Consider the following 576716-nt stretch of genomic DNA (forward strand, 5'->3'; position numbering starts at 1 on the left):
CCAAACTTAGCTCCATTTGAGACCTACTCTTGAGGTCAAACCCCTCTCTTTGAGGATGTGAACATGTCAGGTAGCTGGGGTTCTTGGACCAGGAACTGAGCTCAGTGTCTCTCACAGGCTTGCTTTCCTCCTTTCCTCTTTAGAAGAACAGCATGGAAGAAAGCCCAGCCCTATAAACATGTAAGGACAACAGTATTCATTTAAATTCAGTTATTGTTTTAATAATATTCATTGCAACTATTTAAAAAAAAAAAAAAAAAAGGCTTTTTGTTTGACTTTATGTTCTTCTGTCATTTTTCCCTGCACATTGCTGTTGTTCAATAACTACATGACACTTGTGGTGTTCAATTTTCTGTTAGAAGCTGAAAAAAATCACTGAGGAAATCCAAGAGCCTGTGAAAAGAGCATGAGCCTCCTTTCTGGCTCTGGAAAATACAAAGAGCAATCATTACTAGCCAGAGCTTTATTAGAGACGAAAAATAGCAGCTGGGAACAATATTTGTCTTTTCCTCACACAGAGGAAGAAAACTCCTGGCACCACAGCATCTTCCCAAGCCACTTTGGCTACCTAGAGTCCAGGCCAAAGCTGCTTCTCGGGGAGCAGAGATCCTGCCAAGGCACATCAGCCCCGGCACACGCTCCACTGCTGCCGCTCTGCTGAACTACACGGGGTTTAATTAACGGATGTACTTCCCCTAGGACAGAGGTCTGACAGCCAAACTCATTTTTCATGGGCCAGTTAATCTCACTTAAACCCTTAATTTTCCCTGCATAATAGAGATTGGTCATGTTAGTCTTAACTCACAATTAAACCAGAAGTTACTAATGCCACAAAAAAAGACTCCTCTTTTAACTACTCTTTCCCCTCCCGTATTCCAACTACTTTTGCCTAATATCCTAACAACATACCCATGATTTAGTTCTCATGTTTTAGCAACCACTTACTGCTGTTCCACACAAATTCTGCATCCCCTCATTTTTATTACTGAAAATTACTTTAAATTAGAAAGAGTGTCATGGAACAAAGAGAAAAGATGCATGCCAATGCCAGATAATTCTGCAAGCATCCTGCCCATACACTTTTGCCTTTGTTTGTTTTTTTTTTTTCTATCACACAGGCTTTGCATTTAATTATGGTTGATGTTCTGAAGTTGTTCGGAAATTACTGTCTCTGTGCTTAGATTCTGTATGATTCTGGCTGTAAGTTATTACTTTGCTCACTTTCTGATTAAGGGTATTTCTGACATGGTTTTAGCAACCACGCTCAAGTCTAGGTGCCACACTCTAGTCTAAGTTTTCAGAGACGTGTGGTCTGGGCCATTTTGCATCCATATTAATTATAGTGGAAGAGCTCAAGCATAACCCAGGACCCCCACATGTTTTACCTTTCCCAGGTGGGAAGCAAGCTGACCCTCTCCAAGGCAGGTGTAGGAGATTCCCAACACGTGGGCAGTAGGGATAAGCTGGGACTTTGGGCTCCAGTAAGAGTTGATGCCCTGAGGTAACATGACAGACATGAGCCAGGGCACAAGACTACATATTCAAATTGCTGTTTATTCACAGGCCTTTCACTGTACCCATCTACAGTTCTCCATTGCCGTAAGCAGCCTCACCAAGATGGTATAGTATAAGCAGAAAAAAAAAAAAAAAAAAAAAAAAAAAATTAACTGACCGTGGCTGTTGTGCAGATTAGTGCCAGAAATGTGTTCTGCAAGGACTTTAGAAAACAGAAGCTGCTGAAGAGAGCTGCACTAAGTGGAAGGAGTTAATGGTGTTAATCCATGCGGGATCTGAAGCAGCTAAGTGGTCTGCAATCCAGGAAGCTGCTCATTTCCAAAGAGTATTGGGCAAAAAGACAGAGATATCAGCAGAGCAAGGGTCTCAAGTGGCAAGCTCACTGAAACAGAGAGGGAAAAAAATCAGATAGCTTGTTTAGGCCATTTGAGTCATTGTTTTGTCAAGAAAAAGACCCTTCATACAAAGAAGTGTTTTCTATGAGAGAAATCAGGAACCCGCAGAGGCAGGTAGTGAGTGGGTAACCCAGTTATACCTATTAATACAAGATAGCTATTCCACTGATAAATGTGACATGATGATGACAAAGATCACAAGAGGATGACACTCAAAAGAAATACAAAAGAAATCACTAACATAGGACAACTTCACATTAGAAAAAATCATTAGAAAGCCAGAACAAGCTATTCAGAAGAGCAGAGAGTTTTTCACTAGCACCAGTGTCATACATATTATGAAATGGAAAGGTAGTACCAGCAAATAATTACACACACACACAAAATGTGGCAGCATGGCACCAGACACTCCAGTTTAGAAACAGAAGGGTGTAGCAAAGGCAAAGATGTTACAGGTTTTTAGCAGATGTGGATTATGTGGTACAGGAAAGGAATGTGTATCATTAGGGGAGTTATGTACAAAGTGACACAAAGCAAAGCATTATACATTAGCATCCCACAGAGACAAACAGAAGAAACAGGTCATACAGGGCACACATCTGAAGAACATCTCCAAAAAAATTAATGTAGCAGCATTGAAACTACCTTCCTTTTGGCTAATATACAAACTAGGAGCTGCCTTGTGGTAAAGCATATGCAAATATCTAAACAGATACAGGAAAAAAGATGACATTTGAAATGAGTGTTGAAATGCAAATAAGCTGCCTCTCTTGAGAAAGAAGGTAGATAAAGTTTAGCCCATACCATGAGACTATTATCTTTTGGGAAGTACGATTAACAGGATATACAACACAGAAGGCACAGAAAGAAAATACAAAGGCCACCACCAAAGGAAATGCATCAGTCTGGTTTTCCATGCAGGAGGACATGCCTGCAAACAGAGCGTGTGAAGGCTGATAGGTTTGCTAAAACTTCTACTGGCAAAGGACATCTCACAGTTGAGGAAACGGAAAAGAAATATAATTTTGTATTGCTGTTATTAAAAAGAATAATTAGTCATGGCATTTCTGAATGCCATCTATTTTCTGAAGAATGCCTAGTGTGTGGGTGGAATTAGGTAACTGGCACATGTGGCCATGTGTTCAACAAAAAGGCAGAGGAAGGTGTTATTCAGCCAACTTAGAACCGGGTGCGTACAACTATAGGCATATACTCCAACCTGATTATCATTACTCCTATACTCAATGAAAAAAAAAAAAAGCAAAAAGCACATCTAAAGCATGGTTCATGCACCAGTTTTAGAGGAGACGGATCATGCTCTAGAAATTGACACTGTCCCACATGACATCCTGGTCTCTAAACCAGAGAGACATGGATTTGATGGATGCACTGCTCAGTGGATCAGAAACTGGTAGATGGCCACACTCAAAGGGTTGTGGTCAATGACTCAATGTCCAAGTGGAAGCCAGTGACAAATGGTGTTCCGCAGGGGTCGGTACTGGGACCAGTGCTGTTCAACATCTTTGTCAGAGACATGGACAGTGGGATGGAGTGCACCCTCAGCGAGTTTGCTGATGACATCAAGCTGTGTGGCTTGGTCGACACGCTGGAGGGAAGGGATGCCATCCAGAAGGACCTAGACAGGGTTGAGAAGTGGGCCCATGTGAACCTCATGAAGTTCAATCAAGCCAAGTGCAAGGTCCTACACCTGAGTCAAAGCAATCCCAGGCACAAATACAGGTTGGGCAGAGAATGGATTGAGAGCAGCCCTAAGGAGAAGGACTTGGGAGTGTTGGTGGATGAGAAGCTCAACGTAAGTCAGCAATGCATGCTGGCAGCCCAGAAAGCCAACCACATCCTGGGCTGCATCAAGAGAAGTGTGGCCAGCAGGTCAAGGGAGGTGATTCTGCCCCTCTACTCCACTCTCCTGAGACCCCACGTGGAGTACTGTGTCCAGCTTTGGAGTCCTCAGCACAGGAAGGACATGGACCTGTTGGAATGAGTCCAGCGGAGGGTCACGAAGATGATCAGAGGGATGGAGCTCCTCCCCTATGAAGACAGGCTGAGAGAGTTAAGGTTGTTCAGCCTGAAGAAGAGAAGGCTACAGTGAAACCTTATAGTGGCCTTCCAGTACCTGAAGGAGGCCTACAGGAGAGACGGGGAGGGACTCTTTATCAGGGAATGTAACGATAGGATGAGGGGTAATGGTTTTAAACTGAAAGAGGGGAGATTTAGACTAGATATTAGGAGTAAATTCTTTACTGTGGGGGTGGTGAGGCACCGGAACAGGTTGCCCAGAGAAGTTGTGGATGCCCCGTCCCTGGAAGTGTTCAAGGCCAGGCTGGATGGGGCTTTGAGCAACTTGGTCTAGTGGGAGGTGTCCCTGCCCATGGCAGGGGGGTTGGAACTTGATGATCGTTAAGGTTCCTTCCAACCCGAACCATTCTATGATTCTGTGAAATGCTTATTTCCTTCCAGCAACTGTAAGGGGAGTCTGGACAGGTAGACCATTGGTAGACAATTAGACTGTGAGCATCTTCTATTAGGCAAGATTAATGTCAGACAAAGCACCAAAAGAAATGTGTTCCAATGGGTGTCCATAGCTGTTGGACAGAATTTTTTGGGAAAAAATAAAAAACATGTATTTTGAAGTCTTTCTTGTAACACTTGTTTAATTTGACTATTTCTAGGTCATTCTCCCTTGCTGTGAGCATTTTGACCCAGGACAATATGTTGTCAGGCTCATCACTTTTTATAGAATCAGTGACACTAATTACTAGAAAGCGGAGACATTGTGATTATGAAAAAAAGTATACAACAACCTTCTAAATGCTGCTTTGAGCCTGTGTCACCACACCACAGAGCACCAAAACCAAGGTCCCACATCTGAGTGGACATTATGGTTGAAGAAGCCCTGTCAGTTTCTTAAATTTTCTTGAAGTTTTCAGTCCAGTCCTCTCTTCAGCACTCCTCAGAAAATGAGGGAGCGGACTGCTGGCTTAGACACATTCTATATGCCCAGCACAGGTGGCTTTTTTTCCTGTAGATGTACAATCAATTCTGCTCTTCCATGGAAACACCACCTGAATTGTATAAGCACGAACATACAGAATAGCTGCTTCTGTATTAGTAAATAAAACACAAAGGGGACTGGTTTGCAGGCACTTAACCTAGTTGGCACAAAACCAACCTGTATCTATATTATTCAACTTCCTTCTTCTCCAAAAAACAGAGTGGCTGCATCCAGTCTGCCCAGTGTGAATGGTCTCTGGACAATACTAATCCCTTAACCGTGCCTGGGAATTGTTTTGGCTGGCCCACACTAAACCGTGCTAGTGACCAGACTAAGTAGTTTGATAGCGTGGACAACTAAGTTTCAGAGCCCAAAAAGGTTCCCGTCTCTGTTTAATCAACCATTTTGGAATTCACCAATGCAACCAGTCACATGGTTGTGTGGCAGGACCTGTACAGAGTTTTCCTTTTGCCAAAGCAGAGTCTATGTCTCCATGACGGTGTTATTTACGAGCAGTTTCCGTTCTGATGCTGCATTGAATAGGAGGACTTCATGCAAGCCAAGTGCTCATGCACAGGGGTCCCTGACAAAACCAGGGATTCAGGCAGGGATGGTGAATAAGACACAGGTGCCTGCTCTCCACAGGAATTCATAAAGCCCCAGACACAAAATAAGTATGCAGTTACAGGTTTGAATGAGTATACATAAAATATTTTTTTCCTCTGTGTGTGTGAGGGAGAGAGAAGGGTGGGGAGAAGGAATTAACACTTATGCAAAAGGAAATTATGGGAAAAACAAGTTTCTAATCTTGGGTTTTCCCAAAAACCTCCCACTGAATTTCCACTGTTTGCTTTCAATTACCAGCCACAGAAAACAATTGCTTAAATCTCTGCCCTTCAGAGCTGAATCATCAAGCAAAGATTTAGTTCAATTGGATTTCACAGAGATGACAGGATCTGTCAGTGACTTTAACAATGAAGATTTTCTCCTATGTCTGGTTTTACATGCCAAATTTCTTTGTGCTTAGCTACAGTCTTAGACATGATCAGTGTAATACCAGTGCAAAAGCCTAACTCAGACTGTTTCTTCAGAGCAGGGAGGGATCTGTTACATATTACAGAGTTTTATAGCCAGAACAGGTGATGTAGTCACCCACCTCACTATCATGAAGAGCATGCTCCTCTTAATTAAAAGAGTATATCATTCAAGGATATCTTGTTATGACCCGCTTTTGTCTTTAATATGGACAAATATGAAATGATGGCATTAGTGGTCAGATTGGGATTTAAAAAAAAAAAAAAACTCACAGTTTTGAATTCCATCTGTCTTCCTTGACAACTGGTTCCTACACTGGTGTGATGAAGGTTCAGGACCGAAGGAGCCAATAACAAAACACCTTTTCAACTCGTAGATACTGAGCCCTTAGATCTTTCCTTATGGCAAAGACCAGGAAAATCTCCTGGCTTGGGAAAACAAAGAAACAAAGCAAACGGAGATGATACTCCCTCAGAAGGATCCCAGGGGAGCTCAGTCTTGACTGTGCCCACCAAAAAGCCCAAACACTGAGGGATCTATCCTCAGAAAGCTCAAAGAAGACCTGAGACAGTTCCTTAAGCCATCAAGTCACATTTGAAATGTATTCCCTTTTAATAGATAATAGCCTATAGAATATATCACAAGAAAACTAGCAATCCCTTTACACTGATACTCATGTTAATAGCTAATGAACTATAAAAGCAACAGACAGTTGGGTTGTGGTTTTTTTTCTGATTCATCCATTTAAATTTAACCTTAATTTGTTTAGATCTCACTGAGAAGCTGCTACCTTATTCTGAGCTACAACTGTTGCAATTAGCAGCAGTATCCCACTGTGAGCATAAGGCTGACTGCATAGTATATGTCTGCAGCAGACTGACACTGCCCAGATATCTACTGAAGAGATCAAGCTACTAACTCCAAAAATGCAGGATTAACTATAAATATTTATTCAGCAACACATTTTGAAATGGACTATAGCATGGTAACATTTTCTGGGTGGAAAATATTGTATGCCTTATTATAACCATCATTGTTGATGCTCAAATATTTTTACAGGTATAAACAGGATCTTTGGATACTGGGGATACACTTCCATCTTCCTCTCCTTCTATCTTCAGAATGCTTATACTCATATTTAAACATAACATCCTCACAAAGCCATTAGACACCAAAGTGGATAATATTTCAGCATATTCATACTATTGTCTTTCAAATACCCATATCTCATGCTGGTTCTACTGAAGTTGGTGGCAAAATCTAAGTTTTAAGAAGCTTCTATCCGAGATCTTAATAAAAATAAGTAGTTTATTAAAAATTACACAGGACTTGACATTATTGAGAAGTGGATTTAAAAAATCCATATCTAAATTGTAAAAGTTTTCTGCTCTCATACATTTTTACAAGAAAACAGAATACTATGGTATATCACCAGACTTTTAAAAACAGTAACCAAGTAAACTCTAAGGTACTTGACAACATCCAGATCAGTTAGGATATGGTGTTCTTGATAGCTAGGAAAGTCCCCATGGAAATGCAAAATTGTTAGTTACAAACTAAGGTACCATAAACCATACTTTACTTTTTTAGGTTCCTGATAAAACGGGATAGTTGCCTACCAAAAAAATTGTCTTACCTGATCAGTTGGACTCAAAGGAGAGAGTTTTTTTTCCATTCACTTCAATAGGATTTAAATTCCACTCTCAGTAAAAAAACAAACAAACAAATAAAAAACAAACAAACAAACAAAAAAAAAACAACCAAGCAAAAAAGCCCAAAGCACAAAAAACCTCACCCAAACTCCAGAGACCCTCAGTGCTATCAGAGCAGTATAATTTTACATTACCTCTTCAGTATCGCAGCCTGGCAGGAGCCCCAGTGCTCCCAATCAAGGGTCTCCAAACTGTAGCTCTTCATTGCAAATGAATCACACACCCTACAAGTGCAGCAGCCACACAGAGGAGATGTCAAATGACTTACTGTCAGTTGATGCAGATCCATAAACTGCCGGTTAATTTAGGTCCCTGGTGGGGGGAAGAGGCAAGAAAGCAGTCGCTGTGTCTGTAGTCAAAGCCACCATCTCATCTAGGTCTCAGCTTCACACCTGATCCAGCCCCAGCAGTCTTGAGACCACCTTCCTCTTCTCTTGGCTTCCCAGGTGTAAGGTATGGGGTATGATGGCTCTCAAACATTTGAAGAGGTTGATAGGTATCCTGGTGTCAAGAAGGTCGTCTGCACTTGTTGCAAATGTTTCACAGATAAAGCAAGAAGCAAACCCTTTTAAGGGATTTCATTCAACCCAAAATATTATATGTGAGTGGGAAATATGGGGAGGTTTATAAGTCAGGTTTGCTTATGCTAGCTTTTGCTAGGTAAATACACTCATTCTCCAGTGATGTTATTTTCAAATCCTATTTTTGTTGGAGAGGTAAAGATATCCAAAAGAAATTTCTTCCCAAGGAAGAGCCGTTTTCAAAAGCAAACAAAGGACAGGTTTCCTAATTACAGCAAATACTTGCAAAGTTTTAGCAATTCAAGAAACTGAAATTAATTTTGAGATATTTCTTAAAGAGACAGGAGAAGTCTCCTATGAGTTTAATTTTTCTTCGCTGAAGAATCCAGAACCTTTCCGTTCCCTCAGCTGTGCTAGCGGCTAGAAACAGCAGCTGCTTTGCCGTTACCTGCAGCAGTTACAGCCAATCTGCCCAGGCACTTTCTGAGGCTGCAAATTCTTCACAACTGAATATGGACATAGCCGTGGGCCCCAGAAGGAGTCGTTCCAGCTTGCACTGACGGGAGCCTAAGGTTTCTTAAAATCTACCAGGTGCCAACAAGAGTTACGTGTGATAATGAAGTCTAACATTTGTCATAAATCAGCTCATCCAGCATGAAAAAGTCCTTAATCTGCACAGAACAAGATGGACCATACCCAAATCCAAGGGGAAAGCTGAAAACAAGCAAGCCCCACAATATCTTAAACTGGGACGCCACGCAGCCAGGCGTGCAAGACAGAGAGCAGCCAGAGATTACGGCAGGCACTTGTGAGGAAGCAGGACTGGCATTTCACCCCTGCTTCCAAGGCTGCTTGAAAACAACACATGCGCGCCAGGGCGCCCATCTAGAAAAGCAGCTCTGTCCCCTCTGAAAGCCTGGCCCAGGAGGGCAGGGGAAGGAGTCCTTTGTGCTTACTGTCCTCTGGCCCCACCGGTGTTTTTATGGCAGATGCAAAGCAGACGGGAAGGCTTGGAGAGTGCTCTCGCTCAGCACACTCCGTGGCCTGAGGACTTGGATGGTCTCCTAGGATGCAGATGTTGGCAGCGTGAGTCAGCCCAGCAAAGCCAGGTACAGCTGCCCATCCTCTGGTTACGTGGACAAGCAACTTCACCACTAAATTATCATGCAAAAAAGTGGTCACTAGCACCATTTGCCTGGTTTTTGTCTTGTCTTCCCAGAAGTGGTAACAGAGAAGAGGGATGCTTCGGTAGCTGGATTGCTTCAAGAGGCTGCTAGAGGAACTGCAAACTCTCTGCGGTGAAGGCAGTATCTAACACAGGAGGGACTGAATCTCTTTTACGTGTTCCTAGAGGCACCTATGTCTCCTCCACTGACAGTGTAGAAAGTGCAGACATTTACGTTCGCTTGCTTCCCGTTAAGATGCCCAAAATTTGGGTGTAAGCATTGCCCAAGGTAGACAGGCTGGTTTGACTCATGCCTTGAACAAGATTGTTCTGAATTGAACTTTGCTAAAAAGAAAACAAAAATCTGGAAAATAAATGGTTCATAACCTGATTACTCCATGCAGCATTTGGCAACCAATTGATTAAAAAAAGGAGGGGGGGGGGTAACGATATCTAAGCCTTGGATAAGACTGTGGGACACTTTATAAGTTAGTGCTTCGCTCTCCTTAAGAAATGGAAAAAAACCAGGCTAAGAGCTCTGTAAAAGAAGCGGATGGCTCCTACAAAGAGCATGACCAGCGAAACTGGCTGAGAAAGCAAGAATGCCGGGTAGCGAATAATCTCATAATTCCAGAATTCAACTTCACTGTGCAATAGGGTGAAACCAAAGTCCTCCAAAAGTATTGCAACCCCACCTTGAGTAACCAACAGTTCTTTCCCAACGCTCACAGAATGAAACCTTAACTCCCATAATCTGGAATAGCAAACAGCCTGGGGACTGGGGAATGCTTCCGAGATGCCTGACATCCACATTTAAATAATTTCTATCTGCATATGAGTTGCTTAAGCATAGTAAAATCCTTTTTAATTAATCCACATTTTAAAAGATGGTTCTCTTATGAAATATTGGTACCAAACACCTGCAACTGGGCCAATCTCATGGTGCAGATCTGGGACCCAAATCCAATCTCCCAACTCTCTCTCTGATCCTATGGCTGTTTGTCAAAGAGAAGCAGTCCAGGGAAAGCAGGAAAGACTAAAATAGACGCACTGACTCTAAAGCACGGGACAGACACTGCTGAAGTGCTTGGAAGCACGTGAAGCAGAAGGGCAATTGAATGTGAGTGTGACCTCCTCAGGCAAGAACCTAACCCAGCAGACTCTTCCTTACCCTTAAGCTGGTTATCTCTGGTTTCAAGCGAATTCCTGCCAATGCAACAAGTTTTTATAATAAAGTTTTATCAAAACCTACTTGCAAACTTCTGCAGAGAGTTATAAATGCTGATTTGTAAAGGAAATTTCTACAAAAAGATTCAAAAAAAAATATTTTATAAAGCAGCACCCTCTGTAATTAGTATAGAGACAGATGTAAGTTAAATATAGTAAATGCAGCTCAGCTGTGATATACTCCTTTGCTTGCATAAATAAAAGTAGCTCTTTGCCTACTGTAACTTCCACTACAAGTCAGACTGGTGTGCAATAACATTCAGCATCAGAAAGGATTTAGAACAATTTATGACTGCTTTTTCAAGAAATATGAGTTTTGCATTGCTGAGAACTCAGCTGCCTGTCTTGTGGCAGATCCATTTGGGGGTAACTCAGTCTCCGCTGTAGTTACAATCCTTGCGTAATTTAATATTTTCACAAAAACTGTAACTGTAAACTGCATTTCTAAAGGTATGTGGGAAGAATACACCTAGAGAACCAGCACAATCCACAAGAACAGAAGAAACACTGTTTGTAGGGGAGGGTGTCTCTGCTTCTGAGGTCTAGCAAATCAAAACAGCCCATTACTTTATTATGTGAAATCGTTAATAATTACAGGTTGTCCACAAAAGTAATTATGAATTTGTTTTGGTCTTTACCTAACTGTTCTAGCCAGTTCTACTGTAGCTCTTCAAACTGGTTCTTCCTATAAATTGAAAAAATGTCACCTAAATTCATTTCTCTGTATCTCTTGCACTTACCAGGTTCACAGGATGCAAAAGCATTACTGGACGTGAGCAAGCATTGGCCCTCAGCTTTTACTATTCAGTTAAATTAGCCCAAAGTGTTTTTTAAGATGTACTCTTATTTATGGTATGTAGATTAAGGTATTTGCTGGCAATCATAAAAGAAAAAAAAAAAAGGATTACGTGATTCCTGCATTCCTCATAATCTGTTTTTATTATTTATTTTTAAAGCTAACATTGTTCCTTTAAAACATAGTAGGTTAAAAATAAGATTGCTTTTTCTTTTTTATTTTCTGGCGACAGGAAAAGAAACAACCAATAAAGCCTTTTGTAGTTAAAACTAAATGGTTATTTTTCTGAACATACTGTGGTTCAGATTTTGTTTAACTTCTTCAGCAGACATGACTTTTGCTTGTTCAGAAAAAAAAATATTCATTTGAACGTATTTATCATCCAACAGTTTTTCATTATTGTTATTTAGAAAGAAAGTTCTTGTTCAAGATTATTTCTTTTAAATCTGAGTTAGGCAAGGTTTCTCATGTGGAGGTATAAACTCTTCAGATGTTTCATGGTAATATCAAGAGGTTAACAGGTGTCTTAGAAATATTTTGAAAAGATTTATTATGTGTCATCAGTTGTATTTAATCCCTCTAAGCTAAAGTACCATGAATCAAGGTTTCTCTTACGTGCTGTGTCAGTCTGCAACTGAATCTTATAGTCCCATCCCTGAAAATAAACATTTAACCGACCTGTGCAGTTGCATGTAAGCTGCTCATGGTTACATTTGCAAGGCATTACTCTTTCATTTTCCACCCAAAATAAAACTTACTACATACTCTTTTTTCATGGAAGTATTCAGAAAAAAAAAAAAAAAATCAGAAAACCAGCTTTTCTATGTGTTTTAATTGATTGGTAACTAAAGATGATTTCTTAGAAATCACATAATAATGGTGGTGAAATATTAACCATCTCAAAGGTGGAAAGAGAGGAGGGTTTGGATTTCCACAGGCATGGTTATTGGATTTAATACTGTGCCTAATCAAGGATTTGATTACAACAGAGTGACTGAAAGTGGAGCCATTAAATAATTTCCATGGGAGCTTCAAAGGAGGACCGAAGATAGACACTGCTCATACTTCATAATACCACCAGAGGTTTGAAAACAAGAAGTTTGGTGGTGTTTCAAGAGTTGCAGATTACTGAATCAAAATAACAACTTTCTGCAAACCCACAGACTGAGGGTGACTCCAACCAGCTGTTGCGGGGGGTTACAGTCTGCTCTGCATCCTCTAAGACATCATCCAAAAGTCACCCAGCTTGCAACCTCATGCCGGGAGGAGAAGGGGGGACCCAGCATGAGCGGAGCTGGAGCTACCACTGCTCTTACTGGAGCTAAAACTACCACAGCTTTTATGGGAGAGGTGGGAGTTACTACAGAGCTGTTACTGCTACAGTTGCCAGCAGGGTACCACGCAGTTCTCCCTCTGTAAGGAAAGTACTCCTGAGCACACCAGTAACCAAACAGCCACTGGGAAGAAAGACTTACACGCCTACAGAGTTATAGGTATTTCATATTAGCATGTCAAAACGCCATGCGCAAATTTAGTCCCTATTTTCTTTACCAAGCACTAAGGAACAAAACGGTGACTGTGCCATTATAAATACGGCACACGAGGTGCAGGGCAGGAGCTTTCTAATTTCTAGTTTTCAAGCACTGCCCAATTAAACTGTTCTGGTACTCAGCTGTGACCGACATGCCTTCATTTGAGCTGGATCCAGAGGAATTTGTGACACTTTGTTCAGTCCCTTTATTTTCAAAAAGGAAAAAAAAAGGAAAAATTAAAAACAAAATGTCTCCTTGACTTACTATTGTCCAATACCCATTTTGGGTACCTTGAAATGTGCTGGATTTCTATTTAACTGCCTGTGAACTAGAACTAACGAACACGCTTTTGGGTAGCTACTGGAAAGCTTTGCGCTTAGTTTACATTTTGACATGTATGGGTTTTTATTTTTTTTAAATTAAAAAAAAAAACCACAAAGACCCCTCAAAAGCCATACTAATATTTTGGTCTCCTTTTTTTTTGGTGGGGGGGGGAGGAGAGGGGGAAATAGGCACGGTCTGATCACCAATAAAGCAGTAGTAAAGTGAAGCTGGTACCATTTCAGCTTCAGAAAGAACTTTGTATCTGACTCTGTGAGAAGATCCTGCTCTTGCTGTATTTTATTTCTACAGCGACATGTGGCAAATTCAGTAACTCTGGTAGCTCTTTCAGATAAACAGCACTTTCAGCATTGACACGTGTTAACGTAATCGTAGCATCTGACAAGCACAGAAAAAATTCAGCCCCATCTGAGAAATCCTGGGTCGGGACAGTGGGTAGAGGGCAACAGCTCCTCTTTGACAAGGGCTCTTGGCTCCAGAGTCCCATAGGCACCAGTCTTGTCTCCCTTTCACTCAGTGCTAAAGTGAAGCTGCTGTGATTGATGTGGGGTGCACTACAGCGTCATCAGGATGCTAACGCTCAGCGCTGCAGCTCTGTTCCAACAAGTCCAGACACACCAACACCCTTCTCCCAGCATCCATAAGGAACCAGTCGAATGAGGCTGACCAGTTGTCATACAGGATGCAGATAATGTAGCAATGATGGTGACTGGGAAGCAGGAACCAGAATATGCAACCTTTCCTTTAGGTACAGATGACTCCTTTTCTCCTACCAAAATTATTCTCAATAAAAAATAAAAAATAATAAAAAAAAAAGATAAAAAACTATTAATCTTGTCTATGGTAAGGAGAGCTGTTAACAGCTCTAAGCTTCGGATATATATGAAATTATGGCTTTTGTCTCTCATGATGATTTCATCAGCTTTGAATTGCCTCTGACCATTAACTAGAAATTCACTTAACCTGAGATTAATCTTGAAAGACAGGAAATGAAAGGTAATGCTGCGCAGGCCTTCTGAGACATGTATTAATCTCAGCCTTTGACACAAACATGGTTTTATACAGCAAAATAACAAATGAGCTATCCTTATCTCGCTGTGAAGTCCCGCATCTGCAGCATTTGCCTCAAGAAATCTAGGAAGGAGAAATACTTACTCATGCCCATCACTGACTTTCTCTACTTCACCTTAGAATAAAACTGGAGTGCCTGATTTCCGCTCCATTTCAAAATGTGGTGAGTTCCCTAGCAAAATGGCATTTTTCATCAGGAAGACACAGAAGAACCCAGATTATGCAGTGGCTGCAGATCTTTTACAGGAGGGAAGGCAAAATACTGACTACTGTTTATAAACCTGTAGATGGTCTACAGTCAAGCAACGTCAGAAATTCTCTCTCCTTTTCTAGCCATACAAATGGAATAAATTTACTGCCGCTGCCTGGGGAAGCCCAAGCCCTCATTTGTCCCAGCACTTGGAAAACAGTCTGGAGAAACAAGGTAGAGCAAAGAATTGCCAGGCATCAGGGTAACCAGAGCACAGTCTTCTGAGGTGTTCTGAGGCCTCATGTAGATGTTTGATTTGAAACTGCTGCTACATGCTCATCACAAGGTGGCCAGATTAGACGCTCCTTTCATTTCATCATATATTTATACACATATCCTTTCGTCGTGATATAAATACTTTTTGTGACTGTTCCAGTACACCTGCAGTGCTTGGTTAGTTTTGAACTGTTTAAGAGAGTTATAAAATGAAGGTACTTAGCGTCTTGCCAAGCTAGTTGTACTATCACACTTGCTGAGCAATAAGAAAAGCAAGTTGGACTTCTGCTTCGATTTATTTCACCCAAGCAGGGGCTCACAGAAACAGCACACCCACATCAAGGACATTTCTTAAGATTAGTTCAGTACAGTTTGTGAGACTCTACTATCACTAGCCCCGCTGTCACAGTGGGATCTTGGGGACATCTTACCTTTCTTTACATGTTGCAAAAGTTTACCTTTGGCAAGCAAGGGAAGAAGAGGAACCAGGGATGCACTGCAGTCATCAGTTTGGGAAGGAGTTTATCCCTGTTGAAGGCTGAATGACCTTCTCCTCTCCTCGGGAGCCGGGCAGAGCCCGGGGACTGGTCGTCAGGGGAAACCCAGCTTTTCCCCCCGGCTCTGCAGGACCCTCTCCTCTCTGTCCCTTCCCAGCCCGCCTCTCGGTTTGCCCGGGGTCACTTCAGCTGCTCACCCGCATCCCTCTCCCTCCGCCGTCCACGCCTGCTCCTGCCGCTGCAAATCAGCCTGGAAAAGCGGGGAGCGTGTCTCCCCCCACCCCGTTTCCCAGAGATCTCCCAAGCGCTGAAGTCCCCCCATCCGAATCACCAGCCGGGCTCCGGGCTACTTTTCGCCGGGAGGGAACCGGCGCGTCCCTTGGGGTCCCCCGGGCTCGGAGAGGGGCTGAGCCCTGCCGGGGTGCCGCGGGGGTGGGGGGGGCTGGCTGAGCTGCAGCTCCGACCCGTTGCTTTGCTTTTTACAACTCCAGTCGCCCCATCGGCAGATTCCCTCAGTAACCCGAGATGCGGGAATGGAGAAAGGCTCCCTTCCCCTCTCAGCCACCTTGAACGGCACACGGTAAGACAAGTGCCGCCGGCCTAAACTTAAAAAACTTAAAGGCTGCTGGTTGCCAACACCGCTAAGAGGGGCAGCCGGGGGTGGGGGGGGGGGGACAGGGGCGAGGGGCGGGGCGGGAGCGCCGCCTGCAAAGGGGTATCCCCCTCCTGGATGTAACGCTTTAAGCGGGTTTATCACTATCGCGACCCTTCCCGTACAGCCAAAACCCACGGAGGACCCCAGATGCTGTAAAACTTAGGAAAGAGCAGGGATGCCCCGCGGGACCAAATCACCCGCTCCCGAGTGGTCCGGCAGAGGTGACTGCCAGGTCCCCCGGGAGCGGGGCATGCCCCCGGTGCCCGCCAGGTTCCCTGCGCTCCTCCCCAGACTTCCCCCCCGGCGCCGCCGACCTCAAGCCCTGCCCCCTTGCCCAGAGAGGACCCCCGAGCCCGGGGGATGAGCGGGTACGTCTGCCCTTCCCAGGGGGCGGCACCCGTTTTTCAGGCCTGTTTCCGTTACCCCGGGGTTGGTGGGGGTGTGTAACAAACCCAGCCACCCCCTCCCGCCACTCCTCCGGCGCCCACCGACGAGCGGGCTCCGCTTTCAAGACTCGGCTTGGCAGAGTCTGCTGAGCAGCTAATAACATAACAACCCGGCTTTGATCAATCCGAACTAATTACCCCTCTTAATTAAAGTCTTTAGCGGTTGTTTCAGTGTTTTGGCAAGGGAGCGGAGGAGGTTTGCCGTTAGGCAGAGCCAGCGCCGCGCTCCCCGCCCGCCCGGCCGAGCCGCAGCCCCCGCCGCCGCCGCCACTCGTGTTCGCGTATTTATTTCCACCAGTCCAACGAATTCTTTTTCTTTTTTTCTTTTTTTTTTTTTCCACGTGCAAGAATCAAACCGAAATTCAAATCCGTACATAGCGAACCAGCTCTGTCCATATAGATACGATATTCAGGGAGGGGAAAGGGAGAGGAGGAAACCAAGAAGGTGGGGGTGGGGGGGGAATAACCAGCAGGCAGCGGAGGCAGGGCGGGATCGACACAATGGGAATATATATATACATCGAAATAATTAAAGTGGTGCAGCGTTCCCGGCTCGGGTAATACAGATCCCAAATAAATACAGCGGAAATTAGCTTGGCGCTTTTTCTTCTTTCTTTCTTCCTTTTTTTTTTTTTTTTTAAACCATCTCTCCACCTGAGATGCAACAACAACAACAACAAAAAAATAGTGTCTTTTAAAAAACGAACGAAAAAAATGAAAAAAAAAAAAAAAAGAGGAAACAGTCAGTCCCATAAACGTTAGTGGCGATATAGAGCATAATACACAAAAACCGCTTAACAGGTGCATGCAAAGAGGCGGGCGGGGGGCGGCGGGAGCCCCCCGCCGCGGCCGCCCCTCAGGGCTGGAGCGGCGGCGGGCCCTGCAGCAGCGGCCCGGGGGGGGGCGGCTGGTCGGGCCCCCCCAGCTCGGCGGGGGGCCGGGGCAGTCCCAGGGCGCTGTCGTGCAGCTTGCGGACGTGCTTCTTGAGGTCAAAGTTCCTGCAGAAGCCCTTGCCGCAGGTGGGGCAGGTGAAGGGCTTCTTGTCGTTGTGGGTGTGCATGTGGAAGGTCAGGTTGTACACCTGGTGGAAAGCCTTGTTGCAGATATTGCACTTGAACTGCTTCTCCCCGCTGTGAGTCAGCTTGTGGTTTTTGTAATTGCCTGGGAAGGAGACAAGAAGGGCGAAGGGACCTGGGGCTGAGAACTGGGCGCTGCAAAGAGGAGAAAAATAATCCCCAGATCCCGTCCCCATCCCTTTCGGCTTTAGCCGAAAAACGACCGCCGGTCTCTTAGCGAACACCCGCCTTCTCCCCGTCCTTCCCGCGGCTCTTCCTTTGACAGACCAGAAGGAAACTATCGAATAAACCAAAATCACACCAGTCGCAGAAATAAAACCCCTGGCTTCAGCCTTCCCAGCAACAAGGGGAGAAAAACTAACCAAACTCCTGCGCTCGGAGGGGAAAAAAGGCGGCGAACTCGTTTGCCGAACTGCGCTGGGAGCTGCGCGCAGCGCTGCGCGGAAAACGGGCGCTGCTCGCGGGAAGGTCCCCCCCAAAACGAAAGCCCTGCCCCATTCCTTGGGCTGTGCCGTAGGAAATGTGCCGGGGCTAGCGATACTTAAAATTAACCTAAATTTCTAATAACAGAAATTAAACCCCAAATCAACTCTTTCCCGCCACCCTCCCCGTCACAAATGGTCCCGACGCTTGACCTCGTCTGGGGCGGGGGGGAGCAAGGGAGAGGGCGGTGGGGACCGGTACCTTTCTGGTGAAATCCTTTGCCGCAAAATTCACAGACGAAAGGTTTGTAGCCGGCGTGTATTCGCGTGTGCGTGTTCAGGGTCGAGCTCCGGTTAAAGGCTTTGCCGCACTGGTTGCACTTGTGTGGCTTTTCCTGGTGGGAAACAAACGCCAAGTCAGGGCTTGTTGGGTTGTGCGGTGGTCTGTAGGGCTTGCGTGATGGTCTGCAGGGTTTCTGGGTAAGCTGGCGGCTCCCCATCGCCGGGAGCGGGGCACCCCGCGGTACCCCACCGCGCTTGGGGCAAACGAAATTCCCCCCCGCGTCTGCGGCTCCGGCCGGGCCGCCCCCCGCACCGCGCCGCTGCCTCGGAGCGGCCGGACAACGGCGGGCTCCCCAAAAAGCCTGAGCGGAGGGGTCTCGGGGCGGGAGGGAGAGAGGGAGGAAGGGAGAGAAGGAGAGAAGGAGGGATGGAGGCTCACCTGGGTGTGGATGATCTTGTGCCGGCAAAGCGTGCTCGCCTGTCTGAAGCCCTTCCCGCAAACTTTGCAAACAAAGGGTCTGGCTCCCGTGTGCACCGGCATATGGCGCGTTAAGTTATAATGTGCATTAAATACCTTGAGAGTGAAATCAGACAAAAAAAAAAAAATAAAAGTAAAACTTGCGATTAGAAGAGGAGAGCGCCGAGGGGACGCCGTCGTTTAAAAATCAAGCAAGCGAGGGAACGAGCGACAACCCGGCGGCCGGAGGGAGGGGGGTAGGAGGCTGGGGAGGCAGGGGGAAGGGAGTCGGGCTGCGGCTCTACTTGCCTTTCCACAAACTTCACACGTGAAAACTTTGGGCTTGCTGCTCGGGGAGCCGCGGCTGAACTCCGAGGTCTTGTAGGCGATTTTTTCCGAGAGGAGCTGAGCGCTTTCTTTCATGTAGTGCTGCAGCTGAGCCTGCGACAAGTCCTTGAAGGCTACCCCCGCCGGGTACTTCTCCACCGCCGGCAGCACCAGCTTGTTCCGCTCCGCCAGGTAAGCCTTGGGCTGCGGGTGCAGGGGGGAGCTGAGGAAATAAGAAGCCACCGGGTGGATGTTGACACTGGAGGACGGGTGACAAGGGCTGTCGCCTCGGTTGAAATAGCACAGGGCTCCCATGGCGTGGAAGGAGGAGTGATTGACCACTCGGGGTCTTACCAGTTTGTACTGCTGCAAGGGCAGGGCATCGCGGGGGAAATCTCCTTTCAAGCTCAGGGCACAGTTCAAGAGATCGCCGCAGCTAAAGGAGGGCGAGGAAGAGGAGTCTAAATGAGCCTTCCTGGGTTCCGCTCCGGCCACCGCCGCTTTGGGCAGGGGGTCGTACGCCACCGGGACAAAGGGGATCATGCAGGGGATGGAGGAGTTGAGGTGCAGCGGGTGCTTGGGGTCGCCTTTGGCCACGGAGCCGTGGAGGAGCTGCGGGACGGGGATGGAGCGGGGCTCTGGCGTCCGCGCCATGATGCGCTCAATGGAGAAGGCGAGGGGCTTGGGCGTGCTGATCATGTTGCTCCTGGCAGACAGGCTTTCTCTGGCCGGAGGAGTCGCTAGGATTTTGGTCGCCGTGTGGTGGCCACTATTGTCCATGGCTGGATTGCATTTGTTCGCCCGGTTTGAGCCGCTTTGGTAGACGCCTCTTTTTTTTTTTTTTTTTTTTTTTTTTTTCCTCCTCTCCCCTCTCTCTCTTTCACTCTCTCTGCCCCTTTTCTTGTCACTGATCTGCGAGGAGGGAGACCAGCATCGCCGCCGCCACCATCACCACAGCCTCCGCCGGCGGAACCAGCCTTCTCAGTCCAGTGGACTCATGCCAGCCCATCACGGTTTACTTTGGCGCACCAATGACTCGGGACAATCGCTACTTATTTCTATCAATAGAAAGTGTTGTGTCAATAACGCAGCCAAGATCTCGCCAATCGTTAACTTCCAAGAGGAGAAGGTAAACTAGATAATTGCTCAATTCGCTTCCAACAGTCAACAGGAAAAGTTTTCCCCCCCCCAGTAAGCGGCTACTTTTCATTGGCGCCCGCGCCTCCCCCGCCCAGGGAAGGAGGCGTCTCTCCCTCCTTCTCGCCTCTCTCCCCTCTGCCTCCCTCTCTCTCTCTCTCTCTTTCTTTTTTATTATTATTATTATTTGCAATCTGCTTAACCAGGCTTTAGAGGCCGAGCAAATCCGAGATCAATTTTCTTGTTTGGCTTTAAGTGACATCATCTAAAATCATTGTCCAAGTGCTAAATAGGGATGTGAAACCCAATTCAAGGGCAAGCGCCAGGGTATTTGTCAAACGAGGTGCTGCAGAAGAAGCGGCTGGAGGGGAAGCTGTTTATTTCCTTGCCACTTTCCAGCCCGAGCTCTCGTTGTGCGTGGGTGTGTGGGGGGGTGTGTGTGTGTCTGAGGGAGGGAAGGAAGGAGATGGCTGCTCTAGTCCTGTGACTGCTCCTGGTCTGCTCACCGCTTTTAAGAGCAAGGTCAGGTGGCGATGAGCTTTTGGAAAATACAGTAAACAAGCGAGCGGGGAACTTGCGACAAGCAGACGGCGAGAGCAACGCAGGGGTATGCGGGAACCACCCGGGGCAAATCCGACGAGTGCTTGTGAGCAAAAGGGTGAATCGAAACCTGGGGCTGGGGAAGAGAAGGAAAAGGAGGTAGGAAGAGGGAGTGCCTCTTAAATCTGAAGCTTTACGGGTTTTTTAATATATAATATATAAAGTAGCCTGCATACACGCAAGGTATAGCTACTCTGACCGTAAATAATACACGCACAACACAAATACCGGAAACTCAGAGTTGGTATAGATACACGAAGAAGCACACAGCACACACACTGCTTATAAGCATCTGTACACCTAAACAGATGCCCTCCCCATGTGTTTAGGTGAAGCTTGGCCGCCCTGCTCCGGACGAGCAGCTCCAGCGCCCCGGGTGTTTGTAGTTCCAGCGAAGCAGGGGGTCGGGGAGAGGAGAGGGACAGCGGTGGGCAAGGGGCTTTCTGTATTCACCCCCTGTCCCACCGCCACCTCCAGACGATGGCTCGGGGTCAGAACAAGCTCCCGTTCCTCCCGCCGGCCTGGGGTTCACTCGGCTGGTGAATCGGAGGCCGCCTCCGAAATCTCCGGGAGCACCCATGGGCCCCTCCACTCTCCCCACCCCCCGCCCCGGGAGCCGGCGCGGCACCGGGGACCAGAGACGGGCGCTTTCTCCGGCGGAGAGGCCCACGGGGCCGCCTCCACTCCTGCGGCCCAGCACTGCCCTTCTCCGGGGCCGGGTGAGGGAGGAAGTGGGTCCTGGCTTTTGCTAGGAGAGAGAAGACTCCAGCGAGGCAGGGAGGCCCGGCTCTCGCTGCCCGGGTACCAGCTGGGGGGCCTGCAACGTGCTGTGTGTCCCCCGGCCCAGGACAATCCGCTTGCGGGGAAGCGGGAGCAGGGAGGAAGAGCTGGGGCCCTGGGGAGACAGCGATGGAGGGACGGATGGAGGGAGGCATCCTTGCCCTCGACCGGGGCGATGCCGCCCTGGGTCGGTCACCGCGGCCCCGTTTGAGGAGGACGAGGCAGCGGCTGTTGCACGACGGTACCTCGGCAGCCGGGAGCGGCGGGGGACGGAGGAAGAGATGCCCCCCAGTTCCCGGGACAGGCGTCTGTCGGCAGGCGGAGGCCCTGGCATCCGTCCCCGCCGGGGATGCGCCCCGCACGTCCTGCGACCTCCGTGTCCGCCCCGTCCCTTCGGTGCCCCGGGGCGCCTGGGACTGACCCCTGGATGGACACAGCCATGGGGACAAGACTGGGGCGGAGGAAGGGCCCGAGCCGTGCCGGAGTCTCCGCCGCGGTGCTCTGCTCCAGCCCCGCTCCCTGTTTTCCCTCGGCCGGGCTGGGGGGGTCACCTCCCCCCCGGCAGATGGGTCGCGGCGTTAAGACCGTAATTGCCGCCCCGGATCGGGTTCCCACAGCCGCCCGCCTCTTACCTGCTGCTGCCCGCACCGGCACCGCCAGCCCCCGCTCGGCCGGTGTCACCGACCCGGGGAGTGGGGAGGGGAGGGAAAGGGGGGACCGCGGGGACCCGGGGGGAAGAGGGGGGGCCGGAACCGTGTCCCCCCAGCGCCGTGCGGGGCAGCTGCCCCGGGGTTCCCGCTTCTCCGGGGTGTCGGTGTCTGCCGCTTATTTTATGCCTGCCAGAGGAGAGTTTCCTCCTTCAGAGCAATTTACATTTAATTCAATCTAGGCAAATTTCCTCTTGATTGGTGCTGAAGAAGGGAATTATTGTTGAGTGGGTTTTAGAGGCTTCAAATCCCATATACTTAATATGTTAACAGCTTGCTCTTAACTGGTCTTTTTGGGATTGACTTTTTGACATGTGTTTGAAAGTAAAATATGTAGTGTCATTTGAGCAGGATAAATATCCCAAAGCAGCAATTACAGCTCTGCCATTACAATTATACTGGCCTCCTCAATTCTGATACACACTTGGAGAAGCGGGAGCTTTATTATTCGTTACTTCTTTATGGCTATGCCGCACTTTCTTTCTGTACCGCACACTAAAACTCATATTCGTGGCTGATTATTAAATTGCAATCTAAAAGCCAATTTTTTAAAAATTTTTTTTTTTTTTTTTTTGGAAGCCATTCTCTTCCATCTCAGAGCTGGAGCCTTGCTCGTGCTGGAGTTGCCCGCAATATAGATAGATTTATTAAAACCAATGCCGATACATTTTAGTAGTCCTGTCCCGGACTTAGCTTCGCCTTGCTCTCGGAGCGCATCTGTTTAGCGGTATCACGTATCTGCCGAGCTGCGAATATCCTGCGGTCCTGCTTGTCCTTGCAGGGAATTTGGGTTTTTTTCGTTTGTTTGTTTGTTTGGGGTTGTGGGGTCTTTTTTGTTTGCTTGTTTGTTTTGTTTTTAATTTTTTTTTTTTTTTTTCCCCGAGGTAGAGAGATTTACAGACTCTGGTGGTGGCGAAAAGTAACCTCTTGGCCGGTTTGTTTTTTGAAGGGGCACGGCGGGCTGGGAGCAGGACCGCCTCCCCCTCCCCGGTTCCGGACCTCTCTCTCCAGGCTGGCGGCACGTACCGGGTCCCGGCAGAAGGAGCCGGCGGGGGAAGGAGCGGGCCCGCCGGCCTCCCAGAGTTACAAACCTTCGGAGGAATTAAGGGCAAAAGTTTTGATTCCAGTTGATTTCGTATTCTGCCCGGGATTGCTGCTGTTCTCTTTTTCCCCGTAATCGGTTTTGTGTTTCATTCGCTCCTAAGCCATGTTCTTGATATTGCTCACTTGCGTTATTATCATAACGTATCTCTACATGCACTCGGAATCCGAGTCACCGGCGAATTCATCTCGTCGTCAGGATTACTCCAATCCGATCCCAGAGGCGATTAGAGGGAGGTAAAATACCGCCTAAAGCCTAATCTTTAATTTCTTCCTCCTTAATAAAACGAATAATTCCATTGCGTTTTTAAGTAAAAAATGAATTGAAAAGGATAATAACTCCGCTAACCTTCTGTTGCGTGTATTAATCTTTTCCTGGAAGTGTTTTACCGCAGCCCTCCCGCCCGCGCGGGCTGCATCTCGCAGCGAGGCCCCTCCGTGGGCTCCGAGTCTGCTCCCCACGGCCGGGGAAGGGGAGACGCCGAGCGGCCGGGCTCCGGGGCGGTCTGTCTGGGAGAGCTTAACGGGGGGGGGGACCCGGCAGGTTACGGAAAATACTTCTGGCCACGGCACGGGCGGACTCGACGCCGCCTGGTCAGAGCCCGATAACTGTTATTGTAATAATCGTCATTACTAGTGCCACCGTCGAGGTCCGCTGCAAAAGCTGGGGTTTGCTCTCAGTAAATCCCGGCCCTCGCCGTCCCCTCCCGAGCCGCCGGCTTTCCGAAGAGGCGATTTGTCCCCGACATGGGTGCGGAGCTCCCTCTGCTCCTCAGCTCCGCCGCCGCCGCCGTGCGCCGCGTCTGAGCCCGCAGCCCCCGCGGCAGCCCAGCGCATTGACCCTGGCTCCTTCAAACCCGGGATTAGCCCCCGGGCTCGCTGTCCGTGCCCACTCGGGGCATGTTTGTTTGCTGCCTTTCGAAGGGAAGCCAGAACACAAACAGGGGAAATCGTTAAAGCGGGGTGAAGCCAGCCCCGGCGTCACCAGGACGGTGGGCCAGCTGCCGCCCCCCTTGATCAGCCGGCGTTGGGGGAGATCCAGCGCCGCCGTCCTTTTCGGCGGGAACCCGCTGCCGCCGCTGCCCGGCCGGCTGCTGGGACGGGGGACGGGGCTCCCCGGCCCCGGCCCGGCCCCGGCCCCGGCGAGGCGAGGGCGGCAGCGGAGCCCGGGCGCTGCGGGCAGTAGCCGCGGGCTCCACGGTGGCCACGCTGCTTCAGGAGCGCAGGGGAAGGCGCTTGGGCTTGGTCGGGTTGGTTTAAGCGGTAACACTTCGGCGTTTTCTCCACTGACATTTTCTCCGGGGATGGGGGAATAATATATATATATATATACATATATATATGGTGAATACACCTTCTGAGACTACGGATAGTCTCCCCATACAGTGAGTGCGTGTCGGCATCCCTCTCTGGCAGTTCCACCGCAGGGAAAAGAATAAAGTCTTGCTATTTTTAATCGAATCCGTCACAAAAGAAAAACAGTTGACACTGACCCGCCAAACACAAGTGTTCCCGGAGGTAAAACAAAGTTTGACAGTACAGTACGACTCGTACAGACCCCTCTAAACCGAAAACCAAACGGGTGCAAATTAAGCCCTTTCACGTATAAAGCCTTTAATCACATGTAATCGAAATTACAAGTGACCCTCTAAAGCGGCGCTGCCGGCCCTCCCGTAATTCATGCGAGCGATTTGTCTAAGTGTGCCAGCCACGAAACGTGCACTGCAGCAATCACGTCTAATCTAATCAGCCCGCCTGTGAGGGGACCCAGCGGTGTCATCAGCTCCAAAGGGCCCTTGGTGAAAGTGGCTGGGAGGGGCCAGCGGCAGCTGGAGCCATGAATGACACTTTCTCATTTGTTCCTTTCCCAGTTCAACAAATGTTTAGCCCCGTTGCTGCTAAATGAACGCCTCGCGCTCTTTGGCTCGGGGAAGCTATTTATTTTTTAGGATTCCTGAACAGGATCAGGAGCAATTAACTTATTTTTGTTTCTATTTTCTCCCAGTGTATTGGGAGCTAACCTGGAGCAAAGCGAAGGGCTGCTGGGCTGCGTGGGCGCCTGTCTGCCGCGTTCCCGGCACCGGAGCGCGCCGGGCTCGCCTCGGCGGCGGGGGGGGAAGGCGGCCGCCATCAACAGGCTGCCAGCCGCGGAGCCGGGACAAGACCCCGCTCTCCCGTGGCGGGGTCCCTTTCGGCGTGCCGCTGCCGAAAGGCGGGGAAAAGCCAAGTGAAAAACACGAAAATAGGGACAAAAGCGGGAGCCGTGCCGCCCCGCGGCCGCTGCTGGACGGCGCCCGGAGGGGGCGTCCCGCCACCCACGGCTGCTCGCCCGGCACCCCCACCCGGGCACGGACGCGGGGGGCGACTGAGCAGCCCTCGGGGAGGGACAGTATTGTCCCGAAGCTCAAAAACTTCGGGGTTTGGTTGTTTGGTGTTTTGCTTCGCTGGTGGGTTGTTGTTGGTTGGTTTGTTTGGTGGGTTTTTTTATATTATTTCTGGGGTTTTTTTAGTCTCTATTAGAACAAAATGCCGCTGGGCAGCCCGGGCTGGCTGGAGTGTCTCTGCGAGTCCCACGGGGGGTGTGTGTGTCCCAGTTCCTGTTCCTTTCGCACAAAACGAGCCCAGCTCCCCCTCTGCGGGGGACTCTCCCGTCGCTGCCTTGCGGCTCCCGCCGCCTGCTCCGCGCTCCTTGGCTGTTACTCAGACGTTTGATTCCAAACCCCTTCGGAAGGTGCGCAACGGGTACCCCCTGCACAGGACGGCTCACCAGCCCCCCTCTCCCCTCGGCACCCCCCCTCGCCCCCCAGCCTCACAGCCGCCCCCCGACACCGCCTCCCTCGTGGAGCCGCACTTGCTGCCCACGCAGAGATGCCCCGGCCTCCCTCCGCGCCGAGGGTTTGGTGTGTCCCAGGGGGAGCTCTGTGTGTCCCCCGCCCCGTCCCCCCCCAGCCTGGAAACACCCCGGGTCTGACCCGAGATCCCCCCCGAGGACCCCAGGAAGCGTTGAATGGGTGCCGTGTCCCCAGGGCCAAGGAGCGAGGCTTCTCTTCTGGGCGCCTTTGTTGAGCTCCCGGTCCCCCTGGAGGCCGCTCGCCCACTCGCTATAGCGCTTCCCACCCCACCCCCCCCGCACCTCCACCCCCCGCCCCCGCAGCCGCGCCGGTTTCTGCGAGGGGGCGGCGGTGGGGCTGTGCCCCCCGGGACAGAGCGGCGGGAGAGCCGCTGGAGCCCGGAGCGTACAGCGAGAGAGGACGCCCGCCTCTCCCCCACGGGCACCCACCTCCGGGAGCGTAGGGAGGCTTTAAACGCGTAACTTAAGATGTTAAAGGCGGACCTTGCCTGCCGGTCAGCGGGGCTGTGCCGCGGCTGCTGGCGGCGGCGGCGCCCGGCCCCGGAGCTGTCACACAGATACTCAGTGGCCTTCTCAAGCTCGGCGTCGGTTCACAGATTCACAAATCTGGTTACTAAGAAAATATGTGAATTAATAAGAAACGGAATGACCTTTGGAGTGCTGTCATTTCTGGACCTGCCGTCCTGTGGTGTCTGCTCTGCTGCCTCTCCAATAATAACAACTTATCAGATACTTTGTGTCTGAGTTAACGTCCCTGAAATCACAAACATCTTGTAACTTCTTCATGGTTACATCATCTTTGGGTTTTTTTGCTTGTGTGTTTTTTTTTTTTTTTTTACTATTTCCTACTCATTTCGATTTTACTGCGTGCAGATGAAATTGTACGGCAAAGTGCTCGACATACGGGGTGTGCACGTATCAGCCCTCATGAGATCTGAGTAACTCAGACCCACTTCAAGCCATAAAAATTCATAGGTTTGTTTTTTTGTTTTGTTTTTTGTTTGTTTGTTTTGGGTTGTTTGTTTGTTTGGGTTCTTGTTTGTTTTTTTAAGGTGATATCAGGGCATAGAAAGGGTTGACTGGTCCCTAAGGGACAGGGAGCTAGGGGGACTCCCCAGGGCCAGCACAGCAGGTCACCACCAGCCAGGGAGCAAGGCAGGCTGGAGCAGGGGGAAAGCTGGTGGGAACTCATAGTTCATGTCACCGACATATGTGTGATGATCAGGCAGGTCTGGAGTCAATCCATGGGTCAAAGTCTGGATCAACAGGGCCCATGAGCTGGAAACCAGCACTCCTGCTCCATGGCTGGGGCAGAGACTGGCAGCCCTGGACTGAGCTGAGATGGAGTCCCCGGGCAGAGGCTGTGGGGTGGGGGTCCCAGGTGTGGCCAGTCAGGACCATGATGGCCTGAGTCTTCTTGAGGCCCTGGCAGGTGAAATTACTATAACCTACTCTGTAATTGTCCAAATGAATAGGAAGAGTCATTAGCATTACCAGAAAACCCTTCTTTGTATGGAGACAACTTGGGACAGATGACAAGCCCACAGTGGAGATGAGGGAAACCAGTGTGTTTCCCACAGGGCTTTTGGCTACCAGGGCTGGGCAGATGGATGGCTGCCATCTGGTCTCTCCTGAAGGAGGGTTGGATCCATAATCTCCTGAGCTTTGCTGGTGACAGCCACTTCTGACCCAGTGTTCCTACTCCCCACTCCAGCCCCCCACACAGTCAGTGACTTGCTAGGGACAGCATCCAGTTTTGATAACGCTTCCTGCCCTTGTGTCATCTCAGAACCTTAAAAATTTCCTAATGCCCTCTTCTCAGGAGAGCCCTGCTTGGAGCTGGCATGCCCCTGCACCAGGTGGCCTCATCAGGCACTGCAGGGCCACTGTGGTGACACCTGCCTTCACATGTTTACAACTGTCTCCTCCACAGGCATCTCCTTAGGGTCTCAGGGAGGTAAAGGTTGGGGGCAGAGGGCAAGCAGGGAGATCTTTGCAGAGAGAAGCTCCCTCTAGGCCTGATCAGCGCTGATCTCTCTCTGCCTTATTTTTTGGGGGACCTGGGTGTTACATTGGGTAGCCTGGCTTCCTCCGTACCCCGCTGCCTTCCACAGCCAGACTGGGGCTGAGGCTGCAGATACTGGCACGACAGGGTACTCCTCACCGAGCCTGGCTTTCAGCCAGAGCCCCACCTGGCCCTATTGGTACTTATCTCTTGATACTTATCCTTGGTGCCCACAGCCCAGGCCTCCCCGGGCACCTCTGTGTGAGCACTGTCACAGCACCAGGAGCTGAGAAGAACCTTCCCCACCAGCTCCCATTTCTCCCTTTTCGCTGCATTCACCTCAGCTCCCCTGCAGAACAGGGGGAACTGGGGCTGGTTTGCCGCAGGCAGTAGTTGCCACTTTGGGTTTTTCCCCAGCAAGAGGCGTAACTTGCCCGTCCCTGTTGCGCAGAGCTTCCAAGTGTGCTGAAAAGAACTTTCCTTAGAGCTCTTGTTCACAATTCCTGCAGCCCTGTGTGCTTGCAGCAGATCCCTGACGTCCTACAGCCTGGTCTTGCAGGGAAACTCCTCACCAGCCTCGCAAATCCTCAGCAGTCCATCAGTGAAGCCCCTCAAGTATAACACCATGGCTCAGCGAGGACCTCAGCAACCTTCCTTCCTTCTTTGGGTATCTTCCGTGTTCTTTCTGATTTTGTCTGCACAAACCCAGGAATTAGTCATGTTCTCACAAAACAAAAACAAAAACAAAAAAACAGAAAAAAGCTGCATTTTTCATAACTTGTGTGAATTTTGACTGATGAAAATTTGAATTCTTTCTAGCTTATATTGAGGGCATAGGAAAACGGGCAGCGGGAACTGCCTGTTCATCTGCCAGTGAGGGGTTTTTGGTTTGCTTTTTTTCTTTATCAAGGCATTGTGTCCTTGGATATTTTTTTGCTAAATAGGTCTGCTCTATAAAATGAATATATTCACCATAAACCACTATATAAACTAAATATAATGCTCTTTCAAAAAACTTGTTCTCATGAGGAATAGCGTAACAGTTCAAACGGTTTGAAATATTGAAAACATCTTTTAATTGTAGAATTCTATACAAACTTGGGTAGATACAGAAGTGGTCACGACAAAATGGGTTCTTATTGCCTGAAATTTTTCACAGAAACCGAAACATTGATGGCAAGCTTCCTGACATCCAACATGATGAGATATCTTTAAACTTGCAAAATGAATAGACACAACAACACTCCTAAGAAGTTTGTATGTGATTGACTGTCCTGGAAGTCCTACTACTTATATACCAACCTCAAAATACAAAGAACCAAGGTTAAAATTTTTAATGCACATCACATAGTAATGTAAAATTAAGCACAAAAAGGTAAACAAGGTGTAAACCTGAAAATACACTATTTTTTTACCTAGGGCAATGACTTATTCCAAGAATGATTACCTGTATAGTTGGGTTTTAAGTGAGGCACACATTTTGTTTTCTGCACAGGACATCAATATCTGATGGAGATACAAGAACGAATGGTAACGAACAAAAGGGAAAGAAATGTAACCACAAGTGGAACTCAAATTCCATGCCAGTGTTCTCGCAGCCCTAAGCAAAGCTATACATTAAAATATGCTACAACCATTGTTCTCAAAAAGTCCTTGGCACTTTTCCTCTGATAATCTTACTTTCATTTTTTTTTTTTTTTTAAATGGAGCAAATTACATTTCTGCACCTATATCATAAGGCAAAACTATAAATGCAACTACAAGGACAAGTTACCAAAAAACCTCAAGCCAAAGATAGCCCCCACCCTCAGCCCATCACCCCCCAACTCCAAATGCTTGGTGAGATAACATGATGTTATCTCGTCATCCTTCCTCCTCGTCACTGTCTTTCATAGTAATGCCCTGAAGTCCTCCTGCATCTGTGACAGAGACTGTGGCCTCCTCTACGGTCAGTCGGCTGTGAACGGTGTCGTAGGTTTTGCTGTTCAGCGTTCCCTCCAGCACGCCTTGCAACCTGAAGTCTCGGTAGGTTTTCTGCAGCAAAAATAAAACATCCACAAATTGGACCCGAGCAAGTCTGAGCGATCTTCCACCACGCACTGGCCATTTCTAGCTTGGCAGCAGAACAGCTTCGTTCCTCCTGCGTTTAGGGAACTGCCATCTAGAGTCTGCTAAAGATTTTGTGGTCTTAGGTTCTGGGCTGCATGAGATTTCTATAAACTCTAGAGAGTCTACAAGCCATGTTTCAACGGTCATTCCTTTAAGGGATTTTGTACTACATTTCTTTAACTGTAGACTGATTTCTCAGTAACTTCCATTTATCTCATTTGCTCAATAAGGAACCAACAAAGAATTTTTCTAACTGCACATTGAAATGTGAATTTGGCTACAGGTAGTTCCGTCAATTCACAGAAAATGTAAATGTCTGGCTCTTTTCCCATAATATGATTTTATTTGTATTTATCTTTACATTTATATGCCAAATGTGGAAAAATAAAATAAAATTTAGATTATTATCTATATTCTATAATGTAAACATTTCTTAGGTGACTACTTCAATGACTTAATTTATATTCTAAGTTATCTACATTTTGACTCACTTCTGCATCTTTCTTTTTTTTTTTCACGTGAGAAAGTTTTCTTTCCCTGGTATCCAGCCTTCTTATGAACCAGCAGGTATGACTTTTTTCTTTGACTTTCTATCAAGTAAGAATTCTGAGTGGAATTGTTTTATTCATTGACGCTATGTTCAAGTGAGCATATGGAAATTCATTTACTCTACCTTCTTTACTTTTAAGTTGCAACACATTTGAAATAATCTTTCCTGAAGTTAGCCTAAAAAGTTTAAGAAGGACAAGATGATCTAGCCAGTTTCTTATTTTGTGTACACCATTCCCAAAGTTTATGGAAAAGACTATAGGAAAAAGAAAATGGAAAATAATTAAGGACCACCAGGCCCATTCCTCTGCCAGAGAGACCATGCACAACCCTCAGAAAAAGAAAAGAGAAAAGAGCTGATTTTGTTTCATGCAACACATCAGAAAACTGCAAAAGACATCTCTCAAAATGGGTAACATTCAGCTGGGAGAATTTTTTCTGCCACTATCTATGAAGATTATTTAAACCTCGTCTGAATCACCGCAACCGAGATTTATTTGACTTTCATAGGTCAGCTTCAGAGTCAATGGATGCAGCTTGTGTTTTGCTCACACACTCTGTGAGTACCCTGCCTGGTCTTTTTCAAGTGTCACTATTGCATTCCCTTTTTATAAGACTGTGCATTCAATTTCCTTTTATGCTGTTAACAGGTCCTACCGCAATTTTGTTCAGTCTTACATTGTATTCCTCCCATTCTCAGACCAGCACTCCGGGGTTCAGTCGTTGCTCTTCTCTTGACATACTTTTGCAGGATAATAATGTTCACTTCCAAGGTTAATTTTTCATTTCTCCCTAACTTTCCTCTTGATCCTTGACCCTTCTTTAGTCACGTCCCTCTGCACGTGTCTCAGACATCCACCAATATCTTTATGCCATCATCCCTCAGTCTTGGCTTTAATGGCAACAAACAATGTATTCTTCTTCTGGTCATTCTTAATAATGCCAGTAACTTTGCTGCATCCAAACATGAAAGAATAATCTATTTATTTCTCATCCCATGTCCCTTAAAAATGACCTCCTACTACTTTTTTTGGGAATATTTCCAAGAGATGACAGGGGCAACACAGCCTCCCAGTTTTTCCAAAAGCAAACAGGGAAGTCCCTTCATTCACTCTAGAGTTTGGAGGAACTGTGCCTCCCCATATGCCTTTCACCAGCTAGGCTGTGGCAGCAAAAGCTTCTTATGATACTTCACTTGAACCATTGGTTCTTATTTCCCAGCAGTCTCCTGTTGGACGAGTTCCTGTTTTTCCAGTTCTGCCATCTTCACCCACCAAAAGATAGGTGGACAAGACTTTCTCTGTCTTCCAGTACATTGACTGGTTCCTCTACGACTGACATCATCTTCTTCTATCTTTTGTACCCACAGAAGGTGCCATGGAACAACACACTTGGGATTTATGTGCACAGCAAACTGGGTGTACGGGCACAGAAGGCTACTACCATCACCAGCGTGTTCCCATCACCACTGGGAGACAACTTCTTTTGAACGAGGCCAACCTGTGCGCCAGGCTGCAGGAGGAGGGCTGGCTGACAGTGCTGCTCATTCACCCCAACTTCAGTTTCATACAAGCCTCTTCCTTTAATCTCCCAGGGGATATTTAACTGGTACAATTTAGTCTGCCCACTCTTAGATCTCACTGGGCACAGTTTTTAGATCATATAACACCTTTTCCCCCCGCCCCCCCAGAGGATGATTACCTTCGCTTGAGAACAGCTTTAAACTTTTTGCAAGAGCCATTCATTTCAACCACAAATAGCAAACTGCTTCTACTGTTTTGGCACATAGTATAATGAAGAGCCAAATTCTGTTCCCACAGAAATCAATTAAAGTAAAAAATAGCAAAGCTAAGCTTGGGTGGTTCAGGGATCCATAATGCCATCACTAATATGACTGTTTTCTTTCATATCTCTCTTTTTTTTTTTTTTTTTTTTTTTTTTAAACCAGTGAATCCTGGAAGTTGCAGTTGCAATTCTAGTGTCCACGGGTTGAAATGCTTCTGACTTTAGTCTTGCATGAACTTCATGAGAAAATATTTTGAAGAAATCCAAGTCACCATTGGCAACAGGTGCCTCTTATTCCACATTTATACAGATAACAAGAATGTTCAGAGTTAAACAAGACAGAATTAAAAGGAATAAAACCTGAACTGTCTTTCTGTCTCTTGCCTAAGGGCATTAACGGAGATCTGAAAGGGAGCTAGGAGGAAATTTTCTTTTACGGTAAGTTAACCCGTAATTGCCTATTGCAAGGTATTTTACACTTTGCTCGGAAGCCTTTGACATTGGCCAGTGTAAATGACTGAGGACTGGACTGGAGGGACTGGTTTTCTATTGATACTTATCCCAGAATATGAAAGATTAGAAAATGTTATCTAATATATTGAATATTGTTTTCCAATTAAACCTAATCATCAGATGTGCATAAGAAAGAGAAAATAGTTACTTTTTAGGAGAGTGTGGAAAAATTGAGAAAGAACGCTATTGTGATTATTAAGGTAAAGCAAAAAAAAAATTAGTAATATGACAAACAATAATTTATGAGGAATATCATACAACATTGCTGTACAGATAGCAGTAATCTGTTAAAATTCCTAGGAACAGCTGTAATTGTCACTGAGTCCAGAACCGACAATTATTAGTGCACACATAATTAACATTAGAGGTTTTAATAAATTGTTTTTCTTCTCAGATTTGCAACTACTGTGGAAAAAAGAAACCCCCCACCCAAATCTACATAAGTTCTCCACTTTCTTCAACATTTTTTTAACTTTTAGGGATTTATCCATGTTAACACTTCATCATTTTTCTCTCTTTACTATGCAGTCTAACTCGAAACACGTTTTATTTACCTTTACTATCTTGATGAGAGTCTTCAGCTGGTAGATGTGAAGCTGAAGGTCTAATCTATCAGCCAACCACATGCATATGACTTTCATGGAGCTGCTATACCATTGCTGAAAAGAAGCATAAAAAAAAACCCCATCAAACAACCCTGCAGTATTCATTTAACAGATTTGGTAATGAGAGGTAATGAAACACTTTGAAATAATCACAGATCAGCACTTGAAGTCAACAATGATATAATTTCCTGTTAAGAGAATTGCACGGGTCAGTAGGAAATCAAATAACTTGACCCAGACTGTTCTTTACATGAATTAGCTACTGCCATTTTATCTTTCAGTTACAACATTTTCAAGCAAAACAGCATCATGCACTTTGCTATCTGTCAGTAAGAATGGATATTAAATACACAATTACATGAGAGAATTGACAGCTAAAACAGCAAGGGAAAAATGCAGATAGGGTATCTTGAGAGAGATTTTGCAATACCTACATTTTCCAGTTCAAACAGGAAAACAGCATTAAAAAACAAATGTCTTCCTTTTTTTTTTTTTTTGCTTTTAAATCGCTTCTTTATTAAGTAAAAAAAATCAGAAATCCATGGAAACTGTATTTAAGCATGATCAAAACACCACTCCACCCCTCCCAGAAGAAACGTGTTAAGTTTTTGTTTTATGTTAATTACTAATTATAATTACAGCCTACCTTATTTCCTTTTTGTGTCTTAGGTATGGGCATGTTTTCACTCAAAGCTTCACAAATGGATGGGGTAAGAATAAGCTCTCTGCTGTTGGTGTCTATGTTACCGTAAAAAAATGCTCAGATCCTAATAGCCACTATAATAGTTCTTTCACATTAACTGGATTAAAAGAGATTTTACTAAACATAGTTGTAGCAGTTTTCCTCCCCCTCCTGTAAAATACCAACCAGATGTCATTTAGTCAAACTGTAAAAAGGAAGGGATTTTTTTCTCATTTTAGCAGGGAGAGATTAAAAGAGTTTGTGTCATAGCTGTTTCTTGTCTCTTTCCCCACAGGGAAGAGGCTTAAATTCTTTTCTAATGTAATTTCCTGTGTCTTTACAAAATACACAGATACGCAAAGAGAGGAAATATTGTGCATATTTGAAAATGCAGCATGTTAGGCGAGGTACACATCGTGAAGTAATCCAAAGGAAGGATCTAACGTCTCATTGGGCAGCTCTACATTAACAAATAAAATAAAATATATACTGAAAAAAACGAAGACAAATTACTGACTACTGGATGTAACAGAAGACAGAATTCTTTCATCGAAATGTAAGCTCCCTGGAAAAAGCTTTACAGACATACAGTAAATATATGCAAATACTTTTTCCTTTCAGGAAACAGTCTCATCTCATGGTAACTATCAGTTTTAAGATAAGTTTAAAATACGATTCTCATATAATAATGGCTTCCATTTATTTTGTTTAACGTGTTAAAATGTATTTTAATTATAAATCATTGGAAATGAATTTGTTACATTTTTTAGAGTTTCTCCTATTAATTTACTATTTTACAGAAGTGAACAAACAGCCCACACAATGTGCAGATAGCTGCACGTTTCATAAAAGTAGTTTGATTTATTCAATAAAATGTGGGATTGTTTTGGTATCCGTAAAATACTGTTTTTTATCACTGAATGGCACTCTTATACTGTTTACATTATTTCACCCCAAACATGCGTGTGGGTTTTGATTTTCTTTGTAAGTACCTGTAATATATTTTTAATGTGACAGAGGTGTTACTAAGTAGCAGCTGTAAACTATATGACGGGTGTTGTATGGATACAGATGTCTAGAAAATAAAATACAATTGAGCTTATTCACTTGAGGAACTCTATCGATCTAATAAATATAAAAAAATCACATGCCAAGCGTTCTACCCAGAATATCTGTTGTTATTTGCAATAAGATGAGGCCAATCATTGTATTACCACTCAGACTCTACAGCTGTTAATCTTTAACATAATCGTGGGATAAAGAATGATTTTCGTAATGGAGTTTTCTCAAAACTGATATTCTTCCATAAAAAAAAAATAAAATCCAATAACACATCCACAATGTATTTGGTTTGTATCAAGTAGAAAGCAGAAGGGGCTCAAACTTGCTCCCACGAACAAACTACAGACAGGATTGAAAATTCTCTGCTCGGTTTCCCCATGCGACAGCACCGAGTGGTGCCAGATCACTGATATTAGATCCAGTCCCAGTTTTCTGGCAAAACACGAGTTTTAAAGCCCAGCCAGATACCTTCATTAAGATGGGGGCAGCAAAAATTAGACTCTCCATGGATATATCTGTGATACACTTACATGCACTGAAAACAAAGCTATGAAATTGGAGGGAATCAATTTTGCTACTCAAATTCATGAATGAAAACAATATAATGTATTTTCCTGACACGTTTTAATATGTTAAACTTTAAGTAGAAATTTTTCGTTTGGTGATTGTGAAATGATACTACGGTACTTGCTCCTCTGTCTGCATACCTTGTTCAGAAAAAAATATTTAGAAAAAGATGCATTCTTCTTTTGAATTGTCACAGTAGTTTTAATAAAAATCCCATCCGGTACATTTTTAGAGTCCTCCTACAGGTACTTGTGGACAGCATCCCTGTTCTCTACTGGCCTTACACCCACTAGTTTTGAGCACTTAGTATAGGCTGAAGCTGCATAAACATAAAATTGCTGGATTCCGTAAGAACAGTAAATATTTCCCTGTCGCTTCTTTTGGAGCCTGTTGAAATGCACAGTGCTGCAAATGCCTCTCAGAGGTGGAATCCAAGGCCACACGTTTTGACAACCACAAGCACGTTATAGAGATAGGGATGCATCTATTCTGACTTATGGGAATGTATTGCAAACTCAAAAGCTTCAACGATTAGGTGACGGTCCTGAGATGACACAGTTTTTAAGTAATAATAATCGAAAAAAAATTCCTTCTAACTGTTTTCAAGACAAAGTCACTTTCCTGCTTGTAACAATAGCACCGAAAGGACAATGTGACTCTTGCAGACGTCAAAGATATGGTATTAGTGCCATATTCTTTGCTGTCGTCTATGCAAGAATAAAGCAGTAAGTGTTTGTTATATATTTTTTTTTTTCACATCAGCACATAACAGCAGCCAACCACTTTAACAAAAATATGTTTGCCTCCCTGTTTCTCCCCCTCTTATTCATAGCTCATCCAGCTCCTGTAAGGGCATGCATTACTCACTTCATTTTCCTGAGATACCTCTTTTAAAGTAAAAAATAAGAGAAAAGGAAAGGCTAGGGTTGACTCTGTGAGACCCCTGTATTTATTCACACTTATTGTGCATGACTGTAGACTGGTAAATCATATTAGCAGCCCGTCTCCCCATCAAGCTGCTACTTGCTTTCCAGCCCTGGGAAGGTTCAACAAATCAACAGGAGCACGGAAAACAGAACATCAGTCTAATCTAGTGTTTAAGGTGAAGTTTTCAAACCCAATCTAAGAAGATCTTTAGAGCAAGCAACAAGCTGAAGGGCTCAGAAGGTGGTATTGACAATGAAAGAGTGTTGAAATATTGAGAAGCGCAGCACTTGTGCATTTTTAATAACAAGAGGGTCAACAAGGACACAGCTCCCTCAGTGCCAATAGTTGCCACACCAGGGCTATAAACGCTCTCAGTTCATCAGATTTCTTAAACAGTTCATCAGCTTTCTTAAACACCCTAAACCCCCTCAGCGGACCTTTAGTCTTAAATTAACAAACCAAAGCAATGAAAGAGGGTGCAGCTTGAATGGCCAGCATTGATCCCCAACAGGGCTCGGCGCGGCTACAGGCACTGAAAAACTGGCTCCATTGTCGGGAGGAATTGACAAACCTCCTGGCCTAAATAGTCCAGCTGAGGCGGGCTGGAGGCATGCAGCTGTAAAGGGCTCCCCTCGCCCCGCTCCCAGCGCTCACAATGCGCCAGGCATGAGCTCTTTGTCAGGCCCAGACTCGGCAATTTTCTAACAAGGATTAAAGTTGTTTCTCGGCAGGGCCAGAGAAAAGCGATTTAGCAACATACCGTGCTTTCTTCAGGCAAGTTAAAGAGAAGTAGTTAAGGAATTTCATTATTCCGTTGACCGGTGGAAAGACAAAACAAATATATTAAATATTCACCATCTTTCTGGGTGCCGGAGCTATAACATTCGCAGAACGCTTCAATTAAATATAACAGTTATCGGCTGAAAGCAAGCACTTCAGATTTATTTTTGAAGTTTTATAAAAAGGTGCAGCTGTTTGCCACCTGGAAGGAGGCTCAATACATACTAATACACAATGCCTTAGTCCTTCTAGGGCTGGTATCCCTAACGCCTCAGACACAAGACCCCATAGAGTTTCTGTATCTTGCCCGCTCTTGATAAATGAGCACTGTCAAAATGCTTTTTTTCTGCTGAATATGGCAGGGAGAACAGCTTTCCTAGGAACCGCATTTTATCTCCCTACCAAAGCCTTTATCGTGCTATTGATCAGGAATTGAGTCGCTCGGACGACAACGGGATGGTTTTACTTCCTCCAGCTCTACTTTTCCTACCAGAAACAATAACAAAAAGTATTCTTCTCACTGAAGAGATTGTAACATCAAAGGCAGCACGAGCTAAAATGCGTAAGAAATGCCATGAGCGTGTTAAATATTAAGTGCTAAAATGCCTAGTTTTTATTAAAAGGCAACGCTATTACATTGTTCCAGGATTTTGGTAGCTAGTGTTAGTAGTGTGCCATGGAACTTTCAGAGCATTTAAAAAAATGTTAAATGGCAAAAGAATAAGTAAGTTATTCCTTAAAAATGCAAACAGCGCAAGTTAGGAAAAAAGTTCCTGATTTAAGTTTCTTAATTGTTTCCCTCTTTGTAAAAGATGAAGATTCATACTGACCTTCTCTGTTGAATGTTAATGATAATGAGGGAACTTAGAGTGTCTTTGAAAATACTCTGAGGTTTAGAAGTTATAGCTATATTTTCAAGTTAAGGTGTAGATATCATCCACCTAAATGAGGATTTTTACCTGAGAAGAGTTCATAGTCTCTTCTGAAGGCTGGAAAGCCTTTGTAACTTTTATAAAAAAACAAACCTGGGGAAGGATTTCTCAACCTGTGGGCCACCACGATACATCAGAAGGTCATTCGCATCTTATAAATACACACAAGAACACCAAAGTAAGAAACCAACTCAGAAGCAGTAACTAACAAACAAAATATCTTTATAATTTTTGCAGAAATGATAAATACTTAGTTGCAAACTAAAAGCAACTGCGAAGTTACTTTGCATAAGATTTTTATGTTTTTCCCTCAGGTTTAGGTAGCCTTAGCCAAATAAAAATCCAGGTATCAGCATCTAGAGATTTTGTTTGTATTCTCTCCTGCCCTATCAATTCTGATTCCTGACACAGGTGATTTATGAACTGGTCAAAATACCCACTTCTTCTGCTGGAGGGAGACCAGAACTTGTTGACTACTGACGTAGTCCCCTCCCACCACTCCCTGCTGTATCTTCGCTCAACAAATTAGCTCCCCAGTGACTTTCCTTTTCTAGATCGCACTTGTCATGAATGTGGACTAGTCTGTGAGGCACTGCCAGCTGCATTTCCAATGAGGATAACTGCGTCACTGACTAGGAAGACGAAGGAACAGAAGCTGGGGAAACCACAGAGACAAGAAAGCTCTCATGCAAGAACTTTCCCACCCCACTATCAGCTCCATGTAGCTTCATGGTGACAGCCACTGCCCTTCTGCAACAGGTCATCCAGCCTCATAAGAATGTGGTTTCTCATATACATTGTCCCATAGTGCCACAACATAAAATGTTGAGCCAGGTTGGACTTTGAGCACTCAAGTTTACAGTGACATCCCTGAAAAAATACTCTCACTAAAATTCAGAATTTTGCCTTTGTGGGAAGCCCATGCAAAGGTGGTATTTTTTTGTGTGTGTGTCTCAATGTTATTGTTCTGAATCAACAGAGAATTTCATGTTACTGAGATGTGCCTCTACACTAGAGACAGCAAGATTCAGTTGGCAGAAGTGGTAATTTAGCTGGCCTCTGACTGCAGAAATAAAAATTACACCATCTCTAGATACAATAAAATTTTCAAGTACACTTCTAGGCTGGATACTCTTGCAGCTACTCTAATACTTCTAGCTGTTTGGGTTTTGGGAAGATAATAATCTTTCTGCTTAGAACATCAAGGAAGTTTACATTATTTCTCTGAAAAATGAAAAAAAAAAAAATCTCCACTTTTTGATTCAAAGCACTGCTATGACCAGCAAAAAATTTTTATGTGGCATAAATTTCATAGCAAAATTAATATAGAGGGAAACACTGATATTACAACTGTGCCAAGAGTTGGAATTGTATCTCCACTTCATGGGCACCAATCAAGATCTCCTCACCTACGTGTTCACTTATTGTATGTTTACTATATCAGGGCACATTACTTTTATTGTTATTTACAACATATAAAATACAATCAATACAAATATAAAACTGAAAGGATGTTTTAACAGACTTTAGCTTGCATCCAATAATAGTATATATCCATTAATATGCAAACATAAGACATGGAAAGCTTGGGGGCTTAATTTTGCACTTTCTTCAATGTTCACAAAGTTTAAGGAGAATAATATTTGTTTTGGGGGTCATCATGATGTCACTATTTTTAATCCTTTTGCAATTTTTCTCTAGGAATTTTCATTAAAAAAACAAAAACTTGAAAGAAATGAAGATTAAGCTAAGTACAGGTGGGAAATCCATGGGGTTAGCAGGCAGTACAAATGAAGCCTTTCCCCTACACCAAAAATCAGACATTTAAACACCCTTCATCTAGAAAATACAAATGATTAAATCAATATTGAGTGTAATATTCAGGCCTCCTCTAGGCCTGAAACACTAAGTCAAGTTTTGAATTTTGGCTTGGGAATGTGCAAAAATGTTCACAGCCTAAATTACAGCTACACGTACCAGGAAAGGAAACATGAGAAAGAAACCACATACTACCGCCTGCTTCAACACTCATGCTTCTTGTGATAAAGAGATCAGCACCAAGATTTCTTTAGCTTCCTCATTTCAAATTACAAACTCTGTTTGTGTACAAATTGTACTTTTTTTTTTTTTTTTTTTTTTTGTGTGTGCCTATGTGATTGTAGGAGATTTATTAACTTGTCCCTTGCACCCTTGCTTGGCCAAGGACGGAAGGTTTTCTTCATTCCAGTAGGACTCTTCCTTTGGTTTCCTTCTGCCTTTTTTTGGTGCCATTACTCCAATGAACTTCTCAGGGAGCTCAAAAACCATTTTGTTTTTCTTAAGAATGGCTAATTGATGAAACAAACGCTTCAGTCCTTAGTCTGTCTCTTCCCTGCCTATTTGAATGAAGGATTCCCACTGGCACTCCCAAAGCAATCGGGAGAAAAGGGAAAGGAGCTCAACAGGAAGAGGAACCCAAACCCTGATGGAAAGACCCCGTTCAGCAGGATTCATGACAACAAACAAGTGAACAGTTGCTGGATGAGGTATTTTGGTGATACAAGGAAAGAAATCAGGTAGGCTAGTTTTCAGAAATCACTAATGAGAAGTAAAGAGAGAATGGGGCTCACCTAAAGTCTATTAAGCATCTTTGAAACTTCCAGGCAAAAATGATAATGTTCTGAAATAACAAAGAACATCTCACACATGAAAAGCTTATCTTTTAGGAGGAAAGCAAATTTTTCATATTTTAGGCTTATAATTAGAAGCTGGCTAGTTGCTATGGAACTGCTGCCAATTCATAAATAAATATACACTTTAATACAAAACATACAGTACTCATCTCTCCCTGCATTGTATATTGGTTGCTAAACAGCAATTTACAATATTTATGCTACTTTATAATGTTTGTGACCTTCCCTTTTTTCCTGGCTTCTTCACATATGGTAGATGTGCTTGGAAACTGGAGATTCGCAAAATTATACATGCATAACTTCCTTTTGTATCTGGACATATGTAATGTTGCTGTTTTGATTTTAAACAGTAGGTACTAACATGACTGCGAGAGACTAACAGCACAAACAGTTTCCCTACTCCACTCCGGATACAGAGTGCATCTGTGAATGGTTCTTCCATAGGTTATTCTGGTGCTAAAACTCTGGTGCAAACACTGTCAGTTTTGCCATACTGTGTGTTGTGCTGCAGTTTGGGTATATCTGCAAACATCCTCCAAGGCACAGAATGCAGAACGTCACTTGAGCGACCTTGAAATGAAAGCCAGCTTTGGATCTTCAAAATAAAAAAAATGAACATAATGCAAAATGACCAAGTTGTTACTCGTTGTAACACTCGCCTCTTGCTATCATGCTCTAGTTTTAAAAACCCTATGAATCCTGCTTAGCTGCACAAATGTAAGCAGTCTTAGAATCATAGAATCATAGAATGGTTCGGGTTGGAAGGGACCTTAAAGATCATCGAGTTCCAACCCCCCTGACATGGACAGGGACACCTCCCACTAGACCAGGTTGCTCAAAGCCCCATCCAGCCTGGCCTTGAACACCTCTAGGGACGGGGCATCCACAACTTCCTTGGGCAACCTGTTCCAGTGTCTCACCACCCCCACAGTAAAGAATTTCCTCCTAATATCTAGTCTAAATTACTAGATTTAGTGGATGCGTAACATTAGTAAGGTTAAAGGTCCAGGTTCACCCTGCCTGTCAGATGTAACTGAGACACCTATCCCTACTTTTGCCCCGTCACCCGGGACTCCTTGGGGAGTCCCTGGGGTGAGGCATTGGCAAAGGGTCGACAGGAAGGGACCTCCTGTGAGCTGCATCTCTCCCTTACGGTGAGTATATTCTTAATCTCTGTACCATGTACCAAAAGTGAAGTGGACCAAAGCTGGGCCAAAGTCTGTGTTGTAGCTTTTACACTCATGTTAGTAGCTCCTGTCCTAGACTCTTCTATTTAGACTCCCTGCTCCATGTGGCTTGAGGTCAAGTACATATTTTAATTAGAGTATTTAAAACATCCTGGGTTCCTCTGGGTGAAGCTCAATTCTTTCCACCCCAGCAATCTTGACTCGTCATCCTTTACTCCGTATGTAATTGCAGTGGCCTATGATGGGGCTGGATGCAGCTGTGGAGCTGACAGGGAGCTGCACAGTGGTGGAGCCACTCTTCTCCTACGCCCCATCAACTGGGCACCACACTGAGCAGCGCTGATGTGGAGCAGAGGTCCAGCCTCCTGCCTTTGCCTTGCTTGTCTCCTCCTCTCATCTCTCTGGAGAAAGTGTCCTCGGATTGGGCAGGTGCCTGGTTTGCTCCTTTCCATCTCTGACCCTATTGCCCGGGTGCACTCTTTCAGCTATGCAGATTTTACAGCTGCATTGCTTTTTTTTTTTTTTTAGCTGCTTTTTCTCTTCTTTACTTGTACTGTTTTTCTTGCACATTGTAAACACTTTTAGTACAGTAAAATACAAAGGATAGTCAATGCCATGTAAATTAAGAAAATATACAATGAAACACTTGAAAATTGTCTAAAAGAAATCAGCTTTATATAGGTCAACACTTTTGCACATTTAAGTCAGCACTAAAGCTTCAGTTCCCCGTGATCAAACAGGTTAAGAAGCTCTTTCCACTGATGAATTACTGACTTTGTCAGAGCACTCTGCAGCATCCTCACCTGGTACTATTTTGATTTACAACACAGCAATCTCTTTCTGTTACTCCAGACTCATTATAGTAAAACTAGATTATTCTTACGCTTTCTGGCACTATTTTTCTTGTAATATGATCAACAATGCGGTTGTGTGTCTATTTGCGAACACTTATGCAGAGGTTTGCTTTATTTTCCTTTTTAAACTAAGCTTGACCCAAAATGAAATACAAGTATAAATATCAAACCCGCAAGTAAGGTTTGAGAAACCACAAGGTTCTCCTGCTGTTTATACGTGTGTGAATTACAGTACATCAAGAAATCAATATTCCCTAGATGGTGCTTGTGCCTGGCACTTCATGGTGAACAAACATTAGATAAGACAATATAAATGGTACAATCCTTATTGATTTCTCCTGACTGCGTAGAGTGTGAAAGCTGCAGCCATAGTTAACACTTACTGACAGACTCATCTAAAGTTTCAGTGCTATTTTATATTTTTATAGTTGTCCACGCTCAATTGATTCCATTAAGTCGCTAGACACATTTCAAGCCATCTAGATAAGAAAAAAATAAAAATGCAGTGCCTGGAATGAGATGCTGCTACTTTGTGCCTAGCAGGATAAAAAGGTTAAAGGACTAAACTGTGCCTGGATGTTGGAAGGAGTTCTCTTTTATTTGATAGAATTGTTATTGTTTTTAGTGAATGGATACTGTGAGTGATGGATAGATGCATTTAACTAAGTTAAATAAATGAATGAACAGTATAGACCAGAAACGTCTATGGGGAAACTGTACTTGGAAGCTCCCAATGTTATAGCCCCTCCCCAAACAAACAAGCAAAACCCCCTTGTAGTTCCATTCCTAACTGATAAAATTCCCTCAGAAAAAAAATCAGATGGGATTTAAAATCTTGGGTTTGGGATTTTTTTTCCATCTTTTTCCTCTTTTGACTCATGATGCAGATTTTAAATTGCCTTTTTATAGAAATTTATACTTTTTTTTTTTTTTCCCCCCAAGAAAAGGGAGTTTCTCAGAGAAGTCAGGGAAATTCGGAGACAGGACAGCATAAGAAATTCTGACTATCAGCATATGAGATTTAGTGCCCTGAAAAATATGCCTCTATTTCCCTTTTATACCCAAAGAGCTCTTTTAGTAGGATATCAGAATATCTTAGTTTCTTACTGCCCCACTGGGAAGATTTAAATAATATGATTGAATTAGTGTGAAAAAGGTGTCAGACATTCATTCCATGAATATAAATGCAGACTGGACTATGGGATACATAATATCTTGAGAAAACCCTTTTTATATCTTTCTGGGCTGTTTGATACCCAACAAGATGGAAATTCAGAAATAAAAAATGGCATAAAAAATGAAAACACAGGGAAACGTATCATATCAAAAAGATATCAAACCCAGCCATTGTCTCATTGTTTCCTCCAGAGAAAAAAAACAGTGTAAAACAGCTTACAAAGTGCTGAATATTCTGATCCTGAAGCAGCAAACTCTGAAGCACATGCTTTGCTTTAAGTGTCTTGTGGTCCCATTGATTTCAACAGTACTGAGTTTTGCTGGATTCATAGCAGCATAATCAGCACCCACCAAGAGTGGGCACTCCTTTTCTCAGTGTATTGCAGAAAAAAAGAATAATTAAAGAAAACTTATATAAAATCAGACAGATTACATTTTGCAGCTTTCAAATGAACTGTTGTTTTATAGACATTTCTACCTCCCAAAATGAGCTGAATCTACTTGAAAACATCAGGAATAATTTAACGAACTTTGAAAAGACTTTGAACAGTAAAATTGCAAGATGTTGCTTCCAACTCGCAGAATAGTTTCATATATTTGAGCATGTTAACATAATTCACTTTTTCAGTCCACATTTGGTGACCCTGTCTACAGTTTTCTCTAAAATTCTTTCTTTTACCAAAAAAGACATGATAAACTGTTTTAAAATTACAAGAATGTCTTTAGACCAAGAGAAAACTGTAGAGTGGCTCTCATATCAAGAGCTTTCTATTTTCCCTATAAAATATTACACATAATTAAAGGTGAGTTAAGACTTTGGTGAAAATCTAAAGAGCATCGGCAAATCTGAGCACTGCTCAGCTTTTCAATTGCTTTTCTACTTCTCAGTTCTTTTAAACGGTTTTCTATGGCAGGAACATTTTTCTTAATTAGTCACAGCTAATTAGTGTTCTGGCATAGACAAGTAATCAGAAATGTCAGAGCTGCAAGGCTACATCTCCCTAATCCTTTGATAATAATTTAGCCTCCTGGGAGGGCCTCAAGCTGCGGTAAGTAGTGGCTGACAATAAGGCAAAATTAGGTGGGCAGCAGACCATTAGGATAGAAAAATAAAAAGCACTACCAAATCCTGCTGAGCACCATCAGGCAACTAACTACACTGCCAGATGAGGTGCCTGTTTAAGCCTGTGTTGTTAATTAGCTGATTCTACCAGACCTGCCACATATGTCCAGGTGCATCATGCAAAGATGTGTATTTCTGGGTTTGCGCCAAAGGACAATTTTGCACTGTGATCAAATTTCAAGAATCTGAGAAAGAAGCCCACATATTTCTTGAAGATTATTCTGAGTTATCAAAGAAATAAGAAGATCAACAAGCTACAATCCATTTTTGTTGAGTCTCTTTTAAGTAATTAGGCACGGTCCTCTCATGTTTCTCAGAGGTTAATACAAACACAGCTTTTGATTCAGATGTGGCCTTTAGCCAGTCCTACCTAGTCTCGACTTGCTGAAGTTGCCTTGGCATATAAGCTAGATCAAAAAGTAGACCTTCTGTCAAACACTTGCAAATAATTACATAACAATGAAAATGAAGATTACTTATTAAAATTAACGTGACAGGAAGCAATTTGAGAATGAGAAAAAAATCACAATTTAAGTTTTCTAGAAAAACATTGTTCAAGACTAAATACTACAGTAATGGTGCTTTTGAGGTAGGCATGGGCAGCACAAGGAGCTGGTACTAGAGAAAACTCTCACATTTAAAATAAGTGTTCCTGTTAGCTGCCTCACACCAGCTGAAGATTAACTCACTTGCCAGGGAGAAGCATTTGCATATTTTTAACACATTTTTTGTAAAAGGTCAGAAAACTTATAGAAATTATGCAACTGAATAAAGCATTTGCTAAAAATGTACTTGCAGATATGATGGCAAACAGAAGTGAATGAGTACTTCATGTCTCCATTTAGGCACAGAATGAAGTGCATGTCACAATAATCTTTGGCGAATAATTACTACCTCAAATAACCTCAAGTACATCATTGAACTTAAATCGTCCACCCCTGCTACTAATGGAAACGGAAAATAATGATTGTGATATGGAAACACTACTAGCATTTAATTCACATTCCAGACAAAATACAAGCTTTTTTTTTTTTTTTTTTTGACTGAAAAATAATATCACATTACATCTAAACTTTTGAAATACAAAAGCCAAAAAGCAGCTACGTAAATCTGGTGTACTTAAGCATTTATACTACTCATAAGACACTCTGTCTTTCTGCACCCCAAAGAAAGTTGTATGAGTTCCCTGCCATTAACACCTCTTACCCTGCACGAGGCCACAACCCTGAAGATGTTCTCCTACGTGAGCAGTCCCTGTGAAGTCAACAGGACTACTCAGTCACACCACACCAGTTTAACACCCAGAAGAGATGGGTGATCAGGGCCACAGTTGTACAAGATAACGATGGGACCTGTTTGTTGAAGCTGACCTTTCCAAGATGCACACAATGACTATTTTATGTGTTTATGGTATGCTTGTGCACACCTTTCCCAGAAATTAAAGCCTAAAAGAATTGGAAAACCTTTAAGTTGTATCAATGGCTAAACATTGGTATGTTACAACTGTTCTCTTAAACCATTCTTTATTTCTCAAAGCAGCAATCAATAATTGCATAACAATTTCATTGTATATATAGTCTTAATAAAATTGGAATCATATATCTGTTTACACTATAAGTTTTTCACAACAGACCCAACACAACCTACAAGGTAATGCTCTTAATGGCAAATAAACCAAGAATGGTTTTTAAGCAAAAATATTTGAAATGGATTTTTTTGTGCGTGTTTAAACAAGAATATCCATATTTCATCTGCAATTAACAGGTACAAGAAAGTGAGAATCTACCGAAATGGCACTTAGGAACTATACATTACTACAGAAAGTAAGTATTGCATTGATGTTTTAAACAGAGCTTTATGCAAAATGGCTTATCTTTTTTAAGCTAGTTTGTTAACAAAATCTTTTTTTTTTTTTTGAAGGAAAGGATTTTTAATTTATTAGTCTAATGTAACTTAAAATGCCCAGAGTTCAAGACTTATTAGTCCAATCTCAAAAATTCAGGTAGAAACATGAACCTAAGTGTAGCCACTGTTGACAACCTGGCATGTTTATGGACACAGCACTGCATTTATTAAGGTTAATGGTAAAACTCCTATTGATTTTGACAGTCTAGAACCAGACCCCATGGGAATTGCATAGTCGGATAATTTTTAAATCTGTTAATTTTGTGGTCAGATACACAGCATTGTTCCTTGATAGCCTGCACAATTGTTCTTACATCATCCATCAAGCAGATTATCTTTATAAAAGGGGCCTTAATAATAATTTGTAATATTTTAGATTATTCTATGTTTGTGTAATTCCGTTCTAAACACTTCTTTTTCCCATTCACCAACTGCTACTCTTACAGTCTTTTCTGAAAATAAGTATTTTTCAAATGCTCGTTCAAAAAAAAAGAAATTTAAGCACAACTTTGTTTCTAAAACATTTTACTAAACATTATTTTAAAAAATGAGTTCTTGGTTTAGGTGATTAAACTTTAGAAAAGTTTTTGTGGGTGATGCTTTTAATCCTAATTAAAAATTGTAATCATTAAACAAACACTGTAGTGCCTGTCTTCATGATCCTGTGCTTACACATCGAATCCGAGTCACCAATGTTAGAAAAGTTTGCTTTATTAATTGAGTTAATTAGAGAAACTTGTGCCAATGTAACTTAATTGTCTTAGTTTACTTCAATGGAGTATGGGATTGGAAGGGATCACATGGATCATTCATTGAATTAAGGCTTCAGGAATCATGAACATGGAGCAGACATTTAACCGAGAGCTGCTGGAGAACATCCACATGTACAACGCATTGCAAAACCTTTCTAGTGTTCTTTAAGATCTGTAGTGTTAAAAACAAACAAACAAACAAAAAAAACCCTCACAAATATAAGCTACTACAGCATGAGAGGAGGAGATAAATGTCCTGAGTTCCTGTGACAGGAAGGAATTTGATAGGTAAAATTCCCAGCTGATCTTAGGAAAAAGACCATGTGCCGGACTGCGAAGGAAGACAAAAAAGTCCTGTGTCTTTGGGCAAACTGACCAAGCAAAAACTCTTTGTGACTCCAAATCTGGTGATTAATTTTGAGAACAAGAAGACAGCATCCTGACCTGGGAGAGACCAGTGCTATCAGGAGCACTAAGACGTATTATTCTGTGTGGTGTCTGTACCCCCTTATGGAGGAGATAAGAATAAAATGCACCCAGAAGCCAAGTTTTTCAGAAGAAAGGAAGGCAAAAAATAACCACCTAGGTTCTGCTGCATGATCAGCAGAGATATTGAAGTATAGGGTTTAAATGGCTTAAAAATGGTGCAGAAAAAACTAGCAGCCCCGTCTTCTTTCAAAGTCCTCTGGAGACTTGAGCCTCTCTCATATGTAAGGATTCATATCACAAGCTTAAATTCTGTTCTCCCAATTTTCATGTTTTGTAGAGTGTGGCAATGCCTTTCTCCAGGCTTATCAAGCACCATTTTTTGTCTTCTCACTAGTTTGAGACTTCTCAGGTCGATAGAAAATTTTCCAACTTCTAGCCTTAACATATTGTGACCCACTGGTGGACACTTGTACTTGTATCAATACTATTCTTAAATTTAAATGATATTCTTTGTTATGATAGACATCCTGTTCTCTTGGTCACTGTAATAGCTGTTAGTACATAGCATCCCTGAATCAAGTCAATGAAATATGGATAACTAGTTTGTAATTATACATTTTTTTTTCCATTAAAATAGTGTCTGAGGCCTGATCTCATCTTTATTTATAACTAACACCTCTAGCACACAGAACAGTCTGGTTTTTGGTTATTCTGGATGAGGTGTTTCCCTGGCTGAAGCACAGATATGCACTGCTCCTATTTTGCTCGGCTGATTTCTTACCTGACACAAATACAATGTATTTTAAGGGGAAATCAAGTGTGATCTACAACTGCAGCCACTTGAATGGCTTGAAGTATATTTACATAAAAATGTGAATAAATCTTATTCTTTCTGTTGAAAAATAACTTGACAGAACGGAATTTATAAACAGTATCTAGGTTTTGTTATATCACTAATTTAAAAAAAAACCTTCCAAAAATCATGGGCAAAATCTTGCTCAATCATACTGTTCTAAATCTGAATTAATCTCAGGAAAGGTGAGTGAACACAGTGAGATGCCTTTGTTTTAGATTTCTGTACTCTGTGAGCTTACATATTTGTTAATGCATTTATCTGAATCTGTTCAATTGGCCATATCTTCCAGTGTGATGTTAAGTAGAAATGTGATACCACCTAATATAAAGAAAAAATAAAGATACAAATAGATATTTGATATACAGAATACTTATCATGTACATCTTTTTATCTTTCCTTACAGCTACAAGCATTGGCCATGACAGCACACAATGCGTACTACTGAGTAAAAGGGGACAGGAATGGTTTTGGGTCTCAAAAGGCAAGTGCTATGTCATGACTTGCATACATACAGGAGATGTTTTCCTGTGCTGAAAAGCTTGATTGCTGAAATGAAACTTGGGAGAGGTCCTTGACCCATCCTAACTCAATTGTTCTGAGCCCTGGGAAGAGGTCCTTGACCCAACCTAACCCAATTGTTCTGAGCCCTGTCCTTGGGTTAGTGTTAGTCGGGCTAACCCAAAACCGCGCCAGGAACCATGCTGATGACTGAATGGTATGGATGATCACTGCTAGTTCTCAGGCCTGTGCCCAGGCCCCAGCCAGTTTACTGCTACGGACATAGCCTAAGGCTTGGGCCAATCCCACTACATCAACAAAGTCAATGTGGTCTCTCCAGTGAGAGTTAGACTTGGCCTTAGGCACATAATTTTATTAACATTCAGAAAATTACAACATAAGCAAAAATAACCCCAAAGAAAAACAAAAAATAGAAACTTGAAAATGAAACATATGCTTGCAGATTCAGTGCAAAAGCAAACTGAAGCAGAAGTTGCTAATATGGTTTTAGTACTTTGTGAAGGTGCCAGCTGGATGGATGATAATTTTTCTACCCCTGCAGGGCATCAAAGCTTTTATAAAATCATTCTTTTCACACATATTAGCACTTAGCTTATTAAAACAGATGATACTTTTTTTTGTAAAGCTGCCTGGGAGTGTCTGGAAATATAAAATCTGAGAGATAAGTCTCATTTTGACCACCCAGTCTAACAAACAACAAACACTGACATGACATACCATGGCTGAGAGTCTATGTTATGGGACCTTCTGTGACTGCCACAACTGTAGTGTCACAGTAAAGGCTGTGAATTGCTGTTATGAAAACATTTGCTGTAACTTGCATAATTAAATGAAACTGCCAGCAAAGCTTTCTAAAATACTTAGGAGATGACACACAAATAAATACATTTCAGTCTGTATTATGTTCCAGAATTTGTTTTTGTTTCCAGTGAATTCCAATTCACTAAGAATTTGTAATAAATTGTATTGCACGGTGCCAGAGATGACTTCTTTTCCTCTTCAAATTCCTACATAATTATAAGTGACTGACATCGTCATGTAAATTTATCCAAGTTTGTAATAAAATAACTCTTATTTTAGACATATTTTATATGCGTAGTGCTTTGAATTTATACACAAGCTACAATTTCAGATGCCTAACACCTTCTCCTTTAGACAACTCTGAAAGGGACACACTAGATATAAATTAGTGGTTGAACTTGAACAAGCAGAAATATGCCCACGGGTGTCGCTACTGGCCTTAAAGGAGAGCCTTGTATGAGGAAAATTCTGGTAGAGTAGGTGATCATTTCTAACAAGAAGAGGAGAAATCAGTGTAAAGGGATGAATGGAGGGAGGCTGTGGAAGCCAGTATCAAAGCTGAGGGAAATTATTGCGAAGATACAGGCTGGCTGGCAATGTGTGGGCCTACAGGCTGAGGAAGGATTACTCTGAACTTGCAGAATTACAATTTTGAAAACGAGTTTAATTCAATAAATGTTTGGTCAACTTTAAAAAATTATAAATATTAAACTTAAAATCCATGAAACAAAATTCTAAAAGTCATACCATGAAAGTACCAGTCCAAGCCATACACGTACCTGGCATAACTGGCCTCTGTCTGTATACAAGCAGATAGTGATATGTACAAGTTCATTATTTTAGGGAGATTAGGTCTGCAAAGAAGTCCAGCAACCACACCAATCCCAGTCTCTCCATTAACACATCCAAAATCAGAAGATGGAATAAAATTGGGCTACTCAGTGGAAAAATTACTATTTCAAATAATAATCTTCTATTAATTTTATTTATGCCTTCTACCAATTAAAAGTTTAATGCAGAAAATGTTTAAAGAAAGCCCCCCCCTTGACAGCTGAAGATGGTAAATAAAAAGCAAAAGAAAAAATGATTGATAGGGAAGAACATCTGAACTGCTTGTTTAATATCATAAAAATGTAGCTTATCTCTTCTGATGTAGTAGTGATACCAGCAAGCTTTGCAAGGGTAGTTACTTACATCAAATAACTTCTCTATGTACATTTCCTCATTGACCTTTTCTCGAAGTATATCCTGGTTTTGTCGAACAAACATAATGTAGGTGTCTGCTAGATCCATCCCTGGTTTCTGTGGAGAAAGTAGTGGGAAGGGAAAGAGACAGACCACTCAACAATTAAGACTTGTAAGAAGTTATACTTCAACATAATGAAAACCCAGATTCTTTTACAACGTTCACACATGTATAAACTGTATTTACTAAAAGTGCTAGGAATTCTGGGTTAGTTACCAAGTTCAGGAGGGTTCACTATTAATAAAGTTCTCAGTGTTATAATTTATGGGTGCTTTGAGTCATGAATCTACATTGCCATATGTAATGGAATGAAGTCTTGGCTATTGTAATGTCAACGGCAAACTTGGACATTTTCCTCTTTTTTGTTTAGTGAGGCTCTCAGAACTATTCCACCCTCAAGGTCCAGATCCTGCTATCACATTCAGAAAAGGGTAAAAAAAAGCATTCAGTTCCTTTTGCATCGCCTCAGATTTGCTGTGATTTGCTTCCAACGCACAGCTGAATTTTGTGTTTGAGGTTAGCTTCTACTAATTCTTCTACTAAGTTCAAGCATTTCCCTAACAGCAACGGCATAAAAAGGTTGGTATGAGAATAGACCTGTACCCCTATTTTTCTGAAACTGTTGTACCAGCACAATCAGCGCAGAGGATGTCTAGGGAAGGAGCAATGGCTGAACTGTTTCCCTTCTTGTACCAATCTATATTCTGTATGAATAGAATAGTAGGCATAGTGTTCGTACCACACTCCAAACATGGGACAGGCTAGGATATGTCGTGTGTATGTGATACTATGGCAGGCCAGCCAGAGTGGTGGCTCCACCTCCTCTCTCCTGCCCAGCTGGGACCTCTGGACCTCTGTAGCCACAAAATGTTGTTCCACACTGAAGCCCTTGACAGCCAATAGCATCCCCTTTCCTGGCAGCGTATGCAGAGCTGGTCAGGAATTCACTTTTCTCTAACAGGAACCAAGAATGAACATAAGCACTTTGGAAAGTCTTCTGTAAATGCCCTCTGTGTGACCAAGTCTGTGAAAGTATCACTTGGTCCCAAATAATAGTTTTTAAAGTTCATGGCATGTAAAATAAGGCTAAATTTTATAATACTTTACAGCAAGCCTTAGCACAAAGCTTTTTATAAAGGATTCATGTCCTAAGACTGACTTTGTAACAGCTCTAGGGAAGGAGGATGAAAGCAGCTATACCCAGTCCCTGAATTCCCAGGCATAAATCATCTCTATTTCTCAGAAGCTGTTACTGTCTGAAAACAGCACACACACAAAGTTGTAAGAGTAAAATATTTAGCATATTTTAAAGGCCTGTATATATAAACATGCTCATATAGTTAAAATATTTACCTATAATTTTATATTAAGGCTTCCTTTCTAGTCCACAAGTAGATAATTTTTAATTTTTCTCATTCTTTATTATCTTGTATGTAATATATTATAAAGTATATGAACAGGTCTGAGCACAAGAAGGAAGGAAAGGTGCAACATGCCCAAACTAATACTTGTCTAGAAACTGCCATTATGGTAACAGGATGAGAACTTTTTCCCCTCAAAATTGCAGTGAGTGAAATCTCCTGGATCATAAGCTTCATCTCTTTTTTCCTGAATCTACCATGGACACATATAGGAATATAGTCCAAAGCAAGAAGATTTTCTTTTTCATTTATGCATGTGCATCAGTGGCCTAAAAGTAACAGTTAAATGGGCTGGTTTAACAGTCTTTGCATCTCCAAAACTCACACCGAAAAACTGAAATGTCTCCTGCACATTTGGATTGCTCATTCCAGGGGCAATGAAAGCTCATTTCAAAAATTTATCAATCGCATACAAACACACATGCCTACATGAAACTCCTAAGAGAAAAGCGGGGCAATCTACGTTTACATCTGAGTTACACACCTTGATCCTAAGCACAGACATAAGATCACAATAGATAAAACAGTTTTCTGTTGGAAAACCTGGTTCAAGAAATTAATAGATTTCCTTCATAAAAATGTGCCTTCACTAAAATGTGACAGATATATTTTTAAATTAAAGTAAATCACAAAGTAAAGGAGATTCAAAACAGAAAGCTCCATATCTTACCTTAGTATACTCATTTGTGATGGTAGAAAAGAAAACAACCAGTGTTGAAACCTTATGTACTTTCTAAAACCTGATACGCAATTTATAGGAATTGGACTAGTTTTAACTTGGAGGGATAATGGGAAAATATTTTGAAATCTCCGGGGGTGGGTAAAGGAGATAATCTAACAAATCAAAGGCTGATTATAGTTCTTGGAGATATGTATTCAAATGTATAAATGAATCTTTCACTGCATGCTAAAACCTAATGGTTCTCTGATTCATGCAATTTTTTCTTTTACTAAGTTCAATAAAAAATGTTCATCTTGCAGACAGCCAAAGCTAGAAAAATAACATTTCCCATCAGCATTAACTCTCCCCTTATCTTTGAGATGTTTACCTAGTCTTGAAGCTGTGACATATGGGAATTTCACACCTAGTGAATATATTTTCATGTAGCTTGTGGCACAGGAGTGTAATCATTAAAAGAATATACACAAGTAAGAGTAACTGCAACAGCTGGTGACATTTACCAATTAGAATTACAGTTCTTTAAAACACTTCATCCTTCTTTAATGTGTGCAGGATAATTATCTTTGAAATTGCTGTGGAAAAAAAATTAATTTTCCTTTTAAACAGTGTCTGCCTACAGTAGAAATATGTCTGGGTAAGGAAGATTATCAACAGTCCAACAGTATGACTCTCTGTTTTAAAACCTCACCAAAACCATTGCAAGTTAACCATCTTTGCTCATGGTGGTCAAAACACACATCAAACATTGAACAAGCCAACAGTATATCAAATACTTCATTATCTCTCCATATTGCTTACATTGAATTTATCTGTTTTCTCTAAACATGTGAAAGAAGAAAAGAAAGCTATTATAAGCATCAAAACAGGCACAGTGCTATATATTTCATGTTTTAACTTTTTTTAAATAGAGATTACATTAGATGGGAACCTCTGATTACGTGATCCTCTTTTGCTCTATTTTGGATTATCAAACTTCATAAAAAACCCCAGGTTAATGTAGAATAAAAATACTAAACAGCAATTAAGCAATTGGATGCACCTTATAAGACAAACAAATAGAAACTAAGATATGTTTTAAGTAAGTGTCACAGGGGGCGTTTCATTACTAATATCTGACAGACTTAAGCAACTCAGTCTCCACATCTATACCAAATATAAAAAATTCTGCTCCCCTGAATCTCTGGCAGAACATCAGCTGAAGTTAACGGGAAAGAGTTATTTGCACATTTTTGAGAGAACAATTCAACTTGGTATATTTATCCAGATAAGTGTAAAAAAGGTATTCTGTCTGAAAACTTCCCCAAGAAAAAAAGTGTTTTATGATAGATACAAAGTTATTGTAGGTTTGTTTTATTCAGAACAGCAGACAAGATGTTTTGCCTATCTGAAAATGAAAGAGAACCAAACAAAGAGATGAATGGAGAAACTGGAAACACAAAGACATCAAATAAAATACCAGGAAATGAAGAGTTGTAAATAGGGTTACTTTGTCGCTGGTTACACAAGTAACTGAATACACTGGCGAGTGAATGAGTTTAAACAAGGGTGTAGGCTTCGGCACATTCTTTTTTAGGGTTAATCACTAGTTAACCTGGCAAGATGAACATGCTGTTTGGGAAAAAAAAAATAAAATCCTTGTTAATTACATACTGCAAGTGCTCTTACTTCCTGCTGCTGCACCTAATCCCACAGGTGCAGGTTGTCTCTTTTACTATTCACTGGTAGGTGGGTCCAGATCGACAGGAACTTTTTCATAGCAACAAATTCAGATAAAGAAGAAACAGCTTAACTTTCCCCCTTTAAACAGGAAAACACTATCACAGTGTCTATTTAACAAGGAGGCAATTTTTATAATGCATTATTCCAGTTTCCAAGATGATGTAGAAGCTGCATTATGATTGACACACATTACTCCCACTGGCAATATTTGCCTGAGGCACCTCGTGAAAAAGAACTGCTGCATTGCCTTGATTTCCAGGTGTTCAAATATTTTGTTGCTGAAGGGTTTGCAGCAAACTTAATACTGCCATTAATATTAGGCTTTTCCTACAGCAGAGATACACCTAACTTTCTGCACAGCTTTTAGCAGTGCAACAGTTTGTCACAAATCTCAATAAAAACCATGTACATTTGTAAATGCTTGAGTTATGTTTATTCTCATTTTGGCATTTGTCACCGAAGACTTCTTAGCATCAGAGAGTATTAAACAAACTTGTATTCTTGGTATTACCAAGAAAAAAAAATCTAGTTTTACTGAGTTGCTATCCTGTCAAAGCATTAATGTTTCAAAGATGAGAGCAGATGTTAGAGACTCACTATATAACAACAAACTTCATCCATTTTGTGTTTTCTCTCCTCTCCACCCCCTTCCTCTCCCCTGTGTCCTGGAGGGAGGCGTTTTAACTACAGCCAGCGTGGATGTAACAATGAAATGAAAAGGAGTGATGAGCTGGAGGGGGCTATTGTGAGAAACACAGGAGCTCCTTATTCAGTGTCCACCAACAAATGAAAGAGCACGTTGGAAAATTTCACTGCCTGAAATTTCTCCTCTAAATACTGCAAGGCTCATCACTTGGGCTTTGGAATGACAGAATTAAAGTATCATTAAAATATTTTTGGAATCAAAACTCCAGGTACTCATGTACACTTGATCCCCGCTCCTTCATTTCTTGCAAATCAAAATACATAGGCCAGGCAGCAAGATGCATCATTTCTATAATCAATCTATTACAAAGGAAACAATTTATTCTCACAAGTTATGAAAAATAATATTTTGCTTAAATGAAAAAATACAGTGCATTTTCCGTGCCTCTAATACATCTTCTTGTAGAAGAAAAAGCAACCTTGGCAAAGGCTAAGTGTGAGTATTTTGAGAACTGTCAACGTGGAACTTAAACTGTGATTCTGCAAGCATTTACGCAAACACTTTTTCATATATGTGTAGTTTCATTGCATTCATGGGGCAGCACAGCCATGCAAACGTCTGATCTTGATTTTGTGTAGTGCAAAAGGTCTTCAAAACGCTACAGTTCCTATGGCAAAAACAGGTATTAAAATACGTGTTTTTTCCCACATGTTCTACTGTGTTATTTTAACTTTCCTACTTCATTTAAGAGGTATCTCAATAATACTGCTGACTTGAAACAGATGATGCAGGGCTTTCCCTCCAATTCTGCAATGGCTTGTTTTTATGGATCTGAAAACAGAAGGGCTAGTTTCCAGGTTTGGGTATACAGAGGAGGAGGAGGAGGAGGAAGCAGGAGAAGCCCTGAGCATGATGATAATGACTGTTCTGTGCTCTTTATTTTTAAACAGAGGTCTCCAAGTAAATCCTGCTTAAAAATGAATGGCACAGTATGGCCTCACCTGAATAAACACTGATTTCCCAGAAAAAGTCGTTTGCTTCTTAAAACCAGCTAAATGAGGCCACGCAGTACAAATGTGATATTTGGAAATGGAGGTATCTGGAAGGTCCCAATGTGTATCTGCCTGGTAGGAGGCAGAGTTCCTACTTTGGCCTCTACAGGACCCCATAAGTCAAATGCTGGCACATGTGTGAGGCCCCTTTTCATACCTTTGATCCCCGCATAAAGGCAGGAGCGCAGGGAGAGGCCTGGCATTGTGCGAGCTGTGCACTGCTGTCAGCCCTGGGTCCTTCAAATGGCCTCGCTGCACTTGGTATGACAGGTGGCCTACATGAAGTGAGGGAGGATTAGGTTCCTTCTGTGCCCTCTAAATGACTGGCATAGATTACCGGCCCCTACAAAGGGATTTAAACATACCTTTCCGAACAAAAAAGCAGTATATAAATATGCATGTAACTGGATGCTCAATTTGTATGAGTAATTGCTCTGGTTGTATTTGTAAATGAGGCAAATGTGTGTAGAAATGACCAGCCAAAGACACAATTATTTGAGTGCAAAACTGACTTACATGATGAGAAACTGAACACAATGAAATTGTCTACATGATAGAGGAATATTAATCATTTGAGATTAACAATATAAATTTTTTTCCCCTCAATTTTATTACATTCTTTCGCTATTAATTAACGGGCTTTGTGAAGAGAATATTAAAAAAAAAAAAAAAATAGACAGGCATTCTACATCTCCTAAAGATTGCTTGGGTTTTAAGAGAAACTAATAAAGAGTTATAGAGGATTTGGGTGAGTTGTTTTTTTTTTTAAAAAGTAACTTAAATCAGCTCCTGCATTTCCAAACATCAAAACACAGTATTAACAAAAGAAAAAACTGCATCCTTCATGCACTACTTATATTTGTAATGTTTGCGCTATTTTTCTCTGAACATTTGGTTTCTTTCACGTGCACAGCAGCCACAATTTCTTCACTTCAGAGTCTAGCATACTGGCACGATTACCAACAAAAGAGTGTAATAGCAACTAGATTTTTTCTTCACTATTTTCAGGAAATCATAAGCCGTTGTTGTCACTCTTCTTAGTCTGGGTTATTTCACACTGTTTCTAGTATTTCTGTTGGTGTTTCAATTACCAAAACATACACAGTGTCCATATAGCCCTATAGGCAATGGCTGGGGAAAGCAATGAGAGCTCCTTGGAACTCCTAAAGGGCATTCTGGAAAAAGGAGGCTTATGTTGAATGTTTTCTTAAACAGGTGTTCCGGTTTGGGATTAAACTCTTTTTTTTGGATGGAGTTATTCATAAATATCTGGCAATAATGAATAGTAGGGTAGATAGAAACACTTTTACAACATATCTGCCAAATGAACTGCACATCTGTGTCTACATTTCCCACTCTGGCCCTGAGAAGTTGAAGGATGCCTTCTGGGGAGTGTGCGTCTTCGTGCCCAACTATTTAATGTCTAAATCCCCTCTCAATATTAATAGAATCAACCTTTTCCTCAAAATGACCAAGAATCATCCCAAGAATGTCCTCCTTTTTTTTGAATTCGTTATTATTTTTATTTACCTTTTAACTTTTTTATCCCCTTTACCTCTCATCCTCTCTCTAAAACATCCTGCTCAGTACTACCTTCATTTTCTTATAGCATCTCTTTTGTCTAGTTAGTTTCTTCTTATTTCACTATAAACCAGCATATTTTCCCCTCTTTGCCAAATATTGAACCTGGTAATCAAAGATCAAAACCTCTGTTGAATTCACACACTCAAAAAAACCCCAAAGGCCTTTTGGCATCTCCCCCTCCCCCTCAATCTCCTTCTCCCCCAGATTCACCAAGCTCCGTTTCAGGGACCCCAATGACAGCGCTAAGGTGACCCAGTGAGATCCTCGAATGGAGGTGGGGCACGGGGGCAGAATGCGGTCATCTAACAAAGGTCCATTTTGCACATATTTGCAAGTATATCAAAAGAAAGGGCTTACTGTGGTCACTTTTAATTCACTTCCATGTATGCAGCTATATGGTAAGGAGGGACAAGAAGAGATTTTAAACCGTATCAGTTCAAAATACAGCCACATGAGGCATTTAATTAGCTTCAGTGCAGGCTTGCTAGGTTACCATCATACAACCAAGAGCTCAGTGTAAATTCCTCACCCTGTGCTGCTCCCCTCTCCACTTCTCACTTCAATTGTGAGCCCAGCAGGTGACCTTCTAATGTGAAGACTTACAGCCTCCTTTTGCAGTTGGAATTTGTAACTTCCACAACCAGTGATTTTAGACCCTACTCAGACTGGACACTCACTGTCAGTTGTGACAGTAACGGCTCTCTTGGCCTCGACTGCGTCTTCACAATGAGGGGAAGGATGTGAGGAAGCAAAACCAAACCCCAGCCTACCAAACTCCTTCAACCCAGGAAAAATGTCCTCCAGAACCTGGAAAATGTTTGCCTGGTCAGATCCACAGCACCCTGAAGCACCGTTTACACCTGTAGTTTACAACTGTAGTGCTACAGTCCAGTTCACATCTTGAGCTGTGGGAAAGGTGTGTGGGAGAGCTGAAAAGCAAAGGGGCTGTAAAAATGCAATGACTGTGAGAGCCTGTCTATAATCTGTTTGTCTCTTCAGGCCAAGCAACACCACTCAGTTAATGTTAGAAAGGCAACGGGGCTCCAGCAACCACCTCCCCACTCTGCCTTCCCCTCTCTCCTGAGCAGTGCATCCCTGTGTGACCTGACTCACAATATTCCCCTCAGCTTCTGGCAAAGGTATTTTTTGGTCTCATCTTTATTGTGAACTTCAACATCAACGTATCCAGGCCAATGGTAAAAGACTTTGACATCACCTTCTCATAGCTGTTCTATGTTATTTGGAGATTTTTTCATGTTACCTGAAAGAAGTCAATGAATTTCTAGTTTGTTCAGTAATTTTTATTCCTTAGGCTTTTCAGTCTTAAGTGCCTCAGCAAGGACCTTTTGTGGCAGCTCCACAGCACAATATATTAACAAGAGGTATTCTAAATTAACTGGATTTGATATGAGGTCATTCCTTTGAATGCAAGATTGTGTTTTATAAAACACAAGAGCATTTATACAATTCAACAAAAAGTCCACACGTACAAATAAGAAAAAAATCCTGAAAACATCATATGAACAGAAATGTTACAACTTATTATCTTATGAATAAAGCTAATATAAAGATAGCAAAATAACAAATTCCAGAAACAGAGATTTTCCTTTCTATTTAGGTTGCATGGATTTAAAAAAACCAATTAATTTAAGCTTGCAAGTATTATATTTTTAAGTATAGAACTGCTGAAAGGATTTCTAGCCAACACACAGTCTACCATGTCCAGTGTTCCTCTATATTTGCAATTTTATTTCTTTTAAGGTCATTAACATAATAATTTTAGTCATCGTTTTGCTATGCTTGGAAAATAAGATTGTTTTAGAATCACATAAAAAAGGGATGAGAATATAGACTTGTGAGAGAACAAAGGATATTTATTGACAGTGATAATGACAGTATTTGATAACTTCTTCCTTGCTTTTTTAAAGAAAATATATGCTACTATGATACTCTAATTGAAATATTCTAATAGCTGAATTTTGCTTTGATGTATAGAAGAGCTCCAACAGCTACTCTTTTTAGTTTTTCTTTATACCACACAAATATTGCATAAGCAATGGTAAATCAAATACAGATTTAGCAAGTAAGGGATTAAATAAGCAGGATTGAGTCCTGAAGTAAGAAATCAATAAATAATGGGTATTCAAGTATGGTGCTTTTACTTGTTGCTTATCTGGTACATTTGAACAATTTGGCCAAGTGATGGAAAGACCCCTACAAAAGAATAACTAAGTTACAAACCTCAACTCTTCCACAACTGAAAAAGTGCATTGAGAATAACCTTTCTAAGCTTTGCTTTGAGAGTTACTTGTTGCTTGAGGGAAATGAATTGACCTCTGAGGGTTGTAGTGGCTGTTTAAATAGTCTGTGTAAAGCTATAATGAATCCCTGTAGGAAAGCAAAATGTCAACAATAAAAAATGTAAGATAACAAACCCCTGATTTTTTGAATTATGATGAACACTAGAAAAAAAAAAATAAAAGGGTTGCACTTACGGGAACGTCAACATACTTTGCAGCTGCTTTCACCTTTAGAAAATTAAAATAAAACACACAGTAAGTGCTTATTACTATAGATTGTGCCCAATTTCAGAATTATGCACAGAAAGAAGAACAGACTGATTGTGAATCCAAACACTTACAGTGAATGAAACTAATGATGAGAAGAAAGTGCCTTCATCGTATCTTGACAATTTAGACAGCACACCTTCTAACACCGACACAACCTGGAGGAAAAGCACAGAGAAAAATCTAAATGCACAATATGTAAAGTAAATATTTGGAATGAGAATGTGAGTTTTTATTCCTCAGATTTTTAATGTTCAGCAGGGCAATGCAAACTGTAAATTTGCTCACTTTCTCCATGTCACAAATTGCTGAAATCAAGTACAACATTCTTTTTGCAGCTTCACCTATTAATCAAACTAATGAAAATTGTTGAACCAATGTAGAAATAGAAACCCAACCCAGAAATTCTCCTGAGGTGGGCCTGCTACTCAATACAACTTTGCTGCCTCTAGAACGCATGGTTAATGATAGGAGTGTGTGTAACCAGCATGAATTTTGGGTAGAAAACACATGTCATTTTCTAGTACCACAGTTTCTAAGATCACAGCGTCAAAGATGATGGAGCACAAGTGTTAAAGGTGGTGATCTCGATACCACGTTTCTCTTATCTTTGCTACTGAACAGAAACCCAGCTCTGATTTCACCAAACAGTGTAATAGCACTACAATTTTCTGTCAACAGCATGTGCTGTTGAACTGCTACTACCTGGCCATGAAGGGGCAAGAAGGTGTATGCCTCAAAACTCTGGTGTGGTGTGGTTCCTCTCCCCCATACTTTCACCTGTGATTCTCTGAGTGAGTAGTGTGACTCAGCAAGTGGCATGAAAAGGCGCTTCTGCCAAAATGTATTTCTAACTAAAAAAATATCTTATTAATTGCATTAATTATAGTCCTAGTGATTAAACTCCTCCAAATAAGCCTTAAAGCAAACAAATCCCCTTCTCACATGCCTCTGTGATGTTATGTTGCTCAAGTAATTAATGGTATATAACACAAAATGTCTGTTGGCCATTGTATTCGTGCGCATTTATTTTACACATATGAATTGCTTTCCACTTTATATAAAGATTGTTTTAAAAGTCATCCCTTTCTCCCAACACAGTCATTCCCGCAACCACGACTATCACTTTATGAGTGTGAGGACAGAACAAAATTCCATCTGGCATGCTGTTAATGGGCACTGTAACAGTGTCACAACAGTGTCACCTCCAGAGGAACTGAGATCATCACTTTACAATAAGTCCTGCTCTTAACAGTTCAAGGAGCAGGAGCAAGTGCAAAGTTACATTTGTCATTTATCAATCTAACCTGTCATATTTACAGTGATTAATTAAGACACCGGTATGTAGGTGCCGATCAAGGAATAAAACCACATCACGACAGAGAGTGGCAGTTGTTTCTGCACCCCTTGCACAGTATAATTACAGTCCTTTTATTAGACCAAATACCAGCCTTCTGCTTTGCCGTTGCATGCCTGTGAGGAGCTGCTGTTAATACTTTAACTCATTTTATCTGGCTGGCAAGGATTCTTTCTGCAGAAGGGTGTTCAATCTCATTGTGCAAAGACCCACTATGGAAGTGGCTGATCTCATAAACAACATGGTGTCCACGGTGCCAACAAATGATTCCAGTACAAGTGGGACACAAAAGAACAGAAAGCAAAACATTGCAGTGTCAAGGATGTCCATTTAAATGAAAAGCTTAGTTATGAAGCTGGAAACTTGTCTTCTGAGATCTCGGTGTAGGGACGTGTGAAGCTCTAGGAGCATTTCTGCATATACCTCACATTCTCTGAGTTGGTTACCCTGAGACACACCGTGCTTGGTTTCACTGTTATGTGCTCTTCCTGTGATTTGTTAAACGCTTTAGCTTGGTAAGTCTCGCCTACAAAATGCACAGTTTAGTCTTTACCAAGTAAAGTCCCACCAAAGTGAAAGTACTCTTTTCATTTTCATAGATGACTTGCAGCTAAAAACAACGATTGAAACACTTATTCCACTGGAATGCAAAGGAAACAATACAGTGGCAAAGGCTAAAAAATAATTAAACTATATTAGATGGAAAAAATCAACAGAAATGGATATCATGCACATTGATGTGCATTTTTCCTGGCCAAAACTAAGAGTGAAACTTCAGCCTTCCTCTGTATCCTTAGAGGCCTTCTGCCTTGAAACTGAAGCAATCAGGATGTCATTGCATTTCATATCTCAAGTGAGGAGAGATTCATTAAGCTTCTAATGATCAGCCAGTGACAGAATATTTGCTTCCTGTTCTGAGATTTCAACCTCTGGTAACAGTATAAGTGATAACTAATAATGCAAATCCCACCAGTTGTCTCTAGATTTTCTCATACATATATCCAGGAGGAATATTACTATTTTCTTCCTTCTTCTATAATCTCAGATATGAAAAAAATTAATCAAAAGGTTTAACTTGTAATGGCATGATTTGCTTTGGTTAAATTCCCCTCTCTTCCTCTTCAATAACACTAAAAACATAAACTGATGGGTTAGTGCAAGTGATGACAGGCGGCAAGTAAAACTCAAAACTGTCGAGTTGAACTACTTGTAGTGAAGTTTACATCAAAACTTCACTTTAGAGAAAAATGTGTGGTTTCTACATATTTATCAGTAAGCGGACATATTTTGCCTAAACTTCTTCAACGATTCTACAAAGTCTTCCTCTTAAGTCCTGTGGAAGTGTGGTATGTATCAATCCGAAAGGAGATTCCTGCTCCCCCCACCCCCTGCCAGGAAACTGTGACAACTGAAAACGAAGGAATGATGAAAATATGACCAGAGTCTTATTTTTTGTCACTAACTCACAAATTGTAAATGTATGGCTTGTTTCTCCTACTTTGAAAATCAGGTATTTCTGGGCAGTTTGCAATACATAGATAACAAAACTTCTTATAAAATCTTTCTTTTCTGTCATTATTTGCCATGACCTTCAAACTATTAGGGACTGAAAGCTTTTCTTTTATATCAAGCACTTAAGACTTTTACTGGAGTAGCGGTGCTACAGTAACACAAGACATTATTTAAGTTTTCTTCATTATTCTCCAAGTCCCTATACCATGTCAAAACATATTTTCTTTTTAAATATAAAAACCTACAAAGCCAATTTCAAGAAATAACAACTTATAAAATATTTTTAAATTAAATGGTTTGTGGAACAAAATCTCATTAAAATGTTATAGTGACACTCTGGATGTTGCCCATCCCTGAATATAAAATTTAAACACTATTTAGCGATAGAAAGAATGTTTGCATGTGAAAAATAAAACAAGCTATTATTTAAGATAATATTGACATAATAAAATCCTACCAGTTCTACTAGCTGCTAGCAGTTATTATCTCTAACAGAAATAAAAAAGAGAAACTTATCTGATTAGCAGGTTGCACAGAAATTGTTTACCTAATAGGTTATAAAATTTAATTTTGTAAATTCAACATTATTTACATGACTATTTTTCACAAACCATGCTGTTGTGCCCCCAATCTCACTGTCTATAGAAAAACAGTGATATTTAAAGACATTTCAGAAGTTCAATAATTAGAGACATATTTTCAGCTTTATTATAAATCAAAATCTAAATAGTTTTACCTTTGAAACAAGAAGTGAAATAATTTCCTTAACAGTTTCTTCAATCAAGTCATCTATTTTTGAATGGTATTGTTGCTGTGTTTCAAAAGATAAAGAAGCATTAGCATGTATATGAACACGCACTTTTGTCATAAGTCATAAACGGTACAAAGCTGATAACCCTGCCAGATCAGATTTACTTAAAATTATCATTTTGAACATTAGAAGAACAAACCCTTGAAAACGATCCACCCAATCAACACTTTCTTACATTCTGTGTTGAAAATTTTCCCATGTACACTGTTGAGTTAAGCAGCTAATGGGGTTATTATTTAGATGAATTGAGTTCTTATTCTTATTCAGGCGAAGGAATGTGAAGGATACTTTTTGTCTTCTCCTATATAATTAAGGTGGCCATGTATTTTTTTTCTAAAGGGTTGGTTTAGCTGGAGAAGCAAAAAGACTAGAATAAGATTTAATTAATACAGCATTTCATGTCTGACAACTCTCATTCATAAGTTATTTTAAATGTCCTCTAGAAATAAAATGAGCTCCAATTGTTCATCCTAGAAGAGCCTTTCTGTTAGCACAGTGAGCTGCAGTTTATACAAATCTTACAATATGCTCAAGCAAGGGCAAAATTAAAATTTCATCAACAAAGCAGAATAGATGGTAACAAATTAATAGGCCATAAAAGGCATAATAAAACAGACTTCATTCTCCATAGCCTTTTTCTTTCGCTTTTTCATAAAGAAGGTGCCTTTAAGTAAATGCTTTTTAAAATAAATCTGAAAGACTTTTTAGATAATACCAGAGAGTTCCCTCCTGAAATTAACAGGAACTAGGGATCCCATTCTGTCAAGGAGGCACATCAATTTAAACAGTAATTCTTCCTTTAGAAACATTTATCTGACAGCAAAGATTGTCCCCAATAGCCACTTCACAGAAAATGTGACTTGTAAAGACTAACCCTATCTTCACAGTTCAAGGCTACTTGGAACAGCTAACAGCATAATGCTTGGAGTAAAAGTACTGAGGTCAGTATAAACATTAGCCTAACTTAGCAGCTGCCAGCTGAATAGTTTTCAGAGTTGTAAGTTTTTAAAGGCTATTTTTCATCTGTCTCAGAGTTGCCATACAAACCAAAACATTAAATCTGATCTGCTTAATATATTTCGGAATGATTTTCTAACCAGTGCACCTACCGAACTTGCATTTAAATTAAGAGAGAATAAAACTGAGATGTGTTTGCCCACACACCTATAGCTGTTCCAGATACCAACACCAAGTGCATTAATTTTTCATTTTAATTTCTTTTGAAGTTTAAAACCACTTGGAAAATGCAAATACATGTTTCAGACAAACATCACCAGACATCTCGAAAGAGTGAGAGAATGTACTAGAAATACATAAAAGAATTTTCCATAGTTTCAGATATATTTTATTCTAATTATATTAATGTCTTGACCAATGTAATATTCTCTTGATCTGCTAAGGACTTAGGTCACCCCAAACCATCTGACATCTTTTGTTTACAGTTTTCAGAAGGCAATGGTTTCTTATTCTCTGAACATAATAAATTATTATTCTCTGACAGATGCATGTCAAAACTATACATATTCCTGTGATCCATAAAAAACCACAGTTGTCCCTCCCATAAAGTGTCTGCAACTTTATCTCCACAGCATATTAAATTAATGGCTCTATGCATATTCTAAGATCAGTTCCTATATTTTTGCTTTTTTCTCTTTTTTTTTTCCTCAACATAAGGCAAATATATTTTTGTGGGAATGGAATATAATCAGTAACTTCACTGTGTGACCAAGAAAAACAAGAACTAAATTAAAAATCATAACAAGCTTCCAAATTTATGACATTTGTTTAGAAATAATATTTGATTTTTTTAACCTGAATTTAACCTCCTTTTTTTTAATATTTATTTTGCAAACTATAAGATCATAACTTTTTAACCCACACCTCTCCAATGCCAAATTCCACTAAAACCCCCAACAAAACAAAACTTCAGATCCTTGTGGAAGATTACTTGTCTCCAGGAAACAGCCTTTAAGAAGACGGCAAATGTTGCAGAACTCATGATAAAATCATATGAGCTGGCAAGGTCGTATGCACCATCCTGAAATCAGCCCCTGTAGCACTGCAACTTTTCTACTTCTGCTAAGATTGCTTGGTGAGAGCAGACAAATCCTCACCGTTTTTCCAAACATATTTATGGATTGTTATGCTTTTATATTCCTCTGCTGGCTGATGTGATCACAATCCACATGGAGCCTAATGTCAGCTCTCAAAGCTAAATTATTTGAATACATGTTGTGGAGTCTTTCAGCATCATCCCGAATCCCCTGAAGGGGGCTCTGCCCTTCCAGCTGCCCTAGAGTAACTCCCAGTAAAATATGAATTACAGCTGCAGCTGTAGGAGGTACATGGAAGAAAACTATGCCTAATGGTGTGGTGTGTCGTTGCACTGTCTATTGAGGAAAACCCGGCTGGTCTTCCAGATGTGGATCTTTGCTCCTAGTAGCACTTGGAAGGAGACAAAGTATTTCAGTGCCTTTTGACACTTGTGCTTTTTGGGAACAGAGGTGTTTGTTCCTAAATCTTGTGGTGATGAGCTGAGAACTGTAACTTGCTCAGTTCTACAATATATTCTACATTCTTTTCTATTCTACCTCACTGTGACCCAATACTGGAGGTGGCTTGTTTAACTACTAAGGTATTTTGGTTTAAAAGATTTTTTGTTAAACAATATTGATTTTGTTTAAAAGATTTTCAAGATAGCTTTTCTTTGTTCTCTTTTTTTTTTTTTTTAAGATTGGTTGCCTGTGAAAACAAATTGCACAGGTTCATCTGAACTGAAACTGCTACTGCCAACATATAACAATATTTTATGTATATTAAATTCTTTGCACTTTTTACTATCAAATCGGCTATAATTCTCTAGCAATTCTGCAGTTAAATGAATCTCCTCCTTCAATTTTATGAACCAAAAGAGCTTCAGAAACAAAGTTCATCAAATTAAAGCCCACTTTTCCCTAAATTTGTTTATAGATATACACAGCACTGCTGTGGCACATTCCAACAACTCAGGGTGAAAACTTCCACATCTAACTCTACTTGAACAAGATATATAACTGCGTATAGCTCCATATAGGGAATGAAAAGAGCAGGCTGTATTTAAAGAGATGTTTGAGTCTAACCATCTAATTAAATAACACCTTCCATCACTTGCAGAATAAGGTCTAGAAGCGGACAGATAGATATTCAGTGTTGAGTTTTAGGTGAACGAACAGCCCTTTAAAAAAAATTTAACTCAGGCCTTAGGGAATGCTTTTCTTGACTGGCATAATGGACCATGTCTGAGACAAAAATGAAGATGAAAGAGGACAAGGGAAAGGTAATACGGAAAAAGTTTCAAGACCAAGTGGCTAAGTAGGAGTGATTTGAAATGCCAGAGCTCCTGTAGAAGACTCAGAGATGCAACTGGATGCTCTCCTGCCTGCTTTGACAGATGGGCAGATTCCAGAAGCACTTCACCCAACAAATTTGAAGCATTTCAAACAACTATGGTATCAGCTATAAGCAACTGAAAAGTCAATTTTTTTCTTAATCTTCAAAAAGAGCCTTGGGAATGGAAGAAACTGTTAAGGCAATAATTCAAAGAAATTCAAAGTAATTCAAAGAAAGAAGGAAGTTTCCACATTATCTGATAATTTCTCATCTGTGAAAAATTTGAGTTTCCTTTGTTTTATTAGGTTAATTGGGATGAAGATTATCTTGGGAACTTTGAAAGAAGTGTGCATTTCATCACAGGTATGCTAAATTATCAAACTCTTGCACTGAAAAGAAGCACAGTAAGAGCTAGTAGGGAACAAGGGCTGTATTTCTATTTTAGTGTTGTGAAGAGTATGATAGAGCTTGAAAATCTAGAGAATGGGAAGATTTCAGAAGAGAACCTGGTGAGGGTCTGTAGTCCAAAAGATAATGTGAATGCTCAACCTTGGCTCTGAGGGGGACTGGCTGACAATGCAGGAGGTACCGTCCAGAGCAGGTGAGAGGAACAGTGTGACTGTGGAGAATGAGGCTATACCATTTGTCTGCAGGTCTTTATGGAGGTATTGGTATTGTCTGTCCCCAGAGAAGGGTGTGCATGTGTGTATTTTCAGGTTACTGCTTGGACAGTAAGTAAAAGATGAAATGGTAGCAACAGCCTAAGGCAAAGAGTTTCTAGTGGTGGTTTACTTCTGATGAAACTGAAACAAGTTGTTTATTGCTCTTTTGCCTCACTGAGGTAAAAGAGCCCGTAACTTTGTGACCCAGTACAACAGGACACTGGGTTTGAAAAGCAGAAGAGTGAAGAATTCATCTGGAACCACCTTAAGAGGATGAACAAGGAAAGAAGAATTGAGAAGTTGATGATCTGTCTGTAGCAAGGTCAGGCTGTAAAGGAATTCCTAGGGCTAGGCTAACAAATTAACAAGAAAAGCAATATTACCATTTAAAATAAAAAGTGGCTGTTGATAAACAAAGAAAAAAAACAATGAAAAGACACTTACCCATTGACTAGAAAACTGGTTCGTGTCACGGAAAACCAAAAGGAAAAATAAAGATGACAGGGTAGAACAGGAAAATGATGAATGTCTCATTGAATTGGGAAAAAAAAAAAAGACAATTACATCGAATACACTAACTTAAAAAGATGAAATCATAAAATGAAGAGCACATTACAGAAATGGAAAAATCAACAGAAACTATATGATCAAATAATGTAAACATGAAACTACCGAAAGCAGACATACCATTTTGTTGCCAAATTCTGAAAGATGTTTTTACCCTCTCTCCAAAACAAAATCAAACAAAATTATGCTGCTAATGCATTAGGACAGCAAGAACAGTTTTAATTTTATTCTAGTGATCTCACCAGTCTACGTATTATGCCCTTATTCACTTCACAGATTATTCCTGACAAGAGTGATAATTTGGGAAGGACAGCAGCCAGTGAAGTCTAAATATCTTTCAAAGGCACATCAGTGCTGCACTGTGGAGCATCTACAGTCCAGGCAGCAGACTACCACCAAAATGGTCCCTGTCTTTGGAGACCAAATAAAAAATCCCTTCAAATTACCCGATTATTTATTTCCTCTATTTTCAGTATGTGTACAGGCATGTATGCTGGGTATATGAGCCATTTAAAACCAAACCTTACTTGCTTAAAACCTGGCTGCAAAGGACAATGTTTTGGTTCAATTTTACTGATACAAAAGAGTCCTGAAGTGGGCTGTTTCTCTGCTACAACCCAAGAGAAATTCCTGGAGGGGCTGTGAGTCAAGAAATCCTCTGAATGCTCAACAGACTCACAGGTCAAAGCAAATAAATTACAGAAGCACTCTGTGTCTTCTCTGGTGGAAGATGAGGGGCTCTGTCTTGCATGATGCTTCTAGGGAGCAATCTATGCATGCTTCTGTACAAAAAGAGCTATGTGACACATTTCAGCTACTTTGAAATTAATCTACTAAGGACTGTCTGTGGTGTGAGATGTTTCACACTAACCGAACATACAAATTAAACATACAAAATTCCACTTACCTCTTGCCCCCCATCCAGAATGCAGAGTTTAGCCGTCTGTTTTTTAGCATCAACTAAGACATTAAACATTGTACACAGAGAAGAAGGGATACGCAAGTCCGTTGATTTGTTTGTCTTTTGCAGCTTGAGCTCAAATGCAATTCTTGTTCTGTTCATTAAAACACAATTCATAATACAAGTCTCTGATAATTCTGAACAACCAGTGTACAAATGTATAAACCTTACTAAACATGTTGGCTTAACAATGCACATGCACATGAGAACATCTTTGAAATAAAATTCTGTAAGTGCAGAATATCCACCCGTTCAATAAACAATTACATTGGTGGTAATCTCAAGGTTCTGCACTACTTCAGCTAATTCAGTTGAATAATAAAAGTATTATCTTCTTGCCTACTAGATAACAATATGCTTCCTTGTATGATAACGAAGAAGAATTTAAAGTAAAGAAAATACCCCACATTTTCCAGCACTTCTGTGTTAAGAAGCAGTTTATCATACCAAATACTTGCTTCTAAGAAATATAATTAAAAGATTCTCTTCTGGCTTTAATAGAAAAGAGAATTCTATTGAAGAAAAGGAGGGTTTTTATTAAGCAAATATTAATACTTATATTGAAAAGCAAGATGTATCAGGAGATACATAATACAAAAAACCTACATCCAAAAAACACCAGTGCAAATAGGGAGCAATGTCACTGAAATAAATTATGGTAATTCGGAATACATAAATATAAAAGTAATGTTTTCTTTCCAACCTTATTTTTAGATGAGTACCAAAAATTGACACAACATTTTAAGAATATGGGAACAGAAGCATCCTATTTCCATTTTAATAATTGTTATAGATCATATTAGTATCACAATAAGAGTTATAATAGAATAGTTCTATCATTCTTTCCTGAGTTGCTACTGTCTAATACAATCCATCCTCTGGATATAATTTACTTTCTTTGTTACCTGATGTATAGTATTTTTGGCCACACTAAAACATACTTAGTGTATTAACACTAGTATGTTATCTATTAACTCTAAAATATTAATAAATTTTATGTATTAACACTAGCATTATTCTGTAATATTAATTAAGCCTTCATTTATTGCCCCCATCTTCTTATTCTCTAGAAAAGCAAAGAAGCAAAGATGTCAGGATTGATATTACAGGCCAAAACCTATCCATAAGGAACCCTTTTTACAATGCCTCTGTGTTAATAATTCTGTTCTCAGCTTCTGCTTGTGATCCTGGCAGTGAGCCATTTTCAACCTATTTTGTGTGTGCCATTAAAATCCACACAGTCAAATCTGTATGGTGCAAAGTTCTAGGTAATGACAACATGTGGCATTAGATTTATTGCCTAGGAGAAATCCAAGTATTTATATTAAAACAGTTGCCTTTCCCACATTAATCTGTAATAATCTTTAAAAAGGCATAAGATGAATTAGAAAAAATTAATTTTTCAATAACTTATTTTAACTAGTTTAACTTATTGTATAAATGCAGAAATTCTGTATACTCTTTAGTTTGTAATATGTTTCTTAGAGAGAGCTTGAGATTTCTTAATATTTGCCATGACTATGGAATAGAAGAGATTGACCTCCAAGGGACTGTTCACAACATACGTAGAAATCGTCCTTGATATCTCCTACATGTTGCCATATTGCTGATTGCCAAGTGCTGGAAATACACACAAGTCATGATTTCTTTACAGCTGCCCTGATTCCTATGACCTTTTCCTATTCATCTGCTGCTGACCATGGCAGGAAACAGGATTTTGGTATAGATGTACATCTGCGAGCCAGTATGGCTGTTCCAATATTAATTTTAAAATCTCTTCTAATATTTAATTGATCATTTCAACTGTACCTTTTAACGCAGGCTTCTATCATGTCACTGGCCATGAGTTTAAGCCTCTGCTCTAAATGGTGGGCAAATTCTGGTTCTGGCCAATGAAGATCAAAAACAAACATCTGCAGAGCATCCAGTTTCCAAAAAAGATCTTCTGATGTAGCTGAGCCATTTCTATAAGAAACAAAACAAAACAAAGTCCCCAAGAAACAGAAGATAAATGTATGGATGTCTATCCCAGTTGCCACAGAATTATCTAAGGTAATAAGATTTCCCTATCACAGCATCTTCCTCCTTCACTTCACTGTATCTTATAGCACAGATGCTCTTATTCCACGAATGTGAAAATGGTCATGGAAAATTTAAAGTAATTCCCATTAGGGTCAAAAAAGTAAAGTTTTCTCATCTATTAGCTGAGAAATATGACAGGCTAGGGAGGTAGATGGGATGATGGGGAACATGGGAAATGAAGTAGTCATATTTCAGATCAAGACAGGAAAAACAAAAGGTAAAGGAATTATTAATTAGAAAGGACCTTTTCAAAACAGTGAAGACTTTGCACCAATGTTTTCTTGCCTTCATAACTCTGGTAGATAAGCCTACCAAAGAAATAATAGTAATATTGTAAAAGACATACCCAGACAAATAGTCCCTTGATAAACACTCACTAATTCTAACAGAGGGAATAACATCAGATCCCGGTGGAAAAAAGAGAAGAAGAACTATTTAAAGAAATTTGTGCACAAACAAACAGGGGATTAATATGGCTCTGCATAATCTCAGATTCTCCACGTGATTTTAAAGTTCTTCTTCCATCCTGAACTGAACGTTATATTTAAAGAGATTTGCTTGTGATTATAAAACACAACAATTTAAGGCTAATCTTAGCAGTAATTACAGCTACATCTCCACTGTCATTGTGGATTAATTACACTTTCACGATGTGTTGTATTGCAATGCCTGCGTTACTTTTTAAGGAGTCGTAATACTACTCAGCATGGTATTCCAGGATGTTAAGTGACACAAGCAACAAAAACTCTACCTGACCATTCCAATTCAGATCATAACAGTTTAAAATAGTTTAGATATGTCACTACTACCATTTTCTTTCTTCTGCCTCGTGACAAAAGAACATAATTATCAAAGTGTTAAGTAACTCCATCTCTCATGGAAGAAGTGAGTGAGTGCTGAGTGTGCTCAGGACAGAGCAGGATCAGATGAAAAAACAAACAAAGGACCTTTAATATCTGACCATCTAATGCACCCCTCAGACAGCACCACTGCTGGTTCACACCAGGTTAGCCGAGACAGCGGGCGGTGAAGTGAAGCAAAGCACAGCTCACGTTCAGGGCTCTGAAGAGGCAGCACAAATGCAGCAGGAGCACTGCTTTGGTCTCACAGCACCCTACCACCTTCTAGACCCACCAAACTGCCCCCTTGCCCCACTGCCTTAAGGCCACCATGACTTCAGAGCCATCGCTGTCTTCTGCAATGCCATCTCAGTGCCAAAAGGGGCTTCCAGGCCAGGGGGCAAGCTGGGAGCAGTGGTGCCTGCCTGAGGAAAAGGTTGGCTCTGACCAACCAACCCTGACTTCAGCTTTGGTTTTAAATGGTGCAGGTTTTGATGTCTTCACTATGCATAGGAGGATATCCCACCATTTCAGACAGGGCTTTTTGATATCATGCATATTTTCCCCACTTATTTTAAATAGTAATTGTTAATTTTACATTGTATCATGCTCCTGAAAGAAAACAGCAGAAACAGGAAAAAGGCCCGCGGGACTGCTAAGATGACAACTTGCATAGGGACGTTACCTGTTAAGGTTGGACCTGAAGAGGAAGCACTATTATACACTGCTAAGTTTAATTAACAAATAGAAATAACAAACCACCAATACTCCTTAGAAAGTTTATAATCCTGTTGGACTGTTTCTTAAGTTATATGATAATCAAATATTGAAGATTTCATTACATCTCCTGTGTACACTGGCAGTGAGTGAAGTTGTAAAAGCTACGTTATATACAATATTTGATTCAAAAGTGCCTTAGTCAATTTTTGAGAGGACTGGGGTAAAAGAAGAAGACAAATTATATAGGAACAGAAAAGGGGACAATCTCAGCATGTATATTACAGTTGATAAAAACACATATTTTGTAGAAAACAAAACATACTTTCTCAAGAAACAGAACTACCATTTTTCATCATCAGATTATACAATGTAACCGTATTTTATTCTTCCATAGTTTTTTCTTTTTTTGCCTAATGCAATTTCAAACGAAATTCTTTAGGACTCAGGAGGACTAATGTGCTCTCAATAACATCAATGTATTCTTATTCATGTTCACTCCCCGGTAGCCACTTAATTTAGTTTCATTATACTACCAAATAAAGTTTCACAATTATAATAAATGTAATAATAGACACAGGTTCATGAAACATTAATTCATTCTGTGAGAAACACTTATTCATTCTCTTTTCATATAATTTTGAGGTCCAGTTCTTCAATTTTTTATTCAGCATTGTCCAATAATACTTGAATTTGACTAACATATTAAACTAGCAAGATACGGAAGGAAAATAAACTGCTACAACAGCAACTATTTTTCCTTAGTTCACACAACCAGACACAATCGCCTAATTTGTTTGTTAAATGCTGCAGAAAACTGTGATCTCAATCTGTCATTTGTACCAGGTACTTGTTTTATTTGGATTTTAGGATCTTTCCTGGTCCTTATTCAGTAAAAGCATTAGACAAGGTATTAATTTCCAGCACATACCTCAACACCCTGCAGTGGTTGTACCATCTATAGATTTGCTTTCCCTGCTAGGAGCCGGTTATGTCACTTCAGGGTTTAATACTCCATAAAATGCAAAATGAAGAAAAGCCAAACTCAGTTTTTACCTTATCTTGGCAGCAGGAGGAATTCCTGCATTCAAATGAAACCACCAAAGCACTTGAATCTACATCTGTAATTGCAGAACCGTTTTTTTTGGTGAAGGGATAGGACACGTTCTTGGCTATTGAACAGTTTTAATTTGAGCATGTCTGGTAACGCTACTTAAGCCTAATGAATGGAATAATATTGCTCTACCAGGAAACTGAACTGGCACTTTTTTTTAAAAAACTATATTCAATATAGTTATCTATACTTTTAAAACTAAGCACAAACTCCACTGTTTTGCTGGTCAAAACTTAAGCTTTCAGCACTAGTTCTTTGTGCAAAAGTAGCACTAGTTCTTTGTCCACTCTTTTTAATCAGGTCATGGCAGTAAGAGAAGGTTTCAAATGATCAAAAGAGGCAAATATTATGCCAAACCTGATTTTTTTTTTTAAAATGGCAGTTTTGTATTTGGTCACACTTTACTGTAGGCATGCACTGCAGCAGGAACATATGTGGCACTACAGGCGCAATCCCTCTAAAACAGCACTGAAATGTGGCCTCCTGACTTATTTAGCATGTAAAGACACACAGAGAGGTCCATCATGAGAGCTCAGGCACATTCAGACCAGATTCCTCCATATCACAATTCCAGCACGGCGACTCCTCCAGCTGGTCCCTCTTGTCACTCATTATAGCTGAGCCATAGCTGGAAGAATATAGCTGACATATTTCCGTTGATGTCTTCCAGCCAGAACAGGTGACAAGACAGGACTACTGTCTTGCAAGCATGTATCTTACTCCATGTTGCCCCAGCCTTGAGTATTGCTAAAGCTGATGTTCTAGACCAGCGCCAGATAGCAACAGACAACATCAGGTCTGTATCTACAATATTTTAGGTCAGTGAATCTATGTCATGTCTGCACTGAAAATAAAGATGTATAAATTAAACCATAAAAAATTAAAATCACCCACAAATCTAACTTAGAAGCCAGGTCCAGAAGAGGTAGAGAAATTAAATTTAAAATATGAAATGGAGCAAAAATGCAATTTAAAATAGTACATTTGGATTAATGAGCAAGTAAGGAAAAAAAAACCCCTCATTCTGGCTGATTCGAAGCTTTTACACAATGTTCAAACTCTTTTGCTCTTTAAGGATGTTGTCTTCAGCCAAATGGCACAGTAATCCACAGTGTTCTGCATGTCTAGCCAAGGTGTCCTCTGAGTTGTCCTCTCCTGAGACTAATCAAGAAAAACAGACTACTACTCGTAACACTTTCCCCTTTTCATATCTCCCTTTCCAATGCCCAATAATAAAAGGTTAAGCCAAAACAACTGAAAATGAGGTAATGATCTTCCCAAGTGCTGTTATAAGCGGCATACATTTACTGCTTCAAAATATATGATCAAGGAAAAAACAAAAAGCTACAGTTAATTAAAAAATATAATCAATCTTCTCTAGTAATGTTCATAAGAATTGCATCAACTTTTACATGAAAGAGGGGAAAATCTGTTTTCACCAATAAAGCACACAAAGAAATGTCTAACTGAATACATTTTCACCTCTTTCTCTTCAGCAAAAGTTCCTAGATAGGCACATAACAGCTCTGTTGAATATGAATGGACTTAAACATGAACATAAGAGCATGAATATGAACATTAATAAAGTTTGGAAAATATGAAATCTCTTTGCAGACAGAATAGACACAGGACTTGGAATTCTAGGCAAACACTTAACTATAACTCAGTTGGCTCACGGACTGCTTTTTCTCATTCTTTTTGCCTGTAGATTCTTCACTGTGTAATTCAAATTGCTAATCATTAATTGGCCAAAATCCCCACTTTCAAAGAGAAAGAGAGAAGCCCAGCACAACATAGTGTCACATGTAGTCATCCTCTCCCCAAAGCATCAGCTGTGTGGCTGGGAGGAGGGAGCACAGTGGACTGGGAGAGATGGACTTGGGAAAGTCAGTGGGGAGAAGGAGCCACCTGAGATGTCTGAAAAAGCAGGGCCTGCGATCCTTAATTTAGGTGCCTCCACTGACTCCTTGTACAATGCAATATATCACTCCAGTCCATGTAAGGTGGGTGTTCATCACACCAAAACTGACAGGAAACACCAGCTTTTGCTTAACAAGTATTAGAGCCTAGGTATTTGGTTACTCCCCATTGGAGAATTTAACTAGAAAGAGGAAGATTTCTTCTTCCTGAAAAGGATGGGATAGGAGCAGTAGGGGAAATAAAACGCTCCTCCTTTCTTTCATGTGATAGTGAAAGTAAACCACTTCCTCCATGGAAGCTGAGATACCATAATCAGTAAGAAAGAGGAAACTCCTCAGCTTGGGAGGAAGAACAACTGGCTTGCTGTGCCTTTGCTTTTATTTTTTGTTCCAAATACAATACATGGCCATTCTGAGAAGTTACTCAGCTCTGCAGTAGGACATAGGTGATTCTTAAAATACTACCTGAGTCCCACAGTACTACAACGGTAACAATACTACCTGCAATCTTGAATGTTAATTTCATAGAATCATAGAATCATAGAATGGCTAGAGTTGGAAAGGACCTTAAAGATCATCTAGTTCCAACCCCCCTGCCATGGGCAGGGACACCTCTCACTAGAGCAGGTTGCTTAAAGCCCCATCCAGCCTGGCCTTGAACACTTCCAGGGATGGGGCATCCACAACTTCCCTGGGCAACCTGTTCCAGTGCCTCACCACCCTCACTGTAAAGAATTTCTTCCTTATATCTAATCTAAATCTCTTCTCTTCCAATTTAAAACCATTGCCCCTTGTCCTGTCACCACTCTTCCTGACAAAGAGTCCCTCTTCAGCTCTTCTGTAGGCTCCCTTCAGGTATTGATAGGCTGTTATAAGGTCTCCCCGGAGCCTTCTCTTCTCCAGGCTGAACAACCCCAGCTCTCTCAGTCTGTCTTCATAGGAGAGGTGCTCCATCCCTCTGATCATCCTCGTGGCCCTCCGCTGGACCCGTTCCAACAGGTCCATGTCCTTTCTGTGTTGAGGACTCCAAAGCTGGACACAGTACTCCAGGAGGGGTCTCACGAGCGCAGAGTAGAGGGGCAGAATCACCTCGCGAGACCTGCTGGCCACACTTCTCCTGATGCAGCCCAGGACACGGTTGGCTCTCTGGGCTGCCAGTGCACACTGCCTGCTCATGTTGAGCTTCTCATCCATAAGCACTCCCAAGTCCTTCTCCTCGGGGCTGCTCTCCAGCCATTCTCCACCCAACTTGTATTTGTGCCTGGGGTTGCCACGTCCCAGGTGCAGGACCCTGCACTTGGCTTGGTTGAACTTCATGCAATTTGCACGAGCCCACCTCTCCAGCCTGTCTAGGTCCCTCTGGATGGCATCCCTTCCCTCCAGCGTGTCAACTGCGCCACCGAGCTTGGTGTCATCAGCAAACTTGCTGAGGGTGCACTCTATCCCACTGTCCATGTCACCGACAAAGATGTTAAACAGTACTGGTCCCAGTACCGACCCCTGCGGAACACCACTCGTTACTGGCCGCCACCTGGACATTGAGCCATTGATTGTAACCCTTTGGATGCGGCCATCCAGCCAGTTCCCTATCCACCGAGTGGTCCATCCATCGAATCCATGAGTTTCCAATTTTGAGACCAGGATGTCGTGCGGGACAGTGTCAAATGCTTTGCATAAGTCCAGGTAAATGACGTCAGTCGCTCTGCCCTTGTCTACCAAGTCTGTGGCAGTATTGTAAAAGGCCACCAAATTTGTCAGGCACGATTTGCCCTTGGTGAAGCCAAGTATGTAATATGTAATTTATACATATTTTATCAAATGCAACTTCAAAGCTCTAGGTTTAGGGAAAAAGAACATGAAGAGGTGCCTACAACGGAGCCAGCACCTCGGCAGAGCTCTTTTTGAACGCTGTGCGGGGTGGCTGAAAGGAGATGTGACCTTACAGAGGCCACATCACAGTGGGGACACCGCTCATCCCCACTTCTCTTGAGAAGCACCAGAGTGGCAGCTACTGCTGGCAAGTGCTTACAGCTCACGTCAAACTAAGTGTTCACCAAAAGCTTTGAAAACCTCACTTATAGGTTTAGGATGTTATGCAGACTTTGCCATACACACCATGAACCTTAATACCAGATGTGCAAGGGGGATGAGCCAATGGCTGAATATCACTATACTTGCGCATTTTTTGACAATACAATCTAGGAATTTATTGCTACACCAGAACCTTCATTTAAGAATGGTCTACCACTATAATCCTCCAACCAGAATCCATATATATTATATATTAATTATAATTCAATATTCAAAATACACAGTTTCTAATACCTACATGGGGCTGGACGGGGCTACAAGAATACAGACGGTAAGACCACATCTAAGATTATAACAACTCTTAACTCGGAAAGCTATTCTTGAAAAAAAAAAAGTAACCCTTGAAAGCATGGAAATAACAGAAAGGAATGTGAGTAGCAGAAGACCAATTAGTTTGTACTCAAAGCTGAAATGACTTGCATAACCACATCAGGAGAAACCTAGCATTATTATAGTAAACACAAAAGGTACCAAAGCCAAGGATTAAGAGGAATTTTGTCAACTTTTAGGGGAATTAGCAGCAGAACAACAATCATAATACTCAACAGACAAGTGCCAGAAGTTTGACAGAGAACAAACTATCGACTTTTTTCAGTAATGGACCTGAGTACTTGTTAGGAGTGTTTAACTGTCATAAAACTTGAGACGACAATACTTGGCTTGAAATCATATTATTAAGCTTTGCATCTCGAACCTGTGTTTTTTGAAGTCTTTCACATTCATCCTTTCCTAACACGACTTCAGCTAAAATAAGGTTCTTCTTGACCCTTTATCTATTGTATATGTGTCCTCACACAGAAATCTGGCCTGTAAATATGGGAATATTCCCATGGAACAAGGCATGTCTGCTCTACATCATTTTTTTAAGAAAAGAGCACTGAAGTGTTAGGGAGAAATCAAAAAGAAATACATATTTTTTTGAAACAGACAAAGAAATGGATGTACTTCTATTCTGGTTACTTATTAAACTTTTACTGTTTCCTCACAACAGGGATATTTGATCTAATGACAATATTTGCAGTCAATGACTTTTAGAACCAATATACAATGAGTTAATCAAACCCATGCAAAAATATGATGGGCTGCCTCACTTTTTACAAAACCACAATCTAAAATCAGTTATCCAAAAGGCTCCCCAGTACTCATTAATTCAGGAGAGTCATTAGGTTGCTTAGGGTATTAAATACCATTCATACTATGACAGACCTTTGCCAAGTTGATTTTGTAAGTTATCAGGTTTAAGACTGCTACATTTTAATGCACTAGAAAGCGCAACTCACTAACAGTCCATGCTTGGCTCACTCCCAAGAAACAGTAATTTTCAACTAAGAGATCATAAACACCATGCAATCCAAATACAGCTGCACAGAACACTAGCAAGGCCATGCAGAGCTGACATACAGTCAGAAGGTTATTGAAGAATACACACGTGGAGTCATACAAAGAAGTCATCCAGGTTGGTGTAGTAAAGCTAGGTATTTGTGGAAGATTAAGAGGCAAACTTGGAACTTTTGGAAGAGCTACATTAGGAAGACTGTTGGTGATGCTCCTGTGAAGAAATAAACAATGTAGGAATACAATAAAAAATAGAATATTTAGAGGACAATGGGGGAGAACACCTGATTAGACAGAAAGCTATAGGCAGGTGCTTTGTTCAGATCTTGTAGAAGGCACTTACTTGACAGGTTGCCATGACTCTTGTTCAAGACCTCTGTGAATGGACTGGGCAATTGATGATTCCATGAGATCGATGTAGCGGATGACCATGGGAACAAAAATTTCTTGCAAGTGCTTGTGAAACTTTCCATTGCACAAAAATGCTTTAAAAACAAACAAAAAAACACAAATAAAAATGTCAGGCCTTTCCCTACTTTATTTTTCTATTGGAGAAAGTATCTCTTAAAATGTTTTTAGTACAAAAAGCATTTTAAGAAAAAGATGCAGCTTGTGTAGGAAATACAGTTCATAAAAGATAAATTAAGTGCTCCATGAGGATACCGCAGAACATTTTAAACTGTCACTGTAATGAAAACTAGGCACATACTGAAGTTCTTTGTTGAACCAGAACACTTGCAGCTTCTTAACATTAATAATATACTTTGCTGAATCTAAGCCTTAGCAATTTTGTTCAATACTTAGACACCAAGACAGAAAAAAAACCCCGAAACCAAACAAACAGTATTTGAATGTCATTCAATTATTTTTATTCTCCTTATGCTAAGAACGAAGGTTACAGTAAAACATTCCAGCCTCACTAGGCTAAATAGAGGTATACAACATTTTCTCCAGATTGCTTAATGGAAAAAGGCAGTATGTGACATATGACTGTTTGGGGGAATAAGAGCAGTTTGCCCATCTGCTCTGTCTCCTCGGTAGCTGGCAAAGTCCTGAATCGCTGCCTACAGCTACACAGGACATAAAATGACCTCTTGAATAGAAAACTTGTCTTGGTATGCCTATGCATGTCCATACATAAAAATCTCAAAGGCCAGAGTTCATCACCAGAATCCTGGCTTTTCCCATCCTGACATGCACAAACTGCATCCAGACCCCCACAAACAAAAGCAGCTCCCAGCCTGTCTGTGTTCGTGTGAAACTCAGCCCCAGCAGCCACACTTGCCTCTCCTCCACCCTCTCAACTGTCTCACAAAATTTTAAAGGATGCTATCTGTATTCTTCCCTTCCAGAAGTTTGCTCCTTCTTTGGTGTGATTATCTCCACTTTACAGCAATTGTAGTTTTATAAGTATTTAAAGGAAGTCCTGAAAACTAGTTGCCAAAAGCTCTTAGGAAGCTGACAACATGTAACACACCTAGAAATGTTCTCCTGCTTTTTGAAAGAAATGGAGGGCATACTGGTGGGCATACTATAAGCATGAAGCATATTACTCAAGAAAAGTAAATTAGCTATAAACAGTAGAAAATTATCTGCTTTACAGATGGGATTTATTGCATGAAAAACTGTATACACAATGCAAACTAAAGATGTATTAAAATCTGAAAATACGTTTGCCACCACTACTGCTTGTTCCGGTACTCTTTGAAATGTTCTCTAACAAATCCTAACTCTTAGTGGGTTGCTGTCCTGTGCCACCAACAGAGTATATCAATTTCATGCTTGGAATGTGTCTGTGTTCACCCAATAATCCAGTACTGTTATTAGGACCTATGAGATTTTTCCTATGTCTACATGGAAATCATACAGGCAAGCTGAGCCATAGAGAGACGTTTTTATGATTTTTGGTAGCCCTCCTTTTTTCCCCACACGTATTCTGTTGTTTTAAATGCTCTTGTTGGTTTCTCCTCCTACCTATTCCTGCATCCAGGATTCTCATTCCATTTGGATGGGTACCACAACCACATTTTCACAAATTTTTCTTCTCCTTCTAAGAAGAAAAGGCTGAATGGTGGGGCTCAAAACCCTGGTAACCACCTCATAAAATTACAATCCCCTCTTGTTCCACTACTAGTACAACTCCATGTATAATATATAAAAATAATTTCTGCAGCTTCCAGGAACTCCTTTGCCTTCCATTTCTGAATAATGTCCACCACAAACTGAACTTGGGAGAGATGGAGACTATGGGAAAAAAAGTGTCAAGTTTCAGTTCCCTATTGCTACTTGCATTGCAAGGAAGTGTCTTTGTTGCTGCATGTTTGGACAATATTTTTTTTTTCTTTTTTTTTGTCTTCTCAAATACAATGATCTGAAGCCAAGAACTATTTTCTTGAAAACATCCTTGTAGAGTAATGGGAGATTATGTAACAACCACTTTTAACTAAGGAGAGAAGACCAATGTGATCAGCTTTCTCTATTTTTTCCCACCTGCCCCTTTCTTGCTAAGAATATTGAAACTTTTAGCTAATTTCAACCATACTACACACCGGGATGGAAATCTCAGGTATATGAAGTTTCATGAAAACAGGCAGCTAAGTAGCAGGCAGAGATTATTAGGGTTTCCACTGAGAAAAAGGCAGCGGCATAGGCTCATCTCTTATTAAACTCTTGAGAATTCACCCTTGAGAGCACCTATGAGTCCATTACAAACATGCTCCATTATTTACACTGCTCATAGAACTACTTGTTAACTAGCTAATTCTGGCATAATTATTTGTACATCGGGCACTCAAAACAGTCTTATTTTTTCTATATTTATATATATTAAAACTGCAGCACCTGTGACCACCAGTAATAACTGAGAAAGATTTGGATATTAACACAAAGCTTTCACAGTAAACAGGTGATGAACGTTGCTTTTGGGAAACAAGAGGTGGCTGGTATCAAGCTACATGTTAGGCTGATTTTCCAAGGCAACTTTGAGCTTAAAAACAAGAAGAATACAATTGTGTCAATTAAGTCAATATTGCTGCTATAGTGTATCAGTGCAGGACTGGCGTTAATCAGGCAATCACAGTTACTTGAAGGGATGAGCTTGTAGTTTACTGTTTTCTGAGCACACTGCAGAAATGCTCTGCTACGAGCCCTACTCTGGGAATTACAGTAATAAAGCCTCATGGGCAGGAGGACAACTCTTTGTTATTCCGAAGTCAGAATGAAATTTAAAGAAGTCACAGGCAATAAAAGCTGTGACTAACATCCTGACAGCAGTCTTCACAGTGAAGTGAAACTTTCCAAAATGATGCCAAGACCAAATCTGACTGCGCCTCCACAGAGATCCCTCTGTGGGCACACACAAGAGAGTGCTGTTTCTGATCAACAACCCTGTTTTCCTGGGGCTGAGGACATGGCAGCTCTGATTTACCCATCTGGAGATCTCCGTCAAGGATTGGGAGGGCAGGGAAAGAACTCAGAGCGCAGGGGTAAGTGATATAGCTGAGTATCATCAGCAGACTCATGGCACTCTACCCCACGATTAGAATTGATCTTGCCAAAAGGTACCACCCGTGCATCAAAGCAGATGGGAAACAAGAGATCCTTGAGGAAATGCCCCACTTCAAATCCCTCAACTACCACTTGTCTTCAATGCTATGTAGCTTAATTCTCCATTGTCTTGTCAATACAGACACCCCACACCCTCTTCATATGAGCCATCTCATATTCACAGCAACAACAAAAAGAAAGCCTAAGCCAGGACGAGCTCACACATAGACAATATTAATGGAAAATGGATTGTAGGGACAGAAACAGATCCCCAGATGAAAAATTCTTGAAAGACTGAAGTCGAAGATGAAAGTTATTCAACTTTTACATATTAGATAGCTGAAATATTCTAAAATATGACAAGAAAAGAAGAGAGATTAAAAGTACAGTCTAGTAACGCAGCACTGGAATGATGTTTCTTCTCCAATAGCAGGAAGAGAATCTACTGTGCTTGTGCACATCAGAAGCTGTGGCGCTTGCTTCGCTTTTACTTATATAGGCACAGCTTAGGAGTTATCCTGGAGTCAGTGTGTTACGCTGTCCTCAAGGGCTTCTGGAGAATCAAAGGAAAGGAAGAATGACACAGGTTAACATAAGTCTCTTTTCCACTGACCAAATTAGCACTTTGGTTGACAGTCTATAATTATCCTGTTCTCCATAGGATTCTTGGGAAGGCATCACTTGGATTTCCTAGCATATTTTAAAATTAAAAAGAAACCCAGTAAATTTCCAGAAGAAAATTTCCTTGACGTTCCATATTCTATTTATAGCAGTTGAAAATCATTAATAACCTGAAGAAAGAAACATGTTTCCATTCATTTCCTGTTTATATTACATTCTGACTCCACAGAACATTTATTAATCAGTTACTTAATTTGTGGTGAAAATTGCAAGGGCCTCAGCTTATATACAAATTGTGTATTTTTACATATAAGACATACTTTAAAAGTGAATTTTAGAAATACATTATATGGAAGCAAGCTGAAAATTTATTTAAGAAGTAAAAAATTCCCCCCCTGTCAGAACGTTGGCAATGAAACTGCAAAGAACTTTCAAAGAACTCTTACTCCAGCTGGAAGAGGCATCACGATCACAGGCTCTCATCCTGCTGGGCGACTTTAACCACCCTGACATCTGTTGGAAAAGCAACACGGCTGGCTGCAGGCACTCCAGGAAGCTTCTAGAGTGCCTAGACAACAACTTCTTGAGACAAGAAATCACCAGCCCTACTCAAGGAGATGCATTGTTGGACCTGTTGGTCACAAATGCAAGTGAGGTCATCAGGGATATCAAAGTTGAAGGCAGTCTGGGCTGCAGTGATCATGCCCTAGTGCAGTTCACTCTCTTAAGAAGTTTGAAGCCCACAAGAAGCACAGTTAGGACTCTAAATTTTAAGAAAGCAAACTTCCAGCTCCTCCAGGAGTTAGTAAATAGGACCCCATGGGAAACTGCCCTTAGGGACAAGGGAGCAGAACAAAGCAGGCAGATCTTTAAGGATGCTCTCTATAGAGCACAAAAGATCTCAATCCCGACATGTATGAAATTGGGCAAGGAAGGCAAGAGACCACCATGGTTGAGCCGTGACTTGCTGGTCAAACTAAAGGGCAAGATGGGGCTACACAGGAAATGGAAGAAGGAACAGGCATCCTGGGAAGAGTATAGGGACGTTGCCTGGCTGTGTAGGGATGAGGTCAGGAAGGCCAAGGCACAGCTAGAATTGAACTTGGCAAGGGACGTAAAGAAAAACAAGAAAGGCTTCACAGGTACATTAACCAGAAAAGGAAGGTTAAAGAAAACGTACCCCCCCTAATGAGCAGCAGTGGGGAACTTGTATCAACGGAGGAGGAGAAGGCAGAAGTTCTCAATAACTTTTTTGCTTCAGTCTTCACTGGCAACCCCTCTCCTCCTAGCTCTTGTGTTGATGGCCCAGGCGACAAAGTCCATCCCACTATAACTGAAGGCACGGTACATGAAGGAATCTGAAGATATACAAGTCCATGGGACCTGATGAAATCCATCCCAGAGTCCTGAAGGAACTGGCTGATGAAGTTGCAAAGCCACTTTCCATGATATTTGAAAAGTCATGGCAGTCAGGTGAAGTCCCTGCAGACTGGAAGAAAGGAAACATCACACCCATTTTTAAAAAGGGTAGAAAGGAGGACCCTGGGAACTACCCACCTGTCAGCCTCACCTCTGTGCCTGGGAAGATCATGGAACAGATCCTTCTGGATGCCATGCTTGGGCACATGGAGGACAGGGGGATGATTCAGGACAGCCAACATGGCTTTACTAGGGGCAGGTCCTGCCTGACTAACCCAGTGGCCTTCTATGATGGAGTGACTATGTCACTAGATAAGGGACGACCTATGGATGTGATCTATCTGGACTTCTGTAAGGCCTTTGACACGGTCCCCCATGACATCCTGCTTGCCAAACTGGAGAGACACAGATTCGATGGGTGGACGGTTCAGTGGATAAGGAATTGGCTGGATGGTCACATCCAGAGGGTAGTACTCAATGGCTTTAAGTCCAGATGGAGAGCAGTGACAAGTGGTGTCCCTCAAGGGTCTGTGCTGGGACCGGTACTGTTCAACATTCTTATCAACGATATAGACAGAGGGATGGAGTCCACCATCAGCAAGTTTGCGGACGACACCAAGTTGTGTGGTCTGGTCAATGCACCAGAGGGACGGGATGTCATCCAGAGGGACCTGGACAGGCTGGAGAGGTGGGCTCAAGTAAACCTCATGAGGTTCAACAAGAGCAAGTGCAGAGTTATGCACCTGGGCCGAAACAATCCTCGCTATCAATACAGACTAGGGGATGAGGTATTAGAAAGCAGCCCTGAGGAAAGGGACTTGGGGGTGCTGATGGATGAGGAGCTGGACATGAGCAGGCAATGTGCTCTCGCAGCCCAGAAGGCCAATCACATCCTGGGCTGCATCAAGAGATGTGTTGCCAGCAGATCCAGAGAAGTGATTCTGCCACTTTACACTGCTCTGGTGAGACCTCACCTGGAGTACTGTGTGCAGGTCTGGAGCCCTCAATATAAGAAGGACATGGACCTGATAGAGAGGGTCCAGAGGAGGGCCACAAAAATGATCAGGGGGTTGGAGCACCTCTGCTACGAGGACAGGCTGAGGGAGCTTGGGTTGTTCAGCCTAGAGAAAAGGAGGCTGAGGGGGGACCTTATTGCTCTCTACAACTACTTGAAAGGAGGTTGTAGAGAGGCGGGGGTCGGTCTCTTCTCCCAAGTCACAGGTGACAGGACTAGAGGAAAGGGCCTCAAGTTGCACCAGGGGAGGTTCAGATTGGATATTAGGAAGAATTTTTACACTGAAAGGGTTATCAAGCATTGGAATGGGCTGCCCAGGGAAGTGGTTGAGGCACCATCCCTGGAGGTGTTCAAAAGACGGGTTGACATGGTGCTGGGGGACATGGTTTAGTGATGGGGGTTTTTTTGTCAGAGTTAGGTTGATGGTTGGACTAGATGATCTTGAAGGTCTCTTCCAACCTAGATGATTCTATGATTCTATAGTGTCAGCAAGTGGCACCTGGACAGAAAACTTGGTAAGGAAAGCAGCAGAATATACAATTGAAAAACCTCTAAAATAAGCCAAATATATAGAAACTTCAAGTAACTAGGCACATGCCACTAGAAGTTATCTCTGACACCCTCTCAAATAAAGAGGAATTAATACATGTCTGTATTGAGGCACTGAAAACCTGATTAAGCTGAATAATTACACAACTACAGAAAGTAAATTGCTTTCTAGAGTAATTCATAACATAATTTATAGACTTTGTGAACAAAAAGTAACATGGTCACTACAGAAAATGAGATACAATCCTGGGGAAACCAGGTCCTTCTTCCCTCTATGAATACCCAATTCTGGAAAAAATAATTTTGCTATCACGGAGAGATATTGGATACTGTTATTTCTGTACAATATACAAAGCTTCACACAGTCAGGTATAATTGAAACAATAGAAACTTTGGAGATCATTAAAATGTATAATATAAAAGCAGCTACAATATTTTTTTCAAGCCTTTACATTTTGAAAAACCACAACAAACTTATCTACAACCTATTACTTATCTCCACAGTAAATGTAATTTTTTTAATCATTTTTGGTTATTTGTTAGCTCTTGTTGGAAAAACTGAAATGTTTTTGAGGATAGGAAGATCATACTCTTCCATCCATTTTTTTAAACTAGTTCTTCAATTAGATTTAACACAACAGGAAACCAGTCACTGATGAACTCACAGATGAACTCTTAATTGTTGTGGAATAAGGTCAGAACAAAATGGAGAAGCTTAAATGTTGAGTCCTTCATAACAGAAATGTGAAGCTGCAGTTAGGACTCCCCCTTCCTTCCCCCTTCATGAAAAGTTACACACCGTTGGACAACGTTGGAAAATTTCTCATTGTTAAATGAATATTGGCTTTGAAGTATTCGGCTTGAATCTTGTCTAATGCTTTGTATACTACATAGAATAACACAGTTGATATCATTTGAATAGTAAACACCATGCATTTTCATTATCTCATAGTCTTCCTAATATTATATTGTAGCAACATAGTTATAAAAAGTCTTGCATGTAAGTTTTCTTTAACGCTGTAAATGTTAGACTGTTTCTTTATTGTTAGGAGTTTGCTCATGTCAGGTTTATGTGAAAACTGACTCCTGCATGGAAGATTTAGAGCTCATTTAAAGCTCTTGAGATAGAATAACACGCAGGTGTCAGTCCTCCAAATTTCAGTGAAGATTAACCTAATATGCAATATGGTGACCTAACAGTTCTTCATTTGAAAGAAATCTGAAAAGTAATCTCTGATATAGCCGAAGAGTGAGAATAACCCAGTGGGATTTCCACCTCTTCATTTCCTAATGAGTTTTTTGATAATGAGAGGTGACTTTGCCAGTCACTGTGGGCTCTATTATGGCTAATTTACTCCACTTCACTCTCCTTGTTAATTATTAACACTAGCCTTTTTATCCTCATGAGACCACATTCCAGTTTTTTCCCTTTTCAGTTGTTTTTTTTTTTCCCCCTAAATCTATCTTTATGAAGGTGATAGTTTTCAGGACAAGGTTTTCACTTAGAGTAAAGCCAGAATTATTTATTTCATTTTGGAAGACTGTAAAATTGATTATATAAGCACGGGGAGCTCTTTCTAATGGCTTTAACGCTCTTGCAAGGTGAAAAGGCTGTTAATTAAAGAATAAGCAGTGAGGTATGTTCCACTTGGGAAGCAGTTCTTGGTAGAATGGTCACTTGCCACTTGCTAACATACCCACTGATTAAAAGGTGACTAATTTCCATGGTTGCTTTCCAATAGTTCTGGGGAAAAAAAAAAAGCATTATTTTCCAGATGGATTTCACTTGCCAGAAACTGTCATTTACTATATCTATTACCATTAGGGAATTACTGAAATTGGTATACAGGTGTGACATTTCATACAGCAGTCATTTCTTATCCTTCAGTTAAGGCTTTACAATCTTGCTAATAACTGCTTTGACATGAAAGTTTTCATAAAATGTCTTTCCTAAGGCTGTTTTAATCATTTAGCTTTATTACCCATTTAATCTTTTAAGAAAAGAAAATCAAGTAGCCTACCAGCTACCTCTTTGCACATGAGGACAACTCTTGTTTGTTTCTATCACTTCTCTCAGGTTGGAACCAAAGTGTAAAGGAACAAAACTGAGACAATAATGTAGTTTAAACTGGTGCCACAAATCCTTCTTCTAAGACTATTGTAAAATACCTCCACAGTTTTCAGAAACTATATAATTGTTTTAAGTGCACTTACATCACAACTAGAGACATGCTTCTTAAACTGAGAATGTAAGAGGGTAGGAAGGGCACCTGAATATAGGCTTCAGATTTTTAATTTCATCTGGATTTCAGATGATCAGACACCCACTTCAAGTAATGCAGAACCCACCTTGCAGAAGTCTAGCTCTTATGAGATCTGCCCCAAGATCGAACAATTCTTACACCCTTCTGAGCATCCTTCTAAATCAAGCTTAAATTACCACCAGCATGGCAATTTTAATACTTTTCTGTAGTTGCAGTTTGTCCAACAAGGGATCCAGATGAAACATTCATTAATATCTTAAAAACATTAAGGGAAACACTAACAGATACAATTTCTTTCACTAGGATAACACATGAAAAAAGATATCATTGGGAATATGGCATTTCATGTATTGCTAAATGTCGGGGTATGGAAACATAATTCATGAAAAAAGACCTCAAAGGCTGTTAATTTTCTTCCACTCTGTCCTAGACCACGTCCAACCTAGTGCAAAAAGAGTGACTTTGAACAATCATGTTTAAGATTCAGCTACAGCTTAGTGGCCCTGTCCATTTGCCCCTTTCCCTCCATGGGGTTCGTCATCCATCGTGCTACAGTGAATTGTACATTTGCTAGTTGCTCCATTTCGTGACATGGTGCAGTGGCCAACAGGTACTATACTGAGATGACCTATGTATTTCAATAAACACTTGGCAGCTAAGGTTAACAATAATACAATGATAAATAATATAGGTTGCAATATGTGTAACCTTGGAGAAAAGCTCTTGAATACTATTTTCCATTCTTTCAGTCAAAAAGTTTCCATACACAGAGCTAAAATTCTTAAAAGCTATTGAACTTCCACAGAAATGAAATTAATTTTCCAGGAAGAGTTAAAAATGATTACTTGCATTTATACCAAAAAAATCAAATTCTGGAATAACTTGAATCATTGTATAAAAATAAGCATTTGGATCTCAAAAAATAATTAAAAAACCAGTAGGTCATTTTCTCATTTTAAAGAAATAGAATATTAGTAAACATATAAAACATAGCACAATTATTTTATTTTTTTTAATGCCTTAAAATGTTAGGAGAAATTACCTGTCTGTAAAATAAGGTGCAATTCAATGTCTTTAAAATAACCTAATTCACCTGGACAATTCTATGATTTTCTTGGTTTCACTCGTTATTTCCTTAATTCCATTATTAAAATCACTTTCACACAAAACATGCCTAACTTAACTATTATTAAAAAAAAATTCTCTCTTCAAAGATGAATAAAAGCAAAATATGTCTATTTCAAATTTTGGTCTCCAACTCAAATAATGACACAACAATACAACAAGTGAAAATAACACTCATTTTTGTGTGTATCTCACCACACTCACCTGGGGCCTGCAATAATTTTATAGACATAACTAGTCTGAAAGTAGTTTGCACAAAGGCTGAGAAGGAAATATGAACTCCAATTTTATTTAGGCAGTATAGATTAAACATGAAATATGAAATACATATCATGCTGCCTGTACATAACTGATTTAAAACTGAGAAATTTCTGAAATTGAATGGTTAATGGATCACCAGAAAAAGGACTGAAATGGTGCAAGGATAGAGAGAAACTGCTCAACTTCCAACAAATGGAGCACCAGGGTATATACCATAAACACAGGTACTATCACTTTTATTTTGAAAATTATATTATATAGAAACACATTTCTAAGGTGTGGGCACATTGAAAAATATTATGCACACAATAAGCAAAGAACATAAGATCTTACTGTCGTTTCTGAGGGCGTTATTCAGCAGCTGGAAAAGTGGGAAGCTGTCCCAGGAGTCCTGTGGCTGTGCCTCGAGTGCTGAATCCATATCAACAGAATAAAGAGACAAAAACTTCTCTGCATGCTCAGCCAATAATTCTGGCCACCAAGCGAATGCCTGCAAACATGACAAAATAGAATTACTAAACATGAGTTGTAAGGCAAAGAGATGTGTTGTATCTATGGCAAAATACATTTGGATATCTCACTTCATGTTCTATCTCATTTGGAGAGGATGAACAGGCCAAGCGAAAAATGTGAAAATATTTTTTAAAACCTTGCATCAAAAAGAAAACAAATAGATTATGCTGCAAAGGATGATATAATCAGAACAAAAATGTAACACAGAAAAATCAAAAAGGAGTATAAATCCCTGCAAGTCTTTTTGCCAGAGAGCAAAGAAAAGAATGAAGGCCTCCTCACTGAAAAATTACTGTATAGGCTTTGATTTCATTCGATTCTATAAGTAGTTAGATTAATTTATTTTTCAAATAAATTCTTGTGAATACATTTTGTTAATCAGAAGGGATGGTTTGAATGTGAAATTTTATTCCTTGAAGTCTAAAGTGGGTTTTTTTTTAATAGATACAGAGTGCTTTTTAATTCCTATTTTTGCCTTAAAGATGTTGGCTTCTCCTGAGGAAGGCATCCAGTTTTCCTTCCACAAATGCTATAAATACATCTTTAGAAATTCACTAGTATAAATATTAATTTTCAGTAACTTAACAGCATGTTGGAATACACTGTTTTCTTGGGTAATCTTAGCTTAAAAGAAGAGAAGAAATTTGTGAAAAATAGTGTGTCAGCAAGTAAAGCCAGCTCCACATTAAGGACTGCTTCACATATAACTCTTGTACCTTTTTATTGTCACTTAAATGTGGGCTTTGAAAGGTCAGTATTGAAGCTGAGTATTGGATCAGAGGGAGCTGTATGATCCTGGAGTTAAAGATGAAGGTGAAGTGAGCTTATAAAATAGGATGAATATCACACACTGCTGAGAGTGCTTTGTTCAGAGCTAACAAAGATACCTAATAGTGAGGAATAGCTACACATACTAGGTAAGAAAATGTCTTTGCTTTCAAACATATGCCCCCCATTTTGAATATCTCATTCTGAATATTTTTGAGTTGCCAACACGGGATATATGTAGCTTGATCTATAAAAGCCCTGAATTCCCACAACTTTAAAAAAAGTTATAGCAATTCCCACTTGCGTTTCTAGGTAATGTAGAAACATGAACTCAGGCCTGAAAAGCATCAAATAAAACACAACTTCTGAAAAGTGGTGTACAAATATTTTTTTCCATCCTGGCCTTTCCGATGACTGCCTGTAATACTATTTGACATGGGGCAAATGGAGAAAAGACAAACTGGTAAGAGGTTTTAAAGAAATGCTGTGCTATCACTGCAAAGTACTTTGCGTGTTGCAGTGTCAGGATTGAAGAATGCTGATTGGCACCATAGAAAAAAGTACAGACAAGGCTTCAAAATTTTGGCAAGAGTTTGAAATGGAGTCCTTTTCCTTAAAAGGGAAGAAGTTTCTTATTAGTAAATCCTGTTTAAATGGGAGCTCATTAAAGGAACAGACTCCTTAACCCTACAAAATAACTAAATGCAGAGAAATAAAGAAAGAAGAAAAGAAATGTATACAGGCATTGGCAGGTGTCCCTTTTAGGCAAGCAAAACTCTTTTCAGAAATTATTGCCAAAACCTCAAAACAAATAAAGCAAACCCAAACCCAGAACATCAGCACATTTTCCTTCCATCTTCTTCCCTTTTGTAAATGGCATTTTGAACCCAGACAGAAATTCTTCTGACCCTCTCAGGAACTACCCATCATTGCTTAGGCACCAAGGAAGAAGAATAGAAAAACAAATACCACAGCTAAGACAGTAAGTAGTTCAGTCATTACGGATAATATGAAAACAGACTAAAGGCAATTAGCAATTAGTGACACACATTCTATGAGAACAAAAGCATTGATCAGATTAAAGGAAGACTGAAGTTCTCTAATTCTAGAAAGACACACAAATGTGGCAATACAGCACTAGAAATCATTAGAACAATTTATGCTACACATTCAATGTACAGTTCCATGCTATAAACAGTGGAAAATAATGTTTAGTTCATCATGAATCACATACCTCTCTTCCCTTTGGGAATCCCAGAAATTTGGAAGTGTTATGAATTAAAAAAAAATAAAAAAAATCTAGCATTAAAAATGTGATATACTATTTTAGAGATTACTGGTCCTTTTTGTCAACTGCACCATCAAACATTCAACATTTACTTAACATTATGATGTGAAATCACCATACTATATCTTCCATTTTGAGTAGGAAATGTATAATTTCTTGATCTATTTCTCAGATATATTTCGATATTGAAATTCTGCACACTCTATAAATTTCAGTAAAATTGAACATTTATTACATAAGTGAAAGAAGGGGAAAAAAAATCTTAACATTATCTTTATTCTTTTCAAGCTGTCTTAGGTTACACTGAAAACTTCTGATGAATTGATTTTTCTGAAGGCACAAGCAGTATATTTACCCTTCTGAAAAATACCACGTTTCTGGCTGCAAGTAAATACTATGGAAAGTAATCTTTGAACAGAGATGTATCATTTGATCTGTTTTCTTTTCCACAGAAGTCTAATATTCTTACAATAATGCACGTCCTCAAAAGACAAAGACAACAATATATACATTTTATTAAGTAATCATTACGGAGTAACACAGTGGCAACAGTAGTGTAGAACAGGACCTCCAGGGAATTAATTTCAAATCATTGAGACAGCTGTTTCTTCAGTATAAGATAAAACATCTATAACAAGTTCACACATGACAGATGTAAAGCTAAAAACTAGATCCCACAGTGTGATATAAAAACAGATGTTTTGAATGATCATATTTATAACTATATATACTAAATCATGTTTATCCCTTTGCATGTATTCCTCAAAAATATTTACTGAGTTTTTTGAGAACATTTTAAAAACAATTTCCTGAACCTAAGAAAAGTATATTTATTATTAAAATGTTAATAGTATATACAATTTTGTGTACCTGGTTGAGTAAATTTTTGTAATTCCTTCATATAAAAAGTGCTATAATTCTAAGTATTCTAAATATTACGATTTCTGTGCCATGAAGACTTGAGTAAGAAACATGAAATTGTTCTATTTTATTTCTCCTACCTTATAATGCCATTTTAAAAAGTACAAGTTTAAAAGCACTACTTGTCCAACCAACAGAAGGGCAGTGTGAATGTGATTATTACACCCATCATTATTTTTATGTTAAAATCACAATCTATACATCATGATGAAAAATAGCATTCAGTTACATTTTCTTTCTATTTTCAATGAGAGGTGAAAAGTTGGAAGGAACAACCGTATAAGGCTATGAATCTTTTCCATACCATTTCACCACCTCTAGCACAAAGATGCTTTCTGTATTTTACGCTCTTTAATTTTCATTTCTAAACCTACAGTTCATTCAAGCGAATTCAAGTAGAGTTTTATTTCACTTCAGTTTTCATAAGCTTCAAGTCTCTTATTCCTCTGCAAATGTGAACTGCCTTAAACATATGTCAGAAAGTAAAGCTAAAATGTTTCTTGACAGAATTGCTTCGCATCAGGAGCTAAAAAATCCAGGAAGGAACCATTCTCTACAGCAAATGCAGTTTGGGCCTCACCTCTGAATGATGTTCTTCATTTTGCTGCAGTACTTCAATACAGAGTTCTGCAAGGTGAAGAACCTCTTCCAGTTTTCTCGCAGGTGTTGCTTGGTTCATGGTCTCTATTCAAATATAAAATGCAAACCAAAATTGCTTTAGTTAGAAAGAAGATTCAATAGCAAGGGAAAACGATGTCAGAAAGGAACGGGAATTGTGCAAAATTACAATATTTGAAGTATAAGCAATTTTACATGTTAAGGAGAATCTTTTAATAAAAGTAAATGCAGCTGAATGTCCAGGTCACTAGAAAGAGAAAATATTTAATTCAAAAAAGAATCACTGATCATTATAAACATTATCTGATTTAATATGTGAGAACTAACAGGTGCATCAATGTATTAGATGCTCAACTTCTGCAACAAGTGATTTCTAATTCTCTTCAAGGTCAGACATACAAAGACAGCAGACACTAGAGACCTGTTTTGTTATTGTACCACCAGTACAATGCTGTTCTCGCTAGATGACTCATGACTGTCTTCAGCAAGATTCATGCATTTTGCAGCAGTCAAAAATTCCAAATGTGTTATCTAAATAAGACAGTACATTTTAGGTGCATTTAGAAAAAACAAAAGTACAAAACACAATAATGATTCAAATAAATGATTTCTAATAACTAATTATTAAAATAATAATTTTTCTACCTGCTGCTCAGCTATAAGAGTGAATTTGCATTCTTTTCAGTACCATAGTGGAAAGTAGAGCTGTAAAATAAAGATGTTATAACAGAATTGACAAAGGCCTACTGAAATCTCTGCTACTGGATTCAGACTTAAACAGTGGTTTCTATGCTTATGCTGGACTTAGACTGCTGCTTCCTCTAGTGGTCAGTGTCCTCCCCTCCCTGGAGACACAGCAAGTACTATTCATACAGCTGATACATCAGTACCGGTATCACTGATGTTAATGAGTCTTAGCAAGAAACCAGCTATAATAATACAGAGTATGACTGGCACATCTGATTTCAGCATAAACAACTCATTTTATCACAAATTCAGCGTGGTCTTCATAGACCTTATCACTAACAAAGTAAACAAAATAATTGCATTCATAATTGCATTCATTCCTAATGAAACTAAATAAGCTGTAGACTGTTCAAAAATTACATCCTAGAAAGGGCTCCTCTAAATTAGTATGAAAGTAATTCTAATTATACTAATTCTAATTCTAACTATATTGAATCTGATGTTGCATTTTTGCATTGGAGCAAGTTCACTTATTCCACATGTGGAATAAGCTCAAGATAGCCTAAAAATGGCTATTGAATGGACATCATTATCAGTAGGGAGAGCAGGAGACTAAGACCACAGATTTATTGCTAACTGTAAGATTATCTTAAACCACCACAGTGATGAGATCATGACGATGAGAAACATGGTCTCAGGAAAGTAATAATACTGTGCCCAGGTGGCCAAGAAAGCCAACAGCATCCTGGCCTGTATCAGGAATAGCGTGGCCAGCAGGAGTAGGGAAGTGATGGTGCCTCTGTACTCGGCCCTGGTGAGGCCTCCCCTCGAGTGCTGTGTTCAGTTCTGGGCCCCTCACTACAGGAAGGACATTGAGCTGCTGGAGCGTGTCCAGAGGAGAGCCACCAAGCTGGTGAGGGGTCTGGAGAACAAGTCATATGAGGAGAGGCTGAGGGAACTGGGCATGTTTAGTTTGGAGAAGAGGAGGCTGAGGGGGGACCTCATTGCCCTCTACAAGTACCTGAAAGGAGGGTGTAGAGAGGTGGGTGTTGGCCTCTTCTCCCAAGGGAATAATGCCAGGACCAGAGGAAATGGTCTGAAATTGCGGCAGGGGAGGTTTAGATTAGATATCAGGAAGAATTACTTTACTGAGAGAGTGGTCAGGCACTGGAACAGCCTGCCCAGGGAGGTGGTGGAGTCACCATCCCTGGAGGTATTTAAGAAATGTGTAGACATGGCACTTCAGGGCATGCTCTAGTGCCCGAGATTGTTGGTTTGTGTCTGTTTGTGGGTGGGTGTGGTGTGTGGTTGTGTGCGTTTGTTTTGGTTTGGTTTTGGTGCTTGGTGTTCTGGGATTTTTTGGGTGTGATTTTTTTGGTTTTGTTTGTTTTTTTTTTTGTTGGTTGGACTCGATGATCTCAAAGGTCCCATCCAACCAAAAATATTCTGTGATTCTGTGATACCATTGAGCAAGGCACAGAGGAGACGCAGTTCTGGTCACCTGTGTTGAAGTGATGAATTTTCATTAGAAATAGCACTGAAAGGGTAAGAATTCTGATTTTCAATCAGAAATGGCATTGAATGGAGAGTCTGGTTTTGTTTGTATGTTTGCTTGTTTCTTTGCAAGGCATAATAAGCCTAAAAAGCATGAAGGATGAAACAAGGGATCAGAAGTGCTCCTCCACAGGCAGTGTGGGAACACTTGGGAAGGAGAAGACCTACTTATGATCAGGGATGATGCTGGCATAAAAATAAGTCAGTCATGATAAATTATTTTAGCAAAAAATTGCAAGAATTTCAGTCTTTATGGAACTAAGGTTCAGGAATAGTTTCTTCAATAGGATTAGTGTGTTTAGGAGGAAAAAGAGGATGAAAACTGTAAATTTCCCTTTGAGATGAGTATGGCAAGTTTCTGAATGATGTTTCATGGCACGAATGACTAGAAATGTGGGACAGATTCGGCTCAACGTCTTCCAGTTTCAAGTTTGCATGAATTTCCCCATGCTATTTACTATTTACTAGTTTACTGCGAACTACTACTTGCTAAAAACATGGAAGTTACTCTTGATGCTTCATACAGCTTTCAATAGTAATTTTAAAATCATTATTTTCCTACAAGATTTATTGATAAGAAAAGGTGGCAGATAATTGCACTCACTCTGCATCCTTGGACAAATCTCTCTAATTTTGTTGTTGTTTACTTATTCCCAGAATAAATAAATACATGCAATTTCATTTGGATGGTATATGCTTCCCTACATTTTGCTTAGGCTTCATCTAAAGCTTCTTTTCCATCTGTAAGTTACCATGCCAGCTAGTCTTTTTTCTCTGTAATTAATGACTTTTCTTTTTCCAAAATCTAGTGAATATGTGTTATGGATAAACGCCATTTACACGGGTGTATAAACAAGGGTCCATGAAGTACTTTGAGAGAAAAAGAACTAAATATTAACCTTTTTTAACCAAACAAGTAGTATATTTGAAATATGAGTACAAATAGACAGTTATCTGGAAGTTTTAGAACCTCCAAAACATCTGAGTAAAACACTGTGCTTGTCTTTATAAGCGTAAAAAAATTACAGGAATGGAAATCAGTGCTGTCAGTTTTCATTATATTCATGATGTCTTTCTCCCCACAATTACTAAGGGTTGTTAAGATGTGTTTACACTACTCAAACTAACAAGTTGCAGCAGGAGTCGAGTCAGTAAATATGCTGCTTGACATCTTTTAGAAAATAAACAGAAAAAGCCATCAATCATCTGTTTTCAGCTTCACATTCTGCTGAAATGAAAAAGGAAGCCAGGCTTTGCGAATAATGGATGCTTTCTCAAGTATGCATTATCAGTGAGTCACATAGGTACCAAGAAAATATTGTTAAATGAGCTAAGTTAACTGACTAAAATGCTACTGAAATGAAAAGGTGACTGTTTCATGGACCGATGGAGCCCAGGGCCAGAAGGGACTGTCAGATCATCCAGTCTGACCTCCTGTGTCACACAGGTCAGAGAACTTCTCCCTGTTCCTCTGTTCTTGAGACCATCTATGTCTAAAAGCTAACTTAAGCTTGCTTTCCAGAAGAGAGTTTATCCTTGAAGACAAATGTACAATTCACCTCTTTCTTTTTTTTCCCCAGCATGTAAGCTGTTAAACGTGTTTAATTTCTCATTGGCATTTGCTGAGCACAGGAATAGAACAGCTGCTCCCTTGGATCATCACTTCCCTCCATGGCCAAGGACTCTGAGACGTTCTCAGCCCTGGTGGGCACCCGGGTACCTCCTCATCCAGCTGGCTAGATGGAGCTGGAGACTTCTGTGGTGATGTTCCAGCTTAGGAGCTGGTCAAGCTCTTTTTATGCCAAACTGCAACAGAACATTCAGTTTGCATTTTGATCCTTCATGTCAGACCACTGGCATTTGTTTTAATTTTCATCAGCGCTGTTGCACTGGCTGCTGGCAGCACTCAGCTGTCGTGCTACTTAACATTAGTGCTACCAGCATTCAAGCCCGGAGAAAGTGCAAGGTGCCTATTAACGGAGGTAAACTAATTTATTTCTATGCATGTGCCAGAATTAGACCCACAGGAGGGCAGATAAAGCGATGACTGCTGGCTGTCAAACTCCTTCCAGGATGCGCTGCACACACAGCAGTGCACAGCCTGAGCCATCTTGGAGTTTCTGAAGGAATATTGCCTGTTTGGATATTGTGCAGAGGGACCTAAATCTTACGCATTTCTTTCCAAATCCAATTGTAGTGCATGGACCTAAATGAGCCACACTTTATTCTATACCAGCTCTCTTGCCCAGGAATCTGACTTAGTCACTCCAAATTGGAGCCTGGGAGCAAACTCATATTGAGGCAGGGGAGATGACAGGGAAGCCGTGCAGTAAAACAGGCCATGATATAATTTGATAACATGGATCCATCATCATTTGAACTGTATAGAGCCCACTCTGCTCCAGTAGGATCCATTCATTCAGACTTTTTGACATGTGAAACCAGCAAGATTGCTTTTAGATTTGGTAGAAGTCTACAAAGCAGCACAAACATCAATAACCTGGAGCTAATATATGTTGCTAGACCTGAACTGACTCTCCAGAGTTAATCTGTGACTGGGATAATCCACCCACAGACAATTTAGATTTGACTGTGGTGGATTTTCTTGCAAATTCTCACAGAATTAATTCTGCATGAAAGAGTAAGGAGTGGACATCTGGGAGGACATCCTATATTCTTCTGAATAAAAAAAAAATAATTCTAGCCTGATATAAATAATGGAATTTAGCTTTAATTATGAAGTTGAAGCCAGTTTTTCCATAATTGCTTTCTAAGAATTCAATGGGATTTTAAATTCTAGGGACAAAAAACTTCAAAAATTAATCACCATTATCACCTCTGTACAGAGAGATTATGAGATTTGTAGAAAGTTAAGGGTTCACATCTCCTAGTCTATGGTTTTTTCAACTGGGTCACACTATAATGTTTTCAGTTTTTAAAAAATTATCATGGTATACAATGCAATTACCTTCATGGGACAATCAAATATGTGTTTGTTTTTTTTTTTAATAGGATATCTTTTAACTCATGTGAAGCTGGAAAAAAAAAAAGAAACAACAAATTTGCAGAGGTAAAAGCAAAATAAAAAAGGCAGAGTTGAAAAGAATCCTCAATTTTTAGTTACTGATCAATGGCACAGTTTATGATTGCATTCTGGTTGTGGCAATACAGATACAAGCAGTTGGTATTTTCTTCCTTCCCCTCACTTCTACTGTCTCTTCAAAAGGGGAAAGAACTAATGTTCTCAGCACTTTCTGTTCCAGTGGAATAAAACTCAGAGGTAAAAGACACGGCAAACTGAAGAGCTCTACGAATGAAGGGACCTGAATAACTGACACACTAAACTGAGAGAAACTGGCACTTGAAAGTGTAGACTCAGTAACAAGTGTTTTTTAAAAAAAAACTAATAATTTTAAGAGTCTAAATTTTGGGGAGTTACTGAAAGATGAGAACAGCAAATCCAATGCTGGCTGGTAAGGAGGAGGGAAATGTAATGTTGACAATTATTAACTTTAAAACAAATTTTGAAGAAATGACTAATTGAGGACATAAAATTAAGAGAAAATGGAATAAATGTAATACAGATTTGCAAAAGTAAGTTGCGTTAGACTTGTGCAGTAGCTTTTCTTGATAGGGTATTTTCTTAGAAAAGAAATTCAGTGGATCTCATCTATGCTGACTTTACTAAAGCATTTGATACTATGCCTCATGGGAAAACTACCAGTTAAGCTGAAGAAAACGAGGATTAAAAAAGACACTATGTGTTGGATAAAGAAGCTGCCTCAAGAGAAAGGCAATGGGTAGCACTGAGAAAGAGCAAAGAAAGGTTTCTTGAGGAATCTTTGAAGATCTGTCTTAGGGCTGAGCTTCCTTAATATTTTCACCAAAGACTTTAGAAAAAATATTAGGAGTGCACCAGTGACAATGTTGTAGAACACTGGCAATAGACAGCAGGGTCAAAATGAAGTGACAAGAATTGGATAATTCAAAAGAATGAGAGACAAACAAAATTTAATACTTTAAGAGGAAGGACAATACATTTTGACACATGAACAACAATAAACATTTCCTATAAACTGAGAAGTCATTAGCTGGAAACTATCGAAACTCTGAAAATTGGGTTGAATTAACTTTTCACAGAATGGCTGTGTGCCACAAGCATGATAGAGACACAAAAAGACAAGTGTACTACTAGTACTGTGTAAGGCATCTCATGGAGATGACTGCACTGCATAGTTCTGGTCCCCAGTGTTCAAGAAAGCTGAAGTTTAATAGAGAAAGGCACCTAAGATGATACAGATGAAAAAGAGGAGGCCGGAACTCTGAGACAAAGGGATGAAAGCCTTGTATAAGTTGTATAAAACAATTGTCTAAAAATGCATCATAGGGTGAGGAGGAACTGGAAATGACGAACTGCTAACGAGAGAGGGAGCTATCCCTCCTTCATTAGGGATAGAGGACAAGGTTAGCCTGCTAAAAACTAGGAACTAATTTGACTGTAAGGTAATTCCTTCACCTATAGAGCAAACAGAATTTGACATGGCCTTCACATGGGCAAAGCAGGGGGCGGGAAAGGGGAAGAGCAGTGACAAACAAAGACTCAGCCCAGCTGTTAAGAGAGGATGCAGGTACCTTTATGAAGGAGGTATCAGGACTTGGACCTAACAATTCAGGGGTTCCTCTCCAGACCTCTGCTCCAAAATTGAAATCAGGGATATTTGCCCATATCCTCTTTCCATTTAATTGCACAACAAGCAGAGACCAAGAAGGTGCTGTGCTGCTGTGCAACTCATTCTTTTTTGTTTGTTCAGTGAAATGAACATGGATGGAGAGCTTTAATCAAGTCCTCTCCAGGTACAATGACTCTCTCCACTTGCCTTCTCAATTTCAATAATGTTTGTAGTGTTCTTCTTTTTAAGTCAGATAGATCCTTCTGAGCCTTGAGGGCATTTACATACTACCCTTCCTTTAGAAACTTGCATGTAATGAGTATGTTAACAATCGATATCCTTTAAAAAACAGCAAAATGGTGAGTTGCTCCTGACCTTCAATTGTATGGAGTTAACAGTTAGTCAGCCTTTGGCAGTCTGTCTGATAGAGAGAAATATTGGGATGACTACTGTGATTTGTCTTTGAACAACTGACTACACAGAAACTATCTGCTTTGATTTTAATCAAATTTATTCTCATTTCTCTTATTAAAACTGATTGACAGAAGCAGCCCAGTATATTCAGTTACTACAGACTTTTAAAAATAATGAGTTAACAGACAACTACCTAATAATTCAAATCTTTACAATCCGTCTATTGTCTCAGAGACGAGTATTTATGGACAATAACAGATACTGCCCTGTTCACTTCACAGCCATTTACCACTTTAATCCCTAACCCAGTCTTTTTTTTTCTCTGCAGCAAGGTAATGCCCTTGCACTGAAAAATGCATTTACATGTAAGTTTCTATCACTTCTCTTATGCAATGACAGCAGCACTAGCAGAGTCCATTACTTCTCAGCCATTCAGATTTCAAATACATTTAAATGGGGAAAACCATTCATTTCCGTTCAGAAGGAATAAATAAAGGAACTCTGTGTTAATGGATGTATATAAGAAGTAAAAAATATGAATTCCGTATAAGGCAGGCCATCTCTTTTGAAGGACAGAAGACAGGTGAGGGAGGCATGCAAATTTCTATAAGCTGTTCATTGGAAGCTATACAAAATGCATCTGAAGGATGCTATTTGTCTCTGGCCTCAGCATCTAGCAGGTCCAGTTATATTCAGCATTATCTATGGGAAGAGTTAACTCAAGTTAAATACTGAATAAGACAAGAAAATATGCCATAAACAAAATGATCTAAAAAGTACTTTCAGGTAGCGAAGTCACAAAGGCAGCATGTGCTGAAATTAAAATGGTTTATACTTAAAAAGAGCTTTTCACATATTGATGCTGTGATCATCTCCTTGAAAAATTAAAAATCCGTGCTGCAAACTACAAGGGCATTATATGAGAGTTCTTAGACACAGTTCAAAATTAGAATAGTAGGTTTGCTGCTGTTTTCCTCATAATGCCAATTATTCTGACTGAACAGATTAGCTACTCCATGAGAATTTCAACTGTACGTGTTGTAAGGAGTGACATGCTGAACTCTGCGTAATTGTTATTGCAAATGTAATTTTTACTAAAAAAGCTGTTCTATATTTGTAATAGTACAACGACATGGGAGTGCTAAATAAAATGTCATCCTGACTGCAAACAAATCCTGTTGCTGCAAGTGCTTCTTATACCACTGTGTCTGCCATTAAGAAAGTAACCACTGTCTTCTGGGAAAGCATTCAGAGTCTTGTTCAATTGAGACTGTGAAAATGAGAGCACTTGGGGAATAGACCTGGGAACCTGGCAACCACACTGCTGGAAAAGGATCTTCGCAACAAAAAGAATTTGCATGTTCACCTCTGTATTACCTAACAAGGACACTCCTGCAATTCAAGAATCTCCATACAGTATCTGGTGCACAAGTTAAAGAGTAAATAATAGTTATCAAGAAATAGTTTTTCCTTATTTTCCATGACAATGCAATACATGCTAATAGAGCTAAGCATACTGTACATCAAGTTCATGATGAAAACTGTAGGAGTTTAGGTAATGACACCAATAGGAGCAGGATTTGGCCCTGTTAGCCAGGCTAAAATATAACTTTATTGTGATTCCTTTCAGCTGCTTCATCTTTTGCATCAGAGAAATGGGTTCAATGGGACACAAAATTCTGGTGAACACAGTCTATTTACTCCTTTTAATAAAAGTAATTTTTTAGAGTTATCTGATTAATTTTCAGCTGCATTTTTAGTCAGAAGCAGAGTTTAATTATGCAATTAAATTATAAACACAGCCTATAAACCTCTAGCTTCACCTAACACGCAATGAATTTCCATTTACTCACTGTATGTGATAGGCTTTCCTCTCATCCATTCTCTAATATATTTATCTGCCACGTCACTTAAGGGACAGCTTTGCTATCCTGTCTTAAGAACATGGCAATAGTCTATTTCAAAGTGTGCATAAACCTAATGTAAAATGACTGAAATCAGGTACAGTTTTGGTTTTTTTCTTTCTTTCCTGTGCTTGTAACTGTGTGTCATCTGTGCTTAATGGTCTCTATTTCTGATATAATGAGTCTGCAAGAAAATAAGAATAGCAAGCATGTGTGGCGCACTGAAGATTTGTACTTGAGCTGACGCAGACTATATAATAGTGTACAGCTGACATTTTAGAGCACAAAGGTCAAAGGACACAAAGTCTAGAATTAGCTTTCTCATTTCACAAATGAATTTCAAAATTTTTCTAAATTTCTCATTTGAAGAGATATTTTCTTCAATACCTACAGGTGTAAAAATTCTAAATGGAATATTTGTGTTATCTAGATTTAGATATTATACTGAGTAGGGAAACTTTCTTAGGCTGCATTTGCATTTGATGGTGAGAGATAGGTCCTTTCACAGGGAAGTCGCTGAAGGAGCCTCGAAGTGCTCTGAATCACCTGATCAACGTGAGCTCGTGTCATCTCAGTCTAACAGGCTGAGGCACGAATGTCCATACCACCACTGCATCATCTGCTTTCTTCTTTAACAATCCCACACAGAGCTCTTCTATTTCGAGAGCTTTTAAAGCTTTCAAATGGAAACCAGTGGAAGTTTTGGGAACCAACGGAATTTTTTGAATCTTCAATACTGACTGTAAAAAAATTAGTTTCTCTAATTTGCTGGTATCTTTTCCTTGTTTACTGGCTAAAGAAGCTCTTCCTCCAGAAATGAACCATCTTTCTCCCTTCAAGCCCCTCATTGGCAAGGAGCTCCATTTAGAACTAATTTCATGCAACCTTTAAAGTCATCACCCCCAGTCTTTCCAGATGAAAAATGATTTCATGCTGAGAAAACAATGTCCCTTCCTGTAGCTGTGGCTGATATTTGTGGAAACACCACAAACCATCATGATCAGGCCTCCACTGGGTCTGTGTGTACATCTTTAAAAAAGGTATTACAAAGTCAAAGTAGTGTGTGCATCTATTTCCAAGCATATATATGCACAACCCCTCATACTTCTATGCAGCCAGTACTACTCAGCCACAAATACTACTTCAGCTATGCTCTTTTTATGATCAGTCTATCAAATATTTGGATATAAGCACTCAAAAAACTCTTTGCACTATTGGAGAATATACAACATATCAGCTTCAGGAAATTAGGAACACAAAGACCTACCATCTTCACAACCTTCAGCTGTAACTGGAAAAATAAGTATCTCACTAAACAATGCCATATCAGAGAAATTTAAAACCAGCTTTATGAAATTAATTGTCCTATTAAGACCTTCATCAATAAATTCAGCAACCCATTTAAAAATGGATATCATGTTTGCTGATGACTATGAAACTACGTTTCTCTAAATACACAAACTGATTTTTGAATTTAACAGCCAAACTTTTCTGCATCACTTAGTTACACCTCTTTCACAGAAACTACAATTGCATCATATTCCAAAATATAACATTATCTAAATTGTTACTAAATATGCACATCATAGTTAAATATCACTGTAAATGAAGAATGCATGGACTATACTACATCAAAATTAATTTTTATGTTCACACATATTCTGGTCAATATCTTGATACTGTTGAAATCAACAAAAATAATAAAACAACAGACACAACACAATAAATTTGTAGTACATGCAGACATGCACACAAATAGTAATCACCTGAGTCCTTTTCTGCTGTTGCTAAATTTAAAACAAAAAAAAAGAAAGAAGAAAAACATCATTACAGAAATATAACTATTTTTGTTTCATTAGAGTAGAATAAATACCAAATAAGGAGTTAAAATCTTCTTAAAATCTTGAGTATAGCAGTGAGAGTCCTGACAGTCAGCTCACCCAAGTGATGGGTTTTCTCAGCTGAGGGAGAAATGGTGTACGTGGTTAGGTAGCATGTTTTTATTTACTAGGTCTACACAGTCTCTATTTCAGGCTCACTGGCTGAGTTTGCATCCATATTGTGCTGGAGAAATTAGAAACATACCATAAATAATAGTAGAATAATGTAAGAATGTAAGAATTTTTTTTTTGTTAGAGCATTCTTTGCGTCTCTACTTTTTAGGTAGTTACTATTGGACCACAGCTGATATTATCATGCAACAGTTGCATTTTGACTGACTGATATGATGATGTTCACCAAAGAAATATTTAAAGAATAGGAAAAAAATGCCAACAATGAATGGCAGCTACATTTGAGGACATCAGTAATGTTACAAAGTTAATGACGACGCACTTTCTGTATGGAATTTGAGGAGGAAACAATTAATGTAAACACTAACATGCATTACTTTCAAGAGAAGAAGGTAATTTCAGTATACAGATATAATAATGCTCCCATAAACCTAAAGAAGAGGAATGGAACCTATTGTCGAAAACTATTACATTAAATCGGTAAAAATGTAGGATATTTGTAATGACCTGAGTACAGAAAAGAGACAAATACAGGTCTCATTGCTACTGAAAACCAATGTGTTTAATTTTCTGATGTTATAATGCTGGAGTCCTTCACTTTCAAACAGTACTCTGTTCTCAGAAAAGTACTCAACCTATTTCTTGTTGAGCTACCAGACACATATGCAATTATCTATTGTGCTTTGGGTTTATAATTAGACAAGTGTAAAACTACTTACAGAAATCTAGTTGTGTTTCAACCAAAAGACAATAAACCCAAAAATAAATTTGCAAGTCAAAATAAGCCACGGATGGGATGGATGGCATTTTTATGTTCTGTTCCAGCTTACTGCAGTGTTAACAGTGTGCATATTTTAAGGTGCAAAATTTGCTACTCTAGGATAGTTAAAAATCCTTGGCAAAGATGTAATTACTGCACTGTAAAAAACTTTTGCAATTCAATTTAGTGTCAGCAAGTTTAGGTATCTTTTGCATGATTTTGTCATCTTTTAAAAATGGTACTATTTTTATACCCATTATTTCAACAGGTTTGCTAAAAAAAAATGAAATACTGACCATTAAGAAAACATCCCTTTTATGAAAACAGACAGATAATAACTAATGAAAACAGTATTTTTACTTTTTCATTTTCTAGAATAGATTTAATAATAATCCTTTCCTTAACACAACATGATATCATAATTAATTATGATAAACTGGTTACTAAGATGGTTTCATGTTGTTACTCCCATGATATAATACTGGTTGCTATAGTGATCAGATGGGGTTTTTGTTAATCACTTGTCAGATTGGTTACCTCATGTTTTTCAGAGACTTTGAGCAGAAATGGAAAAAAGGAAAAAGTTGGCTTTATAATATTGCTAAACTTATAATGCTTTTTCATTTTGCTGCTATGATAACTCTATTTCTTCTAGGTCATTGCTAGAAATATCTGCTATGAAAAAACATACTATGCCTAAAAATTGAATCTTTTAAAGCAGAATTCATCCTTCATGTATTTTCCTGCTAATTGACTCTACTTCCAAAAAACCAGATGTATAGATGTGCAAACACTGTTTTCTACTCCTGAATATATCTGTACAAATATATCTCAAGCCTTCTGCACTTTATGGAGAATAACAGATGTGTCTTGAAAAGGCAATTGACTATTATGACTTCCTTTGTGTTTTATGTAAGTTTTACAAATATTAAAATGACATTGTGTAAGCTAGCAATTTTTTTGGAGCAAAATCTTCATTAATTTCATGATATACATTCTAGAACATACATATATTCCAGAAAAAATGGTGATTACCATTAGGATTTTCCCCGTTAGTTCATTCAGGAAATCAGGATGTAATTAAGGTTTAAATGATCAGGTTATTATTATATATCTGACAACACAACAGCAAAAATAAACAAGATTTATCTATCTGCCTGTCTTGTAAGTACATCAGAACAGCATCTATATCCAGAGTTTTCAAGTTTCAAGGTACTGTTACTGCTGATAAGGAAAAAATTTCCTGTCAGTAGTTTAATTACTAGAAATAGTTAGAGAAATAAAAAATAACCCATAAACAACCTTTTAGATTTATGGAGAACTCAAAAGTAAGAACAAAGGGCAACTTAAATTAAGAAGTCCTAGTCTTCCATTCAAACAGGGTCCCAGGAGGCATATTAAAGCAATGAATAGGAAAAAGCTCCATAGTTCGCCAGCTGAGATTTTAATGAGACATTTCCCCTTGCTGTGGAAGGGGTTTGTTCAGGAAAGGGAAAAGGCTGCTCACAGAATATTCAGTTAAAAGGCATTGTTGGCTTTTACAGCCACTTTGGCAGTTGATCGCTGTACTAACCTTCTATTTTGGCATATTCTGTAAGTCGAGTGTAATTGATCAAGGCAGCCTTCTCCAGACATTTTCTAACCACTTTCTTCACTTCTTCCGCTGGTATGGGAGTGGCAATATCTTTCATTAAAACCTGTGCCAGAGACAATTACCACTTGGTTATACTCATTACCCCAAACCCAAGGGAAAAGGATAAAAGTATTCTAATGTTACTACAGATCTGATAATGACTAAAGGCAGAAAGCAAAAGGGAACTATTTCAGCTGGAACTAGATATTTGTCTTTGAAGGCTCCTATTCAACCCTGATTTGACTGCCTATATGGTATTTATATACAATACGCCTACCGTTCGGCAACTTGCAGCCTGTCAGTCAGTCTTCACTTGGGTGACGCCAAGACCAGCATAGCAAGAGCATTTCGTGGATGGGCTGGATCGTGGTACCCACTAAAGTTGTGAATATGGAAATTTGCTTGGTTCTCACCTGTGGAAAAGCTTCCACTATTGCATAACCATTGACTCTTCAACAGTGTAAAGGAGAAACTGTGAACAACACCATCAGAGCTAGCTAATACCGACTTGTGTTTCTTCCTTCATAAAGTTATGCAAATTCAGCATGTCCTTGCTGTGAAAAACAGTCATCTAGAGTAGGCAGGGGAAATACTGACCTTCTGGTGGAATATTTTATTACAGACAAGTAGAAAAACAGATCATATAAAGCTTTCCTAAAACCTGCCAGTTTTTAAAGCCTATTGTTTTTTAAAATATAGGACTTTGATAAAATGAATCACCTGTTGCAAGTGAGGTAAACTGAGAATATATGTCATTTATGTCAAATTCTCTTTATATGAAGAAATGACATTAAAATGACTGGGATCTAAGCTTTTTTTGAATTCATACCTTCACTGGGCTCCTGCTGATACATTCCTCCGGAATCTCTGCTGGAATTTAAAGTTCCCTTTCCTCAGAGAAGTCTGAGATGCTTTTGCCATTACAAGGTCTTCTCTTTTCCAGTGAATACAAGAGAATTTGCTGGGCAGGAGTTTATATTTATAGCTGTCCATGACAGTTTTGCTGCATATAGCTTTTTCTTCTTAAATTGACTAGATTACATGTTTATGGAAGATTATTTGGATTATACAGAAGCTTTTTAATGTTACATATCATTACAGACAACATCAGTAGCACAGAACCCATAGAAAGCAGGAAAGGGGGGCTATAGAGTAGACTTGTACTACTTTAAAGGTAATGCTGGGCAATCATTAAATTATAAAGAAACAGAGAATCACTACTGTGGCTTGAAGTGAAAGTCCAATAAATAAGTCCTACAGAAAACAGCTGCTTTCCTCTGTGGAAAATACTGAGGAAAAAACTTCCCAGTGAACAATTAAAACCAGCAGTAAAATACCTGAGAAGACATGAGTCTGCTTTCAGCAGCCTAAAAGCAAAAGAAAAATGCAGATTTAGTACTCAAGCAGAATTTAAAATATGTTCCCAAACTTACCCTTTCAAGTAATGAAAGTGTGGCTTTTAAAGCTCCTTCAGGACGTCCAAAAGGGAAACAGTATCTTAAAAAGTTAAAAAAAAAAAAAGGAAAAAAGAAAAAAGAGTAAGAGAAAGTTATCAGAATTATTATACGTAAGTTAAGAATTTACTTTGAGATATAAGTGTACACAACTGGCATTAAATTATGTTAGCAGAAGACTCCCATATGCAGAGCACTAATGAGAGCAGAAGGGCCTCTTCAGTAGTCTGCTATGGAGCATATACATAGTACAGCAGCATCAGACCACCAGCAGCTCAGGCCTAAATCAAGAAAAAATATGAAAGGCAAAAAGCATAACTTCCACTTTCTCAACTATGAAGGATATTTAATGGTGTCTGATGAGCCTAATTGTCATCTTCCTGGAAAGAGGTACTATTTGTCATGTAACCATGCCAGCTATTGGAGCTGTGAAGTAGCAGTCTGTATATTATATCGTTTTAATATTGGATTAAGATAAAGTGTCAGATATTTAAGTTTCTAGAGATATATGGGAATAAAAATGCCTGTAGATATTCCATGTTTTTTCCTATTCTATTATAAATAGCTTGGAAAACCATTTTATATTATCTTAATCTTACCAGCTACAACTGAAACCATGCCCATTTCTGTCCCGATACTTCTAAAATCATGTAAATTAAAAAGCGATCCCATTTATAGCTCTGTTTTTCATTTTTGTCTACTGAAGATGTAATATAACAGCTCTATGAGACCACAGTGCTTAAACAACTGTAACCTCTCTTAATCTTGTCTATGAAATCTTGCTGGATATCCCCAACTGGAAAAAGGATTTTTTATATTGCTGAGATTATTTTTTTGTTATCATTACTCACTGAGAATGGTAGCCTCATATTCTAATGTTTTCCAATAGTAAAATCTTTTCTGATGATAAAAGGATTCAGACAGTGAATTTTAGATATAAATTTTGGTCAGCCAAAATAAAGCCCTGTAAATAAGGTCAAAAAAGGATTTCCTGCAGTGAGAATTCCAGTATTTGCTTTGCCTCATTGTGTTTCATTCTCACTGTAGTGCTAATGTTTTTTGGGGACAGGTTAACAAATTAGCAAAGCAGATTTAATGAACCTTAGGCGCGAAGTCATCTTAAAACAGAACACATCTTTAGGTGTTTTGTCTCCTCCTCCCTTTGCAGCATATTTCCACAATCCTTGACTTGTCTTTCCCACTGTTCATTCCTATCAGCCTCTAATGGTAGTTTCAGAATAGATGTCACCCTTTTAAAAATTATAGTTAACATTTCAAATCAAAGAGTTCCTTCCAGGTATGTCCTGAAATGTAAATAACAAGCTTCCAAAACCCAACCAATTTTAAGTTCTTGATGCAGACAGAAGTCCCATGGTAGAACAGGGGTTACTCAGTTTACTGCAGAGACAACAGGTATGAGTACAATGTAGGCAACAAGCTTGCACAGCAATTGGTGCAAGGAGCTTCTGACAGAGAAGATTTGTTTTCTTGAGATAAGCAATTAAAGAAAAGGAAATGTTCACAGTACAGGCCTAAAGGGATACTCAGCAGTTCTGCCTCTGTGCTGCTGAGGAGGCAGGGAAGCAGCATCTTGCTGGCAAGGAAAAATTCAGTCTCTTGGATAAAACCCCTACGGCAGCTGACTTCACACTGCTCAGCTGTGCCAAGGATGCTCCCACATTTGAGGGGCTCTTTAAGGACAGGGAGACATAGATGGTGAGAGTGTTCCGTTCATTTATTAGACGTATGGCAATTGGGTCTGTGACATCCAAGAGAACAAAGCAGTAAGTTGCTAACTGGGTACAAAGGTAGTGGACCTCAGGAGATGGTTATATGTTACCTAAGGGAGAACAGAGAAGGAGCAGCACTTGTGGTCTACATTAGTACCAGTGACATACAGAAGTATAGGAGGAACACTCCAGAGATTAAATTCACACAGCCAGGCAAGAGGTTAAGTCCAAGACGCTCATGTCAGCTTTCTCTGAAATATTTGCTCTCCCACATTTGATGGCAGGCAGGCAACTGGAGTCTCGGTGGGTAGATAAGATGTCAGAGAGGAAAAGTTTAAGTTCCTTAAGAACTGGGAAATATATTAGATAAGAGCCACCAGCATGGGATGGGCAGACTGCATTTTAATCACAATGGATCCAGGCTGATAGCAATGAAAATTAAAATTAAAAAGGCCATAGGAGAGTATTAAGACTGGAAGCCGTGGGTTAGCTGACAGGTGTGGGAGAGCATCTTTTTCAGATGTTGTGACCTAGTGACCTAGGTGGACACAGAAAATGTTCAGTACATCTCTGAAAAGGCAGGAAGAGAAATACACTCTTCAGGTACACTGTCCACAATGACAGCTGACCAGTGCATGCAATGCTAAGCAATGCAGTGAGGGCAAAGCTTAGAAAAGGTCCTACATATGACAGGGAAAAAAAAAAAAAAAAAGTGCTGTTGATCTTTCAAAGTCTGTACCACTGACCCTCTAATTAGGATGATGACAGTGATTAGGAAATGTTAAGTGAGATTAGAGGAGCTGAAAATTGATGACAAATAGTAAGAGATTTCAACTACACACATGTACACTTGATCAATGTCTCTTTAGGATGAGATATGATGAAAATATTTTCGGACACAGTTCTGAATTTCTTCTTTGGACAGTTAATTTAGGACCCAAGGGAAAAGATGTTATTCTGGATTTGGTCTCAAATGTGAAGAGGACATGGTTTGAGAGGTGCAAAGCAGGAGAGGTGCTCTGTAGTAGTGATGATAAAACAATAACATTTAATAATGTAGCAAAAGAGAGCAAAAAAATTCAGTACATGTATATTTAGTACATGTGGATTCAAGAATGGGAAGTATGAAAAAACAAAGAACTTGAAAAACAAAAGCCAAAACCTTAAAGCAGCAATCAAAACAGCAAGAAACCAACAAGCAGTCTGAGGGAAAATTAAAAAAGCAGGAGATCAAGTCAAACACATGCCACAAGTGAAAAAAAGAAGTGTCCAAAAAACCCTCTCTGTGCAACTCCATGAGAAAGATAAAGAGGTTACTGTAGAGAATCTGGCATTTAAAAACTGTAAAACCTATCCGAACAAGGACATGAAAGTTTCTAAAATATTCCAGGGCACATGTACATGTCATGGATATTCAAACTGACAGTAGAAAGAACAGCGGAAGCAGAAGGTCCCTTTCAAGCCAAACCATTCTATGATTCTATGATTCTATACTGCTCTGTATTGCTTCTCTGGCAAGAGCTATTTAATCCCATGGACAACAGGAAACAGGAAATGTGTCAGGAAAGTATCCTTAAAGAAAATAAAGGAAGGAAGCATCATTTTCTTTCCCCCAAAGGAATGCCCTCCAAGAAGAACCCTAGCTCAGAGACGAAGACTGCTATGTCCTCTATGCTCAAAAAATCCCCAACAACCTAGTTGCCAATATGACAGATATCAGTGAATACTGGACACCTCATCAAATCAGAGGAGCATCCAACAAACTTATAGCCAACCTTGCCAAACAAAAGAAAGCCATTTCACACAGCACTATTTAAACTGCAGAACTCCTTGTCATAAGGTGACACAGAGACAAAAAAATTCTATAAATACATTCTAAAAAAGGATTAGATTGACAGAATAATGGCAGATAGGTTGGCTTAGCATGATGAACTAATAGACTTTTATGCTAAGCTTCATAAACCATCAATTGCTAGAAAAGAGAAGGAAATATCACCCCAAGTTTGCTCTGTTTCTTGTACTCCTTCCCTAAACATCTACTGGTATTGACAGTTCATACATATGACAAACTCTTTATTAAGGATAATGGACCTTAGATGATTTAGGAAAGATAAGTGTATCATGAAACAAAGAAAATTACATCAGACATTTAGAAAAGATTTAGCTGCCATCAATCAAAGATTTTCTCTGAGCATATGATTTTTCCGATCAGTACTAATCCAGCAATTGCTATGGCTCAGTCATTTTCATTCAATTTTCTTAGTTAGAGTTATAGAAAGCTTAAAGTTTAAATGCTTAAAAACCAACAGAAATCAGGCCTATATTCTTGCACAGTCTTTTCTACCATAGAAAAATTCAACTCACATGACACACAATTAAATTTTAAGCACAATCACTTATGTAGATAGATTATTCCAGATTTAATATATTTAAAAATTCTTTGCAGTAGACTATTTTATTTTCACTCCACTTGTTTGAGACCAAAATTGAACACCAAGAGAAAACTGTTCCAGAAAAAACCTAGTATTCATTGAATAAATTATACGCTCACCTGAAATGGCTTATTTGGTTTTCTAAAAGGGAGGAAAGTCTGTCCTTAATCTCTTCAAACCTTTCTTTCTCTTCAACAGATACTGTTCCAATTCCATCTGGCCTGTAATATTAAATATTTAATAATTGTTGATATATCTTCATGCTGATTCCTCTTTGAACAGTGTTTATTTTCAAAGCTTTTAGTTAACATGTGCTAACTCTCCTTTCCCATTTCCCATTGCCTTGAAGGATAAACAGTAACTTGTGAATATAGTTAAAGAACAGACCGCAACTAGACAAACAATTTAACTTTAGAGCTGAATTTTAAATTCAAGTCCTAAGTTCCTACCTGATCCCAATACGAACACAGGGTACATACATTTCTCTCAAATAATTCCCAAAGATATATAATATTCTTTCTCGGGAAAATTAGTACTACTGGCAGAATAGAGTGGCCTACTTGCATCTTGTTGAATTTCAACTCCTTGAATCCTCCAGATATTTTCCCAGAGGCTCAATATTTCTTAAAATTATTTTAAAATAAAGGTGGGAGGCAACCTACAGTGAGAAAAGCCAGAGCAGGCAACACCTAGGAATCCCCTGCTTAAAGTGAGCATGGATTTTGATCCCTCACCCCTATTGACAAATAGCAGCAGGTAAACAAGACTTCCATATAAAATAGCATAATGGATGCAACAACAAATAGAGTCTTTAAAAAGTCTTTAAAAGTCTAAAAAAAAGTCTTTAAAAACCAAAAACACTAGTAGTTTTTTAAACGTCAAATTTAAGTCCCATTAAGGAATAATAAGCTTTGTATTAAGTATGTTAAGCACACAGCCTAAATTCTTAGCCTGAAGTTGTTATTACTGGATTTATATTAACATAGTAACAAAAATAAAGAAATTTACATACACGTTTCCCAAATGGTATTTTTGCCATGCAGTCACAACTTCCCCACATAGAGCAGACTTTAAAAAGAAGTATCTGAAAACTTCCAGTAACTCTCATAACTTCCAGCTCCAGGGTAACAAACCAGCTACTACTTCCCACCCGAGCTTATGAGCCTGACACTAAGTATTGCTCTGCCGTGTACCTCCTTCAGAGCCTCCAAAACTGTACCTCAATGTTTCTAGACCTGAGAAAATTGTAGTAAAATGACCTGAAGAAAGACAACATTCTATGAATGTTCTAAGAATATTTCTCGGATTTTATGAACATCTTTTTGCTAAATTGTTACTTTAACTGTCTGCACTATACTTAAACCTAGAAGGGATAAGTTGCCACCTGGTCATGACATAAACAATTCTCTCACCCTTTAAATCACTTATATTTGTGATCTGTCAAGTCAAGATGGAAAGAACACCTCAACTCCTTAAATTATTGTGAAGACAACAATAAAAATCAGATATGGTGGAGATATGAGTAACCAGGCACATCAATATACTATTGTATAAATTTGATGTGAAAGAGCCAATAACTTATCTTCTCTCTTTTGATGGATGCCAGGATACTTTACCTCAGCCTTCTGACAGATAGAATGGGTTCAAATTAAAGTAAATTGCACCGTCTGATTTCATTGTCAGGAGAGATCGTGCTCTGGAGTGATAAAGTAAATAGTTCTGTCATATTAAACCTCGCTGAGGCATGTCATATATATGACAGAAAAGACCTAGGGGTCCAGATAACAGTAAGTGAAAAAGGTGAGCCAGTAGGATGTCATATCTGTCAACCTGTACTAAGGCTGGGATCGCTATGTAGCGGGGACCTGTCACTTCACTGAGTTTGTTGCCACAAAGAACCTCGCTGACAACACCTAAAATTTTCAGAACTGTTAAATATATTTTCAGTGGATGTTTGCATAGTAGCAAATGTTAGAAAAATGAGTGTCTACAGCACTGAAAAACTTTCTCTTGAAAACATGTTTTTAGAAAACAGCACAAACTCTAAATCATTATTTTGTTTCTTCTCATTAGCCTTATTGCAACAAGCAGAATATAAAAATACATTTTCATAACATGTATTGTGCTGGTGATAATTATTTGCTACTCTTGGGAATATCTATCTACCACTGAGAAAAAAGAATCCACAGAAAAAAGAATCTGACTCTGAGATGAGCTGAGATAGAAAAATAGATAAATAGTTTAAAAATTCCCACTCATTTTATCTTCTAGATATTTTTCTTTAATTGCTTTAAAGACAGAATAAAACAAAGTAGCACTGGTTTGAGCTGGTTATTTTTATTTAAAAATTATTGTTCCTGCCAAGAAAATCAGACTCAAGCAGTCATTTGGTTTTCAAAGATTTAGTGGTGTTCCTCAGGGGTAGGTACTGGGACCAGTGCTGTTCAACATCTTTGTTGGAGACATGGACAGTGGGATAGAGTGCACCCTCAGTAAATTTGCTGATGACACCAAGCTCGGTGGCGCAGTCGACACGCTGGAGGGAAGGGATGCCATCCAGAGGGACCTGGACCGGCTTGAGAGGTGGGCTCGTGCAAATCGCATGAAGTTCAACCAAGCCAATTGCAGGGTCCTGCACCTGGGACGTGGCAATCCCAGGCACAAATACAGGTTGGGCGGAGAATGGCTGGAGAGCAGCCCTGAGGAGAAGGACTTCGGGGTGTTGGTGGATGAGAAGCTCAACATGAGCGGGCAGTGCGCACTGGCAGCCCAGAAAGCCAACCGCATCCTGGGCTGCATCAAGAGAAGTGTGGCCAGCAGGTCAAGGGGGGTGATTCTACCCCTCTACTCTGCGCTCATGGGACCCCACCTGGAATGCTGTGTCCAGCTTTGGAGTCCTCAACACAGGAAGGACATGGACCTGTTGGAACGGGTCCAGCAGAGGGCCACGAAGATGATCAGAGGGATGGAGCACCTCCCCTATGAAGACAGGCTGAGCGAGCTGGGGTTGTTCAGCCTGGAGAAGAGAAGGCTCCGGGGAGACCTCATAGCAGCCTTCCAATATCTGAAAGGAGCCTACAGGAGAGCCGGAGAGGGACTCTTTGTCAGGAGATGTAGTGACAGGACAAGGGGTAATGGTTTTAAATTGGAAGAGGGGAGAGTTAGACTAGATATTAGGAGGAAATTCTTTACTGTGAGGGTGGTGAGGCACTGGAACAGGTTGCCCAGGGAAGTTGTGGATGCCCCATCCCTGGAAGTGTTCGAGGCCAGGCAGGATGGGGCTTTGAGCAACCTGGTCTAGTGGAGGTGTCCCTGCCCATGGCAGGGGGGTTGGAACTCGATGATCTTTAAGGTCCCTTCCAACTCTAACCATTCTATGATTCTATGATTCTATGAAACTATGCAAAAAATATTTTACAACTAAAACCAACAACAAATGTGCCTTTCCTACAATCCCAAATGTCATGGATAGTGGTTTGGACTTGATTTTTTCAATTCAATACCAGTATTCAGCTTTCTTATTGCAGCCTGGGACATCTCTTTCAAGAACTCAACCAAGAAAAATGATCAACTGTCTTAAGAAGAGTTTTCATTTTAACATTATCTTCTCAAGAAGGTAAAGGGAGAGTGAATTTTTCTTCCCTCCACATTTTTTCCTCCTTATTCTTCATAACTGCTTTTGGGATTAGAGAACTAGGTGAAACACTGAACGCTTGAAACCTGAGTAGCCTTCTCTCTATCACTTATATTTGTCTTCCATTTTTTAAGAACTCTGTCAATTGGATTTGGACTGGCCTGTCTTGTCTGCTTAGATCACAGTCTAACTGGCACAGATGTAATGCTGTCTCTGGTCACAACTCAAATTGTTTAATTCACTCAGACTTAAATATCAGAAGAGATTTGAAATAAATACCTCATGAACTGGAGCTAGTAAATTCAAGTGGGAAGTAGCTGTTTGACCATAAGATATGTAAATAATGACACCAAAACCAGAAGTTGACCAGAATTTTTAAAGAAACTTTTACTGTGACAGCCTTGCAGGATTGCTGTCCTGATGGCAGTTACTCTAGGGAAGGTGACCGATTGGGTGGTGGATTTAGGTTTTCATCTGGGAATGGACTGGTTTTCCTCACTTGATATAATCCTTGGAGTACCCTCTAGAAATATTTTGATGTCTAGAGGTCTTAAAACCTGTAATAATTTGCAGAGGTCACTTGAAGTATTATAGGATTAAGATGCTTGTCAATAACTATGGCACATGATATAAAAATGGTATTCCAGTTCCAATGGGAATTAGATGTGATGGGCACTAGGTTAACTGTAGGTTGTTTCCAGCCCTCAACTTTGGAAACAGCTTCTCCTAGTGGCCTCTCAGAGAGTGAATTGTTACCTTAAGCAAGACTGCTTTGTTGAGACAGCCTTGCAAAATACTAACTGGATAGGACTGGCTTTTCTTTTTTCCTCTGGAACATCGTTGATACTAGTGCTTTTTATATATTAGTATATTTTATAAATGCTTAAAGTCTTTTCAAAAAGCCTTCCTCATTTAAAACACAGACCATCACTTTGGTCTGTCATGAAAAAAAAGAGTATGAGGAGAGGAATGCACAGACTGATAGTCTAACATGCACACACACTCACTTAGATAAGAGCAGTAAGGCTGACCAAAAGAATGTGCCAGAGAAAGATGAGAAATTGTCATGAAAAACAAAATACAAGGAAAATACTTCAGCTAAGGTCTTACTTCAAGATATTTATGTAATAAACTACATTTCAAGGGTGTAGGAAAAACAAAACTTAAATGTCATCTTGGCTCCTAGAAACAAATTGTTTTAGAAGACTCCAGTGCTTTCTAAGAGCCCTTGTTTTTAAATTCATAAGGATGCACAATAAAATGAAAGAACAGTGACAATTTTCAAATTAGCAAGATAAAAGTTTGACCTGTTTCTTACTAAACCGAAGATTAAATTGTTTACAAATTTGATGTAGAGATTTTATTATCTATTTATAGGACTTTAATACCCAAGGATTTTAATACCCAAGTTTTCCTTTAAAACACATTTGTATTAATTAAGGCTTTTGCAGAGTCCATGGTTTATGTTTGATAAGTCTAAGAAAAACAATGATTTACATTATCAGCTTAGAAGCAGGCAGAGCAGACGTCTTTTTATTAACAGAAAATGAAGAGAGCAAATTATCACGTGGTATTTAAACATAGTTTTAACCAGCAGGCACTTGAAGACCAAGCATTTTGTTGTTTATATTAACTATTCTTCAAGCATTCTGACAAAAAAAAATGGGACAATAGAGCCTTCTGCTGTGTACATTTCTCAGGCTGATCCTACATCTGCTTGCAGGTCATACCCTCTTTTTCACAAGTGAATGAAAAAGACCAATTCTGGGCCACTAAAACAGATTAAGATGATAAATCAGGTTAATTTTAATGATGTTTTATAGAGTTATATTTTAGGTGGGATTCATTAATGCCCTTCTACCGAAAAGCTAAGCATGTACTAATATAATATCATTTTACCCAAAGTATAAGGGTATATGCAGGCACTAATCAGTTGAAATTAATGACAAAACAATGCATAATGTTTAGGGAAGGTGAGAGTATGTAATAGCATTAGCTGTTCCTTCATTGCCTACGATGGCAAGTATCACCTTAAACATTCGGAACTTTGTTCTAATATTTCTTAATGATGTGTGAATTGTGGTTAATTTTCTATTGACAAGTTCTCTGAGGCTTTTCAGAAACAGATTTGTTTTGATATGATGAAAAATGTGCCTCTGACAATATTGTAGCAAGGAGCTGCATTATTATAACATTATTATAGTTACTAGCACTTTCCAATACAGGACAGTATCCTTCTTTAAACCAATGGTGAGGTCAGCATGGCTTCACTTGGTACCTGCAACAGGGTGAAGAACTTTGCTTCTAGCTTTGAACTCAGGAGAACTCTGGTGATATCTTTCTTGTGGCTATATACAACAGTATTATATAGAAATAAAATAAAAAAAGTAGGAATAAAAAACATTTTTACAACAGTAATATACAGAAATAAATAAAAAAAAGAAATAATATAATAAAAATCTGTCACATTAATGAACAACATTAATTAAAAAAAACCCAAACAACTATTCAGAGAGGCCGCACATGAGAGGTTTGGGGGTATGATGCTCATAAGCGAACCACTTAAAAAGGAGAATACAGATTGAATTAAATAAGGTTTACCTTCCCCTTTGCTCCATATACCTTGGAGATTATCAGCTTCCAAAAATGAAGGATGAACTGGATGATGCAAGACGCTTGGCACAGGGCACTACATAAAACTGAAAGACCTAGTGAAAAAGTTCTATTCTCAGCATCGCCCAAGAAGCCTCAGAAAAGGGGAAGATCACATTCACTTGAAGAAAAGGTATATAAACGTCCAAGGATCAACTAGTTTTTCCAGTTTTGAGAGAACACTGGTTCTCATCTAGAAGCACAGACTCAAATTGCATACTGATCCTAAAAGGTATATTTTCTCATTCCATTATTCTGAGGAAATGGTGACTGATAAAACTTCTGAATAAAAACATGCTCTTGAGTATGAGAAATCCACTTTCATAATTTCCATTACAGAGGACTGGTAGAAAAATAAGACAAATTGCAAAACCAAAAAGACTCCTGTTAAGCCTCTAGATACTGTATCAAACATGGGAAAGAATTTATATAAGATGCTGATTTATGGAATACAACTTCTGGTGTAACACAGTTCCCTAACAATCCTACACTGTAAGGGATCTCAGGCTCCTTCCTCCTGCTGCTAGACAGCCTTGGAACAGATCTACGATTAAAGCAGATGGCTCAACTGCCAATAAAAAACAGCGAAAGAAGACCTTTCACCTGCAATCATTACAACATAGGCAGAAAAAATGTGGGGTTGAGAGTGAATAAGCAGCACAGCAGTAAGAGGATGCATTTTCAACTGCTTAAAACTGAAAGGTTCCACAAAATCCTGCTAGCAATAGTTTCTTGGGAAAACCATCTAAAAAGCCTACAAGCAGATAAATGGTGAAACTACTGACTTAAGTTCTGGAATTTTGGATTAAATCTTATTACGTATCTAGATATTAGATATTTATGTCTTATAAAAATAAATATGACATAAAATGAAGGAAAAACCAGCAAGACACAGAAACCCTTACTTTAACTCTAAAGTTAATTTAGTCAGAAGAGAAGGAAGTATCTATTCAGAAACTCCACAAAAATGATTACAAGAGACAGAGAAATGTACTGATACTATTTTCCTTATTTTTACAAAGTTCCTTGTCCCCAGTTTGAAAGGGATGATTTATCTGGACATTCTCTTTTATCACCTGACACCAAGTGTAAAATTGCAATACATGATTCTTATCACAAAACACTGAAAAATGAAAAGAAATATATGGATGCATAGCGCTCTCTGAAGTTTCCATAGCTTCATTTCTCTTATGTGTTCATTTACTCCACTTTAAGATATTTCCTCCAAATGTAACAGGAGCAAGAAGCCTATCAGAGAGTGAACAGTGCCAAAGGATGGCAAGGATCTAAAAGGAGCTCTCAGAGAGGGCAAGGCTATTGCAGAGATATAAAACAAATTCTTTGCACTGCTATTTTCTATGAAGGAAATTAAGAAGATTCCTATGCTGGAACCCTTCTTTGTTTACAGCAAAAACCCCCACCTTTATTTTCAGCACAGAATCTGTCCAAAATTAAAGTAACTAAGAAGAAGCTTATGCAACAAATTAGAAAATGAAAATTAGTAAGTTGTCAGGGCCAGAAGTGAATTACCTATGGTTGTGTGAAAGTCCTCACCAAGAACTGCCTTCCTCCTGAGGAATGTGAGATCAATTTAAAATCAGAAGTTTCCAGGGGAGGCAGGGGGAACTACAGGAACTATAATATAAGGATATTTAAGATTAAAATTAAAGATAACTGCATAAATATTATCTATTGTGAAGAAATCTGTATGGCTTTGAAGCCATAACTCAGATAAATGTTATCTTCTTGAAGTTCTCTAAAGGGATCAAAAACAGGTGGATTGGTGTGACCTGACTGACATGTTGTACCTGGATTTCCAAAAATCTTTTGTCAGAGTCCCTAACCAAAAGCTTTTAAGGCAATTAAGCAGCCACTGAGTAGGAGTGAAAGTCTTTATATTGACAGTGAAAAAAGAGAGTAGGAATAAATTGTGAGTACCTGCAGTGGAGGTAGTTATCAGTAGAGTTCTGCGGGGATCTATGCCGAGACCTCTGTTATTTTACAGCATTCATAAACGACCTTGCAAACAGCTAAGAATTGAGATGACAGTAAATGTAATTGCAACGATAGTTATGTGGCACAGTGTGGAATTCCAGAAGGACTTTATAAAATCAAGCAGCAATAAAACAGCAAATATCAAATTAGATAAATATAAGGAAAAATAGGTTGCTATTCAGGACAGAGATCTTGATGTTATGACGGATAATTCCATGAAACCATTCCTGTTCAGTAGCAGTCAAAGAAGCAAATCAACACTGTGAATTACCAGAAAAGGATAAGGAATTAGCAGAAAACATTCATCCAGTGTAATCAGAGCATACTTCAAACATAGTTCTTGAATCTTAAACAGCAAAGAAACAACAGAGAAGGATTTTTTTTTTCTTTTTGTCTCTCCTCTGTCTCTTCCAATAGCAACAGAGAATGAAACGAGACATGCAGAAGTCAAGTTCAAAGCAAGAGTTCTTCAAGTAAGAGGCAGAGTTGTGGAACTTGCTGCCAAAGGTGTTGAGGGTGCAAAGGGCTTTACACAGGTTCAGGGGTGCAATGGACAAGTACATGAAACAGAGACTCACTCCAGGTTACCGAACAGGCATATTCTAAGCTGCAAGGAGTTGGAAACTGAAAGAGCACTAAGAGGAAATATTGCATGTGGTTGCCCTTCTCTTCATTCAAGCAGGTCAATGCTGGCTTAGAAGAGCCCTGACTCAATATGTCTCTTCTATGCAAACACACATGCGCTCAAGATTTCAAAATGAAGGCAGAAAGAAAGTATTTATCTTCAGTTATAAACTGATTTTTGTAGCCTTACTTTCCACCTTTACTTCTCATACGTGAACTTCCAATAAATCAGCTTGCTTTCTGAATAGAAAAAAAGTGTAACCGGAGAATATGCTTGAATTTTGAATTTTTCAATTCAGTCTGTAACTCAGCAGGTGGAAAGAAGTCACTTTGCACTTCATGTGGTACCCACCAGCATCCATTTCAGACAAGAGGGACTGAATAGAAGTCACAGCATGAAAAGTAGACAAAAGTGAATGTGATGGGGAAGAAAACAATAGCTCCTACCTGGACTGTTTAGACTGAAATGTCAGCATTCAGGAATATACTATAGTTTCTTGTTCTGTCCATTGCACTATCACCAGAGATACACAAGCTTATGCATAATTGCAGTGCAAAAAGTTCACTTATGAACCAATGACTTTGATGGGGACCATGTAATGGAACATTTCAGAAGAAAAATATTGTAAAGAGGAGCCAAAGGAGATGCTACTGTAAAGTTACATAGCACCAGACATACAGCCAACGACAGCTGATTTTATTTACTGGAGGAAAAGAAATCAGTTGATTCAGAAAAAAGGATGTGTTTTTGTTTAAACACTCAGAAAGGCTATTCTTTTACTATAATATTTTGCTCTTTGGCTATTTAGAAAGAGAATGTCTTAAGAATGTCACCTACAAAAGCAGAAATACCTTTTCTACATAAGCAATTTGTTAGCCCAATTGTAATGCTCTTCCCAGAAGGAAAGGAAAGGCACGAATGAGGCTTGAATTCCTCAGTCTAAGGCTGAGGTTGAACATTGTGTTTGACTCTGCATAAATATTTCTGTTCCCAACCAACAACCGTGCCATAAGAGACACACTAAGTAGCCGTGTGAGTGATAACTCTGTCAGAACTTGTCACCTATATCTTCATCTCAGGAAAGGAAACAGCTGGGGACTGTTCTCTGGTCCTGAGACCAGGTGGCAAGGGCTGCTGCATACAGCCTACACTACAGCTTAGTTCAGGTCTCCTCTGTGCTCCACAATGTCCCTGAAGCTCTAGGATGACAATTCACTTTCATGTGTTGTTGTGTCTCTCAAAACAGGACGTGATTATTCCAGGTGTTTTGAAGTAAAACCATGGCTATTGTGTGACAGCCTGCAAGAGCATTACAGCCTGGAGCATGAAACACTGCTTATATTTCAAGTCCTAAGGTGCAGCAAAAGCGCATAGGGGGTACCTGAGGGTTCAAAATCCACCGGAAGAGATCTGGAGACATATGAAGGGTTGAAAGAGCCAAAACTGATTCAGCCTTGTTCATAGTGTTTTCTGGGAGCAGTATTCAGCACATGCAATCCCACAATCATACCTGGCATCTTAGAGAGCACCTATGACTAACGGACAGTTGGAGTCCATTGTATGAGACAGTTTCCTCACCAGTTTTATTTTGCAAATTGGATGCCACCACTGGTGTGCTCAGCGTATGTCCTGGTATGGCCCTGTTACATTTTGTAGATATGGTCTGATTTGTGATGGAGTTTCTCCTCACCAGACTACCAGAAATGAAGGCAAATGACACCTGATCATTTGACTGATGCCACTAGATTGCCTGCTACTCTAAAATTCATGCCTAAAAGAAACTGATAATTTGAACTACAGATACGGCTGCATCTCCACATGTTCCTCCATCACCTGACTTCAAGATCGTTTTTGATGATCTTTCTCAGGCTAGTGGCAGGTCTAAGATCCCTCTGTTAAGCAAAGGTGAAATATAAATTGAATACATCATGCCCAGAGTATAAAGCTCTTTGTCTTTGTTCTGTGGTCTTTCTAATTCTCAGCCCGACTTACAAAACTAAGATGTATAACGCCAGGGATCAGCCTAGAACTTTGGCCTGTTGTGCATTGTCTGTGAAATTCTTTTTTCCCTTTTACTATTTCTTAGTGCTGTGGCAGATGAATGAGTGGATGTATTATGTGCGTATATGTGTGTCTGTCATCCTTAGTGAGTGTGTCTGCTTCTGTCCTTGACTTACTTTTCTTCTTTCTTCATGTTTCTTTTTTCTTCCTTTTTACAATATCTCAGTTCTAGTCAGACCCTCTCTGTTCAACACTTCTTTTATTCCTAAAACACTCATAATGCTATTCAGAGAATATCTGTACAGAAGGAATAGACAGAATACAAACAGAGTGCTTACCACTGTGTAAATGATGTGCTCCCTGAGATATTTTCATGCACTGCACGCACTGTTGTCCTTCAGTTAAATTATGAAATAAAAAGAAATTCATCTACCTTTCTTTTGAATTCTTGAAATAAGTTTGAGCAATTATCACTGTATATTTGTCTTGTTAGATTGAAACCAGTAATAAAAAGGCTAGAAACAACAAAGACTTAGACTCAATAGCAAATACGAATGTGTCAGGTTCTTCAGGAACTGACAAAAGCAGCATGCTTTTACAGAGAATAGGTTACCAAGTAAAAACCATAAAATCTCCTAATTTACCAGTGTGAACGTTAAGATTCTTGACAGTATATGAGGCACATTCAAAAACATTTTGATTTTGGGTATTATTATCAAGGATTACATAAGGTTAGTCTCTCACTACCAAATCACCCAAGCCACAAAAGTCCAGCTTCTGTTCTCACAGATGAGGCTTTGTGTGAGCCAATGAAAGAAACAGTATCTTTTTAAATGATTATCCCTTTTTCACTGGCTTGAGGACAAGTAAAATGACTGCTTTGACTAACTGGCTGCAAGGCAACATAAGCATACGTGTTGGGAAGAAAGCCTCTCTCTCTCTCCTGATCCCTACCAGGATTCAGTTCTGGGGATTTACTGACAGCATCATAGTATTTTTGAACTTTATAAACATATTTCCTACAGCAGTCTACAAATCTAGTGTGCACAGTAGGGTATAAATGCATGTTGTCCTTTAATTTGATAGATTGCCTGCCCCACTCCCAACTTCCAGTACAAGGAAGACATGGATAAACTGGAGCAAGTTCAGTGGATGGTGATCATGACAGACAGAGGCCAGAGCACTTGCTCTGAGGAGAGGCTGAGGGACCTGGGCTTGTTCAGCCTGGAGAACAGGCGTTGTCTAAGGGGTCTGAATGGCAGACCCCCAGCTGCTACTGGGAGGTTGACGAGACAATAGATATAACTACTCTGAAATAAGACAGGTTCAAATTGGATAAAGACTTGGCTGGATAAAGCAACCTGAGCAACCTAGTCTGACCTCATAACTGACCCTGCTTCGAGCAGGAGGTTGGTCTAGAAACCTCCTGAGGTCCCTTTCCACCTGAGCTATCCAATGATCCTATCTCCAATATCTGCTGTTCAACAGCATAGCTACTTCCCTCACAATTTGTAATAAGACAAAGACGAAGCAAAAGCTTCTTTTAAAGAACGTGCTTAGCATAGCAAAGTAACAACTTAATTTTTTCCAAGCCTTTCACTTGCATATGAAAGGAAGACATCATCCCAAGAGCATCACTGTGACCAACAGCTCCTGAAGCAGCCTTCTCCTTTAGTGTAAAGAATCCCAGAAGTGCCCTAGTTCCTCTTGGCTGGAGGTCACACCACATTCCCAATATATGCTATCTCTCCCTGTGGTAGCACAGCCAGGAGAACTCAGTATAGTATGATTAGTTGCCAAGCTACAGACTGTAGAAAAAGAGTCAAACCTTCCCTTAAAGTGCAAAATTGTTCAAAATATTCACTGGAAGCACCATTCACTAACAGAACACAAAATGCAGAAGACTATCTTTTTAACAGGATGATATCCTTTAGCCTTGAATCAGCCTGTCTATACAATGCTCACGAAAACACACCGTATTGAGACAGCATAAACTGAAAGGAGATTATTTCATTTTTTTAATAATAATCTGTATGGAACCTCCAATGCCCCTGAAGAAACTTTCATGAACTGATTTCTGTTGTGTGAAATTTCCTTATCTGGTCAATGCGAGATCCTATAAATGCTTTTTCTTCATCCCAAGTCTACGAATTGAAAATATACCATTAAGTTACCTGTTACCATGAACATGAGAAGCACAAAATGCAAAACTGTAGTGGAGCAAAGTTGGATCAATGACAGAACCATTTTCTGAATGTTCAATCAATTCATTGAGATAGCAAAGGTGCCGGTGACAGCCTCTCACTCCGTAGCGAGCACAGTATTCGTCTAATACAAAGACCTGACCTGGGCTAAACCAACCCTGAAAGAGAAAAAAACCCACAACATTTTGAGATTTCATTTCCCACTCACAGCTTTTAAATCAAACAAAGAACAGAAACATATATTTTTATGTGCATTACATAAACTTTTTTATACTAGGATGATTAATATTTGACTAATGCTGACGGCACTGGAAGCTAGATCCAGCAATAGCCCTCTTGCTGAAAGGAGTAAACGTCAGGAAACTATTTGCAGTTCTCATTTACCACTACTATAAAATATATGGTTTACAAAAACATGCTACTACATCCAAAGTCTGGTACAGGTTCAATTATAATAAAACCCAATACAAAATAAAATAACGCTTCAAAATAATTATTTTTATTAAAGTAATTAATTGTAAGTTATGAGAGAACATTTGGTCAATGCTGAGGGACATTAACACAGACACTTAAAACACAGTTTCTGGATGGTGAGTTCCCTGTGGCTGCAACTTTAATGTGAGAGAACCACAATTTGACCATTTACGCTGTTTCTTATGTAACACGCGTGCACTTTTAACCACTTTTTAACAACTTATACTAATAAAGAGATACAAAGCTAGGTAGTTTGTTAAAAGTCACCGGAATAAGATGAGTATGATTTGACCTTAAATAATAATGAGATATTCTGGTGAATAATGAGGGATTACTTGGGCACAGTCTTGATGAGACCAGAACAGCATAACCCTACACAGGGTCATGAACAAAGTAGAGATGCCTTCCCACCACAAAACCAGTTCTTGAGTGAATCCAGAGTGTAAAAAAATAATTGATTCTTGATGTAAAAATGTAAAACAGAAGAGCCTTGATTGCTTTTATTGCCAGTGAGCACACTGAGCTTCCAAAAAGCAGTAGGGAGAAAAACATAAGCCTTGGAAAACCACAGCTACTGCACAGCTATTCTAAATAACATTTTTCCCTGTTGTTTTCTGAATTGTGGTGATACTTCCCTCTCATCATCCCTGTCAAATGGTTAAGAGAGACTGAGGAACACTTGAACTCAAATATACAAATAACTTGGATAAGCAAAATGATTTTGCAAGTCATGAATTTATAACATCAGTTTAGCAGCTGAAGACCAATATTTCACTATTGTTTGTGAATACTTCTGCAAACTCAGATGTTTAATAGTTATACAAAGTATCAGTCAAAACACTACTAAACAATACTTAAAAATATATTCATATCAGGTTTAAATCATCTGTGTTTTAACTTTACCAAAAGACTTGCACAACACAGGAATTTAAATTTTATATTCTCCCTCAGATCTTGAATTTTATATACTATTTGCAAACAAGAACACCTCAAAGTTATTTCATAAATTTATTTGCTCCTGATTCCTTTCTTTGAAGTCAATGTTTCCACTGCCTTTAAAGAGCTTCAGATGTTTCTAGAGAACACTTAGCTTTATTACAGCACCCAGAACAGTGCTGTGTTCTAAAATAATATCCAGTCATGTTGCAATGGCTCATGTAGTTTACACAGTGTTTACTAGAAAATATGGTATTCCATTGAATGAAAAAAGAAAAGGGATTTTAACTGAATTTCTGCAATAATATGTATCCTCTGCCTAGATACAATAAACAGTGGTTAGTGTGACTGATATTCTGCCAACATGTTGTCATTGTCACTGATGTCTGTCTCCATTTTATGGAAAACTTGACAAAATGCTGCGTGTCAATGCCTAGCAGTACAGTAGGAAATAATTATTAAAATTTCTGTATGTTGTCATAGGAGAAAATTGTGACAAGAATACAAATTTTTAAAGAATTCATTACTTTGACTTTAGTCTCTGTAAGAGATCTGTTTTAGTGTGGTCCTTTTCATATAAATATGTGCCTTCCTTGCCCTTGTTCAACCCCATACCATGCATAAGTCTCACAAATACATAACAACTATATGCTACAGAGTATTAGATAACTGCATTTTTTATTATATAATTGAAAAAAAAAGCCAAACAAAAAAAGAAGCTCCCTTATACCGAGAAGAATGCAAAATTAAAGAAGTCTAGGTCATACAGTAATTTAATACAGAACTGTGCTTAATATTAATTCTTACAAATTTTTGTTTTTATTTTTACAAGTGGTATGTGTGGCTACAATATATATGTTGAAATAAAGGGTTGTTTTTTTTTCTAAAAAAGATAGGAAAAGAGCTGCTCATGAAAAAAATCACCCTTATATGTTCCTGTATTCTATTGCCACCTTGACATTCCCAATTTTTTTAATTAAAAATACAGTTAAATATGCAATTTAACAAAAAATGATCACCCATTCTACTTATTAAAAGCTGCATTTTAAAAAGACGAATAAGAAATGCATCTGCTTTATCGTTGCTATAGCACTGAGTATTTCACCTAACCTCTTCTAAAAGTTCCTGATTTCAAGGTTATATTAAGTGTCTTACTATATTATTATTATAAAAAAAGATTTTGACCCCAATGCACTGTTAGAAAGCCAACCATTTTCTCTTTGAGTGCCAATTACTTTGTACAGATGTACCTTCGGGCCTCTTCTTTGATTCAGTGTGCAACCCACAGACAGAAAATGAGTCTTTTAACTTTTTCTATACATACTTATATGGTAGCATTTTAAAAAGGAAGCAACTCTCATCAAATATTTTTTTTCTTTTTTACACTTGCAAAAAACCCTAAAAAATCCATCATTATCTTTGTATTACATGACCATTCACATCAATGGAAAAAAGAAGTAAAATATAGTTACCAGTTTTTGTTGCTATTGGGATAGTAAAGGGGAAAAAAAAAAGTGAAAAAAATTATGTGCTATGAGGCATTTTAGGTTCTTAGTGAGAGATCACTATTTCCGGCATGGTATGAAGTCAAAAATAGAGCCTTAGGAAGTTATGAGGTCTGACCCACACAAACCTGTTTAACAAGGGTGTATAAACTGATGGACTTCCACAAGATTGTTGCTGGTTTTCCCTACTAAAAATAAAACCAGAAGCAGCCTGATCCACAACTCCTAACCCCACAAAGCATAGAATAGAGAGTGTTATGTAGAAAAGGGAAACTGCAGCTACAAATATGGAAACGTGTTATGCTAATATCTTAACTTTTCTAGCTGTCTTTAAATGTGAAAAATATCCCACTTTACTTGCTTTTGTGTAATCATTATACTCCCATTTGGTTTTTGCAATTCAGGTAATACATATATGCCCATGTATCTATTTTGCCTGTGGTTCTCCTTCCCTTCTTTTTGTTCTTTCTTCACACCACAGTGGAATGAAGAATTACAAGATAGGTGAAAATGTCTGACATGAGGCGACTGCATTTGTACCTTAAAATGCCTGTACAGGTGTCAGTAAATCCTACCACAGGAGCTCTTACCATTATCAAAACCTTCTGTTTTTATTTAAACCTCCATAGAGGACATGATAAATTTCAGCTGATAAAATCAGAGACAGTTTGGGTCTCTTTGCTTTCTATTGAGTGGCACAGCAGCAGCTTGCAAGTGTATAATTTTCAAATTTGAAACCAATCGATTGGACCCTTTATTCCAACTACAACCGCAGCTATTGAATGAACTAGGAAGAAAGGACTACTTTGTAACAACTATTTCTCACTTCTTTATATCTATCTTCCAGTCAGTACTCACCAAACAAGAATAGGAGTCATTCAATCTGTGATCCAAGGTCTGCCTCTGAAGCAGTCTAAAGAGGGAAGCATGGTCAAATTTGCAGGGATTAGCAGAAATAAACTCATCCATGCCATGTTTCTGACCACGGTCTGTATCTGTTCATACAAAGGAAAAATGTGCAGAACAATACACATGAGTGTGTGTGCAGATTTACAAACACAAGTGTACACATGGTACACTTAAATATTAAAAAATATTTTAAAGAAACAAGTTACATAAGTAGATGCAGGTGACATTGTAGAATATTGTTTTTTAATCTGGAAATAATATTATTTTTCTATCATAACAATCTATGGAGTGTAATTGTGAAAAAAAAATACAGTTTCTACCCACTGACAGATTAAACAAAATAATTTAGAAAGCCTACCTGAAAATACAACATAGCATATTAAAATAATTCTTAAGTGATGGTTTTCTAGTGGAGCTCTTAAAATTTTACAATTTATAAACAATGTTATCGGTAGGAAAAACATGTGTTCTATAATTTCCTGGTTTTGTGTGGTGCTCTTTCCAATTTTAGCAAATTAACCAAATAAATACCTTTCCCTCCATTGTAAAAAGAAAAGGTTTATGCATTCATTTCTTCGGATAAGAAAGAGCATCTTTACTGCAGATCAAAGTACCACTCATAGAAATATTCATCATGGCTTGAAGCCTACTTCTCAAATGGCAAACTGGAGCAGAAATGAACACACTGGCTTGAGCTAGGTCATTTCCAGCCTTCTTTTTGTACTCAGCTTTTAATGAGACGAACCTTAATGTAGTAATAGCAAAGAGCTCCTTCAACCTTCCAGCAAAGAGTAGTGAAAAAGGGAGCAGCATTTTTGTGTAAATACATCGAGAAAACATACCATCCCAAATGGCACTTCAATCAAAGGCCCAAATTTATTGTTCTTCACAGACTGCATCTTTCAACGCCTTTAAACCCCGCGGGTTTATCAAAAGAGAAGCTCTAGTGATTGCTTTCATTAATGTTATGTTTTGTCAAAATCCTCAATGTGAATTATCTATCAAGTATGGACAGAAAAAGCCTTACAGTGCCCAAAAGGACTAGTTATGTATTAGCACATTAGCTGCCTTGGATTCTATAGACTGTACTGGGGTGAACAGTCCTATCAACTTAAAAATTGACTTCCCCTTTCAATAGGGTCTTAGCTCTTTGTTCCTTTAAATTCAAACCCAGGTCTTTTTATATTCGTTACTAGAAAAGTATAGATCTAAGTGTATCCTAAATGCAATTTTGAAAACCTGCATAGTACAAACCTAAAATTTCTAAAGAAAAGGAGACAAAAGTTTATTGATTAAACCCAATTATAGAGTCAGGTTCATAATAAAACTCAATATTGATCTGTGGGCATGATGCTAACATAATCAGTCACATTTGGAAATTTAGCCCCAGATCATATTGATCCATGTCAAGTCCAACTTTCAGCTGTATTTGTGGATGGGAGAATTATTTAATTCAAGCTGAAGGATCTGCAGCATCACATCCTGGAAAGATGCAGAAACTAATTCATATCACTTGGCTTTGCATTGTCAAAGCAAGAGTCACATCCATGTGACAGATTTCACCAAGGTGGATGTAGCAAATAAACAGTATGACAATACATCGATGGCGTAAGGTATGAGACCATCACCCCAGAGAAACAGTGGCATATATTTTTAATGGTTTAAGGATCAGTAGCATATGTGATTACACAGATTAACAATATTTCCATGAGCCTTAGACTAGCCTATCATTTATTACAAACTTAGCAAACTTAGCTTGTATTTTTGACATAGGTACATTAAATGCTCTCTCTTAAATGTTTTTAAACACATAAAAGCAAAGATAAACACTGATATCAACACAACTACATAACTGAAAGTACTAAACTACAATGTGAAGTTATCTATAGTTTCCAAAATGATCCAGACACAGACAAAAGTTTTCCAAACCAAATCTGTTTAATGTGTAAGTGACTGGTTTCTGCATTCTGTAAGTTTTCCTTCTTATTTGGATATCTGATTTACTAAGTCATTATTTAAAGTAAGACAGATTACAGAAAAGACAAAGGATTAATATTTCTTTCTGCCATTGGTCTCAGCTACAAATTACATACAGCTGAATCTTTCTTAATATAGCTGGCTTGATTTTTTTCTCTGGTTAACTACATAAATGTAAAAGATTCTCCTTTTTTAAAAGAAAATCTGTGTAAGTACCGATAAGTAATTAAGTATTTTGAAATCAGGACACTGAATGTTGCAAAGGAAACATTTAACATTCTGACAGAGTCATATAGTTGATCACTATGTGTAAGGTGACCCATTGAATACAACACGGCTTATGAAAGCAGAATCTGCTATTACATAATTTGGGCAAAATAAGCAAAACCATAATTTAAATATATATACACTTCCTAGATATAATTTTACAGAAAAATTCATGAGTGACCACCATCTTTTTAAGTGAATGAAAAAGGACAAATAACATTCTCAAAGAGTAACAGAAGACCTGCTACCAAATATATTCTAACAACAGAAAAACAGTCAAAAACTTACCTTTGCCAGCTGTAGGCAAGCAGGAAATAATAGAAAAATAGATCTAGTGTAATACATTACATTTTATTTTACTGTTATGATATACATACAACTGGTAAATCTTTTTGAAACAAAATGGATTAAAGACATATAAGAACTTGATCAAAGATTATGAGGAATTCATCAATGCTACATGACTGTGATTTAAAAAGTATTTAATACCCTATTTTGAAAAATTGTTAAAGTGATTGTATTTTTCAAATTCCTACCCGAATCAGCTTTAGATGTCCTGTTCAAGCTCCATGTAAATGAAAAAGACATAAAGAGTGCTATATTGCTATATACAGTTAGGAAAAAATACAATTCCATTTTCTCAGTCTTGGGAAATATTGGGAAGATATCTGGGGAGAATTTTGAAGCAGTAATACTCTTCCTGTTTTTTCACAATTAATTTTCTTCCCTTCTTAAGGGAATTTGTTGTCCTGCTCTCAAGTTGCCTCTAACTCAAACTCACTATTTTCGCTCATATTTCCATGTTATGCCATTTCAGGTTGTGTATTTATTTCATCTTTTGGAAAGTGTGAGCCAAAAAAAATTTTTTTTTTTTTTTGATCAAGGTAGGACAAACATATATATTTTAAAACCATGGTGAAAACTTGCAAAAGCTATTGCAGGAGTTTTAGCAAATTCTTTGGGTGCTCTTTTAGACAAGGATATTCACTTTGGCAGAATGGCATCCTGAATATGCCTTTTGCCATTTTTGCAAGAAACTCCCAGTTTTAGCCCAGCTGCAAAGGCTATAAAAATAATCCCCTCCTCAGTGACTCAGTAGAGTTGAGTGGATTAAGACTACCAAGAATTCCATATTTATGGCATATGCTCAAGTGGTTCCTAGTGATAACCAAATCACTAGGCATCATCTCTGCCCTGTTCCAGCCCAAAAGCAAATACAAGTTTTCTGTAGCATTTACTCTGTGCTAGGGTGAGCTACAGGAACTGTCCTTGTAAAGTGGTGACCTCCTCCGTTTTGTGGCCCTCAGTGACATCCCTGCTTGAGTCTAAGCATCGTGGAATCAATTTGAACTAACTCAGGCAGGCAGGAAAGAAGAGCAGGCAGAGACAAGAAATCCAGTATTGTAGGGATTAAAAAGATTGAGAGACTGGGAGTAGTAGGGTAAGAACTATGACTCATACAGAAGAGGCTGGAGCTGGTTGAATGAAGAAGAAGGTGCATGTGCTCTTTGCAAAAGACAGTGGCAAGACATGCATTACATTCCTGCAAGTGCCACTCCATACAGATAGTGACAGCTTGCATAGGGAACATTTCGACTCCTGATCATTTATCAGGACTCCAAAGTCCTACATGCTTAGAAACACAGGCCAAAGAGACAACCTACACCCCTAGAACCTTATCATTTAGACATCAGACAGTCAAATAACAGGTAGAGAAAAAGTGGCAGAGCATGAAAAAGCAGCTGTCCCACACAGGCTGGGGATGGACTGCCAGAGTTCTGCCAGTGGACAGATTTGAAGAGATTAGTTAGTTTTTTCATGTTTCTCAGTAGCACGGCAGAGAGCATCAAGGTGAGCTACTGACTGCAAAGTGGTGGAGGCCAGTGTTAACCTTTTCTTTCTAAAAGGGAGATGAGGGTAGCTGGAGGCAAGCAGGAATGGGACATGAAGAGGAATGCAGGGAAGAAGGGTGGAGTTACTCTACTCTTCCAGGTCGCAAAGTGTATGATGGATACAAAGCTGCCAAACCTGCTGAGAAAACTGTCAAATTAAAAAATACTGTTTATTTCTGTTTGTTTCTAAAATATTTAATTATTTGAACATACAGATACAAACATCTCAGAACTATTTTAGAAGAGCTGCTTTACAAGAACATTACCAATTATTCCAAAACTGAGCAATGCCACCATAAGGTTAAGCAGTGGTATTTCTTCTGTGTATGTATTATGACACCAGTACCTTAATATTAATCTTATCCTGGTTTTCCCACAGAGTCTCTGATGAAGCCAGTTCAAAGACTGACAGTGATACAAACAACATTTAAGAGAAATATGAAATTCATAATTTATTTGCATACCATTAAACTATGATAGGGAGAGAAATGCTATAGTGCTTATCACTGGTATATCCAAATAGATTGAAAATGTTAATGCTATATTTTCATGACTAATTCCAAAGAATTTCTTCATTTGGCAAGTTGCCTGCACTTTCTTCTTGATTACACAACACTGACTGCTCCACTCAGTTGATTCAAGTGTCTAAATAAGCTACCTCCATGATGCTCTTTCGGTCAGATGGATGTTTCATTTGGAAATGTCTTCAACTTCGCTGTCATTGGACTGATGGCTTGTAATACCAATGTATGGCTTATGTATTTGCCTCCTTTTGCTACTCCCTTGCTACTTAATAAACAAGATTTGATGTCATGTGCATGGGCTCTAAACAGCATTTTTATGACAAGTGTTATAATTGGTCTGTGCAAAATCTCAAATCATTTTCCTTTTGTGAGCTTTTTTAGTAAGTGACTTCAATTCCAAAATAGAGGTGAGGAAAACTATGCATCTCAGATCAAATGATTCCTAACCTCACTTGGTTTTCCAGTATCTGCCTCTCTCCTTTCTTGTCTGCAGATATTTTTAAAAAGAGACCACCTCTGAACTCATGGTGGTGTAGGACCAGAATGATATTTGGCTTTGTGCTGCTTCATTAAGACACGACAATCCCCTCATGTGCTGCTTTTACTCCTTCGTTCTGATCAAGTTATTAACAGTGGTCACCACTTCAGCAGCCTTTCCAACTATATGACCAGATAGCTTAATATACTGCTCATTAAGAAAGGAATTGTCTCCTGCACCTTCATGTGACTCAGATGAATCTGTTTTTAATTGGCCCTTTCCCTGAAACATTCATGTCCTTGGGAAACTTTTGGCTTTTCTACAACCTTGCATCCTTAGATACTCTGTCCTTTACATTACAGCACACTTATTCAGAACAGTGGAAGTGAAAAGCTGTCTCTTTTTCTTGACCCTTGCTGACATCAGCCTCTCTTCACTTTTGTTTTGGAGCCACCTTGTACTACAAAAGCGCAGTACCAAGCTGCTTTACACAGAAATGAAGAAATTGGCAAGTATTCATTTCAGAAGCTGGACAGGTACAATAATAGTAGTTTGATCCCAGTGCCACACATAAATGTCTATTTGCCTCACTGGTAGTATAGAATATCAAGTTTCTTATAAATTACATGAATGATCCTAAAGTGCCGTACAGCATCAACAAGAGACTGCATGTTAGAGCTCTGTGGGCTGGCCTTTTGGAGTGCTGCCGCTGAACACAGGAAAAGAAATATTTCCATTTTCTGCATAAAGATCAGTCAGACCCTGGCTGTCTTATTACAAACACATTTAGTTTCTCTTCAGAGTTCCTGATTTGTTTGTTTTGATCCAGCTCTGAGATGGCTGTATCTTGCTCATGTCATTTTAAGCATTCTTTTGTACAAGGATTTATCTTATGTGGAACAAGGCACCAATAACTGCAAAAAATATGACCTTTTTATACAAAAGGAGTCTCTTACTCCTTCCTTTCTACTACTTTCTTTTATATGAAAGGAGTTCGTGATATAGATTACAGGAATAATTCCACCACAGTTTACAAACCCTCTTAAATTTGAACTTGAGAATGTAGAAAACAGCAGGGACTGTGAAAACAAAGCATCATTTATTGACATGCATATCACTCAATTAAAAATGGTAAAAGTTTAATGAAATTCTTGCACTTTGACAAGTTGTCATTTTCAGCAAATAATGTAACATTAACTTTGAAAGGTAGAATTTTGTCTAGAAGGCAATGGAAAATGGAAATGTTGGTATTTACTACTAACAAAAAATTAACCTTAATACAGCTAGGTATGTGGCATATTAATCACCATCTGATGTTCTAATTTCTTTAATGACAGCTTTCAATTGCTTTTCTTATTATCAAGAGAATTTCAGGACTACACAAGATATTTTATAAACACAATATATAAAAACATTGAAACATGTCTCCTTACATTGATTTTTCTCTATATCCTGCAGTTTAAAGATATTTAGATTTTTTTCAAGCTATTGAAAGTTCTTTTGGCACATTTTATCAGGATGAATAAGTTGCATTTCTTTTCTTCCTAGAGGATGAGGAAGATGGGGACAGACTTTCAAAGCTTGAAGGTTATTAAATAACATTTGTTTTGCAAAGCCCTAGTTGCTTTTCTGCTTTCTGTATGTGGAGGGGGAGTTGTATGATATACTTTGAAAACTAAACCAATGTGATCCTGTGTTGGCTGGAAATGCTTACACGATGTATTAATTGAAAAATAAGGTACATAAAAAAGCAGTTGACAGATTCTCTGGTCATAACTGTATTTCCCACTACTAAAAATATATCAGAGTAAAGAAGAAAAAAGTGGAAATTAATTTCATGTAATATATACACTAGCTCTCAAGTACTCGGTGTTGTATCTTGATTAAAAATAAAATACTCTTCATGCAAACATTTTTCTATGGGAAACAAAATGAATTTCTTAGGAAACACCATATTTAAATCTGACAAAAGGTCAGCTATAGATTCTTATTAGGAGTAAAACATTGCCACAAGAAAATCAGCACAGTATATGCAAATGAAGCAGGAGTCTTAGAAAATTATTTAAGGTTATACCTGTAAACCTCACTTATTGCAGTTTCTTAAAAACTGATTAATTTGATTATGCCCACTTCTACCTCACGTGCAAAAGACAGAACAATAAAATCTTGCTCATGTATGCAGAACTGGAGGTATTACAGAAATCAGTCAAACCTTGATTCTTTTAAGACAAAATCTCACATTAAGTTAAATTTCACAAGTTACTATATTGCAAAGAATTCTATGAATTAATTACAAAATACTAACCGTAAAGTGCATTAAAACCAAAGACAAATAATAATTTAACAACAGATTTTTGATTTACATACAGGTCAGTCATATCGGTTTGTACAAGTTGATACATAAGCATGACAGAAAAATACATGATATTTTGAGGCTTTTAAGCTTCCCTTAAACTGTTTTTAAAATAAACCTTATTTTTCCTGTGGTTTCTACCTAAGAATTGTAGTCACCCTAACTGTCTAAGGTAATATCAAGATGGTCAATCTTGTTTTTTAATTCTTCACCACTATCAGTAATTTTATCTCTGAAAACAATTTCAGTACATCCAAACCTGCAATTGTTCTTTGTACCTTTTTCTTTCTCTAACTTTCCCTGCTCTGTGGTCAGCATTTTTTAGTTGCTTTTATTCTCTGTAAACCCGGTGTTCAAGAAGAAGAGTAATTCCTTGACTACTACTGACTACAGTCATCTCTTTTGTACTTTCTAACTGATGCACGTGAAGTAGAAACGTTAGGAGGGGAATACAGTGAACTCAGTACCCAGCCCAGATCCAGGTAACTGGGAAAAGGTGAGCAGAAGCACTCCTCAGCTGTTGCCCTAGCTTTGCTTTTGAAGTGTTATTTACATCCTACAAAATACTTCACCTTAACATCCCGTGGGATGAACGGTTACTTCACCTTCCAAATTGTTTCAGATTAAAAATTCAACAGATGTCAGTGCTTTTGTGAGATTACACTATGGTTTTTTCAATGTTCTTGACAGCCCAGTCAGGATTTAGGTAACTATTCCTGAGTTTAACAAGCAAATTCTACTGTCTTCTAATATCAAAATAATACAAGATTACAGGATGAATGGAAGGCCATGAGACTGAGTGATAGCATGACTGATGGAGAAGAATGGTTTTGGGTCGACCTGCTATTGACTTCAGACATTAAACCAAGCTGAGTCTAAAACAAGTATCTCCCTTCTATCACTATGTCAAATATAAGATAACAAGAAAGGCTTATTGTATACAGTCATATGACATTGTAAAAATTTGATGGCTATCACAAAAATCCTTGGATTGCACTCAACCTCCAGAACAACAACAAAAAAATCATATATGCTTGCTATGTACAGATAACTACATGACAGAATACTTTCCAAGAGATTATATGAAAATTTCAAGATATGGTTAATATGTTATCTACCTTGATTTTCTCTGAAACAATATTTTCCTCAAAGATGGGGAAAACTTAAACCTGTTTATTTTTTGAAAATTCTTTATATGTGGTTTAATATTACACGGTGGGGTACAAAAATCTAGCAGCCCATCTAGTGCCTTTTGGCTCACAATGTACTGTCTGTATAGCAATTTTTAGATAACTAATATGTACAATGATAAAGGTGACCTAAATCTATAAAATTCTGAGAATAGATTGATGCTTTTCTATTCAACACTATGCTGGCCGGCTACTGGAAAATATAATGTAAACCACACATCATCTCCATGGTAATATGTGGGTCAACTGTAATGAATATGAAGCTAATTGCTATATTTTCATGGATTTTAATAAGAATAATGACCTGCAAGTCAGGATTTCCCTTGGTGGTAATAATAATCCAAGTTAAAGAGCTTCTGGCTAACAACAAACTCCTATGCACATTTCCCTAGTGAATGAGTTCTGCTTAATTAAACCTCATTGAGGAAGCTGCTACATATTTTACCAACTAAAACCAAAACTAGAGCCACAAAAGAAAAAGAAAGCCAACTTACAAAGTGGGGATATATCTGTGTTGACATTTCCTCCTTTAGGATTCATCTTCTGAGCTTGGCTTGCAGGAATAGGCTTATATGATTGACCTGTGGCTCTGTACATGGCTTGAACCCAGAGTATTCTATCTTGCTCATCATCACTGGCAAATATCACGGTATCGCCTTCTTTAACAGCATTGAAAAACATTCGACCACCCTGAAGACCTGGAGCAGGGAAGGGAAGGTAATCTTAATAAATACAAGTTACTTCTAAGTCATCATCAGTGTTTATCACATCAGTGGTTTTCCTCTGCGTGTGTGTGTGTGTGTGTGTGTGTGTATGTGAGGGAGGGAGTGGGTGCTAAAACATTTTATAGGTATTTATGACCTAGAAATATGATAAAATCTAGAACTATAGGGATCAAATAGTAATACACAGAGGTAACATATAAGTAGAATAAATACAGAAATCATAGGACAAAATATTTCCATAATTCCATTTCCAGTTCAATTCCAATTTATTTCTTATTCATCTCCTCCTTGTCATATGCTATTTTGCATTTGTCTAACATATCCTCCTTCTTGGCATCATTTTCTTAGCTAGAACTCCTTGTCAACTTTATCTCCTCTCAAACAGAGGCAGCTCCATAACTCTTATCAGTGTTGCTGTTCCTTCCTTGGTCCCTTTTTGCCATTCCAGCGTTTTGTTCTGAAAGCGCAGAACAGCACACAATAGTCAATGCGGCTGCACCAGGGATTTTTTAATGAGAACATTGTTTTGGCTTTCCAAACACCTTCTGAGCATTGTTTGCCTTCTCAATTATTCTAAACATCGAGTCAATGTTTCCAAAGATCAGTCTTCAATATCTTAGAAGTCTCTTAAATTCATAACCCTCCACTGTGTGAGTAGAATCGTTTTTCTCTACATGTGTAACCTTGATTTCCCTCTGCCATTTTAATACTAACTTGTGTAGCTTTTTCTGATATCTTCACATTTATTTTTTATTACTCTGAGTAATGTCTTTAGCAAGCACTGTTATAATTCACCTTCTTCACTAAATCATTTATGAATATAGTTCACAGTACATTGCCACATGACTCCACCACCAAAAATAGAGAGAAAAGGGAAAGACTGACTAGAATTCATATTATTTTCCTTCTATCATATGTGGCCTTACAATGTTTCAGGCAACCTGAAACAAGTTTATTGCTCATTCTTCTTACAACCAGCTTCTATCTAAAAGTATGATTCTTCACACCAGAAAATTCCAGCGGAATAATTGCCAAAGAACCTTGGGGTTTTTTTGCTGTTGGATCAAAATGAGCAAATTGAATCAGCTGTTTTACACAAACATATCATACTTCAAAATCATGAAAAGTACCTGTGTGAGGAGCTGTATAATCCACAGTGTATCCTTCAAGTTGCATCAGTTCCTGAGGCTCAGATTTCTTTTCTCTGTAACTGCACATTGCAAATGTGTATTGGCTAACCTGAATAAGAGAGGACTTATTAATTGATGAATTCCATTCCACAATTACCCAACACACACACCACTGTTTAAATTAGCTTCCAGTTGTGCTGAAAAAATAAACCCCATTTTTTCCCCCAGATATATTTACAGTGTAAAACTGTGTTCTTTCCCTTCCTGCCAAAAGGAAGGAAAAACAAAGCCATAAGCACACCTCACTTCTCTGTAGTTTCCTGAAAGACAATGTATTTTGGGATGTTGCTTTATGAAAAATTGAAAGGAAGCAAATTAGGTTTTGGTAGGGAAAATACTTGGTACTGACCAAACTGTTCAAGTCTACTGTGTGAGAAAAAAAGTCCTGAATTCCAAGAAGCTGGAGGAAAAGGACTCTTATGTGTACCAGTACTACTTGCAGAAGGAGTGATACAATTATCATGCAGCTGGAAAGATGAATCTGGCTGATTCTAGTTAAAGATGGTAAGTGCCAGAACCTTCAGTTCTATTTTATAGTCTAATTTCTGCATCTTTTGTACTTGTACGGACACGTATCTCCAGGTTGCTTGGCTCACTGGATACAATACTGTGTAGGCCAAGCAACTTGCAGCTGGCATAAACATCTGCTACTTCTCATCGAGTACAATTACTAAAAAATAATAAAGCAATAAGAAGATAATCTGTCATCACATGACTTAAGACCCCCTAGACAGAATAGAAAGCAATAAGGAGAGCTGAGGAAAAAATTACTAGAAAGATAAAGAAAGTAACAGCTGGGAGAGGAAAAGGACTCACTGAAACAAAACTGAGATGTTCCCAGCCTTAAGTGAAGAGCGGAAAGACTATACAAAGTGACCAGAAGAGCGAGCTTGTTAATCTGTGAACACTTGAAACTTACGGGAACTGAACTTTTATGAGCTGCTGAAACTCTCGTCTCCAAGGACTGTCAGATACCTGGCCAACTGACTTGTTTTGAACTATAATATCATTTCTTAGATCTGTACAATTATGCAAGGATCTAAGGATAAGTAAGCAGCTTGTCTGACAGACGATGGACTATCTTTATCTCCGTTTCTGACTGGTCAGGCTAACTACTACCCAGATTCATTGCTTTGGCTACAACTTCAGGAATGATTCTTTTTGAGGTAAAATGTTGACAGCTGATTTCAGCTTCATTCACATATTCACTGGTGCTGTACCTGCACACCGCAGAGTCCAGTGACTTCAACTGCTATTGACAGAAGACTTTGACTTTCTGTAAAAATTGATATTTTTGGAAAATAAAGACAGAAGGTGTAATTATTATCTGCATAATGCTCTAAAAATATTTCATTATTGTAGGTATTCAGGGTTTTTTGAAACAGGATTATGCTGTGCTATGTATATAGAGAGTATGGTGACTGAACATGATGCTCTATATACACAGTATGTACAAGCAAAAGGAACAAGAGTAGCAGCTCTCTCAGCAAAATTGCAATCAGGTCCCAAATGCTAAACCATTGTCTCCAGAACCACATCAGAAGTCTACAGCTGTAATAAATTAAAGATAGGTATTCCAGTTTAATTAATACATTAGGTAAGTGAAGGCAGTTTTATGGGAGATAAGAATTTGGGAGACCCTGTCAGGCAACTAAAACTGAGTGCCAGCTTTCCACATCAAATTTAGTATGTTCACTTAGGTGGGCTGTACCAAGGAGAAAGAGCTAAATATAAACACATGCATATAATATAAAATATAAATAAAGTCCATCACTTTCAGAAGTCCACATTTTCAGGCTAGAAGGGACAATTAAAACCAGCCAGCCTGTCCTCTAGCATGACACATTCAACAGGATTTCACCTCACTGTTTGTGCATTGAGCCCATAGTTTTGCTTTCATTTATAGTATGTATTTTAGAAAATGTCTCAGTTTAAAGATGTTATCTCTGGGCTGGCAGCGCAGGGCCTGGCAGCCAGGGCCCAGCCAGGGGCACTGGAGCAGCCCCAGCCCCAGCCCCAGGCAGGGAGCACCTCCCTGGGCACAGGCCAAGGCCCGGCTGGGACACGGGCCTGTGGGTAGGCCCGGCTTAGCGTGGCCCATGGCCCAGCAGGGCAGCGCTGTGGGGATCTGGAGACAGGCCCTAATGAGGCGTTGCTGGGGCAGGGGCTGATGGCCCAGAGGGGCTGAAATGGGGTCCTGGGTCGTGGGCAGGGTGGGCAGGCCAGGCAGGGACAGTTGGGGCTGGTGGTGCCCTGGCACAGGGCTCAGCCCGTCCATGTCATCTGTTTTAAGCCCAGCAACAGTACCAGCTCTGTTACTGCTCGCTATTTCCCTGTTTATATTCCCAAGAATTGTATTCACCCTCATGTCCAAGCACGGAAGGAGCTGTTTGTCAGTCACACACCTCTAAATCCTTTGCAGGTATTTCATGAGAGCTCCCTCCTCTCCTTTTCTTGTAAACTACTGATTTAATTTTTGATACATAGGAGCACAGCAGTAAAAATATTTTTCAAATTACTCAATTTTGTTGAGTGAAATAACTGGGCAAGCACCCACATCACTCACATTTACATCTCTGTATAACCACCACACTGTACAGACAAATTCAGCCATCAAAAAGGAAGCTGGCAGGCGCTAATTGTGGAAACGCATAGGAATGCTCCAGCTTTTTCTCATTCCTTCAGCCACTCTGTGTTTTTGTGGAAGAGCTGGACTATGTGTCATTTTTCATTTTTAACCTTACCCTTATAACAAGACAGAGATTATAATGCTGTTGATTTTACTTTTTTTTTTTTTCAAACGTATTTCAAATGCATTCTCTTATTTTAAAGGAATGATTTATTAAAAGATACTCCTGTCAAAATCGGTCTTACACTTCATCTTTTTGTTGAAAATGAGACATTTTAAAGTCGTTCCACCAAAGCAACAAATAGAAAAACTCTAGAAAACTTTGTCTGGGGGAAAGAAAGTCTTAACAAAATAAATACAGAACTTGCCTTGCCTGTTTACTATCACAGCCTCTTAAACCCTTTTCCTTATTGTTATCGGTGGCTGCTATCAGTTATTATAGAGAGAACCACCAGCAAAATCTGAAATTACATTTTTTATATAGATCTATGATTGGGTTTAAGTGTGTCTTTAGTAGCTAATGGAGCTGTAGGTAGTTTTACCTCAGAATTCAGCAAATTACTATCAATACTTCATAGAATAATGGGTACTCAAAAGTCAGGACTACATACAACACATTTCCAGACAAAAGCAGAATCAAGCCACCTTCTTAAATAGTAATTCTTGGTAGGAGAAAAGGCAATCCTTTTCCTACAATTGCATTTACCTGAATTTCATTATTTCCCAGAGTTCCGAACACCCACCTAGCAGCTGTTCTACCTTCTTTGTAATGAAGTGGAAAACCAACAACCTGTGCAAGCATTACAGAGAGATGCGCACAGAAATGTGGACGTGACTTCTGAGCAGTGTCACTAGGGGATGTTCCCCTGGGGCAGAAAGACCCCATGCTCACCATGCTGGGAGAAACCGTTACTGCAAACCTGGAGGCTGCCTCTGTGGTCCCCGCTACAGGGCATCACTGGGCAGCCTGCTCCAGGAGTTCAGCAGCAAGAACTAGCCTGCGCAGCTGGGGTGTTTAGAAAAAAATTATCCATGAAAAAAATGGCTGAATTTTCAAACATTAGAAAAGATGAAATTAAAATGACAGAAGTAAAACTGTAAACACAGTAAGTCTAGCTGAGGCTTTTTACCTTTCATGCTATGTCTTTGTCTTTTTCCAGTTTGAAACTAACAACCTTTTAGAGAAATGATCAAATTGTAAAAGGAAGAAAAGCAAATATAAAGAAGAGGTTAAAATTTCCAGACTCTGTAACCTTCCTATAACATTTAGCTGTTCTTTCACAAACCACTAACAACTTCTAATATGTGTAGCAATAACAAAGATGCACATTACTCACATCAGGCTCCTGAAAAATCAACGTTATTCATCTAATTTCACACCTGAGTTAAATTTCTAAATCATGTGTAAATCATACTGATAGCCTTGGTCTTACAACTGAATTTCAAGGCCTTAATATTTTACTAAGGTAAGCTAAAAGCTAATCTATAGAGGAAGACTCATCAATATGTCAATAATATATCAATACAACAGACTGATATTCATTACTGAACGTTTATTTCACACATATTGACTTCAGCTTATTGCCAGTGTATATATCACAGTTGGACTGTGCCAGAATAAGCCAGAGCTGTCTGGACAGTATATATTGATTTAACACGGTATTTTTTTATATAGCCTTATTGAGTTGATACCTGCTTTAAAACGAAATAGATTTCTAAATCTCATCACAGTTGGAAAATTCCTGTAATCTCCTCCAGTATTTCAATTTCAGCATAGAAAGCAGAAGATAGTTAAAATTAACTTGGCTAGAATAAACTGGTCTCCTAGGTGGCTCCTTATCACACGCACAGAAAGACGATGTTTCTCTTAGGTGTGCACTTTAAAACTCAGGCGATGCCTGTGGCTTAGAAGAAGAGAACAAGGTCTTTCTTTTTGTGAAAGGGGAGGTGTACAGTAGGAGGAGTGTGAAAGAAAAGCATGAAGGGCAAGGGAGCATTCTAGCCTTTTTTTTTTTTTTTTTAAGTTATTTTCCCTTCATATCTTCACCTTAACAGCTATCCTACACAGAGATGTTCCCAACGTTTACAAATCAATAAAGTCACAAAAAGCCCTCATCTCTTCATAGAGGACCTTGGTAAAATCAGAACCAAAATGAATTCAGCAGATTTCCTGAAGATCCTTTTTAACCTTATAACCGTTACTCACTGATTATCAATATGCAAGCCAATTCCCACTGAAGCCAGGGAGATCACTGTATTGACATCAAGCTTAGCAAGAGACACACGCAAATACTCTCAGCTTTTAACTTTACTTTAATAAAGACCTTATTCTGGATTTTTTTTTAACATCCTTACATTTTTCATTATTTAGGAGTAGTAAAGAGACCAGGCGAGTGTGACTGATAGCCTGATTCCTCTCTACCATTCTTTCTGTAAAGTAGTTTTAAAACCTTTCATTCTTAACAAAGCCTCATTAGCAGGCTTCATCCTTTTTATGATGTTTATGGAGACTCACACTTTAACTGTTTCCTGTCTACCAAAAAAAGGACACAGAAGAATAGTGTTCTCTGAACTGACTCAGAAAAACAACAAATTTGTAACTGGAATCTAAAGACAAGTACAAATATTGATTTTTCCAGAGATTCACAAACATTTTTCATTTCTCAGTTTTGACCACTCAAAATCTACTTTTCTAATCCTGTTCTATTAATCTCATGTTAATGTCACTATTCACTAGCATGTGAAAATTCTTACAGTTGTGGGTTTGGACAAAACATTACAAAGTATCAGTCTGGGTCATTTTTGTGGTCAATAAAAATCGTTGCACTACATTTTCTATAATGACTACATAATAAGATTTTACCCAATTTAATATTGCAAGGAAGAACAAAAAGAAGCATTGTTCAAAAAATATTTACCAAAAAATTCCTTAATAGTAACTATTGTTACTTTAATTTTAAAGGCAGAAAATCTTTGTTGAGATAGAATAAATGAAACAGTAAGTACCATCCACTTTGTGAAATATAACTAGTTTAAATTGAGCACTGCTAGAAAGCTGTCAGCGGAATGTTTCAACATCACAACAATTTCTTTCAGAAATTTGCAGGTTTCAGTTGACACATTGCTCAGTGTTGGGACTCATTTATAGAAATGTAAAACTCAGTTACATTTTTTGTTTACTACTTATATATATATATAGTATACATACATATTTTTACTACATACAAAAAAAATACCATGGATGTCTCTATGCTTTAAGAAGGTTGCAGTAGTACTGCATGTGTTGCCTTAAGATACTGATTTACAAATGGCTCCAGAAACCATATATAAGAGATAAGCATATATAAGAGAACTGCTAGTCCAAGATGACTTTTTAACGAAATTTCACGACAGAATACTAACCTGAACAAGGACAAAGTAGCGTTTTTTCCACCGCTTCCAAACCTTCTGTCCTAGAGCATACAAATATCTGCAGAGGAAATAATAAAGGGAATGTTTTTCCATTAAGAAGCAGCATGATATTAGGAGGACCCAATACAAATGAGTGTATTTATTTTCTCTCCCTACTGAGCTTCTTTTTCAGTGTTGTCACATCTAAGAAGTGATTTTTTTCTTCTATTTACTCAGAGCATAAGAACACAGAGACATATTCCTTTTCACTCAAAACGTGACAAAAAAGCAGAAATTCTCTCATGTTTAAGAAGACTAAGCTGCTTATCACTTATATTTCACCAATTGCCTCTGAAAATAGAAAAAAATAGCTTAAAGTATAACACTTTTGACTACACAGAAATACTGAATGTTAGAAAAGTTAAACTCCCCAACATTTTTTTCTTCTCCACTTGGTTTCTATAGATTTGCTAGTGTTTCTCCAGTCTGTGAGAAGTCAGTCACAATGTCAGTATGGAAAAGTGCTCAAATAACAAAATGCCAGCAGATTAAACAAGATTAATTTTTTTTCCAGAGTAAACTAATTTCCCAAACAGAAGCCCTTCACTACTGTTAGATTACAAAAAACTCCTTGTCACCTTAGCACTTACCAGGCTTTGAATCAGACGATGTAATGAGGAGTACCAACCAGTGAGATGATAAAACCCCACATGTTGATACTATTTGGTGTTAGAGGAAGCAGTCCCACTACCAAAGAAGTACGAGCAAGATTTATGGCATTATAGTGACATGTTTTTTTGTCACTGTGGTCATGTTGCACTGTTGTTAACAAAGACAGTAAGACAAAAAGGATGACCTGCAGGATTGTATGCAGGAGCCTACAAGTGGTAAGGATCTGCTGCTTACAATCTGACAGGAAAGCAAAAATTACCTATGAGATGTCCCTTCTGGCTGGCCAGCTTATATCAAGCGCATCTAGTACAAATAGGTGGGTCAAAGGCAAACAAAGATCCAAACTGTTCAGATCAACGAATGCCAGCTTCACAGGGCACTCTCCAAAGGATGGTGGCACATCTGTTATGGAGACATTATAATGACCAGGATTGGGGATGGTTGGTTGGACGGTTGGTAGATGACCAGGTGCCTTTGAAGTAAGAGGATAAGGTCTGCTGCCCTCTAATTTGTGATGACTTTGGGGCTCTGTTTCTTGGTGGTGCTGAACTCAGTTGAAAAACAGCAAACAACCAATATCTCGTTGAAACAGGCAAGGAAGATGCAGGCAGAACCTTTTTCCCCACTTGTCCTGGGCATACACTCAAGAACATTCTTTACTGCCTTAGGTATCACAAAGGAAATTTTTTTGTCAGTGTAATGCTTATTTACCACAGTCAAACCACATAACGGCTCCCTCATTACTACGGCACAGATATCTCGCCCTTCTTCAGCTCCTGCTACACCCACATTGAAGCTCTGCCTCGCTTGGTTACTCTGCTTTTTATTCATACATGAGGGAGGACAATTGCCTTTGTGTACGTGATTACCGTGTGATGTAGCTTTCTTTGAATAGTCCAGATCCTGCCACACTCTTTTTAACTTCTTAATTCTGTGATTATTATAAATTCAATAAAAAGAAAGGAGAGGAGTAAGGTCTATGTCAGAAAGGATACCAAAAAAAGGGCCTACTAGGATTTATTAGAAAGTTTATAATGTTTCGCAACTAAAGAAGCATTTACCTCACAGACTGATAGATGCATATTCCCCTACAAAATACGAACTGTTTTGCTTTTCATATATGTTTCAAAAGAGCCGGGTATGTTCCTCTAAATCATGTTAATCTCTTGCCCCTGTTAATCTCTTTACTATGGCCATAGGGTGGAGAGGGAACAACTGATTAATTTCACTCAGCCTTGCAGTACAGGCAGAACTATCACAAGTTACTGTAAATTCAAAATTATAAAATAAGAAAGCATACGAAAAAGAAATTTAGTAGCAACGTGCACTTTTTATTCCTCCTACAAAACCACTTCCAACTAAAGTATTAAATAAGAGCTTCCTTGAGAAACAAAGGAGTGGAACATTAACTACCTAACTTTAAAATCTGTTGGTTTTAGATAAGATTAGGTAGCGTAGAAAAGAACATTCATGACACTAAGTTGGGATTTAGTACAAAAGTGAAAAGCCTTATGTTACTTGATTTTACAAACCGTTATAAGCACACGTTATAAACTATAATTTTATGTTATTAATCCTTGTGCTGGCGCCACCTTTACTGGTGACAGCTTTTTTCTAATGTGGAAAGTTTCAGCCATTTACAAGGGATATACCCTGTGTTCATCTTAAGTGTGCATGCTCCTGAAAGGTGATGAGATTAATTCTTACTCAAGAGTCTAACATTTATACCCAGAAGAAGCCAAGCATCCTACAGTCCTAGAATCCTTCTCTTTTCCATTTATTTTCCACTGAAAAAAATGGGAAGCAAAGGACAAAAAATGGGAAGCTGATGATACCAAAAATGGGGAAGTGGACACTTTGGAAGGGAGAGCCACCCTGCAGGAAGACCCGGATAGGCTGGAAGAGTGGGCTAACAAGAACCTTATGAAGTTCAACAAGGACAAGCGTAAGGTCTTGGACCTGGGAAAACATAATCCAGGAATGAGCGCAGCACAGGTTGGGATCTACCCAGCTGGGAAGCAGCTCTGTGGAGAGGGACCTGGGGGTCCTGATGGACAAGTTCAATATAAGCTAACAGTGTGCTGCTGTGGCAAAGAAAGCCAACAGGAGGCTGGGTTGCATCAACAAGGGCATCACCAGCAGAGATAAAGAAGTCACTATCCCACTCTACTCAGTGCTTCTCAGGCCACACCTGGAATACTGTGTTCAGTTTTGATCCCTGCTATACAAAAAAGATGTGGACAGGCTGGAGAGGGTCCAGAGAAGGGCCACAAAGATGATCAAAGGACTGGGAAACCTGTCATCTGAGGAAAGGCTGAGAGAACTGGGTTTGTTCAGCCTTGATAAAAGGCGGCTTAGGGGAGAACTTACCACCATGTTCCAGTATTTAAAGGATGGCTACAAAGAAGATGGAGACTCCCTTTTTACAGGAAGTCACATGGAAAAGATGAGGGGTAATGGGTACCAGTTACCCCTGGGGAGATTCTGATTGGACACAAGAGGAAAATTTTTCACAATGAGAACAATCAGCCACTGGAATAACCTCCCCAGGGAAGTGGTGGATTCACAGAATCACAGAATATTTTTGGTTGGATAGGACCTTTGAGATCATCAAGACCAACCAACAAAAAAAAAATAAAATCCCAGAACACCAAACACCAAAACCAAACCAAAACAAACGCCCCCTATCATTGGACACTGTTAAGATTCAGCTGGACAGGGTGCTGGGCCATCTTGTCTAGACTGTGCTTTTGCCAAGTAAGTTTTGACCAGATGATCCTTGAGGTTCCTTCCAACCTGGTGTTCTATGATTCTATGACCTTAGAATCTTGTTAAATTTGGACAGTAATACCCAGGATTTGTAGAAACTGCAGTTGATGTCTAGAACAAAAAAAGTCTACAAAATCCAGTTTCCAGCATTAAATCACACTTGCATTTCACAACTGGAGCAGAAGATTGAGAGGTTAACAGATTCCAAAGTCCTAGAGCTAAGTTGAAGAATGTTTTATTTTTAAGATGGGGAATTGCATCATTTTTCTCAGGTCTCAAATAAATGTCAATACCACAAACTAGACCAGACCCTCATAATGACAAGCTCACAGAACTGCAGCCTGCTATTTCGCTACCCGTATTCTGCGTATCTGTATTCATCTACAAGCCTTGCTCACTCCCTCCATCCACAAATATGTGCACAAGATGCAGAGTGTTAATTCTTCAGACTGTTTTAAAAGCCCTCAGCAGGAACAAGAAACACACAACAGCCATTCCTTCAAACACTGTACCTTTCTTTAGATAAAATACTCTGTGCAATACAAAAAAGAAACTAATATTCACAAGCAGCTAATTCCATATTTCTAAAAATTAACCATGCCATTTGCTACAATTTTACTCACTCAAATTTGGGTTCCAGAATTGGGTTAATCTAAAATAATTCTTTAATTATTACAGTTCAGCTAAACACTGAGAAGGAAAATACTGAAATAATTCCCCTGTATCTAAGCACTGAAATAGCAATTGCTTATTACTAAATAGATTTATTTTGACTTCTCTTTAAGACTACCTTTTGAGAGTGTTTAATGAGTAGACTAACAAGAAGGTAGTAAAGATTGGTTTTCTGATGCACATAAAACCAGATAGAGATGGCAGATTTTTATTCTGTAAAATTATATTAATATAAGAAATAAGATATGTATACATGACATCTATATCTATATATGTGCATATTAGAAAGCATATTTATAGTCAGTATGTATGAGCTTGGTTGCCTTCTTCGGTCTTTTTATATTACTCACATAATTTCCAGTACCTTAAGACTAATACACCTGCTTTTATACAGCATGTAGAAAATAGGACCTTGATCAAACATGTTGAGTCATTAAGTGCTACACCAATGTATTTTCTAACACAGTTTTGTAGCAATATGAAAATGCAACCAAACATACAAACCATGCAATCACTTTCCTGAGACTTTCGCTCTTAAAAAACAGTTCTGTGATTTTCTTTTCTTAAACAGAATTTAATACTGCTTTCTTTCTCTTCACTCACTCCCAAATTAAAAAGTAAAAACTGGATTTGTATGAAGTCACAGATTTACCTGATTATACCTCAAAATTCTTATAATATTGTAGAAAAACAAATATTTAAAGTTTTAAAGTATTTAAATATTTTCCTGGAAAACAAATAAAAATACAAGCAATTCATTTCCTCTACAAAATATAGAAACACCTGGATAAAAATGTTTTATATATCATCTTGTCTCAGTCAGTATCATTTTCTCCTCTGGAAACAGAATAAACAAACAGATCAACCATTGTCTTTAAGAAGTCTGAGCACCACTATATTTTAAATATATAAACGTTGAATATTTTCAAAGTGCATTTCCTTCTGTTACAAAAATGCAAAAGCATACTGCAAAATATTATAGTTCAGTTTCAATTATGTGATGGCATACACAGGAAAGAAGATGGCAGCTTATTTGCTCTAAGTCCACGCTGTGAGAGTGCAGGGTTCTACTTTTTGATGAAAAAATCAGCACTAATGAATAGCTGAAAAACATAATTGAGTGTGGAATACCGGAGCTATTCACTGCTGGAGAAATGAGAAAGGACTTATTACTTCTACAGAGATCATTTTTAGACTGGCCTTTTTATTCTAAGGAATGAAGCAATCTATCTACATCTTGAATGATAAATTCTCTACTTGTAAAAGGCTTCATTTATCACAAACAATGAAAAAAATATAGAAAGAAAAATCAATACGTGTAGCAGTTTAGTCCAGCAAAGGCCTTTCTTAAAGAGAAACCTCAGTCAAGGTTGAAAGAGCAATTAATGCAGTCTCAAAAATCTGGGCCACTCTGATAGAGTTCGGTTAACATGTGGCAGAAGTAATCATCCACTTGTGAAAATGATTTTCAGTTCATTCTCAAACACCTTTCAGACACTCATGATCCCATTTAACTGACAACAATACAGGCTATCTGTGGGCATCATTGCATTTGCTGAGAGAGCCAATGGGGACCAAATGCCCACAGGCACTTTCAGTCATCCCTGCACGCTTGCATAAAAGGAATCTTCCTTGCACCGCATTCCTTCTTTTATTTAACCCCGCAAGATTAAGCCATTTTTTTGTCTTCAGCTGAGGACGAGAGAGAAAACTGATTCAAGACAACAATATGACCCGGGTCATAAGAAACCTAGCTGTAAACATTCTCGGATTCATTTTAGTACTCTCTGTGCTCTTGAGAAAGGGAACTAAATAAGCCTTCAACAGACGGAATGAAAAAAATCAGTGTCAACTTCTACTGTAATTATGCCTTCTAAGGATAAAGAAATGTTGAAGAATGTCAAGTAATACAAACGGCACAGCCACAGAAAACAGTTTCATTTATTCCAATGAGCAAGATACTCACAATATGAACAGGAAAATCTGTGGGGACTTTTTCCCCCCTAAACAACTTTTCACTTAGAGTACAAATGGTTATTGGTATGCGGGAAGATCAGATAGGCCTAGTTTCTTTAACTGTGATATCTTACTGCACTCCCAAGCGCTTCAACATTTGTGAAAATGCAAGCCAGTACTTATGGAACCTGTGAAGTCACTGCAATGGCAACTTGAGAAATATTAATCCAATTTATGTCATATCATGAAACCTATTTGGTATGTAAAGTGGGAGTGTTTATCAAGACAGAAAAACATCCTTTAGCCTTTAGAGAATTCCATGCAACAAAAGAATGAAATCCTTCAGATGCAAAATAAATGTAGAAAGTGCTCCAATTCTAATGTAATCTAATTGTAATGTAAACTGTGAAACAGCTGGTGCTGAGGAGCAGACATCCATTCTCTGTGCTTTTTGATGCAGCTTACTTTGGTCCAAACCCATGGACCAAATAGCTACCAGTGGTTGCAGCACATATGGGTGCACCTCTGGAGCTCACCTCTTGGTTCAACTTCATCTAAAAGGGTAACAGCCCGTGAACACAAACTGTTCTGTGATATCAAACAAAGCACAGTAAGCAGGAAAATTGAGATCAGTTTTAAAAGTGAAAATCTGAATTTGAATGCTAATCTTCATGTAGGAGAAAAAGTTTCAATCGCACTGCTCTCCTTTGAGCATACCACATGGCTGTGGAAACAGTCCTTTAAATTGCCAGACCGCAAATCAACTCAAAAGCATCCTGAGCGTCCAGAAACATCCAGGCACCCAGCCCAGATGCCTCTCCATCTCACTGCAAGCACATGACAGTGCAATTAGAAAAACTGGTGACCCTTCTTCCAGACAGGCAGTGATATTCTTTGTCATCTAGAAAGCCTAAACGGCCAAGTGCCTGTTAATATGAAAAATCTACTTTTGTTTCTAGGTCATACACTGCTACTGATGGAATCAGTCAAAACACCCTGCTCGGTGTCACACTGGTGTAAAACAAATCAATGAACTAAGCTGCCAACTGAAGTAACTCCAATTCTGGAGCGTTGAAAACATCTCACTTTTGGGAAGAGCAGTGAACTCTTTCAGGAATGACACTTGGCTTTGGTCATCTCTGGCTGGTTATGTATTTCTATTCACTGCCTAGAAAGCTACTTTTGAGTTGAAATAAATTTAATGTCATAAAGAATACAGACCTCAGCAGAGCTACTTTTGTATTTTTTTTTTTGGTAATAACACAAATAAGCAGAAGCGGCAGCACGTATTTCCATCTTAAAGATTGTCAGTTCTAAGTATTTTCATAACATTTGTTGCCATCATCACTAGTAGGTATTTTAAAGTTATTATGGATTATCATGAAGAGGTACATCTTATTTATCAAAGACATGAGGAAATATGTCACACCTGGTATCTCTATCTGTGATTTTAAATGAAGCACAGAAATTACGATAATGAGTTAGTCTAGCACTTTCCTTCCATTTGTGCACACAGAAGATAAGTATTCAGAATGTTATGGCATTTTAAAAACACTTAAAATTCTTAACAGTTGGATTTTTTTTTAAAAAATCCCTAAAATAATTCAATTAAAAACACTATTTGAAAACATCACTGAAGTTTTGAAGCAAATCAGTTTAACAAATCCTAACTTATATCTCATTTTTTTCTTAACAGGAACATTGCTCAACACTTGAGTAGTGCTTTATGAACTTCAGGTACCTACTGCCTCACAACAGGCCCAGTGAGGGAAGTTAGCATTATTACATTGGCTTCTGTGGAGGGAAACTGAGGTGGAGAAAAGCAAGAACTGTTCAGAACCCAATGTCCCCATGCAGCAGAAGAAACATTCAGGAAAGTCTCACACCAGCCCTTATCTTCCAGACATTAGAAAATGCATTTCAGAAGCCGGTAAAGCTGTTCAGCCCTTTCACCCCATACGCCAAATTGTCCATGAATTAAAAAATATAAAAGAAAGTGTTCCAAAGGGAAACAGCAAGTTAAATACATTTGTCTTTGCAACTCCCCTATGCCACTTTCAGTGACCATGTTTCCCATGTACTTTGGACGGATCCAGCGTAAAGTACTTGAGGCATATTTTGTCGTTGGAGCTTTGCAAATTACCCTGTGGGAGCGTCCTTCTGTCTCCATTGGCTATACCAGGGCCCTACAGTGCCAAGGCTCCAAACTCAGGCGGTGCAGTGAGTTGCCTGAAAATAGATGAAATGAAGGAGACTTTCTCTCTCTCCAGGAAAATGCAGTTACCTTCTTAGAATTCACATACAACCTTTGAAATAGCAGTTTCTCCCCACGCAGCAGAAATAAAAAGCTTTTTATGGGAAACTAAGTGATTTTCTTCTGGATTAAAATTTTGACACTTCATGCTCTCATACATTGGAAAATTCCCTTTTAATCAACCAGACTTCACATAAACATTGGAACCAATGAATACCACTTCTCTTTCCATCCAACATACAACAGCAGAAAAGCACACAATGCTGCCTATATCAGTGGCGTGGACTGTCTCTGTCGCATCTCTACCACATCTAAGGAACGTAGGAATAGTGCCAGAGATTAATTTCCATTCTCAGACAGCAAAGCGACTGTTATGGCTTGTTTCCATGAACTCAAATCAGTTACATATCATTGTGCGCTTTAGGCATTCCTGGACAGGTTTGTGAAAGAGAAATTCAATGGCATTGAATGTTAGTATACGCAAAGAACCACGTCTGGCTCAGAAAGTCCTTGCTCTGCAGATGGATGGAGTCTGAAAGAGCACTGAGACTACTCTTAGGAACTTTCTCAGTCATCTGCTGCTGGTCACAGTGGGAGATATGATACCAGGTCAGATGAACGTTTGGTCCAAGACAATAAGGCTAATCTAACATTCTGATAGGGACATTCTGCCTTGGAAAACCTACCAGTGCAGAAAAACAACTGTAGGTGACCCTCTCATCAAAAGTTAGAGTCAAAAAAGGACTTTTATACTTCTGGCTGTCTTTTTATGATGACAGAGGAGTAAGAACAAGGAAGAAAACTTTTATAGTATGGCCCAGCCAATCAGTCCTCTTAAAATATCCATTTTAAGAAAGAATACATGTAGCATTTTAAAGATGCCAAAGAAACAAAAGGACTTCTGATCCCATGTCACTTCAGCTCTTTTTAAGAAACTTTCTCTATGAAAGAATGTGGAAGTGGCCACCCAAAAGCACATTCAGGCCTGTACCTTGTTCCCAACAGGATGTGGAAGGAAGCAGCAACTGATGGATGCGTGCAGCTAAACATCCCCAGAATTTTCTCCTATACTCACGCTATTACTGGCTCCAGGAGTTTCTCTATCTAGAAGTAGTGTCTCTGTATTTGCTACTTGTTAATAGATTTTTGTTTCAATAAATTTCCATAAAAATTTTCTCAACCCTTTTAAACTTCCAATATCTACACCTAGTAGCAGAGTTCCACATCCTAACCGCCTATGCCTAGAAGCAGCTCTTTGGTTTGCTCTGACACTTACACCTACTAGTACTATTTAGCCATCTTCTTGTAGCACTGGAAGAGAGAGCTTCCAGTGTACAACAATTTACATTAGAACCGTTAACATGATTGGATGTTTATTCTTGGAAATGCCACACAGAAACAAACAATCTAAAACTGAATTCCACAGGAGTTATTCTAGGAAATGACAGAATTGCATCACTGTGAAATATAGCCACCTTAAGAAATGTATTTTAGTATCCCTTCACGGAATTCAGGATTTTTTAAATGGATTAAGATAATTAGGAAAAAAAATAAAATCCTTAAGAAATGTTAATATGCTATGAATACCTTGAAAATGGCTTTGTTTTCACTGGTTAAACAAAAACAAAAAAAGTGATAGACAAGATAGATATAAGCCCAAAACAACAGCATGGATTTGCTCTTTGTCAAAAGTTCTTTACCGTAACAAATCCATAGAAAATAAAAACATTCAAATACACTGTCCTTGCACTAGAGTTATTAAACCGTAGCTGATTCGCATGTGCAGCTGTAGAAGTAGGACTTCAGGAATACAGAATTTACCACCTGTGAGGGAGCATCAGAGCCATCTACTGGGGTCAGCCCATTCCTGCTGCACAGGATTGCTCTGATAACCAACTGTATCCCCAAAATAGCAATACTAAAGTGATATTCAACTGCGAAACTGCTGTTACATTAAAATGAAATAAAATTCCATAAAATCTAAGAGAAAATATAAGTTGTAACACTGATGAATTCGATGTGAGGGGAGGTTTGGGTGGTTTCTCTTCACTTTAAGTTTTGGAAGTACTTTTTAAAAAATAGCATATATTTTTATATAACACAAAGGGTAAAATGCCTTCTAGGAGTGTTTTGGTGATGAATTTAAGTGGAACAAAAAATATAATGAATATTTTTAGTATCATTGATTATTGTTCAAATCTGAGATTGAGATTTTTCAATCTTTGTCCCCAAGCAGAACTTTACATGTGTATGTGTGTATATATATATCTTTAGACATACATATATAAAAGGACTAATTTCTGCTATTTCCTGCAGAGTAGTTCCACTGTCCCTTAAACCTAATGAAATAGCTACCTCCACTCTCCAAATATTTGATTTACCAAAATACTATAACAGATTTTATTGGAATTTTCAGAGCTAAGTTTCCAACTAGGCTTTAATAATTCCCACATTAAATATTTTTAAACCTTCTTCTAAAATAGACTGTATGTATACAGAGAAAAACTTCATTTTTATAGCTCCTAAGAAGCTATACTTGGAAACTTCTAAAATTAACATACAGCCTATTCTGTACAGGCTATGAAAATATGCACTTTTCTAAATTATAAAAGCTTTCACAAAACAATATAAACAATCAGAAGTGAGATTAATTTAGCTGCGATATAATCATGTTCCCATCCTCTCCCTTAATTTAACCATGCTGCCCTCCTGTGGATGTCAGCATATGTGTAAAGCAATGGCTCAGGCTATGGAAATCTAGTTCAAATTGATGCCTGCGACCTGTTTGTGACTGATTTGGAGAGGAAAGAAAATGCCACTGTGTAACCACAAAAAGAGGTTAAATTAAACTTCAAGGCAAGGACTGTGAAACTTATATTTTAAATAGTTTTAAAATTAGTATTTTAAATAAGCAGAATGTCTTATTATTCTACCAATCATGTATATATGGGAGCACAGAGTCATACATATTAATAACGCATTTATTCTCAAATTAGGGGGAGAACATTCATTGCGTAATGACAAGTTACTTCATTTGTTGAAGTGCTGACACAGTTGAACACACATATTATAAAGATTATTCAACAACTCAAAAAGCTTGGAAATCATTTGCAAAACTACCAGTATTTGGCAAATTGAAAAAGTGCCAACTGGTAAAATTGTGATCTCTTTTTCCTGGTACAGATATAACAAATACATCTTGAGGGATAATTGAGTCGAAAACATGTTATGTCTTTAAAGAAAAATATCAAAAATAGTTTGGAATAAAAGAATCAAAAATTAAGGACAGGTATAATAAATTATTCAAATAACTTACCTCATGCAGAAAAAAAATATTTTCTTTTATCAATTACATTTCCATAAAGTCTCTTCTATGCTCTGTTAGTCAGATTTGTTAAATCATTCGTTAAATCATTTTGTATCAGTACAGAACAGAAACTAAAACCACTGAAGTACAATACCTGGAATGACACAACGCTGCTGTTTTTGTTCTAGACTAAATTTGTAAATGCTGACAAATTATGCTTAAAGTCTTAATGAATGACTTTCTTTTTAAGCCAAGCCATTCCCTGCCAAAATATTTTATATAGTATTGGAATGACTGTGAAATAAATAAAAAATCTCAGGAAAGCGAAAAACCGTAAGAAATTATTTTGGAAAAGACAAGGCATTTAGATTAGAGATGCTATTTTGTGTCAATTAGCGAAGCTGCTAACATGCCATATCAATAAAAAACAATTGACCTAAGTAGTGGGGCTAATTAAATGAAATAAGATAATTAAATGCTTCTCAATATATAATAAAAAATTATGGCTGAAAGTGTTCCATAATGTTGTCTTTTTGTTTTCCTATTATCTGCTTTTCTGCTGAGTTTTAATCAGTGTATCCATATGCATAAAAGACAGATAGTGTCCAGATGTTAATGTGTTGGTGGCAGGAATCAGGTGTTCAATTAAAATTTATTGAGTGTGCAAGGAAAAAACCCAAGCCTTCCATTAAGTAGCATACATACAGCTCAATTAAAAATGAATGTAGCATTTGTGATTAAATTGAACGCTCACATTCTAGAATGGCAATAAAATTTTACATGACATATGATTACTTCATTAACGTAATCATCATACAACTAATCCACGGATCAGAGTTATCTTCCATTTCAAAATGCTTATCTTCCGTTTCAAAATGGATCCATTGCTTCTCAATATACAAAATAATGGTAAAGCTGCACTTTTTTCTGATGCTTTTTTTTTTTCATAAGTAGTGAATGAAATAAAAGCAATGGTAGTATTTTTAGGGATCTTAGTCTAGCACGTTCTCAGCTTCTGGCAATATTTTTTACATTTAATAGCAGCCCCAGTTGTGTTGCTTGCATAACAACTCCAATTTCGCTTAAATGCATTCATTACTCAGGATGTGTTTCTACATGGCTTGACAGAAGGATCCTTAAAATGACATCCCATGCCCAGGTAACATGGTACCTCTTCCCAGCCTACTGCCCTTAACCTAAAAGGAATCATTCTGTAGTCTTAAGTCTTCAGACTGTGGCTTCAGATTTCAGCTTGCCCTTCAAAGCTAAGACTTACAACGAGATGAAAAAGGCTAGAGAGCCACAAACATTCAGTTTTAGAACAGAGACTGGCCATCAGATGTCCAGCTGTGAGGGCAGCACATCCTCAGGCAGACTTCTCCACGCTAGCACTACTACGAGCTCAGCCAAATTTCTTATTCTCTTCTACTTGGTCAATAGCATGGTGCATTCCACTTAAAACATTGAACTCAAAACGGTTTCAAAATTTAAATAAGCTTAAAGTATCAGTGGTCAAAATTGGAAACGGAGGAACATGTGATAATAAATTCAAAGCCACTGATTTACTGAACAACGGTTACTAGTTTTGTATTTCGGAATCTGTTCTCTCACCAGAACCATACAGCTTTTCACCTTTGGAATAAACGTTGACAAAAAGCAGATGGCAGTTTTGGGCTGGCAATCTTCTAACGCTATCAAAGGAGCTTTCCATCTGCTAAATCCGTGGAATTTGTTCTGACCCCGACGGAGACTGAGCAGCGGAGCTCAAACCTACACCTACCACAACACTTCCCCTGCCAATTTGTCCCCGGTTTACTCCATGAAAGCAGCATGAAAGACAATCTAACAGGTCTTTTCTGTCTCTTGCTCCAAACACAAACCATGCATGGGACTTGAGATACCATTTCACATGCATTTTTCACCTACCTGATCTCTTTTACCCTTTATGCATAAAGTGGAAAAAAATCCCACACATTATGGAAAGGCAAAGCAATACCACATTGGTGAACAGGCACAAAGTTAACTTAGGACAGGATTAAATTAGAACGGGTTTGTGACAGTAAGTATGCTGAAAAGATTATTTGTAGTACACAGTGGACTCACTCTTCATTACAGTTTTTATTTAAATAAAAAGACAAAGTGAGCTCACTGTGCAGAACTCTGTATGAAGGCACCGCTACACTGATGACATCGCAGAACCCACCAGCCTACCAAGGTGATGCTGTCACGTTGCTTACTCGGGGATGTGAGGTGTACTGGAGGCCCCTGACAAAGTGGTACAGCGGGGAACTGCCAACACCGTTTGCGTTGACATTTAAGAGGACGTGGACTATTTAAAGGGAGCTGGCTGTGATGAAAATACCATTTGGGCAAAACAACAGCAGTGCAGGGCATGGGGACTCTGTCAAAATTAAATGCAATACTGTAATCATTGAAATTATACTACTGTGATGAAAAAAAGCCCACTAAATTGAATTTACAAAAAGTTACCTCTGCCTTTACATCCAGTATCATGTTACAATAACTTCCTCCCATATAAAATAGTGTATTCTGACTTGAAATCCACCCTCAGACACAGTACAGCACAACTGACCCTGCAGTATCTAACTGAGCCAGCATTCTGGCACACAGAGAGCATTAGACTCATTACATACCATTAGCATTTAAAATTAATTTTGCTGTTGTAAGTGCCTTTGATTTTGTAAGAGTTTATATATCAAAAGAAAAAAATTAGATGAATTTTACCCTCCTACAAGTAACAGATGGACAGCGCAAGTGGCAGAGGGACCCAACAGACAGGTGGCATGCCCCCACCCTTGCAGTTAATAGTACTGGCACTCTCTGTATAGAAATAATGCCAGGCCATGCCAGAACATATGCAATGTCAATGTATGTCAGGTGGAAATAACTTTTTCTTAAATTCTGTGTCACAGATTAGTATATGGTACTGCATCTTTCCCTTGCATGATATTTGTGCTATGCCAATTGGTAGCAGAATGAAGCAATATAAACAAAATCTAAAACAATTATTTCAATGATGTTTGGTCCTGAAGTCTGGTAAAATAAGAATACTGCTTAGGTGACTATGTACAGTAACAATGTTATGAATATCACAATCAGTTACATCTTCATTACTACAGACTCATGCACGCACAGGAAGTTTCCAAAGAACTTTCAAAAGGAACTTAGATGGCAAAAAGTTAAAAATTATAATACAAAATAAATAAAAATATAATACAAAAGAAATATATATATTATAGTATATATATTTCTGGAACAGATTATGAAGCAGGGATACTTGCATGTGATTTAATTTTAAAGATACTGTCAGCAATATTTTGCATGTATTTACAGAGTAGTCATTTTTTTCTCAAGTTTCCAACAAAACTAAGAGTAAAATTCAGCTGCTGTTCTGAATGATACTTTTCCAAAGCTATGGGAACTGTATAACAAAGTGTAAAGAAATTAAAGCTAAAGAAGCCAACCTGAACATTCCAGTCAGACCACAGTCTCCTTAATTAGAGTGTAGAGTTACTGGGAAGTTCCCACTACTCCAAACTTATTACTGCAAATTTAGGAGACCTCTGATGTGATAGTTTTTTTTTAACTGTTCACCATTTATTGTAGTAAAGATAAGCAGCCTACTCTATGCTCTCATTTTAGTAAGATAAATGATGCAAATGATAAAAAATGACCTGCCTACATTTCACTTCATGTAGATGTAGTGACTAAACTGCTCAGATCATGATCTTCCATGTGAGGACCTAATAAGACACATATTTTGTTACAACATAACAACATATTTCTTTTTAATACTACTGTTTTTTTCAGGATTGAACCTTTGCTTGAACCCCTGACACGGGCATCAACAGAAGCTGCTGCCCAGTTTTGCCCAACTACTTTTAGGTACTTAAATGAAGTACCTAAACAGAAAAGGATGTATCTAAATTGGTAACTTAGTCCGAATAAGGAGCGTGCCTTTGAAGAGAATCTCCCCATCGCCCCCAGTTGCAGCACTTGGTTCACACTGTGGAATGGATTCAGAGCATGCGAACTGGACTCCTCTTGCCCGATGCGGTGCTCAGCTAGTGCATCTCACATATTGCAGCCACTGAAGGGCAGCCAGTCTAGGACAAGATCAGGCAGAGACTCAACTAAATCCCCAGAAATGCATGTTAGGTGATTATCAGGTCCTCAGCAACCACCGAGTTACTTCACAGATCTGTTTGGGCCCACTTCACACTTGGCTCCCTTTGTAGCCAAGAAGGAGGCACATGCCAAGCACAGCTCAGCTCTTCCAGATTTCCAGCATAACTCTGGTAGCCATCAGTGGCTACAAATCCTTCATGGGTGCCTCATTAGAGAAGCCCGGAACTCTTTGCACCTTTCATCCTTTAATTCTTTTCTCTCCACAGTAGGATCATCGCATGCAATTTGCCATCTGGGTACAGGGCTTAATCTCATCCCACTGCTGTAAGAAGTGGCTGTTGCTAGAAGGTACACAGTGAACCAGTCTCTCTGATGCAGTGGTGCTGCATTCAAATTCGCTCAAGTGGAGTAGCCGTGAATTCGGAGTCAGTCACATAAGCTATGTCCCCCGTCACCATCATTATGGTCTGAAAGTGAGCTCTTCTGTAACGTGATAAACTGAAAATTGCTGCCAAGGATTTTTCCACTTCTTCCCCCCCCACCCCCTCCTCACACATGCACACAAAGATCAGGAAGTCTAGATGGGGAGAGATTTAAAGTTGAGAACTGCAGACAGAAATTTGATAGTGTAGACTAGAAAAATCTACCTAGCTGTTCTATGCGTCACTGAGATGCCCAGTCATAGGTTCTGAGATCTCACATTTGATGTCCAAACCATGACAACAACAAAAAAATTGGCATTTACATCTGAATGCAAGGTGCCATTAAGATAAGCTATAAGAGATAATCCACACCAAAAGAATAAGAGTTTAAGACCCGGTGAGACTGCAACATAACTGCATTTAAGAATGCTGAAGAGAGAACAAGGTACAAAAACCAGTGTGCCAGAAACAGACTGGTGCCAAGAGGACCAGCTCACTCCAACTGATTATTCTGTGGGGCTGAATGAGGATTTTAGTAAAGACGAGACGAAGGATTTGACACGCAATCTGTACTGGTTATGAGGATTCTCCATGCCTAATGAATTAAGCATACTCAGTCCTAGCGTAGGCAGGAAAATATTGAACAAGTGTTGTTAAAGTTATGATCTAAAGACGAGAGATACACAGCTGAACTTACATAATTTTGCTCATGACAGCTGAAAAAAACCCATCTCAACAATTTCAGAATGTCCTGGTTTCAGCTGGGATAGAGTTAATTTTCTTTTTAGTACCTGCTGTGTTTTGGTTTTAGTATGAGAATAAGGTTGATAACACACAATGTTTCAGTTGTTGCCAAGTAATGTTTACATTAGTCAAGGACTTTTTCAGCTTCCCCTAGAAGACAAGACAAGCTGGCCAAAGGAATATTCCATACCATAGGCATCATGCTCAGTATATAAATGGGGGTTGGCCAGGGAGCAGGAATCCGCGATTGCTACTTGGCATGGGCTGGTGAGAGCAATTTACGTTGTACACTTTATTTTTTATATTATTTTACCATTATTATTATTATCATCATTATCTTCTGTTACTGTTCTATTTCTCAACTCATGAGTTTTGGTTTTTTTTTTCCCCCCTTCCTTTTCTCCCTGTTCTCCCTACCCAACTCGGGGGGGGTGGGGAGGGCAGGGGAGTGAGCGGCTGTGTGGTTTTAGTTGCTGGCTGGGGTTAAACCACGATACAGAATGGTGTAGCTTTTCAGTGAAATATAAGAAAAAGGAAGACTCTATAAAAACAGTTTTAATAATTTTTCTAATGTAAGAGTAGAATCATGATTTAAATATAAATTACATAAAGTTCCTAAATCTATTCTCAGGTCTTTTACTTCATGTTTTAAAAAGTTATGAGTAAGAACAAACAAAAAATTTTTCTAAGGAAAAAAATAAATTTTAAGTTTCCTGACTATTAACCTTGCTTAACCCATAGACCTTTTTCACATAAAGTCTGTTGTGGTTAAGCTAAGTGAGTTTGGATCTAAATTTATATCTCAGCTTTTACAAATATTTCAGATTAATTACTATGGAATGAATGAAGAATGACACCTTAATTAGCAATGCTTCTCTTGGCAATTAGGATTCTCTTGGCTTCTCTTAGCAATTAAAGTGGCAGCGGCATATCATTAAGGTCTTCAAGATTCCCCATGCCTCCTCAGAAGCAATTACTGTGGAAAGCACTGAAAATCAGGCTCATAGCTATAATCTGTTCTCTAAGGATCCAGCAGCAGGATAAACACTTTTGCTTCTTCCTTCCATAGTAATTTTGCATTAACCCATCATCATTATCCAATCAATCATTAACGTAATTTTAATGTGTCATTTTTCATGAAGTTCAATTTTCATTTTTAAAAAGCAACTGATTACAGTGAATTGATTTTGCAAATGGGTATAATATTAAAAGAGAGTCAACACATTAGCACTTTTCTCCATGGCAAAATGAAATACTAACATTTAGCACAATTTAAACTAGCATAACAGAAAATACTGCTATGAGACACCTTGGAATAATAATAGTAAGGCATCCATACATCACTAAAAGTGAATTAAAATCAAGCCATTCTATCATGCTTCTTATAAAGTACGCAGGAAATTTTTACCTTAGTGCATGTTGCCTTATGAATGTAAAATTGAAGACAGGTTTGTCAGAATTCAGCAAGAAATAGAAGAAAATTACAGCCATATGAATGACACTTTTGACCCTCTGCCTAAGCAAAAAATATACATGATTGCTTATTAACTATGGGCCAAAATGTAACCAATATTTCTGCTGAATTGTAAAGTGACTGTTCTAGTTTTTGAATTTTGTGTTACTTTCTCAGCAGTGTCATTCCAGGTGTCAGAAGCTCTTGAAACACTTGGGCTTACACTGTGCTGGGATTTATGAGTCTTGTCTCACTGAAAGGGATACTCACACGCTTGTCTTCAGGGTCTTGGATCTCTGGAGTCAGTAACTGTCTGAGAGTTACCACTGAAAAGAAAGATAAGATAATCTCCTCTTCCTAGGCTTTAGTAAAAGGCTCTTATGGTTTCAAAAGAATCAGGTAACTTCATGCCGCAGGAAGAGTAGTTACATTACAGATCAACAATGCCAGTCCTTTCCAGCTCAACGTATTCAGCAATGACTACATTTCATGAAGTATTCTGAAGTTTGCAGCCAGGATACTTTTCATAGTAGTTTCTGACATATCCTTCTGCAGCATCATTCACTCAATAGAGAAAATACACTCTACACATATAAATGTGTGGTGCTGGATGTTAGATGACGTTTTGGAATAACTTGGTGTAAAGAGAAGAGCAGCCATTCCTGAATATGCAGTGGTATTTCTTTGCTGCGCTGTATACTCCCGTTGTTGCTCACATTTGGTACTGAAACTCCTTTTTTTCTTCAACAGTCAACTGTGTTTGAAATTCAACCAAAGCCTACTTCATCAGCTACACAACACATCTTCCATAAGTGGTGTTGAGTAAAGCACTGACATGAATTGTTTGCTTCAGCACTGCAGAACTACACACAGCTACTGCACTTGTTTTCATCAGTCATAAGATTTTGGCTTGTCATGCTTGGTCTAGGTTGACTATGGATTGGGTAATGAAGCTTTGCAGTTCACACCTCTTCTATCTTTGAAGCCAATGAAACTTAACTGAAACTCCGCTACTTCTTCATGCCTTCCTCTCAGAGACTACAACAAAATCTTTCATCTAGTGCCTCAAAGGTCCTCTGTATCTGGCAAGCAAATATGAGGTCACGTTGTCCATGCTTTGAGCCTGAGATATGAGCCAACCATAATGCAAAAGTGTGGTGACCATGTTGGCGAACCCAACAGTTCTGCAGTGCAAGTGTGGGCACCACATTGTCAGGCAGTTTTTGGTCAGGGTGGAGAGCTGGCCAAGCACAATTCTGCACGCATCTGCACTCTTACACACACACCCCTCCTTAAAAGTATGCACCATGGCATGCAGTACGGATGGCCTTGGAGATCTCAGTGTAAAAGATAATGCTGCCAAGTCTCACGCTGACCTCCTCAGATGGTCACATTTTAAAGACTTTGTCAGAATAGAAAGAAATCTCTAACTCACTTTTGCCTGATAAAATTTCTTTATTAGAGAATTCCCTTTAGACATGTCTACTTTTGCTCATCATTCATGAACAAAATATACTCTTTTCATCTTCCCTGAACTCTTTTCTAAAGAGAAGTTTCTCTATATTCAGAAACATCAGTAGATGAGAATGAAGTTCGTAGGACCACTTGGGCACTAATTTTGAAGCCAACTACACTCAGCAAATGTCCCATTTGCCAGTAACAGGAGAGACAAGAAAACCTGCTGGACGCTATAAAATCATAGTTAGAGAGACTAAATTCTACCTAGACCCAGCTGACTTGAGTACACACTTGATTCCTGTGATGGGATCCTCTTGCAGCAGACTGCTAGCAAGGTAGTACATCCCACAGTGTTTCCACATGCTACAACAAGATTTCAGAAGGTAACAAATGAGACAACCTCAGGAAATAATAGAAGCATTTTCGGTTATATAGTTAGTGAACCAAGACTCAGATGAAGACCAAGGCTCCCCTTCATGGCAGACGCCCTTTACCCACACATGAGGAATGAGTAGCAGAGGATTCTCTTTTCATTAACGGCACAAAGGTAGTTTAATACCCTCCCATTGGTATATGGATTACAGGTCATCCCAAAAATACTGGATGGCCTGATGTTGCAAATGGCACTGGGCAATCTCTGCCAGATATTTGTAGAAAGATTTAGCTCCTAAATGTATTTGATACTAATAAGGACTGATTGTAATAGAAATTGTAATAGTAATTATAAAGAGCACTGATACGCTCCACCCATATTTCTTAGAACTCTGTTGCTCTTATGACAGGATAAGAAGATGCTTTGAACAAAACCGCAGGTGTTAAAAATAGAAACCAAGTATGTCTCTGCCAAATCAAACAAGCTATATGTGTCAGAGGACATCACAAACCCTAAACTACTACCAGTGCCAACAAAAAATCCTCACAGGAATTAACTGAAGTGACATTCATTTAATGTAAAATATCTATTTAATTTCATTCACCTTCATAAGAGTATATACAAAGACACTATTTTATCTACAAAGATCATTACTTATAGCGAGTAAGAAAACAAAGAAATATCAGAAGAAGTGAAGACATTTCTCCAAAATTCATGGTTTTCTGTAGAAAAATTGCCTGTCTACCAAAGTAGCCTGAGTTTCATTTAAAATAAAAGAAGACTCAGCTTTTAAAAATCACTTATGCAACTATGCATAGTTTACCTCTGACCTAAATTTTGATTTGAGAAACTGGGAATGAGGCAGAAGAAAAAACAGGACCTGACTGAAGCCCACCTGTTGCTCTGGTAATTCATCTTTCCAAAGCTCTGTCTTCTGCTGATTAGGCATTTAATTTAGTAAAGAGTCTACACTTTTGAATGCAATATATATAGACAAAAGTTTACCTTATCAACTTCGGTGTACCTTTCCTTTCTTTTCTATAGCCAATTTTCTATAGCATTCATAAACAACCCTGTCAAGGTATTTCCTCCCTACCCAGTGACTTCCGAGAGAATTTAGACAACTCTGACATAGGCTAAATTTCGGGCTGCTATAGTGAGGCCATATGACTTAATGATCAAAAAAGGATTCCAAAGTATCCAATGTTATGTAATGTTTGCAAAATTCAAACAAACTCAACAGTTCCTTCCATTTGACTTTGCTTATCCTCCCCAGTCTTGATGCTAGCAAACTGAAAAATAAGCCTTTACAAAAGGACAGTGAGAACCTTGTCTTCAAAGCAGCAGCTGAAGTTGGTGCTGTTACGCTTTTTTAAACTGGAAGAAAAAGTGCAATAGCAACAAAGAGAAAGCTAGATGGTGCTAACATACTGACTTTATGGTTTCAACTAGATGTGCTGCACACAAACTTGGAAAGACAAATATTATAAACATACTGAAGATTTTACATATGTAGATGAAGAAATGCTATAGTTAGATAAATACCTACTTACCTTACTACTTGCTTCAGGCAATTGTGCTGTGTTGATAACAAAGAAAAAAGAGCAACAGGAATCTCTCAGACAGGCCCCTCTCCCTTTCATAAGAGTTATGAGAAAAGTCTGTTCAGTAACTGCTGAAAAGTGTCGTGGTTTAACCCCAGCCAGCAACTAAGGCCCACGCAGCTGCTTGCTCACCCACCCTGGTGGGATGGGGGAGAGAAACAGAAGAGTAAAAGTGAGAAAACTCATGGGTTGAGATAAAGACAGGTTAATAGGTAAAGGAAAAGCTGCCCATGCAAGCAAAGCAAAACAAGGAATTCATTCACTGTTTCCCATGTGCAGGTGGGAGTTCAGCCATCTCCAGGAAAGCAGGGCTCCATCACATGTTAACAGTTATTTGGGAAGACAAAACACCATAACTCCAAACTTCCCTGGCTTCCCTCTTCTTCCCCAGCTTTATACACTGAGCAGGACGTCATATGGCATGGAATATCCCTTTGGTCAGTTGGGGTCATCTCTCCCAGCTGTGTCTCCTCCCAACTTTTTGTGGCCCCCGAGCCTACTTGCTGGCAGGGCGGTGTGAGGAGCAGGAAAGGCCTTGAGAGCTTAGCAACAACCACAATCATCAGTCTGCTACCAACACCATTCTCACCCCAAATACAAGACACAGCACTAACCCAGCTGCTAGTAATAAAATCAACTCTATCCCAGCTAAAACCATGACAAAATGTAATGTAGAAAGTTATTGTTTTTACCTAATGGAAAATACTACTAATTTAAGAAGTCCAAGGTGCATGTTACCATATAATACAAAGTATTTAAGAAGGATTTTCTAGGATCTTGGAAACATATAGGTTTCTAACACGTTTCTTCTCTTTGAAGCAACTGTATGCCTACTGGTTCTAAGAGAAACTAAACTTTCAGCTTAGCTGAAATACGGTTTCTATTTAATTTTTTTCAGTGTTGGTATAACAAATTATTTAGAATTATTCTGACATATCTATATGCTCTGGCTCAGAGAAAGGTCTGAAATGTTTCAAATTCATCATATACAACAGAAAAGCCTATCTGTGACAGAAATGATACAGCATTTGCTAAAAGTGCGATTGTATTCCTGACATCTTACTTCATCTGTAAAAGGAAGCCAGAATTGAAATAGAGTAATTTCAGTGTGGTCACCTTGCACATTTCTCTTGAGATAACAATTCTGGGAGCAGATCTCATCTTCAGATGAGCCTTCAGATTACATATCTTGAAGTTATAAAGCTAATTCTGTTCTTCCTCCTGTCCTTCTTTACTAGGTGATCATGGACAAGCAGCATGTAAGAGCTGTAAGATCTGGCAACACCATTGTTCTGGCTAACTTCAGTGTCCCCGTGGCTCTTCTTAGTTGACTTATGAGCTCACCAGTAGCTATGACAACGGTTTATCCAGGTGACAGTCACACACTTTAGCCCTACCCACTGAGAAGCCAGCAGAACCCAGTGCTATCCTCAGCTCGGTCACTGAAATGCCTATGACCTTGGGTGATCTCTGTTCATTCCTGAGCTTCATTTCACTCATCTGTAAAACACATAATTATACTCGCCCTCCTCTCCAATGAACTCTTATCAATGGGTGACAAGTGTCATAAAAATGAGAGGAGAAAATTACTTATCCTCTAATTCTGCATCTTGGAAGGCTGCTAACCAGGGCATTCATCTCACAGATTTCCTTTAGCTCTAAAACAGCAGCAGGAGGAGGAGAAATGTGATACTTCAGGCATGTACAGGAACCAGTAGCTTTATTTATTGTTTATTAATGCTCTCCTAAGAACTTTTCAGTCCATTCCAAGGGCATGAGAGAAAACTTTTTAAAAGGTTAGCAAATTCATAGTAATCTTTGTATTCTGAAAATACACCCATAAAATAATAATAACAATAAGTTGTGAGAAAAAAAATATGTCACACCTATTCCTTACAATTTAGGAGAGCACAAGTTCTAAAAAGTAGCCAAAATAATTGCTTTACAGATGAGGGACAGGGAGAAAATCTGGGCATATGTATGCTCAAGTGCTTATAGAACGAATCTTCCAAACACAAGTGCTTATGAAATTAAAGATATAACAATTCTACATGCAACATGCCATAGCAGAAAGCAGAACAGAAGTTACAAAAATGAATTTTGCCTTTCAGAACTTGGAAAAAGTTCTGGACAAGAACCATGCTGAAATGTCTACTTCAGAAGTCAAACCCAAATATCACTACTTTGTAATATTGTCCTGTTTAGGCTGTTCAGTTTGTAAGAATTTAATTTTACATTTTTATTTATTGCACTTTTTTAGGTATGACCATGAAGCATTATAATCCTTTTAAAGCAAGCTATCTGAAAAAATCTCAGCATTCCTCTTTTTCTTCCTAGATTGGAAGCAATAGAATAATACCCTTTAGTAACCACTAGGCTATGCTAACAGACAACTCAACTGACACAAAACCTACTTTTAAAAGTTATACATGGTTTAAGTGCATGTGGATATGCAAAGGTACATTAAAAAACATACCCAAACATGCATTAGAGAAGGTATTTACAGTAACCCACATATCTTGAGTGGATTAACCTGTCCTCCTTGGGAGAGACAAGTGAGCCTTCCTGAAGCAAACTACCTCCCTAAAGCTGCTAATCTAACGTGACAGACATCAACAGGCTTTTAGCATTTTATACAGGAAGTTTTTAAACCAAATTTTGCTTATTTCCTCTGATGGTTTGTTTTAGGTTCAAGATAGTAACAGAAGAGAGGAATAGAAATGTTACAAAATCTCCTTTGTATGGATGTTGGCTTTACTACCTTAATATCAAGGACAAAAAAAAAAAAAATCTTGTATGTGCTCTGGATTTTAGACCAGGAAAATGTTACCACATTCTATGAGAAGACAACTAATACATTACGAATTATGGGAAAGGAATCTGAAGTATCATGAACTGCCAATGCTTGGGCCTGTTGCACAAATCCCCATCAATGAGTGATGTTTACCCTGTCATTACTCAGAATTTCTAGCTGTGCATGCTTCCTCTTGTAATCCATTGACAGGGTTTAAATAGAAAAGGATGGTTATATATCCTTCAGGTTTTTTCATACTTTGAGAGCCTTTCATGCAAGAATTAAAAAAAACAACAACCAAACTTAAAATAATTAGATTATGTTTACTATAAGACATATATAAGTATTCTTTATTTTTTAAACATTTAACAGAACGTATAGAAAAATCACTGAGTGTTTTCTTGGTCAGGTGTTTTTTTAAAAATCACATTAGTGGAGTAACACTAGACTAACCGTATGAAGGTGTCACCATAAACACGTATAAAAGCCATGTGGTTATCAAAGCTACCTCTTTTTTGCTGAGGTACAAATGAACTGCAATTGAGATTCATAGTAGTGTTGAATCATAAGGATTTTTATTTCTTCTTAGGTCTCAATTTGTATTGAAAAAAATGCCAAGTTAATAATTTTATTTGAAATATAATTATTTGTTATGACTGTGGAAACTGGGAAATACAATCTGAAGGTGCTGCAGTCAGAATACTATTTGTGAATTAAAACCTCAGTGTAAGTACAAGACGGAATAATTTGTAAAACTGAATATTCTTGAAGCATAAATGCACGACAGGTTTTCAGGTCTCTCAGCACATCCCCTGTGTCAATAAGTCAAATCAGTCTTAAATAGGAGAAACTTTTCTGATTGAATAAAACTGTAAACCCACAATTAGCTTGGGTTTTGCTGGGCCTTTGATTTCTGCTGACCCTGCAGAATTTGAAATATTCGAGCATAGCTCCCATATCTGATAAAACAGACTCTTAGTACCTTTTTTTTTTTTAATCCTGATAGAGCACTAACCTAATAAAACCCCTCTTTCTGCAATTGGCTGTGGGGTAAAATTTTAATTCAACTTCGAATAAATTTTGAGATTCTCAGCTGAAAGTCATTATCTAATGCCAAGAGATTGCCTTTTTCTCCTACGAGACAAATATAAAACTTGTATATTAGCTTGTTTACTCAGACTGACGCAGAAGATGTAATTTGTCTAGTTCAAAGATTGGGCAAAGATAAAGTATGAGAGGTTTCTGTAAAATAAAATGAAGAATTATAACTCAACTGGGATAATCACACTAATCACATTAGAAGTCTATTATTAAGATTGTAAAATTTAACTTGCTAACATGACAAAATTCTAGCAGCGAGGACAATCACATTCTTTCCTCCTTTTATTTCCTCCCTTTTTGTGTACTCTATGACACTGTGCTTAAATATCTGACCACATATTAAAAATAAAATAAAATAAAATAAAATACAATAAAATAAAATAAAATACAATAAAATAAAATAAACAAAAGCCTCCTAGCCCTTTTCACTATTCAGGATAGCAGCAACTGCCTTCCAGGGCTTCAACACCTTATTTTCTCCTACGGCCTATTTCATTGCACGTTACACAAACATTGCTTTATAGAGGGAATTGAGTAATTTGCTTTTCTGCCTTGTGCAGGTTCACCAGGGAGCTGCTGAGGCCTGACACTGCAATAACACTGCCCAGCAGAGCATAAGCCTTTGGCCATGTGTTAGAGAAATGACCGTGCCCCACTTGCCCCCCAGCTCCTGAGGTGTGTAGGAAACTTCTACCAGTTGCTTCCCAAGATTTACCTTCAAATGTCTACAACACTGGGAGATGGTATTATTCTCCCTTTGTAACAGGAGAACTGAAATACCACCAATTTTAGATGAAGATCTAATTTTCAGGATATTTGGAGTCTAACAGCACAATGTATATTTACAGCCCAGTTTCCGCTCATTTCACCTAGTAGCTGTGAGCGTTGGGCACCCCTATGAAATCAGATCCCAGTTTATCAAACTGGGCACAAGAAAGAAGTAACATACCACCAATTATTGTAGGTGGAAAAGCTCATTTTCAGGCTCTTATAGACAAGTCCTTCTGAGCAGCACAAGCAAGAATAAAAGCCAGTTCTTCCAGGCATCCCCCAACTACCTTAACCACAAAATATTCCTTTGCCTTCCTGTAATACCGGTCATCATCCACTGTGTGTTTCCAGCCTCTTCACAAATGAGGATTTCTCTGATAACACAGTATCAGTTCAGAACCAGAACAGCTTTACTCTGTGTGTTGAAGCAGGTGGGAATCCCTCTTGAAAAAATAGCAAGCGACCACTTAATACTTACACTCACTCGGGAAGTCAAGAGAATGCTGCAGAGCGCGCCTGGATGATGACATTTCTTAACATTAACAGGTCCTGACTGTGCACATTAATTATTCTTCTAGCAGGTGCTTTCTCCCTCCAAACAAATACCACCTTCTGCCCTCTCACTGCAACTCCAGTGCCATCATACAGTACTTATCAACCTTTCAATGGTTATTGGAAGAATTATCAACCTTTTTTTTTTTTCCATTTCAGACATATTTATGGTGGAGGAGTCCTCCCTCGGTGCCCTAACTTTCTAGACAAATGTATAGGTAATTATCTTTATAGCTAATGGCTATGAAGAAAGGGAAATGATGATGGACTTTGAGCATTTTTGGTGGGAAGAACAACAATATTTGCCTGGAGAATAGTGACAGCAGTGTCCCTGAAGTGAAATGAAGAAGTAAGCAACTGTGCCAGGAGATGAGGATTCAAAATCAACGTGAAGAAGTAACCAGCAACAGCAGAGGAAAGGGATAATGATTGAATTAAATTATTGAAAGTAATATTTGACTGGGCAATCCATGTAATGCTCAGACAAGAAGACTAGCGACTTAAACCAGTATGGAAAAGCAAACTAGGAGTTTAGAAAGACCCTTTGAAGACCCCAGAAGGACAGCTCCCCAGCCACAAGAGCCTCTGTGGAAACCTGGGAGCACAATGGGAAGAAGCATCAGAGCCTTGTCCTCGTTTCTGGAGACCCACGTCAAAATAAGTTCCATGTTATACACTTGGGGTTGCTGACAGCACAACCCCAACATTATAAGTGACCTGATGAAAAATGGGGACTTCTCCCAGTTACCTGTTGGGATAGATGTCTGGGAGCACAACACCCCTGACAGTTGTAATGTGGGGCGTGCAACCAAAACAGGTCACATGCAAGTTAGATGCATCTGCTGTGTATTATTCATTACTGATGTTGTTCAAGGCATCCCATCCCTATGGTTGCCTTTTGACAAACCATTGAAGGATGCAGGCAGCACCGTGTCACCCCTGCAGTGTTCACCTCTGCAACTGGCTGAATATCCTCCAGCAGCAGGAGACTGAAACCATGCTAGTGGACTGAATCTAGACAAGGCTGTGCCACAATTACCAAACCATTTTAGAGGTGCTTGGTGAGTGCAAATGAATGGGTCAGGGGGAGGACTGACAGGAGAGCATCATGCTTTAGAACAAACACTTTTCTCTCCTCCCTAGGTCCTCTCCACTCCAACTCACTCATATCAGCCTGGTCTTCCTGCTCTCTCCTGCCACATTATCCCATTTCCCTTATTCATGTATTTGCAGCCTACTTCTAAATCTTCTCATCTCGGTCCCAGTCTCCAAGCACAGTAGCTCCAGTTCACCTGTTGGCTCCATGACTGGTTTCTCTCTCCTTCCTCCTAGCTCCTGGTCACCAGCCACAGGTCTCCAGCGAGCAAGTATCATTGTTACAGTCCTGATTGTTTGTGTCGAAGTTTTCCAAAACCAAAATGAGGGTTGAGGTTGATACCTGGGAAATTTCAGCCCAACCAATTACAGCTTTGCCAAAACTTATTTAAGTTTTTTTTTAATTTATTTTTAAAGCATTGGGTATAGCTAATGTTGGCAATTACTGTCTGTATACAATGAGCAGAATATTAACAGGAGATTAAAAAGAAATCTAAATAATATAGGTCACTACATTAATTCTACATTAATATGTTGAATAGTCCTCTTTTTCTGAAATGTACTTCTGCTTGATTCAGAAGAAGTTAGAAAGACGGAAAATAGCCCTGGTGATTGCTTTGTAACAACAAATACAGCCTTGCTTACTGTCAGCGACACTACCTGATCTTGCAGTTGGGATGAGGAATAGTGGTGGCAGTTTGCTACGGGAGCTGTGTCTATGAATAATCTATTCCATTTACTTATGTTATATAGGTTAGACAGAACTTATATATATATATGCTAGACAGAAAAATGACCTTAAACTGGTTTTGTACATAAATTCCTTTCAAGAGAAATACCAGGCAGAGAAAGAAAAGGACAGACTATGTTACAATACCATCATATTCAAGTATATAATTAATCCTATTGTAATGGAAAAATATGTTCCTCCTAAATATCAAGGATTTTTTTTTAAAGTTCTATAAATTCTAACATTCAAACCCAGTTTCTGAATGACACTGTACTCTTAGTTCTGCATGTCAGATTTAGCTCATCATCTGTCTTTACACACCACTGAACATCTGAAATGAATGTCACTCCTGACTATTCCAAACTCCTTGTATAAAACAAGGATATAGCACAATGCCATACTATAGGAACAGTTGTACACATTTGTAACGTTGAACAAACTTCATGTTTTTAGCTACATAAGGTTAAACACAGGCACAGCAAGGCAAAATAATAAATACAGGAAGCCAGAAAATGGACGCTTACCCACAGTGCTTCATGTGAGGTGGTTTATCCATTCTCACCGCCAGTTTAATTTTCAAGTCATTGTCCTGGCTGTTTTTGGGGACTATCATTTTATGCAGATCAGGTGACTTTGGGCTATTGGAAGTTGGATACAACACTACCTGCAAGTCATAAAATAAAAACTTCAATGAGTTGATACAAAAATAGTCTAATAGTCTTTAATGTTAACTTCAAAGCAGTGAAGATTCTGGTTGTATTTCCTCCGATCTGAAAGATGACTAAAAAAGGTTTCATAAATCTAATAAACCAGTTGACTCAATCTTACTGTAACAGACGAATGTTCAAAATGAACTCATTAATTTTCTTACAAATGGTAATTTTCGTATTATGAGTTAATAAAGTTTCCTTCTCTGATAGCTCATTCTGAATTAACAGTTTTAAACCAAAAGGAAGAGTTGACACTTCAAAATGGTCATGTACAATCAAACAAGAACCTAAACTTTTACCCTGCTCAGTGCTCTGCTGAAAACATCCTACTGAAACAATTTGCTGTTGCATTATGCAACAGATTGTCCCCCCAGCAGTGACATTGCTTTAGTGAAGAAAAAATATGCTCTTTCTTACCAACTCCCTTTTTTTTGCTCATTAGCATTAATAAAAGCCAGTTATAGTAAAAATTGCAGAAATTGGAGATTAACTACAAAGCACCTTTGTTGCAAATGGTATATAATAAATATAAGATACTATGTCTAGTGCACTTGTCATATGAAATACACCTTTTGTTTAATCTATAGTGGTAGGCATAAAAAAATAAAAAATACACTGAATTTTAAACATTTTTTAAAACATTTATATAAATTTCTTGATAGTTTTACTAGCTAACCATTAATTTTAGATTAATATTAGTCACAAGTTGTTAAAAATTTATTTATTTACCATCCAGAAAGTTTATCCATTTATAGCCAGCACAATTAAATATTCCTACTTCATTAAATCCTTATCCACAGTCACACGTTTAGCACTTAAATGCTGCTGGAACATAATTTCCTTTCGTTCTTATTAAAAGCACTACTTTTGAATCAATTTAGACTCTAAAATATTCTTAACATGTTATTTGGGAGACTTTTGTAACATTTAGTGAGTTCTGAATTACCATTATCAGGAAGCAGTATTTCAAAAGTAACAACATTCTAAAAAACAGCGTTCTTCACATCTTTTATTTCTTGAAAACTAAAATTAATCATAATGTTAACCATCAAATTAATTTCTTATACATAGTACTTGTGCCTTGTGTGACATACATAAAACACAATATATTCTCCTCTGTGTTATTAGAAAAGTTAAATCAAGGATTTGAGTAAGAAACTCCAAGCAAGCACAAATCTAAAAGATATTACTAAGCCAAAAATATTACAATAGTGTCATTCAGATCTAATCATTTGAAAGATGACATAAACTGAAGGCCTTCAGCTTCTCATCTCAGTATTTTGCAGAAAATACGTTCCTGCATCCTGTTAATATCAGGAGCTCTAGTGAAGCAGAGAAATACGATGCATCACCCCTAATCAAGTGTGCAACCTTTGTATCAGCAGTGGGAGAAATAACCTGTCAGATCTATTGAATACATTCAGAACCTTTTAAAGAGACAGTAGAAGAATCAGTATATTCTGGTTTTAATAAACCAGGAGGCTACTTCTTTTTCTTTTTTTTTGCAAATGCATAGCAAACACTACTTCTAATAGAGCTTATTCCTTCTTTCCCAAGAAACAAGCTGATTTTCATTTTGAGTAAAAGCCATCCCTTAAAAAGCATTTAAAAGCATTATGAGTATGGCAACCTTTGTGTTCTGATGCATCAAACAGAAAATGATTTTTAGTTTGTTTATCTTTTTAAATGCAGGTTTACAAAAACAGAATTATTACTCATTCCTTGCATTTAATCACTTGGCATTCACATAGGACTGTAGGTGATGATACAAATTTTTCCGTTTCTAGAGGCTGCAGTTTCTGTTGTCCTGTAACAGCTTATTACAGCTCATGCATCTCAAGCAACATCTTTCTCCTGTCAACTTCTTGAGTTTTTAGAATGCTGATGAAAATATAAGCAGACAAGTGTGTAATTAATTCATAACTTTGGTACTGACAATTCCTTTCCTGAATTTTTAAAGGATTATTTTGGAGATTCGTTTTCAAAGCTCTCACAATGAATAAGTATCTGGCAGAATATTTAAGTATGGACTACGTTGTGTTTGTATTACACTTTGTCATGCCTGCCAGCTTTAAACAAGGAGAGCTAAAAGAACTTTGTCATCAAACTTTCTATCTTCACACACAAACACACTTGCACAGAAAGCATTTGACAGGCATTAATTATCTACACAATAACCTTCATACTAATAGTGCCCTTAAGGGCAATACTAACCATTGTGTACCATATCATCAGGTGGCACAGACTGTATCATGAAATCACTGAAACCAAAACACTGGGCAAATGTTCCTTAATAGGAAAAGTAAAAAGTTGCTGAAATTTGTATTATAATCATTCTCTCCACTCTGGCACACTGTGATGCAATGTCATTGCCATTGTCCATGGAATAACTTTCCTGGCTGTTCTGTTTCAGATTTCCTTTCAGTGCTTCTTAAGGGATTTTAATCTTCTAGTTGTTGTTCTATAATCTACTTTAAAAAATAAAATGGTATCAACTCATAACTCTTCTCTGGGGGATATAAAACACACCTACAGGATACTCTTTCACTGTGCCTAAAAATTCTGAAGTTTCATAAAATTCATACTACATCATATATTTCTGAATTAATTTTTATTTTATTTTAATTTATCTTATTTTATTGTTCTTATACCTGTGAATGTCACCATGGCAGATTATTCAGCAGCAGCACAGAGAACTATGAGTTGTTAGTCTAGGACTGTGTTTGCAATGAGTAAACTAACAGGTTCTCGTGGTTTGGGTTGGGCTGGCCACTAACCTCAATCAGGTAAACTGCATTAAAAAGTGTAATGAACTATTCATGACCAGAATGCTACACACCAAACATAGCCACTCTGCACCGCATTGCTTCAGCTGATTTAAGGCAAATTAATAGTATCAGAACCGTGTGGGTTGAGACAATTCAGTAAATTCAATCACCTCATGATCACTAAAAATACTAGACCATGTGGCCCGATTATATCTAGTATTACATTTCCTTAGACCACACTTTAACTGAAAAAGTGTCAAGTTCACTTTATGCCTCTCCTCATTTTGACGTAAAATAAACACAGAAATCTGAAATATTACAAAAGAACACATTGATTTATGGATTTGTACGAGGTGATATCCTCAAAATACTGTTTCTTAATTATGAATGACTGAAAATGTTTCTCTGCTGGACTTAAAATATGACAGGTTGAAAGATATGAAGCTAATATCATTTTATGTCTTAACTAACCATCATTTACTGTGATTCAGTTGTGTATTTAAGTCCCCAGCTGGATCACAATAGAAGTTATTTGAAGTACACCTGAGCCAAACAGCCAATCCAGCCAAACTACTATTAACTCTCCTCTATCTTTGGGACACTGATCGTATCTTCTTTTAAAGGTATGAAAGAAAAGTTAAGTAAGTTGTCCAAAATACTCTAAAAGCTCAAACAAACCAAACTTGGGACAATTTTGCTTTCTCAGAGCAGATAACCAAGCAGAAGCTTAAGAGTCAAAAGCGCTGTGCAGAAATATCTCCTATTGTTATTCCCATGTTTAGATAAAGCTCTCAAGCTAACCATCCCTGGCTGCAGTTGTCCTGCTATCAAAAGAAAATGCAATCTTCAGAAGGGACCAATGCAGCTAAGAGGCAAGCAGGCTGGCAAGTTGTAAGCAGAAGAGAAAAATCAAGAGTCAAGATAAACTCTACTTTTTCCCCTATCCCACACTTGCAGCTCAGTTCAGTTTCAGCCAAGTCATGTCCTTGCATCCCATCCTTCCCCTCCTCATCCCATACTTCCACCCAAACCCCATGATATTCAAGAGTTGAACACAATCGCTGGAGTTACCCACCCTTTTGACCCAAGTATTTGAAATAAGACAGAATGTACAAGTTGGGGTGGTCTAAGACATGTTTTGAGATCTCAGACTTTGGGCACAAGACCTTGGTAATCATAGTTATTCTGAGAAGACTACACTGAGCTTTGGCTCACTGTCACAAGCAAAAAAAAAAAAAAAAGAAAGCAAAGAAGATCTGCAGCTGCTCCTTATTGCCCGGGCTGAGAGGCAGATGACACTTAACACGCTATTACAGAAAACCCTTATCTTGCCTTCAGCACAGCTCACACCACACAAGCTTAAAGAAAATAAAGATGCAGCCCATCAACAGTCTCTTCTTCATAACACAGCCTGGGCCATCTTCAAAAAGCAGAACAAACCCTCAACTTGTCCCCATCCCCAAAGAGGTGCCTGATGCCTGGGGCTGCCCTAATGTCCCCCATCCTGCCCTGCTCCCTGCCACCCCAGGGAGCTCCTGCTGCTTCTGGCACCCAGCTTCCTGTCTCTTCTTCAAACTTTATGGTCACCAACGGGAAAGCCAGAAGATTTTATGAGAAAAAAGAAGTTCCCGTGCCTGATGTGCTCTTCCAGATCACAAATGGTGCTACAAATGATTTCTTTTTGCCATTGACCAAACCCACATTTTCTTTTTGTCTTATTCCATACCTAGGATGCAAAATTTTAGCCTCAGCACTTAAGGTCTGGCTAAGTTACAAGCAATTGAGAACCGAATCTTATGTCACAAGGCCTTAATCAAAAGCAGCATTGCCAGCTTTGTTCAGAATAAACAATACACTCGTGGTCATGCAAGGAACCTCATGATGAACTGGAGAAAGAAATTCTCTAACTCCTGTGGTTTACCAGAGACACTTCTAACTCATTTTGTGATTATTTAAAACTGTGAAAAACAGCGAGGGCCCAGGACGTAAGATCATATGCTCCCTCAGCTGCATTTGTTGAAGCTTTCATCACACTATAGGACTAATTCATTCTATGGAGGGCTTTTTCTTTCATGTTGTAAAATGTAGTGATTTGAAAAGATGCCAGTACAAGCAGAGAGGACAGGCAAATTTTATGTTAAAAAATAAGCACCCATTATTATCTGGCACATGCAAATTTATGCTGCTGGTCATTGTCTGAGCAAAGATGATCAGAAAATTTCCTAGTTAAACATACACTGTTTTACTGATTAGAAAATAGCATTGCAGGCTAAAAACTATTGAAGCTGGTTTGGAAATAGATGACTAGAAATGTCTACTGACTCCTCTCAAGCCACCTTCTCCCCTCACTTCAAAGTTTGGAGTTGTTCTGAGTTATGCCAGCCCCTTGTCCAAAGACAGGTTACTGTCAGAGAGCCAGAAGCTGCTGTCAGTGTGACAAGAAGTGAAGTTCCCTCAAACGCCCCAGCAGCAGCCTGGCAAGCACAGCACTGCACTGGCATGCCCTGAGCATGAAGTTGTGATGAACTACTGCCTGGAGGATGAAGCAAAAGAAGCTCAAGGGAAGGGGCAAGGTTGGAGGTAGAAATGGGAAAAGGAGGTGGCTCTCTTGAAATTAATTCCCTTAGAGAAGTTCTCACCCAGGGAACCCCTAAAGAAAGGGTTAACAAGATCTTGATCACCAAGGGAGCTTATGAGTATTTTACACAAGCTCCATCATCTCACCTATTGAGTGATCTCTCACTTTCCAGCTATGATTGTATTACAGCTGAGACACTGAGACAAGGCTTTAGGTAAAAGATGGTTAAAAAGAAACAAAAATCAAACAAATACTGAACAGGTGCACGGTGAGAGAGCTATCTAAAATACTGTTGTTGACAAAGAACTGGGAAGGCTTTGCAATTTATGCAATCAATGGACCTCTGCTGATGCTGCCAGCTGAACACTTACCTTAATAGATGTTAGTAAAAGATAAAAGTTGCCTTTGAGTTCTTTCCAAACAGCCTCTCCCCCAGATGTAAGAGAGGGTATGCCTGAATGGAAAATATCTCAAGAATTTCTGATGAGAGGCATTCTCAGAGAAGATACTGAGAAAATCCCTGTTAGTGTGGGAACAATAACACTCCAGTCAGACACAGCAGGGTGCTGACAGGCAGACTGGTCGGGGAGTGGAAGCGATCTCTTATCATTTTCCAGACTTAAGAAAAAGACAGAAAAACTCAGACCTGCAAAATCTCAGTAATTTCAAAATGTGATGGTCAAAAACATTCCCTAGGATGGCAGGCTTTAAATTAAAATATTCACAGTATGAAATCGTCTCTGCTCAGCGGCCCTTCGAACACAACACGGAAGATAACCAGCATGCCTGGTGCAGTCGGCATTCAGAAACTAAGCAATCATGTGAGTACGGGTACCCAGCCAGTAGAGTTATTTTATAATGTCTTTAAATGAAAACTAGAGTAACAGCACCAACGAAAAAATCCATAACTGCACAGCTAATTATTCCTGTCTGCCGCTGACTGTGACAAGCAGGTTGTGAGACAATAGTTCTCTTTTAATTGAATAGTCAAAGCGACAAGGCTGAAATATTCTTATATTCAAAAAGTATCAGCATTCAAACACCACCTGCTGTTCTCACATTGTATTCACATGTGTGCTAAGCAAGGACAACGGCTGTCACTTTGAATTACTGGGTTTGAATATCTTCATACACAAAGTACTGAACAAGGAAAAGTGGTGTCAGATCCCTGAGTTTCAGAAACCACCAGGCTGCTTTTTCAGAATTATTTACTCCAAACTCTGAAGGTTTCTTCGTGCTTCCTCAGTTGTTGCATGTACAAATGCAAACATCAATTCTGCCTTCTGTAAGCACACAGAAAAATTATTGAAGTGGTCAGATCAGTGTCAGTCACACAAAACCTGTGCCACACATTTCAAAGATATTTGAATAAAGTAAGTTCTTAACATTTCCTTATTAGAAAAAATTAGCTTCAAAGATGTAGCCTACCTCACTTTCTAGAAGTTAAATTCAGTGGCTCACTGTATGCGGAGGTCTGCACAACCACAGACAGAGCACTACTCCAGAAGCTCATGTTCTGCAGAACCCAAATCCAAATAACATCCTTTCCCCTCCTGTACAGCACTTGTTTCCATTTTTTTCTTTCAGTGGAAAACTGAATTTCTCCAACTGTCCTCCAGTTTGTGTAGAACAGAGAATAAAGGTTAAGATTTGATTTTTGTTTGAAGACACTTAAAGCAGTCAGCAGGGATCCAGAAGAATATACCTCAGCAAGCAAAATCTCCTCTTGGTATTCACAACTGGATTTATTTTGGGGTTTCTTTTTAGAGAAGAGAGCAATGCCAGACAAGCAACATAGTAAGTACTACTTCCTGTTGGTTAAGCACATCGTAAATGCCTTGAAGTGAGGAGATGTTAAGTACAGACAACAACCCTTCTGTCTCTTGGTGCTCACCTGGTGACCTCTGCAGTAGAGGCTGAGCAGCCCCCAGCCTCTGCTTCCCAACAGGGAGTAAATAAAGCTGTAAGTATGGTCTGCCCTCTCTACTGAAAGCACGAACCTGCATCCTTTCTGCTCCAACATGCCATTGTTACTTCTGGAAACCAGCATTGTCTTCTCCTTAAACCGAGGAGCTGCGGTGCCATCATGCCGAGATTAGGGCCTGCATCTGAAGTTCCTAAGTGTGAGAGACTGCCATGCACTGATGGGGTCAATGGAAATGCCTTCTCCTCTGCGGCTCTGGGGAAACCTTTGCTGGCTCCACATTTCACACCTTAGATCTGCTTTCAGAAAAAGCTGATCCTTTGGTGGCAAAAGAAACCGTCTGGTATGTGATAGAAGTTTGAAATTCAAATCATGTAGCTTGATGTCACCTTCTATTTCTAATTATAAATTAAACAGGACAAAACCTTCACAATAACTGCAAGGTATGGGAAATGCAAACTTCAATAATGTAGAAAAGTGGTCTTGGGTCAAGACACATGCTTTGAAGAAAGTACATGACGAAGGAGAATTAATGTCCACAGCAAGCCTACCTCAGAAGGGGCAGGTTTGAATTGAATTTTTAAGTACAGAAAAAATACCAGCAGAAATATCTTCAGGCCTTTTGAGAGCATGACAAACCTACCTGAATCAGCTGCACTCCTGCAAGTCACTGCAGTGTACTGACCAGGCATAAAGTTGCCAAATTCTATTAGAATTAAACTTATCTAGTGGGACCCTGCAATTTTTTAAAGGCCACCTGAATTTAAATCTCTCAAAGCAGAAAATGAAGACATTGAAAACAAAAGAAGCCTTTGAAAACTAAAACGTATACCATGAGTGTACACAATACCTTAATTCTTTTTTTTGGTCAAAATTCTGTCAAGCATTCTCCCAATCTCCCCTGAATGGGGGAGCAACCACCACTCAAATAGGTTGGCAATGTCTGTCAGCAACCCTGGGTACTGCCAGACCTGGGAAATGCAGGAGGACAGAGCAGACGCACAAACAGGCTGATGGCTACTACCGCAGCTGACATGCTCTTTTTCACGTTCTTTTCCGCTGCTAAGGACCATGTACTGTACCTAATGTCATTGTGGGAGGTTTATTTTGTACAGACCTATCTTTTACAGAAGGTACTTTTAGGCAAGGATGGGGACTGGCATTTTTGGTAAATCAGGAAGGGATTTTAAAATGTAAAATCAGTATCCATGCATCTCTCAGGTGCTTCTGTTTGCTATGCCCAGTCTCAGCACAAGCTTTAATACAAGGGGAAAAAAGGTGATGGCCTTTGTCCTTCGTGACAAAGAGGGAAAAAACCTGGCAAAAAGTGATGATTTTAATAGCTAATTCTGGTACAAACTGTCAAACCTCAGAGCATCTGATAAGAGCATGCAGACTCTACTGAAGGAGAGTAAGAATCAGCAACAGGAACAGGAGATTGCTCTGTCCTCCCTCACCTTTTGTATGCCTTGCTTTGTTTCTGATAAAGCTGGGTCAGACTCCATCCAACACAAGCAGTAAGCTCAGCCCTAGCCCCTCTCAACTACCTATTTTTCTCTCTCTCCCCCCACCACTCTGAACCAAGAAAGGAAAGTTATTACCTTCTTTAAACTGGTTTGGGCTAGCTGACAAAGAGAGATGTGTCAGAAGGCAGCCAGGAGTGGGAAGCGAGAAGACACAGGGAAAAAACACAAAACAAACCATCTGGGGCCATAGGATGCAGTTAAGGCAAAAGCTATATTCAGTATTTTACATTTGAAATGTTTCCATTCTTTAAAAGCATTTAAAATCTTTTATCCTTCTGTCCCAGAAACTCAGACAACCTGCAGCGCAAGAAAGCAGACCAAGCTTATACCAGAACTTTGGCTATTTAATGTTGCATCCTGTTAACACTCGTAATTCTTAGCCCTTTTATTCTGTTAGTGTTTCTTCTTCGATTCCTGGCAATGACTATGCTGGCTACTGTTCACAAAGGCCACGTAGTCACTTTTCCACTGCGCCCTGCACCTTTGCACTGACTTTCCTTTTGCTTCTTTGAAAGGACTGAGTCAGCAGAGACAGAGAAGAAACTTCTCTGTGTTTAATAGCACTATGCAGTTCCCCTGAGTCCACCCTTTCAGTGTCTCTTTACTCTTCTGAATCCAGATATTGCTGACTCTGGGCTGCTCAGCTGTGCCCCTGTGGCTCCTCTGCTGTATCTGCCATGACACCTGCCTTGCTCCTGCCAGTGTGTCACCCCTACTGGAGACCTTCCCCATGAAGACCCCACCTTCAGCTCGGCTGTCCTTGACCAAGTGACCTTGGAGGCCTCTTAGAAGGACATGAGAGGAGGTAAGAAGTGTTTATACTAGGGATACAGTCCTGACCTTAACAAGTGACCCAATGTGTGGGAGAATTTGGTTTTGTGCAGCCACTTGCACTTGGAGGACACAAAGTGGGGAAGAGCCCTGCTCTTCCCAATAAGTTGTCTTTGTGAGAAGGAGCATGACTGAGCGTTAAAACATGAGCTCTCCTCCATGCATTAACGTGTCAGAGGGGAGAATTTCAACAGGAGATGGGGGGGGTCCGAGATTTGCAGACCCTCTCTGCCTCGTCCACACTACCCTCCTCTTTCTATGATACATTGCACTCTCTACAACATAATTTTGGCCTAAGAAGGATAAATGATCCTGTCAAGATAGGGAAAATGTGAAAAGGGAAGGAAAGGTCATACAGTACAAGAGTGGGAACTCTTATTTCAATCTGACAATATTATCTCCATCGCTCCTTCCCTCACTCCTTCCGTCACTTCAGTCCTTTTTCCCTTTCCCCAATTGTTTGCTATATTTATTACACACCAAGTCTTCTCTCTCTCTCTTCTTCACTCCTAATTTGAATAGGTACAAGCATCAGTAGGTCACCTAGAAATTGAAAAAAGTTTTAAACAAGACAGAGAACCGTCATGGATCCCTGATGCAAGTTTCTGAAAGGCAATCCAAGTCAACATACCATGTTTTGAGTTATGAAAAGTCACCCTTTAAAAGAAAAGGCACTGTTTGGCACAACTGCAGCAGAGCAGGTGCTGTACTGAATACCTTATACCATTTTATGGCATGTTTTATCAATACTCACATTCCTACGCATCCTTTCTCACATATTTCTTGTTTCTACACATAATACTCACTCTTCCCAGTTCTTTATCTTCCAGTGCCAGCACCCCGGTGCTTTCTGTAAAGAGTTTTACTTTGACAACAGGCCGAGGGTGAGTAGTGGTGAAATCTCCTTGAGTTCCCCACCTGCAATAAATAAAAGAACAGATTTTAACTGGGGCAGAGGATAGTCCTGAGGGGGATAGGACTGTAATTTTTTGCACAGAATATTTATTAATGCACTCCTAGAACTTAATTTCCAAACTTTTGGGGGGAGAGGGCGGGAGAGAGAGGGGGGTACATTTTTGAGCATCCAAGATGAAATATCTACATGGGAAAGTTGGCTTTTCTCTGTGATAAGACAAATCAGGATTTTCCTGTATGACTTTTGTCATAAAAAAATCAATCATAAATTTGTTAATGGTAAAACCCAAAGAACTGAAATTATATCTGCATAGGGAAAAACAGAACCAAGCAAGAAAGCAAAAATAAGATTTTTTTTTTCTATTAAATATATTACGTTCACTATCTTGTTGCATACGAGTCAAATTAATTCAGCAAAGACTCACCTTTCAATTCTAAAAAAAAAATATTTATACGTTTAAATTTAGGTGACCAAACTATGCAGAAAGTAAGAGACTTGCCAAAAGAAAACCTTATGTTTTATGAGATGTTACAACTTAGTACAAGCATGCAGGAAAAATGTAAACACAAATGCAAAAAAATGGAAAAAAAATGTTATCTATCAGACTGACTATAGCTCTGCAAGATAATTACTGCCACAAGGCTTCATGCTTTTAGAGAAGCTAAATTAGGGAGACAAACTTATAGTTGTTAATCTCTTATCTCAGTTAAGACACCCGGTTTGTCAGCCTTTCCCCCTCTCTGTGTGCCAGTGGTACATAAAAGAGGAGAGTTACACAAATTAGATTGCAACTTCCTCCGACAAGCTATTCTGTTTTCCTAAACAATTGCATGGTACTCATTGCATTGATGATACTGATTGTGATTACAGAATCACAGAATCTTCATGGTTGGAATGGACCTTTGAGATCATCAAGTCCAACCACAAAAACAAAACAAAACAAAAAAAAAACAAAGAAAACAAAAAACACCCCACAAACAGACACAAACCAACAATCTCGGGCACTAGAGCATGCCCTGAGGTGACATGTCTACACGTTTCTTAAATACCTCCAGGGATGGCGACTCCACCACCTCCCTGGGCAGGCTGTTCCAGCGCCTGACCACTCTCTCAGTAAAGTAATTCTTCCTAATATATAATCTAAACCTCCCCTGCCGCAACTTCAGACCATTTCCTCTGGTCCTGTCATTATTCCCTTGGGAGAAGAGGCCAACACCCACCTCTCTACAACCTCCTCTCAGGTAGTTGTAGAGGGCAATGAGCTCCCCCCTCAGCCTCCTCTTCTCCAAACTAAACATGCCCAGTTCCCTCAGCCTCTCCTCATGTGACTTGTTCTCTAGACCCCTCACCAGCTTGGTGGCTCTCCTCTGGACACGCTCCAGCAGCTCAATGTCTTTCCTGTAGTGAGGGGCCCAGAACTGAACACAGTACTCGAGGTGAGGCCTCACCAGGGCCGAATACAGAGGCACCATCACTTCCCTACTCCTGCTGGCCACGCTATTCCTGATACAGGCCAGGATGCCCTTGGCCTTCTTGGCTGCCTGGGCACACTGTTGGCTCATGTTAAGCCGGCTGTCCACCAACACCCCCAGGTCCTTTTCTGCTGGGCACCTTTCCAGCCACTCTTCCCCAAGCCTGTAGCGTTGCCCGGGGTTGTTGTGACTGAAATGCAGGACCTGGCACTTGGCCTTATTAAACCTCATCCCATTGGCCTTGGCCCATTGATCCAACCTGTCCAGATCCCTCTGTAGAGCCTTTTGACCCTCAAGCAGATCAACACTCCCACCTAGCTTGGTGTCATCTGCAAACTTCCTGAGGGTGCACTCAATCCCCTTATCTAGATCATCAATAAAGATATTAAACAAGACTGGCCCCAAAACTGAGCCCTGAGGGACACCACTGGTGACCAGCCGCCAACTGGATTTCACCCCATTAATTACAACTCTCTGGGCACAGCCATCCAGCCAGTTTTTTACCCAGTGAAGAGTACACTTGTCTATGCCATGATTCGCCAGCTTCTCCAGGAGAACGCTGTGGGGGACGGTGTCAAAGGCCTTACCAAAGTCCAGGTAGACAACGTCCACAGCCTTCCCCGCATCGAGGAGGCAGGTCACATGGTCATAGAAAGAGATCAAGTTGGTTAAGCAGGACCTCCCTTTCATACACCCATGCTGACTGGCCCTGATCCCTTGGCTGCCCTGCACTTGCCGTGAGAGCTCACTCAAGATGATCCTCTCCATGATCTTTCCCGGTACCGAGGTCAGGCTGACAGGCCCACATTACTCAGCACAAACAAAATGCAAAAAGTAAGCACAGCTCCAGTTTCTCTTCATTTTCCCACTACTACTTGAGATATTACGATTAGCAGAAACTACAGAAATAAAGAAAACAGGTTACCTTAAGAGTAAGGTCTATAAAAGGATGTATTATACAAGCTAAAATCCTAGAGGGCCTAATTTTCAAAAAGCAGCATTTTCATTTACCATTCAAGAATAATTTACATGGACTCTCCACTGTTGGAAAGGAACAGAGTAATAATCCTCCAGCAAAGGGATCTAGTAGGTTAAAGAAATACTTCCGAGTAACATGAGTTACAGAAATCAAGATAAAGTCCAGAAAGTAATATGCAATCAAAACCAAGTTTTAAGAAAGCGGTGGTTCTGTATAAACCAGTCCTACAGGTGGCTGAACCCATTCCAGACTACAAAAGTGAGAATCACTGAAAATTAACCAAATCTGACGTTGCATTCTGTCTGCTTTGCTTTGTCTGAATTAGATAGATGCTCACTCTGTCTGTGTGGCTGACATAGCCTTAATCTCAGCCAAAGCGGTAATTGAAACAGGGACTCTGACGAGAAATTACCTTCCTGAGAGGGAGAAAACCTGTTTCGTGATCTGATGATAGATGCTGCAGTCACAGTACAAGACAATGCCTAGCACTGCTGCTCTTCCCAGCACTGGTCCCTGGGGCAGGTTTTGCCACAATACAGAAATGAGATTTCCAAGGAGAAAGCATCTTCATAAAAGATGAGATAGTTGTATCTTCAGTCTCCTCTCCCCCTCCAGATCCCACTATGTAGGAAGAACGCTGCCTTGCAATCTCAAACACAACCCAAGCACTTTGTTACCTGTACTGTCTTCCTCAGGCACCAGGATATATATATTTGTCCCTGAGCTTCCAGAATCCTTGAACTGTGCACACCACAATGGATAGGACCACCCAAACAATCAAGAGAGGCCTCTGTTAAAAACAGAAAACAAAACAAAGCAAAAGCCTCTCTTCAAAGACCTAGTGCCAGCATTAACTGACAGTCAGAAGAAATTAGAAGTCATGCTGACTAAAGGGAAGAGACCCAGCCTTTCAATGAAGAGAGCATCACTGGGGGGCTGCCCAGCTTCTGCAAGCTGAGGGGCAGGTACATGCCACGGCATGTGCTGGTGTCTGGGCACTCCAGGATCTGGCTCCAGGACTTCCTCAGAAAGTGGTGCAGTTTTCTCCACGGACACATCCCCAGGCTCCATTCCTGCAGGACAGAGCAGGGAGGGATGGGGCACACCTGAACCTTGCCCAGGGAGCCTCACAGAATTTGCTTCTTCTCTAATTTAGATGCACAATGAGAGACTGATGTGGATGGGACTAACACTGGGTCATTCACCCAGTGTCACCCACTAATGTAGTACTGGAAATCATCTTTAACACCAGATCTGATCACTATCCTTGACTGACATCTTTCTCCCCCCGTTTTTCCATGTGCAGCAGTAAATGAAAATCCTGGGCTGAAAAGCAATAGTCTGAATCTATTCCTAAACCTTAATGTTCACGGTGGAAACATTCCATGCTCCTTCACACTCCTTGCTGATCGGGACTTCAGCTAACTCTCATTGCCTCTTAGGACCATGTCTTTGGAAGTGAATTATCTGGTAGAGCAGATGGTCACAGATGTGCTAATATAATTATATCCACTAAGTTTCTCAAAAATTTAACATTTTTCTTCCCAAACACATTCATGTTCTGTCAAATGCATTTATGAATACCTATTGAAACACTAATATTTCCTGTTCTCACATCTGCTTGATCTCATCGGACTAGCTGTAGTGGAACATTTCCATTAAATTTAAAAGCTAAGCTGCTAGGTATAGATCAGACAAATCTGTATTTTTCTTTTAGGTTGGGGTAGCACCCTGATATTTTCCTGGAGAAAATACAACACTTCTCAGAAACGTCTCTGATCCACAGATTAAAAGTCAACTACCATGCAAAAGATTGTTCATATTATTCATAAGACTGAATAACTTTTTAGTTGTTTAATTGAACAACTTTTTGACTTTTTAAATTAGAACTATGTGGCTTCCAGAATTTGAGCACTGAATAAAGAAAAGTTACTTTTCTTTATATTTTAACTTTCAATAGCAACAACAATGAAATATTTTCTGCAAGAAAATAAATCCTACAGCTGACTTTTACTTATTATCTGGGGGAGCAGGCGAACCTTTAGGTTGTAACTTGGTTTTCTGTGAAAACAGAAGGAAATTGTATGTGCCACTTTGATCTCATTTGAGGCACAGTATGTTGCAGACAGTTTATTTTAAGCTTGCTCTGCTATGGAGATACTGAACAGTAGAAGGAAGATGAGAAGGAAGAACAGGTAAATTAATTCACCTAATTTCTGAAATTGCTATTTACAAGAAGTATATCTTTAATAATTCTTAACATAAGAAAAATGTAATGCTTTATATTTGTAATAGCGTATGTTTTAACTACCAAATATATGTAAGCTATGGAAACAGCAAATCAGCCACTTCCACACATTTGGAGGAGCCCTTGATCTATGAATATCTGTCGAATGATTGTTGCTAATGTGAATGATTTTGGTCCTGAATGTGGCTAGATGGAAAGTGCAAAGTTTTTTTCAAAACAAGTGTGGATCTCATGCACTATTTATATTGTTAAAAAATCCCATTACTGTTTTTTTGAAAATCTTGCAGAAAAGTAGTCAAAAGTAACAATAATTTCAGTGCTAAATGCTGCAGTGTCACTCACTGCGCTGTCAGCTGCAGCCCGTGTAGCATACTTGAGACCTCTAAACCCACCAAGTATAAAAAAATCCCTAATCCTGCCTCTTCATGCTCTCATTTTTCCACATCATTTTCCTTTGTAGACATAACTTTTCTGCTTTCACCGACTCATTCTCTTTTACTACAGAAACTGCAATGATTTGATGTTTGATCATCTTCAACCATAAGCCCCAGTCTTTTTACCATATTTACGATTCTGTCAGAGGTACGTGCGCTGATACCATAATTATTGACAGAGTCCTTTGCCAAAGTTAATTTCCCTTCACTGTCAAAGTATCCTCTACCAGCGGGGAGGTGGATGTTTATTTCAAGTAAAGATTTATCACTGTGTCACAGAACCCAGTCTAAGCAAATTTATTTTTCTACTTCATTTTGGAACACATTTCATATACCAGAAACAGCAAAGTTCTCTCTCAAGGTTTTGCACTCTAATCATGGTCTCTGTTAGTCAAAACTTTTCTTTATGAGATCTTAAATCTCCAGTCTTACATGGGACTGAATGTTATAAAATTTATTATTCCAAGCAAACATCTAGAAATTTTATTTTAGCCCTATTTATTGGAACATTTTCTTTCTGACAAAATATGAAGTCTAAAGAATTTTGCACCATCGATAATTGATCTTCCTCAGCCATTAGGAAATATTCCCCTTTTTGAAACCAGTATCACAGTATATTTGTCTCCTTGGTGCCTCCTTTTGCATCTTTCCAGGTTTGATTCTTGGTTTTAATCTACTGCATAAATCAACCTCAAAAGATTTCTTAATTCTTAATTCTCATTCACAGGGATGTGCTACAGAGCTAGGATGAGCAGGAAGACCCACCGAACCCAGTTTGTTAGGCATCCTACTGCTTCACAGGACTAAGAGAGTTACCAGCACTTCATTTTCGCTCATCGCTGAGCTGGACTGGAAGTACAATGTTCAGGTCTCCATAACACCTCCATGTCTCAACTGTTTCAAGAATCTGTACTGGCTTTGTTGTTTCTACTTTGTTTAGGAACATACTTTAACAGTAGAAAACTAGGTATGTATAATTTTCAGGTTAGAAATGATAATCACAGAGCAAGTCGTGAGATGAAAGGCCAGGACACAAAAAGACAGACGAGACTCACAGCACCTCCCTGACACACCTTACTACACTCAAGCTTTAATATAGTTCAAAACACCTTAAATCCAGGTCTGACAAACATTCTGTTGTCAGCAAAGTATTGTGTGAATGTGGAGTTTATGAAGCGTTGCATATTACTAACTGCAACTGCACATATACAGGCAGAGAGAGAAAACACGTGAGAGAGCAAGCAAGTCGCTCTACCAGCAGCACAAGTTACCCCACAGCGATCTGACAATAAATCTTTAATTTGATGCGAAGGCTCCATTCAGCCAAACAAAAATAGAGTTAAATCCATACTTATCTGATTTTGGCTTTTTTTACTGAGACTCCCAAAGAGAGTATTAGTTGTTACTAATTGCTGCTAGTTCTTCTCCACTAATAATGGGCAAAATTTCATAATTTCCTATTTTCTTATGAGCACAGAAATACCCATCCGTTTGGCAATGACTGGCACCAGGATGCCACACAAGAAATCACGGCCTTATCGCTAACAGCTGTCTCATACAACCCAAAGGCATGTCCATTTTCTGTCTTTTGCACACCTTACAAAATAACACAAACATTCCCGCTTCTCCCCTTAATGAATGCTTCTGAAAAGAGATGTTGAAACGTTACTGCACAAGTGACAGAAGTTTATTACGCAGCATCAAGGATTTAATGGGGTAATGATTATTCCTTGTATGCAATATCACAATCACTGTTTTGTTTAATATATATTTATATATATATTCTCAATTACATCAGTGGGAACTGGAATTCAAGTTTGAAACCACAAGGGGAAGAGTTTGTATGTTAGTACATTTCTACAATGCTTCAAATGTGCTTTAGGTTGCAAATATTTTTCCTGTGGGAAAAAAAAATAAATCTACATTTTCTTATTTCTCTATTTGAAAATTACTCATTTATTTTGATGGAAGTGCAAAGAGCATAATTTTGTTCATCAGACCAAGCACATTAAATTGCAGCTGAAAGGCGACGCATAAAAAAGGTTCTAAACAAATCATAATGTTCTTTTACAGTAGAGGCACAGACAAAGCCCACACTGGCAAACTAAACCATGAGCTTGGCCAAGTATCTTGGCCCTTCATCACTGAAGTCATCTAATCTTTTGTATGTCTTGACTCTGGTCTTCCCCGTGTTACTGTGAATTCACTATTTCATGCAGAAATCTTGCTGGGAACTACAGATTTATTGTTTTATAATCCCTACTACAGAAAAACTGATACTTTGCATAAATACTCTCACAGGGCTGTCAGCTAGTGAAGGAGCATTACAGTAGTAATGACTTTACCTCTGAAGTTCCCATCAAAGTGTTCCTAAAACTACAAAATGTAGATATGAAAAAAATAATTTGTTCTACAGCGATGGATGACAGTAGGAAGGAGTAATACAGAAAAAAGGAAAATTTTGGTGTAAGGATGGAAAGCCATACAATGGCCTTTAAGTGTCATGTCACCTTTGATGCTACCTAAGCAGGGTCTACACTACTGTCCCTTACTTTTTCTTTATTTTTTTAAATCATTTTTCATTTATTTCCATCTACGTAGGAACTTTTGACTCAGCACACTAGCGGTTTGAAACGTAGACTAACCACCCATCTCTTCAGCACTTCCCTTATAGAAATAAGTTGGGTGTTCAGCACCTGTAGCTGCACACGCTAAACAGCTCAGCATCCAATTTCTGAATGCATTGTCGAATCACTATCTAGTATAGTCACTCAGAAAGACTGAATGGGTGTTTTTTTTCCCTGTGGATTCAGCAGAAAAATTAAAGGCTTTTAGGCTGGCTCTTACAAAACGTTGGCAAACTCTTCTTGGAACTCTGCTCTGAGGAACTGAAAGCTCTGAATCGGATTCTTGCTTCATCAAGAGCAAGGATACAGTGTTTTGATGGATTTGCTGTATTGTAAAGCCCCTTTTCACAACTAGACTAGTATGAAAGGGAGAAAAGAATAATTTGATCATATGGTGGGTTTTTTTCAGAGTTTGCTTTTGGTAAAAAACTGTTTTAAATAAAGGAATTAACAGTCAAAATTACTAACTATTTATCACAGAGCTAATAATGAGCTAGACACAATCATGTATTTATTTTTAAACATAAAACACTATTCATATCTGAAAAAAAAAATTGTAAAAAACACCCCAAAATTGTGAATAGTTTTTCTTTAAAACAAAAAAGTGCCTAATACAAAGCAGAAAGGAAAACTAGAAGAGTGGTTCAATCCATAATAAGCAATTAAGTGAAAACACTCATTTAGGGTTTCTACACTGAAAATGAGAACAGTGCACTCTAACTCTACAGAATGCTATTATGACAAGTATTGTCATCACAAACATAAAACAGTACGAATAAATTATTACTTAGTCTTGTTTCCCCATCTCACTTTCCATACAGGCAACCAAGACACGTCAGGGTAAAGACTTTCAAGGGTATGTAACAAGACTGACACACTGCCAGGCGCTGGGATACATTGCGCACATACTGTGTGAAGAATTCATGGGAGGCATTAACTCCCGTTTCCCACCAAGTTTCAAACCCAGCCAGGGGCTGGTGATGCACACAAAGGCAAGACACGGCCATTTATGCTCTCAAAATTCCTATATCCATATTTAACTCACTTTTGCCTTGAAAAACATAGCTATGAATCCATTACAATGTTGTTAAAAAAGTTGCCAATCCTATTTATTTCATGTGATTTAGTATTCCTGTGACACTTACAACCTTTAAAATGTTGTACAAAAGTTGATAAACTGACAGTACTTTGATGAAGCAGACAGATGATGTCATCTCAGTCTAAAGATGTGGGAAAACAAATCACAAAATAGACTGACCTATCTGAGCCTGCACAGTTTATCAGGGAAAACTCAGGTATCAAATCAGAAAACTTCGGTTTTCCATCTGGCTTCACACCAATTCTCTTTTATTCTGAAACCCCTTTTACTTCTCCTTTTGACTCCTACTATTCTTATCAGCTGTCTACATTATTCTGCCTTTGTTTCTGCTGTCCTCCTACACTCAATCTGCTGGTATGGCTTTCAAGTAGGCACATTAACCTGTAGATTCATACCTTATATGCTCAGTAGTTACTAAGAAATTTCAAGATCTATTAATTTTTTCCTTCATCTGTTCAGTGGACTATTCTGTATTCTAAAAGTACTGAACCTCTTGACACCTCTGAGTATCAATGCACGTACTAACACAGTGACAGCAAAGAAGAGTCTGCCCGTGGTGCAGTGACAAACAGTTTTCTGAGTCTCATGAGCATTTAAGATGTACAAAGTATTTTTAGCCTGAATAGGGCGCAAAAGCAAAAACTCTTTTAAACCCTTTAAAACTTCTTTTAAACCTTTCTCTTCACCCAAAGCAACAAACCAAAACTAAATAAAACCATAAAATTTGTTCCAATTCAACACTGTATTTAGTCAAATGTTTAGCAGTTATTTTGAATGTACCTGTACTATATTGCTTACAATAAATATAAGCAAATTTTTGAAAGGTCTCTTCAAACCAAGACACAAGAAAAGTATATTTTAAAAAAGTAAAATGGGACATTCTGATCATATCAAAATTTAAGAGAAATCCAAAGAAATTGTTTTCACGTTGACTATTGCCCACAAGAAATAATTCAGTTTTCCAAAGATAAGGCAGGTGCAGACCACTTTGAATGACAAATTTAGAATCTAATCTACCAAACTATTCCAGAAGGAGACTGGAGGTAAAATTTGAGGTAATCCTTCCCAACCCCATCTTTTTTTTTTGACAGACCACCATCCCTCTACATGATACTTTACAGGCAGATGTAAGCTGCCTTTGCCTTCACTTTGGCCCAGCCAGAGACCATGTAGCTATATTAGTATAAGCCTTAGCCTGATCCAAAACAATTTTTTTCTAAGCAGGATTTAATTGCCTTTGGCTCAGCACCACAGTATCCATAGCCAAATACCCTCCGGTTTGAAGCTGGATCACACATGTATAGATGCTTTAGCACAATGTTAGAGAAAGCTTATGGCTGTCTGCAAAATACTAGTCACATTTGCTGTGGATAAGGTGAGAATGAGGATGGAAACAGATATATCATGTACATTAAGGAGCACGTAAACAGTCCTTCTCTGAGTCCTGATTGTTATAATGAAAGGGATAACAGTGGGACACGTATCTTCAATCCCCAAGGTTTCCAAAACGCACTATGAAATAACACTGGTATCTGTCTTGCAGGAGACATATAATGTCATTATACGTTTTAAAAGACGTCACCCCTAAACAGCTATTCTTTCAAGCAGGGACACTAGATGAGGAGAGCTAATATCCCAACTCTGAACAGAGAACCTATTAATTGTAAAGCCTTCATCCCACCAGCTTTCTGCCTCGGGCCTAAGCGTCACAGCAGAAGGCAGCACACCAAAGCTACAGTCTTCAGAAGTGCAAACATCACACCAGGGCAGAAATCCTGGCTGCTTTCAGTCAATTATTAGCATGCTGAGCACACAGGAGCAAGGAGAACAACCAGGATTTAGCCAGAATAATCAAAAAGATTAAGGTGAAGAAAATGAAAAAAAGATATGCCCTGGTGGCAGAAGGATTATGTTTATTGCTAACCATCTAAATACAGTAGAGATTCCAACCAACTAATTCTCTCCTCCCTCCTCTCATCCCAATTTTTCTATGCCACACTCTGACAAGTGAATATTCCCTTCTAACAGCACTGGTTTTCACAAGTCCCTTAGGTAGCTAGACTTACGACAGAATATTTTGGGAGTTAATCATAGAAGCACTGTAAAATTTAGGCTGGAAGGAACCACTGGAAGTCATCTAGTTCAAACCCAGCTTAGAGCAAGGCCAGTTAAAATCAGGTTGCTCAGGTTATTATCCAGTTGAGTTTCAAATTTCTTTTAATATTAAGAGTTGGTATGTAATTCACATTTCTCTGCAATAAAAGAGGTGAAAAGTCTCTTAGATAATATAAAATAGTGATCAATGACAGAACATAACATAGAAACTTACTTATTTTAGAAATCCTGTATCTTTTTTTTTTTTGTGGATATCATACTGCTCTTTATATTTGAGCTGATTAGGTATTATTTCCATTCTTTAAAGAAGCAAGCAATTGATCAGGCATCAAGAATAACTGAATAAAATTGTCATGTAAATTTTCAGCTGAATCCATATTCCTTTTGTGAAACTTTTCCATCATTAATCCAGAGCACAGGCTGGGATAAATGTGTATTTTTTTCTTCTCCATATTTTATTTTGCAGAACCATGAAAACATCAGATAATTTCCTACTGGCAATTTCTTTTTTCCTCTTCACAGCTGGATACTAGACTGACATACATGGTATTTGCTCATAGCATCCAATTTTTTGAAAAGTAATTTCTTCCACCCTATTTTGTGAATTGCTTCAATCATGACAATTCAAAAAAGAAAGACTTACTGACATATGACAAGATGAAAGCCATGATGGAATTTATCCTTTAAAGATATAAAGATGAATCTTAGAGCAAATTATAATAATCTTTATTATGCAACCATATCAAACCTAATTTATGAAAGATGACACGCTTTGTTTCCTGTCATGATCCTTACCCCACTAGCTTCCCTAAAATTCCAAAATACTTATTCAAAGATCACACGTTCACCAGGTTTTCAACATTGTCCACATCAACGTAATTATGTCGCTCAGGCTTTAGCCTTTGAAAAGATGTTACTAATAATACACAGAGGTTCTCTAACATACAACCTCACTTTTGTAAATGTCGCATAAAATGTATTTATGTTTTAAAGAAAATAAGTCTGGATGCCAAAAGTAGGCTGAACAATTCTACTTTATTACCCTCTGTAAGATGAACGCTGGATTTCACTGCACTTATCTGTGAGTAAAAAACTTCCAGAGGTAATAGTCAAAAGAACAGGTGAAATCCATCAAGTAAAACACTTTGTTCAAGGAGCTAAATCCTAAAGAGGATTTATCCTCAGAAGATACAATAGGAAGCATATGAACAAAAAGCTACACTCAGTTAGATCAGGCACTGTGAAACTGCAATCTCATTATCCCTCTGTAAAAACCCCATGTGCAAGTCTATTCATTTCAATGACAAAGCATCCAGACAAACAACAGAAAAACCCTCCACACCCTAAGGAGAGTTGGTCAGCTCGGCAGCAACAGGCCAGTTCGATTACTGCCTCTCTGATCAGCAAACACCTGTGTTTCTGTCCCTCGTTTCTTCCAGTGTTTAGTCTCTAGTTTTATACTTAAGACTCGAACCAATACAAGCCAGGAACAACTTTTTCATTCTACTTTTTCTCCCATGCAAGAGCAATAACATGGACTCCTACACATTCAAACAATATAAGGAATGATTACTGAAAACCAACAGTATAATTAAAGTAAAAAAATTAACCTCATTTATGCAGATGTACCAGACAGAGCAGTAGCAGCTGGAAAAAAAAAAAAGAGTAGGTGTCCTTTCTCTTTCCTCACATACTGTAAATCTTTGTCATGCAACCACAAGTTAGGTGACAGTTGTAGGTATGATCATCTCTTTGTTTCCCTTAATCAAAAATAAAAATTAGAAAGTTCCAGGGACTATGATGAGGAAATAAAACCAGCTGATGCTTGGAACGTGACTGTCACAGGTTATAAATATTGTCTAACCTTTTTCGCTTCAGAAATGTCATCTTAGGCCATATCCACAAAACATTCTATTAAAAAAGTTTTTTTTTTTCATGAGTGACCATGTTGTTTAAAGAAGTCCTAAATTTTAGAATGTAAGCCTTTTCTTTTTTTTTTTTAAACTGTTCTATAAAATTTTTGCTAAGTAATCTTTAATTATGTATCCACAAGTACTCATACTTCAAATACTTTATGAAATTAATGATGGCAGAATATTGCATAAAAAGAATATGAGCAGCATTTACTTTATTTGTGCAGTCTTGATGGAGGTTCCCTGCCTTCTCTGGTCAGATATTTAATCATGCATTCTTCACACACTTCTAATATATAATAGCCCTTTTCATAAGGTTATGCAATCACTGGTAGCAAACTACGATCAACTTGTCTCGTTTACATGAAGAATATTCTGGCTCCATTAAAATTTTCTCATCATGCAAGATATGATCTTTTTCTATTGCATAAATATGTGACAACAGAATGTCACTTGTCATGATAAAAGATAGCATATTCCCATCTTTTATCTTTAGGCATGATTATACATACCCAAAAGACAACACTTTCAAGAAACCATGTTATTTAATATTCAGAACGAAGAAAAATCAATGATAAGAAAACATGTGGACACCAGACTCCACAAGACTAAAAACTAAGCCACATCAGTAACATTTGAAAAATGAAATTAGCACTGGATGCTGCAAGATGACCCCCTGTGGCGTCACAGCAACAAAGTTATGCAAAGCTTCATACGACTGAAGGGGTCCTCTGAAGGCTCTGCTTACTGATCTCCAGCAGAAAAGGTCACGGGCTATGTTGGAGAGGCTAAAAGGCAGGAAACAGTTGGAAGGAATGAAGAAATATCTCACAGGCAGTAATAAAAATTTTATAGGGTTTGCATGTGAAGCTAACTGATCTGTTTGTAAAATTGTCTATGACTTAAGCTCAGTCAAACTATATTATTCAGAATGACCACGTTATATGTAAGATACACATAAACAGTGCTTTATTTAGCTTGTTAAAGAAAGAAATGAAGCACTTTGGTATAAACTCACAAAATTATTACTCAAAGAAAGAGAAAACAGACAGGGGTTAAAAGTAATAAGAAACTAAAAAACATTTCTTATTGATGAACAGTCAGGATAAAACTGTGCTGTCTTCTCTGGGACTCTAATTAGGTCTTTCCCCTTTAAGAAAGAACATTGTGTCTAGTTTTCTTATTACTCTTATGGAAGCATTGAGGGACTCACAATTAAAAAGGAAGAGATCAGTGACCTGCTACGTGGTTTGGATGCACACAAGTCTATGGGACCGGATGGGCTACACCCAAGAGTGCTGAAAAGAGTTGGCAGACGTGCTCGCCAAACCGCTTTCCATGATTTATATGAAGTCATGAGGTCCCAATGGACTGGAGGGTGGCAAATGTAACACCCATCTACAAGAAAGGCAAAAAGGAGGATCCAGGAAACTATAGACCTGTCAGCCTGACCTCAATACCAGGGAAGGTATGGAGCAGGTCATCTTGAGTGTCATCACAAACCATATAATGGGCAACCAGGGGATCAGGCCTAGTCAGCATGGGTTTATGAAAGGCAGGTTCTGCCAGACGAACCTGATCTCCTTCTATGACAAGATGACCCGATTATTGGATAAGGGAAAGGGCTGTAGATATTATCTACCTGGGCTTTCAAAAAGCATTCGACACTGTTCCCCATAGAATTCTAGTGGAAAAACTAGCTGCACATGGCCTGGGTGAGCATACGATCTGCTGGATCAAGCACTGGCTGTCTGGACGGTCCCAAAGAGTGGTGCTCAATGGAGTTAAATCCAGCTGGCGGCCGGTCACAAGTGGTGTTCCCCAGGGCTCAGTGTTGGGAACATTTCCGTTTAACATCTTCATTGACGATCTTGATAATGACATAGAGTGTATCATCTGTAAGTTCACAGATGACACCAAGTTAAGCAGGAGTGTTGATCTGCACGTGGACAGGGAGGCTCTACAGAGAGACCTAGATAGGTTGGATTGATGGGCCAACATTAATGGTATGAACTTCAACAAGACCAAGTGCCAGGTCCTGCACTTGGGCCACAACAACCCCATGCATTGGTACAGGCTTGGGGAAGTGTGGCTGGAAAGCTGCCTGGCAGAAAAGGACTTGGGGGTTCTAATTGACAAGCGGCTGAATATGAGCCAGCAGTGTGCCCAGGTGGCCAAGAAAGCCAATGGCATCCTGGCTTGTATTAGAAATAGTGTGACCAGCAGAAGGAGGGAGGTGATTGTCCCCCTGTACTCAGCACTGGGGAGGCCACACCTGGAGTATTGTGTCCAGTTTTGGGCACCTCAATACAAGAGAGATATCGAGGTGCTGGAGCGGGTACAGAGGAGGGCAACGAAGCTGGTGAAGGGCCTGGAGCATCAATCGTACAAAGAACAATTGAGGGAGCTGGGACTGTTTAGTTTGAGGAAGAGGAGACTGAGGGGTGACCTCATCACTCTCTATAACTACTTGAAAGGACATTGTAGAGAGGTTGGTGCTTGTCTCTTCTCACAAGCAAATAGAGATAGAAGAGGGAATGGCTTCAAGTTGCAACAGGGTAGCTTTAGACTAGACATTAGGAAGAAATTCTTCACAGTAAGAGTGATCAGACACTGGAACAGGCTGCCCAGGGAGGTGGTTGAGTCACCATCCTTGGATGAGTTTAAGAGTCGTTTAGATGCGGTGTTGGGGGATATGGTGTAGGGGAGAACTTTGTAGAGTAGGGTTGATGGTTGGACTCGATGATCCCAAGGGTCTTTTCCAACCTGAATGATTCTATGATTCTATGACTCAGAGGAATACTTAAATATACAGTCATAAAAATAATTTAGAAAATACTCAGCATTTTGGAATAGTGGATAAATCCTGAATTAAGTCTCCACTTGACTCATGCTCCCATTAATCTCCACTCTAAGGTCACAGTGGCTTGCACTCCATTTTGAAGCATTTGTCTAAGTATCTCGTTTTCTCCTTTTCACTGTCAAAGCTTTTGAAACTTCTGACTGAGCAGCAGCATTGCACTGCATACACCAATGTTTTGCAGATGAAAAAAACAGGCATAAATAATTCTTTATACTGCTTCTTTTCACAAATGTAGCTACCAGTTCAAAACGATAAACCAACTACAGAAAATGTGTGTGACAAGCGCATGATTTGGAGCTCTTGCCAGCAGTCTCCCACAGCAGGCTGGTGGTAATCATTCACTTTTCATCACAGTCTCATTCTACGCTTAGTGTGAGAGCTTTGCTACCCTTTTCTAGCTGCACGTCCTATATAAAATCTGAAGTTATGTTCTCATTTATCTGGGATTTGTCAGTGCAAATATGTTACTGCTAGTAATTTGAAGAGTCAAGCTGAACAACAGTTTTTCTTGATTCTTTTTTTTTGGGGGGTGGGAGAGTTTTGTGTTTTCTCCTCCAGCCTCACTGATTATTCTCCCTTGTACCAGAATGACAGGACTGAAAATTATTCCAGTAAGGAGCCAGATCCAGCAGCAGCCAAAGCAGGCCGTAGCCTAGGGTAGCTGCTAGCTTGTTTTTTCTGTATCAGAAAAGAGACGGACTGGCTGTGCCTGCCCAGCTGGTCACTGGCCTCTACTTAAGTGACTTTGCCCATTGTTGCCAAAGGACCGAGGGGGAAAGGAGGCATCTTTCATCCCAGTTGTAGTACCATTACTAACATCAACAAGGAGCAGAAAGTCACCTCTGTTTCCAGCTCTTCCTGTACCTCCTCTTTGGAGGAGAACATCCAACCCTTCACCCAGTGACTTGACCCTCCCCATCAGAAGAGAAGGTTCCGGGGAGACCTTATAGCAACCTTCCTGTACCTAAAAGGAGGCCTACAGGAGAGATGGGGAGGTGACTCTGACTTCATCAGAGCGTGGAGCAATAGGATGAGGGGTAATGGTTTAAAACTGAGAGGGGAGATTTAGATTAGGTATTAGGAAGAAATTCTTTACTGTGAGGGTGATGAGACACTGGAACAGGTCGCCCAGAGAAATTGTGGATGCACCATCCCTGGAACTGTTCAAGACCGCATTGGATTGGGCTTTGAGCAACCTGGTCTAGTGGGAGGTGTCCCTGGCCATGGCAGGAGGGTTGGAACTTGACAATCTTCAAGGTCCCTTCCAACTCTAACCATTCTATGATCACCCTGGCATGTCTCTATCAGAGAACAGAGATGAGTGCTGGAAGAAGCAGGGGGACAAGAGGAGGCAGGGCACGGGCAGGAGCATGGGGCAAGGGATGTGTTGGTCATAAAAGTAAGAAAGTTCTTGGAAGGACTGGACACAGGCTGGGATAGGAGAGAGAAAAAAGAGAGATACCTTAAGTCTTCTGAAACCTGGGGACTACTCCCTGCCATAACAGTATTTCCAAGGCTCTCGTCCACCAGCACAATTTTCTCATTAAACTCTGACAAGCCCTCTTATTTCCCTCTGCCACCAACCAAAAAAAAAGCAATATTGCTATTGTCAAGAAAACCTGATTTGGCTCAAACAGAAAAATTAAACTGTGGAATAAAGGATCTCCCATTCCATAGGCAGCTTCCTCCATCTTCTTTACTGTTTGCCCATAATTTCCTAATTTCATGCTTGTCTAATTTAATATCCTTCTCTGTTGCCTCAAACTACATCTCTATATACACTCATAAACTACATGTCTCTATATGCTCATAGTCATACTGTATGCCAATGTCTCACAATTGCTCTTGCCAGAAATGGGAAACAGTACAGCTCAGAAGAGCACAGGAACTAGACAGATTTTAGAGCTCTATGGGCTCTGCCCCTTCAAGTTACACTGTTTTGCAGGACAGCGGGTCAGCAGCACCGGTAACTCTCATTCCTGTCTTTCCAGGGTATGGTTCAAGGCATCCCTCAATCATCCACTTCCTACAGATGTCCAATTTTTTCCATACAAATCCATATGAATTTGGTTCATACAACATGACTTATATGGAATAGCCCATAACCCGTCTCTTTCTCCTGTATTCAATCAACTCATACCTATTGCGCCTGAAATCCACTAAATCAATTTATGAGTTCAGAGCAGGTCCTAACATTACCCTTTTTCCTTGAAACACTCCAGTTGTTCTTGTATTGATTCCATCTATTCTGAAACTTCCCTTTCACAAAGGTTCTACTTTGACAGGTAGGAAAATCAACTAATCTGTTATTAACTTTTACTGGATGTATTGATACACAATGTATACCTTCTGATTGGTTTTACAACCTTTACCTTAACCTGCAGCCCTCTATATAATGAGTAAACTATGAACTGACCATGAACCACCCCTGCCATGTTTTGTTCACCATATCTGGAAACAGCTAGAGTGAAACAAAACCCTTACCATCTACAAACTGTTTTCTGGAAGGAGAATGACTGTGCCCAAGAATTTAAAGAATTCAAGAATTTATGTATTCTAGCTGATTTAGGGAGATCTGAATACCCACACCAATGACAACAGGGGTAAAATGAGCATTTAAACCAGAAGCTAACATGTTCAAGGGTGAGGAAAAAGAGACACACCATCAAAAGAAACAGGAACCTTGACCAGGCAAAGGTTGGAGGTACTTGTTGCAGGGAACAGTATAAGAGCAACTCCGCGTTTGAAGGGGAAGAACAGCTTGGAGATGTGCCCTCCATGAGAAAGCCTTGCAACTCTCCTGGGACTCCGAGCCACCAAAGGATGCCCCAAGAGGTCCACAAATGAGCAGGGAATGTTGCATAGCCCCACTTATGACCCTGCTTCAATGCGTATATTTGTGTGTCTTCTACACTATTGTTGCTCTTAGAAACCCCTCATGTACTACATGCAAATGATAAAACTGAGCATTCCCATGCCCTGGAGAAGGAACACAGCCAGGGACTGCGACAAGTGAATTTTACATCTTGTCCCACATGCTTAGAGTTCTGCAAAGCTGTCTGAATATGTTACTGGAGTAGGCTGCTGGCTTACTTCCCAAGGAAATTTGCTGCAACTATGAGAAAGTCCACCAAACTAGATGTCCTCCTCCTCCTCCTCCCAACACCAGAAAAAGCAGATAAAACTTAGTGCTTACAATTTTGCCTAACAGAAGTCTGTATTTGTGGTCTGAATGTAATAGAAACTACCATCTCAACCCCACTGAAGATGTTTTCTCAGATACTGTAACAACTACAATTTTTAAATTGTCTTTCACAAGGCACGCTATGGTGCCAGTAAAATCCCAACGCGTTGTCTGGAAAGCTATCTACAAAAGGTTCCAATGACATTTTAACAGAGAGAAAAGTATCTGAAGTCAGTATGTAGGTCAAACAAATCAACGAAAAAACACACTTAATTTTCTTCCTCTCTGCCACTCTCACTGGTTCAGCTACAGATGGCATGATGTTATACCCTTCCAAGTCAGTTTGCTGACTGTCTCCCTCAAAAATTAATTGAAAGAAGTGGATCCTATAATTTAAAATGAAATAGGCTCAGCAGGTGAGTAAGCTTTGTCAAGATTGATTACTGAGTATTGATTTTCCACCAATTGTCCAAGTTACACTCCACAAGGCCACCTGGACATTAACCTAGAATACACAAAATCACCTCGGGCTAACATCTATTGAGAGGTTTGTATTTTCAGAGGATGCAGGTAAGAACACAATGCTGCAGTCTCCAGCTCTTTTCCTCACACATATATTCAATAGCATTTTTTTGGACAGCATTCACACTTTGTACTTACTTCACCATAAATAACTATTATTTGTATTTTTGTTTTTCAAAAAGAATTTAAAATAACTACCCAGGAAAAAACTTCATACAACCTAGCACTAACTTAATTGTAAAAACTGTAAAGATACTCAGTTAGGATCTTCCATGATATGAAGGAAAGAGATGCTGGATACAGTGACAGTAAAGTGGCTTACTGTGGCCTGGAAGCTTCTGCTTGGTCCGTCTGAAGCTTCTCGCCTCCTTCCACTTCCATGGTGCAGTAGACAATTCGATTGGGAGCGACTGACCTTAAACCTTGCACCTCCATTATAACAATCTGAGGAAAAGAAAACAAATAGTTTCTCCTATAGAAAACATTACATAGCACAGCTACTGCGGTACTAAGCTTCAAGCAGGTGAAAAAAAAAAAAAAAAAAAAGAAAAAATCTCCAAACACCCCTAATTCAAATCTTCTCAGAGAAGAGTTTTAATTTTGACTTTTTTTCCCACTTTCAACAACACAGAGTAGAAATTGAAATTTTGCTCTGTTTCTACTTGGACAAAGACCAAAAACTCACTCCAACCACAGTTTAAATGCTAGTAGTTGAATTTGAGACTAAAGTCTAAATATAATTCTAAATGTTAATACATGAGGAAATGTAACTTTTAAGCAGTCATCTAAATAAGCATTTATAGAATGAACAGGTTACTAAGTCAGGCTGTAAACAAGATGAGTGAGTACACTAATCACATCTTGCAAGGTTAATCATGGTGCTGCGACACCGGAGATTGCAACCCTTGAATCTCAGAGGCAATTTGGTGCTGTGCTGAGCATGAGGCAGGTCAGAGCGTCACTATCAGCTGCTGGGAATTTTTCGCCTGCTGCCTACATACCTTTTCCTTCTCCCAGCTCCATACTTGCAGTCAGGTCTGGTGTGCATATGGGGGGGGAGGAAGAGAAAGGAAAAAAAGCCCCTACTGGCTGTGTCCTGATAAATTTCCTCACCAGGGAAATTCTGAGCTTGGCAGATCACATAGTGTTTCAGCTCCTCTGAGCTACTCGGTTATAGCTCAGAAGAGCCAAATGCCATCCTACTTCAACTGCTCTCCACCTTTTATAAACCTTAGGGTTTGTCACTGGGTGAAATTATTGGAATTTTTACACTTCAGATGTTTCTCATTCAGAGAAGATTTGAGAAGAAAGTCAGATTTCCCTGCTTGCTTTGGAAAAGCTGCTTTCCTTTCCAGCCCTATTTGCGTCTATGAGAAGAAACTGGGAAAAAATGTAGTCCATTTAATCAGGAGAGAAGCTGTCCTCAACAAACCTATACACATAACCCAGTATTTGTTTGATTGTTTTAAAGGTGACAAAAGTAATGACTATTTTTGGTGTCATTGGAGGCAACTGGTTTCCTAGGTCAGCAACCAACTACGAAAGTACTTTGCTATTCAACCCTTTGCCTATTTCCCAATTAATTTCAATTGAAGTACGTTAAGCCAGACTTCACCCCTAGCCATACAATCCCTTGTAATTTAAAACTTCCAGAATCTTAGTAACAGTTAGATATCTTGTCAGATTGCTAGTTTGGTAATACCACAGTAAGATTACAGTCACTGATAATTTACAACATTTTTACATTACCTATAAATTATCAACACTGCCTATTACGCTTTATAAATAGTAACAGCAATTGAGGCAGAATGACATAATCATCTCTTCTCATATTCTGTGGCTCAGGAATTCAAGTAGTTCAAGTGATCAACGATCACTGAAAGACGGCACGAGGGATCCTTCTAGCCAATACTGCCTGTACGGTCTTTCCACATTCCAAATATATGCCCTTGTTGAATGCAGACTTCATGTTTATTCATTATTATGTTGATACTTCTTTTCTTTGAGTTTCCAATTTAATTGCAGAGTACTAATGTCTTTGCTAGCACTTCTGGATTCTAGCAACAGAAAACAGTTGCATTTCGTTAGGATGGAAATTGTCACTAGCTGATTTACTAGCTCATTAGCTGATGAACAGCTTCCGAAGTATTGCTGTCTATTTCTTAAGCTTCCAACAGCTGGAGAACACAAGTGATGAAGTCTTCTACTACTTTGATATTTTATTTATTTAATTTACAAATTTTTGCAAATAGGCTACTCGAGGAAATATCCAACTTACAGAAATAGTCACTGTTGCTTGTAGCGATGCGCAGAGCTGCTTTTATGTTAGAAAGCAAGGTCCGTTCCCACCAGAACATTATAAATGTTATATCTTTTGCTGTTCTATCTTAATAACCACATGCAGCATGAACCCCCACCACTTTGCCCTTTGCAAAGAAATTTTCACCAAGTTTTTTTTCTTGTACTAATGTTTAGATGTGTGTCATGGTTTCAGCTGGGATGGAGCTGACTTTCTTGCTGGCAGCTGGGTTAGTGCTGTGTTTTGGATTTGGGATGAGAATGGTGTTGGTAGCACACTGGTGTTTTTTGGCTGTTGCTAAGCTCCCAAGGCCTTTCCTGCTCCTCACACCGCCCCACCAGCAAGTAGGCTGAGGGGGGCACAAAAAGTTGGGAGGAGACACAGCTGGGAGAGATGACCCCAACTGACCAAAGGGATATTCCATGCCATGTGACGTCCTGCTCAGTGTATAAAGCTGGGGAAGAAGAGGGAAGCCGGGGAAGTTTGGAGTTATGGTGTTTTGTCTTCCCAAATAACTATTACATGTGATGGAGCCCTGCTTTCTGGAGATGGCTGAACTCCTGCCGGCCAATGGGGAGCAGTGAATGAATTCCTTGTCTTGCTTTGCTTGTGTGCGCTGCTTTTGCTTTACCTGTTAAACTCACCCACGAGTTTTCTTCTCTCTTTTACTCTTCCAGTTCTCTTCCCCATCCCAACTAGGAAGTGTGATTGAGTGGCTGCGTGGTCCTAGTTGCTGGCTGGGGTTAAACCACGACAACATGTTTCTGTACATGTTTCTGTGCAGCAGCCCTCAGTAGGGATTTTGCTGGTTACCCTATAATTTAGTTGTCACATCCCAAAAGACATAAAATGTTTATGTGTTACTCAAGAAATGTGAAATTGTGCATTTATGAACTCACATTTTCCAGAAAGTATTCTATCTGCAATGAAATCAGCTTTTGTTATTTGTCCATTTGCATCAAAAAGAACAGATCTTCCATGTTTCAGTCTAAACTAATATCAGTTCAGCTGTTTCCTTTTGCCCTTATATCCTCTGAGATTTAGCTCCTCAAGAGTAAAATATGCACACGTCCAGCAAGAAACTCAACTCCTATGATTAACACCATGTTTAAAATTAAAATTTGCCCTACTAAAAACTGCTACCTGTAAAGTAACATGTTAATTCTTTGCCTTGCCCAGAATGAACTGTAGACTACTAACCTTGCAGAACATGTGTGTGTTTTACCTATCAGCAATGGAAAAAAAAACACAAACCCAAGTTCACTAGACTTAATAGCCTGCATTTCTGGTGTGAGATGGGAAGGGCTGTAAACAATGCAAAACTGCACCAAATGTAACAAATTAAATCTACTGTCGTTTTTTATTTCATGACTATTTCAATCTTTTACTGTGCCTTTCCCCCAAATATCTCAGAATTTTTAGTACATGCTTAATATTTCTCTCTGGAAGCACAGAGAAAGCTTTTCTTCTTCTTATATCCCTCACCAAGCAACCTCTCTTGAACACAGAAAACATCATTGAGAAACTTTTTCAGGTACTTATTAGGTGTTTCAGAACTATTCTTTGTTATTGCTATTTATGGACCATTCCAGGCTTGGTATTCTATTTGAGGCAGAGAGAACACACTTGATGGGGATGAGTAGGATTCAGCAAAGGAGTTATAAAACTACTTTATCATTTCATATACTTTACTATTAAGGCCTGCACTCCTATTTTGCATGCTTGATGAACTAATACTTTTTGGCATATAGAATGATGGCTCTTACTACTCTTTGAAAGCTGATATTAGGCTTTTATATTATCAGCTAGTAATATTAAAATTGCATACAGTGGGATAAGTAATTTCTCTGTTATACAAAGGATTTAAACTTTTTCATCCATCCATTTCTGACATTTTTCCAATTCTTTGTGTATATTGATGACATGGGAAAGAAAAATCGATCTGAATTGTCGATATTACACGAAAAAAGCAGATGCTCATTTCACTTAAGAAAAAGCATTGTTTAAAAGATAAACATTTTTTGTTTGATTTAAACCAATTAACAATTGAAATCTTTATTCTGTAACATTATCTGTTGTCTTAAACAAACTAAAGCCAGTTCAAGCGCATAGCACAAACATGGCAACTTCTGACCAACAAATACACAATACACACTTGGGAAATGTTTTGATTCTGTTACTACTGAAGGAGAAATCAGCGTTTCCTGATGTGCACACCTGCGGAATTGGACGTGAGCTATGACGCTGTCATCAGATATGTTTAAGTAACTACCAGTATTTGTGGTTTCCTCTTGAAGCCAGTTGAGCTCTATATGGATTAGGACTGCATCCCTGTAGACCAGATTTCCTGCATAATCTCAGTAAAAATCAGCTAGGTTCTTGAGAAAAATGCAGAAATTTATAGAAATCTGCTATGACCACCACTAATTTTTTTTGTTGTCGTTTATTCTCTAAATGCTTGCAGTGAGAAATCACAACTTGTTTGTAAAGTTTCTATGAATGAGTTCCTAATAATAACAGTGTTTCATTATTAAGTTCCTAAGTATACTTAGGTATTTAATGTACTGGGACTCATTTAGTTACATTTGCGTGGGAGATTCAACTGCCCACATTGCTGTGTGGGCCCAAATGCAGTTTACTGCTGCAAGAGGAAAATACCATCATACATTAGCTGTATTCTAACTCCTAATTAACAAAGAGACAAAGAATAATTTACTTTAACATAAAATTTTAAAATTACCAAGGAAGGACTAATAATAAAAAAGTATCAAGACATAGATATTCTAGTAATGTAAACTGTCAACAAGTTTTCTGTGAAATATGTGATTACCTCTAATGTGAAGGAGAGAACCACATCAGACTTCGACAGCTGAACCTCGTTTTCATCTCCTATGTCCAAGAACGCAGAATTCTGTGATCGCTTCAACTTCTGCAGTTTAAATTCTGGCCCACCTTTAGACACTGGAAGACTTTCCAAATTTGCCATGAGCAAATTCACCGAAGACCGCAACTCTTCTATGTACATGTTCTCCATTTCTCTTGTTACGAATTTTGGGAATTTTCTTTCCTTGGAAGATATATTTTAAAAGTTAATGAGGAAAAAAATCATCCCACATTATACATCATGTCAATTTACTGATTTTCTTTCAGTTAAGAAATATTTAATAAAAATAAAAGTCTTAATTCCAGTGTCTATCTATTTTTATATCTTCAAAACAGTAACAGGAAAACTAATCCCATCCCATAACACAGTTAATTTTGACAAGAAGGAATGTAATTTGAATTGGGAATTTCATCCTATTCCTCAAATATAGTAGACAAAATATCTATTTGAACACATCAAAAAAATAATATAAGGGGCATTTGTAAAAACGGAACCTCTTGCCCACACAGAATCATTTAAACAGAAACCCAGGTTGAATATGCACACAGATATTTCTCATACATGTGTATTGGTGTATCAATGGACAATATACCTCTAATGTTACCTTCAAATATTTTATAAATTGCCAAAAGGAACTGCTCACTAGTAATTTTGTTACTTAATCCATTTCCCATGCTACCATAAAATAAGACAATCACATTCACGCTTCTAAGATAAAGCTGCTAAACTACGACCATGACATGAAATTCCTATCATTGTTTATTTCTATTTTTAATACTAGGTCATTTATTTTTAAAGTAATGCTGAATTATTACACATGGGATTACTTTAAACATACGTGTTACAGAGGACCTAAAAATCACTTTTTTCCTCTGTAGGAGCTAGATAATAGTGCTTAAATATTGTGTTTATAACAAAGGGAACACATAAACATATACAATGCAGATATGAACACATACAGAGCCAATTTTATGCACAGACTTTCCCGTGATATTGAATATAGGGCAGCTTGGGAGAATATCTCACTCAAGATTAAACACGAATATAAATTATTCTAAAGTATATGTTTTATGTAATAAATGAGAAACAAACACTGCTCCCTACTAAGGTAGGTGTCTTGCTCCTAAACCAGACAATTTAGATCATTACCATAAGGAGCATCATAAAATGTTTTACATTAAAACCTTTATGGTTGAGTTTGTTTCAATAACGAAGACCAAGCAAGTTGACTGTGACTCAAAACACCTGCAGCAAGTCCTGTGATCTGGCTCATTGCAGCGTTACGGAGTCAGTATATTAGAGATTGGAAAAGAAACAAAAGTTATTTATAGTTATAAACTAAAAACAGAGGGCAAGGTTCAGGGGTTTCTAGCCAAAAAAAAAATACACTTTAGAATGTTTTTCAAACTGTACCTTATTCTGTGAGGATCATTCAAGTAATAATATGCCAACATAGAAGACTGTTATTATGTTAAAGATCTTTCCTCTTGTTAAGATGCTTTTTCCATCCCAATGTAAAAATTGAGGAAATTGTTTGCAATGCTTTTTGCTGTATTTTTCTTATGACTCTTATCTTCCATGATTTATGGCAGTACTATCGGAATATATGGAGGACTTTATTTCTGTAAAACTGCAACGTTTGTGGTCACTTCTCTCCTTCATAAAACAAAGGTGAGAATCCTTCCTAAAGACTCTGAGGTCTAAACATTTCACACATCGTCCTTACCTTTTATTTGTTTTTTTAAGACACATAATATTTAAAATAATTTAGAGACATGAGAAAAATAGTGGGGTTTTTTTTCCCACTATTTTTTAGTGCATATGAACAGGAATGTAATTACATTTATCTGAAAAGCCCAGATTACCTGAAGAACACATCCACCCAGCACAGGTTTGGAATTTTGGTAAGTGTGATTCAACATACTGGAATAGATCCTGGAACAAAGTCCATGGGGACAGATGATCATGCTGATGTACACACTAGCCTTTAGGTTTGGATTCTGAGAGTGCTAAAATGGATTTTCAGGATGCATTTCTCATAGAGAAAAGACACTGGGTAGTCTCTTCACAGGATCACAGAAAAGTTTATCTTAGAAAAGCCTAGCACCAGTTACAATAGGTAGAAAAACCCATTAGGTCATACATACTTTGATTTCAACTACTTTAAATTTAGTCACATGAAGAAAAAGATGGGCAAATAGATGTACAAATTTCCCATTTATTTTTTTCTGTCATAGATGAACATATTTATAAAGTTCTTGCCTCCATTAATAAGGCTAAATTATCTTTTCTGCTAAAATAAACTTCTCATTTATAATTAACAACTTGTAAAATCAGCAAGTAATGTTTTATAGGACCAGGAAGGAGACCTCAAAAACAACAAGCTAAATGCAGAGATTTATCCTGAGCTGTGCTGATCTTTTGAGACTGCAGTTTAATAATTCTCTCACAGGCAGGTAATCACTGAAAACCCTTTTCTTTACCAACATAGAATACATAATCCAATATCAAAAAGCTTTTTACTTTGTTTTTGAACTCTGAGAATAAAATTCCTGTTTTTCAGCATTTGATTGCTTAGGCTTAAATGATCTTAATTCTCAGAGCTGCTAGAATTAGGACTAGCTGCTAGAATTAGGTCCCTCGCAAAGAATTCTGCATTTTAAGTAATTTAAAAGAACTGTATGTATGAAAACTCTGATTTCTGACTTGGGTGTACCATGTTAAGACATGGAGTTGCTTATTCTGCACAAAACTGTGCAGTAGACAATGTGACAACCATGAGAATTTTCAAGTAATGGTTCTGGTAGAAAAAAAAAAGCATAAATAAATTTTTCTTTAAAAAAATCTACTGATGCGCAGTCTATGCATATACATTAGAGATGGAAAGAACAAGATTTACACAGTTTAAATAATGCTCATAATTTTCACTTGCTTTAAAATTATTTTAAAAATTTTATGGACAGCATTTTGCTTTTTAGGAAGATTACACCTCCAAGTTGTTATTTATGAACTTCATAGACCTAAATGATAGTTTTTTTCCTTTTAAAGAAACAAGCAAATCTTAACTGCTTTACAAGTAATATCATATTAATATAATATACATTTTTCTGTGCACACACAGAGTATAGCATACAAGCTTCCAATATATTTTAACTCTTGGAGCTAAAGGCAAGAAGGTAACAGAGGAAATACAGGATTATTGGACAACTTTGATCAGAGCTCCAGAGAGGAAAGAAATGCATCTGCCAAACTTTTATATTTTCAAATGATCTTCTGCTTCATTTTAGAATCAGAAACTGGAAACATACACTATGTATTGTCCCACTCATTGTCTTGCATGTTTTTGGTACATGAAAGCAACAACCTACCCTTGCCATTTGTTCTGCCAACTGCAGTCGTCCATCTAGTTCACGTCTGATCTGGGCTGCTTGCTCATCTCCATTATCCAACTTGGACCAAGAACAAAAATAAAGTTAATGGTGAGAAACGTGCACTATATTTCAACTTTATAGCAAGTAATGTAGTAAAAAACAAAACAGAAATGAATTGCATAGTTTTTGACTTAGAATGAGTGAAACACTAAGCAAATACGTGGCTTTGAGTCTTACCAAGATGAAAGAAATGTAAGGGCCTCCAGCTACCCATGGCAGTCAGGGTCTCTGAAGGGCAGCCAGCATGCCCTTGACTTTGTAATTCTCAGGCTAAACAGGAGAAGCATTACTTCCTTATGGAAACAGCAGCTGAAAACATTTCTCCATGAAGCAGAAAACGGGACTGTTAGACAGGCTTAGAAAACATTTGCAAGGATGGTGCCATGAGTTCCTGTATAGGAACATATAGGTGTAGGGAAAGAAAACTGTGTGGCTATGCCTTCTAAGTATGGCATTACTTCACTCATATGGCTCTTTTCCCCAAATATTGGCCAACTGCTCACATCAAGGCATATCCAATTTTTGAGCTTCCAGTATTTTTATACCGAGGGAATAGTCATGGCTAAACATCTGACTTCAATCACGGAAATAAAGGGGAAGGACACATCTCTTCACCTCAACAGAACAGCGGTGTTGATGGTGGTGGGGGTGTAGGTGAAATGGGGCTTCTCCTCAATGCACTGACCTGCACGGCTGGTTAAGAGGAAGAAGCGTGAAACACCTGGAAAAGATCAGGCACTACTTGCCTTTTTACCTGAATAAATGCCAAACACGGACAAAGACAGAGTCCCAGTGGAGGGCTCTCTCTGTCCCTAGGGCGAACCACAGACACGACAGGACATGCTGGTACAACCCATTTAGTATGTGGCTAAAGTCTAAGGGTACCTCAATTGCTCTTCACTGAAAACTGATTAGGGATGTAAACTAGCAAAAATTCGTTCTCTAATTAATTGACATCTTCAGCTAAAGAAGACACAATTAGTTTGGTAAACGATTGATTACATTAAACTAAGCTGATTTTCAAGTAAGACCACTATTCAGTGCATCAGGGCAAATACATAACACCATCTCCTTTGCAACGCTCCCCAGCTCTTGAAAATTAGGCATTTTTTCTTTCAAATTCCAATTTTAAGAAAGGAATAATTAAAAATACACTATTCAGTGCTTACAGGTCAATTACACCATTGTGTATAATGCAAATCTGCAAACCACATTCAGCTACAGGATGAAAAGTTTTCCACAGCTAGTACGGAAGCGATGACAGAACACGCAATCTGTCACCTGTGCAATCTGGCGTCTCATAAGATCCTTGCAGGAGCTGATCCAGACTACCAGAAAGCAAGAGAAGAAAACCTGATGGCACCCCTAAAAGAGGCTCAAATTTAAACTATAAAGCAGAAGACGGATTACAGCTGCTAAGTATGCCTGTAAATCTGCTCCGAGTTTGACTGTGAGCGCAAATAGCGTGAGCGTTCTCGATGAAAGCAAATATTTTAGGTTTTCAGAACACAATTGCAGTATTTCAAAGAAATTCCAAAATTTGTATTCTTCTATTTCTTAACAGAGTAAGAGGCTACTTATTCAACTTTTCATCAAGGATATTTCTAACTTCTATTTTCTATCATAACCACATGATTTTTGCAATTATTTTTGTTTAATCAGTACAAAATTCAGTCTAATACGAAAAACAATTTTGTTTTCCTTTTTTGGGTTAAGAGAAAGTCAACAGTATTTTAACAATATATCCCATGACAAGCAATTGCTTGAAAAATATCTGCTTGAAGGTAATTTTGATGACTGAATTTTGATTTCTACAAAAAGGAGGGCGTGGAAAAGCAGAACAAAGCTAAAACTTTTTCCTGTGTCAAGTCACAACTTAAATGACTGCCTCTATTATTAACTGATTTGAAGAGGCAAAAGCTTTTGTTTAAAGACTGATATTTAATTATTTTTCCACTTAAGAAACACATGAAATGATCATTTAAGTTAATGAAGGTATAACCTGGTTTCGTAAATCTTAACATTTTTTCCGTAACTATGCATTGCTTCCCATTATCTGTTTGTACTTGAGTCCTTAAAAATGTGCTGATTTCCCTACTTACTTATTTTTAAACTTCAGTCTTCTTCCTGAAATACTTATATATTTTAATAGTTTTGCTAATGTAACTATGCAATGATGTTTTGTAAAGTATGGAAAGAAGCTCAAGGGTTGAAACACTGAAGAGCGCCGCTTTACTTATAGAAAAGAGCCTAGGTAAGAATGACTGGTAGGTCATTCACAGCTGTCCTAATAAGAAGTAAAGTTGTTGATATTAGTATTGTTGCAGTACGCAAAATGAAGCACGGACAATGAGAAAAAACAGTAACTTTGGTATCACATTCCGTGCAAGGTCATTCTACTCGTTTTTATTCTAAATTCAACAAAATGCACGAAAACCAAGTTTGCAAGCAAAGCAGTCAGCGATTATGAATGTGTAAACAATAACACTTTATAGATCTACTGAATCTGAAGTGACAACAGCAGTAAGACCGAGTAGATTCTGAAAATGCAGGTGGCATTTGGAATTTGTGAGTTGTTTCCACTTTTTTACATAGGGAAGACACTTGATACAACCCACTGGACTGGTGGGAAGTGGTCACAAGGGTTAACATTGTGTAGCGTACCCTTACCCTTAATTCCTTATTCATGGATCAAAATTGTACCCAAGACATCCGTGCAATACACAGTGATGACAACCATTGCAGTAATTTTCAAACTGTTAAATGAAAACCAGAAAAGCATATGACACTATGCACAGAAATTAATATAAATACGATATTGCAGAATAGCAACTCAGATTCTTCTCAGTATTGCAACTGAAATTGGGTTACAAAAAAATAACTAATTGGTAAACACTTAAAATTCAAGCAAAGAGGTTTTGTTGTTTGGGTTTTTTTAAAGGATAATTCATATTTACATAGCACCACATAATGCTTCCCACCTTTAAATATGAAGGTGTGTTTTTTAAAAAAAAGTTATAGCCTTAGAGATTATTTTAAAAGAAGGTACATATAAATTCCATTTAATAAAAACACTGCAGCTTTCTGCAATGGTAGTATTATCTATACTATAGCTATAAATAACTATATCATAGCTATTTACTGACTGCACCAACACTAGAGATGCTTCTCATGTCGCTTAAACCTCACATAACCAACTAGTCAGTACTTTAGCAGCAGGGGACCTCACTGCAGAAGGCTCTACAGACACCAGAGACCTGTTTTCAGTATAAAACACATTAGAAGTCTTGACCAAACAAACCAATGTTTCCCCTAAATGCCATATATCTGCCCCCCCAAACTTGTAAGACCTTCACAAAGACACTGACTCCCCTTTTGAGGGCTTGCTAATTCAGGAGGAAAAATCCCAACTGAGCAAGAGTATGAATAAGACAGTGTTGTCACTTGTGCTCTTTCTTTTTGCAAAGATGATTATTTGGATTTTAGAAGCTTCTTCAGAAAATTAGTAGTTATGAATGATTATGCCTGGGTGAATAAGAAGATGATACTTTTTTTAAAAAAAAGTGGTAGCGACATGCTCTAGGCAATCCTGCTTCAGCAGGGGAGTTGGACTAGATGATCTCTATGGTCCCTTCCAACTCTAAAAATTCAGTGAAATTCAGTGAAAATTCAGTGAAATCATCTTTTTCTCCCAATGGTGTTACAAAAAAGCAGCTTTCTAAAGTAGCACTGCCACCATTAGACATCAAGCTATTAATTCAAAAATGGTTTTGTTCATTAATGCTTGAAGTTGCCTTTATTTTTTCTCACTCTGAAAAGGGCAATCATTTTTATTACAAACTTCTTTATTAGTAGAGATGGAGAGAGAACGTCCTCAATATGCAAGCTGTCCAATAATTCTGATTAGAGGATGTTCTCAGTTGCTTATATAAGTGTTGACTTCTAAAAGACAGACTGAAGTTTCCTACTCCAAATTTCTGCTTTAACAACTTCAACGAAAACACTCCATTGCTTCTGAAGAGGCAGGGGAAGACAATACACTGCTTATCCACAATAAGAAAAATGGTGACCATCTGGTCAAAGAGCTCTAACACCATCCTGCTTTGAAGTAAGGATCTGAAATTTAGCAGGGCCCCATATGCGAAAATCAGCTCAACTCTGGCCAAGTTACAAACCTTTGAAAATGCTGCAAACAACCACTACCAGAGGCTAAATCAGATTCAGCTTTCAGACTCATCTTCAGGTCGTGCTGCTCTCTGTCTTCAATATGCATGGAGTCTACGCTCCTCAGATTATTTGCTCATTTAAGAAAGACTGTAAGCTTATCAGAGTTAAAAATCACTATTTGGATCAAAAATATTTTGCTTGACAAACTGTTGCTTAATTTGTGTGCCTGAACAGCACAGAACAGAAATACATCTGAATGAATTAACGTTTATGTATTTTAAAAGGCTGGAAAAGACCAATTCCTATTTAAATAATAACTTTTAATATATATATTACTTAAAAGGCTGTAAAATATTTGTGTATTTTAGTGCAAAAGAAAAATGCTACACTGGCAAAAAATCTGGTTCGTGTGCAAGAGCAACTTAAGGTAAAAAAGGTACTAATGCTGCCAAGAGGTACTGCACTAAAGCCCATGGCACTTGTTTGCATTCCACTACATACAAGTCAGTCAGATATCCTTTGCCTAAGAAACAAGACCAGTTTGAGTATGGATGAGTACCTACCTGCTGCAAGTTACTGTTCTTTACGTTCACAAGTGCTCAAACTAACTGCTAGCTCCTCCAAGTGACTATTTTATTAACATTCTATTAGTTTCCCTGTAGCTTTCTAATTCACAGCAATATCAACATGAAATTACATTTACCTGCCCGTAGCAATATACATTTTCAACATTTAATGGCTAAATTGACAGTTCATGTATCTTAGCACTTGCTCTTATTTCTGCAACACAAAATCCAAAGTCTTTTCACTCTGTGTGACAGTAATGGCCACTTTTTCTTTACAGTCACTTTTTGCCAGACGGAACCAAGTCTGGGCCCTGCTGAGCTGACAGGTTATTTGTGGATGCCCACGTGAGGGCACCTGCAGGGTCCTTCCCTGACTGCTGTCTGACAGCCAAGGCAAAAACTGTCAACATGGAGCAAAGGGCTTGGATTAAAAGTGTTGTGATTATATAATGCTCAAAAAAAAAAATATGGATTTCTGGACGTAACTAACGGCATCCAGCAGCAAGGCTGGAAGGGAAAGAAAATGCCAGAGAAGTCCTAGTGCTCAATTTTGGTTGTCAATCAGGCAAGCAGCAAGTAGCAGATGCAAATACCGGTGTTTTTCAGACTGTTGTCCTTGCTACTCTTATCTCTGACTCTAAAAAAAAGGAGTTTTGCTTCAGACAGACCTGCCGCCTCCAAGACCCAAAGGATTTGTTCCCGTTCTTATCTTTACACAGGTAGGGTTGCTCTAAAGCAACAGGCTGGGAAGAGATTAAAGGTGTCTGCAATTCTCGGTGACGTTAAGGAGCCACCGCACGCGGAACACAAACAGCCTGCAGAGATTCCCCAAGTTTCCCAGGCTTGTGAGACAAGATTAGCAGCTACAAAGTATCTCAAAGTAGGAGGATGAACAACTTCCAAATCAGGCCGGAAACAGAGCGCTCAACTCCAGTCTACGACAGAAGACAATTTTGGCCATGAATTCAACAGGACTTAACTTCTGAAGAACAAAGTCATTACAGAAGTAAATTGCTTCCTCTTCCTATAGGAGGAAAAAAAGGGCTGGACGTGTGAAGCTGTCTATATGGCTTCTACTGGACCTTTTCATAAACCTTCTGCCTCCTGTTTCACAGCAAGAAAAACACAACTGTAAGAGGAAAGAAAATTTAGTTACTCCTCTGTTTCGGAGGAGGTCATGCTGTTTAGCTTCAGTTTTAAAACATTTTCTCTTCCTTGCATACATAGTGGATTAATTCAGATTCATAAAACAGATTAATAAAACGGTATTTAAAAACTCTCATGTTCTCTGCACCCTACAAAAGCCCTATCTGTACCACACAAATGGCTGCTGACAACTGACCCTGCCTGGGCGAAGGTGAAATCCTGTGGATTTTCCACAGAGCTCTGCAAAAGAAAAACTTCAAGAACTCAGTTCCTAAATCTGCCTCTCTCCTCTTCCCAACTCACTCCTTTTCCCAGTCCACACACATTAACAACAAAAAATGCTAGATTGGGCAAATAAACTCAGAGATGGGCAAATAAATTTTGCTCCTGTGTTGCAGATGCTCTAACTGAAACACATGTGGAAGAACGTCAGAGAGAGAAAAATCTGTTAATGGTTAAAACAAAGGGGAGAAAAAAGCACCTCTTTTTGACGTCTTCTCTTGTGGAATACCAGTATACGTATTTTCAGCTAATTCTAAGTCAAAAGACAAACTCAGCAACCACTGAAAGCGCTTTCAGTCTGTCTGCAGCAAGTAGACTTGCAAAAGCTTAAAGGCCCAAAGCCCCTGTGAGGTGTTCTAACAACTCCTCACACCGCACCATCAACCTCACAGCCTTCTCTTATGGATTTTGCTCTAATAGAGACAATTGGCCAAGCTGATCACCCAGCTTTCCTGCAACACTGTGCCAGCAAAAAGCTCAAATATCAGTTTGAGTTAATTCGTTTTAATACAAATTCCTATCGACTACTACAAATATTTTTTTCTTTATTTTTTGGGGGGGTTGAGAGGGGCAGGAAGAAAAGCAACAGTTCTACAATAATATAAGTATCAAAATTAGGATGGAGAGCATACAGATGAACAGAGCAAGCAATTAGCATATCACTTCTCTGTAGCCAATATTGTTAACAAGTAATAACGCAGACGCAGAGCAAGTCAAAAGTCACGTATTCTATGGTGGCTTCAGTTGGATAAAACAAAATAAAATAAAATATAGAATAAAATCAGTGTTTTCAAAAGTTGTGCCTAAGTACTTTCAAGGAGTCCATGAAATATAAGTCCTCGCTAAAAATTTTCTTACAAGCTATATACAAGCCCAGAAGCTCAAAAATCCAGACACAATCTCAGATGGTGAGAGGTTTTGGTTTCTAAAATATTTTTATAAAGTTCTGGACCTGTCTATGTAACTTCAATGTTGACTTGCATTCTGTACAACTGATTAAGGCGACAGAAGATATATCATTAATACTGTTTGTACTAAATTATATTGATTAGATATTGGTTTGTAAAAAACGGTTATCATAAAAATATTAAAACCAAACCAAAACCTAAAGTCAAGATTAGTTTAATTAATTCAATGAAATAAAACAATTTCAAAGTTCACAAAAACAAAAGTGAAAACTAGACAGCTTTAAAATCTTGGACTTTTTTTTCAATCTGCTATCGGATGGTGTTCCATTCACTTTGACAGTTTCCAAAATAATCAAAGCTGAGACTTTGATATGGCATTTCCTTACATTCAAACTTTAAAAACATTAGAAGAGCTTTTCAGTACCAGCTGAAAAGTTGTCTCACAAATAGATTTCAGTTTATTCCGGGACTACCAATACCAAAACCACCAGGAAAACCTTCAATTGGAGTTAAAAATTAACAGGAAAGGAAGCAAATACAGTATTCAAGTCAATCAGAATATATGTAAAGGCAGTAGTTAAAGAAGTGTATTAAGCCCACTCAAAAATTAAAATAAAGTATAGGTCAAAGTTCATAGGTCAAACTTTCACTCTACTTAGCCAACACCATGAGAAGACATTTGAAGAATTAAATACATTCCACGTCTTACTGAGAAAATTTCTAGCAAGAAACAGTGTATTTTACACTGTGATGTGCAGATGTACAATGCAACTTTATTCAACAACCATTTGTCTAAGAATCATCTTTCATATTTGACTGCTATTAACCTTTTAGAGAAACCATAACAAGTTAAATGCCTTTTATCAACAGCTAACTTGATTAAACTCACCAAACAATCTTAGTCAAAATGATACATCCCAAATGGGAAAGAATAATTCAATCTTTAAAAATACGAATTTCAAAGGATTCTTCAAATGCAACTTATATCCTCTGTTTAATATTATCTTTAATGAAGAAAATTAAAAAATAAATTTAACAGTTTGAAATTTGCTGTAGCCCAAATTAAAATGCAGTCCTCAATATTTTATTGCATAGTTTTATCTACTGACTGGAATTGATACTTTGTGAACAGGACACTTGGAAAAGTAGAGCAAGTGTCTTTGCATAATAGAGACTGATGTTTTTGTTTGCCTGTTTGGATTTGAACAGACCCCAGCTTTCTTTTTATCTTTTTATCTACACGGGCTGAGGAGAGAGTAGGGCTTCCCAGCCAGGACTTTCACTAATTTATACACATGGTGTTTTCCACAACACGCTGTCATATCATTGCTCTGCATCAATTGCCCAAATGAAGCATTTTTTTTCCATTTTATTTTAGAACACTGATCTGAAATTAAATTGGTGGTCTGCTAACCTAAACTCCAGGAATTAAATAATCTGTTTCTCGGTCAAATCTTGACACGCAGTTTGTAAATAAATTAAAAAAAAATAATCAATAATGTACGCAAATCACCCTTGTGCCTAGGTATTTGGATGATAACATTTGAAGACAGTCTGCTAAGCCCATATTTACAGAGGAAATCCCTCTGTCACAAAACTGAGTCTGCTACTAGTTTTTCCTCTGATTTAATGCAAAGATAAAAATTGAAGCTTTATTTGGTTCACACAGGCTGTTAATTATGCAACGTGGGGGTTTAGTGAAAAAGATACTCTGACCTAGATGCAAATATTTTAAATATTTATTCATGCACAGCAGTCTGTTTAGGCATCAAGGAGAGAAAAAATCAGGCAGCAGGTACTGAGACAGTTAATGATTTATCTTTAGCTAGCATTTCTTCATTTGTATTTTCATGATAGCAGTTCTCTGTAAATATTAGAGACTCTTTGCATAGCCTTAGAATTATTATATTACCTGGACCTTACTACCACCAGATTCTGAGAGGGAAAAATCCATTAAAAATGAAATTAAAAAAGAAAACTCCAACATTAAAAAAATAAAACCAAACCAGAATTTTATTTCAGTCACTATATTAATGGTTTTTCATTGCATATCAGTGTCAATGCACCGTCATAAGCTTGTCCATAAATGCCACGATTCTGGTGCTCTTCTGACTTTCTCTGCAGCGAAAATAATCAAGACATACCACTTTTATGAATTATGCGCACTGTTTTAAAAACAACAAGTATTAACATTAAGCTCCAGAAGCCACATTAGGATGATCAGAATCACATTAGGTTCCACATTAGTGGCTCAATCGTGGACTACAGAAGAGAAAAAAATGTTAGCACAGCTCAAAAGTGTCACTACAAGCAATGGAAATTCCTGCCTCTCAACCTCTTCGCATTTGTGACAACTGCACAGATCAGTAGCCAAAACTCAGGTTTGCTCTTCTTTCTGGCTGAGACTACAATATTCAGCCACCTCTGTTGGCCAGGATGCAAAACCCAAGGAAAGCATGTCGTGCTGACAGAGAAGGAGAATAATGGCAGGTTCTTACTTTTTACAGCTCTAATCACTGTAAATACTAAGAAGATAAATCAAGGATGTGGATGCAAAGCATCATTCTTTTATTAACAGGAACAGCAATATTAAGATCTGTAATATGTCATACTGTAAACATATTTTATTCAACTGTACCTTGTTTTTCACATCCAGATACTGGACTTCAGGGATGCTGTCAAGACAGACTCTATACACTCATCACACTACTGTGTCTCTAGTGTGTCTTCCACAATGTAAAAGTCAAACTCTTCTGCTGTTGCTAGCTATGCAATATGCCTTCCACCCCCACTTTGCAACTACAAAATTATAAATATCCATACACAAAAGCTTAACTTTTATTTGGTTTTCCACTCAAGTCTTTGCCTTGTTATTTGTATGGGTGTTCTTCCTACAGCTAGGCAGTGAAAAAAGCTGCAGAGCTATGCACAGAGCCTGTTGTACCATCCAAATAAAGTATCTTTTAAGTCAGAAACCTTGGGTCCCTAGGTAATCAATGGAGAGGCAGAGAAGCCTCCACAGAGTTATTAAAAGCACTTAAGCAGTTATCTACACGCCTACCATAAATACTGTGGAGGTCCCAACTGCAGTGGTAATCTCTGGTAAGATGATAAAAAGAAACTGGTGGTGTTCTTCTCCCTCTCACCTTCCCCCACATCCTGCTGAAATAGATATTGGCTGTCTCCTCCAATGCAAGTTGCTTTTAGGTTCTGGGTAGGGAATACCCTCCCACATCCACCATAACCAGGAAGCGATGGGCCTTAAAAGAGCTGTGACTCATGTCCCGATCCTCCTTAGAAAAACCCTTCCGCCCTCCTCCTCTCCCACCACCTGCACAGAGATTACCATATCCAAGACAAACCCAAAGATTAGCATGCAAACCTTGTGGGTATATGTGTATTTATGTCCTATAAAACTAAATGAGCTCACAGTGTTTTATATTTTCCTAAAATTATCCTTGCTTCAGCAGGAAATCCCTTCTCCTTTCGCTTACCCTCCTCACTCTCCAAAAATATCATGGAGAATGTTTTCTTGCCTTATTAATCACTGATTAGATTTTCTTCGGAGCGTTGAAACCAAAGGGAATATATGCAATTAGGGCAATAAATGTTAACGAGCCTTGCATTAAGTAAGCAAAAATACCTTGAATGTCATGCCAATATTTTTCCCCAAATAATTATATGTGGCTGACTTAACCAGATAGAAAACTTAAAATTCAGGCTGACAACTCACAATTGAAGCACTGATTTATCACACATTGTCAAAGAACTGTATATGATGTTGCTTTCAAAATGCACCATGAAAAAACCCACCCCATACCGAAACAGCCAGTTGCATATAAACAGTTCTTCTTTCAAATGGGCAAAATGTTTCTGTTTAACTGAAAGCCTGCATTTATGTTTAAATATATGCAATATCTTTGCATTTTAATAATAATATTTTTTTAAAAGCTAATAATTTCTTCAATAAAAACTATTTAAGAAAATCACTGAATAGAAGGGTATACTACTGAAGCTGTTTGTAAATATGATGTAGAGAAGCTAGAAGATGACAGAAATGGAATCCCAGTTTCTCCCTTTCTGTTCAACACCATAGCATCAGCTGGAGAATGTTCTGTAGTGCCACCTTTTTCTAGCAATCAGTGGTGTTAGCGATGTGCGCATACCTATCTATAAAAATAAGAATCCCAAATAGTTGAGTAAAGGCCAAAAAATACATGTAATCTAGAGGTTCATGTATAAGAAGGCAAACTTAATCTACAGATTGGTGTTGCATCATGAAAAACTGACTTCCATACCTATGAAGGTTCTATTTGAAAATCCACCATGGCCATGGCATGTACAAAGCTCTCCTTCCATGTGTATACTCTAGATACACAGTAAGATATGACCAGCTGTTCTCTTTTGATGGAGAGCTGTAACCTGCTACTTCGATCAAGAAACATGTTTACACAGTACTCCAATAAACTTAAGTTCTTTTCTTACATCAAAGTTCTTTCAAACCAGCAAGTAGGTTGAAAAATTGTCAAGGTGACCACAGACATATCTTAGCCAACTCTGTACTCCATTCACTCCCAAAAGTGGGGAGTTCTGTGGGACTATATTAATTTTTTTTTTTTTTTTTTTTCATTTTCCTCCTATTCTTTGTGCTCAGAACTAATAAGGAGTTGGCTTACAAGTTGAGAGGAAGAGAGTAAGAAAGAGCTCCTGTGGTCACATTCACACCCAATTCTTCCCTGTTTGCGAGCAGCAGGTCAAAAAGACCACTAATCCCAACTGCTCCTTTTGCATTTGTGTTCAGAAATTATCACCCACACTGTCTAGAAACTTCCTCAATTGCTTGCACAAGCCATGTTATTGTCCCAGCAATTTGGTAGCAGGTGTCTAAATCCACCGTGAGGATCAAGGCCTGGCACTGGGACACTTCTATTAATTGTTTGTAGATAGCCTCATCCTTTTCTTGTTCAGGTGGTCAGTAACTGACCCTCACCACATCATTACCAATATTACTTTCCCTTCTGACATTGACCCAGAGACTGGACTTCTTGTTTGTTGCCCAAACAGTGTAGACACTCTAGTGTAGGCATTAGTGTAGACACATTTATGAACGCTCTCCTTTCCGAGAAAAAACATCTCCCTTGTAGCGTTCTACCATACATGCATTGCTTTCTCATTTAACCCTGAGATTAGATTCCTCTCTTCTAACAAACCTAGTTTAAAATCCTCCATGTTAGATCAGCAATCCTGTCCACAACATGTCGCTGCTGTCTTGTCAGATTCATTCTACCACTTCTTACTAGCTCTTCTCAGAACAAGATACCACAACCAAAGGTCAAAGCCTCACTGATGACATCGATTATGCAGGTTGGATGTGTCACCCTGGGCCATCTTTGCTCTCAGAGTCTTGCAGTCACCTTTGATCTCCCCAAGGTCACATCACTGGTCTTCACACAGACAAGCAGCAAGGGCCAGTACTTGGAAGGCTAGATGGGCCTCGGCAATCGCTTTGCAACATCCCAGATCCTGGCTAAAGCAAGTTAAAAGGTATGGCCAGCCGATGGGTGCTTCTGTTCTCGATAGGGTGAAATCACCAAGCACTAACACTTCTTGCTGCCTTTTTGTGCTTTGGTCCCAATCCCATGACCTGAGGTGTCTAACATGCATTCTTCCCACAACAGGACTCACTCATCCTCCTCTGCTGTCAGGGTCCTGATCCAGTTTTCCAGATGAACAGTTGCAGAGAGACAAGGAACCCCTTCCTGCTTCCAGAAATTATAAGCTTCCAGCTTCCACCCTCCTGGAAACATGGGAATGGAAGAAAACTACTAACATTAAACAGGTGGGAAAACATCAGTTACAGAAGTTGTGCTATCCACCTGTAAACATGATAGTTGCTCCAGTATGGTAAAATTGCTGTCTTCAGTCTCTTGAGGAAAGAAAGTTTGGGGAGAAAGCTGTGCCAGATTGATTGGAGCATGACTTTAGAGGGATCCTAGGAATCAAACAAAGCTACTCGAGAAATTGTGTGTACCTCTCTCAGGCACAGCTCAGTATTATATTCCCTCGTTTATGGGCAGCCCTAGTGTTCCCACATTAGAAAAGCTCGGCACTGCATGACCAGTTAGGGAAACAGTTTATTCAGAAGTGACAGAGGGATTGACTCTTCCCTTACTTCATTTACAAAGGAATATTTCTTCTGTCACAGCCCTAGACTGCACAACATACAACTGCTCCTTTCAACAGCAGCTAGAAGTCAACATTTCTACTAAATAAGTAGCTTCATTTTTATTTCAGATTTTTCCTGTTGATAAATAAATTGACTTCCAGACATTTTAGCTATCTGTCATCTCAAGAAACAGATTCCCATAGAGGAGAGAAAGTACAGATGAATCCTATTTTTACTCTCCTCTTACTCGTCCCCTCTCAGTAGGCAGTAAGCTTTTAGACTGAGGATTGCAATTATTTTTTTCTTCTCTCTACTCACGTTACTTGCCAGAAAAGGGTTATTTCAGTTGGCCTGAGAATTTTTTCATGCCTGTGGCAGAAAACTATAATGAAGATAATCTACCTACCTATAGAAGACCTACAGAGAGAGAAACTGGCACTTTCTTGTAAACATGGAGGAAGTTTGAAGGGATGAACATCTAATCACAAAGCAGACAGCCTCAGCACTGACACCAGACTGAATCTGGATGATATGAACAACTATCTTTGAGTCTTTTAATATAAAATATGGGAATAAATGACATGCCAAGGAGATCTCCCTGCGTGGCGGCTCTTCTGTTGAGAATCAATAACGTTTTGGGATGAGAGGTGTCTGGGGTGGACAGCCTGGAAGATCAGAGCTTGAGAGATTAGATCCTAGAGATTAGGACAGCCTCAGCAGAGGAGACAACTTAAAAGGTGACCTGGGAGTTCTCTCATTTTCAGGACAGCCACAAACACACCTTCCTAGAGGATAAAAAATAAACACCCAAATCATAGCCTATTCAAGGAGAGCTGCAGATCTCTCAGCCATTTTTCACAGACAATTATTCTTGCATGGGACAGTCTATCCTCTGTTATGGCTGTGCTTTGGTATTTCTGTTTAAAATGTGTATCTACCATATAAGTTAGCCAGCTCATTTCCAAATTTACCTGCATCTTTCCCTTTGGAGGTACTGGGGTGCAGGAACCCATATGAACCATGTCCAGGCAACCAGATGGAAAGAAACTTTCTCTCAAGAAGGGAGAGCTAAGAGAATTCTCCCTTAAAAATTTCACAAATGGGGGGAAAAACGCCGCTAGCTTCAGAACAAGACATTCAGTACCAGTGAGAGAGAGTGATACAGAAACATAGGCTCTTTCTCTCTCTCTGTTTTTTTCTGCTGCTTCTGCTGGCTTCACGCTGGCTGCTGAAGACACCTCACAGGACGAAAAACCCTGAAGAGGAACAAACCTAAACAGTCAAAATTGACTGTCAAAACAGTCAAAATTAAAGCAAAACTGCTTTACTTTGAATTGATAAAGAGGGAATACAGAATATTACCATGTCTTAAGCAGAACAGACAAATTCATACTAAGGGTCATTAACTTATTCAGCTTGCTCACAAGCATTCATTCAAATGCAGATATAAGCTAGGAATCAGACACATTAATAAGCCTAATCATCAGTCTGGTAACGTGGCCATAAAAATTATTTGTTTTGCATTTATTTACCTGAAGACACAGAATCTCTCCTTAAAAACAAAAAACATTATTTAAAAAAAAAATTTACTACAGCCTTTGGGAGAAAAGATTTATTTTTATTGGTTAATACCAAGCTAGAGGAACTTTATCCTCAGCTGGTAATATTAAACACAATAAGTCAAATGCACTGGTGATGTTAATATAAGTGCAAGTTAAATGCTGGATATATTTGGCTTTGAGTATTGAGGCAGCTTAACTCCCTTGGATCTGGAACTCTAGAGAATGTCAAACCAGCATTAATTACTTCATGATGGTTCCAAAAGAATATTTTAGGGGAAGAAACACAGGGAAAGGTAAAAAATAGAAGAAGCCTAAAAAGATCTGTGTTAACAAAGCCAAAAACAACTTCCTTATTTTTTTTAATGCTAAGATGCCCATTCTGCTGCCGATTTCCTGCACTCACAGAATGCCAAAGACAGTCTCAGAAAACAAAACAGCTTGAAAGAAAGATTTGCAGCAGAAGTCCCATTGCTGCTGAATCCAATTCTCAGAGGAGGCACAAGACAGCAGGGAGATGGGTAATTCTCAGCTTCTCTCTGCTGATTCTCAGTCAAGCCTGGCTCACCTCTTATGACAAGAAAGGTGACACACAGGAGAAGAGGCCTAGAAGGATGCTAAATTAGAAAATACAAGGAAGTCCACTAGTCTATGAGTGCTGGTAGTCTCTCAGGCTACTGGAGACCATATGTGTCCAACTCCTTCACGCAGGTGGAAAACAAAGCCCCATACGCACAATGACAGCTCTATGCTAAAAAAAAAATCCACAAGTAAATTTTGCCTTAAAAGTGAAAAACTATCCCTCAATGTTTTTTCTTAACACTTACACTGAAAAAAGGAAACCTCTGAATGTTTTCATGGTTTTCAGACGTTCCACTCAAGTTTTCCTTTTAAATGCCAATGTCAAAGCCAGTTTTTCTCACCCAATAGATGAATGGAAGAAGGATACTGCAATACCTCAAGTACTGCAACTGCATCACTGTTGCCAACACACCATCTCTCTCTGGTATTTTCTCAGTATTCCTTCAACTACAAACATAAATATTTCAAAAATTTGAAACATAAATTTTTAAAAAAAAAAAATTTTTCTCCATTACGTAACTTGCAAGGCTTTTAAACGTTGTTCAGAGTCAGATACTTAAACATGCTAAAAAATTAACTTGCTTCTCAGAGGACGCTTTAATATTCTTTCCATCATTCTTCTATCATTAGACCAAATGATGAGAACAAATCAATGCCCTTTGGGGCAATCACAGACTTTTTTCCAAAGTAAACTCCGTTATTATAGAAAAAACACTTGTTTACAGGAGTTAAATTTTTTTTTTTTCCTTTTTAAAATACCCTCAGTGTATGTTTACAGAACTGAATCACTTGGGGGTTCTGAGAGTTTCTTTTTCACCAGAACTCACATTATTCATCTGAAACTCCAAACTGGCCTGACATACACCATTCAGCTTAGCTCTGGATTTCTCCCAGTCCCATTACAGAAATAATCTTAGGAAGAGCATCTGACCTTGCAGCACTATTTTCCAAAGCACTGAAACTTTTGGTTTGAGCAAGAGCTCTCCAGAACTCTCTAACAGAGGTAACAGACAAATGAAGCAGCTCAGCAAAAAAAAAAAAAAAAAACAGTTAAAAAAGATAACTGTTAAAATAACCTTGTATTAAACTTCTGTGTGCGTGTCATCAAGAGTGACATCTCATGTAGAAGAGACAAAACCTAAAATCCTGTGAGAAATGAAAATTTATTTCTCAATTGAAATATTTGGTTTGAATTATTCTGCTCTCACTCAAGGACAGACAGTGGCCAATCTGAAAATCCAGGAAAAGATCCCTGAAGAACAGGGAAAAATCAATGTGATTACTCTTTTTTGGGGGGAGGAGGAGGGCATGGGAAAAGAAATATTCTTGTACTTACAGGTACTAGAAACCAATAGAGTTGATGTGTGAACAAGCCTGAAGTGTGAACATTTGAACGTTTCTGTTATCAAAGGCATGAAACATTTTTCAGGTTGACAGACACATGAGACAATTTTATAAAGCACTAACCTGTTCTGTAAGGAAGCATATCGTTATTGCATCATTACTGTGTGCAGAAACTTTCTAGACTCACATTTATCATGTAAAAATGCAGTCAACACCTGAATACTAACTATAACTCTACAGCCTCCCACAGTCCCAAAGAATTATTGCTTTTCTGCTCCCAAGAGATCTCCCACATCACTGCAGTCCTTTCTGCCCTCTGAGAGCCTGGGTAGCTTCTCCCCACACTCCTGTCCTGCCTGCCCTCTGCTCTGCAGTCGCTGCCAAACTGCCTTTTCTCTAGAGAGCAAATAAATCCTGCCCCATGCTGGGGGGGGCTGCCCTGGCTGCCCAGCAGTAAACTCTTACCAGGTAAGGCCTGAAAGCAGCACATCTCCCACGTGCAGCAGGTGAACAGCAAGAGGTTTCTCTGCTCATTCGTTTGTTTTTTTAAACAGGGGAGTGGGAATATTTTAGGCTGGGTAAAAGCACATTTTCAGCCCAGAGGGATGTTTAAGGCATGAGTGGATGTCTTATCTAACACCTGATGCTGCCTCGAATACACAGCAACTGACCTTGCCAACATTTTCAGAGGTTACTTTGTTGTATCAGGTATAATTTATCATGAAATAAGTAATGACAGTCATTGGTGACCATTAGAAACCTACTGGCTTAGCTGAAGCCCTGGTCACATTATAACATCTCACAGAGCCAGGATCTCTTTTGACTAAAAAGACTCAGATATAGAATACATACTCTAATGCAATATGTATAATATACAGCCCAAACCAATTTTTTTTTTTCCTGTGCCTTGCCTCAACTTAAAAAAATCAATGAATCTGTTTAAGTGTTGGTCTATATACTAAGGGGAATCTTAACACTTGTTTAATTACTTCAAGAAGAAGATTATCAACTCCACACTGAAACTTTCTGTACAAAGATATCATTATAAAGTTGCATTTGTCCCTATAACTTATACAGGGTATGAAAGTTTTTAAAGGAAAATATCCAGAATTACAGGAAATTCTGTGATCCATTACATAACTGCACTACTTTTCATGATTTTACTGAGCAAAGGATTAGAACTACAAACAGTCAAAAGTTATGAAGGCCTTGTTGCAAATTAAATTGCCCTTAATTTGAATTATTTCCAAAACTGCATAATTAACTGGACTTCAGTGAAGTGCTGGGTGAAACAGTCCAACTGGTTGAGCACAATAAGCAAACTTCAGTTCAGGAGAAATTCTTGACAGAAAATATTCTCATAATTAAAAATACAAAAATTTATTATGGAAGATACAATATAGTCCATCATTCTCAATATGAGACACTTATACAAAGAATTACATCTTGAAAAAGCGAAAATAATAAAGGATGTGAACCAGACACAATATAAGGCTTTTAAACAGAAAATTATATCTTGCAGCAAAGTACCATCTAAAGCTATTTCCAGAAGAATTAATTTGTGGTGGATTCCAAAAAGTCAACAGTGGAAGACTTAGCAAATAATTATTCTTAAGAACTGCTACATTATTCTTAAAATTATTTATTACCTAACAGAAACCAAAATGTGACTTGCAATAATTCTTTCACTATGAAGATCAGTGCTGTTCTCTCTTCCTCATACCCAAGACAAGGGGGTTAGATCAGCCAAAAAAGTTAACATTATAAATGTACTTTCAAAAAAAATTAACTCTGTGTAGAGTGATAATTTACCTGATACAGAAATTCTGGTGCTGGTGAAGTGGTGTAATCATAGTGCATGACCACACATGAGTTTGAGTTTGACTTTCAGTTTGACTTTCTGCATCAAAGTTATCCTCTACATCAGTGAATAATTGAAAAAAAAAAAAAAAAAAGGCAAAAAGGCTTTATCAGGTTTGATCTCCATAAATCAAAGAAATCTTTACAACACACTGTGGCCAGGCATCTCAAAAGCAAGTCAAGGAGCTCATTAAGTACCAGCTAATTGGCAATCATTCCTTTATCATAAAAAACAGCTCAAGGCAACACAATGTAAATAAAAACCAGGTGAAAGTGTCAGCACTTACCAAATTGAATCTTTTAATCACAAAGAGATATAGGTGGTCGGCAGCACTTGCTGGCCTTGCTCTAAGTTGTAAAGTTGAAAATAAGATCTTAGAAGTCTTCAACAGCCTAATGTGAACATCCTCCTGATAACGTTCGCTACCTAAGGACAAGCTTAGGCATTTAGAATATGTTATGAGATTGTGACAAAAAGTTGTTCTTCCAAGATAAATGTGTAAAATTCTCATAGCTACGTGGACTGTGTTTGACAATGTCAGCAAGCTGGTCTATGACTGTTCTTTTTATTTTTGATTAAGTTCTTGTGCTGATTGATTGAACACTGTTTCTCACTGCTGTCACACAAAGGATGGAGAGTGGCAATCTATGTGGACCCGCAGTAACCCACACCTCAGCAGAACTGTCTGATGAGCTGCTGCAAGATACCCAAGGGTTTAAGAGTTGAAGGGAATGCTCCATTTAGAACAGGCTGGGGAGCAAAAGCCGCTGAAAACCAATAAAAAGTTTCTAAATGCAGAGAAAGTCACAAGGAGAAGGCTGGCAGACAATACCTCCTGCTGTTACAAATAGCATCCTTGTCTGCTTAGTAGCCCTGTAGGTGCAGGATAATTTACTCTTATCATCAACATTGTAAGACATTTTTCTGTTTCCTATTTCCAAAGGGCTGGAAGGAACAAAAAAAGGGGAAAAGAAAAAGACAGAGTTTTCTGCACAAATTATAACTGTACAGATTTGATGTTAAGGGCAGCTGTTTCGCAGAGCTGCAAAATATACAGAATTTCATATATCTGATTCTCTGCTCGAAGCACAGGCTAGAAGGCAACTCATCAAAACCTCTATCAAAAATACAATTTTAACATCTGTTTGGACTTTCACTTATCTGACTGCTCCCAGACACTATTGATTATCATTATCTGCAAGTCTCTAGTATTCTAAACAGCAGCAGCTAAAGGAAATGAAAGTGAGCATTTTCATAAAGACAGATAGAGGCTTCTAGGGCAGAATTAAAACTGCTGGTGCTGACTGAAATCTAAGTCTAACTTAATCTCATCTTCTATAAATACACTGTCAATAGAAAGGAATAAGATACAGTCTAAACTAAAATATTTATTAAAACTATAATGAGAAATAAGGGATTTTGCCAAAGGAGAAAAGGCATTACAGTATCAGAGCCTGGTTGCTGTCTACAATACACGTCCTGGGAAGGCTATGATTGTTGCCTTTTTCTTTTAAAGAGACTTCCTTCATACCTTTGGTGTATAATGTGCTTGACTGGACCACAGGAACAGGATATAAAATATATGGATGGCACAACTCTGTTGGAGTACATAATGAAAGCTTTGGCTTTAGCAAAATAATTTCATCCTTCCCTTAAAGACTAAAATCTTCAGAAAGCTAGAACCCCAAACAAGAAGTGTATAGGCTTGAAGCCTTTCCCTCTCCATTATTCCCAGCTTGAAACATATAAGTGCTCCTATATCTGCTCCCAAGGGCAGACTTACCCCTGTTTTCCTTCCCACCCTCCAACATTTATATGAATCCAGGGTAAACAATGCGTGCTTTGGAGAGCTGCACAGGAGATTTCACAAAATTCAGTTTCAAAGAGCAAGAGAAAAGTCTTCTCTTAAACCCACTGAGTTATCTTTGCAGTTATCTTTGATTATGTGAGGATAATCAATCAGTCTTTCTCCTTTCCTACCTACTACAAGGCTATATCCTCTTTAATGTGCAATTAAAAAAAATAGAAATGAACATCACCCAATGCTCAAAGTTCTACCACGGTAGAAGACAAAAGTGAGTCACTGTGATGTTTCAGTCTCTCTGTAGGTTATGGACCAGGAACACAAAACAATTCGTTGATATTTGCCAACCAGCTTTGCTCCATCAACATTCCTACAATTAAAAACCAAAACAAAGAAGCCTTCAAGTACACAAACACAAGAACCTCATGGACTATGTCATCAGAACCACTTCAGACTAAAGAAACAATTGGGGTTTTGTTTAATTGTTCAAAGCTCTACAATCATGTACATTTGTGTTCCTCTAGCACAATGTAGGCTAACAGCAGATTTTGACCATTCAGTGACATATAAAGTAAGATTTAGCAGTCATCAGACACCAGAAAAGGGAGGAATCCATACAGAATTTCTACTATAAGTAACAAGTTATCTGCTTTTGAGAAAAAAAAAAGAGGGATTTTTCATGTTTTTATGTATTAGAACAGGTTGCCCACAGAGTTTGCACAGTTCATCTCCATTCTTGGAACTTTTAAGATCTGACCGGATGAAGTCGTCAGTAATCTGCTCTGTCATCACAGCTGACCCTGCTTTGAGCAAGAGGTTGGACTGAATGACCTCCTGAGATTTCTACCAAACTGAATTCTCCTATGCCTCTATGTTCTATTATACAAAAAAACCCAAATAAGCAGGATTATCCCCCAAGATTTCAGTGCTGCTTCATATTGTTACCAACCAGCATATCCCAGAGGTTAGCTCCATGATATACGTGTATGTGAATTAAGAGGCAAAAAGAACAAGATGGGGCAAACAGGAAAAAAAAGAAGAAATATTTTCTACCTCTTTTCATTCAAAATACTGCTCGTTCAGAAGTCTCTTTCCACCCTGTCAGTGAACAGCTCACAGTGAAAACAAAAGCCCTTGTAATTTGATGCAGAATAAAATATTACACTTTCTCATAACAGAAATTGGATCTATGACCCTGAGAAGAATTAAACACCACAGATGTTTCAATCATAGAACAGTTACCTGATTTCATGCCACACTACTCCATAAATGAAGCAGGCAACAATGTCCAAGATTCCTCATTTGTTCCCATATTAAGAAGGCCCATAACTACAAACCAGCCTTTGGCATAATATATGAAAAACGGCTTAGCTGTAGTCTGCTGTACTATTTTATAGACAGTGTAGAAAGCTGTGTGAGCTCAGTTTAAATGCCACGTCCACACTGGTCGGTTGCAAGACTTTCAAAAATACCATGCTTTTTTCATGTTTTTTCTCCCTAAGTAACTGCTATTTTATAGTTGCATCACTATGAAGACTGGCCAGGTAAAATATTTTTACATACCATTTATACTACTGATTAGCAACAGATTATACATTTAAATCCAACTATGATTGCTGAATAGACTGTTAGTCTTTGCTTCAGTAATTTATGGGGAACATCATTCTTATCCAACAGAACATCAAAGTAAAAATGTGCAAATTAGCTTTGTAGATGGTGTTTGAAATGAAGCACATTGAGTTCCAACATACTGAACTTCTAGACACTGGATGGCCAAGAGCATCGTGAATTCAACCACAATCACCTGTCTATTTATGTCAGCAAATTTCTTTTAAAGATATATATGCATACACACAAATGTATGTACAAACATACATATGTAATTTATTATGAGGGTATGCAGGTATATAGACCATAGGACATTCTGCAGAATCACCCACATTACTGGAGATCCCTGTTGCCTAAGTACTCTGTTTTCTGGCAAACTTTTTTTCCAAGTGCTCTCCAGTGACCAAATGATGCAAACATTCCTCCCTGAGGGGGTCTCATCTCCTTGGATTTGTACTTAAAGCTGAAGGCTTCTGCACACAGGGAGGAAGCACTTGACCTGTTGGGGTGGGGGGAGGGAAGATATTTTGAACACAACAGAACTGAGTGACACCAATACTTACTTGGCAGGCATTATAAATCAACTGATGTTCCAATTTTTTGATCCCTAGAATCTGCTGAAACATTTCATAAAGCTGTTCCTTGCTCAGAATTAGCTCCGATACAGCACTTAAGGCCATCCTATTCGGCTGTTTGCATAAGTCCTCTTCTCCCCTGTATATGGCATCATATTTGGCTAGCCATGAGCTTAACACTGTCTCTTTGCTTAATCCATCAATTTCGGGCAAACTTCGGACCCTCTTTTCTATGTTTTTCTTAAAAACATCTCTAAAGTCATTTGCAGAACATCCGCCACTGTGGACCATTCTTGCAACCCGGTCGCTCTTGAGAAATACCTTTTAAAACAAAAAGAACAGAAAAAAAAAGAAACAGAAAAAGTTAGGCATGGACACAAACACAAAGCAATCCCTTATAAAGGGATTACAAACTAATATTGTGTTTCTATGTAAGATAGATTTATAAGGAAGCATTATACAGGCCAAGTTTGCTGTAATTTTTCATACAGAAACAAATGACCATGTTGAAAAAGTAAGCTTCTCCATTGATGAAGTACTTAAACTAAGTACCTTTTACAGTATTTATGCATAAATTTACAATAGTTAAGCTAGAATGAAGTTTGAATTAACAGCAGTTAATTTAAAACTTACCTACAAGGTTTAATTAATCTTTCCTCCATTAAAACCACAGAAATCTAAAGTTACTTGCAAGTAACTCATGGATAAGCTACACTGTCTCAAAACTCGGGAATTAAAATATGATCTTTAAGCCAGCCTAGAATCTCATAGAAGATGAGACAGAGATCCGGGAAAAAGAAATACTAGAGAAACACTACAATCAGTATTAACAATATGGGATTCTCTGTGTAAAAACCCCAAACAAAAACCAACACAAAAAACCCTTCCCAAGCACACATACTCTAAGATACAACAAGGCAAATTACAACAACAAACCAATTAAATCAGCATTCTCTAAGAACTTTTCCGTGTTCAAGGATGATTGCATTCATATCATCTTCTAACACAGGCCTTGGCAAGGTTGATCTTTCCAGCCACTGTGCGTGTCCAGCTCATTTCTCATAGCAAGTCTCATGAAACTGTTCTACAGAATGCAACCAACAAAAAGATGAGCACTGCACCATGATCAGCCACATAAACAACTGATGTCTGCCTTGGACAAGGGATAAACTGCATCATGGTGTCAAACAGATAACTGAGGAAGAACCACCTGGCTTCCCACAGCAGAGGGAGATGGCTCGAGGCACTCTGCCCCACAAGGCTTGGCTGCTGGGGGACTACTCGGGTGCCCCACCAACACCTCAAGCACAACTGAAACTGGTTGGGGCTGTTCAGCCTGGAGAAGAGAAGGCTCTGGGGAGACCTTATAGCAGCCTTCCAGTATCTAAAGGGGGCCTGTAGGAAAGATGGGGAGGGACTCTTTATCAGGGAACGTAGTGATAGGATGAAGATAATGGTTTTGAATTGAAAGAGGGGAGATTTAGATTAGACACTAGAAAGGAATTCTGTACACTAAGGGTAGTGAAACATTGGAACAGGTTGCCCAGAGAAGTTGTGGATGCCCCGTCCCTGGAAGTGTTCAAGGCCAGGCTGGATGGGGCTTTGAGCAACCTGGTCTAGTGGGAGGTGTCCCTGCCCATGGCAGGGGGGGTGGAACTCGATGATCTTTAGGGTCCCTTCCAACCCAAACCATTCTATGGTTCTATGAAATGCAAAGAACTAAACAGATATATCCTTCCCATCACCTTTCTGACTGTTCGCTCTCTTCAATCAGATGCTATGAAGTGGAAGATGAGTTAACCATGCATTTTCAGATAATCATTTTAGTTACCAAGCACTATGAAAATGCAATGAATGGAGATGACAGCACAGTGGAGCTCTGACTCCATGTGCTATCCCATGTTGGAAGATGGTGCACCTAACAACCAACCTAAAATACTATTGTGCTTCATTTGGAAAATACAAAACAGAGCAGTAGGAAAGGATCTACGAAGCTGATCAGAGAGGAGTGCACAGGTGGAAACAGATCAGGAAAAACACTCTAAAAGTTCTGGTGCTTGTTGATGCATCCTTCCCTGTAGCATATTTTAAAAAGCAGTTACTTATAAAATACACCTTTCAACGGATATCCTAATTATATTGTACAGAAGGCTGCAGATTAAGCCTGAAAGTACTTGCCCAAACAGATTATTAAAAAAAGCCCCAAACATCACCAGTATCTGCTAATGATATTTTATGCTCTAACTGTACCATGATAGATTACCTCTTTTGGAAACATAAGTATCTAAGGTTAAATTCTTATTCATAAAGGGACCTGATATGGTTACTGTCAGTTAATGCTGATATTAGTTTCCTAAAAATGCTACACAAACATTGAATCTCATTTCAAAACAAATAATAATCAGAAATTCAACCCAGCAATAAAACTTATCAACGCAAACAGGTACAAGGATATTAAGCCTTTCCTTGTTTTAACAGCCTGCAATTACAATTGATTCATTCCTCCAACAGCTTCACTGGAAAGCAAATGGGAAAAAATATTTTAAAAAGATGACTTCAAACATACTTCAGCTACTTCGTTTTGTTCATAAATAGTATTAAATCTTCCATCACATAAGTTTGCATAATCAGTGACAGAAAGCAGATGCAGAAGAATGAAATTAAGAATATTTATAAGCTCTTCCCCCCCAAAATCTCATGTTTATCCAAGATTACATGACCCTGTGTATTGCCGATATAACTGGATCAGTGTAATTAAAAAAATATCTGCCAAACAACACTGTAAGATCATCAGAAGATCATTCACCTTTCATTACCTTCTATTATTCAAAACCATTAATCCACAATGCAAGGGCTGAAAAGCTGCTAGCACTTCCCTTGACTTATGAACTAGACTAATTAAAAATTTATTTCCGAATTTCAAGTTGATTTTCTAGAAGACTGCAGGAAAAATCTGTTCCATTTTTCAGTACTTACCTATGGAAGGGGAGGACTATTGTAACATTTGGTGCCTGTACCATTGACCAAATGATGGCATGTTCATGTTGGGCAAAACAAATTTTTATATAGACATATGCAAATACAAAATACAATTTGCATGTATCCCTGACCTTAAAATGTTCCCTTCTGAAGTGCTTCAGCTCACAACTGTAGTTTTATTAAATATTCAAAAATTATTCCAAGATAGTTCTTTCACAAAAGGTATGTTGGATATTAAAGGAAATTACTCAACATATAAACCCAAGATGTGAAAAAACTGACAACAAAAAGTACATGGTTGCTTCTGAAGAGGAATCCATTGGACCTAAAGCTCTTATTGTACTACTCCTTTTTGAGTGGCAATTTACCGAAATTTTTTCTGAGGGCACAAAATGTAACATCATCTTTAAAATTAACTACTCGTATTTGAGCTCATTAAAAATAATAATAGCATTTGAACAGAAAGACTCAATTTTTAGACCATAAGAGAATGGAAATTCGGTTAGGAGAGTACCATATGTGCCTCAAATTTGACACAGTAAGATGCATTAAAAAGCTATTAAATGTCTCGTTATTCCTGTTCCTGAAAGACATATGGTACACTTCATGTTAAATTCAAAATCCTCTGCTTCAGTTACATTTCTTGAGATTTGTCTCCTCAGTTTCAAAGCTTTTCTGGCCTGTTTTATGGCTGGTTTTTTTTGTTTTGGTTTGGTTTGGTTTTAAATTCTAAATATAAGGTTTATGGGTATTGCTACTATATGGAGAATGGCATGCCACCAGTTTCATGCCAATGGAATTATTGTTTGCACTGTTGCTCCAGAAAACCCATCTGGCTGAGTATCTGTGGGTCCAGAGTCTAGGCCAGGACTGCAGATTGGGATACATACATGCTTTACTACATGGGTGGTACTTGGCACCATTCATTTTTACAATGAAATATATAAGCTTTTATAGTGTCTTAATGTATTTTGCCACTTTTTTCTTCAATGTGGATTATACGTGCAGCCCAATTATCCCCATTAGGGAAAATATTTGTGTTGATATCTGTCTTTAAAATTAAGTACATTCACTACATTGTTGGCTCTTCATCCCTTTATTCCCGTATTTGGATTGTCTGACCACTAGACTTAGTTCTAATTAAATAACCATTCAAAACCCTCCAGTGTTAAAATGTTATCTCAAGTTCCTCAGCACTAGAGGGGAACTGAAGAGAAAAAAATATTAGAGGTTTGAATGCAAAACATAAAATAGCAGAAAAAGTTATTGTGGGGACACAGAACCCTATTTCTACTGGGAACTAGATTTTGCAGATCAACCATGATCATTTGGAAATCCTTGTATTATTTAGAAAAAATTTGACAAGAGTCAAAGTTCTGAATGAAGTATTTCCTGTTTCTATCAAATGTCGACTTTCGAAGTTGGCATTTGAATCTTTAGTATCATTGTTGGTTCCTTAAATCTAAGTCAACATCAAGTCTTCATGTTATCTACTGCTAACAAACTATAAAATACCAAAAAAACATGCTCTATTAACACATACAGTGCATTCAGGAAAAAACAGATAAATGACAGGTTTTGATCAGCCCAATATATCCATCTTGAGGAACTTTTTCAATTCACATTATTTAGAGCCCTTCTCAATACTCTTGGACTGAACCAAACCTACAGTCTTTGATAGAAAAAGTTCTCATACCATAACCCCTCAAAGATGATCACATAAGGAATTTAAAAAAAAGAAATTGCCAATTTTGTCTTTCCTTATAATTACAGTAACAATTATCATTTGCATCTATCTACTGAAGTATGGTTTAAATTCCCTTTTTATCCAATCTTTATACATATGCAATTTCATCTGTTGCAAATGATAGTAAAAAGCTTGGTTCAAAATAGTCTTTAGCACTACACAGATTAAGTGTGTTTCTATTTAAAGTTGAAAAATTGTCATTTAGCAGTGCCTACAACTTGAGAAAATATTGGAAATACTAAACAAAGAACTGCACATACCATCTTCTAGCACATACCCTTTGAATAATATTTTTTTTGTCAAACATCATACCATATTTAACAAATTATATGTGCAGACAACACAAACATGATAATCTTGTTCTCTACTGTAAATCTCAGGAAAAACATAAGCAATAGGCAAAAGAGTTTGCATAAACTCAGCTGCAGATAGCCTTTGCCTTTTCTTTGTAAATGGATTAAATATGAGGTCTGTTAGGCCATGCATTACAAACTTTTATACGGGTTTTCTTTCATTTGAAAGACAGATACTGATGGGAGTTTTCTAATGAGGTCACCTTTTTAGCCAGTTTAGAAGAAAAAACCCAACGCAATAGTTATAAATACCTATAATATTCCTCCCAGTTTGTATAAGTGGTGCTATTAATAAAAAAATAACATTTTGTAATTCTGCTACACATACCAGTAAAGCACAGCCTTTCACAACTTGCTTATACATCAGCTCTAGCAGAGCCTGGCTCAGCTCTAGGCACAGCACCAACTGGCAACGCACTAAGCTCGCACTCACCAAATTATTTTATAAGTTCTTTTATTCTCTGGCAGAAAACTTTGCAAAAGGGTTTGATAAAGAGAAAATTTCTAATCTAACACCCCTCCCCCCCCCCTTTTAAGCAAAGGATTGCAAACACAAGCAAACAAAAAGAAGCGTGCATTATCTCAAAAGGGAAAAACATTAGGGTTTTTAACCAAAATCTCACTTTCATACTAACATTCTCTTCCAAAGTTAAACACAGAAAGTAATCCCTCATATTTTTAATTGCAAGAATTTTGTGTCTACAATGCAAATCTCTTGCAGAAAACCACTCACATCTGTGGTATATCCAATGTTATAAAATTAAAATCCCTGGTTTTGTAGGTAATAAGTTATAATGGAACACTTTTTTCAACATAAAACTGCCTTCTTATTAACCATGTGAAAACTGAAATTTTAATTTCAGGGAATATAAGTGTGTGTATATATATATAAATGCGTATGTGTCTATGTGATGCATACACACACACACGCACACACACAGAAAAGCACTGCAGTCAGTCATGTTCATCCATTACCCATTTTGGAAACAAACTCAATTCAGCTATGACTTACTGCTTCTTATGTTTTGAGTACAAGATTTGTGGGGCAACACAGGAGTTTGTTAAAGCAAAACTTTGTTTGCTCTTTCAAAATTCAAAAAGGTACTGAGAAGGGCAGAATGACCACAAGAATTTCTCAGTCTCAGGAGTAAGGAAACTCATTACTTATCTGGCCCCTGTACGCCTTCTAGTAGTGCAGCTGCACCAACGTTCTCCTCTTCATTAAGCAAAGCAGCACTGGGAACTTCATTTGTCACAAGAGCAGCTAGGGATTTTTCTTCATTTTTGACAGTCCCTGCTGTTCCTCTACCTTTGAGGAGCTCACATTTACACTCCAGACATGTCCTATGTCTTAACAGCCAGGGCTCAATGCATCTCTCATGGAAAAGACGGCTGCAGCTCAAAATGCACACTAGACAAACTAGACAGCATCTGAATCAGCTTCCTTATCACCTTTCTTTACAACACATAGCAGAAACTGCCTAATAGCTTTTTTCACTTCTGTTAAATTCTGGCATTACTGGACCCAAGCTGCATGTTCCAGCACAATAATAGGTGGAATAAAACACCACAGCCCTTTTATAGACAGAAAGGGCCTCTAAATAATGGTTCACCCAGGAGCTGTGGTAGCTTCCTACTTCTATCTCCATGATTCCTTGTATACCATTCTGACAAGCAGAAAATGTCTTTGTGTTCCAGACTACCAACCACAGCTGTAACAGTACCCTCTGCACTGATGAGGACTGTAGGAAATGCTTCATTACCTACACTTGGGCATTTATAAGTGATTGCACCAAATTGCTTCAATTGATGCTGCACACTTTATTTTGCTCGTGAAAAGTACACTATCTCCTTCTAACTAGGACTATCCAGGTCTCTGTTTTCATTGGCCTCCTGAGACTTGCTAAGGAGCTGCAAGCACTGCAGTGTGGTCATTCCAGTAGCACCACCAATCCAGACACAGTCTTTAATGGTGAAGTTCTTCCAAAGACTTCACCAGGTGCTGACTCCCACTTTGTCCTCTTCCCAGCTCGGAACAAAATGCTTAGGAAAGCAACTCCCAATCATAGAATCACAGAATTGTGTAGGTTGGAAGGGACCTTTCAGAACATTGAGTCCAAGCACCAATCCACGGGCTTGTGATCAAAGCAGACAGGGCACCATTGAGATTGCGAAGCATAACCTCTGGGAGGATTGGCCTCTCTTCTCCAAGCCCCAGTCGCATCCTGTTCATGAAGAAATAAACTTTAAGGGTATTTTTCCCAGTTGGAGCTGGAGCTTGTCACTGAGGCTCAGTCTGCTGGGAGCTGTGCTGCTTCACCATATTACTGCCGCTAGCAATGGCGCTACTGCTCTTTAGCTGGTGCGATCCTCCTTGGGCAGGTGGGATACACTTCCCATTCCTGTGCTTTGTGGCACTGCCACGTCAATCTCTTGTGCTCGGTGCAGAGAAATAAGACTCAAAGGATTTGGGTGAAAGTGGGGATAGACCCTCTGTCCCCAAGATAAACAGCTAACCCAATTTCATCTGCTTGTATTTTAATCTTACAGGCACTAATCTTACATGCCCCCACACAAACTTTAAAGTTTAGATAATATCTCTTTCAGGAAAAAGAAAAAAAAAGGACAAATTTCACTGTAAGGCATGTGAGCAAATTTCAACCTCTGACATCACCACACATACCAACTTTCAAGTGTTTCCAGAGTTTTCAAGCCGTATTGCACACATAAATTATAAGTGTACTGCTATATGAGGGCCAAACACTGCCTCTCCTACACCAGCTCACAAAGACTGAAGATCCAGCTGGTTGGTTAGTTATCTACATATCCAACGTATTTATTTATGCCAATGTACTGCAACTGATGTTTGGGATATCCTTTAAATACACTAACGTTAAAACCAAGCTTTTCATATAACTAAGAAAAAAGGTTGTCAGGTAAGGCTTACAGATATTTCTCTTTGGAGATTTTTTCAGGAGAACCCTATCAAACAGACACAGATACACAACTACAGAGGGTTGCATTTTGTCCTTAGAGAATCATTCTTGTATTAAAGGGTAATTTTTTTTTTACTTTAAGCTTGCTTGAAACAAAGCTAGAACTATGTTAATATTAATGGCAACTATGTCATATTGGACATTGTCAATGAAGGTTAAAAAAATATAAATGAATAAAAATAACTCTTTGATAAAGACTAAACAAGGGCAAAAAGGACTTGGATGGAAGTTCCAGGAACACTCAAGTTTGTGAATGCTTTTCAGGTTTCTGATGGGCTGTCTGAGTGTTCTCCACCCAAACTAATGATGTGTTTCTTACAGTTACAAGAACTCTTGAGATTATGACAAACAGATTTTTTTTTTTTAAATGGCCGGCAATTTTCAGGGCTAAATTGAGGCCTAAGATTTCTGCAAATAATTCTTTTTCTAGGAAATAAAGGGAATTGAAATAAGTTTCTTACTTAAAAATTTGATGTGACATGCATCATGCTGTGCTAGCAGCATTACTTGTTGCAAAACAAAGCATAGGACATTTACTGTGTGATATTAAATAGCACCTTTGTTGCTACTGCAGCAGCTCCTCAAAGCCTCTCATACAAAAGCTCTCTCGCAGTCAACAGCTCTCACCCACTTCTCAAAGTCCTTTCTGTTCCACAGAAATAAAAATATCCCCCATTTCAGTCAGTAGAGTGAGCAACATTCTCTGGGATCAGGTCACACAGTCCTCAGTAGTTCTACTGTATTTTGAAACCACACAATGCATCGCACCGAGAATTTGGGCTAGTTTGACGAAGGTGCAAAAAACTTCTGACAGTTTGGAGAACAGCTTCTACCACTACGCATTTTAAGAACAAAGGCTTATGCCTGTAGGAATTAATATATATTATAAGCAACACTCTTTGCTGCTATATCCTGGAGCTGCAGAAGAAAATATTGTTTCAGATAGGATGCTCTCACTGCACTTATGAGAGTCTGGGAAGAAATAAAAAAAACACTCCACAAATTATGAAGTTGATGTTTAGATTAGGTTTAGTCTGATCAAGTAATCAGACTACAAGAACAAGGTCATTTTGGGTCAAAAATAAATAGCTTAGGCAGTAGCTTCGTACATCTAAGAGTACATTAATTATTATTTTTATTAATTATTTTTATGGTAGTTGAATAAAATTACTGCATTAGCCACTGAAACAGCATTTATATTTTAATAAGGGACTAATAGATACCATTGTATTTTACTAACTACTTTTAACAACTATTGGCTGCTGAACATGAGTGAACACAGCCCCTTCCAACCTAGATGATTCTATGACATTGTGCTACTTACTGAAACTTGCTCAGTACTTTGAAATCAGAAATATTTTTTACGTTTTTAGGAAAAAAAGAGACTGGCTTGCATGTCGTCTTCCTTCCTCATTCCCTTTAACCCCCTATAAATATTCTCCAGGCACTATGATTTTTTTTTTTCAATGAAATTATGAGAGTTAAAGGGCCATTTTTCTTTATCTGTGTAAGTTTTCAGAACAGAGTCCCTACCCTCATGGAAAAGCAAAAGACGCTCAAATTTAAGAGATCACACCAATAAAAACCTATCTTTGTATTTAAGTATTTCTATCATGATATCGTTAATCATAGGTTTCTTCTCCTAGAAGTATATTACACTGCAGAGTTTTCTCTAATTCAGGGGAAAAAAAAATGCTGAAATAAAAAAATCTTAACTTTTGGTGAACAGCAAGTTTTTTTGTTTGTTTGTAAACCTCCTTAAAACACTACATTTTATTAAATTTAATTTCCGTTTCTCACTTCAGTGTAATAAGACATCATCATCTGAACAAGAATAATCCTCATTTAATATTTTTCCTCTTTTTTTGTTTGTTTTAGTATCACGTTTACTACTCTTCTGGAGTATGTTATGCTGTGATTTCTTCCTATCAAGAGTAATCATTCAGAAACCCACATAAGTTGAAATCTTTAGAAGGTTTATTTTGTTTTCTTCAACTCTTTTGGGCAATATCATACTGTGGAATAATTCCTAAAATAAAAATTATATTAAAAATATAGCACTGTTCACATATTAAGGAAAGGTATAAAATCGAAACGTTTCCAGGGCGGAACACAGCGGCGGCTGGTATGCGAGGAATCCACTACATCTAAGATTCCCTGGACAACATTGCTTGCAAAGCAACATGGAGGATGGAGTGGAGTGAAGATTCCACGGCCAAGCTCTGTGATTATACAGCAGATATGGGAACAAGGTGATCCTATGGAACCGATAAGCTGCATATTTGCTACCCTGAGCCAACAGTCTTGTCAAATTTTGATGAAATGCTGTCCTTTGAGAGAACTTTGGTCATTATAATGTCATTATAATACCAAAACACACCACCAGCCCAAAGGCTACCTGCCTCCAAGGTGCGACCACTCCTCCTTGAGTCTGTGCCCTGAATTTTTCGTAAACTATACCTTTAAGTGCAAGGCGAGAGAATTTTACACCAATCATAATAAAGGTATTTGTGACTAGAGTCACTCAAACTCCACCTTGACGGTAAAAAATAGTATAAAAATAGCCCAAGAAAGGGGGGATACTAGGGAAGGCACCGTCATGAACAAGTCAGGGAGGACCCCATCACGGACTGCCTTTGACTCCCGGGACCAGTCGATGGGCTGAGCCTTTCTTCCCCCCCATAGGGATGCCTGTGGGTAAGACTTAGACTATACTGAGTGCTTCCTCGAGAAACTCAGAAATCTCTCTCTAGAGGGTTACCTTTTTACATTTATAGCCAGGCTGTATTGTTTGTAACTTTGTCGTGTGCTTTGTACCATTAACAATATTTTTACTTGCATGTGCTTTGCAGACAGTGTATTTATCACAGGCAAACCATAAGAACCGTTAGATCTGTTGCTTAAGTAAACTGCACTACTTAAGTAGCTAGACGTTTCGGTTTCTCATTGAACGCAACCAAACACTAGGGTGCAGCCGTGCTAGTTCATGAGCACGACTAGACTGAAGGTGCAGTCCACTACTAGTGTAACCGGAATCGTGATAGTTTAATATATTAAACGCGACTGGATTGATTGATAGTGGTGAACTGGGCGTCACTCAGAATTTACACCTAGCCGCCCCTAGCCTCCCACCTCAGTGAGGAGTGTTAGAATGCAAGGGGGTTTATTTTCTGCCAAAACTATTTTGCTTATTGATGCAATATCATAGCCGCACATTGGACATACCTGACAGCTCAGCAACCAGCTATCTGTAAAAAAAAAAAAAACAAAACAAAACCACACCAAAAACCAAACTCTTGCAAATTAAAATGTGTGCTACTTCTCTAGGCTTACATGCTTGTAAGCATACTACACAACATTGTGCACTGGGATTTGTTTCTTTGCCTCCTTTTTCAAATTGGCACAAGCAATTGCCCAAAGCCTTCCCAAATTTCTGTTCCTGATGGCTACACATTTCACAGACTCATGTACTGCAATGTTCGTGCCTTGGGCACAAGAGCAAACAGAGCTATAGTGACAATCACCATAAAAAAAATCCACAAAACTATTTCACCCAGAAGCAGTGTTTTCTCCTGGATTCATTTATTAAAGTTACCCAGGCGCCCTTTGGGAACAAGCATATTTATCCTCCTTTCAAGGCTGACAACGGTAACAATAGTTTTTGCACCCTTGAGAGACACAGCAAGTTATATACTGCTGCCGACATGAGCACAGTTGTGGATGACTTTAGCAATAGCTCTACTTGCTACAGCCGCTGCTAGCTTCTCTTCAGAAGTCTAATCTCCCCTTCCACCAAGCCCCAGAGGTCACTGGCTAGCTGGAGCATGTTGAGGGACTTTGTGCACCATGGTACTGGCCCTCAGGTGGTTCCAGCACTCCAGAGGAGTTATTCTCCAAATATCACCCGGATGTATAGCTCCAAAGCGGTCCAACTTTCCTCCTGAGTGACTTTGCTTGCACCGCCAATGAATGTTCACGTGGTTCAAGACCTGTGTGGGCTGATCCACAGCCGCATATTCAACACTGGCAATCAGAAAGAGGTAAATCCTCTTCCCCAAAGGTGCGGCTTGAGTATACCTTCATCCTAGACCCTGCATGAGGGTAATTACAAGCAAGCAATTACAAAAACGACTTCTCTTCTTCCAGTTGTCTACAGCAGGGAAAAATTAGCTGATGAACAGGTAGAAGGACAGCAGAAACAGATCTGCATAATTAAAAATGTTGTGATGCTTGGTTTGTTGAACATAAGAAACAGCCTGCTGTTAAAAGAAGTCTCAGTAATTCTGTGTTCAATAATGGGACTGGGACATCTGATGTGCTACAAGGGAGAAAGCACTGTTCCCTCTGCATGTTGCTTTCCTCCTGGCTAGGATATTGTGCGTCTGCTGGAGACAATGCCATGAGGTCTGAAATCATACCTATGCAGTCCACTCATCATTCCTATTTAACTGTGGAAATAAACACATAAATGTCACTGGAGACTAAGCAGTTTCTGTACAGGCCTAGGCTCTTCTATCCAACAGCTCTCTCCTGCTAAAACCCCATATTATCTCTGTAGATGCTTCTCAAGACCTCCAGATACAGGAGAAAGAACAGATTGCACAGAGTGGATCTAGAATAAATCCTTAAGTTCTGCAGTTCCAAAACAGGAATAGTACTCCAGCTGTCAGCCTGCCCAGGGGAAGATGTTAATTACCATTATAGCAAGGGAAACCTAAACTCCATGCTAGACATGAGATTTTTTTCAACATCTATCTTTTTAATGTATTGACTGATATGACCATAAGCACAAATGACAGTATTTTACACTGAACACCACACAACCCCAAAGGGAGGGAGAAGAGTTTTATGCTTTGAAGTACACATTTGTTTGCAAGTTAAATACAGGGTCTTGTCATCAAGCCAGGTAAGTTATCAACCTATTCTTGTGCTGTCTTCCCAGTTTATTCAAGACTTGGCAATTAAAGCAGCTGTGAAACTATTTGAGCATGGAGATACAAAGCAGAGGTTTTCCTTGGCCAGGTAAGGAACTCCTTCCTCCACTGCGTAAGGCTGCAACATGCTCACTGTCCTTGGTTATATCCATCACCATCTACTTGGCAAAGAAGTCATTTGCAAAGCCTCTTTTTGCCAAAGTGCATTTTCTTGGTTAGTAAAGTGAAATTCAGCAGGCATTAATTAGGAGCTTATCAACACATTGCCTCCAGAGTTTCTTCCCTCCTTACAAAAGAGCTGAAAACTTGCTCCCCAGTATGCTGATCTCGCCGGACCACAGCTCCTCCCTTCACGGACCAATGGAAAGCTCCAGGTGGCAAGAATTTCAAAGGGTCTATTTTAGCTATCATAAGCCAGGAAAAGGCTGTCAACTTGAACATGTAACACAGCGTGCCTTGGAGATATCACTGGAAAAAGCCTTACTCTCACTGCACTATTGGTCCCATTTGTTTTCCAGAAAACAAATTCCAGAAAGGTGTCTGACCCTGACTGAGGGAAGAAGGTGAAGGACAACAAAAGCAGCTGGAAATAAAGCAGAAAGAGGAAACTGAAGATTGAAAGAAACAGACTTTAAAAAGGAAACATATATACACAAGAATGATGAGTAGTAAACACAGCCATGCCAAAAGGATTAGAAAAAACATTTACTTAGCATACTTATTTATTTCACAATCACAGATGATGATTAGCTTATGCACCTTAAACTACCTCCTTTGGTACCTGCAAACTTGAGAAAAACACACAGCTGTTCAAAATAGATAGCCAACATCTCCATTTGCCTTGCTAAGGAACTCCTCAATTGGCTGACTATTGGTGTTTATTTAGTGTTGTACAAGATACAACAAAACCCAGCACTTTATCTCTTTCGATATTGTTTATCTCTTAGGATACAATCTTTCTAAATATAAGAACCAATTCTGTGCACTAACTTTGAGGAAAAAGTTAAGTAAATGGGCAAGTGCAATAAGGAAGGGAAAACAGTCCTTCACTTCACTGAATTTTCCTCTAGAGTCACTTGTCATTCTAATTTTTATTCCACATGACTGAAAAGTGGAAGTTATGTGAGAGTTTTCATCATTAGTACTACATTGGTCTCATTTGTAGAGATGAAAACAATTGGCTATTTCATTTCCCTCTTATGATTAATGCTCTCCTGCATTAACCGTTTTCACCTACGTTTGGATTAACAGCTTTTAGTTTGAATGAACATACTACTATTGCTCTATTTTTACACATAATACCAGGCAGCCTATATAGTCAGAGTATCTCTGCTGAGATCCTTTAGGTCTTTATTCCCCACCACTACCCTCAATATTTTAATTTAAAATGAAAAGGATACTGTTTCAGAATGTTTGCTGTTTTTTAACTCATCAAGATTGCTTTTTCATTGCCAATTTATATATCCTGCCGGTGCAGACAAATGTTCAAAAAGCACATGAGCAAATAGAAATTGGGCTGAAGCCACACGAACTGTCATCACATAATATCATTTTTTTTCTGTCTCTGTTTTAGTGAGTGAAAAAGTGTGAGCAAACTGAAAATTTAAGCAATTAACCTGCCACTTTCTTTGCCTATACTATTTAGTTTTGGTGGTTTATTTTTTGGTGGGATGGAAGGGGTGTGGTTGGGTGGAATGAAAGGTTAAAGCATTGAGTTCACTCTGCTCTAAGGAAACTGGAGAAGAATTGATGCACCATGAATATTGCGAAACTTGGAGAGTCGCTAGAAAACAAAGACAAGAGTAGGACCTCTTAAGCCTTGCAAGGCTTATTGATGATGTCTCATCTTTTAATAGAGCATCTTTCTCCTGCTATAATCCCCAGGATTTAAGGAAGCAATACATACATGGGAAAACTCAACCTCTTCAATCTAAGAAAAAACTTCTTTTGCATCCCAGGAAGGTAATATTGTCTTAGTTATTTTTGAGAATTAGAGATTTTGAGAATCTGTAATGTGCAGAAGTGGCAGAGAGAAAGATCTCCCAGAAAGGCCACAGCTAGTACTTCTCATCCCAAATCCAAAAAGAAAGTCTGCCTGCACTTCTTGTCTCCTGCATGACCCAATAGCTGCTAGTGTAATCCACTACAATTGTTTAAAAAATAATCCCATCATTACTAAAATGATTGAAGCAAGAGCAAATAGGCTGAACGGGAGAAGGGAAGGTAAAAACTGCAGTAGACATCAAAAGCTGTATGATTTGAGACAAGTAAATGAAGAAGAGATGCCAAGCAGAAGATTAAAGGAGTAAAACCCCATCTAGTTCATAACTTATCAATGTCTAAGCTCTCAGCAAAGAGAAAAATAGAAGTCTTAGCATTGTATGTCCATCTGTATTTATGCACTAAGAGAAAGGAAGCATTCAGAGGAGAATAAGGACAAACAGTCCAAACAGTCCAATGCAACTCACCCATTTTAGACCCCTTTCCATGTGCTGAGAAAGGGCATATTCATCCACAGGACAACTCTGAGCACTTACCGCAGGCTCTGCTCTGAAGTGCTCCCAGAGGAACCTCTCTCTCCACAATGAGGACAGAGAAGCTCACAAAGATTCATTGTCCAGACTGTTCTACAAAGCATCTCAAAGCATGTGGTGCAAATGCTTTCTGAAAGTTTCTAAACTGGCCAAACAGAAGACTTCAAATGATTTTGGGAGAAAAACGATGGAACAACACAGTCAAGTTTAAGTGCAAGCTGAAGAAATAGATAATACTTGCTTTGTGATGACAATGTACTTGGTGTTATAGAAATTGCCTCCTTGCCCCCCTAAAAGGACAATCTGTACTTCAAACTGTTTCTGTTCTAAGAGGAAGACATGAAAAATAGAAAATGAGAGAAAACACGGGCAAGGACAATGCATCATGAAATGAGAGCGCTTGGGGAATTGTTTGCTTTGTTTTCACACTTAAAATGCATTATTATTTGTCTGGACATTTCTCTTACAGCAATAGCATCTCATCACTCATTATAATGCATTTCTGTTCTGGAAAGTGGTACAAAGGTTATACAGAGCTATTAGACACCAAGCCATTGGCATGTAGTATTTAGCTGTTAACTGTAGTCTTATAAATATTTTTATTCCAATACAACTTTCTTAAAAACTCAGTCTTTATCATAAATATATTCCTTCTATCCCTCATTGTAAAGTATAATCTTTTTGTGTCAAAAACCAACAATACATTTTCCTTGATTAATTTTTCACAAGGGCGATCAATTCATGGTGTTGGTAGAAAAGTTATAATACACACAAAAGCTTCAAAATGCATTCTGAATCTTAAACCCTTCTTTAGATTTAATAATCACCCAGCTGGCTACACTTCAGACAGCAAAGCTTCAATGGGAAGATTAATGAACATTTGGTCTGCAGTTTAATCCCTCTAGATTTTAGCATGCAAAGTGCAAACTTTTATAAATTAGACTATTTTTACGCATTCCAATTATATGTCAAAGTCCAAGTAGCTTTAATGGTAACTTTGAGGATTCTTAGTCATAGTTTGCTCTCTCTTTAGAGTACTTAAGTTTCTGAAAATATTAATTCACTCTATTACAGCATACTCTAGATCATTTTAAAGATTACTTTTCAATACATCATCACAAGTCAGAAACACCTTCAATTTCTTATTTATTTTATACAATCATCAGTTATTTTGCCTTGCTAGCAGTAAATTCTATGGCAAGGATTTAAATGAGCAAACAATTTAAAACACAAAAGTGAGCAGTAACTTCCCTACAGCCACACTGGCCAGTTACTGCCTCTACCTTTTACAGCAGCAACTGCTACCTGCTGAGCTCCTGCCACCCCCGTGGTGCCCATACTGTTCAGATACTGCATGAAGTCCAAAAGGATGCTACAGCTTAGGTAAGAAAATCTGTTGTCGGGGCAAGAGGAGAGACATTGGTCATGCGGCTTTGTCCTCCTCCATCAGCATTTCCACCCTGATGCCTTCCCTTTTCTGTGCTTCTGGAGGGAGATGCTGATAATACCAAAACAACCTATGAAAGTTCATTTGCATTTAGTGAGGTAGTCTGAAAGGATTAGAGTAAGAGGAATCTCTTTCTTAGAGATAACTTTGGTTGTTTACCAAGGGATAAAACCTAGTTACCAATCCAGTGTATTCCTGTGGGCAGGTTTGTTGGACAATTACACATAGAAGCAGGGGAAAAATTAAAAAGCTTCATAGAGCTCTTATAATTGAGCACCCTCCTCTAACCTCCCCAAAAAACCCAAGCCCAGAACCTTTTTGCTTCACAGTTCCCAGCAATGAGCACAGGGTAGAGAACTGAGAGTGGAAAAAGAAAGGAAAACCACCACCACCATGATGTTGAAAAGCTTTCCTTTTCCAGTTAGCTCCTAGTCCGGTTTCAAATTTACAGTGACAAGACTTCATTCTTTCTTTTCTTCTCTAATTATGGGCACTGGTTTCAATAAACGAGAAAGATACAAGAAGGTATGCTTATTGTTTAGCTTTTTCTTTTAAATGCCAGTAGTGACTATACAGATACTCCAAAATATTTTCAAGCTAAGCCAGTCAAGAGCTTTGGCAAGAAATGCAGATGGTATACAAGTCAAATGTAAGAAGCAAACAAACATTACCCTCCTGCTGTAAAAACAGTGCTACTTACACCAAGATAAGGCTTAAGTTATTATTTGGCTATTGTGACTAGCCCATTAGTCAACATCCTAATGCATTTTTAACGCGCAGAGAGAACAGCACGTAGCTCTTGTCACCTCTAAGACTAAATCCTAAGCACTGCAAAACCAAAGTCTGATCGCAAATTCTTCTCATTTCAGTTTTCGTTTTGTTATTCCACTCAATTTCTAGTTATAATTCCACTAATGCATAAGATTTTTCATTTTTATTACAGCTTCTTCTAGACTATTCTGAAAACGTATTTCCCACATCTAAGAAGCAGACTTGCACTGATCTAAGTAGTTTTTATAAAAAAGGTAACTCAATTCTGTGTCAGGCTATTTGGAAACATTTGCACTGTTCATCTGCCAACTTCTGAAACACATTACTCATACCAAGAGCCTTCTGCCATCTTCAAACACAGATTTTCTAATTTGATGCTCTGAAAAGCCTAGAATAATCCCTCAAGGTTTTTTATTTTAATCATACATTTTATGACAGCCAGAAACAACCTCCTTATCATGGCCACTTCTACAAATGATCGTACCTTCCAAGACATTTATATTTCAAACAGATTAATTTACTGGGGAATTTGCTTACATATCTTAACTACTATTTAAGTAATGAAAAGAATCAGTTAGTAAAAAAGTAATAAGCCATGTATTTAAAATTTATATGGTTGGTGTTGCAGAATTAATGCTTCCACTCAGTGAAACTATTCAGATTATCTCACCCTTACACTAAGAATTGAGCCCATAAATCATGAAACAGGCAAAAATCTGGTGAATTTGAACAGGTAGATAATCAAAATTAAGAGAAGGAACAAAACTATAACAGCAGGCAGCCTACTAGAAGGCAAGTCTAATACTTGCTGCAGCCACAAAGTACGTAGCTGCCCAACAGGAAAAAAAAGCAAACTCTCTATTGCCAAGTCAAGGAGGAAGAAGTTTTTACAAGATTGTTAGATACAAACTACAAAGCCCAGCACATTGGAATACACTGCCACGTCCCAGAGCAAGTGCTAGTGGAGCAGCCACAACTAGGAAGATACACATATCTACACCACCACACACAAGCTACAGCAAACACAAGAAAGCTGCCTTGGCATTACCTGGAGCTGCCCTCGTTCTCCTGGCTCAGTGCATCCCATTGGTTTTGGCAGGTACTTTGTCACACACTGACAGAGCCAAGTTCAATATCTTTAACTTCCAATATAATATACGTTTTAGCAGGTTGCATTTGGAATCTGTCTGCATTAAATTATACCAAAAGTCTTGGCACTTCCAGGCACAGAGCAAGGTGCAGCATCACTCTTGTAATCAGGAAGCAATTAAAGCTGCAATGGCATCAAGGAAGGGACTGGCAGTGAAATGATCATAGAGGCAGCTCATAAACACATTGTCAAAAGGGATGAAAACTTCACTGTCGCTCTCAGCCTTTGATCTTTTAAGATGCTGTCCTGGTTTCAGCTGGGATAGAGTTAATTTTATTCCTAGGAGCCGCTGTGTTTTGGGTTTAGTATGAGAATAATGTTGATAACACATATTGTTTTAGTTGTTGCTAAATAATGTTTATGTTAAGTCAAGGACTGTTCAGCTTCCCATAAAGCCGAGAAGGAGCACAGACAGGGCAAGGTGGCCAAAAGAATATTCCATAGCACAGACATCATGCTCAGTATATAAATAGGGGTTGGCTGTGGGACAGGAACCCACAATTGCTGCTCGGGATGGGCTGGGCAACCGATCATTGAGTGTTGAGCAATTGTATTGCACCACTTTATTTTGTATATTCTTTTACAATTTTTTTTTCCCCTCTTCTTTTACTGTTCTATTGAATTGTCTTTATCTCAACCCACAAGCTTTTTTTCCCTCCTTCTTCTTCCTGCCCTACTGGGGGGGCAGGAAGTGAGTGAACGGCTACATGGTCCTAGTTGCCAGCAGAGGTTAAACCACAACAGATACAAAGAACAACTGACACCAAAATAAAACAACATCCAGCCTAGCAGCCACTGCTAGGTTTGAATAAACCCTAAATCAAAACTTCAATGGCAGTTATGTCTTAACGTCTGCAAGAGAAACAGATTTATCTTGAAGTTTGACCGGATCTTGGCTTTAATTTGAATGAAGTTTTCCATCAATTCTTCCCTGTCATAAAAGTAGCGAAGTGCTACTTTTATGACAGCTGTCTTTACCCATGTCATTTGAGATAAGACTTTGTACCACTTCCAGTTTAAATCAAGCACATCAGAAAATATCAAAGCTTCCAAATTCTAAAGCTATATTTTATAAAAAAAAAAATAAAATTGAAATAGTCATTTAGGGGAAGGAAACTTTGAATAACGAGAACTCAGATGCGCTGGGTAACCCAGATAAAACAGTCCTTGAGCTTGAAACTTAATCTCCTGTCCAGCAGCCCTTCAAGGTAGACCCCTTTTCCCACAGTTTTGTTTTACAGTTGAGAAACTTTCAAAGGCCTCCTGGTCCCCAGGAAAGTAATTTTCCTCTTTATTGCCTGCTAGGATGGGTTTGCTCCCTGCTGGAAGATCCCCGAGAGATCCTCCATCCAGGAAGATGGAGCCTCCCCTCATTAGAGGTCTCCCCTGACCTGGCGCGCAGCGGCCACTGAAATACAGCCGGGTTCCCGTCTCTTGCCTGCCCAGACACACTCAGGCGTACCCACTAAACTGAACAAAGACACCAGATGCATCCTCCACAACACTGTTTTATTCATCAAAAACACTGTTTATGAACAGTGCCCATTTATGAACATTATGCCCATTGAGCTACATGGTAAGCAAGTCATAATGTGAGAAAAAAGTTGGGTTTGTTACCTGTTGTCAAATATTGCATGGTTTCCAGTCCAGAAGTAGCTTAGTTAACCCTAATTTGCTAGAACTTTCTAGATATTATGCTCGTATTCACTTACCTATTCACTATCTAGTGTTTTTTTGTTTGTTTGCCTTTTAGAGTAAACACCTGAGGCTGGGCTTCCATTCTGCAGCATTATTCAGAGAAGAAACAACTGATGGATTCAGTTCAAAAATAATCAAAATAATTCAAAATAACCCATTATACCAAACAGACTTTAGTCTAAATGCTATATTAGCAATATGAATTTCTGACTCCAACACAGCCATAGAGAAGAAATCAATGTCATCAATCTAAAACCCAATGGAACCGAGTTATTGACTTTCTCATCTTTTTAGATGACATCTTCTGGTATTTCAATTAAGATCAGAGGACAGTAATTCAGTTTTTCTCATTCTATCTAGTTGGAAACTCTGGGAACATTGCAGAAAAAAAAGAAGTTACATTTTTTAATCTGTGCAAATAGGAGTAGGAAAGAAAGGTACTCTAGATTTGTACCCTGAAGCACACAGAGGTGGCTTCTCCCCTGACTTGTCCTTTTTTAATCTCTGCAGGTGTTTAATTGGGTTCACTTTGTGTCTGTAAGAATCACAAGCTACACAGTACTCAGAGCACATATTACTAAAGCTCTTTCACATGTCAGAACAGACTCATGATTATCCGTATCTAAAAGTGAAAAAGTGTGTGTGGGGAGCGGCGTTTGCCTTCTGTTAAAAAAAGAAATTTGTTATCCTTGAATGGACAAAATTTTAGGACCTCTGTTACAGAACACTGAAAAAAGGTGAAGCAGCACTGGAATTCTTGTCCAATTATTTTCTAAAATAAAGTTAAACTAAGAGTTCTTCTAGTGATCAAGTCTGAATTATTGTATGTATGTACATGAACACAGTCTCTGTCACCTAAATAATGGCATCTAACAAGGCCAATAATATTGTCATTCAATTTTCCCCACAAATTATTAAAATGTTAGGAACAAAAAGCAGTTTTGTGCAGAAATGTTTAAAGCAATCTGAGATTGGTAGCCAACAAAAAGCAGCTGATACTTCTTGCCCAAATCCCTCATTGAGTGTTCAATAGCCATCTTTCAGCTGACTTGGATCTGATGATGATCTTGTTTCCATGATCCAGTCATATAAATCATGGAACAGATCCAGCTGAAAATTAATAAAATAACCCAAAACCAGATAATATTTGAAACAACCTGCTTCATCTCTCTGCCCACAAGTTAGTTTTCAGACGGATCTGGCTCACAGCATGGCTCTGCAGCAAGGAAGGGGAGATGGGGGGAGAGAAATCCTTCCACAATCAGTTTTCACTACGGCTGCCGTAAATGGATTCTCAAACCACTGTATGTACACATACATAATAAAAACCTAATTTCACTCTGTCCATTTATTTAAATCACCAATTATTTAAGTAATTGTAGCAGACATGAGAAACCACAGATCCCCTCTATACTGCAAGGAGTGGGCGAAACTCAGGGAGAGACCTCAGAAGGACCCTGATGCTATGATGGTGGGAATTTACTGACCTAGGTGCCTCCGTACACTAAATGAGTGTACCAGAAGGTTTGGCATAATATTACACAGTGTACAGATGTCTAAATACAGAGAAAAAGGATCATATCTAAAAATCCTATTCCTCTTCAGAGCTCAAGTGTCAAGTATCAAATTGGAGGACCTAACTTGCCTCATAGTCCTGAACACAGTCCCGGAGAGAATTGGTCAAATAATTTCTCCCAGACACAGATGAGAAGCCCCTTAATCCACAATGTGATGTTATGGGGGTTGGAAGAATGAAGACTACATGTCTTATTTTGTAGAATAAATAATTCTCCATCAATGAGGAGACTGACTGTCCTAATCCTAAGAACCTTCTCCATCTTCCTACTACAGCTGAGACATGGGAAGCTGGCTCTCCAGTTTAGTGATATTACAATATCCACCTGGGAGGCAGCAGTCTGTATTCTTATTCTTCCTCCAAGGCATGTTAATCTGTTTTAACCAGTGATCCAATTAACCTAAATACATAAACAAGAGCATGAACAAATCACTGGAGAGACGCCTCAAAGAAGATGAAATGCCAACAGAGCACACAGAAAAATAGACAAAAACTCTGGAGGAGCTATTGCTGTTATACCTCCTAAAGTCAGAAACCGCTTGCAACCTTGGCATGGTCTTGTTTTCATCATTAGAAAACAAATATCCGACCTCGTGAGCAAGGAATCTTACTCAGTTACCATGTGTTAAGTCTGAGAAGTATAAGCTAGGTTTCCCTTGAGTTAACTAACATATCAAAGGAGGCACCTATTCTGATCTTAAAGGCTCCAATCAACCAGCTCTTATGGAAGTCTACCCAAGAGCCAAAGAGTTAATTACTGTCATATTATTTACTCCCACACTAAACTTTTTCTTGTGCTAACAAGAAAAATATCTAAGAGCTGTGTCTCTTTTTGCTAGACTAAAACTGGTTTAATAGTAGTTACAGGTAGTAGATACAGGAAATGCTGAGGAACACCTTTGGCATTTTAATTTGTAGCACTCGTGGTTTTTTCTTTTATAAACCATATGAAGTGCTAAATCAAAGGCCGGGAACATGCATCTTTGCCTTGGTAACTACGGCTTTTCTCTATTTTTTTTTTTCCTCACCTTCAGTGGATACCTCTTCTCAATCTCCTACGCTTCATATAATCTCAGTTATACTGATTGTTACCAGTTCCAGCTGGTTTACACTCATTCTCAGTTTAATTGCAGGCTTTCCTTCCTCCCGGATATGCTTGTTTTCACCCACCATATTTGTAATCATGGTTTGTGGGTAATCAACTTTCATTAAAGAGCTCCGAATTTTCCACATCCATTTTTGCCCTCCTAAACAGTGAATCTTAGCAGTTTCTTAAGCTTCAACAATTTTGCTGCACTTCAGGAACTGCAAGAGTAGTTGCATTTACTCCAGCAGCCTTGCTGAAGAGCCCTTATCATCTGCAAGCTGTTTTATATATGAATATAAAATATATACACATGAATATATACATATGATGTCCTTTCTTATGGATCTTTTAGTTCTGGTACATTCTTTTCTGGAAATTGAACAAATGTAGTAGCAGACAGCAATTAAAGTCATACAGAATAATTATGGGTTTGCTTTCTTTCTTGAGTGATCTTACCTCTGTAGAGTTATCACTTGGTCTCTACAGATCCCTTCCAACTCCAACCATTCTAAGATCATAGTTTGGTCCCTGCTGCACCTTCCTGAAGATGTCTGTCCCCTTCCACTGACTACAGGGAGCACTCCTGCAGTGCGACTGCTCGCTTAGATTTTATGGCTGAACTTACTGGAAATTATTTTCAGCTTTTAATTAACATGCTCTGCTTAACTGACATTTTAGACTGCTCTTTACTATTTAGTAACTGATTTTTACAAATGTTTTTCCTATTTTTTCTAAGATATGATGCTATGATTTCATTTACTAACAACGTATTATCCTGAACTGATTGCTTTCTCCTACGGTTTACTTTTAAAAATCTGGTACAATCTTTTTCTAATTTTAGGTACCAGCAACCTAGTTCTTTTCTGGCTTAGGTGATGCCCGTCTTTTTCATACAGCTCTCTGGCTGCTGAAACTTTTGCTAGCTCTTAACAAACCTCCTCCTCCTCGCAACATTTTCCTCAAGAACATAGTCAAATGCTCTCAGCACAAGGCACTGGGCCAGCTAAACAGGCAGGACAAGCCTCAGCATGCTGCTATGGAAATTCTACTCTTCAAATACTATTTTTACATGACCCAGAAGAGTTCCTTCACTTTAGAAGTCTATCCTATATGAAAAAGCATTGCAAGAAGCAGTAAAAGAGCTGATGGTATTTTACAACCAGATACATGATATCTCCAACCAAAGCCATCTAAATATAGTTTTTCCATGATAACTTTTTCCATCCTTGAAACAGAAGTTTCAAGTTTCTTCTACTCTCAAACTTAAATCAGCACCCTGCATGAGATGCCTTCTCTTTTATCTGAAGTTAATTTTTCTGTATTTATCTTTCAGACTGTTGCTTCCATTATTGTTCTCACAAAAAAATATGCACAGCCACAAGACATATATGATTACAGCTGTTTTTTAACATAATTACTGCCTTTTGTTTTGGGGTGCTTGATGTGGATTTGTTGTGGGTGGGGCTGTTTCCTTTTTACATCTTTTCCTTGAGGCTGGATACGTCCTTTCATTTCCCTCTTTGGGTTCCCCTGTTTGTTAATCAGTATGATATAGCGGACACTGTCCTGGCCAGAGTTTCTTTTCCAGAAGCATGTCTCAGGATGTTGTTAGCAGACAGAGGGGCCCTGCAGAGCAGCATCGGGTGCCTTGCGCATGGCAGAGGTCTCAGACCAGCTACAAAACTCACAGCCCATCCAGTAGCATCTCTTGGGGCCAGCGCTCTGCCTGTTGTGGCCCTGTGCGGGTGAGCAGCAAGCGCAGCCATCCAACACGGCACGGAGACCCAGGAGAGGGGCAACAGGAGCACTCAGAGAAGGCAGCCAGAATGACCAACAAGATTTACTGCTGCTCAGGTTGAGGTCAGAGCAGTTCAGCAGCATGCTGCAGAAGCAGGGCCACTGCTTGAAAATGAGTGGCAACACCAATGAACCCAGCTGTAAGCTATTCCCGAGGGCTCCTGACAGACCACTCCACCTACCCTTCTGAAGGATAGTTTTTTAACGTGGCTGAAGTCTCTCTGTTACCCAAATGCTGTAAACAATACCTTCCCTCTGCTCTACTGAGTTTATTTTCCCGCACCTAGCTTTCAGCTTTCCTAATGAGCTGTCAATTAGTTATGCAAATCTGAAGAAACAAACATTCAGCGCTGCTTATGGCAACTTCTTGCTTCTTGCCATTTAAGTTCATTAGCCCTCTGTTGCAGGGTATGCATTTGATTATCAATCCCATCCCTCACAGAAGGGAAGGCAGCACCAGCAGTTCTTGTGTAGAACACGGACTTTATGCTAGAACTGTAAATAACTGCACATAAAATTCCCACAGAGTTTTGGTCTGTTATTCCCCCTTCAACTGAACAGATGACCACTGGAAAAAAACCCATTTTAAATCCTGTTTTTTAAAACATAACTCCTGGTTATTATTCAGGAACTCAAAAAATTTTAAACCAATCTCCGTGTAAGGAAGAAGGTGGGTTTCTGGGCCTTGCACAGGACATGTTGAAACTTGGCAAAGATCTTCTAACAAATTCAGGGGGATTTCTAGTTTAAACAGTCCTGTTCCAATCCAGATGCGAGCACCAGAACCTTAGCGTTTCTCTAAAATGTAGCCTGATTTGCTACTGTAATCCAGAATAAATAAATTTCTATAGGCTGTAGTGTGATGAGTCCCTTGCTGGAGCTCTAATTATTAGCTAAATGTGTGCTGAATTTCAAATTTAAACAGCTTCCCTTGTAGTTGTTCTTCATGAATGCATCTTATTTCACTACTGGGCCATCAGTAGTGAAATCATGCTCAGGGCATCCCCCTGACCCATGATCCAGCTAACAAGTAACAGCTGGATCACTTTGGGCCACAGCTATGTGTGAATTACTTCAAGTGCTCCAAGAACATTTTTATAGAAATCATCTTAAAAAGTGTCATTGTGGCTTTTTCAGACCTCCATTTTAGAGCTTCTTTATATTCCTGACCCACTTTACCTTCTTTCAGCATAATGCTTACTCAGTTGCTGAACAAAGTAAGAAAAAAAGCGAACAAACACCCAAAACCCAAAAAGCACCCCATAGTAATTTAAGTATTTTGTACTTACTCCAAATCTCTGAAGTGCAATGGTCTTCTCTCTCCATTTGATTTCAACCAGAATAATAACTGTTTCATGGTCTCCGATTTACATATTTTAGAAATACGTTTTAAAGGTGAATAAATAAATGTTTTGAAGAACCAACAAAGACTGAGCTAAATACTTCCATTAGTTCAAAAATTCTTAATATAAATATTATTCTATTATTACACTGATATCCAATCAGAAGAATGCCGGACACTGAAGTCCTGAGCATTTCCTCACACAAAGCAATGGCATTTGAACATGCAGCAAGAGGATGAGACCCTTCTGCTACCCGCTCGATGCAGAGAACAAGGTGATAAAAAAGAAGCAATCCTGCTTTAGTGTAAGTAACAAGAATCAGGCTTTTGGTGCTGAAGGCAGGAAATTAAATTCCCTATTGCAGGCTGTCATCAGGCTAGCTATAACATTATTTTGACAGGAAAAGTAGACTTTTTTGTTCTCCAAGTCATCAACTCCTTTGTCATAGTCTGTTGTGTGGAATGGGAGAGTTGTCTTTACTGAAAGCTGTTAACATGTCCACGCTGCTGTTTAACTATAATCTTTTCTGACAGTTTAACAGCATCAACTCGTCATTCATTAACATCTAATCTAACATAGGCTAGCAGGCAAATCAAGACCACCTCCCAAAATTAAATTTGCAGACTCTCTTACAAGTAATATTTTCTATATTGATAACCTCAATATGTTTTAAGAGCTTTCATTAAAACAGGTTTTCTTCCCCCCTCTAAACTAACAGCAATAAGGAGGACTTCTCATTACTGCTTACGCTGAACACAACTTTCAGTCTACGCAAGCTCCTATTTTGCAGGCTCCCCTGTCACCAGCACTCACTGTCATTATTACTTTTTCAAAGGATCAGGTCTGGGCTTGTACACAAAGACAGGGCTCGTGTAATTCTTCTAAAAGAAATGTCTCATTCCTTGACACCTGGAGTTATTCCAGTCCCTGTAGCACCTGTTAGTTATCTATGCATTCTCTCAACTATTTACTCAACTTTTTAACGGTTGAATATGAGCACATTTTAGAAGCAGCGTTTGCCTGCTGTCTCACTTGAGAAAAGACAGACGCACCTTCCCTTCCAGTATAGGAGACCGGGTTTAAAGAAAGAATTATTGTGAAGCCTACAGCCATCGTGAGTCTTTGTACTTTAAGTCAGGGGAGATGACTATGTATATTCATATCAAGGGCCATAAAACAATGCTGAGCCTGAAGATACCCACGGTGATCAATCTGATTCTGAAGTGATATACACAATTTATTCTTCTCAGAGTTAATAGCAGAACCAAAACCTGCCTTTCACATCCAAAAAGAGTTAAAACATCTTCTCCTCAACTGCCTGGAAATTTCTCTGTGACTCCTATTGAAAGGCGCCTTATCTTTTTTTCACAGGCTGCCTTAAAACAGTTATGACAACTCTCACATGTAAGTTTTCCCTCTCTTGCTGCTGTTTTTTGGTTACAGAAGTCTAACCCCTGCATCATCAAGTGTGACCTGTGCACCAGCCTGTCTTGTAATGCTGGCAGACAATTCATTCTCTTCTTCACAGACCTACAAAATGCAATTAGGTAAAAGCTGCACACATGTTGGGTCATGATGATCAGGCTGGCAGATCAGAAGGATAGCAGCCTGCTTGCAGTTCTCAGACCCATCTTTATGATATTGCCAAGGAAACAAAGGCTACATACTCATTATCGGTTCATCCTCCAAACGTAGGAGAGTTACACTTGCTTAATGGCAGAAACAAGGCATGCTTCCAGAAGAGGGCTGTACTTTTCAAGTAGACCCAGAGGTGACATCTCACTTGGCTCTTGTTTCAGAGGTATCCACAAAAAGGACATATCTGAGCCAATGGCCACTACCACAAGTCCTCTGTGTTTAAAGTTCACTCGACTAACAGTGATAAACACTCTACTCATGTAAGGGTGATGACTCATCTTGGACTTCTATTCATCTTCTCTTCAGGGCCTATGCTCGGTGTGGTCTTGGCTCTGTCTTTCCTTTCAGTCTTAGCTTTGAAGTTCAACACCAGTTTTCAATTCTACTACACTCAGAGTCATATAATGGTGGTGTCAGGAGCTCTTCTGCAGTTGGAAGAGTCTTTTAGGTTCAGGTGAGAAGTGGTTCCCAACAGTGGTACTGCATTGAGGAGAGAGCTGAGGGGAAAGGGATTTGCAGCTGATTTTGGTATTCACTCAGATGATAAATGCAAATGATGAGCTTTCCTGTACCTTATCTGAGGCACCGCATGCCAACAAAACGAGTTGTTAGCAAATGACAAAGGTGTAGTTTTAGCCATGCAGCTCTGTGCATTTGAAAATCCTTCAGACAAAAGGATTTGATGGCGCAGCCCTTGTATGAAGGGAAAAAAGAAAAAAAAGAAAAGAAAAGCATCATAGTGCCAATTGAGCTGCAGAGTAAGATGAACATGACTAACATGAAGAAGGTGTAGAGCTTCTGGTGTAGTTAACACTGTATATCACACCCAGGGTACAAAAGGAATGTACTTCTGTTTTGGAACAGATACTTGTCTCAAGTTCATCTTTAATTTCAATGTTATGTTTATGGAAATGTAAACGTAACAATAGGAAAACAGTCCATCCTTTTCAACCCTTCTCTGAAATGAAGGGAAAATGCAGTTAAAAGTGATTCACGTGCTCAAAGAAGAACCTAAGTAGGAAGGAAGGATGCTCTTTACCTCTTCCTTCTTCATCAATTCATTGGCAGCAGAAACTGACTCTCTGAAGCAGTACTCACTGCTAGTTGGGATTAGGAAAGTGGTAAATCTCTTTCATGATGAAAGACGAAAGTTTTAGCTTACTTCCCAGTGAGCCTTTATGGATGTGCTCAGTAGTCCAAGAGGGAAATAGAGCTAAAAGCATCACGGTGAGCTGCACAGCTGTGGTGGAGCTGTCGGTTCCCAGCACACTGAGACGCACGCTCACTCTTATTCCCCTCTGAGTCCCCTGCCAGGAGCAAGCCACAGAAGACCCATCAGGTCAAAGCATGCAGAGAAACAGACGAAGCTCAATGGAAAGCATCACTTCTTTTTGTTCCCTGGTTTACTTTTCTCAATTGTATTTCCTGCATGTCTGAAACACAGTCAGAAGGCTGAGAGTTGGAATAAGGCAACAGGGATCATTTACAATTAATCACCAATTACTGCAGTAAGTCTCAGATCAGAACCTGCATTTCAAAAGAACTTTTTTCTCCAGCTACACAAATTACATCAGTTACTGGGGCCCCAAGGACCAGAATGCTTGGTCTTTTCATAACTGAACATTTGTTTGTGTGTATGAACACTTGTATGTATGTCCCAACATCCTGTTAGGACAGGATGCCACTGTCCAGAAGAAAAAAGTTTATATTTTAAGATCACTTCTGTTAAGTCCCATTGTTGTTTCCCAACATAAGCAGAGAAAGAATGAATGGATAGCAACTAAAACCAGCTCTACTACAGTAAGGACAAGGTAATTAATTGATTCTGGAGCTAGGACTACAGGGCTTCTAAAACTGCACCCATATCCCTCCTTCCTATCCCCCTAAACAACCTTTTGAGAAACCCGAGAAAATGAAACATTTTAACAATTGATGCAAGTCTCATTTTCCAGACACAGGAGATTGCCTGCACAGACTATAAACACAGTAATAACAAGCTCTTCCTGTTGCTGAAAGATAAAACTGAAGTACTAGTTAATTCATAGCAACTTATGGTTAGAGTTGGAAGGGACCTTAAAGATCATCGAGTTCCAACCCTTCTGCCATGGGCACGGACACCTCCACTAGACCAGGTTGCTCAAAGCCCCATCCTGCCTGGCCTCGAACACTTCCAGGGATGGGGCATCCACAACTTCCCTTGGGAACTTGTTCCAGTGTCTCACCACCCTCACAGTAAAGAATTTCTTCTTTGTATGTAGTCTAAATCTACCCTCTTTCAGTTAAAACCATTACACCTATTGTTACAGTCCCCGGTGAAGAGTCCCTTCCCATCTCTCCTGTAGGCCCCCTTTAGGTCCTGGAACCTTCTCTTCTCCAGGCTACACAACTCCAACTCTCTCAGCCTGTCTTCACAGGAGAAGTGCTCCTGCCCTCTGATCATTTTCGTGGCCCTCCTCTGGACTCACTCCAACAGGTCCATATCCTTCTTATATTGGAGGCTCCAGAACTGGACGCAGTATTCCAGGTGGGGTCTCATGAGAGCAGAGGGGCAGAATCACCTCCCTTGACCTGCTGGCCACGCTTCTTTTGATGCGGTCCAGGATACCGTTGGCTTAACTGCCTTATGCTGCTACCAGTGATGGAAAGGTGACCAAGTAGAGGATGTCCCAGAGCCCTGATGACAGGCATTCACGAAGAAAACTCACGGAAATCATCACGTGGGCCTCCCCTGCCCAGGTATTTTTCCTCAGACATCTCTTTTGATCTGGTAATACCTGACAAAGATACTGAATTCTTTGGACTTTGATCTGAAACAATACTGCTGCTTAGATGTTATTAAGTTTGAGAAACTTGTAACTGTCCATTGCCTTTTTTTAAAATCAAGTTTTGTAAAAGATTTGGCTATTTTTTTTTCATAGTTTTCCACTAAGTTTTATTGATCCACGAAAAGCTCAAAACCTTTTAGAAAGGTAACTTGCTTTCCATTACAAAAGGTTAGATTTTAAAATTACAAAAGTACTTCTTAATTAATGGCAAATATAAAGGATATTTTCTAATTTGCAGATCTATCTCAAATAAGAAACTGCTGCACTACTGTCCTTGAGGAAGCTCCAGAGAGATCCCGTGAAAAAGTAAAACCAAAGGGGTTTGATGTGGGTATTTCAATATTACTGATCACATTGCATGTGCCAGAGCTCATTACGACAGTGCAAGAAAAACAGTACAGAACTAGACAGTTTGCTTTGCTTTGTTTCATTTTGCTTCCACCTAATTTAACTACTTCTAGAGGAAATACTTTTGAAAGCATTAAAAACTGATTGCATTCCAAGACAACCAGTAAAACAGACAAGGAACAGTACTAGGATACTGACTTGTAATTTGTCCACAGATTTCAACGACAGCATTCTAGGCTGTCTGGACATAAACCAACCAAGGAGAGGAACTAAGAGAGACCAAATAAACAAGCTGTAATTACATATATAAATGGACAAAGGTATACTCCCTTTAACATTAATGTTTAAAGAAAGATTATAGAAGACTGGCAAGTGAATAGACTCAAAACAGGGAGAAAAGTATATATTTGTGGCTAATTTTATGCTTATCAGGAAGAAAGGTCTGAGAAGATGTTGGATTTCATTGAAAATAAATTCTGATTTCTCATTAAAACATGTTTTACTCTTAGACTTGTAATGCTCTGCTGCAGTAGTATCTGCATATGATGAGCAGAATACCACATTATTCATAGTGCATATTTATCATAGTGAAACTGCAGAGATACAAACACATACAAACAAAAGATGTCTGCTGCTCCCAGAGGAAAACCTTTCCTAGTTTGGGAAAGGTATGCCAAAACCAGAAAACTCAAATGTAACAAAAACATCATAGTCTCACCCCCGGGAGATTATTTATTTTCTCACACTGGGCTGTGAACCAGCATGCTGACATTCCAAACTGAGGGAAAACACTGAAAGGTATGCAATGTTCACAATTCCCAAGCACCCAGTTGCAGTTTTCTAGCTGGGAAGTGTACAGTCATGCCACAGGTGGGCATCTCAACACTTATTTTGCCATCACTGCTGAGAAGGTGAAGAAACAGAAAGATGTCCAGAGAAATCATAGGTACATCTAGGACCATAAGAATCTATAAATACAGATGCAGAACTGCATCTTTTGACTATTTCACTTCAGAAGGAAAAAAAACCCAAACAAAACAACTATGCAGCAGCATTGTCTTTAATCATCTTGCCAGTCACTGCCAACTGTGCAAGCAGGCAGGCTGTGTGGGACTGGGCTCGGCACACTGGAGTACACCTCCATGACAACGTGCTGGCAAGCAGACAGACAAACAGAAACGAGTTCTGCACTAGCTGACTGAGGTATTACAGAGAGGGTAGGTAGCTCTGTGTAGAGCTGCCCTAGGCACCTGCTCAAAACACCTGCAGATGTGGCTCCAAGGCCCACGGTATTTCCTAGCCTGGCACAATCGTTTGTGAATCCTCCTTTCTTTACATCAGCCTTAAAATTTATATTACTGCTGATCACACATTTCTATAAGGACCGTCTCCTTGCTGGGTGAGAGGAATTACAGAAGTAAAACATCAAGCAGCACAAAGTATCACAACCGCATCAGGATTTGGGGCTGTGTCTGGAACCCTAATTTAGAAATAAGAAAAGTGAAAGGTCCAAAGAGGGACCATAACAAATGCCTGATATCAAATTATTTACTGCTGATTAAGACTATGTAATTTGCTCAGCATTTTTGTTTTGCTAAGGAGGAACAAGACAGACCCATTTATATTAAGGGTAATACATTAAAAGAAGAGATTGTACAATTTACATTTAAAAACAGCAAGCTAAGCAATGAGCTTCAGTTAATAAGAAAAACTGAACTAGGAAATTAGGGGAAACGGTTTGATGGCAAAGCCAGGTGGAAAGAAGAACAGTTTCCTTAATGAGGTAGTTGCTGTTCACTAGCGGTGCTCACAACAGGCACTTACTAACTGGAACAGACTGGGTAATCTATTTCTCATAGTATGCTCCGTTTAAGATAATGTTGTTTCTTGTTGAGAATCTTGGGTGGATGGCAGCTTTATGCCTGGATTTAACTTTGAAGAAACCTCTTTCTTCCTCTGTGAGGAGTAAAACCTTTTTACAGCAACATGAAATAGAAAAAGCCATCTCTATGGCACCATAAAGCTTACTTCGGAAAATAAAAGCTTGAGAAGAATCTCATTTTCCAATTTGGCTTTTCAACAATACCTTGTGGTGGGAAACACAGATCAATCAAAACCTGAAAACAACCACTAAGAAAATATTTACATCACCGTTGTCTGTGTTCTGCCTTCACAATTCTCAGGATATAAGAATTTGTCATCATCTTCTGAAATTAGCAATAGAACAGAAATGAAATGGGGTTGAGAGAGATCAGTGAGAATTTAAAATCTCACTTCTCATTGACTGACTTCTGGATTTCATCTATCCGTTTGCTGACCTTTTTATCCCTTACTGCCATGTCCTCTCTAGCTTGGTTTACTCAGAGATTATCAATTCACCATTAAGAACAAAATGCCACTCTTCCAAGACATTACTTTAAAGTTTAAAAGATTTTGACAAGTCACACATCTCTAAGGATTTGACAGGTAAAGCTTTCTATCACAAAGTAAAATGGTAACAGAGAGGTTCAATCAAAATATGCAAACAAAAGCCATTTATCCCACCATCCAGAAATCTAAAAGTAAATGAAATAATATCCAGAGCAAATATCAGCCCTAGAAATTCAATCTAATGGTCCATAAAATAGGAGGGTTTTGCTGTTTCTTTGCTTGGTGGGTTGGGTTTCGGGTTTTCGCTTGTTTGTTCATTTTGTTTTTAAGATCAAGAAATCTTTTAGCTATTAGTTGCTTGCAATTCAGTGGCATGATTAATTAGAAAAATACGGCAACTTTCTACAGTGGATGTCTAATCAAAACTTGAAGCCTAAAGAAATGATGTGAGAAAATCCCAGTGCCTACAGCATCAGGAGAGAGAGAACCTGGGCTGGACTAACTGTGGCTCAGAGTTCATAGGCATCTTGTAGGAATTTTCACTTATCTTGTATTCAGATACTTCAAGTGTACTATTTATGTGAAACTACATGTCTCCCTCTGGTCACGGAGAAAGACAGCAAGTCAGAGATTGGGCTGAATATCTGTCTGATTGCTGAAAGGAGAAAAAAAAGTGTCCTGTTGCTCCCCATTAGTTTGGAGAGTCCCTGAGATACTGCTGACTCGAACACACAGACATCACAATATAAAGGCACAAAGGAAAATCCATTGGCATTAACATAACTCTTTTAATGAAATATTTTGCAGTATTATTTCCACTTCCAAAGGGGCTTAAGGCCAGCTTTGTGCTGAGACCTAGAAAAGGCAGCAGGAAGGATAACTTAAAAAGATCCAGAGATGCCATCCTTTCATCATTAGTGAAAGAAATCCTTCCAAATGATTTCCAAATTAAGAAAAGAGAATAAAATTTTAGTATCTCCTGCAAGATTCCTGCAGGACTGATGTTAAACTGTCACAATTTTAATTAGTATCAGGCCAGCTGAAAAAAACTCCACTGCTTTCAGTGGCCCAGAAGAGAGCATCAACAAAAATGTGTACAGTCCATGTCTCAGTGCAATATTCTGTTAACTGTGCAAAACCAATGTCCAGATAAGTTGTCTTCCTTTGAGACAGAGTAAAACAGCACTAGGATTAGGAGAAAAGCAATTAAGCAATGCAGACTAAATTCACTGTTGTGTAACGTTTTGAGCCATTCCTGGTTTTCTAATTGGTTTGTTCAGATTAACAGACATTCAGAATTTACCTAATAAACAAGTAAATAATGCCACACAATGCTTACTACAGTAAACACATACCTTACTATCCAGCACTAATTACTTCTGCAGCATAGTGTCAGACCTACCAGGCCTTCCTTATTTGCCTGGAGCAACAGTGGTCACAAAATGAATAAGAAGGATGCTGTTATTGGGATTATTTTATTTTAAATCTAAGTTAAACGAGCCATTTATTCCTCTCTTTTATCAGCACACACCACTTGCGAAGATAAGGATTGGTACAATTAATGCTCTAAACTCCATCTGTCACATTTAGAAGTTTGAAATACAGGTCTGTTATAATTACATATGCATGACCAACATAGGAACTGTATGAGTGACACCCTCAGCCAAATTAACAATGATCATCTACAAATATTAGTGTCCAAAGAGACTGGACAGACACACTTTCAACAGCTAGCAGTTATGCTCTGTGCAGATGTACAGCAAAACGCTTTGCTTCTCTGACACCATACAGGCGGAAGCGAAAACGGGAGTCCCAGACTTCGAAAAACAGAATATAGTTATATGTAGCTATTTGTAAAGCAAAAGACTAGAGGATTTCAGCACTGACACCCTTTCTGTGCAAAAGCAAAACAGCAACAGTCAGGAGAAAGCTGTCCATTGCAAACTCTGCAACTTGACTCTACCAGATCTCTCCTTAGCACAGAGGAGGTCTAGATCATGTAAGGCATGTTTTAATTTGTTGTATCTTATCTCCCCCTCACTTCTTTGAGGAAAATAATTAGACAGCTGCTAACAGTGAGACGATCTCCATTACTCGCCAAATTGTGGTTGCTGATACAGAACGTTGAAGGCATTAGAGCTTCTTCACTGAAATGGATGACCTAGATAAACCTTCGTTACGCCTCGTTCTCAGAGGTGGCCTAAAAGCACTTTTATGAAGCTTTTCAAAGAACTGGCTTAAAACAGACCTCTAAAATAACAACTTCCATGCAACATTACATTGACCTCAAGTTTGCCAATGTTTTAAAGCAGCTGGAAGGAAAATAACTGTGTACGTGCTGATAAGTGCAACTATAAACACACTTATTGCTGAAAGGCTCCCTCACAAGGCAAAACACAAGATTATCCCAAACCTAATGCAAGAAAACATCCTGTTGCAAGAGCTTCTCTCCAAACGAGACTGTACCAACAATAAATCCCAACTCAGCCTGGTATTCAGGTTTTTGAAGAGGATCTGAACAGAGCAAAATGCTTATATCCTTCAACACATACATATGCCAGTTGTGACTTTTGAGAAAAACAACGAAAGCACAAACCAATGAATATATGCCCTAAAGCCCAGTTAGCTTCTACAGTTATTATCCTAATGTATTTAAATAAATGTTTAATCTACTGATTCCATTATTTTGCCTTGATAATAACAAACCAGAATGTTCCAACATTTAATTACTATTTATTTTGTGTGTACTATGTTTTGATTCTAATGAATGCTTTTTGGTTCCTTTAGAGGTCATCTTCATCCCTGAAATATTCATCAGGATCAACTATGCCTTTTGTTGCCTTGAATAAAAACTGTGTACCTAAAATAGCTAATAATAAAAACCAGACTGTAAAAGCAACCAACGTACCATTTAGTATCTAAAGCTAGTTCCTTTCTGCAATTTCATCAGCAAGATCCTTTTAGAATCATAGAATGGTTAGAGTTGGAAGGGACCTTAAAGATCATCGAGTTCCAACACCCCTGCCATAGGCAGGGACACCTCCCACTAGACCAGCTTGCTCAAAGCCCCATCCAGCCTGGCCTTAAACACTTCCAGGGATGGGGCATCCACAACTTCCCTGGGCAACCTGTTCCAGTGCCTCACCACCCTCACAGTCAAGAATTTCCTCCTAATACCTAGTCTAAATCTACCCTCTTCCAATTTAAAACCATTACCCCTTGTCCTGTCACTACACTTCCTGACAAAGAGTCCCTCTCCGGCTCTCCTGTAGGCTCCCTTCAGATATTGGAAGGCTGCTATGAGGTCTCCCCGGAGCCTTCTCTTCTCCAGGCTGAACAACCCCAGCTCTCTCAGCCTGTCTTCATAGGGGAGGTGCTCCATCCCTCTGATCATCTTCGTGGCCCTCCGCTGGACCCGTTCCAACAGGTCCATGTCCTTCCTGTGGTAAGGACTCCAAAGCTGGACACAGCATTCCAGGTGGGGTCCCATGAGCGCAGAGTAGAGGGGTAGAATCACCTCCCGCGACCTGCTGGCCACACTTCTCTTGATGCAGCCCAGGATGCGGTTGGCTTTCTGGGCTGCCAGTGCGCACTGCCGGCTCATGTTGAGCTTCTCATCCACCAACACCCCCAAGTCCTTCTCCTCAGGGCTGCTCTCCAGCCATTCTCTGCCCAACCTGTATTTGTGCCTGGGATTGCCACATCCCAGGTGCAGGACCCTGCACTTGGCCTAGTTGAACTTCATGCGATTTTGCCTCTCACTTCCTTGACATACATGCAAAAAACCTTCAGACCAAGTCTTCCATAATAACAGGCAGAAATAGCATCATTGTTTCATTCCTTCCTTTACAGAAATGCCTCGATTTTTTTCAGACTAATTCAACATCTGAATGTCTTCATATAAAAAAGCTCCAATAAACACAATTAATGTTTTTCTAAGGATAAGTGCACGAAATAATCCATGTTTTTGTCACACTAGTGTGTGCTTCCACTATGGGCCAACAATGCTCTGCATTAAGGGAAGGAAAACATTTTCAGGAAGCCTGTAAATGCTCACACAGATATAATAAAAACAAAGAAACAGTGATATTATCATAGGTACATCTACCTCAGCAGGGGTTATTTTATATATGATTTTCTTCCATTCCCGGTCTCTGTGGAACTTCCAAACTCCTTAACAGCCCAATATCAACCACTCTGAATACGCCCAAGGCTGAGGTTGGCCACTTTTGCCTTGCACGATGACCTCTCACTGGAACAGATTGTCCAGAGAAGTTGTGGATGCCCCATCATTGGAAGTGTTCAAAGTCAGGCTGGATGGGGCTTTGAGCAAGTTATCTAATGAAAGATGTCCCTGCCTGTGGCTAGTGGTTGGACTACATGACCTTCTGGTCTCTTCCAACCCAATCATTCTATGGTTCTATGACATGGGACCTCTGCTTTTTCTTATTGTTGATTTTGATTGTTTTCTACTTTTAGTTCACTTTTTAAAACCCCTCCCGAACCCTCCCCCCAGCCAGGCAGTGCCGATCTATTAGCTGGATTTGTACATGAATCTCCTGCCTCATCAATTTTTGCTATCAGCCATATCTCAGTTTTTCCCTATTGCCTGACTGTAGCAGCCAACAATTTAATTTTCCAAGGACTACAACACCTGAATTTAAATAGAAATTAAGTTAAATATAATTTCTGTATCACAGGCAAACAGGTACAGTCGAACTAAGTCTGATTTTAAATACTCACACTGCTAACTGCTACAGATCCTGCATTTAATATTCAGATTTAAGCAGCATGCAGTAATTATGGCTTAGAACCCCATATTTAAAATGAAGCAGCAAGAAAAACAGGAAAAACACCAATACATAAAATTTCTTGCAGCTGCACAATGCTTTAAGCCGAGTTGAAAACCCGAGAACTTGCAGTCATTACAATATTGAAAAAGTTTTTACAGTATTTCAAACATTCATTACAGTTCTTTGCCCACATTTTACTCATATCTAAGACTGCAAACATTCAAGACTAAAGAATTAGTACTGTGAGTTTAGCCCAAGGTATATACATACATATTAAAGGTACATACCTTTAATATGTATGTATATGAAAGGTGGCAAATTAACCTCTTCGGGCTCTGAACAAGAGCATTTTCCAATCTTCATGAAAGAGTATGCAAGAATTGATGAATGAGAGATTATTGACTATTTTACTGATAACTTTTTAAAAAACTAGGGTGAAATATGCAAAGACTGACTTTATTTCCTAAGTCACTCTCACTTAATTTTACACTTAGCAGCGTGTCCAATATAATTACTCATAATAAATTGTCATATGATTGAATTTTTCTCTTTATCCAAACGGCATCACCAACATCTGATGTTCTACCTATTAGAATCTGGCTCATTGTCTGTAACGGAATTTTCCACAAAAAAAAAAAAAAAAAAAAAAAATCCTGTGTTAGTTCTGAGGGAATGATTACAGAAAGAGAATTGTAAACATTTCCATACCTTCTCTAAAACTGGGAAGGAAGAGGAAATAGTTCCTCAAGACAATCTTAATTACATGTATACAAAAATGAATCATGCTAAATTTCAGAGAGACTTTCAGGAACTGCAATGGGATGCTAGGGGGATATTATGCAGAACATGAAAATAACCGTTTCTGGAGAGTTAAAGAGTTTATATAACTTTTCCTATGAATTGTTTTCCTATTAGATTTTTAAGGTAAATGAAAAACAGTGCCAGAATATTAATGGAAAGTCTTAAAAACCACAGCAGCATTGGAAAAGACATAATACTGGTGGATAAGGCAACAAAATTGACCAGTGTAAATCTTCCCAAGTAGCACTGACACAGGAGCATGGCTCTCTTAGCACACAGTGAAATTGATGCCGAAATTATTATTTATTTATTTAGTAAATAAATTACTCTTTCAGCAAATATTTATAGAAAAGTTAATCAAAGACTGAGCTATAATTAGTTCCTAAATCCTAGGAACTTACTCTTAGATTCTTAAGAGGACAAATTCTGAACAAACCCAGTGATTATATATGGATTTAGTGACTGAAAACACCTGCAACTGGTGATACAGGATTTGTGTCACATGCCCAAAACAAACCTTCTCTTTCACATTCAAAATTAAATAGTTGGGTGTGGAAAATCAACTACAGTAATGAGAACAGCCTGCCTTTGCAAGCAGTATCATAATAAGTCTCAAACCGTGACCACTGCATAGGATTAAAGGCAAATTAATCATTTTCAGAGTAAAATAATTACTGTGCAGACCACGTATTTGTTTCCTTCCATGTCCGATAAAACTGAGCTGTAGCTCAGCATCTAAAGTATAAGGAAATTAACACTGAAGCTCGTAAGATCTGTATGACACAAACAAGCAAGATGTCCATAATTCAAACTAGTAACACCATTGAACAGGAGACGTGCTAGATTCTATGTGGAAGACAGAGATGAGAAAGCATCAGAGCACAGCAGCAACTGAACACACAAAGAAGTAATAGATATTAATATTTTCAACAAACGGGTAATGAAGCAAATGAAAAAGGCACAAGAGACACGTATAAGCGATGATATGAGAATATGTGGTAAGATGCATAAAATTTGATTAAAATGCATTGAAGAGGAGCAGTAGCTTGAACTAAGTCTCCAGCTGGATTCTACCATAGCAAAGTTCATTAAATCTAATATTGCATAGTAGTAACTATCCACACAATCCTGAAACGAAATTAAAAATGACTAGCAAACGCTGACTCAAACTGTATAACTGGAAAAGGTTGTGCAAGTCTGGAAGGAAATCTCTGAAAAGAATGGTAAATAGAATCAGTGTGTGTGTGTGGGTATGTGTGTGTAATAAATAAAAAAAAAAAGACTAAAGAACTAAATCACAGCTGGGAGATGAGCTCACGGTGTATTAACACGGATGAAGATCCCACTAGCCCATGGTGTCACCATAGCCTTGACAGTGATGCTAAGATCTTTGGAATCCTCTGAAACTGGACAGCTAGAACATTTGTACACTTAATTCAGAGTAGAAAATGGCTGAAAATAGCTGGAGAATTTGAGTCTTCCACTTTATAGGTCTATCTTTGATTATTAAGTGCAGCCCTTCACTGCATCAGCAGATAAGCTGAAAAACATAGTTCTTGATGTGTCCAAAAAAATTTTCATTAACAAGAGACACAAAGTAAATCTTAACAGGACGGTTACTGTTTAGACATTTATTTTAAAACTATTTTTATTCACTATTACATCCTTTCCAAAGGGCAGGCTACTTCCTATAATATATCTATCTATCTTCTTACACAGCTTGCTGAAAGAAAGAACCATAAAAATTATGCCCTTTTCAATTCTACCCCACATTCAGCATCTTGAGACATCCCATTCTTCTGAAACCTACTGCTGGGCAGCTAACCAGCTCAGCCTGGCCTTGCACCATCTCCCAAACTGACCTTCCTCCCAGTGTTAACTTCTTCATCAGTTACACAGAAAAAAAGGATTACTCTCTAACAACTTCTATGCTTGTATTGGGTTTGCATGGCAAGGTTTGGTACGGGGCGAAGGGGGTGGGGGGCGGGGGGACACGGGCACGCTACAGGGGTAGCTTCTGTGAGAAGTTGCTAGAAGCTTCCCCTATGTCCAATAGAGCCAATGCCAGCCGGCTCCAAGACACACCTGCCGTTGGCCAAGGCTAAGCCCATCAGTGATGATGGTAGCACCTCCGTGATAACATATTTAAGAAGGGGGGATGAGGGGAACCAAAACTGCACAACTGCAGCCAGAGAGAGGAGTGCGAATATGTGCAACTCTGCAGACATCAATGTCACTGAAGGAGGAGGGGGAGGAGGTCCTCCAGGTGCTGCAGCAGAGATTCTCCTGCAGCCTGTGGTGAAGATCATGGTGAGGCAGGCTGTTCCCCTGCAGCCTGTGGAGGTTAACGGTGGAGCAGATATCCACCTGCAGCCTGTGGAGGTTCACAGTGGAGCAGATATCCACTTGTATTCTCCCTTCCCTGTCCATTTGAGGAGAGGGAGTGATAGAGCAGCTTTGGTGGGCACCTGCTATCCAGCCAGGGTCAACCCACCACAATACTGTTCTCGGACCCCTATGTAGTACCTCGTGAATGTTCATATTCTTGTTTCACCTGCAGGCTTGTAAACTAAGTTAGACACATCCCCATCCTTTCATAAGTATTTTAATGAGGATTTCCTTCATTTCAACTGCTGCAGTACTGATCAGACTGATTTGGAGAAACTCACGCTAAAATCTCACATTTCTGTACAACAGGAAAACCATTTGTCCACCCCTGTCTCTTCTTTTTTTTTGTGCAACAGAATTTAGTGCAGATAAAACCAAGCTAGGACGTCACATCTTTTTTCTCCATGAAGAAAAGTTTCATTCACTAGCAAAGAATAGTTGACAGAGAAAAAGCACAAATAATATATAAAAAAATAAAGCTACAAAATCTGAAAAAAAATATGTGGTAAAGTGAAATATGGAGGAAGACCCTTCCAAGGAAATAAAAGTTTAACATACAGCCCTTGTGATTCATTAAGCAAGTCTGAAGTTAGGTGAGACAAAATGAATTTGCAGTACCATTTGCTAAGGGTATGAAAGAAATTCTCTAGCCATATGCTAGTGATGTTACAAAAAAGCAGAGTGAACTGTCCTCTTAGTTTGGAATGGGACCTGTCCCTTAGACAATTAAAACCACATCTAACGACCTACACTGGTGGCTGTAGGCACTGAACGAGCCTGGGAGGTCACAGCATGACCTGAGAGCTGGCCCAGCTGCGCAGAAAGAACAGGAGGTTCCTCTCTAAAAAACTCTGCATGGTAACTGAAAATCAAAACACGTATTTCTCAAGATGGTAACTTACAACTGAAGCACTGATTAAAAGAGGTAACTTAGACATGTGGAGATAAAGATAGCGGTGCCTGGTTGTATCAAACGCTGCCAGAAAGAGTTTTAGCTCCAGGGGCTTTTGTTTTGTCTTTTCTTCAAAAGGGGTGGATATTTTCCAGTTCAGTTTATCTCTTATGCCCAGGCAGTGGATTTCAACTCCAGGAAAGCTGGAGTAGGAGGAAGCTGTTTCTAGAAGGTTTGGAAATTCACAGCCTTTGAAACTTAAAATCCATTTCCTTGTATCTGAACTAAAAGAGATCCTATGAACATTATGAACAATACAGGAAAAAAAAAAGCACATAACTTACCTCATAGTAACTTCGCACAGCGTTGCAAAATGCTTCATCTGCTACAATTTGCGTCTCCCCATTCAAAAAGGCCAGGAAACGTTCCCTCAGTATCTGTAGCTGCTGCTTATTGAGCTATGCAAGAAAAAAACAAACAAAAAAAAAGGAGAGAGGAGTGAGCAATAATAAATGCAATTAGTCTCGAAGTAAAAATATGCAACAGTTGGAAGCTGTGGCTAGGGAAGAAAAGGCAAAGGCTCCCCGGCCAGCTGGTTCCCTAGTGAGTCACAGCTCTTCAGGGCCCCACCTGGGCAAGCCCATTTGCTGCAGTAAATGATGCACGCACTCAGCGCGCAACTAAACCTCTGCTCTTTCCTTTGTGTCCTCAGGATGCTACAGGTAAGTCTGCACGAGTACTTCTTCTGAGCAATATTTTATACGCGCGCGCTGAATAAAATGGCTGACCTTCCCTATGGCAGCAGCAGCACCAGCTAATAAAATTTAGCTCTTAGCTCCAGCCTCAAATATTTCAATTTTTTCAGCCTCCAAATAAGTGAAAAATAACTGAGATGCCTCCATTTTTTTGAGTAATCTAGGTGCTACTGTTGGCATGTTTTAACAAGCATGCTCACTGTGAAGAAAATGGATGAAAAATGCTCCCTACGAAGAAAATGGACTTCTACCGACTGACTTTATAGCACCATGAACAACATGTAACAACTAATCTCTGGGAACAGCAGCCACAAGGCTCCAAGACCAATACCAAATTAACTTGGATTCCATATCAAAATTGAGTGCATTTTGAAAACAGACTCCTAGTAGAGCACATTACATGATTAAACCTTGTAATCATCCCATTTTAAATCAGAGTTTAATGTTATAGGAAAAGGCAAAATCTGAAAGCTCTCCAGGGGTACAGGCACAGGTCTTTAGCCAAGGTTCCTATCAGCTCTTGAAATATTTAGTAAGATATTTCTCCTTATCAAATCTGTGAGAAGTTAGAATGTCACATCAAAGGAGATTGCCACTAACATATTAATATAACAAAGCAACAGTTAAAAGCCATTGTTTTGCTTTCCCAGAACTTTAAAACTAATGTAAAGCCTTTATTCCAGCGAGTACACCTGAACTTTAAATTTAACATTACAAAAATCCAAACACAACTGATTGAAAAGTTTTTTCATCCTTCCTGTATTTTGCTTAGTTAAACAAATAAGCAAATGTATAGCCAGAAATTGAAAATATTTTTCCAGAGGGCAGAAAGTTATATTTGTAATGGCTAACCTGCAACAAATAATGTTAGCCCCATCCATCATCATTTCTTTCAGAAGAATTTTTTGGTATCTACACCAAGCATGGTGACCTTAGGCTTTCAGGTCTCCAGTGTCGACACTTTGAAACCATTTAAGCCACAACACTGTTACAAGATTAGCAAAATTAAAGCTATCCTGATAATGTGCCTACCATGGACAATCTAATTCCTCCACAGCAAGGGGGAATTTTCATCCTGCATAAAGTTTGCTAAGTTTATCAAGTTATGTGCTTCTATGAAACATGTAACGAATTACTGCAAAACTCTCTCCAAAGTGAATGCAAACCCGAAAGTTGTTCTATTTTCACAGGAAATAGTATAGCTGACATCTAAATACCTGATAATGAGAAATCCTCTGAAAAATGGTGAAATGTAGGCAGTAGCAATGCAAAGCCAAAGAACTATGCCTTTGAAAAAAATCCAAGATAGTTAAATTATAATTCTGCTCCTTATCTTAACACAACTATTAGCAATACAGAACAAGCCCCAAGAAGCCCCTACAGAAGAAAAGGCCTCCCTTTGAGGCAAGCAAGCTTCAACAGAGGCTTCAACAAGCTTTCTATGTCTTGGGAAAATTTCCTTCATGAGCTGTTGACAGCAGCAGCCCACCACTGACACACTGCCAGCCTGTACCACTGCTAGTTAAAAAATCCATGGGAGAGAAGTATTTGCATTATGTCTGTACATACACCAAAAAATGGCATCTATCCACCTGTCTGCCAGACGCCCATTCCTTGTACAGCACCTGCACCACAAAGCTTAGCTGTTTCGAACAGAAATCAAACTTTACTCCCAGATACGCAGGACGGGTCTTTCTCGTTACTCCGTTCCCATTAATCTTCTTTTTCTTCTCTTTTTATTCTTTCATTTTCTAAAGATACTGGGCAGGTTGAGATATTGGAAAATGTGACTCATTAAGGATGGTTTGAGATTTCTTTTTTCAGCACACGCTTGTTCTCCTGGGAGACTTAAAGAGCCAAGCCCTCCCTCCAAGGGTGCACCACTGCTGAGAAAGCAGCTCCTTCATCCCATGGAATATTCACAGCTCTGCCACAAGAACACGCGGGCTTCCTGCCAAGGCAATTATGGAAATGTGTTTTCATGCTTGCAGACTTCATTCTTTAGGTGATTTGCTTGTCTATTACGCACATATCAAACAAAAACATTATGAATAAGGCAATGAAATATAAATTTAATTCTGACTTCCTTATTTCTAACCATCATAGTTCAGCAAACTCAAATGCCTTTAAAGTATTTATTTATGGCTTTCATACTCACTGCTTCAGGTAAGTAAGTAATTCTAAGGGTTGAGTGGCATTTTAGGATTACTGTATGTATCTTAAATTACTTATGGTTTAGTGTGAAATCTGGATGTGTAGAGGAGTTCTCCTGCGAAACTAAAGAATAATAATTCCAATGGAAAATACGAAGAGCTACACCTTGCACTAAGGATGATCTAAAGTCTGTTTTACTGTCATATACAGAGACACAGTTGTGTTAACTGTCAAGATACAGAATAATATTTAGTAGTCTGTTGCAGCATACAGTTCCTTTGTGGTTTTTTATTTGTCAGAATATTGAGAGTACAGTGAATTCTCATATTTTTTTGTGTTGTTCATTTTTAATGGATTCATTAACACTCTTCAATTTGTAGCCAAGTGCCTTTAAAAATGTAACAAAACCAAACTAACAGTAAAAGTAGTAGCTTGGAAATGCAGAGAAAAAAGGGAAGTCTAATTGCATTAGAGTGCCATAACAGCATGTGGAGAGGCATCTGTGCAGGACATTAACTCTCGGACACCGCCAAACAGCTCAACCTGTCCAAGTCTGGGTTACCGTTGAAGTTGTCCATCTTGGTTAACAGAGAACAAGAAATAACAACATCATGCACCACAGAATCCCAAGTGAAATGCTTAAATTTAAGGGCAATAAACCTGGCCAGATTCTCTCTGGTAGGAGTTCACATAGAGTTCAAAATCCTTCTGCAGAAGGATTACCTTTCCACTGCACGTGCCCTTTTCTCCTTTCCTCTGTGCAGGACTCATACATATTAGACCTCTGTTTTCAGTCCCTCACTACTCTTCTTTACATATATACTGTCAGTGACTCTGTGTCCGTGTTTTAATTCTAATAGAAAGAACCATGAACAGCAAAATAAAATTGGACATTACTGCATGTACGCCCAAATGTAAACTGAACTCTGAATATCACCTGAAGCGTACAGCAAAACCTCACTGATTCTGTTGCTTTTTATCAACATGCTTCAGTTTTGTACTGCTTATTCGGATTTTACATTCTCAGTGGTATGAAATCTGTTGTCGTGACTCTGTGTGATACTACATAAATAACTACTGCTGCTTCATGGGAGAATATATAACTAAATTCCAGCAACCCAGAATATCAGGTTTGATTGGATTCTGCAGAATGACTGAAGATAAGCAAAGACAACTTTAAGCGAAAACAAGATTAAGTGCCCTCAAATTTGCTTTTTCTTTATTGCAGCCAAGCAACAGATAAAAATTTCTCTTCCCCTCCATCCTTGCGCATTTCACAAAAGGTAACATTTATTTTTTACTTTACATTTGCTAACCTTAGTAGACTATCAAAGAATGAAAACATATATTTAAGATAGAATAAACTTCTCAAAAAGCTTTTTAATTAAATTAAGAATAACTTTTTTTCAAGTTGCAGCAGCAATTTAACTTTTCACAATTTACAGAGTAATACAAAGGTGTCAAAAGAGCCTCAAGCACTTAACTATTAAAAAAAAATTCTCACCTTGCATTTAAAATTTCAAAGAAGTCTTACATATCCCAAGATATTCTTCTTTGAGCATTAATTTAAAGATTTGCTTTTTCCCTTCTAAAGTGAATCCTGGGCAAGAAAACTTAGAGGCATTTCTGTTTTAGCTCCACTCAGCTTTAAACAATTTCAAGAAACAGATTTTACACAGAGTTAAAATTCTTATAAAAATAAGAAGTTGCATTTCAAACAGATCTGGCAGTTTAGGGAGTTGTTCCAATGTCACAGGTTTTACTTAATTAAACAATAAACTCCAGGAATTTGAAGGAAAAATGCGTCTTGTATATATTTGTAACAGTAACACTGCTTATCTTCACTTTGAAAGAAAAAAAAATAAATAAAACCCTAGCTTCACAGAGTTTGATGCTAGATTTAGAGCATTTTCATCTGCTTCTCACTGCCTAAGTGCACAGAGGAGCTCACTACTGCCCTAAGCATACGTAGCCAACAGCAGCTGGCAAAGACATAACTCCCAGTACAACTGTCCCCTATGAAACTTTGGCCTTTAAAATGAAAAAGCCTAAGGTGTGGCCCCTGCATTCGCCACAACCAGTCTCGTCCCCCATTGCCCCAGAGCACCGCGGCCTCTCCTTGTGACCAAAGCCTGTGGCTGACCTTATTCCTCGCAAGCGCAGCCAGCCAAACTGCTGGTGCTGGAGGAATAACATTCTGAACCATTGCCACCTTGTGGCAATTTTACAAATATAGCAAAGAAATACCCACAGGTTGCACGTCTTCACACTTGGAGCTGGGAACTGTGCAAGTATCAATAAGCCCCTGACCTTAACGCAAGCAACAGCATTGCTTCTTCTCTACTCCCACACTGTAGTGTGAAATTACCCTTTCTCAGACCATCTGGGTATTTTAGGAAAATAGCAGGAGGTGATGACTGCAATTATAGAGAGAGCTAGATAAAATATTTCTTATGCAGGCTACAAAAAGAAGGGGTAGGGAGGAGCCAACCAAAGAGCCACTCTCCGAATACTCAGCTGCAATGTATATGATCTATAGCACCAAACATGACTTCAGTCCCTGAACACTTCCTAAAAATAAGCTTTTTTATTTCAAAACTATGGCATTTTGTCCAATGCCTTCCACAGCACCAGCTGCTTTTGGACAACTTCAGCCAAAACTACATTTTTTTAGAGCAGAGAAGAGCAGTAAAAGAAATAACCTGATGAGCCTTCCCTCAGACTGCTCTCTCTCCCATTCCAGTCAGGAGAAAAAATTTGCATCTCCTGAATGAACAGAAATGAAGGTACAAATAAATCCTTTTCCATCCAACTTCTCACATACTTCTTTGAACATAGATTTGTTTCTTGTCCTGCCAGGCTCTTTGTCAAGGATTAAAAAACAGAAAAAAAAGAGTAAAAGTTATGCCAAGGACTAACTTTCTGGTAACACAAGTTGAGTTTCACTACAGGGTAATTCATCCCGCTGGTCCATACCCTCAGCCAGAACCAAACCTGGACGGTACAACAGGTCAACACATTGACAGTGACAATTGAACCCACCACTTCCAGAATGATAAAAATTCAAATACCAATAATTTCCTAGCAATCCAAGTAGACCATGTGTTCAAGATCCGCAACATTTCACAGGTCCACTCGCACATCAAACAAAGTTTCCAACCTAAGCTGAACGTGCCTACGAAAGGAGCATGTATGTGCTTTACGTGTTTCTTAGTGTTTCTTTTAGATTTTGTTTCATATGACTTCACACTCTGCCTTGAAAGGTAGCTGGTTAGGTGCCAATCTAACTGCCATCTCCCTGGTCTCGCCACCTTCCCAAATCCTCCAATTGCAGTGAAGTGCTCAAAGGTGTGGAGCTCAGTGACTCCCTTCCTGCGCCTCCTCTGCAGGGTCTCCCAGCTCAGCTGTGCGGGGATACTGGTCAACCCACCACAGTGGGCTTTCCTCTTCCCAAACGAGCCTTGGAAATAGCAGGACAACATCTGATACCACTTGAAACAACTTTCCTTCTACTGCTGAGCAAGACTCAAGAGCCAGCCAAGAGCCTTTGTCCCTGACCAACACAGCTGCAATCCAGCTTCCCACTACCATGGTGGTGGAGAGGGCTTTAGCCACAGGGCTGGACTCTGGAAAGCCAGACACACGCTTCCTCTGCGAGAGCCATGGGCACGGCACAGAGCCTTAGGCTGAACCCATCCTTGTCCTCTCCTTCCAAAAAACAAAACATCTGTGCCACATCACTGGTTGTTAATGGGCTTCATCACACATCCGTGACGAGAATAAGCCTGCAAAGCAAATAGCCACTTATAAACAGCGATTCTCACTCCATTTCCCCTCCTTCCCCCCCACCTTGCCTCTTCCTCCAGTATCTGCCTACACAAACAAGAATATTACTTGTGTTTCAGAGCGGAGACAGAAAGTGTTCATTTATAGTGAATTACTCGAGAGATTTTCTTCTGAGGAAGAGGACTAAATAAATAGTATTAGAGAATTTCAGTACTAAGACAGGGATGATAGTTGTGATTATTGTTCTGAATTATGTAGGTCTTCACAGTGTACAATAATGGTCCTATACAGCGTGTGGGTGACACACAATATATGCTGTCCTTTACTATTCATTGCATAAACAGGTTTGATTTTCTAAATAACGGATAAATATTTTGCTGTCACTTAGCAACCTCAGCTGTTCTTTGATTTTCTTAAAGCTGAAGTTATTCCAAGTAAAACAGTGTCTGTAAGGATTCTGTTTGCTGTCACTCACCACACACTACCCTGTGTACGTATCCCTTGTGCAACAATTCAGTGCCTCGTAGAATCAAATATTAGATTTCAAAAATCAGCCATTACATTTACCAAACAAATTTCTCATTCTTTCTAATCAAACATGCATGACATTTACCTTTTGTTGGTCTGCCACTTGTTTAAAAACCAGAAACACTACCAATAACGTACAGGTCATTCAATTCTACTTACAGGGTATTTCACTCTAAGTTAGAAATATTTTCTGTATCATTAAGTCTGAAACTTGAAATATTTTCATTGTCCAGAGCAGCACATTCAAGATTGTCAGGATTGTAAAACATTTCAGAAGAAATGGAGGGTTTTGGTGTTGGTTTTCTTCAGGAATTAGAGGGGATGGGACAAAAATCACCACCAGTGAGCAAAGGCAAAGTCTGATTTATGTGAAGGAATTCGAGTCTACCACACTGACCACCAAAATACAGAACTGAGGACAGTTTCCAAAAAGGTCAGATTGACCACCTGAGAGGAAAAGAGAAATACTTATTCTGATAATGAAGAGGAATAATTTTTTGGGGGTGGAGGGGGAAAGGGAGAAATCAGACTTTCCTAATTTTTAGACAGAAGAATGAAGAGATATAAAGAAATGCAGAAAATTTAACTGCTTAGAAGTTCCTCATAGCAATGATAGATTTCTTTATTATTGAAAAAAATTGTCAACCTTTTACAGACTATGCCACACTAGGAAAGAAAGCATCTGCTACGTGTTTGTCCTAAAAGCAGTAAATATCACACCCCAATAAAAGCCATCTCCTCTGAGATGAGGTTGTCAGTGCAGTTGCAATCATTTTCTTTGTACCTACTCCTACTACCTGAGATTTGCTGCAAAATTTATCTGACAGTCATCAGCTATATTTATGTTATTGTATTTGTTTCTCCTGTGCAGCAGATTTCACTGATCTCCCCTTAGTCTTGAGTGGCCACACAGACACGCTGTGGCTAGGCCAACTATTGTTTTGCTGTCCCTTGTGCCACCACTGTCTGGGGCCATCTGCCACACAGAGAACACACTGGGACCGTGTCTTTACTTCCCTGAGGTTGCCAGAGCCACCAGGAGACCAGTCATGCCTGAAAGCCGGGAAAGCAAACCTTCCAGCCAAGAAAGCTGAGGAGGGCTCCTGCAGGTGGCCATGAAAATTATGCCTAGCAGAGATGCACACAGTGATCCTTGCCCATGGTGTGAATCTCAGCTACCAGTGCCTTTCCAAAAATAAAAACTGAGGGAAGTTTTAGAGGTAACTGCTGCTAACATGTCGATAGATGTACAGCTCTGACTCACACTGTACGTCAGCAGTTCAAACTGTGCTGGACTGCATGGATTTGCATCACTTCCTACAGCACAGCTCCTGTCTTCCTCCTCTGCACCTACATCATCTTTTCAACCCCATGTCAACTGTGCACTCCCAGAACTATTTGTCAGAAGATCTGTTTACTGCAATAATCCAGCTTTCTTATTTTGTAAAACTTCTCCACCTATAAATTAAGCTACCAGAAACAACTTTTTCATACCTCAAAAGTGTTGCACTGAACAGCTTTGTTTGCCAACAACCTTACAACAGGACATTTTGCCAGCAAAGATCTCCAAGTGTAGCTGAGGAGGCTCCAGCAGAGCTGCTTGAACTAAAGCAAGCATCAGCAAAATACACCGTTCTCCAACCTACTCTCATCTTTCCAAGGCTGACGTTCCTGTTCTGTTTTAGCCCACTTTCTAAGTGATCACACAACCCTTCCTTTGTTGTGCAAATTTAAGCTTTTTCCCCCCATATGCAGCTTTTCCATGCACTTCTCAGTTTCTATCAGTTCTGATTAAAAAAAATAAAACTGTGGAGGTTTCACAGGTAACAGGATTTTCCCTTCTCTGAAAAATGAAATTTAACAAAACCCAACAAATTATTCTTCTCAATGATGAAAATGCAAGCAAAACTAAGACACTTTAATTTCTGTTTGGCACCTGGAAAATACAACTTTATGTGCCCATCACACACTGTGGCAACATGTTTTGGGACTAGTTTGGCTTAAATTCAAGGAATAGAAAGGATAACAATAAAAGTTGGAATAAAATCCAAAACAAAGTATCCATTTTATTCTGTGTTCTGATAACCTTTAAAAAATTATTTCACCAAACTAGGTAATTCTACAAAATATTTTACACAAAAGTTTACCTAGTTTCATTAATAAGCTGAGTTGTGTCCATACTCCATCTGCCTTCTCTGTGAGGGCTGTGAAACAGAGAAATTTAAGATGGTCAGGACCTCTAGAATTCATCTAGTCAAACCTCCATCTCAAAGCAAGGCTAGCTCTGAAGATGCATTGTGCTGTTCAGAACCTTGTCCAAACAAGCTTCGCATGTCTCCAAGGATGAAGGTACTGGAGATTCCCTGGGTAACCTGCTCCAATACTTTTCCTGAAGTTCCTTCCCCACCTCCTAATATCTAGTCAGAAGTTCCTGTGTGGTGGCTTGTGACTAGTCCTTCCTGCTCTTTTCTTGTGGACCTCTAAAAGAATCTGGGTCCATCTTCTCTATAGCCCTGTCCCCCATAAGGATTACAAGACAGTAGTTAATCTCTCAACCTTCTCCACACTACACCATCCCTGACCTCTCCACCTCCCCTTGTGTATCATGTCTTCTGCCTCTAAGCATCTGAGGGGACCCTGATGGACTTCTTCCTGTTTGTGGATACCACTCTTCTACTTGAGGACCAAAAATGGACAGAGTACTCCAGATGTGGCCACACCAGTGTCAAGCAGATGGGAAAATAAACATACTTCCCTTGACCCACTAGCTGCACTTCTGCTAATGCAGCTGAACACAGTACCAGCCTTCATTCCTCCAACTCATGCTCTGCTCACGGAATCCCCCGAGTAGCAGCCCTGCCCCCTGCCTTTCTGCTATCAAGTGCTCTTCTCAATTTGATGTCATCCGAAAATGTGCCAAGGCTGCATTCAGTTCTATTTTCCAAGCCAATCTAGGCTTGATTACTATACTTGCACATCAGCATTTTTTGGTCAACCCACTCATACACTCCCCCACTTCATCATCTCAACAAAAACAAGAAAATACCACTTTTTTTACGGACATAGGAAAGATAGATTGACAATACATAAATTGCAGCACAAACAATTATTTTGAACTAAAGCTTTCCAGCTTCCCTAGAACCAAATAAGAGCAGACGTCCACACCACTGAATCACTCTTCAGGTTAAGGGCAATAAATTCACACTTAAGTCTCATTAATTACATGTCTTCAACTCCAGCTAACAAATAAATGTCAAGAAAAATTAACAAGATTAGTGGATAACAGACATGTGTCAACCCCTTACCAAAGCACATTGTAGGTCAAAGATGTACTTGAGAGACTAGAAAAGCTTATGGAAGAGAAATCTACTGCAGATTATATGCACAGAAATGCTACACACTAAATACAACCCCAACCCAGCTCCATCCGGTATGGGAAATTCCTGAGATTAATGTAATTATGGGAATTACCACATACACTTGCTCTGTTTTCAATCTCTGCCTAGGCATCTGATTAAGGCCATGGTTTGAAATACTGCAGCTGGCAAGATGGACTGTTTTTCAGATCCAATTAACAAACAGAAGAACGTAAAGAAATAGAGGTAAAGCCTGGCCTGTAAGGTCATTAACAGTTATGTCTTCACATCATATAGACACACATACTTTACACATGACCACACACAACCGAATTTAGCTTTGGTATGGTAAAATTAGGATGTTTAAAGAGCCGTAATACTAAGGACCACAGAAAAAACAACAACTGAAAAAATACTGTGCTAACCCAAGTGGCCTTCAGGTTTGTCTGGCAAGGACACCACTGCTGTGAAAGAGCACACTGAATGAGATATCCAAGTATCAACTCATCTTGTACGCTTAGGTTTCTCACATACTCTTCTACCTTGGAAACCTGTAGCGGGAGAAATTTCTACTTTGAAATTCTTCCCCAGACTCTCAGGATGAGCCTTCAAACATTTCTATCTCCTGCTTTTCCATGAGCCTCAGAAATCTGTTTATCACAAACAACATCTAGAGACTATCAGAACAACAAATACAAACATCTGCATAGCCATCACAATGAACATCCTCTGTGACAGACACATCCAAATCCCTGAATACATTTATTTCTCAGCACATAATATGATTTTGAACCAGCAGAGCAGATGATCTGATGAAAACCACGGGGATGAGAAACTAAGCAACTGCACATGGCAACCAACGCGCAGAAACATTTCCTTAACAGCAAAGAGAGCACTCCACAAAGTGCTCCATCTCTGACCTCCCAGCCCCATCTCTCAGAGCTATCTCTGGGACTAATTCTCACAAGCCTACAGGATTGCAATACTCATGAACCCAAGAAAGTTTACGTTTTGTGTTGCATTATAAAAGTATATCAGAGAAATGCCCAATAAGTAGGTAAAAAGCTTTATCATGTCCTCCCCAATACCCATGTACACTTCCCACAACTATCTATTCTCTAACACAGCCTGATCGACTACTGTAATGTTCAATGAAGAACAATTATCCACAGCTAGCAGTTAGCTCTGAGATTTTATGCTTCTATGTCAAATTTGAATATCTTACATGCCTAGAACTCCCTCCCCTAATCATACAGACCGGTCTAATAGAAGGTATTAATTTTCCCCCACAAATCTTGTTCTCCTTACATCCACGAGCCCTGATGGCTACAGCATTGTTCAACATCAGCAGTCTATCTAATACACTCAAATGAAAATTCTTAAAGAAAAAAAAAAAAATACACTACTAAGTGTTGCTCATCAAGATATGTAGGAGACTCTCCATCATTTGAAGACTTAAGTACAAAGGAACATCTTCCTGAACCAAATGTTCTAACAGAATGAAAGGATGTGAAAAAAGGAACAACAGGATGCATTTTTAAATGCACATAATTAGGAAGTCAGACTAGATCATCACAGTCCTTCTGGTCAGTTTGCAGAAAGTTCTCAGGACTTAATTTATGCAGCTGAAACTACCGGGTGAGCAATGCACATTTTATAATATCTGATGGCACCTTTAAGCAGTACTCCACTTAGTTTCAAATTCTCAAACTAAAAAAGAAATGCCTTCCAAAAGGGATGCAGAGATAAGATAATCCTCGAGCATATTGCAATCAAACACATTTTGCCAGATGTCTATGTACATGGCACTCAATTAATCCTTTCTATACCAAAATACATAGACATACTATCCAAATTTACACACTTGGTCGTACTGACCTACATATCCTGACCTGTATCAGGAATAGCGTGGCCAGCAGGAGTAGGGAAGTGATGGTGCCTCTGTACTCGGCCCTGGTGAGGCCTCACCTCGAGTACTGTGTTCAGTTCTGGGCCCCTCACTACAGGAAGGACATTGAGCTGCTGGAGCGTGTCCAGAGGAGAGCCACCAAGCTGGTGAGGGGTCTAGAGAACAAGTCACATGAGGAGAGGCTGAGGGAACTGGGCATGTTTAGTTTGGAGAAGAGGAGGCTGAGGGGGGACCTCATTGCCCTCTACAACTACCTGAAAGAAGGGTGTAGAGAGGTGCGTGTTGGCCTCTTCTCCCAAGGGAATAATGACAGGACCAGAGGAAATGGTCTGAAGTTGTGGCAGGGGAGGTTTAGATTAGATATCAGAAAGAATTACTTTACTGAGAGAGTGGTCAGGCACTGGAACAGCCTGCCCAGGGAGGTGGTGGACTCGCCATCCCTGGAGATATTTAAGAAACGTGTAGACATGGCACTTCAGGGCATGCTCTAGTGCCTGAGATTGTTGGTTTGTGCCTGTTTGTGTGTGGTTTTTTTGTTGGTTTTTGGGGGTTTTTTTTTGTTGGTTGGACTTGATGATCTCAAAGGTCCCTTCCAACCATGAACATTCTGTGATTCTGTGATCTGAAATGCAAGGTCAAGCATTCCACAATTTAATTTTGGTTATACGTACACATACCATACACGACTATGGTGTCCTCTTTTGTCAAAGCATTATTTTAGTCTGTAAAAAGTTTACATACACATTAGTCAAACTTCTGTTGACATCCTTTTCCCAAAGCATCTTTATTAATGGGTAAATTCATCAATTAGTACAAATTCACTTACTTTCCTGGAAAAATGAACTTGTCTTACAACTGTAAGCTATAACATTAAAATGTAGAAAGAAAATACAGTATATAAATCTAAATGTACAGTTTTCATATTCTAAATAAATCTGTCAGACTTCACACGTTTCTTAAGAGAGGCCTGAGAGATTGGTATACTAATTCTATCCAAAGTTATATTTCCCTGGGAAATCTTTATATAACTAAGAGCCACAAGAAAACACTTGATTAAAATTCCCTTAAAAGGAAAAGTACTAAAAAAAATTCCCCTAGAATATCACCAATAAATGTCTGTCCATTCTATTTTAGAGGATCCAAGCAACAGGATCCTCATAATCGTTAACCTGGAAAATTGTAACAGTAGCTAACAGATTTTATTGTCGGGTTTTTCCTCATAGAGACTCAGAATTTTTTCTTTTTTTTTTTTTCTTCTGCATTTTAATCCTATTTCTAGTGCTGCCTTTTGCTATGCTAAGCAGATTTCCTCTGCTTGGTAGGTATTCAAATCATCCAAGCCTTTTAGAATTTAATTCTGTTTATGAGCATCTTTTTCTCCATCTTATCCTTGTTCCTGTGCTTTTTTTTGAGGGAAGAAGCAGCTTCATACATTAAAAAGAAAACATTTGATGTTCTCTTTTCTTTTCATAATCAAGATACTGGATTCTGTTTCCTTTTTTAATTAGTTAAATACCTCCCCCTTCTTTATTTGAAAAGAAGTTCCAGTATTTGCTATCACAACACCTACTAATTACCATCTACAAATTTCATTCCTAAGGGTTAATTCTGTCTTCCCTTGTGAAAATGCGATATAAAGCCATCCAACATTGATGCTCCTGGGTTTTCACCAAGTCCTTCTGCGACCTGATGTACACAACTCAGGCCACCACAATTCTTGTGACTGCTGAGCTTTCCTTTGGTCTCACTCCCCAGATAACTTGAATAATGGACAGTATTAATGTGTTAACATTTCTGAGTGAAGTCCCTGGTTTTGTTACCTCTGCCATACAATGTGCTGACCTTATCACTTACCCTACTTAAAAATAAGAAGGACTAAAGTCATAGCAAAATTCTGCTTTCCCTCAAGAAATAGTACCGGAAGAAATCACCTTTCAATTGAAGCTTCAACTTTGAAAAAAATAAAATAATCTCATCTCCAATTATAAATCAGAGATTAGATTTACATAAAATCTCAGTATCAGTAATACAGACTTAGAGGAAACTACAAAAAACAAAAGACAAGTTTAATTAAGGTGTTCTCCACTGTGCAATAATGTTAGCACTAATTTAAAAAGTTATTAAGCTGCACTTATTTCCATAGCAAGTTATTGGCAAAATGTATTTCCTTTATTGCAGTCTTTGATGCCTTGAGGGAACAGAGTTAAATGGCTGAGTCAGTCAGTAAAACAGCAAACCAATTCCCTTACATCACGTTCTCCTCCATGCTCTGAATACTAAACAGGACAGAATATGGAAAACAAAAGCTGACTGTCTGCCAGTTGAAACATGACTTTGTACCATGCTGGATGTATTGATAACTTGCTCTCTCTTCAATGAGTAAACCAAATGAACCACAACAAACAACGAGGTTGTACAGCATAATACTACAGATTTGTTTACTCCATAAATGTATATTCAACTCAACAACAAATATAGGCAGTTACTAAAACTCATTCTCCAGGAAAGAATTTTTTTTTTAATTTGCAATACAGCAAAGAGGATCCAGTGGTAATTGTAGAATCACAGAATGGTTAGAGTTGGAAGGGACCTTAAAGATCATCAAGTTCCAACACCCCTGCCATGGGCAGGGACACCTCCACTAGACCAGCTTGCTCAAAGCCCCATCCAGCCTGGCCTTAAACACTTCCAGGGATGGGGCATCCACAACTTCCCTGGGCAACCTGTTCCAGTGCCTCACCACCCTCACAGTCAAGAATTTCCTCCTAATATCTAGTCTAAATCTACCCTCTTCCAATTTAAAACCATTACCCCTTGTCCTGTCACTACACTTCCTGACAAAGAGTCCCTCTCTGGCTCTCCTGTAGGCTCCCTTCAGATATTGGAAGGCTGCTATGAGGTCTCCCCGGAGCCTTCTCTTCTCCAGGCTGAACAACCCCAGCTCTCTCAGCCTGTCTTCATAGGGGAGGTGCTCCATCCCTCTGATCATCTTCGTGGCCCTCCGCTGGACCCGTTCCAACAGGTCCATGTCCTTCCTGTGCTGAGGACTCCAAAGCTGGACACAGCATTCCAGGTGGGGTCCCATGAGCGCAGAGTAGAGGGGTAGAATCACCTCCCGCGACCTGCTGGCCACACTTCTCTTGATGCAGCCCAGGATGCGGTTGGCTCTCTGGGCTGCCAGTGCGCACTGCCCGCTCATGTTGAGCTTCTCATCCACCAACACCCCCAAGTCCTTCTCCTCAGGGCTGCTCTCCAGCCATTCTCCGCCCAACCTGTATTTGTGCCTGGGATTGCCACATCCCAGGTGCAGGACCCTGCACTTGGCCTGGTTGAACTTCATGCAATTTGCATGAGCCCACCTCTCAAGCCTGTCCAGGTCCCTCTGGATGGCATCCCTTCTCTCCAGCGTGTCGACCAAACCACGGAGCTTGGTGTTGTCGGCAAACTTGCTGAGGGTGCGCTCTATCCCACTGTCCATGTCTCCAACAAAGATGTTGAACAGCACTGGTCCCAGTACCGACCCCTGAGGAACTCCACTCATCACTGGCCGTCAATTGGACATTGAGTCATTGACCACAACCCTTTGAGTGCGGCCATTCAGCCAGTTCCTTATCCACCGAGTGGTCCATCCATCAAACCTATGACTTTCCAATTTTGAGACCAGGATGTCATGCGGGACAGTGTCAAACGCTTTGCATAAGTCCAGGTAGATGACGTCTGTTACCTCTAAGGTAAGGTCTCTAAGGTCTCTAAGGTCTGTTACCTCTAACGTTACCTCTAAGGTCTTCATTCCTACTCTGTACAACCAGCATACAGCAAGTATGTTTTATTTCCCTCCTCTTTTTGTACTACCTACATATATTAAATAATGAAGAACAAAGGTCTCACGACATTCTCCAATGTAATAATCCAAATAATCAGGTTAGGCAAAACGTCACTTCAAACACATTTTCATTACAAAAACATGTGAATCTGAAGATTTCCCTAAGATTAATTTTCTAAAAAGGTGTTTTTTTCTGTGCTTATGGTACGAATCACAAGTCTTTACCAGAACAGCCCATGCCTGTAAAACCTCAGTATTCCTTTCTTGTATCAACGATCCACGCTTCCCTGCTAGGAAGTGAAAGCGTAGTACACATGTAGGAATGAGGCTGGAAAGAGAAGTGTGACAGAAAACTTGAGCTTTTTACTATTGATCTGGAATACAGTAACTGTGGAATCAGGTTTGGTAAAATGCAGCAAGAGACAGGCAGGAAAAGGCAATGGCAGCGGATGCAAGCCAGGTGGAGCGGGGACAGCGTGAGATCCAAGTGCGGGAGTCAAGGTTGAGCCAAGCTCAGTAGGTTGTCACTTGCTGAAGCATCCTGATAGGAAAAATAAGTGTCCTGTGACTTGATTAAGTAACCCAAATGTGGAAATCATTGTACAGCAACAATATTCTGCTGACCCTCAGCTCAACCCAAGAATCGGCCAACAAGTAATCATGTTCATTTCCTCTTCTGTAATGTTTGCTAGAGATTAAATCACTTAACCGGTGCCAGAGTTTCTTTTGGAATGACAGGGGACAGATGAATTCTGTTTTTACCACCTCCAAATTTTAACTCATACAAGATCATTTCTCTGTTGAGAGGACAGTACAGCAACTAATAACTTTTTCAGATAAATATATTACTAAGTCTAGAACTGTTATAAATATCCCTAATTAGCTTGTCACAGATTGTTCATTGAGATTTGAAAGGGAACTGAATTGACACAGTATTTTGGGATACGTATATTTATTAAACTCAGTGCAGAGGAAAAAAATGAGTCAGATCAAGATTAAATAAATATTGTAGAAGTCTTACATTTCTGATAAGGAGCTAGCTAAAGAAAATAGACAAGGAAAAGTACCACACAGTTATAGGAAACCTAACTGTAAGAAATATTATTAGAATTCAATGACCATTTATTTAGAAAACAGCAATCGAAGGAATACAGTCTAGAAAAATAATATTATGAATACAGTTTAGTAACTGCTTGGTTATTAAACTGCTTAGTTTTTATGTACACAGCAAACAGTTGTGAATCAACAGCCAGTTTTGAAACTCGGTCTGAGGGTATGAAGGAGAGGATGGAGCCTGTCAACCAGCTTTTACACTTGATGAAATCCCTTCACTACTGACATCGTAACACAAGAGGAGAAAACTTTTAATCACATATTGTACTTAGTTTCCATTTACACTAGAAAATTTTACTTTATAATGTTAAGAAAAAGAAGGGAAAGGACATTAACAAATTTCATTTGTGTGTCATGAACAAATAGCAGAAGAGAAGCCTGAAGTATCGGATTCACCAAGGTTTCTGGCATCGAAACTGGCCAGCTGCAAGGCAAGGACAAAGCTTGACGTGATCCAAGCACCAAGGGGCAGATTTTATAGACACCTGTGCCAGATTTTTCATAAACAATTACAAAAACAAAGAAAAGAGGGAGCAAAGAGCTTTAGGAAAAACCCTGAGTACAACAGCAATCAGAGACAGCCCTCAGAGTAACATGGGCTGCAGATAAGTGAGTGGAGACACAGTTTCTTACTTACTTGAGTTATTCCTGAACGTTCATTAAAAATCTACTGGGAACACTTTCACTTCAGCCTGCTGAAATTCATTCCCAAATTTATGAAATGTAGAAATGGAACCAGTGAACTCTTCTCAATTTACCTTTACTTCTACACTGACAAGTATTTGCAGTATGATGTGTTTGATAACACATTACAAATTACGGTTCTGAGAGTCATTTCACTTCCTTAAATTGCTACCATCCTAACATACATGAAAATTAGGTATCAAAGTAATCTAGGAGAGAAGCAAGAAACTACACATCACACAGCTCTTGGAAGATACACGGGCACTACTGCTGATACCAGAAAAAATGTTTTAAGTTTAAACTAAAAAATTACATCTTTGCTTTTCATCTAGTTAAAAATCTCAGAAATCCTGGAAAACAGAAAGTCTGTGAAGGTTAGGATTACAGGTGGGGGTTGTTTTGGGTTGTTTTTTATTCCCCAGTTAGTAAGTGGAACTGTTCCAGTTGATATGGAAAACACATTGCCTAACAGGAGTTTTATCTCCTACCTCTAGGATGCCCCTTTACAAAAATCATTTATATAAAAATGTCTTATTCCAGATACCACGAAGGAGAAAATTTAAAAGCCATCATCTCTCTTTCTTCCCAAAGCCCAAACAGTTGATCACAAATTTTGCAATATACATGTAATAAACTGAAAAGGGTTTTCCATGTGCATTTTATTGCCTTAATCTTCTACAACTTTTCCTATTTCTTCCACCCTCACAGGAAGCAAAGTTTTCCTAACAAATGCAAGAAAAAAAAAGGAGTGGAATAACAATGTTAACTGTTTTCTGTGCAGTTAAAAGACTACACAGAGATGATGAAAACAAGTAAGCACGGACATACCAAAATTACCTAGTTGACTATCATCAGCTAAAGCTGCTGGTTAAACTAAACGCTGGAACAAGTTTTGCCTCCAACACACTAACCTATTAAGCAAAATTTTAAGACTTCAAAGCTTACTATAATGATCTGGATGAAGACTGCATAACTGAGACTGAGCAACATCTAGTGTATGGAGCAATAATTCAATTTCTTTGCATATAATGTCCAAAAGGTTATGTTTAAATTGTTACTTCAAAACTGCAGTAAGCTTCCTATGAATCACAAATAAACCCATTAATGATCTAACTCAGCTCTTCCAGAGTTATAGCTTTCACCCAAGCTGTTATTTTGAAAAAATATTTTGAAAAAGAACCCCCAAAAACCATGTATTTCCCATATAGTTACAATTATTTGAAGTCAAGCAAATAGGCTGTATTTCAAGGAAATATACAGTGATTAGGCTAAATTGTAACAACTGCATTTAATTAAAAGCAGACAGAGATTAACCAGGGAAGGTATTCTGACATCATCAAAAGTCAACTCTGTCACCATGAGTACTTTCCAGGGTACGGGATAATTTCCAACATCACTTAAACCAGTGGCACCTCTGCAAATTCAGCTGTGACAAGAGCCCATATGTTCCACTGCACTGCCATGTGGCATTGCTACAGTCCAGCTTCTTCTCTGTTTTGACAGCCACATTCAGTTCATGGTTCTAGATCATGTCACAACATAAGCTTGCCCCACCCCTCCCTAGCTGGTATACCTAAGCATACTTCTTTCTAGGATTTTCCTAACAGTGGCTTATTTTTGGGCAATGTCGCCAAAGCTCACTATGTCCCACGCTTTTGAGACACATCTGTTTTCCTGTCCGTGCCGGAATACTTCATACAGTTGGTATGCATATGTCCAAATAAATCAATCCAAAATTTCTTGAAAGCATCAAGCATACTGTGCAAGTACACACCATTTGTGTGTTGCTCATGCACAAAAGTCACAGAAAAATTTAGGATGGGTGGGAACTGTAGAGGTCATCTGGTCCAAACTCTTATGCAAAGCAAGGTCAGCAATCTAAGTTGACTCAGGTCTGCAAATATTCAGGGACGCAGATTTTGCAAAAGCTCTGAGAAACTTGTTCTGGTGCTTGACCACGTTCAGTATCAGACAGTTTTTTTTTCCTGATACCCAGTTGGAGTTTCCCTTATTGCAACTTGTGACTTTTGCATCTTATCCTTTAAGCTGTCCATTTCAGAAGAATCTGGCTCCATTTCTTCTATACCACTAACCCCACCTCTGCAAAAGCTTCCAGGAAACTGCTTTTGAGACCATTGTCCGTGATTTCTCTACATATCAACAACAAAGCTACTCATAAAAAAGATAAACACTGAAAGGTGTCTGTTGAAGGTGCACTGGAACAGCCTGCCCAGGGAGGTGGTGGAGTCACCATCCCTGGAGGTATTTAAGAAACGTGTAGACATGGCTCTTCAGGGCATGCTCTAGTGCCCGGGATTGTTGGTTTGTGGTGGGGTGTTGTGTGGGGGGTTTAGTTGATGGATGCTGCTTTTTTTTTTTTTTTTTTTTGGGGGGGGGTGTTGTTGTTTGTTTGGTTTTGTGTTGTGTTTTTTTGTTTGTTTGTGTGTTTTTGTTTTTTTGTTTTTTTTTTAATGTGGTTGGACTCGATGATCTCAAAGGTCCCTTCCAACCACTAAGATTCTGTGATTCTGTGATTCTGTGAAAGAGGAATACACACCAGGAAATAGCTAAATGTATTTTTCTGTACATGTGATTGGCAGATACAGGAACACTTCCACAGTCAAAAAAACAGTAGCAGCACGCTTAAGTATTCAGTTGATACTGCACACATTCAAGTCTCTTTAGGTAACCTACCTTGCAAACACCTTTGCACTCTTTAAAGGTTCCTCATCTCCAAACCATGCTGGCAATAGCAGAAAACATGGATGTCACATTCAAGGTACCGCAGACAGAAGATCCTTTGCTAACACCCTTACAAGCACATACATCGACTCTACAATCTTATCTCTCCTCCTCATGCCAGAAACTGAATTTCTGATATAGTGTTTCTCTATGCAAAGTACTTTAACAAGATTTTCAAAAGTAGAAAGAGTCACATTGGAATTATGGGTGCCAGCACAAGGTTTTTAGCTTACAGATTGCAGCAATCCTCCAGAACTATGCCTTACAAAGAGTTGAAATTCAGAGTTAATTATGCTGAAATCCAAACTGAAGACTAAAAGCAAGAAGTATGATTAAGGGACTCGAGCACTGTTAGCTATTCCTACAACATCACCCAAAGAAGAAAAAACACAAGACGTGATGAATCTCCTGTTTCTATCAGAGTCTAATCAAACTCACTGGGGAGTGATCGTCAAAGCATGTCTGAAAGCACCGGTTATTGTGTGGTCCACAGCAGCACAAGACAACTGCTCTGTACATATCTTAACTGTGTTTCTAAGAGTTACTAATCCAATTCTACTACACAGCAGTGATTTTTTTTTTCCCCAAAGGGAAAAAACAGTAATAATTTATAAATATTTTAGAAGTAAAGTCCTGACTGTCAAATCATAGCCTTCACTGTATGCATGGGGAAAGTAGCTGTGGAGGACCAATTTTTTCTTGCAGGAGTGGTTGCGTTTGGGATGGTGGGGGGGATGAGGTGCTGTTTCAGTACTCCATTGCTAGAGTATTCCTGTTTATTTCATTCAGGGTGAATTACACTCAAACTGCAAAGGAATTAAAGGAAAGACTCCACAATGACTTAGGTCTGAAGATCCAACCTTAAATAAGGCTTCTGAATCACTAGACATGATGGCAAGAAGTGTTAAATTCTTACTTATTTTTGAAGAACTTAGGTTCTGTGTTTGGCCTCTGTGGGTCAGATAAACAGGTGAATATATTTTCTTCCAGTATTTTTGAGCATCGGTTGCCTAAAAATGTTCATGTGGACTCTTTTGTTAACAACAGAACATGGTTTAGTTGGTACTGTGTATACACATCTGAAATTTATCATCCTGACCGGTGAAACAGAGTATGTTCACAATTGCAAACTACATTTAGTCATACATCTGCAGCACAGCTAACTTATATCAACTGTGGTAAGAAACGCCTGCCAAGACTCTCCATACATTGATTCAGACTTTTTTCTGGTTCATCAATATGTAATTCCTTGTCACCTTCTCCATTTATTCGGCAAGAAAATGTGGGAAGGAGGACAGCAAGTTCTTACTGTCATAGTCCAAGTGAGTTTTAACAACAGGAAAGTAGACAAGCTTCTTATGGAGCAACTGCATCTTTCAACTGGTTTGAAAAAGATATTAAGAAGTACCAATTAAAATCTTCTCGTTCTGTTAATACAGCTTTCCACCCTAAAACAATCCTTCACATCCCTTCCAGTCTCTATCAGACTTCAGCTATATGTTGATTGTCTTTAGTTGTTCCACCACACTCCTACTGATTTTCTCCCTGACTTCAAAGGCCAAAGGTCCATTCATCTTGAACAAGGCTTTCCAGCATCCATGACTACAGAAGAGTAGATGCCAACTATTTCAAAACCAGCAGAATCCACCCTTGAAAGAAGAGAAAAAATAAAGGGTTTCCTCACAGAAGCCCAGCCAGGTCTCTGACAGCACACAGGACAGTAATTTCAACAGAAGAACAAAGGTAAGCAAGTAGTAAGAGGAGGATTGCAGCGACATGAAGAGCAGAAAAAACCCTCACACAAAATGGTATGTTTTTGTGCTTTAAAACACAGCCTCAGATATTTATGTCTCATCAGTGGGATGGCACCGTGTCCAGAAGACGACCAGATGGCAGTACTGGCTCCTTCCACCTTGCCAGAGAGAAAACAAGTGGCAGAGGCAGGAATACTGGCTTTTGAAAGGCCCTCTGATCACTGCAATGGAGTGAGTACAAAACCCCCAATTCGTAACAAACTTACAGAAATGAGGAAAGGCAAAAAGCCGAAGCATTAGCAAGGCACTACAGCCACTCCCCAGTTGAGTACTGCCTATCACTTACCACCACTTCAACATCAACATCCACCCAAAATACCAATGAGGAAAATAAATCTCAAAGTATTGAGATTCAAGGACTTGCTAAACTTTGGTTTGAAGAGAGAAGATAAAGAGGCATGATTATTTGAAAGTTGCATACACAAGGTTTTAGTTTGGTGTGTTGTTTTTGTTTGGGGTTTTTTTTTCCCACTCTCCTGTTTTTCTCTTCAGCATCTGATATTTTTCACTGAAAAAAAAGAAAAAAGAAACACTTCACTAAATCAAGTGACTGAATCTTTTTATGATTTTTGTCCAAAACTCTCTCCAATAAAGTTACATTAAACCTATTTTAAACATTCTCAGTTTGGAGGAAAGAACTGATGCTGATTAGCTATGTTGCAAGCTGTCAGGATTCCAGTATTGATTTTAGCTCTTTGCATAAAATAACACATCCAATGTAGTCTTCTCTCATTTCAGTATTTTAAAATATTTGCTACTCCTACAAATAAGTAAAGAAGAAGCTGGTAATGATCTGCAATCTTCAGTGCATAACATTCTGTCATTTTAGAAAAGATGCAAGCAGTATCCCACAGAAGCTCTGAATCTCAATATTATTTGCAGCAAATCCTTGAAGTTAAATCAAAGCCTTAGACTTCAGATTTATTTTCTGCCTGCCCTGAAGCTTTGTTTAGATTCAGCAGCTATATACATCTGAAAGTCTCCCAGCTTCACGTGTAGAAACCAAAAAATGGTGTGTGTATCAAGATACTTGACCATACACAGGACCAAGTACAGTCATTATATTAACAGCACAGTTAGCCCGCCTCTCCTTCTGTAGTAACAAACATTTGCAGACAGTTCATAGCATGTTCTCAAGAACTGGAACTCTTGTTCTGAGATTTAAAATGGAGCGACTATGGAACAAGTTTTTATTAGTTAGAAGATAAGGAACTGAATAATGAAGTTATATGTAAATTACCCATTCAAATTGCAAAAATCAAGGACTCAGCCCCAGAGTTCAAGTTACAACTTTAACTTGCCCCCGTTATACCTACACACACTATCAACACTGACTGACATCACAGAAATAATCACAAAACACTTTTCTCACATGAAATTCATCTTAAGAAATAGCATACACGCAGACGTATGTAAGCTTGCCTTCCCTACAGTTCCCATCCTGAGGTACCCCAGTGCCCCAGCAACAAAGTCAGCTGCTGACTATGCAGACAATTAAACTGATCAAAAACTAAGTAAAGTTTTATAAAAGTAGCAGATATTTTAAAGTCAGGAAAACTGCAATCAACTGACACAACTCTAGTTCCACAAACAGAGCATTTGTTGGGACAGAAGCAATGGGTTGTTCAGCCCCAAAATCTCATTACCCCAGTGAGGATGAGGTTAAGAACACTCATTGTACACCATTTGTTGCTGTAAAAATAGGCTGTTAAATTACTGATGGAAATCCAAACTAATCACTTCATTCTCTTCTGCAATACAGTGATCTCATTCACACAGATGAAGCTGAATCTCAAGAGAAAGTTTAAATAAGAACTGAACCAAGCAGTTGAAACAAGTATTTTCAGATCTGTCTTAGTAACCAAAACACTTCTATTAAATCTGATGTGCAAGACTGCTTCACAAATTTCTTAGCAGGAAATCGGGGGGGGGGGGGGGGGGGAGGAAGAGAATAAGATCATTAGTATTCTAATTAATGAAAGGAAAGGACGATGGTTGTTGAATTTGGTCAAAAGAAGCAGAACAACTAGTTAATGAACCCCCTACATCCTGGCAGTCCAAAGAGGACAAGAAATCAATCCAAGTGACAAATTCTTAATCTTAGAATCTTGGTTTAGAGTTCAGATTGAAGATTCTAAGACAGCAGGAGATATTATTAACAACTAGAAAAAATTGTCTTTGTTTCAGGGTAGTCAAATTGTCCTTTCAAAACCTACATAAAGCATGAGTTCCAAATGGAATTTAACAAACTAATTGTCTAATCTGCAATCACACATGTGATCAATCAAGTTTGCAGGCCTGGAACTTTTAATTTGAAATATCAATTGAATCTAATCATGTAACCATCCGTTGTTCCAATATAATAATAAAGAAATTTAGGTTGGCAGGAATGCCTGGAAGTCATTTAGCATAACCCCAGGACCAGAACAAAGCTAACTTCAAAGATAAATCAAGTTGTTTAGAGTATTAAAAGGGATACAGTTATCCAGGATAATTTAGAAATCCTTAAGTCTCATGTTGATGAATTGTTATAAGAAAGGTTAAAAAAAAAACACAATAAATTACTTCAAAGTTATGAAAAGAAATTAATTATTTTCTGTCTAGTCAGTAATCTTAGACTAGTATTTAAAAGTCTTCCTCAGGTAATCAAATCAATCCAGTATTTACCATCTCTGATGTGTCTCAAGACACTGTCTTTCCACTGTCCCCATTTGTCAAATGCATTGGAATCATGATATGTGGTTGCTTGGTGCTTTCAGAGTCCTTATTGTATAACATGGTAAACAGAATTGCCTGTTTTTACAGGCTATCATAAAATGGTGCCCTTCCCAAACCCCTTCTTCCTTACGCACCCAAAAATTGCAACAAATCAGCTCATCTTACTTGCTTCATTAAAACTGGGAAACGCTTAAGAAAATATACTTTTTCCTCCTCCTTTTTCCCCACCACTGCCCCCTCAAAATGAAACAACATCCTACAAAAAATGGTGAAAAAATATTTAATCTTATACTTAAAGGATATTAAACTGTAAGATTCAGGAGTTCATCAGCTGTTGAATATAAACTTTCAAAAATCCCCTGAAATCCAACATATAGCAGCAACTGTAACAAAATCGTAACTTCTCTAATATTACTACCTCAGGAAATGCTAGAGAAGGTAACTTTCCCAGTTTCTTTGGAACATCTCAGGTTATAATTTCCTTTTAAGATTTCATGGAAGCATCCTACAAGTAACAAACATGAATGATATAGATATAGGTCACTCTTCCCTGTTCCACAGGGGGACACAGACCAGGATTCAATTTACTTTTTTTTTTTTATTGACAGGGTTGGGGGTTTGCCTGTTTCTGTTTTCCTGGAGACAAAAAGATTTGAAACATAGGGAGAACAAAAAATAGCTTCATAGCTTTCAAAGCCCTAGTGTTTATATCAGCACAGGTTCCCAGTGTTATTTACATTTGTACAGGAAAGCCTCACAGAACCCAAAATTTAAAATCTACCATTTTCTCCCATTTTCCTAAGACACTGCTTAAAAGGACTAACCTCTATTCCAGCTTCTACCCCTCAGTTTATCCCTACAGCAGGGTAGTATTACAAGGCAAGATCCTAAAATACTGCTCAGTGAAGAGAAACATCCTCCAGCAATTTAGGATGCCACAGCTCCTGGGAAAAAAAAAAAACAGACTCCTTAGTCACTGAAGAGACGTTTCTAAAGATGGAGAAATCAGTCTTAATAGAGGCTTATTGCTCTCATCCTGGATGGGGCTTCTTCCCAAAAGCTTCCTTCCTCTAGAAGGTGGCTTACAGATGAGAGGCTGCCTAATTTCCCAGGGAAGATGTATAAGCAATACACAGAGAACAAAAAGTGAAATGCTTTTCCTCACAACAGACTGAACTGAATAACTGATCATCTGGCTCCAGGATACAGTGGGAACAGGTCACAGTTAAGAACTGGTGAAAATCCAGACTCCACCACGCAAGTGACAAAAATCTCAGGTTTATTCCTTTGTTCACAGTACAAAGGCCAGCAAGTAACAGTGCAGCCGCTACCACAATCAGAGGCTTCTGCGCTAACTACTGCATGTTTAGTTTGGAGAAGAGGAGGTGAGGGGGGACCTCATTGCCCTCTACAACTACCTGAAAGGAGGCTGTAGAGAGGTGGGTGTTGGCCTCTTCTCCCAAGGGAATAATGCCAGGACCAGAGGATATGGTCTGAAGTTGCGGCAGGGGAGGTTTAGATTAGATATTAGGAAGAATTACTTTACTGAGAGAGTGGTCAGGCACTGGAACAGCCTGCCCAGGGAGGAGGTGGAGTCACCATCCCTGGAGGTATTTAAGAAACGTGTAGACATGGCACTTCAGGGCATGCTCTAGTGCCCGAGATTGTTGGTTTGTGTCTGTTTGTGGGTGGGTGTGGGGTTGTGGGTGGAGTTTTTTTGTTGGGTTTTTTTTGTTTGTTTGTTTGGGGGTTTTTTTGTGGTTGGACTTGATGATCTCAAAGGTCCCTTCCAACCATGAAGATTCTGTGATTCTGTAACTAAAGTTGATTTGAAATTAATTACAAATTCCTATTGGTATGTCAAAAACAATGAAACTTTAGCAAGACAACAAAGCACAAGTAACACGCATATTGAGTAATGGTCTTACAGGTTCAGAAGGGAGTTGGTAAAAACCATGCACAATTTCTATCAGTTGAGTCAAAGAGGCCCAGTCCCTAAAAATAATGATTTTCCTGATCAGTGTAATCTTTTTTTCATCTACGAGTGCTTTTTTCACAGAGATATGCAGAGTGAGCTCTCGGAGAAGGGCTTTCCCCCCCCCCCTACGTTGCCAACATAGATTAAAAGTTAGCACATTACTGAACATTATGGTAATAGCAGAGGCTGGTGCTAAGTCTTTTGTCAAGAGTTCTTTACACTGACGATTTCTACCTCTTGGAAAGAGGATTGAATTCTCTCACTTAAAAACAACCCATGTAATCACAAGTATGTACATCAACAAGGGGAACAGCAAAATATTATTAGAATGATTGTATCTTAAAGGAAATTCCTTTTTAAAGAACAGTAGGATGCCATTTTATATATATGCACACATGCTAATGGTAATACAACAGGTTTTAATATAGTGCCTCATGTTAGCAGATGGCCCTTTGGTGCTGTGTTTTATTAGTTTGTTTTGCCCAAGAAATATTTGGCTACAGGAACTGCAGCATGTCATTGATTTTATTACATTGGTGAATTATCTCAGAGCCTGGTAATACAAACTGCTTAGGCAGTTATTCATTTAATTTATGTTTTACTGTTGTTGAAGAAACCTCTTTGTCGTTCCCTCCTGCCATCAGTCCTCTGCTATCACTCCCTTCTCATCAATCCCAGCTGATGGTTTTCCCCTGTAACATTCTTGCCATCAACTCATTTTCCCCATTTCCGTCCTTTTGGTGTTCAGAGTGGATCCAGCTCAGCTCATATTTCAGCCTGTGCCCTGGCTCATCTCCCTTCCTCCGGTCAGCACTGGTGACAGACTCCCTGCCACCAGGCTCTGGGACAGCTGCCAGTCTGGCTTTTCTTATGCTTTAGATGCTCCAGCCCCTCTCCATCTCGCTGTGCAGCATGAAGCTTGTGCGCAAGCCGAATGCTGGAGGGGAGTGCTGGTGTAAGATCATCCTTCGTCCCTCACAGAGGCACCCCACACACCAGAGGCTCTTCTACATCCTTCTATCAGCTGCCAAGAACATAACGCACACCTCCCTGGTCTGAGCAAACAAACACCATTCATCAAAAGCCTACAATGCAAGCGTTTTGCACAAAGCAAGTGTGACAAATTTACTTTTAAATACAACTTCTCCTAAACACTTTCAACAGTTGCTCCAAAATAATTATAGTAGCTTAAAAAAAAAAAAAAAAGAAAAAGTAGTCTACTTTTCAGCCTTATGTAGGTCATCCAGTGTTGGAACTTAAAACTCTCAGATTCACAACACAGTGGATCGGAATGACTGGAGGGGAAGCAGCATGTAGAGAAGCCCATATGGGCAACATATGCTCCACCAGGAAACCACTAACTTTGTGACAGCAGCAGAATTTTCAGGCTAAGAGATGTTTATACGTGGCTCCAAGAACAGAGTGTGGTCTAAAGACGGCAGGCAGCATATCCGATTATAAAATATCCCATTAGAGTCATCTGTGGGAAGAGAACAGGCAGGATCCCCTGCTAGAATACTAAACAGCTAAATGTCCTAAAACACACAGGCACATTAATACAGCCAAGGGCTCCTTGCAGGAATTCAGTTTAGGGGCAATGCAGTCCAGCATTTTTTGTCTGAAAGACAACATATATTAAAAGAAAAAAAAAATTAAAAGAATGCATGGTACATTTAAAACTAAGCCAATCAGCAACAATACCTGTATTATCACATACAATGTTACTCAAGTCCTTTATAAAAAGGCCAAAAAGCAGAAAACTTCCAAATAGTCCTGAGCACAGGAAGTTGCTCAAAACTACTAGCTCCATTGAGCTTGGGAAAACTGACTGCTTAGGACAGGAAAATTATAATAATCTATTCTTCCCTTAAAAGGTGATAAACCCTACTTGTGTCACATTTAAATATGCAAAACCTAAACTTGAAAAAAAAAAAATAATCCAGTTTTCACCAATTCTTCATGATCTTAAAAAAAAAAAAAAAGGCAAGCAGGAAAATACTGAAAATACTGTTAGTATTGTCCTAATTTAGATAGGAGCTAATTAATAAAAACAAAGGAAACAAAAAAAAAAAAAAGAAAAAATGCTGAGAAAGAACTGTTAGCAGGTAGAAAAATGTGTAAGTGAACTATTGCAACAGCCAAAGCTGTTCGTCACATCTAGCTAAGATTCACTGGTGACTAGGATACCCAAACGTGAATAATAAATTCTGAGCCTGCCACCATTTTTTATTTGATGTGCAGAAAGGTGTGGAGAAGCCTCCACACTCCCTATGTTGGGATGATCACTTTAAGTTACAGAGCTAAATTCTATTCAGAACTCAGCATGAAGCCACCTGTAAGCCTACAGCTTTCAACTGTAAAATGGGTGACTAACAGCTGCATCCCACAAAATAATAAAAACAAAATTTTGAACAGTTCTGAAAGTGTCTGAAACCACAGAAATATAGCTAGTGTCTTTGAATGAGCTGGGTTGTTTTGAGCAGAGTACATAAAATAACATTTATTACTTTTTCTGCGTTCTGCTTTGACTAGACATTCAAAGATTTTCAAGCAAGCCCATGATTTTCTATGAGCAGAAGTTAAAAAGTGAAATTAAGAATCTTTGGGAGGGGAGAATCTGAAGATACTCTAAAGTAGAAGTTTATTGCTTCTTTCATATTTCTCCACCTCTTGGATTGAAAGACTATGAACGAAGAGCTATCAGTGTGAAGACAATGCCAACAACTCATTTATTCTTTTAGAAACGGTATTTAGACTACTTCTTCATTTACTTACATTCTTCCAGTTAATATTAGGGAACTAAATTCTACTAGCTGAAACTTCAATATATTAGTGTTTACATCACTTTCAACCACTTTGTAGCACAAATAAATTTACAAATGTCTTATGAAAATATAAATCTGGGCTGTTTAGACAAGAAGAAAAGGCTTCTTATCAAATACTTTCATCGCCCTCTAAATACATACTACCCTATAAATGCATACCGCCACAATATATTAAGACATTTCATAGAATCATAGAACAGTCTGAGTTGGAAGGCACCTTTAAAGGCCGTCTAGTCCAAGTTCTGTGCAATAAGCAGGGACATCTTCAACTACATCAGGTTTCTCAGAGCCCTGTCCAACCTGAATTTCATTGCGTTTTTGTCTTTCAAAAAAACCCACAAACAACCAAACCCCAAAAAACTCACAAGCAAAACTCAACCAAACCCTCCAACTCTATCGTACCTTCTACTTCAAAAGCAAATAATCCTATTTTCACTACCAGTGCAATTTCCAGCAAACAAGGTCTCTAGGATTCAAAGATTCTACTCACGCTACTGAAAATACCAAAAGTGTTCATACGTGCAACAGAGAAACTCATGATCTCCTTGCTTACGGAAGATTCCCCGAAAACAGAGAACAGTCTGTGGTTATCTTCTGTTAGAATCACAGAATTGTCTAGGTTGGAAGGGACACTTAAGATCACCTAGTTCAATCATCAACCTAACTCTGATAAAAAAAAATCACTAAACCACGTCACTAAGCACTATGTCAACCCATCTTTTGAATACCTTCAAGGATAGTGCCTCAACCACTTCCCTGGGCAGCCCATTCCAGTGCTTAATAACCCACTCAGTGTAAAAATTTTTCCTAATATCCAATCTGAACCTCCCCTGGCACAACTTGAGGCCATTTCCTCTTGTCTTATCGCCTGTGACTTGGGAGAAGAGACCAACCCCCACCTCTCAACAATCTCCTTTCAGGTAGTTGTAGAGAGCAATAAGGTCTCCCCTCAGCCTCCTTTTCTCTAGGCTGAACAACCTCAGCTCCCTCAGCTGCTCCTCATAAGACTTGTTCTCCAGACCCCTCACCAGCTTCGTAGCCCTTCTCTGGACCCGCTCCAGCACCTCAATGTCTTTTTTGTGGTAAGGGGCCCAAAACCGGACACAGTACTTGAGGTGTGGCCTCACCAGTGCCAAGTACAGGGGGACGATCACCTCCCGAGTCCTACTCACCACGCTGTTCCTGATACAAGCCAGGATGCTGTTGGCCGCCTTGGCACACTGCTGGCTCATGTTCAGCCGACAGTCGACCAACACCCCCAGGTCCTTTTCTGCCAAGGCATCTCTCCAGCCTGTTCTGTTCTTACACTTACTTCTACTATTTCTCTTGCCTCCTCTTCCCCCCCCCCAACCACATACTTCATAGCAGAGCTCCTGTAGTGTGTATTAGGAGCGTATTTTATAGATACTACAGTATTTTAAGCATTCAGAGCTACACTCTTCGTCATTTCATTAATACACATACAGATACGCTTATACTAAAAGCTTCAAAGTCATATATATTGTTGGGGTGACTCTACAAGTGCATGTAAAGGAATACAACAGTCATTTCATTTCCCTCCCATTTTGCTTATTCATACAAAATGCACTTAAGGAGATGACCATTTAGTTTTAAGTGTTAACATAATGGAAAAGCAAAGGGAGTAGAGGAATGGGAAAACCATCGATTTGCTAAATGTTATCTTGCTTTAACAATACATTTTATACACGTATATATTCACAGTCTCACAGACCATCACTCTCTCTTTTATAGACTAGAAAGTATGAAGATCCATTATCCCTTGAAACTCTTGCATGCCAGTAGAGATTTCTGGTTTGAACTTCAGGGTATGCAATGGATGCACTATGGAAGAAGACTGTATGGAGGGAACAGCACAACACTATCAATTTTCCTCTCCCATATCTTAGTAGTAAGCAGTTAAAGCCCCAAACAATTATCTTAAAGGCAAGTGCTAGCTCATTATGTCTTTATCAGCATTTCTTTATATTCTACTTGCAGAAAAGACAAAGTCATAGTTGGCATTTAAATGCAAATTAATGAAGATAAGCCAAATATTGAGAATTTTTAAGGAAATCCATTTCCCAAAGAAAGAGAACCAGAAAAAAAACCCCGTAGGTATCAAGAAGCAGAGAATAATTCACATTGCTTTTAAACAAACAGATCTCACTTAATTCTGAATGATGTACTGATGAACTACTGTTCATTTTGGTTTTGGGACCAGCACTGTTTAACACCTTTCTTGGCGACACGGGCAGTGGGATTGACAGCACCCTCAGCAAGTTTGTCAACAACAAGCTGTGTGGATCGGTTGACATGCTGGGGGAAAGTATGGCATCCAGAGGGACCTGGGCAGGCTTGAGAGGTGGGGCCATCAACAAGGCCAAGTGCAAGGTCCTACATATGGGTTGGGGCAATCCCAAGCACAACTACAGGCCGGGTGGAGAATGGATTGAGAACAGCCCTGAGAAGGACTTCAGGGTGTTGGTAGATCAGAAACTCAACATGAGCCAGCAAGGTGTGCTTGCAGCCCAGAAAGCCAACCATATCCTGGTCTGCATCAAAAGAAGTGTGGCCAGCAGGTCAAGGGAGGTGATTCTGCCCCTCCACTCTACTCTCCTGAGACCCCACCTGGAGTACCCATCCAGCTCTAGGATCCCTAGCATCAGAAGGACATGGACCTGTTGGAGCAGGTCCAGAGGAGGGCCACAAAGATGATCAGAGGGCTGGAGCACCTCTGCTATGAAGACAGGCTGAGAGAGTTGGGGTTGTGCAGCCTGTAGAGGAGAAGGCTCCCGGGAGACCTTATAGCAGCATTCCAGTACCTAAAGGGGGCCTACAGGAAAGATGGGGAGAGACTATTCATCGGGGACTGTAATGATAGGCGTAATAGTTTTAAGCTGAAAGAGGGTAGATTTAGATTAGATATTAGGAAGAAATTCTTTACTGTGAGGGTGGTGAGGCACTGGAACAGGTTGCCCAGAGAAGCTGGAGCTGCCCCATCCCTGGAAGTGTTCAAGGCCAGGTTGGATGGGGCTTTGAGCAATGTCATCTAGTGGGAGGTGTTCCTCCCCATGGCAGAGGAGTTGGAACTTGATGATCTTTAAGGTCTCTTTCAACAAACCATTCTATCATTTCTGACAAGAACTTGTGGTTCCAACTTATCAGTTAATTACACAGCAACTTGTCTGGCAATCAAATCCCTGTGCATGAAGTGCATAGTCTTATAGCTCAAAAGTTTCGCAGTGACAATTTCCCTCCAGAGATTCAGGAGCATATGTTATGTCAAGACACAGATTTCTAAGCTGATAAAGTTTTGGGAGAGCTTTCAGGGATTCAAATAGACAACCTACATCCTACGAATTTTCTAGGTTGTGTCTTTTAATCTGAGGTAGAAGTATAAAATTTTGAGGCCAGACTGGACAAGTGAAGGAACTCATTTTAATTCACAAGTAGAAAGCCCCTGATCCACTCAAATAATGCAAAACAAGACAGACAGGAAAAGGAGACAGTAACAAGTGTCTAAATTAGTGACTTTAGATATGGCATTAGGTTTTTTGGGATTGCAGAAGGATTTTAAATACTTCTACAAGCATTGTAGGAAAAAGAATATCACAACAGAGCAAACGTATTTGCAAAAACATTGTATGACAAACAAGGAGCACGGAAATCAGATACTACTTTTTCTCAGTAACTAACGACTAAGCTTCCACAAAAAGAAGTCCAAACAACTCTGAAAACCCAAGCCTTCTCACACATCATGACTGCTGGTTACATAAAATTAACACAACAGTGACATCACATGCTGTAATGCTCCCCTTCTCTCCTTCAAAAGCACAACCCAAAATATACAGCCAATGTCAAAGGAATAACTCATATAATCTGAGATGTCTTTGAATATATATTTATGTCCACAGCTAAACCGCCAGCTTAGGCCCCTTCCAGCCAGTGGAGACAAACAGGTATAGCACAATCTGCTCGTCCTAATGCTGACATCTACGGATGAGAGAAACTGCAGCCTAAAAATGCCTGCTTTTCCTCTGCTGATGATGGAAAGTAACCCGCAGTACAGGCTCAGCCAGACATCTCCACTTGGTAGGGTGAATTCCACTCATTCTGCCACATAGGATCCAATTCCCTCATTCCTGCCATAACTACTAAAACTTAAAAATTAAAAAATAAAACAAGATAAATCCATTATTTTAAAAGTAAAAGCAATTAGTTGTAAGGGACTGACAGGAAAACAGGATGTCCTCCAGCTCACAAACTGCCAGAAAAGTATTAAAATATATTTCAATTAAAGACGACATTAAAAATGACCATACTGTAAGTATCAAATAAAATCTTACCCAAATCCTAAAAAAAGTTTTTCCCTTGTGCTTATAACAAAAAGTTCCAGCTGAAATCACTGCCTCTAAAAAGGAATCTCTGGTATGATTTGCATCAGTAAGCAATAATGGGAATACGATTCAACTTGTGATTTAGAAAGACAAATATAATTTGAAATGTTTTTTGGTTGAAATTCATCAACATTTTCAACTTAACATCAAGTTGCCCTACTCTCTGTATTTAGATGCTGCTTAGCTTTTTAGCCACAGGTCACTAGTGCATTTATAATTGCATTTCTTTAGCTTCCTGATTCTTCCTGAAGAAGTTTTGCCTTGTTTTACAGATGTAGTTTTCTCACAGATCCTTTTTTCCCCCCTTGTTTTGTATTTCAAGTGATCACCTACACGAGAAAAGTCAAGGTGACTTCTCCAACAAGAGGAACAATGTAAACACACATCACGCATCTATGCATTGCACTATCACAGTTAAAGCCTGAGAATTTCTGACTACTAAATATTCTTTAGCAGTGGTTATTGCTGGAAAGCATTAAGTCCTGTGCTTCTACATCAAAGGAAGTTTTGAAGTCCCCTCCTTTTGACACCTACATATAGGAACTATAGTTTCACTTGCCAAAAGATCACGGCATTTGTAGTACTGGTGGTTTTATTCTGTTTATTTGTTTTTGCATGCAAAAACATTGTAAGGACTCAGTAGTATGAAAGAAGTTAGAATAATTCTTGGGATTTCTATTGTTTCAGAACAAGACTTCTCAGTGCTAAAGAGTGAGCTATTAAGAAACAATAAAACTGAGTTTACAGCAAAATTACTTGTACTTTAGTAGTTTTTCCTTCAAGCATACTAACAGTCTCAAAGTCAACTGGCCTATTCAGATAACCGTGTAAAATACTAATTCCATTCCTTGTCAACATTTCAGCCTGATTTTAATCGAAGGAATTTAATTCCTCCTTTCAGCAGGGAAGTACAAGAATGCATGTAAATGCGAACACAATCAGGCTCACATGCAAACCTTTCTGTATGCTTGAATACCAGAGTATTAGAATCATAGAATGGTTAGAGTTGGAAGGGACCTTAAAGATCATCAAGTTCCAACACCCCTGCCATGGGCAGGGACACCTCCACTAGACCAGCTTGCTCAAAGGCCCATCCAGCCTGGCCTTAAACACTTCCAGGGATGGGGCATCCACAACTTCCCTGGGCAACCTGTTCCAGTGCCTCACCACCCTCACAGTAAAGAATTTCCTCCTAATACCTAGTCTAAATCTACCCTCTTCCAATTTAAAACCATTACCCCTTGTCCTGTCACTACACTTCCTGACAAAGAGTCCCTCACCAGCTCACCTGTAGGCTCCCTTCAGATATTGGCAGGCTGCTATAAGGTCTCCCCGGAGCCCTCTTCTCCAGGCTGAACAACCCCAGCTCTCTCAGCCTGTATTGAATACACCTAGCTGGCTTTCTCTGCTACTTTGAACAATAAAAAAAAAAAGTTTCTTGAAATCCAGAAATACAACTTAGGTGCCAATGTACCCCATGAGAGATGTAGGACTTCATATTGCTTGCATCCTTGCACAAGTAATACTGAGAGTAGCTCTCCAGGTGCTGGCAGGAGCTCTCCAGGAGCTGGCTCCTAATTCTCACATGACTCAAGCACTGAGCTCTTCCCTAACTGCTACAGTCCTGATAGCCAGCCTTCTTCACACCAGTGTGTCTATTAGTTCTCAATGCCAGCCCAAAACTAAACACTCCAAGTGCAACAGGTGGGAAAGAAGAAAAAAAGGAAGAGTTTCTGCTGTGCAATAAATCACCAAAACCCTCAGCTTTTTTAAAGAGGTTTGGTCCCCTGTTCTTCCTTCCCCGAGACATTAAAAGCTATGAGGGATAAAAGTCAATCTCTGATCTCCAATAGCGAGCGGTACAGGGTCACCTTTAGAGACAGGGTGCTGCAATGCAGCTCTCATTTCCCCTCCTGGAACCGATCAAAGCCACAATGGACAGAAACCTTTAGATTCATGTTTTCTTTGTCTCCTTCAAGTAATAGATAAAACCTGAGAAAGAGAAGAAAAGAAAATAAGTAGCCTCCCAAGACACCTCCAACTAAAACAGCTCTCATGTTCCAGCCTCAAAATTACACCCAGTTCAAGTACGAATACTTGTGGTACAGATAGTGCAAAAAAACCCACCCCATCAGTGCCACTGTCACGAAAAAAGAGCCATGCCTGCTTTGCACCTCTGAGGGTCTACCCTCACACATAGGGAGGCCAACTTCAATTCATGTTCCCTCTCTCTTTTTAATATTAAAGACGAATCATGAAGAACAGCAATAATCACCATGAAGCAATATTATTTAATACAAGGAGTTTTAAGTGACTGTATTTATCAGAAAAGCTTCCCCCTCTCCCCCAAGCTTTTAGTGGTAGAGAGAACAAAAATGAAATCTCTGTAAAGCGTACTGTTTTTTCCTCCTGCGTTATTTATACCAAATGTTTTGTTTTAAATAAAAAGAAGGAGCAATATGACAAAGGACCATGAAGTTCTTGATTGAACACTACCCCCTTCTCTGGATGCTACAGCAGATAAATAAAAAGAGCATAATATCCAGTCAACCTAAACCTAAAAAACAAACAAGAAGTTAATTACATCTTTTCGAATAAGAAAAGGGTACAGAAGATAGATTTCAGTGTTATCAGAAGAAAGTAATCAAGATTATTATTCTGCAAGAAAACACCCCAAATGCATAGAGAAGAACAAAACCCACAAATAAATAAGCAATTACTGTGTTGTGTAAACGGACAGTTCACTTCTTAATAAATCTGGCTCTTCTTATGCATGATTAAACATACTTTATATAGATGTTTTGCTACGGTAAGCAAGACAGACAGCGCTACACTTGAATGCCCCTTAATTGGATCACACAGCAGAATTTTCAAACAATTTTTTAGGCTGCAACTTCGTACCCGTCTGCCGGCAGTGACACCCTCCCCTCCCCAAGCCAAGCTGGCCAGGCCCAAGGGGCGGCCCAGGCAAAGCCCGGGCTGCCTGTGCCAGGGCCCTTCTCGGAAAAGCTGTAATACCTTTGTACGCTGAGAGAGGCTTTTAGAGCATGACGGAAGAACGTTCCCTGTGTCCAGAAAAGGTATTTTGCCATCTACATAAAAACAGCCTCTGGTTTTAGACAAGCTGGGTGTCTGTGGCGAGGTGCCGGCAGCGGGGGCTGCGGGGCGGCCTCTGTGAGGAGCGGCCGGGGCTGCCCCGAGCCGGACACAGCCGGTTCCATCCCACCCACCCCAGGGCAGGGCTGAGCCCCTTGGCCAAGGTGGTGGCTCCTCTGTGATAGTGTATTTAGGAAAGGGAAAAATGCTGCAAAGCCGTGAAAAGTGAGGAAAAGAGTGTGAGAAACAGCCCTGTGACACCAAGGAGGAGCTCCAGGCGCCAGCGCAGAGAGTCCCCTGCAGCCCATGGAGAGACCACGGTGGAGCAGGTGGTATTTCCTGAAGGACTGCAGCCCCTGGGAAGGGCTCACGCTGAAGCAGGGGAAAAGCACCAGAGAAGAGCTGTTCTGGACTGACCACAGCCCCCCTTTTCCCCTTCTCACTGTGCTGCTCTGGGTGGGGGGGAAGAGGGAGACGAGTTGGGAATGAAGGAGTGATAATGAGCCTGGGAAAAAGATGAGGTGGGATTTTAGTTTCCATCTCCCTTTCTCACCATCCAACTATATTCTAACTGATAATAAATTAAATTAATTCTCCCCAAGTCAAGTCTGTCTTGCCAGTGACAGTAACTGGTAAGTGATGTCCCTGTCTACCTCAACACATGAGCTTGTCCGTCCTATTCTCTCCCCCCTGTCCTATTAACGAGTGGGAATGAAAGAGCAGCTGGGTGGGTGTTTGGCAGCTGGCAAGGTCAACCCAGCACAGCTATAAAAACTCTCGTTTCTGTATACTCAGTCAAGTCTTTTGCAGCTGTGTACCCCCAAAAACCTCCAGAAGCTAAAGCCTCCCTCTGCAGCCAAACCCCCAAGGTGCTGGCCGGCTCTCTGACAAAGCTAACAGGCTCACACAAGTTGTAAGGGAAAACTCCAAACAGCAATGCTGCCTTTGCCAGTCTTTCCCCCCCAGCTTCTCCCAAATCAATGAGACCATCCTCCTCGTCTTTGGGTATCCTTGGCACTAGGTACTCAAAGACGGCAAAAGAGAAGGCGACCTGATGAATGAAGAAATAGTCACTGCAGTTGCATTGAACCAGGACACAGGGAAATACCAACGGTCTGAAAGAAATACGCTCATTTGAAATTTCTCTTTGCCATCTGTACTTACGCATTAATTAATATTAAATCTTTCCCAGCACATTACCACAGATACTTTACAAAAATCTTCAACTGCTTATCATAAATTGTGAATTCAGTAAACACAATGGGAAATGTTACTGTATTGAACATTTTTTGTTTAAAAAAATCCTTGATAGCCTCTAATAGTGCAAATAAATCTTATGATTAATACAAAAATATGAATGCAACCCATTCAATGAGTTATGTGGGATTTTTTGACGACACATCAAACAAAAGTTTTTTCTTCAGTTTTTGGTTGCTTCCATTTCTCCTCTAATGATTTCAGACTCCATGGAAATGTATTGACAAAGGACATTTGGTAGATGACCTTTGAGTTTTCAAGTAACTTGATTATTCATCACTGAGTGGTATTATATACTAACCACTAGTTACATTTGGTCTTTGAGCATTTATGCTCACTCATGTATTTTTGAAAAACAGCATCTCTCATCCCCTAGATTTTTTTCTTTTTTAAAATGGAGTCCTCTACAGATAAAGAGCTACACAGGGGAAAAATACAACAACACACCACACAGTAAATTAAGTGATTGCACAAAAAATGCCTTTCTGACAGCATAATCACTGTTCACTATCCACATGAAAAGACTGCAACACCAAAAAGTTTCAGCTTCTTAATATGTTTTTTTAAGGAGCTTACTGTGGTTTCAGAGTAATTTATTTTGCCCTGTAGTCATTCAAACAAAAAAGAGAGGTTAAGATGGTATGAAAAAGAGGAAAGTGCACAGAACAGATTCAACAATTCTCTAAAAGACACTTGCAAGAACGTTTCTGGCCTTTCAATAGTTACCTAAATAAAAGTTTTCCCCTTCTGTCCCATGGCCCATACAAGTCTCCCTCTGCACCTAATCTCCCAGCTTCTCAGCTCCACACTACATCCAGGCAGGCTGAAGACTCCAAAAATCGTACACCAGATTTCCAAAGACGACAGCTCAGACCACCACCCACACCCTTCCTAACTTGTAATACAGTCAGGAGACTTCATGCCCATGTTTGCCAGCAGTATCATCTTTTTAGCTACAACCCTTCATAAAGCTTCTAATCTGCTTTTTCACTGGCTTTCAGGTCTGATGTGAGCCTGGACTCCAATAAATATTAATTTAGCTATTACAGTGCCAATTTGCTCTTGTGTGTTAAGTCACATGTAAGCTTCCTACACCACCCAAAGTGCTGCAGACCACTGAATTACAAGTAGTAGTCTTTCAAGTAATTACATCTCCACAGTACTTTTGTTTATCCCTCTGAAACAGCTTATTATTTTCCATCCCTCACCTAAGTGAACTCTTCGATGGCAAAGAATTTGCACAGCAGACTACCAGGCAGCACGTCGAGAACATCTCTACCCTTGAGAGACAAGTAGCAACAGTGATGGGAGAGCTCTTACAAATTCTCGAGTGCAGATCTTCGAAGGATGTTACACTCGAACACAAGATTTGTGGCAAACGAAAGGAGAAATCAATAGAAAAGCTACATTATGCCCATGGCGTGCTTGTTCCCACTTTTATAAGAGTCTCCTCTAAGTAATTGCCTCCCTGTGCTGAAGGCAGACCGTTGTTACAAGCATGAGTTCAAGCAAACAGAACTATAATTCAGTCCCACCATAGGTGAAGTCTGATTTCACATTTGTAAGAAATGGGAGGCAGCTCCAATCCCAGAGCACCAGGCTGTGAACATGCTCTGGCAGGGTCACTGCTTTAACTTCTCCAACCCATACTGCAGTTAAACATAAGCCAACAAAAGGCTCAAAAGAAAAAAAAAAAAAAAAACAAAAACAAAAACAAACACACCCAAAAGCAGGGAGAGAATTAAACCTAGGGCAAAAATTACTTTTTCCCCAGAGAAAAGGCAATTTAGAAGAAATTACTAAACAAAACTATTTGCAGCTTTTTGTGGGGAAAAAATAATGTTATGGTTTTGGTTTGGCATTTAAACAAAAAGCCATACGAAGACCCATAAATACAGGTTAAGATTTCACGAATGTAGGCATTTGAGTTTTCTGTTCTTTTTTTAAACAAAAAACATTTTATACTATGGCTCCAAAATAAGCTTGTGAAGCTGACCAACTTGCAACAATAGTGGTATGTAGTAAAGAGAGAAACACACAATAATTTAAAAAAAGGAAATAAAAAACAACCAATCCCCACAAAAAGCTGTGTAATTTAAATTGTAAAAGTTACATGACCTCAGCTACATTTAGATTGTGCAATGGAAGACAGTATTCTACGGACACAGGAATAAGGGAATAAGGGGCAATGGTTTTAAGTTGGAGAAGGGAAGATTTAGATTGGATATTAGGAAAAAGTTCTTTACTATGAGGGTGGTGGAACACTGGAACAGGTTGCCCAGGGAGGTGGTTGCGGCCCCTTCCCTTGAGATATTCAAGGTGAAGCTCGACGAGGCCCTGGGCAACCTCGTCTAGTTGGAGGTGTCCCTGCTGACTGCAGGGAGGTCAGACTAGATGACCTTTGGAGGTCCCTTCCAGCCTGGACCAATCTATGAATCTATGAATGTCAGTCAAGAACTCAATAAAAAAAAAAAAAAAAAACCACAACTTTCCAAAGCTTTTTTGACCAGAAATTCCAGCAGAATGGTGCATACCTATCACAGTGTCCCATGGGTGATACAAGTGAACACAGTTCCCAGAGAAGAAAAGGGATTGTGAGCGCCACAGCAGCACAAAGATAACAGACCAGAATTGGTCATGGAAGGAATCATCTACAGGAAGATAACACAGCTTTTATGAAGTATTGACTTTATATTGAAGTATGAGGAATACTGATGGTATATTCCATCATTATTTGGGTCTTGCAGATTATGCTCCTGTTCCTGAAAGGCAGGACATTACTTAACTATGTATTTTAGTTTTCACCTTTTTCAGTCACTTCATAAGAACTTTCAGCTACAGTCATTAAATAATTCACTTTTACAAATGTCTCTCTCATAACATTTCAAAACTCCTTGGTGATCCAACCTGGCTTTAAAAGCTAGTCAGCTGAAAACAAAACAAAACTTAAAAACTGACTTGTTTCTAACGTTACTGAAATACAGAAATCTCACATCACTATCTTTCCTGATATTAGAATTCATTATAATCTGCACGTCTGTGTCTTTGAACGGAACACTGATTCCCCAAGGTATCGCTTCTGATGTATAAGAAGTCGAAGCTTGCAGGGAAGCAAAGCATTCCCAGTAAGGCATTATGTCTTGCTTTGAAATAGAAGTTGAAACTTGCAAGTTTAATTTTCAAAAGCCCACATCCCAAGAAAGTTTGCTTTTAAAAACTGCAAGAAGGAGGTGGAGCTTCTGTTCTTATTTTAAAGACAAACACACAATAGCGAGTTGGGAAGCAATAGGAGCTGTAGCATGAAGTTATTATGAAAGGTTTCAGAGGCAGCGAGCTATCTTGAAAGGATTTTCACTCAGGAGAATGACTGAAAATAAGATTAATGCTCCTGAGAAACCAGCTAGCAAACAAATCATATAAAGAATAAGATTATGTTTTTCAAGATAATTAATTACCATGGTTAGAACAAGCAGTATTGTCTCCTAAAATCTTACTTTATAAAGTTAAAAACTGGACAGACTAATACCAACTACAAAAGCTAAAACAGCAGTGCTGTGGTAGCCACTTCTCTACAGATAGAGCACTTGGTCCAGCAGGAGAAAGAAAGGAAAGGACACTCACCTTAAATGAGAGATTACTTCTTCCTTCAAAACAGTGTTTCTAAAGCCCTAAGAACTGGAACAGGCAGGCAAACTGACCCTGAACAAGCAAACAATCGGAAAAAAAAAAAAAAAAAGAAAAAGACATCACACCAAAAATACCCCCAAACCAACAAAGTAGTTGCTATAGAATAATGTAAATGTATTTTTTTAAATAAAGTTTAATATAATTTGATATCACATTAAAAATACAACTGCTCTTTTGCCTGAAATATCAGATTTTTCATGACAAGACATGATCAAAACATCCACAATAACCTATAACTTGTAGAAAAGCCACACTTATGGGGAGTAGAACTGAAGGACCAATGCCTCTCTTACTTTAGAAAACACATTCTGTGTAAGCCAAATACTGGAGTTTTTCATAACAGTATTTCATAAATTATTTAATCATAAACAGTATCAAACAACAGAAAAATAAGGAAAAGAAACCAAGATTCTGTGAGCCTTCTGTAAACATCACCTCATCTTTCAACAAGGGAATTTTTCCCCAGTATTTGATCTCCATTTCTGCTTTCAGAGCTATGGAAATAATGCATATCAAGCCTGAATTCCCAACCTTTAACAACCACATGCAGGACTTTAAGGCATATTTAGCCACACCATATTGCTCCTGTGAACAACTGCTACAAAATAAAAAAAAAAACACCACAAAAAAAAACCCACTGATGATTATGTTGCTTATATACAGTGAAATCCTAGAGCCACATGTTAAAGAATAAATTCACACTCTCTCTGAGTCATCTGGTTTAAAGCCAAGTATTTTTCTCCTCCACCCAGAAATCTTGTATAAACATAAGAACAGTACATTGCTGTTCTTTCAAGGTGAACACACCTAGCAAAAAATCAACAATTCCCTCTAAGGCAGATTCACAAGCACATTTTATGACAATAAATTTGCAGTCCGTCCATTTCTGACAGCAGTCAGAAAGAATACCTATTTCTAGACAGGAAGCTGAAATAAATAAAAAAAAAAAAAGAAGGTATTTTAGAACCTGGTCATGGGCTGCTATTGCCACACACCTAATTTACAGTGCAGTAACTCTCATTCATAGTGGTATGGCCTCACTCAAACAACACTGAAGTCCTTTCATTACTTCCAGGTTATCCCACTGCTCTGACCTCACAGGCCAATTAGTAATTGCTCAGCTGTATAATAGCTCAACAGGCATTTTAAAGTCAAATAAAGACAGATTTGCCTCAGACAACTAATGTTTGATACCAGTGTTTAAATTATCCAAATCTTTCAGACGCTTATCCCTGCTTTAATATTGAATTTTATCTTTACAGTCATAACCAGTGGGCTCCCATCCACCAACAGTTTTTCAATTCCTATTGTTTTGACTAAATTAGCATCTTCAAAGCAGAAGAGCAGAAAAAAAATGGACATTTTGAGGTCAATTTTTTATTCATGTCTGACCTCCAAAGGCACTGCTGTTAAAACAGGTAAAATCAATTAAATTCTTTTTTGGAAAAAAAATAAATTGCTAGGAAACACTACGCTACCCAAACTAAAAGTATACTGAGTTCTAAACAATTACCCCAAAAAACTATCTGACAATTTTCCTTCACTAACCCTCCTGCAGTTTTCTCGCAAGTCAAAACATTCAAGGAAGGGTGTCTATCACTACCAGTAAGGGAAAATCCAGATAGCCTCTCCCAAGAACAAACTATATGCTATGATGTATTGACTCTTCTGCTAATGCTTACCCTGCTCCTCATTCAGTCATCCCAATGGCAGATCTGCAGGCTCTGCTTTACACACCTGGAGCTTTTCCCCAAGCCGCCCACTGGAGCGGGCCAGAAGAACTGTGTGTGACCTTCGGTCTGGCAGTTTCACCGGCTTTCTAGAAAGGATAACTGACCTCGAGACCAAATTGGGGCACCTCCAGCCTCTCCCCTCTCCTGATGGCATTACTCCTCTCTTGCAAGGACAGTTAAGAAAGTACATTCTATACGTCCTCCCAAAACCAGAGACAACTAGTGCATCATCTTTGCACATGCCTCCAAAATTCCTCATTCTGATTACTACTGGGTACCATGCAGAAACTCACATGCCAGCCATTTTACAGTTTCTGCCTGTTTTCCTCTACATCTTATATTTAGTTCATTGGTAGATTTTACAGAATCTCACAGTACTGCTTAAATTCAAGATCTGCTGATTTCCTTCAACCACAACACTTAAGGGGTCAAAAGCATTTCCACCCTATTTCAGACTACGCCAATTTAGCCCAGTACTCTGCCTGTGACAAAGGCTAGCACCAGGTTCTCTAGAGGAAGATGCAAGACCCTCAGGACAGACTGGAGGCAATTTGCCTTAAATAAAATTTTCATCCTGTAATAAACAGAGATAAGCTTAGACCTTCACCCATAAAGTTCAAGGGCCTTAAAATACATTTTGATAGTAGTTCAAAATGAGGATATTCAAGTGTTGAATATTAAAGTTTTTTGAAGGTAGGAAATTTAGAAAAAAATAAAAACCCCTTCCTCGCTCAGAGCAACAGGCAGGAAAGATCCTCCCAGCACCCACTGCCAAGCAAGCAGAGGGCTTCTGTCCAAATAACAACGTTTCACAGCAAGGTGCATCACTGAGAACAAACTGCATGGGTAAAAACCTTCAAAATATATCAGCTGAAGAAACAAAGCTCAGAAAGCATCTCTTATACCAATCCCACTGCAAAAATGTTAATGAATAAATGAAAACACCTTGAGATGAGCGATAAGAGATAGTTTTCTCCTCTTGCAGGATTTGTTTAGCTTGGGTTTTTTTGTTTGTTTGTTTTTGGTTTGGTTTTTTTTTTTTTTTGTTTCAAAGACAAGTTACCCAAAGTTTTAGTCACCAACTCCAGCAAGTTATTTGCTGACAGATTTGCTGTTCCTCAATGACAGCAAGCACAGCTGAGAAGAATTCCCTCCTGGAAACTAATTATCAAAATTATAATACTCAGACTACATCATCTCAATTATTTCATTAAAAATCAGGAATGAGGATGGGATTTGCACTGCTGCAAAGCATATCATGAAACATCAGCAGCTGCATCCCATGATCTCATTACATTTCAAGACAGCTGTTGTAAAGAAAAGGAAGACAAAGGGTACACAAATTTTTACCAGAAGTGATCCCCACTTCCATCAGTGGGTATTTAAAATACCACTTCCAAGAAAAAGCCAGTAGTGAAATAAAGGGGAGTGGGCAAATCTCTCAGTCTAGAAACAAACCCAGAAAAGTAGACTCAACAGCTGACAAGAGACTGTGAAAAACTAGCAAGTTTTGAGTATCACAATAGTCCATGCTCATACTTACTTATTCTAAGAATATGGTATGGCTACAGAGCCAGCCATTGTATGTTCCTCCAAACAAAGAGGAGGAGCTGACATTTGACTTTTGCACACTGATAAAGACAGGAACCTGGGGGAAGGGGAACAGGACACTATTTAGCCAATTTTCAGATTTGTGTAGATTAGGAAAAAAGTGTACAATTGTATCATATTTTTAATTCTGCACCAGTTATGACTTAATTGCTTGATTTCTGCTTAAAGGAAATGGCCAGGAAAATTCTTCTCTCTCTGCTTGTTGCTGGCAAACCTATTCAAGAGTGAGGTATTCAAATTAAAATGCTGAAGTTTACCAGCCTTTCTTTTTTTTTTCCCTACTGCCTTATCACTGCAGAGTGGTATGATTTTTCTCAAAGTCTGCCACTTAAAAAGCCTAAGGAACAACCTCAGAAATGTTTATTTCAAAGCGTTGCATAATGTCATTATTAGCATTTTATTTCAAATCATGACTCATGGATATTCATTCTGAAAAGCTATAAAATAAAAGCACTAGGAAGCATGCAGTGAGAGACCAGGGCAATAATGAAAACGAGAATAGAAATCAATAAAGAGAAAAAGAACTACAGCAATGGGACCTGGACCATATCACAGACCATAATTCACTGGTGACTAACTTAGACTGAATGCTAACGACTGAATGCTGGCAGGAATGCATTTGATCAAAATCTACCTGACACGGCACAGAGCTCAAAAGGCAAATCAAGCAGGTCTCTCTGAAGCTACTGTAATTAGAGCTTAGCAGTGTGACCATTTTTTGTTCCCTTCTTAAAGAGAAAAAGGAAAAGAAGAAAATAGTCTTAAAGCTATTACTCTCTGTAAATGCTTAGTTACAACTTCACAATATATTCATAGAGCCTCTACTTGTCCAAAATCCCACTGAATTCAAAAAAAGTTTGCTTGCTCGCATTCCCTAAAGGCATTCTGAGCAGGGCACTGCAGACATGTGAATGGGAAGAGGTTAAGTGATTCCAGAACAGCACACGTATTTAATAACATGAAAGCAGATGAGATAACATCAGATGTTTGAAATAAACAATGAAAGGAAGTCTGCTGAAAGCCTCCCAGCCTTCCCCGCTGGCAACAACCGTGCTCAAAGACAAGCCTAACAAAAACGGGCCAACAGGGGAATTACTGGAGTAGAACGAATGCTGAAAAATCCAGACCCAAAGGAGAATAAAGACACTTTCAAACATGGACCACTACAGGTCTGCTTTTATAGAACAGTCCCTCCAGGTGATGAGGAGCACTACCAGGGAGCCCAGGGAAAGAGACTGGCATGTCACCTTGGCACCACAAAGCAGGAACACAAAGGTATAGGCAGCAAGGACAAAATCCCAAATTGGTAGGTTAATATGCTTCACTGCCCAGTGAACAAGCCCTAGTTCATCTCCAGTCTATTGCCAAGTAACCAACCGCTCTCCCTCTCAGGTGTGTGAGTGACTGACAGGGTCTTTCCTTTCATCATATTCAAACATGAGGAGAAGACACATCTTTCTCCTCCGAAGACACATTTTAATCAAACGATAACCCACCAATCAGCTGCAGTTTACATTCATGGTTTATTTTCTGTCCTCAGGTCTTTCATTTAAGTTCACACAGAAGAAGAAACCTTACCTTGCCTTGAAATGAACTCACCACCAAGTTCTTTCCATGGGGTTTTACAACAGGTTTAGGAGACAGCTGAACTGTAGCTTTCTGCTTATGAACGTAGCAGTAAGCTGTAGGAAGAAAACACACTGTCTCCAGGTATCTTTTTAAACATTCAATAAGTTAACTTGACTGAGCTACCCAGTCAACCCATCAGAGTCTGCAGCAACACCAAAGGCTAGCTCAAACTAGCAGGAACGGAAAACCTGCATTTTTTTTTTCCTCCCCAAAACACTGCATAATCTAGAGGTTAGGGTTTTGTTTGTTTGTTGTTTTTTATAACATGCACTTGTTTTAAAGGGAATTTTTCTAACAGTAACAAGTCAGTTTTGGAAAAAAGAAATTGGACTAACCTTGTCACATACAATTATCAAGTACCCTTCCTTCTCAGATCACCAAGAGGAGCTAAGCGACAGATCTTTAGATGCTCAGCACAGGCCTTCCTCATTTAAGTCAGGAGTAAATTCTTATCTTTTATCCTGCAAAAGCTGCTTAAGAAGATTTCAGTACACACTGTGCTGGTAATTTATGTATCTAACCAAAAGCAACAGAACAGGATTCCTGATTTCCATCTCTCCCACTGTCACAGAAAAAAAAATGGCAGGGTGATTAGGAACATGTCAGAGAGGCAGAGCTGACACTCTTTCATAGCTATTGCATAGTGAATTGGGGAGGGTGGAAGGGGTAGAGGGCGACTGCTATTCTGGAGATGCAATTTCCTTTCCAAACTTCAGATAAAAATCAACTTTCAACATTTCTATTGTTTGCAAAGTGACAGTGGAGGACCAATACTTAGCTATCCTTCATGTTTTGCACAGGGGGCATAACAATGAAGAACTGAAGCATACAGAAATCAGAGCTCTCATAGGGAGAGGCTGAACTTATTCCTTCCTTCAACTCCCAGTACTGCACGCTTTTACTGAGTTACTTTGACAAGGAGCTTCTTGTCCCCTTTCTAAAAGTGTTCTTCCCTCTGGTGCAAAGGACCAGACAACACAATCCTGAACCAAAAGAAAAGACACATATGCTGTTTTGTAAAATCCAGTATAGTTGAGGAGTGTGAGAAGTGGAAGAGAGTTGTGGTGAATGAGGTTTGCTTAACTTTGTGCAAGTAGACCTCACACGCACAAGAACCAGAGTTTCCAAGGGATTCACTCAGTCCCTAGCACAATTGCGAACACTGTTCCCAAGAAGCACAGAAATAGTGACTGATCTTCAGAATAATTCACAGCATGTTCTTGTACCAGCTTTTCCAAAATTATAATTGCCTAGAAGCGCTGAGTAGGAGTAAGGCAGACAGGCCAAGGCTCCTTGCAACTTTCCAGTGTTGGGAGATGCCTGAATTTTAGCACTACGGGCAGGATAAAAGATGAAGTAGACCCAGAAGTCACACACTGTTGTGCTCCATTCAACCACAAAGTTGTGGTGTCAGAGGAAGTTAGGAAGGAAGCACGAATCTATGTCTTTTGCCACACAGAAACCCAATGTATAGACATGTCAGTGGGTTTGAAAACAAAAACATTGACTCAAGCAAGCCGGATAATATTTTAGAGGGAAGAATTAACACCAAACGCTGCCGCATAATTCCACCATTATACATGTCTGCTATGAGCATTCAAGTCATATGCAAAAATACAGTAAAAATTCACAAGTCTAGATGCATCCTGTAGAGGAATCGGCACGGCCTGACCATTTAACCTCCTGTGGTCAAGGAAAAGCTCAACCCAACAGATGTTTGTTAAACTCTGCTCTGCAGCGTGCCAAATGTGGCCAGGGCAGAATGCCAGAAACAGCCCTTTTAGAAGCTTATTGACAACCTAGAACTCAGGATTTTGGATAGCATTTAGGCTAAAAACAAATTAAAAGGAAGGCCCACAGCAATGCCGCAACTGAATGCATATGAATTGTGCCACTTAACAGTCTTTATTCTTTATCACTGCAGCACTTAATTATTTTGAGAGCTTGCTGATATGCATGGTTATTGAACATAAATCTGGTCTCAGCAGTTTGTATTTTGTCAGAAAGATCTTTTTAGCCTGGAAACCAAGAAGTGATAATTTATTCTCTACCTCAAGGGATTAAGAGGAGTTAGTCAATTCAGTCATCTAGACTGAAGAGTTGAGAGACCTGAATGAGGCGGCGTGGAAGTTCTTTACAAGAAGAGTCTGAAAGTTGTCCACCATCGCTCAAAGAAACCTCTTTCCCAAAGTAGGGCAGCAGGTCTCCATATTCAGAGGAGCGTAGACTCCTCACGACAAATAAGGTTAGAATCAGGGTAATAGGGAAACGTCCGACCCAGAATGGGAAGGATTATTCAGAATGGGAAGGATTAATAACACAAAGTCACAGATTTGCCAGAATTATTTAAAAGATGATAAAATGAAGTAATCCGTTCACTTTTTATTCTTGCTTTCAGGCTTAAAGAATGCTGTAAATCTTATCTAGACCACAGTTAAGCAGCTGAGATACTGCCACAAAGGGGAGAAAAAAAAACCCCATAACAACGTGAAGGGAAGCATTAAAGGAGAAATAGCAGGCCTCAGGAAAGGTGGCTGCAAATTTCTCAAGGGCTGTACCTGCAAATTAAACATAAATGCAATAATTCCATACTTGTTATGACAGAGAGAACAGGAACATGGCATTGTAATCTTATGATTTTTAAGACTGATATTGAAGTTCAAGGCTGGGATGCACTATCACACAGAGCTGATAAAAAACCTGCACTGGAAAAGCACAGAGAGCTGTGGTAACAGAATCGGGGTGAAATTCAGCATCCCACACTTTAGGCCAGGATTCACAAGAACTTCTGCGAGATGCTCATTCTCCTTGGCTGCTCTGAGCTGAAGGCTCAGACGTGCTGCCTCAGCGCAGCCCAGGCACCATGCTAACGTGACAGGCGACATGAGAAGGAGGGTGCATTAATTCCAGCTGCAAAACATACAGAGAAAGGCCGTTAGGATAATCAGAGGAGGAGAGAGCCTGAGGGATGGTTCAGAGCTTGGATTGTTTCATACAGCAGAACAAGACACCATCCTCTTAAATCCTTCAGGAGGGAAAAGCTGTTATTGTAAATGAAGGGCAGAGATGACAGAATAGCAAGCGGGTATAAAACACACTGCAGATGCATTCAGTTGGGAAACAGAAGTCTTACGACTATCAGAGTAATTAAAAACAGAGAAGGTATCTACTAACTGAAGTTTTACCTGTTTATAAAAGAGATAACAGGCCCCGGTTTTGGACATGAGACTGCCTCGTCCCAGGAGGTCCCTTCCCATTTGGTGTAAAACTACAATGCACAGCAACTTGTTTGTGTGTTGAAGACATTCATCAGCTTTGCAATAATCTTGCAAGATAAGCTTTCCATCCCACAGCAAAACAATAATTTCATTCAGCCGTGATACACGCCTGGGTGCTTACCAGGTGTACCAGAGGCACGGTAGCTTTGTTAGCCTAGCTTACTGCATGCTCTGTCAAAAGCAAAGCATTTAATTAAACAGGTATCACTAAAGGCGCAAATACGGTGGCAGAGCTGTTTGGCAGTAGTGGTGCTATTCCCTGGTAACTATTTTGTGATTCAGAAAGAATCTTCTGAACTGGCAAGTGGATAAAATACCTGTTTTAACACCAGAACTAATGAGGGGAAACCTACAGATATCCTATTTGTGCCATCTTTCAGAAAAAGCCCTTATTTTTGTTTACTCAGTTGTATGCACACGATTAGCAAACACACCCATGAAACTGCTTAGAAGCTACTGCATCAGAAACGGTGTCCCTAACTCAGCCTATCTCAAAGCATCCACAAGCTTATGACACCTCTTAAAAAAAAATATAAAAATTCTCCTGCATTAATTGCCATCCCTTCTTTAAAACTGTATTAGTTTAGCCCCTTCTGATCTTCCTCACTCTTTTGCACTGATTACACAAATTTATTTACTTGCTAGAGAAAAAGAATCAAATTCTTTCAATGTTTCATATCACTTAAAATTATTAGGCTTACAATTAGAAAGCAACTTAAAAGCATTTTGATACAGTTTTACAATTTTGATAGTACCCTAAATTCTATTTTTTTTTTTTACTTTGTAAATGGCTGCAGTGAATAAACATTCCTTGACACCCGCTTTGAACACACGAATGCGTATACTGTCCAAGGATGGGTTCAGTCCATTGACAAAATGATCTAGTTTCTCACTCCGAATCCTTCACCCTTTTTGAAAGAAAAGGTTAGAGGCTACTTATCTTCTTCTGATGTTATTATGCAATTCTGTCCATTTTCCAGGCTCTCCAGCATTATAGAGTGAAAAGGATTTGCACTGCTGACCATCGGTATTGCTCAGAGCTTGAACATCTCACACCTCTTTACTCAATCTCTGAGTCCACATATCACTCCAGCTCTTCTCATCAATATGCATTACCCCATTTATCTTATTAGCACTGAGGCAGTGTGATTCTGATCGCTGATATGAAGAAGCTGTTCCACTCTCACCACATCACTATTAAACATAAAATGGGCCAATTTCTTTTTGTCCACAAAGAGTGGCTTATGACAGCCATGCCAGTTGCTCTGCAGCCTCACTAAAGTCAGAGTGAGAAAAAAAGTTAAAAGAGCTATCTGCACAGTTGTGCAGTGCAGGGGGGGGAATTTTTTTTTTTGCTTTTTTTTTTTTGCCTTTTTTTTTTTTTTTAACCACACAATCAGGATAGTTGTTTTCCTGTTGGAACTAATTATTTTTCTACTGTAGGCAAAAAAAATACAAATTGAATCAAATTAGGAAAATAAATTATCCTTCACGCTGAGAACACATATGCTATGTTTCAATCCTGAGCGAGTTTCTGCAGCCAAGCTATAAATCCATCCTCAAATACAAAACCAAATCAGATATTTAAGTCTTATGCCTCTAAGACTTAAAGAGCAGAAATAAAAAAGTAGAAATTCAGTGTACTGATTTCAACAGGGCACACTCTGAGCTAGCCCTAAGGAATCAGATCAATTCTGAAAGCTCAATATTAATAAAAAATACAACCTCTACTGTTAACAGAAACCACAGGAACATCTGCTTCCTTATCGCAGGGTTTAGGAGTTTCATTTTACATTAAATAGCTACAAAATTGAGCCAAGACAGAAATACAGATCTGCAGGGTTTGGGGTGCTGGATTTGTTGTTTTGGTTTGGAGAGTGGGGAGTGGGTGTTGTTTGTTTTTAAAGAAAGTAAATGGCAATTTTCAATTTTTACAACAATAAACAGAAAAAGAAGTTTCTGAAAAAACAGCAGTATTAAGTGACTTGTATTCAAGTGTGTAACTTGACTCAATGTGTAACCTCTCTAGAACAGATTAGATCATAACATGCTATGGAGAACTCGTTCTACTCCCCTCCTATCAGCATCTATAGCTTTTTTTCCCCTGCCTCTCTCATGCATACACACAGACCCTCTCTTCTTCCTTTTATATATAATCATACATATGCATACTTTTCACATCCGATAGGGAATGAGGCAGAACCACAGGGTGCAGGGAAGTGGGGATGTGCCCCCAGCAGCAGGACCCCCCTGCCCGGGTCACACGGCGCCGTCTCAGTCTCACTTCGGGCAAACACGGGTCGATTGTTTCCCCTTCCCAGAGTACAAATACATTCAGAGTTACACCACACAACCTTTCAGGACCAAAGAGACACTGATCAATCTATTGAATCCCAGAACAAGTAAAAGACACTATGGAGGATACGGATATTTCAGTTCTGGCTCTGCTTCCTCTGTGAACAAGAATCCCTCATAAGGGGGGGGCTCACTACAATGATAAGTGTAGAATCAAAAAAGTATATCGGTGTAAAATACAGATTGATCAGTGACAATTAAACATACTGCCTGTCTGGAGGTGCATCATAGAGCAGTGGGTTGGTCTCACAGCCTAATTACTTAAAGGCACCCATGTCCCTCTTGGTTGCCGCCATGCTCACCCCAGCACTTCAGGGCACCTCCAGCAGATGGTTACAAGAAGCATAGGAAATTACACATAGGGTTCTATGCTTCCAATCTTTTATAGCTTTGTTATTCCTAATCTAAGTTTCTATAAACACGTCACAGTAATTGAGGACTATTACAAACATTTCAGATTTAGAAATTAAGGAGTGCACAATTAGACAGGAACACCCAAACAGGTGCCTGGATAAAACTTAAGCGCTGACTTGCTCCTTTAAAACACTGCTTAGGATAAAAAAAAAACAAAAACAACAAAAAAAACCCCTTCATTAATAAAGCTAGATTTTTATTTTTTTTGCAAGGAAGATAAATATTTAAGCTCTCCATTTTTGTGCTGTCAGACGCAATTTTCAGATTGCTATTTTTTCAAGAACCTAGATAAGAGAAATCACAGTCCATTTGGTGGCCTGTAAACATGACAGCAAACAGTTGCCATGCATACACATGCTGCTTATCAACACAGAGAGGATGCCACCCAAAGGCATTAAAGACCTCACTCAACTGTATGAGCAGCAGACTACTGCAAAGCCAACTATTAAAAGAAAATATAATATGTCAGCATATTTCATAACCAGGTTCTATTGAAGTCATACATTTTTTAAAAACTGGAAAATGAGTATTTGATATTAAAACAGAAATACTATTCATATTCTAGGTGTCATTCTGCCCCCATTAATCCCTACCTCAGCACTAGAAAGTATAAGCTCACCAACCTCTTGAAAATCAGTTCAAGTCATCTGCGGGATTAGATTCAGTGGATGGCTCAGGGTGTCACAATATTTTCCAAGGGCATTTTATTTGCTGTCTGAAGATACTCTTGAAAATGATTTCTCAGTCATTAATTATGCATTCTATTTCTTATAATCAGTTCTTTTAATTAGTATCCCAAGCAGCTTTGCTGAGGATCCCACACTTTTAGTAATTAGGGGCAGTTTGTTGCCCCTAATTAACTTCAAACATAGCAAGACTCTATAACTTTGTTACTTCAGCTGTTTTTATGTTTGCATTGCATATTCTGTCCTGCTTTACTGGCTTAGAAAGGAGACTGCCCTGTTGTGCTATTTATCTCATTTAGGTTCCATCTCTCTTTCTTGACTCTGTGTTAGTTGCTCTATTTTAAACCTCTTTGACGTCCCGTCTACATCGGCAAGCAGCGTGACACCAGAAAAATGCATCTGTCCAGTGAAACAGTTCACGCTGAGGACCTAACACCCACACTAAGTGCACTTCAGGAGGCTTTACCTCAGCCTGGTTGCACGGACTTCATGTGCTCCCAGAATGTAACTTCTGGTTTAGCTTTGCCCACACACAGCCACGTTCATGTGGTCCAAAGCAGAACTCCGCAAGTGGGACAAGAAGAGTGGCTTTAAAGCACACTCCTGAGCCAAGCTAAAATGGTGACGCAGATGATGTTGTCACTGATTAAGTGCGTTACGTTTGGGGATGGTCTTACTTCTTAAAAGAGTCAGTTATGTCAGCAGATCATACTTCTGTGGCTACTGGACAGTAGCCATGACCACTGCACACCAGCCCAACACCAGCAGGCGTGGATTAGCAAAATACAGCAGTCAGGTTTAGAAACAGATTTTTATAATATGGGAGGATCTCTGCCAGCCCGTACAGTCTCCTTCCCTTGTGTGCTCCTCTGCATAATTAAGTGCACTTGTAACAGATACAGCTTGTAGTACAGCAAGAGGGTCATGTATGGAGGCTTTAGCCAGTTTACTGATTTTAATCACTTCTTCTGTGACCTCTTGAAGGCCGTTTCAGACTGAGTTCTGTCTAACAACTGTGGTTAGCAAATTAATGTGTTAATAATCTATTAGAGTTGAAATATCCAGAACATAAACCAGCTAGCAGTTTAGTGAAAATCTGAGCAAATCTGTTGCCATTTTAAATAAATACTTCTCGTTCTTACATGATGCTTTTCATCTACAGATAGCAAGTTGTATGAAAGCATCAGGAAGGCTGTTGTAATACAGTTGCTCGAATGCAAATTTGAAGATGGGCCAAGCAAAGACCACTGAAAATACCCAGCCCTGTTCACAGTGCACCACTCTCCTTCCTTGCAACTTAGAAAGTAGAGAGGTCTTAAAAATTCCCCGCCCCAGCCTGTGAGAGGCTGACAAACAAATCTTCCTCTCGCTATAACAGTGGTCCTATGAGGTACTAACCACCTGAAAGACAGGGTCTTTGGATGAGAGCTGTGCACAAAAATACCTACATAATCTGCTACTAGTGGGTGATTGACGTGAAGACCGAGTAGATCACCTTTAGATTACACCGTTAAGAATGACATTCTTCATTTATTTCCTTCTCAGCAACACATGAGCAAAATATATCTAGATATCCACAGGCTGCCAGGCCTCATAATTCTCAATTACCTTTATAGGATGTTTGGGTTTTTTATATTCCAACTGGTAAAACAGAAGGCTTATACACACAAAACATAGCTAGTCAGTTTTTAACATTTATTATCACAGAAAAAAGCCTGGAAGCACTAAGTAAGGGTACTTAAAAACTTGGAAAGCAGAGAAAGACAACTATAAGAGTTAGCCTGAAAAATGTCAAGTAATATGTTTAAAGTAATTGATTTTGAGAGCCAAAGCATGCTGAAAAGAACCCAAAACCATATAAACAAGATTGGTAGAATTTCTATCACAGAATATTTAAGGCAAGATGCTTCTGATTACTTCCTAACCACGTACTAGCACAGAAGCTCCACCGTTTGTAGCATACACGTGGTTACGAGAATGATACTGCATTTGGTGTTAAGCCACCACAAGCTGAATCTAGATTACTACAAAAAATAATTCTAATTGATTTTGTTAACTTCCATGTCCAAATAACACTGCTATTCATTGCTCTTCAATTCCCACTGGTAAGAGACTGAAAAAACCTCTGCCTTTTAATGACATTGTAGGAAGGAAGAGAGACTCCGAGAGGAACTGACCGCTAAGATGATTTAATGTCAGATCTATACCAAAAAAAGCACTTTATTTTTATTTATTTTCTTTGCTTATGCTCCATCCATAAAGAGATAAAAAAAACCCCACACCAAGAACTGGTCAATATTAATATTTGAGCACTAATGCATATTTGATGTATTAAAGTTGGAATGGCGAAACATTCGTAGAACACTTTTGAACAAGAAACAGCCACCAGTACCTTGATACAAGGCCTCAGAATACATAACTTAGAAATATATGAAGGAACGCATAAGCAATAGGCACAAATTGGGGATGCTCCCCAGAAAAAGCCAGCAAGAAAAATACTCTGCGTAGACTGCCTCGAAGTGGGGTGGTGGGCTGGTTTTTTTTTTTTGTTTTGTTTGGGTTTTTTTTAAAGAAAAGTCATAAATCCACTGTAAGAAAAACCTAACACATAAACCGACTGCAGCCTTCTGCAGGAAAAAATCTGAGACCATGAAAACACTGTTTTCCCCAATGCGCTATATCCTACCACTCTCATTTCCGTGGACTCTGAGCGCAAAGTTTCTTACCAGCTTTTTGCCCTTGCTATTCTGTATTACAATGACATGGATATTGAGACTATGCACTTTTTTCCAGCCTAATCCTTATCTCTTTTTCCTAGCCCAATACCTTTCTTGCAAACTCTTATCCCCAAGATATTCCTCCTTCATTTCTGTTTCATACTGAAAAGCGTAACTCTCACGACCAGTGGATTTCTCTGCTACAAATTCATTCCTCTTTGTCACTGTCCTTGCTGTTCCTCTACTCCAAAATTAATTCAGTTCCATGTACTTTCTCAATACCTTCAACTCAGTCCATGAAACTCTCCATTGCTGCTTCCATTTCTCCCCTAATCTTTGTAGATGTATGCCATCTCTTTGGAGATCTCATTTATACCCTGTCTGAGCTTTGTCCTTTCCTCCATGTCCTTGTCTGTGGCCCAAACAAGTCTATTCAAAGGACTATCGTAAGGATTATTTTTTTGTGTGTCTACACTATCACTCAGAGTACCCCTCCAGCACTTTCATTAAACAGAAGCTGCCGGCCTCTATTTCCCAAACCCCACAGCCAAGACATTTGAACATAAATGAATAATTAATGCATGAGAGAAAAATGGAGAGAAGAGCTGGAGAAAAATTCTTGTACAATCTCCTGTTCTTCTTCTAATTTTTCTTCACCAGGTCAAAGAAGTTAAAGTAGTACTCACTGTAGCTCTGTTCTTTCTTCACAATGCTGTTAATTAATGCTTTTCCTCTTCCTGACAGGAAAACACTCAAGAACATTCTTAAACTTATGCATACAAGTAATCACACTTGAAGAGAAGCATATGCTTTATCTCCTCACTGCAAAATAAATAAGAACCAGAAATAAATTCTTTTGGGCAAGTACCATCAACTTCTAGAGAATTTTAAACAAAAAATGAAAAGCCTTCAACGCTTATGGCTGTGAAAATAACCTTCAAAACGCAAACCTAAGCTGATGCAGCCTGGTACCCACATGCAAACACTCTGCCTCTCCTGCTGCTCAGAGTTTCCCCCCACACAGCAACAAACTGAAAACTGCCTTTTCACAGCTGCTATTCTGGAACCTGGGGGAATCCACCGCAATGCACAAGAACTGGGCTGCTGTCAATTTGGTGCCAGCACTTCCAGGCAGAAGTGGGCACTGGAGACAGGCACCAGGCAAAGGGAACAGGAGTTCAGCAGATGCTGTTCCTCTCCCTGCCTCCCTTCCTCAATGGCAATAGCTAAAAACCAAGGAGAAGATCGAGTAGGCGACCTGTGCATGCCACAGCCATCAGCAAGAGGAATAAGTTGGAAAGAAACATAGGAGGCATCTTTGCAACGACTGTGCCAAACAAACTATATGAAAAGAGACTTGAAGATTAGAAGTTTTAAAAACCTCAGAGCCTGGCACCCAGTTCAGACTGAGTAATATACTGACTGGGGCTCAGCACAACTAAATATAGGGCCAGAGTCAAGGCACAGAGCCTGGGCATCCCAACACACACCCTTCAATTCGGAGAGGAGAGCCAAGCACTCCCCCAGAAGACAACACATCATCCCATCTTCCCCACAGACACCTCTTGGGTTGATAAATGGGAAGCAAGTTTTGTCCCTGAGCTATTAGCTTCCCAGTTCCAGCAAGCATACAAATTAAAGGGAAGCAGCAGGAGAGAGGGATGTGTTAAGGCAGCAAAGTAGGAGACAGCTATGCACAAAAAGGAAACAGGTATAACAGAAGTAGAACACAAATACAGAGGTACACTAAAAAAAGCAAAACAATATATACCAAAAGCAACTTTAGGATGATATTCACCAACCCATGGGATTAGGCGAGAAACGTGAGGAGAAGCCAGGGGAAGATGGTAGGCTGTGCCAAGATGTTGGTCTGGGTACTCGCTCAGCCTTGGCGCTGCCTGCTGGGGAGCGAGGGAGGAAGAGAAGGCTGAGGGGAGACCTAATTAATGCTTATAAATATCTAAAGGGTGGTTTGAGGGAGGATGGAGCCGGACTCTTTTCAGTGGTTCCCAGTGACAGGACGAGGGGCAACGGGCACAAGCTGGAACATAGGAAGTTCCACTCAAATATGAGGAAGAACTTCTTTACTGTGAGGGTGACAGAGCCCTGGAACAGGCTGCCCAGGGAGTCCCCTTCTCTGGAGATCTTAAAGACCCGCCTGGATGCAGTCCCGAGTACTGTGCTCTGGACAATCCTGCTTTGGCAGGGTAGTTGGGCTAGATGATCTCTAGAAGGTCCCTTCCAACTCTAACAATTCCGTGATTCCGTGAAATAGTGCAAAGCCAGAAAGAGACAAAACTAATAAGCAGCATGGAAATGGAGAGGTGACTGGTTAGTAGTGTCCCCAAACATGAACTGGGGACAACAAGCGTGCATGGGGGAGGAAGAAGGGAAATGGTAAATTTGCTGTTACAGAAATACATAATTCAGTGAACAGTCAATTAGCAAACAAGTACTTTCTGATCCTGCAATATTATACAGTTAAAGACAGTAAGGGGTAGCAAATATTTTGGTATGTTGCCTCCCTCCAGATGCAGGGAAAGGAATACTGTTTGGAGGGGAAAAGAGTATTTTCACCAGCTTTGTTCTTCTGCTGCAGCAATGAGTGTGTTTCTCAGATGATGTCAGAGAAAGTTATAAGGACAAGATGAGCTGATGTGGTATTTCTGCTTCTCTGTCACCAATTCCCAGTGGTTCAGATATACAAAATATAATGCGAGAATAACAACTGCCTGCAAAGGGTGAGAAATGCAAGGCGACCCAGCCAGCTAATTCCCCCATACCGTTCCTGCAGAGATGGAAACAGTCAACTGATTCTTCAAACTCCCTTCCTGTCAGCTCCCCTGTAGAAAAAACTAATTAAGTAGTCTTCCTCAAGCACTTTAAATGGGATATTTGCCAACAGAGTTAACACACTTGTCAAACAGCGTGAGTGACAGAAACAACCTGAGATCATTCATTATGAAAAAAAAAAAAAAAATTAAAATAGTCCCCTCAAATAATAATTTGAAAATAAACAAATTTCAAACGCAAGTATGGGTAAAATAGGCAGGGAAAAGAAAACAAGCAAGCAAGAGAGACTAATGAATTTTTCAGTACAGTAACCTTTGCAGACTGTCCTTACACGTCCCCTTCATTACACAGCTGTTTGCCAAAGCCTTATTTTCCCAGTCCATTGCCTAGCTTTTGGCCAAGCCACAATGATCAATGCTTGAGCTGGCAGGAGCTGCAGAGCAGTTAAAGATTAAAACAAAACTCTGATGGATTGTCATTTCTGAAGTGGCGTTGGTGACTAGAAGGCTCTGCTTCTCTCATCACCCTTCAGTATTTCTTCAGCCATGGTTCACTCAATTGCCCATTGTGAGCAACTTTCCAACTGCAGGCAAGAAAACTTCCCCAAAGAGCAATTTCTAACTGGGATGAAAAGATCTGTTTGCCAATAATCTTGTCTCAACATATATAGAGCTGTGTAGGTCACCATCTTAATGGGCTTTGACAGGATTTACCAAAATACTCTATACTTATTTGACTGAAAACAAAATACACGCAGCTTAGAGCATCATGACAAGGTGTTATCAAGGTGTTTGTGATGGGGAAAAACAACGAGTTGAATAAACGCAATTTAAAATTACTTTCTGAAACACTTCACACACAAAAAAATTGAAAATTGTAAAGGAAATTCTGAAGGTAGAAATGGAAGAAGTCTTCCTAGAAAGCTCTTTAGCAGAATTTTGACCAGATGGCCAAGTTCTATAGATAAGCTCTTCCTCTGAATTTTGTCACTGGCAACAATGGCTTTGGATGTACTCTCCTTGCTACCTTAGCAGTGGAGAAAACAGCATCTGATGAAGGAGATTCAGAAGTCAAGAGACAATTTTTTTTTCCCCAAAACATGCTCAGCCAACAAATAAGTAGATACACATCACCAGCTCAAAAGAAAGGCAAAGTGGGGTTTGGGGCAGGAGAAATAAAGACATTGAGAATAAAACTGTGCTCCAGATAATTAAGTCTATCCCTGTAACCAGTGTTTTCCTGATAAAGTTATTTAGTGGACACGGATCATTACAAATCTCTCCCTTAGAGGTAAAGTCCAAGAAACAGGAAAGAACAAACTCATGGGGTTCAGATGAAAATAAATTACTGAATAGTACCACTCCATCTTTTGAGTACTAACTAGAATTCAATGTTTTTGATATCCTCATGATTGAACAGGTGGAGAGAAGAAATAGAAGGAAAACAGGCCAGCATGTATTCAGGAAGTAAACTCATTTAGTTACGATTTCTAAACAGCCAGTTCAATTACTTCTGCTACTTAACACCTATGAAAGCAAGACTTGAATTATCAGCTTTGATGTACTAAGCCTTTCATGCATTAGGAAATCCTGCTTAGCATAGAAGTGTTATTTCTCCCCCAGTCTTTGGTTTCTACCATGAGACCATTCAATTACTAAAGTAAAATTTAAAATGCTGAGGAAGGTAAAACCCTGACTGAACACCTTTTTTGTTAGTGTAGTAGTGCAAAACACTTCACTGTCCCTGCCTTCCCCAGAAACTTTAACTCTGATTCACCTCCCAGATACAGAACCTGCCTTTGGCACATACTCCCTGAGTAAACTGACTATGTACATATATGCAAGTGTACAACTGATTAGTATACACCACAGTCACCAGGGCCATCATCTAACCACCGACTCTGCATATCTTCACATACACCACTCTCCCTTGACAGAGGGCAGCCACGCAGGGAATGCGTTTCTTTTCACCTCCTAAATCCCATTCTGAGGACAAACTGAATCTGCTGGTTTGAGATTCAGTTTGGCTGGGGTGGGAGAAGGAAGAGGAATGGGATTAGTTAACTATTCTCTTTTGCTGGACTAGAAGGGAAGAGGAATGGAGAGGCAGAAAAAGAAAAAATGCTGAAATATGTTCCAGAGTATCCAGAGAGCATCAAAAGAAGTAGAAACTACAAAAAAGTGACAAAGTCTCTTTAAACCAGGGACAGACAAACCTTGCTTGATAAAAGCATGACATGTAATGCATTGATGCATTAATATTTCTCCAAAAGTTCGGAAAAAACATGACCAAATGTCCATAAATATCTATTGAAAATATGTTGCTAAGTACATATTCACTCTGCTTTGTAGAACTAACTCCATCTTTGTCAGAATCTGCTACCTCACCTTGAAAAATCACGCCATGCTTCAGTTCCACATCTCCAATACTAGCTTATTCTTCCTTCTCCACCACAAATCTACCAGGAACCAAAATAAGACAGGATGTAATAGCAGTTCACCAACTAACTCCAAACAGTTAAAGATAAGTATTTCTACCACATATCCTACAGATTAAAAAAAGAAATGCAGCCAGATTATAAAAGTATGTGTTTCAGCACATTGCTAAATTACATTGAATTTGGCATTAAAAGCAAGTTAGCAGAGTTGATGGACTCTGGTGAATTATTCTTTTTTTTTCTTCAAGTTTGATTTTATTTTTAATTAATCTTATCTACCACAGTAGAGCCGAGCTAATTTTACTTAGTGAAAAGAAGGATGAGAATGGACAACAGAGGAGTGAAACACTGCCTGCATTTAAAATTCTTTACATTACTTAGTATAACTCAGTCCATTAAGTATGATGGGTTCAAGATACCATATAGTACATTTTAATCTGATACTGAAGCAGGAACATAAGAAGCCAGTCATATTGTAAACTATTTCCTTACTGATGTTACAATGCAATTGAGGATATTTGATATGTGAATTCCATCTCATTCCCTTACTGGATAATATGTTCCACATTAAAAAAAAAGGAAGGAAACTGCATTCTGCAATATTTGCTCAGCAATATGCCAAATGAACTGGCAGAAAGAGCAAATTACTTCTGCTCTCAAGCAGGGTGGATACTATTCTTAGGTTATCAGAAAGACTGCTGGTGCAAAAGCATTACGAAGAGCGCACAACCAGAGACGGGCAGACTGGGCTGGGAGCTGGAACCACAGCCCATCACAGGTTCTGGTTTGAAACCGCACCTTGGATCACTTCTCCATTGATCACGGACAGGGCACGTGGTAGTTAACGGCGCCAGTCAATTAACACAGGTAAGGAATCTCAGTCCAGCTTGCAACAGCCAGCCACATAACAGAAGTCAGATGTGAAGCAAAAGAGCAAGAGATTAAGTGACAGTGCACATCCGCATCTTATCCGGGCAGCGAGAAAATCCATTCAGGAAATCAGACAGATTTTTACCCTATGGAATATGAGTCCAGCTATCACACATCCAAAAGTGTCTTACTAGAAGACACAAAAGAGGGCTCTTCAGTACAGCTCTCAGCCATTCTGAACTATCAAAGCAGGTTTTCTGAACTCTCAGAACTCAGGACCAGTTCTGCTACCCTGTATTCAGTAATTTGTTGGGTAATATATCAAATTGTCAAAGAAGAGGAAGGATGTTTATGTACATTTCATTACTTCTAGAGAGAAGTGCAACTCCTAGAAATAATTATTGTGTTATGTCTTAAAAACACTAGTTCCTGACCAGCAAAAGACAAATCATCCTTGTTCTACAGCTACATTCCTCATCATGACAAAAATCCTTCTACATATAGTAGTTAAACCAAGAGTCAGAGTTCGATTAAAAACACTGATTAGCAAGAGTAACATTTAATTTTAGGTATCAAGTCAATTCTGTCAATCCATCCTTTCATTGGTTATGTTAAATCCATAACTGTTGTATTTCTGTATTTGCTGCACATCAGTAATCTCTTTTCACGCATCTTATTAATAAAAAAAACTAATACTGTAGTTATTTTTAAAACACAGTTCTTATACTTAGTGACTGAGATCAGTGATGACTTCTAAATGTTCAGTATCTTCTGCAGCTGATGGGCACCAGTTGTAACTTGAAAGCTGGTTAGGAAAATCTCATCAAGAGGAGGGCAATGCAGCACTGGAACAGGTCACACAGGTGGGCTGTGGGAGCGCACCTCTGGAGGCTTCTGAGCCTCCTGCTTGAACCTAGACTGATATCAACACCACATCAGGTCAGCTTTGGCTTTGTCCAGTGGTAAGTCACACTTAGATGACCTCCAGATGTCCCTTCAAAATATCATTTCTGTGATGACTCGTTTGGGGTGAGGAGTCCTCAGTGGAGCGGTGAAAATTCTCATTTTGCCAGATTTTCTCTGGCTTCCTGTTACAAGATGTCTTTATACCGGCTTCACAGTTTAAGTATCTAACACTTAATAAAAACAAAATGTTCTTCCAGAAATAATCTTATTATTACTGCCATGTTAACTTCTCAGATAATCCACTAAGCATATAGCAGGCATAATTCAGACACCCCAAAACATTTAGTATTGGATTTTACAAACCATTAGAGATATGAAAGCACCGAGATCATAAAAAGCCAAGTGGGACTGAATTATTTTCTGTGTCCTATCTCTATCCCTCTGGAAAGTGATGTGGAAGCGTTGGGTTTTGGTTTTTGTTTCTTTTCTGTTTTGATTTGGGTTCGTTTGTTTGTTTTACCGAACTGAAAGTAAAAAATAAATAAATAAAAGGAGACACACGAATTGTTTTAGACCAAACATTTCAAAAACTGAGCTTTTAAGGGGTTATATGGAAATGCAGCACCTTGGTTCAAAACTTTAAGTATTCCACCTATTCAATAACTCAAGAGAGAATAAGCACCATTACAGCATGAATACCTACCGCATACCTGCCAATTCTCAAGAGCTTGTCTCTGATGTACAAGATGTAGAGAATAATTTTGGTCAGCCTTCACTAGAAGGCCATTCTCATCACAAACACGCATGTTGATTGTTTCGTTGTACAGAGAGACCTCAATAATTAATGAAACAAAATAGTTTTCCCGTTCAACTCCGTATTACGGCTGAATTCGCTGGAGTTGGGCACAGATGGTCGGAACACAGTTTGCAGGAGGCACCTCTGGGAGGTTTAACTCCATCCACCACGCAGCGCCGTGGAGCAGGAGCATCTTCCACCGCAGAACGGCCCCGCCGCCCGCCCCCCGCGCTCCCGTCCCCTTCCCACCGCGACTTCAAGCGCGGCCCTAAGAACTTAAAAAGACTTCACCCCGGGGTGACTGATGGATTTCTAGGCAAACGTGCCGGTTTGGAGAAGCCTCGCTGGAACTCCAGCTTTGCGACACCCTGCCCGAACGCTGCCGGTGCGGCGGGGGCTCCCCCACCCCGCCCAGCGCCCGCCCCAACCTGTTGCGGGCCGGAGCCCGGCAGCGGCGGCGCTCGCGGGCGGCGACGGGACGGCCCGGCGGGGTCCGGGGGGTCGGCGGGGCAGGACGGCAGCGGGATTGGGGGCGGGAGGCGGGGGGGGGGGGAAGGCGGGGGTCTCACCTTCTGCTGCCGGCGGGCCATGTCGGTGGGCTGCTTGGCGTTGAAGGGGTGGGCGATGCACCTGGCGATGAAGACGTAGAGCTGCAGCCGGAGCCGCTTCTCCCGCTCCTCTCGCTGCAGGCGCTCCTGCTCCTCCCGGCCCTCGCTCAGCACCGAGGGGCTGGGGCTGGCCGCCCGCGCCCCACCGGCCTCCCTGCCCCGCGGCTCCCGGGCCGGCGGCGGCAGCGAGCGCGGCGAGCCACCGCCTGCCGCCACCAGCAGGTCCCGCCGCTCCTCTTCCAGCACCTCATCGGAGTCCTCCTCGCTGGAGGAAGGGTCCAGCATCGCGCTCGGCGGAGGCGCCCCGCGGCCGGGCGCGGAGCGAGGCGGGGAGCGGCGCGCACCTTTCCGGACACGTCGAGTTTACACACGGACTGTTTCCGAGCGGAGCGGCGGGCGGCGGGCGGGAGCAGAGGGGCGGGGAGGGAAGGCGGGGTTTGGGAAGGAGAAGGGGGGGGTCGAGCCTGGGTTGCCGTGGGAATTGCTCCGAGCGGCTCCCGGCGGAGGCGGGGCCGGGACCGGGGCTGGGCTAACACCTCCGCCCGCCCCGGCGGGGTGGGGGGCGGCGGCCCGCAGGTGGCCGGGCCGGGGAGGCACCTAACCCGGCTCGGCTCACCACGGCACGGCACGGCTGGGCTCGGCTCGGCTGCCCTGCTCCTAGCGAGGAAGGCAACTGCCGGCCGGGAAAGCCCTTACCGCCGCCTCAGCGGCTCGGCTGCCCTGCCGGGGGCTGGCCCGCCTGCGCCCTGCCCCGCGTCCCGCCCCGCGTCCCGGGGCCACCGTGGGAGAAACCCGCCCGCCGCTCGCCGGCCGGCTCAGACACACGGGGGGACTCCGTGCTGGGGGGGGGGGGGGGAGAGTAGTGGGCTGTGTCCTCGTCTCGGCTCACCGACCTCCGAGCTCGCTGGCATCCTCTGCCGTACAGTGTGGGGGGAAAAAACAGGCATCTCAAATGACCCCAGAAAAAAGAAGCCGCCGAAACCGTGTCTTTCTGAGGTGGGGAGTGAGCTGATGCTGAAGTGTGCATTGCTCTCGCAGGATACCTCTGTTGGGAGCCTGCTGCCACAAATAGGTAGTTCACATCTCTGAAATCGTTGTTCCAGGCCATCTGCGGATCCAGCCAGGTTCATATTCACAATGATTATCTTCACAGTTAGGGCTGTGAGAAACATATGAAAGCCCACCACTATCACTCTCTAAAATGAAATAAGAAAGGCTTCACCACGTGAAAGCTCAATTTCTGGAGTCTGATTAGGGCCTCCTGCAAAGGCAGGCCCAGGGAGGGAAGACACATCAGATTTCATGTGGATCAACACATCCTTCTCTTCTTCCCCGCACACCCAGGGAGAACGTGGGAACTACTGAACAGGGAAGGACCAGGGGTCAGGAGGACAAAGGCTGGAGGGATGGACTGGCTCACAGAAAGGCGGTGTCCCTGAACGCTGCTTTAAGACGATGGCAATTGAGGCTATGCCCACACCAGTCTAGGCCTCTGCTCATTAGCAGCGGCAAGTTTTCAAAGCCCTGAATGGAAACTGGAAAAGCTCAGAAAGCCTGCCCAGTTCTCACTGTATGAGCTGGATTTAGAGTGGTAAAAGGCTCTAGTCCATTACCAATATTTTGAAGTGCCTAGTCCTCCAGTAGGAAATTTAGGAAAGGATCTTTAAAGCCAGCAGTTATCTCCTGAGTGAACCAGCTTTCAGAAGGTGACATGAGTCCTGCTGCGGGCCACAGCTATTAGCTAGATGGCACTATTAAGCATCAGGAGTCTTGGTTTTGCCTCTGGATCTCTACCAGAAGGATGAGGTGGAGCGCTGAGGGAGAGCCATGCTGACAAACACACTGGCTTTCTTGGAAGTTTCAGTCCTAAGTGTAGCAGTCATATAAAAATAGGTGGGTTATTTATATGGTTGGCTCGTGTCCTTAACATTAACTGATAATAGTAGGCAAAACCTGTGAAATGCAGAAAGGCAATCAGGGAAAAGTATGAATGTCAACCCATTGAACATCTCTGGTCACATTTCCTTAGTGCAGGAACTGCTAAGGCCATTTTTTGTAGGTACCTCCATCACCTGTCACATGTCAGTGCTTGTGTTCCCGGTGTATCATCGCAAGTAGTGCTAGTCCTGTAGTAGATAAGAGGTAGTCCCATAAAAAATATGGAACTGGTTACTGTAAACTACTTTTTCACTAAGATGAATACAATGTGCACTGAGATTTGTGAGTGCCTTCTGATATAACTTGTTCTCATTCTTATGGCAAATAAAAATGAAGTAACATTGTAAAAGATTTGCCACCAAAGATATGCGAAGCGCCAACTGGGGTATGAACTCTCTGAAACTTCAAAACAGTCAGTTCCCAAACATTTTAAAACGTAATGCTCAGTCCAGCAGCGTCATCTGACAACTAGTGCTGCGTTAAGGCCAGGATGATCCTGTTATCATACATAAGATTACACTGCTCTTCTTTCTAGAAAAGATTATGTTTGCTCCATTAGCTGCCTGCACTGTTTTGGAGGGAAGACAGCTCTTATTTTCCTTCATGCTTCATAACAGAATCACAGAGTTGTTGAGATTGGCACGGACCTCCTGAGATCGTCTAGTCCAACCTCCAGAGCAGGGTCACCTCGAGCAGGTTGCCCAAGGCTGAGTCCAGTCAGTTTTGGAATATCTGCAGGGATGGAGACTCCACATTCTCTCTGGGCAACCTGTGCCGGTGTTTGACCACTCTCACAGTAAAAAAGCTTTTTCTTATGTTTAAATGGAATTAATTTCCTGTATTTCATTTTGTGCCCATTACTTCTTGTCCTTCCCTGGGTACCACTGAGAAAAGTCTGGCTCTGTGTTCTTTACTCCCTTCCATCAGGTATTTATATACATTGATAAGACTCCCTTGAGCCTTCTCTTCTCCACATTGAACAATCCCAGCTCTCTCAGCCTCTCCACATGGAGCTCACATGCTCCAAGTCATTAATCACTTCCCTGACATTTTGCTTGCTCCAGTATGTCCATGTCCCTCTATGTTGCAGAGCCCAGGAATGGACCCAGTACTCCAGATGTGGCCTCACCAGTGCTGAGGAGAAGGGAGGGATCACACCTTTGACCTGCTGGCAACACTCATCCTAATGCAGCCCAGGAGGCTATCAGCCTTTATTGTGGCAAGAGCACATTGCTGGCTTGTGTTGGGCTTGGTGTACACCAGGACCTAAATCTTTCCGCAAAGCTGCTTTCCTGTCAGTCAGCCCCCGGCCTGTACTGGTGCATGGGGTGTTTCATCTCCAGGTGCAGGGCTTTGCGCTTCCCTTTGTTGAACTTGAGATTACGGTTTGATATTTTCTCCAGCCTGCCGAGGTCTCTCTGAACAGCAACACAATGACCTGGTGTGTCAACCACTCCTCCCAAGTTCATGTTGTCTACAAACAGGAGAGTTTGTCAGAGAGTGTGCTTTGTTCCACCAATCCAGGTCATTAACGGAGATGTTAAATGGTATTGGTCCCAGTATCAATCCCTGGGTACACCCCTAATGACTGGTCTCCAGGTGATCTTTGTGCTGCTGATCACAGCTCTCTGGGTCAGACAGCTCAGTCAGTTTTCGGTCCACTGCCCATTTATCTAGCCCACACTTCACCAATTTGTCTATGAGGATGTTATGGGAGATAGTCTAAAAAGCCTGGCTGAAGTCAAGATAAATGACATCCACTGCTCTCTTCTCATCCATCAAGCCAGTCATTTGGTCACAGAAGCCTATCAGGTTGGTCATGGATGATTTCCCCTCCAAAGATCCATGCTGGCTACTCCCAGTCACTTTCTTGCTTTGAATATGTTTGGAAATAGTTTCCAGGATTATTTGCTCCATCCTCTTCTCAGGGATTGAGGTGAGGCTGACTGCCCTGTGGTTCTTTTTTCTCACCTTTAGTGAAGATAGGAGTGCTATTTGCTTTCTTCTGCCACTTAAAACATCCATTTAAAATATCTTCCCTAGAGCTGCATGCAAAGGACCTCTAGCAAGGCAGCAAAAGTCTTGTACTTTGCTTTCAGACCTCATCGTTTCTCACTGTATCTCCGTATTTGGGGAAAAAGATAAAAACAAGAACAATTTAGATTTTGTTTTCTACCAGACCAGGCTCAAAATAGAATGTTCTCAACTTGAAATTGACTGCATCGATAAAATGAATTGACAATATCTATCAGCATATCTAACAGTTTAGGACAAACACTCTTACCTTCTGCAGCTACTTTTAACAACCCTTTATTTGGTATTGTGTTTCCATTCTGTAAAGCTACTCTCATCTAACATTATTTGAGTTTTTGGTTCTGATCTCTTGTTGGGTTTGGTGCTTTTTTTTTTTTTTTGGTCTGGTGCATTTAATTGTAGACTGTCTTCTTCTATATTTTAAACATATCTGCTGAGCATGAGAGCTACCCTTCCTGAATGCCCTTTGTCTACTTTACTGATAATGCTGCCATCAAACAGTGGGGGTGTCAGTCTTGTAAGAATCAGTCAAAATTTGTCCTTGAATTCCTCAGATGCTTGTGTTCAAATGCTGCTCAACCGGTTAAGTACACAAATGTCAATGCCAAATGATTATATTCAAATACCTATATGCTTAAAATATCCAGCCACAGCAATGAAAACTCATTCATTAGCCCTCTTTAGATAATCTAACCAAACCCGTTTTATTTGTACTTTCTCTTCACTTTGTCCAACCTCAGCACAGGTGTATTTATAGTTGCACTCATTCAAGTGCAATTTTTTTCTGCCTAGATGTTATATATTGCCTAGTGTAGTTTTTAAAGCATATTTATTCTAACAAAACAGTGTTTAGGACTGGACTTGTTTCTTACACAGCAATGAAATGAGGATTTTGTAAATGAAGCTTTCTATTTAGGGGATAAAAGAAACAGTAAAAATATAATGGTGGAAAACTCAGTTTTGAACTGATTCAAGATGCAGATAAAAATTTTAGCTATGTTTTCAAGTCCTTGATTTGAGAAGATATGGGAGTAAAAATAAGTTTTATAAAAATATATTTATGCTCAGTAAAGATTTCTTATTATAGAATCAGTGCCTTGTAATTCACTTATAAACTGTCTTTTGGTCATAAAATTCATTATTATTTTGCGGCTCAGTAGTTCACAGTAATGAGTTTTAGCTTCATGCAGTGCATTGTCAGTTTAGACACCTCTTGTACTATCTTTCCCCAAAGCTCTGGATTACCAAATCATGTGATTAAGCAAGAATCTCACCTTATGTTATCTGTAAGCAGGTCATAGCCAAAGCCAGACCTAATGGTGATGTTTCTAGGGCACTCTGTAATTACTTTATCATGGGAATAAAGTACCCCAGACAGTACTGAGTGTGGGTGAAGAGCTGCCTCTCCCTTTGTCTTACCCCCTGAGACTGCCTTTGTTTCTATACCATGAACTTGTGGAGAAAGACTTGAAAGCACGAAGGAATACTGCCACAAAAGTGCAAAACCTCAAAGTAAAGTAGGAGAAATAACCACATTTTTATGATTATTTTTAATATAACATGATGGTGAAGCTAAGCATATAGCACATTTGTGGCCTGGCTTACAGTTTCTGAAGGCCTCTGACTGTTGACACTACTGTCCATTGATATGTATGAGGTTTTGCCCGGGCAAGAACACATAATGGAGATGCTGTGCAGGCATATGGAATAAGTAATATGGATTTACAATCCACCTGGAAGCATATAAGTTTGAAAGAGCAACAGAGCTTGCATTCTGCTTTGTGATAAGCAGTGTCCAATAGATCTTCATAATGATAAATTTATCAGCATTCATGTGCTACCAGTGTGTTGTGCTCAGCTCTACCGTGTGAAAAGTTTGTGCATAGCTGATAAACTTCCCAGTCCTCCAGCTTTCCCATGCAGCAGATTAGTTTATTCCTTTGTGAAGAGTTTGCGGGAGGTGGCTAAAATTTCTGCTGGTTTCATTTCTGGGTTATAAGTTCGCTCCATTTCAGGAATGCATTTCTTCCAGACGGATGTCAGATGGTATCTCCCATTAATTTCAGGTGTTCTGTGCAGTTTCAGTTATTTGGATGGGCATTTGTGGAAAGAAATCACTAAGTAGCATTTTGGTGTTGGCCACACCTAAAATGCGCTTGACAGTTGTAACTAAGCCTTACAACGAAGGTGGAGAAGAGGTTACATCACTTTTTAGCAGGGCCCATAGTGACAGGACAAGGGGTGATGGGTTTAAACTAAAAGAGGGTGGATTTAGACCAGGTACAAGGAAGAAATTTTTTACAATGAGGGTGGTGAAGCACTGGAACAGGTTTCCCAGAGAAGTGGTAGATGCCCCATCCCTGGAAATATTCAAGGTCAGGTTGGACGGGGCTCTGAGCAATCTGATCTAGTTGGAGATGTCCCTGCTCATGGCAGGGGAGGCTGGACTAGATGACCTTTAAAGGTCCTTTCCAACCCAAACCATTCTATGGTTCTATGATTCTATGTTTTTGTTGCACTCTTGCAGCCATCATCACGCTGTTGCTCTCCTGCAAAGTCTTTCTTGTCCACCACAGCCTCTTGCATTTGCAGACAATGATGGAATACATTCTTCTTCTCCTACTACTTAAATCAAACACCTTTGCTCCACTGTTCTGTATCAGAATTGCAGAGTTTAGGAAAGTATTCCTCCCAAACTATTCCATTTGCTTTGACTCCCTAAGAGTAATCATTAAACAAAATGGCCTTTATGTTCTGGTGTTTCCTTTTGGTGCGCCAGAACTAGCTGTTCATGAGGCAAAGGGAGGAATAAAGAGCGTCCACATGTTTGAGTCCTACTAGTTTTTCTAACCCCTAGGAGAAATTCCCATCATCTCCTTAGGGCAGCTGGCCAGGATAAGTGATGTCGATAGTTGATCTATGTAAAGAGAGAACCTAAACTGGACCAAAGAGTTTCCATGTGTAGATTCCAGTTTTGTAGCTCAGGTTTAGTTCATGCATATGCATGTAAATGTACAGAAATATGGGAAAAAATGCTAATCATATGTCCTGCTCTGACATTTTGGAGGCACTGCATTACTCACAAGCTGTGCAGCATCAACGTAATGAGCAGGTTACTGCTAAGAGGCCAGATTAAAATTTATGTCACATCATCACTTAGTATTAAAAGCTATTCTAAAAAACCAGAGATTTTTGCATTAATTTGATTCACAGTAGCCTTGTGTCTGAAATGCAGAGTTGTTCTCCACACCTTAAGCTCAAGTAGTTAAGGTGATTTAATTTTCCAGTATGGGGCTGAAAAAGTGACATTAATATCTCCTTTAAAATCCTAAAGAAATATCCAAATCCATTTTTCTTAAAGGAATGCTTCTACCCACAAGAAACCCCTATATTCTGTAATTTATCTTTATTAGCAAAGGATGTTAGGACCGTATACATCACAGGGTCTATTGTCCTGTTAGCTTAATAATGCCAGTGGAAATCTTAGAATTAGTCTCAGTACAGGTTAACGAACTTTTGAATTAGTAACATCAAGAAATGTAGAGAGTCATAAAGTAGCTGGTTTTTAGCCATAGTACATTAATACTTCCATGTGGTTGTTATAATTAATACACAGGTAGCATTATTTTTACTGGGGATTGTTACTGCTTTCTAAAAATATTTGGTTTCTCAGCAAGCCCACATGACACAAAGTTTTTTGATGTGAGTGGTGTGGAGTGTTGTGAGTGGTATAGTGACATGTGGTATCTCTTACGGGGTGATACAGATGCTGCACGTGTGGCGCTGCGAGATGTTGCTCACGAGTTCCAGTGAATCCTGTCACATCTTCAGAGGAATGTGCTTGCGTTACGTCCTGTTCAGGTCTATACACAGTAATAGAAAGTAGGCTTGGAAAGGATCTTAGGAAATTACTTGGACTGTACTTCTGCTCCCAAGTAAGATCCACTACACTTAACTCATTTGTGACTGATGCTTGTCTAACCCTATTCTTAGCACCTTCTGGTATTTCACCTCCCCAGGCAAACAGTTCCAACACTGAACTCTCTCTTTTAATTCAGAAAGCTTGTTTGAATCTTGCCCTAAGGCTCCCATTCTGGAAACTTGTGCCACTCAGGGAAGCATGCAGCCTCACCTCGGTTATTGCTGCTCGAAAGGTCCCAAACCCCTGTCCCTTCTCTCCCTCCACTGTGTTTTCTCAGTTCCTTGGCATGTAGGAGGACAAAGCACTTTGCCTCCACTCCCTTTCCTACAGGGGCTGTTATGCTCCATCCAGACAAGAGCAGACCTGAAGAGCTTTCCCTGTGCTGGAGGGAAAGACCCTGAGGAAAATCTCCCTGGGTACAAGAGGGGCTCATCTGAAAAACTCCATGATGTCTGTCTTTTTATGCTGAAAAGAAAAGAGGACCTGAGCTGGTTCTCTACTTGATGCCAGGGTGTGGAGAAGGAAGCACAGAGTGGGTTTTCAGGGCAGGAGGCAGAGGTCAGACATGCATCGAGCCAGGCCTCCTCCCTCTTCCAGGAGCCACTGCTGGGTGTGCTCCTGCTGGGGGCTCGTGGTGCTTCTTGGGCTGGAGCAGAGGAGACCAAGTGGCTCGTTCTTCTGCTCCCTTCAGCATTGTCTTGGAGCTTGGTCCCAGTCCTGCAGAGAGGAGGACAGGAACGAGAGGGGACAGTGACTGGGAGACACCGGGGGGAAGAGCAAGAGAAGGAGTTTTCATCCTTTTGCTAGCAATGAGCTCGGAGCCACTAAAATCTGCACCATGTCCCTGGGCAATTTAAACCTATTAGTCTCGTCTGTCTGCAGCAAACATGGAAAACAGTTTATTCCCTTTTTATTTATAAAAGGTCTTTGCATAAAAAGGAATTCTCTTCCTCCTGCTCAGCTTTCTGTGGGCTACATGATCCCTCAGCCTTACTGTGTAGGTGATGGGTGCAAATTCTGATTATCCCTGTTTCTTCCCAGTTGAAGTACACTTCTTCTGAAGTGTCACTCTCAAAAGTACACCAGCCTTACCACATCGTGCTGAAAAGACAGAATACTTTATCAGCTTACATATGACTGTCCCTTTGATACTTCCAATGGCAGAGCTGCCTTTTGCCCCTAACATTATGAGCTGAGCAGCCACCAATGTCATTCTGCTTGTGTTAGAAATGTGTCCCCACTCCAGTGAAAGCAGGGATTTTGTGCAGTGCTATTGCCAGTGAGGTCGGGTCTGTGATCCTGACTGGAGTAGGGGTGAGGTGGGGAGAGCGATAACAGGGATGCAGGAGGGGCTCAGCCTTCCAAATTATTCTTACTCTCACCATGCGAGCTTGCAGTTTGGCATTCTGGCCACTTAAAAAATATTTTAAGGTCATTATTATCCTGTTAATTTTGTTTCATATGTGAGCTCAGATTCCTGGCTGTGTACACAAGTGATTAATTAACTAAAAATGCAGTTTCTGTAGACTCTCACCAGGAACTGGGACTGTACCTGAGTGGCGCGATGAGTGACTGCTTGAATGGTTCTGGGAGATCCTTTCTTGTTTGTTCTAAACTCTGGACTTCAGTCTCAGTCTAGTCACCTACAATGAATTTGTCTTCCTTTAAGGTGTATGTTGGAGTTCAGGTGGACTGACAATATCCTTTTCATATCTTCCATTCCGTTTGTTATGGAAATGAACTGTTATTTTACACGGCCGTATTCTGCACCTCACTGACCAATGAGTGGAGAATCAGCCTTCTGAAAAAGGAAACAGATTAACTTTAAAGATTGGTGTTCTAACCTCTAGAAAAACACCCAGAGTCAAAGTTTGTTTTGTCAAATTCTGGATAATGAAATAAATAGTACAGAGGGTCATTAACTCATATCCTAAATGATTAATGTAAAGGAAATATTCCTAGATGGCAAAACAAGATTAGCTGCTTAATCAAATCATTCCACAAGGACAATGTGAGTTTATGGAATTTTCTTCAAGAATCTGAAATGGCAACAAGAGAACTTTGTGGTTATGACTAGGTCTCCCCACTGCATCCAAGGAAAACATCTTGGTTCAAACCCTTATGGAGTGATATGTGGAAATTTTCTGTTTGATGAAGAAGGGAGTGTTTGAACACATTGGCAGACCTTTTACAGCATATGGTCAAAACAAAAAGAATCCCTGCCGTCATGGTTGAAATCTGCATTTTTAGTACCCGGACACTCAAAATCTGCTCAGATGCTTATGTACGAGCTTGAATTTGATATATTTTCTTCTAGAAGAATTCTTTGCAAACAGCTTATGTACTTTATTGTGCAGAAAAATGTTGCAGAGAATACAGATAGAGGCAGCTGTACCGAGCATACCCACAGGCTGCGCTCTGGGAAGGGCAGAAAGCTCGTCACTGTGATTATGCCTCTTTGAAAAGCCTTCTAATCGTACCCAGTTGTCCATGTTTTGAATGTAAATCCTGATAAGTTAGGACTTGAATCAAAGCCCGCTGATGACACAAATAGCCCCTTTTCCTCTTCAGTGGGCTTTTCTCCGTTCATTTTCAGCAGGCTCCTAAACTCTGCCCTGCATTTGAACTTGAATGAAGTTGCTAGTTGGATACGACAGGACATAATAATTTTTAAACCAGGGATAAGAGAAGTCTTGTTAGTATCTGGATTTCTCATTTAGAAGACCTTCTTATAGCTTTTCTGAAGGGGGATAATTTTAGACCCAGAAAGCTGGAACTATTTTTAATCAGTAATTTTTTTAATTACTATTCTGTGGCTAGACTTGAATCAAATATTTCTTTAGGTTTTTATTTTGAACCAGCCCACTAATTTAAACCATGTAAGTGGAAGTGACATTGCACTCTTTTCTCTGCATTACCATGTGAAAATTTACTGCTTTCTCATACTCTCAGCCTCTTGGTCTTCTAACATGATGCCTTGGGTTAGTTGAAGGTCTGATTTCAATATAGTTTTTTCAGTATACTGTCAGTACAGATTTAATACGGTTCATTTTGCTCCTCACAGGTGACCCTACGATTCCTTTTTTCTACAAATTTTTGCATGAAGTTGCATTATTCATGCAATTTGCCACAATCTTAATAGTATCTGGGTATGTTATCTTTAACTTTCTCAACTGTGTTTAGTATATTGAGTGAGAATTCAGCTTCCATATTCCTCTGCCCCCTTCTAAAAATCCCTGCCCTTCCGCTTGTGGAGGGAAGCTGAAGTGGCTGTGCTCTAATGGCTTGTCAAAAAGGAGGCAGTTAAAAAGAGTGCAATGTGAGTCTGGATTTTTTCAGATCTAACGATTTTAAAGGCAATATTATGATTTAAGATCCTGGTTTCCTGAGAACTTGGGCTTGGTACTACTGCTGAAGCAGTATGCATCTTTTTACAGTGTCACATGGGCTCTTTCCACTGTCATAACTGAAACTGCGTTTGTAGTGTCCTGGTGACTCTGTCAGGGAGGATGTCATAAATTGACTCCTCTTATCATTTAAGACAGGTAAGATTTTGATTTATATCTTGAATGAAGCTCTGACGTGATTTTTCTGAAATTACCAACTTTCTGTCTGGCGGTAAGCTGAAAGGAGAGATGGAAACATTTACCACATAAATAATTCTTGTATTTGCCTCCAAGGTAAAGATGTTTGTATGAGCAAAGGTAATCTTTTGTTTTCCATCTTTTGCATCTTTTCATACATATAATAGATATTGTAACTAAAGTGGGCATTTGTCAAATATATTTTTCAATTAATTCATCTGTTTTAATTTAATTTAATTTTTTTCAAAAACTAATTTAAAGAGAATAGAGTCCTAGATTAAAATATGTGCTGCAATACAAGTTTTTATTTGATTTAACAATAGATAAGGCGAGCAGAAAGTGACACACTTTCTTCATATTGAATGTGTTTAAATGTTTGTGTTAAACTAATTCCAAAGGCAAACAACAAATACAAATATAATTTCTTTTTGCTGTCCTGCATCTTGCAATCAGTGCTTTGGATTACAGCCTTTGGGGATGGTTGCTAAATCATGGCATGAGATTACTGTTAAATGGAAAGTTAGCAAAAGTCAAATGGCAGGAATTATGCCAAATTCACCTGACATTTGTTGCTAGGTTTTGCAACTGGGTTTTTGATCTCCAGCACCACCTACCTGGTCACCTGGTGAGGGTTTGATCTTACTGTTTTGATGTGAAACCTCAACACCATTGTCCGTTATCAGGATACTGCTCTGGCTGTCCATTGGTTTCCAGTGGAATCTAAGACATTTATTGTAAATCTTAAAGCTGTAAGTGTCCTGGAGTAGGCCAGTGTGGGAGAAGCTACCAACATGCTCTTAATGGCCTAAAGCAAAGAAAGTATTTCTCCTTATATGCCCCTCAGTGGTGACATTTCAGAAAGGCTGCAAGGGAGCAATCTAATGGGATTTTTGGAGCCTATGCTTCCTAAAGAAACAAAATCCTGGACCGAAATTGTTCTAGAAATCAATTAATGTTTCAAAGCTCCTAGGATTTCACTGTATGTACTGTATTGTTACTGAATCACCAGGGTGACTAGAGTTTTAGATTGCATTTTAGATGTAATTTTAGAAGTATTTATAATAAAACATAATTGATAACAATAATGTAATTTAATATATTTGTGTATGATATACACAATATCATACATCCTACATACGCTTTTTCCACCATTCAGGAAGGTATTTCATTTTACACGTAAACTTAACCAAAGTCAAGAAAGTACCTACAAAACTTTACGACTGTTGAGTTTAATGAGACAATAACCTAGATTTATGGTTAGACACATCCTTACATGGGTTCCCAAAGAGGCATAGTCTTCTTTTTTAGGGGACAGTATGACCTTTCGCTAAAATCAGATCTGCAATAGTGGAGGGAGTCCAGCTTTGTGTACAAGGTCACTGTTGATAAGTTGGGCATTCAATAGTGTCCCATGCTTTATATAATAATTTAGCAAACAAAGAATTCACCTCAGCTAAGGCTTTTTGCTTGCCAGGTAAGATATGGCAAAAGTAACTTGCATTCATTTAATTTTTTGTAATGTTGATGGAAGGAAAAAAATGGTAGGGTCTGGCTTTTACTTACACAAAAGGTTCTTTACTATATTTATGCCTAAAAATGCATGAAATCTTTATGACATTTATGACTAAAAATGCAGAGAATATTTACATCTCCTTTAGTTACAAGGTCCCTTAAATAGTTGGGAGTTAAACTGGAAAAAAAGGATTAGCAGTCCTTGCTATTTGAATGGGATTTTTTTCTAGAGCTTCTGGAAACACTGAAATAGGAATGAACTTCAACTATCATGGAAAGAAAAATGAAAAAGATAGCCAGTATCATTTAAAATTGCAGAGAAAATCTTGAAAATATGACCCTACTTCACCTTAATGGCCCAGAAACCAAGAGACAAATAAAATGAGATTTAAATGTATTTTTTAATATCATGATTAAGAAATGAATTTCAAGTGTTTTGAGATCTCTTACATGAAATTTTAGTACTTATTGGAAGCTGTGATACTAGAATACTGGGAATACTTGGCATCCTGTTCATAGACTTGGCAGTTAAATGGAAAATTTGCTGAAGTGACTGTGTCAGAACAATGTCCTTTCTCATTCCCAGTGCTCATTCTGACTTTTCACATACATAGAAAGTGCATGGTGCTGGATAATTCAGCTTTGCTATGTTTTTTCGGCAGAGAAACATTTTTGCCAACAGAGAAACAGTTGCACTCATTAATCTGTACAGAAATATCCATAAGATGGTGCTGTATCTTAAATATGACCAGAGTCATTTGCATTGAAAAATAAAAAGTACATTGCAATTGTAGCTTAGGGCTCTTGTTATAAGCTGAGTGTTGGTAACAATTTCTTTGGCAGGCATATTGCAAATGTTAGTTTCCAGTCACTCCAATATGTTAATTTACATGTATTAAAATATTAGTCACAGCATCTTTGTTCAAGACTGAAAAATGTAAAACCAGCTGAAAGGTAGTTTCAGTGGTGCTCGGAGTACGAGCTGCCAGTGGCTTGCTTTCGCAACTGAGTTTCATTACATCCTTGTTTGTTAAAGGCAAGTGATGGTCCAAGGACTACTCCAGACATGACTTTAATGGAAAAAGAGATAAAATGGTGCAGTGGGGGTTCTATTTAAAGGGATAAGATGAGCGATAATGGCCAAATCTGGCCAGCGAATGAAAAGACTGTGGGAGAAATGAATCTGAGACATTATAACCGCCCACACAGGCAGCAAGAGCAGAAATTTCATGTGCAGCCAACACATAGTATTGCAGGATTTTGGTGAGAACAATGGTGTCGAATGGAGGACTGGCTGGAGAGCAACCAATTACGGCATTATCCTGCTGGATCCTGGGCAGTGGATTATGGCTCAGTAATTGCTTTCCCCCGCATCTCATGGCTGGAGTAATGCACAGCCAGGGCTGAGCTGCCAGTGGTGCCATGGCTCCCAGCCCAAACCAGCCCAGTTGCAGACGGGAGGAGGGAAAAGAGACTGCTGGAGAGGGAAAAGGCTGTCACATCTGCTGAGGTCCCTGCAATTCCACATGTGTTTCAGCTAGAAGGCTACAATCCTCCAAAGACCTTGTTGCGCTGGGAATTTTGCCTGCATGAATCATTCAGGTTTGCCCATACATTTTTCTCCCCGTGCATTTCTCTGAAGGGGTGAGATGACAGGAGCAAGTGATCAACTGATAAATCTCTGGTTCTCAGTATAATTTATTTCAGTTATGCATTTACTGCCGGAGTTATTTGTACATAGTCTGAATCAGATTTTCTCCTTGAAAACAGGAGTCAGGGAAGACACAATGTGCAAAATGGCTAATGCGGAGAGGAAGAAGGAAAGACTGGCTCGGTGTGGCATCTTGCTGTGGGCAGTAAAGAAAAAAAGGAGTGGTGAGTGAATTGTCCATGGTCAAAGGAGAGGGAGAGCACTTAGTGTTGGCAGTGCACATGGGTGGATCCAGCTAGACCAGGAGATGGAACACATCTATAAGAGACTCATGACATCTTTCCTCTGTTTTTGAGGAATAGAGATGATATTCGCAGATATCATCCTCCTTTGCCTTTTTGGATAAACCTGTGACCTTGCTGATTCCAGGTCTGGTGAAACTCCGGTTACCTCATTAGAAGGATAGAGACTCCTTTCCAGCTGGCAAATGAATTTCATTAACCAGTACAAGTTATGTAGAAAAGCCTGTTTGCTTATACTCCTAACTTTGGTCTCCAGGTTGCAAAAAAAAAAAAAAAAAAATAAAAAATACTACTTTTGGTGAAACACACAGCACAAACTTGAAAGATATTTTTTATTTTTCTCCATGCTATTTAGCTGTTAAGCAAAAACTGAAATATCATTCTTAATAGTACAGGATCATGTGATAACACCTCTCTGCAAGCAAATTGGTTCTTGAACCAGTTCAGATGATCAAAGGAAAAGAGGGAAGCACAAGCTACTTTAATGGGGCTAATATAAATTGGAGGCTAAAAATGTACATATATGAAGCAAATGTAGTTTATGCCAGATTATTCATCAGATGCTATAGGATTAGTTTCAAGAGAATGTTTACATACTAATGAAAGGCTAGAACTTCTACCTTGCATCATTTAACAGATGCTGTCAATATATTTTGGTTTGCTTTAATCCTGTGAATTCTTGTTAAACGCACTTCAGGAATTTTTCTTCCTTCCTATAGTGCCATCTTTCAAGCAGCATTCTGATTGCTTTTTGGTGTAGTGATGCAAGACCTGATTATAGAGACAGCTAACTCTGCTGATGTGCTGTGTTATTATAATGCCACCTGATACCTCATTCATTTGATACATTAGGTAGTGTACTACATCAACAAAGCAAAGTGCTCACATCATTTCTACAGAGATGGTATGTTTCAGTGGCAAGCACGAATTCAGGGTAAAAGCTATATATAAGCAGCAGTGCCAAAATGCCCCTTGGCTTCGTCTTTTTCATTTTGTGAAACTTGTTAGATAATTCAAAACCAAAAAGACCTATTAAAAAAAAAAAAGATGAACTCGTGAACTCATCCATTACAATCTTAACATGACAGAATTCTTGGTTTGCTTCATATATATATATACACCATCATCAAAATAAGAAAAGGAAAAAAGTGTTTCTGGAATGTATTTATTTTATTGTTTTATAAAGCAACTATCTCCAGGAGAGCTGATGACTAAATGCTGTGTTTTCAGGAGGTATATAAATGACATACAAACAGAAGTAACTTCTAAAGTGAATTCTAAGATATGCCATAAAAGTCACAGATGCTTGCAGTTAACAGCCTTTCTGACAAGGAAAGACATCAGAGTGTCACATGAGGAATGGGTTCCCTGAGCAAAGGTTCCCTCCGGAGAGGCATACACTAACAAGCCCCATGCAACAGCAAGAGCAGAAGCAAATCTCTCCTCTGAACTCAGGTTCTTTGACAGAACATAAAAGGGAGGCAATAAATCAGGCATTTGGGTCTCGTAACATTAAGAATATTTAGGTATTAGCCCCTGTTCCTGATGTAGGGATTCTTGAGGACATGCCAGGCTGGGGTACAGCCTGCATCTATTTTACACACTCTTGCAGTGCCTCTGTAATTCCGTGGGTAACCACTGTGACCACAGCCCAGGGACATCCCATGGCATTTCCGTGGGGTCCCGTCACTTACACTATTCCTGTCTGGGACTGCAGTGTTGTGTCTCTTCTTGGCCCTGCCTTGAAGAGAGGCTGCATTTGCCTATGGGACAAGGATGGAGCAGGGCCCGTTCCCACGGGTTCATCACTGCAGTCCTGCTCTCCTTGAGCCAGACCGCAGCTCTGATGGTTTCCCCGAGAGGCAAAGAGGGCAGGTGTCCAAGAGGCAAGAGGGCCAAGAGGCAAAGAGGGCAGGTGTTCATAATGGAGGCACTCATAGTGTACCTGCATCTGATAGGTACACAACGCACCTTTCACACACTATCATTTCTTTTAACCGGCCAGGTTCCTTGTTCAGTTTTGTTATTCATTGTGTCCTGGCTTGTTGCTCAAGCTCCTCCAGCTACACCCTTTCTTCTGTAGGCACCAGTGGCTTGGTGCTGGTGGAGGGCACCAGCGGCTTGGTGCTGGTGGAGGTCACCTGGCTGCCTGTTGCTGCCTGTTTGATATCCTATTGGGTTGTTTGTAGAAAGCAGAGTGTAGCTGCTTAAAGGTGTGTGATGTTGGACTCCCATCCTCTTTGAAAGTGGACTGAGGGCTGAAGTTTGGGCATTTTTTCACAGCATCTTTTGAATGCACGTATACGACCTCTCTGTCACAGTCTTTCTGGAAAAGGTAATTTCTGAGGTACATTTGCTTCCTCTGCAAGTGGAACTCTGCAATGAAGAATTGCTGCCTGTGGCCTGACCGTGGGCCTTCTCCAGTTTTTTTATTTTTCATCTTAACCTACCATCGCATGTAAATGCATTGCTTTCCCTGCAAGGTCTCTTATGTGATACCTGTATTTCAGTTTCCTGAAACTGCTTTCCCTTCCAGATGGCACTCCTTCCAGATGGATGGAAAGTCACTGTCATCTCCAAGGGGCACTCTGGGCAGAGGGGTCCTGAGTGTTGCGACAGACTGAGAAGCCCTGAGCCTTCTCTCCTTTCCCTCATGCTTTCATGCCTGAGTATTTCTGGTGTGTTTGTCAGGCGCTCCTGTCTCTAGATAGTGAGGATGATGAGGGAATTTAGCTTTCAGATGGTAACTGAGGGGCAGCTACAAATATGAATACGTCCTTGAGCTAAACTCCTTCCACTCTGAGTTAAGACCATCCCACAGATATGGCTCCTGATCTGCTTGTCTCTGAGACCTTAGCAGTCAGGGTTGCTGAGACTGGGGAAGTTGTTCCTCTTGCCAACGACCAGCAAAGCAAAGGAATCTCCATCACCAAAATATATTGGCTTTTATGTCCATTGTCCTGTAGATCTTCAGGCTACGTAGAGGACAGTGTCATGAAGAGTGATCCCATCCTGAAGCCACTGTATCCTACAGTTACAGTTTCATAGTGCTAGTCTTTCCTGATGGTTCAGAAGGGGAATGTTGGTTTCTGACAAGCTGTGGGCTGGTGGGCTGGTGGGGAATTGTCCTTTCTCTATGTCCTGAGATGACTCACTGAGAGTGGTGAAGACTATCATGAATTCACAAAGAACAGCCAACAACCAACCATCCAGGCTACTCAATACTGTGACAGAGTAGAGGAAATGCAGACGCTGAATTTGTTGTGAAACACATGCTTGAGACTAAAAATATTGCAATCCTGATTTTCAAAGCATGTATGGACTTCCTTAAGGGTGTGAGGGAACTAATGTAGCTTCATTCCCGTGCCACATTATCCGTAATAAAGTGCAATCCTCTGCTGAGATAAGGGCTGCATCCTGCTCCTGAGTCAAAATCTGTCTGGTGGGCAGACTTTGCGCTGGGACTGAGGTAGAGAATTAAAAAATGTATTTAGCTGATCCAGTGTAGTGGAGGTTTCATCAGGTGCAGCGTGGGCCTGGGAGGACACAGCAGGATTCTTCTGAGACAAAGGCTACGACAGGCCAAGGGAGCCACCTCCTTGTTCTGCTCTTCTCTCTCTTTCAGTGTCATAGACCATAAGCACAGCTAGTTCTGTGAAGCTCAGAGGTATTTAGTGTACAGAAAGGAAGTGCTGAGCGTAATGCTGAGCTGGAAGGGGAACTGGAAGCTGCTCTTAGTGTGTTTTCAATCCATTTCACCTGGCACCCCAGCTGACAACTAATTTGCATGGACTTCAGCCTTACGAGGGAAAAATACAGTGAAAAGCAGATTTGCTGAATTGCCGCTTAGAGAGCACACTTGAGCAGAACTTATTGTGCTCATTTGTCAGCTAATTCATTAGGGTTCATGTCATGCTGTCAGGGTGCTTGGCTGTGTTCTGTAATGGCATTTTTTTCCTCTGTTGAACAGCAATTTTGCAATCGCTGCATCAATTATTACAATGTAAAATATTTGGTATACTATTAGATGAAAAGTAAATTTATCTTGTGCTAGGAGTTGCATCAGAATATAATAAATGCACTTGATGCTCATTGGGTTTTACAGAGAGAGGCACTTGAGAGAGCAGATTGTCTAGAATGAGACTACCATCTGGAAATTTTGTCTGAAACCTGATTACAGTTGAGGTTTAAGGGACACATTAAAAATAATAATAAAGCTTATTTGAAGGAAATACATCTGATGGGTGATTTGGAAGCCTAACTGAATTTCAATAAATTCTGATAAAGTTGAGGCATAAACCACTATCTCATCTGTATTCCTTGCATATCTAATGTTCAACAGGATCTAAATAAGTTTATAAAATGCTCCTCAATATACCAGATAACTTTATTCACATGTAAAGAACACTGACCTAGGTTATTTGAAGATTTTTAGTTATGACAGCAAAAGATATGCTTTGTGTATTTTCAGGATTTTGGTGGGTTTCTTTTTTTTTTTTTTTTTTTTTTTTTGTCTTGAAAAACCCCATGCAAATTGGGTTCTTCAGAAAAATAACCGTAATCCTCCCTGGAAAAGATGAGCTTGAAGAAATCTGGTTTAGAAATAAGAAAGGCCCAAAGACTCAAGCAATTATGGGATGTGTTATTACTGAGGAGCCAAGGTCTGTCACAAATGTGTGGTTTTTCGTTATGAGGTTTTAATAGAAAAGTGTGAGTCACAGCCAAGCTCTCTCAGTTTTTTGGCAGTAGTTCTTCACATGACCCAGCTGGCCAAAATTACACGTGGTTCATTCTCTTCTTCATCTGTTCTCAAAGGAGAGAAATGTGTGAAGTGCAGTGCTTTGCTTTGATGGGATTATTGTTTCAGGTTATGTATTTATTTATTTCATTTTTATTATATAATCTGCTGTTTACTTTAAAAGAAGATAATTCTGAAGATATTTTCTTTGCGGTTGAAGCAACATGGTGAATTTTGTGGCTAACCTTACTGCCTATGGGAATTCATACCACATTTTCATATGCCCAAAAAATATCAGTTCTCCATAATAATTTAGGAATAAAATTATTTTTTCCCTGCGGTATAAACCATGATATTCATCCTGGATTTTCCAGCTGGTTTGGGCCCATACCATGGGGCATCGTTAAGAAAAGCATGGCACCTGTGAACCTGAATGTTACTCTGTGGGAAATCAGCGCTGCGTGTATATGCAGTGGTGGTGTTCCACAGTTGCCCAGGTTGTTGGAGGGATGGGCAAGCGCACGTTGTGCCACTGACCCGACTGCTTCATGCTGAGGGAGGTTGCTGTAGCCCAGCCGAGACTCAGTGAAGGTGTCCGTAAAGGAGGCCGGCTGCTGCTCACCAGGATGGAGTGAGGTCTCCCAGGCAACTGAAGCCGTTTGGAGATGCTGGCTGTGAGAGTTTAGTGACACCGAGAAATGAGAGAGCATGCCTTAGCAACGGGCTCAATTGGCCATAATGAGTATGTACCACTAACCACAGATGGCTGCACAGAAAATTCTTCAAAGTGATTTCAGCTACCGGCTAACACTGTCCTGCCTCCCCTGGACTCAGAGCCAGACTGCTGGTCCTTACGTGGGAGAGAATGCACCTAAGGACCAGGCCATTTACTGGCATTAACGTGATCAAACACTCTGAAGTACAGCTAGAGCTGTGTGTCACCTGCATAGCGCTACCGTGCACGTCTGTGTCGTTGGCTCACCTACTTCTACCATGGATGCGCTGATTTGGGTTCCCAGTAAGCACCATTTTCAACAGCCTCAATATGCCTCGTTAGGGATAGGAGACAGGTCACAGGCAAATGTAGAAGATAGATTAAATAACAAGGTGTCCACAGGGCTGGCTTAAAGAAAATCTTTAGTATAGATTTCTTGGTACTAGTATTGTCACCTGGGAAGTAGATAAGACTGATCTGAAGTATGTATAGTACAGACACCATCAGGACTGGTTGCACCATAATATAGATGCTTTAGAAAGAGGAAGGGACAACATACAAATATTTTTTAAAAAGAGATTTTTCATTCAGTATTGTGCGTACCTGTATCAATCCTCTGGAAATAGTACCATTCTCTCCCATCTTTCTTTCCTATATCTAATTGCTCTTATCATCTACCCCTGAGCTTTTTACTTTTATGCAGCATCTTTTAGGGAGATAGGGAGACTAGAGCCAGATGCATCATTCTGTCAATGCAGAGAACTGCATTATTATGCTTTCGTTATTACTTTCTCTACTGCTGCTTTTAAATTCTAGCAATTTGTTTGCTTCTTAACTGCTTTCACAGGCAGATCAGAGATTTGTATTGCACTGTCCACAATGATTCCTAAATCCATTTCCTGAACGGTTACAGTTAATTTAGAACCAAGTAGTGTGGCTGCATGGTTCAAATTGCTCCTTCCACTGCTCATTAACCTCACATTTATCAACTTTTAAGAAAAGCTTAATCCGTTTGCTGTTAATTATATTGCATGAACATAAGAATGGAGAAAATGTATATACTTGTATCATTTTAAGAAAGAAGGCATTGAGATCTTAATTTTAAATGAATCCCCTATCAAATCAGAATGAAACCCTGCTACTTACTGTGTGAAAGCCAATTACTTTTGTTCACCAGCCTTGAGAAAGTCTTTGCCAAAAAAAAAAAAAAAGAAAAAAGAAAAAGTGAATTTTCAGGTTAACTTCAAGAGACTATTTGTACAGCCCTTTTAATAGAACAGAAAGTGCTGATAAAGAATGACACATTCAATATATAATGTCTGAGTTAAGTACAAATATTCCTAAAGTAATATATGTAATTGGGGTCATATTCCCTAATGACTGTCTCTATTTCCCCAAGATCAACCAGCTTTCGCATTTCTGTTGTTTTTTCCTGATTAACATTCCAAATTCTGCTCTCCCTCACCATTAAAATTCCTGCCCAAGGCAACTTAGTTGCACACCCTAATACTCTATTCACATCAGCATGACCAAAAGGGTGCTCCAAAATTCCTATCTCCAGGCTCTCTAGTCACGTAATTCCTAAATTACTATTTTTCCTCTTGTTACATAAAACTGAACCTTGCCTTTGAAACCCCTACATACCAATTTTGTCCCAAGAGAGCACAAGCTCTCTCTCAAGCTCTCAGTTCTCTCTTTCGTCTTTTCTGCTTCCAACAAAATTTTTAATGTAACAACATTAGTTGTTGTAGGAATATTCACCAGCAGGAAATGGTGAATATTTTTATTTTTTTAAAGTCTCTTTATATTTGTAAAAGTAAAAATCTCTTAGTTTGACCCACATAGTATTCTTGATATATCATCTGTCAGGTTCTCAACTGGTAGAAGTTAATTTTGTTGGTGAATGAGAAGCTCAACATGAGCGGGCAGTGCGCACTGGCAGCCCAGAAAGCCAACCGCATCCTGGGCTGCATCAAGAGAAGTGTGGCCAGCAGGTCGCAGGAGGTGATTCTACCCCTCTACTCTGCGCTCGTGAGACCCCACCTGGAATGCTGTGTCCAGCTTTGGAGTCCTCAACACAGGAAGGACATGGACCTGTTGGAACAGGTCCAGCGGAGGGCCACGAAGATGATCAGAGGGATGGAGCACCTCTCCTATGAAGACAGGCTGAGAGAGCTGGGGTTGTTCAGCCTGGAGAAGAGAAGGCTCCGGGGAGACCTCATAGCAGCCTTCCAATATCTGAAGGGAGCCTACAGGAGAGCCGGAGAGGGACTCTTTGTCAGGAAGTGTAGTGACAGGACAAGGGGTAATGGTTTTAAATTGGAAGAGGGGAGAGTTAGACTAGATATTAGGAGGAAATTCTTTACTGTGAGGGTGGTGAAGCACTGGAACAGGTTGCCCAGGGAAGTTGTGGATGCCCCATCCCTGGAAGTGTTTAAGGCCAGGCTGGATGGGGCTTTGAGCCAGCTGGTCTAGTGGAGGTGTCCCTGCCCATGGCAGGGGGGTTGGAACTCAATGATCTTTAAGGTCCCTTCCAACTCTAACCATTCTGTGATTCTATGATTCTATAACTTAGCCCATTGAGTATAGCAGGCTAATTCTATAATGCAGCCCATTGAGTAGCAGGTTTTTTTTCACCCCAGTTGCACAACTTACCCAGAGCAAGAATATGAATGTAGAAGAGTTAGGTCCTGGTCCTAAGAGAAGAAAGTCCCTAAAAACAATGTCATTAGTATTCACACTGTTCTGATATACCTGTTGAAAATACGAGCTAAAGAGTAGCTGTAAATCATGGATGGGTCTAGAGTCTTCACAGCTCCTGCTCTGGAGTTGGTGAAACATGTCTTGGAATGTGTGTGACCAGTCAAACCCCTTCATATCAGTTACTCACTTTTCAACTACCCTGAGTATGATTGTGGAAAATAAGAGTAGTTTGATCAGATGAGTGATTGATGCATTACGAATATTTTTATAAAGATTAATCAACAAACTCTTGTAGGTCTGTTTTCATATCTACAATCAATTAGACAAACTCTGATTGCTGACTGTCCGTTGGATAAATTGCTTAGACAGATTAATAGGCTTCACAAGCTCTGTGTGTCAGCATTGCTAAAACACCCCCAAAAAAAGACTGTGCCAAGCTTCGAAATGGTGAACCTAGAAACATCAACATATAACTGTTGTTTAAACTAAATACTGGGTTCCTATTGTAGCAGACGCAGAAATGTCCTTATCCCACTGCTCAAGTGTTGCAGGTTTCCCATGTGGGGTACTGGGCTGGTTTCTGGGAATTCACATATTTTCCCCAGAACTTCTTTGGAAGCCATTATAGCGTTTGAAGTGACCCCTCTGAAGCGTGTTGCTGAGCAAGAGGTCTTTGAAGGCCAGTGAGAAGGCAGTGGAGCTCAGTTCTGAAGTGAGAACACTGCTATGGACGTGTACTCACTGTCCTGCAGGGAAGGCTCACATGTCTGCATCATGTGAGGAGTGGAGCAGTTTGGCAATTGAGTGTTTTTCCTTTCAGCAAGCCACTCAGCTGATTATACTCCTGGAAGGATTAGGAGAAAGCTTTCCCTGGGAATCCTCCCAGGTTTTGTTTTCCTAACCCTTTCTTTGCTCACATAGTCTTCCCCCAAAGTGAGGATGATAGAGACCGTAAACCTCCCTGCAGACCTATTCCTAAAGTAAACAAATAAAGAAGAACAATATTGTCAAACAGGCATCTAGGAATTGGACAGTTGGTACTGGAATTAGCTCACAGCCATCTGGCTTTCAAAGGAGGAATTGGCTGGCAGTTCAGCTCTAAAAGAAACAAACAATTCTGGGTATTTCCCCCCCACCTTTTATTTTTCATTTGTAGACACAGAAAAAAAAAATGGTTCTTTTTGATTATATTGAAGAAATCTGTCTCTCTCAGTATCTGAAGTAAAAGATCACAGGAGACTAAATTCAGACTGAGATGCCTCCTGTTTTACTGACATTTTTTCTTACTAAGTATTTATGGCTTATAAAAACCTTTTTGTATTATCTATCAGTGACACGCTCTCAGGCCTATACTGTCCCCTTCTTCCAGGGACAGTGGATGAAGATCTCCGTAAAACTCTCTCCCTTTAGAGGAAAATGCGTGACTCTTCTGTGTGGAATGAGCAGCCATGCAGAAGGGATGGACTATGCAGTTGTGGGCGACACAGCCCTAATTCTGTCCACCCCAGTAACTGGAGTCTCTTAATCGGTGTCACTCATTACTCAGATATTGCCAGCATGCCTAGTTCCAGTCTCCTTGTGCCTCCTGAAGGAAGGAAGCAGTATGGTATGGAGGACGACAGGGCCGTTGTGATCAGCATCCTCCACCCAGCTCATGGCCAGTGCTGTCCATGGGTGGTGGTTGGCCTTGGCCACAGATGCCCGTCAGGTTGGCTCTGAGGTGCATCTCCTGTGGGCTGAGAGCGTGTTCCTCTGCCTCCCTGCTTTTGAGAGAACATCTGATGTTTGATAAAAAAATTCAAATTCATGCTTCTGTATCCACCTTTTCAGGCCATACACAAACTTCACACAATGTTCTTCAGACATTGGGCCTTATCCAGTGATTAAGGAAGTAAAAATCTTTTTCAATGACTTCACTGGTTTAAGGCTGGGGTCCTTGCTTTGGTTAGAAGCTCCTCAGATGGACTGGGGAAGTGATAAGGACTTCAGTGCAGTGTGTGATAATTTTCCTTCATTTGTGTGTGGCATTTTTTCAGTGGCGTTGCTTTTTTTTTTCATTCAACCTGCACATCACTTAGATTGCTTGAAGCCATTAGACTTGATGATTTCTTTGCAAAATGAAGTGGAAAAACATATTCAGTCAAGGCCAGCCTCTGAAGAAACCCATTGTTTGCAGTGGTTCAATTTAATTTGAAACATATCACATCAGTTTCTATTGTTAAGGTTAGCATTTCAGCACTATGGAACCTGATGAGATGAAATTGCATTTTCACTGTAAAATCAGATTTAGCTCTTTGAGTGATGAACTGGTGAGGGATTGTATTTTATTATGTATATTGCAAAGAAAAGAGCACACTTTGCCACACAGTAGTAGCTTGCACACAGCCAGTTTTGTGGTTTTTTTTTAAATTTTTCTTTAAATATACATTTGTGTGTGAGTCTTTGGGTCATAAAGTGCTAATGTCTCTAAGTTTTAAGCTCCCTAACTTTGACAGTGAACTTGAATCTAAAAAATGGTTACTATGCTCCTTTAAAGTGTTATGTTGTTTTCATAACCTTGGATTTTCCAACACTCTGTAGCTGAATATTGTTGTTCATTTAAGCGCAGTGGGATTAGCTGTCCTTGAAAATATCATCTGTGGCAGTTTGATCATGTAGCAGAATGCCAGGAGTCAAAGGACGCAAGAACATCCTCTACACCCACCAGGTATACTTACACATTCTGCAGCAGGTATCTCATTTCAGGCTTTGATTTGGGAAAACATTCCTAAGAAAGACAACTCAGATAGATACATCTAGTTAAAAAAACACTGGCCTAAGGAGATGTATGAGTTCACGTCTTGGCATTTGCATAAAAACATGTTTAAGTGCGTATATTTTCCCGAACCACGACCTAAGATTTATTCCCATTAAAGTCCAGCAAGTGAACCAGTGTTAGACACCTAAACTTGGGAGGTTCTAATCCCTTTAACAATTGGAGTCTGCCCATTAATTAGGTTTACAAACTCCTTGAAACACTGCATGAATTACATTGTTTTAAAACTGCAGAATCCTCAGAACTTCCAACACAAACATGCTTTCAATTACAAGATAGGAATTTATTTGTTTGCACAGGATTTAAAATTGAGGTTTTACAGATTTGAATGCAGAATGTGCTTTTCTATAAGTAAAACTTCTGAAGGGTTGATAAGACATTTGCTCTACATGGGAACCGAGATTTTTATCTTTTTTTTTTTTAAATATAATTATGTGAGCCACAAAATCTATTCAGATATTAACAACATGGTTCTTCTGTGATATTACTGCCTTCTTATTTGTAAGAAATTAAAGAAGTTCAATGCAGCCTGGAAGAATTCAGTCTTTTGATCTGATGGGTAAAAATTAAGTATGGAAAGCTCATGCAGTGTAAGATTGATCAAACTAGCAATTCCTTTTTCTGTTCCTGCTTGAAATTTGTGTGAGGATTTTTTTTTAATGTTACAATTGCCAAAAGTCTTTAAAAATTGGACTTGAGGATTAGAAAGCTTCCTCAGAGAATGAAATCAGCCGCTACAGATTTAGGGCTGTTTACCTTAGACTAATCTATTAGCAAGTTTGTAAAATAAAATGCGGTTAAGCAGGCTGAGAAGTGTACAGCTTGAAAGTCTGTTTGAGAACACCACGAGGTCTAACAGCTATGTGCACCCTCAAGCCAGCTAGTTTTGTTTGACTTATATCTCCTTTTTTTCCTGCAGCTGCAGCTGTGAGTCTCTGGACTCTTGTAACGCACATCTTGCACAGTTATTTACGACCATAGCAACATACCATGGGCAAAAGTATAAATTAATAGACCACTTTGATTTAAGCACATCATCACAATTTTGCACAGTTTGTATCACCACAGAAGCAGTAAAGCACTTGGAGAATCTGATGCCAGGTGTAACCTGCTTTCTGCACGGTCCAGCCCTTTGTTACAGTACCTGCTTGATCTGTGCCTGTGCCTCCATCCTCCATTCCCATCATTACCAAAGCTGAGGAGTGCTTGCATTCCATATTTATGCCACCTCTCTCTGTGCATAACTATTTTCATTTACATGTGGAGACCCATCATCTTCTATCTTTGCTACTGAGAATCAAATTCACTCAGTTTTGAAGCAAACATCTGTTTTTGCTCAAGTACCTTTGAGCAACCAGCTGACTACGTGGTGGCCTGTCAGCACATTCGATGAATGTCAGCCACCTTTATAAGTTTTAAGGAGTTAATAGACCTATGCTATGTCTTTTAACTCATTTGTTTTGCCTCTAACAGATTTCCTACTCTTGTATTGATTACTGCTGCTTCCCTTTTTATTCCTCTTAACTTCTCCTCAGTAGAACTCTCTACATTGTAATGATACTCCTCAGTGCTGAAAAAAAGAAACTCATCATTAAAATATTAAATGAAATAGCTAGACTGCATTTTTATTCATATAATTGCTGTGCTTATTGTCTTGGGATATAATTCAAAATGGTAAAATTTCATCAGAAAAGGCAGGTAGGTGACTTATCTGAGTCTGTGTATCCTTCTGTCTATCTTTCACATCTGGACTGTCATTTTGTTCTATATGGTTGTCGAATTCATGTATCACACACACACAAAGTGATGGTGACAGATACAACTGCTACTTGACAACCTGTCCCAGACATTAATTTCCTTTTGCATTAAGAAAAGTGTCATCTGAATATCCTCAAGACATGCTCTTACTAAAATTAACGTTTATAGTGGTTGGTCCACTGAAATTCATGCCAATCAATCACAGTCCTTAAAATAGTTTAATATAGAAAGCATTTCACAAAAACCTTTTCTCCAAGACTGTCTCTCTCTAACCCTCATGCAGATGGCATTCTTTAATGAATAACATTGAGAGAATATAGTAACCATGTTCAGGAGTGAGGATTTGCCATCAGATCAATTTGCAGAAACACAATTAAGAGAAATTAAAAAGTGGCCACAAGCAAACAATGGCGATATGTCTTTGAAATCTGTCAGACAGGATGTTGTTTAGGACGATAATTTGAAATATGGAACTATATTTCCTAAGACGCACTAAGTATTATTTTGTTTCAGGAAACCAAGGGCTTCTCAAGCCTTGTTTTTCCACAGCAGGAATTTCTCTACTGGCTGTCTCTTATCCCCGAGTTTAAGTATTTTACATATCTGATGGTTTCTATGTTTGTCACACCATTTGTATACAGCTCTACTTTGTGCTCCACGGCTCTTAGCTAAGCAGTCAGAGACAACTTTAACACAAGATAGCTGTGGAAAAAAAGACTATATATGGTTATTATTAAGCAATTATAGGCCTGGGTGTCTCAGCCAATTACCATGATCACAACCCTGTTCTGCCTATTGTGTGCAACCACCCTACCTCAAGCTGTGATCTTGTCAGAGCTCATAAGCAAAGCAGAGCGGGGCTGGTGAGGCAGCAAGATGGATTTACTCTGCAAATAAGGCAGGAAAAATAACACAAAATGGTTTGGTAATTCACAAGTTAGCATCTCATACACTCAGCATTGCCGGTTTACTGAATTTTATCCTGAAACTTGTGGTAGTGGCAATTTTCTTGACTTCCGACTTTCTAGGCTGATAAGGAAAAATAGGTTTTAATTTATTTAAGGAGTTTCTAGGTAGAAGAAGGAGATTTGAAAGATAACCCACTGTAGGTATTAGACAGTAAACAACCTCTTCCCCCGTTACTCTTTTAATTACCAAGACTTTCCAAGTCTTGATAGTAGACTTTGAATACCTGGGCAAAAATGGAGCACTCTGCAGCCTTACCCTTCTGGTGAGATGTAGAGCCACAGAGCTCACCACGGTTGTGCTGTTTGCATTTCTGCCCTTACTCTCCCCTCCTCTGCCAGGAGTGAAACACCTGACCACCCTGTGCTTCAGGAGGACCTTGGGCAACAGCCTCTCCTGTGCCGAGAAAGTCAAAGGCTGTATTTTTCTACAACATCAAGCCAGACATTGCCATAAGAAAAAGCTGTCTCCGCCACTGTTTCCCATGCCTGCTTCTTCTTATCCTCACATCATTAGTTCCCTTGTACTAAGTCAACCTCCTGTCAGCTGTACAACAAAGGACTTGGGATCTGAAGTGGGTTAAAACACACCACACCAGGAAAAAAAAAAAAAGAAAGGAAAAAAAAGAAAAATCATAATAAAACCCCCAGATAAGCTAGTTTTAACACAGTTTAATGGTCCCAGAAAGCTTATGGGTTTTACAAACCATCCTCACAGACTTCCTAAACAATAATAACGATAATGTCTCGTCTTAAAGCTATGTATAACATAATTGCAATTAAAAAAAAAAAAAAAGCGATAACTGAATGTTCCTCTGAACACCCAGGAGTGACCCATCATCTAACTGGGTCTGACATGTGGGATCAGAGACTGGAAAAGAGGCTGCTCTGCATGAATGTGTGTGCTCTAGCCCCAGCCGGGAGGCAGTGTGAGCGGGTGTCTGGTTTCCCCCCCATTGGACCTGATGGGCCTGCTGAGAAATGCTTTGCTCCCAGGCAAAGTGCTGGAAGCGTTCTATCAATTTTATTGAATTGATTTTAAAGGTCTTCGAGTCATAATTTCTTTCTCTGTGCTGCCAGGCAATTCATGCTGTGGTTAATTGTGGGCATAGCTGAATAGTTTACATTAGGACTATAGTAACAGTAGGGCAAAGGTTTGTTGAAGAATAATGTAGCTACTAGAAATTGAAGGTGCCTCATTGTAATACTGGAGGCACAAAAGTCCCCAGGCAAAAGATTTGACGAACCAGACAAATCCTTTGTCGTGTAACAGTCTGCAGTGTTCTTTCATGTAGTAGCAAAAGATACTTCAGAAGTCAGAATAAATACAAGATAAGAACTCCTCACCCACTGTTTTGGCTTTTCTATTCCAGATTAAAAGACTGCAGTGCTAGAATGAGATCCTAAAAGTTTTGCATTTGGCATGTGGCAAATTCTCTCTTTGCCAAAAGTAAACACATCAAGCTCTCTGAAAAAATTTCCTCACAGCTTTGGCAGAAAAAAAAGCTGAGTGTGAGTTGGAGGTGAGGGATGTACAAGATTATTGCATACAGTGACAGAAGCATACCAGGAAAGGCTATGTTAATTATAAAGATTTTCTGTCCTACACCTATGAAGTCTGAATTACATTAGGTCTTTTCCCAGCTCTGGACAGACAAACCCTATAAAGGAAAAAAGATGTCAAGCAGAGACATTAACTCTGCGAACAGCTGCAATGATTGAAGAAGTTATTAACCCATAAGCATTTCTTGCAACCTCTCTTCTGGGGATATTTGCTTCCCAAGCTCTTCTGCTGAACAGATGGGATCACACAAATATTCTCTTTGGAGCAGCTAAAGAGGTGATCTGAGTTAATTTGGCTGATTCTGCCTGAATTGGATGATGAACAATTCACCTCTCATTCCACCAGCGCCGGAAAACCCATGAGCTCCAGCTGGTGTATCCGTGCAGGTCTACGGCTCCAGCTGGCTCTGCAGGGGCAGGTCAGCTCTGGGCTTTAAAGTGCAGTCCAGAAATTCACCCTAGGTCATTAGCAAAGCAGAGTTAAACCCTGATTTGGTTAATCAGTGGTCTTGTTTCAAACACTGCACTGAGAAAGGTCATCATTTAACTGTTAACATTTTTGTCCTTTGGGTCTGTGCCTTGAGTGCCTCTTTTTAATACATACAATTACTTTTCATATAATAATTGGTTTTGAATATCCCTCTGAAAGACAGGGAATATTGCCTTCCTCTTAGACCATCAGTCATATTAAAATTAGCTCATCTTAAAACCAGTGACACCTACATGAAAAATATGTTTTTAATATAACTGTCATTGCTTACTGCAGCTTGATTTTAACTCAGACTCTGTAACGAATTAAAACATTTAGCTAATGAGACCCAGGACTACCAGAATAGTAAATATGGTGTAGAATTACTTAAACCATTTAAAGCTACTTGTTGTTACAAAGCATTATCCTGCTTGATTTTTATACCAGTCTGCACCTGAGTGTACTGACCTGTAGGTAACACCTCTTCATACCTAAAGTCTGTCTGCCTAATTACATATTTTTAATGCAGAGTTCCCTTTAAATAGCCTTACAATAAATAAAGGCTTCAAAATTCTTCCAGAAAAAAGTGAAACCTATTTTGCTCATGTAAAAAGATACTAAGCTTCGCTTTTCTTTCTTTTGTGTTCACGTTGATGATGAAAGCAACTTCAGCCGGGACTTAGGGCATTTGACTAGGTGAGCAAACCTATTTCTGTTGGCAGCTGTGCTAAGCAGAACAGTGCCATCTAGTCGCCTGTGAGGCAGCATTTCCTGGTGCAGTTGTGTGACCTGTCTGAGCGTGGGCTGTAGCTCCCCACGAGGTCAGTTCATGGCTGTTATGACTTGGTTTTATGGAGGGCCTCTTTTAAACTGCTGGTCTATCAATAGTAACGCGGTTGTTTCAGACTAACTTTTCTTCCCACTGTTTGTTGAACACCCCAACAACAAAGGAAACAGAGCTAAAAAACTATTCACAGAGCTTTGGGCCCCTTACCACAAAAAAGACATTGAGGTGCTGGAGCGGGTCCAGAGAAGGGCAACAAAGTTGGTGAGGGTTATGGAGAATAAGTCTTATGAGGAGAGGCTGAGGGAGCTGGAGTTGTTCAGCCTAGAGAAAAGGAGGCTGAGGGGGGACCCCATTGCTCTCTACAACTACCTGAAAGGAGGTTGTAGAGAGGCAGAGGTCAGTCTCTTCTCCCACGTCACAGGCGACAGGACGAGAGGAAATGGCCTCAAGTTGCGCCAGGGAGGTTCAGATTGGATATTAGGAAAAATTTTTACACTGAGTGGGTTATTAATCATTGGAATGCGCTGCCCAGGGCAGTGGTTGAGGCACCATCCCTGGAGGTATTTAAAAGATGGGTTGACATAGTGCTTAGTGACATGGTTTAGTGATTTTTTTTCATCAGAGTTAGGTTGATGGTTGGACTAGATGACCTTAAAGTGTGGCGGTGTGCTCTCCCTGTTTTGCTTCCACTCCCCCACCCCGGCTCCTGCTCGGGCCTTCTAGGTCTCTTCCAACCTAGGCAATTCTATGATTCTATAATCAAGAGTTATCACGGACCTACCACACTGATAACACAAAGTAGATTTGCTCCTATGGGCTTATACAAAATCCCTTTTTTTCCCTCACCTTATTGGATAGATTGCATTCCTCGAGTTAGCAGAGAACAGTCCCACACAAAACAATGTATTATCCTGATGTACTTTAAGTACAGAAATTAAGAATCCATTACTCAGGAAAGATTTGAGACTGAGGCAGCTCTGCTGTGTGACGTAACTGCTTTTCAGTTTCATTTCCTTACTCTATCTTATTTCTTTATCTATCTTGTAGATTTAATTAAGTCATTGAATATTGAATTTCTAAAATACTTTAATGGATCTTTCCTGGGTAAGTTTTATAGAGTATGAAGTGAATCTAAACTGGTAACTCTAAAGGCTGGAGTAGAGGTATCTCCGGAAAAGCCCAAAAGTTGGAATCACTCATGTTGACTCACCTGCACTCTCATGAGTGCAGATATTTTTTTTTATTTTTAGAAGCTGTAATACATCATAACAAGACTTTATATATATTTTTTGGTGAGGAAGGATTCCTGTGATTAAGTCACAGCACTTCATTTTTCTGCAGCTAAAGAGGTACATGGTAGGAAATAAATGGTTCTTGCATACTGCAAAACTATATTCAGACTGGAGCCATGTTATATAGATTCAAACAAAACCTACAATGCACAGACAGATTCCCAGTCTCCTTTGTTCTGGTTTAAGTTTAGAGAGTTTACTCTGAGCAATAAAGGAATTAGGATTCAGATCCTGAAACATTTATATTACTTCTGTCACCATGGTGCCCAGAGCCCAAAGCTCAGGTTCAGACCTGTTTATCTCAACAGCACACATTAAAGGTGGCCTCTCAAGTATGACATAAGAAACAGCAGACACAAAACAGGGCAGTGGCAACAGCTAGTGATGACCACCGTTGCTGGAAATGTCCATTGGGAGCTTCATGCAAGTCTTGGGCGGAGACAACCCAAAGATGCCTACTTGAAAAATTAGCAAGTGCATGGTGGAAGCTGGTGTGAGGGGAAATCAAAGCTGCAAGTCAACTCCTGACACTGAATAAGAGGTTCAGGTAGAATAGACAGAGGCTGGGAGGAATTCAAGGCACATGTTGTGTGGCTGGAGAGCAGCAAGAGGAGAGTCCATGGAGAGACAGAGAGGAAAGCGATGCTGCTGTAACCACAAGCCAGGAAGGTGCTCTTTGAATAAGAATTTTGGTAGTACCATTGGGCAAGAAGACACATGTCAAAATCAGCACAAAAATGTCACAGCAATCAAGTATTGAGATCGTAAGAATGTGGCCAAATATTTAGTTGCAGGATAGTAAGAAGGATCATAATTTAGAAATATTATTTAGAAAAACAGTTGGCGCTTCAGAGTTCTTGCCAAAGGTGCTGGCTATGCTATGGACTTGACTGACAGGCAAGATGGAGGCGGTTTCCATGGTGATGACCAAAGGTGGAGGAAACATAAACATAGACAAGACCAACTACCACATTAGCAGATTAAAGGGCAGACAAAGCAGGAGAGGATTGAGAACTGATGAGAAGTCATTAAGGCTCACAGATTTGAAGTCATAGAGAGGTTGAGCAGAAGAAGTTGATGAGCCCAGGATGAGCAGCCCCACCGAGAAGATGTGGGAGATGGAGGGAAATCCAGTAACAAGGAGGTCAGAGCAGAGCAGGGCTTCCTGAGAACAAAGGCAGCTGAGGGCAAAGCAATGAGCATGGAGCAGTCAAATGAGTGTTCAAAAGCCCTGTAATCACCAAGGCTGACTTCGTCAGATTTTTAAAGGGAGTGCAAAACAATGCAGTAAACTCCTGAAGTTCAGTGAGAGGTGTAGGCTGGATCTTAATTAAAACAGGGAGAATTTTAATGAACTAGCTGATAATCTATGGTATTTCTTCTAATGGACTAGAAGATGTAGTGGAAAGATCCCTGCGTATCAGCTAATAGCTGGCAGGCAGGCAGGGCAGGGTGCTTAACTGTGTGAAGTTGGAGACCCTGGAAGGACAGCATCTAGGCAGGTGGGACTGCTTCAACATTTCTGCTCAAGTAAAAATGCTATGGAGGAAAAAATGGAAAGGATTTTAAAATAAGTTTCCATTGAGGCTCCAGAGAGACTGAAACACTCTTCATACTCTCCATATGTACATGAAGCTCCTATCTGAAGGTGTCAGATACAGAAGCAAACAGAATTGCAGCCCTGTGCCCTGTGTAGGACTGATGGGTAGATAACTGCCTTTGACTGCAATAGGGCTTTCTTGGCCAGAGAACTTTGAGGGCTGTGAAAATGCAAATTTCCCAGAACTCATTTTTTTTTTCCTGTGTGTCTCCAGAAGGTGAGAGCTTCTTTAAAATTAAGTGGAAAGAGTAAAAAGAAATAAAATCTGCCTTAGTCACTATAAAGACCATATAATAACTAAAGAGCTATGTCTCCCCTGTGCATGACAGGGAAACAGACAATAACAATAGTAGTAGTAATGATAAAGTATGAGTAGACTAGTTGTATACATACCTCTGCCCAGCTATGTACATGCATCTTGAGATTATGCAGTCCTATGCTTGTAAGGGATCAAGTCACCAGCTACTACAATTCTATTAGCAGCCATCAAGCAACACTTAATTGTATGCAGAGTGTATGACTCTTGTGCTTAGGGTGTTTTTGCTCATTTTGAGGTGAGGCGTCTATTCTTTTTATCAGGGACTCTCATTCCATTCAGGAAAACAGGTAAGGAATGGCACTGATAAGTCACTGATATTAATGGAAACTGCCTGTGTGGATTCACCATTCATAAAATACTTCTGTAGCACCAACTCTTTAACTCAGTCGTATTTGCTCTGTAATTAATTATATTGTGTGATCACAAAGTATGTTGAGTATGATCACAAAGCACAATGGTTCACAGAATTATTCTAAGCCATAACAACACAGGTATGGTACAGTGGTAACTTTGTTTTGCGTTTAGACACAAGTTCATTTATTTTACTTTGTGTGTCTTACACTGGGGGAAAAGCTATTGCAAAATGGTATTTTCAAGTATATATTTAGTTTTCCTGGTATGTTTTCTTTGCAGATGGGGAGAATACTTCTCACAAGGATTTAGTAGCATCTAAAGGTTAAAAAAATTCTTAGTGCTGAGATGGGCCGAGCATAATTAAAAGTTAGGAGGTGTGGTGGAAGATCTGAGCCTTAGCAGCAGTGTATGTACTGTAAGGCTGTAGTGTGGTGGCTATGCCTAGTCTGGTCATCTGCAGAATTTGCATTAGGGCAAATCTGATCCACATCTCTCTTGTATGCAGCCTGGTTCTCCGAGAAAGGAATGAGAGCGGCCAGGCAGGGCTCTCCAGCGGGCCCCTCAATCCTGGCTTCCCGGTACCTGTGTAACAGGGATCTGTGTGGGTGTACAGTTCACGGTGCAGACATGTCCAGCAAGAGTTTACAATGGCCAATAACCTGTCAACGTTACTTCATCTTACAAACCTGTGGCCTCAGGTCTAATTAGGTAATACTTTTTGTTCTGCTCTGTAACAGCTAGTGGTCTCTTGGTCAGACTGTATCTGTGATATTCTTTATTGCTTCGTTTTCTTGCTGACCTATTTATTTGTGGTCATGATCTTACTAGATATAGTGAGTTCAAATGGAAAATGGAAAACATTAAGGACCACAGAGGTGATACTAGAAAAAGTACTAAAAATTTCATGAGTAACCATGTTCTGTACTGAACCAGTGCCCTGGCATGGACTTGCCTCCTGGAAATGCTGCTTCTTCAATTATAGATTAAGTTAAAGGTTTACTACTTGCAAGAACGGAGCTGTACAGATTTAGTCTGAAAGAATGTGTATGCCTTTGATTTCAGATATGCAGACTTAAAGGTGTCTTGTGCTAAGAAATGGGGGCGAAGCAGGCAGACCCGGTTTGATTTCCTGCCTGCGCCACAGACTTCCTATGTAACTCAAGATAAGCTACTAAGCTCTTGGTTCTTTATTTCATGCTCTCTAAAATTGTGATAATAATGCTTCCTTTCCCTTTGTATGCTCTTATTCTTGCCTCATAAAATATTATGCTTTCTGTTTTAATGTAGCTGGTGTTGCATGTGTGTATTAAACAAGTACATGAATACAGAACTCCCTGAAGTCCAAGACTTCATATCTACGTGTAATCAGGACTCGCTCATAAATGTAAATTGGTCTTTAATGTGAGTACCTGCACAACCTGTCTGCCTGTCCAGCTGGTTGCAGGTATATTCAGGTCTGGGCACTGATCTAGAGTTGTTTCCACCTGGATTTGATAAATAACACACCAGTTTTCAGGACCTAATAGTTCAATCAGAATTAAGCTAGCTTTTTCTTTATTTCATGTTCATAATCAAGTAACGAGGAAGGTTCATTTCACAATGTATGTCTATGACTTAGGTTATTTGCCTGAAATGTTATATTTGATTAGAATCCTTAGAATCTAGTTCTTCCAAATTTCTAGTGCATTATACTGGGGAATCAGTAACTTTGGAAATCAAGATGTTATTTCTCTCTTTTTCCCTGGAAACTCTTAGTTAATAACATTTTAATGGAACTAACAATCAGCTGGGAATTCTTAAATGGTATTTTCATGACAAATTGTAGCTGCTGTGAATGGCCAGACTGCACTTTATGATTTTTCTCAGACAATTCCCTTACAACCTCAGAATGCTGAGTCATTGAGGAGAAGTAAAATATTTATGGCCAACATTGATGAAAAGCTCATTAAAGTGATCACTATTAGTTAATGAATAGAAATGCATTTGCGTTCAAAGCTGATAATGTGACTGAGTTGAGGAATGAAGTAGAGTTATTTATATCTCTACAAAGAGCATCAGAAGAGAAGATTTTTATCCTGTATCCTGACTAACTCAAATTTGGGTAAATATATATTAATTATCTCCCCAAAATCTCCCTGTAGTCTCAGGGGCTATGACTTTACTCTTTATGTGCTTTAATCCTGAGCATCCATGTAGATGTTCATCTGTACATAAACCAGTGCTATATTCTGGCTCAGACTTGGCTGCAGATAGAAGGATTGGTCTCTGATGCGGAAGCGTTGCCAGTAGGGTAAACGACATCTCTCAGCTGTGTCATTGTCTTGTGCCAAATAGCGGGAGAGAGGCAGGGCTGTGTAACCCCGCTGCTTTGTTAATGCTCTAGTTTTATTTTGGCGTGAAAAGGTGCTAGTTGGATCTGATCATTAAAGCAATGAAATTCTTTCCTATGGAAAATATTTCCAAAGTAGTAATTTATTATTTTATTATGCATGGACCTGATCTGTTTTAACATATTCTAAAAATAAAAATGTCCAAGTTTCTCAGCACTTGATCCTAAGAAATTAAATCAATAGCTGTTAGTCTTCTGCATATCTTGCTCTTAAGATATATGTATTAGACTTTTATAATTTTATTTGCTTACACATTTTAAAGCTTTATTAATGTCTACCTGCTTTGTTTGGCATATATCAGGTAGCACATAGTGTCATGGAGGCTACTAGTAAAACTTAGTTCAAAATGCTTACTGTGTACTGTCAATATTGTCAAATATTCCCTAAATCCAAACTGCAGACAGCATCTTGTCGTTTGCCACGCAACAGAACTGAAATTCCTTTTGCTTCAGATTGACACAACCTTTTATTGCATTTTGCTGTGGAAACCATAATCTGTGTCCTATTCTTCATCCCATTTAGAAACTTAGCCAGTCCATGAAAACTGTTTACAGTTTTCTGTAGTGCAAGTAACTTCCCTGAACTGCAGGTGTCTCCAATAGCAGACCTGCAGTGGGGGGGAAGCAAAGGGTGCAAGGTCATCTCTAAGACACTACATGAAGCTCACATCCCTCTTGAAGCAAAAAGGCACTAGACAAGGCAACGAGGTTGTATCATGGAATCATAGAATGGTTAGAGTTGGAAGGGACCTTCAAAGCTCATCAGGGACACCTCCCACTAGACCAGGTTGCTCAAAGACCCATCCAGCCTGGTCCTGAACACTTCCAGGGATGGGGCATCCACAGCTTTTCTGGGCTACTTGTGCCAGTGTCTCACCACCCTCACAGTAAAGAATTTCTTCCTTATATCTAATCTAAATCTACCCTCTTTCAGTTTAAAGCCGTTACTCCTCACCTTATCACTACATTCTCTGACAAAGAGTCCCTCATCTCTCCTGTAGCCCCCCTTTAGGTCCAGGAAGGTTGCTATAAGGTGTCTCCAGAGCTTTCTCTTCTCCAGGCTGAACAACTCCAACTCTCTCAGCCTGTCTTCATAAGAGAGGTGCTCCAGCCCTCTGACTATCTTCATGGCCCTCCGCTGGACTTGCTCCAACAGGTCCATGTCATTTTTATGTTTGGGGCCACAGAGATGGATGCAGCACTCCAGGTGAGGTCTCACCAGAGTGGAGTAGGGGGGAGAATCACCTCCCTCGACCTGCTGGCCACACTTCTTTTGATGCAGCCCAGGACGAAGGATCATGGCAGCTTTTGGATGAGTTTGACTGTGCAATTGTTTGTGAGAGGTAGCAGTTAAGATATTTTCTAGTCAAAAATGAGAAGAATGAAAAGAACCAGTGCTGGCGAGACACCTTCAGCCAGCCAGACAATAAATCAAAGTCCTTTTCCTCACAAGTCACAGCCTCTTCTTCTCTCCCTCAAACCATATCAAGGAAAGTAATTCCAATTTTTGTTTAATATGATAGTACAATATGTACAAAACATAGCCATGAAATAATAAAGGAAAACCCTCAGCAGTTCTGTTGCCAAAATTAAAAAGATCCTTTTATCTGAGACTGTGTTTTTCTGGAAGTTTTTTTTCAAGGCTCTGGTAAGTATTTCTTCCTTTGTATAAACAAAAAGCATATCTTGCGGTAGAAAGTGAGAGACTTCCTGGACTATTCCTCCAAACTCTGTATCTTCACAACTCCATCTAAGTCCAATTCAGCATTTGGAGCCTGCTCATTTTGAAGTTACTCATCATAGCTCTATGCTGAATGAGGATTCGGCGTTATGTTTTCAGAAGTGTTATTTAGCTTTGTTTGGATGTCCGTTCTGGTAGCCTTACCATCTGCAGGTGTATAAAAGTAACACCTGCTCAATGAATTCTGAATAAGGACAGTTTATGGAGGCAACCATAGAATCATAGAATCATAGAATCATAGAATGGCTAGAGTTGGAAAGGACCTTAAAGATCATCTAGTTCCAACCCCCCTGCCATGGGCAGGGACACCTCTCACTAGAGCAGGTTGCTCAAAGCCCCATCCAGCCTGGCCTTGAACACTTCCAGGGATGGGGCATCCACAACTTCCCTGGGCAACCTGTTCCAGTGCCTCACCACCCTCACTGTAAAGAATTTCTTCCTTATATCTAATCTAAATCTCTTCCAATTTAAAACCATTGCCCCTTGTCCTGTCACCACTCTTCCTGACAAAGAGTCCCTCTTCAGCTCTTCTGTAGGCTCCCTTCAGGTATTGATAGGCTGTTATAAGGTCTCCCCGGAGCCTTCTCTTCTCCAGGCTGAACAACCCCAGCTCTCTCAGTCTGTCTTCATAGGAGAGGTGCTCCATCCCTCTGATCATCCTCGTGGCCCTCCGCTGGAGAACGACACAGAACATTACAGAAACTGGTAGCCTGGAATATTAAAAAGAATATAAAGAGATAAAATACTGATCTTATTCAGAACTCCTACAGCACTGAAAATCAGACAGTAGTACTCAGTGCTTAGGAAAAAGATTGATCTTTCTGAGAAATGGAGAGTTCAAGGACCGACTTGTCATTAAAAATGCTAAGTCTGGAGCAACTCCACTGAAATCACGGAGTTTCTCTGTGTTTACACTGATAACAGTGAAATTAGTCTTCAGTCTCTAAATTTTTTAAGTAGTCCAGTAAATGGATCCCTGTACCCTTCTTCTTTACCACAGAGCTTTCTATTTAGCTCACAATTCATTTCTTCATGAATAAGGTTCTTCTTGGAGAGACGGGACTTTACCTTCTGCTATCTGTTGTTTCACTTTGCTGGAAACGAATATTCAGCCTTTACTTGCTCATTAATCTGTAAGTATTCTAGGACACATCTATTTTATGCATTTGAATTCCTTATGCCTGTCTGTGCTCACATATCAAAATTCGATGCTCTTGTATAAGTCTGTAAATGGTCACCATACAGTCTTCTAAAACTGGTTGTGTTGCTTTTTCCCCCCTAGTTTTTAATATTATTTAATGCAATGACACCTACTGTTACAAGTTTTCATTGTATGAAGGCCTTTGCTACAGAGATTTATTACATATGGATGAACACAGGTCTCCATTTATCCTGGTGAAGCAGGTCAAATGAATCAGTACATAGTTAAGCGTTTCATAATAGAGTTTATGTTGAGTAGGACAAACTCTGTGTTGACTGAGTTTTGTTATGCTAAAGCCTTATGAACTTTATTACATAAAAATAGCCTTTGATTACCTAACTGGCTAATAACATTTTTATTTCGGTTTTGTTGGGTAGTTCAATTAAATGGAATAAAACTGTGGCCCAAGCAAGGCTATAATTCCTCTTCCACTCATTTTTACCGCTCCTTTCTGTAACAGGTAGTGGTACGACAATGTTCTGTTGCAGGACTTGAAAAGGCACAGAGGCCAGACAACAGCCATTGTTCGGGGATCCTCCTCTTCTCTGTCAGAGCCCTTATGATTCTCAACATTCCTGGTTTTATTCATCTCAGCCTTGAAATGTTCAGTTTCCAGCTTAGGAACAGCGTATAGAAGTAACTTAGTAGTTTGCTTTTTAAGATGCTGGCCCCTTTGTGTTGGCTGATCTGTATCTCTTGACTTTGGCTGTAGGCATTGTGATAAAAAATAGAGGGCATGATTCATTTCACACTCACGCCACTGTAAAAGGCAGCCAAAGTAAACAGAGTTAAACTGATATAAGACTCAGACCCATTTCAGACTCCAGTTATAATGCTGTAATTAGGCTGTGGCTCTTCATTTCCTCACAAGGAAGGGTGGAAATTAAAAGCATTGGCCAGCTCTTTCTCCTCCCGCAAAAGAGTGTGTTTAACCAATGGGGAATACTGGCAGGGAAGGAAAGGGTCTGATGGTTATAGTTGGCCACAGACTCACCCTCAGGCAACAGTCACAGAGCCATTGAGTAACTCAGGTTGGCAGGGACTTGGGACATCATCTAGCCCTGTAATGCAGTTGCAGAAAAACAAAACTTATTTTGGTTATACTGATCTAGTACCTGCTGCCGTCCTGAGTTAATACCAAAGAAACCACCTATATTTAAAAGAGTTCAGATCTAAAGGAGATGTTATTTAAAAGGAAAGCTAGATTTTAATTTTGTCATTTTGACCCAAAATGTTAATCATTTCTAAGTAGGTTTTCACTGAAAGCTCTGTATACGTGGGTACAAAAATATGTACTAACATACATGGTTAATGGAAAAAGTTAAAAACAGGAGCAAATTCAGAAATTTAATTATATAAATGTCTAGAAAACTGTAGATGATTGTGATAATACCACAGCCTATAAAAGGAAGATATCCCTAAAGATTTCTCATTTTTAAAGTTATACACATATAATTACTGTATTATGAAACATAATTATGGTACCCTTAGGATTTTTCTGTGGTCTTTACAAGCAACCTGACAAGGAATTGATAAAGTGCAGGAAATAATCCAATAAAACAATTTACATTAGTTTTATCACCCAACATCAACTTTAATACAAAACTATTAAAGTATAATTTTAATACTCTTATAACAAATTATGTTACAAAGTGCTCCTTAAGACTACATATAATAACAAAAAAAAAATTATTCCTCTCTGGGGAAGCGGTCCTCAAAAGACTGGGAAATCTTACTTTTCATAAAGCTACCTAGTATAACACTGAATTTTGTTGCTTGGAAATAGTTGTTTCAAAGCTCATCCTTTCAGTATATAAAGTTAGGAGTGTTTTTCATCCTTTCACCTGGGACCATGAGGTGCCCCTGCACCTCTTTACAATGGCAGTTGTCTATGCTACCTTAGTCTCATGAGCAGACTTTGTAAGCTCATTATTTATCTCCATGATTGTGTCATTATCATTGAGTCATATACGGTTCTCATTACAAAAAGATGTATATGGGATGGTAGAACGTGTGCATAGTTAAGGGCCTGTATAGGAGGAAAAAAGAATCATGGTCAACATCTGAAAAAGTGGTGTTTGTAGTGGTGGATTTGGGGATTAGAAAGCTCTTCTGTCTCTCTCTCTTGTTTCTTTCTGCTGTCCTAGTGTGAAGCTGCACTGGGTCACTTGGACTGAGCTGGCTTTGTACAAACTGAATCACAGTGTGGATCCAGAGTTAAAGAGATGAGGGACACATGCATACAGGTGTGGCTCTTGGTTGCAACTGACATCATTGCCCATGCTATGCTGATCTGCATGAGATCTTTGAGAGGAAGGCTGTGGTTGAACCTCCTGTGGTCCATGTGCTTCTGCAATGAGTGTTGAGTGTCCACAAGCAGATGCTGTAGCCTAAGAGCCAGGTCTTCTTGAGTTCCTCAGCCATCAAGGCTACAGTGGATGTAAGGAAGGGACTTCATTACCTGCAGCAGCCACAAGGACTGCTGAGCAAGTGCACATCTCTGACGTGATGCAGGAGCAAAGATTCACAGGGTGTCTTCATGTGGGTAATGATATTGGAGATGAAGACAGACAGGAGGGGCAGATCTTGGGGGATGCACAGGCTGTATTAGGAACATCAGTTGATGCAGCGGACTGTCCTTGACAGCTAGAAGATATGCATTGATAAGATGGGGAGAACCATCCAACACCATCTTATTTCTCTCTGCACCACACAACCCCAATAGATGGGGAGGTTATGGTTTATTCATGAGAGGGCTCCACACCATGTTGCATTAAAAATTACTTCTGCCACGAAGATTGCTGATGGCTGGTCAGAGCACATGCTTTACTTTGTGTGCCTTTGTCTATGCCAGCTCCCCAAATACTGTTGTTAGTGGTATAGATACTGTGTGAGTTAATTCAGAAAGCATGTTGGGAACCACAGAGCTGAAAAAGTAGCTTGTTATCAACAGAGCAACAGGCTTGTTCCCACAAACTTGTGCTCCTTCTTGCCTTAATCCACCAGAGACTGTAAGCATGTCCTTATTTTAAAGAGCACACAGTACTTTTGAATTTCAGTGGGACTACTCACGTGCTCGCTATTTAGCATAGCTTTAATTGCTTTGCTGAATCACAGCCAGAAGACACTTGCAGGGACTGAACCCATAATGTTCAACATTTTTTCACTGTTGGCTAGGTGTCCCAGATGTGACCATATCAATTATTGTGCAGTTAAAGAATAATATCCTCTTTGTTCAGTAGTTCAAATTGAAGCATGAGGTGGCCTGCAGGTGGGTCCCCTGTGTGAGAAGCGTGGTATTTTGGCAGGCTGGTGTATCACCATCTAAGAATGACACCTCTCACCTTCAAAATACGGAGGGGTGGCCAAATTACCAGCTGAGCGAAGATCAGGGCTGAGCCACCCTCCTTGTCCTGCTGAAAAGATTACTTCATCTTCTAAGTGTGTCATGCAAGCTGCTTTAACTATGAGCTAATTTAAATTTCTTATGCTTTGGCTAAGATTAGTTCATATAGTGACATTTAAATTTCATTTGCTCGCAGTAATTTTGTTGTGCAGAATGTTGCAGATAACAGAAATGGCAGATTATGTAAATAGCCATTTATAAACAGCAGCTTCTTTCAATACATTGTTCTGAATATCCTACCCAAATTGCCTTGTACATGTTCCTCATTTTAAATACGTGTGTCTGTGACCAGACACTTCAACAAACATTTTTAAGTTTCACTCATCTCCAGAAAAGTACGTCAGTTAAACTAAAAACCCTGTTGAAAGCCAGTTATTTCAACAAACAACAATAACAACAAAGATTCCTGTGCAAAGGGCAAAAGATATAAACTAGCCATCTGCTACAAGCAGCAACAACACCACCAAACAGTGTAAGAAAGAAATTGTAATACTTGTAGTGAGATTGCTAAATGTTTCCCAGAAAGCTGTATACATTTATTTTTCTTTATGACATTTGGAAGCTTTTTCTAATTATGGCAGTGAGAGCTTGGGATAGATAGTTAAGCTGAATATTCATACAAGTCCTAGTGCTAAACTCTGCATCCTTCCATGTGTTCCTGATTGCTGTGCCATCATACAGGTAAGCAGTGCTGTTCAGTAGAGGCTTTGGTGGAGTGGGGAAAGTACTTGCTGCCAAGGACGGGGCTTTGCAAATCCTAATTGAAACAAGAACCCATGGAGGAATTGCTAAGTGTGGTTTCTGTTTCACTACTAAAATTAAAAATCAAAAAAAAAAAAAAAAAAGAAGAGAGAAAAGAAGAGGATGGGTTTGCTGAAAAGGGGTGAGACAAGCTGAAGGCCAAACAGAAATCCTTAGTGCTAAATGTCAGAGGGGAAACACAAAGAAAAGCAGCGTTTCCAGTTGTATTCACTGAGGGCAGATAAGGGATTGAATTAAGCCTTGCTTCTCCAGTGGTGGTGAGGGTGGCTTGTCACTTGTGGGAATGCTTGACAGATACCTCCCAGCAGCAGGAGGTCGCACCAGCCCTGCAGGAGGTGAAGGCTGCGTTCTTCCAGGAACTGCACCCGCCCATTGCCCTGGGCTTTTGCAAAACACTCAGTTCCTTGTTCTCTCTGTGTCTTCCCCTTCCAGACTGGTGAGTAGTTTTCAGAAATACCAAGATTCAAACAGGTACCAGGAGGGAAAATACTTTGAATGTGAATGGGATGATGCTGCTGGCCTCCTTAAGGTCAATTGATCATATTCAGCTTAACTTTGGTTTCTCTGGATCAGGTCTTTCAATGCCTGACCTAGAGGAATCCAAGAGAAAAAGATTTGAATGGTCCAGAGAAGTAGCTGAAAAGTATAGCGAAAAGCTTGTCATAAATGATATAAAGTATATATTGCATAAATTAATGGATATTAAAAAAAAAGACAAGGTTGCATGAAGGATGAACGTACAATTACAGTGAAGTAATTTAAACACAGTGATCATTGCTGAATGTGTAAATATATGCACAGAAACCAAAATATTTTAATTACATAATGGTTATTAGTAACCATTATTAATGTACTCCTGAAGTATTTATTATAATCAGATTTCGATAATATTTATGAATAATGACTATCTTAAAAATTAGTATAATGTAAATACATGTTTATCCATTTTTTCAAGATTACCTCTGCTATGTGCTTTCATTATAGCTCAGGTATAAGTAAATGGTTTCCAGCATATTTAATTAAGTTTTGCATAACGACTCTTTAAGTTATTTTTTCATATATATTTGTGTTTGAGATAACATAAATGTCCAAAAACTGTTTAATGGCAGGTGCAAGACAACAAAGTTTAACTATGCATAAAACTGTACAGCTGTATTGTACAGCTATGCACATAAGACAGGCCCACTAGGCTGTCATTGTATTATGGTGGGAAAAAAAAGCAAAATAAAAGCTAGGTTATAATCTGTAAATTGTGACTATCCACTTAACATGGATCTGACAAGCATGACTAAAGAAGAAAGCATGAGTATGAAGAGAGGGGGATGGAAAGAGTTAGATTGAGAGGCATTCAATTTTATCTGAGATCCATTAAGATAAGGATGTGGATGGAGTACACTTCATAGAGGAGAGCATTTCAACGGTGGCACTACAAGCTTCCTCCATATTGCATTTATTAGCCTTATAGCTGGTTTTCTACTATTACAATTGTGAGTCGTGCTTGCTCCAAAGCCCTGATAGCCCTGCAGAATATATCGGTCAAATCCCAGGGCAGCATATGTTCCCAGCGTAAATCTCGGGAGCTGTTTGGACAATGCAGTTATTGCAGACAAAGCATCGGGGGAGGCTGCCAGCCCCACTGTCTGCCCCTCACACGAGGGATAAACACACGGGAGCGAGGATGCCATGCACAGTTTCAGGTTTTCACCTTCCCAGCCAGGGAGAGAATGGTGTTCCTGCCTCAGAGAGGTTAGAAGCTTTAATTGGTCTGATACAAGGAAGAGGAGAGGATAGTACTTTCTCATGAAAAATGTCAATCAGACCCCAAAGTGGGTCAGCAAGGACTAGTAAATAGACACAGTACAGTAGGTGGGATCTTCTCCCTCTTTCTTCCTTCAGGATGGAGGAGATACAAGGATGTTTTAGACACTGTCTAGTTCTCAGCCACTGAAATGTGTCTTGAGGGACTGAAGAGAGGGATGAAATCCCTGAAGAAGGAGGTTTCAGGAGTGGTAGCTGGTGATAAAAAAAAAGATAAATTTTGGGGAGAGATGGAGGGGTGGATTAGCAAGGCTCATGTGCTGTGCCTGCAGCTTTGGTGCTGCTTACTATCTGGACTGCCCCATGTCATTGGGAGGAAAATGTTTTGGAGAAGAACATGTAAGCAGGTGTGTGTACCTGGTTTGGACTTTTTTTAGAGCAATCAAAGGAGCCAAACCAATGACAGGTGTGACTGGAAGGCTAGTTCATGACTGTGTTGAAATTGTCAACTAATACCCATTACAGTTAAATCATATAATCATGGAATCATAGAATGGTTTGAATTGGAAGGGATCTTCAAAGACCATCTAGTTCCAACCTTCCCCTGCCATGGGCAGGGACACCTCCCACTAGAGCAGGTTGCTCAAAGCCCCATCCAGCCTGGTCCTGAACACTTCCAGGGATGGGGCATCTACAGCTTATCTGGCAACCTGTTCCACTGTCTCACCACCGTCACAGTAAAGAATTTCTTCCTAATACCTACTCTAAATCTATCCTCTTTCAGTTTAAAACCATTATTTCTCATCCCATCGCTACACCCTGATAAAGAGTCTCTCCCCGTCTCTCTTGTAGGCCCCCTTTAGGTACTGGAAGGCTACAATAAGGTCTCCCCAGAGCCTTCTCTTCTCCAGGCTTAATAACCCCAACTCTATCAGCCTGTCCTCATAGGAGAGGTGCTCTGTCTGTCTGATCATCTTCTGGATGAGAAAAGTCTTTAAATATTACCACCAACTCCTTTTTTGTTGTGTGCATCACTATATCCATTTCACTTTCACCAAAATACAGAGTTTTCTATTTCCTAAGTCTATTGCTATGTTATTGTTTAATGAAAAGATGAGCTCTGGGTTGGGGTATGAGAGTACTTACAAAGTAGGGTTGGTCATTAGTGAAATAATTATACTGATAATTTGCAGCACCTTTGTCTGTAGTCTACATACATCACTAACTTAACTAAGCTTGGTCAACTTTTTTCAGCGAGTTACATATTTTCAGCTGTAGAGAGACACAGTGATCAAGTCAACTAACCACTCAACTTCATAGAGCCAGTAATTTTTACACCGAATATATTATTTTCCATTTAAGCTACAGTGTGTTTTTTGAAAGATAAATCTAATGTAAAGATTTCAAATAAAGGAAAATCCACTACAATACCTTCATGTGCTGGTTAAGCAGAAAGCCGTTCTCACCACAATATTTTTTTTCTAAACTGGAATGCATCTTGTCCCTCATAAAGTATAATTTAATGATTACTGGGGAAAACTGCATTTCCTTTCAGTTGATTGTGTACACTTTATTTGCAAAGTTAGGCTTACTTAAAAAAACCCCACATATATAGTATATAATTCTAACCAATTGCCAGCCATTGCTATTCTAGTTAATTCTGATACTATTTAAGTGAACCTGTCACTCCTACACTGTATTATTGTAATAGATCACCAGCATAAGGCTGGCAGATGTGTCAGTTCCCAAGACAGAGTAGTGTTATAAGTTTTAGTAAAAAGAAAAAAATTAAAAAAGAAGTTACTCGAGTGTTTGGGCTCAGTATTAATTAGCTGTATAGTCCTATAAGAATTCTTTCAAAATTAACAACTCTTTCAAGGTAGAAAATGTTGCCTGCAGCAGCCTGAGCTCTGAGCCCACTCTCCCATTCCGTGCTAACACGGGACAGCTTCCCACCACTACAGATGGGATGAGGAAGGGTGTTTTGACCCCCTCTGCCTGGTGAACTGGTGCTTTTCAGCAGATTATGAAACTACAGCGTGTCACCTACTGATAAGGCACCATGGTTCCTGGTTACCATCTAAGTATGTGGCCCAAGACCAGTCGCTGAGATGCAGATGCTGAGATGCCTGCACAGCCCCATCATCTGCAGTGGATGCTGGAAGTCACAATGTGCCAGGTATGCAAAAAAGCAGCTGTCATCCTTGATGACTATTAGGCATAATTGCCAAGTTTTTTTCTTTCTGTTAAGGCGCTAATAGGGTGCTAAGCTCCCTATTCTTTCAGGTAGTCACTGAAGAAATGTCCTGCTTCTATGAACCAAAATAGCACTTTCTGTGCCCAGTTCATCTTGGTTTTGGAACTTGAGCTATGTTCCTTCCAGCACAGGTTTCACTAGAACTATATTTTCTGCTGGTTAAATTCAGTGACGAATTCTACCGATGCATGAGACAATACGAACTTATCTCTCTTCTAGTTTATCTATACGGTCTATCAGTCTGTCTGTAAAAGCTATTTGCTTGTATGGTCCCTGTCACCACAGTGTTGTCGCAGAAAAATTGAGGGCAACATTTCTTTTACTATTGGGAGCTTAGCTAACATAGATGATCTCAAAGGTCCCTTCCAACCAAGAAGATTCTGTGATTCTATAATTCTGTAATGCAGAAGTCACGATAAAACCCCACTGATGTTCTCTGAAATGTGCTGGTGCTTTATTGCTGACTAAAGGAACGACAATTTTCTCCTGTCCCCTGAGTAAGCAGATGGGTCTCTGAATACTGAAAGGAATGGATTACTTAGATTTAAAAGATACTTTAGTGAATAAAAAGGTATTACAGCACAGCTTGATGGATCTCCAAGCTGAAAGGAGAGGGAGAATGTGGTTGTCATATGGGTATTTCTGAGTTATACTGTCCCTTAGGCAGTGCTAATAGGGAGGAAAATGGGTAGAGCTCCCCTTTGTGCACCCCTTTCAGAACAAGAAATGCAAAGGCAGTGCAGCAGATCTCTCACGGCAAAGCCTCGGTGGTGGTGACGCAGTCAAGGACAGAAATGCTGTTTGCAGTACTGAGTTATCTCATCAAGTTTAACCTCGTGATATCTGCTGGTGTGAATGTTTTATTACAGCAGTTAAGACTACAATAACTTCCTTTTTCCCCAGCCTCATTATTGTTTGAGAGAGATGTGGTGGAAGGAAATATGAACTGAAAGAACTTTGTTTTCATGCTTCTCACTTGACACAAGTGCTGTTGCACAAGGTTGCTGGCTGGTGGGAAGATTGCCACCATTTTTAAACAACTGTTACTGTCTTTGGTATCAGAGGGTAGGGGTTTTTCTCTCTCACCGCAGCAATTTTTGAATTAATTTGCTGCAGAAGGTAGTAATCCAGGAAGCCTCCCTACTTTCTGGTATTGCCTTCAGTATCAGTCCTTGGGTGTCTTTTTTTGTTACGATAATCTACACAGGAGGTCAGCTGGCTGCTTTTGCTATGGTTTAATAGCAGAAGCAAAAAGCAGCACCCGGGCTTTTCTGCTGGGGGTGTGCTGTGGTGAGTCCTGACATGCAGGTCCCATCAACAACCCTACAAAACAGGTCCCCCCCCAGCTAAGCTGGAGAGCAGTTATTCTCCTCAGGGACTGCACGCTGGGGTTCCTTGCTGGTTGTTATTCAGGCAGGAGCACACCCGGATCTCACTCCAGTACAGAGACGGGACACGGCTGGTGTGTGCCAGAAGCTCCTGGGTTCCCTGCTCTGCATGTAGTCAAGAAACTTGTGATCAGATAAGAAATGTGTTTGTCCCTTAGAAGACAAAAAAAAGCACTGAGAGGATTTTGTCTGTGTTCTTCTCTATCCTATTTTTCTTTTAAACTTTTCTTTGAAATGATTAATTTATATTGTATAACATGACTCATTCACTTCTTTAGTGCAAGGTTGGACCATCTGATTATCATGCTTACTGCTATGTGGGACTGTAGTTCCCTGAGGGTCTTCATCTGCCAATAATCTTAATTGCACTTTGTTGTAATTGACATCTTATCTATTTCCTCTCCTTCTTTCCACTTAGAAAATTCAAAATGCTGACAAGCTAGCTCTAGTATTTGGTGAATGTGATAATTAAGGAGGAATTGGCAACCATTTAATCATCAAACTATTTTTTATTTTTAATTAAAACTGCGTTTAAGCTTTTGATGAGGCATAAAAATAAATCTTAACCATAACCAGACCTAAAGTTTTGGCCCCCAATTTACAGCTGGTGTAAACAGAAGTCAAAAGAAGATAGCTGATTTCTCTGCTGATTTACATCAATCAGCTGAAAATAAGATTAATCGATCTTTCTCAGAACTTTCCAGAAAATTACAGCCTTCCTCAAAGACTCCAAAGGAATAAAAAATGACCCTTTAAATACAGTTTGGCCTTGGTGTTGCAGTTTATTCAGATTCTATAGAAATGTTTATATTTCAAATCTTACAATCTAAAATTGATAGATATCTTTATTTCTAATCTGCAGACTGCTTAACAAAATGCATTTAAGAGGGGAAAACAATCCAGAAAAAATCATTAATTATTAATGATAAAGATTATCATTATAATTATACCAATGAAGCTGAGTGTTGACACATTTTTGACAGCTACTAATTTCTAAGGTTTTCCCTATTATTATAAATTTTCTGTGGCTGCATTTTCAGTGAAAAAAATGAAAGTGTTTGGTTATCCTCCTTCACAAATATGTAGAAGGTGGTACAAATTCTGATGGTGCTTCGGAGCACCATGGAATAGATACTTCCCCATCTTGGCAAGTTTGTAGAAGAGCCCTTTTCCTTCCCCCCGAAAAGTCTTTATCCAGCAGGTTCTGTCCTGGCTTCTTTCTGTGCTAGGCTGAGCAGCTGTCTGGCCCTGACACTATTTGTAAGGATTTGGGGGCACAAGGTAAATCAATAGCAGAATATTTAGGTTTAGTTATTGTGCTGAACCAGCAGCCTTTGAGACACAGGCTGTGACGTGTCTCTCTCCAAGTCACCCCTGCTCTCATCCTCCTACACCTTTTGTGGCAAATATCACCCCTGGTAAAACTTCTTTCACAGTTAAATATTTATGTCAAGTCTCAAATCTCTAATCTAGAAGAAAAAGTGAATACCACCTTGTTCTTCTATGAGATTTAGTTGATCTGTCTCTTAAATTAATGACATCTTGGTTGTGCCAGCCTCTACTGAGTTGAACCTTCATGCCAATCATTTGGAACCACATGCCAGCTATTGATTTATTGCTTCTCTTTGCTTCACTGTACATTCACGCAAACTAGCTCTGAAGATGTAGTCCAAAGATACACACTTTCAAATTGCATGGTAGAGATTCATACAAAACCAAACGAAGGGAAGAGGTGCTTCACTCCATGCCTAGTTAGACCAGAACTCCTTGCTCTGGAACATTGTGGAACTTTTATATGGGTTCAAGGTGAGCTTGTGTTGGTTCATGGAAGAAAAGTACAGTAAGAATTATTAAACATAGAGAAGTTGCCTTTAGCGAACAGAGGAAATCTCCATTTCCTTTAATGAAGCTTGGGAGGATATTTGCTTATTCTGCTTCGTACATTTTCCTAGGTTTCTTCTTTCAGGAACTCTTGCGGGTTCATTAAGCCCTGGTCTTTCCCTATGGAGTTAGCAGTAGTCCAGCAAAAAATTATGAATAAGACTGGGAATAATGAGGGAAATAGTATTTTGGTCAAGGGTTCTTTACAAGGAGGATGGAAGCTCCCAAAGAATTCTGGAGAAAAAAAAAAAATCTTGGAAAAAGCACCTGCAGAGGTTTCTGTTGGAGTGATGCGGCCACTGAGGCAAAGCTTACATGCAGAGAATTCCAGATGGACAAACTTGCAGCAAAGCCTGTGAGCTGGGGCTTGGTGGTCGTGATTGGCCTAGGGAGAGCTTACATGTTTTCCCCTCACATGAGAGAGAGATGGATACATTATCCAGCATCAGCATCAGTCTTTCAAGAGCGCACTGAGCATCTTGCACAGTACTGGTGTAGGGCATTCTCTGTGCCATCACAAAACCTTCCATTAAGCACGCTGTGAAGAAGTCGCAGTAGATCACTGCACCAAACTAACTTTGAGTTTTTATGTGGCAATTTGCACTGATGTTACAACAACAGATAAAATCCCTCAGGTGTCTGAAAGAAAGGAATGTAAACGAGAAATATGCAGGTCAGAAGGGGGAATAAAGAGGGAGCTGGCTCAGAAGCAGCCAAATTCTGACATTACCCTGAGAAGGAGTGGGCTTTTCTTCTTTTCTGAGAAGAGGTGGTTGTTTTTCTTCATAGGGGAGCAGAGAAGAGAAAAGAAGTAGTATTTTTAGAGGTAGTTAAGGGAATTACACGGAATCACAGAATCACAGAATTGTCAGAGTTGGAAGGCACCTCTAGAGATCATCTAGTCCAACTCCCTTGCCAAAGCAGGATTGCCTAGAGCACATTACTCAGGACTGCAGCCAGGAGGGTCTTGAAAATCTCCAGAGAAGGGGACTTCACGACTTCCCTGGGCAGCCTGTTCCAGTGCTCTGTCACCCTCACCATAAAGAAGTTCTTCCTCATATTTGAGTGGAACTTCCTATGTTCCAGCTTGTGCCTGTTACCCGTCATCCTCTCACTGGCAACCACTGAAAAGAGTCCGGCTCCATCATCCTTCAAGCCACCCTTTAGGTACTTGTAAACATAGATAAGGTCTCCCCTCAGCCTTCTCTACTCCAGGCTAAAGAGCCCCAGCTCTTTGAGCCTTTCCTCGTAAGGGAGATGCTCCAATCCCTTAATCATCTTTGTTGCCCTACATTGGACTCTTTCCAGTAGTTCCCTGTCTCTCTTGAACTGGGGAGCTCAGAACTGGACACAGTATTCCAATTGTGGCCTCACCAGTGCAGAGTAGAGGGGGAGAATGACCTCCCTCAACCTACTGGCCACACTTTTCCCTATGCAGCCCAGGATTCCATTGGCCCTCTTGGCAACAAGGGCACATTGCTGGCTCATGGAAAGTTTGCTGTCCACCAGGACTCACAGATCCTTCTCCTCAGTAGTGCTTTCCAGAAGATCCATCCCTAACCTATATTGGTGCCTGGGGTTCTTCCTCCCCAAGTGCAGGACCCTACACTTGCCCATGTTGAACCTCATTAGGTTCTTCTCTGCCCAGCTCTCCAGCCTGTTCAGGTCACGCTGGATGGCAGCACAGCCCTCTGGAGCGTCGGCCAGCCCTCCCAGTTTGGTATCATCAGCGAACTTGCTGAGGATACACTCTGTCCCCTCGTCCAGGTCATTGATGAATACGTTGAACAGGACTGGGCCGAGTATTGCAAGCTTGTGCTTAAGGGAAGCCTAAGTTTACTGTGTAAGCATGCCGCCTTATCATAGCAAGGAGTGCTTGGGGGTGAGAAAAGGGATCTGTACTGCCTCACTGTGGTTCACTTAGCACTGGAGCTTGTATGTGTGCTCACAGGTATTGCTTGTGTACTGCAACTGTGTATACATATGTAAAAATATATATGTTTGTATATGCATTGTATCGCACTTCATATAGTAAATCAAATGGCACAAGGGAAAAATCCAAGATGGATTTGATCTGAGACGAAGGTTGGTGGCTTCCCTCTGACACGAACTATGCAACAGGCTGGAGAGCAAGGCCAAGGCATGCAGCTGTTGGCAAGAAGACGATCATGTTCCCTCCATCATGCAAAGGCTCACCCAATCTGCTGAAAAACAGAGGCTGCATAAGCCCTCAGGGATAAAGTCTACCATCTCTTCCTACATTTCTATTTTTTGTGATGACATTTCTGGGTATTACTGCAAATAATGCTTACTTTGTATTGAAGTGCTTTGTCCTGCAGTTTGATTCGGTGATGCGTTCAGTCCAGGGTTTGACGAGGTTGGCAAAATGAGAAAAACCAGTCCTTGATAAGGAAGGGTCAGAGAGAAAGGGCACGGCAGTCTTTTAAAATGGGAAAATTCTTGCTAGTTTCTACAGACGAAAAACACAGGCTCTGTAACCATAGAAACATGATGGGCCAAGGATAATGCTGAATTTCTGATGAATTTCTTCTGTTTAGAACAAAACATTGTTTGGACAAAGAGATATAGTGTAGATAAGGTGAAGTAATAAGAGTGCTTTGTTTTCTGTACTTCCTTCCCCTCTTAGGTCTTAGAATACTTTAGGTAGCTCTTCTTATTCCATTTTACAGGAAGGTGAAGAGAGACCCAGGGAAGTGAAACTGATTTCCCCAAAGTCACATTGCAGAACCAGGAATAAACCCCACCTCTTCTCAGGTTAATCAGGGTTGAACTGACAGAAAGAACTAAAGTGCTTGCAAGCAGCTTTTTCAGTGATCCACCAAAAGTTATGTGAGATGTGACATGCTCTCCTGTCAGAAAGATGCTACACTCAGCCTTGCTCTTTGGCTACATCTGTACAATGGGAGATGTGTTATACACATCTGAACTAGCAACTCGGATATATACAAACTCTGGGCAACTGCTTTGATTTCTTGCCAAAGCTACAGGCTTCATTTTCTGCCCCTGTGACTCCTTTGCTTTTAATGTCCGACGTATATAGATATATAGATGTACCTGGGTTAATTTAATGTCCCTACCCTGCTGCAGTCGCACCATTAACAGCATGGAGATGGAGCTTGAATCTTTCACTCTGTCCATGACACCAAAAGACATGCCATACAATTCAAGCATGTAAACTTCCAATAGTCTTTTGGGTAGTAACTTCTAAATACTCATTGAGGATTTACAATAATACTCCTCTCTCTCTCATACAAGTAATAAATTCCATTGACTTTTTTTGGTATGAGTGAGGACATAATTTGTCAATAGAAAATTGACCAGATAGCAGGAACACAGAGAGCTAGTCTGAGCAAGAAGGGGAGATTTGTAGAAAGTTGGCCAGTCTTCCTAACTGTCAGTTGTCTTATGTGTTGATGTGAAGTAAAAGTCTCATCAATGTGAAAAAATAGATGCCAGCCTTAGTGAACAGTGGAGATCATATACTGCAATGGCAGAAAATAAATGGAACAAAAATGTGTTGCCTGGAATTATTTGCCAGGAATTTGATCTGTATCCAGTTTCTGAAAATACCAGCAGTGCAGAGGCATTTTGTTTCTAAACCCATAATAATTGCGCTTAATCTGTGCAAGAAATTCTTTCTGTGAGGGAAAATGTTGATCAATGTAAGTGTGTAAGCAGCCCCCCTCCCAAGATGAAAGAATCTGTACATATGCATAAATATTAAGGGTACCCTCCAAGCGTCCACAGATATGACACAGGATAAGATAATTAGAAATTAATGACATAGCAATTACAGAAGTAAACAACAAGCTTAGATCCCACAGCAAGTAACCTTTCAGTCAATGAAGGAACTAATTTTTCATGCATTCAGGTTAGAAATAAGACTTTTTTTCTTTGGAATCCCTTTTGATTTTGATGCAGAGTAACTCATACAAAATTCTGTCATGTGGAAGCTATCATAAAGCCAAAGGACATACTTACAGAAAAAAAATCTAAACTCTCACATAGCCACAGAGAATACATTTTTATCTCCACTCTACAGGAATCTCTTGAGGGCTTTGTGCAGGAAGGTTGAGATGCAAAAAAGCCATTCAAACCCTAACAAATCAAATATTGCAACACTATAAAATTAGGCACTAACCTCATCAGGATAACTTGGAGGGTCAAACTAGGGCCACTGTATTTGTTGTAATGCAGTCAGGGAAAAGAGTTAGGTTCCCTTATAAAGATGATTCATTGATGAGTGACTTGAGGCATTCAGCTGCCTTCGAATGGTCTACAGAAAATCTCTTTGCAGGGGAGCTGCTTGGAGCTAATGAATAGAGGAACAAACACAGGTAGTATCTGAATTCTTGTTTCTCCTTAGCAAAAGCATGAATTCAGTGTGCTCATTGGATGCTTCCATCCACTTGGTAGTATTTTGTAGCCTGATGGCTGCGGCATTCTTGTGGGGGATATGGCCATCTAATTAGGGAGGGAATTGAACCCTGATCTTGCTTTCCTGGATGGCAGCACTTGGCAGGATCCAATAGTACGACTCACTGCCACCTCTCACACCCATTTACTGTGAATCTGAGAGATAACAGCCAGGCCTTTTGCAGGACTTAGTGCTGTCAGTGATGAAGGTGTCTCCATGAGATTAAGGTCAGGTGCCAAAGGCAAGAGAACTTTCAGGGCCAAAATAAAAGTGCCTGGTGAATTTCAGATTCAGCAGCAGCTCACTGTGGATCCTTTTATCTCAAATGCTGGATTATGCCTTATGGCCATTTTAAACATTCTCCTGCAAGGACGGGGTTTCTTGTATTTTATACTTAACCTCTGTGGGTTTGTTACTGCTTTGTCAGATTCTCTCGAAACGTTACTGCTGCTGAAATAATTAAGAGCTCAAAAATCAAATAGAATTTCAAACATTTTTGTCGTACCCAGCCTTTAACTGGAGATCAGGTGTGTCAGTACATTTGGATTGTATGCGATGCACCCTGCTTTTCTTTTGGTGCTAGTTTCAAACAGCTGGATTCTGCATCTGGGAAGAAACAGAATTATTATTTTTTAAAACTACATATGCCTGTCTCACTCTCTTTGAAATGCTAATGGCAACAGAACTGAGAACTCGTTTTCTATTCTGACAGGCAAATGATTAAATCAGCCTGTCTATTCCTCTTTGGCCTCTAAGCTGTCCGGTAGCCATGATGCTTTGGCAAAGAAATTGCATTTTAGAGGAGTTGTCTGATCATGGGGGAGCTTTCTGCTGTACAGACACATGTGAATCCTTATATGAAAAAAAGAATTGGTTCTGGACTACGGAATGTAGGAAAATAGGAGGCTGATTAAGTCTTTTGTGCCAAAAGAGTTAAACTTCTGTGAATAAAGTGCTGTTTGTTTTCTGTCAGGCATGAAAATATCACTCAGAGTCTTTTCTTTGTCAGGTCTGTGAACATATATTTCCCAGTGTACATCAGATACTCAGTCCACTCCGACCCTGGATTTTGGCTCAAAGGCCATATTTCCTCAGACTTTTAAACCTTTTCCACTGCTTTCTAAGGGGCTTTCCTTGCTTTCGTATAATGCCTGGAGTTCTGGGAATGGCTCTTGAAAACAAATTTATCTTTTAATGAGGAACTTAGGTAGCTGATGCAAAATTTCAAGCAGAATATTGAAAAAGAAACTGTTTGTAAGAATATGAGTGAGTTTCACCTATAGAGTGCTGTATGAGACCATTTAAATTCTGAACGTAACTCCAGAACTAGACTTTGAATTGTGCTAGAGCAGGGAATTCTCCCTCCTGTGAAGATGTTGCAAAGGGAAAGAAGGCGCTTGTTTGAAAAACTAATTCTCTAGTCCCTTTCAATATTAAGAGTAACTGCCCCTTGAAAGTGTAAATTAATTTAAAGCTGTAAGTTTAGAAATTGTCAGCAACAAGATGTGCATGTGTGAGGGTGTACATGTAGGAGGCACACAGAAAGGGGGCAATAAGATATAATTCATATTCAGAAACTAAGATCTGGAGAGGGACAATTACACTAATGAGTTGGACATCTGACTCTCCCCCATCATTCTCCCCTCATCTTAGCTGGTGGAAGCCCACAAAAAATTCTCCAGCTCTATAGCAAATGTAAGACTTCTAGTATAAAAGACAAACTTTTTGATTGTGCCTGGGAGAGAGTGCAAGAGGGTGCAAGTACATTTCCAGTGTTATTTTAATCCCTTGTTTACTCAGTTTACTTGGCATATATCTGTTGGAAATATAAATAACTATATTTTAAATACAAAGGGGTTTATTCTGTTTAGAAGTATAGACCGGTAAGTATTTCTATGTATTTCTTATAGATGAACAGAATATGGAGAGCCGTGCTTTATTTAGAAGTTTATAGGATTAATCTTTTGATAGCACAAAGCTCAATATCTCAGCCACGGCACTGATAATTTCTGCAGGAAGCCTTTCAGGCTGGTGACTTATTTTGCACGAATTTTTATCTGCCTCAAATTTCACTTCAGTTGTGTTTCTGTATATCTTGCAAATGTACCAAGTCTTACATCTGGGGTATTTAGCAACTGATGCATCGTGCTTCCTGCAGCCCATCAGTGCCTTCATTTTCTAGTACATTGGCTACTTTCATATAACTTTTCACAGTAAAAGGAGAACCCATTAAAAAAGTGTTTAGTGTTTATAGCAGTCTGTTACTCAATTTCATCAGCCTTGATTCTTCTGTCTACCTTATTAACCCAATCAAGATGCGGCCAATTTTTTCTCCGGTTTCATATGAGTTCTTAACTGTAAATATCAGTAAGGAGAGTGTAATTAGCTAGTTTGGTGTTTCTCTGAAATTCTAAACCTCCAAAAACATTTAAGTAAAATGAATCTATGTTATAACTCTCCCCTTTATTTCAGATCTTGGCATTTAAAATTAATTTGATGTTTAGTGCTTTTAAAAAGAACAGTATTATGAAGCAAGGCAATAGCTTCAATGCTATTATGATAACATCCATAATCCTGGGGGAATATCAATTTGCTTACATTGGAAGCATTTTAGTACTTTGGAAGTTCTAATAAAACTCTTGCAGTTGTGATTAATCATATATAGACCTACATGAAGATCTAATAATTTCTCCAGAGATGAGCAAGTAGTATACACACCTGTGTTTACCCAGTACCATGGGTAAAGCATGTACATGAAGGGAGAGACATTTTGAACCATCATGACAATCTGAGAAAGACATCATCATCTTGGTAATGATAAAAATAAAACAAACAAGCTTGAGAAATCATGTGTTTTTACTTAGGTGCCCAAACCTTAGACCTCTAAGCCGAAGCTAGATATCCTAGGTGCCTTAACCTTCTACATGGGTAAATATGCAAACAGAGCAATTCAGTTCATACTAAGATACATCTCTAGTATAAGGCTGATAAACCATCAACAGGAGGTGCCTCTTTTTATCCCTTAATTGGAAATGGAGCACAACATCACCTATGGCTTATGTGCCTAACTTAGAGATGTCACAAATAAATGAAAGAAGAAGAATTGAAGAAATTTATGAAAAATATTATTTTACATTCGGATCTCTGATACACAGTACATCCTCCAAAATCTAGATCTTCAAAGGGTCTTCTGAAGATCAGCAGGGGAATTCATCTTTATTGCCTTAGTCCATGGGGGGTTTAAATTACCATCTACTAGAGTATAGGCTTTTAAATTCAGAACTGATAACGACATAAATTGTCAAAGTATTAGTGACCTGTCTGACATTCCTATTCTTAGAAAAAATACTGCCAAACTTTTCTTTCTGCTTTTCCAGGAAATAAGATTTTCATCCCAAGAATGTTTTTGTGATATCAAAAGAATTTTCTTTCCAAGCTCAAGATAAATAGTTGACATCTTGAAAAATTTTGGCACAATGATGATCACATTTGTGTTTGTTAGTTTGTTTGTGGCAATCAAAATATAGTGTTCCAATTGACTCTGAATAGTTTTTAGATATTGGTTCATTTTTAATATCTCTCTTGTTATCTTAGATTATGATGCTAAATATCATTTCAAACTGGAAACTGGAATTTATGTTTAATAAAAGAAATTGGATGAAAAAATGTTAATACTGCACCTTTTCAATATTTCAATTTCAATAAATCGATATTTTTCTGAGAATAAAGCATATCATCCCCAAAATACTCAACCAATTTTACTGACTATCTTGTTTTGCGGTAAACAGGTGTGTGACATCCTATTCTGAGCTGGAGATAATAAGAAAGCACTGCCTTACTCCTCTGTCCTTGATGGTCCAAACAAAGGCTGTGTTATAGTAGCAGACGCTGATTCTTTACGTGATGTCAGTGTACCCTGCAAGGATGTACTGCCTGCTAATGACAGAAGACAGAAAGGGCAAGTAGAGTGGAAAACAATAATAAAAATATCTTACTAGATGCAGAAATGGAATCACACAGCAGAAATACACAAACATCAAAGATTTTAGATACAAATTAATTACTTTCATAACTGCAGGTTGTTGCTTCTCCCATTCTTAAATAGGCAGACACACACAACAGACTTAGAGGAGCGATAAAAAAAGGATAAACCTCAACGAATCTGGCTAGGCTTCATTAGACAGTCATGGAGACAGACTGTCTTGTGATGTCTCTGATTTCCTGAGATTTTTATAGGCAAAACTACTTGGGAAGTAACACTGAGAAGGTGGTTGGTCACTGGAACAGGCTCCCCAGGGAAGTGGTTATGACACCAGGACTGTCAGAGTTCAAAGAGCATCTAGACAACACTCTTAGTCATATGGCTTAGGTTTAGGTATTCCTGAGAGGAGGAGGGAGTTGGACTTAATGATCCTTATGGGTCCCTTCCAACTCTTGATATTCTATGATTCTGTGCATTGCAGGCATTGGTAGCTGTGGATTGAGATACAGTCTCATGGATATCCAAGACAAATCTGGAATGTGTTTTTCATGGCCCGATGCTTGTACCTCACTGTACAACCTTAGGTTATCTAACAGCTTAACCCTTAGAGAGAAATGAATTTATTCCCTTATATACTCTCCTGTGGGAAGTTTACAAGAAAATTAGCAAAACAGTGATAAAGGCCTTATAAATGAAGTTAGAGATATGCAGCAGAGATAGACCAGGTTTAACTTTAGCACATGCAATAAGACATTTTCAAAGGCAGAAATAACAGTGTTTAAGCAATATCTGTGATTACATTTACTGAGAGAAAAAGAACAAAAACCTGACAGGAGAATATTCTGTGAAGAGTCTTATCATCAATTGACTTTTAACAGTCAAAGTGAAGTTCTGCACAGTGTCTTTGCAGTGATGAGTAAGTGACATGAGCCTTGCAAAAATAGACCCCTACCCTAAAGCTAGCTTGCTATATCAGGCTCAGATCTTATTTCGAGATGAGTATCATTCAGGGGAAAAAAATATCTTCAGAACACAAATATCACTTGCTAATATTTCACAGGGAAGCAACGCCTTCTTTAGTTCACTAATCTGGATAATTTCCTCCCTCTTATCACCTTACAAATTTTAGAAGAGAAAAAACTGTAAGAAACCTAGAAAACTCCCAAAATAAAAGAACGTCTGTAAAACTCCTTTGCTTTATTTTTTTCTGGCTTGTGCGAATTTTGAGGTTTCTAATCATTAGCAAAGGTTAAGTATGTTTTTGTCACTTAGCAACTGTGATTATTTTTTAGAAGTTTTGTTTCAAATTTTATCATTTATTTATCTGTGTTTTTCTCTGTTCCTTTTCTCCTCACTGGAATTCAAACTCAAGAAAGTTTGATTGCAGCCAGGCATCTGAACTCACAATCTTTGCACTTAACTTGCTTGCAACAAACATGGAAAATAAGAACTAAAATACAAACCAAAGCAAGAGAGCCATTGCTGTCTCATCTACATGAGGATCTATTCTTAGCTGGTGTTCAGTTTGCACTGTGATGGCTTAGGCAGAGAAAATAACCTAGAGCAAATCACAAGGGTATTTTAGTCTTTGTTTTATTTATTTTCCTTTTCAGTGTTTTGGTTGTGGTGGAGCTTTGTGCTTTATCAGTTTCAACCTAGAATGGAAGCCTGAAATGAGTGGTATTTTCAAAATTAATTCTGAAAAGTGTAATTAATTTGGAGATTAGTTAAAATATTAATCCTGCTGTGTTCAGCTTATGCTCATGTATATTTTAACTTCAGACAAATATTTCACATAGTACAACGTGAACTTTAAAGCTCGTTCTCCAAAATGTTTACCTGTTTTTTCCAACTGTGTCAGTTACTCTAATAAAAGATGCAACTTGTTTCTAAAACCTTTGATTTGCGTTGTCATCATAGCTTAGCTGAAATCAATGGGAACTTCCCTATCAGGTTTCTGGGGTCAAGATTTTATTCTAAGTGAAAAAACAACAGCAATTCTAAAAAAAAAAATCATACCCTGAAAATACGGAAAGCTAAAGTAGCCAGCTATCACAGCTGCTAAGCTCTTGTTTTTCCCTGAAAGCTGTGGGGCACAGCATGCAGGTGAATGGCAAATTGCCGAGGCCTCCAGCTGCCCAGGAGCTCCACTCTTGGGAGCGGGTAGAGCAGAAGTTACCTGGAAGTCAGCAGTTCCATTGTTTGTCCTTTTTAACATCAACAGTGTTCAGCAATCATTCTGACCCCTGTAGATATCTGGAAAGCTTTGGAAGAATAAGTGAGTTTATATTCACAGGATGAGGAATATAAAGAAAGGTAGAACTAGAAGGACAGGAGGAACTTTTGCCAAACACTTTTTATTTCCCTCTCTTTGGAAGAACGTTTCTGTTCTTACTCAGTCTCCTATAAGCAACCAGGGAAACTGCCTGAGCCTGACATCACAGGAAGCAACGGTGAAAATCAACAAATGTTGGTGTAGGCAGAGAAGAGTGGATGTCTTGGCCTCTATGCAAGGCATTCAAGAGCCTAGTTCTGGCCCTAATGATTATGTCTTCAACCTTCCCACTCTAGAAATGACTTCTAACTCTCCACCCCACCTTGGTTCAGAGCAAATTTAGTGTGATCGCTTTTCAAAGGGAAAAATCCTAGATGAAGCTCAGTGCGTGCGGAGAAGAAGCAACAGCCTCCAGAACGGTGCTAGCATGGGGCAACCAGCCTTCTGCTGTCTCCCAGCCATGTCACTTTTGGCAATAGCCTGCAGAGGTGCCACAAGCGTGCAAGCCTACTTGCTTTGCAGAGACACCTATGCCTCACCTGTGTGTTCTTGAAGACCAACTGCTGCCCTGCATCTCCTCTCAAAGCCTGGGAAGCTTCAGGCAGGCGTCCACACTTCTCATTCCTCCCTGAACAGGACTTTATCTCCAGGAAAACAGAGAAATATCATAGAATCATAGAATGGTTAGAGTTGGAAGGGACCTTAAAGATTATCAAGTTCCAATCCCCTTGCTCTGGGCAGGGACACCTCCCACTGGACCAGGTTTCTCAAAACCCCGTCCAGCCTGGCCTTAAACACTTCCAGGGATGGGGCATCCACAACTTCTCCGGGCAAACTGTTCCAGTGTCTCACCACCCTCACAGTAAAGAATTTCTTTCTAGCATCTAATCTAAATCTCCCCTCTTCCATTTTAAAACCATTACCCCTTGTCCTATCTAGGGGGTGGAACATGTGCATGGGAGGTTCTTGCTTAGTTTCAGGAGTCTTCAGCAGATATGTCCCCAGATGGGTACAAGCCTGCAGTACAAGCCACTCTGGTTTGTCCTTCAATGTTTTTATTCCAGTATTCATTTGCATGGTCTTTGGGTTATTCAGACCCAGAAAACTGACTTCACACTTTTAATGTACTTCAGTTTTTCTTCTACGCAAAAAATAATGTCATTTTCTAGATTTAATCACCAAATTAAGTGCATTTTCCAGAGTTTCCCAAATTTACTTTCAGAAACAGCAACTGACATTTCCTTAAAAAAAAATAATAAAGGGGGAGGAGAAAGAAAACCATCCCCGAGCTGACAGAATGCAACAGTAGGAGGCAAGCATTCAGCTGGCACTTACTTACTTCCTGGCATGCAATTTTAATTAAGGAGTCAGCATGTCTGCTACACAAGCCCACAGGAGGCAGTAACTAAAAATGACTGGGAAAATGTCCATGGATAAAAAGGTAGGAGAAAGAAACAATGACACTGTATTTCAGGAAGCTAATTGAATATGTTCATCCCTACTTTTCTCTACATAAGACCTATTACCAAAGGAAAAGCAAGCACAAATTGCTGTATCACAGAATGCACAGGAATACCTATTTTGCAGTGTATAGTCAGAGATTTGCTACTGATCAAAGATAATTCAAAGACAGCATCTTCTTTTTTTTTTTTTTTTTTTTTTTTCTTCAGGTAGGTCTGCATTTGCACCAGTTTTCAGATCTGTGCAATAAGGTTTTGTCGTTCTTTTTATCCTAGGGACATTGCATTCACAGTAATTATGCCTTTCACTGAGCAGTTAAACTGCCCAGTGCATAAGAAGCAGAAATGTCCTGCTCAGGAATCATATTCTGAGATATCAATTCATATTTTCAAACCAAAGTAAGGCCAGAAATCTTTCTTTCCCTAAGCCATAGCTGTAGTGATTACCTAGCTAAGTAAGTCAGCAAGTAGATTGCTTTAAATCACTTTCAGTAATTCTTCATAAATACTTTATTTTTCCTCTGGTATGATGATTTTTTTCTTCTTCTTACAGAGCCAATCATCAGGACATAGAGGCTGATTCATATCCTGTACTTTCAACAACCATTATTAATCATAGAAATATCTTTCCAAAGGGATACTGTGAAATCCTGCATTGAAATCTCGTTGTTGTTGGCTTTCACTTTCTCCAGTGGTAAATATTCAAATGTAACACTGAGGAATAAAAAGGAGGGAGTTCGTGCACCTGCCTTGTTTCATATCTATACACAACAGTCTGAAAGGGCTGGGACTAAAAATAATTTTTGAAAGAAAAGCAAATTAATGTGATATGACTTAAAATTAGAGCTATGGGTTCTGTGGAGAAAAGAACTGGTCAGCTAATCTCAATCTTTCTGTCTTTCTGTCACTTTCACTTATTAAGATCTCTTCGGCTAGAAGGTACATAATTTATGGTTATGGCTAAATGAATTGCAGGGTGAATGTTAGAGAAGTACAGTGAAGTCAGATGACAGAATCGAAAAAAATCTTTCAAACTTTTTTCTTTTGTTTTTTTATAAGTGCCATTTAATGGGCTCATTATGGGTCAAAAAATTATTTCTGAGAGAATGTAACCTGGGATGAAACACTGAACAATCAGTAACGGCTTTCTCCCTCCTTCTGTTGAGCTGCCATTGTGAATTGGCATACGTGGAATAGTGTTTGGAGCAAGCTGGGACCACAGTGTGAGTTGTGTGAGGCTGTACACATCTCTGTCTGTTCTGTTTCTCTGCAGCCCTGGAGACCATATCAAAAAGATTCTAATGTCATTACTTAAGATTTTGATGTCTTGCTCATATGAAAAAAATCCATGAGAAAGTTTTTTGCTTTTTTTTACCTTTTCTTTTTGTCTTAAGCCAACCTACAGTGAGAAATTTTCTTTTCCTTTTACTGAGCAGAGGAGAAAATACCCTTGATTTTTTTTCTCATAACCCTGAAAAATCCAGACACTGGTAGAATAGCCTGAAGATTTCTGTAATTTAAACCAACTGACAATGATCATTTCAGAAGCCAAAGGCTCCCTGAAAAATGACATAGTTTACTGACTGTCAGTTGCTTCTCCTACCTGTCTTAAACTACAAAATGCCCTACAGGAATTGCAGAATGGGATGATAATAAGCTCTGTGTCACTGCGGCATTGCCAGGAGAGTATTTGTAGCCAAAAAATGGAGAAGGCAATAACCAGTAGCTCTAGGGCTATTGAGTTTTGCTCCCAGACGACAGCCATGCCTGTTAGTATTGATGGGTCAGGGTCTCCACGGCCCAGCCATCCTCTGGAAGCCGCAGGCACCTATGGGGAACTTTGAGTTGATGACATTTCCCACCAGGTTTAACCAGCTGATGTTTCTTGGCTCTTTGTGATAAATAGCTTGAGGCCCTATTTTGAAGCAGGCTAAAGTTTTAGTCATTTTACTGCTAAACATCTTAGTCGAAGCATCCTCTTGCCAGTCTCTCCCTTGCCTCTGGATGGAGCCATTTCAGAGGGCTGAAGCTGTGCTCTCTAGGATGGCTGCTAAAGCAAATGAATCTTCTTCTGGGGCAACTCTCTCTCCCTTGCAATGGAATAGGGAGTCCAGGCAAGTGGATTAATTGAAACACCTATACTGTAGATGGCTAAAATGTAGTGAGAAGAATTTAATGCAGAGAAAAGCATCACTCTATTTCAATACCAGACTTTTAAATATCTTAGCTCCTACTTCAGCCCGTGCTTTTGCTTGATGAACCTCAGATTTTTATTTCCTTTGAACAGCAACTGTGGCTTTAAAACTGAATTATTTAGCTTGTATATGTAAAGAAGGGGACAACGACCAAAAGAGGCTACAAAACTGTTTTTAATAAACTCAGTTAAAAGCATTATCATGCTTATAGTCTCTCTCTATCATTTTATATGAAGACATGAAAAAAATGTTTAGATGAAATAAAGCTGCCTTCAGGCAGTTTTAATTTGCAACGGAAGAACCAATTCAACTGATCACAATATTGCAGACAGCATGGTTTCTGGCTGCATGGCAGGGATAATATTTTTGTATGGATGAGCTGTTCTTGATTAATTCAGTTGTGATAGAAAGCTCAGGTAGGCCTTTGTAGGCGTCAGAGCATGGTTGCACTGTGGTTGTCTAAACACATGCTCACATACATGCTCATTTATTACATTTAATTGATAGCAGCTCACGGACAATGCTTCCTCCTGCTGAGGTCTGTGGGAAGAAACCCAGGCTTTCTCAGGCCGTGACGGGGACAGAGAAGAGTCCTGTCCTTTCTCAGCTTCCAAGTGTTCCCCCCTGCTCTGCACACGGTGTGTGCATGGAAGAGAAAAGCTGGGAAAGGGAGAAGAGCCCAGGTCTTGTGATAGCAGGAATGGGGACAGGTGGATGAGAAAGAAAAGAAAATTTGGAGGGTAGGAAGTGCATGAAAAAAAAGCTGAGTGCTCTCTCTGAGGCAATGTTAGGAGCGTGGAAGTGATTAAATACATCACTGGTGATAGACGTCCAGCAGGGCTTGGAGAGGAGTTCCCAATAGCCTGTGTATATTGATTTTTTCTTTAAGGCATATCCACAATATTCACGAAATTGTAAGGAAAATACTCCTTGGCAAACACTAGCATCCTTTTGGACTTTTCTAATGGAAAAGCAACTTGGACTTTTAAATTTATAAAATTTAAAGTGACCGTGTAAGAGATATTTGTTCCTCTTCAAAACCTAGTGTCACCCTTATCTCCAATTTGACTCTTCTAGAATCCCTTTTCAAGGATATTCCATGATTTTATACAAACTTCCCTGGTATTTCAAATTGCTTTCCCAAACCCCCTACCATGAAATATACTGGTTTTGGGGTATATAGCAGCAGCTCATATCTGCCTCTGGACCTTGGTCATTAAATATTTAGATATTAATTCAGGTTATTTTTGCTTTAGTGTATTGTTTATACAAAGCGTGCAAGCAGCCCAGAGGCTGACTAAGAACAGAAACAAAATCAAAACACACATGAGGGACAGGGAGTCAAAGAAATGGGAAAACAGGAGAATAATTGCCTCTGGCTATCATTTTACAATTTTTAGATAAGTTTTGAAAAAATATTAGCTCATTTTCCCCCTTACTTGTGTAGCCACAGTGTCTGTGACTGTGAGGAAAGCAAAAACAGCTGAGTGAGATCCTCTTGGAACTTAAAAACATCATCACTGCTACTGAAAGAGAATATCTCTTATTACAGGTTCTTAGGCTTGGGTTTTTTAACATTCAACTTGTCGTCCTGTCAGGCAGCTGGATCCCCTACAGGACAGGTGGAATTTAAAGCAGCAAATATGATCTTCAGGGTATATCTATTCATAATAAATAGAAAGGAAAACACTTGGGTACGTTCCCAAATATGATGAACAGATTAAGATACTCTTGGGTATATTCAATTTATGTTATCTGTAAATTTTAACTGTACAACTGCAGCATTAAAAGCTCAATGGACTTTATCTTGCTTGGTATCATTGGCTGCTATCCAGTAAAGCACTTACACATTGCTTCGTTTTAAGGGCATGATGCCCTGGTTTCAAGCCAGAGTACCCAGCAGCATATTGGAACAAACGAGTGATAAGCAGTTTGACAAGCCCTGCGACAAATACTGTCCTGCTGCTTCTTAAAGAAACCTACATAGTTGATTCAAATACTATTTTACCAAAATGCATAGAAGATACACTTACTCTTTTTTTTTCCCCCCATTTTTTTCAGTGCTAAACACAGTTAGCAGAATCGTTGCTCTCTCTGCAGTTTAACATCCAGATAAATAATAATTCACTTTTGAATCTGTATTTGATAAAGAGAACGGAAAAAAAAGGAGTGCTAATGTGCATTGCTGTGATGTCAATATTTTGTTGCTGCTGTTGCTGAAATGTAGCCATAGTTTGTCAGATTAGGATTCCTGGAGATTCTGTCTGTGAATATATGCTTAGTTCTTCCACCTTGTTATGGACATGTTACTAACTTTTCACATCTATTATTTGCTTACCATAAATGCCAGCAGTAGCTTTTTCTTCCCCCCACTTTTTTTGAAGTAAAAGGATACTTTTCTCATCCAGCTTCAACCCAGATGACTAGAATAACAAAAACGCACCCTCCCACAGCATTATAATTTATTTCCAGCAAAACTCATGATTTAGAATGTCTTCCTTTAGGTGAATACAGAACAATGAAAGAGCCATGCTCTTTCCAACCACCATCCAACCCATGGATGATAAGGGTTGTTAGTGTTACATGTGTTAAAGGGTAAACGCCTATCTCCAGAATCTCTATTTAATGGCAGACAAGACAGATTGTTCAATCAGAAATCACCTTTTGGCTTTAAGTTCTTTAAGTCACATTAATAGTATTTCCATTCAGTGGCTGACCACATAGCACAAGCTTAAATTCTCGGAGAGCAATAGTTCTTCCTACAGTACAAAGACACTGATTTGTCACAGAACGGAACTATTCATTTAAACTATTTTTTGTGAATAAACTGTATTTATTCACAAAACTCTGTCTTAGTTGGCCAACTGTGAGATGCCCTTTCAGATGGTTATTTTTACAATGGCCAGGTTCTCTTGGTACTGTGTCTTCAAGGGAAGACAGTGTCTTAAATAAGTCATAACTCTTTCTTTTGATCTCCACATGCTAGCACTCCTGTCTGTGTGTGGGATTTGTCCTGATGCCAGCTGGCATGGCTGTGGGTCATATCAAAGGAAAAGCAATGATGACTGACAAAACAGTTATTGGGTCTGTTGGAAATTTGGGGTCTATTGACTGTGTGGCATTTTTGCATAACAAAACTTTCCTACTGTTATGTGGGCACTAGAACAAGATCAGTCAAACCCTAATCCAGTCTTCTAAGGGATCTCTAGACAATTACCTCCTCTTTTGTACACGTGTTTGAGCATTTCTTTCAGGATAAAATATGTATGACAATACAGAGGAGAGGATTGTTTTTATAAAAAGTAGCTGGAAACTGAACTAGCTAAGAAAGCCAACCAGTCAGTAGGGAAGCTTACAACATTCATTGATTTAGGTGCTGAAAGGGATTTGTGTTTCTCTTCATCTCATTAACTTCAAAATATGAGGTCTAGGAGTCATGCCTTGTCCTATTGGGCTTTACTGTCTCAAGAGGTGGCTGTCTCACCTACGGGTAGTTCTCAGTCTAGGGAACAGTTAACCTTGGATAATATACAATATTACTACATCATCTTCAACATAAGTCTCATCTGAATTACTTTAAGACAATGCAAGCACCACTTCCCTTCCTTTTTTTTTTTTTTTTTAGCAGAATGACAATCGATACACTACTCAGTTATCAGCAGGTGGTGTCCTATATTTCTTTACAGCCACAGTCATGCCACAGTGTACATATGAGTTGGATAAGCAACTTCATATAAATCAGTCTTATGATTAGGTCATCTAAAGACCATTTAAATGATTTCATCCTGAAGTTGGCTGCATTTCTCTAAAACTGGAAAGTGGTTTGATGTACTGAATTGTATTATCCTGACAGGGGAGAATTTTTATTTTACGTATAGATTTGACAAAAGAATACAATGAAAGTTTCAACACACCATGCACCCTCTTATGACCTTCATAAGTGTCCATTTTTTCTGGGTTATTCCAATGAAAATATTAGTTCTGACTCTAATAATATCGAGCAACTTCTTTTGAATATCAGCAATCTCCTAGAAGAAAGTGAGAGAGAGTTTTTTCCCCATCATCTTCAATAGTGTTGGTACACCCAGGAAAAAAAAAACAACAAAAGGCACCGAAAGGTTGAGTTGCATGAGGCAACAACGAAACAGTGAAGAGAAGCCCATGTGTCCTACCTCAGGGTCCTCTCTTAGCCACTACACTGAACTTTTGTACAGGAACTCTTTTCCAGTGAGAGTTGAAAGGTGAGTGCTATGTCGCTACGTTAATATAACTTATTATTTGGCCACAGACCCATTAAACATCTTCTGATGCAAATGTATTTATAGCTGAGTATGTAATGTTGTATATTCACTTCACTTAATTGTGATTAGTTGAGGCAATGCCAATTAAAACTGAAACTAAAAAAAAAGTGTGTGGATGATTATTTAGTTTCATCTTCCTTGTCTTTTTCTAACTGCTACCTGCAGTCCAATTAGTGGCATAGGCCATAATAAATTCAAGGTCAAATTAAATTACCTTTCTTAAAAATCAGAAGGAAATGAGCTAGGGGACTTGGAAATACCAGCAAGGCAAAGCTGAAGGACCCTAATAGTTTTACTGACCTTTATTCTTGAGATGGGTTAGTAGTCATTATAGTGCTAGGAATATTTCCTTAAATATTTCCTTAAATAATTTAGATGTCATTGCTTGCTTCTTAGAGGCACTTCATCAAGGTTCTGTGAAGCCAGAAAAGCATGGATAAATATGGACAGTCCTCAGAAATAAAATAGACAAAATTGCTGCTCCATTACATCCTAGGTAGATACCTTTAAGTTTCTGTTCAGCTGTTTAAAGAACTTCCAATATACTCCTGAATTATTAGTTTGATAATGATGAGCATCCGGAAGCAGAAAAACAAAAAGCCCATTTATATGTCTCTTCACACTGAGAACGTTTCTTCTATTTTTATTTTAGCAAAATTCCTTTAGCACAGGTGGCCCAATGAGAAAGAAATTGGGTAAAGAAAATCCAGAGCTTAAACCACATGGTTTCCATATATGAAGTGAAAATAAAACCATAGAACTTAATGTAAAAATACTGAACTTACAATTAAACTTCAGAGAGTAATTTCTTTTTTCACAGATAAATTGAATGTAGGTAACTTTTGCCTCCCTTAAAAAATTAGTGATGAATCACATCCATTCCTCTTTATTGTACATTTGAGAAACGGACTCATAAAGGGTACCTTTGAGAACAACATCTGGGTTTCCATGGCTTTTGCCACAGGGTCCTGAAGTCTAGTTAACCGATAATACTCACTCTTCTGCTGCCTGACATGTGTCAAGACACCAAGCTGAGCAGAAGCCACAAACTAGGACTGCTTACTGGTAGCTACTTAATGGTTCCTGACTTCTCAGAATCCTCCCCAGCCGATATTAAAAATGCATTACAAGTAGCAAAGGACATAAAAGATAAGATAAAAAATTGTTTAACAAATGAATTAGAAGGAATATAAAGTATAGGCCGTAACTTACAGGGAAGAGGAGCAATTAATGATGTCACCAGGAAGACAAAATCTTCAGTCCTTTTACTTTTAATTTTCATACAAAAGGTCAGTTGTGACAAGATGCTCAACACATAGAAATTACTAAGGGTATAGGAAGCAAGCCAGAATAGGAAAAGAACAGGTGAAAGAACATTTGGATAGGTACGATGTACTCAGACCAGTGTTAACTGATGAAATTTGCCCTCTTGAGTACTTAAGGAATTTACATGACACAATTTCTGAGTAATTAGCACTTGTTTGTGAGACCTCATAGCAGATGGTGAGGTCTGCCAGGAATAAACAAAGATCAACTAAATGTGTCAAGCCCACTCTGATATCCAGAAAGCTACTGAAAAATATAATTAAATAATCAATTTAAAATATTTAGAGGATAATAACTTAATAAGAAACAGGTAAAGCTAATTTAGCAAGAGCAGGTCACATCAAAGAAAGCAATTCCTTCTTTGATTACCTAGTGACTGACTGGTCTAGTAGACGAAGAAACAATAAAAGTAATGTATCTTGGTTTTAGAAAGTCTTTTGTTCCATTACATTCTCCTAAGTAAATTAGGGTGATAATGACCTACAAGAAAAGGATATAGTGTGGGCATATATCTGTGTTCAAAATCTGCACTCAAAAAACAAGGGTCACTTTCCAAAAAAGTGGAGGCATATATGCAATATCTTACCTTGGAAAGTATTGTGGTTCCAGTGTTCCAGTAGCGTTAGTTTAATCCGTGATTTAGATCACATGTAAGGGAATGATACAATAAAATCTGTGAATAACAGAAATGCTTTATGGGTTGTGAGCTCTTTGGAGACAGGTTTAGAATCCAAAACTGTATCGCTAAATTGGGAAATGATCTGAAATAAAAATAAAAAAAAATTTAGTTAAGATAAGTGCAGAGAGCTGTATTTAGCAAGGCAACACCAACTGTGCAAACAAAACATGGGGATTTAGAATCATGGAATCACAAAATGGTTTGAGTTGGAAGAGACCTTCAAAGATCATCTAGTTCCAACCACCCTGCCAGGACACCTCCCACTAGACCAGGTTGCTCAAAGCCCCATCCAGCCTGGGCTTGAACACTTCCAGGGATGGGGCATCAACAACATCTCTGGGCAACCTATTCCAGTGTCTCATCACCCTCACAGAAAAGATTTTCTTCCTAATACCTAATCTAAATCTACCCCCTTTTAGTTTAAAAGCATTTCCTCTTGTCCTGTCACTACAGGCCCTGGTGAAAAGTTTCTCTCTGTCTTTCCTATAAGCCCCCTTTATACACTGAAAAGCTGCAATAAGGTCTCCCTGGAGCCTTATCTTCTCCAGACTGGCAACCCCAACTCTCTCAGCCTTTCCTCATAGGAGAAATACTCTAGTCCTCTGATCATTTTTGTGGCCCTCCTCAAGACCCACTTCAACAGGTCCATGTCTGTCTTATACGGGGACTCCAGAGCTGGACACAGTACACCAGGTGGGGTCTAATGAGAGCAGAATAAAGGGTCAGAATCACCTCTCGACCTGCTGGCCATTCTTCTTTTTATGCTACCCAGGATATGATTCGTTTTCTGTGCTGTGAGTACACATTACTGGTTTATGTCCAGCTTTTCATCCACCAGTATCCCCAAGTCCTCCACTGCAGGACTACTCTCAACCCATTCATCCCCCAACCTGCATTGATACTGGGGACTGTCCTAACCCAGGTGCAGGAGCTTGCACTTGGTCTTGTTGAACTTCATGAGTTTAAAGAGTTCATAAAGTCCTTCTTGAAGTTAAGGACTTCTTAACAGGGCAGCAGTAGGATAAAAAAAGTCCAAGATCTATAGGGGATCACAAATATGCATGATGCACCAGGGAAGGTTTAGACGGGGTGTTAAGAAGCATTTCTTTACTGTGAGGCTGGTCAAACACTGGAACAGGCTTCCCTGAGAGGTGGTTGATGTCCCAAGCCTGTCAGCGTTTCAGAGACATTTGGACAATGTCCTTAACAACATGCTTTAACTTTTGGTCAGCTCTGAATCAGTCAGGCAGTTGGACTAGGTGATCACTGTAGGTCCCTGCCAACTGAAATCTTCTCCTCTCCTCTCCTCTCCTCTCCTCTCCTCTCCTCTCCTCTCCTCTCCTCTCCTCTCCTCTCCTCTCCTCTCCTCTCCTCTCCTCTGTCTGAGTAAGGGACAGAATGGCAGCTCTAAGTGTCAAAAACAGACAGAAAAAGAATCCTTCATGGAGAACAATGATCAGTTGGTCACCACATCCTCTGGTGCTAGCTGAGATGTGTCTAATTTATGTGAGAAAAATTTAGATTATATATCAAGTATTAGAATCTGTATTATACAACTTTCTGTAATGTGTTATCCAACATCTACATTGTTGAATGATTTAGTAGCTGAACTTGGCATTTATCTGAATGCAGATCTCCTTTCTCAGTAGCTATTAATTTCTAGCTGGAGTAGTACCATCTGAAGTTAATAGCAGCATTATCACCTCCAAATGCTAATATGTTAACCAAATTCAAACCATTTCATTATTTTACCACACTTTTTTCATTTGCAAGTATTGTTAATACAATTTTATTACTGTCTTGGCTATAATCAAAATTACAAAAAAAAAATATTTCCCCTTTGAATTTGTAGTAATAAGTAGCTACAAAAACGTTTTGCTATTTCTATGCTTTAAGGTCTTAGTAGCCACAGAAAAAAAGCATGAAAAAAGCCCAAACCAATTCTTCATTCCAATCAATCTTTAGCTATTGTCACAATTAAGGAAGAAGCCAATATAATGCTGACGATGAATTGCTTGGTCCTGCTGAGATGCATCATTTTATCCTACGGGAGCACTTATCTTGGGAAACAGTTCCGTTTAATTTGCAACCATAATCAAGTGATGTGGTTTTATTTATGTAGGAAAAGTGTATGAATTTTATTTACAAATGGATTTCAGCGGGAAGTAGCTCACAACCTTGGGTAATCACACTGAAAGGGCTTACACCTATTCTTAAGAGTAAAATGAGTAGGATTTTCTATAGCTCTGATCCACTGCGAAATAGCTCAAAACTTCCATTAATGCTGTCTATCACCACTTTCTCAAAAGGTTTTAAACTTTTGTTTGCTTTGCTAACCTAAAAAACACTCACAATTTTGCTGAGATCCTACACAATATGGTAGCTAACAGTAATTAGTACTACTGATTTCCTTTAATATTTTTTACTTTTCTGCTAACCTTATTTACTTGTCAGGAAAACACTCCAGTGGTTTTAAATCAGAGGTACCTTGATATTTTTCAGATGCGGATGAGGAAGAAGAACCAAGATGTGTTTAGGGGAGAATCATTCTGGAGGTTACTGCAGAAGCTGAATCAGGTTGAGGACACCTCCCTGGACTGCAAGCTGCATGTAGTGGTATCCACTGTCAGAAGACCATCTCCAGAGCTCTCCCCAGAGATATGCTCCCAGGTGAAAGAACAGGATAAAGTCCATGGGGAGAGGCTGGAATAGGGTCCAGTTAACATTTAGCTAACTTGGGTTGTGACACAGTTTGAGGGAGAGTTATAGGCAAGAGACCTGTTTGGCTGGACCAAGATCAGCTGTCCACTCCTGTGCTTTACTACCTTTGAAGGGGAATCAAAGCAGACAGGAGTTTCCATCTCCCATTGGCTAAGAGGGTGCTTAGATTTCATGTGATTTAGGCCCATCATAGCTGTGTAGCAGAAGCAGAAAATTCCCATGCTCGTGGCAACTTCATATAATAGCCTTCATTGATCTTGTCAGCACCATGTGTAGCACAATCTATTTCCATGTGGTCTGCAAAATCAACCTGGAAGTCCAATACAACTTGAGAGTGTGGGGGTAAGTGGCTGCAGGAAGGCAGTGGAAGTTTGGCTCTGATTATAAGGCTTTAGTCATAATCCACTATCATATGAAGGATGCTCCACACCTGAGAATTTCAAGAGTGGTGTTCAAAAAGTTACCACTTGTGAGAGATTGCCTAAGCCACAAATCCTAGAATAGCTACACTGAAAATATTCAGTGCAACCAGGAAAGGGTTAATGGCTTATTGGAATTGAAGAATTGTTCTTAATGGGTGCAAAACTCCATCTGCTTTCACAGTGTGAACAGGGAAAATTATGGTACTATCTATGCCATCCATTTCCTTCTCCTCTGACGCATTATAATAGCATCTAAAGAAAGAACTAGCCAGCACATGGTTTTCTATATTATGCAAACCGAACTTTTCAAATCCATGAAGGATGTCAGCAAAAGTTGTCAGCATTGTACACGGATCATTACCGGTTCTGAAAGGTGAGACTCAGAAATGCAGATTGTAGGTTAGCTTTGTTTTCTCTCTCTCCCCCTCCATCACTTCCTTTCCTTCTCCCTTGCTCCCTCACCCTTCTCATTTCTTTTCTCTTTTTCTTTTCTTCCTTTTTTTTTCCTTCATGATAAGAAGCAGAGTTTTACAAGACAACATAAAGTCTGATAAAGGACAATTGTTCAGAGAAATCACCTAGGAGAACAGAAAATGCTTTTGCCGTTTGTTATGTATTCAGCAAGTGCTACAATAAACAAGAGACTTTTATTCTGTTTGCTTCGGCTGAGTCAAATAGTAAAAACTATCAAATGTTTGTGGCTTAGTTACACACGTCTGGAATGCTTATGTTGTGTAGCTTTAGTGCATACATTTATGTTTGCTTTGCTAGCTACACTCATGATGTGCACAGATGAAGATGGATATCGTATAGCATGAATTACAATGTTCGGGGTGAAGAACAGCTTATCTCAGTGGTGCTCTGTGTACTGTAAAGGCTGAGCCTCTCACCCTGATAAATCTCAGTGAATCTCGTGTTAAAATCCACTTATAACAAAAAGATTTTGTTTTATTTTTAGTTAAAAAAATGCCTGTCCTGAAAGCCCAAATTTTGTATTTTATCGTAGACTTTGAACAACTTCTTTTTCCATGCTTACTTACCCAAAGGCCTATATTAAAAGAAAAATCTTCAAATCTGACTGTCTGCTTAGTCCTGGAAATATTAAATTACTCTTTCAAACTGTTCAGATTGATTCCTACTTTAAGCACCTCTGAATGTCATTGTGCCTATGTCTCTCTGTGGGGTGTGGGACCATGATCCAACTGCAGCAAGACATTCTCACCCTCAGCTGCCCAGGGTGAAGGTCTCTCCTTGCCTTGAAGGGGTACCAGTGAGAGAGGGCAAAAGTGTGACTGTCCCAATTGCCAGACCCAGACTTTCCCCTCACAGCTGATTGCCCATGCTATGGGCTTGTAGCTATGCTTTCAGGGCTCATGAATTTGTCTGTTGGCTACATGGAGTCTGTCAGGAGGAGAATGCATCTTATGCCTGGTAACATTGGGGTCTCTTTTGGGATATAAAAACTGTGGGTTCAAATCAGTCAGCATTTGAGGAGGGATCACAAAAGTTTTCATGCTTCCCATGATCATAGAGGATGCTGCAGGATGGAAACAGAAATCTGTAAGTGAAGGAAGCAGGTTGCACAAAAATGCCCTTGGATTGCTGCCTGAGAACAGAGTTTGGGGCACATTCTTTTCATTAGCATTTTATTTTGGTTGGCTTGGGTGTATCAGCTTGGGTTCTTTAGCCCTCATGTGGTAATTATTTTTTCCCCATATCTTATACAGGGGTTTTGGGTTAGCAATCTAAAGCCTGCTCTTGGAGCCTGACACCCAAGTTTCCACATTTACCACAACTGAATGCAGCAGAACCTGAAGCTCTTCATCGAAGGATGGTCAAATGAAATGCTTGGAAGTGACTCTTCCAGTTGCCTTTGTGGGCCTGCTCTAGCACCCTTTCCTAAAATGATTTTTCCTGACTTCAAGGGACACTGATTCAAGTACCAACCACTCAGGTACTGGTTTGCACAGGCATATGCACTGCTTTCAGATTTTCTAATGAAGCACCAAGCAGTTAGAGTGTGATATATTTTTTCTGCTTGTAGAGGAACTTAGCAGAGAGCAGAATTCCTACTTTCTCCATTTAGAATGCTTTTAAAAGTTGACTTTTTTGATATCTAGTAGGTTTAAATTATTCTCAGCAGGTACTCTTCTCTGCCATGTTTATCAGATAAACATGTTGAGATATTATAACAATACAAAAGGTTTAAGAAATCTCAGGCACTTTTATTGACAGATGACTTTTCTTTGCAGACCACAATTTTAGCTCTTGTTAATTTATCACTAAATACATGTTGGACATTACACCATTTGGGAAATATTTATTTTTAAATTAGTAGAACAGCATTGTAAAGGAAAGTTGTACAGAAATTGAACATTGTGCAGGTAAAGTAACATACAACAGCTTCTGAACACACAAGGCAAAAATATTAAGGAATAACACTGACAAAGACTTCATTCATTGTTAAAAAAACATAAATCATCAAATCAGTTTTGCAGAGACAATGAACTAAGCTGGTAACTGGAGTTATGATTTATCACTAATAGCTGCAAAGCAAACTGAGATCTGTGCAGACCTTTCCCCTGGGGAATATCCTCAGCCTTGGGAGCTCTGGGGCAGCAAGGTGTCACCATCAGGGCAGCTGGCATCCTCCTGTGGGCTGCCAATGGCAGGGTGGGAAAGGGGGCCAGCAACAGGCATCTGTGCATCTTAAGGGGTCACTGGAAGCCTTCTGGTCCTGCCAGCAACTGCACATAACATACAATAGTCTTTCAATTGTTGTAATTAATATGCAAACCAGGTGGTGTCTACACCTAGTCAAAAAGTTGTAAGATTCAGGGTATAAGGCTTTGTTTTTTTTGCTACACTCTTCCTAAGCTGCTGTGCTGCATCGCTCCCCAACGAGCCCTCGGGCTATAGGCTGGTTGGCTTTAAACAAGCAAGAGTCTTGCAGTAAACAAACACAGATATTTCATTTTAGAAGTACATAGAGGATTTACACTGCAAGATTGATCTGACTATCTGATTGTAGTAATAGAACAGTTAAGAAGCTTTTCCCAGGGTTCACTTGTTTTGTGGTTTCTGGTAATCTAAAAGCACATCTTCCAAAAGCAAAGTGAAAGTATATTAAATATAGCATGGTCACAGAAAAGGAGAACAATGACCTGGCACATCTCCCCTAATGAAATACAGGGCATAAGATCCATTTAATTCAGCAGGAATGACACTACAAATAAATAGTAAGTCATAAATATTACTGAGGTACTAATACAGTAGACTAATTAGACTTGGCTGAGACAAAGAAAAAAAAGCACTATTTTATATAAAAATTACACATAAAGAAATTTACAAATAGTTAATGCAGTCATCATATATTAATCAACTCTTAAAATAATTACAGACGCATTTCCACCATTCATCACATTACTCACAAACTCTGGACAAAGCAATGACTATAATAGCAACATATGAAAAGCACTTTTTCTGCTGGAAGCCAGCACGGTGCTCAGTGCCAGCAGTCAGAGCCAAAACCACCCATCGGGTACCCAGAGAGCCAACCATTTTGAAATTCTTTTTCCTCCATTTCAACACTCTCAGGTGAGAAAGTTCTAGCAATATTAGTCTCTGCAGTGCAGAGTTGTTCATTTTGACTTAAAAGGTTCTTAAAAGCTTTAAAAATAAGTTAGAAATAACAATAACTCAGCTCAAAGATTGTGTCTGACCTATTCTTTAAACTTTTAGCAAAACAAGAGAAAAAAAATCCTGAAGAAACCCTACATTCCTACTACTACCAACTCCTTTATTCATGACTGGCTTACTTACAGGATACAGTCTCTCAAAAAACTCATACTTGATTGTTTCATTTTTGTTACTAATTGTCACATTATGACAGTTAAGATACTGGTCACTGACAGTAAGTTTATTTATAATTCTGCATTTCATTTTCATAACTTATAAATGCACATGGCCCAACAGATGATTAACTAACTTTCTTTACAAATCCCTCCCTTCTCTCTCTGCATAGTATCCACTGCATACACAGATTGTAGTGAAAATAGTTTCTAAAAGTGCGTCTTAAACAATTTGAATCTTCTTTCTTATTTACTAAGGTACTTTGTCACACTGTCTGTCCTGAAAAAATAGTCTAGGGAATTTCTGTGGTCTGCATTATGTGAGGGTTCAGATACAATGGGCCTTTCTTATCATATTACCTATGATCCTATGAATAAACCAAAAAGTAGAGCAAATGAACAGCTGAAAATGATTGGGCACAAACCGAGCTTCAGCTTACACTGAAAACCGTATCACTTAACTGCAGCTGACAACTTCCAAAGAGTTCTCTTAAATGGTGCAAAATGATTATTTTCTTCCATGAAGATATGCAACTTGAGGAGAGAATACAGGTGTCAAAGCATGATTTTACAGAGCAGTGCATTCATGGATGTCTGCAGACCTCGATGTCGTGTTCAAGGCTGAGGTTACACCAGCCAATTCCATATCATGAACATTAATAAAACTGGGGGACAGCTCATAAGCAGTCAGCAAATTTCCTCTGGCTGAAAAACAGTTGCCACATGGTTATAATACTTTATACTTTGCAGGGCAGGCCAGTGGAGATCGAAAACATCATGTCCATTAGGAGTCATGAATGTAAGGCCACAGAGAGGACTGTGCCCCTTTTTCATATTTTATTAAAAAAAAAAAAACAAACCCAAACAGTTTTACACCTAGAAAAAAATCTATACCAAATAAAAGGAAGGAAAAATTAGTCTATTCCACTAAAATGAGTATATATTTGTTCATATATTTAAAGACAAAACATTTCACCACAAGGACAGCAAAGCACTGGAGAACATTACCCAGGGAAGATGTGCAGTCTACGTCTTGGAGATTTTCAAGAAGTGACTAGACAAACCCCTGAGCAACCTGGTCTGCATTCAGTGCTAACCTTGCTGTGATCAAGAGGTTGGATGAGACAGTCTTCTGAAATCCCTTCCACTTGAAATATTCTATGATTCACTGTTTCCAGCACTCTTGAATGATTGGGAAATGACTGACAGAGCTGGAAAAGCGATACCTGGGAACCTTAAAGTAAGAACACTCTTTTAGCTGGTTCTCCTCTCCATGTCTGCAGGGCCAAAAGCCTACATAAACCACGAGCTACTTGTTTCTGTGTTGCACATTCTTCTTGGAAGACACGGTATAATACAGTCCAAGACCTATGTCTTGGGTTAGCTACTTGCATAAGCATTTCCCTCTGGTACCTGATGAGTTAGAGGCTTCATTTGGCCAGGTGTTGCATTTCTGTAATCATAATCATTACTGCAGGGGATCAGTTAACATTACTTGTGTAGTGGCAGCTCCTGATTGGCCTGGTCATGGACATCGCCTGACTGCCAAGCACCGTATAAAAAATACAAAAAAAGAAAAAGAAAAGGGAGGTAGCCATCCTAAAGAGATAGCAGCAGCCTTCAGGATGAAAAGCGTGGTGGCATGTACAGATAACAATTATTTACAAAAAACCTTCATCATTAAGAAAAAGTGCTTCTTTAATAACTCATTGCAGCTGAATCTGCAAGCGGTAGCTAATGGAAGAAAACTGCATATACAACAAACCCATATACTGTGTTCTGGCACTATAAAAGTCATGACTGGCATCTCTAAATACGCAGTATCAAAAATAGATGTAAACCATCTAATCAAAAAGCAAAAGAGCTTTGTTGTTGTTGTTGTTGTTTGGAAAAGTGGATAAATTACAGTAAAAGACAGATTAAGGTTTACAACCATCACAGAGGCGCCCCAGGGGATGACCCAAGCTAGATACATGCAGCTTTGGTTCTAACGATTAACTAAACGCTCTTTACAAATTGTCACTAGTCTTCCCAACAGATGAAAAGAACAAACCTGTAGTCCTCACAGTGAAAAACATGTAACAACCATATAAAACATCATTATCTGAATAGATCTTTGAACTTCAAGCTGCCGTTCTGACTACATTGCCCTGTCTTGCATTTCCAACATTAACACAGTCTAGAACTCTTAAACTGCCACCTGTCCTGTAGAGACCATGAGCATCCAGTTGAAGCTGCACTGTAGTCTTCATTGATGGATTGAGCGTCACATCTTCAGCATTCTATCTTGTGCTTTCATTCATCAAGGAGATATATCTCTACTTTTGGCAGAGAGGTATGATGATAATTTAGTCTCCATTCATATAGATCAACTCCGATCTATCGATACATGTCTATCCAGAAAAATACTGAATAACAACATGTTTCAGTGAGGTCCTGGAAGGAGGTAGACTAAACATATGCCTAAGTATATATTCTCCTTCCAAATTACAAGGTGCTTAACAGATAAAGTGCTGTGTAAGTGGTCATGCTGCTCTTCTCCATTTTCTGTGCATTTTTTGACAGGTCTGTAAACTATGTGTTCAAGACAATCCCACGCCTGATCTTTTGTTTGTGATCAACACCATTTCAAACAGCATTTGAATCTAGGAAGCAGAAAACCATTACGTTCTTGGACAAACCCCAAATATCACCAAAGTAATAGTAAGAAAATGTACTTGAAATATTAACATCTAAATCTCATTATTTCGCTACCCTGAGAATGGGGGCAAACTGCCAGTGATAATGGCTATAAACATTTATTTTTTTCTTCATAACATGAAGAGATAAAAGTTCAGACTAGCTGAACTAGATTAGAAGCTTGATCTAACTTTATGATATTTAGACAGTCCAGCACTCTTCCTGATTAGACTCTCAAACTAGATCATCAGCCTCTGGGACTGTGAAACATGGCATTTATAGTAATGTGGATCCCTATTGTTGTGGTGACAAAAATCATTTTAAGTGACTCACCACATGTCAGTGGAAAAGAAAAGAAACAAAACCAATCCAAACCAATCCTCAGGCTTTTTGATTTTTTTTTTACAGCCCAGTGGTATTTGCATAAGAAATGTCTGGTGCCCAACTTGGGTAAGTATAGAGATCGAATATAGGCACTATCCAGGTCATAATTGCAAGCATAACTACAGCAACTCCAATGATGTTAATGCCCAAACCAGCTTTCACCTAAAGGAGAGGAAAAAGAAGGCAGAAACTCCCATCAGGACACTGAAGAAAGTTTTAAAAATACTAAAAATCCCATTTAGGGAGTTTTGCTTAAAACTCACCATGTCCATAACAGTTAAATGACCATATGAAAATACGATGGCATTGGCCGGGTTTGCTACAGGAAGCAGGAATGCAAAGGAAGTACACAAGGTAGCAGGTATCAAAATGAAAAGTGGGTTCACATGAATGGCTTCAGCCTGTCATAAAGTAAAAGAGAGAGAACAGCTGTCAAGGGACACATTTGCCAAATGAAATACATAAATACAAACTGATTATATTAACACAAGTGAACTGTGAACAGAACTACCATTTTAAACAGTGAGAAATAGCCTTTTCTGATAACTCAATTTAAAGATTATATCTCGGAATGCTTGAAAGGAAAAAAGTGATTCTAATACAGAATAGCTACAGAACTTTAAATTCATGCCTGATGTTTTCTAATTGTAGTTGAGTCCATAAAGTAAGCCTATTGCAAAGAGTCTGGGCACTGCACAGGCACTAAAAGCAAAACACTGCCAGAAAGATGATAAAATTGAATTTTTATATAATACATGGGAGGGATTCAATGAAGTGAGGACTGAAGTTGCTTTGGAAGAGAGGGAAAGGGCATTAGTATCTGTCTAGGCTGGCCAAGAGTAAAATCTACAGACTAGAAGATGATCAGTAAGTTTTGAAGAAGAAGAGAGAACTGGGTTTTTTTATAAAGATGAGAAGAAATGACACAATTGAGCTAAGGAGAGAAGAAATAAGAATTACATATAAAACACATCTATTAGCCCACTTTTCGCTGTAGTGACAGCTTGAAAGGTGCAGTGTTAACCGTTTTCACTGAAGATGGGGTCCTGAAAAAACACTAAGAGAGATGCCTTTTTTAAGTGCATTGACTATTCACAAATAGGAATAACAGTGTCAATTTTTGCATGTTAAACTTTCACCTAATTTTACTGAATTCTCAGCCTTTCCTGTAAGAAAGCCCCTAAACAATCAAGTATCCAATGCACAACACGGCACAGAAAAAAAAGTGTATGAAGTATTTTATGGAGACTTGTAAAAATTGCTGCTTTGAGCAGCTGTATTATTATATGGATGATAAAGCAGATTCTGATTAAAAACAACCTGTGTTATACTCACCAAAGGAGATAGTATGGGCAAAAATATCGTAATGGTAGCTGGATTGCTGGCCACTTCTGTTACTGAAGTGACAATAAGGCATGATATCAGGATAACCGACCACAAGGGTAATGATCCCAGAGGGGTCAATTTACTTGCTACCCACTCAGAAAGTTTTGAAACCTGCATAAGAAATATAACAACATGATTACGTTTTACAAATCACTGAAAAAGAAAATTTAATAAGTGGTATAGAACAGTAATTTACTCATCTGCTGATTGTGAAGAATTTGTGTAAATGGGAAAAATCTGAAATATATTTCATATTCCTACCAGATATTTTTAAGCACAAATTTTTAATTCAGTGGTGTCTTATAGGAAATGATGCAAACTATATTCCATTTCTTTATATTTGCACCTCTGAGATGTTTAGAGGAGTCAAAATCGGACTCTTGTAATATGCATATATCAGACTTCATAGCCAGATTTGGGCCCAAACATGCTTGATTTACTGGAGGAGCCAGTAGGAGGGCTCCCAGTAGGAGGTATCTCAGTGACATGGGATATTAACTCTAAGGCTTTGGAAATAGTGTGTCTGCACAATTCTTACCACCATCACATTCAAATTAAATAAAAAACAGTAGTCATCATTGTGCATAGTCTTTGAAGACAAAGTAAACTTTTTTTTTTGGTAACTCTGCTTTTTGAACATCTTGAATATTCATCACATTTCTTGTGTTCAATATTGTTACAGAATAACTTGCTAAAACAAGAGAATAACTGTGAATTCACTGAATGTCTGAATTGCTCCTGATGTGGGTCAGTCTAATTGTTCAGTATCCTCTATAAATTGCATTACCTCACAGCCGTCTGCCAGTGCAAACCCGCCACCAACAAGAATAGCTATTTCCCAGGGCATGCATGACTGAAATTCCTTCCAAGTAATCAGTGGAGTGTAACCAAAAGCAGCTAAAGAAAAAAAAAATTAAAAAAAACCCCAAAACAAAACAAACCCCCCACCAACATTTAAAAACATACAGAAAAACATCTTTAAATAATCCCTCTGAGGAAGTACTTGGGAAATACTGGAAATATTCAAAGGCAAAATCTCATCATTATAACATGAAGAAAGTCTTTGACATCAACAACTTGCAATTCCTGGGACAGATCCTTAGCTGGTGAAAACTGTCACAGCCTGAAGACAAAAGAGCTACAACGATTTCCACCAGCGGAGCATTGGTCCCTCTTCCCTCCTTCCCTATGTAGGAGATAGCTATGGGATATCAATGCCTTTAATTTACTCAATAAAACTGCACTATTCAGACAGATTGCTGAGCAAATGCTATTTCACTTAGACTCATTTACGTTTTGATCTTGCATTCCCCATGAAACCCTAGATGTCATTGATTTCAGCAGCAGAATTGAATGCTTAAGAGGACAAGCCGGAGGTATCCTTTAATCAGGGTAAATTCCATTTTGAAAGTGAAAAATTAAATGAGAATGGACTCATTTACCATGTTGAATTTTATAGAGTACCTTAAATAAGCAGTAACTTTTTCAAAAAATAAATCCAACCTTGCCCCATACAGTTCTATTCAGATCCCGTTCATTGCAGTCAATGGAAAGGTGGTTTCCATTGGCAGCAGTGGGCTGCAGGCAGCAGGTTCCTGCACAGCATGAGCTTCTGCTGCTCATATTGCTTAAGTATTGGCACTGACTTCCAGGCCAGGGTTACTTTATATCCCAGTAAGATATTATACTGTATTTTATATATATATCGGATATAATGTAAGATATGTAAGATGATATCCTGTATTTTATATATATATATATACACTAATTGTAACATTGGTATTTAACAACATTCCTCTAACAAGTGCAAGAAGCTATACTTATTGTTGCATCTTAGATACCTTATTGTAGTACAATCCACACCAAAATATACTCAACTGTTTTCTCCGTTTGAAGTCCTAGATAAAGTTTTTGCTGGAATAATAAAGAACAGGACGCCTATCACTAAGGCAGTTGTTGAATCTGTAGCATAGCCTTTATACCTAAGGAGAAGTTAACAAGAAAAAAATACATAAATATGTAGTCAGGAGGAGCAGGGGAAAAGAAGGAGGAGGAGGATGGAGCAGTGGAAAGGAGATGTTATAGAGTGACCACAACCCCCCCATTCCCCACCCTGCTTGGTGCAGTAGAAAGAGGTAGAGGAGTTGGGAATGAAGGAGTGAAGTTGAGCCTGGAAAGAAATGGGGTGGGGGAAAGGTGTTTTATTTTTTGGTTTTGTTACTCACCATCCAACTCTATTTTTAATTGGCAAAAGAATTAAATTAATTTTCCCCAAATTGAGCTTGTTTTGGCCATGATGGTAACTGGTAGGAGATCTCCTTGTCTTTATCTCAACCCACAAGATTTTTGACCTTATTTTCTCCCCTGTCCTGTTGAGGAGGGGGAGTGGGAGAGCGACCGGGTGGCCATCTTGCAGCCAGCCAAGGTCAATTCACCACATCTGTAGAAATAGTAGATGCAAGCCCTCTAAACTCATAAATAAGTACCTTGAGTAAGCATGTGTTACTTTGCCACACAGAAATAAGCTGGAGGAGGGGAATGTTTGGGAAAAACTGATGCTTAAATAACTAATTTTCACAGTTCAATGATAAATTTAATAACTTTAATATGCTCTGTAATAGATTGAGTCCAAAAGGCCTTAAGAGCATTGTGCATACCCACAAAGGATGATGGTTTTGTAGCTCAGAGAAGGCAGCAGAGCTTTATTATCATCTTCCTATGGCTGTCACTACTAGGCTCATAGACACAAGGGCCATGTTTATTTTGGTCATTTCCAGCGCCTGAGAACTTCTTGCACTGGTGTTTTTTAATCTGATCCGATATCCTTCTAACTTGAACAGAGTAGCCCCAAGATCAGGTAAACTGCAAAGCTGAACTTTAAGGCCATTTTAACACATCCATCTGATTCAGTCACACACTGCTAAGTGGTGGCATATCCCAGTCTGTCTTATTTCAGTCAAAATGGTCATTCAGATGAATAAGAATTTTGCTGAAGAAAGTTAAACCTGACATTTTCTTAAGCTTTGTTATTATTTTTTTCTATTTTCTTTAAGTTCTTCTGTAAGTTTTCCTGAATGAATATATTTGTCCTCTCAGCCTCATACGATATGCTTTTGTGCAGACACAGCTACAGTGGGTCCAAGCATAACTACCCAGCAGATCTTCCCAGCAGCTTAAGATTTTATGTTAAACCAGGGCTTTTAACTGAAAGGGAAAAATCTTCTCCCAGTTATATGTTACAAATGTATAATCTGGTAGATCCCTTTGCTTTAACAACAATTTTAGGTGGGATTCAAAAAGCCTTAATAAGCATAGCCAACTGACACCACAACCAGCGTAGTTTTAGCTAATACTGTCACAAAATGAAGCAGCCATAGAAGTTGAAATGGTTCTCTAATATGTTCTGTCTCCTGCTTCCTATTGTCTGCTAGCACAGAGAACACTTTTTAAAAGCAAGTTATTATTTTGTTATGATTTTTTTGAGGCAGAGGGTTCTGCCTATGTATCACCTTTAGCCTAGGACCAGATGCACTGTGTCTAAAGAGCAGAAAAACTCTTTCTCTAGGATGCTACCCTGCATTTTCTTAAGACCTGCTAGGAGTTTTGAAGGAAGGCAAGATTTAGATACAGAAACAATTCATACTGCCACTTTCTTCTAGGCAGCTGCATCTTCACAGAATGGTTGACCTTAAAGGGACATCTGGAGGTCACCTGGTCCAAGCCCCTTGCTCAAGCAGAATCACCCAGAGCCAGTTGCCCAGGACCATGTCCAGACAGCTTTTGAGTATCTCCAAGGACAGAGATTCCTCTCTAGGCAACCTGTGCCAGTGCTTGGTCACCCTCACAAGTAGAAATAATTTCCTAGTGTTCAGGAGGAACCCCCTATGTTCCAGTTTGTGCCCATTGCCTCTTGTACTGTCACTGGGTACCACTGACAAGAGCCTGGCTCCGTCCTCTTTGCACCCTCCCACATATTTTTAAACATTGACAAGATGCCCCTTCAGCCTTCCCTTCTTCAGGCTAAAGAGTCCCAGCTCTCATAGCTCCTCCTCATAGGAAAGATGCTCCAGCCCCTTAATCATCTTTGTGATATCCACATCTTGCACTAGGGAACCCACAACTGGACACAGCACTCCAGGTGTGGCCTCACCAGCGATGAGCAGAGGGGAAGGATCACCTCCCTTGACTTGCTGGCAACACTCCTCCTAACACAGCCCAGGATACCATTTCCCTTCTTTGCGGCAGGGGCGCATTGCTGGCTCATGTTCAACTTGGTGTCCACCAGGACCCCCAGGTCATTTTCCACCAAGCTGCATTCTAACTGGGTGGCCCCCAGTGTGTACTGGTGCCTGGGGTTGTTCCTCCCCATGTGATACACTTTGCGCTTCCTCTTGTTGAACTAGGTAGGTGCAATTTTTTGTTCATAAAAGCTTAATATTCCTTAATAAAAAACACCACTCAGAAAACCTGCTTGAGACACACACAACATCCTACTATTATGAAGACACACATGGCACCATTCCACACAGAAGCTTCTCAATCATTATCAAATTTTGAGATAAACATTATTCAAAGTCCATTTATCCCAGCTGTAATACAATTGCATGTACAACATCTACCTGCTTATAACACTGCAAATCTGATTGTCCTATAAGGAAGCAAAAAAGCTGTTAAGGCGATCTCACAGTGACTCCAGCTGAGATCATTGTAGAGAACAGGGCTGTGGGCAAAAGTACATAGTGCGTTTGTATTGGAAGTAAAGAAAGGAATAAACCATGCTGAAAAAAGAAAGAATACACTCAGGCAATAATCTGAGGAAGTGTGAGGGAAGCCCACCTTGCATACCTCAGCTGTAACCAGCTGCAGCCCAGTGTTGAACTTTCTGGTTTTTATGAGGTTCATAAAGTCCTGGCCAAAGGCCAGCTTGAAACTCCTCTAATTGAAGCTAATACCCTACAGCCTGGAATCAGGCCAGGACATGGAAGGAAACTGCTGTAACAGAAATGATGTGTGATCCTGTGCTGTCAACAGATGGGGAGAAAACAGGCGGTTTTACCCTGTGCTGTTCTCTGTAGTGTTATACAACACTTATTAAAACATCCTGCTGCCTGCCTCCGGAGGGAGGTAACAGGGCCTCAGGGCAGGACAGTAAAGGATTAGTCTTTAATAGATTCACAAATTTTTCTTAAGGAAAATTAACAGGTAAAGGTAATGTATGGTTGAAAGATATCTGATAATGCTGCTTAAGAGTGAGCTCTACTCAATACTGATACAGCATAAAGGTGGATTAAAAGTTGACTAACGTTTAAAAAAGTAGCCCTTAAAAAGCGGGGAGGTATCCTCTTTCAATACCAATATTTCTGCTGGAATTTAAAAAGATAAATAAATCAGTGTCTGTGTTTTAAAGGGATATTTAGTAACTTGTGAGGATGCATGCAAGGGGCTGAGAACATGAACATGGATGGTGAGACTGATGAAAATTTGTCAAGCAAAACTTTAAGCATTCCATATTGTTTGTTAAAACAAAGCTTATAATAGGATGTAATCAGATAAAGATATCTTTTATCTTTTATATATTTTATATCTTTGTATCTTTTTTTATATCATATAATCAGATAAGTATATCTTTAAAGCACCTTTCACAGAAAAGTTTTTGATCCGGCAGGAAAGACAAAACCAGATGGCTGGAAGATATACTCAGACAGAAAACAAGGTGCGAGTTTGTCTTGTTTAGTTTGGCAACAGAGATGGTTATCCACCAGGACAGACTACCAAGGAAAGGGGTAAATTCTAAAATCTAAAGATCCTGTGCGTTGTCACCCTGAAATCAGGCCTGGTTGCTTTCTGGGTATTCATGTTCTAGCAAAATAAATTTACACCAGGATACACATAATGCAGCTCTTCTGGTCTTCAGCATGTCAGAAAAAAAATGACCTGAAGGTCCTGTCTGGTTTAAGATGCTGTTAGTGGTGTGAATCATATCTAATAAGACCCACGCACTGGCCATGGATGGTTCTCAAGTTTACTTATAGCTCTGGCATTGCAGCTTTTCCTAAGGACAAAGCTCATCTGTGCAGGTGATAAACTTCCCTGAGGCTGGCTTGAGACTGGGAGAATGTCCACAATGTGCAAAATAAGTGCTATCAGGTTTCTGATAAGAAATCAGATTTCTACAGGCAGAGAATATTTTCTTACAGTTGTTTCCTGTAACATAAACATAAGGAAGTTGTGCACATGCCTATCAGTATATGTAAATCCAAAACACTGAACGATTTTGTAACACAGAGGCACTGGGGAACACGCGCATGAGATAGAAACCGCAATCAGTGCACTGATTGAAGCTGCTTGGACGTAATGGTGATGACTGCAGTGTAACCATTGACAGAACCACAGTTCTTGGGTTTTGAGTTCTTTTTCCTATTTGCTTCTCTGTTTTCTTTAAAGAAGATGGCTCATTCCCAGCTGTACCTCTGCTGGCTCCTTGCCCCACTCGTGTACCTTGGTTGGTAAGTTTTCTGTTGTTCAGGAAAGCAAAAACCCAACTGCCTGGTTTTATGCCAATTAATGCAATTGATTGGTAAATTAAAACTGTCTAGAAATAGGTGAGGGCTGAATATTCTCTCCCTTTAAAGGTTTTGTTAGGGAGTAACACAAGCTTTGTCTCTCTTCAGGTTACCTCACCCAAATTATAACATGATTCAGCCTAATGTGACACGACACGTGCTTGCATTCTCTTCCAAGGAAAACATTAGATGGCATCCACAAAGTAACATCCCTGTGCAGAACCTGCAAACACACTTATTATGAGAGTATTCTACCTTTCCCTGCTAGTGAACAAAATCCTCAGACAACAGCAAACCGACAACTTTAAATAAAAAAATGGGGATCTCTGGACTGAAATAACCCATTTGAGCCATAAGTCCCAAATTTGAAAGATTGTTTACAATGTCTGTTTTTCAGTATCATGTGTATCTTGTTAAATGGTGCTGGATGAGCACTGAATGTTAACGTGAAGCAGAAAGAGAAACAAAGCCAGCCTGATTGCTTAGCTGACTGATTCCTTGATTAGGTCAACACTCCAAAACCCCTTCAAGAATACGATGTTTCATATGAGACAATGATCATCAGCTCTGCTGCTGTTATAGGGGGGAAAAGTGTTCTTTTGCAATTCTTTAGATAATGAAAACATAATTTTTTAAAAAATCTTAGTTTTTACTGTACTTTTTAATGCTATTTTTTACACAAAATATTTTTGCTTTGCATTTTAAATCTTCAAAGGTCTACAATTATTTCTTGTAATATCTCCTACCAGACTTTCTGGCAGAGCACTGGTGCATGTGTGTGTGTGCCTGAATGCTGGGAGTATATTTAAAGAAAGGAGGCATGATGGATGCATGTTCATGTGTCATTTATGACACATGTAAAGGAAAACAAAACGGAAAATTACCAACCAAGTCCACCACTGGCCTTTGACCCATCCAGTGATAAATGTTAAATCCAAAAGGGCCTAAATAACACAAAGTCCTGCTCCTCCAAATCCTCCAGCTACTCCCCAATAATTGAGAGCAAAACTCAGACCTTTATCACAGAACAGAAGTGAAATTACAGTAGTCACAGCAAAACAACAGGAGATACCACAGCATTATAAGTTCCTGAAGAGGAACTGATTCTTAGGGAAAAAAATGTAGGTGATCCTGGGGAAGGGACTGAAAACCAAGCTGCCCCTGAAGGCAAAAAAATGTAATTGTTCCTGAATAGATCCTGGCTTTTTGGTGGTTAGTTGAACTGTGATGTTAAGAGAGTTATGCATGAACAGATAGTAATTTATATCATTAATTAGAGCTATCAAAGCAGTGGGTGTTGGCCTGTATGCATGCAAGTGTGGCAATCACTAAAGGTTGTAGATCAAAAAATTCTAACCAAAGATTTATTCTTGAACTTGGAGAATTGATGAGGGAGTAGGATGCTGTAACATCAATCATTATGCATTCTCCCTCACTGGATCAAGTCCAAAAACTAGGCATAAATCCTCTTAGGAGGCACTGTATTTTATTCTGTAATGGGTTTATCACATTTCAGATATTGCACACATACATCTGTGAAATTGCTGAAGTTTACCGCTTCTGTATACACTACAAAGGTTTTCAACACCTTCAGCCAGGAATATTTTGGAAATGTTGAAAATATTTTATTTTTTTTTAAATTGAGAAGAAAAGAAGGTATGTAGGTAAGACAGTACAGTTCTTTTTGGTGTATCAAAAAGATTACTTACTTTGGGAAAAGTGAAGACCATCCTGGGATGAAGCCAGGGTCTCTGGTGAACCACAGCAGGGTCATTAGAATGAATAGGACAAGTGTAACAATTTCTGGGTAGCTAGAGCAGAAACAGAATGGGTTATACATTTTCCTGAATTTGCACTTGGATATACTCACTCTTGTTTGCGGATGTATAGTTTGACATACCTTATTGACCCAAGCTTCTTGTATTCATCCCGAATCACCTGTGCTGAGGCCTCTTCTCTAGCTGTTTTCTTCTTGCCACACTTGAACATGTTTTTAAAACTGGAATGTAAATCAGCAATATTGAACAATGAATTAACAGTGTATACAGGAAAAAAAAAAAAAAGTCTAACCTTTCCAGTTACCAATAGCACTTTATCAAAGTAAAATTTTCACTTTCAAATACAGTATCTCCCATTCAATTATCACACACCAAGCTGAGCATATTGGAATTAATTGACAAAGCCCAATGAGAGATTGGCAGAGGCAGCAACAAAATGTGTGCTGTTATTGTCTAGCTCATTTGCCCAGGAAGGATGAAACTTCAATCATGGAAACTAATTGAAACAATCAAATACATGACCTGGCTATTTAATGAAAGTCATCTATGACTTTGCTTTATTTTGTTTATAATGAAAAAGTTTGTATCTCATGAGTAGCCTGCAAACTACTCAAATAGCAGGCTATTTGGTAGGAGCTAGGTTTTCATTCTGGGATAAGACCCTTACGTAGTATTAAAAAGAACATTATTGAAACAATTGAGAAAAATGAAACAGTAAGTGTTCACATAAGGAGTGGTAAGCGTGGGATTATTTTAAATCTACTGAAGAGTAGAGAGTCACAGTCTTCATCTCTTGGCCTACACATAGCCATGCAATTGTGGAAGAGAGGTGTGCCCATTGTTATCTCTGGCAGATGTTAGTGAACTCATGAGGAATAAGGCTTTGAAGAATTAGCCCAAAAGAAGTATTGTCCTCTATAAAACGTTAAAAGCACAAGCTCTGGGGGAGAAAAACCTGCCATACCACCACATACAAATTTTGGAAAAGTTGAAGCCTTTTACTTCACATTTACAAATATAATCATCCAGTTTATAACACAGATATTGCTCAAGTATTCAAGCCAATCCCTGACTTCAGCAAAGGGCAACATCCTGTTTATAAATGTTCCAGTCTTGGACCAAAATGTGAAAAATGTCAATATTCTTCTGTCTTGCACACATGCACTGTTTAATGATGATGTCTGTATATTCTAAGGGAATGGGTATCATCATTTGTAGTATGGACTTTTCACTTTGGGCTGAGTAGTCAAGGATCCTTATTTTAGAAAATTCTTGTCCCATCCAGAGACTCATCCATACTAATCAAGGATGCAAAATCACTGTTGCTGCATTATCTTCCTATTGAGCCTGTTAAATTTAGATGTAATATTTACTCCTGTTACAAAATCTCTCTTACATCATCAGCATTCAATTTTATTGATTACAACATTTACTTACTCAAACCCAAGGAAAAGCCACTGGAGCCAGACCCAGGAGAGCACCAGAATAACAACTGTGATGGGGATGGAAAGGATAAACCAGGATCCAAAATTGATGCACTGGCAACCTGGGTAACGTCTGGATAAAAGTAAAAAACTGTTCAGTTGAGCTTTACAAAGGAATGAAGACTTGTAAGAAGTACCAGAAAACTCTGCTGCAAGAGAATGCTTCTGGCTGGCAGCTGACTTCAGCAGGAGGTGGCCTCTGCTGTTCTCTTCCCTCATCCTCCCATCCTGTTCCTGACCATCATGACCACTACAGGAACCAGCTGTGCCAGTTATTTGGGCACTGGATCAGCAACAGGTCCGGGGATCTGACACTGATCTAGATGTGTCTGACCTGAGTTCAGGAGGCAAGGAAGGGCCACTCATGGTGTTAAGGACCATTAGGACTACAAAGAAACAGAACTTGAAGAAAAGCAGTTCTTTGAGAGGAGACTTCAGCTCAAGAAAATATACTGAAATGAAGAGGTTCCAATGAACTCAGAAGACAACAGTGGAGACAACATTGAGACTTGTATTCTTTAAGCTTCCATAAGGGATTCAAAACTGATTAGAAACAAAATTATTACTAATTTCCAGGAAAGGCAGAAATGTTCATTTGTTAGGTGGATTGTCTCTTCAGTCACCCCATCTCTTTGAGGCTGTCTGAATCTACTGTTTAGAGATGCGGGTCATTCAACCAGAACTCTCCCTGACATGTACATTTAAGAACAGGAGCAATGGGTTTTGTTTTTCTGAAAAAATTAATTTGAAGTTGAACAAGATAGATCCCAGACAGGCAAAAGGGTCAGGTAAATGGATCCTGTGTTTCAATTTACTTTATGAATAGAAGTTATTCTTCCTTTGAACTCCTCCAGCTCTACTGAGAGAGCTTCTAATGCTAAAATTGAGAAAATTCTAGTCTATTTGAACAACCTTCCTCCTTGATGCAAAAATTAGATTGAAAGGAAGTAACAAATCCAGGCAAAGGCTGTAATGACTTTCCAGTTCCAATATTTCCAATTATTAGCTAATCGTTTGTGTTTCAGGCCTTGTTAGAAGAAAAAGGAATTCTGATGGTCACATAGATCTTTGAGGCAGTATATGCTTATTATAAATGCTTTCTCAAGTATTGTGCAAATTTTAGGATTGATCTATATTTGTTACAATGATTGCATATATTGCAATTAAAGTGGCAGCTGAGACTGAACCAAAACCGTTACTCACTTCTTGAGGTGATGCTCTCATTGCATCAAATTGCAACTGTACATAGTGATGAGAGTGAAAATGGAACAAGAACAGGCATTGTGCTATTATATATAATTTATTAATTACATGGCTATTTGGCTTTTATTACACGATTAGCCACATCAATTTTTGAATGTATAAATTCCAAGATAGGAAAAAAATGGCATCAGCATGGCAATGACTTAGTATTTTGCCACTTGCAAAAGTGCTTATGATCTTCTTTCCTGAATTATGTGAGATAATTCCTTATTGAGCAACAAGACAAGCTCTTGAAAACTTTATACTGAAGAGTCAATCCCTTTATAAAAAGTTAATTTATTGTGGTCAGATTTCAGCAGGGCTGAATATCTATGTAAGTGTTTCTAGTAATCTTAATACTAAGTCAGCTATTCTTCATCTCCAGAGAAAATATTCCTTGGGTAGACTGGATGGTCAATTTAAATGATTTGAAAAACGATCTATTATATAGTGTTAGTTGGATTATCTGTTACTGTTGGACTACCTACTACAGGTCTTGCCTGAAAAAAGAATGGACAGGACACAACGAACTATTTTCTGGACCTATTTCCTTTGGAAAATGAAAAAGTGTGATTGGTTTTAATAATCCATATTTTACAGTGATTCAGTGCCAATAACAACAAACTCCAGGCAAACACTACATACACCAATAAATTTGGTTCATAGAACTAATCCAGATAAGATTATTCCTTTTATGACTTTTATAAAAGTGCTTAGGTTGAAAATAATGTTATGTTGGCAAAGTTTGTTTCTGGAAGGTCAAAGTTGGTAACCAGAATAGGACTGAGGAAATTGAGTAACCCGTCAGTGACCCTGAACCAAAGGTTTCATTGTAGGATTTACTCTTCCTCAAGCACCTTAGGGAGAACCCCTATGAGTTTTCTCCCTGACCTGCTGTTGTCTGGTAACCTGTTCTCTCTATAACCTCTCCACAGCCTTTCCCTCACCCTGGAGTGCAGCTGCCTGTGCTCCTAGAATCCTTGGCCCTGCTGTGAACCTTGGTTTGCAGCACTGAAGAAACTGTTTCATGTGGGAAAGAGCTGTGAGAAAGTCTCCACAGCTATGTAAGATTAGATAGGTACAACTGCAGCTGTGAGATAACTGATATGGGGATCTGCAGCAGCCTGAGGGATTCAAGATTAAAAACACCAACATGGAAAGGGATCAAATAAAAAATAAATAAATAAAAAATGGAGAATAAATATGGAGTCAGAAGAAGGAGACTCAGAGTCATCAAGGATCTGTTCTAGGGAGCAGTGAGAACCAACCCAACTCACCCTCATTGATGCTTCCCTGGCCAGTAAAGGCTTCTGGGTATCTTATGGGCAGTGTGAGCAGACTAATCCTTAGCCTACTGACTGACCACGTCTGCTTAGTGTCTTAGCCCAAACTTTTTTTTCTTCTTTTTCTTTTTCTTTTTTTTTTTTTTTTTTCTGCAGTAGTCTATATTCTAGGTACTATGTTGTAGTGTCCCTTTGCATACAACTAAAGAATGAATAGAGTTGACCCTGAGAGGATCAATAACAAATCTGTCTTGAAAAGGAGACCTTATGGAAGCTGGTCTCACTGGCAGGGATACTTCTGCCCTGTTGATCACAGCATAATTTCTTTTCCTAAATGATCAGCAGGCTGAGAATTCCCAGCAACACACAGGCTCCAAAGCTAACACAGATATACTACCTTCCTCTTCATGTGACAAATGAAAAGAAGGGAAGGAGAGAGCAGTAAACACTGATTCCAGCTTATTTAATACTAAAATTAGGAAGATACAAGGAATATGGAATTTCACAGTGCCATTTTAAGTGTTTTATCACTGAGCGGGAAAACCAGGAATATGCTGTATGTACAGCTCTTTTGCTGAATTATCCTCCCTTCACACGCTTATGATACATGAAGGTAGACTGCAAATGTGTTCAAGTCACGCTAACAGGTTAATTCCAACTTCAGACAGGGCATAAATACAAACGAAGCCTCTAAGGAGAAGGGGAACAAGACAGTTAAAGATAAAAATATTTGCACAGTTAGGTGGTAGATTCATCTTAAGTTAAGGATTAGTCTCAGTGGTTGTGTAAAGATTAAGCAAAATCCTGGTGGGGTATAAAACTGGATTACACATGCAGCACTCCATGCACAGCCCATGCTCCTAGCAGAGGGTGAAGACCCAGGGAGAGGGCAACAATCTGCTTATGCATTCTTGAAGAGATTGTTAACAGCTAAGACAAACTGAAAAACCAGCTGCAGGCCAGTTCTCTTCAAGTTTCCTACAACAGCAGGGAAATGAACAAGAACAGCTCTTACCCCTAGTAATCAATCTGAATTCTTCTAGGCTCTTGAGTGTGAAGCCTGCTTGAACCAGAAATGCTTACGTGTCTGAAACTTTAAGCCTGAAGGACTTGTAGTGTCATAGTCTGCCCTGTGTAGTTCTTTGGCCCCAGTAACAGGCAATCTGTTGTAATTTCCATACTGTTTCCATTGTTGTTAATCTCTTAGCACAGGCTGATTTATCAACTGTATCACTTCAGTTCTCTATAGCAGCATGCTGAAGCCAAATTTCATCCATTCATGAAACACAGATTGGAAGAAAATCTATCACCATATTGCCATAGGCAATACAGAATAGTAGGCAGAGGGTAATGAAAGGATTGTATTTTACTTTGTTCCATTTTAAAATTAGAGTAGGGATATTTCTGGCAAAAAGTAGTTTGGAGAACAAAAAAAAAGTTCAGCAAGAACTATTGGGTTTTCAAAAGCTTTGGAATGAAATCTGCCAATTTTCATTTCAAAGTGGTTCTGCTTAGAAAATAAAAGGAATATTAAGGAATGTTTTTAATAATCTCAAACCAAAATACTCCATTGAATGCAAAGTTTGAGACTGGTTTGAAAGTATTTGCTTTTTCTTTGACTAAAGGACCTAAATTTGTCATTTCACAATGTACTAGCCTCCTGGAAGTCTCCAGATGCACTTTGCTAAGTAGACCTGAACTTAGCTCCTCCTGTACTTAGAAATTAATAACAGTCCTTTAAGGCCAGGTAGTGTCTGTCATATTCAGGCTAAGTAGTGTCTTCCTCGTCAGAAAAGCCCACCTTTTTCCCTGCATCTGTGCAAAGAGTAAAGTACTACTTAACCAAAGAATGGTCATCTTTTTCATGTATTGGGTGATCACTTACAGCCTTTTCCAGTGTAAGACAAATACAATCATGCAATTTCATTTTACCTCCTTAACAAAAAATAACAAAAAGAAAGTAATGGAATCAAATAATATCAAATCAAAGAGTAAGGATTTTAATGCATTTTTGGGGAGCCATGTGGGAGCTCAAGAAAGAACAGTTAAAATTCTGGATTAAGAAGAATAAAAATAATTAAATATAGTCTCTTACGTATTGAAGTGCTCAGCAAAAATCAGATTAGTTGACGTTCCTGTGATTGTGGTCAGCCCTCCAATGGTAGCAGAATAAGCAACACATAAGCACATCACTTTAGAAACCCCACTGTATTTGTCCTCTCTGCTTTTTCTCCCTGTTTCAGCAGGTGGTAGATTCTCCTTAGAAAGAATATACAACTATTAATATATAAGAAGGGCTCATCATCAAGCACAAAAATAGGATTCAAGGATGTCCCAGAACAGCCAGAGAATTTGCTGGCAATATAGCCATATGCTGTGTGGTCTGGTTTGCTGTTACAGTAGTACTACGATTATTCATGCAAAGGAGAAGAGTGGAGAGTCAAATCCTGAAGTCCTTTTCCTGAGCTATCTCAGTGTCCACACAGGAACTTCCTTTAGCTGTACTGATATATGTACTCCTGATACATAGAGTTTGTTCTCTGGTGAGGTTGGTTTAACTTGCATAAAATACAGTGGATAAAACCATTAATGAAATAACTAAATAAGCAAACTGGATGCGTACGTGTATCCACACATATATATCTTAATCACATGTAACTAGCTTCATTGCTAGCTGTGCCATGTTAGGTGTTGCATAGGAGTGAGACAGGTTAAAACTAAGTTACACATGTTACCTGCACTTAAAAAAAAAAAAAAAGTCATCTTAAGTACCTGTTCCTTGTCTTTTTCATTTTCCTTTTCAATTGTGCACACAATAACACTCACATCATTGTCATATCTGGAAAAACAAAGTATGTATTGTAATAAACAGATATACTATTTAGAGAATTTTTTAGAGCAGAATTTAGTGAATGAATAACTATTACCCATTAACTTGTTTTTCTTTCTCTTTCCAGTCACTGCTTTGACATTCTCCTACATTTTCTGTAAGATATTGGTGGAAAGACAGGTAAGTTAAGGGAGCAAAACTGGAAAGGCTCCATCAGCATGTCTCATTCCATGCAACCACTTCACATCATTCCATGAATACATTTACAAGCGCCAGTCTTAAAAACAGCAGAGTTGTGTTCTACTCCTTCATGGCTCCTATTCCCCAAAGTCTTACTTTTCTAATGATGAGAAATCCTTTCCTAATTTACAATCCGGCTGTGTACATAACCAGTTTAGATTCATTTCTTCTCCCATCATTACCCCAACGAGTTTAATGATCTCTTTTCTCTTGCTAGCATTTAACTCCTAGTGTATTTGCAGCCTGTAGTCATATTTCTTTTCAGACTTCATTTTACTAGGCTGAACAAGCCAGCCTCTTCTCTTCTCCTCTCCTCTCATATAACTGCCATGTTTTGCACCTGCTCAGTTTTAATTAATCATAGAATCACAGAATCATAGAAAGATTAGAATTGGAAGGGACCTTAAAGATCATTGAGTTCCCACCACCCTGCCATGGGCAGGGACACCTCCCACTAGAGCAGGTTTCTCAAAGCCCCATCCAGCCTGGCCTTGAGCTCTTCCAGGGATGGGGCGTCCACAACTTCTCTGGGCAACCTGTTCCAGTGTCTTACCACCCTCACTACAATGAAGCATGTAGTGATAATACTTCCCTAGGCATTCAACTTTAATTCATGTGGTATTTAGCCTGCTGCAGAGTGAAGGTGGGGAAAGACGAAAACCGCACTGCATGCCTACCATCTAGCTCCAGTGCCGGGTTGGTGGAGCCATTAGAGCAAGACATCTCCAGTGCATCAGCTTCTGTTTCAGCTCTGATGATCTGCTGAGCTACAGCCTCTACAATTGGCATCACCATGGCAGCAGCAGAGGTGTTGCTGAGCCACATTGACAAGAAAGCACAGCTAACCATGAAACCCAGTGTAAGCCTGGAACAGGAGAGAAGAGTCATGGTTGATACAGCAACACCTCTTGTCATTGCTCTATTTAATATAAATGGAAAGCTTTTTCAACAGACAGCTTGCAAGTAGAAAACACTGAAATTTTAAAGGTATACTGAAAATTTAAAGCTTGCAATTGTCCTCTGAAGAAGTTTATGAATTAAAATTACTTTGATCAAAGACACTGAAAAGACACTCATATTTTAGAGTTAAAGGTTCAAATATGTTACAAATCAAAAAGGAAGCAATAACATCGTTCATTTAGTGGCTAGCCCAGCCTAAACCTCGACAGATTATTTGCAGATTGATACTGTAGTTTAATCATCTTTGAAGAAAGAGCACCGTACATGTCACAAGTTCAAAAGAAAATTAAAATGGCTGTACCACTAATGTTATTAATCTTGTATTGTACAAGCTAGGTCAAAACCCTGGACATATCACTTAGGCTGTAAGTCCTTTAGGTACCAGTCCAGGTGTTATAGGAAGAAATATTAGCAATTCAGTAGGTAGTGCTTAGCTTAGTTCTTAATCAGTGCCCCAAAACAGGCATAGGAATGACTTGTGTTTCAATAAACATCACATTTGATAATAAATAGGAAAGTGAAGGTCATTATAAAGTCTTAGTCTGGTCTTGGCACAGCTTGTGCTAAGTTTACTACCAAATAGGAATTGTATCTGTGCAATTCCTGATTGAACAGATGCAATGCGCTGAATTGTATCAGTGACTGGAGTCATTCTAGTTTTACACTAAAAAACTCAAATATTCCATGTCATATCTGATGAAGCTGGACAGTAATTTTAGAATACAGACCACATTGTCATTTTTAATGCATCTCTTGGAGTTGTAAATGAAAATAGTCCTCTTGACTTCCTGTCCCAAGGTGTTGCCAGTGTCATTAAACACCTTCTATGCATCACCCCAGCGAGAAAACAACTGTGAGCGAAGGCAGTGTGGTGTTACAGCATTTTTGAGAAGTAATTTGTGCAATTTGTAAAACTCTTTGCCTAGCCTTGATCAAAAACATCACAAAACCTGTAAGGATTACACAGCACATGAAGACAAGATTTTATACAAAAATAATGTAAGCAATATTTTATGACATAAAAATACCATTCAAAATGCCTCTCAGAGCCTTTCATTTCAGCTAATAGCAATATTTCAAATTATTTTTTTCTCAACAGGGGCACCTTGTCTTTTCTCTGTGCACTTTTAATTGTGTAATGATGAAATGATCTGCAGACATGCAAGTGGTAGACCTGATTCAACACAAATTGCCATCAGTAGTGTAAAACCCATTAACTTTACATAGTTTTTGATTAAGTCCTCAGATGGAAATTGAAAGAGAATTGGACTTTCAGGAGAAATTTTTATGCAGAAAATATTGGTCATACTAAGCACACTGAATATGAATGTTCACATTGTAGAGAAATATAATTTTAGTACAACTTGCAAGAGGTTTTAAACCCAAAGCAAATTAAGAGATTCATGAACGTGTTTCAAAACTGTTCATCATAACTTTCCAGCATCTGATGGACTGACAGTCAGGTGACCATTTGGTACAATGTGGTGTAATCTAATGAGTGATTCTAAAATTGATTTAAAAAATAATAAAATATATCCTAACCTGTTCAGTCCCAGTTTTTCTGCATTATTCTCCCTGTGTTAAAAAATATGCTGCGTGGAACACTGGATGATAACTTCTTTCATATTTAACTATAAAGTCACTCATTGCTATGTAATGTAAAATCAGTCTTTTATTACTCATTCTAGTCCTTGCAGGTTACATAGACGTATTCATATTTCCCTGTTAGTCTGCAGACCAGACTGCATAGCTCAAATGATGGGAGATCTTTAGGAACTCATAGAATCATAGAATCATTTAGATTGGAAAAGACCCTTGAGGTCATTGAGTCCAGCCTTTAACCTAGCACTGACAAGTCTACCACTAAACCATGTCCCTAAGCACCACGTCTACTCGTCTTTTAAATACCTCCAGGGATGGTGACTCAACCACTTCCCTGGGCAGCCTGTTCCAATGCTTGACAACCCTTTCAGTGAAGAAATTTTTCCTAATATCCATCAACCCGCTCGCCTGGCCATTTCCTCTTGTCCTAGTGCTTGTTACCTGGGAGAAGGGACCTACCCCCACTTCGCTACAACCTCCTTTCAGGTAGTTGTAGAGGGTGATAAGGTCTCCCCTCAGCCTCCTTTTCTCCAGGCTAAACAACCCCAGTTCCCTCAGCCGCTCCTCAGAAGACTTGTGCTCCAGACCCTTCACCAGCTTTGATGCCCTTCTTAGGACGTGCTGTGGCACCTCAATGTCTTTTTTTGTGGTGAGGGGCCCAAAACTGAACACAGTGTTTGAGATGGGACCTCACCAGTGCTGAGTACAGGGGGAACAACCACTTCCCTAGTCCTGCTGAACACGCTATTTCTGATACAAGCCAGTTTCTCCAGGAGAACGCAGAATCCACCAGACTCCTGCTCCTCTACTTCTACTGCTGCATTCCCTATGTCCTCTAATGCAGATACTGCCTTCAATGATATCTCTACCTTGTCTGGATAAAGCTCCAGTGTGCACAGGCCAGCTGGAAACTCCTGCTAGTGGAGGAGGAGGGCTCTGCACAGAGAACAGCGTGCCTCACTTTGCAGTGGGCACAGCTAACGAGCAACAGATGCTGAGAGGTGGGAGGATCCTTTCCCTCACAGATCATCTTATCGTAATGTTATCATCCTTTCACCATGATTGGTAAATGTGATAGAGCTGAAATAGTTATGAGGAATACTGCTTCCTCAGCGTTACAAGGCTGGCTATGGAGTTGCTCTAGGTATCCTCAGCAGCTGTCTGCAGGTTTCTGTGTCCACAGCAAGTTCCCCGGCAGTATTCAGTTTAGCACGACATCCAGTTATGTTCTCCCTTTCAAGGTTTCAGCCAAAAGGTGAGGATTTAGGAGTGATCAAAAAAGAGAAGTTGAAATAACCAAAACTGCATAGCTCAAGAATACAGCTAAAGATAAAAGGGAGGCAGTTGAACAAGAATGTAAGGAACATTTTGTCAAAGAGGAAAACTACCATCAAAAGATGCAAGCAAAATTAAAATACATGAAATATTTAAAATTAAGACAGAAAAAATCACTGAGGACTAGAAATAATCCAGCATTTTTATGAGGTGTTATTAGTTAGATCATCTAAGAGGCATCTTGTTTTCTAGACCTGGGGTTTCTGTTTTTCTGACTTTTTACTTCCCATCACTGTCTGTTTCCTGACAAGGAGCTATAAGCATCATGTATTCGGGAAAATCAGACTTGGTCTACAGATCTTATCTGCAGCCTTACTGGTGTGCTGAGAGATGAATTTGTGGGCCCAAAGCTTTTCTGCAAGTTTGTGAAGCAAGCAAAAAGAAGAGCTTTCACTTCGTAAGAGATATGCTGATAGTGCGTAAGTAGAGAGCGTGATATTTCATTTCTCTCATCACATCATCCAGCTGGTGAAGTTCCTATTCCTTTCATATTTTCTTCATAAGTAGACAAAGAAAAAAACATAAATAAAGACATTGGCTTAATGTGTTTTTCCTTTCCCACCTCATCTTTAATTTTATGACCTTTTTTTCCTCACTGCATATTTGAACTGTTCTTGTGTTTTTAGGAAGTGTCCAGAATTTTGCAAACAGTATTGAAACATGAATTAATAATAAGTATAGCACAGATTTTTGGTTGTAGTCATCAGGTATGTAATATACTGCCACCATTAAGAAACAGGACCCTTACTTTATTCACAAATTCATCAGATTTTTTGTTCAGAAGATTCCTTATTATGAACAGAATCACTATGGGGAAATTTTAATTAGGATTTCAACAAAATAATCAAGTGTCACCTACAAATCAATCATGTCATCTACTTTGTTTCAGTAGAAAATAAATGTTGGACTTCTACTACAGAAGAAGTAGTAGGCAATGAGTTCTGGAATACACAGCTTTCCACAAATAATATTGCCTTCAAAATACTGTTTAGCACATACCATGCAGGGTTGACACCCACCAACATCACCATTCTCAAAGCTACTCTTTTGTGGAAATTCCATTTTTCTATTGATGTTGCCAAACAAATGACTCCAATCAACAGCAGGTGAAAGTCTTTAAAATAAGCAGATGCCACCTGAAATAAAAACAAAAAATATTTTGGTAACTAAATGGTGGCATTCTGTTAGTATTTGGTATTATCAGCTTAATGAAAAAAATATTCAGTAAGGATATATATTGAAATAAATATTGATAAATAGTTTGGGCTTCAATTTAGACTGTTCATTTCATTGAAACTGATAATTTAATTTAACCAAATGATAGAAGAGTAACTGCGCTAAAGCCCATAGTGTTAAAACAAAAAGAAAAATTAAGGCTTATGATATGAACAACCTAAGATAATCAGTCACATCTCACATACGAACTAAATCACCAGTTAAATGCTGCTTTTATAAATTTATCAATCCATCCAACAGATAAAAGAACAACTTTAAATATAGACTTAGAGTACGATCATCTGTGGTGTTCTCTCTTTGACATGAAGATGTATACTCAGCATTTTGCACATGGGGTCTTTAGTGTGTCATCTTGCTTCTGTAAGGTTAAGGATATTTTATATCTATCTAGCATCAACTGGCATCTAAGCACTAAATCACAATCTAGAGAAAAATATTAAAGAAAAATGAACAAGTCCTGAGGACAAAGCATGTAAGCAAGCCTTGAAGCAGACCCACTGTGATTGGCACTCAGCAAATCACCGGATTAGTCCATCCAGTTTTAACATTTTACAGTTTTTTCTTTGGAGATTTTATCATTGAAATCCATAATATGATAGAAAGAAAAAAAAAGGGGTTACCTCCTTGGATTCCATTATACCAAACAATGGGAACATAAAGGCAGGGAGTAAAGCTGAAACAGCCAGCGGCAAAGCTTCTGTGAGCCAAAAGATGGCAACTACAAATAATGTGTACGCACATTCTGCTTCCTAGAACACAAAAGACACCAACAAAAATATTGAGTGAATCATCCAGGAAAAGAATCACAACTGCAAAAAGTCCAGCTGTGTCTGTAAAGAGATTTCCCCAACCTGGAACATGTATGAGTCAAGGGTCCTGAATGTAGGGTACTTATTGTCTGGTATTGATAACTCTGCTAAAATATGAAACATAGTTTGTAAAATAGTTAGCTTTTTTTTTTTTTTTTTAAGACATAGTAAAATTACTTAAATTCTACCACTTATGAAACCTGGAAAAAAGTCAGCTGCCTTTTCCTTCAAGCACAATTAATCACATAGGTCATTCTGGAGCATTCTCAGACCATGAATTAACATAACTCACAAGCACTCTACAGCTGCAAGCAAACCTTTAAACCCCTAGGAGTAGTGGCAGTCAACAATAGGCAAAATTTTTTCTCTCCTATATTCAATGAAATTTTGTCATCAGCATCAAAAAGGCAAGAATATAATTCAATATAAAACACATTGTACAAGACTGACAAGAAACAGAGTTGTTGTTTTTAAGACTTGTAATTTTAGTAAGTGTCTTTTATTTAAACTCCTGGAAAACAGGATGTTTTCTCAGTTTTTTTCAGGAGAATTTACTTCAGTGCTGACTGTAAAATGCAGCCACAGCCAAATATAATGAGGTGAAGTGAGCTTAGCTTCTCCTAGAATCCTAGAAACTTCTTTTGTGTAGTTTTGATTTATATTTTTGCTCTTGAGGAAAAAAGTTTCGGTCTTTTAATGCCACTGGTTAGGGCATGAAACTACTCAACAGCCACAGATATGGTTTGTATTGGGAAAGAAATAACTTAATGAAATGGCTCTGGGAACCTCTGACTGGAAAACAACAGTGTTAAATCCAATTCAGTCAGCTATGGCTAGCATTTATTTTTTTGCGGGAAGCTTGTGTTATGTATGAAACAATTTGATAGTGTCAATTCATTTATCACCTAGCAAATGTTCATCTCACTTAAGTTCTACTTCATTAAGAATTTCTCAAGAATTTCCTCTGAGAGAGGAAATTTATATATTGAAGCTGTGACATGAGACTGTGTGAAGCGTGTTGCTCTGTAACCACTATCTGTCTGTGATGCAAGGACTTCTGAGCTGGACTTTCATGCACTGTTACACATGCAGTAAGTGTGGTGCATGTGTGATAATACATCACAGGAGAATTCCATTTCATTGTGCTGACATCAGAGCTATACCAAATAGAATCATTAATGAAATTTTTAGATAGCTGATTCATCAGCCTGGAGTTTTCACAAGAGTTATTGAATGCCAGAAGAATTTATTCCAAGTAAAATAAAACTGTGTCCTGCCATAATATTTGCCCTATTAAGGAACCAGAAGGAATTTCTCAGATCATTGTTTGCAGTCATTTGCTATCAGACAACACAATATATGATGAACTTAAAAAAATCCTTCATCAAATAGAAAGGTAATTGCAGCTGTCTTCCTGCCAATTAATCTCCATCGCCAATCATACAGAGCTGTTTAAAAATGGCCAAAGTGTAATAGTAAGGACAGGATTTTCAAGGTAGTCTAGATAATATCAAATGAGAAAAACATTTCCTAAACAAGAAAACAAATATATAACTCAGAACTTCATGCAATCAACACAGAATATTACATTAAAGCTGTCGTCTTCTCTAGATTTCTATGCAAATAATCTGAGTACACCAAAAAGAAAAAAAAAAAAAAGAAAAGAAAATCCACAAAGCAAACATCATGAAGTCACTCAAGGTCCTTTCCAACTGAAACCATTCTATGATTCTGAAAAGATCTGGGAATCTCAGACTTGATACACCAGTGCAAAAAGATTACCTCTCAAAGCAGGTCACTTACTTTGGTTTTGATGATAAGTGGAAGTGGAAGTAAAAGCAGTGGGGTGAGGACAATGAGCAGGAACCTTCGGTAAGCAAGGAGGTAGCTAAGAATCTTCATGGTTGATGGCTGGTAGATGAATGTTCCTGCAGAAACTGCCAAAAAATAGATCTGACTTTAAATAGCTGACTCTGATTAATATTTTTCCAAGCTATCACCTTTAGCCATTGCTAAAGCAGGCCAGTAAACCAAGTTAAAATTAAATCTTGCTCTTTATTGTTTTAGTGAGTTTATTAACAGTAGGTTGATAAGATAAGTGTTCATCATAAACCAAGGCTAGATGTCAGCCTCCTCATGACTTTCTCTTCCTGCCCTTCCTCATAACAAGTTTATGTAATTAGAACAGGTTTTAGACAACTAGATAAGCACAAATTTCAGGTGTTTACCAGTCACCGTTGGCTTCAGTAGGAAATCAAAATGGCTAATATACATAGAATATGTGTTAAAAACCAATTATGGCATTATGTGAAAACACATGCAAGATCATTTTAGTGAACAGAATTAAAAATTCTTGATCTCCATCTCCATATGTGGAGATATTAAAAAATTGATAGGACAAGGTCCTGAGCAACCTGACCTAGTTCTGAACTTCACTCTGCTTTGAGCAAAAGGTTGGACTAGATGACCTGCAGAAGTCCCTTCCAGCCTTAATCTTTCTGTTGATTCTGTCTAGAATTTGAAATGCATGAGAAAACCAGATTATTTTTTTCTGTCTTGCCTGGCTGGGAGTGTATGATAGTTCATTTTCTCTTCTCGTGTAGAAACAGGATAAGGTGTTCCATGTACATCATATAAAGCTTTGAGGAAGGCTAAGAGTAGGAGAGTTTTTGAGACAAAAGTAAAAAATAAATGAACCCTTTTGCCTGAATTTTCCTGTTTTCAATAAAAAAAAAAAAAAAAAAAACTTGTTACAGACTTTGTAATACAACAGAAAAGCATCAAACAAAGAAGAGAAAAGGGTAGGAAAGAGGCTGTACACTACCTGTAGGTGAAGATCAAAAGGGAAAAGAACACAATGTCTCATGCTCAGGATCTTACATGAAGCAGAAAATTGGAAGAGGAGACAGATGAAGGAGTCTTTGAGCTACCATCAGAACCATCCAAAGGCCAGGTAATAAGGTAGATTTACCATCCATATAACTTTTTGGTTATAAGGATCCCATGTGTCAGGGCACAGACAAACCAAGTGATCAGATTGCCAGTGTTGCAGGTAAAGTTTTGGTTTCAGGAAGGTAGAACTTTGGTTTTATTAAGAAAGCAGTATTTCAAATCTAACAGGAAGGAATTGATTGAAAACCCAAAGGTGGGAAATAATTTGGAGATGAAAGTAATAATGAAATAACAGCCTATACTACTTCACGGAAAGAATTGGGACAACAGCTCTGACACAACCTAGGGAGTGGAGACTGAAACCTCCTGAGAAGATAATGTAAGGGATAAAGAAGCTCAAGTGAACTGTTAGCTTTTGAAAGTGGCTATTCTAAATATATAATGACAAACCTGATTTAAAGAGTTCAGAGCCAGTGAGCAGAGAGGGACAGCATGGTGCATGCATCAGGAAAGTTTCAAATATCCAAAAATGAAAAAAGAATTGTACGATATCTGGAAAAATTGGCACGTGTCTGAGGGCTGCTATAAAGGAATGACAAAAATATAGATGAATACATTCAGGAAGATTGTGACATGAAGTGTATTTCAGTTGGAGACATCAAAGAAAATTTCCGCAAAAATCTCAGGAGTAAAAGAAAAGAGAGAAGAGTAGAGGGACTTAATAAACAGAAGGGGTGACAAACTGCAGACAATGCTGAAGCAGTCAACACTTTCTTTGCTTGAGTCTTCACAAAGGTAAATGGCAGTCAATTCTCTAATGAAATTAATTTTAACATGGAAAAGGGTATGTACTATGGGCATGATGCTGGTGGGAGTGCAGAATATTTAGATTTAATATATGTATTCAAGGCAACAGTTCCAGATGAAATTCACCCATAATTCTTGGGTGAGAATTGATGCAGTAATCTGAGAAATATTTTAGAATATATTTGAATATATTCTGATATGCCATATATTTGAAAAACTGTGGAGGATTACAAGTTCCTAGAAAATTGGTCAGGCATACATGGAGATGAAATATGGCTAATATGTCACTTGAACTCAATCTAATTTTCTTATTTTATGGGACAACTAGATTAGTGATTGAAGACATAAAATATATGCATTTTATTTATTAATATACTTTTTAGAAGAACTAAGAGCAATACAGAAGTAAGCGTAGAAGAAATGCTCTAGGTGAAATTATGATTGGGTGCACAACTGGTAAAAAATGTTGTTCTTTTTAAAAAAGTTGAAAATGTTTCAAATTCATACTTAGAAGACATTTCAAATGAGTTCCTTAAGGGCTCTATTCTGATTAATTTTCTAGCCCATATTTTCATTAGCAGTTTGCATGATAAACTAGCAATGGGCAGGACAAAGATAATAACTTCTAGCTGATATTAGACCATAAAGGCTGTTTTTCTTCAGCATTCTGAGACCACCATGGCTATAGCAAAATGCTGTGTGGAGATAGACGTACACATTTCAGAACAAAAGAGAATAGGGAAAGAGACTTCCAGTGCTAATCCAAGTGTATTAGTGCTGGTGAGGCAGTAGAAACTGGCCTGCAGAATTAGCATGGAAATTATCAAGCCTGTCTGTGGGGCCCTGCTCTGAGACCTGCAGTCAGCCACCAGAGATGGCCAGGGCAAAACTAAGAATTAAAAGAAAGAGGTTTCCTTCCAAACTTATACTGAGATGTTTCTAGAGCAGTCAAGCTTTTACAGGTAACTTGAGAGTGGATCGACACAGATAGATAGATAGATGATAGATAGATGCTCAGCTACATAACTGTATTGGGTCTGATTGAGATGGAGTTAATTTTCCCTGTAGCAACCCCCATGGTGCTGTGCTTTGTGTTGGTAGCTACAAAGGTGTTGGTAGCGCACCAGTGTTTTGGCTACTGCTGAGCACTGCTCACACAGCATCAAGGCTGTCTCGCCAGCATTCCTCCCTCACCAGTAGGCTGGGGCTGGGCAAGATCTTGGGAGGGCACATAGCCAGGACAGCTGACCCAAAGTGACCAAAGGGATATTCCATACCATGTGACATCTGCACAGCAGTAAAAGCTAAGAGAAAGGAGAAGGAGGGGGTCCATTCATTATTAAGATGTTTGTGTTCCAGAGCAACTGCTATGCGTACTGAAGCCCTACTTATTGGGAAGTGTCTGGACATCACCTGCTGAGGGGAAGTAGAGAATAAATGTTTTGTTTTCCTTTAGGTCCATGTGCAGCCTTTGCTTTTGTTTTATTAAACCACCTTTACCTTGAACCATGAGTTTTTTTCTAGCTAATTTTGTCCCCCCGCCTCCTACTGAAGAGGAGAGTGATAGACCTGCTTGGTGAGCACCTGGCATCCAGCCAAGGTCAACCCACTACAGTCCTTTTTGGTGCCCAACGTGGGGCATGAGACAAAGGCAGTTTGTATAATGCATGCTATAGATATAGTACTTATTAAGTGGCAAGCTCCTGTGCCGGTCACGGAGTTTGTTGGGTGCACTGCTTATCTCTTTATTTTGCTGATCTTGGGAACATGCTAGTACAAACGATGTCTACGTGCTTTGCCCTGGCATCGATGGCCTTACTGTGCTGGGGCATCTATCTTGTGGAGAGGATGAAGGAACGCATCACCCTCTTCCTACCCAGGACTGATGTGGATGGTTTTATTATGCAGGTTCCCAAGGTCCTTGTTCACCCTTATGTGAGTTGTTTAATACTACTAATTAACACTGATAGCATATTATGGGGTTTGTGGAACATGGTGTCATCCTGGTGTAAGAGAAGACTACTTTTGGGTGAGGCAATACTGAAACGTGCTCTGAGGCAGCTGGTCCCTGGGTGGCAGGGTGTGTGGAAGGATTTGGACAGGTTCCTACGGTGGTTATCACCTCTCATAACCTGGGACTTTACACCTGAACAGGCAAGCAACCCTGGTAAACTGACATGACCTTCTACATGATAGAAGGGTGTCTTGTCTACCACAGTGAAAACCAGCAGCTCCCAGCACTGTACTGGGGCCTGGCCTGTGCCTATCGAGCACAGTACTCTCAGAGAACTGTGGTTGAGGCAGGGACCCAAACAACAACAGCAGCTACAGTAACTGCCACAGTAGTGAAAAAGAAACAGTGGACAAGGAAAAGAACGGGTCCGTATCATCAATTAGTAAGGGAGGAGGAAGAAGAGGAAAGGTTTGATCAAGAAGCGGGTCCTTTGACAAAGAAATTGGAAGGAGTGAGAGATTTCAGACAGGAAGCAGAAACAGATGATGAGGTCCCAGACCTCATCAGAACTTTGAGAAGCTTGGAAAGATCACAGCCACCAGCCAGGTGAGGGGATTGTCGCCTGGCTGCCCTGACAGGGATAATGGGGCTGACAGTCAGCAATTGGAAGGTAACGAAGCCAAACAGTTGGGACCCCTTCCTAGAAATGGGGGGATTGAGAGAGGAATTGGAAAAGAGGCAGAAATTTCTAATTTCAGGAGACAGCTCCTTTTAAGTGTGAGGGTAAGATATTCATTCAAAGAAGATCTTGTAAATTCCCAAGGAAAGTGGACTACTGCAGATGAAGGAACCTGGTACCTGAGAGAATTAGTGCTGGAAGTCATCTACAGTGATCTAGACAATGATGAAGTCTCCAGACATCCAGAGGGTGTCATCTGCACACAGGCCACGTGGAGGAAGGTGCCTCAGCATTGTATTCTAGCATCTTTGCAGCACTGTATTGCCCGGATATGGGTACATCAGCTGTGGAAAGAGTGTCTTCTTGGCTCCAAAACATTGAAGAGAATCTCTGTACCTCCTCATCCCTACAGGCCAGTGCCTCAGCTATCAAGGAAAGAAATCAGTCCTCTCATGCTCCAGTCGGGGACATGCATTCTGATTCTTCCTGCATGACCAGGGGGATGACATGAGGAAGTGGGATGGTGAACCCACCTTTAAGCTGGAAGCCCATGTACGCAAACTGAGAGGGAAGATAGCTGTTAAGAAGGGGCCACCCAAGAAAGATGTCAGCTTAGTTGCTGTAGAGACAAAAAAGACAATCAGTGATCTCCCAGACACAGAAGGACTGAGATCACTTCCCTTGATCCTCGTGAGGGGACTTCTGGTCTGGCACTGCAAGAGTCAGATACTGAATACTCTGACCAGAGGCGGGAATAGATGGTCCCTGCCTTTGGCCAGGAGGAGAAAAGGGATGACTGGGTGTATTGGACTGTGTGGATTTGATGGCCTAGCGCATCAGACCCACAGAACTATAAGGCTTCGGTAGACAGTGGTGCACAGTGTATGCTGGTGTCACCAAGGTATAGGGGCATAGAACCCATATGGATCTCTGGAGTGACAGGGGGATGCCAAGAACTGTCTGTATTGGTTGCTGAAGTGAGCTTAACAGGGGACAAGTGGGAAAAGTGCTCCATTGTGACCGGCCCAGAGGCCCCTTGTAACCTTGGCATAGACTACCTCAGAAGAGGGTACTTCAAAGACCCGAAGGGGTACTGATGGGCTTTAGGTGTAGCCACTATGAACACAGAGAAGATCAAACAGCTGTCTGCCCTGCCTGGCCTCTTGGAAGATCCCTCAATTAGGGAATTGCTGTGAGTTGAAGGAAGGTAGTGATGAAGCGTCTTGGTGGGCACCTGGCATCCAGCCAAGGTCAACACACCACAATTACGAATTTCTAGTAGAGTAAGATTAGTGGAGGAAGGCTAAAGGCTTTCTGAGAGACCATGGAATTTGGCACAAAACTTTCCATATAGGCAGGAACCAGGAACAAGCAAGGGTATGGAAAACTGCCTACAGGGACCTTAAACATACATGTGCATGTGAAGAAGAAAGGGCTTCTAATGTGATTTGAGATACTACTGAATGATTAGGGGAAAAATGGTAAATTCAGTTTGAAAAACAAGGATGTGTTTACAACAGGGAAAAAAATAGAAATTAGGTGAAGTTTGTAGGAAGAATATTTTTCATTATACCAGCCACTGTTAGCTGATCTGGGTCAGTATTGATCCCTCACTCCTTCTCCTTCTTGGAAAGCTTCATTTATTTTTGTTATGTCTTAAGTTAGCCGTGGACAACTCCTGTGTGTTTTCTCAGTAGCTGAATTGAGTTTTGTGGTTCATCTTTCCAGACCTCAGGAAAGCCTGTAGGGATGATCCTTTTATGCTGAAGCTTTGTCCAGATAGTTGTGTTTGCAACTTGGCTGAGGACTACTATTTCTCTTTCATACCTGAAGAACGGTTTTTGTGTTCAGAGACTCATCATTGTGTGGGGCAATGCAGTAGAATAAGTGTTTGAGAAAGAGGAAAAAGAAAATCAGTCTCATGCAAAAACTGGTTTTGCCATAAACCAAAGCAAGATCCAAGGACTTGCATGGGAGATACAGCTATGGGGAATAAAATGGCAAGATGGGTATCAACACATCCTGATAGATATGATCAATAAGATAACAGTCATGCCCCCACTGGTTAGCAGAAAAGAAACCCAAACCTTCCTAGGCATTATGGCATTTCGGGGAATGCATATTCCAGTGTACAGTCAGCTTGTGAGTCCTCGCTGTTGAGTGACCCAAAAGAACTATTTTGACTGAGGCCCTGAGTAACAACAAACTGTTGAATGAATCAAACAGCAGATAGTTCATGCAATAGCCCATGGTCCAGTCCAGACAGTACCAGATGTGAGAAATGTTATCTAAGCTGCTGCTGCTGGGGAACATGACCTCAACGGGAACCTCTGGCAGAAAGCACCTGGAGACATCCAAGGTCGGGCTCTAGGGTTTTTTCACTCAAAGATCTGGGTACTGGGTTGGTAATGCAGAAGAATGGGGAAACCTAGTATGTACCCCAAGGAGATTAAACCTTGGGGGAAAATAATGTGTGATTTGACTTGCATATAAAAGGAAGCACTACATCAAGAATCACCTGAACCAATGGCAAATGAGCCTCACAAGAAGCCAAGCAAGTACAGCAGTGGCCCAGGCCGAGCCAATAATTTAACACAATATGCCATCTCTCCTGTCTGGAGCACACCGTAACACATGAAGCCCAAGTCATGAATTAAATGAACTCAATGGATATTTTATGAACAGTTTATAGGAATGGCCCATGGACTAATGGAATGATATCTGTTTATATATACATCTCACATGACAGGGAGGAGGGTGGTGCTTAATGGGGATGTACTGGATAGTCTAAGACCTGAGCATGACATAAATGGCATGGAATAAGGGGTGGAGATTGCACTGTGTCTGGCTGGGTTGGTTGGATTTTGTTCATAGCAGCCTGTATGGTGCTGGTTTGGATTTTGTGGTATTTTAGATTTGTGACTAAAACACAGATAACACACTGGTGTTTTGGTTACTGAGCAGTCCTTCCACAGCATCAAGACATTCCCACTCTGCCCTCCCAAGTGAGTAGTTTTGGGGTGTGCAAGAAGTTGGGAGGAGACACAACAAAGACAGCTGACCCAAACTGACCAAAGGGACATTTCATGCCACAGAAAATCATGCTCAGCAGTAAAAACTGAGATGGAGAGGTGTTTTGGGAAGGGAGGCTTTATTCAGAGTCTGACTGGGCATTGGTCTACTTGTGGGAGGTGGTCAGTGATTGCTTTTGCATCATTTGTTTTGGGTTTGTTTTTTTTCTTCCACTTTTCTTTGCTTATTAAATTATATTGATCCACAGGCTTTCTCACTTTTGCTCTTCCTATTCTCTCCCCTGAGAGGGGGTACAGAGTAGGTAGGTAGCTGGATGGTGCTTAGCTGCGGAACTGGGTCAACCTACCACACCTTGTCAATGGCCTTGTAAGTTACGTTACCACTCTCCACCTTACCATGCATTTACCTTTTGACCACTGCAGATACAATGGTAATGCTATTGTACAAAACTCAGAGGAACACTTCAGTTAAATGATACTTCCTGGGAATTTCAAAAGCATACAAAATTTTCATATACTGTTCAGCTGGGCAGGATCCTTGGAAATGTGGAGGAAAAAGAAATCAGTATTTCCTTGTCAAAGGTTGATCATATGGGATTAGCAGAATATATTTATAGAATAAGATAAACAACATTTTAGAGCAGCACATCTAATCTAGCAGAAAAGTATTTGTTATACCTATATATGACTAATTACTGTAACAGGCAGTCTACATCATAAAATCATAGAATAGTTTGCATCGGAAAGGACCTTTAAAGGTCATCTAGTCCAACCTCCCCTGCAATGAGCAGGGACATCTTCAACTAGATCAGGTTGCTCATAGCCCACAACTTCTCTGGGCAAGCTCTTCCAGTGTTTCATCACAATTATTGTAAAAAATTTCTTCCTTCTAACTAGTCTAAATCTCCCCTCTTTTAGTTTAAAGCCATTACCCCTTACGTTGCAACAGAACCTGCTTGATCTTGTTGAACCTCATGAGGTTGACAAGGGCCCACTTCTCGCTCCTTTGCAGATCCTTCTGGATGGCATCCTATCCCTCAGGCATGTCAATCTCACCATTTAGCCTGGTGTCATACACAAACTTGGTGAGGATGCACTGGATCCCACTATGTCATTGATAAAGATATTGAAAAGTACTAGTCCCAGTACAGACCCCTGAAGAACATCACTTATCACTGATCAACATCTGAGCATCGAGTTTTTGACCACTACTATCTGGATGCGACTATCCAACCAGTTCCTCTTCCACCAAACAGTCCACCAATCAGATCCATACCTCTCCAATTTAGAGAGAAGGATGCTGTGGGGGACATACATATCACTGCAAGAGCTGTAAGATGGGTAAGGTACTGCCCAAAGGGAAGACATCAGTGGAAGAACAATCAGCGCAAAGGAATGTTATTTGATATTTGAGGGATTTATACTTTTACAAAATTTTATTAATGATTCTCAAGATGATACTTACTGATAACAAAATTGAGGCAGTATCAACAAAGTTAAGTTTTTTATACAAGAAGAACCTGAGAGCTTGAATTCTGAAGTTACCATGTTCTAAAACGTGGACAAGGGAAGAAAGCTCCAGAAATGGCCCAAGTAAGCACTGTGGTGAGATTCACTTCTAGTTTTACACATCCACATCTAAACTGGTCACCACAACCTTTTTCACAGTCTACAGAGAGATGTAAGTACTTCTACCCTGCTAAACTGAGGTGCTTATACAAGGCTGAGGTGAATTGCACTCTGAAGATGAGTGTTTCTCTTCACTGACTACAAAAAGCCTCAGGCAAATGGGTTGGAGCAAGATGTCTAACTTTTAGGTGTCTGTGCTAGGACAGATGTGTTCTATTCTCTGCCTGTTTGGGAACAAATCTTAAAAGGTTATCTGAAGTCAAGAATGGCTGCAAGAGACCTGGATCACTAAGCAAAGAAACAACTCTCTTTTTCTTGGGTCTTAGATTTTCAGTGAATAGGATATAGAATGTACCCATCAGTAAACAAGATTGAATCCAAATTATAAACTTCATTATTATTATTATTATTGAATAATTAGTTTTCACTCCGTCCTCATCATTGCAAAAACTGGAAAACATCTCTAATTTTATTTGCGTATTAATTTACCTGTGGCTGGGATCAGGGGGTCTCTTTATTACCAGAGAAAAATTAAATATCTTTAGTATAAACCCAACACTGATTGCTACCTTTTGAAAGATGCCATTGAGAATAAATGTTTACTGAATAGAAAGCACGGAAATTAAATCACAAGCACTAATTCCCCAAGATCTTGCATATTCTACAAGGCTTTTAACCAGCTCAGGAAATTTTGCCTGGCTGCTTCCTATTGTTACTGCTAATTATTTTTCCTCAAAAGCGTAACAGCTTTCGCGACTGAAAATTCTCTTTACATCCCGAGAAAACACATTTGAAGAGAATGAAACTCTCCTTCTCCCTCCCTTTCTTCCTGCTACAGATATGAAAGCTGGGAAGTGAAAACAGTCAGAATGACAGCGAGGATCAGTGGTGGAATCGGGTGTGCAGCAACAGGTGTCTCCCACCGGAGACATGGTGTCTCCCATCGAGTCAGTGGTGAAGATAAATGATGGTATGAAAGTGCTGGGCCTTGATCAAGATTTGCTTCTCTAAAAACCACAAGGGAATCAAAGCAACAGATGTTGGGAAAATGTAATAACGTATCTAAGATTTACCACTTAGGAGTGTCAGATGAAATCCCATCCTGAAGTGCTCCCACAACATGATGACAGACAACTGCTTCAACAACTCTAAATGCCCTAAAAACTAAGTTAGTAAATCTTTTTGGAAATGCAATTTGATGCATTTTAAACTGTGGTTTTTTCATTTTTCCATTGGTCTTCTTTTTTTAAAACGTCTCCTAAGGAACAGTCACCACTAAGTTTAGCAGAATGCTATCAGGGACAATGAGATTTGTATGGAAAAGGAGGTAAACTGACATGCAGAGCAATCAGACAAAAAGCACCTTTCTGGAATTTTAATAGCATGAGATTCAAGACTGAACAGTACGCAATCTTTATCTCCAGACTGAGAATGGAAGCTTCTGAAACAGTTTGGATGCTGAATTCCGATGATTTTGGCCTGATTTCCTAGAGTGGTAGTTAAAAAAAAAAAACAGTTTTTCTTTCCAATTTCCCTTACATTTCTTTTCCTAAACTACAGAACTGCTGGGAAAGTGCTGTTTGAAAGAGATTATTGACAACTTTTGGGGAAGCAGTTCACAGAAACCAGATGAAATCTATTTTCATGATGTGACAGGAGAAGAAGAAACATATTTCACACCTACATTCAGGCTGTATTTCTGAATGGACAGAATCTGACATGTCGAATACATTTCCAGACTCCTTGCTGCATAAAAGCAAGCAAACTGAAAAGAAAAAAAACAATGACTTGACTGAAAATTTTGACTAAAAAGTTCACTATTCTTTGTAAGCACATTATATCATTCCTTTCTAGATTTTCCACTGTGCCTGAAGGACATTAGTGCCATGATTTTTCAAGATGACCTGTACTTACAGCCTTTTTCTTTTAACCAGTTCAAATGCTTCAGCAATTACTATATAATCTCCCATCTTTCTGAAGCAGAATCCTCTCCTCTAATGACACTAGACAGCACAGGGCTCCTCCAATATACTCATTATTCATCCTGGATACTCAACCCCTGTGAGTCTTCCCACCTGAATTGTTGGCCAGTGACACAAAGTAGTATTTCCAAGATGTAAACTACATATAAAGTTTCTATAGAAATGTAAAAAACAAACAAATAATGGGATTTTAAAACAATAAAGAGCTGGATACTGGTCTCTTATACCTTATTCACACCCTGAAAGCCTAAAACGACCCAGTTACTTGAGACTCATTATACCGTCTGTCTCTACGTCAGTCTGTTTCTCCCAAAAAACTCCTTGATAATGTTTCTCTTCACCCCTGAACTAGCTGTAAGCAAGTTAACTTCAGACCTGTAGGAAATTTAGCTTCATCAATGCAATATTGTGCCTACAGTAAATAAGTTCTGCTGAGAGTGCTACCTGGATGGAGCATGACATTAACCAGGTGAGTCCAATTCCACATACTGGAACCCATCCTGGAAACCTGCCTGGGGAACCTGTCACTCAGCTTCCACAGAATAAGTTATTTACCTGGGCCGGACCTGCCTGTTGAACTCAGTATGGTCCTCCTGATGATGGAACTGCCATGCTTCCACTTTGTCCAATATTTTGCTCCACCCTCATTCCAGCAGTTTCACTGAATGCCTCAGCCTCCTGTACATGGTTGTCCAATATCCTTTTAAGGACAACAGTCATTCTGCCTTTGGGCAACTGATACCTGCACTGCTGAACTCTGGCCAACTTCCGTTACCAATTAGCAGTATGCCATGAAAAAACCCCAAGCCTTCAAAAACTTTCCATCTTCCTGCATATCCTGCTTGCTGACTGAACAGGGAATAATATTATTCTTTAAGAGACATGTTCTCTGGGCTGCTATCAGGTGACTGACACAAAACCAGAACACCAGCCTTGAATCATTTATAGGCCTAATTCACCATTTAACAACTTTTTGCCTCCCTAAAATGTGGCCTTTATGTTTATTCTTGTTGAAAGATGGCTGCGTAGTTGGTGCTGTGTGAATCCAAGACTGCTACGTGCACCAAAACCTTTAACCTGTAATGTGTCTGCATGGACAAGTCTTCTTACCAGAAGAGACACTCCCAACACCTGAGCAAGTCTGTGTGCACACCAGAGTGGCTATATGGGCAGATCTATTTGCCAAGCACCATGGTCTAATACCTTCCTGGAGTTTTTAGCGCAGACTTTTCAGACTTCTTCCCACTGGAATGTGTACATTCCTCATATAACAAAGTGATAGAGATTTTGCTAGGGTAAACATAGATTTGTAAGCCTCTTCATGAAGCACTACTAATATTCCTCAAACTTACAAAACAGAAGCTTGGCAGTGAATTTCAAAACATATTTCTGAAAATAGTGCACAATTTTCAGCAAACAATCTGAGCTACAAAAAAGCAGATGCCACCTGATTAAACACCATACTATGCTTTTGATTTTTATCATTTTGGAGGGGGAATTTTGCTTTAAAATTAATTGCTCGATATGACTCCCAGATCAGAGTTTTCATTTTTGGAAGACTACTTGTTCAAGGTCAGGTTGGACAGGGCTTTGAGCACCTTATCTAGTGAAAGATGGCCCTGCCTACAGTAGGGAGGTGGACTAGATGATCTTTAAGGGTCCCTTCCAACCCAAACCATTCTATGTTTAGTCTCATACAGAAGGCAAAAGCAGCACGAAAAAGTCTGCCTAGAACGGCACTATACAATGTGGCTTTGTTTGCAGGGGGCTTTCCTTCATGACCAGCAAAATCTACTTTACATGGTTTTCTATCAACTAAAATTTGAGTCAATAGTACCATGATTATGTCTGTTGAGAAGCAACATGAGAAGGGAAAATATTTAAATCATTTCATCGATTGTTTTCTAGCTTAAGAGCTTTTTGTTGTTTAATTATTTCAGGTGATGACAGCTAATTAGAAGTGGTATAATTACACTTTTTACAATTGATTCTGTCTGTGTGTTGATGACATGCTAATCTTATCAGCCATGCTGGCTTTTGTCTAAGATGTTTAATCAGTTTGTGTTATTGTTGAGGAAAGATGTTAATCAGCCAAAACCATTAACTATTATCTTTGACTTATACTCAGAACAAAGTTCAACTTCCGCTTCCTTGGAAGCCAGAGAGGATATATCATTGCAAAGGATACTAAATTTATTCTGGTGAAACATAAAATTGAATAAAAATAATTTGTCAAAAATATGTAGGAAATTTTAACTTATCAATGTCATTATGTGAAATTGCTCGGTGGAACAATTATTCTAAACTGATCATTCCTAAACTTATTTTTTTTTTCATTTCATAGTCACAGATAACTTTAACAGTTCCCTTCCTTTCAGTAAAAGAAATTTTTATTTCCATTTTATTAATACACTTTAAAAGCCCTTACTTTTGTTCAATATTCCTCCATCATGTTTAACTTCATGGGGAAATAAATGCTTTTTAATTTTTTTTTTACCCCAAGGAGCATTTCATTGATCAAGCTTATGTTACATTATTCTCAAAAATGGTACCTGTTTTTCATAAACATCTACATGCTAAAACACATGAGAAAAAACAGTCTTATAACGGTTAGTTATGTGTTGGACTTCATAATACTTTTGAGTTTGGAAGTGTATCTTCTCTGTTAACATTCTTATGTGTTTGTTGTCTTTATAAAGTTTTCCAAACTGCTAGATGAGCTCATTCAAATTCTTCTCATTGACAGGCATATATTTTAGCTGAACTTCAGTTGAACTTTCCTTGCTCTTTCGTTCAATTTTCAGCTGTTCTTTGACTCTGTCAGTCACCAGTCATCATCTGTGATAAAATTGTGGCAGTCATTTAGGTTTGTAAGGTCCTGAGAATATTTCACAGCCAAGTAAAAGCTGAGTTTATCTTAATCAAGACTTTACTTCCTAATCTTTGACCAGTTTTTTTGGACAATAAACACATTTAATAAACATATTTACTCAGGGATTGTTTGTAATCTAGACTCTCTTAGAAAAATACTATGACATCTACCAGCAAAACAAACCACATAAGTACTGCCGTCTCGCCATGCTGTAGCAAACAAGCTTGACGTACAATAAAATTGGCTTGTGAAGTCTTGGAGCTAGCTGAACACATTCCTCTTTTTACTCATTCAGTGGGAACTAGGTCAACACCTAGTAAGCACTGCACCAGCTGGGCCTGACAGAATGTCTCCTGTGCTGCCAGGAGGCTGAGTTCTTTGCTGGTCATAAATGTGGGCTTGTAACATACCCCAGGCCAGGCAGCCCCAGTGAAATGGGCCAGGCTCATGGACCAAGCCACTGCTTGAAGGAGAATGTAAGGTACTTGCGCACATCGCATCTCTAGCCCCATTGAGCAAGGTCAAGAAATTTTCATGTCAATGAAGTTTAAATTTCAGATTGAAACTGCAGTGATGAGAGGAGGCTGCAGCCACACAACTTCTACCAGGGCTGGTGTCATGGTTTCAGCTGGGATAAAGTTGATTTTCTTACTAGCAGCTGGGTTAGTGCTGTGTTTTGGATTTGGGATGAGAATGGTGTTGGTAGCAGACTGATGGTTTTGGTTGTTGCTAAGCTCTCAAGGCCTTTCCTGCTCCTCACACCGCCTAGCCAGTGAGTAGGCTGGGGGGGGCACAAAAAGTTGGGAGGAGACACAGCTGGGAGAGCTGAGCCCAACTGACCAAAGGGATATTCCATGCCATGTGATGTCCTGCTCAGTGTATAAAGCTGGGGAAGAAGGAAGACAGGGAAGTTTGGAGTTATGGTGTTTGTCTTCCCAAGTAACCGTTACATGTGATGTAACCCTGTTTTCCTGGAGATGGTTGAACACCCGCCTGCCCATGGGAACAGTGAACTAATTCCTTGTTTTGCTTTGTTGCTTGCACAGCTTTTGCTTTACCTATTTAACTGTCTTAATCTCAACCCATGAATTTTCTCACTTTTACCCTACTGATTCTCTCCCCCATCCCATCGTGGGGGGGTAGTGAGTGGCTGCGTGGTGCTTAGTTGCTGGCTGGGCTTACACCATGACAGTGGGGTAGAAGTGGGTGGAGGCAGCCTCTCCTCCTATTTTGATGCCCAGGTCCATGTGTCCTTATTTTACTACCAAATGAAATTAATCATAAAAAATTAAGGTAGCTATGTTGTTAATAATATATTTTAAGAATATTCAAAAATAAATATGTAGTGTTGGGATGTCTGCATCTACGTTGGCATTGCCCCAGTGTTTTCACTATGTCAGGAGTGCTCTGACTTGCAGCCACAGCAAGACCTGCTGCTGTCACATTAAAGAAAAGCAGCTTAACTTTGAAGAGTAAATTCTGCTTGATAAGAATGTATTTTCATAGATTATTTTTTCAGCATTTTCACAGGAATTCTCCAAAGGAATAATGGAATGGTAGAAAAAAATCACCCAAGAAGTAATTTTTAAAAAGGTTAATGCTTCTTAGATGAAAACTGACAAAATGTAAATGTGGTTTTATACCCATGGAATTAATCTGCACAAATTAGCAAGTGTCTACCTTAGCTTAAATAAACAAAGTGTTTGCAACTTCTCATCTTACAGGAAGTTTCTTTTGCTGAGTTTGGGAGCAATCCCTTTAATGTGTCATGAGAAAGACAACATCAGACTTCATAAGCTGTGCTGCAAATATCTTTTTCCTTTCAAGAAAACTATTTCTTATGGGATACAAGTGCAGTCCCACAACAAGAGACCACGTTTGTATCAATGTTATTTAATCAACAGTGAAGGAAAAGATGTATTTCAATGAAAACATATATTTCAAGGAAAACATATTTCAATGATTAAAGACTAAAATTCAGATGTGAAATGATGCTATAAATCTCCCTTTGAATCCTGTAATGTTTATTAAAGCAATACAGAAAAAATATAGAAGAGAAAAATATTAATCGGTAATTGCTTCACCATTAATATTTTCTTTTAAAATAGAGCAAGTTCAGAAACCAGAACCAGAGTTGCACTGAACCAGATGTTATGGCTCTTCCATTTTTCCTCATTTGAATTTGAATCAGTGTTGAACTGTAACAGCCTGAAAGATCAGGGAGGGCGAATCATGTCTTGCACCCATCCCTTCTCCTTTATTCTGAAGTACTTACTTATCTCAGGTTCAAAGCAAGCTGTAAATTAACATTGCAGGGCCATGCTATTTTTGTGGAAAGATTCAGAATTCTTAATTGTACCTAAGAGGACATACAAAAACTGCAGAAAGATGCTATTACTTTGTTATTAGAAGTAATTCTGAGCCTGTACTTAGGATCTTAAGGTATTTTAAGATCTTTTTCTCCGTACATGTGTATTCCAGGTCTTCAGTAATTGTTCATTTAAAGCCTATCCATGTCATCCTTTGAAGCCAACAGGAGTTCTCAGCACACAGTGGGCACCTAATAAATAACAAATTTGTTCAGTTATACTGCAGTCTTGGGGGATATTCACATTCCCTCAGGAGCTGACCATGGAAGAAAGGATAGAAACCACAGCAATTTCCTACAGAAATGGCTAAGTGTAAGAAGAGCAATAGGAGTAGGGCTCGGACTTCTGAGATGTGCTGTTTTATTGGACACCCCCATCCAACATCTGGAAACATTCTGCAGAAGCCTCTCAGTCCTGGTGAAGAATTTTCATTGACTGTCCGGCATAATTCTGCAGAAACTGGTCTTACAGCAGAGCTCTGGCGCTCCCCGGCTCTGTGCCAGCTCAGTCAGGCGAGGCTGAGCCTCCAGCCTCCCGAGTCAATGGGCTCACACAAGTTTACATCAGGGCCGGGCAAGGCTTCTCCAGCCAGTGATTTCAACAAAACTTAGGAGATGGATTTACAGCATAAAGGTCAGCTATTACCTTTGTGCAGTAGATATGAAGAAGGAATGAGGGACTGTATGGTCTAGATCTTTCCATATCAGTAACAATGATGCACAGAAACCTGTTCAGGTCACCAGGCTACATTTCCAGCAGCAGCTATCAATGCCAGCTGGACAATTTAATTTTGGAAACACCTCATGCCTCAGAAAGATGAGTTCCCCCTCTCTTAAATTTTTAACCCACAAGATTTTTTCTGCTTTTGAACTAGTTTCAATCTGATTCAAAAACTAAGGTAAGTTTTTATATTAATGGCTCCTGTGAACTCAAAACACCCTGCCTTGGCCAGCTCTACTGACCCACTCCAATGAGCTGCTTGCCTGAAGGATGCGCTTAGGTCAGGGAAGTCAAATCACCAGATTCAGTGGATGCAAATCAGGAAGAAAGTGACACAAAACAGGTCAGAAAACAGAAATGTCTTTCATATCTAATACATCAACAGTATTTCTTGACATTTATATGAAAGGTTTCATTAGCCATATATTTCCAATTCCCAAGAAAATATGAGGAAGGAGGAAAGATATACAACTCCAAAAATATGTAAAGTATGGCAGTCTGGAATTCCTTACTGAAATTCATTATGGAGAGACGTTAATCACTGTACCCTCTAACTTGGCTTCAGGTCACTACCTTTACTCTTAATCTTTGCAAAGATTAACAATCAGCCAATTTACATATATAGGTCTGTAAAAGATTTACAGATTCAGATTGCAGGAATGAGCTCCAGATATCCGTGCAAGCTTCCTGTCTTTCTGGTTCTTCCAAACTAAATCCTGGATTATGTTTTTCTTTCCAGTCCATGCTCCCCCAGAAAAATTTAAAAAAATTCATCCAGCCAGAGTGGAATAATAATTAAAAAAAAAAAAAAAAAAAAGAAAAACACAAAACAACAACAATGAAAACCCCCAAATATCAGTAACTTTTTCAGGACAGAGACATTTTTTCTAAAACATATCCTGAGAGATTATAACTTTACCCCTGAAGAAGGCAGAAGTAAATAGTTCAGGGGAAAAGATTGTATGAGCTGCTGGGTAGCAAAACACAGCAGCTCTGGGCTCTCAGGGGCTGGGTTCTTACAAAGTGAACTGAACAGCAGTTTCTTAAATAAACGCCTTGGCTGACTGTTAGATACACTTTAAACAAATTGTCAGCATTTCAGTGAAATTAACCTTTTCTTTCCTTTCCTGCTGTGTGATACAGTAACTTTCATGGAAAAAAAAAACATCCATGCAAACCCTGGTCACCTTATGTTCTGAAAAACATTGTTTCCTACCTGACTCAACAGTTTAAAATCTCACTGTAACATACAGACTTGTTCAATACAGAGAAAACACTTTGGGGGAAGAAAGAATTACATTTCCAGCTCTGGTACTGAAGGTCAGGCAGACACCGTACCAACCATTCAGGCTCCCTCATTTAACACCTGGACAGGGGCAATACACCTCCCTTTTTTCTGTCCCTTGCATTGAGATTGGCACAGCTCAACGCTGGCTCATCCTGCACTTGGGCTTTTCCTGCGGGACACCTCTACTGGGCTCACTGCTTTTCCCCGAGGAGGGGCAACTTCTAGTTGACAGCAATCATTGCCCAAACAGCCAAATTCCTCTTGCCTGTCCACAGCTGCCAGTGCAGAGCAGCAGCTGACTCTGCAGCCCTGGTCCTGGAGGGATGGTAGCCTGACCTGTGGCTTCCGAAACTAGATGTGTCTCTTCTGACTGCTGAGGCAAGACAGTTGGCAACGGAGATTTCTGCTGTGTGTGTTAACAGCATCCACCCAATTTGCTTAGGGTCCTTGTGCTCTAGCTACGTACAGACAACAGGCGCTGCTAACCCAGTAGCCAAACACACTATGGGTGGTCATGACAGCTCTGCCTTACAGGATATACATGTCAGGTGTTTATGCAGACACACACCCCTTTCCCCAAGTATTCTGAAACACAACAATGGGAGGGGGTTAATGAGAGTTTCTCTCAGATTCTGCAAGGTCTCTCCTGACTAATCAAGCAGTTTGCAAATTCCTCTGTCACAAGGTTCAATGGCTCCACATTCCTTTGCAGAGTGTCAGGGTGATCTAACAACAGGAAACTTGCTGCTGTTGGTTGCAAAGCAGCCAAGGAGAGAATTTCTCTGTATTGTAAGAATTTGGTCTTCAGCCAGGTTCAAGTTTGTGTTGCTGTGGCTGGGGAATAGCTGACCACAGCCAGGTGATGAGACTGAAAGCTGTCCATAGCTTGGAAGTCCCCTCTCTTGTAGGGCTTCTCAAAGGCAACTGGTGGTTTTGAAAATTAACAAAAAAACCAAAACCAAACAAACCCCACCCCCCAAAAAACCCAGGCTTTATTATAATATAAAGTCAGTCAGCTAACATTTTAAATAGAAAAAAAATCAGCTAGGTAAGTTACTAATAAAATTAAATGTATAAACAATAAGTTTTTATATGTAGCCCCCCCCTTTCCAAATCAGTCCTTTATTCTGGGCTTTGTTTAGCTAGTTTTGTGGCTTCCTGACCACAGCAAATTCTGCACAGCTTCCTCTGACATGGAGAGGCTTTCTTCTGGCCGCGGCAGGGGCTGCCAAGCTGCTCCTTTCTCCTTGCAGCAGTTCCTGTCTCCAAGCTGCAGGTTCCCAGCTCCATGTCCTGCTACCTCTCCCTGCTGGCTCTTGAACCTTCCCAGTCCCTTGGCATGCTTACTCACTTGGGAGCAATTTGCCCCATTTTTACCTTCTTTCCAGTTGGCTAGAACTGACCTAGTTTCTATTTAAAGGATCAGCATGGAAACATCTGTACCAACAAACAAAAAGTCAAATCTGCCTGACTCAACACTTCTCAACTGACTTTTTGGTGGCCAACACTCAGGATAAGTTTATTTAAACCCTGCTGCCCAGCCTTGGAAGCAAAGGGAACTGTGCTGTGCACAGCCTCGTTGAAAGCCATTTACCCTCTGAATATCTTCCTCACCTGTCTTCTTTCTTGACAGGCCACATAGCAAGGCCGTCTCCGGGAGACACACACAGGCAGCATCACCAGGGCTGTCCCATCACTGCGACATTTCGGTCACCTCAGCAGTCTGCTTCGTGCCCTGGCTGCCTTCTCCAAGGCTGAGGTCCTGCTCCAGTTCCCCAGAGCCTGAAGCACTTGGTTGCCTGCAGCAAGGACAGGCAGCATGAGCCTGGGACGCAGGACTCTGTGGAGCCTGGTGGCACAGGCAGAAAGTACAGGATTCCTCGACCCCATGCATCCACCTCTTGCTCTGTTCCCTGTGACCAGACTCCAAAAAGTGCTGATATTTTATCATAGGTCTGAACTACGTCACCAAACTTTGAGAAAGGCAGCTGCAGATCTGCAGAGGAGGTCAGGGGTAGTGTGACTCAGACCATTGCAATTAAGGCCCATCCCTTAATAAAAAAAAAAAAATAATTAAAAATCAAGATCTGAATAGGCTAAGCTGCAAAACAACATTCTTCTTAAGTCTACACCCTCTGTTACTGATACTGCAAACTATGGAACCATAAATGTAATAATCAGGAATTAAACTCCTTACCTAATGCAAATTGACATTGAGTAATCTCTGCAGCTGAACATATTTGGTTTACAGCTAGTAATCAATGAGGCACAAACAGTGGTTATGTCAAATTCAGGCAGTGTGGTGATTTACAGCTGAGTATAATTGAATACACACATTGTGTTCTTTTTATCTGAGTTTCAAAAATCTGTACACAGGATTCCCTGGTTTCCTACTAATTCACTTTATTTTAACTAATTTTGCATTTATATTATTTTTTGCCAAGGTTTCTCTTTGTAGTGGACCTTCATTGTTTGCTGTAGCATGATTTGACAAATGTTTCTTAAAGAAAACAGCAGATAGCAGACTGTCAATACATTGCAGTAAAACCCTATTTTATAGAATGCACATGCTGCATTTGTAACATAAGCGTGTATGAAGTTCAAAGTTACAACAGCAACACATACAACTATTTTTAATACTCAAACTTTCTCGTAAACTCTACTATTGTAAAGGTCAGTAGAATCTGAATGGTAGTAAGCTTTCAAACCTTTATAAAACATTTACCACTTAAGGCAGGTTTTGGTAAGATTATTTACGGGCTACACGGTGCACTGTTCATACAAAACTGGAAAGTTTTGTTTGTTAAAAGTGTCATCTTCACTAATATATATTAATGTGTGTCTTATAACACCCCAAACAAAAGGAAGAAGGAATTTTTTAGGGGAGAATAATGGACCTTAAGGTTTTTTATATCTCTTTTGCTAAGGATTTTGAACTATTAGTATGTTATTATTAAAGTTAATACATATATCCAAGGAGTTTACATTAATCAACTAGTAGTCACTGTTTACATCAAGCTCAGTAGAATATCCACCAAAAACAAACCAAAAAGATGGTACAAAAGCAATCAAAGCAAACCCATTTAGAAGGTGAATGACTATTAATGTTATTCATTCAGCTCTAGTTGTTACATATATTCAACTTTCCTTCCTTTGGCCAGTGGAGCTGAGCCTTTCCTAACAGCAGTGCCTTGTTCACAGTATCTGAAGCAGCTTTTTCAGAGGAAGAATAAGATTTTCCAGTGTTTTCTTTGATTGCCCCTCATTTTTTCATCTCACTTTTGGTACATCCCATCGTTTCTATCCCTCTGCTCTGTCTTTCCTTTCTATTTGCTCCTCAGTGGACTTGCTGGCAGGCTGACCTGCAGAAAAATCATAATTAAAAATGGTTCCTTTCTCTGCTTGACAGGATGCAGTCCTCCCAGCTCAATTCATTTCACCACAGCAAGATTTGTGTCACGGTCAGACAAACAGTACTACTCAGGAGGAAGAGAGAAGTTTTCAAAACTGGCTTTTCAAGGTACTCTGCTTCACTGACTTGTTGAAAGTCTCCAGGCTTCACAAGAAATTGAACCCTCTGAGGCATTTTTCTCTAACCTAGATATAAAAACCATCCTATTAATTTTCATTCATTCCTCAAATAATGAAATATAAAAATTAGCATCAAGCTCCTGAGGTTCTAGTGTTTACTGGGCTTGAGGGTTTACTCGCTCAGAGGGTGATGGAAGGAGACGGACAGACTTCTGCAGGAAGAGCAAGGGATTAAACATATCTCACTTCTTCCAGTTGGAACTTTCAAAAACCTTTTGAATAAAAAACTGTTTATAGAGCTTCTCCTCATGCTTTTCAGTTCATACACAATTAAAAAGTCAGAATGTTTCTCTCCTCTTATCAAATTGTAAGGAACCAATATGCATTAGATGTCAGAGCATCTGGTTCTATTACAGGTACTGACTGAGCATGGGCGTTAAAATGACAAAGAAAACCACAGTGAGAGAGTCGGGTTTCAAAATTTCCATAAAATAACCCACGTATTTAACTGAATAAATACTGATTGAGTATAAAATGTCAGTATTGGCCAGCCATTTGAAGTTCAGGGCACATTCTTCCCAGATGCTTTTTGCGAGCAGCTGGACACAAGCATCCACAAAAATAAAAGCAGACAGAATTATAATTTTGTGAAGAACTTGCAAGGCTTGCTCTGCTTCTCAAGAACAGGTAAAAAAAGCTGGGGGAGGGGACAACAAGAAAACCCCGACAACAAGGATTCATTGCTTCCAAGTACTTTCACATTGCTTCATATTTTTCCAGCTATTTAATTTTCATCAGCAAAACAAGCTGAAAAACTTCTTCCCTCCAGAGGAATGTTCAGCTTAGGTACCACTACAGAACAGGATAGAAGTTATTAAAACCATCGAAGTAACTTAGCTAAATGAATTATCATCAAGGTTTATGTTCAATTGGGGCTTTTTTTTTTTATCAGTCTCATCTGTGTGCCAAATTATTTATATTAAAGTCTGGCCTACAAGACTCCATCTGAAACTGTAGACACATTGCACTGAGGCTTTAATGTCTAGTTTCCTTCTAACTTGAAAACTTGTCTTTATCTGGAAAAGAAAGAAAAAAAATCAAAACCTGCAATGCAATAAAACTACCAAAACACCAAAATAACAGTAAAAGTTTTATTTGAACTACTTCAGTGCAACAAGTCTTGCTTTACCACTACAATAAGCAAGGGGAAAATTAGGACAGCTGTCATGAGTCTAAATGCCATTTAATCTAAAATAAAAACTTCTCCTTTTTCAGTTTATTTTAAACTAATGCTGTTTCAATGTCACAAAAGAAATAATGCTTCAGATCTTTTACCTGAAAAAGTGGATGCTCGGCTGTCAAAAGAAGAATAAAATACTTTGTAGTTGCACCTGCACCATTTACCTGAGCATCACTGCTGGAATTAATACAGGCTGGGGGGTGAAGGGATTGAGAGCATCCCTGCTGAGAAGGATTTGGGAGTACTGTGGATGAAATGTTGGACACGAGCTGGCAATGTGCCCTTGCAGCCCAGGAAGCCAACTGTGCCATGGGCTGCATCAAAACAACTGTGGCCAGCAGGTCAAGGGAGGTGATTCTACCCCTCTACTCTGCTCTGGTGAGACCCCACCTGGGGTATTGTGTCCAGCTCTGGAGTCCTCAGCACAGGAAAGACATGGACCTGTTGGAGTGGGTCCAGAGGAGGGCCACAAAAATGATCAGAGGGCTGGAACACCTCTCCTACGAGGACAGGCTGAGAGAGTTGGGGTTGTTCATCCTGGAGAAGAGAAGGCTCCAGGCATACCTTACAGCAGGCTTCCAGTACCTGAAGGGGGCTTACAGGAAAGATGGGGACAGACTTTTTAGCAGGGCCTGTTGTGATAGAACAAGGGGTAATGGCTTTAAACTAAATGAGGGAAGATTTAGACTACATATAAGGAAGACATTTTTTACAATGAGAGTGGTGAGACATTGGAAGTTGATTTCCAGTTTTTGGCAGTTAAGTTGAACTGGCATAATATTTGCTGCATTGGACAGCACCTGCTTTTATTAACCAGACTGGTGTTTGAGGACCTTTACCTCAGCTCTTTGTCTAAATTCCAACCACAGGTATCATAAAATGGTGTCCAAAATTTGAGATCAATGATTTAGCACTAAATGACATATTGTAGATTGTCAGTAGATTAAATGACAGTTGGAAAAAATGGATTTCCCCAATTCTAACCTGTAGGTAGTTTTTCCTCCTCACTCCAAGTCTTCCTGATGCACTCAGAAACCTCCTCTGTGAAGAGTTATATTTAGCAGCTATTTTAAGATCTAAAAAAAACTAAGGATGAAGCATTTTATCTCAAGTGTCTACTTCATACAGAATAAATTAGAAAAGAAATATGAAATAGTAATGTAAAGGGCTGAAAATCAAACCACACTGACATGTAAACATCTGTCAGTGACACCTACCTCCATGCTGGACCAAACATTACATTGCAGTACAGATTTCTGCAACGGGAATGAGATCTCCCCCCCTTATCGTGTATCCTACAGCACAAACTGGGGCTGTTCAAGTCAGAGTATAAAATTACATACTTACTCAGAGAGCTTCTGAGGAGCAGCAAGTTCTTTTATTTACTCCTAAAGCTGCTTTAGAAAAGGGTTGCGGCAGGCTGGTGGGCCAAGTACCAGGCTACACAAGGGCCAGATAGGAGCAAATGCAGAAGGATAAGTCACAGACCTGAAATGTCTGACTGTCAACTAAAAAAAATGAAAAGAGGCTTGGCTAACATGGCTGGTGAGTACTTCGTTCATTTCAAAAAATCAAAAGTCACACTGCAATCTGACAGTCCCTACTTTATCTGCTAAAGAATGACCAAATCTTACTGTCTACTGCTTGTTCTGCTCAGGGTGAAGGCTGCGCTGCCAGAGATATGACAGAAATGCTCTTCTGCAATAATTGATTTATCAAAGTGGCACACTTCTAGCAATAAACTTGATTAAAGTTAAAGTTTTAAAAGTTCAAGCTACTTAACCACTTGCTTGAATCATAATTGACTCATCTGCTGCTATTTGCACTTGAAGTTAACAGGAAACCCTGTTGCCTTTTGTGCCCTTTTTTTTTTTTTGCACATCATATTGCAACAGCAATTTCTGATTTACGAGAGATTTATGAGAGAAGACTTTGTTAATGACACAGCATGCATGTCTTTCTATGTCAGGTGCTCCACTTAATAATCCTCCCTTCTCCTGCAGTTCGTGTAAGCCTAACTAACAATAAACCCTTTGACACATGGTACCATAGCCCTTTCTGGCGTTACATATGTGAGCCAGCCCAAGGAAATAGAGCAAGTGATGCTCATAACACAAGGACCCGAGGGCTAGAGAAGTCTCTCCCTGCCTGCGGTGAGGCGATTAAAATCCCAGTGACCAGATCTAATTCCGACTGGGAACACAAAGGTTTTGCCTTTAAACACAGGAGGTTCACAGTCTCATCGCTTGGCCATGTACTTTGTGACCTCTTACTCAGTAGACCATGCAATGGGCTGTGCCACATGTCTGAGATCAGGCCAAATTTGAAGCTCACAGAACAAGATGGAAAAATTCCAATGCCTTTGAACCAGGCCCTCCTTTCTAACTCACGCTGCCCCTTAAATACAGTTATCGTCGCAGGGCATCTGTTGCATAGCGTGTATTATCCTTGGGCAGAGGGGGAGAGGGCACCACACTGTGCTGACACATCCCCTGTCATTACAGAAACAAGGGATGCCTGACAACTGAAAGAAATCAATGCCAATTTGTTCTTAACTGCTTGGCAGTACAGCAATTACTTCACTGATTAAATCAACAGTTAACTAACAGAAGTAAAATTCAAAAGTTAAAGGAAACTTCACAGTGTCGCTATATAAAATTTTCTCTATTCCAGTTTCAAGCTGTTACGTGATCTGGTGAAGTCCTCCTTTGTTCTCTCTGAGCCTGTTGCCATGGAATTGACTGAAATATCACACAATAAGCACGATAGCCTCTATTTCCTAAACAAATAAGCAGCTTTTCCCTCTGCAAAGGACCACAAATGGTACTTGTGCTGCTCTCCGACGATATGCGTTGCACTTGCCAAATGCTTTTAAGTGCTAAGCTCAGCTCTAAGCAATTGGGTCACCTAAGAGGAAGGACCAGCTAGAAGGTGCTGCCTTGCGTGTGGGCAGAAGGGGGAGTTTTGGACTACACAGTGTTTCCAAATCAGCTCAAGCCCCCCCTCACTTTTGCTGTTTACCAGCAAACGGGGCCATTGCAAACATGAAGAAAAGGGGAAACCAGGTGAGCTTCAACTTGGGCAAAGATTAAAGTCAGACATCCAGGTGGACAACACAGCCGCATGAGCAAAAAGGATGAAACAACAAAAGTTCAATATCTACCTGCCAAATCACTTGTGCCTAGTAGGGAGCAGGATGATACCTTCTTCCTTCGGAGGGGAGCGCTAATGTGCTTTTCAGAAACACTCCTTGTGTTCAGGAGAACATAGATACAGCTGCTGTGCCCACTGCTCACAAGGAGAGAGGAGGGAGAGGTGGACACCTTGCTTCCCCGCTCCCTGTAATGCAAGATGGCATGAGGCAAGCCAGCCCACTGGCTGCAAGGGAGTGTTTGTTTTCCCTGCCTGCTGCGTTCAGAGCGAGCGAACAGGAGATCTGGAAGCAGTCTGACACTGCAGAGTCTCCCCCAGAGCCTGTTTTCAAAAAAAAAATATTGGGATGCTCACTTTTCCCATAGAAGCAGATCCTTTCTCAGAACAAAAGCTTAACTTGGAGAAAAACCTGTTGTTTTTCAAAATATATGCGTTCCTACTGAACAAAGTTTATGATGACAGAAACATTCCTGACATTTTAAAGCAACTGCCACATTTTCCTATATATGTACTTATTTGTTATTCCCCACAGGAAGGAAACTGTGAAGAAGAGAGGAATTTCATATTCTTTATAGGTTTCTTATTAAAACTTTTGCAGCACTTCACAGATTTATACAGAAATCATGGATCCTGTGCAGGTCTTTCAATCTCATTCTAGAGCTGCTGCATGTAAGAAGGATTTTTTTTTTCTCCATTCCTCCATTTTCTAATTGCTAAGATGAATTTATCTAGATGTGAGGAAGTACAGCTCTTTTCATCAGAAGGAGATAAGGTTTGGCCCTTGACTATCGATCCTTCCAGTTTTTGGCTAAAATGTTTTTGAGCAGATGTTGCTCTGGGTTGCTTGTGCTTTTGGAGAGCTTACAAAAATGGAACTTTAGAAAAATTAGGCAATGACTCAGGATCTCCAGTCCTAACCACCTTGGCTAGGACTGAACAGGCTAAGCAAGGTCAGGTTCAGCCAGTAAGACCAGCAGACCGGGTGGCTGCTGACGGGAGCTGTACGGGTGAGTGGCACTGGAGCAGCAGGGCTTCTGAAAGGTGGTGGGAGCGCCACACTGCAAAGGAGTGAGACATAAATCTGTATAACCTTCTCATTAATCCTTCAGGTTTTGGGGGGAAACTGCTAATTTTAGTGTCTTGGCCAAACCATATGGCCTATACAACCAATGTCATCTCACATATAAGCTCTGTTCTTCACTTAATAGACGATTTCACACCATGCTGCAGCACACTAGCAAATAGAAGTTATGTTCAGTCAAAAAGCTGCAGTCTTTCCATACACATGAAGCAATTTCCCTCAATACATTTTGATTTGCAGACCCTTTCTGTATCAGAGGCTCAATTAGTTTCTGGTATGAAATGATTATCACCACAGCACCACCAGTAGAGCAAGGTTAGTAAGTTCCTTAACAGGATTGGAAGCATCTAACAGGTAATTGTTTAAAATCAGACTTAGTATTTAAAGGGAAAAGATCATCCTCCTTCCAAATACACTAAAACAATAATACATAATGACAATAATGAAATTATTTCCTTTAGAACATTAATAACGGACAACATCTTCTCTGCCGCAAGTACCCTTTAAACTTTCTTTCCTGCAAAACATGCAAAGTGCCAGAGCGCAGATTATATTGCAGCTGAAGCTCTGCGCTAACACTTTGGGACAGGAGGCCAAATATATGACAGTATCAAAGAAGGGGAACGCATAAGATATAATTTTAATCACTGTGTAATTTCCAGATACAGCAACGGCCTCACCATAAACAGCTTTTAGAACGAGAGTCCCATTGCACAGCAGCTGAATCCAGCCCTGGATTTGTGGCAGACGCATACACTGCTGATTAGACAAGATGCAGATTTTACTTAATGAGTAACGTGCAATCATACTTAATCTTTGAAGTGAAACCTTTGGCTATTCCAGATGAAAACAATGACCCTACTGAAGGAGTCCTTCACCTTTCTGATAAGGTAATGTGGTAAAAGTAACTAGCTCATGTGTTAACCAAGAGTTTCATAACAAACAGAAGATAGTCATTCATTTGGCAAAAACCTATGTCTGTCTTAATTCTCAGACATCAATTTTATGCAGGGAAGAGTTTTAAGAAAAATGATCATTAATCTTTAGCTTATTTATCTGTTGCCAGAAGCATGCTGAGCCCAACAATCTGACCACTAAACCCTTTCTGCCTCCTTGAACTTCAGAGTTCTATAAAAGCAATTATAGTAGAAATGGGTTCAAATTATGTCACAATATGAGCAAACTTTAAATTCCCTAATATATCCAATAAAGAATTTTTTGTGCTATTTAATGTAAAAAAAACCCAACACACACACCCCCAAAACCAAACCCACACTAATTTCTCTCCATTTAAGTATCTATTAATCACTATTAGACCACACAAATTGGTGGTAGTAAGGCATTAAGGCCTACATTCTGGCCTCAAAACCAACCAAAAACTTCTGTGAAAATCTAAATCAATGAAAACTAATGTACCTGCTTTGCTCTTGCTGTATAAGTACACATCCATGAAAGCCCTACAAGCAAAAGCAGACCACCTATTTTGTAATTGTAATACTAGTTAGTTATAAAAAGATAGATGAAACCTCAGGTTTTTCCATTCAGAATTCAACTGCCTCTTGCAAACATTCTGGGATCCAATTCTGTCACCTCGTGCATGTGGTAAGATAAATGAGGTATAGCTGCAGGATTCCCTTCTCCCACTCATTTTTAGCTACCTCAGAGTTTCTGGAGGGCAGCCAAAGCGGCAGCTCCTGCCTTAGTTTGCAGACAGCCCCAAAGAATGGTTCTGGGAGAGAAAGTTGAAGACCTGGAGGACCTGGGTGTAGGACTCTGGTGAGCACTCAGAAGTACATGGACTCTCACTCTCTATCGAAGAAAAGAGGATGATCTGCATTGCCGCTCCTCTTCCACATTCCTTTTTCCTTTTTATCACTAAAGAGAAGGGTTGAGACCATTGGGGGGCTGGGACGTTCGTGTTCAACAGCAGTCTGAAGATACAAGGTAAGAGAAGGCGGCCACAGCTGGATTTGATGCCTTCTAGGTATCTTTTGCCACGGACAGCCGTTAGGAGTCTTTGTAGCAGGGTGTGAGAAAGAGCACTCCTGAGCCTGCCCTAACATAGTTAGCTGGACTGTTTTCAGGCATGCAGAGACAGAAAACAGGCTGCCCAAAGTGGAGTGGGTCCTGCCTCTCAGGCTATCAGCAATGTAGTCTTTGACCCTGACAAGGCATACAGCATGCTTTGGTTTCCCCTTTTGACAGCTATAATAAAAATCCTTCCCCAATATCACAGTAATGTGTTGAGACATCAGTGTTTGCAGCTATCTGCTTTGCTCCTCTGCCAGGATTTTATTACTCACTGGCAGGAATGACAGACCCAGGCAAGCACCTGCATCTCAGCTACTGTACTGTAAAATCTGATGTATTACATCCTTGGTGGAAAAAGAGAGCACAGCAGCGTGAACTTAATGAACAGCTGAGGCACAGGTATACATGAATGAAAGGCAGAATAGATAGGGACAGTAATGTCTCAAATCGTGCCAGTATGCTTCAGTGAATGATATCTATTAAATAGATAAACTGATCACTCTGCTATCCATATGCACCCATATTTATCCAGAATAAATAGGATACACAAAATTACAATTCAAACATTACATTGGAAAGCCCTTAACTTAGCCACCTTCCAAAAGTACTTTTATGAAAGCATTTGTTGTTTTGGTTTTTTTTTATGTTGCAAACATTATTTTTGCACAGTTTTCATTAACTAAAGAAAACTGCATGTGATATCATGGTGACTGTACACCATTCATTTTATGTTACTTCCGCACAACTAGTTAAAGGGGTATTAAGACAGACTTGAAATGGGTTTCTCAGTCTTCCAGTGGACACCCACAATGCCATTTGCAATGCAGAAAAGATATGATTCTATGATCCTATAATTCTATGATCATTCAGTAAAGTATCTTCTATCATGGCAACAATAATGATACATAAAACTAAGTTCAACTATAATAATTCAAGAACATACCAGGTCCGAGTGTTATACAGAAATCCAGCCAATCCAGAACAGGGAACCTGTGTTCAAACAGGAGCCATACCTAAAGTGGTGATGAGTATAAGCAAGCTACTTCATTTGTGGGACATCAATAACAGATGATCTGCTCTTGGGCTCAGTCACTGTCGTAAGTCTCCTTTCCACCCACACAGGTAAGAAGACTAAGAAAGACACCGTCCCACATTGTGGAAGTGAGAAACGGCTTACTTAGGGAACCACCCCTTGGCAAGATCTCATTTCTTTCTTTTTTTTTTTTTTTTTCCTCTGCACTTCAATAATTTTTAAGCCTTTAGAAATCTGAGTTCTGAAGAAACAGCTCTTTTCTTGTACCTCTGATTATCTTAGGACGTAGCTTCTCATGGTCATTCCTTGTTTTCAGCATCTCTAGTTTCCCCTGTGTGAACCCCAGCTTATGCTGAAATAATTACAGAGCCCTGTAATGGCTGGACATTGTCTAATAATTCCATTGATTTAGATTTCCATATTCGTTATTTATCAGGCACCCAGAAGGAAAGGAGCAGCCAATTACTTCATCAAGTCTTCTCTTGACAGTTGGAAGGACTTCTCTTCCTTTACTGCCTACATAAAAATACTACTCTTGGACTATTTCTATAATAATTCTGTTTCATTTTAAGTCATTGCTGGGTTTCCACATGGTTTGTGAAATACGTAATTTTGCAAGCAGAGAAACCAACAGACCAGGACACAAAGCAAACCTGTATCGGGTCAGGAGGTTCAGATCCTAGCTCCATCTCAGCTATCCCCTCCAACAAATGATCATTGCTGAATTTCATGAGGAAATACCTTAACTTATGGCTTCAGGACTTTTGTGTCTAGGTTTGGGTTTTATCTGGCTTTAATCTTGATTTTTCACAGTTAAACACATTTTTTCACATTATGCCATTGTTTTTTGATAGCTTCTGATATTTTTTCTTGAAAAAGTTTCATTTATTTGTATATTTGAAAATAAAACCAAAGCTTCTATTTTTCTTACTGACGCTCTTTCCCATCATCCTCTTTATCTTTATTAAATTATATTGTACTTGGTAGGGAAATGAGCTAGCACTCACAGAAGCCAGTACTTCTGATAACTTCAGTGAGCTCTGGATGAAGTCCTAAAGGCTCACACCTTGCAGACAGAGCTAATATTCTGGCTGGAACAGCTCCCGAAACAGGCATGTTTTAACAAGTACACCTGTGACTAAGCTGAATTGTGAAATCAGTACACAGAACTGGAAAGCCCCTGAGAAGTTCCTAACTTTATTCAGTAAGGTAGACAAACACAGGCAGGTGCAAAATCCTGCTAGAATTTCCTGAGGCCCAGACCTATTTAAAAAGAAGGAATCCAGCCCTGCTGAAATCAGTCATCAGCTGTCATTGTCTCCGACCTCAGGGCAGCATGCTTTGCAGCTGCAGGGGTTTGAGATGGCATGGGGACTCCAGCAGCACACATGGTCCCCTGATGTGGTCTATTGGGTGTCCGTGTCCAGGTGTTGGCAGCAGGGGTGGCCCCTGTGAGAAGAGGCCAGAGCTCCTGGGTAGGTGTCTGCCAGCCAGCCAAAGTCAACCCACCACACATGGACAAAGAGCAGTTTAAGAGAGACAAAGAGAAGAGAGTCTCTTCTAAGAGGGACTGGCTGTTGTCCCCAGAGTGCAGTCTACCTGTCCCCCAGGACAGCTAGCGCTGTGGGTAGTTCCCTTCCTTTTCTGTTGTTTTTCCCAGCACAGACCTCACAAAGATAACCTTGCCATATCAAGGGCTACAACACAATGCTTGAGTTTTCCATCACAGGGAGAAAAAGAGTACATGCCCCTACAGGCCATACTTGCCCGTATTCATGGTATCATTGTTGCGAGAGAAGGTAGAAGGAGAAAGCTTCCCCCTCCCTCCCACCTCCCAAAATGCCTTTCCTTTCACCCTAGAATGTGTAATACCAAACACAGCAGACAGTTCGGTCTGGTTTTTTTCTGAGGTCTTCAGTTTTACTGCATCAGCAAAAAGCTAATCCAACAAACATCTCTTCCAACATCTGTTCCAGTTTGATCTCTTCTGAAAGAGGCGTATCATCTCTTCACCATGGTACAGCCTATAGGAGACTGTTTCTTCCTCTTCTCCAGAGTCCAGCCCAGGCAAGCAAGGGAGGGTACAGTATCCCTAGTGCCACAATCAGGACATTGTGAGCTCTAGGAGAGTCCACAGGCTCAAGGGGAGGCTGGACAAATTAATGAACTATAACTATATCCAGAGTTATTAAATAGACACCATGTCTGAGGCTGAGGAAGTCCCTGAGCTTAAATGGTTGAAACTGGTAGAGCATCTGCAGCAAGTAATACCATGTGGTTGCCATAGTCATACCACTGCTGGAGATAGGATCCTAAGCTGGTCTTGTAAAGCTGTTCTTTGGCTCCTGTATACTGTCACTGCTGAACACAATCTGTTCCAAATTTTGTTGAATCTAGATAAAAGTCATAAGAAAGCTTTCTACAAACCAAGCCCTTTGTAATAGCCTTCCTGTCTTGTAGCTATCAGTTGCATGACTATTATGTCAATTTTCAATGTCCCATTCATGTAACTTGCTTTGAAAGGGGAATTGATAAAACAAGTCCAGTTGTCTCTCCTGGTGACTAGTTTTTTGCAACAAAAAAAAAAGTAACTTTCTAACACAGCGTTTTTGTATAGATCAAATGCCAGTACTCTGAGGTTTTGAAAAACATTTGAGAAAAATACTACAGCAGAGAAGTCACCTCTGCTAGTTACCTGCCAGCTTTCTTTTTGTTTTCCAGGTCAGGATTGTATGATTCAGGAGGAATAGCTTCAGACAGCATTTAAGTTACTTCTTTGACTGCATAATAAAAATGTGACATCCAGGAAAGATGGGTAGAAACTATTGTTGGTCTAGTTAAATTTTTGATTCTAACTGTCTTTCCTTTGTATCATTGTCCTATGACATGGATCAAGATCAGAAAAGTTAGAATTTTTCTCATGTGATGAATGTAATTTTGTCAAAGTGATATTTTTTGTTCTTTAACTACTAATACAACATGCACAGTCATAACAAAACATTACAGAAGAGAGAATGAAAATGTTATTTTTACTGTTTTTTTTAACCAATTTATTCTGTAGTCAGATTGCCCAATGAGAAGATGTAGCATCTTTTACTAATCGCAAAAGAATCCAGCACAGTCCAAAAGTTTTCGGGCTTCTGGAATCATTGAGATAACCATAAACATGCTCAGACTTAAACAGTACATTAGTACAGTGCTTCTAATGACTTTCTATATTTTTTTTTTCCTTTTTTGCACAAATTTCATAACTATTCCAAATATAGGTGGAAAAGGAGGGGTGCTAAGAAAATTACCTTATCTCTGTTAAGATGCTGATTTTAGGTTATGAGCTTGAAAAGTTACATCCATTGCTATGATGCCAAAAACAATTTTGTGTTCGGTTTGGACAAGGACCTATCTTGCTGAGTAACTCCATCAGCTGTCCATATATTTTGAAAAGACTTTTCAAGAACATTTATTTAGTGACTTATACTTTATTAGTTCTGTACTTTTCTGGATGGTTTTCTCAAGAGAAAAAATGCCAAGAAACAGTTCAGCCTTCTTAAGATATAGCATCAACATGATATACTTACTAAAGAGCCGTTAGAGAGACCAGTAGTTTCAATGTATAGTTTCCTATCTCTGTTGTGGTATCCTTTTCTTTGCCAATAATAGTTAATTTGAAGGCAGTTTGTACTGGTCTTTCTAATATCCAGATAGAGTAATAACCTCTACAGCCTCACCTCACACCCTTAACACAGATAGCTATTACCAAATGATGGTAATAACAAGTGAAATTATTATTGCTGCCAAGAATAGGTATCTTTTTTATATGTAGTTTAATTACCCCTTTCTGCTATGATATCTTTTTAGGTTACACATATTATGAAGTAAAATGTTATAAAAATCATAAATATCAGACCAGGAAAAGCTGGAGCAGCATTAAATCAGTCCACGGCTATTCTGTCTGAGGAACTGACAGAGCTGGACCTTTGGGATCATCAAATCTGCTGTTTGTTGTGAGCTGCATGATCATATGGATTCCATAGGTCAGGATCCACAGTAAAATTATAGATGTCACCAAGCCCATCCAGATTCCAGGAGTGAAGAAGCCTGTGCAGTCACTTGCATAGGAAAACTGGTTGTTTTCAATGTTGAAGCCTTGAATCTGAGAATGAAGAAAAGTAGATAAACAAGTGCAATTAAACATGGAGCGTAGGCCCCAGTTTCAGGATGTATGTGGTAATTACAAAAACCACACCTGTTAATTATCACTCACACTCTGCCCATTAAGAAAGACTGAGAACCAAATCGTCTGCATAACAATTTTCCAAGTGCCCTTTTCACCCAGGAAATTAAAGACGCAGAGGTAATTTGTTTGGCAAGAGGGAGTTTTCCCACTTCAAAAGTTTGTGTTACTTTTAGAAGTAAAGTCCCAACGGGGACGCGTGATCAGTATAGCTCAATGACCGCTTAAGAACCAGAACACCCAAAGCACTCAAAGGCATGAGAGTTAAAGTCCCCACAGATCATGAGATTTGTCGAAATACCCTGGATTTTTAGCTAATAACTGCTTGACAAGCACAACTCCTGAAACCTACTTTAAAATCCCTCTAATGAAGATGACCTTTTTGGCTGAGTTTTAGTGAAAGTTCAAGGAGAAAACCATTGTGAAAACTTACTTCCCCTCTCCTTAGACATGAGAGACTCAAAACAGGAGAAAGGGCTTGCTTCATTGAGGTGTTGGATCTGTGTTATCTATTAACATATGAAACCCATATAAACTTTACCAGCAGTTAAAAAAAATCTGTAATCTCTCCCCTTTGACTGGATTCAGGAGGTCTGTCGCTGGCTGAGCTCCTGTCGTATTATTTTCCTCAGAAAAAACAACTGATTTGAGTATCTATTCTTGGCATAGACACCAATTTTGCAAAAAGCATCAAGAAACTAAGTGCCTTTGAGACCACTATCCTTCTAAAAATTCTGTTAAAACCAGTCAAAGGATTAGAAAACTATGAAGAAAGGGAAGACAATCCCCCTGCTCTAAACCCAGGCACATAATGACATAAGCACTGATTCCTTCAGAAGAAAGGGAATCTAACTGCTGGAAGAAAATGAAGGAAAGAAAGAATGAATCTGATCTGTGTTTTTGAATCTTTCTTAAATAATTTTATAAAGAAAAAATGAAGACTGGGATTCTTATGTATTTACAGATTCTTTGAAATAGGTGTGTAAGGAAAGCACATAAATCCATCAGTAAAGAAATAAGACCTTAAAACTTAGTATTTTCTATAAAATATTACAAAATAAAATAAAATAAAATATTATTTTATTTAAATCACGTCTCTTGCCAGGCAGTAAGCAAGGAAGCAGAAGATCATGGATTTCTACATTTCTGTGTTCCCATTCTATGATTAGTCTACGCTTTATGACAAAATAAACAAAAAGCTTATGGTAATAAAAGGCTTTGTACTTCCTAGGAAAGGTATTTGGTACAAACTTTGAAGAAATTAGTATGTGGCTTGTATACCATGCTACACCAATAAGCACTCTGGGTTTGAATTCATTCATGGCTCAGGCACCTAAAGTTAATGTATATGCAATATGTGTGTTAAGACTGATGTCTATACCTTCCAGAATGCTGATTAATAAAACTATTATCATATGCAGAATTAAGGGCTATTTAGGTACTGTGGAGGTGAAGACAATTTTAGCTATTCAAGCTTTTCTGGGCCTCTTAGAAGAACCTTTCCAAGTCAGATAAAGGTAGCTAACTTGCAAATACTGCTTGCTTTCAGTATAGGCAGTCAGACTTCTGATTAAAGCAGGATTAGCAAAAATAAGCTTTTGGGTTAGATAACAGTTTGCACAGTTTTAGAGAATACAGGTGATTACCAAAGCCTTTGCTTGTTAAGCCACTGCTTTGACAACAGATGAGAATGTAAGAGTCATGAAATGTAGTCTGAAAGACTTATTTACAATACAAAGCAGAAATCAGGTGATGATTTATGTCACTTATGTTCCAAAAATGCATTGAAATCCTGGAAAACAATACACACTTGTTACTACATTTATAAGAACGCTCTGAAGCACTTAACAGGTATATTTGGTTTAGAAAGGCTTTGCCTCTTCTGATTTAGAGCCAGAAATATTGAATTTTATTATGTCAATCCTATCGTGGGGTTTTTTTTTGAAGCGGGGTTATGCTTATTGAAGCTTCGAGGTGAAAGCTTTAATTGTACATTCTTAAAATGCTGTATCTACTTTTAGGCGGGAGATGAAGTATATGCAGGGTTCTTTTCTTGTTTTTCTGAAGCTTTATCATTTCTGTGGGGGTGTTAGATCCCAGGTGGGAGATGAAAATGTGACTCCTAGCAGCATTTCTACCTATAGAAAAGTTAAAAATACTTACATGTGATTTTCTAATTTTTATGAATGTAAATGCCTTTTGGATACAGGCCTCTGTACTGTGGAAGCTTTAATTTTAATGTTTGGACAAGTATCATTTGTCTTGGTTACACTACTCTGCACTTACTGTTAATTGTGAAAATATTCTTTTGAATGGAGTTTTCTCATCATGTGACCTTTGACAAAGCCTTCAAGTAAAACCTGTTGTTTTCATGGCTCTAAAGTACACTGTACATCTAATTTTTGAACTTTGAAATATTTAACCACAAAGAATCCTAATATTCTTGGCTTTAAAGTTTCTGGCAGTTTTTCTTAGGAACAAAGGGGCTTCTAAACCACTATGACACATAGTAAAGAAAAGCAGTGCTTTCAGTGGCAGCCTCCTCTTTAACTTCATAGACAATTCTGAGATCCTCTCAAAACGATAAAAGCTATCATGGTAGAACAACCATTCCTCTAACAATAACAACAAAACCAACAAAAAGCCCCAACAAAACCAGATCAGTACTTTTGGTACTATGTACAGCTATGAGTGGTGGCATCCTAGGCTATGAGCATTCCACAGAGGTTCTTCAGGTGGCAGTGACTGAGCCAGCTCCAGAACTAAAGTAAAAGGCTGTATCAGTTCAGCCTTGCCTTGGAACAAGCTGTGCAAGGCTTCACTGTGTGGGTGCTGTGTCCCTCTAATACAGTGGTACTCTTTTCAGGACCTAATGTTGCAAAGTGCAATTATATCAGCTAGACTGGCATTGGATTCTGGTTTCTAATTCGTTGCATAACATTAACAAGATAATCATGTTCCTCGGTTTCAGTAACAGGATTTTGTGTTGGCTGAAACCACTGAGCCACATTCCATGTGCTTGTTTTCACTGTGCAACAGAGCTTGGGAGTTTCTAAAACTCATTCTAGAACAAAGATATTGAGATCAATCAGAGTTCACTACGTCAGTGGGAGATACCTGTAAAGGTATGATCTAGTTCAGATAGAAATGAGCCCAGAAGGGTGACTTTCTGTTTTCTCACACAACACAGAAGATCAGAACAGGACTTTTCAGGTTGTGTTCCATGTTTAGGACTTGATCAGAAAAAAAGGCCTTCCCCAAGAGGAACTGGAAGTTCTCTTTGAACAGTGGAAGCAGTTCCTACTCCAAAACAATAAGGAAGGTGGGAAACCTACTACTTCCACTCTTGATCAAGACCCCAATGAAAGGATGGGTACTAGGGATGGAGCAAAACCTCTCTCTAAGCTTTGGGAAGGCAGCAGTATCAATGTACAAAGAAATTCAAGGAACAGATACATTATAAGTGGATGCTTTTTATTTTTGTAGCCCATATAGTTTCGTAGCCTAGTGATGCCAAAGTCTAACTTCAGAGTTGACTAGGCAAAGTGTAGTTGCATGGACGCAGGTATTTTCAGGCCTTTCCATAAAAAATACCATCAGGAGGAACCTTTACAACATTGGTGTGTATTGCTCCATTGCTTCTCAACTTGATCCTGGAACTTGTGAAAAATAAATCTCAGCACCAATGCTGTTCTTTTGAAATTTCCATTGTTTAAGCAGAACTGTCAAACCTGGACTCAGATTATTGAGATTTGGTTTGTTATCGAAATAATAAATACAACTATAAGCAGCATTTGTATCCAGCTATCATGGGGTTAGCTCATCTTTGACAAACAGAGTCCAGTTTAGAATTATTCCTATCATTTCCATGATCTTTTTAATCAGAGATCCCTTAGTGCAATAGTGTTTTAAGATATAAATGTTGATGTGCTTTCCTTAAGTCAAGATAAATGCTCAAAATAATAAATACACAATCATCTACACCTCACATATGCAGTCTGTACTACTGCACTAAATGTACTGAAAATCTATGCCTCATTAAAAAAAAAAAAAGCCAACTGCTTTCCTTCCTGGCCATGCGGGACCTAGTATTGCTCCTGATTGAAGTCCATGGCAAACCTTCCATTAAATCTAATTGCACCGGGCTTTGTTTCTGTCTGTAGGAGTACAGACAGTCTATGTCACTGAAAACAGTAACCACACTAAGCTGTAGTTTCCCAGGTAAACAAAATGCAAAGAAATCAAATAAAAACAAAGTAAGCAGCCCAAAGCCACCCACCTAAGAGGCCCATGTTTCCAATAGCAGCCCAATTCATTAAACTGGCATGGGGACTTAGTCATTCTTTGCCTGATTAAGCGCATTTGGGTTTATTGGTTTTTCTTTTCTGTGGACAACTTCATAGTTTATTGTTTTTCAAAGCTGTGCTTTCATGTTCTTATTGTTGAGCAACTGCCGTCTTTTTTACCCCTTTATTGAATAGCTCACCTAGGGGGAACAGCTTTTCTTTTACATTTTCCCTCAGGCTGAAATGAAAGTGAGGGCATTATGAATGTGTGTCGTTCAACACCTACAATAGCAAGTAATAGTTCTTGGAATTATCTCTGAAATGTCAATGTGTACTCACTTGCAACCTGGAAATGAAAACATCCCAGTTTTTTGCCTCGTTGGATGGAATCAGCCTTGCAGGATAGACATTGCTTGTTCCCACCAGCTGACAATGAAATGAATACTCTGCAGGAGCAGAGATGACAGAAACATTAAATTTAGCAAACTTTTCTCCATCTTGTACAATCTCAACTGAATCTAAAGTGGACCAATTTCTAGCCGAGGCTCCATAGAACTTGTTGGACATTAAAAACCTAGAAAGACAACAGAGAGGAAAAAAAAGGTCAAAATGACAGAAGGAGAAAGTTAATATTCATTTGATAAAGTACTGGTGGCAGATAAAGATTCACTACTGGTAGCTGCAAACATCACAGTTAGTATCTTAGCTTGGCCTCCCATGTCATTGGGATTGTTCATAAGAGACTTTGTGAATATGTTTTTACTACTTCTCAGAGTCTCATCTCGCAAGCACAGCTTTCCATAGCCATGGCAGGCAAGGAGCAAATGTGATTTCATTCTTCAAGGGCCTCTGCCCCTGCCATATTTCATCAGTTACCAACAGTCTATAATCAGCGGAGCAGAACCTGAGAGACTGTCAGTAGGCCTGCAGGGGCGCTCAATAAACGTTTCATGGGATTTTTTTTTAAATTGCTTATATGATAGGTACAGGCATGATAACCGTTCCGATTTATCATTGCAATTCTTCCTTGCCTCAGATGCCAAAATGGCAATTTGCCTTTGCAAATGTCTGAATTTGCAGTAGAAGATAGAGTTTTCTCTCACTGGAGAGTGTGGAGGGGTCGTCTGCTCTGGTTTCCCAATTTGTAGCGAGTTAGACACAAATAAATGTTTTCTCATTTTGAAAAGGTCTGTGTATGTGCCGTATTGCAGAAGTTTCCAGCACTTTATAATCATGGGATTTATATATATGTTACTACCGCTGCAGCCTGAACATCTCCCAAATGTTTTGAAATACTACCACTTTTTACCCAGTTACCTTTTGGTATTCGAGTTAGCTCATAAGGAAATGATAATCTTTTCTCCTTATTGTATGTTGCTTAATACTTTAACCCTACCTGGTCTATGTATGTATGTATTGTTCTATATAGTTTGCTGAAGATTTTTTTCTGCTTATTGATACCACAAAGAATTGACAAGAGGAATCTTTTTAGCAATAAGTGAGACTGAAATGAAATATTCTAATATGTCTGTCCACAATGGGTAACACAGTATGTGGATTTTAAAATTTGGGGTAATACTTAGATGCAATTATGACAGGTTTGAAAAATAAGCAGTCATCTATAGATGTGGCACAATATAGAATATTTTCTGTTCTATTTGGTGTATGTCTATATAGAGAGATCATTCTCTGTTGTAGAATATTGTTTGTTCAAATCAGTCGCTTTCAGCAGCATGTCATTCACACAACACAGAGTCTAAACTCAACACAAACAATGCTCCTTAGGAATAACACAAAATTTGACAGGTTGCTACAGTAATTGAGCCTTTCCTTTTTTCTTTTTTTTTTTTTTTTTTTAATAATCTGTGGCTTTTGATTCATATAACTTCATAATCCTCGAGAATTTAAAAATGCTCAGAAGGAATCCTAGAACTCAAAGTGTCATTCAGATGAGAAAAGGGTGTTTTGTCATATGGCACTCCTTATGTTTTGAGCCTAAACAGCTCTTTCCATACGACATTTAGCTGCAAGCATCAGTGAAAAAGAAAAACACAGTTGAATTTCATCTAGTAAACTTTCACAAATATTTATGGTAAATATTATATTGTTATAGTGATCAAGTTACAAAATTAAAACATGTATTAGCCTAGATATGAATTGCTTTTCCTGCCATACAGCACAATCTGAGCAGAATTTCCATGGTGTCTCGGTAGCAATGCTATAGGCGCTAGCTGAAGGCCAGTTATAAACACAGAGAAGTTTACTTAAACGCTCATGTTGAGCACAGATGTGGGTGTGCTCTGTACTTTTGTTGAGCAGATAAGAAAAGTGGTAAACAAGGAAATTCTTTGGTGACTTACCATATGAACAAACAAGTTTTATAAGGCCATGTATGTGAGTACAGTCTAAAGTGACCTCCAAGAGAACGCTGTCTCTTCACATTGCACCAAAGACTAAAGTTTTCTGTTTCTTGCAGATTTATGAGAATTGATGTTCTAATTAGTGAACTGTGGTTCACTTAATAGTGGAGCATGGTTAACTTAACAATACAGGCTTTTATCCTTAGCGTTTTTCCAAACAACTAGTAGTGAATAGCCCACAACAAGCACACACTTAACTGATAACTGATAGAATCAATTAAAATTATTTAACCATAATTAATTAAATGTCAAAAAAGACATTCAAACAACAAAAATAAATAGACTTAATTTAATATTTTATTTCAATATTTTAAATTTTATATTTTTAGTTTAATATTTTTTCAGATGAGTAGATAGCAAATAGAATGAGCACAGTATAGCAAATAAATTACAAGGGGAGGAGAGAGAACAAAGATTTTATCTACACAACCGAAAGTACCTTGGTTTTATAGAAAATGCCGTTTTCATACTAAACATTAGAGACAATACAGGAAGGAAACTGTCACACAGACATTATGTACTTTATGTATTGTGGCACAAGCAATTCCTGGTCATAGGCCAGACTCCCTTTGTGCTAGATAACCATATGAACTCTAAATGTCATCACCTGTTACTGATCACCATCTCAGGTGGCTATTCTTTACAAGGACAGCTATTTCTGAAGAGGAAGCTCGCTGGAATTACTACTGTTTCAAAGGCTCAAAGAGAAACACAACTGTTAGGTAAAAGTTCTTGAGTCGGTCCTGTTCCATGCATTCTATAAGCAACAACAGTCAAGCACTTACCAATGCAAGTGGCAAAAATACTAAGGAAGTTTTGTCCCCCCTAACGCTCTGCATTTCCATCCGCTTTGGCACCTTTTCCCAGAGATGACAGACAGATGCTTGAACAGCTGGATGCCATCAGCAGCTGAGAGAGCTGAGATTATGCTTCTATGCTTCTGCCTACTGCTCCTACCCGTGCTGCAGCAGTGGTTCACTTTTCTGAAACCAGCACAGCTAGAAACACTCAACTACCACCCCCTACAGCTCACCTCTCTGTGGCAAGCACAGGAGGATGAACGGGACTGCTGCTTTTGCTGGAGGGAGAAAGAGGGAGATGGCAGCTGTTTGCATAGGATAAAGCAGCTATTCCAGCTGCTAGTAGGAGGTGGGATATGACCAGCTGCTCCACACGAGGCCATAGACTAGTGGTGCTAAGGGCAGGCTCTGGATCCAGCTCATGCTGCTGAGGTTAGAGCCTCTTTTATTGAGGAATAAATTCAGCTATTTGAATGTAGTCCTCTCTGGTGTCATTTTCTGTCTTCAAGGGATGCTCTCCTACACCTAAGTAAAAGGCCTTTACAGGGGGAAAAAAATGCAGCAATGGTTCTCAACTCTCTTCCTTCTCACCTCTTTGCCCTGCTTGTGTCCTATTTATTGAGGCAGACTAATCGTACCAAGGAGTCATCTTGAACGAGACATGTAATCAAAGTGAACCAGAAGGGGGAAACAGAGGTTGTAATGTATCTCTGTGGATTTTAGAAGCTCTTGAGACTAGACATACTGAGATAAACAAAGTGAATAAAGTGTTCCTGAATCATTAAAAGGCCAACAGATTGCTCTGGTTCTGTTGAGCATATCTTATTATTTGCATTATATGACATGCAATGTTCTATTATGGTAGCTAATGGAGGCCTAAAATGACATGATTGTCTCTTAGATCAAGAGATAATCCAACATAAAGCAGCACAAATAACCAGGTGCGTCTTTAGCAGAAAGCTATCTTTATAAAGACTTCTGAGGTGCTGTGGGTTGATGCCAGCCAGCAGCCAAGCACCCAGGTAGCTGCTTGCTCATTCTCTGCCCCCAACAGGACAGCGGGTAGAACAGAAAGTGCAAAAATGGGGAAACTTGTGGAATGAGATAAAAACAGCTTAATGAGTAAAGGAAAGAGGAAAAAAGGCAATGCAGAAGCAATCACTCACTACCTCCCACAAGCAGACCAATGCACAGTGAATCCCTGAGGAATGACTACCCTGGAAGCCACCCACCCATCTTCTTCCTCTACTCCATTTTTTATTGCTAAGCACCTGTGTCACACATGAAAAATAATCAATTTAGGCATTTTTGTGTCTAAACACCCTGAGGGGCTCTTAAAAACCTAGATCACACCTGGCCCAATGGAATAAATCAAATTCTCCTTCAAAACACAGCCAGCCTATGCTACTTTAATTACTCGCTGGGCATGACAGCGGGCAGGACTTCACCCACTCTCTTTTCAAGTCCTCACGTATTGCTGAGCATGAGTTTTTTATCCCAGCTTCAGGGGCTGTTTATGCATTTTGATATCTAGTTGTAATGTATTCAAGCAGAAGCACAGGTCAAGCGAAACTTTGTGAGTATTTCTGCTTTTACTACAATGGGCTTAAAGGATGTAAAAAAATATTCCAGAGTAAGAGAGAAAACATGAACCATTCACCTTTTGTACTGATAGTCTCCTTTAATTTACAGTCAGTCTGTCTGCAGAGTTGCTTCAAATTTCTTCTCTTCAGATGCACCTCAGATTCATGATCACATTAAAGTTTTCTCCCAATAATTAATTAAAATTATAAGATTTTAACAAGCAGATGACTAAGCATAAATCTGAATAATCCTCATTAAGCCAATATGCATGCACTAACATCACATTTTATCTTCTTATGCCTGCTGCAGCAATCAAAATCTAAAATAAATGTTTTAACTGCCAAAGTATTTTTTTCTATAGTAGCATACTAAGGTTTACAATTTGCTGTTGTATAGTTGAACAAAACCTGTTAACTACTTTAAAGGAAACAACCCCTCTTGGATCTATCAATTAACTTGGTAGCTAGTTTTGCAGCAGAGTGTCCTGCTCCACGGGATTTTCAAGTGCTTTATGACTCATGTTATTTTATTGGAACTGTAATTTTACTAGAAAGCATGGTATTATGCTGAGGATGGTCGTATTCAAGACAAATGTAGAAAGCAACCAGATTCATTCATACAGAAAGAGATTACAGGAGAGCAGCTAATGAGCAAAGGAGAGCACCAGTATGAGCAAAGACACAGAATGAGAATCCAGGGAACTGTTTTGGTGGGTCTGTCTGAACGAGAGTGAGACAGGGGCAGCAGAGAGTAGACAAAGAAGCACCAGGGAAGCATAAGAGAGAGCAATATTTTGTGACTTGGAGTAAAAGTAACAACACAACTTGGGCAGAATCTTGGTTTGAGATCAGTATTTTTGGAATGGTACACAAGGAAAATGTTTCCTTAATTCCCCATTGTGTTCAGGGAAATGCATGCCCCTTTCATAATTTAAAGTATTGAAACCAAGAAATGCCTGACTCCATCACCAAGGACAAGTCTCAAGGATCCTATACAAAGCTAACTACAGTAGTCAAACAGTAAAAATACTATACTAACAGCAATGTTATCTGTACATTATATTCTTTCACAAAGCTCTAGATGCTTGGGGGGGAGGAGAGATGTTAAATAACAAAGCATGTTTGGTTTTTTGTCACCTATCATGATCTCTGATGATGACTGCAAGTGTCTCTATGCACTCCGATACAACGCCAAATACATCACTGTGTTCAACACAAGTCCTTCTGGGGGTCCTCTTACCTAAATGTAGAATGTCCTTCTATCTCATTGTAAATAATGGTGTTTACTCATTCGTGCTTATCATCTTGGTGCCACATGCCTCTTTTACTCTCCTACCAAAATGTTGTTCGAGCTCTGATTGTCTTCTTCATTATTACTTTAAACTGCCTCTCTTTGGTTTCCTTGGATTTCAATTTCCCTTATTCAAGATGTCAAAAGCTTTTTCGATGGCAAAAGCCATTTTTCCTCCTGCTGCCCAAGCAAGCATCCAGTTCATCCCCTGACATAGACAAATTTAATTCAGTGCAAGTTCCTGGGCCCAAGTCTTTCCCAAATAAATTAAGCAATTAACTGAGGTGCCTAAATGAAAAAAGCAGGTCACATTATCCTAGCCAGAGGTTAAGAAAATATTTTTAACTGTTATTCCTGCTGCTGAAGAATGAACTGAGGTTTGTGGACCAGCAGCTGTATGGCAGCCCTCAAACAGTAGCAGATGCTTTCCCCATCCTCAGAATCCATTAGAGACAGCAACAGCATCAAGTTCTCCCTTTGACTTTTCATCCCAAGTCTTCCCATTCCCTAAATATTCTTCCCTTTTCTAACTGCAGAAGAAATGTGGTCTTGTCATCATCCATGGAGGAGAAAAATTATGAGTTTTTGCACCCCTCATTAGCCACAAACTAGCTCTGACAGACTACACCACTAATCCACATTAGTACTAAACGCAGCCCTGGCCATGCAAGTAGACTTCAGCCCCTAGAACTGTTTACAAATCACAGTTAGATCTCCCCGTGACGAGATCGCGGTCTGATCCTATCAGCAAAATGGGATGTTTCACACACCGGTACTTTACAGTATAATTATTGGCCTATACCACTTTTTCAAAACTTTACCTGAGCCTATTAATGTATTCTCTATATAAAGACTGTATTATTGTTCTCCTGTTTAGTAACTCCTCAGAACAGAAACCAAACCATAATTTTGAAAACATTTTCACTTAACTCCTCCTCTATTTTTAGTCCTAATTTACAAACAGGCTTTGTACATCACAAAGATCTATTGAAACATAAATCATAAGTTACCTTATCTCTAGGCTGCTGATTCCATTCACTGGGTTTGCGTATTTTAATGACAGTCTGAGAACAAGAAACAGATTTTTAATGTTAGAGTAGTCAGCTTTAATTAGATCACTGTGACATTTCAATCGGAGGGAATATTCTAAATCAATAGGCAATTACAAAAGTCATACAGCAAAGGTTCAGTACACAAAAAAATATGACAAAATATTTCTCTAATTTTCTTGACCCAAGAGCAGGTGCGTCAAAGTAAAGGAAAACAGAGATCATGTTTCATTAATGTACTTCCAGCTGAATTATTACTGAACTGGCAATATTCTCCTTCAAGGGAATTTTACAATTAAATTATGGTCTCATTAGCGCCAGTGGAGATTTCTGTGATTGTAAGATTGGGCACAGGAAAATTTTTTTTGACCAAATATAAACAAACATGGAAGCAAGGAATGTAAGAGGAAAAAAAAAAGTGAAAATTAGAGGCTGCATCTGAACCATTTCTGTGGTCCTGACTCAATCTTTTTCTGCTAAGAATATCTAATTTAGTTGGGTTTTTTTTTTGGATGCTTTAGAAGGAGAAAATTAAAATAGTATTAACTTTACATTGCACCATTTCTGATTAGCTTTCAGAATCACAGGTATTATGATATGAAATTTCTTGTGCTACTCACGTTGTGTTGGTGCTTGAGCACTCAGAGGAAGAAGTATCCACATTCCTGGTTACAAATGTTGCATTTGTCAAATCTATAAAAACTGAATTGTTGGCTTTGAGGCTGAAATTACTAGCATAAAAAAGGATGCATGTATCATTTCCAGTGGTCACATTCAGAGGAGGATATGATAAACTGTCTTCTTCCTCAGTGGCCATTAATTGTCGCCTTAATTCCCACATCACATCAGTTCTTCTTGAAATCTGGAATAACAGCACATTAACAACTCATCTCCTTTGCAAGAGATAACATCAGCTGAACACAGACCTTCACCACTCTGTACCATGAGCACCCACCCTTCTTAAATCCTCAGTCAATCTCAGTATTTATTATTGTTTGTCCATTTAATTGGCAGTATGGAAAGTGGTGTGAATGTAGGTTCCCACGGTCAGGTGTCCACATGTGAAAACAAGCCTCACTGACATTAGGCAAATGAACGTAAAACCATGTTGTTAATGCTGCCTTAAGACAGGAGTATGCATTAGTGCGAGCAGGTGGAACAATTTATTTTTTTTAGTAGAATATACTGAAAGAAATTAACTTTTTTTTTTGCAATAAAATCACAAGAAAACTTCAACTTTCCAGTTCAGTGACCACCCCCCCTTAGTCACAATAACAGTTTTTGCACTCTTCTTTTAACAGGCATAGAAAGCAGGCTACTTAAGTACAGCAGTGTTATATTTAGACTCTTCTGATGGCTTCTGGAAAAAGAAGATCTATGCTTATTTGGCTGATATGGTGAACTCCTACAAGGGACTTCACTACATATATACATTTTCTTTTAGGAGGCTTCCAGGAATTCCCTTTAATAGGTAATGCTTTTTTACAAATGTGCCCAGGGCATCCTTGGTAAAACAGTCCCATTGATATCAATGGCAAAAGCTAGCGGACCTTATCAGACAATAACTTAATCCTGTTGTTCACATCTTATTCTTCACTTCTTACTCTGTTCATATCTGGGCTATTCCATCTATTTTTAAGACCCATATCAGTTTTACAACTTTGTATTCTGCACACGGCCTCTGCCCTTGGATAACTTTTGGATACAAGAAATGAGAGGCATCACAGGGGTTACCATAACTATAATTATGTGGAGCTATTGCCTGGAACAATTTTTAATAGGTTTAAAGACAGGCAAGGACCATTTTCCAGTCTGGAACAGAGGCTATAATATCGCTTTATAACCTGCCTGTGGAGAGGAGCCCCAGAAGATTTTGTCACCTTAACTGCTGCTCTCTAAACGCTATGGGCCATCTGTTATTTACGTGTCTTTGCAGATACCTCGTTCTATGAACAAAGCAGAATGGGCTGAGTTAAAAAACTTAGACTAAGTGCTCAAATGAAGATTACAATCTTCCTCTCCCATACATGCATACTTTATGAATTTCTTTTAAATTCAGAGTAGTGCCTTTTCAAATACATGAGAACACGCATTATTTTAAATGAATACCATTTTCTTTAAAAGAAGAGTGTACAACAAAAGAAAATATTCAACTTTCGATATAAAACTTTTAATCTTCCCTTAGGCTCTCCTGAAATGTAATCATTTTATTTCAAACTGAGAGGAAGAGCTGAAGTCTAAATTATATCCTGTCTAACAATTGACTTCACTATGTGGGCCCTGCGTATCAGCAAAAGAGGTCTTTAAAAACCACCTGCTAATGGCTGAAAACAATGCTACATTGGAGACTGTGATTGGACTAACTTGGGGGATTAAGTTTAAGTATCTTAAAATAAAAAGAAAGCTATTAGAATATAATCATGAGACTGCAGGTTTATTTCCCTTGCTCTGCTGCTGCCAGTACTTTGTCATGAGGCTCTCGTGTAAAGACTCCCTTTCATCTCTGAAAAAGCATATGAATGGAAAGAGCATTTGCCTGCAAAGAAGGGTTGTCAGAGATGAAGAAATCCACTAGTTTCCCATAATTAAAGCTTTTTTAAAAGATTTGCCCATGCTGAAGATGGGAGGTAACACAGCTTGCCAAAACCATTTCTAAAAGTGGGCTTTGTTTTGGTCAGATTTGTGGCTGAAGATACAGGCAGTATCTTTTGTGCGCAGGACTGTGCAGCCCAGTGAGCCCTGGCTTGCACAGCCATAGGCAGCAGGACGGCTGCACTGGCCTGTGTATCTACCCCTTCAGCCTGGAGACGCATTTCTCTAAGTTACCTGTGAGTAACACAGAGATTCAAGAAAATTTAGTCTTGAGGCTGGAAGGAGGACCTCTGAAACACCCCACAGAGGACCCACTGGAGACCTGAAGACAGCAGTTGCTCCTTCCAGCTGACCTGCAGGGGGAAGGGGAGAGCCCCCCCCGTACATCCCCTCTCCGTTTCAGGCACGTTTTCTTGTTCTTTTGTTGCTGCACAAACATGAGCTTGCTGAATTAAAATCATCCTCCCCGTGCCATATATTTCATTCTAAACTATAAATGACAAGATACTTCCTTGAGAAAAGGATTATATTTACATTGAATTCTTGTAAATCAAATTAGATTATTTAGGAGCAAACCATAGTGGCAGTGTCGTCAATCCTTAAACTATATTTTACTCTGTTGATTGATGCCCCTTTCGCCTTTACCTAATCTGAACCACGAGATGTGTGAGTCACTGCCTTATTCCCCTGGATTTATCAATGACATTTTTGATCTCAGGTACACAGTGAACAATCACAAGACCCGATTAAATAAGATACAGAAAAGAAAGGGTGCCATTTACATTGTCCTAGACCAGAATTGAACACTGTAATTACTAACTGAACCTGCAATAGATGTAGCCTGGACAAAATTCTTCCCTTTGATCTGTTTTGCAAGCCTCCTAGTTCAGAATCGTCTCTCTTGGAAAGGAGAAAGACAGCTGATCTGGCAACATTTTGATGCACAAACATACTGATCTTTTTTAAAGCAAACAGACCTTACATCCAAAATTATTCATTTGTTTTGTTGTTGTTGCTGGGCTTTTGTTGTCTGTTCCAAAATAGAATGACTAGAGACGAGAAAAAAGATTTGGGGCCGTTTTATATATTTGAAATGACAAACAAATATAAATTGAACGGTAGCAAACATATGAGAAAAATACAAAATACTGGGAAAATAAAATTTTCATTGGCTGAAATGATGAATGGTAATGAACCATAGAAACAGGCTACATTTCTCACTAGTTTCAACGTGGGATTTTTAGATATCAGTTCAACAGATGGTTCTGCCTTCTTTTTCAGTCTTGTACTTCTTGACTTTTTTATTGCTATGTTTAGGCATGTGCATCAAGAATAAGAAAACTGTCCTGGTGGTGCTTGTTGCTCCTTTTCATTTCTAACAGTATGGATCTTTGACCACATCCTCTCTGTGGAGTTGTTGCTCTAATTGTAACAGCAAGGGGAAGGGGAAGGTCTTTCTGTAGTTTCAAGGAGGGAGGCCAGGAAGAGGAAGGGTCCACTCCCTTTCTCTTTTTAGGTTGTACCTTAGCCTAGTCCTTGCCTCCATATTGTACTGTGCACTACAGTGCATTCTCTGGATATACCCTACATAAATGGCAAATGGCAATTTTTCCTAATTTAGTCATAACATGATTAAACCAGTTGCTGGAATCACAAAACTACATAAAAATCTTAACTTCTATTAGTGCAGTGTAAGAACCAGACACTGCTTAATAGCATTAGACTTCACAAATGCAGAAAAGAGCTTGCATTTTCTCAATTCACTTTGTATCTTTTTTCTCAAGATAATGTTTAAAAAATGACACTAGGAGGCTGCTGTGTGCTGGGTGCAGGGGTGGGTGCTCCCAGCAGAATGGCAGATCACACTGCTTGCTGGGGTTTGGTTGTAGCACATCCGAAGCCACTCAGCATTCACATCCCAGCCAAGCAGCAGCACATTTCAAAGCCTTTTTCTGAAATTATCATTTCAGTTTCCTTCCCACGCAAACAGGTCAGTTTTCCTCCTTGTTTTCTAAAGGATGTACCATCATGGCCTTACTATGGCCAGCATCACCACCACCTCTCCTGCTAATACATCCGTTTTTCTGAAAGATGATGTACCACAAATCTGTAATGCAGGCAATGGCTGTTTGTATCTCACTGCTAAAGGTCAAAAATTTGAAAGGCAAGCATTTGAATTTGGTATAACAACAAAGATGTTCTTTGCAGTGTAAAGCTCACAAAATCACATGTATAGCAAGCAGAAAGAATGTATTTGATTACACTTATTTCATTCATCTGTCAGTGCAAGACTGTAGCAGAACAGTGCTTTGAGCTGTCAAAATCTAGAATGTTAAGCAGTTATCAACTCTCTCTGTTTTTGAGAGTCTGAACTGTTTACATTTTTATGATTTCTAATGTTCTGTGGGTTTTGATTTTTTTCTCCCCCTCTAGGCTATCTTAAAATATAAATTTAATTTTTGGCCCTAAATTTGGTGAATCTTGCATTTCATAGCACTCTCCCTTGCATCCTAAGCACTCTCCCTCTGTTTCATTGAGGAAACTGGATTCCTCATGGATTCATCCTCTGATAAACCAGGGGGTTGTGTTACCATCCAGAGGGATGTCCACAGGAGGGCTGACAGGGACCTCATGAAGTTCAACAAGGGGAAGCGCAAAGTCCTGCACCTGGGGAGGAACAACTGCAGGCACCAATACACACTGGGAGCCACCCAGTTGGAATGTAGTTTTGAAGGAAAGGACCTGGAGATCCCGGTGAACACTAAACTGAACATGAGCCAGCAATGTGACAAAAGAGGCTAATGGTATACTGGGCTGCATTAGACAAAGTGTTGCCAGCAGGTCAAAGGTGGGTGATCCTTCCCTTCTACTCAGCACTGATGAGGCCACACCTGGAGTGCTGGGTCTGGTGGTGGTCTCCGCAGTACAAGAGAGACATGGATATACTGGAGAGAGTCCAACGAAGGGCCACAAGAATGAGGAAGGGTCTGGAATATCTGTCCTATGTGGAAAAGCTGAGAGAGCTGAGACTCTTTAGCCTGGAGAGGAGAAGGCTCAAGAGGGGGATCTCATGAATGTGTATAATTATCAGAAGGGAGATTGTAAAGAAGATGGCGCCAGAATCTTTTCAGTGGTGCCCAGTGACAGGACCAGAGACAACAGACACATATTGAAACACAGCAGATTCCATCTGAAGATCAGGAAACACTTTTTCTACTGTGAGAGTGACCGAGGACTGACACAAGTTGCCCAAAGAAGTTGCAGAGCCTCCATCCTTGGAGATGTTCAAAATTCAACTGTATTTGATGCTGGGCAACTGGCTCTAGGTGGCGTTGCTTGAACAGGAAGGTTGGACTAAACGACCTCCAGAGGTCACTTTTAACTTCAATTATTCTGTGATTCTGTGTGTTTCTGTCCTAAATCATCTACAGATCTAGACCTCAGCATGACCTGAGTAGGATGCAGAATAAGGAAGGCTTCTTCATCATAATGGTCAAAGCTTAGATTCCTAGTTTTCAAAGGATAGAGAACGCCAATCTTGTTACGTTGTATTTTCCTGCCTACTTAGTGAACTACACATATTTTGCCTACCACTTTTTCAAAACCCTGTTGTTTGAATTAACTTATCAGTACAAAATGTGAACCATGAGATGCTGTCCGTCCATCACCTACAAAGACATGAAATTAGGCATATGTGCTGGTTTTGTCTGGGATAGACTTAATTTTCTTCACAGTAGCTACTATGGGGCTACGTTATGGATTTGTGCTGAAAACAGTGTTGATAATACAGAGATGTTTTCATTATTGCTCAGCAGTGCTTACACAGAGTTAAGGCCTTTTCTGCTTCTCACACTGCCCTGCCAGTGTGGGTGTGCACAAAAAGTTGGGAGGAGATACAGCTGGGAGAGTTGACCTCAGCTGACCAAAGGGATATTCCATACCATATAGCGTCATGTTCAGTGTATGAAGCTGGGGTAAGAAGAAGGAAGGGAGGGATATTCAGAATTATGGTGTTTGTCCTCCATCCCAGATGGAACTTGAACGCACAATCCCTGGCTTAGGGAACACATGATGGAGTCCTGCTTTCCTGGAGATGGCTGAACACTCTCCTGCTGATGGGAAGCAGTGAATGAATTCCTTGTTTTGCTTTGCTTGTGTGCGTGGCTTTTGCTTTACCTATTGAACTGTCTTTATCTCAACCCATGGGTTTTCTCACTTTCACTCTTCGGATTCTCTCCCCCATCCCACCGGTGGTGGAGTGAGCGAGTGGCTGTGTGGGACTTAGTTTCTGGCTGGGGTTAAAACATGACAGCACAGTACTGAAAAAAACCCCACTGGTTTGGAGCAGCACAACATTTTGAGTAAGTTCAAATTCAAATTCAAGCTTTGATGCAGCAACTATGGTCTTTTGTGCTCTGTTGCAAAGGATCTTACCTACCTGCAACTAATTTTGACTTTCATTCTTTATCATGAAAACTGACAGAGGCAAAATTTCTGCTCCGCTGCAAGTGAACCCAGGAGATGTTTAAACTGCATTTTCCACCAAGAATGTTTGTAGGGTGACCTAGTTATACTCAGAATCCCCCAAACATTTCCAGGGGAGATGTTTAGCTTATCAGGAATTACCAGAAGCTCATTTGAATACACTTTTCTTGCTCATTTACCTATCTCATTCAGGGTGGTAGGTTATCACTACTTCAAGGTAGTTTTTCAAATTTGAAATTTCTGTTCATACTAAATTACCTGGAATTTTATAACTTGCATATAATACAGTAAAACGTACAGATCTAAAGACTGGACAAATCCCAAGTAATTGCACTTACAGGTGTTATCAGAACCAGAATACAATTTCTAAAATTGTTCTTTCCTTCCACTAATTCTCTTCAGTGCAAACAGCATGAGGTAAAGCTACAATACAGCTTTCAAGGGAAACAAAGCAGGTAAAAGTGTGCATTGTGTAGATTCAGGAAAATTTAGAAACCTCGTTTAGAAAAATCAATTTTTGTATGTATGTATAAGCTGCAGTAAGATCCTTCGATTGTGAGAGCCAAGCTCTTACATTTTTTACTCAGATATATTTCCTGTCAACATTAATGAATTTTTTTCTAAGTAGGAACTTTAAACAGAGAAGAATCAGCAGTCTATGCAGAAAAAGCAAGCAGGTATATAATGCACTTCTCTTCAGTGAAACACAAAACAGAAAATTTGTTCTAAGTTATAAGCAAAAAGAGAAACTCACTTTAAAATAATCTAATTCCAAACCCATACATAATTGAGCTATTACAATACTATGGCATAAGTATGGCCTTGGATACCTCTATTGCTCACATACGTATGTGCATTCACACATACACATACATAAAGAGTAGCGTGGAAATATACTCAGAAGTGGAGAAATTCTCAGAAATCTCATTCTTTTCCCTGCTGACTTCATGGATCTACAGCTAGATCCCGAAGGAGAACATAGATCTGGGGGACCGAGAGAAGGAGTTTAAAGTGGTCATACTTAAAAGCACACACAAAGAAAAATGTTTTCAAAGCAGGATTAAGTTTGGATTGCTGAAACTGGAATGGACTCCTCACAAAAACCTGAAATTAAAGTTCCAGAAAATGGTTTCCTTTTTAACACTATACTTTCTCCTTTTCAATTCCACTTCAGCAGCTGGTAGGAAACATTAGGCCACCGCTTGCTGTCCTACTGAAGTGAATTTTATGCTATATTTCACGTGTTTGTAAAGTAACTGTAAGCCTAACCAAGACATCAGAATGTCAGTAGCATGACATTTTGCCCAGGGGAATCCTTCACTTCTTTTTTTTCTTCTTTATTAACATTCTGACCAAGCAAAGGGGAAAGAATGCACAGAAATGAGGTACATTATATGAATGGCAATCATTTATTAACAATGATTACTATCATTTTAGTGCTCTGTAGGATATATGAACAAGCTTACTGGCTCACATTATCACCTGATGGCTCCCCTGTCCAACCATTTGTACTTCTACCAGTAAGTCAAACGGCTTGGGGACTGTGGCTCCTACCTGGTGTTCTGCATCTCCCAGGGTTTTTCACAGGCTGGGACATGAATGTTAAATTCAAATTTAAGTCTCATTGTAAGAGATAATGTTCTTTTATAATTGACAGTGCTATTATGACATGTGGAGAGAAACCAAGTCATGACCAAGCACTTGAAGATCTTCTGTTAGAAGGGACAATAAAACTGCAACATTTATGATACTGCTCAGTTCAGTGGTCTGTATAAACGCAATCTGCAGTGTCAGATCGTATGTTTAGGTCTAGATGTGTTTCTTCACAGACTGTTCTTTTGCAGCAGTGGGCTGTATAAGAGAGTTTTCAGCTGTCATTTCCAGAGAACATGAGTACTCTGTGCAACTGAATGTGGTGCAGAGAGGAGTGAGGGACCATGCAAGTGGCAGAACCCAGGGCAGAGGAAGGTACTGTGATGCAGCACTTGCGACAATCATTCTGCTTGAAAGACCTTAAAAGGGGGCAAGGAATTTTTGCATGTATGGGACATACAAGCACATCCATAAATGTCACAGTAGTCCTAATTTTCTGAAGAAAATGGTGATATTGCTTGTTATTTTCTTGCTCCAACATTTAATGGATTTTTTGCTACCAAACTTTTTCAGCTAACTTAAGGAAGAGCAGGAATTGGCTACAAAAAGATTTTAGAAAGTAAAACAGAGTATGTATAAGACGGAGTAGCAGTGGAATGAGCTGCTATACTTAGTTCTCCATCTTAAATTTCATTTAGGACAAATAACCCAAATACAATTATTCCAATGAAAACAATCTACCAGACTATTAAAATGAATCTACATCCTGTTAGCTAATCAGATTTTTCAATCTAATGTGCAAAAGAGAAAAAAAAATTAAGAGCCACCAGATGTACCATTCAAGGAGTATTCACTGATGCCAGTATCCCCAGGTTTAACGTTAGATTTTGGGCCCTGTTTCAGGCAATTCTGCCATAAAGATAAAAGAAGCTACAGATTTTGCATCATTTTTAGACTGCTAAGGGGAATACCCACTCCAACTGGTTGTTTTCCCCACTTTCTTATGTCCATATGTAGAATCCAAGTTGTCATGGGAGATGTGGAAAAGGATGAGGAGCCTCTGCTGCAATAAGAGGAAATGGCCATACAGTGAGGGTTGGACTGAGGGTAGATGGGGGTCTGGTGGGTTACCTCATTGAAATGTGCAGACAGGGGCCAAAATGTGTTACTCACAGTGCCAGGAGAGTTGGCAGCACTGTTTGTCCCAGATGTAGGCCCTCCCTCCACTGAGTATTTTGATCCTGCAGCACTTTGGAGGACTAATCTGCAAAACCAGGGAGCCTGTCTCCCTGTTCTATGCTAGCTTGAAGAAAGTGGTGTGGACAGGATGATAGCATTACATGTTAGATTTCAAATTTGTATTGATAATTTAAGGAAATTAATTTATAACCTTAAAAAGCTACATGCCATTCTTACAATTCCTCAGGTCTGTCTGTAATAAATTACAGTCTAAATACCAGTGTGTTTTTCAGATGGTCAGATTCTGTCCGTAAAAATACTGCGTTCACTGTGACAACACCATTCTTTGCTTTCAGCATCTCCATCTGTGTGCCACAACTCTTCTGGAGAAAACAGAGGAAGCAAGAACTTGCACTGCAGGAACTTGTGAGGATAGTTTGGCTGTCTTCCTAGTTTTGCTGACTTAAAATGCAAAGGCCAATAATTCTAGCAAACTGAATCCCTTTGACAGGGAAGTTAAAACAAGCATCTTTTTTTCACAGAAAATCAATAAAAAGATGCTTACCATCTACTCTACTTTCTTGCGCTCAGTATCCACTTAATTTTTCTGACAATACTGTGTGTAAGTTAGAAGGTATATATATATATAAATGACACCCACATCAGAAAGTCTAGACAAAGCTAATCTTAGAAATAACATCCAAGCTTTTTTGAAGATTACAATGTTTTCTTTTCTCTTCATAAGACTTTTTTCGTCTTCCAAGTTTGTCTCAAAATAGTCGTATTTCCACCAAAGCCTAGTTAACCCTTCCAGTTAACACATCTCAGTCAATGTCATCAATCTCAATTTCATTTCCTTCATCTCCTACCAGTCTCTAGCCCATCAACTAAACGAAAATGAGACCAAAACATGCAACCTTTGCCAGCACTTAGGTGTAACTACCACCCCTCTGTCTGGTAGTCATGATGATATCAAGCTTTGGAAAACTGAACTTTATAAGGTGAAGGGTATTAGAAAACAAAACCCAACTTCCTTCCATCACTCCTGTGAGATTGCTTTAGCAGCTTGATGCCTATTGCTGTTCCTACACCATAGCCAACTTTCAGTGCCAGGTAATGGTAAGCCTGGCTGTGGATTTGGTTCAACCACAATCAGTTGCTCCTGCTGGCAGTTCAGATACAGAGAAAAACTGTGGAGCAATAGCAAAAATATTGTTAGGATCATAAGGGAATCATGTATAAGAGAAGAGGAGGGAGTTTTCAACAGTGAGGAGGCAAAATGGCATCCAGCATTCACCTTGCAATAGTTCTGCAAGAAACTCTCCTTACTCTGCTCCAGGATTTTGCAAGTGATTTGACTGAAAGCCCCAGAGGAAGAGATATCTGTTAGAATACTCAGAGTTTAACTTTCATACGCTAGTGCTTCATAAAATACCTATCTGTGAAGTCACACAATCATTTGGGCTAAACCAGAAATCCCATCAGAGAAGAACAGCTGCAATGTTTCAGTAAAATTGCAAACATTGAGGTTTTAGTAAAATGAAAAGGACAGAACAAGAACAAAATATGCCATGTAATATCAAATTTGATGTCAGGCACCACTTTGTGTATGGCTTTTACAGCAATGTTTCCATTAACAAATTAAATATGAGGCCTGTGGCATTTTGGCAGGAAAAGGATGAGTTTCTTGCCTTTTTTTTTTTTTTTTTTTTTTTGCCAGTGACACTAAGGACATATGTCATACAACAATAACAGAGGTTCACATGTGAGATTTGAGTAAGCTGATAAGCCTACATGGATCAGTACAGTGCTACAACACTAGGTTGGATCCCAGAAGAAACAAAGACTTGTAAGCCTCATGCTGCCTCTTCTCTCACAGCATCCTCAGCCAACAGTCCAGGAGTCTCAGAGCCCTCCCACTATGGCCTCTGGGTCTGCTGTAGTTTGCTTGGTGCTAACACAGGTGACTGCAGAGGGGTCTGACATTACAGGGCTATTTCCTCAAAAGATATTAGCACCACAAGTTTCTGTAATCAGTCAATATTCTAATTAGACAACTATCTAAAAAGAAAGATACCATATATTAGGTGACTGAACTTTGATTCCATTTAAAGTTGTCAGCTACAAGGGATGGAGTAATATGGTTCTAAGAAAGAAATAAGATCTGTATTTCAATACACAAACACTGCCGTAACAGTCTGTCAACATTTTATTAACACCCTGGCCTAGTTCTTAGCTTTGTCTGCTCAAACTCTAATGTGCAAACTTTGTGAATAAAGGCTTGCATTCAATTCCATGTTCACAGATTTTTATGGCAAAGTCTGTAGGCTTTAATGAAAGTAACTTTTAGAGAGAACATTTCAATAGAACTATCCATCACTAAAGTAAGGATGTATTTCTCTGTTAAAGTCATAAATATGCTTGAAAATTGCACAAAAAAAATATCATCCTCTGTCCTAATTTTAGAGGCATATATGCTGTACTTAAGAGTTTAATGACTGCATAGGCACAATGGCTATGTATGAATAATGATGGCCCCTCTTTTCTGTTTCAAATGACAGAAAATCATTAGCTGATGGCTTTCAACAGTGTCTAAGACTTCAGGGGATCGCAGGCAGGGAAAGAGTTAGAAAGCAGAGAAAAACATAACCACTATGTGCATAAATATAGGAGATCTAGAACTACGCAACAAAATGCCTTCCTACCACAAAATACTGAATTTCTAAAATTGAAACATTCTGTGGCACTACATGAAGTGAACAAATTATTTTCTAAAGTTAAAAGAAAGATAGAATATAATATGCCAGTTGAAACTAAAATGAAATAATACAGGTTTTTTCTAACTAGTCTTAACTGTGTTACAGTTTGGATGGACTAAAACGTAGGGGTTTGTTATTCTGCCATCAGATCACATACACTAACCAGGACCAGGGATCTGCATTTTACTAATTACTGGAAAATTTTGATGTCATGAGTTGGTAAAGTGTGTCTTTGTTCCTCAAACAGCTATTTCTTCAGCACAGACAACAGAGGCTGCAATAGAAATCAAATGGTGCAGGTTATAAAGGCTTTTGCCAGTGCATGGGGCATCCCTGTGATTGCACCAGCTGGTTCTTTTACCAGCTTTATTCATTAGATTTCCTACAAAGGGAAGGAAGACAAGGAATACTACAGGTATATGTTTAGGTAGATGATTTTTTGTTATGGATTTCCTGATTGCCAGCAGAACAATGATTACATGCAGCAAGCACTTTTTTGATGTGCCAACTATTTTCATTTTCAAAAGTGGCAATTCTACAGCAATCTAACAAGCGAGCATGAGGGGAAAAGTCCGTGGGCTTCCTTTAGTGGAGTTGTGTATAGTCTGTTGGCTGTCTCTTCTGGCTCACGGCCTTTAGTTAAATAGGTTACATATTACCTTTCACATTCCTGTCCCGGAGAAATGCTATGTCAACGTCCCAGCCTTCCACTGCCAAGACACAAGACCAGCTGAACTGTGCAAGACCAAAGGTCCACCTAGCTCACTGCCAGTGCTGCTGATAGTAACTGGCAGCCAAAGATAAGAAAAGGGTAAACACAAACAATACTTGTCCCAGGATACCCTCCTTGATTTCGGTAAACTGGGCTAGAAACCTTCAGAACTGAAGGTTGTATTCAAATGAACACATGTAATAAGATTTTCCTTCCATACTTCCTTCCTATCTTTCTTCCATTAATTCACAAAATCACTGAAATCTATGTACATTTCTCACCCCAAAATAGTTTCTTTTGTTTCTTTAAAGGAATTTGGTGCTCCTGAATTCCTGCGTTTTGTTCTATGAGTGGTGATAATCGTGAATATTGGTCAGAGAAAGTGGGCAATTATTTCCTATTTAGCCTGTCCATGTCATTGGTGGTTTTATTTATTCTTTCCCTCTTGAATTGTCACTCGTCCTAGCTAAAATATTTTAACCTTGTAGCTTTACTGTCTCCCTTTGGAGATGGGGTGGCCAGAATCGCACACGCTATTCCTCTGGCAGACTTGCACTCACCAAGGGCTCAGCGAACTAATTGGTTCTTGCTGCTTTTTCCCCTTCCTTTCCAAATGATTGGTAACACTCTGCTCACTATTCATCCCACTGCTGACTGCTGGGGTGTCCCAAGAGATCTACCCACACTCGCGCTGCAATCCCTCTTCTGAGGAACTGCAGACACTCACCACAAGTGCAATGTGCATATTTAAGGTTTTCCTTATGTGTGCTACTTTGCTTCACACTGGATTTCATCTGTCACTTTATCACCCAGTAACGCAGTGCTGTGAGTGGTTTCTCCAGCTTGTCAGTACATCAGCAAACTTTGGCACCTTCGGATTTCCACCTCCTTTCTATACTAACAACGACTCTGTCGAACAGTGCAGGCATCAACATCAAGCCCCACAGAATCCCACTGGTAATTACTCCCCACTTACCTCAATTTTAACAAACATCAATTCTTAATTTTTATCCTTTGTTTCCTACCTTTAAATTTTTTATTTCTGAACTAAAATAATTTCACTTTTTTACCATTTTTAGTATAGCAAGAGGATCACTTTTACCAACGTATTTTATACCTCTCAGAGAACACTTAATCCATATTATATTTTCTTCATATATTCACATATTTACTGCTTTAGTTTCAACCAATTTTGTCAGTCCAGAAGGTAGGTTTCCTGGTTGTATTTCTCCAGAGATATGGAGCGTCTTTTCAAACCCCATGTCACACTTGCTACTTCCTGCTCCTCTGGGATTAAGGCTGAACTAATTTAGAATGTGTATATATATATATATAAAATATAAGTTATAATTTAAGTTATGCATTAGAAATCATGACAATTGATAGTGTGGCAGTTTCTTATCTTATTTTAGTTAAAAATTAGGTGAAAATTATCTGACCTTGGTGATATAATACTACTCATTTTATTGATTTATGTGGAAATCTCTTCTACTATGACTTCAGTAACAGCAAAAGTTTTTGAGGCTCAATGATTACTGAAAAAGTGAAATTAGAACTTCTCTATGTTCCACCACAGAGATAATCAACACACAGACCCATTTGGCTTTGTGTTGTCACTCATTTTTCTGAGTTCCTCTTTTTTACTAGGTTCAATGCTCTCCAAAACAATTCCTGTCTAATGTGTTTTTACTAACAGATTTATGTCATTTGCACATTATTTCTCTGAATCTCTTTAAGTCTGCCATTAGAACTTGCACTAAAATTGCAAGAATTTATATTCCTTTTAATTTTCTGTATGCATACAGGACTTTGAATTTTGAAGCATGCCTTTACCACTTTTAATAGCTTATATTAAGAGCTTAATAACCTCTGTCACTCTGTTGTTTAATTATGACACAGCTTGGGGTGTTTCCATGTGGGGAGGAGGGTGAGGCAAAAGAAGCAGTCTTTCAAAAATGCTTTTTGACATCAAGTTGGAGCTTTTAATATGTTGTGTTTAAACAGTTTGCATGCCATCCAGAAACATTTCCAGTTAACATAATTAATGGAGCTTACCGGGCAATTCACCAAATCACAGATACGTGGGTCACTTCAGTCTTTAGGTTAAAGTCATATCGTTCGGATGCTATGGTGGACCTCAGTCTTCAAAGATTCTGTTCTTAAAATAGGACTCTAGAATTCCCAGTGTATTAATCTTTGTCTCCTTGAATCCAAACTTCTTTTAAGATACAAGAGCAGTCCCTTACAGATCTATTTTGTCACTCTGATAAATTCTTGACCATGGCGTTTTTCTTCCAGAAGGTTTTTAGCATGCCTACCGACATGCCATATCAATATATTTGTTTACAATTACACATTCCATTTATTCTATCCTATTTTAGCCTTATACCTTAATTTTATTCTGAATTATTTTGTTTATGACCTCTGCTAATATATGGCTGTATTTTTAAGAGTATTCATTGCAATTTTTATACCCGCATTTTAACAGTTTCTGGTTTTTCCCTAAGACCAGATTCACCTCCCCTGGACCCTGCTCCACCATCTCCACCCCAGTTTTTCTGGTTCTTAGTTTTAAATGCAAAATAAATATAACTTTCTAATTTGGTGTATATGGAACACCTGTATAGGCTTCATCTATGCCTTAAAAGGTTAGTTAGCAACTGAAAATAAAAAAAATTGTTCTGTGCTGCCCTCATTTCCCAGTGAAGTTAATAAGCATATATATATAAAAATGTAAATATAAAATTAAAGCTAAAGCTGCAAAAATGTTTAAAGTAAGTGAATCTTAATGCCCTAATGCAAAGTCTAGGGTTAAATGTAAAACACTATTTTTCAGTTATTTCCCTGAATTCCCCACTAACACATGGAATGAATCATCCAGAATCACTAACAAGCATTTCTCACACCCTTAGCATTCAATTTCCAAGCTAATTTGGCTAAATGTTTGTTCATTTTTTTTTATTCTAGAGTGACAACTAACTGGCTTCAACCAGCCTTAAGCAGTTCTTTTGTAATTATTTAAAAAGACTCTACCTCTATTAAGTAAAAAAACAACACCTGAGTTAGCTAGGAAATAATTAAGTGCATATTCTTCATCTACAAGTTAAAGTTTACTTTTTATTATAATGAATTCTTTAAGTGGAGAGAGGAGAGGACTAAAGGATGAGGAATTCCTGCAGCTTCTTCTCTCAGGTTGGAGGCACTGATGCTTTATTATACTATGTCAAACTGTGATTGCTCCATCAAATGTGAAAAATACAAAAGTAAATGAATAAGACAATTCAAGGATACATGAGGATAGTAACCCTACAGCCCCAACTCCTGTAAATGGCATTATAAGTATTTTTCTAACATTTGTTCATGAGAAAGCTCCCATTATATAATGTTTGAGTATATTAAATGGTTAAAAGCATTCCATTAGTCAGAAGCTGTAAAGTTAGTGGGGTGGCTGTTGCAAAGTTTCATCTCCTCAAAGTGGTGAATCGAACAGTCAACAAAAAAGAGGGGAGTTGGATGTAAGTGGAAGATGCAGCGCTGCAAAATGTAATGCATATTTTTTAAAAATGCATTAGGTAGAAGGCAGAAACAAAGAAAATGTAACCACAAACTTTTCATACTCTTCAGCTGGGGAGCACGTCAATAGCACCTTCAAGAAACACTTTTTAAGAGTCAAATGAAACCACTTGCATTGCAGATGCTCATGTTACTTATGGCTGAATAAAGGTCCTATAACTCATATTGCTTGGCTCTGAGTAGGGTCAAAGACTCAACACACTTAAATGCCAACTCTAGCAGACAGCTTGCAGAATGAAGCAGTCAAAAGCCCACAGTAGCTGAAGCTCTCTGAAAGTGTGGAGGCAGTAGAGAAGGTTTAAACAGCACTTCACAATGCATGTGTAAAAAGTGGAGTCAGCAAAATGAATATCTGCTGGGAAGTAGCCATAAATCTCCTTTTTGCAATATGTGATTCCTCAGCATTCAATTTAACTGGGAAGAGATAACAACTATAAAACTGTCTTGCAGAAGTTTCAGAAGCAAACTGGTAAAAATGTGACATGGACACCACAAGGATTTGAAGGATGGGAAACATGATGAGATGTGTGATTTAAAGCATATCTATCTTTCAATCATTGCAGCCTTTTGACCTCTCCAATTACAACACCACGGGTAAAATTATGCATTACAACCACAAGTCAAAAAACTAAGTAGCAGCAAGCACAAGTCGAGGGATGACTTTGATCATAGTCCCCAAGAACACAAAAATTCATATATTCATGAGAACTCCTGATGCAAGAGTGGAACAAGGACTGCAGAACGGTTTGATTCTCCTGAAGAAAAATAAGCTATCAATCAAATGAGTTTCAAAGGGAAGAAAGGGCAGGAGACTCCTCAATTCTTGTGATAAGTTTCTGGTTTTTAATGGAAAAGAAGATGAGAAATGTGGAGTGAGAGTTGTTTGAGTAAATGTGTATGTCGAGAGCTGACCTAAGCATGAGAACTGCCTTTATGGTTGTCGGAGACAAAGGAGATTGTGAAGGATGAGTGTCACCTCATCCTGCAGCAGTCACCTACAAAATAGGTTAGAAGGGTCATACCCTAAAAAGTCTTTGATTGTAAAAGGAATCCTGGCAGATGACTTCAGATGTATACATTTGCACTTCCCTTGCTCAGAATTAGATGATACAAATCACTCTTTCAGTGTCCACCCAACTCAACCAGACCTTGACGGCAAAGCAATTTAGAGCAAGAGTGGCTAGATGTGACAGTTGCCTTGGTGGACGGCAGCTCCTTTGTGACATGATGTGTCATTCTCTACAGGAATCATCAACTAGTTTGTGAAACCATTTCATATAGGTCACCAAACAGCTTCTGTTTCAGGGTCTTAATTTTGTCTTCCAGCTTCAAATGCTGAAACTGGAACACAAGAACCAGCCTGAATCAACCTCCATCGTGCATTGGGGTAATTTAGCTGATAACTAGGGTAGCCCAATGGGAACTGTGGCTGCACTGACTAAACTAAACAGCTCTTTCTAACCAAATCAGAAAAGAGATTCAGTCATGGGGGAGTTTTGCTTCCTGTCTCATTAATTCACTTTCTGTGAAGCCAATACCAGTTTGGAATCTTTGCCAATATATGCATTTCTCACATTTCTTTTTCTCTGCTTGAGGGAACAGAAGAATGAACAAATGTAATAGGACGATGCTACAAAGCCGCTAACTGCCCACCACCAAGGAGGTAGAGCTACTGGGAGACAAGTATCTCATAGCCCCGGTTTTTGGGAGCTTCATTGCATAAAATTAATTTACCTGATCAGAAGGAGCTGTCCTAGTTTTTTCTAGCTCTTTACAGAAACTGATAAACTTGATTGCACTGAAATAACTTAAAGTTATTGGGGTGGGGTGGGGGAGGTAGAATACGGTTCAAATGGCTTTATATGGTATTGAATTTACAGAATTAAGAAAAGTTTAAATTGCTTATTTTTTTAAAATGCAGAACAGCTTAAAATACATTGCTTTAATTATTTAAAAGTGCTCCAGTTGCTCCAACTAAGACACTTTAATTTAGAAAGCCTGTTGAAATATGAATAGATTTAAAATTCAACGAACTTTAAAAATTGCTTAAAAAATTCCTTCTCTTGACACCAATTCTTTCATTAATTAAAAATATTTTTCATTCTAGTTGTTCTAAATGCATTTTTCAGCTAAGAACGCCCAAGTCCCTTTAATTTCAAACAGTAAAGAGCTACAATAACTAAATACTTTGCATTTTTATTTTGGATCTTTGTTAAAAAAATTTACAAAAGAGGCAGATCAAAAGTCCTGGACTCACGTCCTCTCCTTTACCACAAAAACATACAGCACAGAGAATATCAATGTGAGCTTCCTTCCTTATGCTGCTTTGTCTTTGTATTCTGAGTCTGGTCTTCAAAACTTGGTTCTTGTTTTTCTCAGTAGAACTAGCCTTTTTTCTAGAGTCTGAAGGTACTATTCTGATCATCTTGTTGGATAGTTCAACATCCTATCTCCCTGCAAAATCCCAGATTATTTCTGATCGAACACAGAAAACCTTTTGGGGGCTCATCCACTTTTGGTTTAAAGAACATTTATGAAGTACAGTAAAATTGACTCTTACTCTTCTTTTGGATAAGCTAAAGGGACTTCACTCCATACCCATTTGAAACAGGTTTTCCAAGTTTTGTTCTTGTGTTAAGAACAATTATGAATTTTTCATAGTGTTCCCTCCTGAAAACCCTCCAGCTTCTGAAGATCCTGTCAGCGGTGCTCACACTAGATCTAGACAACCCCACTAATGGCTTTCCTGTTGCCTAAACAGAGGAAATTATGTCTTCTGTATTCTCAAATGACATTATCTTGAGTTTGAATTAAAGTTCAGATTAAACTAAGCATCATATTAGGAGCTCCGATACGTTACCACTGGAACAGATAGGTATGTTTCTTTCAAAGTTGCTGATTTTCAGGATACAGCCTCTCTTCTTAGTGAGAACTGTGTTGTGTTTTTCTCAAGGCATGACTGTCTTTCATTTAATCGCATTAAAATTAAAATTTGAATATTTCTTGATTACAACCTGCACATCATACAAAACAGATAACTGCATAAATAACTATTCTGCATTGCTACTTTCTGCTGGTACAATATGAAGTGATCTATAAATGAGGTTCTGACTGTCAGCAAGGGTAAAAACTTTACCTTCATGTTGTGAATACTAAGTATTGACTAAAAGTATGAAACCAGTAAATTTAAAAATGGATACATTAGTAGCTTTCAGCTAATTATCAACATTCCATCTTTACTGACCAGCCAGACTAGGAAGCTCAGTAAGGTTCCACATCGAACTTACTATAAAACCATTAGAGTTAAATGGAAAAAAAATCTAAAGTTATAGTTCTTAAAATTAATAATAAGTTAAAGACAATGGCAGATTTATGGTCTCCGAGAACAGTAAAACTTCAATAGTTATGGGATATGAAAATTCATGCAATCAGTTCTGGTTAAAACCTCATATAATACAGATTGCCTGCTTGTGTAATCTTTAAAATCATCTACAGCGTTCCCCTGTAAACATTAAGTTGTTAGATGCCAAAAATCTGACAGTTCTAGGCACTGAAGATTACTCACCCTTGAAGGTCTCACTGCAGTATAAATTACTGAAAAATGAATCCCTCGTTCCTGCAGATCCATGGTCAGTCTTCCAATTATTTTGTCTATAAATAGAAACATGTATAATTTAACAAACTCTCTAAGATGAGAAAGGTAAAATCCTACAGTAGTTGGAGAAGTAATGAGCTAGATGTTTAAGATTATTTAGTTTATTTAAGCAATTTAGGTGCTCATACAATTTATACGTCAATAGGTACAAATGGGATAAGACATGTTCAGTGTCTTGAAAAACGCACAATTTCAATGAGATGATACAAACCAAATACATTGCAACAGTGCAGAGAAAGGAGTGATTTTGAAACTGAAAAGTAAATACTGTAGAAACCTGAAAGGTTGAACTTTGGGTAATTCAAAGCAAGAGCAGAAAAAATCACCTAAGAGATGAAAGCAGGATGCATATACTGTTAGGTCACATACAAGTGACCAGTTAATAAATAAATATTAAAGCTGAAGTAGTATTATTGTATGAATCACAAAGTATACAGAACCAATCACTGAGAAACAATACTCAAAATGTAGTGCTTAGTTTAGGGCATGATATGCAGCAATATTCCTTTTTCATCCTGTGGATTTAAAGCCTTATTCTACACCCTCAACAGAATATGGAAAATTTTGCTGTTGACTGCAGTGGAGGTCAAAGGAGAAATATGGTGGAATATTTCTGAAGAAGGAAGGAAAAATCAAGTAAAGAAGAGAGGAACTTTCAAAGAGGTCCAAAGATGCCTCTACAGAAGATCCTGCTTTAGTTCTGAAACCACAGGCAGCTATGACAAATACTTCTACTGATAAATATTTTCAAGCTGTATGCAGAAATATTAAGATCTGCTTATGATAAGGAGCATAATAGTTATGAATCAAGAACCATTATTAGTGTTGTTATTAGGACTGATAAAGAAATAAGCAAGCAGACTCACATTTACTGTTTCAGTACCTTCCCACTTCTCATCCCTGTACCACTCTGGTGAATGGATATTTAACAGCCTGGATATACAGGTTTCTCAGATTTCGAGGTTATACTTTACAGAAATTGTATTTCATTTTCATGTACTGGAAATGGAGCTTATATTCTTATCAGCCTTTCTAACCTCTTCTATTTACAGTAATTATGGTCTCCTAGCTAAGTAAAATATTTAGCTTTTGTAAAAATGCAAGCATTGCTTTTTCTGCAGGGTTTTAACCAAACTGATTTCCTCATATCAGTCAAGAATCACAGCTATGTAACTTTTCCTTCTAAAAAATTATTTGTAAAAAAATCTACTATAAGAAACAGACTTCCTCAGAAAAACAACTGCTTATATACTACTAGTGGAATTATATCGGGTGTGGAGGTCCAAGGCATTACATAATGTAGATTTTGTATTTTATATGCACAGAGTGCAACTCACTGGAAATAGTCAGCAGCCTCAGCTAAAATTTGCGGAAGAAAAAATAATACATAGGAAAATGCATAGATTGCCTTTGTTTTTTTCTTTCATTAAAGCAACCTATTGCTTTTTGAAATAACACATTATTTGCATTTCACTTCAGTAAGGAGCTACATGTAACTATAGTTACCAGCAACATCTATAACTCCTGCCTTTGGGAAGATTTGAGAGGCAATTCCTTCATTCAGAGAGGCTGCTGTGAATGCCTTTATGAGAACAGATACAGACCTTTGTTTGTCTGTGATCAGAACTCTACCTTGCTTATGAAGTATTTGCAAATTCTGCAAGTACAACGTCCCAGATTGTCCACCATATTTCAAAGCACCCAAATTACAGGCCAACATGGGAATATTAGTCATCCCAGGCTTGCTCTTTAGTGGAACAAGAGGCATCTCCAGATGGTGATATTGATGTTAGAGTGATTTTAGAGTGGTTCTACTGAAGTTTTGGGGTTTGTTTGTTTTTTGTCTGTTTGTTTTTGGTTTTCTTTTTATTTTAGATAGCATGGATGAAGGAAACGCTACATAGATCTATGGATGTAAAACAGTTTGTCTAGAACACTTTCCAATTAGCATCTGTGTCCTGGTGGAAGGATTAAACCTTTCTAACTCATTGAAAATACATCCCTTGAATTTCAACAGGGAGTGTAGGATTAGTGCTATTATTAATTTCTAATCTACCTTAGTTTCTTTGTGTGATGTTACACACAGATGGAAGGAATGGAAGAAACGAACTGAGCAGAAATGTTCTGGAAGGGGAAAAGTGAAAAGAAAGCAAGAGTATAAACTATGAACAAGAGAGAAACAACAGAAAAAAAGCAAAGTGAGAGCTGGGGAAATGGGAGAGAAGAGAAAGAGTGGAAAGAGGAATGCACTGAGAATCGAAGTGGTAAAAGGAATACATGTATGTCGTAGTTTAAACCTAACTGGCAACCAGGACCACGCAGCCGTTCAGTCACTCCACTCCCCCTACCCCTCTCTTCCCAGTGGGATAGGGGAGGAGAATCGGAAAGAAAAGGAAACCTAATGGGTTGAGATAAAGACAGTTTAACAGAACAGTAATGGAAGAGAAGGTAATAGTAATTATAAAAGAATATACAAAATGAGTGATGTAATACAATTGCTCACCACCCAATGATTGACTGCCCATCCTGAGCAGCGATCTCAGATTCCTGTCCCCCAGCCATCCCCCATTTATATCCTGAGCATGATGCCTGTGCTATGGAATATTCCTTTGGCCAGCCTGTCCAGTCTATGCTACCTCTCAGCTTCTATGGGAAGCTGAAAAAGTTCTTGACTTAATATAAGCATTACTTAGCAACAACTAAAATAATATGTGTTATCAACATTATTCTCATACTAAATCCAAAACACAACAACTACTAGGAAGAAAATTAACTCCATCCGAGCTGAAACCAGGACAATGCAATAGCAATTAAAGAGCCTAATCTTATGCAGATGGAGTCAGAGGAATCTTTGCCTTTGGTTTTGAGATATGCTGGATCCAGCAGGTGAGACTGACATGACAAAATGTAGCCTTCTCCTGAGCAGAGAAATGTTTAGGAAAACTGGAAAAAACCAAGTAATAATGTCAAACTCTACCTCATGCAAAAGAAAGAAAGAAAAAATACTGAAAAGAAGCCTAAAGAAAACAGTAAGTATGAATCCCTTGAAACTTGAGCAGATTTGGATTCCGAATTCCATTTTGGATTTCATAATGAGCCTCATTTTATTAACATGCTAAAAACTTATGCTTACTCCAGCTTCTAGATATTTCAGAACAGTACATTTCCCTTGGGCAGAATCTGAGCCCATTTGTTCTGCCTTACAGAGCTTCCTGTCTGCAGTGAGTAAAACAGCAGGAGAGATTTCTCTGACATTTTGTTACATCAGATTTTAAAACCCTCTACAGCAGAAATGAAAGAAGTTGTGACAAACAGAAGAGGCTTTGTGAACTTCTAGGCAGCCTACTAAAGGTCTGCAATGCTTTTCTGTGGGTTTACTGTTGATACTGCAAAAAAAAATTTACAAGCAATGTTTAGGGTTAACAATTGTCTTTTCACGTGGCAGGTATGTGACAAAGAGTATTTTTTGTTGCTTACTCAGGTAGGATCTAGCAGCAGTCTCTCTATAACAAACACCAAGAACTCATGACCCTTGCAACCTTGAATTTGAAGGGTCTCCTGACAGCAATATTTGGCAAATGGTTGTGGCTGCGCTGCAAACAATACCTAGATCTGCTGGAGCCCAGATTGCATGACTTGGAAGACTGTTTGGGACACTTATCTTCTACTTTTGGAATTGCTTTCTTCCGACTCTCTCCCATCTGCTGCACAGACCTTCAATGGGATAATTTTAAGGAACTGTGGCTCAGTAATTTTCATTTGAATTAAAACTTCCTCCTGATGTTATTTCCAGTTTTTATGCATTGAGTGGCTGCTTTGGCAAATAAACTAGAAGGTGAGGATTCAGCCCACACTCCTACTTGTCTAGAGGGCAGCTGAGACACAGAATACTGAGTGCAGATTTTGCACTTGGCCATACAAAATGGCATCTCTTCCCTGATCCAAACACCTTTTTCCTAATAACAGCTAGTTGACGCTAACTGCAAAGTTGGTACAGCCTGTTCCTCCATCATCCACAGGTCTCCTGTTAACTTTGCTGTTCCAAAACAAAGTGGCCTGAAACAGGGTTTGGGAAGCTTATTCTTGAGTTTGTGCAGTTGATTAAAGAAATGCCCCATAAAGAAATAAGCTAACGTTTAGCCAACGACAACATTAAACCAAGGCTTGTTCTATCAAATATGCTCTGGGGACAAGAAAAGAGAACTAAACAACTCCTCTGCAGTTCAGAGATGGAAATTCAGCTGCTTATTTGAGTATAAAAATCACACTCACTTTCAGGTAGTGCAAAAACAAAGAGAAAGGACACACCGATGATGTATTTTCCCCCGATTTTCAAATCTGCTTCTGATTTTACAACCCTAGCTCTGGGCAGAAACAGCCATAGGCATTAAGGACACTGCATAATTATCAGCCCTCTACACAACACTACATGTCCCTGAAACTACTACTACAGTGATTTGCAGACTTTATAACCTGATCTTTAATTTAGAGTAGTAAGCAAAAGCCCTGCAAAAAAACAGATGCCTCTCAGTGCCTCTTTGGTGTATGGCACCTCTTTTTCAGCCAGAAGCTAGTCAAGAAAACTTTTGTTATAGTATTATATGGAGAGATTCAACTTTAATAAGTAGTCTTTAATACCTGTAAAACCAATAAAAGACTCTAAAATCAAAGGCTGTGAAGGGCATCAGTATTGTTTTACAAAGATTAGAAAAACATCTCCTGTTCATTCAGACACCCTCTGTTGAGACCAAGACCTTTGAACTGCTGGATGAGCCTGACACCTCCAGCTGCTGGTGTGCAAGGTGAGATCCAAGGAGGCCCCCCGAGCTGCACGGAGATGCAGGGTTCGTCCTCCGAACCGGGAGGATCTCAGAGCATGAGCAAAGGCCCATGCCTGAAGCAGAGGTGAATTATCATTACACTTCAGGTCACAGAGCTGTATCCATTTCAGTAGATTTTGAATTAGACACTCAGTACTTCAACACTATGATAATTCACTGCTTGTAGATGGGGGAGAAGAAAACTTTTAAATAGTAGTATTACAGCAAAACCCAGGAACTAGAGAATACAATCTACTCAAGTGAAAACACAGACTTAAATGATGAAATGTTAGTTGTGTCTTGGTCATATTGCTTACCATTTTCAGCAATAGCTTCCAGGGGAGAAATCCCATTTAAACCACTACAAAAAGAGTGGGAGAAAAATAATTAAAAATCTTTTCTAGGCAAGAACAACGTGAACTGGAAATGTACAAATATACTGCCTAGTAAAAGGATTGCTGTCAGCATCAGTCTCTCTGTCATTCTCTCATCTCGTCCTTATGACTTTTTTCTTCTGCAAAGCCATTAATAATACAAGGACCACATCTTCACCTGATTGTTCAAACCCTTCAAACTTCCTTAGCTGCAGAGAAGTCAGAAAACTGATCTTATTTTGACAATCTCTGCATGGCTTTCTTTTCATTTGGAGTTGGCCCCTTGTCTAACATTTGTACATGAGCTCCTTAAAATGGGTATCGTCTTTTTTTTGTGTAGTGACATGGCAGCTATAATTGCACTTCCTTAGGACCCATTGATACACACACCATATACTGACACGTACAAACGCCCAAGTAACCGGCTAGGAAGAAGAAAGAGCAGGAGAAGATGAGCAGAGGGACTTGATACACCCATGCCTTATATTTTCTAAATATCCATTCACCTGAAGGAACAGTCTCTTTCTACCTCTTAGATCACAGTTGTCATAGGCCTGGAAACATGAAGAATTAGAGCCCTCCTCCTCCTTCTAGAATGATGAAAACCAGTCTCTTTAATCATACTAACTTCAGGTTTGTCTGTGTGTTTATTTGCTTGCTTATTTATCCTGCCAGTTTTTTTGACCCCTGGAATGCCTTCTAGCAATTAATTCTGCAGGTTAATCATGTGTTGCATAAAATAATTCAGCCTTTCTGCTAAAAGTGTGTTGCCATTTAGTTTTAATAGTTGTCCCTTAGTTCTCATATAATGAGGCAGACAAAACAGGAATGCCTGACTGACTTCCTCAACATAATTCCTCTATTACACCTGGTAAGCTCATTAGGGGACTTTAAAATAAACACCAAATTCATCCTTGCAAGAAAAAGAACTTTGCTAACTCTGTAAGCTTCCACTTTGTTTTTTTAATTTCCTGGATACAGGTGACATTTTCAAAAGCTTTAAAAATCATGCAAACATGGGTCAGTTTTGTTTGTGACAAGCTCCTACCTGACAAGTGATTGTAGCTGAACCACCAGTAAGTTTGGTTTAGATGTATTCACTTCCAGCTGAGAGACATCCAGATTGGTTATGTTTGTTAACTTCCAGTCTCCTGACCCCTGAAGAAAGCTCAGAAGATGCCGAGTAGCTTTGCAGTCAACAGCTGGCAAAACTAAAGATGAAGGAGAAGACTGAAGAATTTCCTGTAATAAATTTATGAACAGTTTATTTACTTGCTTAATAATTAAACACAAACTTTTTTTTTTTTTTTTATGTATACTTAATTTAGTATTCAAGGTGAGGAACAGTCATGGTAAAGATTACATGAGTTCTCACCAGCCTGATGCTGGCTGCTCCTGGAAAGGGGGAGTGAAGGGATGCTTGTGTTGCTCTTATTCCTGCACCTTCTTGGGACAAGCTTAAGGCACTCAGAGACATCAACTTCTTACTGTCCTTTCCACAGGTGTGGTAGAAAAGGAGAGACAGATAATGTAGAAGTTCTCAAGCTAAGAATGTAGTGTTAGACCTCAAGTTCCAGCAGCTCTATTCAGTACAGAGTCACACTTTGCATAATAAATATCCTTCCTTTGAGTACATCCTGATGGTACAGCGCGTAGTGCAGACAAGTGTCTAATTTGTAACTACTAATTAAAGAAAAATACATATTTCAGGATCTACAGAGCCTCCAGACACACACAAACAAACTTCATGTCATGCACTTTCTGTCTTCCTACTCAAAATACAAATTATAAAGCTCAGGCTGAACTGGTTCAGATAATCAAGCATCAGGTTATCTATCACTTTATTTGTAATTCGCATAGCTGAGCTTCTGATGAAAATACTTAAGTGAAATGCATTTAAAACCATTCTCATTCTATGAATTTAAAACCTGCATAGTCGAAAAACTTCCTTTCTAAAGGCTTTTCTTGATAATATAATTAACTTGAAATATTCAGTGAAAAAAATGCAAGATGGAGACTTGAGAATGATCAAAATCAATGTACCCCAAATTTAACACGGTTATTTGAAGATATTTTTTCATTGAGTCCTAGTTTACAACTTGTTAACTTTGCTTTCCCATTTTCTACATTTAAAGCTAGATTGAGTCTGTCACTTGATCCAACATTCAGATATTCAAGTTGTTATAGACGCTCTCTCCCCCTCTAACCGATGCATGTGTTGTAGTGTTGCTAACACTTTTCTCCTCCTACTCTTTTTCCTTTTTGTCTGTTCTCTGACTGCCTACCACTTTTCTGACCTGCTCTAGTTCTTTCTAATTGCTCACATGTTTTCCTTCCTAGGCAAAGGCTAGTTATTTTCACATTTCTATAGATGCTCATAAGGGAATATTATGCGGTATTGTCTGATTTGCCAGACTGATAGAAAAATAACTGCAGAAATTAAAATAGAGCAGAAAGCACTGATCTGGTTCACGGGTCTTTGAGTAGTGTTTTTAGCACTGCCTGGAAGGAAAGTACGATACGTTTCATAGAATCATAGAATCACACAATGGTTCGGGTTGGAAGGGACCTGAAAGATCATCAAGTTCCAACCCTTCTGCCATGGGCAGGGACACCTCCCACTAGAGCAGGTTGCTCAAAGCCCCATCCAGCCTGGGCTTGAACACTTCCAGGAAGAGGGCATTCACAACTTCTCTGGGCAACCTGTTCCATTGTCTCACCACCCTCACAGTGGTATATATCTGATCTAAATTTACTCTGTTTCAGTTTAAAACCTTTACTGCTTGTACTATCACTACATGCCCTTGTAAAAAGTCCCTCTCTAGCTTTATCGCAGGCCCCCTTTAGGTACTGGAAAGCTGTTTTTTTCATTTTGGTTTGTTTGCATATAGGAATTTAGAGCTAAAATTCTGAGCAGTAGTCAATTATTTTATTTTCAATATTTTAGCTCCTTGCCCCCTAGCAGCAGCCAGAATGGCAACAGCCACTTCTTCCAAGGATACATATTAAGCAGATTACTCATTTATTGTAGAATAAGATATAAAATGCATCATTACTGAGTAATATCTGAATTGTGCCTCTGCTCCTAACCAATCCTGCACTGCCATCTGTCTCAGCTTCCAGCCACTGGTATTCAACTGTTTTCCATCTGAAGGGCAGACACAGCTGGATATCTGCCCATTAGCCTCAAACAGCCTTCTGATCCCATGCCTCTTGTTTGTCCTTCTTGATGTTTGGCCACTGCACACTTGTCTTTACAATACTCATATGTTGCTTTATGTATTTTAGGATTTTGACTACCATGCCTGTTCAAAATATGAGAAGTCCAAAAGTGGGTGTAGAATGAAGAGGACTACTGAGAAACACCTGATTTTGCATTCTGCTAAAGGACTAAACAAAGAGGTACAGCTGCACAGTAGCCACGAAAGGGAAAGGGAAAAAAGAAAAGGAAAAGGAAAAGGAAAAGGAAAAGGAAAAGGAAAAGGAAAAGGAAAAGGAAAAGGAAAAAAGGGAAAGGGAAAGGGAAAGGGAAAGGGAAAGGGAAAGGGAAAGGGAAAGGGAAAGGGAAAGGGAAAGGGAAAGGGAAAGGGAAAGGGAAAGGAAAAGAGAGAAGGGAAGAAAACCTCCTATGGAGCTGTTGGACTGATAGCAGAGCTTCCTACATTAAATGCCAGAAACTATAACGTGTCTATGGGCGGCTTACTCTGATTACGAGTACATTTACTTTCCTTAGTGTCCCCTGAAGCATCTCTCCTGAGTGAAATATTACAAGAACCTTCACTCTTGGATTCCATATGTCACTGATCAGGGTTTTTTGAAGGTAGGTGTGGGATGACTGACCACATTTCTAGCCATTCTGAAGCCACGTAGCTGCACTGTGATAAAGCTGTGCTTGGACTTACTTGCCCAGTTCTGGTTTCAGTGTTACATTAACTGGACTGTTATTACACCTAAGCAATTTGAAGCTGGAACGGAGTAAATTTATGTTTATCATTAAAAAACTATTGTTAAAAGCTTTGTTAACGACTCATGCATCCATCTATAAAAGATCATGTAGGCGTACTCATTGTTCCAAACTAGTTTATGTTTGGCATCAAAGCTGATAGACTGTACTATAATAAAAATATTACTTGGGGAAAAAAGCTCTGTGTTGGCTCTGAAAATATCTGAGAACCAACACCCAAAGTAGGCAGGCTCTGCCATGTAAAAGAGATCTTTTAAATCTTTATCTTTTACCTGTGAATATATCATTTAAGATATTATTGTATTGTATTTATTTTCTACAGCACTGGCCAATGATTATGTATAAAAAAGAAAAATATATTCAAACAGATTTGGAAGCACATCTGTTTCTACACACAGTGAGAACTGCAAAAAATTATCATTGTTGTATTTTAACTCTCTAATTACTGTTATTCTTACAGAATTTTTCACTGTACCTGTGTTCCCCAAATGTATGCATAATGCTATATATTCTGATTTTAATGAAAACTGATCTGATGTACTTTATCTGATAAAATATGTAGCAGCCACATTGTTGAAAGCATTGTTGAGCAAACCTCCATACCACTGTACTGTACGGCGGCAAATATGACACCAGATTCTCTTTCCAGGGTTACAGACAGATCCAAGGAACCATAGAGAAGAAAACCTGAAGTCCAAGAAGGTGAGGAACTATCCCAAAGAATAAAATATAGACTATAACAACAAGGAAAGGACATACTGGGAAAAAGCGGACATGGCTCTTGCAAAAAGAAGTTGTGCCTCACAATTCTGCTGAAAATCTCTGAAGGAGTCAATAGGCATGTACACCAGGGAGCTCTAGCTGACACTGTTCTTGCATCCACAAAAGGCACTTGGGAGAGTCTTGAAGCAAAGACTCCTAAAGAAATGAAGCAGCTTCAGCGTGACAGAGGCAGGCTTCACATGGAGGTAAGTAAAGGATAGATAAAGAGTAGGTAAAGAGATAGCAAGCAAGGGGTAGAAAAGAGTATCTGTTCCTACACTACGGTCTGTTCTGTTCCATATCTTCATAAATTAGCTGGTAAAAAGGCATAAATACTCAGCCAATGAAATGTGCTGATTACACTGCATTATTCAAGTAGTAAAGGCAAGGGCTGACAAATTGCAGAAGCAACTTCTGGTACAACCTCTTGGGCAACAAAATAACTGATGAGATTCAATGTAAATTGATTTTAGCAGAGCACAGGGTGAGAAAAAAAGCAACACATTTTAGGTACACAACACTAGATAACAGGCTCAGAACTGAGTGTTACCCTTCAGTAATGGAAACCTTAAGAGGCACAACAGCTCTTTGAAAATGTCCTTTCAGTGGCTGACAGTGATCAGAATTGAAAAATCAAATATTAGTAGCTTTTTGACAAGGCTAGAAAACAAAGCATCATCATGTCACTAAATAAATCTATGATTAACCTATATCTTGATTATTACGCAGTTCTGCATGACCCTTGTCAAAAATAATATAATAAGACTAAAAATGGTAAAGAGAAAGGGAACAAAGACAATCAAAATTATAGTAGGACCTCTGTATCACATGTGACTAAATAGTACTCCTCAGTCTATGATCACTGAGTGAGGATATGATGGAGATACACAACCACATATGGCAATGACTTAACAATAATTAAGCAGCTGTACAACTGGCCATTAATTGGAGTGTGTTACCACACACTGCAGTTCTAAGGAGTGTTTTCTGGGGAAAGCCAAAACTAATATTAAAAATAGTTTTTAAGGCAGGTGACTACCTGACAAAAAAGTTCCCCAAGTTCCCCAATTAACAAATCTTTGTATTTTATTAGTTAATTAAAAAGCTCTTTTAATGTTTGAGATAAATGATCTAGCCATAAGATTCCTTTCATGTTAACTGGAAATAGAATTCTTTTATTGCATATAAATCCATTGATCCCAAATGCTCAAAACAGCCTCTAATGTAGCTGAACAAACCTAATATCTGCAAATGTCCCTGTAGTTTACAAGCCTATAACTCTTTTACAAATAACACTTCCTTCTTGTGGCTACATCCATGTATACATTCTAAATAAGATCTCCAGTTTATGTTTGTGAATAAATTTGCATTTCTGCAACTCAAAAGGAGGATACTCGAGTGACATGGGACATCTGCTATAACTTAATGAATCACTTGTGCAATGTAGAGTGTGAAGGTATAAAAAATTGTGATTACGCAACATCAAAGATTCTAATTTCCCCAGGGAGAAAATTCAGACCTGACCTTCACTTTGTCCTGTGTTCTGTAAATATTATGACAGAGTCTTTCATAGCATGATTAAGAATGAATTTCTTTCCCAAAGTAGCTCAAGTGGAGTGCAATTGAAGCAATAGCAACTGAGCGAATTTTTGTAGCCTCTGTTACATTCAAGATGGAACGGGATGTTTATAAAGATCCTTTCTGGCCCTAAAAGCTACAAGTCTGTGCAAGAGATACTGGCAAAATTCTCCATATGGGCACCTAAGCGAAAAAGAAATATTTAGTTTATACGTCTCATTTTATTTCGCTCAAGTTACAGCACCTCACCCCCACAAAACTATGCTAGAAAAGTATTAATATTGCCAAGTCCAACAGAACCAATCTAGGAAGTGCTGGAGTTAAGGTAAGCAGTATGTCAAAAGAAGCTTTCTGGTTTTAAAGAAGCTATAATCACAAAAAGTTTCTCAGCTCCAAGACAGAAAGGGAACAGAGGCAAGGTCAGAAAGCAAACAAACTGTTACTGACATTAATTCAGCTTTTTGAAAACTTGGGTTTAAATCTTTGCTGTGCCAGGTTGTCCTGGTTTGAGGACCAAAGATTTACTTAACAGGTTCCCTGTCCACTCAGTATAGCACCCAATTTCTAAACCCATCAATCTCTGGATTCATCTCTAGCCTTTGGCTATAAGCTCTACCTACAGTGCTGATGTAGTCCTGCTTACAAGGCCAAAGAAGAAAGTTTTAAATACTTTAATATCTGACCTTTTAAACACTCAGGGTCTACTTAAATAAGACCACCACATCATTAGGAGCTTGCAGGGTCTTGTGTTCACTTCACACGGCTGCTAAAATCAAACCAGCTTTGCAGTCAGGTAGCAACAAAATTTGCTCCAGACACAGCCTTGAACAGATTTTAAACCCAGAGAAGATAAGGCAAACTAGATAAGTACCAGTACATCTGCCTGTGGGCACAATTGCTGATCCTTACATCCTAACAAATGATTATTACTCCCATTCGCTCCTCAGAAAACCCATGTACATACTCTCCATAGTTGTTTTTGTTCCAGCATCAGTGTTAAAAGGCTGGTTTATGGCAAAGAGATGAAGATCTCTAGTTTCATTGACACAAAGAAGATGTGAGGTTTTTAGACAATACAGATGTAGAGACAGGTAATATGTGAATATTTATTTATTTAATTACACATACAGCTTGCTGTGTGGTACTTGGGAATTTACACTTCCTCATGTGCTCCAATGCCAGTGATGTTACTAACAGCTCCATTCATCCTGCTCTGCCTACAGGAATACCTTTATGACTCCCACGTGTCAACACTTCCTTTGTCTAATTACAGTTCAGTAAACTGTCATGCAAGTATAGCGTGCAGATAATCTGTGAGCCTCCTGAGAGAGAAGATAAGTTGGAGTTGCTGACCAGCTCAGGAGGACTCTGTCTTAGATTCTGCACCTGGAGTTAACTCCAAATGATTCAAGTAGCATGGCTTTTTTTTCATGAAAATTAAAAGCAATCCAGTATCTAGTCATATATTAACTACATTCAAATATAAAAGTTAATTCCCTGCATGAGTTAAGAGAGCTTCAATTTCTATGAAAATAAAATAGATGTTCAGTTCTGAAAATCAGGAATAAATAATTGATTCCTATAACTTATTTTTTTCTTATGGCTTCAAAATAGAATTTTGGGGTGTCAGTCTCGAAGTTTATATTGTTTTTTACAATACGAATTTGCAGCAGGTTTAGGAACAATTTTGTCAGTTACCATGAATTCTAAAAACTTGATCTTCAGAAATAAAATAGCTCCAAAACAATTCTGCAAACTCAGTTGATTTCCTTTAACCCATTTGCTTAGACTGAAATAATCTCAATAAATAATTCAAATAGGAAAACTGCTGCAAGTCACTTTCATTGTCCCAATTAGTTTGTTTACACTTTTCTTATATGTTTTTTAATATTAAATGCTGTATATAAAGAAATAAAAGAAAGAAATGCTTGCCTGAACATTTTGAAATGGACTCTTGTTACCGTAGGATTCACTGAAGTATGTGAAATCATCTACGCTAAGCTGAAAAACAAAGAGAGTAGGTTGGTGAGAAGGCGCCACGGCATCTCATTTAGGTAGAGAGTTGCACTCAGCATCGGTGAGAGAAAAAGAGTTAATGTTACATACTGTATCTTGCAGGAACAAGACGAGGTTTCTGGAATTCTGGGTAAAAGCAGGTTGCAAAAGCTCAGTCAGCTCCTGTGCTGAGACAATGTGTCCTTCGTGCAAAGCAGTGTCTGGATTCCCCCGTAATCTACAAAGAAAAAAAATTTTATCTGTAAAATTTGCCGCCAAAGATGACACCACTTCTTTCTTTAAATATGCAGCAGTGGGTAATGATATAATCATCCTTGGATCAAGATCGGGTTTGCAGTTCAGTTTACTTTCATTCTACTCAAGAGGAAAAGGACTTGCTCCTTCATGCCTATATCACATTAACTGTGTTACAGCAGGAATGAAATTGGCCCAATCAAGATAACTGTCTCTCTCTAATTTCTTGTTTGTGTACAACATCACATTTGCATCTTTCAAAAATTAGATACTAAGTGGAATGAAGAATATGTTGAAAATCTTGAGAGAGAATTCCCAAAGGGAATCCTGTCAGACATCCTTGGTGGCCAGGGACGAGAACTTGGGCTAGACCACAAGTTGTCATAAACCAGTATTTTTTCATAAACATTTTGTTAAGTAAAAGTGGGTTTTCAGTGCTATTGTAAACAATGTGTTCTCTCCTAAGGATTTTGTGATGAAGGAACCACTCAGCAGAAGCAGCTCAGAAAAGCCACAAGCAGGAGCTCTTCTGAACAGAACAGCTCAAGACACAAAGGAAGGCTCATGATTCTTTTGCCGACCTGTCATTGTGAGGACTGGACAGGGAAATAACTTACTGATTTAGTTTTACTACTACTAAAACCACTCACGGGCAAAACAGAAGGTGGCATTATTCTTTCAGCACCTGATTGGGATTTTAACAGTGTGCAATGTGGGTCAACAGGGATAAAATTTGTTATGAAAATTTTGGTCCTAGATGTCTTGACTAAGGTAATATTGTCAATCTGTAGAAAACCCAGAGCCTGGAGCTGAATCTCCCAGCTTTCCTGAACACACATCAGTTGCTTAGGCCTGAGAAATCAGGTATTCCAGACCCTCTAAATGGTTCTTATTACAAAGAAGAAAATAAAGAGAATTGCTGTGTGCTGTAGCATCAGCTATTATATGATTGCAATTTGGTGAAGTCGAGAAGCTTATTAAATTTTCGAACCCAAAAGCAATTTGAAAATGACCCTTGCACAGCAAGCTTTTCTGAATGAAAACAATCTTCGCGGTCTCTTACGGTGGAGGCAGAACAGGGGTAATGAATACATAGGGGGCTTTCATTGTTGTTTCTCAGGTAAGGGAAATCTATATTTCACTTCAAGACTCCCCAGTAATTCCAATGAAGACTGCTGAGGGTGAATCAGAAGTGTCACACTGCACCCACGGCAGAGATTAAAGCAGAGCAGTCCCGCAATCCTAGATACCTCTCTCCCATCAGAGTTTGGGGTTTGGGAGAGTGTTAGAGCAAACAGTACATATGGAAGATTCTTTCAGGACAACATATTGCAGATATTAAAATTAAATTCTAGTAGATCTTCTGTCTGTTGCTTTTCAAGCTTTAGAAGTTAACCCTGCTGTGCAGGAAAGAAATTTTTTCTATTTGGTAGAAATGATCATTTCATATTTTCTTAGCTTTGCTCAGGATCTTCATTTCTTTATCAGTTTGTGTTTGGAAATCCATATTAATTTATATTTGTGAAGCCAAACATTCTAGAAATTGTAACAGATATGCCTCAATTTTTCAGAAAAGTCAAACCTCGCAATCTCAAATATTTAGGTATAATCTTTAATAATAAGATATTTGAAAACTCAAAAACTCCCAAAGATTCTGAATGACTATTCGGGAACTGACTTTCATACTGACTTTATGCATTGCATGGCTACACCAAAATACTAATGATATTAAAGGCACAGAAGATAGTTTAGATTAAGAGATGTTAAAAAATGGCTTGTGTGAAAGAAAATCATAGTAAATACCATGGAATATTTATTTTAAAAACTAAATAAATAAATTGTTTTCATGCTAATATTAGGAAAAAAATGAAGATTTGAACAGCTTTTGGGACTTGCAATTAAGAATAATAGATAACAGAAAGCACATGAAACAAAATGAAGTTATTTGCAGCAGCACAATGGCAAAGGATTCTGTTGTGAACTCAAAACCTCAGAAATTTAATGATCCTGTTTTAAAGCCTACTTGCTTCTAAGGTATTCACTGTTCCTTAAAGCAGCTCTTATTAGCTATCTAACCTTGAAAAGCACCTTTTGTGAGATTTTTTAGCTTCCAAGCAGTCAACTTCACTAACTACAGCATCATCGTTGGAAAAAGAAATCCACATCAGCTAGTTAATAATTCTACTATAGTGCAGCATTTCCCTAATCCTTATATTCACCATATTATATACACATTTATTTTGCTTCTTTTACTTAGTCTGCTGAGCACTGTGCATGGCAGCAGGCAAAGCTACACCCCTCATTGAATGGGCTGCCTCTATCAGCTGTGTGCAACAATATTCTCACCGTGATTTAGATGGGAAATGTCAGTATGTTTTCCTAACTGGTTTACAGGGAACTGCAGAGTGAAATGGAGATACGTGACTGCCACTGATCATGCATCGAGGCTAAGCTGAAGGTATGCTGTCCATCCCTTTGAACTCTTCACCTCAAGCAGGCAGCAAAGGATCAGTGAGGGACGGCGTAGGATGAAACAGGCAGAAGGCCAACACACATATTGATTGCTGCTATTGATTGCTCACATGAAACTTTATGTCCAAAGATGCTCAGCCTTGTGCAGTCATCTGCATGCCAAGCACATCAGACTTAGCCTGCCCACCGCAGAAGCGTCCTGGGTCCTCAGCCGTGGGGGCTCATAATGACGAGCGTCTCTGCTAATGTATGCGCTTTCCTGCTGGCTGAAAAGAGGGAAACATAAAACCCAACTGCTCCCTCTTACCTCCAATAGCCAGAAAATGCACTACAGAAAGAGAGGAAAGTATTTTGCTTCTTTCTCATGCCTAACTGCTCTGACATGAGAACAAGTTCAAGCACACAGATTTTTCTCTGACCAGAGCTCTTTCTAGGTAAAACTGGGATTTGAACACGTACTTATTTTTGATGGAAGCAAAGATTTCAACATTTCTTGTATCTGGACCTCCCAGAAGGGCTACAGTAAGATAACAGGACTTCTGTCACTCTGACTTGTGATCTTACATTCTTGCTTCATAGCTGGCTTCTCAAGTCTTTCCTACAAGTTATTCTTGTCATTTTTCTCTTTCAGTTACCTTATGAATACTGTATAAGAAATAGTATTTTCTCCTGCACAGCAGAAGCAAACAAGCTAATTAAAATATTTGGAAATTACCTTCAAATACCACTTTTACTCACAAAGGTCATGTCACCATTACTAGTACCGGCAGTAGAATGAAAACTCATCATCACAGGAAAAAAAATCAAAAAGCTACTCAAGCATGTTAGCACTCATTATCTCTGTAGAAATCCAATAAAGTTGCAGCTAAAACAATTTTGTTTCCACTGTATCCTTTTTATTTCCACCTTCTTTCAGTAGATTTTTCAGCAAATTCCTTGCAGTTTTAAGAAATACTGCAATTTGGCATTAATGTCTTCTCAAAGTCACTTACAATCTGAATTTGGCATCATAGACTCATAGAACGGTTTGAGTTGGAAGGGACCTTAAAGATCATCGAGTTCTAACCCCCTGCCATGGGCAGGGACACCTCCCACTAGACCAGGTTGCTCAAAGCCCCATCCAACCTGGCCTTGAAGAGATTTGTCGGAACAAGATTCATTTCCCAATATAAGCATAGCATAAATGAAGGTAGTAACATATTTTCAATGACTGTAGGCAAAAATCATTCCTAAAACAAACGCATGAGGGGGCAATCACAAAAGCTAATTGTAATGAATTTATTTCCTCAGGCTACCTCTCTAATCAATGGAGGGAAAGGAATTCTTTTGAATATTGGTTCAAAATGGCTAAATCAAGTTTCTTCTGTGAACCATATGCAAGAGAAACCTCGCCATCTCTACTGCTTTGAAAAGCAACCAGAAGATATTAGTTTAAAGGCTAATTTAAAATAAAGGTTAATTTTTCCATGCCAAAGTTATTTGGAGAATGTCCACCGATGTATTAGTTTGTGAAAAGCAGGACACTGTGACGTACTGAGCTATTCCCATTTCATATTTTTCCTGAGTTCAATGGAGAAAAATGTGTTTGGTAGAAAATTCTTATTTTTCTCAAAGTACAGATCTGCATTTTTCTTTCTAGAGGAAAGAGGTATTTGATTTACTAATGTCCCTGTAAGGATTTATATCACACTTCCTTTATGCTTTGCACACTGCATGTGTTCATCATCTGTATCTGACATCTAACATTATCTTCAATAGCATGATTACAGTACGATAATAATGCATAAAAGAGAGACCTTAAAAGTGTTACATTTTTCTAATATAGCTGTCTGACATACGGCTTCACAAACACTGGCTAGTTCTAAAGAAGAGCAAAATGTATTACCCTTCAACTATTCGATATGATATACTCACAGATAAGCTGGGAGAGGGTGATGGAGTAAATCAGTCAATCTTGGCTTCTGTTAATCAGTGCATCACTGAAGTTTTAAACTGGTGGGACAAGTTTCCACAAAGTGAGTAGAAATCCACTGATAATTGCTGCACTTTAGTTACACTTCCTAAAACTCTTAATAGTAGTTTCCAGACTCCATAACTGCAGACCTTGCCTCACTGCAAAGTACCAAGATGTGAAGCATGCAGTAAAGGGTTAGCAAACCTAAAGTTACTGTTACTGTTTCTTTATTTTATAAAAGAACATAAATCTCCTTTCCTGGTCCTTCACTGACATTCACCAAAACTAATTTCTGCCCCACAAGAACTTCACCTTTCAAAACTGCAAAGGTCATGGTAGGAGGAACAATTAGTCCAGAAAATGTTCTATTTCTGTAAACATGAAACTGGTTTAATCAGTCCACTCGCCTGATTTTTCTTGCTCTAGATTTGTATAAACCTGATCCATCTGCAGTACAGCAAGTTGCTAATTACGTCTTGCTGGAAAGTTTGCTCTTATGACCACCTTGGATTAACTGATAAGATTTGGCTTATATTGACAACAGGTCTGTTGTTATGTAAACTAGGAAGCAGGACAAAGGAAGCATTGATCATTGCTTAGACTCTTAGGATCCCTTTTATCCTAAGACAAAACTCTCTCCAATATTTACTTTGCTTTTAAATACAGAGGTTTAGTACTCATACATACGCCTGTGTTGTATAAAACTGAACAGATTAAGTATTTTGAATATAAAAAAGCCTTGATGTTGAGATATCTGTTTATTTCTTTCAGGTAAAAGAAAAAAAAAAAGGTCAAAATTACCTATTCAAATTTTATCAGAGATTGCAGATTCCTGTAGCTCCCTGGGGAACACAGGTTCTGTTTCTCAAAATGCTTAAGAGATGGGTAGACATATGTCAAAGCTGGTATTAATTACTGCTGGGAAAAGGATGCAATGTCCAGGATATGTATGAAAGAAACACAACCAACACCTCCCACACGTCTGTTTTCTGTGGCCCTCAACATTACCGCATCACATATGAAAAACCAGAAATGTAGCATGCTTCTCTATATGGCACTATACATAGAGAAGGATCTCCTCAACAGCAGAATCAATCTAATTCCTGATGTTCATAAAAATTCTGAATCCTCCTATTGCTGTCTTAAGATTACCACATTAAGGAGCAACTGAAAAAGAAAAAAGAAAAAAAAAAAAGAAAAAAAAGAAAAGGAAAAAATATTAACCGGATTTAACTCTCAGACTTAAATTTTAATAAACTTGCCTAAAGACAAAGTTTTACACTAGGATAAATGATAGCAGAATTTTGTCTAATTCTTGTCCTAGCAAGATAATTCATATTGTCTCAAATGTGTTGAAGAACGGCTCAAAGCCTCATGAAAGGCAGAGTGAATCCAGCGCAACCAGTTGAAAGGATAATTGCCTCCCAAGAAGCCATTGGTTTTGTTCCTTTCCCAGTTTATGGAAGAATAAATCACAAGTAACACTCTGGGAATTAACAAAGCAATAAAGATACGAAAGAACCAAATCCCATGAGTCCAGACCTGACAAGAGTTGATGACCAAAGGAGTTCAGAAGCAGAACTCCCCCCTCCCAGGCACCCACAGCTTGGTCACACCAGCAAAGGGACCCAACAGGAATCCCCGTCACTGCAGCCCCTTCTGCTCATCCTGACAGCAAAAGTGAGGGTTATGCTGTGCACTGAGGCTATGTGTGGTACAGGAAAGCATTTTATGTTTATGAAGTCACCCAGCCGGACCGTGACAAATTCTGAATACTGTTGGCATTATGGTTTATTTGTGTTAGAGAAATGAATAAATACCCAGCTAAGATCAGGCCTGGTGACCTAGCTACACCACATTGTGTTTGCTGAGGGTATGAGATGAACTCTCCACAAGAGAGTTTACAATTTAGATAAACCATGTTAAGAGCGTGGAGGATTTAGAAATTAGGAAGTGAGAGAGTCAAGTGATTTACCCAGGCCAAAACACGCCTTGGGCAAACAGAGAGTACAGCAGATCTGTTGTCGCCTTCCCACTCAGAACAGGACTTTGCCCTTACCCCATCCAATCAGTCCTGGGATCCCATAAGCCCCCCAGGAGCCTTTTCAGACAAATCTCTGACATCAGCTGACTGTATTTTTGGGGCACCAAGGTGCGTGCCCTACAGAGACAGCCGTTTGAATAAGCGGCGCAGAGTCCTCTGACAACTTTACATATCCGGCGCCCCACCGGAAGGTACCGCGTTGCCCAAGCTGCTACATTTCTGGAAATCTCAAGTAATTATATAAAATCCTTAAAGTCTGCATGAGTGAAATTCCTGGTTGGAAACAAAGAGGTCTATATCTGGCTCTTTCAAGACAGGTTCAGAGTTTTATTTCATAAGTATATGCAAACCCCTGAATTTCATATGGCTCTGCATCCGCCAAGACTGCAGTTGTTTCTGATGTCTATACATACAGTAGTGTATTCTATTAAAAAACCTGCATTAAGAGAACATTAAAATGAAAAATCAGGATTCAGAAGTTAGTAAATGCAAGGATTAAGGTTGCCTACGCAGTTTTTGGTCAGGTCCTTTTTGTGAGACTGCCTTATGTTGTGCCTTTAAGTCACAACAACTCTAACAGTGGAGTTCAAGGTTGCCTTAGCGTGAATAAAGCATATCTACTTCAGTTTTGAAGAATATGGGCTTTATTTAGTTCTTACTGTCCAGCTTAGAACACTAAAGTTATAAATAAAAATGGGAAAATTCATCTGTTAGATTGTTCGATTGCCTAGAGGCAAATTTATTTATTGGGTAATTTTATTTGTCCAGAGTTTATTTACCACAACTGGTGATACACAGTACGTTCTGCACACACACACAGAGAGCAATAGCGTAAGTAGAGATACCCTTTTATCAGATTTCTTACCTCTGAGTTGACCAAAGCAGCATCGGTACATGGTCCAGCGAGAGAGCGGTTTCGAGGAGCAGGAGGGCGAGGGTGCAGAGCAGCGGGGCTGGAGCAGCGGAGAGGAGCTGCGTCATGACTCCGGGCAAGTTCGTACGGAACTGGGCAGCTGCAGAGGAAAGTCCCAGCGTACCCACGGCTGCGCTTTCCGGTTCAGTTGCAGCTATCTGGAGTCAGCCGGGCTGCTGGCTGTTACTCCACTCTGTAACGGCAGTGGGGATTTCCAAAACACGGACTTCCTTAGTTTGAAGTCAGAAGTTATATGTATTTTTAATAACTTTCAGTTTTGTGATTGAAGCAGCTCGTAAAACTCTCCCGGTGTCAGCACAGACAGATCGCTCTAACATTCTTGTACAAGGGAGGGTTATGAAGTTCAAACTCCTGTCCTATTGTTTTCTAACTCCCTGATAACTGCAGGCTGATAATAGAGTTGCTCAATTTTAAAATGGAGTTACAGAAAAGTTTTCTGTGCTGCACAAAATGTATTCTGCAGAACTTCTGTCTTCTTCCCCTGCTGCATATTATCATGTCCCTCAGCTTAGCTCTTTCACATGTATTGAGAGCTGGTGTCACACATTTGGGTGTTGACAGGTTTGAAATCTGCAGTACATCTATCTATTGCAGATTCCAGCAAGAAGGAAGAGAGTGAGAAAATAGTACTTTTGGAGTGTATCCACTGAAACATGGAATTGTTAAGCTGCCTTTGGCATGGAGCGACGCTGTCCCAAAAATCAAAAATATCAAAAGTCAGGAGCAAATTATAATCACTTCAGAACCTGACGTGACTTCAGTATTTCACAAGTCTCATGCGGGATCAAAATAGTCATAGATAATTTCATCATGCTGAGAAGCAAGTTCCTCCAGCATACTTTTTTGTTCCTGCCAAGCACTGAGCTGTTTCTGCACCGTGTGACTGCATTAGGCAGCAGCAGTCACCCCACACGTGGTCGGCGCAGGGCACGGATGCCGCTTCACAGTCACATGTTAGGAATAATACAGGGGGGGAAAAAAAGTCAGCTATGTTAAAATGAGTTGTGATAAGGGAAAAATAAGGAAGCACAATGACAATTGTAAGAGAAGACATAAAAGGATGTCAGAAGACATGCACTTCTGAATCTGAACACACGTAGCTTGATTAATTAAATACATTTGCCTGAACTCACAGCACACTGTTACAGCGCCATTGTCTAATATAAGGCAGTTTTGGTCATCACTTCAATCTGAAAACAGATTTCTGAGACAAAAATAATAATTTTGAGGGAAGTAATAAACCCAGTCATCTACAGGTTCCTTTTCTTCGCTTTACACAACGCTGAAGTTAACCCTTTAATTGCTCTTTTTCCTCTTCTCCTCAGAGCTATATGAGAAATCCTTCATCTCCCTTTTCACAAGCCGCTGTTTGTCTGTCTGTGTAAGGGGGCGTTCAGAGGCAGCAATCCCGGGCACAGAGACAGGGTGGAAGGGGGATGGCCTAAGGAGATTTTAGTAGGAGTTGGAATAGCTCGGTCAACACAAGCAAAATACTTTGTAATTCTCAAAGTTGGTGACTTTTCCATGGTAGAAAGTGAGAGATCTGGTTTCTCACATAACTCTCCAGAATGTTCTTGCCAGTTTTTCTGCGCACCTCCTACCCACAAAGCCAACGGACTGCAATTCTTCCTGTGTGCTTACAATTAACCTTCATATAAGAAATGAACTGAAGGTCAGCATTATGTAAATCGAGAGTGCACAATGTGGTTGCCACAGAATGCTAAACGAATCACAGGATTTCTAGCAAAACTTTAAATTTTGAAAAACCTGCTAGATTTGCATTTCAGCTGCCAGCCTAGAGAAATAGCTTATTACTACTACACTTTTATTCCACTAAGCGCACACCTTCTCTGATTGTGATTCCTTTCATTCTTTAGCTTGCACAAGGCAGAGATCCTTGCTCTGTGAAACAGAGCAAGGAAGTAGATCTTACTATTCTTCTAACATGAACCAGCAAAGGGTAGGTTCTAGTGGGTCTCCTCCACCACTAGTACAGTCGATAAACATGGCCAACACTGCCAGGACTTCCACACCAGAATAAACCCTCAACAATCTGACCTGAATTTATGGAAATCAAGACCAACAAATATACAGTGTTGTACAAATATGTGTTGGAACCTGACAGGAACCTCACCACAAGCGCAAATGATTCATTACTAAATTTTTGAATGATTCTATGCTTTTTAAATATGTGATTAGTGCTCAGCTCTATTATTACAGAGCATTTTCATAGGACTAAAGCATTTACACCATGCCAAAAAATCCACTGCTGGCATTTGCAACTTCTTTTACGTAGTTCACACTCAAATGCTGACACCCTGGATGAAAAGCTTAAGTCAGGGAAGAGATTCCTGGCTTCTTGCATCCAAAATGGCTGACTTAAAGTAGGCTAACAAAAAAAATAGAGAAGCTAATACAAGGGAGAGAATTATGGAAGAAAGGAATATTGTCCCTGTCTCTTTCCAGCTGGCAATCTCAACGAAACAGATTATCCCTTGGTTTGAGCTGGATCTTTTGGAGGGTATTTGCACGCAGTAACCAGATCACACCCAAGTGAGATGGAGCACAGTTGGTGGGTACACTCTCCCTATTCTGCCTTAGAGAAACAGTCTTAAAACTTTCTGAAACAAACCCACATTTTTTTCTCTGATTACCACACTACTTATGAACAAACTTTTAACTGAAGACAAACTGAATTTTCCTTTTTAATGTTCCTCCCCAAACCACAGTTTGGGAAGAACTGAAGTGAAGAAAGCTTTGAAAAAAAGGAATGAGAAGAACCTATTGAGTGGGATTTTAATTTGCCTCCCTCGTAAATTTGGCTCATAAATGCATCTGCATATATTTTCTCCTTTTTCTTTTTTTCCTTCAGTCCTAAAAATAAAGACTTTTTGCTGACCTGTAAGAAAAAAATATACTTATTGCAAAGAGATTTTTCAAAAAAGCTCTTTTCTTTCATTTGATTAAAATGAGATGAGATCACAGTGGGTTTTTATCTGCGAGCAGGAACCTAAAAACACTTTTGATTGATGTCTGTCAGTACACACAAAAGCACACAGTTTACCGTTGCATTTTTCATAGGGCTTTTTCCTTGAAAGCCCGCAGGTGATCCTGAGGCCAGGTTTAGAACTGCTTGCACATGAAGATTTTTTTAAATCCAACACAAATTCAAAATGCTGAAACTCAGATTACTGTGAAATCATCATGAAACTGCAATGAAGAAAAAAATTCCTCCATGACTATGTATCTCCACTTAACTAAAATAATTTTGTTAAGAGAAGCTATAATATTGACATATTGTGTATTTACATTCTGCTCTTACCCATTTCACTGGATTTATACATGCTTTCTTTTACAATTGTACGCCTACTGCATATCCTGCATATTTCTTACTCTGTCAAAGTTGAAATATAGAACTCAAAAAAAAATAATTTGACAGAAAAGACCAAGATGAGAGAGGCTTTTTTTTTTTTTGCTTATGAATCCTTTTATTTAAAAGAAATAAAAATAAAAATATCCTCTCAACTTCAGACTTCTACGTTCCTGATATAAAGCATTTTGAATAAAAAAAGTGTGAATGCCAGATTTGTGTGGGATGAAGGTAAATTTGGGACTGCAAATCAAGCTAAAAGGTATGACTGTTGTATCAGGGACATTTTACAGTGCAAGATAAGCCCAAAGAACTATCTATAGATAGGTGACAAAAATAAGTGCTATCCATTTTGCATAAAAATTTGATCTTTGAGCAATAGGTTAGGGAGCTGACGTGGTACTAAAGCAGCACTGCCATTATCATGCTTGAGAATAATGAAGTGAATATAGGTGGGGTTCGGTCTCTTCTCCCAAGTAACAGGCAGTAGAACAAGAGGAAGTGGCCTCAAGCTGCATCAAGGAGGTTTAGATTAAATATTAGGAAAAGTTTCTTCACCAAAGGGTTGTGAATCATTGGAACAGGCTTCCTAGAGAAGCAGTGGAGTCACCATCCCTGTAGATTTAAAAGACACGTAGATATTGCGCTTAGGGACATGGTTTAGCAGTGGACTTGGTAGTGCTGGGTTAAGAGTTGGACTTGATGACCTTAAGGGTCTTTTCCAAGCTAAATGATTTTATGATTCCAAAAATCTTCAATACCACATGGCATTGAAATCAATGGACTAGTGGCTTTTCACATTTGTTTGAATCATTTCCTTACTGTTAATTTAAATCATCCTTCTAGGGTCGTAAAGTACATTTTTTTAAAGCCGTTTAAAAAGATAGGTGACAAATTTATAAAGACGTGGATTACTATTACATGATTCATGTTTTCCTTCTTGCCATTCAACCCATAATTTTCTTCAAAAATCCTTTTAGCAATCTGGAAGAAGCAAATCTTAGCAATCATTCCTGCCCCAAGGCTCAGATACTGGAAAGCACGTAAGTCAACCAGAATGCTCAGGTGCTGCAATTCTACCGTTAATTCAATACTCAACTAATACCCAGAATCTGAATTTAATGCTAAATTTGATGGAAAAACTCCACTGATGTTAGAATGCACTGATCAGTCAGATACCGGTTCTGCAGTGAATGTTTTGTTGAGGGAGTCCAATCAGTTTCCAAGGGTTTGCTGCCAAATATATGCTTATTTCAGTTTGTAAATGCTACTGCTTTTTCCTACGCAGTTTTATTTGTCAGAGCAAAAGGTTTTGTCCTGGGTCAAAACCATGTCTAGAATAGAGGTTTCGAGCAGAACTTTGCACTATCTGTAGGGCTTTACTGAATATACACCATATCATATTTTTCTCTGTAACTATAATCAAACATAAACATAACGAAATAATTGAGAGAGAATTGACTTCTACTTTAGATAACACAAGCTCCTCAAAAAATAAATGTTCCAAACATTGCACTGTGTACTTCAAATTATAAATCTGATTTACAATAATTTCAAGATCTTGGATACAATAATTACATGCTGGCAGTCCGACTATGACCATCAAGATGAGCTATAAAAAGTAAAGTTATTCCTTTGCACAAATGCCTGCAAGGTAAAGCAGCTACATTTGGAAGGGCATATCAATTCTGTTGTTCTGTAGGAATTTAGGGTTTGAGGAAGTTTCTGCCTTGTATGGTTAAGACAAGAGAAATAGATTTAATACAGTGTTTATAGTATTATTTTTCAAATTAAAAGGTGACAATGAATTAGCTAAATTCCCCCAACAGGAATATTACACTACATACACAATGTTCCAAGCCACACAGGCACACACAGAAAGACAGTCATTGCTCTAAAAATCTAGAATATGCAAAGCATATCAACAACATTTTACTTTTTAAATAATGAGATTACAAAACATGAAATACAGATATACTGACTGGTCAAGGTCAAATTATTTTATCCTTAGACGTTTATTTTGATCTGTGTAATACAATTAAGGTATTGATGAAAAAGTACATTTCTTTAAAACCAAGGAAATTGTATTAATCAATAATTCAGTTAACTTCTATAACTTCAGTTAACTTCACCTAAGAGTTATGGTTTTGTACCAGTAGGAATAGGCGTAGCTATTAAAAATTCATTTGCATTAGCCTGATTGTCACTCCTATGCAAAAATGATGCCATTGCTGGAATCTGAGCATAGTAGTATTTTGCCCGGATATGCTTATGATTTATTCTGTGAATAAACGCCTCTTCATAAGCCTGAAAGGAAAAAAAAAAAAATCCAAATCCCATTAAATACAATTAAAATATCTAGCAATCTACATTGTTACAATTTTAGACAGTATAAATAGTTCCCCTTTAATAAACCAAGCCAGATAATTTATTCGTGTATGATACATAATGAAATATTTTGTAGTTCTATACTGCTACCTTATGGCCCAATAGTGAAAATTGCTAACAGCTTCTTGTGAAATATTAGTCGCCTGTTAAAAACAGAAAAACTTCCAGCATTTTTTTATCCATTCAAGATAAAAATTATTTATTTCTTTTTCGGTAAGAACATTTGTACTCACTTTTGAAAATTAAAAAAGGCAATGCCTAAATATCAACATTTGCAAGGTGATGACTATAGGAGATCTCCTTGACAAGAATCAGAATATGAATAATTGTTATTAAAGAAAGTGCTTAAGAGGCCCTTTTTTTTTTGTTTCAGTGAATGAGAAGCAATGATTCGATTTATGACGTTCTGACTTTGCCTTATTTTCCTTATCTCACACTTTTTTTTTTTTTTTTTTTCTTTTTTTGAAACAAAGCCTTGCCATTACCAGTGAAGAAATGTGAGCCTCGCTATAGCTGGTCTATTTTTGTAGCAAGACCTAAGTGAAAATACCCTACAACTTTTAGGTAGGCTTGCACACTTTACCTGTTGCTTTTCTGGGCTATCTCCTATCTCCACTGAAGCTCTGGACCTAATCAAGTTAATGGCATCTCTTTCACTACGACATCTGGACTTACCAAGTTAAACCAGGTAAGCACATAATCAAAATCTCTGCCTGCCAGAATGCTAGTAACATAAATTCATGGCTGTAGAGAAGCATCACTAGATTCAGACTGCCTGAACAGTCTTGTTTACTCAAAGTGAGACATAGGAGTCAACAAAGGAATTTCCAGCTTGATATTGATTTTACCCTTTAAAGGTAATGCTCACATAAACATGGGTCTGCTTGAAGACACAAGTTGGGCACACACACAAAAAATATCATGGATGGTAGAATTCCTTTTACCTTTAGAATTCCCTAATTGATATATTTCACCCCCAAAGCAAACCTTTCATCAAGGGAGCAATTCATTTGCTCTGTCAGTTTAGTTATCACATACTCTTAAGACTTCCAAAATGAAGTGCAATGCGTAACAGCTGAAGTTGCATTTGTGATGCACGCATATTGTGTCAGAAATTGAATCAAGAACATGCTGAACAAAAGGACACTACACAACAATGACCTCAGATCACTACTTACATAAATCAATAGCCTAGAGATGAAAGGTTTAATAATCCATTACTAATTGCAGAACAAACACAGCTCGCGCGATTCTCCCATGCCATAGAAAATTAAATATTCTACCATATGATGTCCAGTGGAGTAAGATATTTACCAGACTACCATGTTTAGATATGGAATTTGGGCAGAGTGGTGTGAAAATACACTGTTTCAATGACTTCTTTAACAAATTCCTAAGTTTTTTTTTAAAATTTGGAACAACAACTATGTTTTAATTTCTTAATTGCCCACTATAAGATTACATTGTCAGGGGTACTCAAATGAAATCTATGTAAGAAAGTAAATTGAGACAAATTTTATTATGACAAATGGTTAAGTTCTAGACAAAGAGCCATTCTGTTATTTGACAAGAAATTTTTAAGGCCAGAAACTAACGAGGCCAGAGCATGTGCAAGAGCACAGGCACACAATTGTCATAGTATTCATGGTTAGTCTTTAGTATGTTTTTCATCCAGGCCAGCTCGTCTGACCTCAGCTGAGGGAAAAGTAGAGGCATGGCACTGCTCTTGGTAGGAAGCATGGATGAGGCCACTTAGCTTTTTGCATTTCGAGACGGAGAATGAGGGCAAGACAGAGTTCAGGTACATGGACTTGAGTTGCACATGCCAGCTGCCCTCTGGACTAGTGGCTGCTTCATTTAATAGTACAGATGCACTAATTTAAATAGTAACAATGGGACAATTTAAACATGGATGAGTGTAAGGATTAAGTTTGGCTAAATATCACTAGTCACAGGACTCTATTAAAACAGAACATAAATATTGTAAAAAATTAAGCCCATCAAATTTTACCTTCTCAAGGCTACACAGCTTAAGATGTGCATCTGCCTCATCTTTAGTGAGGAGAATAGTGTTCCATGGAGACCACTCATGCTGCTTATCCCATCTGACCATAACCAAATCATAGAGGTCACTGCAGGCACTGAGAGCTGACTGACAGCCCCATATGTTCTCAATCATGTACTGCAGATCTTGATGCTGAAATGGAGAACAGGGTTAAGAAGGAAGGAGCGTGTTTCATTCTATAACAAAAGCATTGTAACTGTATGAGAATCCAAATAAAGCTTTGAGTAAAAAATTTTTCTGTGCATATTTCATATAATCATTTGGTTAAAGAATGTCTAGATATACACATCTTTCTTCAGCATAGTGTGGGAATTATTGACTTTATTTTTCTTGTATCATCTCTAAAACATAACATTCTTACTTTGATTGCCTCTGCCAATGGCAATTCATATCTTTTGTTGACATCCTGATTGCTTAACTGCTCTTATAAAGCTTCTTACATCTCATGTTTTCTCTCATATACCATGCTTAAGCCTGTTCAGACCTTTTTTGGTTAATAACAATAATCCATCTCTGTCATTACTGAGATGACTTCCCTATTTCATTCTTGGATTCAGAATTAATGTTATTCTATAAATGACTTATTATGCTACTAAATTAGAGTTTACATATAATCAGAATAATCTGGCCTGGAAAATGCAGGAAATTAAGACAAGAAAAAAATCCCACCTAGGACAGACCCCAAATCTCTGCCTGCTCTCTTTCTTCCCCTCCCTCTGCCGTTGACATATGGAGGGCTTATTGTGCTCATAATACTGTTGCTCATTTTACCAAATGAGATTATAAGATCAGGTAGCTATGCTACAGTATTAACAAAAAAGAATAGGTTTGTCTGTACTAAAAGACCTTTACAAAAAGGCTTTAAATGTACTTTTAACCTATATCTAAGGTTAATTTCTGTCAATTTTAATTTGTTTAATTTATTACTAGCCACCTGAAATCACTACTAAATCTCAATAACCACAGTCTCTTGAATGAAAGAAAAAAAAAAAAGGCAATGAATGAAGCTGTCATAGCTGCTGCAAAAGTATTTTAGTTGTGCCGAACTTATTTCTAGATGCCTCAGAGCTGTTTTCTGGATATAAGTGCAGAAGGCGACAGACAGTTGTTGGGAAGCGAAAGGGAAAAAAGCAAGTACCTCAGAAAAAAATTAATAATTTAAGGAAATGTTAGGGAAAAACCCAAGGCAATTAATGATTTAAGATATAAACCTCTGTTGTTTAGATGTTTACAACTCTAAAGAAAAGAAGTTTATTTGGATGAAATGACACAGTATCTAGAGATGTTGCAGTGGCAAAACCACAAACAACTGCAAGTGAGAGCTTTCGGGAGCAGCAGTTAAGAAGCAGTCATATTGCAGTGTGTCAACAGCCACCAGCCATCACAAGTGATGTGATGTGAGACAGGTTCAAAAAAGATTTTAGAGGATGCTGACATATTAAGATAAACTAAGTTAGACACAGGCAAAATCTTTTCAGCTTAAGTGAAAACCAATAGGAATGAACAACATCTACAAAATCCAGGTTCTTTGATAATACTTCTTACACAGGCATGAAAATTAAAGAATCCCAACCTTCCTTTTGGCAGCTGACATTGACAGAGTGCTAAACCACAGCATGGCTTGTTTCGGTAGCCGTGGGATATTGATGACTGCCTTTTGTTTGCTTGGATGTTTTTTCAGACATATTGAAAATACAGTTAAAAAAAACTATTCTATGAATGTTGATGCTGTAGAGATTTTTATTACTAAATCTCAGAAAGTCCAAATAAATCTCCGCTGTTCAATATTTTCAGTAAATAACACTTTGCAATTATCTCAGATTTAAAACTTTCCCAGTGGATATTGGATGTCAAATTCTTTTGCTAACGAAGTAATAATAGCTAAAAGAGAGAATTTTCTGAAGACAGAGGCAAGAAGTTCTTTGAACTGTTCTGGTAATGATTATTAAGAAACATCAGCTACTTAGTAATATTGCAGAAGATTACGGATGATTACAGATGATGGCAAAAAATTTAGAAAATTAAAATATTTAGTGAATCTTTCTCCTAAGAAATGCAAACCAGTAAATCTTCCAACTATACAGATATTCTACTGACATAGAACAAGAATGTGAAAACCTCAGGGCCTTTATTTTTTCCCTTCTGAGAAAACAAGACAGTTTAGTTGTATTACTAAAACAGTCCAAATAACAGGGGCTCAAAATGTTTCACTAGCATTATGTCTTGAACCATACTATAGTCACAAAACCATTATCATTGCTATACAGATGATGTTAATATCTTTAAGCAACAGGATGGCCATAGCAGAACCAGAAGAAGAATTTGGATCATCTGATTCTTTGACCTCTCAGCTAGACTTCTACCTTCTGTTAATGTATAACTTGTAACCACTTTTGAAAGTACAGCTATACTTCAAGAGCTCAAGTGCTTCTTCTTTATGGTATGGAACTTCCCATATCACAGGAAGGAGGTTTTGTACCTTTTTAACTATTTCTCAACCTGTCAACAACATACACAAAACAAAGCAAAAATTATACTCAAAGCCATTGGCTTCCAAAACTAGCAAAGCTCTTTCAGACAGTACCTGAACTAAGAAAACAATTTTAGCATCATCCTGATAATCAGCTTCAGACTTTCTGAGATTTTCTAAGATAAGTTTGTACTTCAAAAATGCTTCTCGTCGCCGAGCCTCATTATCAAGCTTGCAACACAAGCGACATCTGCCAATGGTGCAGGAATTAGCAGGAACAGGAAACTCATTAGAGGGTAAGAAACTTTCGCAGCCATGACAGAAGTTAACATTTTTATAAAGCTTTAAGGGATCTGGTGGAACCTAAAAGATTTAAAAAAAAAAAAAAGAGTTAATTTACCACAAAGTATCTTTGTATTACTTGTGTGTCAACCTAACTGTTAGAATACATTTTACGTATACTAATACAGGTATTCTAATACGTAAAAGCTAGTAATATTTATTTTAAAATAACCAAAAGTTTTGGTTTTTCTAACAAAATAGAAGACCAAAAGCCATTGTATTTTCTTACTCTACTAGTTAAAATCAGTTATATAAATCCATCAATAGATTTTTAAGCTATATGAAGATCCTAGACATTATGCTTCAGTGCTCTTGCTGGCACTTTTATGGATGCAGATTGTCAGGCATTTTGGAAAGATGACAACACAGAGAAAACAGAAACTAATTCTTCCACATTTAATTTTTCATATAGAATCTCCCCTTTATGTCAAAGATAAAACCTTGAGATCATGGGCATATTTATATTTTGGCATAAGAATATAAAATCACCAGAGCCGCATGCCCAAAAACAATATAGGGGAAGAAAATAAACTAAACTTGCTAATGACCTCCTCATCCTCATATTGCTTCATGGGTTCTGGAAAGAATATAATGTAGTCTGTGCAGAGGACCCAAGTCTGTAATTGTGTAGTTTGAGTACTCTGATAATCCAGCTACATATTGTGGTCATCTGCCTTTTGTTTAAGGTACCCTAAGGATTTGGTTAATTTGAATGTCTGTTGATGAACTACCATCTTTTTTGTGGTCTACAGAAGGTTACAAGACACAAATACAAATATAGGTGCAATTCAGCCTTCAACTCCAGGTACAGTTAACCAAAAGCTACAGAAGACAAAGACCTCCCTTTTCTAGTCTCTGCTATGACACATCTAGGTAACCCTGTTCATAAATCTAGTGCAAAATTACTGTTAGTTAGTTCTAAATCTGACTGACATTTTCTGACAGATTCTCTACTCCTGAGATACCATCAACCACTGTAAGAGGAATCTTCTTCTGACAGATGCAGAATACATGTTTCTCTTTAAAGCAACAATATATGATATTAAAACATATATTTAATTGTAATCTGTAGTCGGAAAAGAAAAACAGTCACAAAACTTGAGTGGCGTCTACCACTTTCTTCACTTCCTAGCTATATCTTCTTCCCATGAAGTAGCAACTGGTTGTACAACAGAAGCTCGTAACATTTCTTGCTTAGGTGCAAAGTCTTTAGACATCACTTTGACAATGACAATGTTCTTCATTTCTGGATGCATGGGATGCTGCCCCTTGTCTAGTGGAAAAAAGGCAATTGCTCTCTCTATTGGTTCCCCATTTGCTATTACATTTTACTGTTACCATCCCATAAGATCTACCATTTATAATTATCAGATTTTTTATTTCATACATAGAGTTCCTGGGCTCACTCAGTGCTACCAGCCCCTCGGCAGGTTCGTATACCCATACCTATGCCCCACGCTTCTTATGTGATTATGTAAGTTTATTTGTGTGAAGCTTGTGTACTTGCTACATTTTACTTCTTTAGGAACTCTTTCAGCAATTCTACAGCAAAATGTAAAACAAAAAAGCTTTCGTTATTTTCCATTCCCCTTCTCCACCATCCTTAGTTCAATGGCCACTATGTTAGACTGCAAAATAGGAACAATACCTTAAGTATCCTAGCAACTTCAGGGTTAAACTTCGGAGTTTTAATGTATTGAAGAAATAATGTACAAATTCTTTTCCTCAGTCCTTCTAAGTTGCATTCTTTCACCTCTCTTGACATAAGATCAACTTCTCTGTCAATTAATTCCACTATTTCCTGTGTCAATTTACATTCATGTTCCTGAAAGAAAATGCAAAGGAAAACAAACTGCACAACAATAAGGAAGCAAACAAACAAAATAATTCTAATGTAGTACAAAAGCAAACTACGGATTCTGTGCCAATCATCATTCATACCTCTGTATGTTCACATAAGAACATGTTCATAGAAGAACCCCTTAGTGTCTTAGGAAAATAACCTCTAAGAAAACTGATGTAAAGAACTACAAAACTGAGAATGCTTACAGATTCCGCTTTAAGGGATATACCAAATATCATATACCATATACCAATATACCATATACCAAAGCTGTGAGTAACTGTAAACCTGGAGGCATAAAAAAAAATGCTAAGCAGAGGCACACAACACATGCAAAATTTTCAGTCTCCAAAAGCCCCAAGAAACATCTCCTTAAGGAGCTTCCTTTGGCTATGTGATAAGAGGTGTAATGTATACACACAGTAGATGGCTAAATAAACCCCCACAAACCCACAAAAAAACCCCCAAAATCAAAATAAAAAACCCAAGCAAACAAAAAAACCCACTACAGAGAAGGCATGGGGGACTTCATGAGTATTCTTGGGCAGTACTCACATCAATATTTCAAATGCTTAGCAGGAGATTTTCCAGAGAGACATAAGAGGTGGATGAGTTCAATGTCCTCTCACCTAAAATAAAGTGCTAATTTACAGAAATTCTAGAGTTTGTTCACTACAGCAATATTGACTTGTATTAAAACGGGCAGGAGTTCATAAACCAGCAGTGCTCCCAATGCTGTATTGGCTTTAGATCAAATGCTGGTAAAAAATTCTGATCAATTCTGGTAAAAAGCAAACAGCAAGGTGTTATTAAAAAAAAAAAAAAAAAAAAAAAAAAGAGACCAGGAAGCAGCATTCTATTCTAGTTTGATGACAATCATCCTGAAAGTACCTTGAAACTCATATTTATTCACGTACAAGAACAATAATAAGTGAAACAAATATGAGAGACTGAAAGAAATGCAACCAGCTTCTAATTCACTGGGAACACTGGCAGCAGCAGTGGGGGTGGGGTGTGGGGCAAAGCAAAAAAAATAAACTAGTATTTGCCACCCATAAAACTGGTAACCCAACAGAGACATAAGGTTCTAAACAGGCATTTCAAAGAACTGAGGAAAAAAAAAAAAGTAATATCCACTAACATCTCTGCCATGGTTTTAATCAAGTTGTTATAAGTTAAACTTTATACTAAAATTGTATTATGTATTAATATACAAAAAAAGTCTGAAATCATGAGGTTAAAATTCTAACACAAGTTGAAGAAAAATGTGGACATCAAAGTGAAATATGAATTTAGAGTGTATCTAAAATGGAAATTACACCCTCATGGCAGGTGGTACACTAGGCTCTCTCTTGCTGCAAGCTGATCATCCTGGCACCTGTCTGCCAGAAGTATTGCTTATCTGTCAACATAAATAAGTGACAGTATCTTTGGGAAGTACACCTTCAAACTAAGCATAAATAGAAAAATAAAGCATACCTTTACTGTATGTCTGAGTGTTAACAGCACATCTATCCTCTCCTCTTTCGGGATGTCATTCATGCTAATGCTGCGGTAGATTTCAAATAGCTCTCTGGCGCGGAGTGTGTACTGTGTATCCATTTCAGTGACTCTTCCATCATATGCTCTCCACCTCTTAGGTTGTGCACACTGCAGAAGCAATTTATATAACTGAGCTATTATAATCTGATCACCAGCTGAACGAGTGCATTATGTTACATCAAGTTTCACCAGAGGTGAAATAGGTACTTAACATTAATGCTTGACTAATACAAAAGGCTAATTCTACTATCAGTATTTATACAGTACCTTTTCCACCAGAGCAAGTATTCAATTGCATGCTTTGTTTAAAGTTGCAGGTCATGAAAATTTTGACTTGCAGTATATTAAAAGTAAATAATATTCTCCTACAGGGATATGCTCTACTTCTTTAAAATGAATTTACTGACAGTAGTGTTAGAATACATTTGCTCTGTATTTCATCTTGCAGTCATAAGTCTGTCTAAACTATGAGCAAAAATCAATGGAACTGTTGACTGTGTGAAGATTGCAAATTTAAGGCTTCAGAATCCACTGAAGTACAAAACATCTCCAGGGAACTGTTCTATTTATGCTACCTATAGATGGATAGAAGGCATAGACTTTGTTAGACCTGACTAAGGCAGAGTATGAGTTTACAGCTTACTGGATACTTCACCTAGCTTCTTGTTTGCTAACTTAACCACATACCATATGCCTTATACTTCAACTGTCTCTTTGCACATCTTTAGCTTCTACAGACAGTGAGAAGTTATAAGGTGTCAGCTGACCCACTCAGTCTGAAAAGTCCAACAATTCTCCTCTTTCAAGAGGACTGGGTTTGGTTGCAAACCACACAGTTTCATAGGGAGGTAGGTACCTAAATCCAATAGAAAGATAGTATTCAAAACCCTCTCCCCAGTTCATTACTGAACTCCACTCCCTTTCCTTAATTGGGACAGCTATTTGGAACCTCATTCTGTGTATTAACTATTTTCTTTCATTGTATTTGGAACTTGAGCATTCACAAACACTCGTGAACTTCGCTTTGCACTCTCAGTGTGAGTTAACTACAGTAACAGTTCATGCAGCATTCATATACCTACTGGTTTTCTGGATGTGACCCCAGCATTGACGTAATCATTATTTTGACCAAATATACAGGCTTGCTATGGTGATAAGTCATAAAAATACCAAGCATATTAGATAGTCAGAACAGATATGATTAGTCACCACCACAATCAAAACAGAGCTTTCCTCACTTTTAAATAAATAAATTATAGAATTAGGTAAGCAAAAAAAGACAAAATAATTGAGAAAAAGATTTAACACTGAATAACTGACATTTAATTACATTATCAGTGGGAGTAGAACTCCAATTAAAGGAGATACTGTTAATCAGAAGTCACAATTCAGAGCCAAAACTGATTAAGAAATGCAATAGAAAAACCAGACATTAATAAAAAATAACTCTTAGTTCTAGTGAAATATTTGAACTTCTGAAAAACTCAGAGGAGACAATTTTCTCTCTATCATAAAAAGGGAGCATTCTACTGTAACTTCATGACTTTGTTTCACTATTTTGTATAGTACTAGAAGTATTAAAACAAACAAAACAAAACACAAGAAGTAAAGCAACCAATAAAAAAAACCTTCCACCAACTTAGAAGCCGTATCATGCTGTAACTCCTTTGTGTGGCAGACTGGCAAAAATCACTGTTTTCCACAGAGTAGTTAATTCAGTACTTATATTTGATCCTCTTCAATGAAATCACTTATAATAAGACCGAAAGATCATTTGCTTATGCTAGGGAGACTCAATGGGCAGGTTACTAAGTTTTTATAACCTAGGAAATGGTTATTAAAACTAGGTTCTTCTGATAAATTTGCAACCACCCATATATGAGCTAGCAGTCTTGGTACTCCACTCTGCAAATGACCCTTAACACAGACCAACTATATTATGATGTTTACATTATTCAAAGCAATATATCATATCTGTAACTTCTGTAATTTTTCTTACTACCTAATCATAACTGGGTATTATATAAAATAATTTTTTTAAAAAAAGAAATCATACAGCTTTTTACTGAAAAAAATAATGCAGAGGTCTTATCAATATGAAGATTTCCAGCATTTCAGAAAGAATCACAAGCTCTCTCATTACAGGACTACTTTCATGTATTCAAGATTGATGTGAGAAAACCAAAACTTTGAGATTTTTTTTGCCAGATTTTTCTTGCCTTTTAGTCTGCTGGCAGTGCTGTGGAATTTACAATAATCCTGTTATCTGTATTACTTCAGAGAGCAGGACTACTATAACTGCACTCTGCTGCCAATGGATGAAAGCAGAAAAAAAACACCTGAGGAGAAAAACACACCAGCACAGACACAGAGAGAAAAATATAAGAAAAGTAAAAAAAAATAAATCCATAGAATGGGTGCAGAAACAGCACATAGCATGAAAGGTATGAACTCGGTGACAGTTAACAATTACACAAATTCCTTTAGGAAAATATGACTGCTGTATAAAAGCTCAATCAAGTACTTCCTCTTCAAAATACAAATCCTGAAGAAGAATGAGCTCAGCATAAAAAAGAACCCCCTAGAATGTAGTCCACACACAACCAGTGACAACCATTGTAAACACACACACACATGAGGAAGTACATGCTTAAAGTAGCGAAGAATGGAACAAAGGTTTCCATGGAGAAGCAAGTTTCATAGAATTTTGGCTATTGCAGCAAAGTGAAATGCTTGCAATCTTCAGATGTGAAAGGTGTTATTTCAACTTTAATTGGCCAGTGTCCAGATTAACACTACCAGCTCAAAGTTCAAGAAGTAACTGAGTAATCTATAGCACTCCAACAACAAATGTCATAGAGTTTAAAATGTAGTTAACTGTAGGTAGTGAAGAACGCTGTGCTTCTGATAGATGTAAGAAAACCGTACAACTTGTGAGAATATATACTGGAAGTAATCTATATAGGGTAGGACATTGAAAAGCAGCCCTTAAGGGAAAAATAAAGATAGAGACTCAGTTAGGAGACAAATATATTTACTTTGACTGTTCCAGGTTTCTTTTTCTGAGAAAATAACAGAATAGATTGTAAATAGTAGAAGCAAACATTTAACATAGAAATGATTCAAGGTTTTGATATCATTCTTAAGTATTTAGTTTTCTGGTTTTTTGCATTCTCAAAAGCAGTAACGGAGAATACAATCATGCCACAGCAATAAACTTGGTAACAATCCCACTATTTCAGATAAGTAATTTGTTGTAATGAAGAAAGGTAATAGAATTTATCAAATCATTTTTTACAGTCCAGTTCCCATACGTCAGTAATAAAAAAAAATGAAAAAAGTCTCTTTTGGACAAAACTGCTATTTTTACTTTTGAGTACTAAATAATCAAAATTGAAAAAAAAAAATTAGATAGCAAAAAAACTATTTCTGTTCCAGTATTTCTTTTCATATTATGTCCCATACTATGAAAACAGCCAGAAAATAAACTATTTCTTTTTTCCTGGGGGGATGGATTGCTGACATATCTACCTAAAAAGGACCTTTTTTTAATTTTACATTAAGGTGCCATTGAATCTAATGCCATTCTAAATCATCTTTGTGTATGAATGAGTTCTCATCTTTGTTTTATAGATGAAAGCCTGAAAAACACTTACATTACATTTCATCCCCAAGATTATACAAGAATAAAATCTCAAAGTTCTAACACAACTGAAACTAGTGAATTAATAACAGAGCTCAATGTGATACAAGATTCAGTCAAAGCTCTTCTGGGTTCCTACCCTGTGTGTGAAAACAGAATAAATGCTTTCTTTAAAGACGGATATGATGATCAAAGGCTTGCACTCAATGGAGAAACAAATGACAAATCTAGTTCCTGAAGGATAACATTTCTGAGTGAAGAAAAAAGTGAATCAATGAATCCATTCTGCAGAAAAAAGGTTTAATTTTACAAATACTTGCTTAAACATTTGCATTTAAGTTTAAATGCAATAGCAAACTTTCCACTACAGAGAACAATGAACAGAATATACCAGAGGGATGACCACTTAGTCCTTAGTTTTGATTATGAAACTGAGTATCTTTGAAAGAGTAGCCAATAGGCAGATTTTTAAAGTTTCAAAAACAGATTAGGAAAGAGCATAATTTCCTACATCACTGTAATGCATACAATACAAAATACAGAATGGTATGCAATATCCTCATGTTTTATAACCTCAAATTAACCATTCCAAATTGTTAGAATTTGAGCCTTTAAACCTGTTAACAGTGCCATCAGAATCATGTTCTCTATGCAGAATAGTTGCATAATACAAAATTCATCCAGTCAGTGCTATTTTTTTATATTATATATACACAACTACCTGTGTCTACGGTAAATCTCAGGTGACAGTCCTTAATGAAGGACGACAGTCTGTTTGTCCTTCAATCAGTCAGAGAGCTAAGAAATTCTCAGCTTGGAAAAAGAAATTTACTGAATTGTACTGACATGAACGACTAGATAATTTGGATATTTATAACATAAACATTCACATGATTAACTGCTAAAACTACAAAAGTTACTTTTGGCAGGCAGTTTTGCAGTTGTCTTTTTTGCTCCTGTACTTTGGTATTCTTTACGTACAGCCTAAAGTTACATCACTGACCTTATCCAGAAAGCGCAATATTGCTTTTTGTTGATTCTCCTCATCTGCATTTAGTTTGTGTTTCCCAATGGAAGCAATCAGCTGTACCTCTCGTTCCAGAAGTCCACAAAACGCTGCCTTTCTTTCAGCTCCAGTAAAAGTTCTGTTAATCCGTTCAGTCTCCTCCTGCCTCCATACTATGGATACAAACATTTGGGGTATTTTTTACAAGACCTTCTCCAGTGAACCTTCTACTTTCATACTTAAGAAATAACAATTATTTTTTAATATTTCTTAAAAGCCAGTTTCTATGTTCGGGAATTCATTGTTATGCATATTTTCAACACAGGCAAAATGGACAAAAATCAATGTAAATTATACAGATGTTCTGTGAGAGTATGTGTGCGCACATCAATTCCAAACTGCCAATTCATACTCCAAACTCAAAGACTGGTTAGGAGAAAAATTAGCTCTATGTGAGAAAAAGAATTTAGCTCCTGTGAAAACGTATGATGAAATGATTTCTTCAAAATTTTGCATCTAAAATAACTAAACTAACTGTTTGAGTCTCAAATAGCTCCAAAAGGCATGAGCAATAGGAACTTTTTAAACAATTGCTCAAAGTCACAAGGAAATATACCAATCTCAACAGATTAAGGACAGCATCTTACTGTGGTACCACCAGTACTCAGTGTTGAGAATATTACTACTTCTCTCTGCATAAGTGAGTAAAATCTAAAGAAGCTTGAAGTCCTCCAAAACTGAGATAAAATGACTGACAGTCACATTTAGCACTCCAGGTCTTACACTGAATATTTCAGTGGTATCATCTTTTGCCATCTAAGGCAGATGGATGCGCATTAATAATTAGACAGTCATTGCTTTACTCTCCTTTTCCTCTTCTATAACAGAACCTTTCAGATGGAAGGAATTGCCATGCAAACCACATGGTGGTAGTGACAGCAACACGTGAATCAGTACATGCTGTGTAAGAATCTGGCCTTCTGACTCTTATGGTCAAATCACCAAACCACAGGTACCTGTCGCACTTATAAATTAGACTACTTAATGACAGAAACGTACAGATGTATAGATAGGTGTCTATCACAGTTTTTGTTTTGTAGTACCCATTTCTTGACTATAACTGCTGATAGTCTGATGAACAGACTACATATTGTTACAGAAAACTGTTAGTAAAATCAAATTCTGTGAATAGTGTTTTCCTTTGCATACATTGTAACAGCTCCTGGCTTCTCTGAAGAGCCTGTTTCATTTCAAATATCTCTGTATTTTTTGTGGGGTATTTTATAAGATCCAAAACTTCAACACTCCTGAATAATATCTCAAAAGGGTGTTATTGTTCCAGAACAGTTATGCAAAAGCAAAACCCAGCGTAAAAGAAAACAATCCAATATGTTGTGCACACTTACTGAAAAAGCCTATAACATCCTCTATCAGGTAAGATTAGAGGCAGGGGGAGGGAAAGGAGGAAGGTTTCTTTTCTGCCTGTGGCTTCCTTATCTACAATACCTTATGTTTTCTGTTTCAAAATATTTCAATTCATTTCCTTAAGGCTCTCCAAGCTTTGATATTAATGTGACAGCTGTCTGACAAGTTCTGAGTACCCAAAGATATACTTTTAAATAAAGCCATTTCAGCAAACAAAAGCACTGTATAGAATTAATTTACATGTAGCTGTATATGCCTGAAGGGGGCAGCAACTTCAAAGGCAGAGCTAATAAATACAGTAAGCAATTTTGTACTTCCAGAAATGAAGAAGCTGTCAATTTACATCAATACTTACCTTCTGTTTCACCATATACATGCAATCAAGTTAAAAACATTCCTCTCAGATTATCTGTTTTACAGACAGACATTTTCTCATTATAATTTTTATTCCAGTTTTTATAAAACAAAGTAGTTCGTGCTTTTCAAATAAATAATCAATGTGACTATATGCGGGCACACTGAAGATATAGATACATCTCATTTGCACCATACAGTCAACAGGCAAGTCTTTGTACCAAGAGGAATTGCTTGTGCTGCCTGACCCTGTAATAGTATCCCCCTGTTGTGATCAGCAGCAATAACCTTCACAGATCTCTAGAGGACAATAGTCTCATTCTATTACTGTCACAATGATTTAGCTCGTGTAGACTGTTGACACTATAAGAATGTAAAAGTAGTCTCAGATGCAGGTAGAAAAAAACCCCAACTTCCTAGAACCACTAAGCTCTGTTAAAATAAAGAGCATGACTGCAAGTCTCCATGTAGAGAAGCAACAAGTCAACACTGGTAAACAAAAACAAACCAAAAAGATTGATACCAGACCGTTATTTTTAAGAAAATATTAAAAAGATATTTCAAATAATGGGGTTTGTTCTGTTCCGGTTTTGAAGTGGCACATGCTTTTTCAGGTTGCCTAGATATTAAATTCCTGAACATGCAAAACTGGAAGTTTTATTATTTATGAATCCAATGACATTAAATTAAGCAAAAGAGGCACTTATATAACCATAAATTTTAAATGTATAAATACTAGGAATCTCAGCACTCATTCGCAACTTTAACTCAGCTTTGTTGTTTCTATTGCAAATAAGACTCATCATGCTTTAATAAAAAGTGGATCATATATTTGATAGCACATTAGCTAGGAAACAGATTTTTTAAAGAAAATATTGCAGGAAATCAGACACCAAGTAGTAGCACTTGCCATAAGTGGAGAGGAAAAAAATTATTATTTGATACCTTGGCTTTTGATTACCTAATCTGACACACCTTTAAAAGGGCTTGATTCTTGTGAAGTGAAATGCTAACTACCCACGAAGAAAAAGAAAGGCAGGGGAAACAACCCCTAACAAACCACAAATCTCATGAAGACAGAATTCCCAAAATTCTGAAGACCAGTAATAATTTTTGTATTTGTCACACAGTAACATTTATAAATCATTTATACATTCAAACAAAGCAATTTATTCAATGCCACACAATGTAGGACAGTATGAAAAGATTAGCATATAACCCGGGAATTCGTGAATTATGGTCCTGAGCTCTATGAATAACACACGTCACCAAATTCATGCTCTGTTTACCATGGAAGAAATATCTGGGATGGTTTAAGGTAGGTCAGGTGGCTTTGTAATGAAGCAGGTAATCTATTAGGCCAGTTCTGCTAAAGGGACAGTAATGTCCAAACCACCAGAGTTACACCATAAGCAAGCACTTTAGCCTTAGATAACATGAGTTGTTACAAGTCACAGTGCAAGCCTCTTGCTTAAAAGGAGACATTTTAAAAAGAACTCTTGCAGTTTCATTATATGCTGGTAAAAGTCCACTGCTTTCTATTGTTTTTGATTTTCCAAAAGAACATAGTCTAGGTTTTTTGTTAGATCTGCAACATTATTCTCTTGTAAGTTATGACAATTATCTGCAGTATTCACCTTATTTTTCCAGGAAAGTATAGGGGTGCTTGCCTAAAAAAAAATTTTTAAATTTTGACAACACAGTTTTGTGAAACATGGAATAAATTTAAAAGGAGAAAAAGCAGAAGGAGAAGACAACTAGGTCAAAAGGAATAACCTTATATTGTAAAATTCTGGGGAAAAATTTAATCCATCATAAAAAATATCAATATTAAATGATGAATGATTGATCTTAACAGTATTTTCTTCATGGTATTATTTTCAGCATCCTAAATGTGGAGTAACAAGATTAAAGTAACTCTGATACAAAAAAACCCTCCAGTTCCTGTTCTCTAGCTGACCTTAATATTATGAATGAAAAAAAAAAAAACCAAACAAACCAAACAAACCACAAAAGCCCTGCCAAATAGCATTAGTCTACAAGCTGATTATGTCCTAAAAAGGTGTGATGGTTTTAGCTGGGATAGAGGTAATTCTCTTCATAGTAACTTGGATGGTACTATGTTTTGGATTTGTGATGAAAACAGTGTTGATAGCAATAACTAAAACATCACTATGTTAACAGTGCTTACACAGAATCAAGGCCTTTTCTGCTTCCAGAAATATATGAAAGCCAAATAATTCGTTAAAAATGAAATAAATTCCACTGTAAGTCACAAAGAAAATATCAAGGAAGTATATATAGAAACTTGTCAAAACTAGAAGAGTTGGTTTTAAATGAACTGTACTCTTTTGCTGGTTTAAGAGTACCCCTTTAAGGAAAAAAAATACTTACATTCTAGAGCATGGTACAGTAGCTCAAAGTCATCTTTTGTTTTAGGGTGCAGTCTTCGTTCATGCTCCCTTCTCAGTTTTTCTTCTTTCTCTTTCTTTCTCCGTAACTCTTCTTGTGCCTCCCATGCCAGCCTTAACCTCTTTTCTTCTCTCAGATTTTGTACTACATTTATAGCAAGCCAACGACGGAAATATTTCTGTAATACTATTACCTATATGTGATACAATACCAAAGAATCATGAACTTAAAACAATACAGCATAATTTTTTTCTAGCTACTTAACTACATTTTCTAAGATTCGTTGTATTAATTTGAGTGTTTGACATCGTACATGATCTAAACAGTCATGTACTATTAGTCAAAACACTTGTATGCTGACTTATTTAAGTAACTGCAGGTGTTTTAATCAGTGAGTAGAGTGGAGAAATGAGGTTTACATAATCAAGTTAAAGCATAAACTGCAAATACAAAATCTGTTTTTCTTTTTCAAATCTCTCCTTGAAAAACACCTTTTGCCATGTATTGTTTTTATTCTTTTCTCTTAAGCTTTGTGGGGAGAGGTCCTCATTTTACTATCCTTTTATATAGCGTTTAGATTGGGAATGTAGACACATATTTGCAAAATTTCTTTTAAATTTCTAAATGCAAAAATCAACACAAATACACACAAAATCAACTGCACTTCACTTGTAAACAAATAATGAAAGTGAAGTTGCCAATGCTGTTATGACAGAACTTAAAATTAAGAGTCCACCTTCCAAAGCGGTGACTGTTAAAGGCTAGGAAAATGTCTATAGTACGCCAAGGGAGCAGAGCGCACAAGCCTGAGCTGCTGCCAGCTGAGTTAACACTTCCACCATAAGCAATTTAGCCAGGTCAATACCACGAGCTAATAACCACTGTTCAGCGGTGAAGGCTATCAAGCACAAAACTACACTAATACAGTTATACTATCTCTAGAGATATCTGCACCTAACAACACTTTTGAATATGTCTTCAGCTGCTATTTCAATATGGAACTACACTGCACTGTGCAAATCCTTCAACTTGAACCAACACCAAGTTGATGTCTCTCTACTGTGCATTATAGATTGCCTATAGATACATTACTCATTTCAATAAGTGACACTAATGATCACAGTAAAACATATTGGTAGTCCTGAGGAAACAGTTACCTATTTGGCTTCCGCTTCTACAAGATGCTTATTGACATCAGCAAATGCTGACCAAATAAGTTCTTACAGAAGACTTCTATCCAGAAGATTTCAAAGCATCTTACCAACAATGTCAATGCAATTATCCTATTAGACACCTGAGGAATCAACTGTTTCTCCATTTAGTTACACTCAGACTATTTTAAGGGAACAAATTAATAACTAGAGCATTTACAAAGCAGCGCCCCACCTCACATGATGTTGGGCATACTTAAGTTAGATGTGCAGTCACTGAATATGTTGTTTTCAAAAAGCACTTTGGAATGCCTACATGGTATGCTCTGCACAATAAACATACAGAATTTGTCACTGGAACTGCCGGCATGAGGCCACCCAGAGCATCAGAAAACCCCACAGACCCATCTCACGTGTTTGAATAGCCAGGTTCTACCTTAATGCCAAAGCAGGCAGCTTGAACACAATCCAAAACAGATCAGTTTGCCAAAGGTAACCTATCAAGTCTGTTAAAACAAACAAACAAACAACCCCAGAAAACACAAAACCCAAAAGTTAAATGCAGGTCTCCTAAATCCTAACCTAGGACTTCAGCCATTTGAGGCCAATCATTAAGCATGTAGCTTAGGTTCTTCCAAAGAGACAGTAAGAATGCCAGAGGGACAAGCCTGTTTTAATCCCTAATGTTCTATATGCAAGACAGAAAACAGGAAATTCAGAATTCTTAATATTTGAGAAATTGCAAGGTCTCAAATACGGCTAAAAACAGAGTAAACACACAGTTAGTTCCCGCAGATCTGAAAGATTACAAAATGTGAAGATTGAGCAGATATTTTGCAGTTCACTTTTAAATTCACTCTTTGAAGACTCTGAACACTCATTAAATATTCAGATAACCTTCTTAATACTTTGCTTTACAGATAGTTTCAAACGGATAAGAACTTACTGCTTCCAGTCTACGTTTATGGTATTCTTCAGCTGTAAGATACTTTCCAGGAATTATTAGTCTGTCATTCACGTTTGACACATACACGCCAATTTTAGTCATCTGTGTTGATGTTGTATTTCTTGTTTGTTGTGGCTTATTTTTTTCAAAAACCGTCTGGGGAAAAAATGCATGTCATTATAAAAAAGCATACAGATATTTTTTTTTCCCCTCATTACAGTAAGTGGCAAAATTAGCTATTTGTAACAAAAGTCACAAGACTAATGATATTCATTCACTAAATAGTTCCAAGTGCACACTTATTTCTCATCTACTTCCTCATTCCTATTGGAAATAATTGTATCAACATCCTATTCCATTTGGCAAAAACAACACTCTAAAAAGACAGTACAAAGCCATTACCTGTGTTTCCCTACAAAATAACTGAATTCCTTTGTCAGGTCGTTTTTTGGGTATCGTTTGTGATCCTGCATTATGAAATTCTACTCCTGTTACCACGTTCTTAAATCCACCCAGAAATGGTTTCTGATAGGTAGGTCTTTCAATTTTTACAATTACATCTTGGAATGAATCAGAGTCTGTCAAAATGGAAGTTGATAGAGATATTGTTTCTTTTAGTAAAAGACTGAGAGTAGAGCACGATTAATAAATATCGATACACATGTAGAAACAGCATTTACCTGTTTGTACTCTGACAGTTATGAGATCAGGCATGTGGTAATCCTGTTGAACTGCTTTCCCAGGAAAATGTTCCTGATCAAGAAACAACTTCTCAGACTGGATAGTTTCATCAAAGTTAGCTCTAGTCCTCCTAAGAGTTTCATTATCCTCAACCATGCTTCCTAAAAATAAAACCAAAATTAATTCCTGATAAGCTTCTCAAAATAAGCAAATAAATAACTCTTTCGAGTTTACCCTGAGATGATTTTATTGAAACACTGCAACACCGAATAATCATAGATTTTTGAGCTGGAAAGACAGTCAGTCTATTTGAAAGCTGAAATATACATTTTTAAGAGAGATATCTAATGTAATACTGCCACCACATAAAGTCATTCATATTACAATTTTTTTAGAGTAAGGAAATGCATTTATTTGCAAGTGCATAATTTTAAATCAAATTGATCCATTTATACAGAGCTGAAAAGCTTTTTCTGTATCTGTTCCCCAAGAGCCTATTTAGAATAGCATGGTCTTCGCTTCCACCAAAAGCAAAACATTTAATGTCTTCTCATTTGTCTTTAAAAGCAATAATACTTCACAACATTGGGAGCAGCCAGTCAACATCACTCTCATGTGGATATAAAGAATATAGAGATAAATTATTTACGTAGATGAGTACTTCATATAGATATAGAGAATTTACAGAGGAGTATTACTCACAGACAGCACACCTTTAAGGTTTTCCCTGCTGTCACTGAAATGATATGGGCTGGAAGAATCCAAATCCCGTATTAACGAAAAAAAACCAAAACAAACCAACCAAAAACAAAGGGGAAGAAGCTCCCGGCAGTCACCAAAGGGGTGACTCCTTACAGAGCGCCCACCCGGGCAAACACCCACCGCCACCTGAGGCCGCTTGGGCCGCTCCCCCAGGCCCCGAGCCCCCCGGCCCCGAGCCCCCCGACGTCCGTCCGGGGCAGCCGCCCTCGGCGCGGGGTGCAGCGGGGGCCGGCGGGCTGCCGACGCGACCCGGGGCCGAGTTTTGTTCCGTTCGGAGCCCCGCGTCTGTTACTTTCCCCTCACGTCTCCCGCCGGGCCGCTCCAGGCCGCGGCGGCGTGTGCGGTAGCTATAGCAACCGGGAAGGGCCGCGCGCATGCGCACGGGGGGAGGGAGGGCCCGCGCTGCTGGACACCGCCCTGGGAGGAGGAAGGGCACTTTGGGGGCAAAAGGTGTGAAAGGACGAAGGGCGAGAGAAGCCCCCGTGTGTGTTTTTCCGCACCGCGGTGAACGGAAGCGCCTGCGGCAACTTGTGCTGGCGGGCACCTGCGTGGGACCCGGCCGTTGCCGTGTCCCGGCTCGCCACCCGCGGCGAGGTGAAGATCAACTCGCAAAACCGCTTTTACCGGAATTAAAACCACAAGAAACTCAATTTCCTGGTGTGATTTCTGAGACGAGCCACGTGTTTCAGCCCGCTACAGGAACACTGAGACTACGCTCACCTCCCACAACCATTTTAGAGGTGAAATACAGAGTTCTGTGTCACAACCCTGAGAGAATCCTGGAGGGAAGTTAAAAAAAAAAAACCAAAAGTAGTATTTCAGCAGGCATTGAAAAATCTATCCATAGTCAGTAACAGTCAGCCAGGATCGCTGTTCCCAGGTGTCACAGACATTGTTCAGCATTTGAACACGGACCTGCTTCGAGTTCCAGTTGCCGGCTGGGGTTAAAGCCTGACACCACCAAAAAGAAGACAGAAATTCCCTGTTACTGCTGTTAATACTTTTTTTTCTTTTTTCCTAAAGCCTGGATTGGACTTCAGCTCAGGGTAGAATAGGAGCCACAGTAACTCCACAGATACTATTGCATTTGTGTCGCTTTCTCACTTTTATATAGTCAACTTGATTAAACAAACTCACTTTCAGTTTATAAGATGATTTTTCATGTTTTTTTCTAATGAAATAGCATGTCTGCAGTAAATTAAAAAAAAAAAATTCAAAAAAAACCCTCCAGACAACTTTCTCTCATCCACCTTTGAACACCATCAGAAGTTATGTCAGACCAAACCAATGCCCTGCTCAGAACCCACCCGCTCAAAAGAGGTGAAGCGACAGAGACGGCAAGTTAAGGGTAACAACAAAAACCTCAGTTCGCACTCTGAAGGTTGTTTTTCTGGTTTAACAGGCTCCCTTCCATCCTGGCAGAGAGGGTGGTTTCCCCTCCCATAACGACTTCCATCAGACTACCCCAAAGTGCTTTAAAGATCTAAAGTTTGTGAACTCTAAGGCTGGCAGTGATTTACCTTACCCTATTACAGGAGATAGTGATAAAATCTTTTGCATCGTCATGTATTTCCAACATAGTTAATAGAGAAAGACCAAGCAAAAGTATCAGAGTCAGCCTCCAAATTATGCCTTGGTAGCATATTCATCTTAAAATAAATTACTTTCAACGTAGTACTCCTAATTTAGATTCGCTCTTTCCTTTAAAATATCTGTGCTGTTTTGTTGCTACAGTGTGGGATTTAAGTATCAGATATATAGTTACAGAGATAATAGCCAGGTAAAAATTACCGTTTCACTTCTTGGCAAAGATGTATTTTTAAATTAGCCTGGAAGAAGGATGACGTGAACTACGCAACACTGTGCAAAAGGCATACACCGTTACATCTCAAAACGGCAACGCATTTTCTTTCCTCCCTTTGTTCTCCATAGCTGCTATTTAAAGTTGATGCTACAACATAACACTAATTAATTTAGTAATCTTATCTCGCACAGATTAATTTATGCTAAGATGATGAAACCAAATTTAACCAATGATGAAATAATAAAAATACATCATAACACACTTTGAGAATTTGATAAAAAGCTCAGGAAGCTGAAAATCCCTTCTTAATGACTCAGGAGAACCTTTTTAAGACTTAAGTTGATTGATTCCTAAATTAAAGCATTAGTGAAGGCTAATTTAGTGTTCTGGATAGAAAGATTTAGAAAATTATTCTATATTCAGTCATATGAAAGAAAACACTTTAGACCAGAAAAATCAGGGAGAATATAAATTAGGAAATATAGCTCTAAACCCAAAACCCCCTCAAGGTAGTAAACAACTCATATTAGGGTCTGTAGGGAAGACATATTTGTGCATTTGGGGAGGGGAGAAGATCTGAGTGCTGAAGCTCAGTTTTAAAATGCCAAATAACAAATTCTAGCAGCAAAGGGTCAAAAAAGAGGCTTCCTTTCCCCTGCAACACAGTTCACGAGCTTACGGGAGAGCTACTGCAAGTCATGTGACAAATATGGCTTTAGAAGTGGAGAAAATAACTGAGCAAAAAGACTTCAGCCAATGTCTCAGTTATGGCAGAGTAGAAAGAATTCCAATAGTTGTCACCATATTCTGGCAAGTGTTTTTCACCCCCCTTAAGTACTGCATGTCAGTATCATTCATACTAACTAGACTTTGGGTTGTTTATTATTTATATTGCTTCCTCTCACATCAGCTCAATACTTATTACCTACAACCATTCATCTTTGTTTCTCATCTGACATCCTCCACCTTCATTCAAGTTTATAACCCTTTAGTATTTCTCATGTGAAAACTGTGTTTGTTAACATTAGCGAAGTCCTCTTTGGAATGCCATCTAGTGGTTTTCTCTCAGAAGAGACCAACTTCTACCTTTTCCAAGGCTGAAAAAGCCTTCACAACCAACCAACCAAGCAAAATATTTTCCATGTTTTCAATTTTCAAAAAGTTTCTGTAATTATAGTAATAATAGCTGAAAAAAACCCCAATGCTAAAGAATGCAGTGACAATAATTGCTAGAGTCAATACGATAGCTGTACTTGTTACTTTTTCTCTTCTATCCTACTCCCCTAAAACCTTGATTGTATGAAATATTATATAAAGATGTCATTAATCATTGACAATAATGATGTCACAGGTAAACTTATAGGCTTAATGACTATGAAAAAGCACCTGTAACAATGTATGTGTAACAGAGCACAGTGGTACTCTATCAACATTTAACTGCAGATTTTTGTCATACAGTTACATTCTTATCTTTAAACTCACAACTTTATTAATGTGAGTAAAGGCAAGCTCGCACAGTATCCTTACGTCTAGTTGGGATATTTTAATTTGGGCTTGTAAGCTTAATCTGCAAACAAAAGTTTTCAGAAGAGGCAGGCACTGTTTCCATTTAAACGTTTGACAGAACCTAGCCACGTGTCAAGAAAGATCCACTATTTTTTTCATATTATTAAGTAATATTTGTATGTTATGAATTCAGACCGTGAAGAAATCTATAATGTATACATGTTCATATATAAAGCCTTTGTAAGACCCCAATACTACAGTTTGTGCCATGTGTGCTATGCAAAGTATGGTAAGAAAGTGGAAGCAGTCTTTAGATTGCTAAATGTAAATGGACATTAGGACAAAACATATTCTTATGAAGTTGTTATAATCTTTAATTTAAAGACAACAGTCAGTAACAATAGATTAATAATTAATTTTTTTTTTTATTTTTTTTTTTACTTTCAAGAGGATACACCCTTTTGAAAATTATATTGGCCATCTCCACTGGTCAGAAGGAGGTTCTTCAACTAGAGGCTCCCATGGTTTCCACTGTATCATTTTTCTTGCCAGGGAAAGCTCATTTTCAGCCTGTTAATAAACACCACACACAAATTGTTAAATTCTATACAATTGCCAAAGCATTAAACTACCTCTATTTCAGTTCATTATCTCAGTGATGTCACTACCTATCACAGCCAGGGACTACCACAAATTTCATCTATAAATACCAAAAGGAACAACGTGTTTTGAGCGTTTTGGGTTTTGTTTTTAAAAAACATACTGAATCATCTCCAAATACCCAAACAGATAGTCTGTTCACCTAGTCATTCCCAACGACAACTTCATGATATTTTTCACCCTATTTGGATTATCTCCCAATGTTATTCAATCATTTGCCCTTTCCACTGATTCAGACTCTGTAAGAAGCAATGTAGGTACACATGGTATAAATGTAAACACATATTGTGTTAGGTTTTAGCACTGGTGAGGCCCCACCTCGAGTTCTGTGTCCAGTTTTGGGCCCCTTACCACAAAAAAGACATTGAGGTGTTAGAGCAGGTCCAGAGAAGGGCAACGAAGCTGGTGAGAGGTCTGGAACACAAGTCTTATGAGGAGAGGCTAAGGGAGCTGGGGTTGTTCAGCCTAGAGAAAAGGAGGCTGAGGGGAGACCTTACTGCTCTCTACAACTACCTGAAAGGAGGTTGTAGGGAGGCGGGGGTCGGTCTCTTCTCCCAAGTCACAGGCGATAGGACTAGAGGAAACAGCCTCAAGTTGCACCAGGGGAGGTTCAGATTGGATATTAGGAAGAATTTTTACACTGGAAGTGTTATTAAGCATTGGAATGGGCTGCCCAGGGAAGTGGCTGAGGTGCCATCCCTGGAGGTGTTCAAAAGACGGGTTGACATGGTGCTGGGGGACATGGTTTAGTGATGTTTTTTGGTTTTTTTGTCAGAGTTAGGTTGATGGTTGGACTAGATGATCTTGAAGGTCCCTTCCAACCTAGAAGATTCTATGATTCTATGGTCATCCCAATCACTACATGACAAATCATTTTCAGATTTTTTACTCTTCCTGTTTGATTGTTTTGCAGCAAAGACAGATACAGAAAACTGCTGTTCTTCTGAAAAGAAGCTCAGCCAAAGGAACACTGAAAACCATTACTCCCTTTGTAGGTGATCTTAAATTTCCCCACTTTACCTGTACAATGACTTCTTCTATGTGACCACTATTCAGTTTGTCCTGTAGTTTTTGCACATCAGTCTCCTGTGTATTCAAATACATATATATACATGTTAAGTTTCACTGAGAAGTAGAAAGCCCAGATAAAAGCACGAAAACAATAATTTAACCAGAACACACTCTAGTCTTCCTGAAAAGAACCATCAAATTAGCTGGGTTCTGTCATTTTACATTAGATAATGTCTCACACACTTTTCTTATTGGAAAACAAATATCAAATTCTCAATGACAAATACAAAACCCAAGTACTATTTAATGATATCCAAAGAAGCATTAGCTGCTAAAGGGTTTAGTATGTATCTTTAAAATAAATTTTGATCTTAGCTTTTTATAAAATGATATGCAACCTTCCAATTATCACCTTAAGTACACAATACCAGCATTGTACACTTTAAGGTACCAAAAAGTGTTTTAAAACGTCGAAAGCAAGGACTGTGCTAAGATACTACATTGGTAAGAGCACATGCATTTTTTGTGCAAACGTATGGAAATTACAACTGTTTTACGAATCTTCAAAAATCTATGTTTTCTTCTAATTTTCACAGTCAGTAAAAACATCAGTAAGAAATCAACAACTTTTTTTACTATACCATCAAAATATACTAGTCAATAACAAAAATAAACCTCAAGACTTCAGTTATTTCTAAACTGATTCCTGAAAGTTACATATACTCCTGAAAACCAGTCATTTTGAATATCATTCTTCTCATCCTAAAAGTCTTTTCACGTGCAATATTTATGAAACATGACTGTACTTACCGCTTGCACCAAATTAAGTCGCTGATTCACAATCTGCTCAGTGTATTTCCTGTATGCTGCATCTTTGGGAATGGTTTGCAGGACACCAAGGATTTTTGTGTACAGTATTCGCAGGCGCTGAAGCGATCACAAGACATGGTTAAAATACGCAACTAGAATTACTTAAACTCCCTATCCTACTTAACCTACTAGCTAACTATCTATACACAAAATATAGAGGGCTATGGTATTCAATCCATAAATGTAGGATTAACAAAATAACTAAGACTGAACCACAGAACTCTGTCTTGGGTAAGACTGGGATTTATTAGGACTGGGAAGTTACCATGGTCAGATTCCTCATATTAAAAAAGAAGTTGCGATCTGAAGTACATTTGATGCAAAATGGAAACAAACAAAAAAAAAAGAGCTGTGCTTCTAGCACTAACCATACTTTAAAAAAAAAAAAAAAAAAGTTCATTTCTAAACCATCAGTTTCTGAAAAATTACCAGATAAAGGTATTAAGAACCACACAAGCTACCAAAGCATAACTAATTTTTTTTTTTTTGGCACTTCTCCTCCTGCTGGTGCAAAGTTCTGAGTGATAGACAAATTTAAATTAAACCTGAAACTTTTATTGCTTGATTTAAATACAGTGATACAAGACACATGGGGCTGAAGACATTGCAGCTTTTGGGCCATATGTTGGCTGGGTAACTGCATCTAACCGAGGAGGAAACTGATGTCCTATAGGAACAATAAGAAACAGAAGCAGAATACTGCAGTCAAAGAAATACAAAGAATGGAAAACAAGAAACGAAAAGGGGACTAGCACAGAACCCATACTTCAATTAAAGCATTGCTGATTTCTTTAGTCTTGGCTTTAAGTCATGAAAAAAACAAAATGTATGAAGTTCACCCAGAAGGTGTCTGATAAGGGTCTATACAGAGCTAGAATCATTTGTATAGAGCAGTAATGATTTTTTTTTAATGATTCTTTTTGACAATATTCCTAACTTTTGATGGCAAAAGCATTTTTGAAATAAAATTGTTGCACAATTAGACATTTCAAAGCACGGAGAAACTAAAGAATTACTGAAGTCCTTTCAAAGCTAATGCCTCCTGAATAAGCAAGATGTGGCAAACATACTATCATTACCGAGCCTAAGGAAAGTACCCAATTACCCAATTTACTCAAAAAGAAAGTACCCAATTGGTTCAAGAACCACCTAATGTTGTTCCTAAGAACCACTGAAGTATCCCAATCTCAACGGTGCTTGCCATCACAGGGCCTTGATATGGCTTTGCACCATGGGGTTAGCCTCTATTATGTAAGGCTAGCCTATCCCCTTGGTATAGGTGTAAGTTATTTCAGTACTTTTTGGAAATACAACATAGCAGGGCAGCAAAAATCTGTATGCTTGTGAAGCAGAAATCACATTTATAAAGAACTGAATTTAAAGGGTTCTTTGCTTTTGCATTGGAGATGAGAGAGAGAAATCAAGAACTGATTGATAGAAGTACTTGCACAAAGGAGGTTTTTGAAATTAGCACATGCAGCATAAAGTACATGTGCAAAAAAAACATCCAATGATATGAATTAATCCTTTCAAGAGTTAAATTTTTTTCCTTTCTCAATTTGGAATGTTTTTACACTTTCATTAAGTTGGCACCTCTTTAAGGTACCCAGCGTACCTATGCATGCAAATACATAACAAAAAGCTTTGATCTGACAATTTCCATCAAATACAGAAGAAGATGCGTGACATACCTCATGAGGGTTTTCAGCTACAGCCAATCCTACAAGCCCAGTGGTCTGCATAGGGAACACAGACATTTAATATAGCTAAGCGTCTATTCCCACGCTGATTAGTCTGTTTTGGGCTCAACATACACCTGAGAGGGGCCATTCTGTAACGTGAGCCTCTGCCCCTCACAGCACGCACGCGACCCCACTAATTAGCGGTGTTCTGACCCGCGCACAGGGACGGGAAGGAGAACGCGAAGAAAGAATGCAGCTCGCATTACAACGCGGCTACCGGGACACCTTCCCGCCGAG

At 39.3% G+C, this 576716-nt stretch overlaps 6 protein-coding genes across 22 annotated transcripts in view; all 6 read right to left on the reverse strand.

Moving 5' to 3' along the window:
• Positions 1-17244: 17244 nt before the first annotated feature.
• Positions 17245-19732, reverse strand: FEZF1 (FEZ family zinc finger 1). Its single transcript, XM_074169009.1, has 4 exons — positions 18935-19732; positions 18608-18742; positions 18149-18281; positions 17245-17549 (listed from the first exon to the last, which is right to left on the reverse strand). Exons 1-4 carry the CDS (start codon positions 19730-19732, stop codon positions 17245-17247), a joined length of 1371 nt encoding a protein of 456 aa, XP_074025110.1.
• Positions 19733-29834: 10102 nt separating this feature from the next.
• On the reverse strand, positions 29835-347853 carry CADPS2 (calcium dependent secretion activator 2). Of its 15 annotated transcripts, XM_074168754.1 has the most exons (32): positions 347530-347853; positions 282458-282571; positions 239635-239967; positions 217016-217096; positions 213594-213830; positions 208787-208908; positions 188899-189010; positions 178280-178419; positions 148892-148958; positions 142801-142909; positions 141440-141643; positions 134797-134805; positions 132214-132350; positions 128411-128598; positions 115449-115550; positions 111147-111210; positions 109654-109777; positions 107075-107095; positions 96042-96145; positions 94487-94495; positions 92305-92461; positions 81515-81656; positions 81266-81385; positions 72884-73039; positions 71021-71168; positions 69991-70005; positions 65441-65515; positions 61910-61993; positions 61764-61796; positions 52113-52220; positions 33644-33748; positions 29835-30167 (listed from the first exon to the last, which is right to left on the reverse strand). In XM_074168754.1, the coding sequence occupies exons 1-32, from the start codon at positions 347851-347853 to the stop codon at positions 29997-29999; spliced, it is 3915 nt and encodes a 1304-aa protein (XP_074024855.1). In that variant the 3' UTR covers positions 29835-29996. The 15 variants fall into 15 exon arrangements, with proteins under 15 accessions (XP_074024855.1, XP_074024862.1, XP_074024856.1 ...); XM_074168761.1 differs by lacking the exon at positions 81266-81385; XM_074168755.1 differs by lacking the exon at positions 69991-70005.
• Positions 347854-430103: 82250 nt separating this feature from the next.
• SLC13A1 (solute carrier family 13 member 1) lies at positions 430104-454735 on the reverse strand. The gene is made up of 15 exons (XM_074163727.1): positions 454637-454735; positions 452645-452773; positions 451788-451924; positions 447569-447756; positions 446749-446806; positions 446594-446660; positions 445917-446080; positions 441250-441369; positions 439935-440033; positions 439744-439845; positions 433350-433453; positions 432259-432368; positions 431421-431582; positions 430349-430486; positions 430104-430247 (listed from the first exon to the last, which is right to left on the reverse strand). The coding sequence occupies exons 1-15, from the start codon at positions 454733-454735 to the stop codon at positions 430104-430106; spliced, it is 1821 nt and encodes a 606-aa protein (XP_074019828.1).
• Positions 454736-488129: 33394 nt separating this feature from the next.
• Positions 488130-543001, reverse strand: ATP6AP1 (ATPase H+ transporting accessory protein 1). The gene is made up of 10 exons (XM_074168283.1): positions 542418-543001; positions 534939-535065; positions 534765-534833; positions 527577-527770; positions 526472-526515; positions 521245-521330; positions 501407-501648; positions 500748-500801; positions 493983-494217; positions 488130-489276 (listed from the first exon to the last, which is right to left on the reverse strand). Exons 1-10 carry the CDS (start codon positions 542531-542533, stop codon positions 489067-489069), a joined length of 1377 nt encoding a protein of 458 aa, XP_074024384.1. The 5' UTR covers positions 542534-543001; the 3' UTR covers positions 488130-489066.
• A 4994-nt stretch (positions 543002-547995) lies between these two features.
• IQUB (IQ motif and ubiquitin domain containing) lies at positions 547996-568280 on the reverse strand. Its single transcript, XM_074167656.1, has 10 exons — positions 568124-568280; positions 567846-568021; positions 567444-567599; positions 565329-565539; positions 561153-561328; positions 556444-556614; positions 554770-554946; positions 552894-553142; positions 550256-550441; positions 547996-548163 (listed from the first exon to the last, which is right to left on the reverse strand). The coding sequence occupies exons 1-10, from the start codon at positions 568278-568280 to the stop codon at positions 547996-547998; spliced, it is 1827 nt and encodes a 608-aa protein (XP_074023757.1).
• Positions 568281-572551: 4271 nt separating this feature from the next.
• Positions 572552-576716, reverse strand: part of NDUFA5 (NADH:ubiquinone oxidoreductase subunit A5) — a 4381-nt gene continuing 216 nt past the window's right edge. The window contains exons 2-5 of one of the 3 annotated variants that reach the window (XM_074168735.1): positions 576429-576473; positions 574678-574794; positions 573877-573942; positions 572552-572766 (exon numbers count right to left, since the gene is read on the reverse strand). In XM_074168735.1, coding sequence (XP_074024836.1) covers positions 572665-572766; positions 573877-573942; positions 574678-574794; positions 576429-576473 — 330 coding nt within the window. In that variant the 3' untranslated portion in view covers positions 572552-572664. The remainder of the gene's footprint in view (positions 572767-573876; positions 573943-574677; positions 574795-576428; positions 576474-576716) is intronic. The other 2 variants (XM_074168733.1, XM_074168734.1) reach the window with 2 other exon arrangements.

This window comes from Numenius arquata, chromosome 2, assembly GCF_964106895.1.
Source record: "Numenius arquata chromosome 2, bNumArq3.hap1.1, whole genome shotgun sequence".
NCBI lineage: Eukaryota > Metazoa > Chordata > Aves > Charadriiformes > Scolopacidae > Numenius > Numenius arquata.

Bases quoted from the DNA above. Each gene is read 5' to 3' on its own strand.
- FEZF1 (XM_074169009.1), bottom strand. From the start codon at position 19,732: ATGGACAATAGTGGCCACCACACGGCGACCAAAATCCTAGCGACTCCT. The intron at 18,282-18,607 runs GTGAGCCTCCAT...GTTTCCCACCAG, and splicing joins ACAAGATCATCCACACCCAG to GAAAAGCCACACAAGTGCAA. The intron at 17,550-18,148 runs GTACCGGTCCCC...TCTCCTTCCCAG, and splicing joins CAAAGGATTTCACCAGAAAG to GCAATTACAAAAACCACAAG.
- CADPS2 (XM_074168754.1), bottom strand. From the start codon at position 347,853: ATGCTGGACCCTTCCTCCAGCGAGGAGGACTCCGATGAGGTGCTGGAA. The intron at 239,968-282,457 runs GTAAGTTATGTG...TTGTTTTAAAAG, and splicing joins CTGTGCGAAGTTACTATGAG to GTATTTCTCAAGAGCGACCG. The intron at 96,146-107,074 runs GTGATTACTATT...ATATTTGAATAG, and splicing joins AACAGCAGAAAAGGACTCAG to AGACCATGAACCAAGCAACA.
- SLC13A1 (XM_074163727.1), bottom strand. From the start codon at position 454,735: ATGAAGATTCTTAGCTACCTCCTTGCTTACCGAAGGTTCCTGCTCATT. The intron at 451,925-452,644 runs GTAACCCCTTTT...TTTTTATTTCAG, and splicing joins GTATAATGGAATCCAAGGAG to GTGGCATCTGCTTATTTTAA. The intron at 432,369-433,349 runs GTTGAGTATATT...TTTTTTCTTTAG, and splicing joins GACTTCAAACGGAGAAAACA to CTGCTTTTGGTTACACTCCA.
- ATP6AP1 (XM_074168283.1), bottom strand. From the start codon at position 542,533: ATGACGCAGCTCCTCTCCGCTGCTCCAGCCCCGCTGCTCTGCACCCTC. The intron at 535,066-542,417 runs GTAAGAAATCTG...TTTTCTTTGTAG, and splicing joins CTGCTTTGGTCAACTCAGAG to ATTACGGGGGAATCCAGACA. The intron at 489,277-493,982 runs GTGAGTACACAT...CTTCATTCTCAG, and splicing joins TTTTCATTTCCAGGTTGCAA to ATTCAAGGCTTCAACATTGA.
- IQUB (XM_074167656.1), bottom strand. From the start codon at position 568,280: ATGGTTGAGGATAATGAAACTCTTAGGAGGACTAGAGCTAACTTTGAT. The intron at 567,600-567,845 runs GTAATGGCTTTG...TTTTTTCCCCAG, and splicing joins TATTTTGTAGGGAAACACAG to ACGGTTTTTGAAAAAAATAA. The intron at 548,164-550,255 runs GTAAAATTTGAT...TTTTCCTTTCAG, and splicing joins AGCTGTGTAGCCTTGAGAAG to GCTTATGAAGAGGCGTTTAT.